The 533,646-nt window shown below is 43.5% G+C and overlaps 4 protein-coding genes across 15 annotated transcripts; all 4 read right to left on the bottom strand.

Annotated features, from left to right (window-relative positions):
* Positions 1-1,064: 1,064 nt before the first annotated feature.
* Positions 1,065-21,385, bottom strand: PIGZ (phosphatidylinositol glycan anchor biosynthesis class Z). The gene is made up of 3 exons (XM_079767293.1): positions 21,150-21,385; positions 6,683-6,896; positions 1,065-4,671 (listed from the first exon to the last, which is right to left on the bottom strand). The coding sequence occupies exons 2-3, from the start codon at positions 6,825-6,827 to the stop codon at positions 3,113-3,115; spliced, it is 1,704 nt and encodes a 567-aa protein (XP_079623419.1). The 5' UTR covers positions 6,828-6,896; positions 21,150-21,385; the 3' UTR covers positions 1,065-3,112.
* A 19,854-nt stretch (positions 21,386-41,239) lies between these two features.
* Positions 41,240-68,351, bottom strand: MELTF (melanotransferrin). Its single transcript, XM_079766773.1, has 16 exons — positions 68,078-68,351; positions 66,398-66,552; positions 65,204-65,303; positions 62,780-62,962; positions 60,642-60,798; positions 59,223-59,290; positions 53,842-54,029; positions 53,013-53,193; positions 52,152-52,303; positions 50,297-50,393; positions 48,805-48,999; positions 47,871-48,027; positions 47,717-47,784; positions 45,354-45,541; positions 43,754-43,952; positions 41,240-43,285 (listed from the first exon to the last, which is right to left on the bottom strand). Exons 1-16 carry the CDS (start codon positions 68,124-68,126, stop codon positions 43,206-43,208), a joined length of 2,217 nt encoding a protein of 738 aa, XP_079622899.1. The 5' UTR covers positions 68,127-68,351; the 3' UTR covers positions 41,240-43,205.
* A 16,865-nt stretch (positions 68,352-85,216) lies between these two features.
* Positions 85,217-339,612, bottom strand: DLG1 (discs large MAGUK scaffold protein 1). Of its 9 annotated transcripts, none has more exons than XM_079766511.1 (26): positions 339,449-339,612; positions 337,514-337,562; positions 336,690-336,821; positions 323,013-323,179; positions 262,810-262,974; positions 237,681-237,779; positions 218,018-218,071; positions 197,101-197,151; positions 194,094-194,218; positions 192,053-192,222; positions 190,972-191,108; positions 181,667-181,811; positions 167,116-167,236; positions 163,888-164,044; positions 152,084-152,186; positions 137,712-137,826; positions 131,084-131,260; positions 124,299-124,368; positions 120,213-120,312; positions 111,875-111,916; positions 108,876-108,926; positions 107,662-107,763; positions 107,235-107,407; positions 100,004-100,113; positions 88,456-88,547; positions 85,235-87,549 (listed from the first exon to the last, which is right to left on the bottom strand). In XM_079766511.1, exons 2-26 carry the CDS (start codon positions 337,530-337,532, stop codon positions 87,443-87,445), a joined length of 2,784 nt encoding a protein of 927 aa, XP_079622637.1. In that variant the 5' UTR covers positions 337,533-337,562; positions 339,449-339,612; the 3' UTR covers positions 85,235-87,442. The 9 variants fall into 9 exon arrangements, with proteins under 9 accessions (XP_079622644.1, XP_079622637.1, XP_079622638.1 ...); XM_079766512.1 differs by lacking the exon at positions 339,449-339,612 and adding an exon at positions 337,691-337,903; XM_079766513.1 differs by lacking the exon at positions 339,449-339,612 and adding an exon at positions 338,040-338,482 and having other exon boundaries at positions 85,236-87,549; positions 120,213-120,309.
* Positions 339,613-498,302: 158,690 nt separating this feature from the next.
* Positions 498,303-532,355, bottom strand: BDH1 (3-hydroxybutyrate dehydrogenase 1). Of its 4 annotated transcripts, none has more exons than XM_079766273.1 (7): positions 532,228-532,355; positions 519,992-520,118; positions 515,933-516,005; positions 514,712-514,822; positions 508,045-508,186; positions 500,002-500,154; positions 498,303-498,829 (listed from the first exon to the last, which is right to left on the bottom strand). In XM_079766273.1, the coding sequence occupies exons 2-7, from the start codon at positions 520,072-520,074 to the stop codon at positions 498,360-498,362; spliced, it is 1,032 nt and encodes a 343-aa protein (XP_079622399.1). In that variant the 5' UTR covers positions 520,075-520,118; positions 532,228-532,355; the 3' UTR covers positions 498,303-498,359. The 4 variants fall into 4 exon arrangements, with proteins under 4 accessions (XP_079622399.1, XP_079622396.1, XP_079622398.1 ...); XM_079766270.1 differs by lacking the exon at positions 532,228-532,355 and adding an exon at positions 528,073-528,960; XM_079766272.1 differs by lacking the exon at positions 532,228-532,355 and adding an exon at positions 527,291-527,891.
* Between the last annotated feature and the right edge of the window lie 1,291 nt (positions 532,356-533,646).

Below are 533,646 nucleotides of genomic sequence, written 5' to 3'. Positions count from 1 at the left end.
CCCATCCTCCAGTCTTCCCATCAGAGGTGCTATTTAATCCTCTTGGAGGCCAGAAGTCCCATCTCCTAATGACCAAAGTCCTGGTTTGGCATCCTACCTTCCTCTCCCATCAGAGGAGAAATCTTTCTCCCAAACTAGAGGCAACTCATTGGATTTTCCCTGGAGCCTGGCAGTGATGAGCCTAAAGAGCTTGTTCAGTCTACTGTCTTGTCTGCCTCATTGGCCTCAGTGCCACCCATTGGTCCCTGGATATCAGAGTAGCACAATATTAGCAGTCCCCAGCCCAAATCCATACCCTCAACATAAATAAGCATACTCAGTGTTTTTTTCTAGAAGAGACAAAAAGGGAAGAAGTGCAGGAAGCAATTAAATTTCTAGACAAACTGGCCATTTAGTAAGAAAGGAAGGAAATCAAGAGAAGGGGGCACTTGCTTAATTTTTGTGGGAGAAGTGTATAAGAATTAAGTCACACACACACACCCTCATTTCTGTAGGAGTCTGGGAGCAGAGAGAAAACTGGGTCCTTTTTGCTCCTACTAGATGCCTCCCCACTTCATTGTAAAAGCCTCCAGTGTTTGTAGTCAGTGGCTTGCCTTCTCACCAGTTACCCTGTTAACTAAAGAAACAGACCAGGACTGACTGCTGTTGCTCAGTGGTTGAGCATCAACCCATGAACTAAGAGATTCCCAGTCAAGGCACAAGCCCCAGTTTCGGGCTGGATCCCCAGTAGGGGGTGTGCAGGAGGCAGCTGATCGGTGTTGATATCTACCCCTCTCCCTTCCTCTCTCTAAAATCAATAAAAACATTTTAAAAAAGAAAAGAAACAGACCAAATTCTTCCCATTGACAACAGTCTCCCAGCATGCCTTTCAGATTCTTCTAAGCTCTGCCTAAAAGGGAAGCAATTCATCCCCTCATCCTGCAGGGCAATTCCAACTCACCTTTTGATGCCACACGGACACACACACTTTACAGACAAATTTATTAGAGCTCAGACCACCACAATCTACATGGACTGCTGTGCCAACAGTTTCTCCGGAGAATTCATGGTTGTCGATCCAAATGGGGAAGAGAAGAGGCAGAAGCCCAGAGGAGTTGGGGACCCTAGAGTCTTGGGTGTCTCCAAGGTGGCCCTTGGTTTTATATCTATGGACAGAAATGCCATCTTTGGCTGCAAAATAAGTGCTTATCATTTGCCAGAGATGATGCTAAGTACTAAGGGGTAGGAAGACACATCACAGGTTCATAGCAGAAACATAAACCAGAAGAACAATGAGTTGTCATGAATGGGTCTCAAGAGTTTAAAGGAGGCAAATACCTGACAGTGTGCTAGAGCCAGCTTACACTGTTTGATGAGAGTAGATGCTTGGCATCTCCTCCCAACTTGGAGCCCAGTAACATCATTTTAGTAGTTTGAAATCAGCCACGTGGGAATATTGACACCACAGAAATTGGCAAGTGCTACAAATTGGGGCTTTTTTTTTTTTTGCCCCCGAGAGAACACTGCCACACATTTAGCAGTGTACCACTGAATTTTCTCTTCCTTGGGGTTGGAGTCATGAGGAAGATGTGGCACTAAGACCCTAGTAGCAGTCATAGAACAGCATACTTGTGACGGGTGTAACTTTGAGATGACCCAAGGCTTTAGCCAGCAGAAGGCAGAACTAGAAAAGGACTCGGTTTGGTCATTTGTACAGGTTTGGTCTCCTGCTCTGTGCTGACCTCCGGCTCACTGATCTCTGTGGCCTGTGTGCCTCTTGCTCTCATGTGATGACAGAGGTGTGAGGAGGCAGGTGAGGACAGGTGTAGAGCCACAGTTCCTCATGTTCCCAGTGGACTGGGTAGAGGGTACCTGTGTTGGGAGCAACATGCTCAGGGGTGCGATGGCTTCCATCAAAGCAACAGGTGTCGGTTTGGCATGGGGTTTGCTCTGCATCCTGTGAAGAGGGCTCTGAGCGTGGAGAGGGCCCAGATCACATTACAAAGAAAGGCACCTGTTTATCCTCAGGTGCTGCTAGATGCTGACTGAGCATTGTGAATGCTCCACTCTCACTGGAGCAGGCTGAGGAGGGGAAATGATCCTTAAAGGGAGAATGATCCTTAAAGGATGGATGAGATGCTGAAATGTCCCACTACCGTTCAGGGACAGGAGTAGAAGGGAGTGGAGAGAAATATTCCAGAACTACTTTTTTGGTTGAACCACTGTGGCTCAGCAGTTGGGTGTTCACCTATGAACCAGGAGGTCACAGTTCGATTCCTGGTCAGGGCTCCATCCTTAGTATGGGGTGTGCAGGAGGCAGCTGATTAATAATTCTCATCATTGATATTTCTATATCTCCTCCCTTCCTCTCTGAAATCAATAAAAAAATATATTTTTAAATGTAAAGAACAACAAACAAACACTAAGACAGCAGACACCAAAGTGCAATTAAATATACCACCACACGCACTTCCATGCTTAAAGAGCTTTGGGAGAGACATGCCTGTCTAGCCAGGGGACATGTGCTGCAGACCCAAGAATGACAGTGTTAGCTGGCAGACACCTCAGAGATGCTCTGATCCATTGTACAGGCTAGACACAGGCTGGGGGAGCGCGGGGGGGGGGGAGTTTTCTTAAGATCACACAGTGAATGGCAGACCAGGCACTAGAACTCCGGTCCCCGGAATCTGCACTACCTACCCCCTCTCCATCCCCACACTGCCTCCTGCCAGGTGTCTAGGAAGCCAACGGGTTGTCATGACATCAAGAGGCAAGGCATCCTGGAAGGTTTGGAGTTCAGTCAAGAATGTCATTAGCAGATCATTGTCTCCTCACAACCAGGTGCTATTATATATTTGAAACATCACAGTTTCTGGAAGGAATAGGGCAGGAACCAACGTTAGGGACCAGTTGGTTATGCCAGATTCTTTGGGGCATCAGGACCTTGGCATCAGGACTGTGACTGGTCAGATCTTTGGTCTTTGAGGGGAGAAGGGTGCCAGATTACCCAGAAAGTAAAGCCAGGGCTGTGAACAGGAGAGGCAGTGGTGCGAGTGCTGGGAGGGAAGGGGAAGGAAGAGCGTCAGACTGTCCCAGCCCAGCTTCCCAAAGAGCAGGTGGAGGGGGCCTTCAACTACGGCCGCGGACCCTCTGTCTTGTCGGGCTTCTCCCCCAGCTCGAGGATGTGAAGGCTGAGATGGTCCCTCCAAGCCCCACTCAGCAGGGAGGACATGGCTGGTGGGTCCTCTAGGGTCAAGTGGGGAAACACAAGTGTCTCACTCTTGAGGGGAAAGCTGCAGTTCTCCGTGGCAGGCCGGGTGGTGCCAGGGGTCACCACAAAAAGGCGGCAGAGCCACGGCCCACCGGCCGCCTGGCAGGCTGGTTGTCTGGTGAAGTTGTTCAGGGTTTGGCACAGGACCGGATCCTCAGCCCCACCCATTTCCATCACCTCCACGAGTGACCCCGGAGCTGGGAGGTGTAGGAGGTGCCGCGGGGGCATATAGGTGTGGGTGAAGAGGAGGGTGTAGTGGGTAGGTACGCTTGGGGGCACAGGTGCATGAACCACCCGCTCCAGGTGCTCCAGGCTAGGCACGAGGCCCCCCTGGTGCAGGCAGCCGAAGAAGAGGGCGCCCAGGGCATTGAAGAGGACCAGGGTGCCCTTGCAGGGCACAGGTTGGGTCTGCGGACTACAAAGCAGGACCAGGGGGACGATCAGGGGGATCAGGAACCGAGCCTCCTGGTGGCTAAAAGCGGACAGCAGCGCCAGGGGCGTGAAGTAGAGGAACAGGAGGTGAGAGCTGGGGCCGGGCAGCAGTCTCTGGGCATCCCACACCCTCAGGGAGCGCATTTGTGCCAAGGCCCGGAGGCAGACCCGCAGCTGTTGCCACCCAGCCCGCAGGGCCTGGGCATGCAGCATCCCAAAGAGCAGGAAGCCGTTGAGTGCCAGGTGCGTGAGCCGCAAATGTGTGCCGTGCCTCTCCAGGTTTTGAGGATCCAGGTTGTACTGCAAGAAGTTGGCAGGTGTCAGGACAAGGGTGTTGGGTTGGTCAGTAAGCAAACTGGAGAAATACCAGCTGTCCACGACCACAAACACCGCTGCCGTGAGGGTCGCCCCTGGCAGGAGCCCCAGGGCCGCCTTGGTCAGGGACTTGAAGGCAGAGTCTGTGGCTCCGCGAATGCCCCAGAGGAACACAGGAACCAGAGCGAAGGCCAGAAAGGTGGGCCGGTTGAAGAAGCCAGCCGCCAGGATGCTCCCGAGGAGCCAGCTGTGCCACCACGAGCCTGGAGCAGGCTTCTTGGGTGCGGGGCTCCGAGCTACCCGGGGCGATACCAACACCAGCAGCCATGCAAAGAGCAGCCCCTCGATGGCGTTGGAGAAGGTCCTTGTGTAGAAGACCAGGGTGACATAGGAACCAGACAGCAAGACCAGGGCGTTCCAGCGCTCCGCCCTCCACAGCGGGGCCAGGTGGTAGACGGCCACGTCCAGGGCGAAGGAGAGGGCAGTGAGGAGGAGCCGCGGCCCCACCAGCAGCATATAGCCACTTACCAGGCCAGGCCACGGGCCCAGTTCTTTCCAGAGCTTGAGCAGCCAGAAGGCAAAGCCAGAGGTCAGCAGAGGGAAGACCACCGTGCGGCAGGAGCTGCTGGGATGGAACTCCCACGGCCGGGCGCCCTCGATGCCCAGGATGTCCTCTGCAGAGAGAAGGAGGGGTGAACCAGTCCCAAGCTCAGAGAATATGGCAGACAATATTTCAGGATGGCCACCTAGATTTTCCAGCCCCCTACTGTACACTCCCCGAATAAACCCTGGGACTGTGGAGATGATGGATTTTCCTCTTGTGATTTAGTTTATGTCACAGGTGACAGCAGGACATAAGACAGGGAGATAATGCAGATGGGCCTGACATAATCACAGGAGCCCTTTAAAAGCAGAAAAGGACGCCAGAGATTCAAACCGTTAGAACGATTTGATGATGCAACATTGCGGTCTCAGATGGAGGGGGCCATTGGCAAGGCATGATCTAGGAGCCGAGATCTGACTTTTAGCAAGGAAGTGGGAACTTCAGTTCCATAACTGAAATAAACAAAATTCTTCCAACATAAAGAATGAGCTTGAAAAGCTGATTTTCCCCCCCAGAGCTTCCAGACAAGAACTCGGCCTGGCCATACTTTGATTTCAACCTTGTGATGCCCTGAGCAGAGAGTCCATGCCGGACTCCCAATTTATAGAACAGTGACCTGACAGTTTTAAGCTCTGAGTTTGCGATGATTTGTTATGCAGCACCAGAAACGACTATAGGGGAGGCCAGCCCGTCTGAGGCCCCACCTGGGAAGGAACCATTCCTGGGATGTGAGGTGACAATGTGCCCTGGACAGGGTGTATGAGGAGGGTCAGGGCGAAGGTCCATTCCTCTCATCAGAGTTTAAAGTCTCCAAAGTGAGGTTAAAAAACCCATCTCTGTCATTATGATTGTGTTCCAGGATAGGCAGTGTGAGGAAGGGAAAGGGAATGAGCAATTGTTAGATTTGTCTATGATAATTAAATTGTTCATAAGAAGAATACATTCAAGCAGGACTTGTGTAAGTAAAAGAATACTCGCTGCCTGAGTCTGGTCTGTGATCCTGCACCCCGTGTCCCAGAGCTCTGAGGGGTGGGGTGAAGGAACCAAACTCTTAATTTCTGCACCTCAACTCAAGCCCACACTTCTCCTGCTCCATAACATTGCTGGTTTGTTCAGGGATCTTTGTTTCTCCTACTTATTCCTCCAGCTTTTTAGCCTTTCTCTCTCTATGTCAAAAGGTGAAAGGGAAACAGAAAAGCTAGGATCAGATCAACCTAGCTGCTTTTCACCGGCTCCGGTTTTTAAAAAAGCGTGGAAAGGAAGACCGGACCTTTCCAGCTGAATCCAGTGTTGAGCCATGTGGCAGAAATAGCTAAACAGTCTCCCCAGTATCCATTCCCTCCTTTTTCCTTAGTCTCTTCAGTGCGGCATTTGGTCACGTTTGAAGGCGATATTTTTCAGCTTCCTTTGCAGGCTAGGTGTTGCCATGTGATACATTCTGACTGATGGGATGGAAATGGTATGAGACTTTCAAAAACGCCCTGGAAGAGAGCAGGCATGCTCATCTTTTCTTCAGTGGCTGGAAAGACTTGTTTTTAGACTTGACGGCAGGAGCTCAAGCAGCCACATTGAACCGAGAGGAGGAAGCCATGTGCCCACAGCATCTGAGAATCCTTGCGGGTCCCTGGCAACCATCCTCATGATGTGCTCTACACCACCCGGCAGATAAGTTCTAACAATGGAGCATCCAGGTCTGGGTCCCCTCGGCCCTCATGTAAAACTACAGAAAAGTTTCCTTAGCTCAGATGATAACCCTGTGTACGTTTTCCCAAGCTCTGAGGAAGCCCAACTCAAATCCTTCGCCGAGAAATACAAAACAGCTTTTCTTTTCAGTAACCTCTACTGTCGGTCCAAACAGGAAAACACCCGAGAGGCTGGCATTTCATTAGTACCACCCGGAAGGTCAGTGACACCACTCAGGAGGGAGATGTGAGGTCCCCCCTCGCAAGCTCTTACTCCAGAGAGGCTCGCTGGTTTTCTGCTCATCTGCACAGCCAGGTGTCTCCCTCCCCACTGGACATCCAACCAGCTCAATCCAGACTGTGCTGTGACTTATCATAGCCATACCCGGGGTGCTTTACCTGCCATGACCTCGGGCGACTGGAAGAACTCATCTGGGTGCACGTAGCCTGTCTGAGGAAGGAGACACCACAACAGGCGGAGCAGGCTGAGGCTGCCCCACAGCACCCTGGGTGCCATCTTCAGGTCAAGGAGCTGCCACGACATCCGGCCAAGAGCCTAGAAATACTTCTCAGCTACTGCAGCTGTCACTCTGCATCCACAGATCTGCATCTGCTGAGGATGACATTTGTTAGTTATTATCATGTAAATTATAATACGTTCGATCATCTGAACTAGCGCTAAAGGGATCCGGGTAAAATTAAAATGATAAGACTAACAGCTGCTCTCTACTAAGTGCCTGTTACATGCCAGAAAGATTACACTCATATCTCATTGAATCTTTTCCACAGTTTGGAACAGCGGGTCTCATGATCTCATTTTACAGATAGGGGAACCGAGACTTCTGTTGAGTAACCTGTTACTTGCTCAACATATTTTCTAAGTGTCTAAATATAACATTTGTGAGTAGAATTAGGGTGCCCTCCAAATATGGGTCTCACAGCCCCAATCCTGTTCATAGCTCCCATCCATAGGCAAGCATGGCAGCCTGTCTCTTGCAATTCTATAAACTTGGGAATTCTCAATGGATTCCATCCAATTCCCTGCAAAAAAAATGCACCACATCCCACTCCATTGTCTTCAGTCACTCCCTCCACCTTTCACACACCCTGGAACCTTTAGAACAAGCATGTCAAACTCGTGGCCCACAGGCCACATGCAGCCCACAATGAATATTTTTGCGGCCCAGCCAATATAACGGTATGTAAGAAACATTTTAATAAAAATTTTGTAACTTAATTTTTACAAAATCCTATTATACATAATCTTACCTAATAATAGACAACCATGTAAATTGACTGTACCTGCGCTATGCCCACCAGCCAATCAGGAGTGGGTGCAAATTAACCCAACAAAGATGGCGGTTAATTTGCATACACAGGTGCTGAGCGACCGGGGGGGCGGGGGGGGGGGTGGTGGGCAGGACACTTGAGTCTTCGCATGGCGACAACGCAGGCGTTCCGCACCACCCCAGTCTCTCAGGGCCTTTGGGTAGCGTGGGAAGATGGGACTGGGCCGGAGTGGAAAGGCGGTGCCGGCAGCCAGGGAAAGGAAGGCCCATTCTAGCATGAATCTTGGTGCATCAGGCTTCTAGTTATTAATAACGAACTACAATGTTCACTAAGGACTGATTACTATAATCGTGTTGCATTCATTTCCCTTATGGGCCTTATGCGTAGGCGCACCATGTCTCCCCACTAATACGAGCAGCGAATCTTTTAGCAGCCGATTGCCACGTCATTAGTCTTGGACTGACTTGTTTGGTGTGCACAATTTGCTTTTGGAGAACAAAAAAAAAAATAGGTTTATTTGTGTTACGCTTATTAATTTGTGCAGTTATTCAGTGTTTGGTAAGTTAATGTTCAAGAAAAATATTAATTTTTATTAAAATGTTCTATTATTTTATGTTAACTATTACTCATTTATTTCAGCCCTTTGTATTCAGCATGTCTATCAAAATAAACCTACGTTTCTATGAAAATTGAAGCTTTTGTTTCTTTGCGGGCTACATAAACTTACACCTTGTTTATTTGGCCTGTGTTAGCCTTTGAATTTGACATGCTTGCTCTAGAAAGTGATGAGAACTCACTGCTAGGGTCTAACTGTCGGTGTCTCTCCCCTCCCATTCATATGCTGAAATCCTAAAGCCTGATGTAATGGCATCGGGAAGTGGGGCCCTAGAGGGGAGGTGATTAGGTCATGAGGGTGGAGCCATCATGAATGGGATAGTGTTTTCCTAAATGAGCCTCCACAGTGCTCCCTCACCCCCTCTACCATGTGGGGGCACAGAGGTCCCTCACCATGCTGCTTCCTGGATCTTGGACTTCCCGCCCTCCAGAACTGTGAGAAATAAAGGTCCCTTGTTTATAAGCCACCCAGCCCAAACAGACAAAGAACTTACTTATGTAACACCTCTTGCTAGGGATGCTCACTTCCTAGGTTCAGAGAGCAAGGGGAATCGGAGCCCGTTGCTTAGTGGACCTACCTATCAGCACCCAAATGCCATCTCTGGTGAACAGAAAAACAAGTTTGACAACAAGTTTGCCACTTCTTCAAAAATACATATGGTGACCATATCCTGACTTCTTGGCTTTGAAATTTTAAAGCCTGACCTTAAACAACGATTGTTCTCTGGTGAGATACATCCTAATGAACAAGGCAAAGCAAAGCAACAGAACAGGAATCTGGCAGATGTCAACAAGGACATCTTGATACCGTGGACGCAAAAGGGGTGCGTTCCCCGGGTCCGGGTGAGGCTGTGCCCCTGGGTCCGGGAGAGGCCACGCGCCCCTGGATCCGGGTGAGGCTGGGTCCCGGGTCCAGGTGAGGCCGCGCCCCTGGGTCTGGGAGAGGCCACGAGCCCCTGGGTCCGGGTGAAGCTGGATCCCGGGTCCGGGTGAGGCCGTGTGCTCCTGGATCTGGGTGAGTTGGGTCCCGGGTCCGGGTGAGGCCGCGCCCCTGGGTCTGAGGGAGGCTACGCGCCCCTGGGTCCGGGTGAGGCCACGCGTCCCGGGGCCCAGGTGATGCTGGGTCCCAGGTCCGGGTGAGGCCGCGCGCCCCTGGGTCCGGGTGAGACCAAACCAGAGGGAGTCGGACCTGCATTACCACCATTTGTCCACCATCCAGAGCTGAAAAGTCAGTGCCGACATGTACACATAAGGAACTGGTGGACATTGAAATTGGGTCTCAAAAGAACTGTTGGTCCAGAAAGAAACTCACTACAGACTGATTCATTTGCATGTCAGCATAACTATTATTGCTCATCTCACATTCGGTTCTTATAAGTATATTTCTAGTAACACATGATCTCACTCATTTAGGGGAAATGATGAACAACATAGACTGATGAACAAGAACAGACCCAGAAACAAGGAGGCATCGATCGGACTGTTGGGCCTCAGAGGGAGGGTAGGGGGTAGAGATCAACCAAAGGACTTGTGTGCATGCATACGAGCCTAACAAATGGTTAAGGACAACAGGGGGGTGGGGGCATCCGTGGGGAGGGGTGTGGGATTGGAATTGGGGGATGAGGACAAATATGTGACACCTTAATCAATAAAGAAATTTTTAAAAAAAGGGGTGCGTTCATAAGTTACAAATTCCTGTCCATTGCTCTTGTGCATCCAGTTTAACGCCTTTGAAATGTCAGACGCAGTACCCCTCCTAGGAGTAACCACCCTCAAGAGAGCCTGATCTTGTTAACTGTCCTGTGATCTGATCCCCGCTTTGCTTTCTCCCACCTTCACTTAATCTTCCTTTAATTCCCTCCTTAATCCCAAATGCATAAAAGGAACTGCAACCTGTCATTTATCTTGAGCATCTTACTTTCTGCCCATTGTCAGTCTGGCTCAAATAAAATATAAAAATTATTTACAGGTTTAGCCCTGGCCGGTGTCGCTCAGTTGGTTGGGCGTCATCCTGTGCTCCAAGAGGTTGCTGGTTCTAATCCTGGTCAGGGCACATCCCTTTCTTGTGGCTTCCATCCCCAGTAGAGGGCATGCTGGAGGCAGCCAATCAATGTTTCCTAAACCTCAGGTTCCTCATCGGGAAAGTCAGATAACATTATAAACCTCATGGGATTGAGGGAGAATTAAAGAGCTGACTCATGGATGGCACTTAGTGCATGGAGCTCGCATGTGTAAGTGATCAATCTGAGGTTGACATTACTGCTTTTAGTAGAGGCACAGATAATAAAATCCTGGCTGCTTCAGACACTTTAGGAGAGCCTCAAAATAGCACTTCCACTGGCGATGAAGATAAACAGGATTTGGTTAGTATAACTACTGTATTAGCATAGGTAGCTAGTTAGTTAGGAAGAGAGCAAATGGAATTGACCGTTAAGCTTGATGCATTAGGGAGCTGAATTAAACATTGAGCCTGATTCATTAGGAAGCCACACCATTCACAGGGTCCCCAGGTGACAGCCTCATTCTCCACTGAGGGAACTTAACCCCCTAAATGGGCAGGAAGAATCTGCTACTGGTCATTAGCCGGGATAACCGGATAACCGAAGGAGGAATAAAAACAGCAGGGGAGCCTGGCCAGTGTGGCTCAGTTGACTGAGCATCCTCCCATGTCACCAGTTCAATTCCCAGTCAGGGCACATGCCCAGGTTGCAGGCTCGATCCCCAGTGTGGGGCGTGCAGGAGGCAGCCAATCAATGATTCTCTCTCATCATTGGTGTTTCTCTCTCTCTCTCTCTCTGCCTCTCCTGTCCTCTCTGAAATAAATAAAAATATGTTTTAAAATAAATAAATAAAAACATATTTAAACACAAAAACAAAAACAAAAAAACAGAAGGGGAAATGTCTTTGCTAGCCACATGCCCAGTAGAAACCAAGATGGCGAAATAAAAAAGAAAAAAAAAGCCCTAGCCTAGCTCAGTGAAGAGAGCGTTGGCCTTTGGACTGAAGGGTCCCCGGTTCGATTCCAGTCAAGGGCATGTACTTTGGTTGCAGGCTCCTCCCCAGCCTAGGCCCTGGTCTGGGCACGTGCAGGAGGCAGCCAATCGATGTGTTTCTCTCACATCAATATTTCTCTCTGTCGTTCCCTCTCTTTTCCACACTCTCTAAAATCAATGGGAAAATATCCTTGGGTGAGGATTAAAGAAAAAAGAAGAAACCAAGATGGTGCCGGTGGAGGTAACCACGTGTGCGGCAGAAACTAGATGACGCAGCAGAACTTGGGGGCACGCACAGTAGGCGCACACGGGCAGCGTCCAGCCTGGGAAAACTGGGAAAAGAATCAGCTTGGCCCATGCCAGCGTGGCTCAGTGGGTGAGCGTTGACCTGCTAGTATGAACCAGGAGGTCATGGTTCGATTCCCGGTCAGGGCATAAGCCTGGGTTGTGAGCTCCATCCCCAGTGTGGAGCGTGCAGGAGGCAGCTGATAAATGATTCCCTCTCATCATTGATGTTTTTCTCTCTCTCTCCCTCTCCCTTCCTCTCTGAAATCAATAAAAAATATATTTAAAAAAAGAATCAGGTTAAATAAGGGCGTGGAACCCCAGAAGGTCCAGGAAAGGGATCGGTAATACAGTTCCTCATGTTGTGGTGACCCCCAACCATAAAATTATTTTCGTTGCTACTTCATAACTGTAATTTTGCTACTGTTATGAATTGTAATGTAAATATCTGTGTTTTCCGATGGCCTTAGGCTCTACATTCTATTCAGAATTCCCACCAAGAACTGCCCGCCTCACCCCATACCACCAATTTTCAGTGATGAAATTACGATAGAGACCTTAACCTGGACAGAAACCAGAAGGGCCTGTGGGAGGATTGCTCCGGTGGCCCAGCTGGTGAGCATGCGGTACTTATTCGGCTGTATGTGTTCTTCGTGCATGTGCCTTGCCATGTCTGCGCGTACTGAATTGCAATATTTCGAGACCCACAGGTTGAGAACCACTAGCAGGGTCGCCTAAGACCATTGGCGACACACAGATATTTACATTACGATTCATAACAGTAGCAAAATTACAGTTATGAAGTAGCAACGAAAATAATTTTATGGTTGGGGGTCACCACAACATGAGGAACTGTATTAAAAGGGTGGCGGCATTAGAAAGGTTGAGAACCACTGGGTTAGGAGGAGGATCCAGCACAAGTCCAGGAAAACCAAAAAAGTAGGTTGGATAGTTTGAAGGAAAGCCTACTCGTTCCCCAAAATCAAGAAATTGTATATAGAGGATTATCAGGGATCGCAGGGCAATTGCACCTGGAGAGTGCCTGCCTTCTACATCCCGAGGGTGTATTATTTCCCTTCACCCCAATAAATCTTGTCACTACACTTAAACTTCTCCCAGCCATGCACCCTTTGAAATTCCTTCCTCGTGGCACCGAAGGAACCCATTTTCACCGGCAGCACAATTGCCTGGATACATTTGTGCATGCAGCTCAAGCTTTTCTCCAAGAACAGGACTTTTACTCTGTGATCACAGTAACATAGCGAACCCACCGCACTGACTGGGGACACGAACCCAGCCCGCCCTGCACTGGTGTGGGTAGTTACAGGACAAGCCTAGGCTGTGAGCCTGCACTGCTTTCCCTCTGCAGCAACGGAAGGAATTCAGCAAGGGGACATCTGTTTAGTTCCCCCACCTGTTCCTCCTTTCCCAGGTAACGGTGTTCAGAATTCCCACCGAGAACTGCCCGCCTCACCCCACACCACCAATTTTCAGTGATGAAGTTACGATAGAGACCTTAACCTGGACAGAAACCAGAAGGGCCTGTGGGAGGATTGCTCCGGTGGCCCAGCTGGTGAGCATGCGGTACTTACTCGGCTGTATATGTTCTTCATGCATGTGCCTTGCCATGTCTGCACGCACTGAATTGCAATCTTTTCTTTTTATTATTTTTAAATATATAATGTTGATTGCAGAGTGGAAGGGAGAGGGAGAAAGAGATGGAAACATCAATGATGAGAGAGAATCATTGATCGGCTGCTTTCTGCATGCCCCACCCTGGGGATCGAGCCTGCAACCCGGGCATGTGCCCTGACCGGGAATCAAACTGTGACCTCCTGGTTCATAGGTCAATGTTCAACCACTGAGCCATGCCGGCCAGGCTCTTTTTCTTGAATAAATCCTTTTGGTGATGGAATACACAGTTGACTTTTTAAAAAAAATTTAAATCTTTATTGTTGAAAGTATTATATATGTCCCCCTTTTCCCACATTGACACCTTCTAGCCCTCCCCCACCCCCACCCCAGGCTTTCAGCACCTCCCCCACCTTCCCTCTGCAATTCCGCAGTCAGTTCCATGCTTCTATGCCTCTGGATCTGTTTTGTTCATCAGTTTATTTTGTTCATTAGATTCCACATATGAGTGAGATCATGTGACATTTGTCTTTCTCTGACTGGCTTATTTCCCTTAGCATGATACTCTCCAGGTCCCTCATGCTGTCTCCAAGGGTAAGTGAGAGATCCTTCTAGTTTACTGCTGCATAGTATTCCATGGCATATGAATTCCTTATATGAATTCTTTTCCTGCTTACTTCTTTTAAAAATTAAAACAAATTTCAATTACAGTTGACATTCAATATTATATTAGTTTCAGGTGTATAAGACAGTGGTTAGACATTTATATACTTATGAACTATATTCCCTATCTTGTACTTTATATCAGCATGATTATTTTGTAACTGTCAGTTTGTATTTCTTAATCCCTTTGCCTTTTTCACCCAGCACTCTAATCCCCCTCCCATCTGGCAACCATTAGTCTGTTCTCTGTATCTATGAGCCTGTTTCTGTTCTGTGTTCCACGTTTTTTGTTTGTTTTTTTAGATTCCACATATAAGTGAAATCACACAGCATTTGTCTTTCTCTATCTGACCCACTTCACCCTGCACAGTACCCTCCAGGTCCATCTGTGTTGTCACAAATGGCAAGGTTTCTTTCTCATGGCCCAGTGATATTCCATTGTATAAATGTACTGCGTCTTCTTTATCCAATCACCCATCAATGGGCTCTTAGGTTGCCTGCATATCTTGGCTATTGTACATGAAATGTCCCTCTTTGTCTCTTGTTGTAGACTTTGTTTTAAAGTCTATTTTGTCTGATGTAAGTATTACTACCCCAGTTTTTTGTTTTTTTTTTTTCATTTCCATTTGCATGAAATGTTTTTTTTCATCCCTCTACTTGTGTCTTTTGATCTGAAGTGGGTTCCTTGTAGGTATTACATGTATGGGTCTTGTTTTCTTCTCCACTCTTGTCTTTTTTAAAATTTTATTTTTAATTATAGTTTATATTATATTAATGTTATAATTCAATATTATTTTGTAACCACCATGTCTTTGAATTGGAGCATTTAATCTATTTTCATTTAAAGTAATTATTAATAGGTATGTAGCTATTGCTATTTTATTATTCATATTTTTAATCTTTTCCCCCCTTTTTTCTTCTTAAAGAAGTTCCTTTAACATTTCTTGCAAAACTGGTTTGGTGGTGATGAACTCCTTTAGCTTTTTCTTGTCTGTGATTTTTTGCTGACTTCTGTACTGCATTCTGGCCGTATGGAGTCAGAGGTGGCTGTGGGGCAATAGGCTGCTGCCAGGAGGAGGCTATTCATGCGCTGAAAGAGCATCACTGCTGCTGGCTGGGCAGGAGACCTGGGCAGACTCTGAGATGAGCACCCTTCCCCTGTGCTTGTCCCCACAGCCTTGCAGAGCTTCTCAGTCAGTCGACAACCAGCAATGCCACCCCAGCAAAACTCCATTCTGCACCCACTGCTTTTCTTTGACCATGAGTCTCATAAACATGTCATCCACCCACTCCACGCCATTGGGCCCTTGTTGCCCTTCTTCTGGACCTTGTGGTTCCGAGGCCTCAGTCTCAACTCTGGTCACCCTTTGGATCCAGACACTTGCTTCCCTTCCCTCCCACAAGAACATAATAAATAAATAAATAGGAAGAAAGAAAGAAACAAAGGAAGGAAGGAAGGAAGGAAGGAAGGAAGGAAGGAAGGAAGGAAGGACAATGACTAGCAGTCTATCTTCTCTGTTGTTCGGGTAAGCGCCCCCTCTGGAGGCCTGTGTGCTTCAGAGGAGGCAGTTCAGAGCCCCAGCTCCAAACCAGGAGGCGAGTCCTCACTGGTAATCCATATCCGTTGTTATTGATTGGTGTAGGAAGGTGTATTTAATACTATTCTCACCAGGGGGACTTGATGGAAAGCCTGCTGAAGGACTTCTGGAAAAGATTTCTCTGATCTTAAAAAAAAGATGCACATGCAAATCAAAACCGCTTCAAATCCACGAGGATGGCTAGAATCAAAAAGCAGATCACAACAAATGTTGGTCAAGATTTGGAGAATTCAGAGCCCTCCTACATTACTGGTGGGAATGTATAAAAGGTACAGCCACTTGCCAAACAGTCTGGGAGCTCCTCTAATCATTAAATACAGTTACCATATGACCCAGCAACCCATTCCTAGCTATATACCAAGGGAAATGAGAACGTTATGCCCACACCAAGCTTATACACAAGTGCTCATAGTAGCATCTTTAATAATAAAAGGGTAATATGCTAATTAGACCAGACGTCTTCCGGACATCATTCCGGACGTCCTTCCTGATGAAGCCGGGGCCTGAAGGAAGCCAGCCCCGGGTTCGGGTGCAGGAGGGAAGCCGGTGCCAGCACCTGGGGGAAGGAAGGCCTGCTCTTGTGCAAATTTTCGTGCATCGGGCCTCTAGTTATTCATAATGGCCAAAAAGTGGAAACAACGCGAATGTTTAACAAAGGAACGGACGCTAAAATACCGTCCCTCCATACAATGCAATAGCATTGGCCCCTCCTCTATTCTGCCTTGTTTCTCACTTCAGCGTCGTTGCTCACAATGCTCTTTGCTGGCTGTGCTTATAATGTGGAGCTAAAACCAGTTTTGGCATCGACTAGACCTGGCTTCAAATCCTTGCTGTCACTTGCTCCTGGCTGAAGAACATTTAATCTCTTTTGAACCCCATTTCCCCACCCCCCCTGCTATAAAATGAAGGTAACAATAGCACCGGCTTCAGGGCTGTTGTGAAGATGAAACGACTGTAAAAAGCAAACATAACAAGTGGTTTCTTTGATGATCTAGTTTGCTTCCACGGCCCGGACCCAGAGAAGCCCTCCTTGACTCTATTTCCGCAGGACCCTGTGCCAGGCGTTGCCCTGGGCGGTGCACGGGCCGCTGGGGCCTTCAGACAGTTTCGGTGACTGGCGGCCCCCAGGTCTGGGATCCATTCGGATTCGGCTGAGTCCACCTGGAAAGGCCCCCTGCGGGGCCAGGGTCAAGGCCAGAGTCGGAGGAGGTGGCCCTTGAATTGAACCAGTGCGGGTGCTCTCCAGAGCGAGCCCGGCCCGCTGCTCCTCCCGGGGCCGCCCAGGCCCGGGCCCGGCTGGAGAAGCGGTCCCGGCGGCGGCTTCCCGCGGGGCGCCCAGGGGCGGGGCCCCCCGTAGGGCGTGGCAACTACTCACCTCCAGCCGGTCCCAATCCGGCCGTTGCGGCGGCCGCGGGGCGGGTCTCCCGAGGCTGCGGAGCGGGAGGCCTTAGAATAAATGGATGGCGCCCAGGGCCGCGCAGACTCCGCGGTGCGGCCGGGGAGCGGGTGCTCATCACCGCGGGGGCCTCCCGCGCGCGCGTGCGGGGCTGCGTGAGGGCAGGCGGCGGGGAGGGGCCATCTCGGCGGCAGGGGTCCGGGAAGAGGAAACCGCCGCGTGGGGCGCGGGGAGCGGGGCGCGGGGAGCGGGGAGCGGGGGGAGAGATGACTTCAGTGCGGCGGGAGGACGGGGGCCGCCTGCTAGCCGCCCGGGAGCCCAGACCCGGTCCCTCCGCCGAATCAGAGGCCCCGGCTCCAGGTGCCCCACCTTCTCCGCGCCCCCTGAGCGCGCAGCGCCCCGTCGCTCTGGGGACACAGCTGGGGCCGGGGATGGCCCAGGATGGTCACCATCGCGTGGTGGCAGCTTCGTGACAAAGCTGCTGGGTCCTCGCTTCCTGGGGAGGGCGGCAGGTCCAAGGTTCCACCCTTCCTCGGGATCCGGCATTTGGAGCCGGGTTTCACTTATTTTTATTTTTTGTTAATTCTCACTGGAGGATATTTTTCCATTGATCTTTTAGAAGGAGTGGAAAAGAGAAGGAAAGACAGAGAGAACTATGGATGTGTCGGTTGCCTCCTGCAGGAGCCCCGACCAGGGCCTTGCAATCAAACCCGGGACCCTTTGGTCTGCAGGCTGAGGCGCTATCCACTGAGCAAAACCGGCTAGGGCAGAGCAGGTTTTTAAAAAATATTATATTATTTTATTTTTATATAGTTTTATTGATTTCAGAGAGGAAGGGAGGGGGAGAGAGAGATAGAAACATCAATGCTGAAAGCAAATCATTGATCAGCTGCCTCCCGCACGCCCCCTACTGGGGATGGAGCCTGAGACCCCGCATGTGCCCTTGATCAGAATCGAACCTGGGACCTGCAGGCCGACACTCTACCCACTGAGTCAAACCAGCTATAGCTAAAAAGCATTTTTATTAATTCCAGAGAGAGGGAGGGAGAGGGAGAGAGAAACATCAATGATGAAAATAATTAATAGGCTGCCTCCTACACACCCCCTACTGGAGATGAGTCTGCAATCTGGGGATGTGCCCAGGGGGGATCAAAAGGTGACCTCCTGGTTCATAGGTCATTGCTCAACCACTGAGCCACAGCAGCCAGCAGGGCTGGAGCAGGTTTTAAAGACTGCAGGGGGTGGGAGTGTAGGAGAAGGGGGTGGGGGTCCCTGCGCAACAGCCAAAGGGCTCATCTCCCACTGGAAACGTGCAAGGACTGTCCTTCAAGACCAAGATCTCGTTCCAGACTCTCGGGTCCATCCCAGGGGCAGCGGGTGAGAGTGGCTCTGAGTCCATATTCCTGATTGGTGTCGCATTTCATTCTAACCTGAACTCCGGGCTGAAAAAAACCCTGGGGAGCCCCACCCTGGCGGCACTGGAAGGTCTGACCGTGGCCGCCTCCTTTTTCTGGCAGTCCACACGGACCCAGGCTTACCCTTTATTAACAGAGAATGCAACAGAGCATTAGCACACAGGGGAGAGGGGAAGAGAGCAAGTTTTCTCGATGAACTGGCCTACATCACTTAACCACCCATGACCTCGGTTCCCATCTGCAAAATGGGAACTCTGCTCTGCAGGGAGATTTTGCAGTGTTAATAGTTCTCTTTTTTAAGCATGTTTTTATTGATTTTAGAGAGAGACAGGAAGGGGGAGGGAGAGAGAGAGAGAAATATCTATTGGTGGCCTCCTGCATGGCCCACCACCGATATCGGGGATGGAGCCCGCAATCCAGGCATGTGCCCTGACTGGGAATCAAACTGGCCACCTCTGGGTGCATGGGATGACGCTCAATCACCTGAGCCACAGGGGCCAGGGCTTTGTTAATAGTTTTGACAGCGGTTCCCTGAGGCAAAGATGTCTGTGGTGAAGGATGACAGTGAGGGATGCCCTCCTTAAGGACAGCTGCAATAGTCCTTGCCATATTGTGCATCCCATGCAAAGGCCCAGACGGCCACTAACCAAAGCAAGGTTGGTGCTGGCCTGCACGTTTGCCTGGAGCATCCTTGGTGACAGAGCTTTTGCCCTTGTTGGTGCCCCCATGAGACTCCTGGGCAAGGAGGCCATTCTCTCGTCCTGTAGGAGTGTGGTAGGCAGTTAGACAGACGTGAGCAGAGCAAGGACCATGGGCTAGGTACAGAAGGTCGCCAGGGCCCTGGGTGCCTAGCAATGGGCAAAACTGGAAAAAATAAGGACCTGCCCCCAGGATAACCTTTCCTCCCCTGGCATGTCGCTAGTATGGAGTAGACCCCCTGGGAGGAGGAACATGGGGTGGGAGAGTGACTTCATGGGACTCCCAGGAGGCCTTGCATGACCATTCCCTTGAGCATTAACCCCTAGGGATAACATCTAGGCCTCAGCAATGTTTCAGTTCCAGGCCCAGAAAAGCAGCAAAACCAGACAAGCAAGGCCATGGCTGACATCAGGACCAGCTGCATTGACTAAGGAACCCCTGCCAATCAGTAGACACCATGACCCTGAAAGGACACACTTGGAAAGCTGATGGATATTCTATTGGGATCCACCCTGAGACCTCAAGCCAGAGGACCCAGCATGGCTCTCTCTATGGAGCATCCTTCCCCAGGCGCCTTTTCCTCGACTCTCTCTGTCTCCTAAGCTCCAAGGCCCCTCTTTCGCCTCTGCAACTTGTTGCTTGGGCCCATGTCTTCTACAGCTCACTTCTTCTACCTCTGTGGCTTTCCAAAGAAACGTTCTTTTCTAGTTTGAGCCTTGGCTCTGAATCCTTTTAGCCAGAACTCAAATACCAAGGTTGCTGAACCCAGGTCCAATGGCCGGTAACAACCGGTGCCGCTTTCGCTGACAGCAGGAGGGCAGGCCTGGCCTAAGTGTATCCCGCAAGGCCCGAGTGGAGATTCCTCTCCGCTAAAGCAACATGAACCCCTCTGCTCTCACGGGCTTCCTGCTCAGCACTTTGCAGCGTCTTTTGGATTCATCCTAACAGAGACCCTGGGATTATACTCCCATTTTATAGATGGGGAAAGTATAAGGTGACCAGACGTCCCACTTTTGGCGGGACAGTCGCGATTTTTAACAATTTGTCCCGCGTCCCTCGGCGTTTTAAAAAAGTCCCGATTTTTGGAAAGAATGCACGACAAGCTAGGGAACGGCGGGAGAACGGGAAGGGAATATATGGTTTTCGGCGGCCATGTGGCTATTTAGCCAGGATATAAGTTTTATATTATTTTTGTTAATTTTATAATGTTAAACTTTAATAATAACAAATAATTGTTGAGAACTAATTATCGAGAACTGCTTATCAAAGTTCGCATTGTTGATCAGTTGTTAGAATTCAACCACCATTGTTTGGACTTAATGAACAATGGCATTTTTTGGGATTGGCAACGACGAAAACATTTTGTGACTGTCTCTCAGACAATACACATCGTACTGCGTGCTAGTAAGCTAGTTAAACAAGTGATGTCATTACAAATCAGCTATTCAGATAATTTAGGTAAGTAATTTATTTATTTCATGAATACATACATTTTCTTGAATTTAGCAGACAGTACTCGTATTATTTATATTTTATAGTGGTGGCAAAAAGTCTAGCACCGGCCTTGAAAGTGACACTTACGACTTAATACATTACGGCAAATTCATGACCTTTTAAATAACGACAGCAATCTACTAAAAAAAATTCACTCAAATGAGAAATATGCCAAAGAATAAAATAATACTATACATAATTTTTTATTTATTATATTTGTAAATTGTACTTATGTTGAAATTTAAAAAAATATATTACAATACTATTTTTGCGTTCTATGAAAATTTTTGTTGCTCCATATAGACCAAATTTTTAATCAAGAACACCCCCCACCCCCCCCTCACCCTCACCCCCTCGCCCCCCGTCAATGGTGTCCCGCTTTACCAATGTTAAAATCTGGTCGGTCACCTTAGGAAAGTCCCAGTAAAGTTCCAGAACCGACCACGAAGGCCCGCCCACAGCCGGAGAGGATTCAAGTCCAGGCCTCCGTCCGGGACCCTGAAGGGGAGTTTACCTACAGCCTCCCCCCCCCCTCCCCCCCCCCCCCCCCCCCCAGCAAAGGCGCCGCTGGTGCCCTGTCTCCCTTAGCCCGGGGCCCACTGCCTGCGAGGTGGTGGGAGCCCATAGCTCCCCTGCCTGCCTCCCGGGCTCCGGCACCTGCTGGTCTCCGGGCAGCTGGCGAAGGCAGGAGTGGTGACAATGACCTTCCCCCCTGCCTGACCCCCCCTACCCCTCCCCCCCCGCCCCCCCTCCTTCAACTCCTTCGGAGCGGCTCGGCCGACTCACCCTCGCGCGGCCTCTGGGCTGCACCTGCGGTGCTGGCGGCGTCTGCCCTGGGGCGAGAGCCTGCCCTGGGCGGGGGCCGGGAGCCGCCGGGGCCAGGGGGCCGGCGTCGGGAGGCGTCCGCCGGCCTCCTCTCTGCAGGGTCCAGGGAATTCCGAGGCTCTGCAGTGCGCCGGGCGGGCGGAGGGGAGGCTGGGGGCCCAGCCACGGGCGGGCGGGGCTACCCAGAGGCGTCGCCCGGGTCCGGTTGCGGGCTGTGGCCACGGGTGAGGCAGAGGGTGGAGGGTCCCGGGTCCGGGGGCCGGGTCCCCGGGGCGGTGACTGCTTCCCCCCCCCCCCCCCCCCCCGCATTCCAGCTCATCCCCCCGCAGCCCCTCCTGTGCGGGCCGGGGCCGGTGAGTCATCTGTTGAGCACCGGGGACACTGAAACCACTTTAATCCAGGCCCCTCTTCCTTTGTCCTTCAAAGCAGAAATGTTCAGTTCTGTGCGGGTGGGGCGTTGCTAAAGCTCCGCTGACCCGCTTCTCCGAGTGGAAGGAGGTCGTGGGGGACGGAGGCGCCGGCCCGGTTCGAGGCGCGGAGCCAGGGCGTGGGTTCTGTGACACCCCGCGTCTATGTGGGTCACTCCCCCCGCCCGCCCGGTAGTGGACGGACAGAACATAGTGGCCGGCGGAGGACGACACTGGCCCCCTGGCGGGGGAATGTTTCACTGAGCCTCTTGGTGAGGCTGCCTTGGCAGGGTAGAACATCCCTCCCTCCTTCCAAAATCAGTGTTTTTTTGAAGGGTCTTGAGCAGAACCCCTTCACCTATGTTCTCCTTTATGCTTCACAGCAGCCCTCACATTAAAACAAAACAAAACAAAACAAAACAAAACAAAACAAAACAAAACAAAACAAAACAAAACACTACTTTAGCCCGACCTGTGTGGCTCAGTGGTTGAGCATCCAACCAGGAGGTCACAGTTAAAATTCCTGGTCAGGGCACATGCCCGGGTTGGGGCTCCGTCCCCAGTAGGGAGCATGCAGGAGGCAGCCGATCAATGATTCCCTCTCATCAGTAGTGTTTCTATATCTCTCTCTCCCTCTCCCTTCCTCTCTGAAATCAATAATTTTTTTTTAAAAAAATACTACTTTATTGAGATACTAGAGGCCCGGTGCACAAAATTTGTGCACGGGGTGGTGGGGGGAATCCCCCTCAGCCCAGCCTGCACCCTCTCCAATCAAGGACCCCTTGGGGGAGGTCCGAATGCCAGTTTAGGCCCCATGCACAGGGCAGCAACAGTTAGACATCCCTCTCGCAATCCGGGACTGCTGGCTCCTAACTGCTTGCCTGCCTGCTGGCCTAATCGCCATCTAACTGCTCCCCTGATAGCCCCCAATTGTCCTGCCCTGCTGGCCTGATGGCCCCCAAGGACACTTTACCGCCCCCTGGCATACCCACAAAATTATCCATTTATGTACCTGGGTCCACAGACCCCAGGTTAAGAGCTCCTGTCCCATGGGCCGGTGACCAACCAGACTGTTTTTCCAATCCAGACCTTTTTCCTGAGGTTCAAACCCACCCATTCAACTGTCCTCTGCAAACCTTCAAGGAAATCTCCAAAGTGCCAAATAACCAAAACTGAACTTAACATCTTCCCGCTAAGTCGACGCCAGGACTGGAACCATTATTCGCCCCATTGTCCAAGTCTGAGACCTGCCATCAACCTGGACCGATGGTCCTCAGTACTGGCTGCACCTCAGAATCCACTGTGGGGTTTGTAAACCACAGAGCCCTAGACCTCACCTCCGACCTCCTGAATCAGGGCCTCTGGGAGTGGGGGCCAGCCTGGCAGTCTGAAGGTGGCTCTCCCAGGCAGAACATCTGTCCCAGCCTCACTCCAGTCTGTGGCTTCTACCTACTGAATTCATTTATTTAGAATAGGTAATTCTTAAACATGATACAAAAATCAAAGGTAAAAAAAAAGGATAGCCCTGACCAGTGTGTCTCTGTGGTTAGAGCATCAGCCTGCACAGTGAAGGGTTAAGGGTGTGACTCCCCGTCAAGGGCACATACCTGAATTAAAACACTGAATTCGAATTACACAAATATTGATTAACTAGAGGCCTGGTGCACAAAATCGTGCACTCGGGGTGTGGGGTGTGGTCCGAGTCCCTCAGCCTGGATTGTGAGAGGCTCAGGCCAGGCCGAGGAACCCCACCAGTGCACAATCGAGGCTGGGGAGGGATGTGGGAGTTTGGCCAGCTGGGGAGGGACTGAGGGAGGGTTCAAGGGCATGTCTGGCTGTCTCGCTCAGTCCCCGATTGGCCAGACCACAGCAGCAAGCTAACCTACTGGTCAGAACATCTGCCCCCTGGTGGTCAGTGCACATCATAGTGAGCGGTTGAGCGGCCTTAGCATATCTTTAGCATATTATGCTTTGATTGGTTGAATGGAGGACCGAATGACCAGGCACTTAGCATATTAGGCTTTTATTATATAGGACTAGAGGTCCAGTGCATGGGTGGAGTCCCTAAGCCTGGCTGGCGATCAGGGCTGTGCTGATCAGGGCCTGCTGGCCGGGACTGAAAGGACAGGCGGAAGGACCACGGGAGGTTGGCTACCGGCCCCAAGGAGGGAGCCGGCCCTCGGCCTTCCTGGGAAAGTGGCCGCGCCCACTACCACCCACCCCTGGTTCCCCATTCCAGCCTGGGGCCCATAGGCCCTGGGGGGTTGGGAAAGGAGGCAACGGTCACCAGGCCGGATGCAGAAGGAATGAATGTAGATGCTGCTGCCGTGGGTGCCCCGCCCACCACGCAGTTCCCCACTTTCCCTTCCTCAACTGTGGTGGGCAGGCGGTCCCCAGGGAAGGGGAAGGGCGGTCCTCGACGGAAGTGAGACAAACCCTTGTGTCGAGAGCTGACTTTCAATAGATCGCAGCAAGGGAGCTGCTCTGCTATGTAAGAAACGCTGACCCAGAAGCAGGTCGTCTACAAATGGTTTAGCACCAGGGGCCGATGGGGGCTGGCTGGCTCGGGGGAGGGACCGCGAGCGGTTGGCCAGACATGGGAGGTTGGCTGTGGGAGTGCACTGACCACCAGGGGGCAGCTCCTGTGTTGAGTGTCTGCCCCCTGGTGGTCAGTGCTCGTCATAGCGACTGGTCAGCCGGTCGTTCCGGTTGTTCGGTCATAACGGTCGCTGAGGCTTTTATATATATACTAGAAGCCCGGTGCACGAAATTCGTGCATGGCAGGGGGTTGTCCCTCAGCCCAGCCTGCACCCTCTCCAATCTGGGACTCCTGCAGGGATGTCCGACTGCCCGTTTAGGCCCGATCCCACCAGGATCGGGCCTAAACGGGCAGTCGGACATCCCTCTCACAATCCAGGACTGCTGGCTCCCAACTGCTTGCCTGCCTGCCTTCCTGATTGCCCCTAACCACTTCTGCCTGCCAGCCTGATCACCCCCTAACCACTCCGCTGCCAGCCTGGTTGATGCTTAACTGCTCCCCTGCCAGCCTGTTTGCCCCCAACTTCCCTCCTCTGCCGGCCTGGTCACCCCTAACTGCCTTCTCCTGCAGGGTTGATCACCTCCAACTGCCGTCCCTTGCAGGCCTGGTCCCTCACAACTGCCCTCCCTTGCAGGCCGGGTGCCTCCCAACTGCCCTCTCCTGCTGGCCATCTTGTAGTGGCCATCTTGTGTCCACATGGGGGCAGGATTTTTGACCACATGGGGGCAGCTATATTGTGTATTGCAGTGATGATCAATCTGTATATTACTCTTTTATTAGATAGGATAGAGGCCTGGTGCACGGGTGGGGGCCAGCTGGTTTGCCCTGAAGGGTGTCACAGATAAGGGTGGGGTTCCCTTGGGGCATGGGGTGGCCTGAGTGAGGGGCCTGTGGTGGTTTGCAGGCCGGCCACGCCCCCTGGCAACCCAAGGGGAGTCCCTGGTATCTGGAATTTATTTTCCTTCTACAATTGAAACTTTGTAGCCTGGAGCGGAGCCAAGCCTGGGGCTCTGGCAGCCATTTCTGTGGCAGTTAATTCACCTTCTACAATTGAAACTTTGTAGCCTTAAGCGGGTGAGCCCGGCCAGGGTGTGCAGAAAGCTTTGCTTCCCCTGTTGCCGCCGGTAACCCTGGCCTGCTCTCTCAAGCTCCATTCTGCCGCCATTTGTTTGAATTTGTTTACCTTCTATAATTGAAACTTTGTAGCCTGAGTGGAGGCTTAGGCCTGCAACGGTTATGGAAAGCTTGGCTTACTCTGTTACCTGGGAAACCTTGCTCTCTGTGGCTGTAGCCATCTTGGATTGGGGTTAATTTGCATACTCGCCCTGATTTGGCTGGTGGGTGTGGCTTATGTAGCAGAGTGATGGTTAATTTGCATATTACCATTTTATTAGAAAGGATAGATTTTTGGACAGAGAATTTTTCAGAGTGAACTTCACTAAGCTGAGAATTGATTGATCAATGTCCTTTTAGCATGCAGTTCTTTTTTTCATTTGTATAAACTTCTTTTAAAACAGCTTTTAAATAGCTGTTAATTCAATGGCCTGCTTTAATGCTTCCACTGACATCTGTTCCTGTGTGACACGAAGTGCTCAAACATTCAGGTCTGTACACCTGGACCAGCCGTGGCTGGGACCTCGGAGGGTTTGGACCTCCAGCTTGAAAACTCATCTCCCTACAGCGGGAAGGGAAAACGCTGGGAAGAGCAAACCGGGTCTGCCTCCCTCAGCTGTGTGATCTCGCATCCCTCCCTTGAGCCCCATGAACCTCATTTTTCTCCCTTCTAAAATAAAGACAGTAATCCCTACATGCCTACCTCAGAAGAACGGTTTGCAGCACATCGAATAATTCATCATTAGCATAACCCACAGTAGCATTAAATGATCACCCATGTATAGATCCTACATGCCCCCAGCATGCAGTGGGAGCCCCAGAAATGTTATTGTCATTCAGTGACTTTCTACCTTTATTTTCAGTTGCTTATGCTTTATTTATTTAGCTGTGGCCAGTTGGGAGAGTATCCCAATTTTCCATAAAATCCTCTTGGCCATGCTGCAATTGCTGCAATATCCTGGTATAAAAGACTCAAAGTGCCATAGACATAAGGACAGAGGTTTTGTTGTTGTTGTGTTTTTTTAACCATTAACCATGATTTTGGGTGATGTTTGATTGGGAACATTTTATATGGATGGTCAGATGAAAGATACCAAAATGTCAGAGTTTCAACCGTTTTCACCTCATAGCACATATAAACTAATTGCTAAAATTCTGTGGCACACCAAAAATATATATAATATTTTTGCCGATCTGACAACAAAGAAAAGGTATAATTTTGATTCATTCACACCAGGCGGCTATTGTTGTGTTGGTTGTTGCCATTTTTTTAATTTGGCAATCTAAGGGGAAAGAGGTCAGTGCCCCTGACTAAATGGTCAGGTATTGCATGTTTTAAAAATTCTTGGGACCCTCTGGTTGAAAATCCGGGCTGCTGTTTGTTGCCATCATGATGAGACAAGCGCTGCTTACTTGCTCTGGCCACTGGGTGGCACCACAGATTTGCTTCTGTGACCATGTATTTTGGTCTCAAAGGCAGCTTTTGTGTTTGAACCATATAATAGTGCCTTTTTGTGTGTGTAGGTCAAAACCAGCATATTATCGGCAGTTTCATATGACTCTCCCTTAATTTCTCAGTGCCGCCTGCCTGGGCTGTTAACTTTTAGCTTTGTCTCTGACCCTGTCCAGGGACTCAGCAGCTGCAGCCCAGGCTGTGTCTACAGCATGGAGGGCCCGAGCCTGCTGGAGTCCACCAGCCAGTCAGCTGCACACGCTGCCAGAGACACCAAGCTGGGCAGAGAGAGCGCGAAAGACAGCATCAGAGTCGAGGACAGAGCCACAGGGAAGCAGTAGACTGGTGATCACAGGAATTTGGTTTGTGGAAGCAGAGGTCTCTCATTTTACACGAGTCCAATTTTCCTGCTGAGCCCAGGAAGCCATTTCCCAAGAAACTCAAAGGACACACCGTGCCAGGTGACCCTGACCTCTGTTCCTTGCTCCCGTCCCCTCACTCCCTCAGGAGGGTGCTGGCCTGGGGCCCCCATCGTTGTGAAAGAAGTTGAGAAACAGGAAGATCTCAGATCATTAACAGAACGGACTGGTGGCTCTGAGAGGCAGGAAGGAGTGCCTCCCCTGAAGGCCGGGTGGGGCTCCAGGCCCCTTGGCTGCCTGGGCTCAGGGCAGGTCCTCAGGCAGAGCCCACCCTGTCTGACCTACAGCTAAGCAAAGCTCCCTCCATATTTATAACTGGCCATGGGGTGAGGGTGGGAGGTTCCTTTGGGCCGTCTGTCTGTGCCTCTCTGGCTGCTACAAGAGACTCACTTGAGAACAAAAGGCACACACAGACTGAAGGTAAAGAGATGGGAAAAGGTATTTCATGAAAGTGGAAATAAACAAAAAATGCTGGGGTAGCAATATTTACATCAGGCACAATAGACATGAAAACAAAAGCTATGACGAGAGACAACGAAGGACCCAAAAATTCCACTTCTGAGTATTTATCTGAAGAAACATAAAACACTAAATCGAAAAGACAAATGTATCATATATTCACTGCATTATTTACATTAGCCAAGATATGGAAACAATCAAAGTGTCCACCAGTAGATGAATGGATAAAGAAGAAGTGCTGCATATACACAATGGGATATGATTCAGCCTTAAGAAAGGATGAAATCTTGCCATCTGCAACAACATGGATGGCCCTAGAGGGTATTGTGTGAGTGAAATAAATCAGAGAAAGATAAATGCCATATGCTTCACTTATATGTAGAATCTAAAAATCAAAACAACTAAACAAGCAGAACAGAGACAGTCTCATGGATACAGAGAGCACTTTCTAAAAAAAAAAAAATCCTCACCTGAGAATACATTTTAATTGATTTTTATAGAGAGGCAGAGAGAGAGAGAGAGAGAGAGAGAGAGAGAGAGAAACATTGATGTGAGAGAGAACTATTGATCAGTTGCCTCCGGTATGAGCCCTAAGGGGCATTGAACCCATAACTTAGGTATGTGTCCTGACTGGGAATTGAACCCACAACCATTTGGTGTACTGGATGACACTCCAACCAAATGAGACACCCAGCCAGGGCTACAGAGAACACTTGGAAGATTGTCAGATGGGAGGGAGTTTGGGGGTGGGTGAAAAGGTGATGGGATTTAGAAGTACAAATAGAGAATGATCCTGGGGATGTAAAGTACAGCATAGGGGATATAGTCACTAACATTGTAATAGCTGCATATGATGTCAGGTGGTTATAGGTTTATTGGGGTGATCACCTTGTAAGTTATAGAAATGTCTAATCATGGGGTTGTACACCTAAAACTAACATAATATTGTACATTTACTGAAATAAAAAAATAAAAAATAGCTTTTAAAAAGCAAATATATAGACGATTTGATTGCTTCAAGCAATGAAGGCACCTGGGTGTCAGTCTCGCAGAGGTGAAAGATGGGATGGAATCCTTTATGAATTAGAAACACTGATGGAAAATCGATTTTAAAAATATATAGCATCAAGTGAACGACAAAGTGAGAAGGAGATTTATTAGCACAGGAACATGTACATTAGATAAAGAAACATACGCATGAAAACGTGCATGCTTTACAAAGATGTGAGGATATATACATCAAGCACATTAGAGCAGATGCCTGTGGTGGGTGAGGTGCGGGAGGTGGGGACAGGAATTGGGTCCAGAGATACAGGGGCCGATAAAGAAAAGAACCGGGAGAAGGGCCTTGTGGGCTGATGGTGCTGATAAACTCTGACCCGAGTTGGCTGATAAGCTCTGGACCTTGGATACAAGCCCGATTGCAATCTCTCCTATCAGCAGAGAGGTCTGTGCCGGTGCTCAGTGACTCCAGCTGTCATGTGGCCTGTGCACAGAAAACCCTCCCGGAAAACGGCAATCAGCCGGGGGCCTGAAGACAGCTCCGGAGGCGGCCACTGCCTATTCCTGGCGCCAGGCACTAGGTCAGCTGCTCCCCAGCTCAGGCAGAACTCCCTCCAAACTGGCATCTCGCTAACCTGTGGGAGCCGCATGTACTGGAGCCATCCAGAAACTGGCTGCAGCTCAACCCGAGCTTCTGGTTTCTTAAGCCACAGGTTTGAAATCCTGAGAGCTAAGACCTCAGGCCAGGTTTCAAGGTGGGCGAGACTTTGGTTTCAAGGTGGGCAGCTCCCTCTCCACCCACATCTCCTGTTCCCACAGGAATGTCTGAGCTGGGAGCAGGTTCAGCCCTGAAATGGGCCACCAGGAATCTCAGGAAGAAATGATCTCAAATGGCAACTTTCACAGTATCAAGAAGGGAGTTTTTTTTGTTTGTTTTTTTTAAGTGAAGTTGGCTAAGGACTTCTCCAAAGAAGATATACAAATGGCCAGTAAGCACATAAAAAGATGCTTTGCAATTATTAGGGAATTGCAAATCACAATCGCAAGGAGGTGCCACTTCACACCCATTAGGATGGCTATTACTAAAAAGAAAAAGAAAGTAAGTGTTCGTGAGGATGTGGAGAGACTGGAACCCTTGTTCACTGCTGGTGAGAATGTAAAATGGTGGAAAACAGTATGGAGATTCTTCAAGTAATTAAACAGAATTACCATATGATCAGCAGTTCATCTCTGGGTATATGCACAAAGGAACTGAACGCAGTATCTCAGAGATATTAGTACTCCCGTGTTAGAGCAGCCCTGTCCATCATAGCTACAACGTGGAAGCAACCCAAGTGTCCACAGACGAATGAATGGTTAGGCAAAATGTGGTGTATATACCATGGAATAATATTTGGTCCTGTAGGAGACCCCTGACCCACAGTGGGCCTTAAAATGTAAAGAAATTCTGTAATATGCTGCAATAGGTATGAATCTTAAAGGCGATATGCCAAGTGAAACAATCCAGTCACAATAAGACAAATACTATATGACTCCAACCATATGAAGTACCTAGAGAACTCCAAATCAGAGAGACAGAGAGTAGAATGGTGGTGCCCGGCCGCTTTTGCTCAGTGGTTGAGCGTGGACCTATGAATCAGGAGGTCACAGTTCGATTCCCGGTCAGGGCACATGCCCGGGTTGTGCAGGAGGCAGCCGATCAATGATTCTCTCTCATCATTGGTGTGTCTATCTCTCCCTCTCCCTTCCTCTCTGAAATCAATCGCCATTCTCTAAAAGTAGAATGGTGGTTGCCAGGGGCTGGGGGCAGGGGGAAGGGAGAGTTAGTGTTTAATGAAGAAAGAGTTTCAGTTGGGGAAGTTCTGGAGATGGATGGTAGTGATGTACTTATCGCCACAGGATGTTCCCCTTAAAAATGGTTAAAATGGCCCAGCTGGCGTGGCTCAGTGGTTGAGTGTCGACCTATGTACCAGGAGGTCACAGTTCAATTCCTGGTCAGGGCACATGCCTGGGTTGTAGGCTCGATTCCCAGTGTGGGGTGTGCAGGAGGCAGCTGATCGATGAGTCTCTCTCATGTCTCTCTCTCTCTCTCTCTCTCTCTCTCTCTCTCTCTCTCTCTCTTTCTCTCCCTTCCTCTCTGAAATCAACAAAAACACATATAAAAAAGATTAAAATGGTAAATTTTTATGTTATGTGTATTTTACCAAAAGAAAAAGAAATAAAGTTGCCTAAGAGGAGACTATGCAAAGCAGAAGCATTTCAATGCAGCCTCTACCCCACCCCTTGGGGGTCCTTCTCAGTCTCAAAAGAAACCCAGGTTGGGGTGGGAGGAAGGAAGCCTGGCTTTTAAAACGTTCCTTAGCCTCTGATGGAGATGGAAATGGGGAGAACAGAACATTCCGAAGGGTTGTGGGTTCAATTCCCGGTCAAGGGCATGTACCTGGGCTGCAGGTTCCATTTCCTCCCCACTCTCCCTTCCCATTGGCATGCGTGCGGGAGGCAACCAATATATGTGTCTCTCTCATATGGACGTTTTTCTCTCTCCCCCCTTCCCTTTCTCCTTTCCACTTGCTCTAAAAATCAATGGAAAAAACAGCCCTGGGTGAGGATTAATACCAGCAACAAAAATGTTTAGAGCCCTAAGAGCCCTTCGGGTGAGGACATCTGTCATTCTCTGCTGAGCGGGAACCAGCTCCTCTGACCTTTTGCAGGAGGAAAGGACGCTTACACTCGTGTTCACACCTCATCATGCACACTGGGTACATGCACACGCACTCACCCAGGATCGGTGTCTTTTACAGAAAGAATAAGTTAATTAAACCATCCCCCTGGCCTTTGTAGCTGGGGCAGGTGGCTCTTGTCAGCCTGCACGTCCCTCCTCCCTGACCATATCCTCTCTCTGCTGTGGGGCAGAGACCCTTCAGGGGGACTGATGGCAGAGCAGATGTGCAGGCAGAACCCCCTATCTGCTCTTGGTACCCCCTGCAAGAGGGGGAAGGTTCTTCATGCCCTGGCAGGGCGCCTCTGAGCAGCCCGCGGGCGGAAAAGCCTTGCTGAGGAGTTCCTCTCAGAGATAGGCTCAGTGCCCAGGCCGTCTCTAACATCGGCAGGGACAGCACTTCTGTTATCAGCTATGAGCCCAAGCTCCACAAAGGCTGGCCCAGGCCTCCTTGGCAGTCGGGGCCCGCCGGACAGGCCCTGAGAGGGCTGTGGAGATGTGGAGCACAGGCGATAAGGGCAATGGCTCCTGGACTTTGGCTCCGGTGTCCTGGGAGCTGTGGGCAGGCAGCCCAGCCCGCCATGTGGCAGGATCCGCGTCTGAGTGTGGCCTGGGACAGACTTGCCACCACCATGTTCACATCCCAGCCGTGCCTGTGTTCCCATCCCAGCAACCTCCTGGGTTCTCACAGCCTCACCTACCTGCTCAGTGGAATGGGGGTGTGCGAATAGGCCCCTGTGGGTGTGTTGGGAGAGAGAGATGAGGTAACAATGACTGTGGGTAACTGACAGCACAAAACGCAGCATCCTGGAACACGCCACTGCCATTTGCTTCCTTTCCAGCTCACGATAGTTTCCAGCAACCAGCAGCAGATACTCTAGGGCGGCTGGAGCTGAGAGGGAGAGAAGGAGGTGGAGGAGAGAAAGGGAGGTGAGGGAACTGGGGCTGGGGCTTGAGCACACGTCTGGGGTGCAGAGGGCAGCGCCGGGCAGCCAGCTTCTTCTCCCTCCGGATGTGCCAAAGCCACGGGACCAGAGAGAGCTCCTCCGGGCCAGTCTGTACGCAGGCCAGAACCTGCTATACCTGCTCCTGTGCTCTTTGCACAGGGAAGCTAAGTGGGGGTTGAAGCACATCTAGGAGCTGCTGTCCAGATGGTCTGATCTTCTCTCAGGGTTGGCTGCTCACCTAAACATCATCAGCATTGGTGGAGGGGCCGGGGGAGCGGGGCGCAGAGGAACTGTGAGGCATTCTGTGCCCAACCCTGACCAACAGAACAAGAGCAAACTGTTATGGTTGAATTGTGTCCCCCAAACTCACATGTTGAAGCCCTAACCCCCAGTCCCCCAGAACGTGACCCTGCTTGGAGGCAGGGTGGCTGCAGATGCAATCGGTTAGGATTAAGTCATTAGGGTGGGCCTTCATCCAGCTGACTGGTGTCCTCATAGAAGACGGAGACTTGGGCGGAGACACGTGCCTACTTGGAGAATGCCATCTGAGGATACGGGCAGAGATGGGGTCACCTACAAGCCCAGGAGCCAACGCTGCTGACACCTTGATTCTGGACCCCTGGCCTCCAGAAGTGAGACAATACATTCCTGTTGTGTAAGCCCCCAGGCTGTGGTGCTCTGTTCTGGCGGCCCTGGCAAACTCACACACATGCCCTGGGCAAGGGATCAGCCTGGGCACCAGGGACAGACACGGGCCAGCACTGATGCCAACAGGAAGCTTTTTAACCCTTTGCACTCGCTTGCTTTTTTCTCGAGCTGCTACCGATGCTAACCGTGTTGAGTCAAAAGGTTAAAACATTAGCTCCACAGCCTGAACGTTGCCAGGAAGGACCTGGAAGTCCCCTGGGAGCAGTCCAACTTCCAGAATGCAAAGCTAACATCTTATCTCCCTCTCTCTCATTCATTCATTCATTCATTCATTCAGCAAACACCTTATTGGGTCCCAGCTGTTTTTCAGGTGGAGCTTGGCCCTGGGAATGCAGTGGGTGGAGGGCAGGCTTAGTCTGCCCTGAGAGCCCTGGTGGGGAAGGCAGACCTTCCCAAATAGAGGTCCCTAATCACGTGGGACAAAGGAGTCCAGTGACAGCATGGCAAGGGACCTCTGGTCTGTTCCTCCGTGTCAGCCTCCCCCATGCAGCTGCCAGGCTTTGGGGCATGAGGGTCAGGTTCCCGGGACAGCCTGTCACAGGTGGAGAGGGTCCCACCCCAGGGAGGACACATACTACTTCTGCGGAATGTGGGGTAGCTGGCTGTCAAAGGTCAACTTCCATTGGGGCCGGTGACACGGCAGAACACATCCAGCACCGGGTGTTGCAATATGTATTGTCATTGTTTTCGCAGCAGTCCTCAAGGAGACCTGGTGGAGCAATACGATGGTGATAATGAGGATGACCCCTTGTTTACAGCCCTGTAAGCTAAGGCTCCCAGAGTCCCAGCCAGGGCTCTGCGGGGAGAGGGGGGGAGGGGGGAATAGGGCCAATGCCAGCATCAGCTGCTCCAAGCAGACTTGGCTGTGAGCAGGGGTGAGGCATGGGACTTCCCCAGCCAGGCTGCTCTCCCAGAGCACGGGGGCTCTGAGGGCTTAGAGCAGGGAGCCTGCAGGGCAGCGCACACCCAGGCAGGCTCGGCCTCCGGCATACCAGCAGGCAGCTTGCGGAGGTCAGGGTTCACCACGCTTTCTTCTTACTCCAAAAAAACAGTGTAAAAAATACATGTTATCCACAAGCTACTGGGCAAGGTTCTAATTTGTCAGTGTGGCCTTATCACATAGTGGCTCTAGGATTCACCTGCCTGGCTCAAATCCTGGCTTATTAGTTCAGTGACCTTGGACAAGTTACTTACCATCTCCAAGCCCCAGGCTCTTCATCAGTCAGATGTGGCTACAATACCAGCACCTCCTTCTGAGGTTGTTTTGAGAGGTAAACGACATATTTTGCAGTTAGTGTCTAGTACAATGCCCAGGGCATTATTGAGCACACCTTTAAACACTAGACATGGATATGATTATTGGGATCCAGATGTGGGCTTTGGTCATTGGATTAGAAATCAGAGTTATCATGTACTGGTTTGTGTGATCTCGGGCAAGTGGCTGCCCCTCTTTGTAGGGGACGCTGTGGTCCCTGCCCAGATCCCCATCAGGACTGAGGCTCTCAGGCCCCCGTTGCTGGGAATGCTGGCAGTTGATGGGTTCAAGCTGGGTTTCTCTCTGGGCCTTGCCTTTTGCTGAAGAGAGCCACCTTGCTCAAGGTAAGCCTGCCCTTGACCTGCTGCTGGGGGGTGGAGATAGGGGTACCGGCCCTCGTGTCTCAAGGCGGATGACCCTGGAGGGACAGCAGAGTTGCCCGTGGGATCATCCCGAGCCTCCCTAGCTGCAGCATTGCATTTCAGTTCTCTCTCTGCCCACTCCAGGAGTCCTCATCCCCTTGCAGGGGTTTCTGAGTTCACTTCCCAATAAACCTGCACCCAAATCTCTGTCTCGGGGTGTGCTTTCCAGGGAACCTCACCTGTGCCAGTGGAGCCAGGAAAATCCTAGTGATCGGCCCTAAACTGGAATTTTGGCACCAGTTCACCTGGGGCCAGCTGGCAACGAGGACCTGAGGCACGAGGTTGTGGTATAATTGTTAACATTTCCCAGGGGGTGAACTGGGTCGGGATACTGGTGGAAGGGATTTCTCTGGTGCGAGCCGGTCACTGTACATTACGTCGTGTGCTTACTGTGCTAGTTTGAGCCGGGAGCTAAGTCGCCATCAGGAGAAAGTCCTGTCCCGTAGCCTTGGTTTCCTGAAAGATGAGGGGGCGGAGCCAACCAATTGGACAAGCTGATTCGCTGAGGCCCTTGCAGCTCCAGCATGGTGAATAGTGATGGGGGTTTATTGGGATGGGAGTGCCCTGGAGCCAAGACAGTGCAAAAAAAACACAAGGGGTAGTGGGTAGGGGGCGAGGCCTGAAGGAGATTGTCTGTGTCCCCACTTTGCCTGAAGCAGAGCTTTGATCCTTGGCTCGCTGCCCTGTTTTGGGGCCCCTCACTTCCTCGCCCAGCCCTCCCCTGGGCTGCTGGGCTCTGATGCTAGTGTAACCGTGGACCAGCTCAAACTGGTCCTATTCTGCTTAAGGTCTGCAACCAAAGTTTAAACCTTGCATACATCACTAGTGAGTAACACTTGTGACCCCTAACTGCTACCCCTTAAAACCCTGCCCCGAATCCTGGATCAGGAAGACAGATTAAAAAAAGATATATATTTTTACTTATTTCAGAGAGGAAGGGAGAGAGAGATAGAAACATCAATGATGAGAGAGCATCATTGATTGGCTGCTTCTTGCACACCCTCTAGCCCCACAACCCCGGCATGGAATCATGACCTCCTGGTTCATAGGTTGACACTCAACCACTGAGCCGGGCAGTTTTGAGCCTTGTGTCCTGTCTTCTTGCCAGTCGGTGCCATAATATCAACTCTTGTGTGCAGTGGGCAGTGAGCCCTCATTCGGTAACAGTTGGGCTCCTGTAGCTGACCCAGCTGAGCTTGGGTTTTTGTCCACTTTCCTCAGGATAACCTTGGCCTCATAGGCTTCCTGCTCTTCCTCCCAGGTCTCCCCACACCCTGGCAGGAAGCTGTGGCTCAGGATCACAAGCAGCTGCAGAAGTTGGAGAGGACAGAGCCCCCTGGGCAAGCGGGCCTCACTCCATGCCCTCAAGATGACGGCGTGGGCACCTGACTCACCTGTAATTCACGCCTCAGCCAGCCCATGAGCAGACACTCAGGGAAGAAATGGAAGCTTTGAAGGGTTGAGTGGCTTCTTGAAGGTCCCACAACTCGGGGCAGAGCCACACCCACATCCAGGCCGGAGTTGCCCCAGGCCTGGCTCTGCAGCCCGCTCTTCCTCCTGGTGGGGGCCCATTCAGAACTTCTTGACAACATACGAGGGACGTGAGACATTGGGGCTGTGATCAGAACAGTGGAAGGTTTTACTTTTTGTTTGCTTGTTTATTTATTCATTTCAAAGTGGAAATGATGAATAATTTAGAATACTTTAAAGTTCAAAATATGGAATTTAAAGAACAAAGTAAAAATTACCCTTAAGTTCCACCAACTGGAGATAGTTACTGCTAACAGTTTGGTGAACAGATTTCCAGACAGCTCTGAGTACGTGTGCGTGTGCGATTTTATGATAATGGGACCATACACTGTCTCATAATCTGTTCTTTTTACTCAACAACATGTCACGGAAATCTTTCCATATCAGTAAATATAGCTCTTAATGGCTGCAGGCCACCCACTGTATTTCATTGCCAATGATAGTCCGCACAAGCTTTTATTTATCAGAGCCAATATTGCTGGGCATTTAGATTGTTTCCCGTATTTCACTGTCCTAAAAACTCCAGGGTGGACATTATGACCCCTCTGCCATGGCCACTGGTCCACCTACCGTCTGAGGGCACATTTCAGCAGGCTGATCTTAAAGAAGAACCCCCAAGGCCGTGGCCTTGCTCGGCGGCCTCACTCGAGTCCCAGATTCCTCCCTGGGGCTCAGAGGCCCCATCCAGGTGCCCTCACAGCAGGTCAGCAGACACACACTCAGGGAGGCAGCCTTCCTTCCTTGGGCAGTTCTGGGTAAGGGACAGGGATGAGCCCTTGCCCCCAAGCTGTGAACTTTCCAAGTCTGAAGACACCACCCAATGCACAGCATCGGTCCTGCCCCCCTCCGGTGGGGCTTGTAACTGCGTGGGGCTTGGCTTTGCCCTCCGGAGGCCAATGGGCCAGCGGAGACTGAAGCCACTTGGGCAAAGGCTGCCAGTGGGCCAGAGGGAATCCCTGCCAGGATGGGAGCCTGCGCTTGATGCTCCACTGACTCATGCTTTATTAGTTCTTTTATTCAGGAAGCCAGGTCTGAGGTGGGGGCTGAGCCTGTGGAACTGAAGAAGACAAGGCTCCCAGTTGGTAGGGGAGAGGCCGCTCCACCCCAGTGCTCAGCTCTGCTCACCGCGCCCTGTCCTGTGCTGTTGCCTCACATAGCAAGATGCTCCCCTTTCCAGCTATTGTGCCTGCTTTCTGGGCAGGAGAAGGGGAAAGAGCTATGTTAGCCCAGTCTGTCCTTTTAAAATGCCTTTCTGACACCCATACCCTCTAACTTCCACACATATTTCATCGGCCAGAACTGGGTTGCCTGGTCACCCATATTTTTAGCTGGGTTCCTTGCAACCCCAAACCAAATTGGGGTCTGCTAGAAAGGAAAAAGGGGAGAAGGATATTGGATGCCATGAAGTTGACTGGATTGGAATTTTTGGCTAAGAATGTCCTACTTGGCAAGTCACAAGGCCCTTCTCTTCATCCCAAAGTTGGCCACAGTAGAGAATATAAAGTGGGTTTTCTGCCGTGTTGGAGGTTTCTGAGGATATCAGGAGCTAGGAAGAGGAAGAGGGGTATTCTGACCACACACCTTCCTCATGCTAATCCTTGAGTCCTCCCCTCTACCTGAACGCCCTACTCAGAAATGCAGGGTCGGGTGCAGGGGCCCAGGACCAGTGGGAGCAGAGAGTTTTGCTAGGCAGGGGAGTGAGGTCCAAAAGCTGCCCCAGAACCTCAGCTACCTTCCGGGACACCCGGGCTGGGGGCTTAGGTATTGTCCTGCACATCCCATCCTCCCCATGGAGAGCACGGTGGCCATGGTCACAGGCCTCTCTCCCTTCTTCCAGGCTCGGCCCAGCTTCCTCCCTGAGGACCACTCACCCTTCCCACCCAAGCTGCCCACCTCGCTGGGGCAGGGTCTGTATGCTATTGTGGGGCTCACACTTTCTTTTCTTTTAAAAATATATTTTTTATGGATTTCAGAGAGGAAGGGAGAGGGAGAGATAGAAACATCAATGATGAGAGAGAATCATTGATTGGCTGCCTCCTGCATGCCCCCCACTGGGGATCGAGCTCGCAATCCGGGCATGTGCCCTTGACCGGAATCAAACCCAGGACGCTTTAGTCCGCAGGCCGACATTCTATCTACTGAGCCAAACCGGCTAGGGCAAGCTCACACTTTCTTGAACGGTGGTCTTCAAAGTGAGGTAGCCTGATCAGTAGCATCAGCGTCACCTGAGACTTTGTCAGAAATGCACATTCTTGGGCCCAGCTCACCCCTGAGACTCTGGGGTGGAGCCCAGCCCTCCAGGTGACTCTGATGCACGCTCGCTTGCTGACCACTGACGCAGAAGGACTCGAAGGCTCTGAGACGGCGTCTGGGCTGTGGGTGGCATCCCTAAGGCAGCTGGGAAGGGCAGCACTTTAGAAAGGAGCCTCCCTGGCCCCCTGCGCTTCAGCACAGGCCACACCAGGCGATAACGCTGTGAAGACGGAGAGTCTGGAGTCTAAGAATAACTGTTTAGAGCTAGAAACTGAAATAATTTCATAGATTTGGAAGCTGAGGCTGAGACAGTAGACAGTATTTGCCTAAATTGAATAGCAAAAGTGGAACTAGAATTCAAGTTTTCTGAATCCTAAGTGAGAGACCCAATTTTTTTCTAAATCGAAACATCTTTTTTTAAAAAAAGGTACTATTTATACCTATTGGGAGGATCTTTGAAAAGAATGTGGTTCTAAGGAAGCCATCCTCACGTGAAGAAAGCCCTGGGGAGGACGCTGCAGGTGGGGTGAAGCCTCGTCTGCCGTGTGCTGTGGGGGCCAGGAGGACCTGCCTGTGCTCGCGGCTGTCACTCCCCTTCTCACTGTCCCTTCTCCCACCAGCACAGAGGCCTCTCCAGATGAGACCAAGGTCAGGGGCCGTGGGCCGCAAACGTACTTGTGTCTTCAGAGCCCTGAGAACAGGATCGCAGAGCTGGGCAGCTGTGCGCACAGCAGGCCAGCCCACCCCAACCAGCTGTGGGGCCCAGGGCAAGAGTACCCACGGAGGCCTACCTACCACGTGGCTACAAATTTAAAAGTTACAAATCAAACTAACGAACTTAAGTAAAAAGTGTTTTGCCTTCCCCTTTAACAAGTGAACCTTTTACAAAGACGTGGCAGACTGGAATATGAGGTGCAGAGAGAACAGGCTCTCACCCCATAGCCACCCCTCCTCTTCCCACCCAGGCTCCATCCCAGACTTGGAGGGGCTTGTGCATGTCAAGTGGACACCGTGGCCTGTTCATCTCCTGCAAAGAGCCACCTGTGACCACCGCTGGGAGGCAGGACCTGGAGAAGAGAGAGGCCTGTCCAGACTCTAGAGGCTGGCTCAGGACTGCTCAGGAGCGTGGTGTACAAGATGGGGTGTGGCCCGACTGGCGTGGCTCAGTGGTTGAGCATCAACCTATGAACCAGGAGGTCGCGTTTCGATTCCCAGTCAGGGCACAGGCCCAGGTTGCGGGCTCGATCTCCAGTGTGGGGTGTGCAGGAGGCATCTGATCCATGATTCTCTCTAGTCATTGATGTTTCTCCTCTCTCTCTCTCTCCCTCTCCCTTCCTCGCTGAAGTCAATAAAAACATATTTTAAAAAGATGGGGTGTGGGCTCTGGGCGAACGCATCCCTTTTCCTGTGACTTCTCCTGCAGGGGTGGGGTGCCGTCAGAGGAGGGCTCCAGCAGAGGCCCTGAGGGCTGCTCCTCACAGTGTGGGCACCACCTGGGACTCTCAGCCACGCTCCAGACCCCACTGCGTCAGAATCAGCATCCTAACAAGCTTCGGGGTTTGTGTGCACAGCAAAGTTAGGAAAGCACTGCTCTAAGGCACAAAGCCCAGGCCCAGGGCCCCTCTTGTCCAGGTTTGGGGGTCCTAGCAGCGGGTATCAATAAGCATTTGCTCAATGAATGCCAACTGTCACCTAGGACAGGCCTGGTAGCCACCAGGTGGGTGGCTGCCTGGCTCTCAGCGCCTTCATTTCCTTTTTCTCTGGGGCTTCCGAGGCTGCTTTCACTGTGCCCGGCCTGAGCTGATTGGTCCGATAGGAGACACCTGACCCACAATGGGCCAATCAGATGATCTCGCTCAGAAATTGGACCATTAAGCCCCAAGAACAAGCTCCTGGAGTAATAAATAGCAAGTCACAGTGACTGTCTTTCCTGCACCTGTGATGTGCCAAGATGGTGCTGGGTTTCACGTGTAGTATAACCCGGTCTTCACAACAACTTCCGCAAGTGGGTGTTATTCTTCTGCTCATTTTTCAGATGAGGAGACGAGGCTCAGATGTTAACTCTCCCAAAGCTCAAGGGGGCCAGGGGCAGCACCGGGAGGGCTGAGGGATGGGCTGAAACTGAGCGTGTGGTGTGGTGTGGTGTGGTGTGGTGTGGTGTGGTATGGTGTGGGACACCGTCGTCAGCGTCTGCTGCCAGGTCTCCAGCCTCAGGATGATTGTGCCAACCACCCAGAAATGGCTGTGCGCAGTGGGAGTGACACCGGGCTCTGCAAGACGGCTGCGGCCAGGGAGGATGGGTGGCCCAGGACAGAGTGAAGGGCAGGAGATGTGGGAGAGGGGAGCATAGAGAACCTCCATTCCCCAAGCAAGAGCAGGGCACTGGCCAAGGCCAGCCCGGCCATCAAACTCCAGGCCAGGCCAGCGAGCTCCCAGTGTGAGGCCTGCTGGAGATCGGACCCCCTTGCCTCCCTCCAGTGAGTTAGCAGCTAACGTGCCAAAGGGAAGGTGTGGGCCGCTGATGTGGAGGCACAGGGGAGGGGCAGGGTCGTGTGCATCTTCCCCGGTTCGACCCCAAGAAGCTCAGGGGCTGAGGCAGCTGGGCTGAGGCAGCTGGGCTGGGCCAGGATGACGGAGGCCCTGTGAGGCCAGAGAACCGTCCATAGGGGAGAGAGAGAGAGCAGCTGGGGCCTCACGGGCTGGACCCTGATTCCGGTTCTCAGGGAACAGGGCTCTGAGTGGAAACTGCCATCTGGGCAGGGGTGTGACCTGGGGCAGGTCGGCCTCCACCCATCTCAGAAGACAAACCAAGCAGCAGCAGGACGTTCTATCAGAATCCACGCCTCGGCAGGTGCAGGGCTGTTTGGCTTTATTGAGAACAAACCATCTTCTCTGGGTGCTAACACAGTGAGGGCCCCCGGCCGTTGCCTTGCAGTCGAGGTCACACCGCACTCACTCAGGCCACACCGTGGGTGGCTCACCGCCTAGGGGTCACACGCTGGCGGCTTTCTGACCCAGGGTAGCCATACTGAACACACTTCTCACTGCACGGATCTCCCTTAAAAAAAAATCAAACCATCAGAGAAGAATCCTTTGCTGCCCCATGAAGAGGGTCCAAAGCTTGAGAGCAGAGGGGCTCCTCCTGGCCCCTCGTGGTGGTCGGTCGAGGGGAGGGCCTTGCCCAGCATGGTGGCCAGGACCCCTCAGGACGGTGTGACAATGGCCAGGATGCTTCCAGGGGCCTCCTTTGCTGCTGGGGGATGGCAGGGACCCGACGCCCACAGGGAGCCCCACTTGTCATCAGTGTCTCTGAGGCCCCCGCAGACTGGGATGGAAACAGCTCCCGGCCCACGCGGCTCCTGTTGCTTCTCTCGCTTTGGTTTTTCAGGGAGCAAAACTCAGGGTAAGAGCTGGCAGTTCTGGGAAGTTTTCTGGCTCCTCAGACGACTGTGGCAGCAATGGAGTAGAGAGAGGACCCTCTCCAGGCACTTCCGCCGACGCTCACAGGGACAGGAAGAGGGACCCTTCCTCTGGGAAAGTGGCCTCAGGTCCGCTCGGTGCAGGGCTGGGTGGGGAGACCCCGGCTCACTGTGAGGACACCATGCACCTAACCTGGGCCTGTGGCTCTTCTGACGAAGAGAAAGGCATCCCCCAGTTCACAGTGCTTCCGAGGTCCCTTCGGTCTGCACCCAGCCGCTGCTGCCAGGTGGACAGCCTGGCTGCCGAGGGGTGGGCGTCACACTGCTGGTGGGGGAAGGGGGTGATCTGAGATGGAGCCGAAGAGGAGGAAACGCAGGCGGAGGGACTTCTGCTGACTGGGCTTCACCCCAGGGCAGAGCCTGGTGCAGCCGAATTCACCGAATGGCAGGGCAACAGCATGTCTAGCTCCGAGCCTCCCTCCTGACAGCAGACGGGTGCTCAGGCAGAACTTTAGACCCTGACCTGCCTCGGGCCCCAGGCCCCTTAGAAATCTTACTAAGGAGCATTTCCTTTGTTTGAGGGGCCCTGGAGGGTTTCGTCCCAAAGGCCCAGCCCAGCACAGTCAGGGGGCCAGTGGTCTGGGCCGCACCGAGCCACACAAGACGAGACCGTGGGGCTGCTGGAGCCAGAGGCGTTGGCTCCTCGGAGGGCCTGGCTGTAGCTCATCTGGTGGAAGCCATGGTGGCCGGACACAGTGTCCTCAGGTGGGAGGCTGGGACCGAGTCTTGAGGACAGATGGGGCGGGGCTGATGGAGGTGCAGGGTCCTTCTCCAGAGGAAAGTGGGAACCAGCAGGGAGGGGCCAGCAGGCCCTGCCACCTCTCAGCCCCCGGGGCGGCTCCAGCAGAGGGAGCCCTGGGGGAAGTCCGGCTCAGCCTGTTTCCTTGGTAACTGGCCTTTCCCAAGCCCAAGCCTGGTGAGGCCCCAGGTGGTGGGAGCTGCAGGTCTGCGGGGAGGCAGTGCCAGCTGTGGGCGGCTGTGCCTGGGAGGCGGGCCAGCTGCCTCAGGTGGCAGAGGGACAGGTGGTGCCGGGGAGGCAGAGGCTGGGTGCCAGCAGGAGAGACCTGCTCACGTGCAGCTCGAGGTGGGGGGACTTTTCTCTAGCCTCCATCGTTTCCCGCTCTGAAGCAATCACAGACACTGCAGTGTCGGGATCACAGCTCTGAGGAGCTCCGTGGCGTCGCACATTTCCTCTCCCATCACACGTTTCTCGCCGAGTGTTAGCTGGATTTACTGAGGAGAACAGCCTTATTTATAGAGGTTTCTGGGTGGGTTTCCATTCCGAGGGCGGGGGAGCTTGCCCGGGGCTGCTTCAGAGGGAGGGCGGGAGGCGGCCGGCCGCGAGGGCCAGCGGGAGCAGCAGCAGCGGGGAGGCGCCGGGGGCAGGGAGGCCTGGGGGGGAAGCACAGCATTAGGCCCGGAGGCACCTCGGCTGGACGTGATGGCGCACATCTCCTCCCACTCCGCCCACCCGGCCGCCTCTCTCTGTGCTGCTGCAATTTTCCTCCTCCCCCCCTTTTTTTTTACATATTCATTCCTTTCAAAGTTATACCACCTGTATATTTATGTAGTTGCCTCATCCTTTCTGGAGATTATTTTTAGCCTTTCTATTCATTATCCCGGTCTGTCTGGGTGACACAGCCCGTTTCTGCTGCAGCTCTCTGCAGCCGCCTGTTCAGACCCTCCTGAGACCTCGCCTCCATCATCTGCAGCGACCTAGAGCGCCCCTGAGTTCACTTAAGGTTCGGGTGACAGGCTCGGGAGATGCAGGGCAACAGGGCAGGACGCCTGCTCTTCCTTTGTGGGCTGTGCACCTGCCCGTCCAGGGCTTCCCCAGCCGCCTCGCGGCCCCGGCCCTACCTGCACGCGAGCACTGCTGGGACAGCATCCCTTCCAGAGCCGCCACGTAGTCGGGGCCCAGCCAGTCGAGGTAGGTGGTTTTCTCCCCCACGGGCTCCGCCCGGATGGTGGCATCCTTGAAGAGCAGATCTTGGCCATGGTAGTCGGAGGAGTCGAACATTTTGAACCCGTTCTTATTGTGGTCATCTCCAAACAGGCCCTGGAAGCGCCACAAGCAGGCCTGCTTTTTGTCTGGGCCCACACCTGGCCACCCAGGGGCTGCTGCTAGTCACGGCTTCCCACAAGGCGAGCCAGGGAGCAGGGGTTTCAGGCCACCAGGACTCGGCCTCAAATCACAGGCTGGCAACCCACCGACCAAGGTCATCAGAAGGGATTGGAGTAAGATGTGATGAAGCTACCACAGGAAGGAGTGAAGTGGCTATGGATCTTTTTTGGGGGACTCAAGGATCCTCTTGAGGATCTGATGAAAGCGATCAGCCTTGTCCCCAGAATAATGCACATCCAAACAGGGCCCGCCCCCCAGGGCATGCCAGAGAGGTTTTTTTTTTTTTTTTTTTTTTTTTTTTTTTTGGGGGGGGGGAGGGAGGAAGGGGTTGTTTAGGACCAGGACCCTGTTGTCAGACAGCCTGGGTGAAATTCTAGATGTGTTTTGAAAGTGCAGCCACCAGGATTTGCTGATGGATTGGATGCAGAGCATGGCAGGAAGGCTGGAGTCCAAGGTGACTCCCGGGGAAATGGAGAGGCTCAAGGGGGAAGACTGAGGGAAGGGCGTCCAGCCTTGGACTTGTTCGAAACACCAGTTGAAATGTCAAGTCGGCCGCTGTTAGATGCAAGCCTGAGACTGAAGGGTGGGTGGCAGCAGGACGGAAGATGTACGTGTGGGAGATGTCCATCAGTGTATCGACGGAAGTTAAAGGCCTGGGACTGCATGAGGGCCACAGGGGTGCAGGTGCAGCAGAGAGAGGTTTAGGATTGAACCCTGGGGCCCTCCTGCCGTCACAGGCCTGGGAGGTGAGGAGGGACCAGGGGCTGGCAGGAGCGGCAGCCGGGCAGACAGGTGTGGGCCCCGGGGGCCGGGGGAGACTCCAGGACGAGGGCGCTGCGCCCAGGGCTGCGGAGACGTCAGGGCGATGAGGCTGCGCAACAGCCACTGGACTTAGCAACCTGGGTCCCTGTGCCCTCGACCGGGGCCGTCTGGGCGGGGTGGGGGCTGGTCTGGAGTAGTCTCCATCCTTAAGGGAGCCCCGAAGGGGAGGACTGGTGGCTCCAGAGCAGAGACGACTCTCCGAAGGAGCTTTGCTGTAAAGGGCAGTGGGATTATGGCTACAAAGGGATGTGAGACCAAGAGAGGTTTTTTTTTGTTTCTTTTTAAAGATGATAGAAATACCAGCATGAGAGTGGTCCAGCTGAGAAGGGAAAATTAATAATGCAGGAGACAGAGGGGAGACGGGTTGGAGGGAGGTCCTTGGCTGAGTGAAAAATCACTCAATCTGCCCCTCCCCCGGCAGCCTCAGTTTCTCCTGCGGTAGACGGAGGTGTGCCGGGGGCTTGGCTCCCCTCCCACCCACCCCACAGTGATGTGGGCCCCGCCCTGGCTCACCTGGGCCTTGTCCAGCAGTCCATACACGGCAAAGATGTTGGTGTCCGGCCGCACCATCACGGCGTGGGACGGGATCTGGGCCAGGTTGCAGTCTTTGAACTGAAACACCTCAGCCCGGGCCCCGTTGGGACACAGCAGCTCATAGTCCTCCGACTGGAGCTCAGCCGCCCAGGGCTCGGGATTGTGGCCTGAGGGGAGGAAGGGGAGGGGCTGCTGTCCTCCTGGATCCCCAGACCCCTGACTGGGAAGAGGTGGCAGTGTCTGCCCAGCTCCCAGAACCCCCCGTTCTCCAACTGGTCTGCCCTATTGCCAGGATGAGAGAGCCCGGCGGGATGCAGCGTTGGTAGGAGCGACAGGTCGCAGGGAGTAGGGAGTGCCTGCTCTGCGACAGGCATTCCCCAAGCCCTGCTCCATCCTCACAGAGTAACCGAGGCAGGCAGCCCCCTCCCATTCTGTGGGTGAAGAAACGGAGGCTCTAATCACTCAGGCAAAGCACCCGTCGGTGTCTCCCAGGTCAGGCCTGAGGGTGGGATGCGGGTCTAAAGGTGGTGGTCGACCTCCTCCCCTGACAGCTGACGTTCTCAAACCAGATGGGGTACAGCATCCTTGTGGGCCCATGGGAGGCCGTTCCAAGGGCCCCACTTGCAAAGAGCCTCTCTCACTTGGTAGTTCCGGGCGGGGGGGTGGGGGTGAGCAGGAACCTGGGCTTTAAACCAGCCCCCCCTGATTCTGAAGCAGGTTGGCCCAAAGGCTTCCCGAGAAACAGTGCCCTTGGGGGGCATCACTCTGTGTCTTCATGTATTCACTTGGTACCCACCCTCGCCCCACTTCCCGCAGGAACTTCAGGCGGGCCCATGAGTAGAGACAAAAAAGAAAAAGGGAGCCCTGGCCAGTGCAGGGAAGGGGCTAGAGCACCAGCCTGCACACCGAAGGGCTGAGGCTTAATTCCTGATCAAGGCACGTGCCCGGGTTGCAGGGTCAATCTCCGGTTGAGGGCACGTGAGGGAGGCAACCACCGACCGATGTGTGTCTCTGACGTCAATGTCTGTCTGTCTGTCTGTCTGTCTGTCTGTCTCTCTCTCTCTTTCTCCCTCTCTCCCAACAACCTTTCCCCTCTATCTAAAATCAATGGAAAAATATCATTTGGTGAAGATTAACCAACCAAACAAAAAATGCACAAAAGCAACAACAACAAAAAAGGGAAGTGAGCAGCCCAGGAAGGCGGGTGCTCACTGCAGGTGGTTCTGGGAGGCCTCCCTGACCCCAGAGGGCAGGGGGCCAGGACCAGGCAGGCTCCCAGGCTCCTGCAGGACACGCCACCCCTCCTCCCGGGATGAGCCCCAGGCTCTCGGTGGAGGTTGGAGGGGAGAGGGGCTGTGGCAACGGGGCCTGGAGCCCTTCTCAGCTCGGTTGGGGCAACTGGTGTGCAGCCCGGTGACCTTCACCGGCAGGCAGGCGGGTCTGAGTTCTGAAATCCCAACTGATGTTTTCCCTGCATGTCTTGCTTTCCCTCCCCGCACCTCCACCTCCCCTTCGGGACACATTATGCCGTTTCTACACTGAGTTTCTGTGCGGAGATGTGTGAGGAGCGAGTGGGAAAGACTGTGCCTCCAGTGTGTGGGGTTCAAAGCCGGGTGTAGGCAGGATTTAAGAAAGTGCAAACGAGGGGTGCTGGAGGGAAACGGCCTCCCGTTTTCGGAAGGAAAAGATTCCCTGCCGGAGGGAGAGCGGGACGGGCAGGGAAGGAGTGCCTGTGAGGGGCCCTGCGCCCTGGCAGGACCCCGGGTGGGCTCAGGGGGTCCTAGAGCACAGAGGCCCTGAGCGCTTGTCCCCCGAAGGAACCCAGAAAGGTGACTCCGCAGGAAACACCGCCATGTGCCCTGACGGGGTGTGCCTTGCCTCTCGGCCAAGGGGCTGCAGCGTGGCTTCCCTGCACCTGGCATTGACCTGCTGGGGACTAGAGACCAGAAGCTGCTGTGAACTGATACCCCTGTGGGGCGAGGCCCCTGCCACCCACCCCTCTCACCCCACACCTCGGCACCACACCGATACCCCGGGGCCTCTCCACACTGGGAGATTCCCGGTCACCGAGGAGCTGCCATTTTGGTGGAACATGGATTTGGACTCTGGACCAGGAAAGACTGCCGTGTGCCCTGTGTTCCGGATGGGTGGCCAGAGGTCTGTTCTCACCACGAGGCTCTGGGGGCCCCGGGATCCCCAAGGGCCAGAGACTTCCAGACTCAGTCTTTCCTGTTGCTGCTTGGCCCCCAATCCCAGCAACACCTGGTGCCTGGATTGTGCTGGGGATGGGGAACAGCCCCCCCAAATCTGGCCTAGCTCTGGCCCCAGCCCCCAGCCTGTACCGTCTGTGTTGTCAAAGACAGTCGTGTGCTTGACAAAGGCGACGTCCCCCGCGTTCTCAGCCAGGCACCTGCCACACAGGAGGCCAGAGCAGGCGTCAGCAGGAGGGTGCCAGCCCCTGTGCCCGGCCCCCGGCCCCTGCCAGCCCCCGAGTACCTGAAGGCGCCGCTGTAGCCGAAGTACCTCTCCTGGCTGTTGCCCACGCACTTGTTGCGGCCCTGCTCGTCCCCCACGCAGAGCGCACACAGCGAAGACGGGTAGTGCCCGGGGTTGTTCACGGGCACGCAGCTGGCGCTGAAGAACTCGCTCACCGCTGGGGAGCAGGGAAAGGGCGGGGCTGAGGGGCCTGCTCCCCACCGGTCTGCCCACCCTGCCTGGCCTTACGGCTCCAGGCCACCCATCCGCCCGCCCAGCTCAGCGTGGCAAGACCCCTGTGAGAACGGCAGGCAGGGGAGAACGCAGAGGCTGTCTAGATACAGGAATCCCCTGGGTAACCTGGTGCGTGGCCACCCAGTCTTCCCTGGAACTCCCCCAGGGATGGGGAACTCACTACCTCATAAGCTGGTCTGTGCCCGTCAGAGCACCTGCCCAGCTGCCTGGGAGTGGAGGCAGCCCATCCCAGCACGCTCTGTGTGCTTGTGGCGGTGACTAGAAACAAAGTGGTGCCAGCCAGGACAGAGGTGTGTGCGCCTCCGCCCAAGGATCTTGCCAGCTGCCTCCTGCCCTCCTGGAATGTGCACGATTTAACACATGGGGGGGGGGGGCACAGATGGCATGTGGGGGTGCGTGGTAAAGTGTCTTCTTCAGCACTTACACAGATGGATGCCACTTGCCACCCCTCCCCCCCAAGGCTGCTGGGGGTGGGGGCAGGCCCCATGCACACCCCGCTCCCCACGCCCACTGGAGCCGGTTCCACTCTGGGTGATAAGTGGGTAGGGGCACCATGGCACCCTCCACAGAACCACCAGATACGCTGACGGTCACCAGAGTAGTTCCCACCCTCCCAGGTCAGGGAGGAAGAGGAAACCTCTCGGGCTGCCTTCTGTGGGTCCCGGTGGGAGAGGGTCCGCGGCCCCGGGGAGGGCGGCACCTGTGAGCACGTCGCAGTCCCTGGGCTGGACGAAGCCCCTCCGCACGAGGGCGCCCACGGGGATGTCCCAGCCGGCGGGGCTGCCCAGGGCCGGGTGGCAGGAGCGCTTGCCCCGCAGCTCGTTCAGGGTGAAGGCGTAGGAGCTGTTCCGCCGCACCACGGCCACCACGAAGTACGAGCTGCTCCCGTCCTCCGCTGGGCGAAGGGGACACCAGTGAGGCCCTTATCCGTGCTTTCCGGGCCTCCGCTGGGCGAGGGCCCGGGGCACATCCCAGGGCCCCCTCTCCCCTCCCCTCCCTCCTGCTGCTCTGCACCAGGGGTGCCCTGCCCCGTCACAGGCTCAGCGGGCCCAGGCCCGAGGGCTGGTGGGTGTGCAGGAGCACATCCCAGGGGGACCCTGCCTGTCCCCCCATCATGGAGAAGCAGCTCAGTTCTTTCTCCCACCCCCTCCCTTGCCAACAGTCTTCACCAGAGGGATTCCTTTCTTTCCTTACACCCAGGTGGCATTTTTCTCGCCTCCTGGGAGAAAGGTGGAGGCTCAGCCGGCTGCAGAAGCATTTTTTCTAAGCCCAGAGACTTTTCACATCCGGGTGGAAGGGACCCGGGGTCCTGGCTTAAGAGGACAGAGCACCAAGGCCTCAGCCCATGAGCTGGCAGGAAGGGGGCGCCTCTGTGAGCCGCATGGTCAGGCTGGACGGGGCCGAGGAGGCCTCTGGTCCAGGGCCGGTAAACTACCCGCCTGTTTTGTACGGCCTGGGTGACAAGCTAAGAATGGCTTCTATATTCTTAAAGGTTTGTTAAAAAGTGAAGAAGAGGATGTAGCAGGAGAAGAGTATGTGGCCTGCAAAGCTAACGTGCTGACCCTTTACAGACCTTTGCTGACTCTGGGCAGACTTTCAGTAACGAATGGGAACACTGAGGCCTGGGGCTGGAGGTGCTTGCCCGTGACAGCCCACAGCCAGCCCTGGACAGAGGCACTGAGGGAGAGCTGGAGCTTTTGAAACAGCCAAGAGGGGAAGTTTATCTATACTAATAAAAGGGTAATATGCTAATTAGAGCAGACATCTTCTGGACGTCCTTTTGGACAAAGCCAAGGTGGCGAGAGCCGAAGCAGAGGCGGTTAGGGGGCGATCAGGCTGGCAGGGGAGGGCAGTTAGGGGTGATCAGGCCAGCAGGGGAGGGCAGTTAGGGGTGATCGAGCCAGCAGGGGAGGGCAGTTAGGGGTGATCAGGCCAGCAGGGGAGGGCAGTTAGGGGTGATCGAGCCAGCAGGGGAGGGCAGTTAGGGGTGATCAGGCCGGCAGGCAAGCAAGTGGTTAGGAGCCAGTGGTCCCGGATTGTGAGAGGGATGTCTGAGTGCCGGATTGGAGAGGGTGCAGGCTGGGCTGAGGGACCCTCACCTTGTGCATGAATTTTGTGCACTAGGCCTCTAGTATACATATAAACATCAACCACCTCCCAGACAAAGCCAGCAGCCTGGCCCCTGTACTTACGGGCATACTGCTCGCCAGCCGCCGGAACCAGGCCATATGCCTTCCCAGCTGTGTAAATGTCCTCACCCCTCAAGGTCACAGCGTCGATTTGCCCAGCCTGCAGGGGGACAGAAAGGGTGGCCAGGATGGGGTGGGCTTCAGGATGGCTCTGGGTGTCAGGATCTGATGGCGGGCGGTACCAGGGCCAGGTCTCTTGTGGGCTTTGGCTCAGGCTCCCTTCCACTGTGACCCCATCCTGCCCCATCAGCCCCTCCCTCTCGTTGTGAAGATGTGTGGGCAAGAGGGGTGCCTGGAGGACCAGAGGCCTGGGACCAACCACCACCAGCACTCCCGTTCATGGGTGTCTTCCATTCTTTCAGCAAATGTTTTCTGAGGGTAATCGGCTGCCAGGAGAAGGTCTCCTGGTTGTGAGGGTCTGCTGAGCAGAACCTAGCATGAACCCTGCCCTCTTGTTGGTATGGGTTCTTCCCATGGAATGCCCACCCTCGGAGGCCTGGGCGGGGGCTACTGTATCCCCAGCCCCTGGCCAAGGATGGGCACACAGCACGGGTGTAAGACATACTTGCAGAATGTGAGTGCAAGTGGACGAACGAGCGGGTCTTAGAAGGAAACAGTCTGCGGGCCTGTGAAGGAGGCTATGGGGCTGAGGGATGAAGTCTTTCCTCAGGAGGCAGGTGGACACTCCTGAGAGGCTGTGGTCTGGCCTGCACTTGGGGACCACCCTGAAAAGAGCTCCTCACCATCAGGTCCCACCTACTTGCTCTTAAAAAATAGGAGGGATCTGGCCAGTGTGGCTCAATGGTTGAGCATTGACCTATGAACCAAGAGGTCACGGTTCGATTCCCGGTCAGGACACATGCCCGGGTTGCAGGCTTGATCCCCACAGTGGGGTGTGCCAGAGGCAGCGGATCAATGATTCTCTCTCATCATTGATGTTTCTATATCTTTCTCCCTCTCCTTTCCTCTCTGAAATCAATAAAAAATACATTAAAAACAAACAAACAAACAAACAAAAACCAAAAACAAACAAACAAACAAAACACAGGAGGGGAGGAGTCCAGGAACTTAGGAGCTGCTGGGACCCAGTGGCCATGGTGGGAATTCATTCCTGACTGCAGGGCCTCGCGCCACCACCGAATCCTAGCCTCTGTCTCCAGTCAGAGCAGCAGGACAGAGCTGAGTGGGCCTCTGAGACCAGGACCAGTGCTTCTGACTGTGGGTGGCGGGCATCTTGGTGGGTATCACTAAGTCACTGTCATGGGCCAGGACAAGCGTTAAAACAACAACAAAAGCCCCCTAGAATGCCATAGAACAGGAACTATCCGCATACGTTATACTTAGCAAGGGAGGAAGTACTGGTTTATTTCATGTCACTCTATATAAAGAATTTTTAACATATATCTGAAAGAGTTTTGCGTACTAGACTGTGATTTATGTAAAACGTATTTCTGACGGTGGGTTGCTGTCAAAATGTTTAACAAACCATGATCCAAGCCCACCCCTACTGTGCACAAGGGGAAACTGAGGCGCAGAAGGGAGAAGGACTTGCCCAAGGCCACAGGGTCAGCGAGGGCCGAGCTGGGCCGGTCTCACACTCCTATTCCTGGCCACCGCTCAGTGAGGAGGAGTCCCTGTGATCCCCAAGGGGAACAGCCCCCCTCTGCCTGCTCCCTGGGGTGGGGTGGCGGGTCCCTGTGGGTGCTTCCTCCTCCCCTTTCCCTGTGGAGTTGTCACAGGAGACCTTCTCCTCCCCAGGCAGCTCTGTGGGGCAGGGGGAGGGCAGGTAAGGACCATCCCGGGCACTGCCACCGCTCGCCCACAGGTCCCGTTCTGCCCCGCTGGTCACGGCCCCCACCTGGATGCGTTCCATGCAGTGCTGGGGGGACTCGGCCGACACACACTGGATCTCCGGCCTGAGCCTCTGCCGGCTGAAGGCCACAGCCATGTCCCCACACTTCTGGATCTCAGGAGTGGACAGCACACACCAGTGCAGGTAGTGGGGCAGCCCTGTGTGAGTGTGAGCGCGTGGTCACCGCATACTCGCCTGCTTCAGGGGCCGCCCTGAGCATGGCCTGCGGGGTCGGGGCCGTGGGGGCTAGCACCTCAGTAGGAAGAGCTTGGAGTCAGACCCCAGGGAAATTCTGGCTTTTCCTCGTTAGCAATAAGGGGTAAGTTTTTTAACCATCTGATCCTGTGTCCTCATACAGATTCGGGATAACAACCTCTGTCTGGGGGCTGTGAGGAAGCTTGAGGCAGATCATGGCTGCCAAGGATCTAACTCAATGGCACGCCATTTCCCTGGTTGTAGGTGGAGGAGGCATGGGGCTGGGCTGGGGGCAGGAAGCCCAGGTGTAGACTACTGCAGTAGTCCAGGCTCTGGAGACCACGCCTGCGCCAGGGCCGTGGCCGTGGTGGAGAGGAGGAGTGAGGCATGGAGGGAGGAGAACAGGATTTGATGACTTCAGTGCTGAAGGGGTAAGGAACCTTTCCCGAGACACACCCTGATGGCCTGGATCCCACCCCCGAGGGGCGGGGCTTCCAGGGAACCCGCCACCCATGCAACTCTACAGATGCTCCCTCCCCAACTCCAGTTCTCCCCCTCCCCCGTCTCCCCCCGCCCAGGGTGGTGTCCTCCCTGGCCACCTCTCCAGGAAGCCCTGCCATTCCTGCAGTCAGGCTGGGCTGGAGCCGGAGGGGAAGAGACAGGTGGACTTACGGTTGGAGTCACAGAGGAGACCCTTCATGGCACGCAGGTACTCAGGGCCCAGCCATGCCTCATAGGTCTGTGTGGCGATGGGCACCAGCTCAGAGGTGGCGTCTTTGAATAGCAGGTTCTTCTGGCCATAGGCCTCAGAGCTGAACATCTGGAAACTACTGTTCTCATGGCTGAACAGACGCTGTGTGTCAAGGGGGGCTGGTGAGGGGCTGCAGGGGTGCGTCCCTGCCTCCCAGATCAGCCACCACCTCCTTCTTCCCGTGCCCTCAGGGCAGGAGCTCACTCTGAGGACAGGGTGAGGCGCCACCTGCCCCCTTCTTCGTGCTCCCCAGTGTGTTCTGCCTTGTCACCCTCAGCTGACTGGACATCGGACTCAGGGCCCAGCTGTGGGATGGCACCACGGACAAGCAATGGGTGTGGCAGTGGTGGCATGAACAGGGCAAAACTAAAGCTGGTGGGCCCAGCAGTCAGCAACTTGTCGCTCTTGTAAGCAGTGGTTGAGCAAAACATTACTCACCATATTTAATTAATGGTGTCCTTGGAGATTTATTGGGTTTGTCATTTTGTTTGCTCGCTCCTATGTTCCGGTTTTGCTTTTCAGAGTTAGCTAGCACAGTCAGTGCCTCCCTACACGGACCTGGCCTGAGGTTGGACACCACAGAGGCCTGGGTCCCCAGCTGGGTGAGTCCCAGGGGAGGGCCTCTGGGTCCTGCCCCTCCAGTCTGGCCGGCCCAGCTTCAGGGTGGCTCTAGCCTTGAGCTCCCACCCTGGTGAGAAACAAGAAGGCCCAGCACCTCTTAGGAAGCTGAGTGGGATGCCTTGAACTCACCTGGCCTTCGTTGAGCAGCCGGAAGATGAGGCCTCCATCTGTGTCAGCCCGGACGACCACGGCATGAGCGGGCACCCGGGCCAGGTGACATTGTCTCCATTCAGTGACGTCGGCCCGGCTGCCATCCAGGCACAGCAGTTGAAAGTCCTGTGACAGCAGCCCCTGGCCCCAGGAGGGCAGGGTTTTTCCTGGGAAATTGGGAAGCCTCTGGTGAGCGGACGGGGAGGGGCGGTGGTGTGTGTCTCTTAGGAGGGCCTCAGGGGTAGCCCATGAGAGGGAGCCTGAGGAGAAGTTAGGGTGTCATGGGCCACAGACCTAAGATGAAAAGAAACTCTTTCAGGGGGTTAGAGCCCAGAACTTCACCAGGGGTTAAGAGTCAGAATTACACCAGGAAGTAAGAAACCTAGAACTTTACCTGGAGGTAAGAACCCAGAACTTCACCAGGAGATGAGACCAGAACTTCACCAGGAGGTGAGAGCAGAACTTCACCAGGAGGTGAGACCAGAACTCTGAATGGAGAGGAACTTGGTGGCTGCACAAGACCAGGTGTCTTATAGACTGGGTGTACTTTCTTAACTTTTCTACCTCACCAATTTCTACTAAGATGGATTTGAGGTTACAATACAACACATATTAACAATGCTATCTATTAAGGATAAAAAGAGTAAGAGAAGCTGAAGACGAGAGAGAAGTGCCAGGAACTCACTGCCGCCATCAGGCACGAAATCGGCTCCGAGCAGAGGGCAGCGGGCAGGGCGCCATGTGGAGACAAACGGACAGAATCCGTCAGAACCACGTCCCAGAGAGAAAAGGGTAACTCTTCGAAGCTTCCCCCACATATTAATCCATCTACTTATATTTTGGTATATTTCCTCCAAATCCTTTTTTTATTCTAGTTTCTAACCATTTTAAATATGAGTAAGGACATACTTGATAGGCAATCTTGTATCCTACATTTTTTCATTTGCCATTTTAAAGTAATTTTCCACATTATTGTACACTTTCCAGAAAACTCATTTATAATAGAAAACAAATTTACTTGAAGGAGTGAATATTGACACCAAATAGGAAAATTAAGAAGACTAATTTTAAAATGAGGAGGATAAGCATCTACTGGTAAATGGAAGGGAAAAGATTATTTGTGGGATCATGAAAATTCTGTTCACCCCAAAGCTATTTAAAAACAAAAACCCACCACCAAGAGGGTAATAGTTTGGAAAACTCCATAAAGGTCATTTCTAATGACTGCATAATAACCTATAGCACTCACAACAGTTATTTAGTGTCATTCTCTCCTACTTCCCAACTTTTCTCTATTTTTAAACTGTTGCAAAATCCTTGTATAAAACTCGGGGGATCATTGGCCTTCCTGTGAGACGAATGCATCACGCAGGTATTTTGACCTGCCACTCCTGTTTCTATGGCTAGGGGCAATTAAAGTCATATGACTTTCACTGCTTTAGACATTTATGTCAGTTCCACTCCTTTGCTCTGACCAATTGTTTTGCATGAATACCTTTTAAAAAATTACTACCATATGACCCAGCAATCCCTCTTCTGGGTATCTACCTGAAAACTTTGAAAACGTCTATTTGTAAAGATACATGCACCCTTATGTTCACTGCAGCATTATTCACAGTAGCTAAGACATGGAAACAACTGAACTGTCCTTCAATAGATGATTGTTTAAAGAAGAGGTAGTACATATACACTATGGAATACTAACCAGCCATAAAAAAAGATAAAATACTGCCACGTGCAACAAGATGGATGCATCTTGAGAGTATCATGCTAAGCAAAATAAGTCAAATGGAAAAGGACAAATCCTTTTTTTTTATTCTAGTTTCTAACCATTTTAAATATGATTAAAGACATACTTGATAGGCAATCTTGACTTCACTAATATGTAGAATATAAAATAGAAAGCAACAAGTAAACAAATAAAACAAATAAAAACTCATAGACACAGACAACAGAGAGGTGGTTACCAGAGGAGAAGGGAAGGAGGGGAGAATGAAGGGGGTAAAGGGGTCAAATATATGGTGATGGAAACTAGACTTTGGGTGGTGAGCACATAATGCAGTATACAGATGATGTAGTACAGAATTGTACACTTGAAAGTTATACAATCTTATTGACCAATGTCATCCCAATCTATATATATAAAAGGCTAATATGCAAAGTGTCCCCTCGAGAGTTCGACCAGGAGACCAGGAGTTGGATCACTCGCTATCACGTGCGCTGACCACCAGGGGGAGGTGCAGAATGAAGGAAGGCAGCCAGAAGGCCCCGATCGGCCCTGATCACTGGCCAGGCCTAGGGACCCTACCCATGCTCCAATGTATTGGTCCTCTAATAGATTTAATAAAAAGATGGGCATGATAGGATTTGCCTTGTTTACCTCACAAAGTTGTAGTAAAACTCTAAAGAAATCATTTTAAAAAATGACTTTCTTAGATTTCCTTAGAATACCATCAAAATTCTAAAAGAGCCAATTTCAACCAAATACATCCCTGTTCTTTCTCCACCTTCCGCATTCTCCTTTGCTTGACTCATCTTGGGGCCCAATTCCCTGCTGCCCGTTTTCCTGGGACCATCCTGCTCTGGGGACAATCCCACGTGCTTCCTCTTTCTTTAGAGCACGTTTTTCTTTCTCAGATCTGGCGCCTCGTGCTTTCCTTCATGAGTGTCAGACTACATGATGGACCTTCTGATTTAAAAGGCAAAGATTAACAACAAAAAAAAAGAAATTATTTCAAAAAATGGACAATGATCTGACATTCTGGAAGAGGAAAAACTATAGAGACAAAGGTCTGATTGGTGGTTGCCAGGGTGGGGAGGGGGAGGGGTTGGCTAGAAGAAACTTCTGGAGTGAAGGGCCCATCACAATCACCATCTTGATTGTGGTGGTGGTTATACAACTGTTAGTTCTGGGCAAACTCATAGAACTAGACTTCAAAAAGGATGCGTTTTTGCCGTATATAAATTATATACCTCAATTTAAAAAATGATTCTTAGGCAAATCCAAATTAAGAGACATTCTATAAAAGAACTGGCCTGACTCTTCAAAAATACCAGTGTCACACACACACACACACACACACACACACACACAAACAACACAAAAAATTCAAGAAACTGTTCAAAGTTAAAGAAAACTGAAAATACCTAATAACTAAATACCATGTGTGATCTTACATTAGGTCCTGGCCTGAAAAAAATTGCTGCAAGGAACAGAATTGGGACAATTAATGCATCTAAAATATGGATTGTAGATTAGATAATAGTATTGATATTGCTGTAATTAACCTAGTTATGAATAACTGGAAAGGAGCAAAGGGAAGGCCAAATATATATTTTTATTGAATCTTTTGCTTATTTTTATTTCTTAAATTAAATCTTTATTGTTGAAAATATTACATATGCTCCCCTTTTTCCCATTGACCCCATTCCCCCCGCCGTTACCCCCCAAGCCCTTCACCACTCTATTGTCTGTGTCCATGGGTTGTGCATTTATGCATACAAGTGCTTTGGTTGATCTCTTCCCACCCACTCACCCTCACCAGGAAGGCCAAATGGTATGGGCATGCCACTTGTGCAGCTTTGCAGGAAGCTGCAGTTTAGATGCATGCCCAGCAAAGTCTGGGTGAAATAGGGAAGTTACTTGTCTGTCAGTCACACCTGGGAACAGGTCATTGGTCAGAGCAGGTGTGGCCCCTGCAAGTGCAGCATGATAAGGCGGGCAAAATCATTCGGCCTGGCCCTGCCAAGGTATTAGGGGCGAGTTAATTAAATGTCTGACCAAAAATATAGCAGGCTAATTAAAAAAAAATTTTTTTATTGATTTCAGAGAGGGAGAGAGAGAAACATCAATGATGAGAATTATGGATCAACTGCCATGCCTCCTACTGGGAATTGAGCCCACAACCCGGGCATGTGGCCTTGACTGGAATCAAACCCGGGACCCTTCAGTTCGCAGGCTGACGCTATATTCACTGAGCCAAACCAGCCAGGTAGCAGGCTAATTTTTAAGCTGATAATTAAAAAAAAAAATCTTTATTGATTTTTTTTTACAGAGAGGAAGAAGAGAGAGGGATAGTTAGAAACATCAATGAGAGAGAAACATTGATCAGCTGCCTCCTGCACAACCCCTACTGAGGATGTGCCCGCAACCAAGGTACATGCCCTTGACCGGAATCGAACCTGTGGGACCTTTCAGTCCACAGGCCAACACTCTATCCACTGAGCCAAACCGGTTAGGGCTAAGCTGATAATTTTGTATGGCCCTTGAATAATGTTATAGTATCCAGATGGCTATTGGCAGAAAAAAGGTTCCCCACCCCTGTGAAAGGAATTAGCACTTTTGGTTTGCGCATGCTCTTGCTCTTAGTTGACTCCTGGCTTGCAGGGCCCTCATGCTTCTGCATTTGTCCACATGGCCCACAGCCATGTGGACCCCACACACAATGGACTAGTGAACTGCACTGCTTAATGCTACACCGCACCCCGCTCCACCATGGGACGGACACTCCGGACACTGGCTTTGCTCCTAGCTCTGCTGAAGGCCCAGCTGCACATCTTCCAGGACCGGGTTAAGGGAAATGGGACTTTGGGAATCCAGAGATGTAATCCCACGCAAATGAAAATCACCCATCCTCCTGTGCACATTTCAGAAAACTCTTTACTCAAGATATAGTAAGGACCCCACTCCCACTCGCTACAAAGCAAGAGCATCCACGCATTTCTTGGGTAATAGTATTGTGTCGATGTTACATTTCCCGAGTTTGAGAACTGTGCCGTGGGGAGGGCCACATCTCCCTGGTCTGAGGAGGCACAACCTGGAGTATGGAAGGGGTCTGACACAGGCCCACATGCGGTCAGATGGTTCAGAAAGAACACATCCGTATGGGAAGGACAATACGTCAGCATGGCAAATGCTGAAAGCCGGTGTCCTGGTAAAGAATAAAGGGGAGTTCTTTGAATTACTCTTGCAATTTTTCTAAAGTTCAGTTATTTCAAAAATTTTAAAATTTATATGGCAATGATATGTTGGATCAACACCCAACACCTCGTCCAGAGATAAAGGGCTGGCTTCTTCAGACAAGAGGAAAATGCCAGGAAGGGACGGTCGATGGGAGTTAGTTTGCAAACTTTTTTTGGAAAAGCAGAACCCAGTCTTCGAGTGGAAGCCGAACCTAATGCCGTATACACATCAGGGCAGGGCAGAGCCGCTCGCCCGGCCCCCTTGCCCGCACAGCAGTTTGAACTCCATTGCGGAAACCCACCTCTTCCTCTGCCCACTCCTGGTTATACAACTGTTATATATAACAGTTGCCACGCCGCCCCCCACTCACCCCCCCCACACACACACACACACTCACCGTCAGTGTTCTCCAGCACCGTGCTGTGCTTCACAAACGCCACGTCCCCGGCCCCTTCTGCCAGGCACCTGCAGAGGAGAAAGCTGTGAGCCTGGGTGGCTCTGAGCCCCCGGAGCCCCTCCGGCCCTGCCCAGCCTCCACCTCTGGGGGCCTGGCCTGGACCGTGGGGTGGCCATGGTGGGCACGGGTTGCCAGCTCTCCGTGTGGCTTTGCCCAGTTGTGGGGCCTTCCCAGGCTTATCACCTGTGAAGTGAGGGTGAAAAGGTGGCTCCTCTGGGAGAGATCCTTGGTGACCTGTGTAGACCCTGTACATCCGGGGCCTCAAGGGAGCAGTGCTCCTGTGGCAGCTGCTATGGGCAGCTGCAGCCCCTTCCACGCAGGGTTTGAAGATGGCCCTGCCCTGAGGCAGGGGATGGACTAGACCAGGGGTCGGCAAACTCATTAGTCAACAGAGCCAAATATCAACAGTACAACGATTGAAATTTCTTTTGAGAGCCAAATTTTTTAAACTTAAACTTCTTCTAACGCCACTTCTTCAAAATAGACTCGCCCAGGCCGTGGTATTTTGTGGAAGAGCCACACTCAAGGGGCCAAAGAGCCGCATGTGGCTCGCGAGCCGCAGTTTGCCGACCATGGGACTAGACCTTCTCACGCCATAACAAAAACTCAGAGTGCAAGGGGCCAGGACTGCTATGCCCCCTCTGCATGTCCGGGCCCAGGGAGGGAGGCGGGGGCAGGGGCTGCCTGGTCCAGGGGGAGCACCCGGGAGAGTGGGTGGGCGAGTCTCTGGCTTGGAGGACAGGGGACTGTTTTTCTCTCTGTGCTAAAACCCACATTTACCCAGACCCCGGCTGGAGCGTGGGCACCCGCAGGCCCCCCGGCTTCCGTGGAAACACTGAGGCCAGGGAGGTTCGAGGGGCTCGGCGGGCTTCCGTGCCAGTCCCCGCGGGGCACGGCTCCTTTTCTATGGACAGACGGACGTGCCCCACAGCTGTCAGACTGTCTTCTGGATCCGCACAGGCTCCTTCAACGGGCCGGCCTGAGCCGGGGATCCCTCCCCCGCCCCCATCGCCCTCCCTGCTGCTCTGAGACACGGGATGGGCACAGGGGAGTGGCAAAAGGTTGTTTTGTCACTCTCTCTCTGAGCCCTCACTCTCTAAATATAGCAAACATGTTGATTTATGAGCAGAGCCAGCCTGGCGTGCTCCGGGTGTTGTTGTTAAATCAGCCGGGCACAGGAACTACATAAAGGGCGCTTTGATGTGATGCAGCCACACGGCCACTCCCGGGCCCTCCCTGCCCGAGTGTTTTTCCCCAGCTCTATGCGGCCTCAAGGCCTCACCCCTGACTCACCTCGCCGGCCCCCCCCCCCCAGAACCCCCCCCCAGCGCCAGCCCCGCCCCGGCCCCTCTCACTCACCGGAAGGCCCCGCTGTAGTCGTAGTATCTCTCCAGGGGGCTCTTGTCACACACCCCCTCCCCAGCCGCGTTGCCCCGGCAGAGGCGACAGAGGGACTCGGAGTAACTGGTCTCTCCTGCCCCCGGGACGCAGCTGCCCCCAAAATACTCGCTGACAGCTGCGGGAGGAGAAGAGGGCGGTCAGGGTCAGCCAGCTGTGCAGCGGGGTCAGGCCCCTCGCCCTGTCCCCCGAGACCGGCGCAGGCCACTCCGGCTGGAGGGGAGGGCTGGCTCCCCAGGGACAGGGCTGGACCCTTCAGGCTTCAGTTTGAGCAAAACTGGGGAACTGGCTCCCGTCGGTGATTCCCAAACTGGGGCCACAAAAATGTGGGCACTGGGGAGGGACTGCTGTTCTTCAAAAATGGCTCAGGAGACAAACCACTTACCCCCAAAGGCCGCATAGGACAACTAATATCAACCAGGTACTGTTCTCATTGAGGGTTTCACGTCAACATCAGTAGGGGTCATCAATGAAAGCAGGGAAGGACATCAAGTGTTACTTAAGGAGTAGAATTAATTTATAGACAATGCTTCTCGGAACAGGGAGGGGGAGGGAACCGGAGGAGAGGGGTGCGTTGTGGGCGAAGAGGTTGGTTGGACTCGTGGTTCCAGGCCCTGCCAGCCCGGAGGCCCATGCCCACCCTCTTGACAAATATTTATCCTGTGCTGAGGGCAGCGCAGTGCGGGGAGCGGGGTGCGGTCACATGGTGCTCATCCCCCAGACGGACGCAGTTCTGCCAGGGCGGGCGGGCCCTTTCTGGGCCTGCTGCACCCTCCCAGGGAGAACCCTGTCACAGCCGTGCCCGGTGGCTGGTGCACCACCCACACCCGCGCCGTCTGAGAGGACATGGCTCCCGGGCTTCTGTGGGTCGTGCTGGTTTACCCCGGGGTGGGGGCAGGGTATACCTGGGTACATGTGTGTGCAGTGTGGGCTTGTGCATGTGTGTACATGATGCAGGCGTGTGCACAACGGTAAGGTGCCCACCGAGAGGTGTGGAAGCTGAACTTGTAATAACAACAGCTCCGCGAGGTGAGCACGTACCCCGCCCCGTGCCTGGCGCGAAGACAGTGCGTGTGAATCATCTCAGCCCTCCCAGCCCACAGAGCTCTCCTCGCCTCATCCCTCCCTCCAGCTGTCGTTCAATTTCCCATTTTACAGGATGAGGAAACTGAAGTTCAAGGAGCTAGAGTAACCCATCTGAGGGCAGGTCATCCATCTGACAGCAAACTCGGGGCTTTAAAAGACCATTGTTTCTCCCGCAAAATCCCGCATCCTGCACCCATTCCCAGAAGCGCTGGTCAGCGAACCAGGAGGCAGCACACTGTGGACAAGGGATTTGGGGACACCACAAACTTTACTGGGGGGGGGGGGGGCGGTGTGATCCCAGAAGGACAGTTTGAGAATGTGGTGGTCATGTGTCAGGGGCCACCTCAGCGCTGTATTGTGTCCACTGTGGAGAGTGACACAGCCAGGTGGCCAGGAAAAGAAGCCCCCGGCATGAGAAGCAGGCTCCCGCTCTTAGCCGGACCCTCAGGCCTTCCCCTGACACCCCATGCATTGCATTCTCAGCCACCCCGCTCAGCTCCCCCTCAGCTCCTCCTGCAGAACTTCCTGTCTGCACCACAGCCCTATTCCCTGTCAAATGGGCCCGTCAGGGAGCAGCAAGTCTCTGATTCGCTACGCGTGAACTTTCTGGGTACAGATCAGCAGCTTGAAGAGATAGTGTTTCTAACTCTATAAAGTTGAGGACACGTTTCTGGAAATAGCGACCTACACCAGGTGAGAGCTGCTCTTTGGTGAGTCACCAGGTCCCAACGGGGGCTGGGCCTGGGTGTCAGGACATCGCTCTGGGGGAGGGGGGCTCCCCAGAAACTAAAACAGTGGCAAAGTGGGCGGCCCAGCATGAAGACAGGAGGGGCTGAAACACCCACGAGGTGTCTGGAGGGCCCTGGAGAGGTGGGACTGTGCTGCTCTTTAAAGGAGCTGCGAGATGAAGGCGAGCCTGGAGGGAGGCTGCCCTGCGAGGGGACCAGCAGGGAGGAGGCGAGGAGAGCGGAGCCCAGCGGCCCAGGAGCAGCGTCTGCCGTGGGAGCCCTCACCTTTGAGCACGTCGCAGCCCATCACCGAGAGGCTGCCGCTCTCCACCAGGTAGCCCACGGGCACGTTCCAGCCCACAGTCCTGTTGATGCCCGTGTGGCAGGACTTCACGCCCTTCAGGGTGTGGATGGTCAGGTTGGAGCTCCTCTTGACCACAGCTACCGCATAGTAGGAGGTACCAACCTCTGGACAGAAGAGAGGGGAGGAGTGAGGGCCGCAAGGGAGAAGCCACGAGAGAGGCCGGGGTCCTGCCCGAGAAGGCTGTGGGAAGAGGGGTGTGTGTGCCACGCAAACCTGCTCATGAATGCGTGTGTGTATGGATGTCCATGCGTATGTATACTTGGGGTTCTCGTTACTGAGAGAGGCAGTGAGTGCAAGCCACGTGTCTTATTACAGACCCCGCCCCCCCCCCCCCCCCTCATGTGGTAGATATTACTTCGTTAGTTAATTTTCACCTTTCCTTCCCGAGTCAGCTGGCACATAGCTGGGTCTACATTTGTCTATGTCAGGGCAGCTCTGCAGCTGGACCAATAGCAGGCGTGGCCTGCAAGTTTTGTTTTCCAAAAGGGAAGCCCCTCAGAGAACTTAGAAGGACTGAGGGAATGGTACTGTGGTTATGGGAAAGGAGTGGTTGAGAGGAGCAGGGCAGTGGCTTCCGGTGGGTTAGAAAAAGTGATTTCCTAGTGCTGAGGGGAAAGGAGAGATAGATAGATAGATAGATAGATAGATAGATAGATAGATAGGATAGGTAGGTGATAGACAATAGATAGGTAGGTAGATAGGATAGATAGATAATAGGTAGGTAGGTAGGTAGGTAGGTAGATAGAACAATATGGTCTCACATCACTCAAGATCCTGACCAGGTGCATGTGGGTGGGCAGGAGTCAGACCCTGGCAAAAGATCCCCCCGGGCCAAATACGGCCGTGAAGGTGCCATTCACACAAGAGAGGAAGAAGTCATCTCTGGGGACCGAGGACCAGAGGACCCCCTCTACGTTAGCACGAATGTGCACACGCCCGATGGCACCGTGGTGGTGGGTGCCCGCGATCAGAATGAAGCTGAATTCTAGAAAACAAGCCGGTGCTGTTTCTTGCACACCTGCGTCTGGCCCCTGGCGACCTAAGTGCCTCGCCGGGTCCCACCCTCTGACGTGCCCGCTGCGCCTTCTCTTTCGCTCCTTGAGCACACCAGCTCTTTCCCGCCAGGACTCTGGTCTGGGCTCCACTTATTGTCACCTCCCTGTCCGCTGTGTTTCCACAGGTCCCCCCACCGGCCTTCTTTTCTCCCTCAGGGCCTTTACTTTGTCACACACCCACCACGTCTGTGACCACATTTCGTTGGTGTTTATTTGTTTATTATCTGACTCCTGCTCTCTGGGGGCAGGAACTGGCTCTCTTTTGCTTACTACTCTATGCTCATGACTGGCAAGTAGTAGGTGCTTACTAAATGTGTTGAATTAAAGAGGGAGAGCTGTTTCTGGCTGATGAGTGAAAAGGCGGGCTGGTGTGCAGGGCTGGACTGTGTCCTGTGTCATTAAGTAACCAAGTAACCAAGAGGGACCCTGTGCTGGGCACCGAAGATGAGACCAGGGCCTCCGCAGGGGACTCGCTGTGGGGACAAGGAAAACAAGACCGAAGGGGCCACGACCTGAGCAGAGTGAGTCAGTGCTCTGGGAAGCAGGAGACAGAGGCTCTTTGCAGGGGCGGGAGACCCAGGGGAGCTGCTTGGAAATGACAGCCGAGCTGGGCTGTGACGGAGGTTGGGCCTGGGACAGCGGAGGTGGTGGGAGAGGTACAAAGGGCAGGCTGAGCCTGAGGTGTGTCTGGTCTGAGGTGCAGGGACGGGGGCAAAGGGACTCACACGTCTGACCACACACGCTCCCACATGGGCTCAGCTGGTCTGTGTGACAGGGCAGGGACCACTGTCCCCATTTTATAGTCAGGGAAGTGGAGGTTGTCCAAGGTCACAGGAGGTCACAGGAAGGGGCAGAGCTGGGACTCGTGTTTGGCGTGTGGGCTCTGCCGCTCCTGGTCACCACCTCTTGTCTGGCCCCGCCCCCACTCCTGCAGCTTCTGACAGATGCCACTCAAATGCGAGGTAGCTGAGCTGTACGGACGCCTCGACCGCCCCAGGCGATCACGCCCAACACTATACCAGGCTCGGGCAGCCCCTCAGTAAGAGTCTGTGGGTGAAAGTTAGGGGGCTGCTGGGATCCCTGTGAGGAAGGACAGATGCGGGTCAGCCCTCTGCATCTCTGGCATCCCCCCTCGCAGAGATTTGGGGGGCCTCTGAAGGTTTGTGTGGCCAGGACTCCAGGACTGCTCTGGGGACAGGGCTACTGACCAGCTCCAGGGAGTCAGGGCTGGGCAAGGACACCCCGCTGACTTCGGCTCTCCTCCCTCCCTCCTCCCCTCGGCCCTCTGACCTTGATCATACACTTCACCCACCACGGGCGTCAGGCCGTGCTCCTTCCCCGCCTCGTAAATGGCTCCTCCATCCAGAGTGATGGCATCTGCTTCCCCAGCCTGCTGGGAACACGTGAGTCAGCACCCCCACCCCTGCACCCCCGCCCACTCAGGGACACCCACTCAGGGCCCCTTGCAAAGCCCCGGAGGTCCACCCTGTGCTGGCTCAGCCTTGCAGGCCCCTCCCCCACCAGGGTCAAGGTGACAGCTCTCCTAGGCTAAGGGCTCACCTTGTTTTTCTAACTATGTTATTTGAAAAGTATTAATTTATAGGCCTTACAATAGATGTACATGGTAACAAATCAGCACAAAATGGTATGCAGTGAAAGGTGGGTCTCCCTCGCTCTCTTGTTTCCCAGCCCCCTGCTAACCTGCTCCTCAGGTTTTCTCTCTACGACGCAGACTGAATCGCATACATGCATGCCCTCTTCCATTTCCCCCTTTTCCTTTTAAAACACAAATGGCAGTATACTACCCGCATGTCATGGCGCCCATGAATAGAATTATAGTTCAGCAGAGTTGGTTTGCGCCCTCAGAGCGGGGCCTGGCCGAGGCCCTTGGCCCAGGTGGGACTGGATAGGGCCTGGGGGCATATCAAAGGCCGAGGGGAGGGACACCCAGGCCCCCCGTGCCTGCCCCTGAGGCTCCCCCACACCTGTCCTGCCACTGAAGTCCTGCCTCTGAGTTAGCAGGTCTCCTGCCACTCAGAACTGCTTTCCCACCCCACTCACCCACCCAGGACCTCTGTCCCCAGGTCCTCCTTCCCCAGAAACCACACAAGCCCCGTCTGGGAAACTCCATGGCACAGTGGGTGACCCACCACCCAGGATTCTGCTGTCTGGGCTCCCCTCAGCGGGGTGGGCAGGGTCCCCATTCCAGCAGGGGCCTTGCGGGAGGAACACGCTGCCTCTCAGACCCCTTTCCCCGCGGGCCCGTCTGAGCAGGGGCCCTCTCCTAGGCCTCCCAGCGCCGGCTGGGGCCTGGGCAGGAAACAGGCTGGCCCTTGTTACCTTGGAAACTCAGGAGATCCGATCGCCCAGCCCTGGCGGGGGACACCAGTGCCCTTCCCGGTGAATGAGGCTGTTGTGTGCTCCCTCCTGAGTCAGAGGCCTGCTGTCGGCGGGCGGAGAGCAGAGCGGAAGGAGAGGACTCACCGTGATGAGCTGGATGCAGTGGTCGGCTGAGGGGCCCTGGACGCACCGCAGGGCGGGCTGGATCCCCGCTCTCTGGAAGGCGTGGCTCATGTCGCTGCATTTCTGCTGCTCCGGGTCCGAGGTGGTGCACCACTGCACCTCCCGGCCGCTGAGCACTGCGGGCAGGGGAGAGTGAGGCCCGGCTCCGGGGCTCCAGCAGCTCTTGGTGACCCAGTCTGCTGAGCACAGCTCTCCCCCGGGGGCACTGAGGCACAAAGAGGGGCCACAGACCGGGAAGGGCCGCGTGTGGGCCATGCATGTCCCCGGGCTCAGGGGAGATGGGTGGCTCGAGCCTGGCCTGGCCCATAACAGAGGCAAGGGACACCTCCAGGTATCAGCGGGCACCCGTGACCCTCCGGGCCATCCTGGGCGGCCTGCGGCGCTGGGACTAGGCTGGCTCCTGCCCGCCCTGGGGTCTCGGGGCCTCCTCACCAACTGAGGAAGGAGGCAGGGGCGGGGCTGTGGCTGCCCTTGAGGAGCCTGCACCCTCGTGGAGCATCTGTGACCATGCCCGCTGCCAACCCACCCCCAGGGGGCACGGTCCAGGCCCCCGACGAGCTCCTAGTTCCTGCTCCTCCCGCTGGTGACTCCAGACAGCGGACTTGACCTCTCTGATCCCGTTTCAGAGGAGCAGCCCACCTCTGCGCTGGGAGTAAACCTAAGCGGAGCCAGGACACAGGTCCTCAGGCCGCCAGCGCGGGCCCCTCCCTCTGCGGGGGACCCTGTGGGGCCCCTGATCTGACCCGGCCAGGGTCCCGGAGAGCTGCACCTCGGGACCCAGAAGAGCGGCGCCAGGGCCCCCCGGGTTCCCGAGGCCGATGCCTTTGCAGACCCAGCTCCCCAGCACGCCCCTGCCCAGCCAGGGCTGCCCCGCGGCTTTGGGTCCAGTTTCCACCTCCCGCCCTCTCCTGGCAGCCAAGGGTCAAGATGCGGGTGTCCTCACCCTCCCTCCCACCACCCTCCGCCTCCCCAACCAGGCTGCACCCCGGAATGTGGAAGGTTCCCCCCCCCCCGCCCCAGTGCTCCAGGACTGCACCCCGGTGGGCGGCGGGGTGGCGGGTCAGAGCGGGGCTGAACCCGCCTTGCAGCCGTCTCCGCCCGAGACCCCGGCCAGCAGCTACCGAGGTCCCGCCTCCGTCCCACAGTCCCGGCCCCGACTCCCGGGGAGCGGGCGGTGCGGAGCCCCCGTGGGGCCCCCTTCCCCACCCCTGCGCCCTGCAGGGCGCCCTGGAGCGGGCTCCTCCTCTCCCCTCCCTCCCCGGACTCTTCTCCTGTTTCCGTCCCGAGGGGACTCCGGAGAAGGGGAGCCGCTCTGGCCCCCAAACCTCCTCTGGCTTCCACGCCCATAAGAGCGTTCGCCCTCTGCACGGCCTCCCGACACCCCGCTCGCTCCCCCACGCCTCTCCCGCGCACCAGAAGGCCCGCTTCCTCCAGGCCGGCGCAATGCCGCCTCCTCCGCGAAGCTCTCCAGACATCCCCGTCTGCCCGGCTCAGCGCCAGTGCCCTGAATCGTGCTCATCCGCTAGACGCGGGTTCAGGACCCCCGTTCCCAGCCCCGGGTGCTGCTCAGGGGCGAGGGAGAGCTCCAGGACCCCCGCCCCGGCTCCTGCTCCCTCGGCCGGGCGGGCAGCGGGCCCTCACCAGTGCGCAGAGCCAGGAAGAGCCACAGAGCCACACTCGGGCCCCGCATGGCGGGCGCGGTCTAGAGCCGGGTTGGGTCTAGGTCTGGGTCCGAGTAGGTCAGCAGTGGCCGGAGCTGGGTCCCTGCTTCCTCCCTGCCCGGGCTCTCCCGCTGGTTAAGTGTGTCTGGGGCGTGCCTTGGCGGTGTCCACGCCCCCAGGGCGCGCCCGCCCACCCGGACTGGACACCTGGGATGACCAGACCGGCCTTGGCCTTCTCTCTGGCGCCCCTTGCTGGAGCCTCGGCGGGTGCCGGGGGCCGAGCTTCACCGCTGGGCTGTCTGCGTCCCGGGGCTCACCTGGGCACCACACTCAGCGGTCCCCGCGAGTCAGGTGTCTGCTCTCCGAGGCCTGATTCTCTCAGTTCAAGGGCTGCTCCAGGGCTCTCTCAACAATCGCCGGCCTGCGGGAACACCTTCACTTCCTCGCCTGGACCCCAAATATCATGTTCAACTGGAGAGGGAAAAGCTCAGATTTGGAAGGAAGAAGAGGTCAGAGTCTGAGCTGGAAGGACGCTCAAAGGCCATCACATTCACTCACCAGCCTCTTCTCTTCAAGCACTCATTGCACCAAGGATCTGGGGAGACAGAGACAAACCCTGATGGACACAGGAGGGAGGATTTCTCATTCTAGGCAACTGCCTCTCCTGGGACCGAATGAGGGAAGTGAGTTGCCCAGGTCACTCATTTAGTCAGTGACAGAGCTGGGCCTAGAACCCAGGTGGCCAGCAGAGCCTGGCTCACTCCATCACGCTTTGGAAGATGGGAAGAAGACCAAAGAGGGGGCGAGGCGGAGGAAGCAGAAGAGGACAAAGCAGATGAGAGGAGGAAGCGAATGAAGGTGAGGGAGGAAAGGATGGGTTGTCTCTCTCTCCAGGCCGCTGGTTTTCAAAGTGTGGTTCCCAGACCAGCAGCAGCAGCATCACCTGGAACTTGTTAGATACGCACATTGTCAGGCCCACCGCTGACCCACTGAACCAGAAACTCTGGGGGCAGGGCCAACACTCTATGTTTTTTTTTCTTCTTCTTTCTTTTAAGTATATTTTTATTGATTTCAGAGAGGAAGGGAGAGAGAGAGAGAGAGAGAGAGAGAGAGAGAGAGAGAGAGAGAGAGAGAGAGAGAAACATCAATGATGAGAGAGAATCACTGATCGGCTGCCTCCTGCATGCCCCTAACTGGGGACTGAGCCGGCAACCCAGGCATGTGCCCTTGACCAGAATCGAACCCAGGACCCTTCAGTCCACAAGCCAATGATGCTCTATCCACTGAGCCAAACTGGCTAAGGCAACACTATGATTTTTACCCTGGTGCACAGCAGAGTTTGAGAACCACTGTTCTAGGTAGACCAGGACTACAGCTCACTATGTGTGGTGGGGAAGTGAGATGGACTGCAGAAATTGTTACTCCGTCATCGCCTCCATTTATGTCCTTCTCTTTTATCACCCCTTCATGAGCACTCAGGACTTCGATCCTGCCTGTCTCAGGTAGAGGACATGTGTAATAAGAATGCTGAGCGAGAGAGAGAGGACCCCTGGGTCCGAGTTTGTCAGTCCTCCAGCCTGCTCTGCTCCCTGGGGAAGGAAGCCCTGGCTCCTGGGATTGGGCCTTGAAGCTGCTGCTTCTCACACATGGACACGATCCTGGGGGCCGGGCTTCAGGAGACCTGAGCTCTACTCTTATCACGGTGTGACCTCAGCCACGTTCCTTCTCTCTGGGCTGCATAAGTATGTCAAAGGTAGATCATGATGGCGCTGATGCACCGTTCTTCTTCCCCTAAGAGCTGTCTGCTATGGAGAATTTGAGGGGGCATGTGTGGTGCAAGCTGTGTGTCCATCCCCAGCTGGAGTCACCAAGAGGAGGAGGCACCTCTTTCTAACGCGCGGAAGTGGACTAGCAGGTGGCCCTGGCAGAGGGGCTATGGCCTCTCCTAAGGGCGTGGAATGAATCAAGTGTCCTTAGCAAGCCTCATCCTCCTGCCTGAGGATGAAAAGGCTCATTTTTGCAACTTCGAGAGCAGCCAGAAGGTATTGGCAGGATTTGTGTTAAGTTGTTCCTTTAGCAAAGCTCCGGGGGACACTGATAAGGTGTCAGACAGCTGCAACCTAAGAGCTTGGTGAGCTCCTTCACAGCAAGGCCCTTTCCTTAACCCTCAGGGCACTCCTCCACGGTCTCACCAGGGAATTTGCTGTCTCTGGGCTCCAGCGGCTTCAGATCAGGCCCGTGGGCTGGCTCTCACATGTACACAGCTTGTGTGTCCTGGGGAACTCTGCCTCAGCTTGAGCCTGGATCCTGCCGTTTCTGGGATGCAGACTTAGCCAGGTGGTCAGAGGATTGGGTGGGGTGCAATGAGGGTGTAATGAGCTAGCCATTTTCCCGAAGAACAGCCTTATAGAGAAGCAGAAGCACTAAGGTTAATTGGGTCCCCATTCCGGACTCACTGAGGTGAGGGTATAAAAAACACAAGGACTGGTTTCACTGACGCTTCTGTAAGATGTGGGGCCTAAGCAATACTGCTTTGGGACCCCCGACCCTATTCCATGGTATGAAATACAAAGAGCTCTTCTTCACTCTGCCAAGGCCACAGCTCTGGCACTCCAAGGACTCAGGGTGCCCACCAGCATGGAGCTTGCTGGTCAGGGAACTGGAACACAGTAAAGAGCCTCCGGGGACTCAGAAAGAAGAGGGAGGGGCCTTTGACAGAGGCAGAGAACCTGTACTGGTGGGGTGACGGGGCTAATGAGCCAGCAAAGTGTGGATAAACAAGTCTTCTGCCCAGAATATTAGGACAATTAATGGTTTTTCATTTCAACAAGTCATACTTTATATTTTTCTATTTCTAGGGGCTGTAATGTCTTTGACTAAGAACATGTCCAAACACTTTTTATTCTGGGGACATTTGGATGAGCTGTTATGCACAGAGAAAATTAGGAATGCAGCAGTAAGTATGTTATCAAAGAATATCACCCTCATACAGTAAGCCTCAATGTCGTTGATAGGTTCTTGGAAACTGTAACTTTTAAGGGCAACGACGTATAACAAAACCAATTTACCATAGGCTAATTGGTATAAACAAGAGTTAAGTTCCTATGGCATATTTCTAGTCACAAAAATGTTTCCAAATCCCTAAATAAAGACCCAAACACTCCTTTTTAAAAAAATTTTTCTTTATTGATTAAGGTATTACATATGTGTCCTTAACCCCCCATTGCCCCCCACCCCCCTGCTCATGCCCTCACCCCCAAACACTTCTAATATTAAACTTTGAAATAAATGTGAACTATACAGACATTTAAGAATGATCAGTAAAAACAACCTGCTTATTTCAGTTCAGGGTCTCGGTTCAGTTCAGAACCTATCCTGGCACCACCCCTGGATTGGCTGCGCATGTAGGGCACTCCCAGACACCCCACTCACTCAGATGGAGGCAACGCAGACACCCCCGTTCACCTCATGTGCACCTCTTTGGGATGTGGGAGGAAACCAGAGGATCCGAAGAAAACCCACACAGATATGAGGGGGACGTGCAAACTCCACACAGACAGTGGCACCAGCAGGGAGTAGGCTTTTTCTTCTCAACATTATAATGAAACTAGAGGCATGGGTGGTTTCCAGCCGGCCTGCCCCAATGGGGTCGTGGGTGGGGGGGCCGGTCGGGGCCAGCCCGCCCCCTGGTTGAACTCCCAGTCCAGGGGTAATTTGCATATTAGCTTTTTATTATATAAGATGATGTTATTTGAGGACCTGCTGTACTCCTGACATCATTCACCATGAATTTGCTGACTGGTCAATACATTGTATATTGTATATTGAGATCAATGGTAGACATATCAGGGTTTTGGGAACAAAAGTTTTTGCCACTTTACAAGTATTTTCCTTATGAAGCTGGACTTGGGGAAGCCTGCTCAGAAAAGATTTGACTTTGGGTGGTGGGCACATGGTGCTATATACAGATTTTTTTTTAAACAGGTATGGAAGCAGGACTTCATTTTCTTTCATTCTTTTTTAAAAAATATGTTTTTATTAATTTCAGAGAAGGGAGAGGGATAGAGAGATAGAAACATCAATGATGAGAGAGAATCATAGATCGGCTGCCTCTTGCATGCCCCACACTGGGGATGAAGCCCACAATCCGGGCATGTACCCTGACTGGGAATCGAATTGTGATCCCCTGGTTCATAGGTCGACGCTCAACCACTGAGCTACACTGACCAGGACTATATACAGATTTTGTAACTTAGAAATCCACACATGAAACCTATGTGTTCATGTTGACCAATGTCACCCCAATAACACTTAATTATAAGTATGAAAAAAAAATAGAAGCATTAAGGTTAAAACCTGGGTGATGGAGAGAATATCCTATTAAGCACAACTGTTACTAACCAGATGTAGAAAAATAGTTAAAAGCTTTTTCCTAGTGAGAGTGAGGAATGTCAGATAAGCTAGACCTGAACCAAGTACCAAACTTTCAGAGAAAAGAAAGAAATCTGTCATTAAAAGATATCGTTTCTAGTTTTAAATACCACTAGGAAAGTAGATATTTTTGATCCACTAAACTCACAAGATTTAGAAAACTTTTTTGTAGAGCTTCATAGTGTGGAACATATGGGACTTTCATCGTCTTTAGCACTCCCATCTGTGAGTTAAATGAACCTAATTTTAGACATTCTAAAGAAAGATTACGTCACTCGCTCTAATCTTTTCTTCCAGAAAATTCACTGTATCTTGTTTCACATGCTAATTGTTTTGTACAGACTTCTATATAGTTAAAAAACCATTCTACTGTTAAACATTATCCAAATGAAATGGGTCATTAACACTTGATTAGAGAAAATGGGGATGAATATATGCTCAATTTGAGTAGTCTATTCCCACTCAGGGCAAACACCAGTAATTCCTAAGGTATAATCTAGAGCCATTTTAAAGGAGTGACTGAATATTCTTTGAAAACACACATGTGAGAAATCAGGTCATATTGTAGTAAGAATGAAAAAGACAGACAAGGTCACGTGTGCTCAGCATGCAAAAGGGTTGTCAAACCAACCAATCAGAGGCCAGCGCTGGCTCAAGGCTTCCCTAAGTATGCTGTACTAGAATTAGATTTCTGTTCATCACAGAATATTAGTAATATTTAAGATGCAGTGAGGTTACCACCTAAAGAATATTGGTAGTTGATAATTTTCAAAAACAAACGACAATCCTTTGGGGCTCAACAAAGATTTTCTTAAGAGAGTAAGGCTGTCTTGGTGGACTATTTTCTAAATTGTAACCTTATCAGACAATCTCACTTTTAACAAATGACTGGTTTCATCTGTTGCTCAGACCATTTTCTCCTTCTTTACTGTACTACTGCCCTAAATAGACTACTTATTTCCCCCAGGACACCAGCAAGGAGAACCTGGCACCAGTCATGGGCACATCCAGCTATTGGATCACCTGTTATTCCTGAGAACTTGAAATTCTAAAAACTTTAATTGCTTATTCTTGCAGTCTCCAGCTTTAGGCACAAATTTGTTCTGTATACAGGCCCCTGGGACCTATCATTCTTCATTTAAAGTTTGTTTTGGGATGACAGGCTCCTGTGCAGCTGCCACAACGTGTGGATGCTCGCAGTAGAGATAGAGGTGGAGTCGGGGGAGGCCTGTCATGGCTGTGAGATCAGAAACCCATTTCTGGTTCTGCTTCTTAGAGAACCAGAGGACCTGCAGGCCTAGAGTTGCAAAGGAGTACACAAATATAGCAGGATAAACTGGAAGCAAGCCAAACGTCCAGTTAGTGAGGGGATAAAAACATTGGAGTGTATGTATAAGTGGAATACTACCCAGCAACGAAAAGTAACCAGCTATTGATGCATGAGCAACATGGATGAGTCTCAGATGCATTTTGCTAAGGGAAAGAAGCTACATCCAAAATGCTACATATGATATTCCATTTATACTATATTTTGGGAGAGGCAAAACTATAGGCACTGATAAAAAATCAGTGCTTGTCAGAGGTTGGGAGAAGGTATTGATTACAGAGGGGCAAGCATGAGAGAAATGTTGGGATAATGGAACTGTTTTGTATTCTGGATTGTAGGGGTGGCTACATGACTCTATGCATGTGTCAAAACTCATAGAATTGCACACCATAAAGAATTTTACAGTACATACATTAAAAAGTACAGTAAGAAAGTTAGGATAGTGGCTTCCCTTGGAGGAGTAATGACTTGGAGAAAGCTGATGGGGTGGGGGGATGCCCAGGGTGCTGGTCATGTTCTGTTGTTTGAGCTTCATGCTGGTTGTTACATGGTCACCCATGTGAGGTTTGTTCTTTGAGGTCTATGTACACTTACGATATTAATACATTTTATCTATGTATACTTCAATAAAAAGTAAGCAAAAAGAGAGTGGGAGAATTACAGCCTTCACTGCCCTCTGGTCTCCTTCCCCTAATTCTCCCCCTATGTGTTTTACTACTATAGGGAATAGAAACAGCTAGAAAAATCGTAGTGTGACACTCGCCCTGGTCAGATTTGGTATCTGTTCCTGAGAGCCTCAAATAACACCAGGTTACCTGGCCTCCAAGTCTGTTCACAGTGCGGTTTAGCAGACAGCATTTGTATTGCCAGCTCTCAGGTAACCATGTTTGGGGGTGGAAAGGAGAGAGCTGGCAGTGAAGTCAATGAGTAAGTAGTAAATCGTGACTCTTCTGGTCCTAGTCCAACTGAAGGAAAAAATGTACCTATTCTGGGTCATTTAAGTAATCTTTTCCAGGCATTTTTAGACTCTCAATAATACATGTTCTGGAGAATTGCTATGGATTGTTGGGTCTAGCACTATGCAGGGATATGGGAATAGCTTATGAAATCATGTCTTTCAGTTCCATGTTGAGTTAGGGCAGTAGGTCAAAGTCACAGGCGTCTCTGACAGAGTATGGGTCCTTAAAGGAAGATACGAGTAAACAAGATGATAGGAACTGAAATGTAAATAATTTCTTACCTAAAAGTCTGTCAAAGATTTCTCTACAGGGGATGAGGAATGGTGGACCATATTCTTCTGTCTTCTGCTACCAACCATAAATAGTACAGGGCAAGAGGAAGAACAGGAAGTATTGAGAGTCAAATATCAGATGTTGTGATTGGTATTTTGCACACACTAGTTTATTTAACCCTTATAACAATCATGCATTCAAATCCCATTTAAAATATGGCAAAATGAAGGCTTAGATTAATTTCTACAAGGGGAATTGGAACAATTCCAGACTTCTGATTCCAAAGAAAAAGGGAATTAACTCATAGAGTGTACTATGTGCTAGCCAAGATTTATTTGTAATTTTACTGCTTCTCAAAATATGTCCATGTTGCAGATAAGTACTAAGAAAGAGGAATGATACAGCTTGCCCAAGCTTAGTTATATAACCAGTAGGAGGCACAGCTGGCATTCAGATCAAGCTTGATTCCACAGCCCACATTCCTCACATTATAGCACTCTGTTGCCAAAGCAAAGGACAACTGTATTATGCAATTCTTCAGGGAGATCAATGAAATCTTCAACATTCGGCTAAAACACCAGGTAATCTAAACTGGGTCAGAAAAGTAACATTCCTGTTTTTCCTAGATATCTTTCAAATTCAAACACAGCAATAAAAACGAGGGACACATCACCCATTAAATTCAGCTCACAGCATGGGAGGAAAAGAACTGGTATTGTAGAAAGACCACTGTTCAGGAGTGAAAGCTTCTAATTCTGGCTCTCTTCCTGGTTTGCAATGTAAATTTGGTTAAGACATTGGGACCTATGGGCTTCTGTTTTACCACATGTAAATTAAAAGTATCCAAGACAGAGAATCTTGGAAGAGAACTGTTTAATTCTTTAGAAAACAATTTTTCCTTGTAAGTAAAGTCCCCAAATTGCCATCTTTGGAGTTTAAGTACTCTATAATGGTTTAGCATGTATTTGTTAACCAGAGCTGTTTCTCCACGGATACCAAAATCCATGGATGCTCAAGTCCCTTATTTAAAACTAGTGGCCCGGAGGAGGAAGATGGCTGCCGACGGGAAGGCAGACTGCAAGATAGTGTGTGAGTGAGAAAACAAAGGGAGAGTGTGTGGTCGCACGGGGAGTGTTTGTTGGTGAGTTGAGGGACAGCTATACTCCAGGAGACTGTGGGGGACTGCTGGACGGGGCTGCCCTGGCCAGGCAGCCCGCACTGCTGCTGGGTTCCCTCCCGGAGCGACCGGCTGGGACATGGAGACCGCGCCATCTTGAAGGGGAAAGTGGATGTTATCGGAAGCCTGAAAAGCCCGGAGAATCAACAACTACGGCACCCAATAGCCTGCATATGAAACCGCCTGCATATGAACAGCTGCGAACCCGAGAACACTGGTCCGCAAGTGGCGCAAGCACTTGGATTCAGAGGAGCTCTACACTCCCTCCTGGAAAGGTCAGATTTCGCCTGGGATAAGGTGAGGGGTGTGGTCCCGGCAGGAGAAACGCGGACGCAGGAGCTGGAGGACCAGGGGAAGCCTGCGCCTAGAAAAATCCATGGCTGTTGGGGCTGGCGTGATCCGTGAATGTGGAAGGGGGTCCACAGAGCTGCTAACAGAAGGGAACTCTAAAAAGCAACCCATTTTGATCTGGGTGCAAAAGGACAGCCTAAAAATTTTAAAAGTGTGCCGGCTGCCTAGACCCAAGGGGAAAAAAGACTGCACAGACTTGTGAGCAGCCCCAGAGTTCGCACACTTACTCTGGCTCTTTTTTTTTAATTTTAATTTTAATTTTCCTCTTTAAATCCTTGCTTCTGATTACTAAGCCCAATACATAGGATCACCCAATTGGGGACACTCTAAGAGACTGCAGGGCAAAGTTATTTTTCTGGAACCTGGGGATCAGAGCGGGGAATAACCATCAGAGAATCAGCTCTGGGGCAACCTACTCCCCTAAACCGGTATTAAGTGCCACGGGGAAAACTAAACATAAACACTAGCTAGAGAGGACCTATAGACCCGGAGGTCAATCCAGAAACACTACCACCCAGGGGTTGAATCACAAATTGACTCTTGTGTAAACACAAATAAAGTAATAGAAGAAATAAGAACGTATTGTCTGCTTAAAAATCAGGACTAGCTTACAACACTGAGGAGCAGTGGAACGCAGGGAACCTCAATACTGTCCTGACTAGAAAACAGGCGTGCCAAACAGAACAGTAGAGGAAGTGAATGACCTTCACTACTGCACATTTTTATTTTTTTCATCTTTTACTTAAGAAACTATTTTTTTCTCATTTTATTTTACCTTTTTAATTATTACATTTTTATTTTTAATCAGTATTACTATTTTACCTTTTTAAAAAAAGTGTCATTTTATTTTCTCTTTATTTTACTTTCAGATTAGTGTTCTACATTCTATTTTCATCTTTAGCATCATTTTACTCTATCTCAACTTCTTTATGCCATCACTCTCTTCCTCACCTTTCCCCTTTTGTTGTCCTGCTTCTCTTACCCTATTCCTGCTTTAGATTTTCCCTATTCCTTCTTTTTACTCCGTTAAATTTCACTCTACTTATATATCTAATTTCCAATCCCCTGCTCCAAGTCCATAAACACCTCTCTTCCCTTTCTTCACTATCCAAATTTTTTTTCCTCTCTGTCCTTTTGTTGTTTGCTTGATCGTTGATTTTATCAATTTTTTATGCTGGTTTGTGAGATTCTTTTTCTTTTTCTTTTTTTTGTTTTTTGCTTCTGTTTTCCCTCACCTCAGTTGATATTAGTTGTTGTTTGTAGTTTGCATTCATCTCCAGGTACTTGTTGCTGACATGTGTTGGGATTAGTGGCTGTTCTATTGGCGTTTTCTCCCCATATATATATATATATATATATATATATATATAGTTTTTTCCCCCTCTTCTTTCTTAATTCTCTTTTCTCTCTTACCTTTTTCCCCTTAACCCAATTTCATTTTTGCACTCCTTTTTTCCTCTTCTCCTTTCTCTCCTATCCTCTAATTCGCCTTTCTCTGGTGGTCACCTTTATTTGAGGTTATTAACCTTTTGCACTCGGATGTCGAGTGTGACTCGACACGGTTAGCATTAGAATAAAGGAATCGAGAAAAAAGCAAGCGAGTGCAAAGGGTTAATATCATGAATACATTTGTGTTCAGTGTCTTGTGCATTGTACCTTGTTGTATTGTATTTTGTGCCTTTAAATCAACGCAGGAGAGAGAGAACTACATAACCAGACACCAGGGGAAGAGAATCATGGGGAGACAAAGAAACAGCCTGCATATGAAAGAAAAGCAGGCATCACCAGAAAAGGAAGTAAACAAAATGGAGGCAAGCAACTTGTCAGAGAAAGAATTCAGAGAAATGGTCATAAGGTGGATGAAAAGAATGGAAGACAAATTCGACAATATGTGTAAGAACCAAGAAGAAATGAAAAATGACATCGCTGCTGTAAAGAACTCAATAGAAAGCATCAAGAGTAGACTAGAAGAAGCAGAGGACCGCATCAGTGAGCTAGAAGACAAGGTAGGAAAAAATACCCAAGTAGAGCAGCTTCTAGAAAAAATATTAAAAAGCAGGAGGAGAGCCTAAGGGAACTTTGGGACAACATGAAACAAAACAACATCCACATAATAGGGGTGCCAGAAGAGAGGAAACTGAGCAAGGAATAAAAACCTGTTTGAAGAAATAATGACAGAAAACTTCCCTGATACAGGGAAGAAAAAACCCACACAAATCCAAGAAGCTCACAGAGTCCCAAGCAAAATGAACCACAAAAGACCGACGCCAAGGCACATTATAATTAAACTGGCAAACACCAACGACAAAGAATCTTAAAAGTAGCCAAAGAGAGACAGAAAGTTACCTACAAAGGATCCACCATCAGACTAGCGACTGACTTCTCAAGAGAAACACATCAGGCCATAAGGGAATAGAATGAAATATACAAAGTCATGCAAAGGAAGGGTCTGAATCCAAGAATACTGTACCCAGCAAGGCTATCATCAAAATTGAAGGTGAAATCAGGAGCTTCACAGACAAAAAAGGACTACGGGAGTTTATTACCACCAAACCAGCAATGCAAGAAATGCTAAAGAAATAGGAAGCAAAGAAGGAACACAGGGGTAAAGAATAAAAATGGCAACTAACAAGTACCTATCAATAATAACTTAAAATGTAAATGCATTAAATGCCCCAGTCAGAAGACATAGGGTAATGGATTGGATAAGAAAACATGACCCATATATCTGCTGTCTACAAGAAACCCACCTCAGAAAAAAAGATGCACACAGACTGAGGGTGAAGGGATGGAAATGAAAAAAAAAAGCTGGGGTAGCAATACTTATATCTGATAAATTGGATCTCAAAGTGAAGGACATAAAAAGAAATAAGGAAGGCCACTTCATCATACTAAAGGGAGCAATCCAACAAGAAGAAATAACTCTGGTAAACATATACACACCCAATACAGGAGCACCCAAATACTTAAAAAAAACTCCTGGAGGATATCAAGGGAGAGATTGACAGCAATACAATCATAGTAGGAGACTTGAATACCCCACTGGATTGGACAAATCCTCTAAACAAAAAATCAGCAAAGAAACATCAATTCTAAATGACTCACTAGATCAGATGGAATTGACATCTTCAGAACATTTCACCCCAAAGCCACAGAATATACATTCTTCTCAAGTGCACATGGGTCATTTCCAAAGATAGACCATATATTGGGTCACAGGCAAAGTCTCTTCAAATTCAAGAAGATAGAAATCATATCAAGCATCTTCTCAGATCACAGTGGCATAAAACTGGAAATCAACTACAATAAAAACAATCCAAAAAAAATCAAACACATGGAGACTAAATAGCACGATATTAAACAATGACTGGGTTACCAGAGAGATCAAAGAAGAAATAAAAAACATCATGGCAACAAACGACAATGAAAACACAACATCCAAAATCTATGGGACACAGCGAAAGCAGTCTTGAATGGAAGTTCATAGCTCTACAAGCCTACTGCAAAAAAACCCACAAGAAACAATGGTAATAAATTACCTAACCCTACAACTCAAAGAGTTAGAAAGAGAGCAACAAGAAAAGCCCAGTGTAAGCAGAAGGAAGGAAATAATAAAGATTAGAGCAGAGATAAACGACATAGAGACAAAACAAAACAAAACAAAAAACAACAACAACAATACAAAAGCTCAACAAAACCAAGAGCTGGTTCTTTCAAAGGATAAACAAGATTGATGAACCTCTATCCAGGCTCACCAAGAAGCAAAGAGAGAGGACCCGAATAAACAAAATCAGAAATGAAAGAGGAGAAATAACAACAGACCCCACAGAAATACAAAAGATTGTTAAAAAATACTATGAACAACTATATTCCAAAAAAATTGGAAAACATGGGAGGAAATGGACATATTCCTAGAAAAATACAACCTTCCAAAACTCAATCAGGAAGAATCTAAACATCTCAATAGGCTCATAACTATGGAAGAAATTGAAGCAGTCATCAAAAAGCTTCCGGCAAACAAAAGCCTGGGGCCAGACGGCTTCACAGGGGAATTTTACCAAACATTCAAAGAACTAAAACCCATCCTCCTCAGACTATTCCAAAAAATTCAAGAGGAAGGAACACTTCCAAGCTCATTCTATGAAGCCAGCATCACCCTAATAACAAAACCAGATAAAGACAGCACAATGAAAGAGAATTACAGGCCAATATCCCTCATGAACATAGATGCCAAAATCCTCAACAAAATTCTAGCAAATTGGATCCAGCAGTACATTAGAAAGATCATACATCATGACCAAGTAGGATTTATCCCAGGGATGCAAGGATGGTACAATATCTGCAAATCAATAAACGTGATACATCACATAAACAGAGAGATAAAAATCACATAGTCATATCAATTGGTGCAGAAAAAACATTTGACAAAATCCAACACCCTTTCTTGATAAAAACTCTCAGCAAGGTGGGAACAGAAGGATCATACTTCAATATAATAAAAGCCATATGTGAAAAACCCACAGCCAACATCATACTCAATGGGCAAAAACTAAAACCATTTCCCCTAAGAACAGGAACAAGACAGGGATGCCCACTCTCACCACTCCTGTTTGACACAGTACTGGAAGTATTAGCCATTGCGATTAGACAAAAAGAAGAAATAAAAGGCATCCAAATTGGAAAAGAAGAAGTAAAGCTGTCCTTATTTGCAGATGACATGATATTGTACATAAAAAACCTGAAAGACTCCATCAAAAAACTATTAGACTTAATAAATGAATTCGGCAATGTAGCAGGATACAAAATTAAAGCCAAGAAATCTATGGCATTTCTATACACCAATAGTGAACTAACAGAAAGAGAGACTAAAAAAGCAATCCCCTTTACCACTGCACCAAAAAAATTAAGATACCTAGGAATAAACTTAACTAAGGAGGTAAAAGACCTATATGCAGAAAACTATAGGACACTGAAAAAAGAGATAGAGGAAGATGTAAACAGATGGAAGAACATACCACGTTCATGGATTGGTATAATCAACATTATTAAAATGTCCATACTACCCAAAGCAATCTACAGATTCAATGCACTCCCCATTAAAATACCAACAGCATATTTCACAGACCTAGAAAGAACTCTCCAAAAATTCATCTGGAATAAAAAAAGACCCCGAATAGCCACAGCAATCCTGAGAAAGAAGAATAAATAAAGTAGGAGGGATCTCAATACCAGATTTCAAGCTGTATTACAAAGCCACTGTTCTCTAAACAGCCTGGTACTGGCACAAGAACAGACACAGATCAATGGAATAGAATAGAGAATCCAGATATCGACCCAAACCACTATGCTCAATTAATATTTGACAAAGGAGGCATGAACATACAATGGAATCAAGACAGTCTCTTCAATAAATGGTGTTGGGAAAATTGGACAGATGAAACTAGATCACCATCTTACACCATACACAAAAACAAACTCAAAATGGATACAGGACTTAAACATAAGACGGGAAACCATAAAAATACTAGAGGAATCCACAGGCAGCAAAATCTCAGACATATGCTGAAAGAACTTCTTCACTGATACCGCCGCTAGGGCAATGGAAGCTAAAGAGAAAATAAACAAATGGGACTACATCAAAATAAAAAGCTTTTTTACAGCAAAAGAAACCATCAACAAAACAACAGAAAAGTCCACTGTATGGGATAACAAAATTCTAGCAAATTAGATCCAGCAGTACATCAGAAAGATCAAAATCTTATCTTTCACTGATAAAGGTTTAATCACTGATAAAGGTTTAATCTCCAACATCTACAGGGAACTTATACAACTTAATAAAAGGAAGATAAATGATCCAATAAAAAAATGGGCAACAAACCTAAATAGAATCTTTTCAAAACAAGACAGAAGGAAGGCCAAGAGATACATGAAAACATGCTCAAAGTCACTAATTATCCAGGAGATGCAAATCAAAACGACAATGAGGTACCATCTTACACCTGTCAGAATGGCAATCATCAACAAACGAAAAGTGCTGGCAAGGATGCAGTGAAAAAGGAACCCTCGTGCACTGCTGGTGGGAATGCAGACTAGTGCAGCCACTGTGGAGAACAGTATGGAGTTTCCTCAAAACACTAAAAATGGAACTCCCATTTAACCCAGTAATCCCACTTCTAGGAATATATACCAAGAAACTAGAAAAACCAATCAGAAAGAATATATGCACCCCTATGTTCATAGCAGCTCAATAAATTGCCCATCAGCAGATGAATGGATTAGAAAACTATGGTATATCTACACAATGGAATACTACGCTGCTCTAAAAAAGAAGGAATTTTTACCATTTGCAGCAGTATGGATGGACCTGGAGAACATTATGTTAAGTAAAATAAGCCAGGCAACGAAAGAAAAATACATGATTTCACTCATTTATGGAAAATAAAGAACATTATAACCTGATGAACAAAAAGATAGATACAGAGGCAGTAAAGCACCGAACAGACTGCCAAATTACAGGGGGAAGGCTGGGGAGTGTTGGGGAGGGGACTGAAAGAGATCAACCAAAGGACTTGTATGGATGCATATAAGCACAACCAATGGACACAAGACACTGGGGGTGTGTGTGTGTGTGTGATGAGGCCATGCGATAGAGGGTGGGGGAGGCTGGGGGAAGGTCAATGGGGGGGGGGGGAAGAAGATATATGTACTACTATATGTAATACTTTAAACAAACAAAGAAAAAAAAAACTAACTAGTGGCCCGGTGCATGAAATTCGTGCATGGTGTGTGTGTGTCCCTCAGCCCGGCCTGCACCCTCCCCAATCTGGGACCCCTTGAGGGATGTCCGACTGTTAAACCGGCAGTTGGACATCCCTCTCGCAATCTGGCACCACTGGCTCCTAACCGCTCACCTGCCTGCTGGCCTGCTCGCCCCCAACTGCCCCCCCCAACACCGGCCTTCTCACCCTCAACTGCCCCCCCTTGCTGGCCTGCTCACCCCCAATTGCCTCCCCCCTCTGCCAGCCTTCTCATTCCCAACTGCCCCCCTCTTGCCGGCCTGCTCGTCCCCAACTGGCCCCCCCTGCCGGCCTGCTCACCCCCAACAGCCCCCCCTCCCTGCCGGCCTGATTACCTCCAACCACCCATCCCTCCTGGCCTGATCGCCCTAACTGCCTCTGCTTCGACCCCACCACCATATTTTTGTCCAGAAGGACATCTGGAGGGTCTCCTGGTCTAATTAGCATATTACCCTTTTATTAGTATAGATGGAATGAGCTCTGCAAGTTTGCTTCCATTATTTTTTGAAGAGCCCTGGGCAGATATGGAATAGGAAAGCAACCAAAGATGTGTATTCACATTTAAGAGGCATTTAAAATTTTTCAACTTAAGGATATTAAGAAGCATTTACAAATAAAATATTTCACAAATCATTCAAATAGTATTAGCCTCTGTGAGTTAGAATAGTGGATACTGTTCCATTTTGGTTCTCAGGAGGTTCTTTCTTTGTATGTCACTGTGACAGTGTTAGTGCGGCTTGTTTCCCACAAACAGTTGTTTCAGCTATGATGGGAATGACTTGTCCTCTGTGTCTGTTCCCTACTTATCGTGTGATTCTGGGCAAGTGCCTTCATCTAAGTCAGTGGTTCTCAACCTTTCTAATGCCGTGACCCTTTAATACAGCTCCTCATGTTGTGGTGACCCCCAACCATAAAATTATTTTCGTTGCTACTTCATAACTAATTTTGCTACTGTTATGAATCGTAATGTAAATATCTGTGTTTTCCGATGGTCTTAGGCATTACAGCAGTGGTTCTCAACCTGTGGGTCGCCAGCAGGGTCGCCTAAGACCATCGGAAAACACAGATATTTACATTACGATTCATAACAGTAGCAAAATTAGTTATGAAGTAGCAACGAAAATAATTTTATGGTTGGGGGTCACCACAACATGAGGAACTGTATTAAAGGGTCACGGCATTAGAAAGGTTGAGAACCATTGATCTAAGTCTTTATCTGTAAAGGGACACCAAAATAAAATAATTTAAGTCATAGTGCCTTCCATAGTAAGGGCTGAAAAGGTGGCAGCATAGTGTATTAGAAAGAACTTGGGGCAGAGAGACTTAGATACAAATACCAAGCACTGCTCCTTACTAGCTAAGTCATCTTGGGCAAGTGATTTCACTTAAGCCTTAATAGTGGGGTTACTAACTCTTCTCTTCTTTATATTAATTAAATAAGATATTTAAAGAATATACTAAAGAGGCTGTTGCAGAGTTGTACTAAACAATTAGTACTTTTATTAATAATTCTATACAATCTAGAAAGGTGCACAGAAGTTAGTACAGTTGACCCTTGAAGAACATGAGGGCTAGTTAAGAGGGGCCAATCCGTGTGCAGTCGGAAATCTGCATATAACTTTTGACTCCCCCCAAATTTAACTACAGTTATCGCTTGGTATTGGAGGACCACCCACAGATACCAAAATCCATGGATGCGCAAGTCCCTTATATAAAATGGCATAGAACAATGTACAGTCAGCCCTCTGCATCCATGGATTCCCAATCCATGATTGGCTGAATCTGTAAATGGGAAACCTGGGGATACAGAGGGCTGACTATATATTTATTGGAAAAAACCACACACACCAAAAAACAACCACATATAAGTGAACCTGTGCAGTTTGAAACCCATGTTTTTACAGGGTCAACTGTATTTTCTTACAAAAACATCAACTTACATAGTAGGGGCTCAATATATATATTTTAATACATAAGTGGCATAATTTATAACCTCTCTATATTTTACATGTGACCAGTAAATACTTCAAAATGTATTATGCTGGGATCTTGCTATATGGTGATTTTTGGGGCTCTTGAATAATTTTACAATACTTTTAAAATTATATTTGGTTTGGTACCAATCTACTATATTTAGTATAACAGCTACAGTATTGTGTTAACATACTCAATACCAACCTACAGAAGAAATTTTGATTAACTTGCCTAATGGCTCTTAAATTGTTTATAAATTATGTGATGCCCAAAATTGTTTTAAGAAAATGTTAGCTTGCAAAATAATATTTTTCTTTCAAAATTCAAGACACGTTTAACATATGGATTTCACAATAAAGTTTATTAGCTGTTCTCCTCTTTCTCATAAATGGAATGGATAATGTTGATAATTTTTTACAAACCAGTACTCATTGTTTAAGAAACTGTAATGTGGAGGTTGTCAATAACACATATTTACTAAACAACACCAAAAAAAGCAATGGAAGCTAAACAATATTATTAATATAAAACACCAGAGAAACTGATTTCTGAAATCATATCTACCTTTCACTACAATTTCTTGAAATTGTTCACCATGAAGATCTGTGCAACTCTAGTGGAAAGCAGCCACGAGAGATGAAAGGTGTGCAGTCTGAGGGGAAAACACTCACATATATGAGGTTTTTTGCCTGTTTTCCTATTAATGAAAGGAGAACTGAAGGAGAGGCATATGACCAAATTCAAACCCAATGACAAGAATAACAGTAACAAAAACAAAATCAAACCAACCAGGAACCATTTGAAAACTTTTATAGAAAAGAGGAGAACATGCATACTTTTACATGTAATCTAATTTCCCTAAAGGTTTCTTTCCATAACCACCATACCCCTGTTTTCAGTTCACATGATTAAGGAAGATAAAGTCTAATCAATTAAAATTTAATTAAAAACAAACAAACAAAAAGAGTAGGTGGCAAAAGAAAAAAAAATATTTTAAATATATATGTTTGTGTGTGCAACTATGTAAAGAAAATAATTCCCATAGTTACAGAGTTTAGTTAAAGAAAGTTTTATATATATTTATATATATATAATATTTATTATAACAAAATAGGCAGTTATTGTGGGTAAAATATTCATTAAAATCTGACCCCTAAGGATATGTTTAAAGTTTAGACTATGAGTTGGACTCCTTTTCCATGGTCATGATTACTATATCACCACTATAATGTTGGTTTTGTCTGTACTTTTGTCTATGAAATTTTCTCAACCTTATCTGTAAAAGGTGAGCTCCCCCTAGCACCTAAACATGGCCTCAATTCAGAAATGTGATGCTTATTACATATGGACAACTTTTGTAAGAATAGTGTTGCACAATTATGTTAAAAACATTTAAACATTGTTATCCCTAGCAGATGTATTGGAAATAAAAACACAAAGCACTTAAAACAATAATAGACTTTAAGAACTCTTATGAAAAATGAATATCCCTTGTGAAATTAAGAAAGTTAATCCAGACATTAATTTTGAAATTAAAAAACATATTTTCTTATTTGTCTATAATGAAATATCTGTTGAGATAAGACAGATCAATTGAGAAAAGGATTTGAGAACTAGTATATTGGCCAAACCATGCTATTAAAGTTAAGCGTGCACTGTTGCTCCAAGTTTACTAAATCATTGATTAAAACCACTTTTCTTTCATTTATATTGAAATTTGAAAAAATGTATATAAAGCTTTTCTGAAAATCTTTTAAAGTTACTTTCCCTTAAACATTAAGGAATTTTACCACAATTTCCCCATCTTCCCAAATTCTTAATAGCTGGTCAGGCCATTCCATTTTCAGTTCTGAAAAATGGCCACAAACCAGAAGTGATATAAAATAATACAGATGCTACAACTTGAAGGAGACACTAGGTTGCAAAAATAAGTGCGATTTGCAGACCATGATGAGTGGGATAAGATTCAACATGGAAGGAGTATAAAGACAGACTCCAAAGGAAAGGGAAAAGAAATGTCAAAGAAAATGAGACTGGAACAGAAAAACATCAGTCCTCATAACTTTTCTTTCGCTGGGATCCAGATATAAGGACCAGACTGTTCGTCTATGATTTGCTTCACTTGGTTGTAAATGTCTTCCAGCGTATCGCCCTGTACAATAGCTGTAATAAAATCAGAAACTTCCATTAAATTGTCTATCTTCACCATTATAATTATTGGTGAAATAGTAGATGCCAAATCTTAGAAATAGTTATTCATTCAGGAAGGGATACCATTTATGTATTGTTTGTTTAGTTAAACTGCTCATTTAATTAATTTTCCTATTTGTAAAATTTAAAAAATTTTATTTTAAAAACTGATCAAAAAGTGGGATTTGGTAATTTTTACTTTCTCTTGTGTATTTGGGAAATACACACTGAAGTATTTAGAGCCAAAAGAGTATCTGTCTGCAACCTACTCTTAAATGTTTCAGAAAAAAATTATAAATGTGGTAAATGTTAACATTTGGGGAATAAGGAGTAAGAGTAAATAAGAATTGCTGGTACTTCTCTTACAATTTTTCTGTAAGTCTGAAATTATTATCATGGCACTTATGGTACTTAGTGTGACTACCAAATATACACTTACCATTACTTTAAACAAATAAATGACAAAAAACTGTTCAAACATACCTAAGGGGTAATTTAAAGGACAAAATGAATTAGAGATTATTTGGAAATTGCTACTCACTCTTTTCTTTTTAAAGAAGTAATATCTTAAAACAGATCAAGATTTATAAAGGATAAGAGAAAAGTCAATTTCATAGAAGAAATAAAATCTGAGTCTATTTTTCTCCAGTCATGTGTGAGTTATTCTTATACATGCTATCCTAATCGATAACACAAGAAATACTAAATTTCAAGAGTCCTCATCACCACTGCCTAGGTTAGATGTGTTATTCTAAAAATGATAGTATCAATTACTACTGGTAGATGTGGGCATAGTTCAAAATCTTTTTCAACGGGTCACTTCATATGGCTCCAAAGCAAAATTCTATCATAAAGGGCATTGTCACATATGATGCCAACCTGTGAAATGCTCAGTAAATTCTTGTTCCAGCTTCATGGCTCTCTCAAATGTTTTTCTGGCTTGTTCTTCTGTTAGTCGCTTATTCATTTCCCTATGCAAATAAATTTAGAAATTGGTAATTACTACATTATAATATTTTTTGAAGAAAGATGACAAAGGAGAAAAGACATAAAAACATAAAATCATGAAAAGTTGAGCTCTGTTGAGACAATGAAAGTCATTAAAAACTAGATTCAGTCACTGAATATGTAGCTTTATACTTGGAATGACAGAAGGGTTTTAACACATCTTTGCATTGGCTCAAGGCAGCCAAAAGACTAAGATTCAACAGTTTAGATTTTGATAAAAATTTCATATTTTAATATGACTTACGGATCTCTTACCAATTCATAGATGATAAAAGGGACATAAACATTAAACAACACTATGATAAGGCAATTAGAAAAACATAGTCTGGGGAAAACTACAGAAGAAATGATTTAGTTTCTTCAATAAATAAGTAGGGGAAAAAAGATATGTTTGAATCAAGTTCCAAGTAAGGTCTATTCATGGCAATTTGGAACTTGATCCAAACAAATTGAAAAACATACACAAAATTTATAAAACAATCAGGAAAATTTGAACTGATGATATTTAACGAGTTACTAAGTGTGACATAATGATGTTTTTAAATAGGAAATTCCTATCTTTAAGAACATACTGAAATATATGGATGAAATCATATAATGTCTGGGGGGGGGCAGTGAAACAAGATTGATCATAAATGATAATTACTGTTGCAGCTGAATGATGGGTACATGGGAGTTAGTTTCCTATTTAAAAGAGTGAAAACTTTTAATATTTCACCATTAAATATGATGTTTGCTTTTGTATTTTGTAGATGACCTTCATGAGATTAAGAAAATTCCTTTCTATTGTTTCTAAAATGTTTTTGTCATGAATAGATAATTTTATCCAATGTTTTTTCTGTTTATTAAAATGATCATATGCTTTTATACTTAAATCTGTTACTGTGGTACACTACAGTGATTAAAAAAAGTCAATAATTAAAAATTGTGGCCCGGCTGGTGTTGCTCAGTGGTTGAGCATCAATCTATGAACCAGGAGGTCAGGGTTTGATTCTCTCTCAGTCAGTGTTCATGCCCGGGTTGCAGGCTCGGTCCCTTGTGTGGGGCGTGCAGGAGGCAGCCGATTAATGTTTCTCTCTCATCATTGATGATTCTCTCTCTCTCTCCCTTTCCCTTCCTCTCTGAAATTAATAAAAAAAACATTTTAAAAAATTGTGCTAAAATATACATGACGTAAAAGCTACCATTTAAGCCAGTTTTACATGTACGGCTCAGGAGTATTAGTACCTTCCTTCATGTTGTTGGAACCATCACCACCATCCATCCTTATAATTCTTTTCATCTTGTAAAACCAAAATACAAGACCTATTAAAAATAACTATTCTTTCCTCCTCCTAGCCCCTGGCAACCACCATTATACTTTCTGTCTCTATGATTTTGACAACTCTAAGTACTCCATGTTAAGTGGAATTTGTCTTTTTTGTGATTGGCTTATTTTACTTAGTATAATGTCTGCAAGGTTCATCCATATTGTACCACATGGCAGAATTTCCTTCCTTTATATGTATATACCATATTTGCTTATCCATTCATCCCTCGATGAACACTTGGGCTTCTTCCACATTTTAGCTATTGCGAACAATGCTACTGTGAACATGGGTATACAAATATCTTTTCAAGACACTAATTTCAATTCTTGTGTGTATATATCCAGAAGTGGAATTGTTGCATCGTATGGCATTTCTATTTTAATTTTATTTGAAGAACTGCCATACTATTTTTCATAGCGGCTGTACCATTTTACATTCCTACAAGTGTGCAGGAGCTCCAATTTTTCCACATCGTTGCCAGCACTTTGTGTGTGTGTGTGTGTGTGTGTGTGCGTTTTTTGATAGTAGCTATCCTAGTACGTGTGAGGTGGTATCTCACTGCAGTTTTTTTAAATAAATCTTTATTGTTCAGATTATTACAATTGTTTCTCCTTTCCCCCCCCCATCACCCAGTTCCCTCCCCCCCATTGTCCTTATCCATAGGTGTATGATTTTTGTCCAGTCTCTTCCCATACCCCCCACACAGACACCCCTTTCCCCCTGAGAATTATCAATCCACTCCCATTCTATGCCTCTGATTCTATTATGTTCACCAGTTTATTCTGTTCCTCAGATTTTGAATTCACTTGATTTTTAGAATCACTTGTTGATAGATATGTATGTGTTGTTCATAATTTTTATCTTTACTTTTTTCTTCTTTTTCCTCTTTTTAAAGAATAGCTTTCAGCATTTGATATAATACTGGTTTGGTGGTGATGAACTCCTTTAGCTTTTTCTTATCTGTGAAGCTCTTTATCTGCCCTTCAATTCTGAATGATAACTTTGCTGGGTAGAGTAGTCTTGGTTGTAGGTTCTTGCTATTCATCACTTTGAATATTTCTTGCCATTCCCGTCTGGCCTGCATAGTTTCTGTTGAGAAATCAGCTGACAGTCGTATGGGTGCTCCCTTGTAGGTAACTAACTGTTTTTCTCTTGCTGCTTGTAAGATTCTTTGTCTTTTGCCCTTGGCATTTTAATTATGATGTGTCTTGGTGTGGTCCTCTTTGGATTCCTCTTGTTTGGGGTTCTGTGCGCTTCCTGGACTTGTAAGTCTATTTCTTTCACCAGGTGGAGGAAGTTTTCTGTCATTATTTCTTCAAATAGGTTTTCAGTATCTTGCTCTCTCTCTTCTGGCACCCCAAAAATTCAGATATTGGTACGCTTAAGGCCATCCCGGAGGCTCCTTATACTATCCTCACACTTTTGGATTCTTCTTTCTTTCCGCCTCTCTGGCTGGGTGTTTTTTTCTTCCTCATATTCCAGATCTTTGGTTTGACTCTTCGGGTGCGGTGGTCTACTCTGTATATTCTTTATTTCAGACAGTGTATGCATAATTTCTGACTGGTCCTTTTCCATTTTTTTTGGTATTCTCAATTAGGTCCTTGAAGGTCTCTTCAAGTTTCTCAGCGGTTTTTAGAAGATTCTTGAGTAACCTTATAAATATGATTCTGAACACCGTGTCGTCCATTAGTTTGCTTTATCTATCTCTCCTACTTGTGACATACTTCGACGTCTCCACATTTTGGCTGCCTCCCTGTGTTGATGGAGTGGCTTTGTGTGGTCGGTGACCTATAGGGGCCGGTAGCTCAGCTTCCCCAATCACCCTAGGTGGTTGCTCTTGGTACTCCCCTTTGTGGGCTGAGTGGAAAGTCTTGGTGTAGTTAAAAGCCCTGATTGCTTTGGTACACTGGGAGGAATTGACCTCCGGTCCAATTGGTTGTGAGGGCCTGCTGTGTCTATAACGGAAGAATTGCTGTGCTGGAGACACAGTAGGGCTTTGGTGCTCACTGAGTCTGCCTCTTGAATGTGTCCCTTATGAGAGTGGTTGAGGTCTGGTGTCGTCCACACCGACAGAAAAGTCACTCTCACTCTCCAACCGATGGCCGAGAGTCCCGTAGGCGTCTGGGTCCCCCGTGTGTCCCCAGAAACTGGAGTTCAGAGTGGTTGGGATTGTTGGTATCACTGGCGGGAATTGATCTCCAAGCCAGTTGGCTGTGAGGATCAGCACTGTCTCCGCTGGGAGAGCTTCTGTGCTCAGCTTGGATGGGGCGGAGTCTCAGGGTGGCGCAGATAAGCTTTGGTTTCCCGTCTGCTCCGCCCTAAGAGGGGCGGTTTCTCCGTGCCCGAATTAATGGCTGCGCGCCTCTGAGAGAAGGCAGCTTTCGAGCCTCTCCCGCTGCCTAACAGACCAGTTTCTCCCCAGCTGGGGCTGGATTTCAGTGCAGACCGGAGGCTTTGTTTTTCTCCCGAACGAGAAATCCAGTCACTGGGAGGGCTGTGCTCAGCTTGGATGGGGCGGAGTCTCAGAATGGCACAGACAAACTTGGTTTCCGTCCGCGCCACCCTAAGAGGGTCGGTTTCTCCGTGCCCTAATCGATGGCTGCGCGCCTCTGAGAGAAGGCAGCTTTCGAGCCTTGCCCGCTGCCAAACAGACCAGTTTCTCCCCGACCACAGCTGGATTTCAGTGCAGTCGGGAGGTTTTGTTTTTCTCCCAAACGAGAAAGCTAGCCACGCAGCGTCTGCTGCCCTCCCTCTCCGCGCGCTGCGAGCAAGCCTGCCGTGTATTCAGCCGCCCGCCCTTTCCGCGCTCACGGATCTCCGCACCTCCACAGCTCCTGAGGCTCAGCGTCCCCCTCTCTTTTTTCTCTAGTTGTAGGTTTTCCACTCTGCCAGCTTTCCGGTGGTTCTGGACGGTGTGCGCTCTGTTTTCCAGTTGTAGTTTCAAAATTGTTGTGGTAGGCAACAGTTAGGTGTTTACCTTATGCCACCATCTTGGTTTCTCCTCACTGCAGTTTTGATTTGTATTTCCCTAACAGTGATGTTAAGCATCTTTTCATGTGCTATTATTGTTCATTTGTATATCTTCTCTGGAGAAATGTTTATTCAAGCACTTTACCCATTTTTGAATTGAGTTGTTTTCCTATTAAGTTTTAGGAGTTTTTGATATATTCTGGATATTAATCCTTTATCAGATATATGATTTGCAAATATTTTCTCCCATTCTGTGGGTTGTCTTTTTACTTTGTATATTGTGCCTTTTGACACAAAAAACACTTAAATATTTATGAAGTATAATCTTTTTTTTAAAAAAAAATACCCAAGGATATGTTTTCACTGATTATTAGAGAGAGAGAGAGAGAGAGAGAGAGAGAGAGAGAGAGAGAGAGAAAAGGGGGGGAGGGGGAAGAGGGAAAAAGTGGGGGAGCGGACACACACACACACACACACACACACACACACACACACCAGTCAGTTGCCTCCTGTATGTGCCCTGACCAGAGATTAAACCCGCAACCTAGGTATGTGCCCTAGGAATTGAATCTGTAATCTCCTGGTGCATGGGATGACACTCCAACCAAGTGAGCAACCTGGCCAGGGCAAGTCTATTTTTTTGATTCTTTCGTTATCTACACCTTTAAAGTCATAACTAAGAAAACATTGCCAAATCCACTATTGTGAAGCTTTTGCCCTGTTTCTTTTCCCAGGTTTTATTGTCTTATATTTAGGCCCTTGGTCCATTTTCAGTTTTGTGGAAGGCTTAGGTAAGAGTCCAACTTCATTCTTTTGCATGTGGGTATTGTTTTTTCAGCACCATTTGTTGAAAAAGACTGTTTTTTCCTCTCCTTTGAATGATCTTACATCCTTGTTAAAAAGCAATTGTTTATATTCATGAAGGTTTCTGAGCTTTGTATTCCATTCCATTGGTCTATATGTCTCTCTTTAGGTCAATACCACACTGTGATGATTACTATAGCTTTGTAGTAAATTTTGGTATTAGGAAGTGTGAGTCTTCACGTTTTTCTGTTCTTTTGAAAGGGATTGCACTGCATTGCATCTGTAGATTGCTTTGAAAAGTTTTGATATTTTAACAGTAAGTCTTTTTCCTAATCCATACACATGGAATGTGTTTTATTTATGTCTTCTTTAACTTCTTCAGTGTTTCATAGTTTTCATTGTACAAATCTTTCACCTTGGTTAATTTTAGGTATTTTAATCTTTTTGATGCTATTATAAATGAAATTGTTTTTATAATTTCATTTTCAGATTATTCACTGTATGTGTAGAAATGCAACTGATTTTGTTGACTTTGAATGCTGCTACTTTGTTGAATTTATTAGTTCTAATAGCTTTTATGTGGCATCTTTAGAGTTTTCTATAGATAAGATAATATAATCTAAAAACAGAGATAATTTTACTTCTTCCTTTCCAGTCTGGATGTCTTTCATTTTTTTTTTTTTTTCCTCTCACTTGGGACAGTTTTTTTCTTTGATCTGGCCAGAACTATGTTAAATAGAAATGGTGAAAAGCAGGCATCCTTGCCTTGTTCCTAACCTTAGAGAAAAAGCTTTCACTCTTTTACTGTGGCTTTTTTAATTCATGGCTTTTATATTAAAGTAGTTTCCTTCTCTTCCTATTTTGTTGAGTGTTTTTATCATGAGAGAGTAAGAGTATTGTCAAATGCTGTACCTGCATTAGTTGAGATGATTGTATGGATTTTACCTTTCATTTTGCTGATGTGGTTTATTATGTTTGATTTTCATGTCAAATCATCCTTACATTCCAGAAATAAATTCTACTTTGTCATCGAGTATAATCCTTTTAATATACTGCTGAATTTAGGTTGCTAGTATAATGTTGAGGATCTTTGCAGCAATGTAGTTTTCTTTCCTTATAGTGTCTTTGTATCAGGGTAATACTGCCTTCATAGAATGAGTTAGGATATATTCTCTCTTCAATTTTTTGAAAAAGTTTGAGGATTTGCAGTAGACCTTTTAAAAATATTTGGTCAAACTCACCAGTGAAGACATCTGGTTCAGGATGCTTCTTTGTTGGGAGTTAATTACTGATTCAGTTTCCTTACTAGTTATAGGTTGATTTAGATTTTCTATTTCTTTGTGATTTAGTCTTGGTAGGTTTTATGTTTCTAGGAATTTACCCATTTCTTTTGGTGCTCAATTGTTCATAGTACTCTTATAGTCATTTTATTTCTGTAGAATCAGTAGTAATGTCACCAGTTTCATTTCATATTCTAGTAATTTGAGTCTTTTCCCCCTTAATCAGTCTAGCGAAATGTTTGTCATTTTTTGCCCATCTTTTTGAAGAACAAACTTTTGGTTTCACTGATTTTTCTCTACTGTTTTCTATTTTGTTGATCTCTGCTCTAATCTTTATTCCCTTCCTTCTGTTAGTTTTGGGTTTTGTTCTTCTTTTTTTAGGTCCTTAAGTTATAGTTAGGTTGTTAATTTGACATCTTTCTTGCTTTTTGGAGAATATTTTTTCCATTGCTTTTCAAAGAGACTGGAAGAAAGAGAAGGAGAGTGGGAGGGGAAGAGAAAGAGAGAGAAACATCGATGTGAGAAGGACACATCGACTGGCTGCCTCCTGTATGTGCCCCAACTGGGGACAGGGAGTGAATCTACAACCTAAGTACATGCCCTTGACTGGGAATCAAACCTGAGATCCTTAGGTGTGAGAACTGATGCTCTAACCACTGAAGACCACTGGCTAGTGCTTTCTTGCTTTTTAATGTAAGCATTTATAGCTATAAATTACCTTTAGCACTGCTTTTGCTGTGTACCACACATTTTCATGTTGTTACTGTTTTCATTCATCTCTTAAATATTTTCTAATTTCTCATGTGATTTCTTCTTTGATCCACTGCTTAATTTCCACAATTTTGTCAAATATCCAGTCTTACTTTTGATATCTAAATTCAACCTACTGTAATCAAAAAATATACTTTTATGATACTTATATTTTAAAATCTATTTAGGCATTTTGCCACCTATGGTCTATCCTGGAAAATGTCCCATGTGCAAATGAGAATGTATATAGGATGGGGCAAAAGTAGGTTATAGTTGTGAGTACAAAAAACAGCTATTCTTGTATTATTTTCCATACAAAGAACTATAAACCTACCTTGGCTCCATCCTGTAATCTGTTGTTGTTGGGTAGAGTGTTCTGTATGTGTCTATTAGGTCTAGCTGATTTATTGTGTGGTTTAAGTCCTCCATTTGTTTACTTATTTTGTCTGGTTGTTCTATCCATTACTGTGAGTGGGGAATTGAAGTCTCCGACTATTATTGTAAAACTTTCTCCTTTTATAATCTCACGATAAAACAAATGGATGAGGAGTTGCTTCATATGGATGAACAAAGAAAGTGGTTTATTGAGATGGAATCTACTCCTGGTGAAGACACTGTGAAGATTGTTGAAATGATAACCAAGGATTTAGAATATACATAAACTTAGTTAATAAAGTAGCAGTTTACTCTAATTTTTTAAAAACCTTTTATTTCTATTTATTAATTTTTAAAAAGTGTTGTTTTTCACTTAATAGGATATTCTTTTTTAAAAAAATACACTGAGTGGCCAGATTATTATGCGTTCAGAGATCATAATAATCTGGCCACTCAGTATATATCTTTATTGATTTCAGAGAGGAAGAGATAGGGAGAGAGAGAAAAACATCAATGATGAGAGAGAATCATTGATCGGCTGCCTCCTACATGTCCCCTACTGGGGATCGAGCCTGCAAACCAGGCATATGCCCCTTGACCAGAATCAAACCTGCGACCCTTCAGTCCACAGTCTCTATCCACTGAGCCAAGCTGGCTAGGGCAGTTTATTCTTTTGAAAGAAGTTCTACTGTGGGTAAAATGCTATTAAACAGCATTGCAGGTTACAAGAGAAGCCATTCATGAAAGAGTCAATCGATATGGGAGACTTCACTGTTGTTTTATTTTAAGAAACTGCCATAGCCACCCCAGCCTTTAACAACCAGCACCCTGGTCATTCAGCAACTGTCACATCCAGGCAAGACACTTCACTGTCAAAAAGATTATGACTTGCTGAAGGCTTCGATGATGGTTAGCATTTTTAGCAATAAAGTGTTTTTTAATTAAGGTATGTACATTGTTTCTTTAGACATAATGCTACTGCACACTTAATAGACTATAATATAGTGTAAACAAAACTTTTGTATGTACTGGGAAACTAAAAACTTGTGATTTGCTTTATTGTAATATTTGCTTTATTGTGTTGGTCTGGAACTGAACCTACAATAGCTCTGAGGTATGGATATACTTTTGTGTGTAGTGGAGACTGCTCATTTTCATTGCTATAGAACATAAATTTTCAACCTGTATACCACAAGAATTTTTAAAACATGCATTACCTGACTATTTAGTTAAGGGCATTGACCTCTTTTCCCTTAGTATTAAATAAAAAACAGTGACAACAGCCAGCACAATAGTCATTCGGTGTAAATGAATCAAAATTATGCATTTTTTTGTCAGATCAGCAAAAATTTATTTTTGGGTGTGCTGCAGAATTTTAGTAATTAGTTTATGTGTGCCATGAGATGAAAAAAGTTGAAAATCACTGCTGCAGAATATTTCATTGTGTGACTATGTCATAATTTATTTATGTATTCACTGATGGGCATTTGGATAGTTTCAATGTTTTGATTATTTTGAATAGTATTTCTGTCAACAACCTAGTACATGTCTTTGGTAAACATCTGTAAACATTTCTATTGAGTACATATCTAGGAATGAGACTTCTAGTTCTTAAGTTATGTGTATGTCCAGCTTTAGAAGATACTATGAACAGTTTACAAAGTAGTGTTATGAGTTTCAGTTGCTCTATATCCTTGCCAACATTTGACATTTTCTTTCAGCGTGTGGGTGGTAGATTATGTCACTGTGGTTTTAACTTACATTTCCATGATTAATTGATCACCATATCTCATGTTTACTGACTATCTGGATATCCCCTTTTGTGAAGTGTCCAAGTCCTTTGCTCACTGATTGCCTGTGCTAACCTTTTTAATGTCTATTGAATGTGTAATGATATTCCCATTTTAATTCCTCGTATTATTTATGCCTTCTTTATTTTCTTTCCTTAGTCTTTCTTATTAACATTTTACAGTATTTTCAAAGACAATATTTTTGGTTTTGTTGATCCTTTCTACCATAATTTTGTTTTCTATTTCATTAAATTCTACCTTCTTTGAGTTTAATTGACTGGCGTTTTTCTAATTTCTCAAGATCTTAGATTTTCAACATTTATTCCTAATATTTGACTTCTAGCATTCTTTCCTAATACTTACGGTTATAGATTTCCATTAGCAAGGGTGCTAGATCCTCCAAGTTTATTTACTTGACAATTTCATTAGCATTTAGTTCAAAATACTTATTAATTTAGGCTGATTTCTCATTTAGTTAAAAACATTTATTAATTTAGGCTGATTTCTTTTTTGACCCATTCAGAAGTATAATGCATAAACCCCAAATACATGGGAATTTTCTAGTGATCTTTTCATTATTGATTTCTGTTTTAATTTCATAATGGTCAGAGAATATTTGTTTTCAATCATTTGTATTCTGTAGCTTAGCATAAGATTAGTTTTGGTAATTTTATGCACGCTTCAAATAAATGTGTAAATTTTGCTGATGTCAAGTGTAGTTAGTGTTCTACATATGTAAGGTAAAGTTTGAAATATGTGCTGTCCTATATCCTTAGTGATTTTTTGTTTGTTTTCTTATTCTATTACTTTCTGACTGATGTGTTAAGTTCTCCCACTATGATTGGGGATTTTTCTTTTCCTGTACAGTTGTCTATTTGTGCTTTATATATTTTGAAACTGGGCTATTAAATGCAAATAAATGTCTAAATAGATCTTCCTGATAGAGTGAAACTTTTATTTTTGTAAAATTGCTCTTTTATATCTTTATTAATACTTCTTGCTTTAAACTATACTTTGATATAGTAATATAAACCAGCTTGCCTTTAATTTTTGCATGGTATATCTTTTTTCTATTCTCTTACTTTTGGTCTTTCCATAGCTTAATATTTAAGGTGTGCCTTATGAAAGCAACATATAGGTGAGAGGTTTCATACACACTATGACAAAATATGGTGACTTGGTATACTGCATATATTAAGATAAAGGAATTTGAAAAATGACAGGTGCAGGAAGAACTCCGACCTACCCCTGAAGTAGGGCATAAGATCCTCATGTGAGAGATGACCTCCCTATACCTGGAGAAAAGCAGCATTCCTGGAGGGATGCTAAGAGGAATTTGAATGAACAGGCCTTGGTAAGTTTCCTCTAGTTTACTACTCTGAGCTCATATCCTATCACATTTTCCTGTGACTTTCTACTCTTTGTCAAACCTAGTATAAAAATGCTCAGGTTTAACCATTTCTTTGGATCTTCATTTTCTTATGAAGGCTTCTATGCCATGAAAAAATTAAATCTGTAAGCTTTTCTCTTGTTAATCTGTCTTTTGTTACAGAGACACAGCTTAGAACCTAGAAGAGTAGAAGGAAAGTATTTTTTCCTCTTCTGCAAAAGCAACATACAATTGTTTTTTCTTCATCCATTCTGATGATCTTTGTTCTTTAACTGGACTATTTAGTCTATCATTTAATTGATGAAATATTTGAGTTCATTTATACCATATTATTATCTGTATTCTTTTTGCCCCGCCTACAATGTTTTTATTTGCCCTTTTCTGTCTTCTTTTAGTTTTTATTTAAATTGTATTTCTTGCCCTCTATTATACAACATTTTATTTCTTAATGGTTACTCAGAGCTGTACTGCTGCTCCATTCAGTGGGTATTAGCCAAATGTGACTATTTAAATTTAAAATTCTAATACATGTTCCCTTATACTTAAGTATATTAATGTTGGTGATGATGATAGTTTATATCACAGAGTGCTTACTTAATCTTCACAACAATCCTAAGAGGTGGGTATACTATTAATTTCTCCATTTTACAGATAAAGAAACTAAGATACAGGGAGGTTAAGTAAATTACCTAAACTAATAAGTGATAGATACTGAATCTCTACTTTGAGCCTGTGTCTTATTTCACTTACATGATATTTTCCACGGATTTGGGCTTAATAAAAATGGAGATTGGGTAAAGTTGTGCAATCTGTAATCTCTTTATGGCATTTCCAGACACATCGAGGATACAGTGTTTGCCCTAAAATAGAGGGAATAAAAAAGAAAAACAAGTGAAACAAATATTTTCAATAATATCAAAGATATATTTCCTATAGGTACAGAATTAGAATTATGATATTTTTGGAACCTGTCACTTTAAGCAAACTTGTCATTTTTTGTTAGCAAATTAAATAAAGACAATGAATAATGACTATGAATAATTAATTTTCCATTCTCAAATATTACGTTTAAAAAGGAATGAAAATACATTAAGAAACCTGACTCTCGCCGAAACAGGTTTGGCTCAGTGGATAGAGCGTCGGCCTGCGGACTGAAAGGTCCCAGGTTCGATTCTGGTCAAGGGCATGTACCTTGGTTGCGGGCACATCACCAGTAGGGGGTGTGCAGGAGGCAGCTGATCTATGTTTCTAATTCTCTATCCCTCCCCCTTCCTCTCTGTAAAAAATCAATAAAATATATTAAAACAAAACAAAAAAAACAAAAAAACCTGGCTCTCATTATTGTCAATATATTAATTTGCTCAACTCTAGAATATACATTAGTTTCATAACTGTTAGCTCATACCACTCTGAAAAACAAAAGAGTTCAATATTTGTTTACAGATATTTTTGTATTTAGCCTGTAATTCAGGATTATTGTGATTAAGACTCTCTTCTCTTCCCCTCCTCTTTAATGCAGTGATTCGTTTGAAATATAGTTAATTTAGTTCCTGTTTGTATATCATTTTTCATTTCCCTCACCTTTCCTTTTTATTTTTAAAAAATGTATAAAATGTTAACATAGTTCTAAAAGTCAAAATTATATAAAAAGGTATCCTTGAAGAAATGTCACACCTTCATCCTTTCTCTTCATTTCCATCTCCCATCCTTTTCTACCCCTTCCTCTGTAGCTAACCAATCTCATTAGTTTCTAATTTATTCTTTCTATATCTTATTTTTGTGTGAATTGTGTATTCATATCTTTTTGTCTATTATTTTATTAGATTTTTGGTCTCTATTTCCTTAATTTTTAAGAGTTCTTTATATATTTGGAATATCAGCCCCTTGCTTGCAATTTTTTTCTGTCAGTTGCTTTTTGACTTTGGTAACTATTTTCCAATAGTTTTTGGAAAAGCTTTTTTTGATAAGTAAAAACCATTTTTATTTTTAATGTGGTCAAATTTATCAGTCTTTTATTGGATCCGAATTTTAATTCATAGTTAAATACTTGCACTATGACTAGGTTATATTTTCTTCTGTCAATTGTATTACAGTCAACGTTTGTGTATAGCGTGAAGTGTGGTTTTAAATTAATTAACTTATTTCTAGTCGTCCCAGCACTATTTACCAAAAAGTCTTTTATTAAAAGCCCTGGTGACTGGAGATTGCACCTTCAACATCCTATATAATAAAACCCTAATATGCAAATCGACCGAATGGCAGAACAACCAGTCGCTATGATGTGCACTGAACACCAGGGGGCAGACGCTCAATGCAGGAGCTGCCCCCTGGTGGTCAGTGTGCTCCCACTGGGAGAGCGCTGCTCAGCCAGAAACCGGGCTCACGGCTGGTGAGTGCAGTGGTGGTGGTGGAAGCCGCTCCGCCTTTGCGGCAGCGCTAAGGAGCAGTGAGCAGGTATGTGGTAAGGAGCGAGGGGTCCCGGATTGTGAGAGGGATCCCTGACTGCAAGGGGGCTGTCCACTTGCAGGCAAGAGAGTGCAGGCCAGGCTGAGGGACCCCCCCGCCCCTGTGCACGAATTTCGTGCACCAGGCCTCTAGTATACTATATTTTCATATACATTTGGGTCTTGCCTGGATTCTCTTTTCTGTTCTACTGGTCTGTTTGTCTATTCATGTGACAGTACTATACTAGGTTTTAATTAAGAAGACTTTATAGTATGTTTTAATATGATAGGGCTGGAATCCCTTGTAGCTTTTTTGTATTGTACTTGCTTCTCATATAAACTTCAATTTGACTTACCAAGTCCCATAATAAAGCTGGTAGGTATTTTTTATTGGGATTGTGTTCATATATAAATTAGCTTAGACAGAACTGATAGCTCTGCAATATTGAGTCTTCAATCCATGAACACGGTGTATCTCTCCATTTATTTAGGTCTTTAATTCTCTGAGCAATGCTTTGGAATTTTCAGTGTATTGGTCTCAATATCTTTTGTCAGCTTTATCTCTAAGTATTTAATATTTTTTGATGCCACAGTAAATAATATTGTTTTTAATATTTCAATTTATGATTGGTCTGGTATATAGAAATACAACTGATTTTTGTATCCTTAAACTTTGCTAAACTCATTAGTTCTAGTAGCTTAAAAAATGTTTATTTTTATTTTTTATTTTGGCCAAATTACTGGCGGGTAGCGGGGAGATAGAGAATGAGAGAAACATTGATCAGTTGACTCCCGTACGCACCCGACCAGGGATTGAACCCACAGTCCAGGTTATGTGCCCTGACCAGGAATCAAATCCACAACCTTTCAGTGTATAGGATAATATGGGATAATGCTCCAACCGAGCCACATCAGCTTAGGCTCTAGTAGCTTCCTTTCTATTTTTTTTTTTTTGGTAGATTCTATCAGATTTTTTATATAGACCAGCGGTCGGCAAACTGCGGTTTGCGAGCCACATGCAGCTCTTTGGCCCCTTGAGTGTGGCTCTTCCACAAAATACCACGGCCTGGGCGAGTCTATTTTGAAGAAGTGGCATTAGAAGAAGTTTAAGTTTAAAAAATTTGGCTCTCAAAAGAAATTTCAATCGTTGTACTGTTGGTATTTGGCTCTGTTGACTAATGAGTTTGCCGAACACTGATATAGACCATCATGTCATTTGCAAATACAATTTTACTTCTTCCTTTACAATCTGCATGAGTTTTATTTCTTTCTTTTGCCTTATTGTACTGGCTAGAACCTCTAGTATAATGTTAAAAATAAGTGGTGCCCTAGCCGGTTTGGCTCAGTGGATACAGGGATGGCCTGTGGACTGAAGGGTCCTGGGTTCGATTCCTGTCAAGGGTGCGTACCTCAGTTGCAGGCTCAATACCCAGCCCCAGGTTAGAGCGTGTAAGGGAGGCAACCAATAGATGTGTCTCTCTGTCTCTCCCCTTCCCTTTCACTCTCTCTAAAAATCAATGGAAAAATATCCCTGTGGAATATTGTTTATCAATTTGAGAAGGTTATCTTCTATTCTTGGTTTGTGGAGAGTTTTAATCAAGAACTGATGCTGAGCTCTAACTGGTTTGGCTCAGTGGATAGAGCGTTGGCCTGCAGACTGAAGGGTCCCAGGGTCGATTCCAGTCAAGGGCATGTACCTTGGCTGTGGGCACATCCCCAGTTGGGGGTGTGCAGGCGGCAGCTGATTGTTTCTCTCTCATCAATGTTTCTAACTCTCTATCCCTCTCCCTTCCTTTCTGTAAAAAAGAAAAAAAAAAAAAGAAAAAAGAAAAAAAAAGAATTGATGCTGATTTTGTCAAACGCTTTTCCTGAACTAAGCAAGTGATCATACGGTTTTCCTTTTTTAGTTACATTGACTGATTTTCTAATATTTAAATGTCCCTTGCATTCTTGGGATAAACACTACTTGGTCATGACATATTACCTTCTACATTAATAAGAGAGAAATATGCAAATTGACCGTATCTCCGCAATGAACACCAGCCAACCAGGATTACGCAAATTAACCCAACAAAGATAGCAGGTTAATTTGCATACGCAAGCACGGAGCAACTGGGGGTTGGGGTGGCCACTTGCGCGCGCACCGGCACCAAGCAGCCTGCATCCTGGGGACAGGCGTCCTCGGGAGCCAGGCCGCTCTGAGCCTGTAGGCCTGCGCATAGGCCCGGAGTGGCTGGGGTCCCAGAATGACCCTCCGGCCACTCCGGGCCTACACATGCAGGTGCAGAGCAGCCGGGGGTGGGGCAGGAACATCCTCAGGACCCAGGTGCTCTGAGCTGGCGCGCACACAAGCGTCCAGGAACGGGGCAGGAATATCCCCCGCAATGAGCGAGCAGACAGCAGGTCCCTGCTTGCCCCTGGCCGTGGCAGCAAGGGACAAGCAGTCCCCCGCAGGGCCCCCACAGAGAGCAGACAACAGGGCCCTGCTTGCCCCTAGCCCCGGTGGCTAAGGGCAAGCAGGCCCCCACAGAAAGCAGATACCAGGGCCTGTGGTGGCGTCAAGCAGGCAGGTCCACAGAGAGCAGAGAACCACGGGGAGCAGGCCTAAGCCATCAGTAGGACATCCCCTGAGGGCCCCCAGATTGGAGAGAGTGCTGAGGGACCCACCTGCCCCCCCCCAATGAATTTCATGCACCGGGCCCCTAGTTTTTATATATTGTTAGACTCAATTTGCTAACATTTTGTTTAGAATTTCTGCATTTATATTCATGAGGGATATCAGTCTGCCGTTTTTTTTGTAATGTGTTGTCAAATTTGAAATCTAGGTAATGCTGGACTCTCAGAATGTGTTGGGAAGTGTTCCCACCTTTGAAATTTTATGTAGAAAATGGGTATTATTTCTTCCTTAAATGTTTGGTAGAATTTATTAGTGAAGCCATCTAGATCTGGGGTTTTCTTTGTGGGAAGATTTTTAAGTAAAAATCAATTTTATTAAAGATATAGGGCTATTCAAATGATCTATTTCTACTTGAGTGAGCTTTATTTCTTCCTAGGAATTTATCCATTTCATCTAAATTACTTAGTGGTAAAGAGTTGTTTCTAATATCCTCTGATTTTTTTCCCCTTTAACATTTGTAGATTCTGTCACTTCTTTCATTCCTGATATTGGTAATTTGTGTCTGTTTAAAGTTTTATCAATGACACTGATCTTGTAAAAAAATAAACATTTTATCTATTGTTTTTCTGTTTTCTTTTTACTAGTTTCTTCTCTGACCTTATTATTTCTCAGCATTCCACGTAATCTGCACTTTTATTTATACTATGTGACTTGGGATTTAGTATATTTATTCATTCTTTTCTTGTTTGAAAAAATTTTAAGGTAGTAAATTTTCCTTTAATCATGGTTTTTTATGTATCCTATAAATTCTGATATGTACTATTTCATTATTATTTTAAAGAAATTCTGTATTTTCTCTTTCATTTAAGAGTTAACAGGTGGTTTTAAAATTTCCAGTTGTCTGGGCCTTTTTGTTTTTAATTTTCTAACAACCTATAGATTTTTCTTGCATCGTGAGCTGAGTATTAATTGTAATATTTCTACTTTGTGGAACTTCTAATTATTTTCTTCTCCACAAGGTTTGCACAAGAAGTAGCTTGCTGTGATTTGTTGTTAACTTTTCAATTTACTAGTAATTTGAAGTTTGGTTATTATCAGTTTTTCAGTTAGACTGAGGGTGTGGTTATTTTAATTAAAAAATATTTTTATTGACTTCAGAGAGGAAGGGAGTGCGAGAGATTGAAACATCAACAATGAGAGAGTATTACTGATCAACTGCCTCCTGCGTGCCCCACATTGGGGATTGAGACCAGAACCCAGGCATGTTTCCTGACCTGGAATTGAACCTTGACCTCCTGGTTCATAGATCAACACTCAACCACTGAGCTACTCCGGCTGGGCTGAATTTGTAATAAATTTGCAATAAATACAACATTACAAATAAAATTAAAGCTACAATTTCCTGCCCACTCTTCCCAAAGGAAAACCACTGGCTACTGGCTGTATATACTCCTGAAGCAGATGTATCATTCCCATGCATGTTTTTACGTTTATTAAATATGTATCCATTAACTATATAGGCTGTTTTATGTTATTAAAAGTTTACATACAGCCGAAACCGGTTTGGCTCAGTGGATAGAGCGTTGGCCTGCGGACTGAAAGGTCCCGGGTTCGATTCCGGTCAAGGGCATGTACATTGGTTGCGTGCACATCCCCGGTAGGGGGTGTGCAGGAGGCAGCTGGTCGATATTTCTCTCTCATCGATGTTTCTAGCTCTCTATCCCTCTCCCTTCCTCTCTGTAAAAAAATCAATAAAATATATTAAAAAAAAAGTTTACATACATAGTATCATACTGCATATATCCTTTGCAATTTCACTCATTCATTATAATTTTGAGATTTATAATGTAGATACACTTAACTAGTACATATATTAGTTTATTCATTCTAGCTGTTGTATCCCACTGCATGAATAAATAATAGTTAATTATCCATTTCCCTTTGTTGATTCTAATTTTTCACTATTAAAGTGGTTGGTACTATGAACATCCTTAGATCCTCATGTATGAATCTCTACCAAGATACCAAGAAGTAGAATATCTGAGTCATATGATATGTGCATTTAGTAGGTACTGCCAAACTGTTCTTAGAAGTCCTTTTAATTTCTATCTCCTCTAAAAATATCTAAGATTTCCTATTTTCCCACATTTTTGCCATCACACACATTTTCATTTTTTCAATTTTAAAAACTAATAATAATTAACCAAACCTTTTATAGAAAAAGTATTATTTACAGATGGAAAACTGAGGTGCTGAATTAATGCTTTACATTTTGTTGGTATAATATGACTGAATTTTAAACAACTAGTTTTGAAGGTATAAAATAACTTGATGGTTATTTTCAAGACCCAAGTAGTGTTTTAAGCATAGTATGATGTCTGGGACACACTTTGGCTTCACTTTAAAACTGTTTTAACTCAATGTCAATAAGTCATCATACTACCCTGAAGGATGCTTTCTGATAATTTCTTGCTGTTATGGTATTGTTGAATATTTTTTACATGGTCTTTTATTAATTGACTCTTTAGGAGAAATTTCTGTCTAGTTTCAGTACCAGCAGCAACTACACTTATCTTGAACACCTGGTTTATTTTTACTGATTGACATTGCTGATCTTAGCTCCTTAATTATGCTAGTTGTTGGAAACACAAGGTCTATCTCTAGCAAATGTATAGAACCTTAAAATAATCTAACTTCTTAGAGAAATTCAAGTTATCATTTCTATCTTCATTTCATCAATCTTCTTTATCTTGTATGTCTTTTCCCAAGCCATCGAAAATTACTTAGTTGAATGAATCAGTAACATTAATCAATTCTTCAATATCTGTATTTTTTAAAAAATATGAATTAAAAGTTTCTATCCTACTGTCAAAGGCATATCTTATTAGAAACTGTATTCTGGGATCATTTTGATGCTTACCTTTTCTGCTACTTCTCGCACAGACTGAACACTTGTTCCATACAGATGGTTGTTATACTGGCCAGCTTCAATGAATTTATGTTCCTGGATATCTTTTTCCATCTGTTCTCTTGAAGTCACAAAATGATAATCTCTTCCATCTACCTCATAATCTCTTTTTGGTCTAGTTGTATCTTTAATAGAAAGAACTTGAAGTGTTTAGTATTAAACATACAACAAATCCATTTTATACTTAAATACCTATTTTATAAAGTTCAATGCAACAGAGGTTAATTTAAATTTTAAAAAGGACAATAATATGGAGGGTAGAAGAATAACTGATAAAATAACTATATAAACCACTAAAAAATGATAATGTTTACTTTTACCACATACAGTGACAAAATGTTAAGAATGATAATTATGATTTTTTATGTGGGTTACTCACGAGGAACACATGATCCAAACTTGTCCGGAAATTCAGAGATCAAGTCATCATTTATCCTGTCTTTCATAGGTCCCAATATAATCACTGGTCGAGTGTAATTAACTATCAAGATAAGTATACTGCATGTTAAAAGGAATAAACACTAAATAAACATCAATGCATTTTATTTCACCAAAGAACAAAGAACATAAATAATAGTTAATTATTCATTTCCCTTTGTTGATTCTAATCTTACTTAATAGATAGTAAGATTTTTCTTCTTCTTTTTCCACCAATGATGCCTAACTTGCTAGTTTATTAGCATTCACTAAGCTCTTAAGCTTAAATCAACCTCCTGTTGGAAGAATAGATAATTCAACCAAGTTAAATCCAGCATTTTAGCAGATAATGTTTATGTACATTGCTAACATCATCTCATTACAAATGAGAAAACATAGTGCTGTATTTTACTGATCATTTAAAAAATGTTTTTATTAATTTAGAGAGAAAGGAAGGGAGAGGGAGAGATAGAAACATTGATGCACCAACATCAATCAGCTGCCTCCTGCATACCCCCTGCTGGGGATTGAGCCCAAAACCCAGGCATGTGCCCTTACTGGGAATCAAACTGGTGACCTCTTGGTACATGCATGGGTTGATACTCAACCACAAAGCCACACTGGGCTACTGATGATTCTGAAGTAGAAATTGTAAGAAAGCAGGTCAAAGAAGGACAAAAAGCAACTGAGTATTAAGAAGTGTATATACTGGATTGTAAGGGATCATGTTGGAAGACAAGACATCGATAATGACAGTCAGAATTAACATTGTGGTAGGAGGGATGACAAGGAGGTGATAAATAAGAAAGATATGATAGAAGAATAATAGTTCCTAGAAACTGATTGGACAAGGTAGATAAGGAACAAAGAAAGATCAAAGATGCTTCCAAGATTTTGAACAAGGGTCAGTGGAAGGAGAATAATACTTTTATGAACTCTGGAAAGACATTACTTAGGAAGTAAGACACCAATACAAAACCACTAGATTCTAATATACTCTGGGCTAAAACCCGTATTTCATAAAATACATATAGTAAAGTTCCACATTTATACATACACTAAAAAAATATAGTAAAATTCTAAAAACATTTTTTTGAGGTATGATTTAGACCTATTTCCCAAATTAAAAAGTATATTTTTCTAGAAGATTATAAAACATTAACAGGCTTCACAAACCTTCTTGTTGGTTCACTGGTTCATAAGACAAGACATATTCTTCTTGACCACCTATTAGAAGATTAAAATACAGATAAGAAAATCTGTGAAGATAACTATTGCTAATTTAATTCTTCATACATAACATAAAAAATTACTAGGACGTTGCTAAGGAAATAGCAAAGATATAGAAAAAGGCACTTTATAAATTATTTCTGGCAAGTTTTAGTAAAAAAGAAAAGTGGCAAATCACAAAGCCATAAAGGTAAGTTTGATAAATGTAAAAACAAAATATAAATGTGCTATGTATTTCATAAGTATCTTTCTATTATCTGTGTTTACAGATTATCATTAGATCTATTTAAAAATTTCATTTGTGATGTCAAGTATGGCCCATTAACCTAAGAACTATTAAATTTTAAAAAGATTAATACTTTGATGAGCAGTTCTACATATGTGTATCCAGCTATTAAGAATATGCAGCTATTTTAGTCCTGTCAGTTATAACATTTAATAGAATACATACATATTTTTATAATTACAACTATTTTACAATAAAAAAATTTAAAATATATTTTATTGATTTTCTTATGGAGAGGAAGGGAGAGGGATAGAGAGTTAGAAACATCAATGAGAGAGAAACATTGATCAGCTGCCTCCTGCACACCCCCTACTGGGGATGTGCCCGCAACCAAGGTACATGCCCTTGACTGGAATCGAACCTGAGACCCTTCAGTCCACAGGCCGACGCTCTATCCAGAGCCAAACCAGTTAGGGCACAATAAAATTTTTTTTTTTTTAATGCAGAGGTAAAACTACTGTCACTATTTCACTGATAAAAATTCATTTATTCTTGCCGAAACCGGTTTGGCTCAGTGGATAGAGCGTCGGCCTGCGGACTCAAGGGTCCCAGGTTCGATTCCGGTCAAGGGCATGTACCTTGATTGCGGGCACATCCCCACAGAGGCAGCTGATCGATGTTCCTCTCTCATCGATGTTTCTAACTCTCTATCCCTCTCTCTTCCTCTCTGTAAAAAATCAATAAAATATATTAAAAAAAAATTCATTTATTCTTATAATTCATTTATTCAATTAAAAAATTACATTTAAAGTAAGCTAAACAAAGCTTTTAAATAAAACTAAATCCGTTCTTTCAAACAAAATAAATCACACAGTAAAGAAGATAAAGTATATTTTGCTTTTATCTTAAAAGAATTTTAGAAGTTAAATCCTCTAACATTAATTAAGGGTTTAGAGTTTAAAAAAGTTTAGAAATCAAAACTTAATAAAAAGAACTAAAAAAAAGAGTTAACAATTTCAGGAGTTCTTAACACACACACGCACACACACACACACACACAAATGTGTAGAAAACAAATAGGAAGGGCTGTTAATTCAAGTGGTTCCATGAAAGCAATCAATATTGGATAATGTATTTAAAGATTTTTTTCCCTGGATTAGCACAATTCTTTTAACAACCTTTTCACTAAATTTGTCAATGGTTGATATTATACGTATGCTGCTGTAGATCTTTTAAATTTACATATTGGCATAAATATTCTTTTCTACTTTAAAAGTGTATTTCATTGTTCTAAGTTTATTACCATAATATATAAAATACACATTTACAAGCTGCTTTTTAAAGTACTGTATGTAAAACATGGTTTACATATTAGCAAAAACATGCAATTTGAATATTCCACACCTAATAATTCATGCAAATGATGAGACAGTATATACTTTCATTACCTCTTTTTAGTCTAGAAAGCTACTCAACTACTCTATGGTGAATTATGATTATGATAAAATGCTAAAATATATAAAATCACATTCCCATACCAAAAAAGGAAAACTATTAACTATTATGCAGAAAAAAATAACCAATCAAATGAGTGAGGATTAAAAGTATATATTGTCAACATGAGAAATAGTAGGAACTGATATTAACAGGATGGACCTTTTGAGCAGCCATACTCATCTGTAATCAAGATTACTTTCATATTAGAGAGCAGTAAAAAAAAAAGTTAGAAAAGCATTTTAATTTTTAAGGTGCTAGAACTGACAATATTCATGTACTCTCCCCTCCTCCCATGCCCAAATCTGTTTAAAAACTTCACATGCTTGTAGAATTCACTTAATAATGTACAGTAGACCCTTGAACAACTTGGGGGTTAGGGATGCTGAGTACCCACAAAGCTGAAAATCTGCATATAACTTTTGACTCCTAGTAGCCTACTATTTACTGGAAGCCTTACCAATAACATAAAGTTGATTAGCACATATTTTGTATGTTATGTGTATTATATACTGTAAGAATACTTACAGTAAAGTAACTAGAGAAAAGAAAATGCTAAGAAAGTCTTAAAAAAATACATTTATGGTATTTATTGAAAAAAATCTACATATAAGTGAACCCGTGCAGTTCAAACCCATGCTATTCAAGGGTCAACTGTAATACCCAGAATGTAACACAAAACACCAAAAATAAAATCAGTATTATAGTTTGAGCAACTGTTAAAAATTTTCCTCCATAATGTCTATATTCACCAAAGGCTGGTAATAAACAATAATTTGACCCAGACCAATACTGGTGACACAATAAAAAAGGAAATAAAGCCAATTATAATTTAGCATTACTGAAAAATAATTTTAATGCTCATATTAAAACAAAGTAAGTACTAAAGAAAATGGCAAAATGTAGGTTTACCCCTCATTTAACTAGATATTTACTCCTTTTAAAGATATACATACATACACACACACATATATTTACTATGCTCACAAATAGCACTCTTTGTAAAAAAGATTTCAGTATTTTATTAAAATTTTGTAAAGTAACTTCTATATGTAATTTTTTTCTATATTTTTTTCAAGTTTTCTGAATTTTAGTTGTCTCTCACTGATTTTAAAAGATTAAGTATTTAATTTTCAGTTTTTAGAACACATCACTAAAGGAAAAAAATGCCAAAGAATATATATTACTTGAGATTACAAAAGAATAAGTAACTTAAAACACTTACGGTAACTACTTTCACTATCGCTGGCATTAGAAGTTACATGCTCTGAAATTGCAGAATAATGAAAAAAATAAAGAAAACACAGTGTCATGAGTTTTAAAAAAGTAAATTATAAATATAAACATAAGGTGACATTACAAAATATTGATATACACCACATACCTAATAAATTTTTAAAAAGCATTTTTTATTTTCTTGGAAAAGTTTAATTTTTTCAAGTAAATAAATATAAATTAGCAAGGAAAAAAAATTCCTTAAGGACAATGCCCATTTTTGTACAACACAGTTTATGAACAAAGAGGTCAGAGTGATCCTAAATTAGTTCAACTATAGACATAAAACCCCCAAAGAGAAAATGGCACCAATTAATTTAGTTTATGTAACAGTAAAGACTGACAAAGGAGACAAGTTATATTTGAGCAAACAGATGCCCATTTTCATGGAGATGTCTCAAAAAATAAATGATCTTGCTTTTAGTTCAGTTTTCTTATTCCTGAAAAAAAAAAATTAAAGCCCATGATCCTGAGATCATACAGATGAGGCATTTTAGATGTCATAGATTCAGATGCTCCAATAAAAGTCAAGTGGAAGGGAATTCTAGAAGGTGGGACTGTTTTCGAAAATAGATTAGTATTTCTGTGAAACTCTACTTTGATGAAATTGACAATGCCTGCTTAAAACAAAAAAGATAAAAGCAAATACGCTTTTATCAGCTGCATATTGCCAGGCCCCTCCTGAAAGTGACCCCATTTCATAACTTGATTATTAAGTAAACACCAGGTACTTTTTCTTATGTAAATGTAATCTCAGTTGTCCTCTCAATAAATATTTCCTTTGAATAAAAAAGTAAATTTATTTCTAAAAACTAAAACCCAAAATTTCCCTAGGCAAAACAGTAGACAAGGAAAAAATTTCAGAGAAATTATGTTGTACCATACCACCCACAGAATCTCCTAAAGTCAAGTAGCACTACTGAAAACTTCAGAGAATGGTAGAACTTAAGATTTCAGATAAAGATAACAGTTCTTGAATTGTTGTTATAGTAAAAAATAAGTATGTTATTCTAATCTGCAAAGATAAAACTTTCTTAATTGTGATTATGTATATTTTCAATAAAGCAGAAACATTAAAAATAATTTATAACAAGAACATGTAAAACTGTGGTTTTTAAAAGTTAATACTTAACAATTTCTTCCCATATTACCACACGAACTTCAAAAACAATTATTCTCAATCATCCTATATAATAAAGAGGTAATATGCAAATTGACCATCACTCCAAACACATAAGATGGCCACCCCATGTGACACAAGATGGCCACTACAAGATGGCCAGCAGGGGAGGGCAGTTGGGAGAGACCAGGCCTGCAAAGGAGGGCAGTTGGGAGCAATCAGGACTGCAGGGGAGGGCAGTTAGAGGCGACCAGGTCAGCAGGGGAGGGCAGTTGGGGGTGACCGGGCCTGCAGGGAAGGGCAGTTGCGGGGGACCAAGGCCTGCAGGGGAGGGCAGTTGGGGGCAACCAGGCCAGCAGAGGAGGGCAGTTAGGGGTGGCCAGGCTGGCAGGGGAGGGCAGTTAGGGGTGACCAGGCCGGCAGGGGAGGGCAGTTAGGGGTGACCAGGCTGGCAAGGGAGGGCAGTTAGGCATGACCGGGCCAGCAGGGGAAGGCAGTTGGGGGCAACCAGGCTGGCAGGGGAGCGCAGTTAGGGGTGACCAGGCCGGAAGGGGAGCAGTTAGGCATTGATCAGGCTGGCAGGGGAGTGGTTAGGGGGTGATCAGGCAGGCAGTCAGAAGTGGTTAGGGGCAATCAGGCAGGTAGGCAGGCAGGCAGGTAGGTGAGCGGTTGAGAGCCAGTCCTGGATTGTGAGAGGAATGTCCGACTGCCCGTTTAGGCCCTATCCCAGATAGTCGGACATCCCTCGAGGGGTCCCAGATTGGAGAGGGTGCAGGCTGAGCTTGAGGGACACCCCCTCCCATGCACGAATTTCATGCACCGGGTCTCTAGTATATAATAAAAGGCTAACATGCAAATGGAACTACCAGTCGCTATGACGTGAACTGACCACCAGGGGGCAGATGCTCAATGCAGGAGCTTAGCCAGAAGCCTGGGTTCATGGCTGGCGAGCGCAGTGGCAGGAGCCTCTCCTGCCTCCGCGGAAGCGCTAAGTACATCCAACTGATGTCCACGGTGAGTGGGCCTAAGCAGTCAGTCAGACATACCCGAGGGCTCCCGGACTGTGAGAGGCGAGGGCTCCCGAACTGTGAGAGGGCACAGGCTGGTCTGAGGCCCCCCCACCCACCCCGAGTGCATGATTTTTGTACACCAGGCCTCTAGTTCTTGTATAATATTTTATTGGACGGATCAGTCATGATTTACCTTACTACTTATTACTTAGACATTTTAGTTTGCTTTAAACTGTTTTCCACAAACATTAACAATTATTATAAATGCCTCCATTTACATAGCCTTTTATCTTTTGTCCTATTTTCTTAACATTCTTCATTCCAAGATGTAGGAATGCAAAAAAAAATAAATAAAAAATAAAGTTCTCAAATTTATATTAGGATTGATATTACACTCTGCAATCTCTAATATGTAAAGAAACATTAGTTACTGCAATGGAATAAAAGGAGGGGGAGAGTAAGTGGGAGTATAGGAGAAATAATACTAACCATGAGTTGATAATAATAGAAGCCGGGTGAAAAAGAATCTCTGGGTTTATTTCATTATTATTCTACTATTGAATATGTCTGACATGTTAAATAATAAAAAATTAAAGTTACTACAATCTTCTTTCTATCTTATCTGGGGATTTCTCCTATTCATCTTGAGTTAGTTTTCTAAGATTACCAATATCTTGCTACTCAAAGTATGGCCCATGGAAAAGCATAATCATCATTGCTTGAAGTTTATTAAAAAGGTAAAATGCTTTTTTTCCTGATAATTAAAACTAATCTTTTTCAAGGCACTTCATCAAAGATGTTCAAATATCCAATAAACATATATAAATGTGTTTGCATTTTTACTTAACAGGGAAATGCAAATTAAAACCACAATGAATACCTTTACCATCCACAAGAATGGCTAAAATGAAAAAACAAAACAAAACAAAACAGGCCAAGCACAGAGAAGGCTATGCAGCAACTGGAACTCATATACTAGGGGTGAGTATATTGGTACAGCCACTTTGGAAAGCTACTTGGCAGTGCCTACTAAAGCTGAACATACATATATCTATGACTTAGCAATTCCTTTCCTAGTTATTTCCCCAACAGAAAAACACATATGTATGCTCACCAAGAGACATGTACAAAGCAACAATATTCAAAATAGCCCTAAATGTTTATTTAGAAGTCTGAGACTATAGTTATGTATTTTACTTTATTCACTTATATTTTGAACATTTTCCCATGTCATTTTTTAAAATTTTATGAATTCTTGATTGTTGAAAGTACTACATGTTCCCCCCTCCCTCTTTGCAGGCCTTCACCACCCTATTATCTGTGTTCATGGGTTATACATATATGCATACAAGTTCTTTGGTTGATCTCTTCCCATCCACCCACTTTCCCCCACCTTCCCTCTGTGATTTGACAGTTGGTTCCATGCTTCTGTGTCTCTGGATCTATTTTGCTCATCAGTTTATTTTGTTCATTAGATTCCACATATGAGTGAAATCATATGATACCTGTCTTTCTCTGACTGGCTTATTTCACTTAATACTTATTTCAGCATAATACTCTCCAGGTCCCTCCATGCTGTCTCAAAGGGTAAGAGATCCTTCTTTTTTACTGCTGCATAGTATTCCATGGTGTAAATGTACCACAGGTTTTTTATCCACTCATCTACTGATGGGCATTTGAGCTGTTTCCAGATCTTAGCTATTCATGTCATTATGTCTTAATATGATTTTCAATGGTTATATAATATCATAAAGTATGGATAACTTCATTAACCACTCCTTAATTGTAAGACATTCTAAGATGATTTCAATTTTTGAGTGCTGTAATTTCTAAATAATATTAAGCACCCTGACACATAAACCTTTGTCTCCATATCTGATTACATTCTTAGGATAAATTCCTTGAAGGGGAATTATTTTAGGTCAAAAGATATGCTTTTCCAGAATGGTTGTACCAATTTACACTCCCAATAATAATATATTAAAAGTAATCATTCTATAGAACCCTCTCCATCACTGAGTTGTCCTTTAAAAGTCTACCAAGGTAATCAGTAAAACGTCATTTTGTTTATTGCTTACTAGAAACACTAAACATTTTTATATGCCCATTACATTTGTTTATCTTTTGAGCACTCTTGTCGTATCTTTTGTCCAGTTTTCTAATGGAGAGTTAGTCTGTTTCTTTTCATGTTAGAAATGTATAGTATAAGGGTATTATCCCTTTGACATACATGGTATAAATATATTCTTCAAGTTTTTATTTTTATTTTGTTTATGGTATTTGATGAGCATAATAATTTCAAATCTCTTTAACCAAGTCTCACCTTTCTATCAAACATTTCTTCCTAAGAATGCATCATGTCTTTTCTCTTTGTGCTCTTGAAATACTACACATCACCAATCTCAAGTAATTCTAGTACTATTATACTTATTCCAAGCACAAATGAAAATAAGTCTGGTTTTGGCATCTAAGAACTCTGCACAAACCTACTTAATAAGTCTTTAAAATGAGAAGAAAGGAAAGAGATATAATGGAAAACTTGTGTGCCTAACAGAGGAAGTTTTTGAGGTGTTCCACAAAATAAAAAGATATAAAAATTGAGCTGCGTACAAGAGATAGGTACAAACCTTGTTTGAAATGGCATGTCATAACTTCACTTCTGAGCACCTTTTATAGTCCTTCCTGAACTATATTTCTTTTGGCCACTGTTAAAGGAAATTTTACCCAGTTTTTTTCCTCCTGAACTTTTTCAAAATTGCCTTCTTAAAGCATAAAATCTGCACAAGTTTCTATTTTTAGCTCTCCACAAGCTATGATGACTTAGTTGCATTCTCTCAGATTTCCATCATTCTCTAATTAGTTCTGTTAGTCAAAATTAGGTTTTGAAAGACAGTTTCTCTCATTATTTAATATTCTACTGCCAACAGGTTAAATCAATAATTTATTTGATTCTCTTTTTCATAGAATCACTAAATTCATGTCTATGAAAAGTATTCTAGGGCCGTGGTAGGCAAACTGCGGCTCGCGAGCCACAAGCGGCTCTTTGGCCCCTTGAGTGTGGCTCTTCCACAAAATACCACGGCCTGGGCGAGTCTATTTTGAAGAAGTGGCGTTAGAAGAAGTTTAAGTTTAAAAAATTTGGCTCTCAAAAGAAATTTCAATCGTTGTACTGTTGGTATTTGGCTCTGTTGACTAATGAGTTTGCCGACCACTGTTCTAGCGTATCACTTTTGTTTCGCTCTCTGCTCTTCAATGAAATATCCTCAAAATTTCCAGAGGCTATGTGAAGTTACATGCAAATGTACATTTCCCTTGATGTTCAGTGTTATTTTACACCTCTTCAACAGGATTGTTTCTCTGGAATAATTTATCCTTCTATTCTTAGTCCCTTTGTGAGTCCTGTTCCAACAAGACTTGATGAGTACCTAATATGAGGTCACATTTATTTTCTTATATTAAAATCTCACAGGATTTTTCTTAAGTTTATTCCCTGTGTTATGACTTTTTGATAACCGAGGCCACAAATGTCCTTGATACATGCCCTTTCCCAGCATTTTCTACTGCGTAATAATAGGCAACTTGCCAACTGCTAGTCATCTATGTAATAACCTCCATCATATCCAGTATTAGAATCTTACTGATATGTTTCTATTTCCTTCAACATTTTCCAAATAAAATCTTGATCTGATCATTAAATTACTGGATGGATAATTTCAGTTTCTGGGAGATGAAGCACAGAAACCTACCATTCAAAGAATCTTAAGTCATTGTCCAGAAAAATTTAAATTCTTTTCTAAATGACAATGTCTGGTATTCAGTTGCAATTTTTTATTTGTTGCTCTTCCCAAGTACCAATCCTCAATTAAAATGAATGATAAAATTACGATTTGGCCAAGATGTAATTATCATCCATCATAACAATATCAATATGGGAACTAAATTCTTCCTTAAATTCCTTTTTAAATGAGCTTTCCTTAGGTCTCCAATGACTCAACAGATAATAAAAATCTGGGGCTACTTATGCTGATTCATACCATCTCTAAAACATGTTATCATTCTCAAAATAAATTCTATACCATTAAAAATCTGTGGAGCCCAGGGCAAATAACTAGGTTGCAGGTTTGATCCCCAGCCCTGGTTGGGACATGTGCAAGAGGCAACCAATTGATGTATCTCTCTCTCTCTCTCTCTTTCAAAACAAAAACAAAAACAAAAACAAAAAAAGGGAAATATTTTCCACTTTTGAAGATTTTCACAAAGGTACCATAGTGATTGTAAATTTGTGGGTTCTTGCCAAATCCTAAAGAGGCACATGCAAAAATAATAAAGAAGAGTAGGGGCAAAACAAAGGGATGTCTACTGTCTGTGTGTCTAATAAAAATAATTACATATAAAGCATACTGCCTTCAGTCTAATACAAACTTTTAATTATTAAGGTTGAAATAAAAGTCAAGTTCCTATAGTTTAGATTAAAATACCAGTATAGTTAGGGTAAACCAGGAAAAATTATGAAATTTAATGATTATTAATGTAGAACTTAGAAAGTTGAAAGATACTGGTTATATCCTTAATAATCAATGAGTTATAAAAAAAAGAAGTTTTTTAAATGCTTAATAATCCAAAGGAAAAGAATTATCTAGAAAAAAATTTTAGCTTAAAAGGTTACTTCTATGAGTCACTGTCATCTAAAATAACTTAGTAATATTTGATAAAATTTCACATTTAATCAATTTGAAAACACCCACATTTAAAAGTGATTGCTTAAATGACTTTTTTTCATTTATATTTATTCCAACATTTATTGAATGACTCCTATATATCATACTCTATACCAAGCTTTATATGAAGACTAAGTTCTAGCTAGAAAATTAAACAAGAAAAACAAAAAGCAGAGACAACATCATGGTTAAATGAAAAAAAATTTTTTCTTATAATTCTTTTCATAAATTATAACCTCCTTAAAAAATACATGTAAATTTCCCTCTACAAAGACTGCTATTTGAACTTGAGGTCCACAATTCTTCTCTAACATTTATCTATTGTGTTTTATAGTTTCACATTATAGCAATGCTTTTCTAAAATCAAAGTGATTTAAAATTTTTTTTGTTAAAAGGGTGATATAAAACTGTAAGGAAGATTGTTTTCTATATTCTAATAATGAGGGCAGGTAGCACTATTTTTAAAAATGTTAAAAAGTTTTTATATTTAAAAAATGTAAATATTGAGCAGAGTTTTTCAAATGACTGAAAAATGGAGTATTAGAAAAACAAAAGATGTGTATTATAGAAATAAAAATCCCAAGCATTTTATTAACATGAAAGCCTAAAAGCAATCTAAATCATACACCTCCTCATACCAGAAAGGCACTACCATGATTCTCAAAATGTATCTGAAAAAGGTAGGTCTGTAGATGGAGGTTAAAAAATAACTTGGGAGTATTTTGATCACTTACTCAGGCCTTTTGATCCCATGTCGTCAGGGATCTCCTGTAGAGAGTAGTTCCCAGAGAGCAAGCAATAAAAAGATAATCAAAGAAAATAGTTGTCAGTAATGCATAAAATTGGTGCTACAATAAGAGACAGTTCCAAGACCATTACAGGTGCATATCTTATAGAGCATTTTTGTAGATTTCTGAAGCTTGAAATAAGCTAGCAGTTAATGTAATCTACTAAAAGAATGAAAGTTCTATCTTAGAGCAGTAAAGTTTGAGACTATTACTTGCTATTTTAAAAGTAAAATCCAGACTGTCTACATATGAAAAAGAAATAGGATAAAATGGAATGATTTCAGAAGATCTATTTATCAAAGATTGGCAATACCATACTTATAATTCACTAACCAGCTTCCCAGGTATCCATGTTTTTCCTCTAAAACATTCTTTGAGAGTATATTATTTATTGTAAGAATCCTTACATCAAATAATACTATTTTAAATGTACAGCTTTAAAAATACTGTTTATTTTAAATTAAGAATTCCTACGGTACCAGAAAAATTAAGATTGGTATACAAATTAATTTATGCCTGATAAATTGCCCCTGGTTAAGACAATTAGTAACCTGTTGCAGCTCTTGAAACTGTCTCCATGGTAACAACCAACTGTAGGCCAGTAGGTCCCTCTACATTTATTTTCAGTTGACCACTGGATCCACATACTTACGGTCAGCATCACTTGTTTCCTGCTCACTCTGGTCCTTGTTCTTGTAGAAGGGGAATTTTCGGGAAAAGAGGTTCTTTTTACGCTTGTCATTGAATGACTGCTGAAGAAGAGAAGGAGGGGCAAAACAAAGGGATGTCTACTGTCTGTGTGTACAAAGGCCCAGCCAGCCTAGCAGCTCTGTGGAAGCTGACTCTTGTGACCACAGTGTGCAGTTTATATATGAATTTTACTTAATTCACATATAAAGTGAATTTCTAATTTTGTATTAACTCCTCTAATTCTAATGTTTTATAACAGAAAATATTGAAAAATTTAAAGAGTGTAATTCAGTAATAGCTAAAAATAAGGAATATTTGCTCCTTGATAAAATTGAAAAGAGTAAATCAGGTTAGGTACTACTATGGTACAGACCAAGCTAAAATCTATTCATATCAATGAATATTTTTCTAGATTGCCAGGAGCTAGGTGCTCTATAGCAAAAGTTATTTTAAATGATTCCTCTAGCTGTTCAAATATTTTTTATGCATTAGGTAATAACCTTCATTTTCCTTTTGCTCAAGCACATTTCTCCTCCTTTTTCTTTTTTTTTTAGTGTGGCTCCAACAAACTAACAAAAATCTCTATTTGAAAAGAAAACCAGAACAATTGAGAAAGTTGTCAGTGTTGAGTATTTAAAAAATAGTTCTATCTATCTATCTATCTATCTATCCATCCATCCATCCTTGAAGAGAAAAAAGATAACCAAGTGCTTTTGGCATTAGTCAGAAAATAGGAAGAACACTAAGAGGGCTCTATCAAGGCCAAAGAGTCCAACAAAAGACTTATCAATGCTATCTAACCAAGGAAGAGTTAGGATTGTTTTAGCCAACATGAGTGCTATCATAACTGATTCCTTTGTCTTTAAGCTTTACTATACATATCTATTTTAAAAAGTATATATAAATAATATAGAACCAGATTCAATTCACCGGCACCATCAGTCCTGAATAGAGAATAAAAAGTTTGGTGCCAGTAAGAGCCAAACAGACAATTGAGATTTGAATAATTTATACATAATTGCTATAAGGAAGATGAACAACTGCTTTGATGTTCCTTATTGCACAGATATTGAAAACAATTTTTTCCTGTTCTTAAATGTTCCATTTGTGCATTCATAGATTTAAAAAATATATATTTTTATTGCTTTCAGAGAGGAAGGAAGAGGGAGAGAGAGAAAAAGAAACATCAATGATGATAGAGAATCATTAATTGGTTGCTTCCTGCACACCCTCTACTGGGGATTGAGCCAGCAATCCTGGCATGTGCCCTGACCGGGAATCGAACCAGGACCTCTTGTCCTGGTTCATGTGTCAATGCTCAACCAATGAGCCACTCCAGCAGGGCTGTGCATTCATAGATTTTAAAAAAACATGCAGCACAAGGAAAGATGAGCCTATTAAAGGGGAATAGTTTATTTTGTAATTTCTGTCATAGGCACACATGTCTTGAAGGAAGTGACCTTACATACAATTGACACTTGGAATTATTATTATACTTTATGAGGTGGGATCAATACAAAGAATAAATATTTTGTTCTGATTTTTCCTGAGTTTATCCAGATTAAAAGATGCTATCATTATTTTGAAGTGTATTGACACCAGGCAGTATGTGTTCAGCATGCCTATATTTTTAAGCATAAAAAGCCAGGTGATTATGGGTCTGAATTAAAGTGACTTTTAGCTCAAATTCTATTACTTCAAAGGCTTTATTTTGATAAGAATCTTTACAAAAACAAGGTTAAACTTTCATTTTTACCTTTTCCTATCAATAATTCAGGATTAATAAGTTCATAGTTCACAGTCAAACAGATTGTCTTGATGTCAATCTTAAAATTTGAAGGCTCTAATACCTCTAAGTGGAAGCTGAAAATTAAGTTGAGTAAAAATAATTGAAGAACTCTGGGCTTATAATTATTTTATAAACTGTCAAGTAGCATTATTTGAATAAAAATCTTTGAATCCAAATTTTAGAAAAGAGAAAGAGAGGAAAACAAGTTTTAATAGAGAAAGATTTAGGGTAATGTAATTTCAGGGAAGGACTAAATCTTTTTGTTCATGACAATCATTGCTTTTGAATTTAGTAATAATTTTTATATCTGATAAAACTAATCCTCCTACTGCATCTATAGTGGTCAGAGTCAGTTTCACAGCAAACAACCGAAAGAAACATGAAGTTTAAAATGTTTTGATTTTTGACATATTTGCCGTTAGCCAGAATGAGATATCATAAAGATATCATAATATGGGACAGAAAGAAATGCATGTTAGTTAAGAAATGGATTAATTGTATTGCATTTAACATCCTCCAGGTGAAAAATTTATTAAAGTAAAAACAGCACAAGCAAACAACAGAAAAATGTGAAGGGAAAACACAAAGCTAGAGAAACCATACTACTTCCAGTTTCTCTATATTTCCTATACAAAATACTGTTTAATTACTTACTATTATTAATGCTACATTGCAAGAGAGACAGTGTAATAAATATTAGAACTGAAAAATATCACATATTCATGATACATATATTAAATATCTAAATATATTATCTCCCTACGTAGTATTTCAAAATAGTTCAATGAATGTTAAAAATATTAATGAGAAACTGAAATGTTATAAGTCTGTAGTGGAAATAAAAGTCCATAAACCATGTAAGGAAAGAAAAAGAAGAACTTAGAATGGGAAATGGTGTTACAGAAAGAAATGCAGTTCTGTATCAATGGCAAGCGTATTTTTACCCCACTCAGTATCATGCATACTTTTGGTGCTGTGTTAGAACACAGTGACTGTGCATAAAGTTGGTTACAGTCAACAAACAAGACTAAGATTTAAATATGTCGTTAATTCAGTTAACTTCTTACAGTATAAAAGAAAAGTTACAACATGCAACCTCTTTTTAAATACATTGACAGTGTACTTTACTAAATTATTTTAAAAGACATATATAAAATAAGCACAAAAAACACTGTATAGGTTTCAAATCCTGAGCATTTACTTGAAATTTTTTTCCTCCAAAAAATTCTATTTTAAATATTGCCTCAGGTCACACTATATAATTTTGTATTTTCTGAAAACTACAAGTTAATTTTAATGGAATTTATCATTCCTAAAATAATTGAATGCATTATGCAACTTACTCAGATTTAATTTCTTTAGTCAAGGATCATATTTCTTTTAAATTTTAAAGCTTTAAATTTGAGTACTTAGTTATATCAGAGATGTACAGAAAAAAGGGTTAATTTATTTGCTGAATTTTACATTCCTTTGAAATATGATCAAAAGATGTATAAAACTTCAGCTTTAGATTAAAAAACCCTACAAAACAGAAAACATTGCTACAAATAGTATTTTCAATACATTTTGAAATTCAGCTCTTTCATCAGCCTTTTTGCTAAAATATTCTATTGCAGTAATTATAAACATAGTACAGGACAAAGCCTGTAATATCTTTTTCATCTATTGACAGCCATTTTAAGCAACACTTAAAGTAAATAAAACCAAAAACATGTCTAAAATATGTCTAAAAGTATTTCGGTATATTTTTTGACCATCTACAAACTCCTTCTCTTGACTGTCTCTTTATTTACTCAAAATAAAAATTCATATTAGGAATAGAGGGGAGAACAAGAAAATTTCCTTGAATTTACTCAAAATCCCCCCAAAAATAGACATTATTATTTCATTAATAATTTTTTGGAGGCCTCTTTTTTCAGCAGATTTATTAACTATCATGATTAATTTGGGTAACACAAGTTTCTAAGTGAACATGTGAATGAAGACTAAATTAATATCACTGGTAAAAATAACCTTGACCAAAATTATGTTGAGAAAAAAATCAAATCAGTTTTAATTTGAAAAGGTCTGTGAAATGGGTGCTTTAATTTAATAAATTACTTAAATATCTACTATTGTAAAGCAACATGGCCAGAGCTGCTGATAGTAATTTTCATGGCAAAATCCTCACTTTAAATAATGTAGCTCAAACAAGAATGATAAAAAGGTCTATTATCCTCAATTATTAATTTCTAGAAATAAGAGATTGCATATACTCACCCCTTTGTCTCCTCTTGTTTTAGAATTAAATTTCACTGTTTTTAATCGGGCTCGTTCTTTCTTCTCAACCCTGTCAAAGTAGCCAATATTATTTTTTAGGTAAACCAAATACATCTAAGGGTCTAACTACAATTCATCAGAACGGATACCTCAATATAGGGCATCTTTATATTCTAAAACCTTAGGAAGCCATCTAGATTTGCATCCCAAAATTAATTAGAATTTCTAAAAAATAAAATACAGGACTTATTTTATGATTTAAAAAATATTTGTGAAGTATCAAAATACAGTATAAATATGTGTACTTATATATGCACTCAATTCTATTAATTATACTGAAATTATTATAAGATAAGACTTCAAAGTTTAGCAATTTTCCAGGTATTATCTTTTTTTCTTTTTGTTTAAACATTAGTTTAGCATGGAACACATATGCTAAAAATTAAGCATGTGAAGAGGAGGGGAATGAGGTGGACTGGACAAGATTAACCAAAAAACATATATACACAGCCCATGGACACAGACTATAATATAATGAAGACCTGAGTAGAGGAAGGGCAAAAGGGAGGAAAATGGGGGACATCTGTAATTGTGTCAACAATCCTATCTAATAAAAGAGTAATATGCAAATTAACCATCACTTGGCTACACCTACAAGCCATGCCCACCAGCCAATCAGGAGTATGCAAATCAACCCAATCAAGATGGCTGCGGCCACGGAGAGAGCAGGAGGCTTGGGTTTCCCCGGCAATGGAGGAAGCCAAGCTTTCTGCACACCTTGGCCGCCCTAGGCCTCCACTTAAGGCTACAAAGTTTCAATTATAGAAGACAAATAAATCCCAACAAAAATGGCTGCAGCCATGGAGCAAGCAGGAGGCTTGGCTCCGCTCAAGGCTACAAAGTTTCAATTATAGAAGATAAATAAATCCCAGATACCAGGGCCTCTGCTTGGGTCGCTGGGGGGCATGGTCGGCCTGCAAACCACCACAGGCCCCTCGCCCAGGCCATCCCACGCCCCAAGGGAATCCCTACCCTGATCCGGGACACCCTTCAGGGCAAACCAGCCGGCCCCCACCCATGCACCAGGCCTCTATCCTATCCAATAAAAGAGTAATATGCAAATTGACCATCACTCCAACACACAAGATGACTGCCCCTATGTGGTCAAAGATCCTGCCCCTATGTGGACACAAGATGGCCAGCAGGGGAGGGCAGCTGGGAGGGACCGGGCCTGCAAGGGAGGGCAGTTGGGGGTGATCAAGCCTGCAGGGGAGGGCAGTTAGGAGTGACCAGGCCGGAAGAGGAGGGAAGTTGGGGGCAACCAGACTTGCAGGAAAGGGCAGTTGGGGTGGACCCAGGCCTGCAGGGAAGAGCAGTTGGGGGGACCAGGCCTGCAGGGGAGGGCAGTTAGGAGGGACCAGGCCTGCAGGGGAGAGCAGTTAGGGGCAAACAGGCTGGCAGGGGAGCAGTTAGGCATCAATCAGGCTGGCAGGGGAGTGGTTAGGGGGTGATCAGGCTGGCAGGCAGAAGCGGTTATGGGCAATCAGGAAGACAGGCAGGTGAGCAGTTGGGAGCCAGCAGTCCTGGATTGTGAGAGAGATCCCAGATTGGAGAGAGTGCAGGCTGGGCTGAGGGACACACCCCCGTGCACGAATTTCGTGCACCGGGCCTCTAGTAAAAAATATTAAGCATGAAAGAGAGAAAGCAAATGGGGCAAAATGTCAATAATTGATGAAAGTAGGTGAAAGATATGTGGGTGTCCCTTGTACTATTCTTGCATTTCTCTTGTGCTTATTTCTCTGTAGCTCTGAAAATTTTAAAAATAAGGTGAGAAATAGAAAACTAAGTTTTAACTCCAATGACATTTTTGCATAAATACATAAATTAACCAAGTATAGTGTACAAAACAGTTTTAAAGTATCTCTGGAAGGATATACAAGAAAAAGTAACCTTGGCTATTCCTATGAAAGTGAAATGGCTGCCTGGGGTTAAGAGGGAGTTGGTATAGCTTTTAGATCTTTAGAATTTTGAACCTTGTTAAAGTGTTACCTATTCAAAAGAACCAAGCAAACAAAAATATAACAAATGTTTTAAGTAGATTATAATACCAATATGCATTTTGCAAAATTTCATGTAAATTAACCTTTTATAAATCCTTGATATCAGCATAGCAATTATGTTGGCATATAGCAGAAAAACCTACCAAAACAGTCTATGAATGAATGCATTTTCTATATATTTTTTTATTATGTAGCAATATAGTTTTTACTGTGGGACAGTAAAAGAAGAACCTTAGTAGTCACAGATTTTTAAAAAATGCTCATCCGAGGATGTTTTTATTAATTTTTAGAGAGAGAGGAGGGAGAGAGAGAAAGATCCATTGGTTGCTTTGTACCAATCCTCCAATCAACTGAACACCTGGCCAGGGCAGCAGTCATAGATTTAAAACTTATGTTTTTTACTATTCCAGAGCAATCCTGAGGATTCGTGACATGAATAATGAATTTATAATTTTGCCTAGACACTTATTGAGGGCATTGCAAACTAACATTTAGTGAGTGAACATTTACAACTCAAAATGGTTTTGTCTTCTAATCATTATCTCGTTCACTCAATAGTTGAGTGACTTAAATTTTGTTTATTTGTAAATATCGTTCCTGAAAGAAAGCTGTTTGTAGAGATCTCAAGATATGTCTTACATCGCTTTTAGTTTTAAAAATAAACCTTATAGAATTTTTAGACAAAATGAAAAAAATCTCTTTCCACCAGTCAGCTGTGTTACTTACTAACTTCTTTCAGTAAAGTCTTATCCTACCTAATAAAAGAGTAATATGCAAATTAACCATCACTCCACTACACCCGCAAGCCATGCCCACCAGCCAATCAGAGCGAGTGTGCAAATAAACCCAACCAAGATGGCTACAGCCAGAGAGAGCAGGAGGGAGGCTTGGGTTTCCCAGGCAACGGAGGAAGCCAAGCTTTCCGCTTGCCCTTGCAGGCCTAAGCCTCCACTCAAGGCTACAAAGTTTCAATTATAGAAGGTAAACAAATCCAAACAGAAATGGTGGCAGCCACAGAGCTGGAAAGAGTGGGAGGCTAGGGTTGCCCCGGCAATGGAAGAAGCAAAGCTTTCCGCACACCCTGGCTGGCCCGGGCCTCCGCTTAAGGCTACAAAATTTCAATTATAGAAGGATAATAAACTCCAACAGAAATGGCTGCCGGCCACGGAGGTAGCAGGAGGCTTGGCTCCGCTCAAGGCTACAAAGTTTCAATTGTAGAAGGTAAATAAATTCCAGATACCAGGGCCTCCGCTTGGGTTGCCAGGGGGCGTGGCTGGCCTGCAAACCACCACAGGTCCCTCGCCCAGGCCGCCCCATGCCCCAAAGGAACCCTGATCTGGGACACCCTTCAGGGCAAACCAGCTGCCCCCCACCCATGCGCCAGGCCTCTATCCTATCTAATAAAAGAGTAATATGCAGATTGACCATCACTCCAACACACAAGATGGCCGCCTCCATGTGGTCAAAGATCCTGCCCCATGTGGACACAAGATAGCCACCACAAGATGGCCAGCTGGGGAGGGCAGTTGGGAGGCACCAGGCCTGCAAGGGAGGGCAGTTGAGAGGGACCAAGCCTGCAAGGGAGGGCAGTTGGAGGCGATCAAGCCTGCAGGGGAGGGCAGTTAGGGGTGACCAGGCCGGCAGAGGAGGGAAGTTAGGGGCAAACAGGCTGGCAGGGGAGCAGTTAGGCATCAATCAGGCTGGCAGGGGAGTGGTTAGGGGGTGATCAGGCTGGCAGGCAGAAGTGGTTAGGGTCAATCAGGAAGGCAGGCAGGCGAGCAGTTGGGAGCCAGCAGTCCTGGATTGTGAGAGGGATCTCAGATTGGAGAGGGTGCAGGATGGGCTGAGGGACACCCCCCCCTCTGTGCACGAATTTTGTGCACCAGGCCTCTAATTAGATATGAAGAGCCAAGGGATAAAACAATTTTTCTGAACTCTGACCTTAATATATAAGATGTGAGGTTTCTTATTGACCTAATAAGGCACAAAGTAAGCATTTTTGAATTTAAAGAAGACTGTATTATATTTCAGGTAAAAAATTATGCTGAGGGCTACACTGCTAAAAGAGGAGTTGCCACCAAATATAAAATCTAAGGAAATAGTTGCTAACTATATAGCCAACAAAAGTCATAAATCCTGAAACTATAACTACATATTTCTGTAATATTTTAATATTTCTACTCTTCAACTTCTACACACACACACACACACACACACACACACACACACACACACTCATTACACATAGAGGCCTAGAATAGGTATATGATTTGGCATACTTATCAATTATAGAGACTCAACAAAATAAGTATCAATCCAACTTATTAACAAGAAAAATACAAGTTGTTACGTCATAAGCCTGACCTGAAGTGAATGAACTATCTATATAATGACCATAACGACTGGTTGCTATGACACCCACTGTGGCCAGCGAACTGGCCCGATCAGGTACATATGTCTCCTTTTTTCCCCATTGACCCAAGAGCTCTCTATGTGGTTTGCTGAGGCTGATCCCTGGCCAGCATTGCAGCTTTATTTATTCCTCTGCTCAAACCTGCTCTTTTTTCATTCTTCCCAGTTACTGTTCTCAAAAGTATCTTTTAATAAGTACTGCCCACTACTGGACTCTCTCACCCCGATCAAGGGTGGGGCCAGCCAGCCAAATGCCACACCCCCCTCCCCCAGGCCAGCCCCACCACATTAGGCCTGCAGCCCCTCCCCCCAGCCAGCCTTGCCCCTGATTGCCCCCCATCCCAATAGGGGGTGGGGCTGACCGACCAACCTTCTGCAGCCCCTCCCCCTGGCTGCCCCACCCCCCGCAGTCCCTCCCTACAGCTGGCCCCGCCACTCTGATTGGCTCTCAGCCCCTCCCCTGATAGGCCCCCACCACCCTGATCAGCCTGTAGCCTCTTCCTTTGGCCGGCCCTTCCCCCCACCTATGATCCCTCCCCCAGGTCGCTGGCCCCAGATTGCACCCCCTACCCCATTTGGGGGCGGGGCCAGCCAGCCCACCACCCCTCCCCATGGCTGGCCACACCCACAATCAGCCCCTCAACCCCAATCAGGGGTGGGGCCTGTCAGTCAATTGCCGGTGGCCCCTCCGCCCAGCCGGCCCAGCCCTGATTGGCCCTGATCGGGGCGGGCTGGCCAACCACCCACCATCTTCTCCTCCCAACAGGCCCAGGCTCGATTGGGGCTGAGCCGGCCAGACCCCACCCATGCATGAATTCGTGCACTGGGCCTCTATTCTTATCTAATAAAGAGGGAATATGCAAGTTGACCATCATGCCATAATGGTCAAGATGGCTGCACCCACAGCAGAGGCAGGGATTCTGTAACACAAGATGGCTGTGCCTACAGTGGAAGCCGAGTTCCTGTAACAAGCATTAATGAGCAATCAGCAGAAACCTGAGGCTGTGTGGCACTGGGTTGGGGCAGGGACCTGAGGCTGTGCCACCCACCCGGCGGAGCTTGACGGGAGACCTGAGGCCACGCCCCCCACCCTGGTGCCAGGCCGGGGGATCTGAGGCCGTGCCCCCTGCCATGTGGGGCTTTACGGGAGACCTCAAGGCATGCCCCGGCCCTGGCCCGGGGGACCTCAGGCTGCACACCCTGCCCCAGGGGACCTCAGGCCGTGCCCCCTGCCCGGTGCCAGACCAGGCGACCTGAGGTTGCACCCCTCCACCTGGCGGGGCTTGACAGGGGTGGGGTCGGCCGGGTCTCGCGTGATTTCGAGGCGCATGTGGGTGGGCGGGGACTTGACTCTGTTTCCCGTGGTGCACCCGAGACTCTGACAGGAGGAAAATTTTCATATACATTTTACTAATTTTCTTTCATCTCTGACACGTCTATTATAGAGAAAGGGCAAATAGCTATATTAAAATATTTTCTCTAATTAATTCCCTTTTAATGTGCATGAAATTTGTGCATCGAGTAACTAGTCTATAATAAACATTAATGTCACATCATTAATTTTTACTGGCTATCTTAAAATTTAAAAAAGAACTTTTAGGCAAAGATTTGGATGAATTGTATCTCATAAATAACTACTTTAGGGGAATTCTGAACTGCTATTTAATACCTTTCCTACAAAAGTAAAGACCTTTCACTATATTTCATAGATCTTAGAAGTGGTTGTCTAAGCTGGAGTCATTCTTTCAAAGACAATCTGCACTTAACCACTTTTGCCACTAGCTGGTAAGTATCCACCAAAGAAATATTATCATAAATGGTTAAAAGCAAAGAGGAAAGGCATGATTGCACTAATACTTCTAAATTAAACAAGAAGAGATGTGAAACATATCACCAGATATTTCTAAACATTTTGCATTTATTTACAAGGCTTTCATTTTTTTACGTCTAATACAGGTAATTCATACAATCAGAAGCCCTGAAAATTTAGGTTTCAACAGCACCTTAATGGGAAAACTATAGAGGTTTTTAACTTTCTTTCCACTGGCATAGATACATAGCACAATGTCTTAAAAAATACTTACTTTGTTTTTTAGCAACTAGTAGGAGCTTTAGAAAAATTTCTGTTTGGGGGCATCATATTCTCTAGTTATGATATTGGTTACAATATAGGTAAATAAAATGGTTTTAAAATGCAATATGGAAAACCAAGCATAAAATCATCACCTCAAAAAATAAGTTTAAAAGAACAGCATTTATTTGTTTATGTTGCCCAACTTGCAAGTGATAAGACTGTAATGGACTTATATTTACCTGCGTTTACTGGGAATCACCCCAACTTCATCACTTTCACCATCTGGTGTAACCTGCCTGGCTTGCCACCATTCATCATCAGAAGCATTAATAACATGGAGGATATCTCCAAATTTGAAGTTCAATCCTTGACTGGGAAGGCCACTGTCTTTAGTTTTGTCATAATCAAAAAGGGCTCTAGAGTAAAAAGAAAAAGTTCACAATTACTTGTTATAATGATGTTATTAATAGTAAATAAACAGGATTCTGAAAATGTTTATAATTTGTGTAATAATTAAACAATATATCACCGCAGGCAAAATAATGCCAACCTCAATTTTGTACTATATATAAGACAATGAGGGAAAAAAACAACACAAAATTAACTTGTTATGGCAATAGTTTGTTATCGGGTATAACTCTTATTTCTTTCAGTGTTGTATAAGAAATTTAAAAAATACCTTTAGTACAATCCAATGACAACCTATATTGAATTCTAAAATGAAGACAAATCTAGAGAGTTGTTTTAAATTAATAAACAAAAGTAAATATTAAGAGATACTCTTCTTCTCTTTATTTTGGACATACTTGGGAAAACAAATTCTCTGATAGATTTGACTCATTAATTGTGAACTATAAGACTAGATCAACAGATTAATTATTTTGCCAGTTATTTATTCCTTTCATTGAGTTAACAGGGTTTTCAGAATCAGTAACAATTTTGAAAAATAACTACAGATGGTTAATAGCTACCAAATATTTTGGAAAAATATTGTATTAATTTAATATAGTAACTGGAAATGTTAAAGAGTATTTTTAGTTTCATAAAAAGAAAATACTGTGTCCTTTGACTTGATTAATTAATGTACAATATTTAAAATAATGAAATTCTTAGAAAGCTTTCTTAGGAAAGGATTTGTTCTAATTTGACAACTGAAAATTAGGACACAAATCATATTCCATTTCATACAACCCAACTTTTAAGAACCGATCTCTTCAAGTAAAACTGAAGAGGGTGGAATTATTTGATGGCTAAATGTATTAACTAGTTAATGGTTTTCAAATGTGTTCTTTCAAGTCTTTCCAGGGAAGTAGGTGTGAGGGAACTAGGTGGGAACCAAAAGTGGGAAGGTTTAAACATATATTAGAGCATTTATAATATATTTCTCAAGAAAAGAATTCTATAGCTGAAAAAATAAAGGTTACTTAGATATAAATGCTAAGTCATTACTCCAATCTATAAATTCTGAAATCTAAGGAACTGTCTTTCTACTAAAAAAATATAGCTGACCTCAAATAATACAAAAGTTAGATACAGTCACTCACTTATTAAATATTTATTTAAAAAGGTAATGGAGTAGATATGGCAAAGATAAAGATGACAAAGATGATGAGAATACAAATAAACATAATATAGAACAGAAAATAAAGTACATAAAAAAAGGAAAATAAAGTACATTAAGAGGTAGAACAAATGCCAGAAGACATTCAGAAAAGGGAAAACACTACATTGAAACATTTTTATTATCATAAATTAATCTTTTGAATTACAAAAGTAATATAACAATATTATTAATGAGCAATGGAGAAAAGAAATCACCCCCAACCTCTATTCCCTAATTTGTACTTAAGCTTTGTCTTTTAATATATTTGATTCATAAAACGGAGCCCATGGAATATCTATGTGAGTTATTGATCATTGGAGTATAATAAACATCTGTTAATCTACTATCCAACAAAAAAATATAAACAAAACCGTTATCAGTAACTCATGTTCACCAATGTATTTTTTCCTCTTGATCCTGATTCCCGCAGATTAAGAGTAAAGTACTCTTAGAAGGTAACCACCATTTTGAATATAGTGTTTATCAGTTCCTTAACCCTCACCTTTTTTTAAAATTTGGTTTTATCACATGTATGTAAATGACTATGTAATCATGTATGGTTTTACTTGTTCCAGAGCTTCACAAATGGTATGTTGCATGTCGCCTTTTGTACTTTGATTTTTTTACTTAAAAAATATGTTTTAATTGGTTTTTAGAGAAAGGGAGAGTGATAGAGGGAGTAAAACACTGATGAGCGAGAAACATCATTGATCAGCTGCCTCCTGCATGCCCTCTACTGGGGATTGAACCTGCAACCTGGGCATGTGCCCAACCAGGAATTGAACCAGTGACCTCCTGGTTTATGGCATGATGAGTAACAACTAAGCACACCAGCCAGGCTATTTTAAACTTTTGAAATTAAAAATATTACTAAAAAGAGTCATAAGACTTCTGGTTAACTATGGCAGACAGGCTATATGTGCCTATTTCCTCACTAAAGTGACCAAAAAAAAAAAAAAAAAAAAAAGACAAATACAAAAGAGAAACAACAACAGGAGAAAAGAGTGTTTAACATCTTTTGGGATGATGGTAACTTAACCTAGTAAAGTGAAGGGAACTCTAAATGGAGTGCCTGAAGAGAGGGATATTGAAATAAGATTTATTCCACAAGATCCTAGAAATGCTTATGAATCAGAGGTGTACAGTTTTTTCTAGGTAGGGAGAGATAAGTTACAATTATGAAAACAGAAGAACTGTTGAAAACACTGTATATAGCACTTAGACCCTCCGGGTTCCTTTTCCTGTTCCCAAACCCATAGAAGGCATGATGTTTAGTTTCCAGAGAAATTCAAAAGCTCTGTAATCTAGAATGTGGTAGGAAGGTGGAAGATGTTGGGCTGAAAACAAAGGGTTAATAAGAAATCTGCACACTGAAAACTGAAATCTAGCAACCTGTTTTATACTCCAGGTAAGAGATTAAAAATTCTTCTCTAGAGATATTTAATGACCCCAAAGACAAGAATGACATGGAGAGGAAGAGGGCAAAGAAAAATTCAATAATCTTCCAGTTAAATCCACTAGCTTCATTCTACATTCATAAAAATAGAAAACAAGGATCACTAAACATTTAAAGATAGCCTCACATATAAAGGAGAAAAAAATCCCCTGAGGAAACAAGAAAACTAGAAAAAAGGAATAGACTAGAAAGCAGAGAATTCAAGAAGCAGAAGAAAACACCCCAAATTCTCCATCAAGGAGAAGTCAAAATAAAGTCATTTTCAGACATGTTAAGACTCAAAAAGTACCTCCCACACATTTCTGTCAGGAATTTACTAGAGGATGTACTCTGGCAAAAATAGGTAAAAGTAAATTGAGAAGGAAGAAAATGTGGAATGTAGGAAACATACTGACACAGTACAGAGCCAAAGGGAATAGGATAATGGCAAAGGCAAGTCCCAGGTGAGAGCTATACAGCAAGTCTATAGAACAAATAGTCCTAGTTGGAACAGAAAGATGGAAAAACTAAACTAATAAGACTGTATGTGGGACCGTGTGTTTCATCATGTAACAAACACTAAAGAGATTAGTAAAGACAAAGGAAGACACTTAATAGTAAATATAGAAAAAATTAGGCAAATGAAAATGAGACAACTATTAAGTCCAGGAAATATGAAGGGTTGCAGAAGAAAATAAGTGTGGTCATAATATACTGCTTGACTATGTAATGACAGGTATTACATAGTCACAAGACTAACTGCTATTAATTTTATTAGAAGTGATAGGACTATGTTTGAGTAATAGGGAAAGAGACAGAATGAGTGGTTTGGTATGAGAAAGTTCTCATCTACCAAGGCAGTAAGTATATACTGTCCAAAGTTGGTAAACTAGAAAACAGCAGTATGTAAATCTTATTTAAAAATTAGAGGCCCAGTGCACAAATTTGTGCACAGGTGGGGGCCGGGCCTGTTGGGAGGAGACAGCGAGAGGTTGGACGGCCAGCCTACCCCGATTGGGCCTGATCAGGGCCGGGCTGATGGGCCGTGGGTAATTGGCTGGTGGGCGCCGCCCCTGATTGGGGTGAGGGGGCTGATTGGGGGTCAGCGGCTGGGATGAGGAGCCGTGGAAGGTTGGCCAGCTGGCTCTGCCCCCAACTGGTGTGGGGGGTGCCGACTGGGGGCAGGGCCAGCTGGGGGGAGGGGCCATGGGTGGTAGCCGCTGGCCTTGCCCCTGATCAGAGTGGGGGGGCCAATTGGGGGAGGATCTGGCTGGGGGAGGGGCTGCAGGAGGTTTGCCAGACAGCCCCACCCCCAGTCAGGGTGGGGGGGCTATCAGGGGTGGGGCTGGCCGGGGGGAGGGGCTGTGGGCTGAGGTGGGCTGATTGGGGGTAGGGCTGGCTGGGGGGAAGGGCCACAAGGGGGTTAGCCAGCCAGCCCCGCCCCTGATCGGGACAGGGAAGGCTGGTCAGGGGTGGGGCCGGCTGGGGGAGGGGCCGAGGGAGGTTGGCTGGCTGGCCCACCTCTGATCAGGCTGGGTTTGCTGGCTGCAGTTTGCTGGTTGTCTGGTCCTTAAGGTGTTCTAGTCGCTGGCTTTTTTTTTTTTGGAGGTAAAGACAAGGGAGTTTGTTAGGAAAACAGAGGATGACTATTTTAGGGAATGAAATTCTAAAAATTGCTGGGAAGTTGCAGTTATTTTTCATTATAAATCTTATATAATTAATAAAAATAAAGTATTCTCTAAAAGTAAAAATAACAAAAAGTGAAGATGACTCATTAAATGTACTTAAAACAAATATAACCTAATGTTTTGAATTTTATGTTTTTATTAAATCAGATATTAAAGGCAACATCTGTTAATTACATTAAACTTAGAAAATAGAGATAAGCAAGAAAAAGAAAAAAAGAGAATATAAAAACATATCTATATTTTTACACTTTCTGTGGGTATCTACATATAAAATACTTCTAACAATTTTGGATCAGAAGAGTTTAATAAATATTGCTAGAATTAGTGGAAAGAGAGAAAAATTTGATACATTTCGGATTCCTTGATCATTGGCAGGGTAGAGGAATGAAAGGGGTAGGAATAGAACATGAGAAGACAGTGAAAAAAGTTTTTCTTTTATTATGTATCATAGAATAAAATTTTTTGAGACAATAAGTCATATCATATATAAACAAGTATAGAGTACATGCTTGTATTGATATATTTATACATACCCAAACATATATAGAATACATGTATATTTTATATAATATATCTCATTTCTCACCAGAAGAATAAAACATATTAGCAATAGGCTCCCCAATATAATCAAAAGAAATGAGAGAATAATTATAAAGAATAATACAGATTACTTGTAGTAATTATCTAAAGTTAAAACAATCCTATATAATAAAAGGCTAATATGCAAACTGACCGAATGGTAGAACTACCGGTCACTATGACGCACCAGGGGAAGCACCGCTCAGTCAGAAGCTGGGCTCATGGCTGGCGAGCACAGTGGTGGTGGCGGGAGCCTTTCCCACTTCTGTGGCAGCACTAAGAATGTCTGACTGCTGGCTTAGGCCTGCTCCCTGGGGAGCGGGCCTAAGCCATCAGTTGGACATCCCCTGAGGGCTCCTGGACTGCGAGAGGCCTCAGGCTGGCCTGAGGGACCCCCCGGAGTGCCTGAATTTTTTGTGTATTGGGCCTCTAGAAGTATAATAAAGTACTAAGTAAAAGCTATACTAAAAAAAGGATACAAAATACAAATAAATAGGATATCTATATTTGTCACATTAGCCAAAGAAATGCAAAAGAACAATTTATGTACTAATGGTATCAATATAATATTATTAGATTTATGCTGCCACATTAATCTTATGTATAGAAAAATTATTTTCTCCCAAGTGTTTAAAAAAATGCATGTATAAATTTCCTGAATCTGTACTCTTTTGCTGAGATTATTCACATTTGAAGCTAATATTTATATATGCTCTTTTTGCTATTATAAAAATTGCCAAGGTAATTGTTACTCAAGTGGAGACTATTTCATTACAAAAGAATATAGGTAAAATATTAGTGTTGGATGATATAACATATCAAACTACAATACTGATTCAGTAAAATAACCACCTTAAAATTTTTTTCGTCCACGTTTATTTTGTTTTTCTTTACTATTTTTATTCAAGGGATTATATAAATATCATTAATTAAATTATAACAATATTCCAACTCTTGAAAGATCAGAAAATCAACTGTAAAAAATTTTCCTTGGTTTGCAACTTATTTTTCTACTAGAGGCCCAGTGTGCATGAAATCGTGCGTGGTTAGGGTCCCTAGGACCAGCCTGGCCTCTGTCGCATGGCCTCTGTTGCCCTGCGATGCTCCACAATGCTTGCGGCCGCCCCTCGAAGCTCACCGCTGGACGCTCTGCAAAACTCACCCCGTCCTGCCACTGCTCCCCGAGGCTCCTGGACCCTGCAACTGCTCTGCGAAACTCCCCCGCCCCGAGACTGCTTCGCGAAACTTGCTGCCGCCTGGGTGACTGCTCCGCTAAGCTCACAGCGACCCTGCGAAGCAGCCCACCACCACCGCTCAACAGTCCCCAGTCCTGCCCGGCTGCCAGCCCCGTCTTGGTGAACGGCTCGGGGGCTGGGGGAGATGGGGGACCGAGAGGTGCTCCATGCACTTCATGGTGACCGGTCGCCTGCTCGGTTGTGATGCCACCTAGCTCTTCATATGTATTAGGATAGCAAAACTAAGTCAGTAATAGTGAAAATCCTGAAAGAATTTACATGCATAAATAAGATTTGCCATAATTAGAATTAAAAAAAAAAATTTACCTGACATAGAGGGATCGCTTCTGGCTTGTTCGAAGAGAACCTGATCCTGAACTAATGCTACTATTCATCATTTGCTCCCGTAAGTCATGTATTTTGGCTTCAAAACGACTGTATTCTGATGAAAGAACAAGAGAAATAAACTTAAGTTTTATATTCTAAAAACTTAAGTCACTTAAAGTATTAAATATGTAACCTGACCTATAATTGGTTAAAGGTGGTTAGAACCTTAAGAGAGTAACAATTTGCCCATTATGTATATTTCAAAAATTAATAATCTTTTAAATGTACCATAAATTAGTATTGGCTGAATTTGAATTTTCACATGTTATTTTAAAGTTCATATCACATTTAATCAATTAAAAGGCAATTTTCATACAACATATACCAGTATGAATCTTACATTACTGTCTAATTTAACTGTAAATTAAAAAAACTAAAAATAAAAACTTATTGTAATTTTTATACTTAAAAAAAAAAAGAAACCTATAATTATACTAGATGCTCTGTTTACTGACTTTTTCTCTGTGAGGAAATCAGTTATCCTTATATTCTTAAATATAGAACTTATGTAGGGTCAATAATATGGGAAAAATAGGCCTTAAAAACGGATAAATGAAGTTAAATTTACCTTAACTCATTTTATAATTTATAAATCTTCAAAATGCCAAAATAAGACACAAAAACAATCTGAAGTAGAAAACATTTTTATTTAAGGTATTTTTAATATGACAGAAACCTTTCAATTTTTTTACTTGCAGAATTTTTGCCATCTGGAAAAAAATGAGAAAGTTTTATTTTTAACTTAAAGGATCCTATCTCTTTTATAGATTTCTTTCCATGTTACTGCAGGTTTTTTTTTTTTTTTCTTCTTTTTCTTCTCTGCTCACATTTTGGTATAGTCAGCTAGAAAAGGCCATATGTTGATACTGGCTGTCATCTGGAATCTCGTCTGGTGCTACTGGTTGGAACATCTCCATGTAGCTTCTTCATATGACTGCTTGGTTTTCTCAGAGGAAATAGAATCAAGATAACAAAAAAAGCATTTTTGTGGAGGTTCTGATTAAAAGGCACAGTAGGTGGGCACTGTACTCACCTCCTCACATGACCACTTCAAAATTACAACTAAATTATAGAACAAGCAACCTGGATAACCATCTGAAGACTAATTAAACAGAAGTCCTATAATCTATACTAATAAAACGGTAATATGCTAATTAGAATGGGTTGACTGACCATCTTCTGGACACCTGACTTCCTTCCAGACAAAGTCATGGTGGTGGGGGCCAAGAAAGAGGCAGTTAGGGGTGATCAAGTTGGCAGGGGAGGGCAGTTGGGGGCAACATGAGGCTGGCAGGGGGTTAGGGGCAATCAGGCCGGCAGGGGAGGGCAGTTGGAGGTGAGATAAGTCCTGCAGGGGAGGGAGGGTGGGGACGAGATCAGTCCTGCAGGGGAGGGAAGTTGGGGGCAAGATCAGGCCGGCAGGGGAGGGCAGTTAGGGGCGATCAGGCAGGCAGAGGCAGTTAAGGGCAATCAGGCAGGTGAGCGGTTAGGAGCCAGTGGTCCCAGATTGTGAGAGGGATGTCCGACTGCCGGTTTAGGCCCGATCCCACCCAATCCCAATCTACTAGATATATCCCCTAAGGGGTCCCCGATTGGAGAGGGTGCAGGCTGGCTGAGGGAACCCCCCTCCCATGCACGAATTTCGTGCACCGGGCCACTAGTTAAGAATATAAAGCAGCAGCCATGTAGAGACTGGTAGGAGGAGTGGAGAAATGAAATGGGCTGGCTCCCACACCCTTGTGTGGTGCTTGAGAATCCGGGGGGTTAATTAGCTACAGAGGTTCCCCCTGAGGAGTGAGGGGACTGGGCCCCATGCTTGGTCCCCTAGTCCAGAACACTAGCGTCAGGAAGAGGAACCCACATAACATCTGTCTGTGATAATCAGTGGGAATTCTATCTGTTGGGATGAGAAAGAATGATGCTGGGAACCCAGGCATCTTCTTAAAGGGCCAGTGCACAAACTCTTGCTCGCATGGGCTCAGCTCCAAAGAAGACACAGTGGATGAGGAAGTCCACCAGAGACAACAGGGAGAAACTGAGTTGTGTGGCTTCTGGGCAAGAGCTGGAGGGACTCCTGCCATTGTCCCTGTGTTGAGTCCTCCCACCACACAGCCAAATCTAAATCTACACTGGCTTAGTGGACTCCATTAGCTCCACCCTGATGACTCCCTGCCCAACCCAACTTGTACATATCGAGGCTCTCTCAGCACCAATCAGCCTAGAATTGCGTTGCAGTCTTTCTTAAAAAACTTTGGAGAAATTCTGGTCAAGCTCAGAGAGGTGCCAGAGATGTACAGGGAGAAACTGAGTTGTGTGGCTTTAGGACAAGACTGGAAGAATGGCTGCCATTATCTGTGCTGAGCCCCATCCCACATGGCCTAAGGGCATCGTATTTCCTGTGGTAAGCCCTCCCCCGACATGGCCAAATCTGAATCTGTATTAGCCTGGTGAACTGTACTGACTCTACCCTGAGGACTCCCTGAGACCCTATCCTAGCCAACTCAAGATGTGGTTGGAGGCTCTTTCAACATCAACAAGCCTGGGTCTGCTTTGCAGTCTCTCTTAAAAACTCTCAAGGAATTCTGTCCAGTTCAGGGGGTGGTGGGAGCCAGACACATAGAAAGAAAAACTGTGTTGCATGGCTTCAGGGTGAGTGCTGGAGGGACAGTTGTGTTGAGCCCTCCTTCCACATGGCCAAATCTGAATCTGAATTAACCTGGTGAATTCCACTAGTTCCAGCTTGATGACTACTGGAGACCTCACCCTACTGCAAAGGTCTGCAGGCCCCAGGTGGGTGGTAGCTGGCCTTGGTGTACCCTGAGACTTTTGCTGAGTGGCCTCAGGCTCAGATCTGGGGCTAACCCTGGTGACTCCCTGAGATTCTGCATCAACCCAACTTATATACCATTGCAGGCTCTTTCATCGGCTAAGCCTTACTGGAGGTCTTGGGGTGCCTTGGGCCTTTTGCAGACCTACCGCAGGCCCAGTACTGGTGGTAGCCAGTGTTGGTTCTCAGTGTGGCCCCTCGCACGAGCATCCAGGCTCAGCACAGGCATTAACCAATGGCAGATCATTTTGCAGCTCCTAATAAGTAATGTTGGGCCAGTCATAGGTAGCATTTGACATTGACCTGCAATAAAGTCCCTCCCAAGAGGCCCCAGAACCAACATACTTGTAGGCTGGCATCAGACCACAACAGAGCACCACTGGGTTAGCTCCACAAGTAGCACACCTAAAATAAGATCTTGGCAGGCAACAGACCCCACTGGGGCAAATCCGACTCCATGGAGTCAGCCCCTGTACAGTAGCTTGTACGCTATGGTCGTGGCCAATCCTTACAGCAGTTAGCCTGAGGTTCAATTCTACCCGCTGACATTCCAATAGCAATCAAGGTCCAACTACAACAGAGAGCATACCCAATCTACACAAACACTCCTAAAGCACCTGCTAAGTGATCAGGAAGACTGTGCCACTGGGCTCCACAGGACATCTACAACATAATGCCACCCTGCCAAGACTGGGAGATGTAGCATACTAGTATACACCTAATACATAGAAACAAACACAAAAGGTAGTCAAAATGAGGAGACAAAGAAATATGTCCAGAATACAAGAACAGGAGAAATATCCAGCAAAAGAACTTAATGAAATGGAGGAAAGCAATATACTAGATACAGTGTTCAAAACACTGGTCATAAGGATGCTTAAGGACTTTAGAGGAAGAATAAATGAACTCAGTGAGAACTTTAACAAAGTGATAGTAAGCATAAAAAAAGAATATAGAAACCATAAAAGAAGAACCAGTCAGAAATGAAGAATACACTAGGAATCAACAGCAGATTAGATGAAGCAGAGGGTCAAATCAGCAATTTGGAAGATAAGGTTAATAGAAAATACCCAATCAGAATAGCAAAAAGAATAAAGAAAAATGAGGGTAGTTTAAGGGACCTTTGGGGCAACATTAAACGTAACAACATTCACATCAGGGGGGTACCAGAAGAAGAGCACAAAGGATTAAGAACCTATTTAAAGAAATAATGTCTGGAACCTTCCCTAACCTGGCAAAGAAAAAAGACATACAAATCCAAGAAGGGCAGAGTCCCAAACAAGAAGAACCCATAGAAGCCCACACTAAGATACATTGTAAATTAAAATACCAAAGGTTAAAGAGAAAATATTACAAACAGCAAGAAAAAAAGCAGTTAGTTACCTGCAAGGGAGCTCCCTTAAGACTGTCTGATGATTTCTCAACAGAAACTTTTCAGGCCAGAAAGGATTGGCACAAAATAGTTAAAGTGATACAAATGAAAAGCAAGGACCTAAACCAAGACTACTCTACCCAGAAAGGCTATCACTTAACCTTTGCACTCGCTTGCTTTTTTCTCGATTCCTTTATTCTAATGCTAACCGTGTCGAGTCACACTCGACATCCGAGTGCAAAAGGTTAAAATTGAAGGAGAGACAAAGACCTTCCCAGAGAAGAAAAAGCTACTCAACCAGTATTACAAGAAATGTTAAAGGGACAAGAAGCAGAAAGAAGAAAGGAGGAGAAGAAGAAGAAGCAAGAATGAAGAAGAAGGAGAAGTAGAAGAGAGAAAAAGAGAGAAGAAAGAAGAGGAAAGAAGAAGAAAGAAGAAGAGAAGTTGAAGGAGCAGGAGGAGGAAGAAGAAAAAGAGGAAGAAAAAAGATTATAAATATAAATAATACAAGGATGATAACTGCATACTATCAATAGTTACTTTAAGAGACCCACTTCAGATTGAAAGACTCATAAACTGAAAGTAAGGAAATGGAGAAAGATATTCCATGCAAAACAACAAAAAAAGTTGGGGTAGCAATGTTTATATCAGACAAAATAGACTTTAAAACAAAGTCCATAATAAGAGACAAAGAAAGACATTACATAAAAATAAAGGATCAACCCAATAAGTGGATATAACCCTTGTAAACATTTATGTTCCCAACACAGGAGCATCTAAATATATAAAGCAAACATTGATAGACATAAAGAAAGAGATCGACAATAATACAGTTACAATCGGGGAATTGAACACCCCATTGTCATCTATGGATGGATCTTCCAGACAGAAACTCAACAAGGACAAAGCAGCCTTAAATAACATATTAGACCAAATGAATTTAATTTATATATTTTTTAGAGTATTTTACCAGAAAGCAGCAAAATATATTCTTTTCAAATGCACAACATTTTCTAGGATAGATGACATGTTAAGCCACAAAACATGTCTCAATAAACTTAAGAAGACTGAAATTATACCAAGCATCTTCTTTGACCACAATAGTATGAAAATAGAAATCAACTACAAAAAAAAAAACCCTGAAAACCACACAAACGCATGGATGCTAAGTAACATGTTACAGAACAATGAAAAGGCTAAGAGTTTTTAGATCAAGGAAGGAATCAAAAGATAACTTGAAACAAATGAAAATGAAAACACAACAACCAAAAATCTATAGGACACTGAGAAAGCAGTCCTAAAGGGAAATTCATAGCAGTACAGGCCTACCTCAAGAAACAAGAACAATCTAACCTTACACTTAAAGGAATTTGAAAAAGAACAATGAACAAAGATAAAAGTGAGTAGAAGGAAGAAAATAATAAAGATCAGAGCAGAAATAGATAAAATAAGAGTATAAAAAACAATACTAAAGATCAATGAAAACAAGAGCTGGTTCTTGGAAAAGATAAACAAAATGGATAAACCTTTAACCAGACTCAATCAAGAAAAAGAGAGAGGACCCAAATAAATAAAATCAGAAATAAAAGAGAAGTGACAACTGATATCACAAAAACAAAAAGGATTATAAGAAAATATTATAAATAATTATATGCCAATAAATTGAACCATCTGGAAAAATTGGATATTTTAAAAACCTACAACCTTCCAAAACTAAATCAAGAAGAGACAGAAAATCTGAATGGACAGATTACTACCAATGAAACTAAATCAGTAATATAAAATCTCCCAACAAACAAAAATTCTGGACGAGGTGGCTTCACAGGTTAATTTTACCAAACATTCAAAGAAGAATTAACACCTATTCCTCGCAAGTAATTCCAAAAAATTTAAGAAGAGGGAAGACTCCCAAGCTCATTTTATGAGGCCAGCATTATCCTAATTATAAAACCAGATGAAGACATTACAAAAAAGCAAATTACAGGCCAATATCCCTGATGAACATATGTGCAAAAATCCTCAAAGTATTAGTAAACTGAATTCAGCAGTAGATAAAAAAGACCATACACCGTGATTAAGTGGGATTTATTCCTTCCTTACAAAGTTGGTTCAATATTCACGAATCAATTACTGTGATACACCACATAGACAAAATGAAGGATTAGAATCATGAACATATTAACAGATGCAGAAAAACATTAGACACTTGACAAAACCCAGCATCTATCTACCTATCTACCTATCTATCTATCTATCTATCTATCTATCTATCTATCTATCTATCTATCTATCTAAAGCCAAGTGACTGGAACGCCGGGACGACCAGAACAACCGGTTGCTTTGACGTGCACTGCGGCCCCAATTGGTCCCCTCCATCCCGGCTGGCCTGGCCCCAATTGGCCCCAATAGGGGCGGGCCCGCCTGACCCCACCCATACACGAATTTGTGCACCAGACCTGTAGTTTATAATAAAAACTCTCAGCAAAGTGGGAATAGAGGGAATGTACCTCAACATAATAAAGGCCATATATATTACAAATCCATAGCTAACAACATACTCAATGGGGAGAAGCTAAAGTGTTTTCCTTAAGATCAGGAGCAAGACGGGTTTGTCCACTTTCACTACTTTTATTCAACATAGTATTTGAAGTCCTATCCACAAAAAATCAGACAAGAAAAATAAAAGGCATCCAAATTGGAAAGGAAGAAGTAAAACTGTCATTATTTGCAGATGACATGAAATGATGTATAGAGAATCTAAAGATTCCACCAAAAAACTATCAGAACCAATAAACAAATTCAGCAAAGTAGCAGGATACAAATACAGTATTTGGAAATTGGTTGCACTTTTATACACCAATAATAAACTATCAGAAAGGGAAATCAAGAAAACAATTTCATTTACAATTGCATAAAAATAACACACTGAGAAATAAATTTAACCAAGGATCTAAAAGACCTATACTTGGAAATTATAAAACACGGAAGAAAGAAACTGAAGAAGATACTATCTAAAAATAGATAGTATATATCTTACTATACTATCTATTTTTTAACACAGTATATGCTTCCATTGATTAAGCTCCTAGGGCAATGGAAACTAAAGAGAAAATAAACAAATGGGACTACATCAAAATAAAAAGCTTCTGCACAGCAAAAGAAACCATCAACAAAACAAAAAGAAAGCCCACTGTATGGGAGAACATATTTGCCAATGTTATCTCCGATAAGGGTTTAATCTCCAACATTTACAGGGAACTCATACAACTTAACAAAAGGAAGATAAACAACCCAATCAAAAAATGGGCAACGGATCTAAATAGATACTTTTCAAAAGGACATAAGGAAGGCCAAGAGACATATGAAAACATGCTCAAAGTCACTAATCATATGAGAAATGCAAATCAAAACGACAATGAGGTACCATCTCACACCTGTCAGAATGGCTATCATCAACAAATGAACAAATGACAAGTGCTGGCGAGGATGCAGAGAAAATGGAACCCTCATGCACTGCTGGTGCGAATGCAGACTGGTGCAGCCACTGTGGAAAACAGTATGGAGTTCCTCATAAAACTAAAAAAATGGAACTCCCATTTGACCCAGTGATCCGACTTCTAGGAATATATCCCAAGAAAACAGAAACACCAATCAGAAAGGATATATGCACCCCCATGTTCATAGCAGCACAATTTACAATAGCTAAGATTTGGAAACAGCCTGGGATGGGGGAGGAGGGTGCACCTTGAGGTCCCCCGTCAAGTCCTGATGTGCGGGGGGCGCGGCCTGAGGTTCCCCTGGCCTAATGCCAGGGTGGGGGGCATGGCCTGAGGTCCCCTGGCCTGGCACCGAGGCGTGGGGCACACCTTGAGGTCCCCTGTCAAACCCCGCCAGGCAGAGGGCACAGCCTGAGGTCTCCCGGCCTGGCGCTGGGGGCACAACCTGAGGTTCCTCAGCCTGGCACCAAGGTGGGGGGCATGGCCTGAGGTCCCCTGTCAAGCCCCATGGGGGCGGGGTGGGGGGAGCAGCTTCAGGGCCCTGCTGATTGCCCCTTAAGGCTAGTTACGGGAACTCGGCTTCCGCTGTGGGCACAGCCATCTTGTGTTACGGACTGCCCCCTGCCTCTGCTGTGGGCGTCGACATATTTGTGGTGGAAAGATGGTCAACTTGCATATTCCCTCTTTATTATATAGGACAAGTTATTTTACAAACAGGTCAGATCCCATCAGATTTTCTCATAAAACTAGTCTTACAACAAGAGCAAATAACTGGTCTGGGAGTTTGTATAGTTTAAAAAGACAGTTGAGCCCTGATGTTTCCTTGAGTGAGGATTAACAACAAAAGACAGTTAAGAGTAAGCATGATTAGTCCTGATCAGTGAGGCTCAGTGGTTAAAGTGTTGGCCCCTACACTGAAGGAACTCGGGTTCAATTCCCAGTCAAGGGTACATCCCTGGCTCGGTCGGGGTGTGCAGGAGGCAACCAATGGATGTGTCTCTCTCACAGCAATCTTTCTTGTGAAGCCACGGCCAGCGTGGCCTCGGGTTCAAAGGCTTGGAGAAAGAGCTGACATGCAAATTGATACACAAGACAAGAAATATAAATTTGGAAATTATGGGGAAGCCAGGGAAAGCTTAGCTGTAGTAGCCAAGTTCCATTGAATCTCCGTTCCCATCTGCTTTTATTTACTAGAATACAAAATTGCCTTTTAGGAATGCAATGGTAATGTTTAGTAAACAGTAAGATTATTAGGTTGGGGGAGTTTGCTTTAGGCCAATGAGTCAGCAGTAGGTAATAAAATGCAAATATTCACCCTGTGAATATTCAAAGAGCCCAATTCAGCCTTCTGACCAGACTTCTCATTGCTGCGCCCCCCCCACCCCACACTTAAGAATCAATGTAAAAAATATCCTCGGGTGAGGATTAAGAAAAAAAGAGTAAGCATGATTATTGTTAAGTTACTCTTCAAAAGTCAACATTAATATGTAACATTCTTTTATTATCCTTTGAAATATAATAGGAAATATAAAGTATAAACATTAGTAGGCTGTTTAGTATAACAACTGTCAACTTGGGAAATCTTTTAACCTGTAAAGACACAGCTAAAATACAAATAGATCAATGATTCTCATCATTGATGTTTCTATCTCTCTCTCCCTGTCTGAAATCAATAAAAACATATTAAAAAATAAAAATTAGAACATTAGGTTTTTACTTAATCTATATAATATCTGTATGAATTTCCTTGCATAAGAGTTCTGGTTCTCAAGATACTGGGGAATAACAGAATTAGAGTACTGCATGAGGACTTACTTGTTTTATCCAATATTACATTCACAAGTCTTAAAATACCACCACCAACACTACAACTAAGATAGTATCATTGACAAGAGTTAACTATTTTCCCTAGTTCTTTTTATCCTTAGAGTATGACATTCTAGGGATATACAGGGGTGGGCAAAAGCAAGTTTACAGTTGTTCATATGGAAAATATAATAATTGATAAGTAATAATACAAGAATAAACACTATTTTGAGTACCCACGACTGTAAACTTACTTTTGCCCACCCCTGTATAAATTTATGAAGGCTTGTCTTTTGTGTATGTGTATACAAATAGACTTCACAGTGAGACTGTATTCTAGTTACTATTGCTTTATAAAGATTAGTGGATTAAACAGTAACCATTTTATGGATTCTGTTGGTTAAGAATTCAGACATCATTTTGGCTGGATGTTTGTTGTGGCATAGACTGAGGTCACTTAATGGGGTTTAGCTGGTGGAGGAGCTGTTTAGTAGAAGGGTCTAAAATAGCTTCACCCTGCCTTGTCTTGTGTATTGGTGGTCCTGGATGGAAGTCTGGGGTCAGAGCACCAACATGTGACCTCTGCAGCGTGGGGTTTTGAGGGCAGTCAGACTTCTTATATGGTGTCTGGCTTCTCCCAGAACAAGATCCCAAAAGAACCAGGCAGGAGTTTCATGACCATTTATAATCTAACCTTGAAAGTCACATATGATTATTTCTACCACATTCTCTTGTTTACAAATGAATAATAAGACCAGTCCAAATTCAAGGAGAGACTTTGCCTCTTGATGGGGGGAATGACAAGGTTACACAGCACAAGAACACATGGGATGCAGGTATCTTTGGAAAATATCTTTCATAAGCTATCTATACTAATAAAAGGGTAATATGCTAATTAAACCGGGAGACCTTCCAGACGTCTTTCTGGACAAAGCCATGGTGGCGGGGCTGAGGTAGAGGTGGTTAGGGGCGATCAGGCCAGGAGGGAAGGGTAGTTGGGGACGAGCAGGCTGGCTGGGGGTTGGCAGTTGGGGGCGAGCAGGCCGACAGTGGGGGACAGTTGGGGGCGAGCAGGCCAGCTGGGGGGGCAGTTGGGGGTGAGCAGGCCGATAGTGGGGGCCAGTTGGGGGCAAATGGGCTGGCAGGGGGGGCAGTTGGGGGTGAGGCTAGCAGGGGAGGGCAGTTGGGAGCGAGCAGGTGGGCAGTTGGGGGCGAGCAGGTGGGCAGGGGGGCAGTTGGAGGCAAGCAGGCCGGCAGGGGGGTCAGTTGGGGGCGAGCAGGCCGGCAGGGGAGGGCAGCTGGGGGTGAGATCAGGCCAGCAGGCAGGTGAGTAGTTAGGAGCCAGCGGTCCCAGATTGTGAAAGGGATGTCCGACCGCCAGTTTAGGCCCAATCCCTGTGGGCTGATTGGTATAAACCGGCGGTCGGACATCTCCCAAGGGGTCTTCGATTGGAGAGGGTGCAGGCTGGGCTAATTGGTACAAAAATCATGTGCACGCATTTCACGCACCGGGCCACTAGTCTATTATATAAAAAGCCTGTGGTCATCACGCCATCACATCGTAACGACTGATCAGCAGGAGGCTGCGTGCACGGGGATGCGTGCGTGGCAAGGCGCACGCGGGTGGGTGGGGACTTGATTCTGGAGGACTTGACTAGAAGGTGTGGGCGGGTTTATAGGGTCCTGCCTCCTGTGGCGGGACTCTTTCTGGGTCCCGCCAAGCTGCAGGACTCTGGGTCCTGGGTCTCGGGCGATTTCGCGCAGTGGGCCCCTAGTATCTTATAAAATCCTCTTTATTTTTGTTTCATTTTATTTTTCTATTGTATCCTTTATATCCCTTATTGATTTTTCTGCAGTGTCTTTGTGTTCCAATGTAAAAAAACTTGTTTGCTTTCTTCTTTCCTGGGTTCTGCTAGCTCAAAATTAATCTCTTAAACCATCTTTTCCTACCTCTAATTTTACATTTCTACTTTGTCAACTTTCAAATAAGTGAACACATAAGTTGTTAAAAACATTAAGATCAAGGGGGTGGGGTTGATGGGAAAAAACAACAAAGGGTATATCTGTAATACTTTTAATAATAAAGAAAAATTTAAAAACACACACACACACACACAAATTATTAAGATAAAAATTTCATCTAATTTATGCCAACTTTTTTTGTGTGTTGTGTATACATGACTCTGTGTGACTAACTTTTACCTGTTTCTAAGCTTCGCTGTCTGTTTCCACATTTTTAAATGAATATTTATGTATGAATGCCAGGCCAGTTACTTATTTTTAATTTTTTATTCAGTTACTTATTTTTTAAATTTATTTTTATTGTTGAAAGTACTACAGAGGTCTGTGCCCCCCCCCCCCCCCGTCTTTCCCCCACTGACTCCTCTCCACCCAGCAACGGCCCCCACCGCCAGGCCTTCACAATATTGTCAGTGTCCATGGGTTATGCATATATGCATATAAGTTCTTTGGGTAATCTCTCCCCACCCACTCCTGCCTTCCCCTCCGAGATTCATCAGTCTGTTCCATGCTTCTATGTCTCTGGATCTATTTTGTTCATCAGTTTATTTTGTTCATTAGATTCCACATATGAGTGAGGATCATGTGATACTTGTCTTTCTCTGACTGGCTTATTTTCTTTTACATTACTTATTACTTAATGAGCTGGACAAGCTATTTGGCTGGACTAGAAAGTTTTGGGGTGCAGGAGTATGGGAACACAAGTTCTGTACAGCTTTTAAAACCAAGACTATCACATTATCTGATGCTATGAAAGCAGATTGCTTTACCCAAATATAGCTCCTCTACTTTTTTAAAACAAACCACATCAAAGATGGCTTCAGCCTGCTCACTCCAGTTACCATGAGGCATGTCATAAACAGGGAAAATATTTTTATAAAATACTAGAGGCCTGGTGCATGGGATTCATGCACTGGTGGGGAGAGGGAGCATGGCCTGTGGGAATCGGTCCACTGCGAGATTAGCTGCTCATCCTGGTCAGATGAGTGGCTGTGGACATGCCCTCTGAGCAGCTTCTCCTGCTGTGGGAGCACACTGACCACCAGGGGGCAGCTCCTGCATTGAGCGTCTGCCCCCTGGTGGTCAGTGCACGTCATAGCGACTGGTTGAGTGGTCGTTTTGGTTGTTCCACCATTCAGTTGCTGGGCTTTTATTATATAGGATTTTAACAAGCTTCTCACCTTTAGGAAGTCCAATTTTCTGTCACATTCTAAATTCTGCCATCACTGAGCATTCTCAACACTCCATATTTTTTCACTCTCCCCCTCTTTCCCTGGGGCTTCTACCAGATAGATCTCCAGGTGCTTAAGCAACTGTACCTATTTTTTGTTTCCCAGGTAGTCTGTGTTCTTAGTTTTTGCTTAATGTTAGGTGGAGTTGTATAGGTAGAAGTGTGTGTATATGTTTTATTTTCTTTGTTGCTTTTGTGTGTTTTCTGGGAGTTCAGGGAAAAGACACTGACTTACCCTTAACCATTCCTAAATAGTCTATGTTCCTTATCTATACTAGTAATAATAAAAGCGTAATATGCAAATAGACCCAACGGCCGAACAGTGGATGACTGTCCAGACGACCTTCAGGACAAAGCCGTGGCTGGTTGCGAGGGCCGAGGCAGCTGCTGGGGCTGCGGGGGCTGCGAAGGGCTACTCTTGCACAAATTTTGTGCATCAGGCCTCTAGTAAACATATAAATGAGAGAGGCTTTCTATAATACTCAGCAATCATGATTACAACTTGGCTTCCATAAAGTATACCTACAGGGCGAGAAGTATTGGCCAGAGATAAAAGCATATGTGGCCCCACTTGCAGCTTTGTTTCTCACAAAAATTAATAAATTGGCACTGACTTCATATATTAATCCCTATTCATTCGGTTAATGTGAATTTACTTGGAATTTACCACTTATGTAAATGAATTTATCCATGTTCAGTTACTGAACAAGACTGTCCATATTATGAAATAGTAAGCAATGCCCAATATGCCATTTTGGTCAGCTAAAAAATAGATTAGGTGTTGTTACAAAAATATATTCCACTGCAAGAAAAGAATCATAAACGTAATTTATGATTGCTAAGTTATAGAATGTTTCACTTGGCTCCTTTAGTCACATCATTCTTTCCTTCTTCACTTTGCTATTTATGGACATTAACCAGGATGATAAGTATTCTTTTGGGTGTTTAAGCTTTTTAAATCCCATTGAGGTTTTATTAAAATTATATGTTTAATATGGCATGACCTCAAATTTTCCATTACTACCTTCTTCTCCTAGGAACTTAGTTAGGTCATATCCATGAGAATTCACTACCTAGAAACATATTACATCCCAAACTTGTATTAATTATTTTTATTTTAAATAGCAAAAGAGGCTATTAGAAAAATATTTTAAACATTGGTATCAATAAATATAATCTTATTCAAAAGTTAGAAATAACTGGGGTGGCCTAATTTTCTTTGGCAATATCACTATCTTTGATTATGGTTTTGTATTATCCTTTTGGATCACTGAGTTATTCAGTAAAAGGGATGTGTTTGGTTAGAGGACAGATATTTAAAAGTAAACACATGAAAATTAATCCAAATAATGGTAGAATACTCAAAAGAGTTGGCAAATAGAAATTCCTACATATTAAAAACACTTTGACCTGGATAGTGAATTATATATTCAGACTACATATACCAGATTAATAAATCAGACCAAAAAAATAAAAGTTAAGCTTGGAAAGTAAAACATTATTAAGAGGAAGAATTCTAAAAACTGAAATAATAATCATAGACAGCAAGGATTTTATTACCTTCAGGTCGATATTGTGCAACAATTGTGACAGCTTGGCCAGCATTTTTCAAAGCAGCTGCTGCCTGCTCATGGCTGGCAGTTCTGAGGTCAACACTGTTTACCTGTTAAACCAAATTTTAAATTTGAAAGAAAATGATCACATTCTTTACAAATCACAATAACCTATTCTTTAGATAGGCATAGATAAATTTATATGCAATTATTTTATAACTAAAATATATTCTTGTTCTGATTTACTAAAATTTATCATACAGTGAAACAAAATATTATTTTTAATCAAAGGAATTTTACTCACTAAAAATACTTTGCTTAAGTTCAAATGAGCAAAACCAAAACACTTCCCCCAAGTTTTTTAGAAGGTTGTCTATCAATCAATTGAGAAATGTACCTTAATTTGACAACCTGAAAAATCAATATGTATCATCATTTTGTACATTTCATCTCACTAGTAATTCAAGCAATGGGGGAGAGGGATATTAATTTTGTAGCATCCTTTCAACTCCTGCCATATTTTCATTCTTATTTCTCATCTCAGTTCCAATTCTCTTCCTTCCTTTCCCAAATTAAAGCTTCATTTTTTTTGAGTTAACAGAAAAACAATTATTTAAAAGAATTAAAGTAACTCAGATTTCAAAAACTAACTACATTTAAATAGAGTAAATGTTAATAAATGAGTAAGGAGACATTTCTGAATAAAGGGCCCTTCTGGGTGAAATAATTACTGAGGTGATCAATTCCATTCCAGAATAAGAAGCAACTTATTTCTGAAAGGATGGCAATACCTAATATATATTTCAAGGTATCTTAAGAGATTGTACTTTTTCCATTGTAAGAAAAATTTAACAGAATATTTATGGAGCATTGCATTCGAATGTAACAAACTTTAAATATTTAGGTAGTTTCACCCCGCTAAGAACCAGTAACTAACAGAATGTCAGGACCATCACTGAACATTGTTGGAAAGAAAGAAAAACCATCATACAATTTTTACATGAGAACCTGTTTGGTCAACACCTAATCTAAAACCTATTAATGATCACATACCAATTTTGGAAATTATAGGAATCATAGAATTTACACAAAAGAACATTTTAATCATGTAAGGTCTTAGTGTTTTATATTATATTTAAAGGATATCATAAAGCAACTAAATAGAATACACGTATTTCTCAAGTGAAAACCAAGGTCCAAACACCTTAATCTAAACAAATGTAATATAATGTGTTTTTTTTTACAGAACTAGCGTTCCCGTAGCAGGAAAAATCCTGCAATAGGGTTTCCTGCTGCACTCTACCCCGCCCCGCCTGCTCTCCTCCCTTGTCCCCCACCCCGCCTTCTCTGCCAGCCTCCCTGCTTTTCTCCCTTCTCCAACAGCCCGCCCGCTCTCCTTCCTTCTCCCCTGGCCCCGCCTCCGCTCCTCCCTTCTCCCCCACCCCACCTTCTCCCCCGCCCCGCCTTCTCCGCCAGCTCGCCTGCTCTCCTTCCTTCTCCCCCCCCCCCCCGCCCCGCCCCGGCTTGCTTGCTTCTCCGAAGCTTTGCTCCCTTCTGCAGCTCTTGGCTTCTTTCTATGCTGTCTTGATATGCAAATTAGCCACCATATTTGTTGGGGTAATTTGCATACTCATCCTGATTGGCTGGTGGGTGTGGCGAAGGTGCGGTCAATTTGCATATTTGTCTATTATTAGGTAGGATATCTCTAGCTGAGGGCTATACAAAACTCAATACAATATATAAATAGTTCTAGTTTGAGCATAAAGAAAATCTTTCTAATTTCCAGGAGAACAAATTAGGGAAGGAATATAAAGAAAGGTAAAATTTCACTGATTATTGTGACAAAAATCATAATTTTGAAATATTCCTAAGATTCAAATCCTTTTGCTATAGAAAAGAGTTGAAGACAATCTATATAGATTTAAAAGAGAATAGTTTGTTAATAAGAAAACAGATTAAAGACTTTCTTAAATATCACTGAATATTTTAATGGAAGATTTATCAAATATACTTTAGAAAAATGCTTGTACTGAGACATTTGTGTAAATAGTCTCAGGGTCCCTTTTCTATACTAACACTTAAAAAAAGAGATATAATTTACAGAAAATTTATACTTTTATTTTTAACCAGAGGCCTGGTGCACAAAATTCATGCACAGGTAGGGTCCCTAGGCCTGGCTGGCGATCAGGGACTTCTGGCTTCCGGCCCTGGCCTGCCTTCATTCTGCGTCCCCCCCCCCCCCCCCCCCCCCCGCCATGGCCAGCGTATGTCACCGAGAGTGGTCAAACTCCCAAGGGAGCAATTTGCATATTAGCCTTTTATTATATAGGAGGATCCTCGTCCGAGGACATGCTGAGAGAGAGAGAGAGAGAGAGAGAGAGAGAGAGAGAGAGAAAGAAGGGGGGGTTAGAGACAGAGAGATAGAGAAACAAAGAAAGAGAGGGAGGGAGAGAGGGAGAAAGGGAGGGAGGAAAGTAGGGAAGAAGGGAAGAAGGAAGGGAGTGAAAGTGGGAGGGAGGGAGGAAGTGAGAGTGAGAGAGAGTGAGAGAGAGAGAGAGAGAGAGAGAGAGAGAGAAAGAGAGAGAGAGAGAGAGAGAGAGAGAGAGAGAGAGAGAGAGAGAGATGTGAGAAACATTAATTGGTTGCCTTCCATATTTTCCCCGACTGGGAATCAAACCTGCAAACCAGGTATGTGCCCTGAATGGGAATCGAACTGGAAACCTTTTGGTGCCCAGGACAAAGCTCAACCAACTGAGCCACTCTGACTGGGCTAAAATTCATAGTTTCAAAGAGTAAAATTTAGTAGTACTTAGTATATTCACAAGAATGTGCAACTATCACCATGATCTAATTCCAAAACATTTTCATCACTCAAAAGAAAAAATACCTATTAACAGTCATTTCTCCCCTCCCTCTCCTCTTAGTCCCTTGCAACCACTAACCTACTTTCTGACTCTATGGATTTGTCTATTATGTACATTTTAAATAAATGGAGTACTGTAATATATGACCACTTGCGCTTGGCTTCTTTCACTTAAGAATGTTTTCATGATTCATCCTTGTAGCATGTATCAATACTTCTTTAATTACGGCTGAATAATATCCCATTGTAATGAATATTTACTCAGAAGTATTTTACTCTTTTTAAATAGAATTTAAATACTCTTTAGATACTACTGTAAATAGAATTCTTTTCTTAATTTCACTTTCAGATTGGCCAATGCTGGTATACAGAAATAGAACTGGTTTTTGTACAGTGATTCTCTGTCCTACAAATGGCTAAATTTATTAGTTCTAATAGTTTTTTGTTGTTGGATTTCCTATGATTTTCTATATATAAGATCATGGCATCTGCAAAGAGAGATAGTTTTCCCTTTTGATTTGGAAGCCTTTTATTTCTATTTCTTGCTTACCTGCCCTATCTAGAAACTCTAGTAGTGTTTTAGCATTTCATATGATGTAAGCTATCAGTTTTTCTGAGACTTGTTATAAGGCTGAAGTTCTCTTCTGTTCCTAATTTGTTTTGTGTTTTTCTGATGTAAAGGTATTGATTTTCAACAAGTGCCTTTTTGGTGCCTAGAGATAATCATGTGGTTTATGTCCTTTATCAAAATGGTGACTTCTTTGGTTGGATTTTGTATGCTGAACCAACCATGCATTCTTTAAAATCCCCTTGATTATGATGCATATTCCTTATTTTGATAGTGTATAATTCTTTTTTATTATGCTGGATCATTTGCTATTTTGTTGAGGATTCTAATATCTATATTCATAAGGGATACTGCTTTGTAGTTTTCTCTTCTTGTGCTGTCCTTGTTTGGTTTGACCTAAGAATAACACTGGTGTTGCAAAATGAGTTGGGAAGTGATCTTCATGTCTACTCCTTTTGGGGAAGAGTTAAGTCTTCTCTAAATTTTTGGTATAGCAGTGAGGCCATTTGATCCTGGGCTTTTTCCTTTATGGAAAGTTTTGATTAATCCAATCTCCTTAATTATTTAGGTCTATTTAGATTTTATATTTCTTCTTGAGTTAGTTTCAATAGTTTATGTCTTTCTTTCTCAACAATTATATAACACATACAACTATATACCATATATAATCTATATAACACATATTATAAAATGTCTTTTACCTTTAGTAACAATTTTTGAGTTAAAGTTTACTTTGATATTAGGATAGCCACTTTAGGTGTTTTTTGGTTACTGCTTGCACGGTCTCTTTTCCAAATTTTTCTTTTCAATCTCTGCTGAAAGTAAACAGCTTTTATTTAAAAAAATAAAAATCTAGAATATGTCCCTTGTAGAAAACTTACAGTTGGATCTTGTTTTTCAATCTACCCTGTCAATATCTTTTGTTTTAATCCTTACATGTGGATATTTTTCCCATTAATTTTTAAAGAGTGAAAAGGAAGAAGAGAGGAGAGAGGGACAGAGGAAGTGAGAGAAAGAGAGAGAAAGAAACATTGATGTGAGAGAGATATCAATGGTTGCCTCCCACGTCCAGGGATTGAACTTGTAACAGAGGTATGTGCCCCTGACCAGGAATCGAACCTGCGACCCTTCGGGGTGTGGGCCAATGCTCCAACCACTGAGCCACATCGACCAGGGCATATTCTGTGCTTAATCCATTTACATTCAGTGTAATTATTAAAAAAGTAAGATTTACATGTCATCCATTTTGCTATTTGTTTTCTTTATGCCTTATGTCTTTTTTGTTCCTCTATCCTTTTATTACTACCTTCTTTTGTTAAATAGATGTTTTCTAGTGTATCATTTTACTAGTAATTCCCTTCTCATTTTAAAATTATGCATATTTTGAGTTATTTTCTTAGTGATTTCTCTAGATTATAATTAACATCTTATAAAATAATCTTTGGATTAATACTAACTTAATTTTAATAGTATAGAAAAACTGCTCTAATTGTGCCCTCTATCCCTTTTGTGACACTAGTATCATATTTACATGAAACCTTTGTACAATGTGTGCCTATCAACATAGATTTAAAATTGTTTTATTCAGTTGTCTTTTAATCAGATGGAAGAAAAGTTAAACATTCACTGATGCTGTTTTATATTTACCTATCTAGTAACTTTTAAAGATGTTCTTTATTTCTTCACATGGATTTGGGTTACTCTCTAGTGTCCTTTTATTTTAGTCTGAAGGAATTCTCCAGAGTTATTTCTTGCAGAGAAGGTTTACTAGAGATTAACTTCCTCAGCTTTTGTTTATCTTGGAATATCTTATTTGTTTTTTGTTTCTGAAAGATAGTTTGGCTGGATATAGAATTCTTGATAAACAGTCTTTACCTTTAAAAACGCTGAATATGTCATCCCATTGCTTGTGGGCTTTGGCCATTATTTTCATTGTTTTTGACAAGAAATCACTTGTTCAACTTATTGAGGCTCCCCTGTATGGGCATCATTTCTCTCTGCTTTTAAGATTCTTTCTTTTGTTTTCTGACAGTTTGATTATGATGGATCTATGGAGTGGATTTCTTTAAGTTTATTCTAACTGGAACTTACCAAGCTTCTCAGATATGTAAAAATTAAAAAAAAAATAAAAGGGAAAAGTTTTTAGCCCCTTATTTTTACTTATTTATTTTTTTGTTAATCCTCACCTGAGGATATTTTTCTCATTGCTTTTTCAGAGATACTGGAAGGGAGAGAAAGTGTGTAGAAGGTGAGGGTGGGAGGGAGGGAGGGGGGAAGAGAGAGAGCCCCCCACACATTTGACTGATTGCCTTTTGCATGTACCCCAATCACAGGTGGGGAATGAACCTGCAAGCCAGGTGGTGTGTCCTTGACCAGGAATCAAACCTGTGACCCTCTGTTGTACAGGCTGACACTCAAACTACTGTCCAGGGCTTTGGCCATTATTTTCATGTTTTCGGCATATCTCATAATTTTTTTGTTAAAAACTGAACATCTATACTAATAAAAGGGTAATATGCTAATTAGACCAGGAGACCTTCCAGACAAAGCCATGGTGGCGGGGCTGAGGCAGAGGAGGTTAGGGGCGATCAGGCCAGGAGGGGAGGGCAGTTGGGGGCGAGCAGGCTGGTGGGGGGAGGGGGCGGGCGGGGACAGCTGAGGGCGAGCAGGCCAGCGGGGGGGAGGGGGCAGTTGGGGGCGAGCAGGCCGGGGGGGGGGCAGTTGGGGGTGAGCAGGCCGGCGGGGGGCAGTTGGGGGTGAGTAGGTCAGCAGTGGGGGGCAGTTGGAGGTGAGCAGGCTGGCAGGCAGAGTGGTTAGGGGCGATTAGGCAGGCAGGCAGGTGAGCGGTTAGGAACCAGTTGTCCTGGATTGTGAGAGGGATGTCTGACAGCCGGTTTAGGCCCGATCCCGCAGTCTGTTTGCCCCAACTGTTATCCAATGTCTTAAGCAGCCATAATGTGCCTATAATTTATTTTATTGATTTTAGAGAGGAGGGATAAAGAGATGGAAACCCAGGCATGTGCCCTGATTGGAAATCAAACCTGGGACCTTCAGGTACAAGGGAAGCCGCTCTAACCAACTGAGCCACATCAGCCAGGGCCTGCAATTGTTTTGACAGGCTTTTGTACTGGTGGAGTTCTGAATAAGGTCAAATACAGAGAATCTTAAAAGTAGGGTGTTCCAAGAACCAACAGACAGGTCAAATTATGACATTTATCTGGGAAAGAGCCTCTGAAAGTTCTACCTCCATTCTGGTCTCTTTAGGGGCTTTCAAGTTACTGGTTTTCACTGTGAATGTAGGCTATTTTTTAAGACTATTGAGGTATGGAGAGCTGAGGATGGGACTTAGACAAGCTAAAGCTCATTCTTATGGAGATTCAGCCAATTTTCTTGAATAAATACTTCTTGAATTGAGGCAAACTTTTGACTCATTTCCAGAGTTCTGAAAAAGTTCATTCTGACAAGTATGGTAATTTTCCCCACTGCTTTTATAGAAGAGAGAATTTCTGTGAAGTCTTTTGAGTCACTTAAAAAAATATTTTTATTGATTTCAGAGAGGAAGGGAGAAGGAGAGAGGGATAGAAACATCAATAATGAGAGAGAATCATTGATCAGATGCCTCCTGCACTCCATCCCCCACTAGGAATCGAACCCGGGCATGTGCCCTGACTGGGAATTAAATCAAAACCTCTTGTTTCATAGTTAGATGCTTTTGAGTCACTTTTGATTCTAAGATTCCATGATTGTAAATTTTTAGTGAATATTAACTATATTATCCACCATGTTTGGCATCATTGGAAGTAACAATACCACCTCATTTGTACCATATTGAAAAATGTAGTATTCTACATATGTAATAGATCATAATTTCACAAACTTATTTTTTCAACAAAATGTTAAAGATAATATTTTATAAAACTTATTATTTCCTTGCTTTCCCAAATAACTTATACTTCCTCAGTAATGTGGACTTATAATTAAAAATAAAGAACAGTGATGTCTTTACAAGAGTGGTTCCCAAAGTTTGATTCTAGGGCAGTGATGGCGAACCTCTGACACGCGTGTCAGTGCCATTTCTGATGACACGTGGCCGCTGAGGCAGCCGCATGCGAGGATGAAACATTTATGTTATTTAAACTATAAATATCGCAAAATAATGTTTTTTCCTCAAAGTGACACACTACCCGAGTTATGCTCAGTTTTTTGGCGAAGTTTGACATACCAAGCTCAAAAGGTTGCCCATCACTGTTCTAGGGGTAGCAATATCAGTATCTCATGGAAACTTGTTAAGAATAAAAATTTCAGGACCTATTCAAGTTATACTAAATCAGAAAGTTTAGGGATGGGGGGGGGGGGGGGTCTAGAAATCGATCTTTTAACAAGGCCTCAAGGTGATTCTGATACAAGCTGAAAATTGAAAAAAGTTAAATTTTGTCTAATGAGGTATTTAAATTTGTTTCAAGGTTTATTTAGTTTTGAATATATTTTCTCATGTTTTTCTCCTGTTCATAGGTTTTCCTATTGCTTTCAGGGTATTTCCATAGAGAAGCTTATAAGCATTGAAATTTTATGGTTATTAATGCATACTGCCAAACAAGGCTATACAGGTACTTACTTTATACTCACATTAGGATGTGCAATTGGGCTGCACTATCTGGGATGTTCACTTTTAAAATTGAGACTAAAGGGATTTTCAGACAAAGCTTTCAGTACTAAAACTGGGAAAGTTCTGAGTGAAGCAGGTTGTATTAGTCAGACAGTGTGTCAGTGAACCATATAAAGTGGTTCCTCATTGACAATTTAAAACACATTTATTTTTGCTTTGAGGTTTTTAGACCAGGGATGGGGATCAAACCTGCAACCCAGGTATGTGCCCTTGATTGGTACTAGGACCTGCGAGACTTTGGTGTGCAGTTGATGCTCTAACCACTTAGTCCACTGGCCAGGGCAATACTGTAACTTATTTTAAAAATTTAAATTACAATATAATTTATAAGAAAAAAAATGTACAAATTTCAACAGTTCAGTTGGAAGAATTTTCAACAACTGTATGCACCTACAAAATCACAACCCCAAGCAAGATATACCTCTCCATTAACCAATCCACATTTCCATTGTGTCTCTTTATTATATTCAGCACCAACTTTCTGACTTCTATTAATACAAATTAGTGTTGCATGCTCATGATCAGCATGTAACTGGAATACATGCTAATTATTCACAATTATACAATTGCTGTGAAGTATATTGTATAAATATATAACAATTTATTTAGCTACTTTACTGTGGATGAACACAAATTATTTCAAAATCTGGGTTATTATGAATAAGACTGTTACAAACATTATTGTTAAAGTGATTTTTGTAGACACACGATTTTGTGGGTAAAATCTGGGTGATAAGGTTAGATATATGTTTAATTTCTCGAAAACGTCCCCAAAAGGTTTTGTAGTAATTGTATTATTTTATCTGTCTACCAGTAATGAATGAGAGTTACAATAATTACTCCATACCCTCACCAATGTTTTATTGTCATCTATTTTTAAAAAATCATTTAACTGGGTGGATATGATACTTGGTTATGACTTTAAACATCTATTTTTATTTAGGCATAATTTATATTCAATAAATTAATCTTTTTTTAGTTTACAGTTAAGAGTTTTGACAATTTTAAATGTTGTGTAGCAACCGCCACAAGAGATAGAAAAGTTACATAACTCCCACTTCAATTCCTCCAAGTCTCTTGTCATATATAGGTTGCAGGACTATGGTGATACATGTTAAGTATGTGCAGGTAAGGATTAGGTGGCAAGAGGGATTGATTGATAAAAAACTGTAAAAAGATACAATGTACATTTTTGAATACTTTTCCTATCCTGTTCCAGCAACATATACCTTCAGTTTGAGGAGTATTTTCAGATTTTGTTTTCTTTATATTCTATAGTTGAAAAGGTCTCTATAGGTCTGTAAGAAATTATTTAAATAGTCATCAATATTGAATATTATTGGCGACACAGGATATAGGTTTGTTTCTATATCTCAGATGGTACAATTTTAAAGTGTTGCCTAAACTTTTTAATTAAAAACAAAATAGCATACAGGGTGGGACAAAAGTAGGTTTATAGTTGTGAGTGTGTGAAACAGAGTTTATTCTTGTACTAGAGGCCCGATGCACGAGATTCGTGCACTGGGAGTGGGAGGGGTCCTTCAACCAGGCCTGCACCATCTCGCAGTCTGGGAGCCCTCAGGGGATGTCTGACTGCTGGTGTAGGCCTACTCCCCCCCACAGGGAACACCACTCAGCCAGAAGCCGGGCTCACAGTGGGTGAGCGCAGTGGCGGGTGGCAAGAATAGGCCTAAGCCGGCAGGCGGACATTCCCCGAAGGGTCCCGGACTGTGAGAGGGCGCAGCCTGGCTGAGTGGCGCTCCCCCTGTGGGAGCGCACTGACCACAAAGGGGGCAGCTCCTGCATTAAGCATCTGCCCCCTGGTGGTCAGTGCATGTCATAGCGACCGGTCGTTCTGCTTTTCAGTCGATTTGCATATTACGCTTTTATTATATAGGATTACTGTTTATTAATTATTGTATTATTTTCCAAATAGCATGCATAAAGCAATATCTTCAAAGTACTGGTCAACAACTGTCAACCTAGAATTCTAGACTGAATTATATTTACACGTTAGGGTAAAATAAAGTTATTTTCAGACAAACTCTATGAGTATTTATCATCAAGAAATCATTGCCGGCCCCTGACCAAGGGATCAAAAAGTTCAACTTACTAGGAAGAAATGATGCCTTAGAGCAGTGGTTCTCAACCTTTCTAATGCCGCGACCCTTTAATACAGTTCCTCATGTTGTGGTGACCCCCAACTATAAAATTATTTTCGTTGCTACTTCATAACTGTAATTTTGCTACTGTTAATGAATCGTAAGGTAAATATCTGTGTTTTCCGATGGTCTTAGGCTCTACAGCAGCGGTTCTCAACCTGTGGGTCACGACCGACAGGTTGAGAACCGCTAGCAGGGTCGCCCAAGACCATCGGAAAACACAGATATTTATATTACGATTCATAACAGTAGCAAAATTACAGTTATGAAGTAGCAACGAAAATAATTTTATGGTTGGGGGTCACCGCAACATAAGGAACTGTATTAAAGGGTCGCGACATTAGAAAGGTTGAGAACCACCACCTTAGAGCATCAATCCAATGTGCCAAGGTTATGGGTTCAATCCCCGGTCAGGACATATAGAAAAATCAAACAATGAAGGCACAAATAAGTGGAACAATAATCGATGTTTCTCTCTCTTCCTCTCTCTCTCTCTCTCTCTCTCTCAAATCAATCAATCAATTATTAAAAAAAAAAATCACTGCTAAAGAATAATCCAAGGGCTCCCACTAAGGTGCATCTGGATATTTGAGGGACACTTTTTCTTCTTAAAATAACTAGGGAGTTCTTCTAGCAAGAGAATGGGAGCTTAAAAGGCTAAATTTTCTACAATGAACAAGACAGTCCTATACAATAAAACAAATCCCAATGATGTTAATGGCCTACTAAAAAACACAGAAGATATAAGAACAAAAAAATGATAGAACAAACGAATTAACTGTTAAAAAAAAATAAAAATGACTCAGTTTGGGGGATATAAAAGTGAAACAGAAGTAAAATAGTAGAAACAGATCATTAGAATTGAAGTTTCTCAAAGTCTGTTAGCCATTAGGTAGAATAGTAGAATTATTGATCGGTTTTAGTATAACATTATATGGACAACAGCCACATAAATGCACAAACTGAAAGTAAAAAGAAAAGAAAAGATGAGATGAATATCAAGCAAAAATGTTAGCAGTTACATTAATATCAGCAATATACCTTCTAGGATAAAAACCATTATAATAAATATGGGGGATCAAAAAGTTCAACTCACTAGAAAGAAATGATGATTCTAAATTTAGTGCATTTAATAACATAGTTTCATACATACAATGAAAAAAAAACTGCTACAAAGACTAAGTGCTAAACCCATCATCATATTCAGACAGCTTAAAAAAATCTTTTTAAATAATATATTAAGCAGACAACAAATTAAAACAAAGATCTAAACTAAACAAGTAGCAAGGGAGTTAATAGACATATAAAGACATAGGTTAAGTTAACAGACATAGTATAAAAGACATTTGTAAAAATAACACTTATAAGTAAGCCAAATATCAAAATAAAATGTCATATAGATCATGTTCTCTCTATAATTCTACAATTAAGCTGTAAAATGGTAAGATTAACTAAAATATCTCATACCTTTAGGATGTAAAAACAAAAAACTTTAATAATAGGTCATAGTTAAAATAAAAACACACACATTACTTTGATTAACATATCCTACCGATATAATACGATCTCCTTTTCTGAGCTCTCCACTAAGATCAGCAGGTCCTCCAGCCAAGATAAAGGAAATAAATATTCCTTCTCCATCTTCACCTCCTACAATGTTGAAACCAAGGCCTGTTGAGCCACGATGAAGAACAACTTTTCTAGGTTCCCTAAAAATTAAAAAAAAAAGAAAAGTTTATCTTATAAATTTTATACAGAACTTGACACTGTATCAATGAGAAAGAATTCCCTATTGATAACTCTTTTCAAACTATAAAGAAAGCTAGATGAAATATAAAAGGGTTTTTGAAATTGTAGAGTAAGGAATTCTTTCTAACCCTAGAAATTAGGCTTAGAAATTAAAAGTAAAAATCCTAATTTTATATAAAAGCAAAACCCATGTTAAAAAACAAACATGAAACTAAAACAAAAGGAAGAAAACATGAAACTAAAACAGAAAGAAGAAAACAATGTGGAAACTTAAAAAAAATGATATAAAGAGCCTACTCAGGGAATATTGTATATATAATACACTTAGGAAAATTGATGTTGTGCACATTTTATTGCCTATTTCCCCTACTTCATAGATTTTGTAAAAGGCAGATATCCCTTTGTCATAGAGAAGGTAGGTCCTTTTTCCAATCCCAAATGAATGAGTTCATGATTAACTTAAGCCAGTCATTAACCCTTTGCTATGACCCTCTTCTGGCTTCTGAGAAATGAAGGGAAATTTCACTGTCATTTCCAAAGACAGACAGACCCTAACAAGGACAAAGCACATTTGTTTGCCTCCCCACCCAAAATAACACCCCCCACTAAAGAATAAATGATAAAACCCCATTACTGGTTTGAACACATAACAATCATGAAGCTAATATCAAGCAGAGAAACCATGGACCGAGGGTTGCTACATAAACATTGGAATTGCCCACCTCCAGATTTTTTATATGAAACAATTAAATATCTTTATTTCTTAAGTCACATCCATCTATCTGCCTCTGCTTTTTGTCCTTTCTAAGATGCACCTTTTTTTTGCCCCACAAACCACCTATTTAAAATCTCTGAAATAAAAATATATCTTACCACTAATAACGTTTCACATTTGCTACCAGTTATACATAGTTGTGTGAAAATCAATCATCTCCTGTGGTAAGATCATGAAAATTCCAGCAGCAGATTATTTTATATAATGAAATACAGAACATCACTTGAGATTAGACTATATCATATCTGATAACATTTTTTAAATTTAATCTGATTTTTCTAAAACATCACAGAAATCTATTGATAGCAAACGGCTTAGAAGAAGTAAATAACTTTTACAAATGTATTTTAGGAATACTTCCATATAATGTGAAATTAAGCTTCTTAAATATTTGTCTACTCAAAACTTAAAATGGTATTTTCTAGTCATACAGATGTATCAGTTTTGCCAGTTCACTTATAGTGTTAACAAAATTATATTTTCTTGTCAAAAATTGAAAAACTAAATATATACTGTTTAGGATATATTATATTCACAAACATATATGAAAGAAAAAAGGGAATAAATCTAAAATTCAGAAAAGCAGTTAACTTGGTGGGGCAGTGCAAAAAAGCAGGACACAGGATAGGTTTCACTATATTGGTGATGTTTTATTTTCTTTTTAGATGGTAGACTCATGGTTTAGGGTTCCTATTATGCTTTGAACATATGTATGAATTCTACTTCTATAGTAGTAAATAATACTTAATTAAAATTATGCTGCAGAAATCCAATAGTATTTCCAGAGAAAAATAAATTCTAATTTTTCAAAGCCCATGAAAAGATGCTTCAACATTATTAGTAATTAGGAAAATGTGTAAAAATCACAATATGTCCAACTACTACAATGGCTATAAAATAAAACAAAACATGAAAAACAAGTGTTGGTGAGGATGTGGAAAAACTGGAACCCTAAAATTATTGACGGTGGGAATGTAAAATGATGTGGCTTCTATAGAAAATAGGAAGTTCTTCATCAACTTAAACACAGAATTACTATATGATCCAGCAATTCCACTCACAGATATATATCTAAAGCAGCAATTTTCAAACATTTTTCATCTCATAGCACATATAAACTAATTACTAAAATTTGGTGGCACACTCAAAAGTATATTTTTTGCCGATCTGACAAAAAAAAAAAAAAGGTGTAGTTTTGATTCATTCACAGCGGACAGCTATTGCTGTGGTGGCTCTTGTCATGTGTTGTTGTTTTTTTTTTTTTAAATAATGCAAATATAGGTTTATTTGTACACACACCAATGAAGAAAAGTAGTCTTCTATCAAATGGAGAAGATCAAGATTCTTAAGCAGCTGATTGATTTGGGACCTACTACAATGGAAAGACATGCTTTGTTGCCTTCTGATGTTAAAAGGTCTATTTACCTAACACTTCAGCAGGCTTTTACAATGCTTTTACTGAGCACCTTTAAATTAAGTTCTCAACATTGCTAATTTTTGTAGAAGAGGACAAAGACAAACATTCCTATATGACCTTAAAGAGATCACTGCCTAAAGGAGTCTGACAAGTAAAGAATAATTAGACTTATGAAGCTTCAAAAATAATAATTCTGACAATAACGCAATTAATAAAAACATAAAATAGGCATTAATTAGCAGTTTAACAGTAAGTGCTATAATATGAAATACTTGTACAAAGTATAAAACAAACTGTACAAACATGTCTTATTACTATATTAAATGTGAAAAAGATCTAAAATACCTTTTCACTTACTTTTTCCCACATAGTTGAGAGTTCTTTGGGAATAAAAAGAGAGTTAATCTACAAACTTGAGTGCAGTTAGTAATGTTAGTTGAAAGTATATTTTAGGTGTTAGAGAAAATACTACTTGTTGAATTCTGAAAAATAAATGCCATAATATTATATGGTATATATTAGATAAAAATATATGAAAAGTTAGTTTTAAATATCCCTAAATATATTCTGAACTTTTACCATAGCTACTTCCTAATGATAATTTACCAATCATTAAAAAATAGCAATATTAAGAAAAAGCAGTGATTTATTTGGAATATAAAATATTTTTACACTTCAGTCTCTTCAATGAATCATCCAATGAAAAATTAAGGTTTAGGTTCCTCATCTGTCAATAAAAATTTAGTCCTGAAAATTATGGCTATCCTACTTGGCTGATTAGAACTCCACCTAATAGTTGGCTTTATGTAAGAAGGATGTATGTGTGTTCAGTTCCTTACCGTGTAATTTCATCATCTCCAAGCATTGCTTTAGAAACAGGTGAGTATCTGGCTGGTGATGCTGGTGTCTGGCCCAAGTAGGAAGATGGGCTAACATGGTTATCAACGGGCTGAGAAGCAGCTTCAAAATAAAGAAAGTGAAAAAACACTTGAAAAATGAAACAAGCTATTCAGTATCACATTTGTGAATTAGAAAATTAAATATTAATTAATATATAATTCATATTCACTTTTTCCTAAAATAGAATTTGTTAGAGAAGATTTATTTATCAGGTAAAAAAAAATTAGACAAGGTCAAGTTTCCAGGTAAAAACTAGTTCAAATATTCAGATCAGTAAAGCAAACTTGTAAAAACCAAATGATTAATAGTATGTTTCTAGTTTAGCATATAAGAAGTGTGGAAGTCATCACTCTGTCCTAAAAACAACTAAAAAGCTAAACAAACTAAAAAAATCAACGATTCTTTAATCCTTAAGATAAGGGAGGTCACAGGGCAAACTGCTGTCTCTCAAATTGGAGAGACTGGCAGCAAACAGAGAATCACAACTTAACCAGAACAGAAACCTCTGTGGGAAGAACTGCTTGGGTAGAGAAGCCTGAATCATAATTGACAAGTTTTTGTAGCCTGGAGCGGAGCCAAGCCTTCTGCTCGCTACTTGGTGGCAGCCATTTCTGTTGGAATTTATTTATCTTCTATAATGGAAACTTTGTAGCATGGAGCGAAGGCCTGGGCAGGCCAGGGCTGCAGAAGCTTGGCTTCCTCCATCGCCGGGGGCAACCCTAGGCTCCTGCTCTTTCCAGCTCTGTGGCTGCCGCCATTTCTGTTGGGATTTATGTAACTTCTATAACTGAAACTTTGTAGCCTTAAGTGGAGGCCTGGGCCGGCCAGGGTGTGCGGAAAGCTTGGCTTCCTCCATCGCCGGGGAAACCCAAGCCTCCCTCCTGCTCTCTCTGTGGCTGCAGCCATCGTGGTTGGGTTAATTTGCATACTTGTTGATTGGCTGGTGGGAGTGGCTTGTGGGTGTAGCAGAGTGATGGCTAATTTGCATGTTACTCTTTTATTAGATAGGATGGACAGACACAGCAGCCAGAAAATTAGTAAGGACATAGTTGAACTTAACCCTTTGCACTCGCTTGCTTTTTTCTCGATTCCTTTATTCTAATGCTAACCGTGTCGAGTCACACTCGACATCCGAGTGCAAAAGGTTAACAACATTATTAATCAACTGGATTATAATAGACAAGAATAGACTATTTCAATCAACAAGAACAAAACACACATTCTTCTTAAGTTCACATGGAACATTCATTAAGATAGACCACATCCTGGGCCATAAAACACATCTTCATAAATTTAAAAGAGAAAAGATACAATGTCTGCTCTCAGATTACAATAGAATTAAATTAGAAATCTGTAACAAAATGGTAGTTTAAAAATCCTAAAATATGTGGATATTAAATAACACACTTCTAAATAGCACATGGGTCAAAGAAGAAATCTCCAGAGAAATTAAGAAATGTTTTGAACTAAATGAAAATGAAAACACAACTTAAAATTTGCTTAGTATTGAATGCATATGTTAGAAAAGAAGGTCTAAAATGAATCTTCATAACTTCCACCTTATGAAACTAGAAAAAAAAGAGCAAATTAAATTGAAAGTAAATTAAACTGAATTAAAAAATTAACTACCACACAAAAATAGACTCAAAATAGAGAGCAGACAGCTGTGGTGGGGAGCAGGAAGGTGTGGAGGGTGGGGTAAAGGGATTGAGCAAAAAAGAAATAAAAAGAAAGAAAACTCATGGACATGGACATCAGTGTGGTGATTGTAGGGTGGAGGTGGAAGAGGGCATAGAGGAGATAAATGGTAATGGAAAAATAAAATAAAAATAAAAACAAATATTTAAAAAAAGAAATAAATGAAATTGAAAACAGGAAATCAACAGAGAAAAAGCAACAAAACAAAAAGCTGGTTATTTGAAAAGATCAATAAAATAAAAAGCCTGTAGCCAGGCTAACTACAAAAAAAAAAAAAGTCAGAAATCATTAATATCAGAAATGAAAAGGGGACACTACTACAGATCCAATGGACATTAAAATGATAATAAAGGAATACAAGGAACAACCCTATACCCATAAGTTTTATAACTTACATGAAAAGGACCAATTCCTTGAAAGACACACTTTGCTCACTCACACACAAAATAGACAATCTAAACAGGCCTATAGCTATTATAAGAAACTAGAGGCCCGGTGCACGAAATTCGTGCATGGGAGGAGGAGGGTCCCCTCAGCCCAGCCTGCCCTCTCCAGTCCGGGACCCCTCAGGGGATGTCCGATTGCTGGTTTACGCCCAATCCTAAACCGGCAGTCGGACATCCCTCTCACAATCCTGGACCGCTGGCTCCTAACTGCTCACCTGCCTGCCTGCCTGCCTGGTTGCCCCTAACTGCCCCCCCCTGCCAGCCTGATCACCCCTAACCGCCTCTGCCTGATGGCCTGATCACCCCTCACTGCCGCCCCCGCTGCCCCGGTCGCCCCTTGCCGGCCTGATCACCCCTAACTGTCTCTGCCTGCTGGCCTGATCGCCCCCAACTTCCTCCCCCCACCAGCCTGGTGGCCCCTAACTGCCCCCTCTCCCCCCCACCTGCCTGGTCACCCCTAACTGCCCGCCCTGCCGGCCTGGTTGCCCATAACTTCCCCCCTCTGCTGGCCTGGTTGCCCATAACTGCCCCCCTCTGCTGGCCTGGTTGCCCCTAACTGCCCCCCTCTGCCAACCTGGTTGCCCCTAATTGCCCCCCCTGCACCGACCTGGTCACCCCCAACTGCCCCCCCTCCCCCACTGCTGGCCTGGTCGCCCCACGCAGCCTGCTGCTCAGTCGTGTGTTCGTCCCTCATTAACACTCCTGCCAGCCTGGTCGCCCCACGCAGCTTGCTGCTCAGTAGTGTGTTCGTCCCTCACTGACCCCCCTGCCGGCCTGGTCGCCCCACGCAGCCTGCTGCTCAGTCATGTGGTTGTCCCTCACTAACCCCCCTGCTGGCCTGGTCGCCCCATGCAGCCTGTTCGGTCGTCCGTTAGGTTGATTCGGTTGCGACGGTCACTTAGGCTTTTATATATATATAGATTGAATCAATAACTGATAACCTTCCAAAACAGCAGCAGGTTCAGATGTGTTCACTAGTGAATTCTACCAAAAATTTAAGGAAGAAATTATACCAATTCTTTATAGTCTCTTCCAGCAGATAGAAGCCAAGGGAATATTTCCTAACTTATTCTATGAGCCCAGCATCAGCCGATTAACAAAACCAGACAAAGAAATTACAAAAAACAAAAACCCTATAGAACAATGTCTTTCATGAACATAGATGAAAAAATCTTCAACAAAATATTACCAAAAAAATTCAACAATGTATAAAAATAACTATATACCACAAGCATCTGAGATTTATCCCACATATGCAAGGCTGGTTCAACCTTCAAAAATCAATTAATATGATCCAACACATCAATAGGCTAAAGAAGAAGGCATATGATCGAATCAACAAATGCAGAAAAAGCATTTAATGAAATCCACTATCAATTTATGATAAAAACTTTTGGTAAACTAGAAATAGAGGGAGTGTTTTCAACTTGATAAAAAAGTAATCTAAAAAATTCCTACAGCTAATCTCATACTTAATGGTAAGATCCTTGAAGCTTTACCATTAAGATTAGGAACAAGTGAAGGATATACTAGCAAAAGCAATAAGATAAGAAAAGGAAATAAAAGGCACATAGATTAAGAAGAAATAAAAATGTCTTTGTATGCAGATGTCATCATTATCTGTGTAGAAAATCTGAAAAAATTTGACCAAAAAAACCCCCTTCTGGAACTAAGCAGCAATCATAGCAAGGTTGAAAGATACAGGTTAATATATAAAAGTAAACTGTTTTCTTATATACCAGTAATAACTAGTTGAATTGGAAAGAAAAAACTCAATACCACTAACATTAGCACCCCCTAAAATGATATACGCATGTATAAATAAATCTAATAAAATATATATACGATTTATGTGAGATAAACTACAAAACTCTGGTGAAAGATATGAAAGAATTAAATAAATGGAGAGATACTCCATGTTCATAAATAGGAAGACTCGATATTGTGAAGATACTAGTTCTTCCCAACTTGATCTATAGATTCAATGCAAACTCAGTCAAAATACCAGCAAATTTTTTGAAGATATTGTCAAAATGATTCTAATGTTTACAGAGAGAGGCAAAATACCCAGAATAGCCGACACAATACTGAACAAGAACAAAGTTGGGAAACTCACACTGAGACTTCCTATAAAGCTACAGTAATCAATGCCGTGTGGCATTGGCAAAAGAATAGCAAAACAGATTAATGGAACAAAATAGGGAATCCAGAAACAGAACCATATAAATATAGTCAACTGATCTTTGACAAAGAAGCAAAGGCGATACAATGGAGCAAAGATAGTCTTTTTAACAAATGGTGCTTGGAACATCTGGATATCCACATGCACATGAATCTAGACATAAACCTTACAAAAATTAACTCAAAATGGATCACAGACCTAAACATAAAAAACGAAACTATAAAACTCCCTATAAAATAACATAGAAGAAAATCAAGATGACCTTGGGTTTGGCAATGACTTTTAGATACAATACCAAAAACATGATCCATGAAAGAAAGAAGTGACAAGCACTAGACTTCATTAAAATTAAATGTTTATGCTATGTGAAAGACAATTTCTAGAGAATTAAAAGATTAGACAAAGACTGGGAGAGAATATTTGCAAAAGACATATCTGATAAAGGACTGTTAGGCAAAATATACAAAGAACTCTTAACAATAAGACAACAAAAAAACACATTTAAAAATGTGCCAAAATATGTAAAGTTCAGCATAAGGAATATAGTCAATAATACTGTAAAAACGATGTATGGTGCCAGATGGGTACTAGATTTATTGATGTAATAGGATGTCTAATTACTATGTGGTACACCTGAAACTAATATTTCAGGTCTGCTGTAATTGAAAAAAGTGTCAAAGACCTTTAAGAGACACCTCACCAAAGAAGATATACAGATGGCAAATAAGCACATGAAAAGACACTCCCCATCATATGTCATTAGGGAAATGATAATTAAAACAATGAGATACTGCCAAATACAGAACACTGATAACATCAAATGCTAGTGAGGATATGGAGCAACAGGGATTCTCATACTTTGCTAGTAGGAATGCAAAATGATACAGCTACTTTGAAAGACAATTTAGCTGTTTCTTTTTTTTTTTAAATCAATTTTTTATTTTTAATATTTAAAGAAAGATGATCTTAAATATAATAAATGTTAATGCAATAAACCTTAATATTTCTTGTAATGCTGGCTTGGTGATGATGAACTTTTTTTTTTTTTTTTGGTCTGGGAAGCTCTTTATTTGACTGTGTATTTTGCATGGTAGCCTTGCTGGATGTAGTAATCTTGGTCTCAGATCCTTGCTTTCCATTACCTTGAGTACTTCATGCCATTCCCTTATGGCCTGTAGAGTTTCTGATGAGAAATCAGGTGTCAGCCTTATGGGAACTCCTTTGTAGGTAACAGTTTTCTTTTCTCTTGCTGCCTTTAAGATTCTGTCTTTGTCTATAATTTTTGGCATTTTAATTATGATGTGTTTGGGCGTGGGTCTGTTTGGGGTTCTCTGTGCTTCCTGAACTTGTGTGACTTTTTCCTTTACCAGGTTAGGGAAGTTTTCTGCCATTATTTCTTCAAACACCTTCTCTATTCCTTTCTCCCTTTCTGCCTCTTCCGGCACACCTGCTATTCTAATATTGTTACATTTCATATTGTCCCCAGGTCCCTTAAGCTGTCCTCTTGTTTTTTAATTGTTCTTTTATTTTTGGTTCTCTGAGTGACATTTTCAACTCTGTCTTCTAATTCACTGATTCGATCCTCAGTTTCCCCTAATATGCTGGGTATTCCTTCCAATGTGTTCTTTATTTGTGTTATGTCATTCTTTATCTCAGACTGTTCTTTTTTCATAGTTACTACATCTTTTTTCATACTGTTGAGCATTTTTACCATCATTACTCTGAACTGTTTCAGATAAATTTCTTATTTCTGCTTCATTTATCTCTTCTTCTGGAGAATTCTCTAGTTCTTTCATTTGAGGGTTGTTTCTTTGTCTCCTCATTTTGGTTGTCTGGGTTTGTGACTATGTTTTAGGTAGTTCCTCTATACCTCTCAATCTCTAGTGCAGGACAGTGTTCAAGTGTGTTTCTGACTAATTGGATCAGGCAAAGACTCAAACCCTCCAGAGACCGCCTCTGTCTATAGACTGATAGGATTCTGACTTGAATAGCTCCAGGCAATTGTCCTCAGGTGTGGCAAGAGTTTTTATCAAAAGGGTGGGGCAGTTGTTTCTCCCTGGAGGCTGTTACTTTTAATTTCTTAAGTAGCCTCAGGGCAAGGTGTTTTCCAATAGGATGTGTTGACCATCTTCCCCTGAGGCAAGGCAAATGTGTATATGGGAAAGATGTCCTCTGCTGTGTGAGGGAATGACTTAGCCCAGGAAACTTGGGGTGTCTGCCTTCTGAGCTCTATCCCCCAAGTTCCCAGTCCTGGGTTCTGCTCTCACAGCTCCAGTCCACTTCATCCTCCCTCTGCCAGAGCACAAGATGGGTGGCTTCACAGGGAATTTTTGTGCACTGACCCTTTAAGAGGGTGCCCGAACTTTCAGCTGCCACTCCCTGGCAGACAGCACCCTGCTGCTTTTCACAGCTAGATGTTATGTGGGTACCCTCCTCAGATTTAGTGCTCTCTGCTGGGGAGCCCAGCTTGGGGATTAGATCCCAGAGTTCTCAGTGAACCCCTCCTCCCCGCCCCCAGCTGAGATAGCTCTCCGGGACTTTAGTTCCTGTCTGTGGGCGCCCGGCCAGCCCTTTCTCGCCACTGTCTCTCCTACCAGTCTCTATGCGGTCTCCACCTTCGGTCCTTGGGTATCAGGATTCTCTCCTGTGAGTTTTCTGTTATTCTGAAACCTTTCCGTATTTCAGTTGTAATTCCAGCTTGTTCGTGGGAGCATGTCTGTGCAGCAGCCACCTACTCTGCTGCCATTTTTAATCTCCTTGCTGTTTCTTATAAAACTAAATATATTCTTAGCATATGAACCAGCAATTGCTGTCCTGGGTATTTACTCCAAAGGAGTTGAAAACTTATGTCTAAAGAAAAACCTGTTCATGGATGTTTATAGCAGCTTTATTCATAACTGACAAAACTTAGAAGAAACCAAATGTTCTTCCATAGGTGAATAAATAAATAAAATGTAGTACATCTAGACAAAGAGTTATTCAGCACTAAAAAGAAAGAGGCTATCCAGCCATGAAAAGATATGACAGAACCTTAAATGCATATTACTACATGAAAAAAACCAATCTCAAAAAGCTGTATCTATATGATTCCAACCATGTGATATGGTTGGAAAAGGCAAAACTATGGAGGCTGGATTTTTAGGGTAATGAAAATACTCTGAGGGTGGGGGTAAAGGGGGAGATCAACCAAAGGACTTGCGTGCAGGCATATGAGCCTAACCAGCGGTTAAGGACAACAGGGGGGTGGGGGCATGTGTGGGGAGGAGTGTGGGAGGGGAATGGGTGGACGAGGACAAATATGTGATACCTTAATCAATAAAGAAATTTAAAAAAAGAAAAAAAGAAAATACTCTGTATGACACTATAATGGTAGATATATGTCATTATGCATTTGCCCAAACCCACAGAATGTACACCACCAAAAGTGAACCCTAATGCAAACTATGGGCTTTGGATAATGATGTGGTAATGTAGGGTCATCAATTGTAACAGATGTACCACTCTGGTGGGTGATGTTGATAATAGGGGAGGCTATGTGTGTATGGAAGCAGGTGGTATATGGAAATTCTGTACCTTCTGCTTATTTTTATTGTGAACCTAAAATGGCTCTAATATGTATTAAAAAATGTCTATGCCCTGACACTAGCTCAGATCTGTCAATCCAATTTATAATTATCCTTTTTAATGTACCTATAAAGCAAAATCACCATAAAAGCAAAAAAACAGCCTTGGCTGGTGTGGCTTAGTTGGTTGAACTTTGTCCCATGCACCTAAGATCACTGGTTAGATTCCTAGTCAGGGAACATGCCTGGGTTGCAGGCTCCACCCCCAACTGGGGACATGCAGGAAGCAGTTGATCGATGTTTCTCTCTCACATTGATATTTCTCTCTTCCTCTCTCTCTAAAATTGATAACATTTTAAATAAAAAGCAAAAATTAAAAAATAACCAAAAACTATTGATTCATTTAAATAATAAATATTATATATAGGTTGTAATTCTAGTAAGAGCTAAGAACAGAAAATTAAAAATTAATTTTTAAGGAATTAAAAATTAATAGAGAAATGACAGCCCCAAAGAAGGGTCAGATAACACAATGCTATTTCCAAAACCAAAATCCTAGGTTAAGAGATTCCTGAAAGAACTATAAAACAAGAAAGCTTAATTTATTGTCCTTAGATATCAAGATTAATTCCCAAACACTCCAAGTTTGGGAGAGAAGCAAGTAGAACTTGAAGTAAAGTGGTAAGAGATATGTGGCCAAATAAAAAGTTTCACAGGTCTTCTAGTGGAAGAGAATGTAAATTAAAAATGAGAAGACATATAATGGAAAAGCATGGGCATTTTAATGTCAGCAGAGAAACTGCTGTAAGATCAACAAACCTATTTTTATGCCTGGGTACCATATTTTGGTTATTATACATATTTTGATTACAATCACAACAGTGTGGCCCCATCTGTGATTTATGGTCATAACTTCAATTACGATTTTGTGCTTTTCTCCAGTCATGTTCTGCTTTTTAGGAAGCAGGAATGAAGGAAGATAGCAGAATGAACCAGAATTAGAATTCTGCCAATGAAAGAGGGGGCAAGAGAGACATGTGTAAATAAGTGAATATCATGACAAATTATGGAAGCTAAGCTTGAAAAATAGTAGACAAATGGAGACACAAGAGGGCAACATCAAATGATTAAAGGTCAAAGTGAGGACGAATTTTAGGATAGGAGTAAATGAAATAAAAAGTGTGGTAAGAGAATGGGATGACTTTAATCAAGATTGTAGAGGCAGTGAAGGTATTGATGATCAGATCTAAATTATTATCTTTGAAGTAAGTATCTGACCTGGAGTGGAGAGCAGGATGATTAAAGAGAAAAAGAACAGGAAACAAAGTCTCCAGGCTGTTGAATGAATTATCAGTGTGGATTCTGAATGGACATCACTAAGAATGACAACATGAACAGTAATAGCAAGGAGAACAATGGGCCGACACTAAAATCTTCAGTGACTAAAGCAGGATTGATGAAGAGGACACTAGATAACTAACATAAGGGACAGGAAGTTGAATAATCTGATGGCAACGGCTTTAGGAGAGCTAATAGGTAAAAATCATTTATGTAAAAAAGTATTTAAACACAAACATTTAAGAAAAACACAAATTATTTATAAGCTGCATATGTTGTATGAACATGAATTGAAAGTATATAACAAAACCCATAATTGTAGCTTCCTAAGAAGAGAGGGAATGGAAACAGAACATTACGATAAAGTTAAACTAGGAAGGTAAACTTCAATATTTTTACAATGTTCCATTACAATGATTTTTAAACTGGTGTGCTGAAAGAATTTTTAAAACATGCAATACCTGACTACTTAGTCAAGGGCGCTGACCTCTTTTCCCTTAGATTATCAAATAAAAAAATGACAAAATCCAACATAACAATAGCTGTTCGGTGTGAATGTTCTGTCTTGAACTGTAAATATATAAGGTCATACAAAGAGTTGCATCTTAAGGCGTTGGTGGTATAGTGGTGAGCATAGCTGCCTTCCAAAGAGTTGCATCTTATTGGTCACATAGCATAATAAGGCTGCATCTGATTGGTTAATTGTTGGTACCAGAAATCCTTATATAAAAGTACTTGAGGCCCAGTGCATGAATTCGTGCATGGGTGGGGGCCGATTGGGGCCGGGCCGGCGGGGGGAGTGAGGGAAGGGACATGGGAGGTTGGCCACCAGTCTCAACCCCAATCAGGGTGGGGGGCCAATTGGGGGTAGGGCTGGCCAAGGGGAGGGGCTGTGGGAGGTTGGGAGGGCTGATCAGGGCCCCCATTGGGCCGGTTGGCTGCTGCAGTGTGCCTCATAGCGACCAATCGTTTGGGTTGTTCTGGTTGTTCCACTGTTCTATTGGCTTGGCTTTTATATACCATAGATAGGCACCTGATTTTTTAAAAAGTCACTTTGAAGCAAAAAAGGGTAGTAATTACTACTATTATTTTTTTTTGTAAATCCATAAAAATTTTACCTATTTTTTTTGGTCAGATCAGCAAAACATATATCTTTCTTAGTAATTAGTTTGTGTACACCATAAGATGAAAAAGGTTGAAAATCATTGTTCTATTAGTTCAATAACAGATGCCTCTAGGGAAAACAACAAATCATTATTTAATTACTATTCTTTAGAACTAGCTCTTCCACTTTTAAAATGTCGTATTATAAATTAAAAGGAATAATTCAATAAAAGATAATGTTTTTCAATTCAACACATTTTTAAGAAGCAGCCTGGCTATTCGTATATTTGGCCATAAACAGGACACCAATTTTCAATTCGTAGACCAATTGTTACAAATGTGCACATAGGTGTCTCTTTTTTTCCTGGTCCCTACCCCATCAGTTTGTTCTCTGCATCTAGGGGTCTGGTTCTATTTCATTTCATTTATTCATTTGTTTTTCTTAAGATTCCACATACAAGTGAAATCATGTTATTTGTCTGACTTCTTTCACTTAGCACAATACCTCCTAGCTCTAGCCATGTTATTGTAAATGGCAAGATATCATTCTTTTTATTGCTGAGTAATATACATAGTTGTCTTGACAGATAAAGCAGCATAATAAATAAGATTGATACTTAAATTGGTGATTAGCTTGCTATTGAATTTGCAAGCACAAATAAAAATACATAAAGTCCTTATATATAAATTTGTGCTCAAAATCAACTGTATGTAAGAATTTTAAAAAAGTAGCAAAGTTTTTTCCGACACAAATGAAATATAAGACATCATTCTTGTCCATTAAAGAGAATGAATACTATTAGTGAAATACTATTAGTTATACTTGAGTAAATAAGGACTCAATGAGCAGATAATAAAGATGTACCACTGGAGGACAGAAGATACATTTCAAAATATAATTTGAATTTTTTTTAAAAATATTTTTATTGATTTCTGAAAGGAAGGGAGAGAGACAGATAGAAACATCAATGATGAGAATCATTAATTGGTTGCCTACTGGGGACTGAGCCTGCAACCCAGGCATGTGCCCTAGACCGGAATCGAACCCAGGACCCTTCAGTCCGCAGGCCAACACTCTATCCACTGAGCCAAACGAGCTAGGGCTATAATTTGTATTTAACTTACAATAATTACTGGTGATAATGAATTTTGCCAAGTTTATAATTAGAAACATTGCCACTTGCAAAACTCACAAATATCTATACAATTAAAAAAAGAAAAACCTGGAAAAAGATATTACAAGGAATATATTAAAGATCTTTATTACACATGGTGCTTCCAAAATGAACTCAATGCACCAAACAAATAAAACTTTCATTTTGTAATCAACACCAATACATTAAAATAGATTTAAATTTCATCTCAGCTTGTACATTAAAAAAACTGACAATCAGCCGAAACCGGTTTGGCTCAGTGGATAGAGTGTCGGCCTGCGGACTCAAAGGTCCCGGGTTCGATTCCGGTCAAGGGCATGTACCTTGGTTGCGGGCACATCCCCAGTAGGGGGTGTGCAAGAGGCAGCTGATCGATGTTTCTCTCTCATCGATGTTTCTAACTCTCTATTCCTCTCTCTTCCTCTCTGTAAAAAATCAATAAAATATATTAAAAAAAAACCAAAAAAAAACATGACAATCAAATGGGAAACAACATAAGTACTTTCATAACAATTCAATTCCAGGTAACACAATTGTATTGTACACAAATATAGTTAGGCAATACACTAGGAGCTTGAAGTATAGAAATAATATCTGTGTGCACATAGTTGAGACTACAGAAGTCCAAGTTTTTGAAATACTGTATTTTAAATTAGTGAAAACTCAGATATGGCTGTTGGTCAGCTCTGGAGTTGAGGGGAGGTCCCAGCATGGGAACAAGGATCCCTGTGAGATCTCCTGTCTGGGAGAAAGCTGCACCTTAGTTCTTGACTGATGCCAGACAATGCAGTTCCTCCCCGAATGTCCCGGGTTCCTTTCAAGCTGCTGCCCCAGTGCTGGAGCCCAGAGGGATCAAGTCCGTGTGCTGGCCTTTAAGAACTGCCTAGGTCTCTAGCAGGTTCTGTGTTACTCAGCCCAATTATCACTGGTTTTCATAGCCTGAAGTTATGAGAACTTCTCTTCCCAGCTCTTGAACCTTTGGCTGTGGGTCCGGTGTGGGGCTAGGACCTCTTTCTCCTCACAGGAGGCCTCCGTAGCCACAATATCCTTCCCAATTAAAAACACGCCACACATGGGCATTATACTAGCACCAGACTGCCTTGCTTCAGAGCTGGGCCTTGCCTGGGCGCTTCCAGGCCTAGTACAAGTAGCTGCTGTCTGCAGACTACTCTGTAGCTCCTGCTGGGTGGCCCCAGGCAGTGGCTGACTTTGCACCTCCAGGAAGACCCATGAACCAGTATACCTGGTGGACAGCTTCAAACCATATGAGATTACAACCCTACACATCCACAAGTGACACACTCAAGGGGCAGACTCAGGAGCACTAAAGCCCCACTGAAGCAAGTCCTGCTCCATAGGGGTGTCTTCTGCACAGCAGCTATTCCATTGTAGGCACAGCTGGTTCTCAGAGCCAAATGGCCTGGAGGTCAATTTCTCCCAGTGACGCCAACAGCAATCAAGGCTCAACTACAACAAAACTGTCCACACAGTCCATACAGGAGTGCACCTAGAGGGCCCAGTTCAGGTGACTGGGGAGGCTGAGTCACTCGACCCTAAAGGACACCTACTAGACAAGGCCACTCTACCAATTCCAGGAGACATAGCAACTCTACCTAATACACAGAAATAGCCAAAATGTGGAGACAAAGAAACATGTCACAAATGAAAGAACAGAAGTCTCCAGAAACAGAACTAAATGAAATGGAAGAAAGCAAACTACTAGATACAGAGTTCAAAACAATGGTTATAAGGTTGCTCAGGATCTCAATGAGAGCTTCAAGGGACTTAGTGAGATTTTCAAGCATCTTAGTGAGAATTTTCAGAACCTTAGTGAGAACATCAAAGACATGAAAAAGGGCCAGTCAGATATTAAGCATACACTTACTAAAATAAAGAATAATTTACAGGAATTCAAGAGTGGAGTAGAGGATTCTGAGAATCAAATGAATGATTTGGAATATGAGGAAGCACAAAACACCCAATCAGAAGAGCTAAAAGAAAAAAGAATCCAAAAATATGAAGATAGTGTAAGGAGCTTCTGGGACAACTTCAAGTGCACCAACATTCGCATTATGGGGGTGCCAGAAGGAGAAGAGAGAGAGAGCAAGATATTGAAAACCTCTTTGAAGAAATAATAACAGAAAACTTCCGCTACCTGGTGAAAGAAATAGACTTAAAGTCCAAGAAGTGCAGAGTCCCAAACAAGAGGAATCCAAAGAGGCCCATTCCAAGACACATCATAATAAAAATGCCAAGGGTTAAAGACAAAAAAAGAATCTAAAAAGCAGCAAGAGAAACACAGTTAGTTACCTACTAGAGAGTGCCCATGTGACTGTCAGCCGATTTCTCAACAGAAACTTTGCAGGCCAATAGGGAGTGGCAATAAATATTCAAAGTGATGAATAGCAAGGAGCTACAACCAAGATAACTCTATGCAGCAAAGCTATCATTTAGAATTGAAGATCAGATAAAAAGCTTCACAGACAAGAAAAAGCTAAAGAAGTTAATCAACTACCAAACCAGTATTACATGAAATGTTGAAGGGTAATCCTTAAGAAGAGGAAGAGGAAAAAGAAGGAGGAGGAGGAGAAGGAGGAGAGGAGATAAAAAAATATGAACAATAAAAAGGTAGTAAATACATATCTATCAACAATTGAATCTAAAAATCAAAATAAACGAACAAGAAATCTAATGAACAAAATATATGATGAATATATAAGAACCAGAGGCGTGGAAGCATGAACAGACTGACTAATCTCAGAGGACAGGGGGAAGAAGGGGAGCGAGAAGAGATTAATCAAAGATCTTATATGCATTACTTATGGACACAGGCAATAGGGTGGTGAAGGCCTGGAGTGGGGTTGGAACTGGGTGGAGGGGGACAATAGGAGGACATCTGTAATACTCTCAATAATAAAGATTTAAAAAAAAAAAGAGTCCACTACAAGGAGACTAAAAAAAGTATCTAAGGCAACAATAACATAGATGAAAGCAAAGGGACTTACAGTTAGTGATATCAGGTGGTGCATAGCCATCATTCATATACATACTTGTAGGTTTTGCCACTTTCAAATAAACAAAATCAGATGTGTTCTTTAAAGCAGTCACTGCTTCTTCATGAGTAACTTCTTCTAAACACACACTATTCACCTAAAAGAAAATCACCAAGACATTTATTTTAAAACATGTTGACTTGCTTTCTGCTTTTTGGTGGTAAATATTTACATCAAAGGTAAAAAAAATATGGGAGTGATTTAAAGAATATAAACGTGTGTGAAAAGAAAATACCCATTTTTATTGTCTATGATATCAGCAAGTTATGATAAGTGAAGTTGTTTATGTATGTTAATCAAACAGCCAATTTTGATTCTAGCCCTCTTCTTCCCAATCCCCAAGACTGAACTCTTCTTCCTTCCACTCTGTCAGAGCACTTACTCCTGAACCCTGCTTGCTGAGCCAATTGTGGGAGCACAAGTCCTTTTCTGCTAGGGGCTGTACCCCCTTGAACACCGGGTATTAGACAGAGAAGATATGAGAAGTGGTAGGCAGATAAGAGACTTTATTGCAGACCAAGTGGCCATTGCTAACAAGGAGCCATCATACAAAGTAGCTCTTCAAAGTAGCCCCACAAAGCAGCCGTGCAAAAGCAGCCCCACAAAGTAGCCACAGCAAACATATGAGCCAGCCACCTGCTGGTCAGCAACACACTCTTATAGCAACTTAGATAAAAGAGAGTTCTTGGCAAATAGTGACATCAATATTTGGATTATAGAAACATACGCCTGTGCAGTGCATACAGTAAAACTGCTGTGTCCTTGCCTTTGCACATGCGTATGGCAAATTGGCCTTGATCATCCAGCCTAATCCTCTGCTTAGGGCTCCCACACACTCTTGGGCATTTAGGAATGTGTGTAGGTATGTTTTAGTTTTTTTTTTTAAAGAAAATGAAACCATAAGGTTTTTGTTCTGCAACTTGATTTTTAATATAAGGTATCTTAGAGATCATTCCATATTGGGCTACAAAGAATTATCTCATTTAAAAAACTATTGTACAGTACCCCATTGTGGAATTCTATTTTAATTTATTAAGCCATTCCAATCTTAATAGTTTAAACTGTTCTTCTAAAAAATTGATTTAATACATTTATACCCATAGAATATGAGTACCCATCTACTCAGACCTTTGCAAACACTGAATATTATCAATTTACCGTATAAAAAGAGTCTGTAAAATTATGCATTTTAATTTTTACATCAATTATATTTAAATTTGTATTTCCACTGGTAATAGTCAAGTTGAGATTGTTTTTTCAATTATTTATACACCATTCATCTATTTTCTGTGTAAAAACAGAATTGATTTTTAGGTGGTGATGGTGTATACTGCAACCTTGGTAAACTTGTTTATTAGTTATGTTAGGTTCCTTAGAATTTTCTATATACATTATGACATAACCTACAAATATAGTTGTACATTTCCTTCTCAATCTGAATGTCTTTTTCGTTCTTTGTTGTCCTATCAGTGCAACAGTGAAGAGAAGAGGTACTTTGTGTCTTTCTTAAGAATTTACCCATCCTCTCTAATAAAATGGTAATACGCAAATTAACCATCACTCCGCTACATAAGCCACGCCCACCAGCCAAGCCACGCCACCAGCCAATCAGGGCGAGTATGCAAATTAACCCCGATCCAAGATGGCTACAGCCACAGAGAGCAAGGTTTCCCAGGTAACAGAGCAAGCCAAGCTTTCCATAGCTGTTGCAGGCCTAAGCCTCCACTCAAGCTACAAAGTTTCAATTATAGAAGGTAAACAAATTTAAACAAATGGCGGCAGAATGGATCTTGAGAGAGCAGGCCAGGGTTGCCGGCGGCAACAGGGGAAGCAAAGCTTTCCGCACACCCTGGCCGGGCTCACCCGCTACAAAGTTTACAAAGTTTCAATTGTAGAAGGTGAATTAACTGCCACAGAAATGGCTGCCGCCTCAGGCTACAAAGTTTCAATTGTAGAAGGAAAATAAATTCCAGATACCAGGGCCCTGCTTGGGTTGCCAGGGGGCGTGGCCGGCCTGCAAACCACCACAGGCCCCTCGCTCAGGCTGCCCCACACCCTAAGGGAACCCCCACTCTTATCTGTGACACCCTTCAGGGCAAACCAGCTGGCCCCCACCCGTGCACCAGGCCTTTATCCTATCTAATAAAAGAGTAATATACAGATTGATCATCACTGCAACACACAATATAGCTGCCCCCATGTGGTCAAAGATCCTGCCCCCATGTGGGCACAAGATGGCCACTACTAGATGGCCAGCAGGAGAGGGCAATTGGGAGGCACCCGGCCTGCAAGGGAGGGCAGTTGAGAGGGACCAGGCTTGCAAGGGAGGGCAGTTGGAGGTGATCAACCCTGCAGGAGAGGGCAGTTAGGGGTGACCAGGCTGGCAGAGGAGGGAAGTTTGGGGCAAACAGGCTGGCAGGGGAGCAGTTAAGCATCAACCAGGCTGGCAGCGGAGTGGTTAGGGGGTGATCATCTGGCAGGCAGAAGCAGTTAGGGGCAATCAGGAAGGCAGGCAGGCAAGCAGTTGGGAGACAGCAGTCCTGGATTGTGAGAGGGATGTCCGACTGCCCGTTTAGGCCCGATCCTGGTGGGATCGAGCCTAAATGGGCAGTCGGACATCCCTCCAGGAGTCCCAGATTGGAGAGGGTACAGGCTGGGCTAAGGGACAACCCCCTGCCGTGCACGAATTTCATGCACCGGGCTTCTAGTTTTATATAAGTTATCTAATGTATTGGTTGGCATATAGTTGTTCATAAATAAAAGTGTTCTCTTATGTCTCTTCTTTCATTCCTACTTTTAGAAATGAGTCCTTTTTTTTTTTTTTGCCAGTCTAGCTAAATGTTTGTCAATTTTGTTAACCTTTCAAAGAATCAAGTTTTGGTTTTGTTGATCTTCTCTATGATTTTTCCCTACTGACTATTTCATTAATTTCTGCTCTAATCTTTATTATTTCCTTTCTTCCTTCTGCTAGCTTTAAGTTTAGATTGCTCTTCTTTTTGGTAAATTTTTTTGGCAAAGAAAAAAAATACTATAAATGTTTCTAATGTCTTAAATTACAATATACTAAATAAACCATTATTTGTTTTAGTATACTTTTTATTGTCCTAATTTGTACCTTTATAATCAACAGCAGGAGAGTTTTCATGGTTTGACAAAAATTCCTAAATTTTTGTCAAACCATAACTTTCCCCACTGATTATTATTGCCTTTCAGGGTTTCAACTGCATGATAATTTTTATGGTCCCAAATTATTGTGTATAGTGAGGACTGCTTGCATTTTGAAATACATAGCTGTGGTATATTGTTTATTTGGTGGCCTGCAACGAGCCATACATCTTGGTATTCATACCCTTGTAAAATCCCTTCCTACAGTGAATCTTGCTTGGCCTTGTAGCTTTAGCCAATGACATAATAGTAACTGATGTAAAGAGAGGGTTGATAGCCCTAACCGGTTTGGCTCAGTGGATAGAGCATCGGCCTGCAGACTGAAGGGTCCCAGGTTCGATTCTGGTCAAGGGCATGTACCTTGGTTGCGGGCACATCCCCAGTAGGGGGCGTGCAGGAGGCAGCTGATCGATGTTTCTCTCTCATAGATGTTTCTAACACACTCTCCCTCTCCCTTCTTCTCTGTAAAAAAATCAATAAAATATATATTAAAAAAAAAAGAGAGGGTTGATAAATGCCACACATTGGAGCTTATCTTCTTGGAAGGCTCTCTCTTGGTATGTCCCTCTTGGAACCTACCATCCTGTGAGAAGTCCAACTTAGCCATGTGGAGAGGACACTGGAGAATTAAACACTTGGCTAACAGCCCCAGTTGAGCTACCAGCTGACAGCCAACAACAATTTATCCACCATATGTGAGCCAGCCAACTTCGAAGTGGACCCCTGGCCCTAGTTGACCCACCCCAGTTGATATTATGTGGAGTAGAGATAGGCTCTGGCAAGCCCTATCCAAATTGCAGAAGTATAAGCAAATAAATGATTGTTATTGTTTTAGTTACTATTTTTTACTTCTAGGCAGCATTAGATAGCTAATGAGTTGACACGATTTGCTAAGGCATTCAATGTGGAGTGTGAAAGAAAGAGGATTATCCTAGAGCAGTGATGGGCAACCTTTTGAGCTTGGTGTGTCAAACTTTGCCAAAAAACTGAGCATAACTCAGGTAGTGTGTCACTTTGAGGAAAAAACATTATTTTGCAAATGTTTCATCCTCAGGAGCAGCAAATGTTGCTGCTGAGGCGGCTGCGTGTCATCAGAAATGTCAGTGCTGACACGCATGTCATAGGTTCGCCATCACTGTCCTAGAGGTACCAAGGTGCGCCCGAGGAGAGGGCTGGCAACTGAGTACGTGGCTGGCTTTCTCAAGCTGGAGGGAGACAAAAGCTCCCGATGGCTCTGAACTCCAGTTCCGGGTGAGACTCTGGGGACCCAGACTCATTCGGGGAGAAACTGGACTGTCAGGAAAGAGAAAAGCACACTGAGATTCAGAGGAACTGTGGAAGGCAGAGGTACCAAGGCGTGCGCGCTGAGAGGGCTGGCAACTGAGTACGCGGCAGGCTTTCTCAATTGGGCTGTCTCAATCAGGAGGGTGGCAAAAGCTCCCGACGGCTCTGAACTCCAGTTTGGGGCAAGACTCTGGGGACCAAGACTCATTCGGGGAGAAACTGGACTGGCAGCGGGTGGAACTCGAGGGCGGCTTTCTCTCAGAGGTGCTTGCAGCGATTAAGGCGGGACACTGAGACCCAGGGGCCTCTTAGGGCAGGGCTGACAGGAAGCCATTGTTGTCTGCTCCACCCTGAGACTCTGCCCCATCCAAGTTGAGCACAGAGGCTTTTGCAAGTCTTGTCTCATAAGGGTATCTCCAGCACAGAAGTTCTCCCAGCGTAGACACAGCTGATGCCCACAGCCAATTGGCCTGGAGGTCAATTTCTCCCAGTGATATCAAAAACAATCAAGGCTTAACTACAACAAGACTGTGCACACAGCCCACAAAGGGGTGCACCAAGAGTGTCCACCTCAGGTGACTGGGGAGGCTAAGCCATTGGGCCCTGTAGGACACCTAGCACACAAAGCCACTCTATCAACTCAGGGAAGCAGCCAAAATGCGGAGACAAAGAAACAGGTCACAAATGAAAGAAATGGAGGAAAGCAAACAACTGGATATAGAGTTCAAAACCACAGTTATAAGGTTTTTCAAGAATTTGCTAGAAAAGGCCGATAAATTTAGTGAGACCCATGAGGATATGAAAAAGGACCAACTAGAAATTAAGCATATACTGACTGAAATAAAAAATAATACACAGAGATCCAACAGCATACTAGAGGATCGCAAGAATCAAGTCAAAGATTTTAAATACAAAGAAGTAAAAAACACCCAACCAGAAAAGCAAAAAGAAAACAGAATCCAAAAATATTAAGATAGTGTATGGAGCCTCTGGAACAAGTTGAAGCATACCAACATCCTAATTATGGGGGTGCCAGAAGAAGAGAGAGAGCAAGATACTGAAAACTTATCTGAAGAAATAATGACAGAAAACTTCCCCTACCTGGTGAAAAAAATAGACTTACAAGTCCAGGAAGCGCACAGAACCCCAAACAAAAGGAATCCAAAGAGGACCACACCAAGACACATCATAATTAAAATGCCAAGAGCAAAAGACAAAGAGAGAATATTAAAAGCAGCAAGAGAAAAACAGTTAGTTACCTACAAGGGCGCACCCATTCGATTGTCAGCTGATTTCTCAACAGAAACTATGCAGGCCAGACGGGAGTGGCAAGAAATATTCAAAGTGATGAATAGCAAGAACCTATAACCAAGATTACTCTACCCAGCAAAGCTATCATTCAGAATTGAAGGGCAGATAAAGAGCTCCACAGATAAGATAAAGCTAAAGGAGTTCATCACCGCCAAACCAGTATTATATGAAATGCTGAAAGGTATTCTTTAAGAAGAGGAAGAAGAAAAAGGTAAAGATAAAAATTATGAACAACAAATATATACCTATCAACAAGTGAATCTAAAAATCAAGTGAATAAAAAAATCTGATGAACAGAATAAATTGGTGAATATATCAGAATCAGGGACATAGAAAGGGAGTGGACTGACAATCCTCAGGGGGAAAGGGGAGTGGGGGGTGTGGGAAGAGACTGGACAAAAATCGTACACCTATGGATGAGGACAGTGTGGGGTGGGAACCGGGTGGAGGGGAGCTATGGGGGGAAAAAAGAGGAACAACTGTAATAATCTGAACAATAAAGATTAAAAAAAAGTGGATTATCCTAAAGTTTTAGACCTGGTCAAATAGAAAGATAAAGCTCCCATGTAATGAGATGTGAAGAATGTGCAAAGAGAAGGAGTTGAGGGTAATGAGTGGGGGAAGGACTTAGAAGTTTATTTTTAGATATATTAAATTTGAGATGACTCTTGGAGACATATAAAAGGAGACTAGATAAAATCTCAGGGCTTTTCAAATGTTTTGACAAAAACAATGTTAAACATTATTTATTTTATTTATGCACAAAAAGGGTGTGTCTGTGTGTGTAAAAATAAAACTAAAGTTCAGAAAACAATAGTATTATCATATGCAAATGAACCCATTAAGTCAAAGAGAGAAGAGAAAATATACAAGGACTGAGTCTGGATCATTTCATGTTTAGAGATTAGGGAGAAGATGCACCCAAAATGAGAATGAGAAGTGACTAGTGAGGTAAGCAAAATACCAAGATAGAAGGTGAATATTCAGCAAAATAAAAAAGTGTATGAAGAAGGAAGAAGGTGTGTCAAATGCTTGATGTGTCAATTAATATGAACTAAGAATACAATGACTACCAAAGCCACACTCAATGGTAAATCAGCATAAATTGTTGGCTCCCTACCACAAAAACGATTCTGAGGAAACCATAAAAGAAAACATGGTATCCAAGAAATTAAAAAATAAAAGAGAGAAACCCAGTGGAAAAAGAAGACTCTTTTGAACTGGTAAATATGGGTGTAGTGCTGGAGTGTGTGTGTGTGTGTGAGAGAGAGAGAATGTGTGTGTGTATGCAGGTGATGATGAGGGGGTTTTGGCTGTAGCTTGGAGAAGAGTAACAAGTCATAGCTGTGACAGGATAAGTTAGTGAAAAGCATTTCAACGTCAGCTCCTCCTCTTCCCCATCATTAACTAAAAAATAATCAGTCCATCTGCTTGCTGTAATAATATGCAGTACTAGACAGCATGTAGAATAAGGGAATCATTTATATATTGTTGATGGAAATGTAAAATTTTTACAAGGAGTTTGGAAAACATTATGATGGTTTTGTATAATATTACTGATAGGCTGTGATCCATTAGATTCCACTTAAAGAGTTAAGTGAAAATTTTGTACCCTGTACAATGTACTAGAACATACAAAAGGTCTTCCTAGCAGAATTATTCATAGTAGAAAAAAGAAAGAAAGAAAAAGAAAAGAAATAACCCAATTCACCACTATACACATGTCTTTTCAGATTCACTTCAGCCTACTTCCCCACTAGGGTTTGGCTGCTTGCTTAGTGGACTCCTGGCTACTTCTCCTCTCACCTTGTCTCGTACCATTCATTACCAGCTCTTTCAACCTCTTCTGCAGTAAGGACTGGGCTTGGGCATGGTTGATGTGTTCCACATAGTAGGAGCTGTAACACATCAGAAGCCCATATTTGACTTGCTTAGACTACTAAGGCTCTACCTAGCTCTTTCCACCATTTCTGAGTTCAGGGGAAGTGCTGTGCCACACAGATTGAGTGAGCTGGCTTCCCTAGAATTTGCCCAGAGGATTGGGTAATACCGTCCAAAAATTAATCCCCATGGGTGTAGACTAATTAACAAGAGACAGAGGACTAAAAAGGCTAGCAGATAAATCCTTTCTTTTCCCTGATGGCTGGTTCCACATGACCTGCCTGGAAGACTGTCCTACACGATAAGCCATCAACTACGTTTTCTTATGAAATTATAGCCAGCTCAGAAACATAATATCTGGTAAAAGCTTTTCCTCATTCTCTGCCTCACTTTTTATATTCACCCACTCTAGCTTTGCTGAGATTCCACCACCTCATTACACATACTCAGTATAGGAGCTTTGCTTCCGGTTTTGTCTTTCTAGGGAACGTGCATAGGCTAAGACAGTTATTGATGAAAATTAGATAAATAAACTGTGGTATAGTCCCAGAATAGAATATTATGTAGAGGTAAAAATGGACAAATTTCAGCTCTATCTAGGCAACAATATGGATAAGTCTTAGTAAAACAATATTTAGCGAAAAAACGTATTAAAAGACTACATATAACATAACAGCCTTGAAAATTTTTCAAAACAAATAATACTGAATGAAATATTTTAACATATATATATGTGTGATTAAATAATTTTTAAAATGCAAAGTGGTGATTGCTGGTGGGGAGGGGTAATAAGGGAGGTGGAGGAGGGTATAGAGGGGGATAAATGGTGATAGACAGAGACTTGACTTGGGCTGGTGAACACACAATACAGTGTACAGATGATGTGTTGTAGACTTGTGTACATGGAATTGGTATAATTTTATTAACCAGTGTCACCCCAATAAATTCAATAAAAAGGACAAAAATAATAAAATAAAATGCAAAGAAATAACAAATTGTTGGGTTGTATAATGACTTAAGCAGTTTTCATTATATTATAAATAAAACAATCAATTAACTTAAGTATGAAACTAAATAAATAAGTCACATCTGAACAAAGAATGACATTGTGTTATGAACCTAAGAGCTATGTTTAAACAATTCCGTAAATCCAAGCCCTAAACCAGTGGTCGGCAAACTGCGGCTCGTGAGCCACATGCGGCTCTTTGGCCCCTTAAGTGTGGCTCTTCCACAAAATACCATGGCCTGGGCGAGTCTATATTGAAGAAGTGGCATTAGAAGAAGTTTAAGTTTAAAAAATTTGGCTCTCAAAAGAAATTTCAATCGTTATACTGTTGATATTTGGCTCTTTTTACTAATGAGTTTGCCAACCACTGCCCTAAACCATCAACAAAAAATAGAAGGAAAAATAAAAGAAAAAGGTAGGGGAGCTGGTAGAGGAAATTGAAATAAAAAATAAAGATAATACCAAGAATCATTTGCAGGTTTTGACTAAAGTAAGGCTAGTATGCATGCGTTTAAGTAATTTAAACATTTTTGTCATGTTGCAATTCCTGAATCTGTCAGAAAAAAAAAGACATAATCAAAATAATTTTCAAAGCATTTCTTATACTTACTGCTAAAAGTTTATCTCCAATCTGAAGTTTACCATCCTTATGTGCTGCACCACCTTCAATTATTTTGGTTACATAGATGCTATTATCCCCAGGAATATGTTGATTTCCAACACCTCCAGCAATGCTGAACCCAAGACCTGTTTGGAAAACACTAGTTTTAGAATTTCATCAATAAATGTGAACTAAAGTCCAGAAAGAAATGGATGGAAAACAGAAGGTGATAATTTCACACTACGTTTTTAAAATAGAAAATAATCTATTTACCTACTTTTAAATTCCTAAATATTTGTTCTCAATCAGGGGACAACTGTAATTATAACTGCTCCTGTTACAAATAAGTTCCTTTGTCCCCCTCCTCCCAGGTTATGTCTTAAAAATCTCTTTGTAAATGAATTAGTTTGTTAGTTCAAAGAGACATTGTAAAATTGTTTCACTTTTGTTTCGAACATAACTGCTTCTTACTAACACTTTTAATACCTTCAGGAGATTAAAACAATTTAAAAAAATAATAAAATTGTCTACTGGTGATGGGCAGAATAAGCTTCAGAAATGTGAATATTTTCCCAATATTCTACGAATTAATTTTAAATAATACATTTATGGAACTCATAAATCTCATAGCTTTAGTACCAAACAAATTTGTAGCTCTCTGTTCCTTATTTTGTTCATTGGAGTACCACCTCTTCTATGAATCACAAATTAGAATCAATATTTCTATTTATCCTTAATTCCATCCATGCTTTCAAAATTCAGAAATCAAATCTTAATAGTCCTCATTGCAGATGAACTGCTAATAATACATTCATATTTTCTTCTTTTAACTTAAGTCTTTGTACTTGCATTTAACATACTATGGATTAAAGATTACAAGTTAATATCCACACTATACATTACTTCCAAGTATTTAAGTAGACGTCTACTTAAGACAAAAAATCAGTAGAAATAGTAGAAATTCTAAAAATTCATGTAAGTTCTGTACATTCCCAGTATTGTTAATCTTAGAATGTGTCATAAATAACTTTGTAGTTATACTTAATTCAAAGATATCTTACTTAATTGTCTTAGTGTGATTTATTTATACCTTTAGGACCTTTAATGAGCTTTATTTCCATTATTTTTTCTGATACCGGTTTCCGTCTTTTAACATACAAGCGTACGATAGACCCGGCTTCTTTCAAAGCTTCAACTGCTTTGCTATGTGTTACATCACGAACATCTACTTCATTTACTCGCAATATACAGTCATTGACCCTGAGAAAAATAAAAATTAAGTATTAAAAATTTAAATATCAATTTTTCATTTTGTCAATTTTTTTGTTGGCCTTTTCATTTTAAAGGTAAAGAGAATTATTTGCTAGAGAAAATATAAGTGAAGAAACTGCATGTTAAATTACAATGTATCAAATACTCATATTAATAAATAAAAACATTTCCCAATGGCCAACAAAAGAAATAGTACAAATAATAGATTACACAAAAATATTGAATAATAACAGCTGCAATTTGTATGCCTATTATGTGTAGGCTTAACACTTTAGAAAAATCCTATATAATAAAGAGCTAATATGCTAATTAGACTGGATGGCAGAACGACTTTCCAGAATGACCTTCCAGAATGACCAGTGGACAGGGGTGGGGCCGCAGGGCCGAGAGGCAGCCAGGGCTGGGAGGGTGAGGCTGTGAAGGCCTACCCTTGCACGAATTTCATGCATTGGGCCTCTAGTATCAAATATTTATTTAGCATTAACCACATGCCAACTACTTCTTTTAGTGCTTAATTTAACTCTTATAAGGTAGGTACCTATTTATATCATTAGTTTACAGATGAAGATAATAAGGCACAAAGTGTTTAAATAATTTTCCCAAGGCCACTCAGATAATGACCAACAGGGTTGTCATTCAAAGATAAAAAAAACTGAGACTCAGACCAAATATCTAGCTTAAGGTCACAGAGATAGTAAGTGACAAAACTGAGATTTATCCAAAATATTTTTTGATTGCCTTTTCCAACTTAGATACTAGATTTTTTAAAAATAAAGTTATTTGTTGAGATTTATATAAAATGCAAGGTTATATACTAGTATATTAATTAAAAGGTTATAATGTAAATAACTTAATTTGATATTAGCAGTGTTTTTTTTAAAGTCTGATTCATTCCTAGTTATAATTTTTTGCCCTAGCTCTGGTCTCATTTTGGGGGTTGGGAGAGAAGAGGAAGATGGTCATTTAAAGTTGGGTGGGGAAGGGGAACAAAACATAATTAAAATATTAAAATTGATGCTGGTAAGATTCTATATCCAATTAACTTTAATATTTAGAGAAAAGAAATGCTAAATCCAAAGACAATGATACCTCAGAGTTAATACTATAGGTATGTTCCCTCAGTGAAACAAATGGGACATATTAATTTTCACATATCAGAAACACAAATAAAAGGTCAGTAACATAATCAGGAAATAAATGTCTACATTTATATGAATGGTCAAATTATTTTTTATATCTAATCGAATTAAGTTAATCATGTCCAGTGAGCAGCTTAGAAACTGAAGAATGGCATGAGGTACCAATAACCTTAAAATAAGGTGCTTTTTACAGACCATATAAATTCCTTATCCTAAAACTGCCACTATATATATCATAAACAAGTGAATAAAATTCCTATAATCTATGGCCTAAGGAAATAACTAGGTATGCTAAAGATATCTTCTGAAATGGAACACTAAATTTAAACAAGAGTTTAAATAACTGTTATTTTCATCTATTCAATTAAGAAAATATATTTAAAGTTTACATAATCTTTATTCTTTGTGGTAGGAAATATAAACTCAGAGATATCTGATCCCTGTATCTTAAATAAGTTTATATATATGTTTCATACCCAGAAAATATAAAAAAAAAATTGTGAATTTATTTGAAAATAGAAAGTAAGAAAAAATTAAATTCCTAAATGAGAGAAGAGACAATGCTTAGAGCACAATTATCTCATTCACTCATTATTTGAGTATCTACCTTACATTAATTATTGTGATAGTGTTTCTTTTTGTATTTATGCCTTGTTCAGTTTGCCTAAAGAAAAATATACAAAGTGGATTCAGTATCTTAATATAAAGTGCAAAACATACCGCAATCTTCCATCTTGGGCAGCTGCTCCCCCTGCAATAATTTTGGTAATGAAAATACTTGAGTCATCTCCAATGTGTGGGTTGTCCGTACCTCCTGCAATGCTGAAGCCAAGCCCTGAATTTCCCTAAGGATAGAGAAAAAAAAAAAAATTCAGTGAATAATAATTATCTTTATTGATAGGTTCCTGTCATTATAGGACCTAGAAACTGTACTAACACAGGGAACAAACTCATAAAGGTACCTGTGCAGAGAATATGAATATTCTAAATTAAGAAACACAAGGAAAGCTTTTTCTCTCTATGAAGAATTCAGAGGCATTAATGCTGAGTAGGTAAGATTGAAGAACACATACTGAGTACATTTTTGGAGTCTAGTCTATGGTTCTTTCTTTACAAGTATTTACAACTTGTCCTTGGATTAATCACCTCTCTGAAAGGTGTCACTACTAGATCTTTTCTTTTAGACTGTACCTCGCTCATGTTGGGTAAGGCAAATGTCTCTAAGAGAAAAACACTGAAGTGATTGTTCTTTTTGTTGCTATTATTTCTGAGTAGGTAAAACCAATATATTATTTTAGTCTTTTAAGAAAGGGGTAGGGGATGGAGCTTTTCTTCTGCTAACTTTGCCATCAGCTTATTTTCAAATGACAACATTCTGCCTGGACGGTGTAGCTCAGTGGCTGAGTGTTGACCTATGAACCAGGAGGCCATGGTTCGATTCCTGGTCAGGGCACATGCCCGGGCTGCAGGCAAGATCCCCAGTTGGGGGCAAGCAGGAGGAAGCTAATCAATGATTCTCTCTTATCATTGAAGTTTCTCTCTCTCCCTCTCCCTTCCCCTCTGAAATCATTAAAAAAATATATATTTTTAAAAATAACATTTTATCTGCTAAGTAATAGTTGTTATTATCCTTGACTTGTTTAACCAGGACACCTGACCAGCAAAAGGCTTTTTTAATACTGAAATCCTAACCTGAGAATATAACTTTGGTGAGCTTTCTTGATAGCAAAATCAATTTGTCAAAGCAGTCCTACTTTTTGCTTGTTTTATATATAGGATTTCTGAATAATATTTTCTTTGAAGAAAGGGTTTTACTGCTATAAGTCTCTAAGGACAATTATTCTAAGCAATGGTATTTTTAAAATGTTTATTTTGCAACTTTCCAACTCTGGCTTTCAGCAATTCAAGTAAGCAAACATATCTGGACCTATTTTTTAACTGTTAGTATTAAATAGCTTACACAGTCATTCTACTATGATGTGCCCTAAGATTCTATTTAAAAAAAAATGTTTTTTCAGTCTCAACTCAAGAGTTACTAGAATCTCAGCAATAGTATCAATAGGTTGTGTGAGTTTATCAAGTTATGCAAGTACTCAAGGTTTTCTTTATTTGATTTTTAATAAGATATAATTTACATATACCTGTGTAAGTTTAAGGTATACAATGTGTTGATTTGATACATTTACATATTGCAATTAATTACCAGTGTAGCTTTAGTCAACACCTCTATCATGTTACATAGTTATTATTTCTTTTTTGTGGTGATAACGTTTAAAAGCTAGTCTCACAGCAATTTTGAAGTACATAATACAGTATCATTTACTATAATCACTATGCTGTGCATTAGATTTCAGGAACTTATCTTCTAGTTGCAAGTACCCTTTAACAACATTCTCCCCATTCCCAGTATATTCAAGTTTTTTAATCAGTGAAAATATAATGTACAGTCCTGACTAAATAAAGGAATTTAAAAGGCATTAGGAAAGAATGAAAAATGAGTAAGATAAAATGTTAAAATTTTATGTCAATTATCTCAATAAAGCTGGGAAAAACCGCAACAACAGAATACCACATTGAAATATGTACAATACATTAATACTATGTTTACTTGAAATTTAATCAGTCATCTACCTCACTTGACTAGGAGATCCAAATTCAGATAGTAGGCAATAAATATCTATTATACATGTAAAATACTCTTTTAAGGTCTATTTTCACTCAGAGTCTATTCTGGCTTCAAATATAAGCAAATCTAATTATCTAGGATTTTCATCTTACATACAGGGTGGGGTAAAAGTAGGTTTATAGTTGGGAGTATGCAAAACAGAGTTTATTCTTATAATTATTCATTAATCGTTATATTATGTTCCATACGAACAATTGTAAATCTACTTTTGCCCCATCCTGTATACTCAGCTACTCAGGAAATTTACTTGTATGGAATACTACATTTCTCCAAAATGCTAGTCATACAGGGTGGTTTTACTAAAATGCAGTATCAATTAAATGCTGATATCCTTAAGGGGAAAATATAGCAATAAAATTTATACATCTGAATTATACCCTTAAGTTATTTTCTGACTAGGGGAGTACATAAGTTTTCGATAGGGTCTTGTCAATTAGAAATATGGTTATTATTTTGCTATGAAAGAATACTGATACATTGACCAGGTTACTAAATACTTACTTAAAATAAATAATATTTTATTATATGAAAAATAACTTTAAAAATTAAATTAAAAATGGATAAAAATCTGAGAAACTGTCATCTCATGATAAATAAATGTAATGTGGTATCCTGGATGAGATCCTAGAAGAGAAAAACATCAAAACTAAGAAAATCCAATAAAGTCTAGACTTTAGTTAATAATGTATCGATACTGGTTCAGTTGAAACAAATGTATTCTAGTAATGTAAGATGTTAACAACAGGTGAAAATGAGTCCAGAAAAATGGGAACTCTGTATAACATTTCTATAAATCTAAAATTATTTTAAATAAAAAGCTAATTTTAGGAAGGTTATTAAAGAAAAGCAACATGTTCTGAAAATACCAAGGCTAATTTTATGATATGTGAACTTACAAAAGAAATGAATATTACATGGCTCTGTTTTTTGAAAGATCTATTCCCTTGAATTCTATAATGAAAGAGCAGTACTGTATACTTAAAGAGTTCTTTAAAGCAACAGATTTATGCATAAAAACTTAAGATAATTAATAGTTTTTACCCTTTCAAGTGTGATTTCTTCATATTCAAAATCTGCATCAGTGCCATTAACCTAATGGAGGGAAAAAGAAGTAGCAGAAATTTAGAGTGTAAAATTTGAAATGGCAAAACATAATTTTTGCATGATTTACTAATGAGAACCTGTTAAATGTGACAGCAATAAAATAATATAGTCTCATTTTAATAATTTTAGGGAAATTTTTTAAGGAATGGAAGAGTACAATGTAATTAATGAGTTGACATTCATGGTATTATGACCTTCAAATATAGAAAAGGTATATTCAGCTAATCGAATTCTGACTCTTTCTCTGCACATCTTTTTTTTTTTTTTTAAATATATATTTTCATTGATTTCAGAGAGGAAGGAAGAGGGAGAGAAAGACAGAAATATCAATGATGAGAGAGAATCATTGATCGGCTGCCTCCTACACGCCCCCCACTGGGGATCAAGCCACAACCCAGGCATATGCCCTTGACCAGAATCAAACCCAGGACCCTTCAGTCCGCAGGCTGTCACTCTATCCATTGAGCAAAGCTGGCTAGGGCTCTCTGCACATCTTAATCAATTGCCAATTCTTACCGATTTGAATAGTTGTTTTTCTGAAAACCATCACCTTTTACTCTCAATTTTATTACTTTGGTTCAAGCCTGTTAATCTCCTCAGGCCAATGTAATCTACCCAATCTCTTAGATTAGTATGCTCTACTGCTCAAATTATTCTATGTTTTATGCAGATAGGTATTTTTGGAGCCCATCTATTTATATATATAAAAGCCTAAACAACTGGTCGACCATTCAACCGGCCGGTAGCTATGACGCACACTGACACTGCTCAATGCAGGAGCTGCCCCCTGGTGGTCAGTATGCTCCCACAGCGGGATCGCCAATCAGCTGACCAACGGGTGCCAGACATAGGGCTTATGGCTGGCCACCACAGCCCGGAGATTGCAGCAGAGTGGTAGTGAGCCTACCAAGTGGCAGCGTTGGTGGCAGGGCAGCAGGGCTGGGATGAGCAGGAGCAGGAGGCAGGAGGCGTTGGACTGCCGGTTTAGCCACGCCAAGGGACCCCACTGGTGCACGGGCACCGGGCCTCTAGAGTCTAATAACATACTTCCTTTAGAACTTTCAGAAACTCATACAAAGGTCATATGAACTGACCCCAATCTATCACACAGTTTCATTCTTCACATACATATCTCACCTCTTCATGAGCTTTACATACCATGAAATGTGAATGATTTGCTCTTTCCTTTACATATACTGCAAGTTCCCACCTCTGCATCTGTTACTTTGGTGCTTCCCGCCACATATTTCACGCCCAAATTTGATTTATCATTCAAGTTCTTGCTCACATCTTAGAAACCAAGTACTTTCTCTTATTCCTTCCAATTTATTCCTTATTCCTTCCTGGAAGAAGTAATTTCCACAACAAGGGCCACTAAGTGGAGGGTGAGTTGTCCTTGGATCAAATCATTGCTTTAATATTTCTGGTGACACAAGTCTGGGAAAAGTACTAATTCTAGTAAGTCAAATAAGGATTGTGATAAACTGCATTTCTCTAGATTCCTACAACCTTCTATCCTACAGGCTCTTTTCCAATGTGACTGACCTATCCTATCATCAGGAGATGCTGTCAATTTCCCCTCCCCCTGGATCTAGGTAGAACCTAGAAGAGTTTTGTTTAAAAAGACTGTGGCATAAATGATGTTGTGTAGTTTCTGAGGCTAGCTCATGTGATGCTCTGTAGTGTTTGCATTTGTCTTAGAACAGTGCTTTAGAACACAGCACCTATAAAGCGAGGAAGCTCAGCCTATGAGGAGATTCAAATAAAGGAGAATCAAAGCCCTTGACCAAAAGCACCTAGGTACACTCCTAATCAGCAACGAGCACCAATTGCCAGCAGCCTTTTTAAATGTCCCAGCCAATACCATGTGAAACAGAACCATCCAGTTAACCCAGAAAATCATGAGCAATAATGAATTGTTATTTTTTAAGCCACTAAGTTTCTGGTTAGTTTGTTAAACAGCAACACAATAATGAAATGACAGAATAATTAAATTATGTAAGCTACTTTACTTTCCTCACAATATTATAAGAAAGCAACCCTTAATCCAAGTCCAATTCAGGGGCTAGGAGTTTTTTACTTGAGGACTTTTGAAATCCATCTCTACTAATTTTGGGGTTCTTATTTCTTATGGCTGTAGGGGATTAAAACTCATTTGCTACTTTGTTTTCTCTTCTTCCTCACAAGAGATTTTTTTCTTGTTTTTTTGAGATTATATATTATAAATGCACAGATGTGTATGTATAAATTATGATTTCTATGCATCCATACTGCAGTAGGGTTATACATAAGGATCTCCTGACAACTTGACTTAAAGTCATTTTTATGAGTAAAAATAAAATCCATATTAGCAGCTATATCACTTTTCTTATTCTAAAGGTTATTTGTATCACTTTTATTTTTTCTTGCTCAGACTTCCAAAAAGTCTATCAGTCTTTGTCAAAGAAATAGTTTTAACATTACTGATAAATCTATTAATTTCTATGCTTTTACTTTCTGCTTTTGTCAATTCTTTATTCTTTCTTTAGACTATTTAAAAAGTTGCTTGCGTTGAATGCCGATTCATTTATGCTTATTACTCTCCTCTATTTAAAAAAAAAGTCCATTAAAGTTAATAAATTTAAAAAAAATAATAAAGTTAATAAATTTTCCTCAGCATATGGCTTTGGCAAAATCCCAAAACTGCTACACTGGGCTCTATTATTGTTAATTTCTAAATACAGTAGTTTGAAATTTTATTCTGGAAAACATTTCCATGTGAGTGTGCTTATATGGCCTTTTGGGGTTAATATGTAATGTTTTTGTACTGTGACTTTATGATTCTTACTTTAAGGAATTTGAGATTTTCACTATTAAGCCTTCTGAAAAGTTAGATACTTAGTAAATGTCCTTGGTGCTGGTTTAATACCACATCATGAGAGCAAGACTGCGGTGGGATGGTGGAGCAAGTGAGCGGGTGGCGCCAGGCCAAGGCGGGTGTGAGCGGGGGCCCAATCACCCTGCCTATGGCGACCAGCAGTGGCAGCGTGGGATGGGGCCGCTACCCAGCTCCTAGGCGCTGAGGGAACCGGGCGGGGTTGGGGTGGGGGCTGGCTCTGATAGATTGCCCCGCAGGCGGGACGGTGGAGCAGGTGAGGGGGAAGTGCCAGGCCAAGGTGGGGTGCCAGGCAGGGCTGGGGGCATGAGCTGGGGCTGCGAGCTTGGGGGCCCGATCCCTGCAGGCCACCCTAAGGGACCCCACCAGTGCACAAATTCATGCACCCAGCCTCTAGTTCAGCTATAAAAAGAAAAAATTTTACCCTTTGTGACAGCATGGATGGACCTAGAGAACATTAAACTAAGCCATTCAGAGAAAGACAAATACCATATGATTTCACTCATATGTGAAATTTAATGAACAAACTGAATTAACAAGTAACTGTTTAACTTTTAAGTTGTATAATTTTTTCTTTTTAATATAATTTGCTTTAATTATGGGTATATAAGTGACATAAGGAAACAGGATAATTTATAACACAGATATACTCAGTACCCTTGGCCCAAAGATTTAAATTTTCTAATAAGCTATACTAATATATCCAAACAGTACAGACAAATCCTATTACATAATTGGTATAACACTTGTTCAAAGATGTTTTTAAAAAATCCTCACCCGTGGAATCATGGAACAGACTGATGAATCTCAAGAGGGATTTTTTCCCATCTACTTTTATTAGAGTGGAGGGGAGAGAAGAGGGGAGAAAGGGAGAGGGAGAGGGAGAAGAAGAGAGAGGGAGAGGAAGAGGAAGAGAGAGAAGGAGAAGGAAAGGGAGAGGGAGAGGGAGAGGGAGAGGGAGAGGGAGAGGGAGAGGGAGAGGGAGAGGGAGAGGGAGAGGGAGAGGGAGAGGGAGAGGGAGAGGGAGAGGGAGAGGGAGAGGGAGAGGGAGAGGGAGAGGGAGAGGGAGGTGAGAGAGTCACATCGATTGGCTGCCTCCTGTATGCACCCCAGTCTGGGGCCAGGAATTGAGCCTACAACAAAGGTACATGCCCTTTACTGGGAACTGAACACACGACCCTTCAGTCAAGGGCTGATGCTTTAACCAATGAGTCAACCAGACAGAGCCAAAAGAAGATTTTTTAAAAGCTTGTTTCCTGTTGCTTTGATTCAATTCAGTAACACCTAAACTATAGAGTAATATTAAAATTCAAGATTTTGTCTATTAATATTCATATGAATCATGATTCATATTAATGCATAATCTCAGATAATTAAAAACCTCAAAGTTTATAACAACACAAGGTAAAAATCTAAAAGTAGAAATGTATTGGGAAGAAAATGTTCTTCCTAATGAAAAATTAACTAAATACAAAGTATTAACCCCAAAATAATTTACTTAAACGTTTTTCTGAAATAATGAATAGCCATTTTGATTCTATTATCAATTATGCTACATATGAAGAAACTGAAGCTTTTAGTATGTAAGAAAGCTATCAAAGTCAAACTGAATAAATTTTCCTAATTCACTGTTCGCACGCAGTCTGTCTTAAGGAATATAAAGACAAAGGAACAGAATGGAATAATTTCAACAAATCATTTCTGTCTCATTACTGGAACCAATTGTCTTTAATTCTGCTTTTCCTTAACAGTTTTACTATTTAAGGAAAGAACAGGAATGCATGAAGAGAAAATCAACCCAAAGCCAATGAAATTATAATACCAATTAATAGTTAAAACTAAGTATAATACATCATACATAATGGTAAAAAACTAAAAGCTTCTTCCCAAGGATCAGAAAAAAAACAAGGATGTTTGCTCTTGCCACTTTTATTAAACACCAGAGGCCCGGTGGGGCCTGCACCCTCTCGCAATCCAGGACCCCTCAGGGGATGTCGGAGAGCTGGTTTCAGCCCGATCCCTGCAGGCCAGGCCAAATCCATGAACCAGGCCTCCAGTATGCATATGAGATCTTTGGTTAATCTCTTCCCATCCTCCCCCATCCCCGCTTCCTTCTGAGATTCATCAGTCTGTTCCATGATTCCATGCCTGTGTGTTGAGCATCTGCCCCCTGGTGGTCAGTGTGTGTCATAGCTACTGGTGGAACAGTCAGATACTTAGCATATTATCGTTTTATATATATAGACTAGAGGCCAGGTGCACGAAATTCATGCACTGGAGGGGGCTGTCCCTCAGCCCAGCCTGTACCCTCTCCAATCTGGGACACCTTGGGGGATGTCCGACTGCTGGTTTGGATAGGGCCTAAACCAGCAGTCGGACATCCCTCTCACAATCCGGGGGGACTGCTGGCTCCCAACCATTCGCCTGCCTGCCTGCCTGCCTGATTGCCCCTAACCGCACCCCTGCCAGCCTGATAGATGTCTCACTACTTCCCTGCCGGCCTGACTGCCCCCAACTGACCTCCCCTGCTGGCCCGGTCGCCCCCAACTGCCCTCTCCTGCCAGCCTGGATGCCCCCAACTACTCTCCCCTGCAGGCCTGGTCACCTCCAACTACCCTCTCCTGCCAGCCCAGTCACCCCAACTGCCCTCTTCTGCCGGCCCAGTTGCCCCTAACTGCCCTACCCTGCTGGCCTGGCTGTCCCCTAACTGCTCCCCTGCCAGCCTGGTTGCCTCCTAACTGCTCCCCTCCCGGCCTGACTGCCCCTAACTGCCTCTGCCTCGGCTCCTGCCACTGTGGCTTTGTCCGGAAGGATGTCTGGAAGATGTCCGGTCTAATTAGCATATTACCCTATTATTAGTATAGATTATAATGGAGGTTAGAGGCAGGGCAATTAGGCAAGAAAAATAATTAAAAGGCATTCTGATGAAAAAGAAGTAAAACCATCTCTATTTGCAGATGACATGACCTGATGTTGAAAATCAAAAGGAATCCACACATAAAAAACTCAGAGCTAATAAATGAGTTCAGTAAGTTAGAAGGATAGATCAATACCTAAAAATCCATTATACTGCCATATCAAGCAATGAAAAAAAAATCCATAAATAAAATTAAGAAATCCCATTTATAATAGCGTTAAAGAAGAAAATCCTTAGGATTAAATTTAACAAAAGAAGTGTTAACACTAGTACGATGAAAATTACAAAACATTATTGAACAAAATGAAAAATGTAAATGAATAAAAATATATTTTGTGTTAATGGATTGGAAGACACAATATTGATAAGATGGCAAAAGTCTCCAAATTTACCTACAGATTCCACACAATCCCTATCAGAATTCCAGTTGCCATTTTTGATGTACACAGAAATTGATAAGCTGATCTTAACATTCATATGGAAATAGAAAGAAACCAAAATAGCCAAAACAAACTTTAAAAGTTGGAGGACTTACATCTTTTGATCTGAAAACTTACTACAAAGTTACTGTAATCAAGAATACATGGTACTGGCATAAGAATCTATATGAATAAAAGGCTAATATACTAAGTATCCCTCCAACCGTCCGACTGGTTGCCATGACGCACGCTGACCACCAGGGGGCAGACGCTTAACGCAGGAGCTGCTGTGACATGCGCTGGCTATTTATAAAGAAATCAAACTGCATACCTGGCACTGACAAAGTAACACTCGGCTTCCCCCAAGTAGGACACAGGCCCCACCACCATCCTGGAGCAACAGCCCACCAAATTGCAGCCAACGCTGCCAAGACCCCAGGGCGCAAAATGCGGTCCACAGCCCAGCTCAGCCCGGAAACAGTCACTGTGGGCGCCAGGTAATGATGACATTACATAGCAATGGCTGACTTCCTCTCCCTAGCGAATAGCCTCCTTGGAGTTGCTTCAGCCCAGGAACACAACTTGCTTTATAGCCAGGTGCAAACATTTTTTACTTTAACCAAATGTCTGTGAAGTGTTTTCCCATGCCTCATCTCATTTGAGATCACAGAAGTCCTGGAGTAGGTAGATAGGAGACTTGGTGGAATCCTATTTTCTTTTCATTAGCCAAAAAATGGAGATTTAGAAAGTTTAGGAACTTGACCTGACTGAAAAGAAGTAAAAAATGGTGGGCCTTCACGGGGGCATAGGCTACCAAGGAGACAAAACTGAACCTCACGTCACCCTGCTTGGCCCCGGAGGATGGCTGGTTAGCCAGAGACGGGTAAGATTCCTCAAGGAAAAAGAGCCCACACCCACATTGCCTGTTTTTATTTTATTGTTGACCAGAAGAGTTTATAGTGAGCATTCTTTTTACTGGAAGTTTCTTTCAGGTCTTGCTCCTTAACACAAGGCAGCTGACCCTTAGAAACCAAGACTGGGGAAAGAAGGTTAGTGTGCTCACATCAAGACCCACTCCCCCTAGGCTACCAAGGAGACAAAACTGAACCTCACGTCACCCTGCTTGGCCCTGGAGGATGGCTGGTTAGCCAGAGACGGGTAAGATTCCTCAAGGAAGGAACAACCTAAGACAGGCACAGTCGCAGAGGGGCCATCAGGAGAGAATTTGGGGATCAACAGAGGTGGGGCACAGACCCTCACCTCCCCCCCCCAACATTGCAGGGGCCTGAACCCTAGCCCCTTCTGAGGGAGGTCTCCTTGCCCCCATGGCTGCTTCGTGCTTCCCATGCCCAGCTCAGATCAGGACCCAGGTGACCGACAGAGACTTGGCCAACAGCAGCTGCCCTCTCACTCCAACAAGAATTGTTTGAGTTGTCTTGTACCCATGGTGTGGGGAAGTGGGTTTACGATATCTAAATCCAGCCAACCACCAGGAATGCTCAGGACCTACTCAAGAAGGCAAATAATCCCTTCCACCAATATTTACAGGGTAAAATAAGATTGTTGTTAGAGTAATAAATTTGACAGTAAAATAGTCAAGTTTTCAGGCAAATTTAAATTGGCTAGTTGAAACAAGCGAATATTCTAGAAAAATTAATTGTACTGGACAAAAAGGTGTTCCTAAAGTGTTAACTAAAATTTTTATTGGTACTTCATCTCATGATAAAATTGTGCACCATGTAATGAACCTAAAACAGTAATATTATAGTGCAAAAAATTAAAATTTAAAAGCCATCAAGACTACATTAAAAATTTTTCAAAAACCTCCTAACATTTAAATCAAAAAAGGAGGGGATAGTAGAGGAATATCATGTAAGGAAAAATATCCTGTAAGTAAATTACATCTAGAAAATTAATACTTTAGAAAATTAATTGTAAGGCTAAAAGCAAGACACCCATGAAAAACACACAAGGTGACAAAACAAGCCAGAGGAAAATCATTTGGGCAAAAAATGAAATAGGATCCCAAGTCAAATTTATAGAAAATATTCCTTTATTAACTTTTGGTCGAGAATATGTTTGTATATTTTCAGAAAACAACTCCGAGACCATGTGGATTCCAGCAACAGAGAGGAATCGACAGGACTACTCCAGCCATGAAGACAGAAGAGAAGCAGTCCAGAGATGGAAGACGCTGACGTGGCCTTCCCATACTAGCAGTTAGCAGCTGTGCATCACTGCAGGTTGCCTAGAACCAAACCAGAGAGAGTCGGACCTGCATTACCACCATTTGTCCACCATCCAGAACTGTAATGTCAGTGCTGACATGTACACATAAGGAACTGTTGGACATTGTAATTGGGTCTCAAAAGAACTGTTGGCCCAGAAAGAAACTCACTACAGACTGATTCATTTCCTGTCACCATAACCATTATTGCTTGTCTCATTTTCGGTTCTTATAAGTGTATTTCTAATAGCACATGATCTCACTCATCTAGTGGAAATAATGAACAACATAGACTGATGAACAAGAACAGACCCAGAAACAAGGAGGCACGGATCAGACTGTCGGGCCTCAGATGGAGGGTAGGAGAGGGTGGGGGTAAAGGGGAGAGATCAACCAAAGGACCTGTGTGCAAGCATATGCGCCTAACCAGCGGTTGGGGACAACAGGGGGGTGGGGGCATGTGTGGGGAGGGGTGTGGGATGGGAATGGGGGGATGAGGACAAATATGTGATACCTTAATCAATAAAGAAATTAAAAAAAAAATGGTGGGCCTTGAAAATGACTTAAGGTTTTCTCACTGCACAGAATATAATCAAGCACTGCTGCAGTTAAATATTTTACCCTTTGTTTTCCCTGCATGATCTACAATAATAATCTGCTTTGTGTTGATATTTACTGCTGTGTTGCTGACAATTACCTAAAAGAGAAGTTGGGGTGCTTCACTGGGTGGGAAAAAGTTTAGCTGCATCAGAAAGCAGGTCTAATTAAGCAAGTTTATTCTATCCTAATATATAAAAACCCTGGGTTGTAATGTCCGGTAACGACCGAGGCTCGACCAACTGGAAGTCAGTCCTGCAGTCAGTGCGGGGTTGCCGTGGCAACCCAGAGCTGACTGCTTCAGCTGCAGGCATGCTGCCCCAAAACTGACTACTGAGGGGGCTGTGAACCAGGGCCAGAGAGAGGCCTGAAGAGAGAAGCAGGGACTGATCTGTTACCTCTGTGGCAGCTTTTGATCAGGACTTGCCTCTCTCTCTCTCTCTCCTAGTCTGGCCAGCAGCCATGCCTCCATTTCTCTGCAGGCATCCACAGAGGCTGCTGATCAGTCCTGCCTTTCTGATCAGGCCCCGCTGATAGGCCCAGAGATGCTGACTGGCATAGAAACCGACCAATCAGAACCAAGTCTGGGTGAAGTGTGAGGAACCAATGGCTGCCTAGGAGGCGGAGCTTTTGATGCTGAGTGTCATAGAAACCGACCAATCAGAACCAAATTGGCTGGCAGAGGAAGGCAGTTGGGGGCAAGATCAGGCCTGCAGGGGAGGGCAGTTGGGGGCAAGATCAGGCTGGCAGGGGAGGACCGTTGGGGGTGAGATCAGGCCAGCAGGGGAGGGCAGTTGGGGGCGAGATCAGGCCAGCAGGGGAGGGTAGTTGGGGCAAGATCAGGCAGGCAGAGGCAGTTAGGGACGATCAGGCAGGCAGGTGAGCAGTTAGGAGCCAGCGGTCCCAGATTGCGAGAGGGATGTCTGAACGCTGGTTTAGGCCTGATCCCTATGGTTGGACGTCCCTCAAGGGGTCCCCGATTGGAGAGGGTGCAGGCTGGGCTGAGGGAACCTCCCCTCCATGTACGAATTTTGTGCACCAGGCCACTAGTATATATATATATATATATATATATATATATATATATATATATATATATATATATATATAAAAAGCTAAGTTGATTCTCGCATGCGCGAAACATATAAAACTCTTGCTGGTGCCAATTGCATGTGTGTGTTTCGATCTATCATTGTCGATTGTGAATTTGGTTGACACTTCTATTATAGAGAAAGGGCGAATAGTGATATTAAAATATTTCTTCTAATTAATTTCCTTTCAATGTGCACAAATCTGTGCACCGAGCCACTAGTATACATATAAATCAATACAAGAGAATTAAAAATTCAGAAATAAAACCATAAATTTGTGATTAGTTGATTTTCTACAAATGTGTCAAGATCATCCAATATAGAAAGAATAGTTTTTGCAACAAATGGTGATGAGAAACTGGATACCCACATGCAAAAGAATTAAGGTGGACCTTTACTTTCCACAATATACAAAACTAACTGAAAATGGATCAAAGACCTAAATGTAATAGCAAAAACTATAAAACTCCTACAAAAAAAACATAAGTGTAAGTCCTTGTACATTAGATTAGGCAATGGTTTCTTAGATATGACATTAAAAACATTACATATCTACACTAATAAAAGAGAAACATGCAAATTGACCATCACTCCGCTACGCCCACCAACCAATCAGGAGGGAATATGCAAATTAGAAGGCCAAAGATGGCAGCCGCCCAGCTGCTCAGGAAGCCTGCTATGAGAGGGAGGGGTTGGGGCACGAAGGGATCTATAGGAGTGGCACTCTGGCTACAGCGAAGACAAGACTGCGGACTCCGGAGTCTGCAACAAAGATGAAGATGGCAGACTCCAGCCAGAGTCTGCAGCAAAGACGGCAGACTCCTGCCAGAGCGAAGGCCTGGGTCCCGGGTGCTGGAGGAAAACCGGTGCCGGAAACCAAGGGAAGGAAGGCCTATTGCACGAATCTCTTCATGCAACGAGCCTCTAGTGTGTGTGTGTGTGTGTGTGTATGTCTGTGTGTATATACACAAATATATACATACATATATATATGTATGTATATGTATATACACATACACATACACACACATACTGGCATATGAATAGGTGAATATACATATACTAGAAGCCCGGTGCACGAAATTCGTGCACGGCAGGGGGTTGTCCCTCAGCCCAGCCTGTACCCTCTCCAATCTGGGACTCCTGGAGGGATGTCCGACTGCCCGTTTAGGCCCGATCCTGGTGGGATCGGGCCTAAACGGGCAGTCAGACATCCCTCTCACAATCCAGGACTGCTGGCTCCCAACTGCTTGCCTGCCTGCCTTTCTGATTGCCCCTAACCGCTTCTGCCTGCCAGCCTGATCACCCCCTAACCACTCTGCTGCCAGCCTGGTTGATGCTTAACTGCTCCCCTGCCAGCCTGTTTGCCCCCAACTTCCCTCCTCTGCCAGCCTGGTCACCCCTAACTGCCCTCTCCTGCAGGGTTGATCACCTCCAACTGCCCTCCCTTGCAAGCCTGGTCCCTCGCAACTGCCCTCCCTTGCAAGCCTGGTCCCTCGCAACTGCCCTCCCTTGCAGGCCGGGTGCCTCCCAACTGCCCTCTCCTGCTGGCCATCTTGTGGTGGCCATCTTGTGTCCACATGGGGGCAGGATCTTTGACCACATGGGGGCAGCTATATTGTGTGTTGCAGTGATGATCAATCTGTATATTATTCTTTTATTAGATAGGATAGAGGCCTGGTGCACGGGTGGGGGCCAGCTGGTTTGCCCTGAAGGGTGTCACAGGTAAGGGTGGGGGTTCCCTTGGGGTGTGGGGCGGCCTGAGCGAGGGGCCTGTGGTGGTTTGCAGGCCGGCCACGCCCCCTGGCAACCCAAAGGGAGGCTCTGGTATCTGGAATTTATTTTCCTTCTACAATTGAAACTTTGTAGCCTGGAGCGGAGCCAAGCCTGGGGCTCCGGCAGCCATTCCTGTGGCAGTTAATTCACCTTCTACAATTGAAACTTTGTTGCCTTAAGCGGGTGGGCCCGGCCAGGGTGTGCAGAAAGCTTTGCTTCCCCTGTTGCCGCCGGCAACCCGGGCCTGCTCTCTCAAGCTCCATTCTGCCGCCATTTGTTTGAATTTGTTTACCTGCTATAATTGAAACTTTGTAGCTTGAGTGGAGGCTTAGGCCTGTAACGGCTATGGAAAGCTTGGCTTCCTCTGTTACCTGGGAAACCTTGTTCTCTGTGGCTGTAGCCATCTTGGATTGGGGTTAATTTGCATACTCGCCCTGATTGGCTGGTGGGCGTGGCGTGGCTGGTGGGCGTGGCTTATGTAGCGGAGTGATGGTTAATTTGCATATTACCATTTTATAGAGAGGATGAAGTTTGTGCTTCAAAGGATTTATGAAATGCGAAAAGACAATCCACAGGAGAAAACTTGTGCAATCATGTATCTGATAAAGGACTTACATTTAGTATACAGAACTCTTACAATCCTATATGATAAAGAGGTAATATGCAAATTGACCCTCACACCAGATGGCCGCCCCCATGTGGTCAAAGATGGCCGGCAGGGGAGGTTAGTTGTGAGCAATCAGGCAAGCAGGGGCGTGGGCAGTTGGGAGAGACCAGGCCTGCAGGGGAGGACAGTTGGGGGGGGGCAGGCCTGCAGGGGAGGGCAGTTGGGGGGACCAGGCCTGCAGGGGAGGGCATTTGGGGCAATCGGGCTGGCAGGGTAGCAGTTAGGCATCGATCAGGCTGGCAGGGGAGTGGTTAGGGGGTGATCAGGCTGGCAGGCAGGTGAGCCGTTGGGAGCCAGCAGTCCTGGATTGTGAGAGGGATGTCCGACTGCCAGTTTAGGCCCAATCCAGGTGGGATCAGGCTTAAACCAGCAGTCAGACATCCCCCAAGGGGTCCCAGATTGGAGCGGGTGCAGGCTGGAATGAGGGACCCCCACCCCCAGTGCACTAATTTTGTGCACCGGGCCTCTAGTTTACTAATAAAAGACAATAATCCAATTAAAAATGGGTAAAGAATCTGAATAGACATTCCTCCAAAGAAGATATAAAAATATCCAATAAGCGCATGAAAAGATGCTCAACATTGGTCATTAAGTGTATGAAAATCAAAGCTACAATGAGGTATCATTTCATACCCACTAGGAGGGCTATAGTAAAGTCCATAACATTGTTGATGAAGAATAATAAGATTGGTGATATGTGGAGAAACTGAAACCCTCTATAATGCTGGTGGGAATGTAAATGGTGAAACTGGTATGGAAGACAGTTAGGTGGTTCCTCCAAACCCTAAATATATAATTATCATACGACGCAGCAATTCTACCACTGGAAAATGAAAGCAGGGTCTCAAATTCAACACAAGAAAGAATAAACCAAATATGATATATATAATGGAATATTATTTAGCCACGGAAAGAAACAAAGTTCTGATACATGCTGTAAACACTATTTACTAAACCCTGAAAACACTATTAGAGTCAAAGAAGCCAGGCACAAAGGCCACATACTATATGATTCTATTGATACGAATGGCCTACAATAGACAAGTCCATAGGGACAGAAAGTAGATTAGTGGTTGTCAGGAGCTGAGAGAAAGGCAGAGTGGGGAGTCATTGCTAATGAGTACGGGGTTTCTTTATAGCGTGGTAAAATGTTCTGGAATTAGAAAGTGGTGGTGATGGTACAATATTGGAATAACCTAAAACCACTGAGTTATACACTTTAAAAAGATAGATTTTGTGGTATGTGAATATCTCAACATACATATTTTTTAAGGTGTAAAGGTAAAAAAAGGTGATCTATAAATAGAAATGCAAATTAAACCAATGAGTTAACCTTTTGCACTCGGATGTCGAGTGTGACTCGACATGGTTAGCATCGAATAAAGGAATCGAGAAAAAAGCGAGTGCAAAGGGTTAATATATTTTAAACATGTTAACAAAAGCTATAAAAGTTCTTTTTTATTTTTTATTAAGGTATATGTGTATATATCTTACCATTGCCCCCCAACCCCACTCCCATACATGTCCTCACCCCCCAGTGTTTTGCATCCATTGGTTATGCTTATATGCATGCATACAAGTCCTTCAGTTGATCTATCTCCCCCACCTCTCCCTAACCTTCCCGCTGTAATTTGACAGTCTGTTTTTGATGCTTTACTGTCTCTGTATCTATCTTTTTGTTCATCAGTTCATAATGTTCTTTATTATCCATAAATGAGTGAGATCATGTGGTATTTTTCCTTCATTGCCTGGCTTATTTCACTTAGCATAATATTCTCCAATTCCATCCAGGTTGCTGCAAACGGTAAGAATTCCTTTTTTATGGCAGCATAGTATTACATTGTGAAGATGTACCATAGTTTTCTGATCCAATCATCTACTGACGGGCACCTAGGTTGTTTCCAAATCTTAGCTATTGTAAATTGTGCTGCTATGGACATAGGGGTGCATATATCCTTTCTGATTGGTGTTTCTAGTTTCTTCAGATATATTCCCAGGAGTGGGATTACTGGGTCAAATGGGAGTTCCATTTTCAGTTTTTTGAGGAAACTCCATACTGTTCTCCACAGTGGCTGCACCAGTCTGCATTCCGAACCAGCAGTGCACAAGTGTTCCTTTTTTTCCGCATCCTCGCCAACACTTGTCGTTTGTTGATTTGTTCATGATAGCCATTCTGACAGGTGTGAATGGTACCGCACTGTCGTTTTGATTTGCATCTCTCAGATAATTAGTGACTTTGAGCATGTTTTCATGTGTCTCTTGGCCTTCTTCTGTTTTCTTTCGAAAAGATTCTATTTAGGTCCATTGCCCATTTTTTTATTGGATCATTTATCTTCCTTTTATTAAGTTGTATAAGTTGCCTGTAGATGTTGGAGATTAAACCTTTATCAGTGATAGCATTTGCAAATATGTTCTCCCATAGAGTGGACTTTCTTGTTGTTTTGTTGATGGTTTCTTTTACTGTAAAAAAGCTTTTTATTTTGATGTAGTCCCATTTGTTTATTCTCTCTTTAGCTTCCATTGCCCTAGGGGTGGTATCAGTGAAGAAGTTCTTTCGGCATATGTCTTAGATGTTGCCTGTGGATTCCTCTAGTATTTTTATGGTTTCCTGTCTTATGTTTAAGTCCTGTATCCATTTTGAGTTTGTTTTTGTGTATGGTGTAAGATGGTGATCTCGTTTCATTTTTTTTGCATGTATCTGTCCAATTTTCCCAACACCATTTATTGAAGAGACTGTCTTGATTCCATTGTATGTTCATGCCTCCTTTGTCAAATATTAATTGAGCATAATGGTTTGGGTCGATATCTGGATTCTCTATTCTATTCCATTGATCTATGTCTGTTCTTGTGCCAGTACCAGGCTGTTTAGAGAGCAGTGGCTTTGTAATACAGCTTGAAATCTGGTATTGAGATCCCTCCTACTTTATTTATTCTTCTTTCTCAGGATTGCTGTGGCTATTCGGGGTCTTTTTTTATTCCAGATGAATTTTTGGAGAGTTCTTTCTAGGTCTGTGAAATATGCCTTTGACATTTTAATGGAGAGTGCATTGAATCTATAGATTGCTTTGGGTAGTATGGACATTTTAATGATGTTGATTCTACCAATCCATGAACGTGGTATGTTCTTCCATCTGTTTACATCTTCCTCTATCTCTTTTTTCAGTGTCCTATAGTTTTCTGCATATAGGTCTTTTACCTCCTTAGTTAAGTGTATTCCTAGGTATCTTAATCTTTTTGGTGTGATGGTAAATGGGATTGCTTTTTTAGTCTCTCTTTCTGTAAGTTCACTATTAGTGTATAGAAATGCCATAGATATCTTGGTATTAATTTTGTATCCTGCAACATTGCCAAATTCATTTATTAAGTCTATTAGTTTTTTGATGGAGTCTTTCGCGTTTTTTATGTACAATATCATGTCATCTGCAAATAAGGACAGCTCTGCTTCTTCTTTTCCAATTTGGATGCCTTTTATTTCTTCTTCTTGTCTAATTGCAATGGCTAATACTCCCAGTACTATGTCAAGCAGGAGTGGTGAGAGTGGGCATCCCTGTCTTGTTCCTGTTCTTAGGGGAAATGGTTTTCGTTTTTGCCCATTGAGGATGATGTTTGCTGTGGGTTTATCATATATAGCTTTTATTATGTTGAGGTATGATCCTTCTAGTCCCACCTTGTTGAGAGTTTTTATCAAGAAAGGGTGTTGGATTTTGTCGAATGCTTTTTCTGCATCAATTGATATGACTATGTGATTTTTATCTCTCAATTTGTTTATGTGATGTATCACGTTTATTGATTTGAGGATATTGTACCATCCTTGCATTCCTAGGATAAATCCTACTTGGTCATGGTGTATGATTTTTCTGATGTACTGCAGGAGCCAATTTGCTAGAATTTTGTTGAGGATTTTGGCATCTATGTTCATGAGGGATATTGGCCTATAATTCTCTTTCATTGTGTTGTCTTTATCTGGTTTTGGTATTAGGGTGATGCTGGCTCATAGAAGGAGCTTGGAAGTGTTCCTTCCTCTTGAATTTTTTGAAATAGTCTGAGGACGACAGGTTTTAGTTCTTCCTTGAATGTTTGGTAAAACTCTCCTGTGAAGCCGTCTGGCCCCCGGCTTTTGTTTGCCGGAAGCTTTTTGATGATCGCTTCAATTTCTTCCATAGTTACTGGCCTATTGAGCTGTTTAGATTCTTCCTGATTGAGTTTTGGAAGGTTATATTTTTCTAGGAATATGTCCATTTCCTCCAGGTTGTCCAGTTTGTTGGAATAGAATTGTTCATAGTATTTTTTAACAATCCTTTGTATTTTGGTGGGGTCTGTTGTTCTTTCACCTCTTTCATTTCTGATTTTGTTTATTTGGGTCCTCTCTCTTTGCTTTGTGGTGAGCCTGGCTAGGGGTTCATCAATCTTGTTTATCCTTTCAAAGAACCAGCTCTTGGTTTTGTTGATCTTCTGTATTGTTTCTTTGGTCTCTATGTCATTTATCTCTGCTCTGATCTTTATTATTTCCTTCCTTCTGCTTATAATGGGATTTTCCTGTTGCTCTTTTTCTAACTCTTTGAGTTGTAGGGTTAGGTAATTTATTACCATTGTTTCTTGTTGTTTTTTTTTTTTCGCAGTAGGCTTGTAGAGCTATGAACTTCCTTCTCAAGACTTCTTCGCTGTGTCCCATAGATTTTGGATTGTTGTGTTTTCATTGTCATTTGTTACTATGATGTTTTTTATTTCTTCCTTGATCTCTCTGGTAACCCAGTCATTGTTTAATAGCATGCTGTTTAGTCTCCATGTGTTTGATTTCTTTGGATTGTTTTTATTGTAGTTGATTTACAGTTTTATGCCACTGTGATCTGAGAAGATGCTTGATATGATTTCTATCTTCTTGAATTTGAAGAGACTTTGCCTATGTCCCAACATATGGTCTATCTTTGAAAATGAACCATGTGCACTTGAGAAGAATGTATATTCTGTGGCTTTGGGGTGAAATGTTCTGAAGATGTCAATTAATTCCATCTGGTCTAGTGAGTCATTTAGGATTGATGTTTCTTTGCTGATTTTTTGTTTAGAGGATTTGTCCAATGGTGATAGTGGGGTATTAAAGTCTCCTACTATGATTGTATTGCTGTTAATCTCTCCCTTGATATCCTCCAGGAGGTTTGTTTTTTTTTTAATGTATTTGGGTGCTCCTTTATTGGGTGCGTATATGTTTACCAGAGTTATTTCTTCTTGTTGGATTGCTCCCTTTAGTATTATGAAGTGCCCTTCCTTATCTCTTGTTATGTCCTTCACTTTGAGATCTAATTTGTCAGATATAAGTATTGCTACCCCAGTTTTTTTTTCATTTCCATTCGCCTGGAAAACCTTTTTCCATCCCGTCACCCTCAGCCTGTGTGCGTCTTTTTTTCTGAGGTGGGTTTCTTGTAGACAGCTGATATATGGGTCTTGCAAAAGCTATAAAAGTTTATTAACACATTGTGCTTGTGACAATATGAAGCAAAAACAGGTACTTTTTGTTGAAGTATAAATGGATAGAACTCTATGAAGTGCAATTTCTCAATAATGATCAAACCTAAAAATTGACATACTCTTTGAGCAATCTATGTATATGAGTATGTTCTGACTTTATACTCGTATATATATATATATATATATATATATATATATATATATACACACACAAAATATCCATACAAAAATTATCAGAAGGGCGTTGGTTTTACATGGTAAAAGTATAGAAACAACACATATATGCATACATTTGCAGAGAATGTTTATAGAAGTATATAAATGATACTACTAACACTTTCTGCTTTAGTCCAGGTGAACTGGAAGATTGGAAGCAGGGGTGGAAGAAAGAATTACTTTTCACCAGATATCTTTTGAATTTTGCACAATGTACATGCATTGCCTGTTCAATTAATTACTTAATTTAGGGAAATATAGTGACTATAGACAGGAAAAGTTATGGTTCTAAGGTAGCAGACATAATTTTTCTTACTTTTATTCATCAATATATAGGTAGTATCAAGTGATCAAGGAATTAACAAAGGAATAGCAAATAAGTTTAAAACCATTTTGCAATACATTTTAAATTTCAGGATTAAATACCTGTTTCTTAAAAGCTTAAGGTTGTTTTACCCAAACAAAACACGTTTTTTGCCTACATAAAGCAAGAGCTATAGAAAACAATGTATTCTTTAAGAATGATAAAGTAGCACACTCTGACAAATCTTGCTTGAGGAATTAGAATTTATCTTATTTCTTTATGTCCAGAAAAGGGTTGACATATCAGGCCTACGGCTGCTATCTCTAGAAAGGTCTTAGCAAATATTTGGGAAATTGATTTTGGGTGTGTTCACATCATTCCATAACTGAAAGGGTAGTAATTTACTGTGGCTAGAGTTTATAGAGACAAGACATTTTATGATGAATACCTTCTTTCCCCTTCTGGGAGCCTGGAAATTTGGTATGTGCTGGACAGAGGGTTCCTAGGTGACCAACCTGCAATAAAAAACTTTGCACTGAGTCCACAATGAGTTTCCCAGGGCGGAAACACTTCACACATAGTGCTGTACTTTTATTGCTAGGGAAAAGAGTGTTCTGTGTGACACCTCATGGGAGGAAGAAAGTATAAGGAAATCTAAACATGGGATCCTCTAGACCAGTGGTTCTCAACCTTTCTAATGCCGCGACCCTTTAATACAGTTCCTCATGTTGTGGTGATCCCCAACCATAAAATTATTTTCATTGCTACTTAATAACTGTAATTTTGCTACTGTTAATGAACCATAATGTAAATATCTGTGTTTTCTGATGGCCTTAGGCTCTACAGCAGTGGTTCTCAACCTGTGGGTTGTGACCCACAGGTTGAGAACTGCTAGCAGGGTCACCTAAAACCATCGGAAAACACAGATATTTACATTACGATTCATAACAGTAGCAAAATCACAGTTATGAAGTAGCAACAAAAATAATGTTATGGTTGGGGGGGGGGTCACAACATGAGGAACTGTATTAAAGGGTCACGGCATTAGAAAGGTTGACAACCACTGCTCTAGACATACTACCTTATAACTTGACATGCAGATCCCAACTTACTACATAGCTGTACTAAATCTTACACTGAGTCTTGTAATCAGCGAATCTCCCAAAGTGAGTAGTGAGTGTTCTTGGAGACCCTCAACATACCTTGCTTAGCAAGAAAAACATTTTTTTGAAATACTATGTCATACAAACTGGAAATCATATAACTTTTGGCTGCTTAGTATGCTTATTTGCTTTAAATTTGTTGACATTTCCCCGAAAATGCATATGTATTTTCTTTGTTGATATTGTTTTCTATGTTAATTATTTTAATCTTTCAATTTAAAAAAATATTTAATCACTGTCTTAGCCCATAAGCAAAACATGTCAACAAAGAGAACAAGTGAAGGAGAAAGAAATGTGAAGAAGAAAATATTGACAAACGTACAAACAAAATTCTGCTTAAGTACTCTACATCAATGTGAAAGGTAATATTGACTGGAAAAAATCTGAAAAAAATATAGAAGAGCATTTCTGTTTATTTTAAATATTATTTGAGGTTTTCCAAAATCCCCAGTTATCTGATACATCCATATTCATACAAATACAAAAAAAAAATAAAGCCAAATAGAATCTTTTAAAGTATAGCCTGAAATAAAACTACAGTTCAAAAATAAGAGGAAAGGATTTTTACAGCTGATGAAATTACGTGTCATTTGATTTTAAAAACACACAGGCAGTATTTTTACTTAAACATCTCCAAAGACATTTTCCTTTGGGGTGAAAAATGTTAGATCAGATTCTGATGTTCTGGCTAATTATCTTTAAGGGAAACAGGGCTTTTTAACAAAGTAAATTCAGAGAAAAGTAGCAATCAATTTAAAGTTATATAGTTATAATTATTTTAATATATGAATACACACATAAGCCTGGTTAATAAATAGCTATTCAATTAAACTTTTAAAATGACTCTGAATGGCATTGTGTTAGTGACCACTGATCAGAAATAGCCTTTGGTGAAAATTAATCATTTTAATTTAAAAATAAATCCATAAATTTCAACATTTCTGCTTTGCATAAGTATGAGGAAAAGAAACAACCAAAAAAGAACAGTATGGCTTCATTTACTTTCACAACTGTAGGTCAGTGATAGAATATTATAAGTACAATATGTAAGAGAAAATAAGGCTGTCATCTTTATACCTATAAGAAAACGGAACATGAAAAGCAGAATTATTTAAATGTGGGGATGAATTGGAACTTACATAAGTCGACGTTTCCAAACTATCTGTGTTGACCAGTACTGGAGGAGGATTTGCCTTAAAGAAAGAATTGTAATGTGTTAGCTTAAAAGGAAAACTGACACATTAAATATTAATGTTCACAAATGTTAGAAGCGTATGACAGATTTGCTATTTCTTCAATTATAGTTTTATATGAGCTTGTTAAACAATGTACCCAGTTTCCAGCAACAAATGAAAATAGGTATAAGGGGTTAAATTAGATTTTCTTTTGGGAAATAAATTATTTCTGCTCAAACAGATAATTTTTTAAGGTTTGCAAAGTTCACCAGCCTCCTCAAAAAATCCACAAGTATTCTTCAGTATAATAAACAATTCTCCCTAAATTGCTTAGAAGTCATTAGCTTTCCTGTTCCCAAGGATTCCATGAAGATTTCAATGACTTTATCACCCAGAAAGAAAAAAATTCTTCCTCACAATGAATTGTGTTTGAACATGAGAAAAAGTCTACCACACAAAGAAATCAATCACATACTTTTAGAACACTGGAACCAGAATGGTAATGTAAAAGCCCCAGTTATTTTCAGCTGCAATTATTGCTTTCTGTTACTCTAGACCAGTGGTCGGCAAACTCATTAGTCAACAGAGCCAAATATCAACAGTACAACGACTGAAATTTCTTTTGAGAGCCGAAAACCGACTTCTGCGCATGGGCCACGAAGTTTCAATCGCTCTGTACATGCGCGCCCGCATGTGGTATTTTGTGGAAGAGCCACACTCAAGGAGCCAAAGAGCCACATGTGACTCACGAGCGCAGTTTGCCGACCACTGCTCTAGACCACTCAGAGAACAATTACAAAACTTTTTAATCCAAACAAAACACACACACACAAAAGCAAACAGATAAAAAAACCACAAACAAATTAAAAAACAAGCAAAAAACACAAATACATCTAATTAAGTTTGGATTCAAAAAGTTTAGTTTTCTGGTTAAGTTCAAAGTAATTATTATATAGGTGAAATGAAATTTAAAGAATAAAGTGTAATTTATGCCAAATGAAAAACACATCAGAACATATCAGAAACATACCGGAAAACTGATGATTCCCCTCAAAATTACCATTCTTTTAAACATATGAAAGTATAGAAGTACCAAATCAAATGACATTTTCATAGAAAAAAAAGATGACTATCCTTTAAACAACTGTTAGGAATGTTTATAAGTATTATTAGTTCTAATCCAATTAATTAATAATTATACATAATAGCTGTATGAAACAAGCATTATATACAAAATAAGCATTTTCTTCCAAGTGTATGGGCGTTTCTAAAAAGTAAATATTCAGACTTCAAATGTTTTACATTATTTTCAACAAAGTACTAGATATGGACGATCATATGGTAAGATGCTTAAAGACAACACAGTCATAGATAAATAATTGTACAGTATGCATTCGGGGTACATGAAGCAACAGGTTTAAAATGAGTAGGGAATACTTGATCTATATCTATCATCTATCTATCTATCTATCTATCTATCTATCTATCTATCTATCTATCTATATGTGTGTGTGTGTGTATATATATATATAAAAGCCTAAGCGACTGTTACGAATGAACGACTGGTCGACCAGTCGCTATGACGTGCACTGACCACCAGGGGGAAGACGTTCAATACAGGAGCTGCCCTTTGGTGGTCAGTGCGCTCCCACAGCCAAACTCCTGCGGAAGGCCAACCTTCCACGGTCCCTTCCCCCAGCCAGCCAACCTCCTGGGGTCCCCGATCGCCCCAATAGGGACTGGGTGAGACGGCCCCTATCGCCAGCCAGGCCAAGGGACCCCATCCATGCAGGAATTCGTGCCCCATGCCTCTAGTTAAATATACGTAAGCATGACATAATTTTATGTAGAGCTATACCTTTGAATATCATAGTCTGTCTTTGAATGATTCAGTGAAAACCAAATCTCATAAAGATACTATTTATAAGATTGCTGTTTAAGCAAAAATATTCAATTTACAGAAATGAGATTTTATGAATATTTGAAAATATTCATTTCTCAATGACCTATTGATATACCTCAAATTAATAATATTTCACTTAATTAAAAAAACTAATGGTACAACTTTACCTCATTTTGTTTAAGCAATTACAGAAGAGGGCATGAAAGAACAACACTATTTAAAGTTACAAAAGAAGTTACATTCTTAAAAAATTATGGCAAGAAAGCCAATTGGTTCCCTCTGCCCATTTATTACCTAACATACAATGGGAAAAGTAGGAAATCTAATTTATACCAAAATTATTACAATACTAGCTACTCATGAGCACCAACTCAGAAGATTACTTTTGATTATAGTCATATAAAAAGACTATAAGATATTGAAATATTTACAAAGAAACATGATATAAAGTGTTACATTTACTTCAAAACAAAACCATGAGAGGTTAGAAGTGGAAGAGGCTATAGATTATATATAAAAATATACCAGTTTTTATAAACACTAAAGAAAAGCGACCAGCATTTAATAGGCCTGTGGGCCACCATTAAGCAGACCAACATACACATAGTGTAAGTTGCTGGAGAAGCGAGAGATCAAAGAGCAGAGAAAAAAATATGAAGAAATAATGGGCAAAACATTTCCAAATCTGTTGATAGACCTGAATATAAACATCCAAGAAGCTCAAAAACTCAAGGTAGGATGAAGTCAAAGAGATTCACACAAAGATACATTAAGTCAAACCTGAAATACAAAGACAAAGACAATTTTGAAAGCAGCAAGAAGATCTTCAATAAGATTATCAATAGCTTTCTCATTAGAAACTCTGAAGGTCAGAAGGCAGTGGGCTGATATATTCATAGAGCTTTAAAAAAAAAAAAAAAGGCAACCAAGAACCCTATATCTGGCAAAAACTGTCCTTTCAATGTGAGGGAGGAATTAAGACATTCTCAGATAAACAAAAACTGAGGAAGTTCATTACCAGTAGACCATCCCTGAAAGAAATGCTACAGGTAGTACCGTAGGTTGAAATGAAACAACAGCATAGAGTAAATCATGGTGTTTGAAGAAATAAAATCTTGGTAAAATAAATACAAGAGCAATTATAGAAGCTCGTATTAATGTAACTAGTTTATAACATCACTTTTTGTTTTCTACATAATTTAAGATATTAATATTCTAATAGCTATATTTAAATAATTCTAAAAGCTATTTTAGTCTAAAAGCTAATTATTAGTAAAGAATTAAAGTCAATATTAATAAATAACTAAATCAATTAATAGTCTAAAATCCTATAACTGCTGTGTAACTCCACATTTGTTTGGTATATAATTTAAAATATGAATACATTTAAAAATGATCAATTTACATGTTTTTAGACATATACTATATAAATACATAATTTTGGGATTATCAACAACTGAATGAGGTGTGAATGAAACTGTTAAAAGAACAGAAATTTTGAGTGTTATAACTTTTGTATGTTAAATTTAATCCCAATGGTTCACAAAGAAAACAGCTAAGAATATACAGAAATTAAAATAAAGGAATTTAAACATTTCACTACAATAAAAAATCAAACAAAAAATGAAACAGTAATGCAGGAAATATGGGACAAAACAAGTTTAAGGAATGGAATATAGATTACAAATAGTAAAATGACAATTCTTCTTTATTAGTAACTAGAGGCCCGTTGCACGAAGTGATTCATGCACTAGGCCTTCCTTCCCTTGGCTTCCAGAACCGGTTTTCCTCCGGCACCCGGAACCCAGGCCTTTGCTCCGGCCAGAGTCTGCCTTCTTCGTCTTTGCTGCAGACTCAGGCCGGAGTCTGTCATCTTTGTCTTCGCTGCTTCGCTGAAGACTCCGGCCGCAGTCTGCCATCTTCGTCTTTGCTGCGGCACTCCGCTCCTGTAGATCCCTTCACCCGCCGCCCTCCCTCTCCATGGCATCCTGCCCTGCCTGGCCACTCCATGCGTGGAACAGCTGGGCGGCCGCCATCTTTGGCCTTCTACTCTGCAAACTCACTCTGATTGGCTGTGGGCATAGCAGAGGTACAGTCAATTTACATGTTTGTCTATTATTAGGTAAGACTACTTTAACTGTAAATGGATTAAACTCTATAATCAAGAAAAAAAATTGCCAGGATGGGTAAAAATACATATGCTGTGTATAAGCCTTACTGAGATCCAAAGATACAAATAAGTTATAAGTAAAATGGAAAAAAGACATTCCATTCAAATAGTAACCAAATAGCAGGAGTGACTATACTACTAGACAAAATAGAATATAGATTAAAAAAGTTACAAGAGACAGAGAAGAACATTACATATTAATAAAAGGTTCTATATAGCAAGAAATTATAATAATTATAAACATTTATGCACCTAATGACAGACCATCAAAATTATGAAGCAAAAAAATGACAAAATTAAAGGTAGAAGTAGTTTTACAATAACAGTTGGAAACTTCAATGCTTCATTCAGAATGTGAAAAAAAAGGTCAGTAAGGAAATAGAGAACTTAAGGGACACAATAAATAAATCAGACCTAATCCTATCTAATAATAGAGTAATATGCAAATAACCATCACTCCGCTACGCCCACGACTGGGCGGCGGAACTCGGGGTGGCCTCTCAACAGCCAGATCGGTCGCCGCTGAGGGGAGACCCCTCAGCGTTTGCGGGTCGGAGCAGCGGCGGCGGTGGTGGCGCTCCTGGACCCGTGAACGCTGATAGGGGCAGGTTTGGGCGCCACCGCCGCCGTCGCCACCGCCCCCATCATTGTTCGCGGGTCCGGGGGCGGCGGCGGCGCCTGAACCCGCCCTCATCAGCGTTCGCGGGTCAGGGTGGCAGCGGCGGCGGAAGCAGCGCCCGGACTCGCCTCCATGCACCTGCACTGGGGGAGGGCATGGTCAGCAGCCGCCGAGGCTGCTTCAAGGGCCAAAGAGGGAGGCAGGGCCAGACCCCAGCGGCTGCAGCTGCTGTGGGGCCCGGGCAGCCAGGCAGGGCTGGACAGGCAACCTCAGGGTGGGCCTGAGGATGGGTCCAGCGGCACAGCTTGACAGCAGACAGCAGGGCCTGCTTGGCCGTAGCTGCCGGCAACCCACAACAGGCAAGTGGGCCTGCAGGCAGCACCCAGCAGGGCCTGCTTGGCTGTTGCCGCAGCAACCGGGGAGCAGACAAGTGCTGCTGCAGGCAGCACCCAGCAGGGCTTGCTTGCCCATTGCTATGGTGTGGAGCAGGCAAGCCCCGCAGAGAGCAGAGAACCACAGGGAGCGGGCCTAAGGTCAGCAGGACATGCCCTGAGGTCTCTCGGATTGGAGAGGGTACAGGTCAGGCTGAGGGACCCCCCGTGCATGAATTTCATGCACCAGGCCTCTAGTAATAATATGAATATACATAACATAACTAAACTGCAAACCTAAAAATAATTAAGGTGGTAAATTTTACATTATGTGTATTTTCTCACAATGAAATAATTGGGAAAAAATATGATCTCCATCTCATTATGACTGTATCAAACAAACACAAATTGAAGAATATTCTACAAAATAGCTAGGCTGTTCTCTTATAAAATACCACATTCATGAGACAGACAGACTGTGGAGCTACTCTAGGTTACAGAAGACTAAAAGATCATGAAAACTAATTGCAATGTGTAGCATTGCACTGACCTAAGGACCTATTTTTGTTTTTCCTATAAAAAACGTTATCAGGACAACTGGCAAAATACAATTAAGGTCTGTAGATAATCCTACATAATAAAAGCCTAATATGCTAAGTGTCTGGTCAACCGGTTGGCCGTTCAACCAAAGCGTAATATGCTAATGATATGCTAAGGCTGCTCAACCTCTCACCATGACGTGCACTGACCACCGGGGGCAGACGCTCTGACCGGTAGGTTAGCTTACTGCTGGAGTCCGGCTGATCAGGACTGAGCAAGATGGGCCGGACATGCCCTGGTGCCCTCCCGCAGTCCCTCCCCACTGGCCAACCTCCCGCGTCCCTCCCTGGCCCTGACTGTGCACTGGTAGGGGCCCCTCAGCCTGGCCTGCGCCCTATCACAATCTGGGACCCCTCCGGGGATGTTGGAGAGCTGGTTTCCGCCCAATCCTACAGGCCAGGTCGAGGGACCCCACTGGTGCACGAGCTCTAGTAGCATTGTATTACAGTAAACCCTCAACTTTTCAGACCTCAATATAATGAACTTTGGATTTAATGGACAAAATTTACAATCTGTATGCCAACACCTGTTACTTTTAAAATGCTTTTAACCGTGATTTGCTTATAATTAAAGTAACAGGTTATTTTTGTTATTAATTCACTGTTATTTTTAACAAATTTTAGCAAATAGGCCATATGCAGTGTGGGAAGCCACCCACTGCCAATACTATCATGAGAGTGCACCAAGGAATGTGGAAGGTTGATGGACCTTGGGCGCTAGCAGAGCTAACGCTATGCACCAATTGTTCCTGTTGAGATAGTGGTGGCTCATGGCAAATTCCCTAACCTGATAATCCTTTTACTGTTTAACAAACTTCACCTTTGATATGCCTGTATGCATTGCTAAAGGGTAAATGTGTATTCAAGTAAATAAAAAGCGGACCAGCAGAGGTCAGTGTGCTCTCCATGAAAGAGATACCACCTGACTCCCACCCCTTCCTTAATAATTCGTATTTCTTGTCTAGTGTTTTCATTTGTGCGTCAGCCCCTCCTTCAGATCCTGAACCCAGCCGTGCAGGTCACAGCAATGTGGGGAAAAAAAACACTGTAGTAATTTCACTGACATAAATATTACTTATCTACAACCATAGTCTACATATTTAAATCCAAGAATTACCACTCATAAGCAACGTATCACATGGTATCACGCGAGGTAATTGGTTCTGTTGTTAAGTGGCGTGTCTTTCTGCAGCAGTTTAAATGCATGCCGGCTGATTTTCCAACATATGTGAAGCCAGGCCCCAGCCATGTGCATTAGTTTACTCACAGTGACTGGTGAATGCACACATTTACTAGACCTATTCAGTGTAAATTTAAAATTACTGTGCTACATATAGGAAACTTTTCTGTGAAATTAAACTTTTCATACAAACTTAATTTTAATTACCCAAACATGTCTATATAAGTAAAAACAGGTTAACTAATTTGTCAATTTTTTAATGCATGCATTTGCAAAACCTACTTTATTATATAACAGACTTTTGGCTTTAATGAACATCCCCTTGACAAATTAGTCCATTATATTGAGGTTTTACTGTAATGTCAATCTTCTGACTTAGCTCATTGTACTATGGAAATATTATTGTTCTTAGGAAAAAACATTACATATTATAAAATATTTGTTTTTAGGGGTAAAAGGGGTCTGAGTGAAACTTTCAAATGTTTCACAAAAAATAATATCAGTTAATTATATAGGAAGAGAAATGAAGTAGATGTAGTAAGTAAAAATATAAACAACTGGGAGATCTTGGTAAAGGTATATGGGACTTCTTTGTATTATTCTTGCAAATTTCTGTAAGTTTGAAATGATTTGAAAATAATACAAAAATAAACAAAACCACAAAAGCAAAACCAAAACAAAACACAAAAATAGAATAAAGGCCCCCACAGTCACATATTAGTGTATGGTTAAAAAAGACTCATCAAGGTAATCAAGAGTATACTATTCAATTTAAGATTACCAGTAAAATGAAAATATATCAAGTCATGCTTTAGATTATATTAATGGTCAAATCATTTAAGACTCAATACACCAGATGTTTTGTGAAACTTGAATAGTCCAGAAGCAATAGGATACTCTGGATTGGATATATTTCTAATGTAACTACTCTCATGTCATGTGGGAATTGTTAACCTGTGTCTTGCAGATAGTAGGCTCCTAGAAGACAAGGACAATGTTATATTCATCTTAGTATATACAAGATTAGAGTAACAAAAAAACTGAACTAAAAGCAATCCCTCCAAAGCAGATGTCTGAGTATGAACAAAGACTTTGATACACACATAAAAATATAGCATGAAAGCATTTTCAACAACACTTTCATTACATGACAGCTCCTTACAAAACTGGTAGAAACAGAGGTCTAAAGCATCTGGTTCTAAAGCAGAATATTTACTCTGGAGTGTAAATAAGCCTGCATATTTAATAGGCCAGTATCATAGAAATGATATGATTACTAGGGGCCCGGTGCACAAAATTCGTGCACTGGGGCGTGGAGGGGTGGGGAGAGTCCCTCAGTCCAGCCTGCCCCCTCTCACAGACTGGGAGCCCTCAGGGGATGTCTTACTGATGGCTTAGGTCCGCTCCCCTAAGCCACAGTCTGGCCTCCCTCTGCAGGAGGTGACTGGGCTGATCGAGAAGGCACCAGCCCCATCACCCTGCTGCTGCAGCCACTGCCAGCCACCGCAGCCGCCAAGGTGTTTTCATCAACACGGAATCCAGTCCCTTCACCATGAAAAAATGACAACTTTCTTTAGGCATTTTCAAGATGTGTCTTCCATAGGATATGACATTTCTTTCTTTTTTTCTTTTTTTATCCTCACCTGAGGCTATGTTTCCATTGATTTTTAGAGAGTGTGGAAGAGAGAGGGAGAAAAAGAGAGAAACATCAATGTGAGAGGGACACTTTGATTGGTTGCCTCCTGCATGAGCCCTGACCTGGGCCCTGGCCTGGGAGGAGCCTGTAACCTAGGTACATGCCCTTGATCAGAATCGGACCCTGTGGTCGGCAGGCCGAGGTTCTATCCACTGAGCCAAACCAGCTAGGGCAGGATGTGACATTTCTTAGCCTCTCCAGCAGCGGAGTGTGGTGGAAAAACCCTAGATCACCTTCGTGGATTCTTATAACCCAAGTTACCAAGAACACTGCAAATGGCGGCGTACATGGAGCTTAGCCAATGTGCGGTCAGAAAAGGTGTTTACGCTCAAACTGGTTTGGCTCAGTGGATAGAGCGTCAGCCTGCAGACTGAATAGTCTCAGGTTTGATTCCTGTTAAGGGTATGTACCTTGGTTGGGGGCACATCCCCAGTGGGGAGTGTGCAGGAGGCAGCTGATCGATGTTTCTCTCTCATCAATGTTTCCGATTGTCTATCCCTCTCCCCTCTTCTCTGTAAAAAATCAGTAAAATACATTAAAAAATAGAAAAGGTGTTTCCTCTGCAGCTCATGTGCAGAGAACCCCCTGCATTGTGTCCACTGGGCTAGGGGTGTGTTCCTGTGGCCCGGGGGGGGGGGGGGCACGCACCCCAGGCCAGCAGCCCCGTGTTGTGGGCACCGGGCTGGGGGGCGTGGATCCGGGCCGCCGCATGCACAAGCGGCTGTGGGGCAGAAACATCCACTTGGCGCCGTTCAGCGTCTGCATATGCAAATTAACCCACCATCTTTGTAAGGTTAATTTGCATACTCAATCCTGACTGGCTGGTTAGCATAGTGAAGGTACGGTCCATTTACATGTTTCTCTTTTATTATATAGGATATCTCCATTAGAAGAACTAGCATCTGTTATTCACCTACCATATGTTCAGTTTCTATGTGGAGAAACTGAGGCTCTGAGCAGCTGAGTAATTTTCCCACTATCACACATCCAGAAAAGGGTGAGGTTAGGAAATAGTGAATGAGGCCAGAAAGTGAGTGGTAAGTGCATTATAAAGCCCATGCTCTTTCTGCAACTTCAAACAGCCATTGAATATATCTTTCTCTGTACCACTCTGTATAATAAGCATGATAATTCTTACTTTAAAGGGCTTTGATAAAATTTAAATGAAATGGTATCAATATAAAATCACTCTGAAAAGTATAAAAAGTTCTACAAATAATAAAAAACAATTATGATCTATCTAGCTATCTGTCTGTCTAATTTGCCTGATCCTCAAACTCATTTTTAAGTAGTCAGGGAGGTGTTATTCTCCCATTTTAGTAGATGGAGTATAACACTCAGAAAGGTTAAGTAACTTGTTTATGAGTCACAAAGGCAGGACTAGATTCTGAATCTTATGTCTTCTCCTATTTTTTTTTCTTAAAAACAATATTTTTATTGATATCAGAGAGGAAGAGAGAAGGCAAGATAGAAACACCAACGATGAGAGAGAATCACTGATTAGCTGCCCTACATTGGGGATTGAGCCCACAACCTGGGCATGTGCCTTGATTGGGAATCAAACCACGACTTCCAGGTTCATAGGTTGATGTTCAACCACTAAGCCACACCAGCCAGGCTGCTTCTATTTCTATAACATCATGATGCATCTAAAATATAAACTCATATGCATGTATGCATAACCCATGGATACAGATAGTGTGGTGAAGGCCTGGAGAGGAGGCAGGAATGGGATGAAGGGGTTCAATGGAAAAAGGGGAACATCTGTAATACTTTCAACAATAAAGCTAAATTAAAAAAAATACAAAGCCCCATTAATGCAGCAAAAGATCATGGAAGAAAATGTTAAGGGGAAAAAAGGTAATGTAGATCCTTAGAAGAAAAATTACATCCATTTAAAATGTTAAAATTGGCTTATATATTAAATATAAACTTCCAAATGCATTTGGGGACAAACATTTTAATTAGTTGTATTAATTTTATAATGTACTTGTTATACTCGATTAATTAGTAAAACACTTATTCTAGAAAATGAGGCATACGCATAGGCTTTTCACACAATACAACATAAATTATTAAGTTCCCCTACATGAACTTTTGTAGTATATTTAAAACCTAAAGTGAGACTAGGTATAACAGGCCTCTCTTTTGTACAGATATCCTCACTTGTTTTTATAAATTTGTTCCTTGGTTTATTATCTCAAAGAAATATGAAATAACTAACAATATGAATAGCCAATATCATAGACCAGCTACCCATCCATGCATTATCATTCTTTTAATTACCATAAAACATGTCAAGGTAGTACTATTATCATCTTCAGTATTATAGATGAGTAAACAGAAGCTCAGAATGGTTAAGTAAACTGCTTGGTTACATGATTGTAACTGGAATTCTAAACCAGATCAAATTAACTTTGAGACCTTTATAACAACACGGCAATGTCTCAACAATTTCCAAGTGTAGTGTGATGCTATGTTAGGGATACTTGGAGTAAATGAATCAGAGAACTCTGAACAGGATAGGTCAGGTTCCCTAGCCTATCTAATAAAAGAGTAATATGCAAATTGACCATACCTCCACTACACCCACAAGCCACGCCCACCAGCCAATCAGGAGCAAATATGAAAATAAACCCAACCAAGATGGCTGTGGCCACAGAGAGCAGGGGGGAGGTGTGGGTTTCCCCAGCAACAGAGGAAGCCAAGCTTTCTGCCTGCCCTTGCCAGCCTAGGCCTCCACTCAATGCTACAAAATTTCAATTATAGAAGGTAAACAAATCCAAACAGAAATGGTGGCAGCTACGGAGCTGGAAGAGCAGGAGGCAAGGGTTGCCCCTGGCAATGGAGGAAGCAAAGCTTCCCTGGCTGGCCTAGGCCTCCGCTCCAGGCTACAAAGTTTCAATTATAGATATACATAAATTCCAACAGAAATGGCTGCCACCACAGAGCAAGCAGGAGGCTTGGCTCCACTCCAGGCTACAAAGTTTCAATTGTAGAAGATACATAAATCCCAGATACCAGGGCCTCTGCTTGGGTCGCCAGGGGCGTGGCCGGCCTGCAAACCACCACAGGCCCTTTACCCAGGCCGCCCCACACCCCAAGGGAACCCCCCCCCCCGATCCGGGATATCCTTCAGGGCAAACCAGCTGGCCCCCACCCGTGCACCAGGTCTTTATCCTATCTAATAAAAGAGTAATATGCAGATTGACCATCACTCCAACACACAATATAGCTGCCGCCATGTGGTCAAAGATCCTGCCCCCATGTGGACACAAGATGGCCACCACAAGATGGCCAGCAGGGGAGGGCAGCTGGGAGGGACCAGGCCTGCAAGGGAGGGCAGTTGTGGGCAATTAAGCCCACAGGGGAGGGCACTTAGGGGTGACCAGGCCGGCAGAGGAGGGAAGTTGGGGGTGACCAGGCCTGCAGGGAAGGGCAGTTGGGGGCGGGGGGGAACCCAGGCCTGCAGGGGAGAGCAGCTGGGGGAAACCAGCCTGAAGGGGAGGGCAGTTAGGGGTGACCAGGCCTGAAGGGGAGGGCAGTTAGGGGCAAACACGCTGGCAGGGGAGCAGTTAGGCATCAATCAGGCTGGCAGGGGAGTGGTTAGGGGGTGATCAGGCTGGCAGGCAGAAGCGGTTAGGGGCAATCAGGAAGGCAGGCAGGCGAGCAGTTGGGAGACAGCAGTCCTGGATTGTGAGAGGGATGTCCAACTGCCTGTTTAGGATTGGGCCTAAACGGGTAGTTGGACATCCCTCAAGGGGTCCCAGATTGGAGAGGGTGCAGGCTGGCCTGAGGGACACCCCCCACCCCTGCCGTGCACAAATTTCGTGTACCAGGCCTCTAGTGAATATAATAAAAACAGAAACCACTACAAAATTTTAAAGGATTCTAGAAAACTATTTTGACACCAAAAGATGAATTGAAGTGATAAGAGTAAAATAAACTTTTAAGTCTCCTACTAAAGAAATAATTATATTACTGAATTCCAGATATGTGGAAAGATGCTACATTATTACAATAATCCTTAGGCTGCTTATTTAGAATTATTTATTTTTTAAAAATCTTTATTGTTGAGAGTATTACTAATAGATGTCCTCCTTTACTCCCTCCCCCCAGAACCCCCCTGCACCTGGTTCCCACCCCACCTAAGGCCTTCACCACTATTGTCTGTGTCCATAGGTAATGCAAATCTCTATAATAATAAAAGCGTAATATGCTAAATAGGCCAGACAGCCGAACGACCTTCTGGATGTCCTTTGAGACGAAGCCAGGGCTGCGAGGGCCGAGATCCTTGCACGAATTTCGTGCATTGGGCCTCTATTATGCATGTAAGTCCTTTGGTTAATCTCTTCCTCACATCCCCCTTTCCCTCTGAGATTTGTCAGTCTGTTTCATGTGTCCATACCTCTGGTTCTATTCTATTCATGTTTATTTTGTTCACTAGATTCCTTGTTAGTTTATTTTGAATTTTAGATTCAATGTTGATAGATACATATTTATTGCCATTTTATTGTTCATGATTTTGAGCTTTCTTTTTTCTTCTTCTCCTTCTTCTTTTACATACTCTTCTTAAACAATACCCTTCAACAATTTATGTAACAATAGTTGATGGTGATGAACTCCTTTAGCTTTTTCTTGTCTATGAAGCTCTTTATCTGACCTTCATTGTAAATGATAGCTTTGCTGGGTAGAGTAATCTGGGTTGTAGGTCCTTGCTACTCATCACTTTGAATATTTTTAAAAAATCGTTATTGTTGAAAGTATCACATATGTCCCCTTTATCCACACTGACCCCTTCTAGCCCACCCAGAGCCCCCACCCGAGGCCTTCAACATATTTCTTGCCACTCCCTTCTGTTTAGAAATAAGCTGACAGTCATATGGGCGCTCCCTTGTAGGTAACTGCTTTTCTCTTGCTGCTTTTAAGATTCTCTCTTTGTCTTTAAGGCTTGGCATTTTTATTAGGATGTGTCTTGGTATGGGCCTTTTTGGATTCCTCTTGTTTGGGACTCTGCGCTTCTTGGACTTTAAGTCTATTTCTTTCACCAGGTAGCGGAAGTTTTCTGTTATTATTTCTTCAAAGAGGTTTTCAATATCTTGCTCACTCTCTCTTCTCCTTCTGGCACCCCCATAATGTGAATGTTGGTGCACTTGAAGTTGTTCCAGAAGCTCCTTACACTATCTTCATATTTTTGGATTCTTTTTTCTTTTAGCTCTTCTGATTGGGTGTTTTGTGCTTCTTCATATTCCAAATCATTCATTTGATTCTCAGAATCCTCTACTCCACTCTTGAATTCCTGTAAATTATTCTTTATTTTAGTAAGTGTATGCTTAATGTCTGACTGGCCCTTTTTCATGTCTTTGATGTTCTCACTAAGGTTCTAAAAATTCTCACTAAGATGCTTGAAAATCTCACTAAGTCCCTTGAAGCTCTCATTGAGATCCTTGAGCAACCTTATAACCATTGTTTTGAACTCTGTATCTAGTAGTTTGCTTGCTTCCATTTCATTTGGTTCTGTTTCTGGAGACTTCTTCTGTTCTTTCATTTGTGACATGTTTCTTTGTCTCTACATTTTGGCTGCTTCCTGGTGTTTGTTTCTGTGTATTAGGTAGAGCTGCTATGTCTCTTGTAATTGGTAGAGTGGCCTTGTGTAGTAGGTGTTCTGTTGGATCCATAGTTGGGCCACCCAGCAGGAGCTATAGAGTAATTTGCAGATAGCTGCTACTTGTACTGGGTTTGGAAGTGCCCAAGCTATGCCCAGCTCTGAAGCAAGGCAGGCTGGTGCTAGTGCTGGGTCTTGGGCCTCTTAATGAAAGGTATGGGGCACGCTAAGGTTAAGATGCCAGCAGTTGCTTGAGAGATTTTAGGAAAGTCTGTAGCCTGAGCCAGGACAGGCCATTCATATGTAATAGCAGCTGCAAACAGCTTAGGTGGGACTATAATTGGGTGGGGTGTCAGGGAATCACCAGGGGGCAGCAAACAATGTGATACAAGCTGATTACAACTCAGATATGGCTGCTTGTCAGCTCTGCGTTGGGGGCAGGTCCCAACACAGGAACAATGAACCCTGTGAGATCTCCTGTCTGGGAGAAAGCTGTTCCTGAATTCCTGCCCTGATGCCAGGTAATCTAGTTCCTCCCCATATATCCCTGGATCACCCAAAGCTGCCTCCCAAGTGCTGGAGCCCAGAGGGATTGGGTCAGAGTAAGTGTGTTCTGACCCTTTAAGAGGAACTGCATGGGTCTCCAGCAGCCTCCATGTCACTCAGTCACAATCTCCACTGGTTTTTACAGCCCAAAGTTATGAGGACTTCTCTTCTTAGCTCTGGAACCTTGGCTGGGGGTCTGGAATCCCCTGCTTCTCACCTGAGAACTCTGCAGCAGAGATATCCCTCCCTATTAAACACGCCACACGTGGGTATCGAATCAGTCTGTTCCATGCTTCCACCCTTCCTACCAGTCTCAATGTACTTCTCCTTTACTCCTCTAGTTGTACGACTTCCATTCAGCCAGATTTCAGGTTCTGAATGATGGTTGCTCTGTATTTTAGTTGTAATTTTGTTGTGGTTGTGCGAGGTGGCAAGTTCCAATGGTTACTCTACACTGCCGTCTTGGTTCTCTCTCTTATTTAGAATTATTAACCTTTTGCACTCGGATGTCGAGTGTGACTTGACACGGTTAGCATTAGAATAAAGGAATCGAGAAAAAAGCAAGCGAGTGCAAAGGGTTAAAGTTTTAGTATAATACCTGTAATTTCTCCTAGAATCATATTTTGTATGATATTCCTATTGATTTTCATTTTTTAGGAGGGGTAAAAATGCATGGAAATGCTCATAATCATAGTTGATATTCCATTTCCCCCCACAATGGGACTTATTTTTACCTAGATTGTATACTATCCTATATAATAAAGAGGTAATATGCAAATTAACCCTAATGCCATCACAAGATGGCTGCATAAGACCAGGCCAGCAGGGGGGTGAGGGATGACCAAACGACTGAACAGCAGGCTGCGTGGGGTGACCAGGTTGGCAGGGAGGGGGGCAGTTGGGGGTGACCAGGCCGACAGAGGGGTCAATTGGGACTAGGTCGGCGGGGGAGGGCAATAAGGGGTGACCAGGATGGCTGGGGGGGAGCAATTGGGGGTGACCTGGTTGACAGGGGGGGGCAGTTAGGGGTGATCAGGCCGGCATGCAGAGGCAGTGAGGAGCGATCAGGTCGGCGGGGGTGGGGGGGCAGTTAGGGGCAACCAGGCAGGCAGGCAGGTGAGCAAATAGGAGCCAGCGGTCCAGGATTTTGAGAGAGATGTCTGACTGCCGGTTTAGCCCCGATCCCTGGGATCAGGCCTAAAACGGCAATCGGACATTACCCAAGGGGTCCCGGATTGAGGAGGGTGCAGGCTGGGCTGAGAGGACCACCCGCCAGGGCACAAATTTCATGCACCGGGCCTCTAGATCAATAATTGCAAAAATACATAAAGATATACTTATTTACACTTTAAATAAGATTAACCCTTTGCACTCGCTTGCTTTTTTCTCGATTCCTTTATTCTACTCGAAATTTAATTTTTTAAATACCCCAGATTTTACAAAGTGTGGCAGTAGAATAAAAAACTGGAGTTTCTTTTCATACAAACTTATTTATTTGGATTTTTTTATATTTCAAATTATTGATACCTTCCAAGAGTAATTTTAATCTCTATAATTTTTCATGTATGATATTTTTTGAAACATTCACCCACATGAAGACCTGGTTTACATTCACATGTTTCGCAAATATAAATCGTCTCTCTTCTTCCTCCTTTGATTTTTCTGTTAGAACAAACAACACAATCTTTGTGTTTTTTGTTAGGGTGAGGTGTGATTATATGGAGCTTTCCATCTAAACATTGCTCTAAGTTAGTGGATAATAATCTATCCCTGGAAGTTAGTGTACTGTCTAACCTTTTTCATGTGACTGATGTGTCTTAGAAACAAACAGCCTTTGAAGATGCCATTGGTGAAGCTTAGGTGGTGGCATCAGTTGAGACGGCATTTACATTTTACTTGTCCTTTCATGCTAATGAAAACAAGAAAAGATACTGGAAAAACAGACAAAAATCCCGTTCCCCCCGCGGTGAAACTACGTGTCGAGTGTGGCTTGACATACGAGCTGCTACTGATGCTAACCGTGTCGAGTCACACTTGACATCCGAGTGCAAAAGGTTAAGATCTTTCACACCTAAGATCATTATTATCTATTTATACATCTATACTAATAAAAGGATAATATGCTAAAGAGACGTTCCAGATGTCCTTCCGGACAAAGCCATGGTGGCGGAGCCGAGGCATAGGCGGTTAGAGGCAATAAGGCCAGGAGGGAAGGGCAGTTGGGGGCGATCAGGCCGGCGGGTGGTGGGGAGTTGGGGGCGATCAGGCTGGCAGGGAGGGCAGTTGGGGGCGAACATGCCGGAGGGGTGGCAGTTGTGGGCGAGCAGGTGGGTAGGGGGGGCAGTTGGAGGTGAGAAGGGCGGCACGGGGGGCAGTTGGGGGTGAGCAGGCTGGCAGGGGAGGGCAGTAGGGGGTGATCAGGCTGTTGGGGGCAGCAGGCTGGCAGGGGTGGCTGTTGGGGGCGATCAGGCTGGCAGGGGGGGCAGTTGGGGGAGAAAAGGCCGACGGGAGGGCAGATGAGGAGATCAGTCCAGCAGGGAGGGGGGTGATCAGGCCGGCAGGGGGTGCATTTAGGGGTGATCAGGCCGCAAGAGGGCGCAGTTGGGAGTGATCAGGCTTTCAGGAAGAGTGGTTAGGGGCGATGAGGCAGGCGGGTGGGCAGGTGAGCTGTTAGGAACCAGCGGTTCCGGATTATGAGAGGGCAGTCTGACATTTTCTGAAGGGTCCCAGATTGGACAGTGTGCAGGCCGGGCTGAGGGACCCCCCCTCCATGCACGAATTTTGTGCACCGGGGCTACTAGTCCTATATAATAAAAGCCTAATATGCTAAGTGTCCAGTCATCCATTCAACCAATCAAAGCATAACATGCTAATGATATGCTACGGCCGCTCAACCGCTCGCTATGACGTGAAATGACCACCAGGGGGGCAGACAGTCGACCAGTCATTGATCACCAGAGGGCAGACGCTCTAACCAATAGGTTAGCTTGCTGTTGGGGTCCGGCTGATAGGGACTAAGTGAGATGGTCTGGACACATCCTGGAGCCCTCCCGCGGTTCCTCCCCAGCTGGCCACGTCCTTCCCCGGCCTTGATCATGCACAGCTGGGGTCCCTCAGACTGGCCTGCCCCCTCTCGCAATCCAGGACCCCTTAGGGGATGTCGGAGAGCTGGTTTCGGCCCAACAGCAGAACAGCCAGTCGCTATGATGTGCACTGACCACCAGGGGGCAGACGCTCAATGTAGGAGCTGCCCCCTGGTGTCTGTGCGCTCCCACAGGGGGAGCGCTGCTCAGCCAGAAGCCAGGCTCATGGCTGGTGAGCACAGCAGGGGTGGCGGGAGCCTCTCCCAACCCCGCGGCAGCACTAAGGATGTCCGCGGGGAGCAGGACTAAGCCGTCGGCTGGATATCCCCCGAGGGCTCCCGGACTGTGAGTGGGAGCAGGCCGGGCTGAGGGACCCCCCGAGTTCATGAATTTGGTGCACAGGGCCTCTAGTCCATATATATAAAAAGCCAGCGACCGTAACACTATAATATTCTAACGACTGATCGCTATGACGCCAATGTGGCCAGCATAATGGCCTGATCAGGGGGTGAGGATGGCCAGCCAACCTCCTGCGGTCCCTCCCCCCTGCCGGCCTGTCCCCCTTTCTCCTTCCATTCTGCTTCCGATCAGCTGCTCCACCATGATAGACCTGCAGCCCCTCCCCATGGCCGGCCCTGCCCCCAATTGGCCTCCCAATCCCAACTGGGGGTGGGGCCCGCCGGCCAATCGCCCGCAGCGCCCCCCCAGCCAGCCCTGCCCTGATCAGGGGCGGGCCAGCCAGTCAACCTCCCGCCATCTCCTCATCCCGAGAGGCCCAGCCCTGATCCACCCCAATTGGGATCAGGCTGGCTAGATCCCACCCGTGCACGAATTCATGCACTGGGCCTCTAGTATATATACAAAAGGCTAAGTGACCGTTTGATTGTCTGGTACATATGACACGCAATGACCACTAGGGGGCAGATGCTCAACGCAGGAGCTGCCAAGCTGCGGTGACTTGGCAGCGGCGGTTCTTGGGTGACAGAACCTGGAACCAGAGAGGAGGGAACCCGATTCCTCGCAGGGCCACATGATTCCACCTTCGGCCGTGGATTATGTTATTGCTGAGGCACTATTGGTCCTGCATCCGTTGCCTTTCAATGTGCACAAATCCGTGCACTGGGCCACTAATATTTAATAATACTACCCCCAGTTTGACTTTGCATAACTCTGTTGCTAAGGCAGTTAGGTTTTAAGCCATCTCTTGGAACTACTAAAGCTCTAAAAGTGAAAAAGGTTCAGAATCTGACATTTGGCTATTATTTTATTTTATTTTTTGACTGTTACATGTTAACTTTTAAGACGTCAACCTTATGTAAGAATAATTTTAGAGTTACAGAAATACTGCGAAGATAGCACAAAGAATTCCCATATACTTTATTATGCATTGGCTATTATATTTAATAAGTCTGAAGTACATTATTTAATCAAATGACAGAAAGATGAATATTTCCAAAGAAGATAAATATATATGTGGGACAAAATGCTTTATAGAAAGACAATTATTTTTATCTTTAGAGTCAGTAACAAAATTTCCAAAGGCAAAAATATTTTTAAAACTGTTTCACATTTACAAGTATAAAAAACATGAAAAATCTAAGGAGGTTCAATATTATGGAGTTCAGAATGTGTCCTATTTCATAGACAAACTAGTAAAAAGACAAATATTGAACCCACTTTATAGTAAATCCCTAAAATTTAATTTATAAGATAATTAATTTATATTAATTCCCTAAAAATGTCAATTGAAGCCCAAAGTGAATGACCAAATCTAACAAATAATTAAAACACTTAAAAAAAAAGAAACATTAGAAACAAATTAAATTTTATAAAGAAAAAAGAAACTAATAAAAACCTGTGGTATGGTGGATAGGATGACAGTATTCTCAGCAGGGACTGGCAGGACAGGGATCACAGGGACAGTGGGAGAAGAGAGAGGTACAGCTTCTGTTGGCTAAAAATCATCAATGACAAAAAATCAGGAAAAATATCAAAATTAAAAGGAATCACATAACAGAAAGCTTTGTCATAAATTATAGTTTTCAGAATGAACTGAAAATAGGTAAAATATTATTATATTACCTCAATTTGAATGAGAAAATGATTTCCAGAAAGTATTTCATTAATAATTATATCACAAATACTTTAATTACTCTGTAGTTAAAATGAGCGACTACTCCTTAGATGTTTAAATAAAAATAACAAAAGATAACAATTTGTAATGCTCCTCCTCAAAGCGACAAGACACGAGCTTCAGAGACAGACTACAAAATATTTTTCTAGCATCCAGAATATATTTGACTACTTTCCTCCTTGTATTCAAAGAATCAAAAGTAATTCCATTAGACTATCAGGTAGATAATTGGGCCTTACAAATCCACACACAAAAAATTCAAAAGACTCCAAAATTGAATCTGTGTAACTTAAACTAATCTATGCTATTAACCTCTATTATCAAGAACCTGCCTGTAAAGTCATTAATGCAACTAGCATTCATTGAGTATCTATTATATGCTAGACATATTTTGGAAAAAATGAAAAAAGAAGTGGGAACTCTAGTGACATATGTAAAATATAAAGCTTTGGTATTTATACTAAACTAGTGGCCCGGTGCATGAAATCCGTGCACTCGGGGGGTGGGGGGATCCCCCAGCCTGGCCTGTGCCCTGTCACAGTACAGGAGCCCCACGATCCACCCCACCAAAGAGGTAGGCCCCACCCACCCATCCAGGGCTCCTCTATGGATTGCCCAAAGAGGTAGGCTGGGCCGGGCCATGGCAGAGGCCTGTGGACCCCCAGTGCAGGTGTGTGGAGGCCTCCACTGTGGCCCCATCCCTGTTCCCATCCCCGATGCTGCAAGTCCCCACCCACCCGCGCGCATGAGAGTGTCCCAACCATTTGCATATTACCCTTTTATTAGTATAGATTACTCTATCTGACTTGATTCAATTATTTTTAAAAAGATATAATGGAACACAGAAAGGTGTTTTCTAACAAATTCCAAACCCTATAAATGGAATTAATTCATAAATATTTGCTATATCAATGACATATTCTATAAGTATAAAAACATTAAAATTAAATCAGTAAGACAACAATGTACATTAAGAGACTTAAAACAGAAAGAAAACAAATAGCTAAACTTGAAACTATGCTTTTCCTCATTGATAAAAATACAAAATGAAATTACAATGTTGACTTTCTTTCTCTATCAGGCAATGAAAATTTATCAAAAATGTATGAAGTCTCTTCAATAAGGTGTTGAGACACTGGATATCCACATGCAAAAAAAAGTTAAAACATTATATATAAAAACTAATGGAAAATTAATCAACAGCCTAAATATAAGTGCTAAAACCATAAAACTGGTAGGAGAAAATGGGTAAATTTTCATGACCTTGGATTTGACAACTGATTCTTAAATATGACCATTAAAAAAGCGTAAGTGATGAAAACAAATTAGGATTTAATCAGAATTAAAACTTCTTATACACCAAAGAGCATTATCAAGAAAGTGAAAAGACAACCTACAGAATGAGAGAAAATCTTTGCAAATCATACATCTGATGAAGGTTTGATATCCAGAATATACTAAGAACTCCAACTCAACAAAAAAAAAACAATAAAAAAATGGGCAAAGGACGTGAACAGACATTTCTCTAAAAAAGCTATACAAATGGCCAATAAGCACATGAAAAGATACTGAACATCACTATTCGCTAGAGATATGCAAATCGAAGTTACAGTATCACTTCACACCTACTAGCAGGCTGTAATAAAAAAGGGAAAACTGAAAGAGAAAGTAGTAAATGTTGATGAGAATGTGCAAAACTGGAACCCTCAAAAACTGCTGGTAGGAAAGGGAAAGAGTGCATACTCTGTGGGAAAACAGTTTGGCAGTTCCTCAAAAAATGAACCATAAGATAACCCAGCTAATCTACTCTTAAGTATATGCTCAATAGAACTAACAACAGGGAACTGGATACTTACACCAACCTTCAATGATGCATTATTCAAAACAGTCAAAAGGTAGAAACAGCCCTAACTGGTTTGGTTCAGTGGATAGAACGTCGGCCTGCGGACTGAAGGGTCCCAGGTTCGATTCTGGTCAAGGGCACGTACTTTGGTTGCAGGCACATTCCCAGTGGGGGTGTGCAGGAGGCAGCTGATACATGTTTCTCTCTCATCGAAGTTTCTAACTCTCTGTCCCTCTCCCTTCCTCTCTGTAAAAAATGAATAATAATAATAAAAAAAGGGTGGAAACAATCCAAATGTCCACCAACAGATGAATGGATGAAGAAAATGTGGTACATGCATTAAATGGATATTATTCATCCATAAAAAGTAAAATTCTGATATATGCTATAATATGGATTAGTCTTGAAAACATTATGATAAGTGAAATTAATCAGCCACAAAAGGACAATATTGTATGATTCCACTTATATGAAATATTTACAATAGATAAATTCAGAGACAGAAAGGAGAAGTTATGGGGGCACAGGGAATCATTGCCCAATGGTTACATAGTTTGTTTGATGTGATAAAAACAACTTTGGAAATAGTGATTACTGCATAACACTGGGAATATAATTAATGCCACAGAATTGTTCAGTTAAAACTTGTTAAAATGGCAAATTTTGTTACATATGTTTTACCACAATAAACAAACTCAAAAAAAGTTTAATACATGGGAACAAGTACTCTCTCACACTGCCCTTGGAAATATAAATCCATACAAACTTTACAAAAACCAACTCAGCAGTAATTGTCTATAGCCATAAAAATGTCTAACCTCTCTGACATAGTAATTCTGGAAACCTATCCTCAAGGGAATAATTTAAAAAGCAAGTGTTTTAATACTCTCAATATATTCCCTTGAGCATTGTTTACATTTGGGGAAACGTGGAATATCCTAAATATCCAAAGGTGTTGAAATGGTTAAGTAAATAATGATCCTACATAATAAAATGGTAATATGTAAATTACCATCACTCTGCTACGCCCACGATTGGGCCAGCAGGAGGCGCAGGGGGCGGAACTCAGGGTGGCCGGGGTAGCTGATTGGGCCAGCGTCTGTGCCATGGCTGCGCCGGAGGCTTTCGGAAGGCCTGGTGCACCGGCGGACAGCCGGCCAGCTCCCCCGCGATCAAAAGCCAAAGCGGGAGAGCTGGCCGGCTGTCTGCTCCGGCACAAGGCCTTTCGAAAGCCTCCGCCGCGCCGGAGGCTTTCGGAAGGCCTGGTGCACCGGCGAACAGCCAGCCCGCTGGTGCACCAGGTGCATGATTAAATCATGCACTGGGCCTCTAGTAATTATATAAGATTAAATATCAGGCAACAAGGATAAATCATCTGTAAAAACAGTTTGTAAGTCATATGGAGTATTGCCAATGACATGACATAAAATAAAAAAGGAAAAATGAAAAGTGTAAAAATATGGAAATAAATGTGTGAAAAATTAACCTCTGGGGGCAGGATTACAAGTACCTTCCCTTCCCCTTGCCTCATTTCACACTAGAGGCAGGGTGCACAAATCATGCATGGGTGGGGTCCGGCTGGCCGGCGGGGGTTGGGGGGCGGGGGGGGGGAGGAGGGAGATGGAGGGGGGATGCAGAAGGTTGGTCGCCGGCCCTGCCCCTGATCAGACCGGTTGGCTGGCCACAGTGTGCATCACAGTGACTGGTCATTCCGGTCACTTGGCGTTAATATATATAGATTCTACTTTCCTAATTGTCAACAATAAATACACAATGATATTATAATGCAGTGTGAGAAGTGGGAGACCCACTGATCATATCAAGAGAAAATCAATTATGATCGTTTACCATCCAATTCTCTAAAAAATAAAAGGAAAACCCATTTCACATGAATTGTTCTAAAAGATGCTAACAAATTTCAGTGATATGTAGGACTATTAGAGATGAAGAGTAGGGATCAAGTTCATTTTACAACTGAGGTTCAGCTCACAAAAGAGAAGCTGTAAAGAATCAGGAAAAGAAGTGCTGGACTTCCACTATTGGATTTCTTATTTCCCGTAGAAAGAGATTTTTAGCAACTAGATTTTGTCTCCTTTATTTCTGAGTACCCTTTTTTAAAAACCCTGAAATTGACACAATCTTAATCCACTCTGTTCTCTATAGGGCACTAAGCAAGTACTTTGAAAAAGAACTTATGTCCCTGCCTCTAATTTAAGAAAGGCAAATACTGCTGAGAAAGTCTTCAAAAAATAACTGCCAATAAATGGCTAATTATTTTGTATCTACAATTTGGTAATAGATTTATTTTCTATAATGAAAAAAAATTGCCTTGTCCTAAACCAGATTTCAGAGTAAAATGAAAATCTTGGGCCATAGCGCCCCCTGGCATACCTAACTGCAACCACAGCATGGTCTTCAGATCGTTAATGCATTTTGATATACTCAAAACATATTCATATTTCACAATAAACACAAATTAAGTATATAAAACAACAACAACGAACAATTGCCATATCAACACACACATTTCCTAGTCACAGCTGATAATCAATTGAGGTAACAAAGATTTACAAAACAACAAAGTAATTTTCATTTGAAACAAAATTACAGCCTTAAATAATAAATAATCAAATGAAGGTTAAATGATGAGGAACAGTACAGCTATTTAATCATTAAAATTAAGAAAAATAAGAGTATATTTTCAATGCAGGATTAACAGTATGGTAAAATTTTGGAGAGCTATATAAGAAGATTCTAAATTAGAAAATGTCAAATTTAAGATTCTAATATAAATAATGAAGCCACAATATACAGTGACCATTATATTTGGGTTATTATAGAAAAGGAGGCATTTCAGCATAAGCTTTTTAAACTTGAAAAATCTTAGATACATATTTCATTAGACAATAGTGACAACAGTCATCATTCTCTTCCTGTTCCATCTGTATCACTCAATAAGATCATCTCCAAGATTTGAAAAAAAAAAATCTTGACCAGGTGACTAACAACTGTCTCAGTTGTTTCTATCCATAGCAACACCATGGAATCATTATCCTCCGAGGTTGCCTTCAGAGACTTGTTTCCATGACAACAGAGGCTATATAATATTAACACTGTGTCAAAGAACATTGCAGAAAATTGTAAATTCCTGTAAAATAACTGGATTGTACATATTTTAAAAGTACTTTTTTAAACCAGTATTCAAATCGACAGCTTTTTGAAAAATGTTGAAACTGATTAGATTCTTATTTTCTTCATATCTTTATATTTCAAATTTAATATGAGATCTTAAAATTCTGAAATCAGCTTTTAAAATGTAATAGATTTTCATAAAAGTGGTCTGACGCCTCATTAAGTACAGCCAGGTACATAATGTGTATTGCACATATACATTTATGACTATGCAGCACTCTCTTCACTTCCATTCACTCAACAATAAATAAATAAAAGGTATCTTAAGTGTATCTTCCTGGATTAAATCTCTTTCTGCCTAATATAGTTAAAGTGGTTTTTATACAGGGTGGGGCAAAGTGGGTTTACAGTTATTCATATGGAAAATAATACAATAATTAATAAATAATACAAGAATAAACTGCTTTGCATATTCACAACTGTAACCTACTTTTGCCCCACCCTGTATATGCATAATGAATCCTGACTGATATAGGAAGACACAGAAGGGACAATTGAGAGGTTGCTCTAATAATCGATCCTAGAGGGGACAGTGGCTTAAACCAAATGGTGGTCATGGTGAAAATGGACATGAATAGGCAAATCAAGATAGATTTTGAATATATAATTTGTGTATCTGGTGACTGATGGGAAGTTGGGAGTGAGGCAGGACTATTAAGAATAATATCCACAATAGCCACTAAAAATTATCTGTTACACATCATAGTTAGACCCAAGTATAAAAGATCTGCAAAGCTATCAAAAAACAATATTTTTTCTCATTAAATGATTTATTGAAATGATTTTCATAGCATAAAATGAAACTCTAAAAGATAACTGAAACTGTACTATCAGGTAATTAACAATTGTTTATCTCTTATATTAACATGTTACATGAATGGGGTAAACTGAGCTTAGGATACACATAAAAATCAATAAGGTCTAAAGAAATGTATATTCATAGAAAATGAAATATAGGAATTAGAAGATCTTTTATGAATACATTAGGTAACAAGGCGAGTAATTACCCTTGTGTAACTATTGTCAATAAGAACCTTATTTTGTTTTTGTACAGCATAGTTATTCTTTTTAAAAGTATTTTTATTGATCTCAGAGAGGAAGGGAGAGGGAGAGAAAGATGGAAACATCAAAGATGAGGGAGAATCATTGATATGCTGCCTTCTGCAAGCCCCACATTGGGGTTCAAGCCCACAACCCGGGCATGTGCCCTTGACTGGGAATCGAACTGTGACCTTCTGGTTCATAGGTTGACGCTTAAACACTGAGCCAAGCTGGCTAGGCTGCATAGTTAATATTCTTAATCCAAATTCCTTTGTTTAAATATCTATTATGCTGTAGTGAGACATGTTTCTCTGATCTAAAGTCAAAGAAGTTATCTAAGAGGGACAGTGAAACCAGGAAAAAAAAATCCATGAGCCTTTTGCATGTTTACAGAAGGATAAAATACAGAGCAGTAGATATATCAAAACTCTGCTTGAAAGTCATTGTACTCAGCAGGGGTCCAGTACCGTAAGATAAAGGGGTTTTTCATTGTTTAAATCTGTTTCTTATTTGCCTCAAATGCTCTTTTACCAAAGTTACTGCAAACAAATACCATCAATATAAGCTGGTGCAGTGGGGAAAAAAAAGAAAACATGTGCCCTGGGCCTCTAGTCCTATTATAAAAACACTAGAGGCCCAGTGCATGAAAGCGGGGGGGTCCCTCAGCCCAGTCTGCCCCCTCTCACAGTCTGGGAGCCCTCAGGGGCAAGAGGCAACCCAGCGATCAGGGAAAGGTGACGCCCCATCACACCTCTATTGCTGCCACTGCTGGCAGTGCAAGCCTCGGCTGGCCCTGGTTACCTGAGCCTTGGGCGGCCCTGGGCAGCTGGGGGGCTGAGGAAACTGGGGAACTCCAGAGGCAGGCGCTCGGAGCAGCCAGGCCTGTCCCCAGGCGGGCCCAGTCTTGTGGTGCGCCTGCCACCCCAGCAGCGCTGAGGTGACTGAGCACTGCCATCTTGTGGCTGTGGGCACCCCCATCTTTGAGGGCATGGCAGTCAATTAGCATATTCCCTCCTTAATGGCTGTGGGTGCCGCCATCTTTGCAATGGCATGAGGGTCAATTAGCATATTCCCTCTTTATTAGATAGGATTGAAATGCATACCTATAGAGTAATATGATTCAAGAAAAAAAACAACACGAAGTCATTATATGACAACTCAAAGCAAAAGGAACGCTAAGGGTCTAAAGTATGAGAATTTAATACCAGCAAAGAATGATTTGATAATTTTAGAAAGAGTTTTGGTTTTAAAAATGTCAAGATAACAGGAGAAGCAGCCTCTGCTGACCAAGAGGCAACAGATGAGTTTCCAGAAGCCATTAAGAAAATCACTGAAGAGAAAAGATTTGCTTGAACAGGTTTTTAATAGAGACAAAAGTGCTCTATTCTGGAAAAAAAAAAAAAATGCCACAAAGCACATTTATTAGTAAGGGAGAAAAAAGCAAACATCAGGATTTAAGGCAGAAGGGGATAGACTAATTCTACGTTTTTTTGCAACCGCAGTTGGGTTTATAATCATGACTGCCCTCATCTATAAAGTTACTAGCTCCCAGGCCTTGAAGAAAAAAACCAAAAAAAATAAAAATAAAAAAATAAAAAATACCAACTGCCAGCCTTTTGTTTGTACAATAAGAAGGCCTGCACAAGAATCCTTTTCTGGATTGGTTCCATTGATGCTTTGTCCCTGAAGTCAGGTAGTACCTTGCCAGTAAGGGACTGCTTTTTTTTTTTTTAATATATTTTATTGATTTTTCACAGAGAGAAAGGGAGAGGGATAGAGAGCTAGAAACATCGATGAGAGAGATACATCGACCAGCTGCCTCCTGCACACCCCCCACCGGGGATGTGCCCGCAACCAATGTACATGCCCTTGACCGGAATCGAACCTGGGACCTTTTAGTCCGCAGACCGACGCTCTATCCACTGAGCCAAACCGGTTTCGGCGGGACTGCTTTTTAAAATTATTTTGAAATTAGACAATGAACTTGGCCACCCAGAACCACATGAGTTTAATACCGAAGGAAGTGAAAAGTGGTCTACTTGCTCCCAAACATTTGTCTCTCTAATTCAGCCTCTGGATGAGGAGTCATAAGGGCCTTTAAGGATCATTATACACAGTACTCTATGAAAAGGACTGTCAATGCTATGGAAGAGAACCACAAAAGTAAGAATATCCTGAAAGTCTGGAAGGATTGCAGATGCCATCACTGATCAGGAAAAAGCTGTGAAATTCACCAACCCTGAAACAATTCCTGCTGGAGAAAATTGTGTCCAGATGTTATCCATGACTTTACAAGTTTTACAACAGTCAATCAAGGAAACCAAAAAAGAGATTGTGGATATGACAAAAAAAAAATGCTGATGCAGATGAGTGCTTCTGAATCAGTACCAGATAATGAGGAAGACAATGAAGAAGCAGTACCAGAAAACAAACTGACATTAGACAATCTAGCAAAAGGTTTCAATTGTTCAAGAGCGCTTTAAACTTATTTTAAGACACAGACCTTTCTATGATATGGGCACTGAAAATAAAGCAAATAGTAGAGAAGAATTGGCATCATATAGAAACATTTTCAGATAAATGAAAAAGCAAAAAAGTCCAAAAAATTACCATGTATTTCCACAGTTATATTATATGCCTGCTTCTACTGCCTCCCTGTCCACTTCCTCCATCTCTTCTGCTTCTGTCACCTGAGGCAGCAAGACCAACCCCTCCTCTTCCTTCTCCTCAGCTTACTCAAAATGAAGATGAGGATGAAGACCTTTATAATGATCTATTCCCACTTAATGAATAATAGGCAATTATCATGCAGTACAATTAAACTTACCTGTTGTGTGTCTTTTCATGTGATAATCTAATAACTATGACAAGAACAATTTTAGACATTGTGTGTAGTCGTTGTCATTGTCATCCCCTGGGTATTCATTATGTAGAATATCATGTGCATGATTTGATGATAGTAGATAGCTTATTCTCTCCCTCATCATCGTCATCCTATGAGTATTCATCATGTGCATGATTTGCATGAAAGTGGATAGCCTATCCTTACACAGGCATATGGTAAGTGATAATCTATATATATAAAACCCAAATATGCAAATAGACTGAATGGAGGAACAACCGAACAACCGATTGCTATGACGTGTGCTGACCCCTTGGGGGCATGCGCAGACCATGGCAGGTGTTGGCAGCAGGCAGCAGAGTGTGGAACATAGTGGCATAGGCCACGGCAGGATGGTGGAGCAGGTGAGCGGGGGCGCTAGACCAAGGCGGGGCGTCGGTCACTGTCATCAGGTTGAGCCTCTGGTGGTTACTGAAAATTCTTTCCTCCTGTGCGCTGCAGTCCCGCACAGCGCTTATACCTGCTGCCGGTGCTGAAGCCGCCGCTCGTACCCACTGCCAGCGCCGGCCCTGCTCACACCCGCAACTGGTGCCAAAGCCGCTGCTCGCACCCAATGCTGGCGCCAGGGGCCGGTCCCGATCGCTCAGTGCCATCAGGGGGTGTGAGTGGTGGCTGCTGGCCCTGATTGCCCCTCAGGGCTTCTCCATCTCCCCCTGCTCCTGAGGGGCGATCGGGACAGCAGCTACCGCTCACATCCACTGCTGGCGCCGGGCCCAATTGCTCTGCACCGTCAGCAGGTACAAGTGGGGCCAGTGCCGTCAGTGCATGGGAGTGGTGATGGCAGGACTGCCGGCAGACAGGGGACCAGGAGCTGCAGTGGGGGGTGCAGAGGATGGGCCGAGACCTGACCCTGTGCCCACCGCAGCATTAAGGCCCACAGTTCCTTTCAAGGTGCATGAATTCGTGCACTGGGCCCCTAGATTAATATAAATTTAATAATTTGTTAGTGTTCTTACTGTTTTATAGCATCGCTTTCAAAGAATTACTTTACTGTACAGTATGCCTCTCTCTCTTGTAACTGGAGAAACCGCATATCAACTTATTATTACAGACTAGAGGCCCAGTGCACAACATTCATGCACTTGGGTGGGGGGGTGGCGGGTCCACTCAGCCTGGCCTGCGCCCTTTAGCAGTCCGGGAGGCTTCGGGGGATGTCTGACTGACGACTTAGGCCCTCTCCCCACAGGGAGCAGGCCTAAGCCGTTATTGGACATCCTTAGCACTGCCATTGAAGCAGGAGAGGCTCCCGCCACCGCTGCTGCGCTTATCAGCCATCAGTCCAGCTGTGGCTGAGTAGTGCTCTCCCTATAGGAGCGCACTGATTACCAGGGAGCAGCTCCTGCATTGAGCATCTGCCACCTGGTGGTCAGTGTGCATCATAATGACCAGTTGTTCCTCCATTCGGTCGATTTGCATATTACCCTTTTATTATATAGGATAAGTGGTTTCTTTTTTTAAAAAGTAACAAACTTTATAATACTGTATTATGAATATGATTGTAATACTGTATGTCATAGATATTTCATAACAATTCATTCATTGATGTATAGGTTAGGCTACCATGAAGTAATCATATCTAATACACTAGGGCCAGTGGCCGGCAAACTCATTAGTCAACAGAGCCAAATATCAACAGTACCACAATTGAAATTTCTTGAGAGCCAAATTTTTTAAACTTAAACTTCTTCTAACGCCACTTCTTCAAAATAGACTCGCCCAGGCCATGGTATTTTGTGGAAGAGCCACACTCAAGGCGCCAAAGAGCCGCATGTGGCTCGCGAGCCGCAGTTTGCCGACCATGGCACTAGGCTATAATAAAGCAACCATATTGCTGCTTCTTTGTTATACCTGTAAATAAATATAAATTTCTTTCTCAAATTATCTTTTTATTTTTGATGTCGAGTGTTAATAATACATATAATGACTACAGTATTTTGTATCATATACTAGACAATGTTGATGTAGATACAGATGATTTATGTTGTAAATAGATGATGTAAGCTTACAGTATTGATACAGTAGTGCTGTAAATGAACTTTCTCTTCCTTATGATTTTCTTAATAACATTTTCTCTAGCTTACTTAATTGTAAGAATACATAATATAACATACAAAATATATGTTAACCAACTGTTTATGTCATGTAGGACTTCTGTTCAACAGCAGGCTATTAGTTCAGTTTTCGTAGAGTCAAAATTTATACACGAATATTTAAATGTATAGAGGGCTGGTATCCCTAAGCCCCATGTTGTTCAAGGGTCAACTTTAATTTGAAGTTGTACAAGTGGTGAAAAGTGGTCAGGTCATAAATATATCCTGAAATAGACTCAATAGGATTTACTATTAGACTGAATGTAGAGCAAAGGAAAATGGAATAGAAGATGATACCAAACATTATTGTCTTCAGCATCTCAGTAAATGGTACACTGAAGATGAGAACAATAAAATTAGAAACTCCATTTTTGATATGTTAACTTTCTGATACTTATTCCAGTGGAGATAATGAATAGGAAGCTAAATACAAAAATTCAGTGTACAGGCTAAAGATATAAATAATTATGTTATTTAAAGGCACAGGACTGAATGAAATCACCCGGAATCCTATCTAATAAAAGAGCAATATGCAAACTGACCGTACCTCTGCCACACCCACAAACCACGTCCACAAGCCAATCAGAAGCGAATATGCAAATAAACCCAACCAAGATGGCTGCAGCCACAGAGAGCAGGAGGGAGGCTTGGGTTTCCCTGGCAATGGAGGGAATGCCCTTGCCGGCCTAGGCCTCTGCTTAAGGCTACAAAGTTTCAATTATAGAAGATAAATAAATCCAAACAGAAATGGCTGCCGCCACGGAGCAAGCAGGAGGCTTGGCTCCGCTCCAGGCTACAAAGTTTCAATTATAGAAGATAAATAAATTCCAGATACCAGGGCCTCCCCTTGAGTTGCCAGGGGGCGTGGCCGGCCTGCAAACCACCACAGGCCCCTCGCTCAGGCCGCCCCACGCCCCAAGGGAACCCCACCCTGATCAGGGACACCCTTCAGGGCAAACCAGCTGGCCCCCACCCATGCACCAGGCCTCTATCCTATCTAATAAAAGAGTAATATGCAGATTGATCATCACTGCAACACACAAGATTGCTGCCCCCATGTGGTCAAAGATCCTGCCCCCATGTGGACACAAGATGGCCACCACAAGATGGCCAGCAGGGGAGGGCAGTTGGGAGGGACCAGGCCTGCAAGGGAGGGCAGTTGGAGGTGATCAACCCTGCTGGAGAGGGCAGTTAGGGGTGACCAGGCTGGCAGAGGAGGGAAGTTGGGGGCAAACAGGCTGGCAGGGGAGCAGTTAAGCATCAACCAGGCTGGCAGCGGAGTGGTTAGGGGGTGATCAGGCTGGCAGGCAGAAGTGGTTAGGGGCAATCAGGAAGGCAGGCAGGCAAGCAGTTGGGAGCCAGCAGTCCTGGATTGTGAGAGGGATGTCCGACTGCCCGTTTAGGCCCGATCCCACCAGGATCGGGCCTAAACGGGCAGTCGGACATCCCTCCAGGAGTCCCAGATTGGAGAGGGTACAGGCTGGGCTGAGGGACAACCCCCCGCCGTGCACGAATTTCGTGCACCGGGCTTCTAGTCTATAATAATAATAATATGCTAATTAGACCGGATGTCCTTCCTTCCAGACAAAGCCACGGTGGGCGGGGGCCAGGGCCAAGGCCCTTGTATGAATTTTGTGCATTGGGCCTCTAGTATAAAAATAAAATAATAATGTAATAAAATAATAATAGTAGTTGCCAGGCACTGTTCTAAGTAGGTTAGATATATTAAATAATTTAATACAATTAACTCAATGTAGTTGATACTATTATAGTCTTTTTCTGGACAATATATCCAATGCACAATTCTAAAATTTAAATATTTTGTAATCCAGAATGCATTTGTTTAGAAGAGTATTCTTTTTATACAAATCAGCCTTTATATTTTCCACATGGATGTGAACAGTGTTTATCTGTATTTTAATGTAGAACAGGGTTTTTTTTCTCTAAAAAGATTATTTAACTCATGTGGCTAATATCCATTCTTACTAGAATTTTAGAGAAAAGACTGACAGTTATCAGAGGGGAGGATTGTTGTGGGACTGGGTGAAAAAAGGTGAGGGGATTAAGCAAATCCCTTCAAGAAACAAAAAATCAACTCCCTAAAACAAATAAAAAACCGCAACAACCTCTCAGAGACACAGACAACAGTATGGTGATTATCAGAGTAAAAAGGGTGTAGGGGGAGGCAGAAGAGGGTATGGGGGGATAAATAGTGATGGAAGAAGACTTGACTTGGAGTGGTGAACACACAATACAATATACAGATAATGTATTATAGAATTGTTCAGCTGAAACCTATATAATTTTATTAACCAATGTCACCCCAATTCAATAAAGAGAAAAAAAATTATTGTTCTATTTCAATTATAAGTCATCATGTCTATTCCATTCACTCTTAGGAAGAGAACTTTGCCATCTTCAGCTTAATTTGATATGTCGATTTTGGGGCGATGGGAGAACCCAATTTGAATATTTATAGTGATCCATGTTAGGGATTTTCAAGAAGTCTAAAATATAGGGACAGTTGCTAAACACACATTCAAAGTGACCTACACTACTTCACAGCTGTTTAAAGTTTGTAACTACTATTCTCATTAATAAAAATAATATTGCCAAATAGTTAAAACCTTTTATCTAGGAGCTAATCAGGTAGGACAGTCTAGAAGTATTATGCTGGATTTTTTAAAACCTTGCTGAATATAAAATTTGGTCCAGATTGGAACAGAGCTTGGATATGCTAAGGGCAGATTGCCATCAAGTGATCTTAAATGTAAGAATAGAAGAAATTCTGTGGTGTGAAACTCAGGAGGGCTTGACAATGCATAGGCCACTTTTCCTATATTATAATTATTCCAAATTAAGAACATAAGTAGTGTGAAGCCCCCAAAAGTAAAACTTACACCACAGTAAAACAATTCACAAGAAATTCATCTTAATTTAACATAAAAAACACACACCCCAAAACAGACAAACAAAAACTCACAATTTAAATTTTTGGGATAGAAGTAAATGACAAAAATTACAGATAGTTTATAAAGGCACTTATGAGGGAAGAGAGCAGATATAAATGTAATTACCCAAGTGGTTTCAGATTAGGTGCCATATTTTGGAAGGCCAAGAGCTAATAAGGTTCAAGGTGACTGACATGGAAATCAATCAATCAATTCCATAAACACTTATTGAGCAATAATCATATAACAAGCTCTATCGTAAAAGCTGGGGATCTTGTTCAAGTTTACAACCACTTGGCTTCCTTTTCCTTATCATTTAAAAAAACATTAATGACTTCCCACTAATTTCCGGATATTCCAGAAGGACCGGGAAAATAATCTTAGTTATGAAAATGAATACCTCCAACAGACAAGCAATTTAAATGAATCTGTAAAGAAAGCAAATTTTTTTTCATCAGAGTAATGACTTTCAAATTAACAAGACTTGATTTAATAACAATTCTCCAAACTGCTAGAATATCATGCAGCATAGTTATAAGAAATTAGAGTCAAAGTTAATCTTGCTATCAAATCTTAAAAAAAATATTTCTGACAACAGTATAATAGAAGACCTGGTCATCATCATCACTGTTGTTATTTATCAATCATATAACAAAACACTATCAATGTCTTACTACTATATTCACAGGTATATATAGTATATGCTCATTTAAGAAATTTCATTAATCTACTTTGTTTTAAACTCTATAGAAATCCTTCTAGTGCTAAAAAATAAAACTGCCAGCCACGAGTCAGTAGATGAAACAGAAAAATGTATTGTGGCATCAGACAATGGAAAGTATCATTTACTATTAATCTACAATGAATAACAATGTCAAGCTTTAGTCTTTGTGACCCTTTTTGGTATATGTAATTATTGTCAAAATCAAATTAGTTAAATTCTTGGTGCAATACTCAATCTAAGAGTTAAAACAATTGTTGCCTCTGAATAACTTTCATTATAAGTGATCTCAGTGCCTACATAAAAACAATTAATGACTTTAATGACTCTCCCTAGTCCAGGAACTCTATTTCTCTCAACCATGTAAGAAAAATAAGTAGAATTTCTTAAGAAACCTGACATTTTAAAATCAAAACTATTGAAAGATAATTCTAGTTACCAAAATCAAGAAAGAAGCTGTTGATTGCTTCTAATTATTTAAAAAAATAGTTAAAGAATTTTTAAATGCCGGGTATGGTCATATATTTTGTTAATTTAAATATTATTGATGTCAAAGAACAAAAGCATTCTTACCTTGTTTTAAAATTAGACTATCCTTTCATTTTTATGAAAGTTGAATGAATACCTACCAAAAATGTTTTAAAATAAGAATATTGCCCCAACTTTCCTTTAATACCAAATCAAGTAATAGGTATTTCACTCAATTATTAATTTTATATTTTCCCTATTTTCAATACTCATTTCCTTAAAAAGAAGTGATTTTTTAAAAATTTGGCAGACTTTGTGTTTGCTCACCTCTCTAAACTGTCAATTAAGTATTTGAAAAAATATTCCTATAATTGTGTGATTTCACAAGTTAACCCTAGATAATATACTATATTTATAGAGATTGAAAGATTCATTAAATTCCCTGTAAAAACAATAATTTAATATAACTTTAAGATGTAAGGATACACCAATTTATTATATTCAATTTATTTTTAAAAAATGAGAAAATAAAAACATTTTAACTAATCTTTTACCTTATTACTACAACAATATTCCAAAGGTTATTTAATGACTTATAAAAGCTAAACAGGTATTTTCTTTGGTCAGACATTCTTTATAGCATTTAACACAGTCTTAAGGAGACAAGCATTGTTACTTTTTAATTTATATATCAATGGCTTTATATTTTTAGAGAAGTTATTCAACAGAACCCAAGACTGTTTTGTTTGGCATTACATAACATCAAAAGGGAAAATATTTTTTCTTTCCCTTTACATGCTAAAGACCTGAACAGATGGACTGAAAACACACATTTTTGCGTATCCAAGGTTTCAGTGCATAAGATTATACTTTTTAATAAGAAGAAATCTATACTATAGTACATTTTTTTTCAAAACAAACATGAACTAAAATATATTGAAAATAATTTCAACAAGTGGTATGTTACCTGGGTGGAGCTGGTGGCTACTGAGATGCAATCAATAAAGCTGTGCCTTCGAGTGAAAAATGCAACTATCTGCTGCCAGCGTGAAGGTTCTGGCTCAGCTTGCAGTTCATCTGATGAGTCCTTTTTTGCCCCGTGTTTCTGCTTTGGGCCTACAGAGCCATGGCTAGAGCTAGCATTGCCTCCTCGACTGGCGCGAGAGTACAGAAGTGTGTTGTTCCCGAAAATGTAATTCATCTCTGCAGCCCTGCAGGTGGTTGCCAAGCAGTCTTACTTCTCTACCAGCTGCTGAATGGTGAATGATCGGTAAAAACTGCAGCTAGAATTGCAGCAGCATCACTTGTACATCAGGGAAAATAAAAACCTGGAGAAATGATGCTCATTTTCTTAGTAATTTCTTTCCATGAAAGAGCTTCTATCTTCTTCCCTCTGTACCTGTTAACTGCATGATGGCTGAGTTTACATTTGCAGACAAAAAAGATGGCATAAGGTGGATTTCTTTCTCATGAGTATTTTTTTTTCACCAGCGTCTGCAGGAACCAAAAGCTGTTCTTTTGTTAGCTGATAACTAGATGGACTCAAATCCAGGAAGTGAGGTTGATTAGCAGGTAAAGAAGGATGTTCTAAACACTGGACTACCAAGACCCGTTAGAGCTGCCTGATTTAATGCACTGGGTGGAGAAACCCTGGATTACCCAATTTCAATCACAGTCTGTAGTAAAATCCAATGGCATCTTCACCACTCAAATTATAAATACGAACTAAATTTAAAAATACAAGAGGATTCTCTTAAAATAGTTCTGATTGTTTAAAACAATTTTACTAAATGAACCTTTGTCAAGGACATACAAATTTCTACATCTGGAAAGAGCTTACATTAATTAGCACTAGTTCTAAGTTTTTTAAAGGTACTCTCTCTATTAGACTCTGAGGATTTAATGATAGAGGGAAATTATTTGTAATGTAACATGATCATTTTATGTAATATTTTGGTTTTTAATGCTTTGATAATTGGGTCTGGAGGCAGAAACAGATCAATTAGCAAAATAAATATTTGACTTCTGAAACTTTCATGATTTTCAAAAAACTGCTATTGCCCAACCTGTGTGGCTCAGCAGTTGAGCGCTGACCCAGGAACCAAGAGGTAACTGGTTTGATTCCTGGTCAGGGCACATGCCTGGGCTCCAGGCTCAATCCCCAGTAGGGGGCTTGTAGGAGGCAGCCCATTAATGATGTTTATTATTTGTATTTTTCTATCTTGCTCTTTTCCTCTCTCAAAAATAAAACAAAACAAAAAAAACACCATATAAAAATTAAAAAAAACTTAACAACTTTGTAAAAAACTGTTATTATTAGCATCATCTCATATATTATAAACATCAAGATCATCAAGTTATGAATCTGTAAAAATATAAAAGAATTAAAGATAATTTTTAATAACCAGTGGAACATGTTTTATCTAACATTATATAAATAATACCCTGGTTCACAAAATAATATTATTTGATTGCTAAATAGATATTATCTAACATCTAATACCTAGCTTTATGTTTTTTCAACATTAGAGTCCACCTCAGGATAACTTAGGGTACTGGTTAAAAAACAGACCGGTTCCCCCTCCCCATCAGAATTTTCAGGAGTAAAGGGGATCTGGGAATTTTCATATTTAAAAAGCTCCCTATGCTCAAACTCTTAAGCACACTTAAGTTTGAGAACCAGATTCCTAAGTTTGTCCTCTTAGCACTATGCTACAAATACTAGTAGTATGAAATATAATATATGGTCATTCAAAAACAATATATGAATAAAAATACTACTTAATAATTTATTAATGGTTGAGTAACTCAATTTTTAAGTTGATATAAATACATAATTAATTCCCAAATTCAGCCATGGATATTTTTTCAGATGTAGATGACAAAATCTTGCTTACTCATGCTTACCAGCATCAACTAAACACAGCCTAGTAGAAAGCAGCATTGACAAACTAAAATCTCCAGGTCTGTTGCAAATCCTGACTCAGTAAGAAAAGATGCTAATGTTGTCTTCTGTGATTCCATGCCTAATTCACAGACATATGTCCAACAAGAGTTACGTGGGACCCTTTGGAGTAAGATGCTTTGTGACAAAGATTATAGCAGAAAGTTGGTGCTGCTTCTCAAGGACTGTGCATGCAGTATTTGATAATTTTGTGGCCCTAGGCAGACTGGTAGGGGAATATATTAGGGGGTAGGAGAATACAGCAAAAACTAAGGGTTGACAGAGAACTAAGAATTATCTCTGAAGGGAAAAATAAAACCTCCTGAAAAAAATTCAAGTTTTACTATGGACCATGTATTTATAATAAAGAATTAATCAGTGTGGTTTATACAAATGCAGTATTAATTGGTTTGGTCCCCAAATATGTGCCTGATCCATGTTTGATGAAAACCTGAGGAAGGCAGATTCTGTTATTCTAGATTGGTATGATGATGATTTTTTAACACAAATTTCCCACTCAAGTTGCAAAAGTACCAATACAGACAGAACAGTAAACTATTCATTACACAGATTTCTTATCTTAGAGAGCCAACGAACTTGTGAACAATCTAAAGTTGTCATTCCATCCCATATATCCCAAGTGCAGAGAAGGAATATTTTTCAATGTATAAATTCCCTATTCAAATCCACTGGATTCATATGATTTGATTAAGAGGTGTAAGGCATCCAACTCCTCACTGACCTCTGCTTTAGAGTAGCCCTACTCAGGTAGCAGAGTTGAAAGATAAAATCTATTCCATTCAAACAAAATTTAAGTTCATTATAAATCTTGTGAAGTTTAATAAAATACATAATACACAATGTCTAAATCACCAAAAAGAGTTACTATTACCATTTTAATATGATACATAAAGAATTAAAATTCTTTTTTCTGTACAGTCTAATGCTTGTTTTTACAGAATGATATTATTTATAGCAGAACTCTAAACAAAGAGAAGAAAGCTTAAGCAATCTAAGTATATCCAATTAATGATTATGGAACCTCAAAGATTATTATGAAAAATTTATGACTTTGAGAATTTTTACCTTATAATATTAAATAGAAGTAAAGGCGGTTTGAAAATTTCTACAGGATAGGCCTTAAATTATTTGTACACCTTTCCAAACTCAGAAATAAATCCAGAAGTCTCCAAGTACAGTAACAAAGGCAAGGATTAAATAATCTTAGTGAAATATTTTAAAAGGTTGAAGGATGAGAGTAAAAAAATATCAAAACTCTAAAATACAAAATAAAGAAATTACAAAGTAACTGCAAAAATAATGCACTGTAAATGCAGCATAATAGGCATCTTCCTTACACTTTTATCTTTATAATGTGGCCTATTAAATTTCAAAATGTACGACTGTATTAAGATAAGACTTAACTGAGAAGTTTCATAACAGATTTGTTATTTATCTAGAAAAACTGATCACATAGTAGCATGTAAAAATCCCTTCTTTATGAGCACCATCTAGTGGTCATTGAATGCAAACTATCTGCTCATCTTTTTTTTTTTAAAATATATTTTATTGATTTTCCACAGAGAGGAAGAGAGAGGGACAGAGAGCCAGAAACATTGATGAGAGAGAAACATCGATCAGCTGCCTCCTGCACACCCCCCACTGGGGATGTGCCCGCAACCAAGGCACATGCCCTTGACCGGAACCAAACCCGGGACCCCCGAGTCCGCAGGCCGAGGCTCCATCCACCGAGCCAAACCGGCTTCGGCCTATCTGCTCATCTTAATACACCAAGGTCATCCAAAAAAAGTTAAAATAAATTTCAACAATATTTCAATATGTTCCAGAGATGTAAAAACAAAGTTGACTTCAAAAAGTATCCATTATGTACTTAAAATGAGAAATATTATATTCCTGTATCATTTATATTCAATGGACATAAGCAAATACAGAGCCTCGGTTCTCTACTGTTGCATAAAATGCTTATGTCCATTTCTCTACTACCCCCATTTCTCACAATATTTGAAAAACTACCAACTGTGGTGGTGATTTCATTTGATAATATTCTACTAGTGGATAAAATGTATCCAGGCTAGGAAATATACTTACTTAAATAACTGCTTGCTCTTGGATTTCAAGTCCTTCTTAACTATATGTACTTTGTACATATTAGGGTGAACATAATTTTCCTTGTCATTGAAGATAAAAGCAAAATATAAATTCTTTTGTTTCTTCAATGATCACTGCAACATCCCATACTCAGCAATGAACTTAATTTCCTCCTTGTCACTTTATCTAGATGGAAATCTACTGTTTATTTGTTTTAGTGTTCTGACCATTTTACCTAATTCCCAGTACATTTTCAGTTTTAAGAATCTTTATACTGTCCTTATTAGTGTCATATACTATATTTATAACTGTTACACACAACAACAAAAATTCTTGTTGTGTCCTTTCCTCCCCCATTAGGATTTTCCATCATAATAGTGCCAGTTTTTTTCTTGAAACTGCATAGCACACTGGAAATCTTAAATAAAAATTACCAATAGGCTAAGTTCTGCATAAAGTAACTTTCAACCACTATCTTATTTCATTATTTCAGTAACGAGAATCAGCACTAGCACCTACAAAAACCTGATAGATTATTTCACAGCCAATTTCATGATGGCAAACCCTTCTTAATAGGGTTCAGGATCAAGACCCTTCATACTTTGCCATCATTTTCTAACAAGCACCCTAAACATCAGGTATAATATCATCAACTTTCCTGCATTTTTACAGTTTCCTCTGATAATCACTCTCCTACTGTATTTTCCTCAGTAACTGCCTTATCCTATGAATTGGGATCTTGTACACATCCTTCATTCAACACCTTATTCAAGAGTCAACTTCCTCTTTTAAGAATACTCCAAGAATTTGATTTCTCTATTTTTCATGTTACATTATACTGTGTTATAACTATAATAATAAAAGCGTAATATTCTAATTAGACCAGATGTCCTTCTGGATGACCTTCCAGACAAAGCCGGGGCTGCAAGGGAAGCTGGTGCCGGCAGCGGGGGAAGGAAGGTCTACTCTTGCACAAATTTTGTGCATCAGGCCTCTAGTCTCATCATAAAAAAATACAAAGCTATTAGACCAGATGTTTGATAAATGCATTTATTGTTTGATAAACCAAACTACTATTCTAGCAGTTAATATTTTTAAAAAGTACCTATTAAATTAACCTTATTTTTTAGCTTTTATAAGAACTGTTAAGAAAAAAGTAGTGCCTAACTTACATTGCACTCAGATCATTACTATCCAAAGATAATTTTTCAAATTACAAAAACAATTCATATACTGAATTCCATGTATAGTATAATAGTTGCTTGCTTGCTTCATTCCAAACTATAATACTATAAAGTGGAAAAGCTCCCTATATTAGTTTTTGTTTTGTTTTTTTTAAAGAGGCTGCTAATCTGATAACTGACAGCATATATAAAATAAAAGGTATTTTATTGTGGAACTTCCTAAAACGTTTGTCCTGGTTTTCAAAAAAATTTAAAAAAACAACAACCCCACAACAACATTAAAACTTATGTCAAAACAAAAGTTTTAAAAAATATATTTGATTTTTTAACAAAGTTAAAAAGACTAACCATTTTCCTATTACCCACACACTCCTAATCTATCTCAATCCTTAAATAATTATTTTATGAGGTACCTGCCACAGTAACCTATGCATAAAATAGGAAAAGCAGGAAGAAATTCCCCAAACAGGGCAACTTTACTAATTTTTAAATTATAACTGTGTCAGTATATAGTCAGTCAAAAAGTATCAAAAACTTTGAGAAAGTTCATATGCTTCTGACCAAGTAATGTGACTCCTAGAAAATAAACTCTAAGGAAATAAACCAAACACTTTTTATGTCCAAAGATTATTCACTGCAGCCTTCTTTACAAAACATAGTAAAAATGGAAATAACAAATAGCAAAGACCAGAAATATTCATCAAATTATGGTACAAATATACCATGTGATATTTCTGAAGTTTTAAAAATTTTAACATAGAAAAATGTGTTTATCAAGTTTTTAATAGGAAAAAAGGTTTCGGGTTTAATCCCTAAGATGTCTAGAAATTCTGGATAACAAAATCTTGTCTTTGGAATACTGCTTTATTTGCTTAGAGTGAGCATTTTATGCAACAGCAGAGAACTGAGGCTATATCATATATTATTTAAATTTTTATTTATCGATTTGAGAGAGAGATTTTTTTGTTGTTCTATTTATTTATGCTTTCATGTATGTTCCCTCACTGGGGATTGAACCTGAAACCTTGGAGTATGGAGACAACACTCTAAACAACTGTGCAACCTGGCCTGGGCTCATCCATCATATTTTAAGAGGCTATATAAAATACTTCATGCTTGCTGGCTCACTGTCTGCTTGTGCCAGAAGCTGCATACTTATGGAAGTAACTACCAAAATACCAAGAAATTGTGGAGCAGTTGGGTGTGTGCAAACTGGCTTTGCATAGTTTGTAACAATCAGAATGACCAGAAATTCAAAACATCAGAAACAGAAGATACATACCTGGCAGGGGCTTTCAAATAAAGTAAGAAATAGTTATATAATTTCAGTCAAGAGAAACCGGCATAGGCTGATAAGAACAGCATATAAAGCAAGCAGGAGTGATCAGAGTTCAATTGTTTTAAGGTTCTTGTGTTATTTAGAATGAGGGCAAAAGATATTTGATTTTAGATTTTTCTGAAGTTAAAAATGTGTATTAAAACGTCTAGGATAGCCATTAAAGGAAAAGAAGCAGAATAAAAAACTTCTAAGCTAATAAGAAAAAAATGAGATGACAAAATATAATATAAGACATGAAAGAAAGAAGTGTCTCCTATGTTTAAAGATTAAAAAGCGTATTTCTAAGTAACTCATAAGACAGATCAAAAAACCCCATAAAGAAAACGTAAGATGACAAAAAACATTACATATTAAAATTTGGAGGATACAGCTAAAGTGCTATGTAAAAGAAAATTTACCAACTCAAATACTATTAGAAAAGACTGATAATGCAATAAACAACCAATTTAAGAAACTAGACAAAAAGCCAAACAGAATAAACTCAAAGAAAGTAGGAAATAAAAAAATAACACAATAAAAGAAAGGGAGAAAAGATAAAAGGAGAGAACTGTCACCAACAGTCAACTGATTTTTCCAACTGTGTCCCTCATTTAGTCTCCCAAGAAAAGATCAAGAGTGCTTCAATCAAACACAATCTTCTCCTGATATGTAGATTATCCACACATTCATATTTATATATCTACATAAACAGGTGTATATATGTATGCATATGTATGTAGGAAAACAAGGGGGTGGGGTGGCAGCACAGGAGGAGGGACACAAGAGAACATTTTCCAAAAAGAGATGGTTCTTTGAAAACACCATCTTTGAAACTGACCATCCACTGGCAAGAATGATCAAGAAAAAAAAAGTACAAGTAAGTAATGCTAGGAATGAAAAAGGGGCCATACCTAAATATGCTATAGACAAAAAAATTCCAAGATATTAAGAATAATAATTTAAAATAAATATGAAATGGACAAATTTCTAGAAAAATTTCCAGAAAACTGGAATGGTACATAGCTATCAAAAATTTTAACCATCAATATAGAACCATCCCTCAAAGAAAATTACAAAAGACAAGTTTTACCAAATTAGAAATGATCCTTAGTCACAATACATACAACCAACAAAAGTATCCAGAATATATAAAGAATTTGTACAAATCAGTAAAAAGGACAACCCAATACAAAAAAAAGCAAAACTCTTAACCTGAATGAGCAATATATTTAACCTCGTTATCAAATAGGGAAATGCACATGAAAATCACAATGAGATACTATTTATTACAAACCCCAAACAATGGTAAAAATAAGAATACCAAGTTTTGATGCGAATATGATCAATTAAAACTGTTATATATTTCTGTTAAAAATGTAAATTACACAACCACTTGGAAAATAATCTTGGTGTTGCCCACAAAAATGTGTATACACAATCTATGTTTTTAACAGCACTTTTTATACTAGTAATAAACGCCTCAATGTTCATCAAAAGTAAGATAAATTATAGTATATTTACAAAATAGAAAACTAGAACAATGAAAATAATGAGTCTCGGAATATACATAATGTTAAGCAAAAAATGCAAGCTGAGATTATATACAGTATAATTCTAATTGTATATAGTTCAAGATAGGCAAAATAAATAATATACTGATCATAGATCTAAATATGTGATAGACTTTTATAAGAAACCAGGATTGTGGTTATTTCTGAGAGGGAAGGCAAGGTAATGCGATCAGATAAAGCCACATACTGAACTTCAAAGAAACTGTTAATGTTTTTTCTGTACCTAGTAATACTTAAAAAAAGTGTTCAAAAATATTTCAATGTATGGTATTTGAATTATAATAGTTATTTTCTTCATAGGAATTTTTAAGATTAAAGATAGTATCACTGATAAAATTCATTTATAAAATATATCTTTAAAAATGTTCTTAGAATGCTAATAAATATTACAAAATTCCCTATAACTACAAAACCAGGAAAATCAAGGGGAAGGAAAACCTACATGAAAGAATAGTTCTTTCTGAGCATGAGCTATACTAGTAACGTAAGTAATATATAGCAACAAAATTATCTTACCTTTATTGGTGAAATATGAGAATGAGAAACAAATCCATGGACATTCTCAATTTCTGACAGATTTTTCTCTGAAATATGAACCAATTCTGGACCTATCACCTCATTAGCGATTTGTGGGGAAATGTGCTCTTGAGGAGGTGTATCTTCATCCCGATACCGGTATTTCTGTAAAGTAAAGAAAATTGTTAAATATGAAGAAGTCAATTAAATCACGGTTTTCATAACTAGCCAAACACTCGATAATATTTAACTATATAAAATGTATTTTATGGTTTAACACACAGACTCTGAGAGAAATTGGCCTCCATTTTAAAGTCATGCCAACATTTAAATGAAATTATTAGATTATTAAAAATAGTTCAGATTCTGAAAGATGGAGGAGTAGGAAGCCCCAGGAATCTGTCTTTGTACCTACATAACAACTGCACAGGCAGAATATGATGTAACTATTTTGGAAATGTGGAGTCTGTTAAAGGCTTATAACTTCCAGGGGAAAACTTGGATGATAAATTGAGGTTAATTTTGGTCAACTTCACCACTTCTATTCAACATAGTAATAGAAGTTGCAACCAGAACAGTAAGGCAAGAAAAAGAATTGAAAGGCATCCAAATTGACAAGGAAAAAGTAAAACAATCTGTTTGTAGATGACATGATTTTATGTAGAGAAAATCCTAAAGACTTGGCAAAAACACTGTTAGAAATAATGAGTTCAGCAAAGTAAACAGGATACAAAGTCAACACACAAAAATCAGTTGCATTTCTGTACACAATCTAAAAAGAAAATGACAAAAACAATTCCATTTACAACAGCATTGAAGCAAATAAAATAATTAGAAATGAACTTAAACCAACAAGGTGAAAGACTTGTACAATGAAAACTATAAAAATGCTGAGAGAAATTAAAGATGACAGAAATAATGGAAACACATCCCACGTTCATGGATTAGATTTCATATTGTTAAGATGTCAATAGTACTCAAAGCAATTTACAGGTTCTAATCAAACCCTATCAAAATCTCAATGACATTATTTTCGCAGAAACAGAAAAACCCAATTTAAAATTCATTTGGAATCTCAAGGGATCTGAATAGTCAAAATAATAATGAAGAACAAAGTTGGAAAACGCGAATTTCCTCATCTCAAAACTTGATTACAAAGCTGTAAAATAAACTCTCACATTTATGCTAAAAAAAATTTTGGCAAGGATGCCAAGACCATTCACTACGGAAAAGACAGTCTTCAACAAATGTTGCTGGGAAAACTGGATATCCACATGCAAAAGAATGAAGTTGGACTCTTACCTAGCACCATATACAAAGATCAATTCAAAAAGGATCAAGGACCTAAATGTAAGACCTAAAACAATAAGACTCTTAGAAGAACACATAGTACAAAAACTCCATGATGTTGCGTTTGGCCATGAATTCTTAAATATGACACCAAAGGCATAGGTAACAACAACAAGACAAACTGTACTATAGAAAAAACTTTTAAAAATTGTACATCAAGACACTATCCACAGAGTAAAAAGGCAACCCACAGAATGGGGAAAAATATTTGCAAATCATATACCTGACAAGGGATGAATATCCAGAATATATAGAGAACTCCTAAAACTCAATAATAACTAAAATCAAACACACAATTCAAAAATGCCAAAGTGCTTGAATAGACATTTCTCCAAATTAGATATACAAATGGCCAATGAGCACAGGAAAAGATGTTCAACATTACTAATCATTAGGAAAATGCAAATCAAAACTACAATGAGATACCATCCATATCCATTAGGAGGGCACCTATCAAAATAACAGAAAACAAGTATTGGTGAGGATGTGGAGAAACTAAAACCTTTGTGTACTGTTGGTAGGAATATAAAATAGTATGTCAGTTCCTCAAAAAATTAAAATACAATTACCATATTATCCATCAATTTTAAATCTGGGCATATATACCCCAAAGAATTGGAAACAGGGTCTTGAAGAGATATATGTACACCATGTTCATAGCAGCATTAGTCACAATAGCTAATACATGGAGGAAACACAAGTGTCCATCAACAGATGAATGGATAAACCAAATGTGGTATATGCATACAGTGGAATATTATTCAGCCTTAAGGAAGGAAATTCTGCACTATGTTACAACATGGGTAAACCTTATGGGTATTATTCTAAGTGAAATAAGCCAGTCATAAAAAGACAAATACTCTATGATTCCATTCCTATGAGGTACTTAGAATAGTCAAAATCATAAAGATTAAGTATAATGATGGTTGCCAGAGGTTGGAGGAGGGCAAAAGTTTGAGTTATTGTTTACAGGTATAGAGTTTCAGTTTTACAAGATGAAAGAGCTTTGGTGATGGATGGTGGTAATGGCTGCACAACAATGTGAATGTATTTAATACCACTGAACTATAAACTTAAAAATGGTTAAGCTGGTAATTTTATGCTATGTGTATTTTACCACAATTTTAAAAAAAAGAAATTTAAAACCCTGAATATTTGTCTACTTCTTATCCAATGTTAGCTGAACACTGGATCTCTAAAGATACAGTTGTTTAAGTGAAGTAAATATGAAAAGCTAAAGTTGTTCTGGTTTTCTTATTCAGTTAATTTGTACACAAATGAAAAAAATCAGCCTATTTAAATCTAATTAAAAAATTAGTCTATTAGATAACATTATTTATCTTTTATCTACAAAAAAAAATCCCTTTCTTGCTGTCTCTCATACGTACATATAATTCTGTGCAACCTATTTTCAAAAGATTAACATAAGAAAACTAACTCTATCTCACACCATACATAAAAGTAAAAGATAGCATAATTATAAGACCTGGGGAAAAAAATAAAAGTGCATGTTTCTCAAATCAGTCAGGTGGGGAGTATGTTTGCATAAACACAAAACCAAACAAGCTAAAATATGCACCCTCCACCAAATAAGCACACTCACAAACAAACAAACAAAAACAGACAAGGCACAAAGGTAAAAAGAATTTATAACAACAAAGAATCATTAACCACTATAACCTGCTTCTATAAATCATATTTTAAAAAGTCAGCACACATAATAAAGGAATATTCACAAAAGGCATACAAATGGGTCAATAAACTTATAGAAAAAACATGCCAGCATTCAGAGAAATGAATATAAATGATCACATTACTGGTAAAGGTCTTTTTCTGGTGGGTAGTGTGGCAATATGTTTCAAAAGCCCTGAAAATGTTTCTACTTCTTGATTTAGTAATTCCACTTCTAGGAATTAACCACAGAGGTAGCTATCAGTGAGTAGCTTAAATATTTGTTGTATATATATAAACAGGTACATTATAAAATATTTTAAAAAATCTTTACTATGTATTTGACTATGAACTTGGTATCACTTTTTAAATAACTCCTTCAGTAAAATGTTACAATTACATGGAAAACAATGAGGCCCACATCAACATTAGTTAGCTTAAAGAAATGTTTTTATATTATTTTCAAAACCACTGAAAAGAATTCTCTAACTTCATCCTGAGTAAGGCTGAAATTAACATAAACATACTTACAAAACTTAACAGTTTATAAACTCACTTGAGTGGAAGCAAAATCTAAGTACTCTTATTTATACCTTAGTACATGGAAGGAAGGAAACTTGATACCATCTTTTCAAACTTTATAGATACTTATATGCAGGATATTCACTACAGTATAGTATGAAAGGAGTCCTGGTCGGGTTGTCAGTGGTTAGAGCATCAGCATGTGGAATGCAGGGTCTCGGGTTCAATTCTGAGGGCATGTACCTTGGTTGTGGGTTCCCCAGCCCCGTTGGGGGTGCATGCAGGAGGCATCCAATTGATGTCTTTCTCTCACATAGATGTTTTTTTTTTTCTCTCTCTCTTCCCACAGCTCCCTCCCTTCCATTCTCTCGAGAAATCAATGGAAAAAGTATCTTTGGGTGAGGATTAAAAAAAAAAGGGAAACAAGCTGCCTACCAATAAACCACTCCCCCCTCTCAAAGGGCTATATAAATTATGGTACAATCATCCTAGGAAATATGTAGAGGTTAAAGTGGGTAAAATCAACTACTTCTACTAGGAAAAGATGAAGACCTAAACTACTGAATGAGAAAAGCATCTTTGAAAGCTAACACACACACGGTTTCAACATTTCAAAGCAAAGCAATAGTGTATTTATGTAAATGTACACATGTATAAACATTACACGAATATACATATACAGTATATGTATATGTGTATGTATGTACGTGTACATATATTTATCTCCATACAAATGAATGTATGTATGTATGTGTATATATATAAATAATTTGGGGGACTCTGAAAGGACTTACAACAAAAAATGGTTCATTCTGAAAAAGAAAAATCTCTAAAAAATTATATATATAATTAGACTTTGATCCTTTTTAATCCTTATAATTATTGAAAACCCCAAGGCAGTTGACCTGGTTTCCTAGTAAAATCACTCCATTCTCAAGGTGTCATTTAATGTGGCTCTTTGGCTTCTGTAGTTCCTGCAAATTGGCAGCTGAATGAATTAGTACAGTGGTCGGCAAACTCATTAGTCAACAGAGCCAAATATCAACAGTACGATTGAAATTTCTTTTGAGAGCCCAATTTTTTAAACTTAAACTTCTTCTAACGCCACTTCTTCAAAATAGACTTGCCCAGGCCGTGGTATTTCGTGGAAGAGCCACACTCAAGGGGCCAAAGAGCCGCATGTGGCTCGCAAGCCGCAGTTTGCCGACCACGAAATTAGTAGCTTGATCAGTCTCACGTTCAATCCTTTTGGCAAGACAATAGATGGTACTGTGATCTTTAATCAAGAAGCACATATCTGGTTATTTCTCTTTTTTAAAAATAATTCTTTATTGTTGGAAGTATTATATCCTCTTTTTTCCCCCATTGACCCCCTCCAGCCTGCCTGCCCCCCTAGACCCTCATTGCCTCATTGTCTGAGTCCATGGGCCATGCATATATGCATACAAAGTCCTTGGTTGATTACCTCCCACCCACCCTCCCCCGCCTTCCCTGGGGGATTCTGCACTCTGTTCCATGCTTCCAGGTCTCTGGATCCATTCTGTTCATCAGTTTATTTTGTTACTTAGATTCCACATGAGTGAGATCATGTGATACTTGCCTTTCTTTGACTGATTTATTTCACGTAGCATGAAACTCTCCAGGTCCCTCCATGCTGTCTCAAAGGGTAAGAGATTCTTCTTTTTTATTGCTGCATAGTATTCCATGTTATAAATGTACCACAGCTTTTTTTTTTTTAAAAAAAAATATTTTATTGATTTTTTTACAGAGAGGAAGGGAGAGGGATAGAGAGTTAGAAACATTGATCAGCTGCCTCCTGCACACCTCCTACTGGGGATGTGCCCGCAACCAAGGTACGTGCCCTCGACTGGAATCGAACCTGGGACCTTTCAGTCCGCAGGCCGACACTCTATCCACTGAGCCAAACCGGTTAGGGCACCACAGCTTTTTTATCTATTCATCTACTGATGGGCACTTGGGCTGTTTCCAGACCTTAGCTATTATAAATTGTGCTACTATGAACATAGGGGTGCATACATTCTTTCTTATTGGTGTTTTGGGTTTCTTAGGATATATTCCTCGAAGTGGGATCACTGGGGCAAATGGCAGTTCCATATTTAATTTTTTGAGGAAACTCCATATTATTTTCCATAATGGCTGCACCAGACTGCATTCACACCAGCAGTATACTTTTCTCCACATCCTCGCCAGCATTTGTGATTTGCTGATTTGTTTATGGTAGCCATTCTGATAGGTGTGATGTGATACCTCATTGTCGTTTTAATTTGCATCTCTCTGGTGATCAGTGATTTTGGGCATCCTATCTAATAAAGAGGGAATATGCTAATTGACCCTCACATCGTCACAAAGCTGGCAGTGCCCACAGCCAATAAGGAGGGAATATGCTAATTGACTGCCCCACCCTCAAAGATGGCGGCACCCACAGCCATTAAGGAGGGAATATGCTAATTGACTGCCCCACCCTCAAAGATGGAGGCGCCCACAGCCACAAGATGGCGGCGCCCAGTCCCCTCAGCCCCCCAGGGCCAGCCCGAGGCGCAGGCAAGCCTCAGATGGCGGATGCCCAGCCGCCCAGGGCTGCCCGAGGCTCAGGTAACCAGGGCCAGCCGAGGCTTGCGCTGCTGGCAGTGGCAGTAGCAGAGGTGTGATGGGGCGTCACCTTCCCCTGATTGCCGAGTTGCCTCCCGCCCCCGAGGGCTCCCAGACTGTGAAAGGGGGCAGGCTGGGCTGAGGGACCCCCACCCCTCCAGTGCATGAATTTTCATGCACTGGGCCTCTAGTTTTTTTATGTCCCTTGGCCATCTGTATGTCCACTTTGGAGAAGTGTCTATTTAGGTCCTTTGCCCATTTTTTAATTGGACTGTTTGTCTTCCTTTTGTTAAGTTGTATGAATTCCTTATATATTTTGGACATAAACCCTTTATCAGATGTATCATTGCCAAATATATTCTCCCATACAGTGGGCTCCCTTTTCATTTTGTTGATGGTTTCTTTGGTTATGCAGAAGCTTTTTATTTTGATGTAATCCTATTTGTTTATTTTCTCTTTCATTTCCTTTGCCCTAGGAGATATATCTGTAAACATATTGCTAGCAATGAGAGATGTCTGAGATTTTGCTGCCTATGGTTTCTTCTAGGATTTTCATGGTTTCACAACTTACATTTAAGTCTTTTATCCATTTTGAGTTTATTCTTGTGTATGGTTTAAGTTGGTGGTCTAGTTTCATTTTTTTGCATGTGTCTGTCCAATTTTCTCAACACCATTTATTGAAGATGGTTATTTCTTTTTGTGATGCTAGCAGCTCTCAATACTCAATGACTAAATCAATTCATTCACTGGGTGTTACAAAATGGTGACAAACTAATTCTATTAGTTTAATTTATTAAATGGTATACATATATAAAGAGACATTTCTCTTCACCTATAATTTGGCTACCTATTGGTATGATTAACACATGAATAAATAGGAAAAGTACTTGATTTTGTGCTCCCCCCCTTTTAACACCAGTTTTCAAGATAGATAAAATTGGTTCCTTATCATCCTCCTAAGGTTTTTATATACCTAATCAATACAATCCTGATAAAAATCCAATCTGGCTACCCCCGCCCCCAGAAAATGACAAGCTAATCTTTTTATTCATGTGAAGTTGCAAAAGACCCAGAATAGTAAAAAAACAATCTTGAAACAGAACAGCAAAATATAAGACTCATATTTCCCAATTTATCCTTTTGCACTCGGATGTCGAGTGTGACTTGACACGGTTAGTATCGGTAGCAGCTCGTATGTCGAATTGTATTGAATGTATCAATAATTTGAAATATAAAAAAATCCAAATAAATAAGTTTGTATGAAAAGAAACTTCAGTTTTGTATTCTACTGCCGCACTTTGTAAAATCTGGGGTATTTAAAAAATTAAATCCCGAGTAGAATAAAGGAATTGAGAAAAAAGCAAGCGAGTGCAAAGGGTTAAAACCTTTCACAAAGCTACATTAATCAAAACTGTGATACTATCATAGGATAGACATATATCAGTGAAATAGACTTAAGAGCCCAGAATGTAATATATCTTTATATTTATGGTCAACTGACTTTTCAACATGTCTGCTAAAACAATTTAATAAAGAATTGTCTTTCCAATAAATTATGCTGAGACAATTGGATGCAAAGGAATTAAATTAAATTAGATCCCTTCTGACACTATACAGGGTATGGCAAAAGGATGTTTACAGTTGTTCATATGGATAGTAATACAATAAATTAATAAATAACACAAGAATAAAATCTGTGTTCTGCATACTCACAACTATAAACCTTGTCTCCTGCAAGTGCCCCAACTGGGCATCTAATCCACCAACCTAGGTATGTGCCAGGGATCAAACCTTCAACTTTTCTGGTGTACAGGGCAACAATCCAACCAACTAAGCCAACCAGCCAAGGCTATACACAGATTATTTACATCTAACATACATTTCTTACATAGTGGTTTATCTTTACTCAATATTTAATGCAAATTTTACATAATATGCAAATGACTAATAAACTATACTTTTAAAACCTTTGGTATACCATCAGGGTGTATAGTGTGTATGTGTTTAAGCAATTCTAGCTATTTGCAAGAGTTATTTCTCCATAATTCCCCTACCCCCCCCCCTTAAGGTCTTCCATATAGCAAAGAGGAAGTTTACTTTTATATACAGAATAAAATTCATCCTATCTTTGAATAAGTCATCATTATTTCATCATCCTTCAGATACCACCTTTGTAGTCTTTTTTTCTTAAGTTTTCATTTTTCACAGTTGGAAATTGAGAATTTTTAACTTTCTGCCTGGGTTGGAAAAAACCCAAGGTCATCCACAGGTCCAATGATTTGTGAGGAGAATTTATGAGACTGATTAATCATGCTCACAACTATCATTTATCACAATGAAATGATACAAATAAAAAACCAATAAAGGGAAAATGTACATACAGAGAAGTCTAGGGGAAATCCGGAGTACACTTCTACAGTTCTCTCCCAGTAGAGTCACACAGGATGCCCTTAATTTTCCCAGCCACAAGTTGTTATTAACATGTGAAATACTGCCAACCAAACAAGATTGTGAGAGACTTAGAACCCAGGGTATTCACTGGTGGCTGGTCACGTTGTCCAGGCCTCTGTCTACCACTCATTAAAATTCTAGACTCCCAGAAGGAAGTGTTCAGCATAAACCATACTGTTTGCACAAACAGTTTAGGCACAGTGAACCACTCTTATCAGTCAGTGGTGGGATCTTCTTGAAATCTAAGTTCCCAGACACCAAGCAAGGACCAAATTTGCAAGCAGGCCTTTTCAAGGATAGCAATTTAGGTTAACACTTTTCTGAAAACCACCAATAATGGGAAAGAGAAGAAAACTGCCAAAGACATTTTACAATTACTAGCTGATCAGAAGATGAATTAAAATAAAGAGAACAGCACTGTAGATTAATAATGATGGTTAATTTGAATGTGTAAGTGAAATCTGAGTCTATAAGTCTTCAGATGACAATATTCTAAATGAATTTTCTGAAATTCAAGAATAAGATAAGTGATGCCCTGGCCAGTGTTGCTCAGTGATTAGAGTGTCAGTCCATGCACCAAAGGATCATGGGTCCCATTCCTGGTCAAGGGCATGTACCTGGGTTGCAGGTTCCATCTCCAGCCCCAGTTGGGGTGTGTGGAGGAGGCAACTAATCGATGAATTGATGTATATCTCTCACATCTCTCTTTCTCCCTCCCTTCCTCTTTCCACTCTCTCTAAAAACCAATGGAAAAAATATCCTTGGGTGAGAATTAAAAAAAAAAAAAAAAGAATAAGATAACTGAAAAACTAAGGAAAGAAAGGAAATATCAACTTTTCATTCACTTAGTTCAGGATTTTATCATAAAACTAGAGGCCCGGTGCACGGATTCGTGCACTGGTGGGGGCGTGGCCTGCAGGGATCGGCCTGCTGTGGGAGTACAGCTCATCACGGTCATCCAAAAGGCTGTGGACCCGTCCTCTGAGCAGCTGCTGAATGAGGAAATCAGTCTGAGCTGATATTTTGTGGTAATGTCTTGGGTAAAGGCGTGTTCTGTGTCCTGGAAGAACCTGGTGGAGAGCTTTACACCCCAAAGCCACTCAGTGAATGTCCTTGATGTGTGATACCAGGTCAGTGACACCATCAAGGATGTTCAGGGCAGCCAAGCTCCAGGATCCTCAGCCATCTGAACAGCCTCCCTGGAGGGAGAGCGGAGGGTCCACAGTCATGTCCCCTCTCGCCACTGCCTATGCCAGTTCCCCATGCTCTTTCTAGAATACACCTTAGAGGGCCTGCATCAGCTGGTGGGGTCAGGCCAGAGTCTGGATTGTCTCAGACTTGAGACAGGCGCAGAGACTCGGCCTCACCTTGGGCCTGCTAGCAGCTGCTCCCACTGTAGGAGCAGCCATTCATCCTGGTCAGCCGAGTGGTGCTCTCACTGTGGGAGCGCACTGACCACCAGGGTGCACTCCTGCATTGAGTGTCTGCCCCCTGGTGGTCAGTGCGCATCATAGGGACTGGTCGATCGGTCATTCTGCTCTTTGGTTGCTGGGTCTTTATAGATATATTTTGTGACAAGAACTTGGACCATCCCTGTATCCTGAAAGTAAGTGTGACAGTACCCTCTTATTTTTTATAACTATGCACCATGATTTGTTTTGTGCAGTTTGTAAGTAGGTAACTGTTGAAGGTAGCTATATACACAGGGTGAATGAAGGAAACAGATAATGCAAAAATAAAAAAACTCACTAGGTTGATCATTCTAACTGGTGTCAAATATAAAAACGAAATGCTTTGTGATTAAAGGTCAAAGATAAATGAATGTTGTCCTTTCTACTAAAAATTATAGCCATCAAAATTCATAAAAGTATTATGCTTTGATGTCAAATGAAGATCAAAACCTATTTGACATCTGGAATCAGTATGTACCAAATGGATATATATTGCATGTCCATGTATGTTAGCTGATTAACAGTTGGTTACATTAAAAGAACATTGCAAATTTTGGGTATAAATACCTAAAAAAAAACCTAAATGTGTTATATACATATAATGGAACACTATTCAACTAAAACAAATGAACTACAAATACAGGCAATAATATGGATAAAACTCAAAATAATTAATCTGAAAGAAGCCAGGCTAAAAAAATAGAACATACTTTATGTCAAAACTTACAAAATTGCCGAAACCGGTTTGGCTCAGTGGATAGAGCGTCGGCCTGCAGACTCGAGGGTCCCAGGTTCGATTCCGGTCAAGGGCATGTACCTTGGTTGCGGGCACATCCCCAGTAGGGGGTGTGCAAGAGGCAGCTGATTGATGTTTCTCTCTCATCGATGTTTCTAACTCTCTATCCCTCTTTACAAAATTGTACTGTTTGAATAGGTACAGTTTGTTGTATCTCAATTACTTATACTAATAAAAGGGTAATATGCAAATTGGTCACAACGCCCTCACAGTAACAACCGAACAGCAGGCTGAGTGGGGCGACCAGGCTGACGGGGGGGGGGGGCAGTTGGGGGCGACCAGGCCGACTGGGTGGGGGGCAGTTGGGAGCGACCAGGCCAGCAGTGGGGGCAGTTGGGGGCAACCAGGCTGGCAGGAGGGGCAGCTGGGGGCGACCAGGCTGGCAGGGGGGGGGGGGCAGTTGGAGGTAACCAGGCCGGCAGGAGGGGCGGGCAGTTAGGGGTGACCAGGCTGGCAGGGGGGGCAGTTAAGGGCAATTAGGATGGCAGGCAGAAGCAATTAGGGGTGATCAGCCTGGTGTGTGTGTGGGGGGACAGTTTGGGGCGATCAGGCAGGCAGGCAGATGAGCAGTTAGAAGCCAGTGGTCCCGGATTGTGAGAGGGATGTCCGACTGCCAGTTTTGGCCTGATTCCCTGAGGGGTCCCAAATTGGAAAGGGTCCAGGCTGGGCTGAGGGGATTCCCCCCCCCCACACACACCGTATACAAATTTCGTGCACTGGGCCTCTAGTCTTCTATATATATATAAGACCCTAATATGCAAATAGACTGAATGGTAGAACCGAACAACCGGTTGCTATGACATGTGCTGACCACTAGGGGGTGCGTGCGGAACATGGCGGGTGTCAGCAGCAGGCAGCAGAGCACGGAACATGGCGGGCATTGGCCACGGCAAGATGGTGAGCGGGGACATCAGACCAAGGTGGGGCGCCAGTCGCTGTCATCGGGGTGAGCCTCTGGTGGTTACTGAAAATTCTTTGCTCCTGTGCACCACAGTCCCGCCCGGTGCTTGCACCTGCTGCCGGCATCAGCCCTGCTCACACCCGCTGCTGGCACTAGAGCCGCCACTCACACCTGCTGCTGGCGCTGGCCCCGATTGCTTGGCACCATCAGTGGGTGTGAGCAGCAGCTACCAGTCCCGATCACCCCTCAGGACTTCTCCACCTCCCCCTGCTCCTGAGGGGCGATTGGGGCCGGCAGCTGCCTCTCGCACCCACTTCTGGCCCTGGCCCCACTTGCACCCGCAGCCGGTGCCAGAGCTGCCACTCACACCTGCTGATGGCGCTGTCAGCGGGTGCAAGCAGGGCCAGTGCCGTCAGCGCATGGAGTAGCGGTGGCAGGAGTGGGGCTGCCAGCAGAGAGGGGACTGGGGCCGCAGCGGGAGGGACTGGGTGGGGGCGCGAAGGATGGGCTGAGACCCCACCCCTGTGCCCACCGCAGCCCTGCGGCCCACAGTTCCTTTCAAGGTGCATGAATTCATGCATTGGGCCCCTAGTATCTCAATAAAGCTGATTTTTAAAATTGGGTTGGTTTGCTAATTTAGATTCTAATTTAAAATGTTAATGAAATTTTTCATTATTCCTTCATTGCTCTGAGAATTATTTATAAAAGGACTTACAATATTTAAAAATGAAAAATAAAAGGGTGACAAAGAGTGATAAATAATTTTCTAGGTACACTGAAGGTTAAGTGACTGTTTGCTAAGATAAATGACGAAGGCAGTCGATATAGAAGATATCTAACTTTAACAAAAATAAGGGGGGGCATAATGGAATTTATGACAATCATAACTTACTTTATATTTCAAATTTGTAAAATTTGTTCAACTTGCATTGCGTTTTTTTCTCTAAAACCAAACTGAGAATCCCTTTTTAAAAATTCTGCCAGGAGCTTCCAGTGATCTGTGTTACACACCTCTAATGACTGAAATTCTAGGGAAGACTTCTTTTACATATATTTTAAGTATAGCAAATGCCAAAAGTAGCTTAAAAAAGATTAGTTATTTATTTTTTTTTTTTTTAAAACACAGCTGTACTATTGGAACAAAACCCACTCCTGGGCCTTAAGTCCAGAAAAAAAACGTAGCCAATTTGCTCCCCTCCTCAAAACATATCCTCTCTAATAAAATGGTAATATGCAAATTAACCATCACCCTGCTACATAAGCCACGCCCACAGCCAAGCCATGCCCACCAGCTAATCAGGGCGAGTATGCAAATTAACCCCAATCCAAGATGGCTACAGCCACAGAGAGCAAGGTTTCCCAGGTAACAGAGCAAGCCAAGCTTTCCATAGCCGTTGCAGGCCTAAGCCTCCACTCAAGCTACAAAGTTTCAATTATAGAAGGTAAACAAATTCAAACAAATGGCGGCAGAATGGAGCTTGAGAGAGCAGGCCAGGGTTGCCGGCGGCAACAGGGGAAGCAAAGCTTTCCACACACCCTGGCCGGGCTCACCCGCTTAAGGCTACAAAGTTTCAATTGTAGAAGGTGAATTAACTGCCACAGAAATGGCTGCCGCCCCAGGCTACAAAGTTTCAATTGTAGAAGGAAAATAAATTCCAGATACCAGGGCCTCCCCTTGGGTTGCCAGGGGGCGTGGCCGGCCTGCAAACCACCACAGGCCCCTCGCTCAGGCCGCCCCACACCCCAAGGGAACCCCCACCCTTATCTGTGATGCCCTTCAGGGCAAACCAGCTGGCCCCCACCTGTGCACCAGGCCTCTATTCTATCTAATAAAAGAGTAATATGCAAATTGATCATCACTGCAACACACAATATAGCTGCCCCCATGTGGTCAAAGATCCTGCCCCCATGTGGACATAAGATGGCCACCACAAGATGGCCAGCAGGAGAGGGCAATTGGGAGGCACCCGGCCTGCAAGGGAGGGCAGTTGTGAGGGACCAGGCTTGCAAGGGAGGGCAGTTGGAGGTGATCAACCCTGCAGGAGAGGGCAGTTAGGGGTGACCAGGCCGGCAGAGGAGGGAAGTTGTGGGCTAACAGGCTGGCAGGGGAGTAGTTAAGCATCAACCAGGCTGGCAGCGGAGTGGTTAGGGGGTGATCAGGCTGGCAGGCAGAAGCGGTTAGGGGCAATCAGGAAGGCAGGCAGGCAAGCAGTTGGGAGCCAGCAGTCCTGGATTGTGAGAGGGATGTCCGACTGCCCGTTTAGGCCCGATCCCACCAGGATCGGGCCTAAACGGGCAGTCGGACATCCCTCCAGGAGTCCCAGATTGGAGAGGGTACAGGCTGGGCTGAGGGACAACCCCCCACCGTGCACGAATTTCGTGCACCGGGCTTCTAGTTGTCAAATAAAAGTTATCATTATTTTCTACTTCTGTAAAACTAAAAAGTAATCAGAAAGTATAGCTTCTGCTGCTGCCTAAATATGCTTTTATAGAGATAGTTTCCAATTGATAGGTTGTATTTTGTCCAAAAATAAGTATTTTTGATTATTTGAAACAACTTGAAATAATCTAAATTATGATCCAAAAGCCAACCACTAAAAAGTTCACTTAATACATTAGTTTAAACATAGGTAACCATCAAACACATACATATACTCACATGCATGTGTATATATGATATTGTTTTAAATTAAAATTCAGATTACCAAAACATTCTGTCTTTCTTCCTTAAGCTTCCATTATCAAACACATGCTCAAGATGTATATTCTTCTTTGTAGTAGCAAATAGGCAAAGGGTGGCCAAATAGTGAAGCAGAGGGTACCTTTCTTAATCTGAAAATTTAAATAATTTTTAAATCGAATGTTCTTAAATCAGAGCACCCTTACTTTTTCATTTAGCAATCTACACTGAAAGAATATGTTCAAATCAAGTTTATGAATGCTTGGTAAACTTTATAAATAAAATGTTTTCCAAGATTATGATATATCATAAAAATTTTACATTCCAAACTTCCCTCACGTGCTCATAAAATTTTCAAGTCCTAATTCTTCCTTAATAAGTACCTTGTTTAGGGCTGAATTGTGTTCTCCAAAATTCATATGTTAAAGCCCTAAGTCCTAGTACCTCAGTATGTGACTGTACTGTATTTAAAAATAGAGCGTTTAAAGACGTGATTAAGTTAAAACTAGAGGACCGGTGCACGGGGGTGCACTGGTGGGGTCCCTCGGCCTGGCCTGTGGGGATCAGGCCGAAACCTGGCTCTCCGACATCCCCTGAGGGGTTCTGGATTGCAAGAGGGCAGTTCTCGGGTGATGCACCCTGGAATCGGGCTTCCTCCTCTCTGGTTCTGGGTGCGTCACCCGAGAACCACGGCTGCCAAGTCACCGCAACTCGGCAACTCCTGTGTTGAGTGTCTGCCCCCTTGTGGTCAGTGCACGTCATAGCTACCGGTCGACCACTCTGATGGTCAGTCAGTTGCTTAGGCTTTTATATATAGAGATTAGGCCATTAGAGTATGATAATCTAATCTGGCAGGTATGCTTATATGAAGAGGAAATGTGGATACACGGAGACATGCATCAAGGGGTACCTGTGCAGAGGTAATAGCATGAGAAAAGACAATAAGAGGATGCCATTTGCCGAAACCGGTTTGGCTCAATGGATAGAGTGTCGGCCTGCGGACTGAAAGGTCCCAGGTTCGATTCCGGTCAAGGGCATGTACATTGGCTGCGGGCACATCCCTGGTAGGGGGTGTGCAGGAGGCAGCTGGTCGATGATTCTCTCATCGATGTTTCTAGCTTTCTATCCCTCTCCCTTCCTCTCTGTAAAAAATCAATAAAATATATTTAAAAAAAAAAAGAAAAAAAAAGGGGGATGCCATTTGAAAGTCAAGGAGAAAAACCTGAGAGAAAAGCAACTCTACCAGTACCTTCATCTTAAGACTTCCAGCTTCTAGACTAGTGAGAAAATAAAATTTTGTTGTTTAAGCCACTAAGTCTATGGTACTTTGCTATGGCAGCCCTAGCAAACTAACAGAGAGCTTAAAAAGCAATCACTAATAAATCCTACTCAAGTTTTCATTCCAGTATTCTCACTGACAGAACTTCTAAATTTATAGCTATAAAGGAGAAACATTACAAGAAGGAAATATGATTAAAATATAAAATCATGAGAGCAGAATTTCCTTTATTCACTAATATATCCCCAATGCACAGATGCTCAATAAATAATTACTGAATAAGTAAATGCATGGGTTAGTAAATGAATGGCTATGATATTCTTTGTATAAATTTCAAAGACATATATACTGTTGTAACTTCGGAAATAATGCCACTGTCTCAATTTTATATATTCAAACAAGTACTGGTTTTAAAGTGAAATATTCTTTCAAAACTTACTGTCAAATTTTCCATTTGTAAATCAATTGTGAAAATTTCACAAATACATTCTTCAAGGACATAAGAAAAACTGCATTCCAAAACAATATATTTTTAAATAAATTAAAAGGCTAATTATTAACATACCACAGTATACTAGTATAGTTCTAAATGGATATGAGAGAACAGTAAAAAAGCAACTATTTCTAGCTGCAGACTTATTATGGACCCATTGCTATCAGCAAAGTGCTACTAGAAACTATTTGCCAATACATGAAAGAATTACATATTTTAATCCATTCACTTTAAGGAAGGAGTGTAATCTAGCATGCTGAAAGGCTGAGGAATTCCTGGAGTCCCAGAGTTACTGAAAAATATTTTTCTCCTTTGGAGGAACCATGCAGTCAATAAAAAAGGATTACAAAATAGAACAATACACTAAAGATATCTGTTCAATGTCAAAGTTTGGCAATGCAGCACAGCCAAGCTGTACTTTTAATCTTAGAACAAGGTGGAAGATATTAGACAATGCTTGTGCTTAACTTTAATTACTGTTCAAATTTATTCTAATCCAATTAGAATGCATTATTCATTACAGTATATTTTCTCAATTTGAAATCTATTTGGAAACTGTACCCTTAAATAAAAATATTTTTACTTAAGGGTAAATAACTAATCCAAAGATAGCTTTTTGCAACATCTACTTTTGCTTCTAAAGGTTGGAGCAAAGAAGTCCAAGAAGTGAAGAGAGCCTAAACTGCCCTACCCATTTTGGCTCAGTGGATAGTGTCTGCCTGCGGACTAAAGGGTCGGTCCCAGGTTCAATTCTGGTCAAGGGCACATGCCCAGGTTGTGGGCTAGATCCTCAGTAGTGGGCATGCAGGAGGCAGCCAATAAGTGATTATCTCTCATCATTGATGTTTCTCTCTCTCTCCCCCTCTCCCTTCTTCTCCAAAATCAATAAAAATGTGTACTTACACACACACATATATGAGCCTAAACTGGATCTTACTGCTTTATTTCAGCTAAACAGATACACTATTTGATTAGCATTCTCTATTAGCATCGCTGAAATTAATCTAACTTCAGTAAAACAATAATGCACTTATGCACTAAGTCAGACACTGTAGGTTGCTCCACCCAAAGCTACAATCTCTTTATCTTGCTTTTCTCTAATTCAGAAGCTATAAAAGCTAAATACTACCTTTCCTACTCTCCCTTAGTACTATGAGAGTCCATGTGAAACAGTTCTAATGAATGAAATAAAAGCAGATGCTTTCTAGCTGCATAAACCACGCCTATTCCTCCTTCCCACTTCCTCTTCCTGTGTTTAGGGCTGGAGCTCCAACAGTCTCAAAATGAGACAAAGGGCAAGAGAAAAACAGATAAATCAGTAGCCGTAGCAGTCTAAATAAAACACCTCCTCTGATTAAATCAGAAAAAGTAAAAGTTCACTTGTTTAAAGCCATTGTTAGTTTAGTATTAAATTATTTGCAATCACAATCTAAGCGTAAGTGAACTAAGTAAATTGCCCATTCTGTTTCAATCTATGCTATAGGGCTTTCCCCCACTGGGGGACAGGGGCAGGGTGCGGGTAAAAAGGAGAGGGCAATTATATAACTGTAAGGCAATGTTTTCTCAAACTTTTCTACTAAACGTCTTGACTAGGCAAAAAAAAAAAAATCATTACTTTAAGGATATGGAAGACATAGCAAAGAGTCATAACTATGCATACAGTATTTCTTTAAAAAACCTTATCTGTATCTTTAACCTTACACAAATTTCACATATACAATTACATATACAAATTATCCATTAATCTACTCAAATGACATGTCACAAGTTTCAATATGAAACTAAGATTTTAAAGCCTCTTTTTCTTATTTAAAAACTAGAGGTCCGGTGCATGAAAGTCGTGCACTGGGAAGCGGGGGCTGTGGGGAGGGTCCCTAAGCCCGGCCTGTGGCCTCTTTGCAGTCTGGGACCCCTCACTCCTTACCGATCAGCTCGTTACTCCTTGGTGTTGCCGCGGAGGGGGGAGAGGCGCACTCGTCAGCTGTGAGCCAGCTTCTGGCTGAGCCACACTCCCCCTGTGGGAGTGCACTGACCACCAGAGGGCAGCTCCTGCATTGAGCATCTGCCCCCTGGTGGTCAGTGTGCATCACAGTGACCAGTCGTTCTGGTCGTTCCGCTGTAACAGTTGCTTAGGCTTTTATTATATAGACTAGGGGCCCAGTGCATGAATTCGTGCACCTTGAAAGGAACTGTGGGCCGCGAGGCTGTGGTAGGCACAGGAGCGGGTCTCAGCCCATCCTCCACATCCCCCCCCAGCCCCTCCTGCCATGCCCCCTGGCACCCTGTCTGTGGCAGCCCCACTCCTGCCACCACCACTCCCACATGCTGGCGCTGCTCACACCCACTGATGGCGCAGAGCAATTGGGGCGGATGCTGCCCCGATCACCCCTTAGGAGCAGGGTGAGGTGGAGAAGCCCTCAGGGGTGATCAGGGCCGGCAGCTGCCGCTTACACTGATGGCACTGAGCAATCAGAACTGACAGCGCCCGCCTTGGTCTGGTGCCTGTTTCACCATCCCGCCACGACAGCGCACGTCATAGTGACCAGTTGTTTGGTTGTTCCGCCTTTTGGTCTATTTGCATATTAGCCTTTTATTGTATAGGATATGTTCAAGAAAAATTTATGTTACACAATGACTTCTTGGTACCACAAAACACACCATATTTGTTCCTGAAGCTACTTGTACCAAGGCCAAAATCATATCTGTAAAAGGAACTCTCTATCAAGGTTTAGGACCTTAGAAGGCACTCATAAAAACCTTACTGATTTTTACTGGGTGTGTTTTCATCTCTCTGGGATTCTCTCACTTTAATAACTACTGAAATCAAATACACTTCAATGCTCTATTACAAAAAGCTTTATGACGGCTTCCCTTAGGAACCATTACTAAAAGCAAGAATTTATAAGAGACTCTTAAATGCATATTATGGAAGAACAAGAAAATTTGTGCCTTCCATTATCAAATACAAGTTTCTGATCTTAACACAGCTAATTTCCTTCTAGGTAATCTTAGGCTCTGGTCTTACTGCATCTACTATTTTGAAATAGCTAATCCTAACATTAAGAATTGGCACTCTCTTAGAGTCACCATAAGTTTGTTCATTTTTGTTAACATCCATCCCCAAGGAACTGCATTACAGACAGCTTGCAGATCTCTAGATTAAGAATCTGAGTGCTCTCTGCATTCTCCCCACATTTCTAAGGTTCTTTTCTCTGAGTTATTAGCAAGCCTCTTTTTGGAAACTGACACTAAAAATTAATTCATCTTTTGGCGATATTGCTTCACCTACCCACCTACCCACACACAGCCACATGCACCCACACACCCACAGGCACATGCCCACAGGACAGCATGTACACACAAAAGCTTTAAGATTATACAGTAAACAGATGATAGCTTCCTCATGATAATGTATTAATGTAACTATCTTGGATGGATGTCTCATAAGATATTTCATTTCTAACAAACAAGGTGGTACCTTTTATTACTTTTCAAAAGTTCCCAGTAATAAATAAAAGTACTAAATGTATTTTTAAATGTTATTTGGAATCTTAAAAATTCCTATTTATCTATAAACTAAGGAAGCAAACACTAATAACTGATACTAAAAGTACTATTAGAAAATAAACTTCCTGCATATTGATATTATGTTTATACTAGCGTTCCCATTGCAGGAAAAATCCTGCAATAGGGTTTCCTGCTGCACTCTACCCCACCCTGCCTGCTCTCCTCCCTTGTCCCCCCACCCGCAATCTCCGCCAGCCCCCCTGCTTTTCTAACTTCTCCGCCAGCCCGCTCTCCTTCCTTCTCCCCTGGCCCCGCCTCTGCTCCTCCCTTCTCCCCTGGCCCCGCCCCTTCTCCCCCGGCCCCGCCTGCTCAACTTCCTTTTCCCCCGGCCCCGCCTCCGCTCCTCCCTTCTCCTCCCCCCGGCTTGCTTGCTTCTCTGCAGCTTTGCTCCCTTCTGCAGCTCTTGGCTTCTTTCTACACTGTCACGATATGCAAATTAGCCGCCATCTTTGTTGGGATAATTTGTATATTCGTCCTGATTGGCTGGTGGGTGTGGCTTGGGCATAGCGAAGGTGCGGTCAATTTGCATATTTGCCTATTATTAGATTAGATACTAGAAAGATCTGTTTACCCTTATTGTTTAAAGCTATTTCTAATATGTATTAACCAAAAGTGTGGGATAATTTCCATTTTTTGTAAATATTTTCCCTGACCCCTAAAAGTGCCCTGCTTTGATTTAAAAATTTATTTAAAATTTAGTAGCATTTAATGCAAAACTTTAAATTTTGAATATATAAAAATACCTTAATGAAAAATGCAACTAGAACCAAGTAGTCTTAGAAGCTCTATTTCTGTATACAGACTTTTGTCAATACTACCAGCTATAAAATTCAAAGTGTGGGAAAAGGCCTTGAAAAATTCTATCCACAGAAGTTTAAGTAAAGAAAAACATTATTTTATTACCCAAATTAAATTACCTAATGATTTCCTAAGTAGGTAAGTATAATAACTTAGATGCCCTTCTAACTATAATTACAAAGTATGACCACACCAAGAAATTTTCAATAAAATATTTTCTCATTTTTTCCCACCAAGGGGCAACCAAGAACCTCAAGTGGTAGTTTGTAATGAATATCACAGGATGGATCTGAAGTGGTTTAAACGGTTTAAGGGTCTGGGGATGATAGAGATTAAAAATTCTATGGTATGCTACTTTCTTAAAACTGATTCTAGAATAAAAACAGCATTCTCAAAACTTCTTATAATACTTCTTCATAAGGTGTTTAATTTGTCTAAATATAAAAAGGGAAATTTCAGTATGGTTAACTTTATAAAAATATTGTTTGAAAAAATTTAAACCCTTTTCCTAAAATATCCTGTTGTGGATACTACACGAAAAAGCAGACTTAACACTCAGAAAACAAAGCTGTAACTGAAGCTATTAGAAACCATGCATATGAATTTTATGCCCCCTCATGGCTTAATGACCAATACAAATGTTAAAACAAACTCATAAAAAAGCTATTTCTATAAGTAGGGTATTTTTTTCTTGTACAACCACTTCCAAGTTATATTTCAGAAAACATCACTTGGAAAATAGGAATTCTCTGGAACTACAAGGAGTTTAAAGTGGGGGTAAAGGGAAAATTTAGGTGACCAGAAAAGCAATATATTCTTTAATGAAGGTGTAAAGAAACCTGTTTCAGTATAATATTTTTAGTCAACTAGCAATTTGGAGACCTCTCTACATCATCAATTAGGAAGTTTCAGTCCTACAAAACGAAGAAAAAGCTTTCATTCAAAATAATAATTCAGAATAAGTAATTATCCCCCAAATACTATATTCATTAGAAAGCTCTTCTGCTTCCAACTTGGTTTTAAACCATATGTAGTTTCTGATTGCAGAAATCAGGTAAAAACAAATCAATTCTGTTTTGTTGTTACTAATCCTCTCCTGAGAATATTTTTTCCATTGATTATTTATAGAGAGAGTGGAAGGGAGGGGGAGAGACACACAAAGAGAAACATTGATTCAAGAGAGGCACATTAATTGGTTGCCTCCTGAACTCGCCTCCAACAGGCCAGCGTTGGCCTGGGATTGAGCCTGCAACCGATTTATGTGCCCTTAATCGGAATCGAACCCATGACCCTTCAGTCTGAGAGCCGATGCTCTAAAAGCCAAACCGGCTAGGGCAAACACATCACTTCTTTATGTCATTTAATATTTTATATGGATAAACCATTTATCTTTTAGGCAAACATTACATTTATTTTAGAGATATCACTGCATTAATACAATCACGGTTTCACTTATAGGGGGATGGGTAGGCTCATGTTTCTTTTATTATTTGTTTTGTTTAAAAGCTCCATCCCTCCCCCCAATACAATCTAAATACCAACTCTTGATTTGGTTCTGAAATCACAAAGACAATGAAATAATTCTTCCATATTAATATTGTTTCCTATATTCTTAATTCTCCACAGTAGCAAAACATAAAAATCAAGTTAATAATTAGTCTTCATGAATGGAGAATGGCATTTTACATGTAACCTTCATAAAAATCAGATCCTTTTTCATTATACTTTCACTGTACACAAATCAATTTTTTACTTGTGTCATACACACAAAAGACAGGGAATTATATGCCATGAATTAAAGTCAATCAAACAATCTAATCTGAATCAATTATTCTTTGCTGAAATACTACTGAATTTTAAAACGAAGCTTTTTCAGAAGTATTATTCAAACCCACCTTAGTACCAAACATTAAAGACACTGTGTTGTTGTTGGTGCATCCTACTTTACAGTGACATAACACTGGAGAAAGGCAATCCAAGTGTTTGATGCTAGGAGACATTTTTTCAAACACTTCAATCAATTCAAGACTGAAATTCCAGAAAAATGCCTTGGTAAATGCTGCTTTCTGGCTGTCCTGAACATTTAATCTAGATCCAAAGCATTCTTTTAAAAAGATTTATATTAAAATGTAGCATTCTTCGGCTATTTCCACCCCCACAGCAGAGATCAGGTAAGCAAGTGTATTGTGAATGAAATTAAGATGCTGTTTCTTTTTCCTATATAATATAACAATTTCAATAAAATTATAATTTAATTCTCAGAATGAAAGTTCTCATTTGTACCACTATGTCAGAGCCCAAGACATTGCTAATGTCCTTAAAATTTAATCCAGTATCAGATTAATCATAGGAGCTCCACCTGCTACAGTGTAAGCACTACTATCTCCTCCATCAGAATAAGACGCAACAAAAGTAGAGCCACTATGCTAAAATATTTTCTGGCTGCCTTCGGAGAGGGGCAGCGAGGGACTCATTACATAGTGTGATTAGAGATGAGAATGAGCTTATCATACATGATGTTTTCTTATGACAACAGTAAGCATTCTAGGCTAATTTACAATGTAGTTTAAAGGTAAAAAAAAAGAAAAAGAAAAAAGAGTACCTCAATCATTTTTTTGTGGTTTGATTCCTCTCTTTGAACCATACAAGCAACAACAAAAAATCAATGATCTGGCAAAATTATACTAGAACTAATAAAAAAAAAAAGTTCAGTTAAGTAAAAATATTTTAATACATCAAAGTAACTTAAAATTTGAAGAAATGTTACTGAATCAATTTTGATGTATATCCATAGCACATAGAAAGTTTAAAGGCAAAAAGTCAAGCAATTTAATTCACTGATATATCATTTATCTGCTCTTCCAAAGATTATTTTATGTGCTTGGCTTTTTAAATCAATCTATTAGCAGAAAAGTATCATTACCTAATTACATCCAAAGCAACAAGTAAAACACTATGAAAATAGCATTCTTAGAGTATTTTATATATAAAATTTTGCACATAAATGTTACATCTTATGCCATAGCTTTGTTATAATTAAAATGCGTAATATTTATTTAAACTTAAAAGTTGGTTAAGCAATAATAGCAAAATCCTGGGTAACAATGGAAAAATACTTATTCTTTCACCTATGTAATCATCTTTTCTTTCTCCTACTATATATGGTGTTTTCCAAGCAACAGATGTGTACTGAAGTTAGAAAATCATCAGGATAATTGCTAATGAAGACTATTGAATTTTACAAAACTAAAGTTATCAAATCATATATTTGTACTCAAACACCTTACTTTTCTAACTTAGTAAATAAAGCTTTTTAACAAACATACATTTTTATTGATTTTAGAGAGGGAGGGAGAGGGAGAGAGGTAGAAACATCAATGATGAAAGACAATCATTGACCGGCTGCCTCTGCATGCCCCACACTGGGACTGAGCCTACAACCCGAGCATGTACCCTGACTGGGAGTTGAACCATGACCTCCTGGTTCATAGGTTGATGCTCAACAACTGAGCCATGCTGGCTAGGCAATAAAGCATTTTATATAAACACCAGAGGCCTGCTGGTGCATGAAAATTCATGCACTGGGGGGTGGGGTGTGTGTGTGTGTCCCTCAGCCCCACTTGCACCCTCTCACAGTCCAGGAGCCCTTGGGGAGGGAGGCGACCCGGTGATCGGGGAAGGCAACGCCCCATTACACCTCTGCTGCTACCACTGCTGCCAGCGCAAGCCTTGGCCGGCCCTGGTTACCTGAACCTCGGGTGGCCCTGGGCGGCTGGGCAGCCGCCATCCAAGGCTTGCTTGCTCCTCGGGCCGGCCCTGAGCAGCTGGGCAGCTGATATCTGAGGCTTGCCTGCACCTCGGACCAGCCCTGGGCAGCTGGGGGCCTGAGGAGACGGGGGGACTCCAGAGGCAGGCGTGTGGAGCAGCTGGGCCTGCCTGGGGACGGGCCTGGCCTTGCCGCGCACCTGCCGCCCCGGCGGGGGTGAGGGGACTGGGCGCTGCCATCTTGTGGCTGTGGGTGCTGCCATCTTTGAAGGTGTGGCAGTCAAATAGCATATTCCCTCCTTATTGGCTGTGGGCGCTACCACCTTTGTGATGGTGTGAGGGTCAATTAGCATATTCCCTCTTTATTAGATAGGATATCCTTTGCAATACCCCAAAGATAGTGAGTCAAAAGACAAGAACTTCCTATCACCAATCACTACTCTAATTCCAAATCTACCCAAGAGTACTTTTAATTCTAATTTCCTAAACTTTCTCTATTCTGTCCCATTCCTACTTAAGCAATTTTATAAAACAGGGGTGGGAAATGTTCTGCGTGCAAGCCATATAAAGCCTGCAAAATCATTTGGTCTGACCTGCCAAGACAATAGGAGGCAAGACTCGAAATTCAATAAATCTAGGAGCTCTTTTCATAGCTGCACTACTCTTTATTCTTATTTTCTTTACTTCACCTCTACCCTTTCATATTCCTTTTTCTTCCCCTTTATTTCCTCCTTTTTTCCTTTTACCATTCTTGTTCTCTTTTCTCTTTCCTAGTTCTCTCTCCTTTTGTGGTTGTTTTTGTTACCATAATGGTCTTCTGTATGGTTTTTTTTTATGTTTTATTTTGTTCTGTCAGCACTTGCACAACAGCTTGCATGATGTGGTAGGGGGTGGGCCTCACAGTAAGCCAGACTGGGAGGAGATTCTATCCACAAACGGGACCACAACATTCCAGACCCAATTACAACAGGAGAGACCAAATAACACACACAAGGGACATTCCTAAAGCACCCAACTTAGGAGATCTAAGAGATTGCACCACTGGGTCACACAAAACACTTATACATAAGGCCAACCCACTAAGACTGAGAGGCATAGCAGTTTGATCTAACACATAGAAACATATACAAAGGGAGAGCAAAAATGAGGAGACAAAGAAACAAAACTCAAATGAAAGAAAAGGAGGAATCACCAGGAAAGAAACTAAATGAAATGGAGGCAAGCAACTTGTCAGATAAAGAATTAAAGTAATAATTATAAGGGTGCTCAAACAATTTTGTAAGAACTACAAGCAACTGATTAAGAACTATTAAGTTCTTAATAAGGATCTTAATGAGAACTACACTAACATGAAAGAAGTGATAGAAACCATGAATGAGAATCAATCAGAAATGTAGAATGACAGAGCTGAAACAAAGAATACCCTGGAAAGAATCAACAATAGACTAGAAAAAGTGGAGGACCAAATCAGAAAATTAGAAGACAAGGTAGAAAAAAACACCCATTCAGAGCAACAACTGGAAAAAGAAAAGAAAAAGCAGGAGAGTTTAAAGGAACTGTGGGGGAACATGAAATGTAACAACCTATGAATCATAGGGGTACCAGAAGGAGAAGAATCTGAGCAAAGAATAGAGACCCTGTTTGAAGAAATAATGACAGAAAACTTCCCTGACCAGGTAAAGAAAAAAGTCACACAAATCCAGGAAACACAGAAACTCCTAATTAAGATGAATCCAAAAAGACCCAAACCAAGACACATAATTAAAATGGCAAATGTTAAAGACAAAGAAAGAATCTTAAAGGATGCGAGAGAAAGAAAGTTAGCTACAAGGGAGCTGCCATTAGACTGTCAGGCCAGAAGGGAGTGACATAAAGGGTACAAAGTAATAAAAAAACAAGCACTGAATCCAAGACCACTCTATCCATTAAGGGTATCATTCAAAATAGATGGTGAAATAAAGAGCTTCACAGAAAAAAAACGAAGGCTAAAAGAGTTTACTACCACCTAACCAGCACTGCAAAATATGCTAAAGGGACTGTTGTAAGAAGAACAAATAGAAAGAGAGGAGCATAGACATAAAGAATAAAAATGACAACAAATAAATACCTATCAATAATAACCTTAAATGTAAATGGCTTAAATGCTCCAATCAAAAGATATAGGTTGCTGAATGGATAAGAAAACATGAACCATATATATGCTATCTACAAGAGACCCATCTCACACCAAAAGATTCACACAGGATGAAAGTGAAGGGATTGAAAAAACTTTTCCATGCAAATGGTAATGAATAAAAAAAATCTAGGGTAGCAATATTCATTATCTGACAAAATAGGCTTCAAAATGAAGGCCATCACAAGAAATAATGAAGACCACTTCATAATATGAAAGGAATCAATAATGAGGATATAACCCTGGTAAACGTATATGCACTCAAAACTGAAGCACCCAAATATATATGAAAAAACTTCTGGAGAACTTTAACAGAGAGATAAACAGCAATTTATATATATAAAAGCCAAGAGACCGTTACGGCGGAATGACCAGTTGCTATGATGTGCACCGACCACCAGGGGGCAGATGCTCAATGCAGGAGCTGCCCCCTGGTGGTCAGTGTGCTCCCACAGGGGGAGTGCCGCTCAGTCAGAAGCTGGGCTCATGGCCAGCAAGCACAGCTGTGGCAGCGAGAGTCTCTCATGACTCCACGGCAGCACTACCAAGAGGCAGCAGCAGGCGCAGCGGGCTGGGATAAGCACGAGCAGCGTGGTGCCCAGCCCATGTTTGGGATCCTCCCTGGCCGACTGGTGCTTGGCACACTGCTACATCCCCTGAGGGGGTCCCGTACTGCGAGAGGTATGTCCGACTGCTGGCTTAGGCCAAGAGGTCCCGGATTGTGAGGACTGTGAGGAGAAAGAAAATTAACACCTGGGTGCATTAAAGGGAAACTACAAAAAAAAAAATTTAAAAAGGCAGAGAACATCTTAAAAGTAGTCAGAAGAAAACTTGCAGGCGGACATCCCCTGAGGAGTCCAGGACTGCGAGAGGGCCAGGCCAGGCTGAGGGACTCCCCCCTCACCCCCCAGTCCAGTGTGTGAATTTCATGCACCGGGCCACTAGTACACCATACTAGTGGATTTTAACACCCCACTGACAGCAATGGATAAATCTTCTAGACAAAAAAATCAACAAGGAAATAGTGACCCTACACAACATACTAGATTAAATAGATCTGATCGACATTTACATAACTTTTCAGCCCAATACTGCAAAATATACATTCTTCTCAAGTGCACATGGGATATTCTCAAAGATAGGAACATACGTTAGGACAAAAATTAAGCCTCTAAAAATTCAAGAAGATTGAAATCATATCATGCATCGTCTCCAAATACAATGGCTTGAAACTAGAAATCAACTACAATAAAAACATGCAAAAACATTAAACCACATGGAGGCTAAATAGCATGTTATTAAACAATGAATGAGTTACCAATGAGATAAAGAACAAAATAAAAAACTTCCAGGAAATAAATAAAAATGAACACACAACAACCCAAGATCGATGGCACCAGCAAAAACAATCCTGAAAGGGAAGTTCATAGCATTACATGCCTACCTCAAGATACAAGAAAATTTTGTAATAAACTAACTCTACAATGTAAAGAATTAGAAAGTGAACGAAAAGAAAAGTCCAAAGTAGAAGGAAAGAAGTAATAAAGATCAGAGTGAAACCAAGAGCTGGTTCTCTGAAAAGATAAACAAGATGGATGAACCTTTAGCCAGAATCAACAAAAAACAAAGAGAGAGGACCCAAATAAATAAAATCAGAAATTAAAAAGTAAAAGTAAAAACTGACACCATAGAAATACAAAGGATTGCAAGAAAATACTATGTACAACTATGTGCCAACTAACTAGAAAACTTAGAAAAAATGGATAAATTCCTAGAAAAATACATTCTTCCAAAACTGAATCAGGAAGAATCAGAAAACCCGAACAGGCCAATTCACAACTGGTGAAATGGAAGCATTTATCTAAAACTCCCAGCAAACAAAAGCCCTGGTCTGGATGGCTTCACGGGGGAGTTTTACCAAATATTCAAAGAAGAACTAATACCTATCCTCCGCAAACTATTCCAAAATATCCAAGAGGAAGGAACACTTCCAAGCTATTTTCACAAGGCCAGCATTATCCTAATTCTAAAACCAAAAAAAACCACAAAAAAACAAACTACAAAGAAAGAAAATTACAGGCCAATATCCCTGATGAACTCAGATGCTAAAATCCTCAAAACAATATTAGCAAATTGATTCAACAATATATTTAAAAGATCATAGACCATGACCAAGTGGGATTTATTCCAAGGATGCAATGCTGCTACAATATTCTTAAATCAATAAATGTGATACATCACAAACAAATTGAAAGACAAAAACCATCCTATATAATCATCTACCTAATAAAAGAGTAACATGCTAATTGACTATACCTTTGTGACACCCACCAGCCAATAAGGAGTATGCAAATTAACCTAACAAAGATGGTAGGTTAATTTGCATACGCAGGCTCCGAGCACCACCCCAGCCACTCCAGGCCTCTGGGCAGCGTGGGAAGGCAGAAAGGCAGCTCTGGGCCATAGCAGAAAAGCTGCTCCGGCCAGAGCGAAGGCGGTGCCGGCAGCCCGGAGAATGAAGGCCCATTCTTGCACAAATCTTCATTTGTGCATTGGGCCACAAGTTCTATATAATAAACAGGTAATATGCAAATTGACCATCATTCCAACACACAAGATGGCTTCCCCCATGTGGTCAAAGATGGCCACCACAAGATGGCCAGCAGGGGAGGGCAGTTGTGGGTGATCAGGCCAGCAGGGGAGGGCAGTTAGAGGTGACCGGGCTGGCAGAGGAGGGCAGTTGGGGGTGGTGGACACAGGCCTGCAGAGAAGGGCAGTTGGGGGGGGGGGGTACCAGGCCTGCTGGGGAGGGCAGTTGAGGCAGACCAGGCCTGCAGGGGAGGCAGTAGGGAGGGACAAGGCCTGCAGGGGAGGGTAGTTTGGGGCAACCAGGCCGGCAGAGGAGGGCATTTAGGGGCGACCAGGCTCACAAGGGAGGGCAGTTGTGGGCGACCGGGCCAGCAGGGGTAGGCAGTTAGGGGTGACTGGGCTAGGAAGGGAGGGCAGTTGGGGGCGACCGGGCCTGCAGGGAAGGACAGTTAGGGGCGAGCAGGCCTGCAGGGGAGGGTAGCTGGGGGGAACCAGGCCTGTAGGGGAGGGCAGTAGAAAGGGACAAGGCCTTCAGGGGAGGGTAGTTTGGGGCGACCAGGCCAGCAGGTAAGGGCAGTTAGGGGCAACCAGGTTGGCAAGGGAGGGCAGTTGGAGGTGACCTGGGCAGCAGGGGAGGGCAGTTGGGGGTGATCAGGCCTGCAGAGGAGGGCAGTTAGGGGCAACGAGGCTGGCAGGGGAGGGCAGTTAGGGGTGACCAGGCCGGCTGGGGAGGGCAGTTAGGCATTGATCAGGCTGGCAGGGGAGTAGTTAGGGGTGATTAGGCTGGCAGGCAGAAGCAGTTAGGGACAATCAGGCAGGTAGGCAGACAAGCGGTTGGGAGCCAGCAGTCCTGGATTGTGAGAGGTATTTCTGGTGGGATCGGGCCTAAACCGACAGTCAGACACCCCCCAAGGGGTCCCCAATTGGAGAGGGTGCAGGCTGAGCTGAGGGACACCCCCTCGTGCACGAATTTTGTGCACCGGGTCTCTAGTCCTATATAAAAAAGGTTAATATGCAAATCGTCTCCTCGACCGGGAGTTCAACCAAGAGTTTGACCAGGGGGAGGGGCCATCCTGCCAACCACCTGTGGCTCCTCCCCCCAGCTGGCCCCGCCCCAGATTGCCCCCCCACCCCGACTGGGGGCAGGCCCAGCCGGCCAACCGCCCGCAGCCCATCCCCCTGATCAGCCTCCTAAACCCCGATTGGGGCGGGCCTGCCGGACCCCACACGTGCACAATTTCGTGCACCAGGCCTCTAGTCTATATATATAAAAGGCTAATATGCTAAGTGTTTGACCGACCGACCAGTCGCTATGACACGCACTGACCACCAGGGGGCAGATGCTCAACCAGGAGCTGCCGTGACTAGGCACTGGCACTGCAGACCTGGTGCCCACAAAACAACACTCGGCTTCCCCCAAGTGGGACAAAGGCCCTGTCAAATCGCAGCCAACGCTGCTGAGACCCCATGGCATAAAAAGCGGCCCACAGCCCAGCCCAGCCCGGAAACAGTCACTGTGGGTGCCAGGTAATGACATCACGTAGCAACACTTGGCTTCTTCTCCCTATCGATGACTAGCCTCCTTGCAGTTTCTTCAGCCCAGGAACAGGACTTGCTTTATAGCCAGGTGCAAACATTTTTTTACTTTAACCAAATGTCTGTGAAGCGTTTTCCCATGCCTCATCTCATTTGATCCTCACAGAAGTCCTGGAATAGGTAGATAGGAGACTCGATGGAATCCTATTTTCTTTTCATTAGCCAGAAAACAGAAATTTAGAAAGTTTAGAAACTAGATGCGTCTGAAAAGAAGAAAATGACTTCAGGTTTTCTCACTGTGCAGAATATAGTCAAACACTGCTGCAGTTAAAATATTTTAAAGTTAAAATCTTTTACCCTTTGTTCTCCCTGCGTGATCTACAATAATAATCTCTTTCGTGTTGCTATTTACTGCTGTGCTGCTGACAATTACCTGAAAGAGAAGTTGGAGTGCTTCACTGGACTGGAAAAGTTTAGCTACATCAGAAAGCAGGTCTAATTAAGCAAGTTATTCTATATATATATAAAAGGCTAAGTTGACTCGTGCATGCACGATACATATAAAGCTCTCGCTGGGTGCCAATCACATGCGTGTGTTTCAATCGGTCATTGTCAATCGTTAATTTGATTGACACTCTATTATAGAGAAAGGGCAATAGCAATATTAAAATATTTCTTCTAATTAAATTCCTTTCAATGTGCACGAATCCGTGCACCGGGCCACCAGTATGAAATAACACAGAGGAAAGGCTATACAAAGTGAATGCAATAATGAATTTAAAAAGGAAAATGGAATCTAAAAAGGAGCTAATAGACATTCTAAAAGTGAAAAGTAAAATAAATGAAATTAAGTAGTCTTGTGACACATCCAAACAATGAAATAATTTTAAATACTATAGAACTATATTGATGATGTGTAAGAATTTCCAAAATATATTAAACTAGTCGCCCGGTGCACAAAATTTATGCACATTAAAAAGGGATTAATTAGAGGAAATATTTTAATATTGTTATTTGCCCTTTCTCTATAATAGGAGATGAAAGAAAATTAGTAAAATATATATGAAAATCTTCCTCCTGTCAGAGTCTGGGGTGCACTGTGGTACCCAGAGTCAAGTCCCCGCCCACCTGCAGCGCCTCAAAATCATGTGAGACCCAGACCTAGCCGGCCCCACCTCCACTGGGCGAGATCTAGACCCGGCCAGCCCCACCCTTGTCAAGCTCCACTGGGCAGGGGGTGCAGCCTCAGGTCGCCTGGCCCAGTGCCGGGTGGGTGGTGCAGCCTCAGGTGCCCCAGCCTGGTGCCGGACAGGTGACACGACCTGAGGTCCCCCAGCCCGGCACTAGGGCAGGGGCGTACCTTGAAGTTCCCTGTCAAGCCCTGCTGGGCAGGGGGCGCGGCCTGAGGTCCCCCGTCAATCACTGCCTGGGTGGGGGGGGCGAGGCCTGAGGTCCCCTGGCCCGGGGTAGTGGGAGTAGCCTGAGGTCGCCCAGCCCAGCACCAGGGCGGGGTGCATGGCCTGAGGTCCCTGTCAAGCCCCACCGGGCGGGGGGCGCAGCCTCAGGTCCCCTGCCCCAGCCCATTGCCATGCAGCCTCAGGTCCCTGCTGATTGCTCATTAAGGGAACTCGGCCTCCGCTGTGGGCGCAGCCATCTTGTGTTATGGAAATCCCGCCTCTGCTGTGGGCACCGCCATCTCTGTGACAGCGTGATGGTCAAGTTGCATATTACCTCTTTATTAGATAGGATATAAATGACCCCATTATTCTGCCAAGTTCTCTACCCTTCTCAAATCCCTCAGCCACTAACTAACGACAGCACTCTTTCCTTCAACCTGTTATCAGAATTCTCAGCAATGACTTCTAAACACCCAACATCAACCAAAGGTGACCACCTTTCCACTCTGGCCCAGTCCCTTTCCGCTCAGGCCCCGGAGCCGCCTCTTGCCGCTCCAGCCTCACCTTCCCACGCTGCACAGAGGCCCTGAGAGACTGGGGGTGGGGCAGAACGCCTGCATCCCGCCCCCGCCACTTGGCACATGTGTATGCAAATTAACCGTCATTTTTTGATTTGCATATCACTCCTGATTGGCTGGTGGCGTAGCAGAGGTACAGTCAATTTACATGTTTGTCTATTATCTGGTAAGATGTTAGTAAACTACTGAACTGGGAGAATGGTGCTAATGATGAAAGCATACTTTCCTTTATTTAAACTACCGTTATTTTCCGGCGTATAAGACGACTAGGCATATAGAAGATTTTCCTGGGTTAAAAAGTCGTCTTATACGCCAGAAAATACGGTACTCCTGGCATTCTGTCTATGTGTCCTCTTTAAACATCCACTTAAAATTATACTTTTAGATATTTATCTTCCAGAAGTTCATCTGGGGCAGAAGTCAGCAAACATTTTTTTAATGGGCAGATAGTAAATATTTTCAACTTTGCAGGTCACATGGTCTCTGCTGTAACTACTACTCAACTCTGCCACTGTAGCACTGAATGCAGCCATAACAATAAGCAAATAAATAAGTACAGCCTGATTTGGCACACTGGCTGACCCTCGATCTAGAACAAAGACTATGTTAATAATCTTTGTTTTTCCATGTCTATCATTTACATATTACAGTACTTCATATACAATAGGTACTCAGCAAAATAAAGCTAAGGGGAATCTTTAAAATCATCCCTTCTAATCCCTTCATTTTTAAGTAAAAAACATGAAATCCAGTCATGGCCGGTGTGGCTCAGTTGGTTGGGCGTTATCCCATGCACTGAGAGGTTGCTGGTTTAATTTCCAGTCAGGGCACATGCCTGGATTTCAGGCTCAATCCCGGTAGTGTGTGTGCAGGAGGCAGCTGATCAATATTTCGTTCTCCCTCTCCCTTCCTCTCTCTAAAAATCAATAAAAATGTTAAGAAAACAAAACGTAAAACCCAGAGGTTAATATTTGCTCAATATCATCATTGTTTAGGTAGTGTCTCTTGTTAGTAAATACATAAAGATCTTATATCCATATTTAATACTGATTAAAATTTCAACTACATTAAATAACAGAAGATATATTAAAACAATGATTATTTTCAAAATATTATCTTTATCTGTAGGATTTAATTTTAGTTTAATAGCTATCAATACAAGCTGTGAATCACATAACCAGGAGGAATCAATCTAATCACTACTTAAAGCTCACCATGTGAAATGAGAAACTAAGACAAGTTTGTTCCAGGATCCCAGTATTTCTGAAAGCCAAAATGATGATAATAAACATAATTAATGGGAGTCAGTATTAGGTTATAACTATAATTTAACAACTAAGTTATGAGAATAATGTTTTATAAAGTTATACTCCAATCCAATAGTATATATACTTAAACTTATCCTAGTACAGGTTACTGAACATTTTTTACACAGCAGGAAAACAGTAAGCCAACAGTAGATGGCAGCAATTCTATTCAGTATTAAAATTTAACTTTCAAAAATCTAAAAAACCTGAAATCTCTGTACTGGGACTTTCTTTGAAAAGGTTTAACACCCCTTTCAAAGCTCTGGCTAACATACAATAATATAATGCAATCTAGCAAAAGTAAAAGTGCCCTGACACATAACAATCCTTTTTCTTTATCCATGTAAGATGCTTACACACTAATCACCAAAAGTATAATAGTTATCATAGTCATGAATTTTTTTGTAACTAGAGATTCAGGGAGCTGTCTCCAAAGACCAGGTATTAGTATAATTCTAAAATCCAAAATACAAGCATCAAAAGAAAAGGTAAATAATGCAAAAATAGCCATGAATAGAAGTGAAATTCATACTTTTTCATTTCCCTTTTATTCCTACTTCCAACTTGCCTTAATGACAGAGCTACACCTAAACCATCCACCACCTCTAATAAGGAAAGAAAAACCAGCATACTAGCCATAAAAGGCAAACGAGTCCTATATAATAAAACCCTAATATGCAAATAGACCGACCAGCGTATGACAAGCACTGACCACCAGGGGGGCAGACACTCAAAGCAGGAGGCCACTGGCAGCAGCAGTGGCAGGGGGCGGGGCTGGCCAGTGGGCGGTACAAGGCTGCCATCCAAGGTGGGTGCCAGCGGGGCTCCCCCCCCCCCCCCACATCTCCCCGCCAGTCAGTCGCCCCACAGATGGCCCTGATTGCCAGCCAGGCCTAGGGATCCTACCCTATATATTGGGAACAGCGTCATAAATTAAAAAATAAAACCTGGCAAGGCTTCTCTAACACTGAAAAAACAGGATGATGCAGCGATGACATGCATGGACTCAGGCTTGCACATTTTGTGGTCAGCCCTGATTCTGACACTTACAACTGTGTGACAAAGCCAGTTACTTAACTTCTCTCTGCTCTAGTTTTTCCACCCATAAGATGGGGAAAATGTTACTACTGCCTCAGAAGGAAAATGTTATGTACTACTTTTTATTTTTTATTTTATTTTATTTTTTTAAATATATTTCTTTATTGATTTCAGAGAGGAAGGGAGAAGGAGAGAGAGAGAGAAACATCAATGATGAGAATCATTAATTGGCTGCCTCCTGCACGCCCCCCACTGGGGATCGAACCCGCAACCCAGGCATGTGCCCTTGGCCGGAATCGAACCTGGGACCCTTGAGTCCTCAGACCGACGCTCTATCCATTGAGCCAAGCCGGCCAGGGCTGTACTACTTTTTATAATCAGGGCAAAAAAATGTAGCTGTCCATACAACAGCAAGATGCCTTTCACCTGTATGAAAAGTATGGTCACTGGTGCATGCAGCATCCTGGATAGGGAAGTACGACTGCCGGTATAGGCCTGACATCCCCCGAGGGGTCCCAGATTGAAAGAGGATTCAGGACAGGCTGAGGGACCCCCCCCCCGCCCCCAAAGGAATGAATTTTGTGCACCAGGCATCTAGTGAGAATTATAAAAAGGGGAAACCAAGCATCTAAGACTGAGACAATTAATCAGAAAAAGACTGTTCTGTCCCACCAGAAGGATATATATTTTATTACTATTTAATAAAAATTATGAAAAAGAAGTCATTGTTCCTGTGCTGGGACCTCCCCCCAACTTTGAAGAGTTGACTGGCAGCCATATCTGAGTTCCCATCAGCATGGCTCACACTGTTTGCTCCGTCCTGGGGATTCCCTAAGACCTGCCCCATCCAATTTTCAGCCTCACACAAACTGCAGAGGTTTCTCCATATGAATGGCCTGTCCTGGTTCAGGCTTCAGACTTTCCCAAAATCTCTCAAACAAGCAGCACCTGTCGTCAGCGTGACCCAAACCTATCAATAAGAGGCCCAAGACCTGGCACTACCACCAGCCTGACCTGCTTCACAGCAGGCCTCACCTGGGCACTTCCAAGCCCAATACAAGTAGCAGCTATCTGCAGATTGCTCTGTAGCTCCTTCTGGGTGGCTCCAGGCAGTGGCTGACTTGGCTCAAGGAGACCCAAGAGCCAGTGCACCCGGTGAACAGCTTCAGACCATACCAAATTACAACTCTACACATCTACAAGCGACACACTCAAGGGGCAGACTCAGTGAGATCTGCTCCATAGGGGTGCTTCCTGCACAGCAGAGCTCTTCCACTGTAGTCACAGCTGGTCCTCATAGCCAAATGGCCTGGAAGTCAACTCCTTCCAGTGACACCAACAGTAATCAAGGCTCAACTACAATAAGACTGCTCACAGCCCACACAGGGGTGCATCTAAAGTGCCCAGCTCAGGTGATGGGGGAGGCTGAGTCACTGGGTCCTACAGGGCACCTACTACACACAAGGCCATTCTACCAATTCCAGAGACATAGAAGCTCTACCTAATATACACAGAAACAAACACCAGGAAGCAGCCAAAATATGGAGACAAAGAATCATGTCACAAATGAAAGAAATGGAAGGAAGCAAACTATTGGACACAGAGTTCAAAACAATGGTTATAAGGTTGCTCAAGGATCTTAATGAGAGCTTCAAGAGACTTAGTGAGACCTATAAGAATCTTAGTGAGAATTTCAAAGACATGAAAAATAATCTGTCAGAAATTAAGCATAAACTAACTGAAATAAATAACAATTTACAGGGATTTAACAGTAGAGGATTCTGAGAATCAAATCAATGATTTGGAACATGAAGCAATATAACACCCAAGCAGAACAAAAAGAAAAAATAATTCTATATAATAAAGACGGAATATGCAAATTGACCATCACTTCACGACAAAGATGGCGGCGCCCACAGCCAATAAGGAGGGAATATGCAAATTGATACAACAAAGATGGCGGCGGCCGGGCCAGGACGCTTGCATCATTGCCATGGTGACAAATGATGCAGGCGTTCCGCCCCACTCCGGCCACTCTGGGCCTCTGGGCAGCGTGCGAAGGTGGAAGGCGGCTCTGGGCTGGAGCAAAGGCGGAAGGCAGCTCTGGGCTGGAGCAAAGGCGGAAGGCGGCAGCCCGAGCGAAGGCCCGGGTCCCAGCAGTCAGGGGAAGGAAGGCCTATGCTTGCACAAATCTTCGTGCATCGGGCCTCTAGTCCAAATATTTAAAGAGAGTGTAAGGAACCTCTGGGACAACTTTAAGTGTAAGAACATTCACATTATGGGGGTGCCAGAAGGAGAAGAGAGAGAGTAAGACATTGAAAACCTATTTGGCCCTAGAGAGTTTGGCTCAGTGGATAGAGTGTCAACCTGCGGACTGAAGGGTCCCAGGTTCAATTCTGGCCAAGGGCACATGCCAGAGTTGCAGGCTCGATCCCCAGTAGGTGGGCATGCAGGAGACAGCCGATCAATGATTCTCTCTCATCACTGATGTTTCTATCTCTCTCTCCCTCTTCCTTCCTCTCTGAACTCAATAAAGAAATATGTATTTAAAAAAAAAGAAAACCTATTTGAAGAAATAATGACAGAAAACTTCCCCTATCTGGTTAAAGAAATAGACTTGTAAGTCCAGGAAGCACAGAGACTCCCAAACAAGAGGAATCCAAAGAGGCCCACGCCAAGACACATCATAATTAACCCTTTGCACTCGCTTGCTTTTTTCTTGATTCCTTTATTCTAATGCTAACCATGTCGAGTCACACTCAACATCCAAGTGCAAAAGGTTAAAATGCCAAAGGTTAAAGACTAAGAGAGAATCTTAAAAGCAGCAAGAGAAAAGCAGTTAGTTACCTACAAGGAAGTGCCCATATGACTGTCAGCTGATTTCTCAACAGAAACTTTGCAGGCCAGAAGGAGTGGCAAGAAATACTCAATGTGATGAATAGCAAGGGCCTACAACCAAAATTACTCTACCCAGCAAAACTATCATTTAGAATTCAATGTCAAATAAAAAGCTTCACAGACAAGAAAAAGCTAAAGAAGTTCATCACCACCAAACCAGTATTACATGAAATGTTGAAGGGTATTCTTTAAGAAGAGGAAGGGAAAAAAGAAAGATCAAAAGTATGAACAATAAAATAACAATGAATACATATCTAGCAACAATTGAATCTAAAAATCAAAATAAACGGACAAGAAATCTAATGAACAAAATAAACTGATGAATAAAATAGAATCAGAGGCATGGAAACATGGAACAGACTGACGAGTCTCAGAGGGAAGAGGGAAGGGGGAGTGGGAAGAGATTAATCAAAGATCTTACTAGTATATGCATATATGCATTATCTATGGACACAGACAATAGAGTGGTGAAGGCCTGGGGTGGGGCGGGGTGGGAATCGGGTGGAGGAGGGCAATGGGGAAGAAAGAGGAGCATCTGTAATACTCTCAACAATAAAGATTTTTTTTTTAAAGGAGAAAAAAAAAATCTAAAAGATCAATTTAGAATCCTACCCCCAAGCTAGAGAATCAAGAAAACTTGGTCTAGTCTCTGGTTGGTAGTCTATACTAGTAGTTGGGAAGGTACCTAAGAGATAAACTTACCCAGCTCTCCTGACTTCTCCCTTCTGAGTAGGAAATATTCCTTAAGGTGTATTAATTATTTAGAGGATGTTCCCAATACTGAAACACTTTTTCTCCAACTAGATAAGTTGATAATAAAGTTTATACGGAAAAACAATCAGGAAAGAATCACCTTTAAGGAAAAAGCTCAAAAACAGAGAAGCAATGAGAGCAGTTAACTGTATTAGATGTTAAGGCATACTAAAAAACTTCAATAAGTAAAACAATGTCAAGTTGGTTCTTGAATGGACAGACCAATGAAACAGAATTGAATATCCAGAAATAGATCCAAATACATATGGGAATCTATTTGTCAAAAAGTGGAATCTCAATTTAGTGGTAGTAAATATGGACTTTTTAATAAATGACATTGGAACAAATGGGTAGCCATGTGGAAAAATATTACACTAGTTCCACAACTAACACTATATATATATGGATAATCTTCAAATGGTCCGAAGATTTAAAAATGAAATCCTATATAAATACCAAAAGAACAGCTGGGTGAATTCTTTAGAACTCTGGAAGGTAGAAGGTCTTACTACAACTCAAAATTCAGGAGAGAGAGGAGAGAAAAGAGGACTGAAAATAACACCATGACAAAGTGTGGGGGCAAAGTGTACCTCTTATCATAGACAAAGTCTAATCTCCCTAGTATATAAAGACCACCGAGAAATTGAGAAATAGACCAAAAACCCAACAGAAAAAAGTACACAATATAATTAACCTTGCTTAAGTATAAGAAATCCAAATTAAAATTACATTATGTACCATTTCTCACCCAACAAATTGAAACATACAAAAACTTGGAAATATATTCTGTTGACAAAGTTACAGGGAAACTGTCACTCTCAATACATTCATTGCTGGTGAGAATGCAAATGGCACAACTCGGAAGGAGGGAAATCTGGCAATAGCTACCAAAATTAAAAATGCATTTACTCTCTAAACCAGTAATCCATACCATACAGATACACCTGCACAAATGTTAAATAATATGCATACAAAGTTGTTTACTGAAGCACTGTTTATAGTAAAAGGTTAGGGTATAACAAAAATATATTTATATCTTTTGAAAATTTGGAATATTTCAAGATTGCACTATTAGGTGTAGATCGAACTTTCATCTTTCTCCAATTAGAACCAGTTGTTATAGGTCATTTATTAAAAAGGGCATGTTTGCTTAAAGAAACTATGATATATCCACATAATGAAATATTATAGTTCTGTAAAAATGAATGAGAAAAAGTTCTGTATAGTAAAATGAAGAGGACTTCAGGATACTATAAGTAAAACCAGTAATACAAATATAAAACATACCACCTACTATATAAGAAAAAAATAAAAACATTTTTAATTCTTATAAATGTATAAACACTAAAAAGATAAACAGAAACAAATAAATATAGTTTTCTATGGGACCAGGGGGAAAAGAGATATGAGACAAAGCGATATAAACTTTTTAATGATAGTTTTGATTCTTGAGTTTATTTTTAATATGTGAATTTATTACCTACTCAAAATTGTTTTTAAAAATTCAGGAGTAAATAAGTGAAGGCCTCGCTGTTATATGGAAATGGTTGTTATAGATCAATAATCTAAAGTCTATTTAAATTAATTATTAAAATTCAGTTCCTCTGTCAAACTGACCACATTTCATTGCTAATGGATAGGAAAGAACAGATATACCAGTATAGCAATTCCATTATTGCATAAAGTTCTATGAGACAGTGCTAAAAGTAGTTAGTTAACATTTTGCAGCCTGGAGATGGAAGTAAGCCCTTTAAAATGAAAAAGGATCTGTCTCTCCTAAACCGAGTCTAAACCAGAAGAAAAAAAAATACACACTTTACATATACAGTCAACAAATCAGTCAAGTATTTAAGTGGCTAGTAACCAATTAAGTGTCAAGACATGATGATGTAATCCATCCACAACATAAACTAGGAAATAGGTAGATGGAGTTTCCTCAAAAAGTTAAAAATGGAACTCCGATTCAACCCAGTAATCCCACTTCTAGGAATATATCCCAAGAAATCAGAAACACCAATCAGAAAGGACATACATATACACCCCTATGTTCATAGCAGCACAATTTACAATAGCTAAGATCTGGAAACTGCCTAAGTGCCCATCAGCAGATGAATGGATTAAAAAACTGTAATACATCTACACAATGGAATACTATGCTGCTATAAAAAAGAAGGAACTTTTACCATTTGCAACAGTATGGATGGAACTGGAGAGCATTATGCTAAGTGAAATAAGCCAGTCAGAGAAAGATAAATAATTTGTGGAATATAATGAACAACATAAACTGATGAACAAAAAAAAACCCAGAGACAGAGAAACACCCAATGGACTGTCAAACCTCAAAGGGAAGGCAGGGGAGGGCGGGTAAGAGATCAATCAAAGGACTTGTCTGCACGCATATTAGCATGACCAATGGACAAGGGGCAGTGGAGGCTTGTCCTGGGGGGTAGGAGTGGCCAGGGAGGGGTCGATGGAGGAAAAAGGAGACATATGTAATACTTTAAACAAACAAACAAACAAACAAATAAGAGAAATAGGTAGAAAATACTGGGACAATAAAGCACTTTTTTTTTCAAAATTCTTTTTAAAAAAATATATTTTATTGATTTTTTACAGAGAGGAAGAGAGAGGGATAGAGAGTCAGAAACATCAATGAGAGAGAAACATTGATCAGCTGCCTCCTGCACACCCCCCACTGGGGATGCGCCCGCAACCAAGGTACATGCTCTTGACCGGAATCGAACCCGGGACCTTTCAGTCCACAGGCCGACGCTCTATCCACTGAGCCAAACTGGTTTCGGCTGATAAACCACTTTTGAGGATCCTTTTGAATTCATCCTATGTAATAAAAGGGTAATATGCAAATTGACCCTAATGGCAGAATGACCGGTCACTATGACATGCACTGACCACCAGGGGGCAGACACTCAATGCAGGAGCTGCCCCCTGGTGGTCAGTGCACTTCCACAGGGGGAGCGCTGCTCAGCCAGAAGCCGGCTCATGGCTGGCCAGCGGAGCGGCGGTGGCAGGAGCTTCTCTTGCCTCCATGGCAGTGCTAAGCATGTCCAACTAATGGCTTAGGCCCACTCCCTTAGTCAGACATCCCTCAAGGGCTCCCGGGCTGCCAGAGGGATGTCTGACTGCCAGCTTAGGCCCGATCCCCCTGGGAGTGGGCCTAAGCCATCAGTCGGACATCCCCTGAGGGGACCTAGACTGCAGGAGGGCACAGGCTGGGCTGAGGGACCCCAGCCCCCCAAACGCACAAATTTTTGTGCACCAGACCTCTAGTTATAAATATAAAAAGATAAATTCTAGTAAAAATTTTCCAAGATGTCAAAATATAACCATATTCAAAATGGGACAATATGTATTAAAAGTAAAATTTTCATTTTTTTAATCCACAAGTTTGGAACATCTGTGCAAAAGCTTCATTCATTCAACAATTATTTACTAAGTATCCACTATATGTAGATATTCAGACACTTGGTCAGGTATTTGGGATACCACGGAGAATCACACAAATACATGATAATACTGAATGCTATAAAGGAAAAGTAAGGTATACTTATAGAAGTAGAGGAACCTTCCTTAATCTTGGGCATCATGGAAGGCTTCCCTAAGGAAATAATATATAAGCTAGAATCTGAAGGGTCAGTAAGATTTGGGGATAAGGACCTGCAAACGGGAGAAATTATGCATGAAGATCTCAAAGAAGAAAACACCTCACAAGTTTTTTTTAAAAAAAGACCTGTTAACAGAAATAATGAAAATCTTGTCTCCTACTCCTAAAACATGTACTAGCAATTCCTTAAGTAGAAGAGACCCCCAAGACTGTATGTCCTTCAAATATTGCCCTAATCACACTTAATATAGACTCTGAGTTTGGACAAATAAGTGAAATAATAAAAATAGTAATAACTGGTATTGAGTGTAAGAGAATTTCCTGAGATATGAAAACTCCTGATCTCCCTTCTAAGCTTAATCAAGAATACACAGGAAAAAAAATTTATTTTTCTTATTAGGTCTTTGTCCTGCCACTAAACTTCTGCTAAATGACTCTAAAATGAATAGAGATAGAAAACATCCCCTTTTCTACTTGATCAACATCAGTACAACAAAAAATGGAGAAAGACATAATTCTACCGAAAGAAACTCTGGTACTAAGATTATGCAACTTCCTCTCTCAGAAGTTAATGGACAGCTGGGAAACCTCTATACAGCTATTTTCAACCGGTGTTCCACAGCAGGCACATTGGTATGGCACAAAAAATTTTAAAACATACAATACTGACTATTTAGTCAGGACACTGATCTTTTTTCCCTTAGACTGTCAAAATAAAAAAGTGACAACAGCCAACACAGCAATAGCTGTCTCTGAGAATTAATAAAAAAGTACACCATTTTTTGTCCTATTGGCCAAAAATGTAATTTTTGAATTGCTGCAGAATTTTATTAGTTATGTGTGCCATGAGACGAGAAAGGTAGAAAATCACTGCTCTATACTGAAGAATATGAATGCCCTTAACTGCACTTTATACAAAGTACTTTATTGCTAATAAAATAAAACATACCATATATAACAATACTCCCAAATCACTCTTGTTGGACCTTGTATGCTCCAAGTTAATTTTCCTATAGTGATAACGAGCCTGACAAAACCATACTCCTCTGCCTGGCCCCCTCACAATATTAACTCCACGCCAACAGACATATATTTACAAAGGAGCTAGCTAAGAACACAAGGATTTACAAACACAAAAATAAATACCTTTTAGAAAAGCATTATGTAAAAAAAGCACCAACTAAATATTGTATACAAGCCGATTAAAATACACAAAAATCTATTTATGAATAACTAACAATAATCAGAAATACTGCCACAATAGAAATGCTCACTAGGATATTTTCCCCTGCAAAAATATATAAATGCAGAACAATATCTGTAAAATGTATTTCCTTTAAAGAGGAAATGCATTTTTCATTTTCACTAAGAGGCAAAACAAGTATTATATTTGTGTTTAAAATGAATTAACCAGAAAAGGAATGTAGAGCTGTGATCATTTTAAATTAGCAAATGGCATTAATACTCTGTAAATGAAGGGCAAAATTTGGCATTTCAGTAGCAGTGATGATTTAGTCATCACATCTCCAATCTAGTCATTTGCAAACATTTTAAAATAAGAGTTTCATTGTGAAGAACATATAGCTATGGGGAGAAAAACCCAGAAAACTAATCATCATTGCTTTAGCTCAACCCACATGCCTGTTCTTAAGGGTATCCATGGTAGCAGTGATGCAACATGCCTACCTAGCTCACGGTGCCTACACAAGTGGGAGAGAGGGGAGGCGGATGATGAAAAATTTTCACTTGGAAAAATGTTTTAGTATTAACATGATAGAATAATATCAACTATACTGTCAGACTTTTAAAACACATATAAAGCCAAAAAGCTCTCCAAAAATCAGAAAAGAGAGAAGAGACCCGTGGGGAGAAAACATTGTAGATCTTTAGTTGAAAAGAAAATTAAGCATTTTTTCTTCCTGCTGTAGTTAGTGGTTAAATAAATTTAAAGGGTTTTATAACTAGTAACAGAAATAATTTTAATTTGGCTCTTTTAAAAGTAACTACAAATAATGTTTTAGGCTTTCTAATTTCCAACCTATATCTTTTCTACTTTTTAGTTACTTAATGCAAATTAATAAAAACTTTAGGATATTGATTCCATATAATTTTGTAACAATAGTAGTTTTCTTGCTTTAAAAGGGTCAAATGCAATTTTTAAAAAAATTTGTCAAGAAGGATATAGGTTGGAGAGAAGAGACAGATGCCTTCATAGGATATCAGAAATAAAAATTCAAATGAATGAAGTGATAAAAAAATAAATCACAGGAAGACCAACCACAGACAACCACGAAAAGAACTCAAAGAGAAAAAAACAACAACACCCTGGTTTCCAGGCTTATTACCCTTTAAACATTCTTTAAGAATATTTCAATAAGATCAACCAAAGGACTTGTATGCATGCATATAAGCACACCAATGGACACAAGACACTGGGGGGGGGGGGGTTGCGCGGAATGAGGGCATGCGACAGGGGGTAGGGGATGCTGGGGGAAGGTCAATGGTGGGGGGAGAGGAGATATATGTACTAATATATGTAATACTTTAAACAATAAAAAAATATATTTTTAAAAAAGATATTTTACCTAAAGGCACACAGAAGACATCCCCTTACAAATAGGATGGGATCAGATAATGAACACGTTTGTATTCAAAGCTCCTACTGTCTGAACTATGACTCTGTGAGCAACAAACAACTAATTTATACCAATTTTCTCAATTTCCTCTTCTGAAAACAATTCACTATATATGAATAGCCTACATTCACAATTTACAAATGATTTTATTCTTTTATTACTGAACCTAACTTAAAAATCTCAACAATTTCAACTAACAATCACTATGTGTGCTAAGTTAATAGAAATACACATAAAAACAAAAAAAGTAAGTTATTCTGTATTTTGAAGTCCAATGTATAAATTTAAAATGTAAGCATCCTGAATCTTACAGTTACAATATCAACAACTGGTGTTCAGAAATAAGAGAAACCAAACATAGAGGTTAAGTGAAGTATGCTGCACTTTGAGGACAGTGAACAAAACAGACTTTAACCAAGTACTTTAAGAAGTACTTTAATCATTTTAAGGCCAAATCAACATCTCTCCAAAGGCAGCACAATGAGAACTTATTTTCTTCTTCTTAAAAAAATGATACTTGCAATAGAAAGAAGAGTCCAGAAAATGTTCTCAAAATTAGTTATACTTTCAACCAGCATAACATGTTGGGACAGAAAATAAAGTAGAGGGAAAGAACTCTGAGAATATATTTAGAAGATTTAAATCTAATCAAGGCCTTATAAACCTTTGCTGTGGGAGAAAAGCTTCCTGTAAATCTCAAAAGGAAAAAAATATCCATTCATTACATTATCTTAAGCTATCTGAAACACATTTCAAAATACTACCTTCCCTAAAGGATAGAAACTAAGCATCACATGGATTCAAATATCTGTTTTCAAGTATATAACAATGGTTACACTTTATTTTTGAAATACATTATGAACAAAAAGGTCTCACATTCTGTCACTAGCAATGAAACATAGAAAGCATACTGTATCTTACCTTTGTGGTTACAATGCACAGGCAATCCATTACTCTACCATTACAATATAAAGCAATTTATTGCAAATTATTTTAAATTGCCTATATGAATAAAAAATTAGAAATAAAAATTAAAATGATGTTGTGAGATGAAAACCATAGATGAAAGTTACAACTGTGACAAGATCTCTCCAGGATCCATTCTTAGAGGTAGCAATTTTTCTACTATCTGAAATACAAAAAAGCAGAATGTGTCATGTGCCCTACAATCTTCTTTATGTAATCTGTATTTGAAGAAATTGAAGTTATTCCACAAAACACTGTGGAAGATGTCAGGGTTTATTCCACAAGAATTCACTGCTGCTTCAGATGCTATTTCATTAATCCCTCTTTTCAAGATATGAGGTTGACAGTGAGTCATCTGATGAAATGCTCCACAAAGAGGTTTCCCCGATATAAAATTAAATCTGCTTCTTCTTGTTTGCTACAGTTTGAATATTCAAAAGACAAGTTTTAAAAAAAAATCACTAAAAAAAAAAAATGCAAGCAAACATTTCTTCCACTATACCATTTCAGCAACTGCAGCTTGCAAAGTAATGACTTTCTCAGGCAGTAATGAATGGAATGTTCCATGTGGTATTTTTAAGAAGGGGTGATAGAAGAACAAAATGCAATAATTTAAAATATTATTTCTAAAACTTATCTATTCTCTTTTTACTAAATAATAATATTTTACCAATGAAGCCAGATTTTAACTTTAGTGCCTTACTAAATTCATTTCGTCTAAGTCCTTACCCAAAAAAAAAAAAAATCAATACCACAAAAAGATAATTATAACTATGTACCATTTCAAACTCAAGAAGACTTCGTTTTTAACCCAGAAGTAGCCTAACTTTGTGAATTCATTGTACTGTCCTCAAGATCATTGGAAATAGAGCTAGATAGGCTGATAGGGGTGAGGCACAGGGATGCAACTGGCTTTCAATCTCATAAGCTTGTAGCCACACTCCTCTGTTTAAAATGTATAATAAGGAAGAGTATTACATGCAATTTCTCATAGTCCACAAGGTTTTCTCAGTCTACAGATATTGTGAATGGCCTCAAATTAAATCAACTGAACTGTTCCTATTAGTTTCTTATACCCTACTAGTAGCCCTGCGCATGAATCCATGTGCCAGTAGGTCACTGCCCCCCTCCTGTAGCTCTCCGCCTGCTGCCCTGCCCTCCTGTAGTTCCCCCCGCCCCCCCTCATACCTTGCTGCCCTGCCCCCTCCTGTAGCTCTCCGCCGCCCGCTTGTAGTTCGCTGCCCCACCCTCCTGCAGATCCGTGATTCGGTCATTACGCAGTCGTACATGGTTGGTTGTTATGCCTCACAGTGTAAAGGATAATTAGCATATTCCTCTCTTATTATATAGGATTCCTACCCCTAACGATTCAAATATCATGGGCTGCATCAGCAACTTACATACTAAACCAAGTTTCACTATAAGAGTTAAACTATAAGAGTTAATGCAAGTATATCATTTAGATAGTACCTATCATGTAAATAAGCATCATAATTATTTTATTACTATTATTGATGATTATCAGATGATAGCCTTTTGTTTCAAGCCTAATAGGTTACACCTGAGACAGATAAAGTGGGACTTTACCTTCAACAGGCTACTAGGATGGTTGTAATGATTAAACGAACTATATGTACACTAAATAATGACAACCTTGTTACCTGCACAATAAGTGGTAGTTACAACTCTATATCCATATACCTACTACCAACCTACCTTCCTATCTATCTATCCACCTGTAGCTATAAGGCTTGGGGGAGCGGGGTGCAGAAGTAAATTTCATCATGAGCTAACACCCTTCCCCTTGCGGGACAGAGTGCCTGGAAATTACATGCTCAGTTGGAGACTGAGAGTATCCCCTTCTTCCCAGCCATCCCAACATGAAAGAGTAAAGCCCACTCAAGGCTCATGACTCCTTAAATAATTAAAGTTTATCACTTTTAGGAAGATTACTGAAAACAATGTAGGTAATATCCAAATACTAACTAGGCACTACATTCTGGAAAGAAGCAGGTGGGACAATTACCAGAGCTCACAAAGGGCCAAGAATAACTGAAAAACTTATAATAGCCTTGACTGGTGTGGCTCAGTTAGTTGGGTGTCATCCTATGAACCAAAAGGTTGGTTTGATTCCCAGTCAGGGCACATGCCCAGGTTGTGGGCTCAGTTCCCAGTAGGGGGTGTGCAGGAGGTAGCTGATCGATGTTTTGCTCTCACATTGATGTTTCTCTCTCCCTCTCCCTTCCTTTCTCTCTCTCTCTAAAAAAAAAAAAAAAAAAATCAGTAAAAAAACTCAGTATATACAGGTCCCTGGGTAGAGTACTCAGAATAGTATTGCCACAGGTCTGGGACAAAATTAACCCTATATTAAAGGCTGTTTGGTCCAACTCAAAAAAGCTTAAAAGCAAGCTTCAAAAGGATCAAGTTATTTCCAAGTAATTTAACTGCATCTCAAAACAAAGCTCAAGAATATTTAAAGAAATACAAAAAGATCTAGGCTCCTGAAAAGGTAGTGTGCCCCCTTTTTTCTGGGTGTTTCTTGTTGGCATTTTTTTGGTTTGTTTGCTTGTTTTGTGGATTTTCTCCCTAAATATGTGTATTTTTCCCCTTCTTTTTTCTTCTTTTTTTCTCTCTTACATTTTTTCTTTTTCTCAGTATCATTTTTTGCTCTCTTTTCTCTGTCCTAATTCTCTTTTCTCTGGTGGGTACTTTTATTTGGATTATCGGTGTCATGAGCACATTTTTGTTCTGTTCCCTTTGTGTCATGTCTTGTCAAATTGTATTTTGTGCTGTTCAGTCAACATGGTAAAGAGTGAGCCACATAACCAGACACCGAGAGGAATGGGACAATAACACTCAAGACCCGACTACACCAAGAGAACCCAAATATCCCAAGTAGTGGGTATCCCTAGAATACCCAGCCCAGAAGACCAGAGAGATTGCACCACTGTGTCCCACAAGACATCTACTATATAAGACAAACTCAAAAAAATCTGGGTGACATAGAAGTTTGATCTAATACATAGAAACAACCAAAAAGGGACAGCAAAAAATGGAGACACAAAGAAACAACCCCAAAAGAAAGACAATGAGGAATCACAGAAAAGGCAGTGATGGAGGCAAGCAATTTATCAGAGAAAGAATTCAGGGCAATGGTTATAAGGACGCTGAAAAGGATGGAAAACAAATTCAACATGTGTAAGAATCAAGTGGCAATGAGTAAGAACCAGGAGGAAATGAAGAATGACACAGATGCAATAAAAAACACAATGGGAAGAATCAACAGTAGACTAGAAGAAGCTGAGGACCGCATCAGCAAGCTAGAAGACAAGGTAGAAGAAAACACCCAAGCAGAGCAGCAATTGAAAAAAAAAAAACAACTTAAAAAGCAGGAGAGCCGAAACCGGTTTGGCTCAGTGGATAGAGCATCGGCCTGCGGACTCAGGGGTCCCAGGTTCGATTCCGATCAAGGGCATGTGCCTTGGTTGCGGGCACATCCCCAGTGGGGGCTGTGCAGGGGGCAGCTGATCGATGTTTCTCTCTCATCGATGTTTCTGACTCTCTATCCCTCTCTCTTCCTCTCTGTAAAAAATCAATAAAATATATTTAAAAAAAAAAAAAAGCAGGAGAGCCTAAGGAAGTTTTGGGACACTATGAAACGAAACAATATCCGCATAATAGGGGTGCAGAAGGAGAGGAAACAGAGCAAGGAATAGAAAACCTGTTTGAAGAAATAATGACAGAAAACTTCCGTGATATTGGAAAGAAAAAAGTCATACAAGTTCAAGAAGCACACAGAGTCCCAAACAAGATGAATCCAAAAAGACTGACACCAAAGAAACATCAAAATTAAGTTGGCAAACATCAATGAAAAAGTAAGAATCTTAAAGGCTGCCAGAGAGAGACAGAAAGTTACCTATAAGGCATCTCCCATTATACTATCAACTGATTTCTCAACAGAAACACATCAGGTCAGAAGGGAATGGAATGAAATATACAAAGTGATGCAAAGCAAGGAACTGAATCCAAGAATACTATACCCAGCAAGGCTATCATTCAAAATTGAAGGTGAAATCAGGAGCTTCACAGACAAAAAAGGGCTAAGGGAGTTTATTACCACCAACCCAGCAATGCGAGAAATGCTAAAGGGACTGCTGTAAAAAGAAATAGGAAGGGAAGAAGAGAAACAAAGGCATAAAAAATAAAAATGGGGATATAAAATACATGGATTAAATGCTCCAATCAAAAGACATAGGGTAGCTGAGTGGATAAGAAAACATGAACCATATATCTGCTATCTATAAGAGACCCACCTCAGAACAAAGGGCTCACACAAACTGATAGTGAAGGGATGGAAAAAAAATTTTCAGGCAAATGGAAATGAAAAAAAAAAAAAAAGCTGGGGTAGCAATACATATAGCTAATCAAATAGACCTCAAAGTGAAGGCCATAACAAGAGATAAAGAGGGCCACTTCATAATACTAAAGGGAGCAATTCAACAAGAGACTCTAACTCTGGTAAACATATATGCACCCAATGTAGGAGCACCCAAATACATTAAAAAAACACACAACCTTTTGGAAGATATCAAGGGTGAGATCAACAGCAATACAATCATAGTAGGGAACTTTAATAACCCATTGACACCACTGGATTAATCCTCTAAACAAAAAATCAGCAAAGAAACATCAATCCTAAATGACTCACTAGATCAGATGGAATTGACATCTTCAAAACATTTCACCCGAAAGCTACAAAATATACATTCTTCTCAAGTGCACATGGAACATTCTCAAAGATAGACCACATATTGGGACACAGGCAAAGTCTCTTCAAATTCAAGAAGATAGAAATCATATCAAGCATCTTCTCAAATCACAATGGCATAAAAAAAAAACCAACTACAGTAAAAACAATGAAAAGAAATCAAACACTTGGAGGCTACATGGCATGCTATTAAACAATGATTGAGTTCCCAAAGAGATCAAAGAAGAAATAAAAAGCATCCTGGAAACAAATGACAATGAAAACACAACAATCCAAAATCTCTGGGACACTGAAAGCAATTCCGAGAAAGAAGTTCACACATAGCTCTATAGGCCTATCTCAAAAAAGAAGAAAAGATGGTAATAAATTATCTAACTCTACAACTTAAAGAATTAGAAAGAGAGCAACAGAAAAAGCCCAGAGTAAGCAGAAGGAAAGAAATAATAAAGATCAGAGCAGAAACAAAGGACATAGAGACCAAAAAAACAATACAAAAGATCAATGAAACTAAGAACTGGTTCTTTGAAAGGATAAACAAGATTGATGAACCTCTAGCCAGGCTCACCAAGAAACAAAGATAGAAGACTCAAATAAACAAAATCAAAATGAAAGATGTGAAGTAACAACAGACCCCAAAGAAATATAAAGTATTGTAAAAAAAAAAAAAATACAATACTCTGAACAACTCTACTCCAACAAACTGGACAACCTACACGAAATGGACATATTCTTAGAAAAATAAAAGCTTCCAAAACTCAATCAGGAAGAATTAAAAAACCTGAATAGGCTGATAACTACCAATGAAATTGAAGCAGTAATCAAAAACCTTCCAGCAAACAAAAGTCCTGATGCAGACGGCTTTACAGGGGAGATTTACCAAACATTCAAAGAACTAAAACCTATCCTCCTCAGACTATTCCAAAAAATTCAAGAGAAAGGCACATTTCCAAGCTCTTTCTATGAAACCAACATTACCCTAATTCCAAAACCAGATAAAGACACTACAAAGAAAGAGAATTACAGGCCAATATCCCTTGATAAACATAGATGCTAAAACCCTCAACAAAATTCTAGCAAATCAGATCCAGCATTACATTAAAAAACTCATACCCCATGACCAAGTGGGATTTATTCTGGGGATGCAAGGCTGGTACAATATCCGGAAATCAATAAACGTGATACATCACATAAACAAACTGAGAGACAAAAGTCACATAATCATATCAATTGATGCAGAAAAAGCACTTGACAAAATCCAACACCCTTTCTTGATAAAAAATCTCAGCAAGGTGGGAATAGAGGGATCATACGTCAACATACTAAAAGCCTATATGACAAACCTACAGCCAACATCAGCCAACAGGAACAAGACAGGGATACCCACTTTGACCACTCCTGTTCGACATAGTACTGGAAGTGCTAGCCATAGCTATCAGACAAGAAGAAATAAAAGGCATCCAAACTGGAAAAGAACAAGTAAAACTGTCATTATTCACAGATGACATGATATTGTACATAGAAATCCCTAAAGACTCCATCAAAAAACTACTAGACTTAATAAATGAATTTGGCAATGTAGCAGGATACAAAATTAACACCCAGAAATCTATTGCTTTTTTATACACCAATAATGAACTCACAGAAAGAGAAACTAAAACAACAATCCCATTTACCATTGCACCAAAAAAATTAAGATACCTAGGAATAAACTTAACTAAGAAGGTAAAAGACCTGTACTCGGAAAACTACAGGACACTGAAAAAAGAGATAGAGGAAGACATAAACAAATGGAAGAATATGCCATGTTCATGGATTGGTAGAATTAACATCATTAAAATGTCCATACTACCCAAAGCAATTTATAAATTCAATACAATCCCCATTAAAATACCAATGGCATATTTCACAGACCTATAACAAATGTTCCCAAAATTCATATGAAATAAAAAAAGACCCCGAGCAGCCACAGAAATCCTGAGAAAGAACAAAGTTGGAAAGATCACAATACCGGATATCAAGCTAAATTATAAAACCACTGTTCTCAAAACTGCCTGGTACTGGCACAAGAACAAACATATAGACCGTTGGAACCGAACAGAGAACCCAGAAATTGAGCCAAGCCATTATGCTCAATTAATATTTGACAAAGGAGGCAAAAACATACAATGGAGTCAAGAGAGTCTCTTCAATAAATGGTGTTGGGAAAATTGGTCAGATAAATGCAAAAAAAATGAAACTAGATCACCAACTTACAGCATCCACAAAAATAAACTCAATATGGATAAAGGACTTAAACGTAAGACAGGAAACCATAAAAATCTTAGAAAAATCCATAGGCAGCAAAATATCAGACATAGGTTGTAACAATATCTTTACAGATATAGCTCCTAGGGCAATGGAAGTTAAGGAGAAAAATAAACAAATGTGACTACATCAAAATAAAAAGCTTCTGCACAGCAAAAGAAACCAACAAAACAACAAGAAAGCCCACCACATGGGTGAACATATTTGCCAATGTTATCTCCGATAAGGGTTTAATCTCCAAAATTTACAGGGAACTCATACAACTTAACAAAAGGAAAATAATCCAATCAAAAATTGGGCAAAGGACCTAAAGAGACACTTCTTGAAAGAGGACATAGAGAAGGCCAAGAGACATGTGAAAACATGCTCAAAGTCACTAATCATCCAAGAGATGCAAATTAAAACAACAATGAGGCATCACTTCACACCTGTCAGAATGCTACCATCAACAAATCAACAAATGACAAGTGCTGGCCAGGATGTGGAGAAAAGGGAACCCTAGCACACTGCTGGTGGGAATGCACACTAGTGCAGCCATTATGAAAAATCGTATGGAGTTTCCTCAAAAAATTAAATATGGAACTGTCATTTGACTCAGTGATCCCACTTCTAGGAATATATCCTAAGAAACCCGAAATACCAATAAGAAAAAATGTATGCACCCCTATGTTCATAGCAGCACAATTACAATAGCTAAGACCTGGAAACAGCCCAAGTGCCCATCAGTAGATGAGTGGATAAAAAAAGCTGTGGTACATTTATAACATGGAATACGATGCAGCAATAAAAAAGAAAAATCTCTTCCCTTTTAGACAACATGGAGATGACCTGGAGAGTATCATGCTAAGTGAAATAAGTCAGTCAGAGAAAGACAAGTATCACATGATCTCACTCATATGCAGAATCCAAGTAACAAAATAAACTGATGAACAGAACTGATCCAGAGATATGGAAGCATGAAACAGAGTGTGGAATCCTGGAGGGAAGGTGGGGGAGGATGGGTGGGTGGGAGGTAATCAACCAAACACCTTGTATGCACAACATATGGACAAAGACAATGGGGCAGTAAAGGCCTGGGTTGGGGGGAGGGGTGGGTTGGAGAGGGTCAATGGGGGAAAAAGGAGGATATATGTAATACTTTCAACAATAAAGAATTATTAAAATAAAACAAAATAAAACTGGAATTAAGTGAGACAACATTGTCAAGTTGGTGGTGGGAGAGGAAGTTCAGACTAGTGTCTCTGACATACTGTCTTTGAGAAACAGAGACATTCTGGCAGAGAAATAAAGCATCAGAAAGCACAGTAAGAACCCTAGGGGCACTGATGAAAATAGGAAAAGGAGCTGACCACCAAAACATGGGATTGTAAATAATTCTGAAGGCAAGAATTCAAGATTTCAACAATTCATGAGATTGTACTGCAAAATTTTGTCAGATGTAAGATTGGAGCATCATCTTGTTCACCGAAGGGTGGCAGGTTCTATCCCCAGTCAGGGTGCATATCTCACTAAAATCAGTAAATATATCCTTAGGTGAGGATTAAAAACAAAAAGGATTGAGATGGAGCTCTGCTTCAAAAATATAGAATTATAGGATAGATGGTACCAAAGATAAGAAATGTACTAAATTTGAACATGGACTGATAATAGCACTGTATCAATTTTAAATTTCCTTAGTCTGATAATTACATACTAGATGTTTTTTTAGAAATGTTCATAAAATAGAAAATTTTTAAAAATTTTAGGAAAATGTCCTTCTCTTCAAAGGAGATACATACTGAAGTACTTAAGAATAAAGCAATTTGCTCTCAAGTGGTTCAGCAGAATTTTTTTAAGTTTATATATATGTGTGTGCGTGTGCAGAGAGCAAGAAAATGTAACAAAAATGGCAGTTTATAATTCTTTTAATTTTTCTGTAGATGTAATGTGTTTCAAAATAATTTTTGAGATTGAAAAAGCCCCAAATGACAGTAAAATATAAGTCCCAGAAGAAAGGTACAAAGTACTTACTAAATAAAAATCTCTCAATCCACTGTGATAGTTTTTTAAAAGAGAGAACAAGAAAAAGTGGTGGAACTTATAAGCCACCTTTGAAAGGGATTATTGCACAAGCTCTACTCTAAAAGCTAGTCTTTAAAAGAAAATATAAGCTTTATCTTGTTTTTGTAGGAGGAACAAAGGTTCATCCCTAGTTAATGAAGAAAAGTACTTTTTTCAGGAGAATACCAACTAATAAATAAGATGAACTGATAAAATTAGGAAAGGAAATCAACATTTTGAAACTACTAATGAAGGGAGTGATTCAGGCAAGGATCATCCTCTCTAATAAAATGGTAATATGCAAATTAACCATCACTCCGCTACATAAGCCACGCCCACCAGCCAAGCCACGCCCACCAGCCAATCAGGACGAGTATGCAAATTAACCCCATCCAAGATGGCTTCAGCCACAGAGAGCAAGGTTTCCCAGGTAACAGAGCGAGCCAAGCTTTCCCATAGCCGTTGCAGGCCTAAGCCTCCACTCAAGCTACAAAGTTTCAATTATAGAAGGTAAACAAATTCAAACCAATGGCGGCAGAATGGAGCTTGAGAGAGCAGGTCAGGGTTGCCGGTGGCAACAGGGGAAGCAAAGCTTTCCGCACACCCTGGCTGGGCTCACCCGCTTAAGGCTACAAAGTTTCAATTGTAGAAGGTGAATTAACTGCCACAGAAATGGCTGCCGCCCCGGAGGGAGCAGCAGGCTTGGCTCCGCTCCAGGCTACAAAGTTTCAATTGTAGAAGGAAAATAAATTCCAGATACCAGGGCCTCCACTTGGGTGCCAGGGGGCGTGGTCAGCCTGCAAACCACCACAGGCCCCTCACTCAGGCCGCCCCACGCCCCAAGGGAACCCCACCCTGATCCGGAACACCCTTCAGGGCAAACCAGCTGGCCCCCACCCATGCACCAGGCCTCTATCCTAATAAAAGAGTAATATGCAGATTGACCATCACTCCAACACACAATATGTCTGCCCCCATGTGGTCAAAGATCCTGCCCCCATGTGGACACAAGATGGCCACTACAAGATGGCCAGCAGGGGAGGGCAGTTGGGAGGCACCCGGCCTGCAAGGGAGGGCAGTTGTGAGGGACCAGGCCTGCAAGGGAGGGCAGTTGAGAGGGACCAGGCTTGCAAGGGAGGGCAGTTGGAGGTGATCAACCCTGCAGGAGAGGGCAGTTAGGGGTGACCAGGCTGGCAGAGGAGGGAAGTTGGGGGCAAACAGGCTGGCAGGGGAGCAGTTAAGCATCAACCAGGTTGGCAGCAGAGTGGTTAGGGGGTGATCAGGCTGGCAGGCAGAAGTGGTTAGGGGCAATCAGGAAGGCAGGCAGGCAAGCAGTTGGGAGCCAGCAGTCCTGGATTGTGAGAGGGATGTCCGACTGCCCGTTTAGGCCCGATCCTAGTGGGACCGGGCCTAAACGGGCAGTCGGACATCCCTCCAGGAGTCCCATATTGGAGAGGGTACAGGCTGGGCTGAGGGACAACCCCCGCCGTGCACGAATTTCATGCACCGGGCTTCTAGTTAATGAGTAAGGTAAAAATTCACTCAATATAAGGTGTTGGAAGTACTACCCCCTAGATACTTAATAACTACAAAGAGAAAAATATACCTATACAATGGAGGATCTGGAGGTCACCACCCCTAAGTAATCAAGCATCAGCACAAGTGCAACAACCTGATATTCTATGCTTCCTAATGTAATACAATGTGAAGTACAATATATAATCATGAAGTCTGCTTCCCAAAAATAAGTCTAATCAACTTTTACATCTACCTTGTTACCAGAAATACAGGACTTAGTGGAATGACTTAAACACAAGGCAACAAACTAAACAAATACAGAATGTGTGGTATTCTATAAAATAGCTAGCATAGTCTCTTCAAAAAGTTAATGCCATTTAAAGGGGGTGCGGAGGTGGGGGGGCTATTCCACCAGGTCATAAGGGAGTAGAGACCTATACCAGATTTAGTATGTGCCCTCACAAGTCATTCCAATGTCTGCCTCCAAACTGTCACATTTGCCTTCGCCTTAGCAGCCTTAGCAACACCTTGTGCCTCTGGACTCTTGTCCACCTCTCATCTCTCACCTCCTCACTTGGAACTTTCCTGTTAACCACAAAACTAAAAACCACATTCCCTGCACCCAACAAATCCACATCCCTAAAGTTCAGGGGAACTGATGCCAGTAGATAAATTCTTTCCCTTTCTTTCCTTCGATAGATGGCTTCTCAGGGATGCAAGTTATATATTTATGATTTGTGCACCTTTATGTACAAATAATACAAAGTACTTCAATAATTTTTAAGTCAGTGTTTAGAGGACTTCAGATTAAACCTAGTAGACTAAATATATGCTTTTAACTCTACTATCTCCTAAAACTGTACATAAATTAAAGCAGATGGATTGTTTTAAAGCATTAAATCACAAGGTCAAAAGGGAAAGGAGATGCCCTCCCTACATTACTCAGATAATTTCCCTCCCCTGAAGATGAACTCAGAAGGGCTGAAATAGAGAGCCTGGAGACAGCAGGGACAACTGAAAACAAGAGTACATTACTGAAAGTGGGCTAAGTGTATAATATTTCAGACATATCTAACCTCTCACTTTTTTCAGTTATATTATACTTGCTGCTATGCAACCTGCTTTCAATAATTGAACAACACATAGTGGATACACAGATAATATTTTTATGCCTGCTATTTTATACTGTATTAAGTGGCTACACCATAATGTATTTATCCAGTTTCTTACTGATATTTATATTTGTTCCTTGTTGGTTTTTACTAATATCAAATATTGCAATGAACATGCACATACATACACACACACACACACACACACACACACACACACACACACTGATCTGAAGAGGTTTCCTGAGAGGGTTGGAAATTAGTCCTTTTCCATAAATATGACAACTTCCCCCCAGTTTATAATTTCTCATTTTATTGTATCTTTCAAGATACAGAAGTTCTATAATCAAAGTTCAAACAATCAAAGTTTGTGAAGCCCACAAACAAATTCTACAAAGTCAGCATTCTTAACCTTTCCTTTTAATTTTTCTGGGTTTTCTTTGTTGTCATGCTTAGAAAAGCGTTCCTTATCCAAAAATCATTTAAAAGTTTATTTTTATATTTTCATTTTTTAAAATATCTATATGTTTTTTATTTCAGAGAGGACGAGAGAGGGAGAGATAGAAACATCAATGATGAGAGATAATCATTGATCAGCTGCCTGCTGCATGCCCCCCACTGGGGATCAAGCCCGCATGTGCCCTTGACCAGAATTGAACCCAGGACACATCAGTCCACAGGACGACACTCTACACTGAGCCAAACTGGCTAGGGCTATAATTGCATTTTTTTAACCTTTGAATCTTTGATCCACTTTAAATGTACTATATTATCAGGAACAGGATTACCATAGATTGAATTTAAATGTCCCCCAAAATTCATGTTGAAATTTTAAGCCCAAATGCAATGGTATTAGGAGGTACTTAGGTCATGAGGGTGAAGCCTTCATTAATGGTATCAGCATCCTTATAAAAGAGACCCCAGAATGCTCCCTCACTCTTTCCTTAATGTGAAGACACATTGAGAAGATGGCTGGCCACCTATGAACCAGGAAGTGGGCTCTCCCTAGACAACGAATCTGCTGGTGAGTTGATCTTGGACTTCCCACACTCCAGAAGTGTGAAAAATAAATTTGTGTTGTTTATAAGCTATCCAATCTATAGTATTCTGTTATAGCAGACATGATAGTGCACCTTTTTCTGTTGGAATTTCTCATTAAATTAGACAATTTCTCTTACCCCTACTTGCATCTTGCTTCCTTTCAAATACTCTACCTTACAATCTCTAAAAGTAGCACACTTCTTTTAGAATTAGGATTGTTTTTATGAAAATGACACATGCTCATCATTTTTTTAAAAAGTAATAAAGTGTAAATAAGAAAAAAAATCATCACCCAGAAACAATCATTCATATTAAACCAATATTATTCCAAACATCTCTCTAGACATATGTACAAAGTAAAGGGCACACATACCAAAAACAAAAAAAGTTATATGAAAAGGGCATATAACCATATCACTTTAAAAATCCAATTGTATTATTAGTTAACATTTAAAAACTCTATTTGAAATGGACTAGCATAAGCACAAATGATATATCAACTAAAGGGAATGGAAACTAAAATTATCCAAGAGAAAGTGATGAAAAATATAAAACAGGAAAATAAGGACACATAGAAAATACTACACTAGACTCTCTAATCAAAGGGAAACACAAGGACATATCAAGATTAGTAAAGAGAACTGTGAATTGGGTTTTAAGAGGTCTGAAATCTCAAGGTAGACTTTCCCAAACTAGCTGAATAAGCTGGGTCTCAGTTTTTCTTCTGGATCTCAGTTTCCTCATCTTTAAAATGAAGGAGAGGGATAAAATGTTTTCTGATTTTTCTTGCTCTAAAATTCCATTCTGTTACGTAACATAAACAAGAAACTGAGAAACTGTCTCCTTCATTGCCAAAGGGCTGTCTGATTGCTGCCCACCACTACTTGTTCCTGATTTATTGCACACCAAACAGAAGCTGATTCAATTTTCCAGGCAATTCTCTAGTACTAACTACAAGGGACTAGAATCATATTCAGTCAGACAACCACCTTCAAATGACTAATGTTTCTCAGACAGAATCTTCATTATAAAATGCTTCATATCTCTGTTATGTCACGTCTAACTCTACCAGCAACAATATATAACAAAAAAGAACATTATGAAAATGGTTATGAAAACTCGACAGTTTTAATTATAGAAAAACATAGAAACCAATTTGGACCTTTAGACTTATTGGTCAGTCTCTAAAATTTTAATAATACAATACTTCAGGACAATAAACAGAATCCTTGGGATAAATTTAGCAAGTAAACTGCCCAGGACTACAAAACCATATTCAATTTCTAAGAAAGAATACCTGAGCAAAACCATTTTTTCAAAGTACATATAGTTTCTATCTAATTATCACACAGACAGAGCCTCACTGAAGTCTATCATGCAAAGTATTTTTTAATAGTCTAAAGCCAGTTATTTCACACCTCAAACCATTTTAAGACCAGGGCACCAGAGATCCTGAGCTTTTCTTTTCAAACATATTTTTAATCCTATCCTCTTTATTCCATTATAAATAGTAGTTCCGCAAAGTGATCATTTTAATAAAATGAAAAAACTTAGCAGCCCTAAACAGCTTAAGGGAAAAAATTTTTATCTTACCTCTATACTAGGGCTAAGGCTGCTTGGCAGTGTTTCTGAAGTCACAGTAGTGCTTGGAAGGCTGGAAATTTCCCAAGTATTCACAGGCTGTATTGGTTCAGACTGCTTTGAACGATCTATACATTTTGGATTATCCAGTAAGGTCACTTCATAAAATTCTTGAATATCTACAGGTGAGGAAAGGAAAAACAGTATTTATATTTTCTAATTAAACTATGCATTTCTAAAACAACATAACCCAAAGGTAAAAATTTTACTCTATATTAGCATAGTAAGTCCAACCTTACAGCATGCTTAAACAGTAAATATGTTTCACTGTATTATATCAGAAGCATATCAGAACCTGCAGGGCGCAATGTAAAAGTCATAGGCTTTTTACACTTCAAAGTCAGTACACTTTTTACACTTCAAAGTCAATAAAATACCTACTTTTTCACCAATTAGCTACATATTTAGGCAAGTTACTTAACCTCTGATAACTTGCCTCTTATCATTATGAATTGTTACAAGGACTGAATAATACACATAAAGTGCACAATGGCACATAATAAGCTCCTAATAGAGAGCAGCTAATATTATTATAAATTCTGCATATATGACTTATTACTGATATTTTATATCTTTGTACCACCAATATCCAGGCTGGGCATGTAAACCTCTTAAGTGGTTTTAATGGCTCTTCTAATCAAACGATAACAAAACAAAAAATAAATGAAAATCAACAAACTAGAAGCATTTTTAGATCTCTAGTCTGAATATTTAGAAATAGCTAAGTTAAATAGTTTATATTATTTTAGAAATAATCAGTTAAAGGTATGACAAAACTTTAAAAGAAATCATAAACATACTAATAGCAGCACAGGATAATTTAGAATATCATGTTACTTCTTATCAGCTGGAAATTATATAAGCTTGATACATTAACACTGATTATTCATGCTGCTCAGAAGCTCTGAGTGTTACGACAGTTCTTTATTCACCTACTGGTTTAATTTTGAATTGATTTTTTTTTAAAGGAGGGAAATTATTATCAGCAAGGGTGGGTATTATTCTGTATAGAAGTATCATACACAATAACTATAAATAACATAGATGGAATAACTTTTACTTCTTGTTTCTCAGAATGATGAAAAGATTAGTATTTCCTTTAAAAACATGTGAAGACAGTAGAGACAAAGTAACTCCCTTTTCAGTTATAATAACCAGTGGAATTGTACAACTTTCTAAGTAAAGGGCTAATAAAAACTAACGTCTACACAATAAAGAAAATAACTTACTTCAAAGGGTGTCAAGAATATTACCAGAAAAAATTGATGTGAAAGCATTTATAAATCATAAATCACTATATAAAACTATTCACATAACCACCACGAAAATAAAAAACTCAAATTCAGAGCACTGGCTACAAAGTGTTCTTACCAAAATTTGTTTAACCTGAACCTAAAGCAAGTCTTTAAAATCAACGTCTAGTTCACAGGAAATAAAGGGGATAGAGGAACAAATTATATGACACCAGAAAAGCAAGCAACAAAACAAATTGATAAGGGGATGTTCTACAAGAAAACTGGCCTGGTTTCTGTAAAAAATTAGTATCATGATAGAGAAAAAGTGTTTGAAAGCAAGCATTTTTCTGTATAAGAGAAATGAAAAAGACATAGCAACCAATTACAACATCTGAGCCTTGACTGGTATGTGTGGTGGGAAGAAGCGAGAGGAGCTATAAAATACATTGTAACAATTTGGAAATTTAAATATGGACTATTTTCCAGAAAATATTAGGGAATTTTTTTTGTAGAAGATATATGTGTGAGAGTATGTATTTATTTATGTAGTAGGGCACATATTTCTATATATGTAAGATATATATTTTATATGTGTAGGAAATATCCTATACTAGAGGCCCAGTGCATGAATTTATGCATCAGTGGGGTCCCTCAGCCTGGCCTGTGGGATCAGGCCAAAACCAGCTCTCCGACATCCCCCAAGGGGTCCCAGATTACAAGAAGGCACAGGCCAGGCCAAGGGACCGCACACATGCACTAATTTGTGCACCGGGCCTCTAGTATATTTATAACTATCAAGAGAGAGGGGGGAGAGATAGACAGACAAACACAGGTATTTCCTACTAAAAAAAAAATAACAACACGAAGAAAATGCAGAACTCCTAGTATAGTATTCTGCCTCAAGAGCACTAAATGAGTGTTAAATAATTGGTTAGTTACCAATCTTAAGATAAGTAACCCACATCACTACATAAAATTATTACTGTAAATCAAATTTCAAATCTTAAATTTCTATGTGACCTTTTATTCTATAATTAACTAACAAACACCGCTGTATTCACCCTTCAATAACATCTCTAATGAAAATCTGGACCATTGCTGTCCAGAAGAACTTTCTGCAATGATAAAAATGCTCTATAGTTGCCCTAGTTGTGCTAGGTTTTGCTCAGAGGTTAGAGTGGCTGGTTTGATTCTGGTCAGGGACACACACTAGTACTAGTACCTAGGTTGTAGGCTCTATCCCCATCCTTAGTCCGGGCTATTGCAGGAGGCAACCAATTTTACTCAGCTTATTTTGGGTGTTTTACTCAGCTTATTTTGTCTTAAGCCTGATATTGTTTAAATAATATGAATATTTGGTTCTCTAGTCCAGTGGTCACCAACCTTTTGGACCTCGCAGACCACCAGTGGTCCGGACCACCAGTTGGCGATCACTGCAAAACAAATACAGTTCTCTCACATTGATGTTTCTCTCTCTGCCTCTCCCCCTTCCTTCCACTACCTCTAAATATGGTGGCTAATAACTACATTATCACTATTGAACACTTAAAATGTGAGTAGTGTGACTGAGGAACTGAATTTATCATTTCATCTAGGTTTAATTAATTTAAATAGCATATTTGGCTAATGGCTACCATACAGGACAACTGAGATCTAGACTAATATAACTCAGAGTAACATTTTACTACCTGGTACGGTTAAGGAACAAAGTGTTCCCTACATAAATTTTTCAAAAGTTCATTTGCATCTAGCTACTAGCAATTGAAATGCCTTAAATCTAGGTCTTATATTCATCTATCAAACAGGCCTCTCTAGTTTGCTATATCTGAGCTCCCAAGGACTAGAGCAGCAGTTGACAACTGGTGGTCCACGGAGGTCCGAAAGGTTGGCAACTGCTGGTTTAAGGAAACCTTTGGAGCAGTGATCGCCAACTGGTGGTCCGGACCACTGGTGGTCTGCGAGAACCAAATATTCATATTATTTAAACAATATCAGGCTTAAGACAAAATAAGCTGAGTAAAACACCCATTAGGATAGCTAGTATCATTAACAAAACAGAAAACAGTCTTGATGAGGATGTAGAGAAATTAAACCCTTGTGCATTGTTAGTAGGAATATAAAATTATGCAGCTACTGTAGAAAAACAGTATAGTGGTCCTTCAAAACATTAAACATAGAATGACCATTTGACCCAGCAATTCAACTTCCAGGTATATAACAAAAAGAATTGAAAGTAGTGATGCAAAACAAATACAGTTCTACTTCAGAAATATTGCAAGTTTGGTTCCCAACCACCACACAAAAGCGATTATCCCAAGACAGTGAATATTGCGATGAAATCCATCACAAAAATATTTGTTTCCCAGTGTATATAGTTACGCTTACACTACACACAGACAAGCACATGAAAAAGTGCTGCACATGTCATCAGGGAAATGCACATTAAAACAATGAGATACCACTCTACATCTATTAGCATGGCCAAATTACAGAACACTGACAACACCAAATGCTGGCAAGGATATGGAGCAACAGGTACTCTAATTTGTTGCCACCCACTTTGGGAGACAGTTAGGTAGTTTGTTACAAAGCTAAGCATACTCTTACGGTACAATCCAGCAATTGCACTCCTGGATATTTACCCAAATAAGTTGAAAACTTAAATGTCCACACAAAAATCTATACACATGTATTTGTAGCAGCTTTATCATAACTTCCAAAACTTGGAAGCAACATAGATATACTTCAATAGGTGCAAAGATAAACTGGTACATTCAGACAATCAATATTATTCAGTATTAAAAAAAAAAAGAGCTATCAAGCCATAAAAGGATGTGGAAGAACTTTAAATGTATATATTACTAAATGAAAGAAGCCAATCTGAAAAGGCTACATGATGAGTGATTCCAACTATATGACATCCTGAAAAAGGCAGAACTATGGAGACAGCAAAAAAAGATCAGTGACTATCAGGGGTTAGAGGCAGGAAAGGGATGAACAGGCAGAGTACAGAGGATTTTTAGGGCAGTGAAACTACTCTGTATACTATAATGGTGGATACATGTCATTATACATTTGTACAAACCTATAAAATGTACAACAGAGTGAACACTAAGGTAAACTACGGACTTTGGGTAATAATGATGTTGCCCATGTAGGTTCGTCAACTGTCACAAATGTACCATTCAGGTGGGGGATGTTGATAATGGGGAAGGCTATGTTATGTGTTGGGGCAGGGAGTATATGGGGAATCTCTGGACCTTTCTCTCAATTTGCTATGAACCCAAAACTGTTCTTAAAAATAAAGTCTGTAAAAAAAAAAAAGATATGAGCTAACTACCAAACCATGAAAAGACAGAGAAACCTTAAATACATGTTGCTAAGTGAAAGAAGCCAATCTGAAAGGCAAACTATGGAGATAATAAAAAGATCATTGGTTGCCATGGGTTCTGGGGGAGGGAGGAAGAAATGAACAGGTGGATCACAAGAGATTTTTAGGGCAGTAAAACTACTCTGTATGATACTAAAATGGTGGATACATGTGCTAAAGCAACAAATGTGAATGTCAATTTTATCACACAAAAAGTGAACCCCAATGTAAATTATGAACTTTAGTCAATAACAATATATCAATATTGGCTTATCAACTGTAACAAATATACCACACTAGAGCAAGACGTTAATAATAGGGGAAGGGGGTAGGGGGTGATGATGATATGGGAACTCTGTATTTTCCAATCAAATTTTCTGTAAACCTAAAACTGCTGAAAAAAAATAAAGTCTAATAATTTAAGAAAACGTACAACGGAGCATAATAAGTAACAAATTCTGTTTTAAAAAGCAATCTCATACTTTATTTCAAAATACTTTCCAATCTAGCCCTGGCCAGGTGGCTCAGTTGGTTGGAGCATCATCCTGTGAAACTAAAGGTTGCGGGTTCAATTCCTGAGGTGCCCTGACATACCTAGGTTATGGATTTGATCCCGGTCAGGGCATGTACAGAAGGCAACCGAACGATGGTTGGTTTGTTTTTTCTCTCACTCTCAAATCAATTTACACACATACACACTCAGGTGAGGATTAAAAAAATAATAATAATAATTTCTAATCTATTAAAGATTTAAATGTTAAAAATAGAAGCCATGAAAGAATTTAAATCCTACCTAATACTAGACAAATATGCAAATTGACCGTACCTTCGCTATGCCCGCGATTGGCCAGGAGGCGCGGGGTGGACGGGACTCGGGGTGGCCGGGGGGCCGATTGGGCCGGTGGGACGCTGAGCTTGCGTCGCCAGCGGCGGCTCGAGCTCAGCGTTTGCACCATGGCTGTGCTGCAGCACAGAAGGGGCCTCTGGGGCAGCGAGCCCACGTCCTGCCGCGGACCATCAAAAGTGGGGGAGCTGGGTGCCTGTCCGCTCCGGCACCAGGCCTTTCAGAAGCCTCTGCCGCGCCTGAGGCTTCTGAAAGGCCTGGTGCACCAGCGGACAGGCACCCAGCTCCCTTGTGATCGAAAGCGGGGAGCTGTGTGTCCGCTCCAGCACCAGCGGACCCCCTGCCATCAAAAGCGGGAAGCAGGTTGCTAGCAGTGTCCGCAGAGCGTGCTAGGCTTTGTGAGACAGTGGATATGGCCTGGATGGCAGGTTAGGCCTAAGGGACCCTACACGTGTATGATTTAATCATGCACTGGGCCTCCAGTATAATAATAATCTTGGGGATAGGAAAGCCTTTCTAATCATGGTACTAAGAGCAGAAAGCGCACGCACACACACTCAACTGGTAAATCTAACCATATATAAACATACCTGTGTGTTTTTTAAATGAAAGTTTAAGAACAAATGACAAACAAGGGAAATTAGTTGCAACTTACCTGGCGGGTAGAGTTAATATCTCTAACAGATTGTATACCTCTAAGAAAAAAAGTGGAGAAAAGGTGATGGGAGGGACAAATGATATGAACAAACAATTCACAAAATAAATTAAAAGAAACAATGTAGGAAAAGTCTGACATAACTGGTCATTTCTTTAATCAGAGAAACACACAATAAAACATCAAAAAAGACTAAATATATATTCTACATATCAGAGTAAAAAGTATTAAAAAGATGAATAATACTCCATATTGTTTAAGGTATAGTGAATTAGTCGTTCTTCTACATACTGCCTAAAAATTTGAATCTATAAAACACTTCTAAGGGTAATTTAATGAATTACATCAAAAGCCTTTTTAAATTCATATCCCCTTATACCTAGCAATTCATTTCTAGAAAAATATCCAAAGGATATAATAAAGGATGCAGAAGAGGCATATACAAATGCAATATTATCTATAACTAGAGGCCCGGTGCACGAAATTCGTGCACGGAGGGGGGTTGTCCCTCAGCCCAGCCTGTACCCTCTCCAATATGGGACCCCTCGAGGGATGTCCCACTACCCGTTTAGGCCCGATCCCACCAGGATCAGGCCTAAACGGGCAGTCGGACATCCCTCTCACAATCCAGGACTGCTGGCTCCCAACTGCTTGCCTGCCTGCCTTCCTGATTGCCCCTAACCACTTCTGCCTGCCAGCCTGATCACCCCCTAACCACTCTGCTGCCAGCCTGTTTGCCCCCAACTTCCCTCCTCTGCTGGCCTGGTTACCCCTAACTACCCTCTCCTGCAGGGTTGATCACCTCCAACTGCCCTCCCTTGCAAGCCTGGTCCTTCTCAACTGCCCTCCCTTGCAGGCCAGGTGCCTCCCAACTGCCCTCTCCTGCTGGCCATCTTGTGGTGGCCATCTTGTGTCCACATGGGGGCAGGCTCTTTGACCACATGGGGGCAGCTATATTGTGTGTTGCAGTGATGATCAGTCTGCATAGTACTCTTTTATTAGATAGGATAGAGGCCTGGTACAGGGGTGGGGGCCAGCTGGTTTGCCCTGAAGGGCGTCCTGGATCAGGTGGGGGTTCCCTTGGGGTGTGGGGCGGCCTGAGCGAGGGGCCTGTGGTGGTTTGCAGGCCCAGCCACGCCCCCTGGCAACGCAAGCGGAGGCCCTGGTATCTGGAATTTATTTTCCTTCTACAATTGAAACTTCGTAGCCTGGAGCGGAGCCAAGCCTGGGGCTCCCTCGGAGCGGCCGGCAGCCATTTGTGTTGGGGTTATAATTGAAACTTTGTTGCCTTAAGCAGGTGGGCCCGGCCAGGGTGTGCAGAAAGCTTTGCTTCCCCTGTTGCCGGCGGCAACCCTGGCCTGCTCTCTCAAGCTCCATCCTGCCGCCATTTGTTTGAATTTGTTTACCTTCTATAATTGAAACTTTGTAGCTTGAGTGGAGGCTGAGGCCTGGCAAGGGCAGGCGGAAAGCTTGGCTTTCTCTGTTACCTAGGAAACCTTGCTCTCTGTGGCTGTAGACATCTTGGTTTGGGTTAATTTGCATACTCGCTCTGATTGGATGGTGGGCGTGGCTTATGGGTGTGTTGGAGGTATGGTCATTGCATATTTGTCTATTATTAGATAGGATTCCAAAAAATTATATGCCTAAATGCTCCTAGGACATCATTAATAAAACTACAGTAAATCTATACAATGTAAACACAGTCATTTAAAATTGCACAAATCTACTGAAATGGAAAGATATTAAATAATAAATTTTGTGATATAAAAATAGTTAATATGGCCCTAGCTGGTTTGGCTCAGTGGATAGAGCGTTGGCCTGTGGACTCAAGGGTCCTGAGTTCGATTCCGGTCAAGGGCACATGCCCAGGTTGTGGGCTCGAGCCCCAGTAGGGGGTGTGCAAGAGGCAGCCAATCAATGATTCTCTCAACATTGATGTTTCTATCTCTCTCTCCCTCTCCCTTCCTCTCTAATATCAGTAAAAATATATTTTTAAAAAGTTAATATGGATAATACGGAAGTCACACTATATGCACTTGGGCAAATTCACCTACAGCACCTCCTTCTACCAAAAAAGCTAACATTCTACCTGTCAGACCACCCCCAGTAAGTGAATGTCACAAATAAAAAATTAGAAGGGTGAAGACTGTTGCCTCATATAGTGTCCATTTTCATGCACCTCTCATAATGTGAGCACCTCTCTGTATCTTACTGTGCTGAGAATGATTTTAGAATCAGCTTTTAGTACAAGAGGTTACTTAATCACAAGCCAACTACTTCATCTATTGCTCAACTGAAGAAAAATTTATTTCTTTCCACTAGAGGAAAAAACAATTGTATTTTAGTTAATGAGAGACAGTGTTAAATTCCGGAAAATTTTTCAAGGATAATTTTAATCTGATGGGATTTTTCACTTTAAACACTGATTTTAAGTATCAATTCCCATGAAAGAAACAATTGTATTTGTGCAGGTAGTTTGCAAAATGGAAGTGCATATGTATACACAAAGAATAACATTCTAAAACGATATTCACCCTATGGAACAAGGAGGAGAGAAGGCTGAATGAACACTGAACATAACCCTGCCATTTAGAGAGAAAAAATTGTATCAGTTAATTGACTAAAAGCAAGTACAATGTTTTTATTAACTAAGAGAGACAACTGTCAAATCTACTCAAGCACAGATTCACTTTTTTCTTCTAAGCCAATGTACATTTAAATAGCCTTTTTGATCACCAAAGAAAAGAATATCATATAAAACATAATCGTATTACAATTTGTGCTTCACACACTAGAAACAGGAAAAATGTCAAGCCAGTATCCAACAATAAATTACTTTACTTTAAATACTATTTGACTAACAGTCATAGGGTATTCACATACATATTCTTTAAAACAAGGTGTGTATCAAAAGGAACTAGAGCTTCTCAGAAATGGCTGATTCCAAGGCTGGGGCAGGATATGTACAAGTGAACCTAGAATATCATGTTATGCCAAAAGTAAGAAAATGCTTTAAAAAATGATAGGGGCATGTCATAAGGACAAAAGAACAAGTTTGTGAGGGCTCCCACCAGATAAATCTGAGACAATCTGAGCACCAAAAATATTAAGGATAGTAATAAATTATCAATTATTGAAATAGATACATCAACAGATGGACAGATAAATAGATGGGGGAGAAGGGCTCTTAATTACAGTAAGATGCCAAGTTTTAATTGGAAAATGCGGAGGAGTGCTACTTTTATAAAACTGTTATTTTGAACATAGTAAAAACTGGTTCAGGCAAGCATCATCAATGAATGCTAAATTGTAAGTGACAATTTTGCTGAAAAGCAATCTATACTAATAAAAGGGTAATATCCTAATTAGACCGGATAGACCGGATGTCTTCTGGGTGTCCTTCCGGATAAAGCCATAGCGGCAGCAAGGGCCGAGAGCGTGGCAGCAGTAGCGGGGTTATGGGGGCGGTGCCTTCCCCTGATCAGCGGGGTCACCTCCTGCAGAGGGAGGCCAGACTGTGGCTTAGGCCTAAGCCATCAGTAGGACATCCCCTGAAGGCTCCCAGACTGTGAGAGGGGGCAGGCCGGGCTCAGGGACCCCCCTCTTCCCCCAGAGCATGAATTTTTGTGCACCAGGCGTCTAGTCTATATATATAAAAGCCTAAGAGACTGGACGACCAGACAACCAGCCAGTAGCTATAATGCAGACTGCCCACCAGGGGGCAGACGCTCAATGCAGGAGCTGACCCCTGCTGGTCAGTGTGCTCCCACAGTGGGAGTGCAGGAACGCCACTCAGCTGACGGGCTGCTGATGGCTGGCAAGCGCAGCTGCGGCAGCACTAGCCTTTCCTGCAGACACTCCCCCTGCAGGCGCAGCAGGGCTGGGATGAGCGGGAGTAGCTCAGGCTCCTCCCCAGCAGCTTGCTGCTTCACGCACTACTTCATGCTCTGTGGGATCGACGTGGACAAGCTGGCGGGTAAGGCCGGGCTGCATGGGCGCAGAGGCCCACTGATCCCTGCAGGCCAGGCTGAGGGACCCCACCAGTGGATGAATCTGTGCACTGAGCCTCTAGTTTGCTTATAAAATGCAAGGGAATAAAACAGTAATTGTAGAGTAATGAGATAACACCTTAACTGGGTGATCAAAAGTAACAACATCAATGAAGGGCAGAAGACGTATACCATACCTCTGGATGTACAGAACCCTATAGAATACATAACCTACATCTAATGATGAGCAAGCATAAGAAAAACCCAAAATGAGAAACAATATATAAAAAAATAAGAGTAATGGAGAACTGTGTTCTTCAAAAATGTCAATGTTATAAAAGATAAAGGAAGAATATGGAAATGTACCCAGATTAAAGGACACTAAAAAGACATGACACCTAAATGCAATACTTCGTCCTAGACTAGATAGAGTACTGAAAAAATAATTAGAAAAGGAAAAATTCAGTAGAGAAATTTGACCCTATATAAATGAAATAGCTTAAACTACAAGAAATATTTATAGATGCTTTACAGATGTGATTAAAAGGTTCTAAAGAGAATTCAACCAGATTCAACATAATCAAAGCACTGCTTCAGAGCAGTAGTAAATGAAACTATTAACAAGCAATTTAATTCAATCAAAACCACCAACTAAAAATTTTATAAAATTTTCCTACAATTCCATAAAATTTTAGCGAATATATTAGTTGATCCACATCCATAAATGTTTTCCTTTCTCAAACCTAACCTGCAAAGTTACACACACACAGCAACAGACTAAAATATAACATTACTGGAACCAATAACAAGTCAAAAAATCTAAGAAATTCTGACATTTTACCATTATACCTGGAAATTCACCCTTTGCTTACTAAGTTAAATACGCTTTTCAAAATACATAAATTCCATCATCATGAACATTCATTCACCTTCAAAGTAAAAAAAAAAAAAAATACCACTGACCCTACAGATCAATATCTATGTTAAGCATGATTGTTGTTAGTGGTCTTTATCACATTAAAATATTCAGCCCTAACTGGTTTGGCTCAGTGGATAGAGCGTCCGCCTGTAGACTGAAGGTTCCAGGTTCGATTCCAGTCAAGAGCATGTACCTTGGTTTGGGGCACATCCCCAGTAGGGGGTGTGCAGGAGGCAGCTGATCCATGTTTCTCTCTCATCGATGTTTCTAACTCTCTATCCCTCTGGCTCCACAATTTAGCATCCTTGGGCAAAAGACGTCATTTCTCAGTGCCTCAGTTTTCTAATCTATAAAATGGTATAATCATCTCATAGGTGAATATATACCTCATAGGATTATGATAACTAAACAGATGCTCAATAAATGTTAGCCATTATTTCTGTTTACACACACTTAAAAGTGTCATATTCTGATATGCGTTAAGATGGCTTCTATGGAAAACAGTATGATAGTTCCTCAAAAATTAAAAAATATAACTACCATATGATCCTGCAATGTTGATTTACAGGTGTAAAGTACATTATCACACTATTGCAAAAATAATGGTGTAGGTGCAGAGGAAAATGAAATTGACCTAAATATTTTCAAACACTGAAAAAAGTAATAAAGGCTAATAAATTAATCTAAATTCAGCAAATAGAAAAGAATGCACATATTTGTTAACAATTCAATTACAGAATGTAAACACACGAAAACCTCTACTAAATCAACCTGTTTCAAAATTCCTAAAATGTATTACTTTCCTTAAACCAAAATCTGATACCACATCCCCCCCAAAAAATTAAAATATAAGTAAATCTAAATATCAAAGTAAATTCACAACCAATGAAATTCTGCAAGACAAAAATTCACAAATATAACCTTCATAATTAGAAAACTAATTCTATCAGAATTCAATTATGAATAAGAATAGATAAAAACATTCAAAATACGCAAGGCAGAATATGTTAAAAAAAAAAATTTCTCCAAACAGCAAATCTACCTCCAATCTACAGAGAAATCTAAGCATAGACTGTTTGGTTACTTCACTAAGCAACTAATTTTCTTAAGTTGCAGACTTCACACAGAGAAGAACTGCATCTGTCTATCTATGTCTACAACTATATGTAAACGAGGACTTAATACTCATACTATTTTTTTAAACAGTTACCCCACAAAATAAAACATTCCTAGGTTTAATGTTGGTTTAGAAAACCAAATAACAAAAAATTATTTTTCCTTTCCTTTTTTTTGCTGTTTTTACAAAAGAATCCAATTTGATCATCCATTTGGACCTTAAACATCAGTTTATAAATTCAAATATAAAATATGTTCATCAGTTTATAGGTAAAAAAAAAAGCAAAATGTGGATAATTTTTTAAAGTAATAGATATATAACAGTTCATTATACTGTTCTCTCTAGTTTTGTATATTTTTTAAAGTTTATAATAATGTTAAATTTTAAAAACTTATTCAGGTGTATTGAGTGGTTTTTAAAATCTTCTTTAATTCTAAAACAAATTTAGTAGAAAATATCAATTTACCAGCAAGTTATTTCTGAGTACACTAACTTGAAGGTGGACCTCAAATCACATCAAAAGTTACTCTATCAACAGATAGATGAGATGTAAAGCCATATCTACTTGGAGGTTACTGAGGAAATAACTATAATGCAATGAAGTATAGGTCTTATTTTAATATGTTATATAGTCAGTGACTAATAAAAAAACCATTTTATTCTTAGAATTAGAGGAGACAAATTTTTAGTTCAGTGGTTTGCACACTTTTCGAGGTAACTGGAGGAGAGGGCCAGAGACCGATCACCTTGTTTTATATATTGAGGATTGTTTACAAAATATGAGATTTTGTTTTAAAAAAGGATCTAGCTACTTTTTTAAAAAGTCTTCAAACCACTATGCCATTGCATCCACATTCTAGTTAATATATTATCTAGAAAAGGTTATATAATTTATGTAGTATCATTAAATTAATGGCAGTGTCAGGAATAGAATGCAGGACTCTTATTTATTCAGTTCTCATTTAAAACAATGCATCACTTCAAATTTAAGTTACAATTAAGAATACAATTCTGTTTCAATTTTCTTGCCTGTAAAATAAGATTGGACAAGATCATCTCTAAGACCATTTTCAGATCTAAAATTCTGAATGCCAAGTTTAAACAGAGGTCTGTGTTAAGGTAAATGAATGTTCTGTTACTCTTCAAACATTTTCAAGACTCCAGAGAACTACAAGTCAAATACGGAAAGCTCAAATACGGAAAGCTAACAGTTACTCAGTCGTTACCTTTAGGGTGCTGAAACATTTTTCTAACTACACCCTCTTTTAATAGATAATACTAGGACAGGAAACATTGTTTTCAAAGATTACTAAAATAATCATAGTGAAAGGCTGCCTTAGATATTTTTAGAAATAATATTGGCCTATCGAAATACATAACTCACTGGATGTTCAAGTCACTGAATGCCTCAAAGAGAACTCTCGTAAGTTTAAGATAAATTAAATCAAAGGAACATTAAGCCTAGCTGACACATAATGGTCACAAAGTTTTGACTCCCACCTATTAAAGCCTGAAAGAGGTTGCTCTGAAATATGTTAATAACCCGTTCTATGGAACTTCTGAGCTGTCTGTCTTCAGTTTGGCTTAGTTTCGAACGATATTCTTCCAGAAGTTGCAATGCTCTCTGGGTATCTGAGGAAAAAAAATAGAGTCTGATTAAAATTATTTTACAAGTAAATATTACACAGTAGCTGTGCAGCAAATGATTCTGCAAGGCATCTATACACTTCCCAAATCCTCCTGGTCAACTGATGCTACTATGTTCATGCACAACTCTATTCCTTAGAATGATTCAAAAAAATTTAAATATATGTCACAGTAGAGAAAGGAGGAAGGTACATAGTTTTAATAAATGTGTACTGGTAGTCTACCACAATAAAAGATCATTTTAATCAAAGTGTTGGTCACAGTTTCAGCTGATCTGATATGCAAAAGCAGAAAAATCTATAATTTGACATTATAATCCAAATATTAACTGTTTCAAAATTATAGTTTTTTTACCAGTATCCCACATTGCTCAAAACAGTGTTTAGTAAGAATGATATCGTGAAATATTAAAACACCAATTCAGAGATTTTTTAAGACGACGTTCAGAGGTAAAATACTGCCTCTCTAGTTTCTAGAAGAGACATCGAGAAAAAGTTTGACGAACATATGGATGTGTCCATCTTCTGAACGATGTGGGGCTTACATTCCCTAAGCAGCAAGGATAGGACTGTGCTGTCTCATTAGAGGTAAACATTAATAAAACACAGCAATTAGCAAACACACACACAGAAAAGCAAGTGCCATCCACCAGAACAGTTCCATTAACACATGCTCACCTTGTTTCCGGACCGGCATTTTCCCCAGAATCAGGAAGAGGGCACACACCTTTAAAAACATGAATCAGAAAAGAAACAGAACTAAAGAAGAGAAGAGAATCGTGGTGAAACTAGCCCTTTCCCTCCCCTAAATCTCAAATCGAAAAACTCCCCGCCCTCTCTGAGTAACCCACCCACCTGGGCAAAGTTTTCCCAAGTGCAAGGCAGAGCCTCCAAGCCCAGCCGTGTCAGTCCTTCCAGAAAGCTTTCACCAGGGGGGTGATCCCGCTGCCAAGGGACAGGAGACCCAGGTCGGCTTCCAAATTCTCCTCGAAAGCTGCCCCCTCTCCAAACGGCGCCGACTGCCTAGACGGGAGGCCACCCCCACCCCGGCACCAGCATGCAGACTCCCCACCGGCGACGGGGATGGGGGGACCAGGCGCTCCGACCCCGAGCCCCTAAGCCAGCGGCGGCTGGAAGTCGCTCCGAGAAAGGCACCGGCGGGGCTCGTCGCCACGCCGTGCCCGGGCCCCCTCCTCTCGCTTGCCTGTCTCCGGGCTCGCTTCCTCCGGGCGACTCCAGCGGGGGCCGGACAGGGCAGCGGCCGCTCTGCGCGACGCCCTCGCGCCCCACATGCACACCTCCGCGGGCCCGCACACCGCCGCGGGCCCCCACACCTGCGGCGCCGCCACAAAGTTCCGGCGAGCAGCGTGCGCTCCGAGCTGGGGTGCGCCCCGGACCGACTCGGGGCGGCTCCCCCGCCCTGCCCCGCTCCACGTCCCCCCGCCCCGCCCGGGACTGGAGGAGCTCAGCTGAGGGGGGGTGAGGGATCGGGGGAGGAGCTCCCCGCGGCCGGCCGCACCCCCGCGGCCTCTTCCTCGTCCTCGGCCGCCGCCTCCTCGCTCGCCGGGGCCCGCTCGCCCGCTCGCCCTCGCCCCTCCTAGCCGTCCCACCCCCGGAACCTCGCCTCCTTCCGCGCCCCCAACCTCTCTCCCCCCAAACTTTCCGCCAAGATGGCGGCCCCGGAGCTGGACGGCCGCGCCCCCACGTGACCGCCTTCCCGGCGCTCGCAGCCAATGGGAAGTGAGGAGGCGGCTCGCGCGGCGCCCCGAGCTCTCCGCGCTCCCTTTGGGTGGGAAGGGGGAGGAGGGCCGGGCGGGGGCTGGGGAGGGGGACGCAGACCCCCGCGCGCGGCACCCCCAGCGACCCTCCTCGCTCGCAGGGGCGGCCAGCGAAGGGGCTCTGAGGACAAAGGCGTGGACACGCAGGCTCCACAGGTGGCCCGGGAAGGCTCGCCTTTCCCTCGCCCTAAGAGCCCACCGGGGCGGCCCGCGGTTTTGAGCGGGCAGCACCCCCGGCTCGAAAGGGTCGGGGTGTCTGGAGACAGATGTGACTTCACCGACACCAGGTCCGAGACACTCTCCGGGACACGCTTTAACCTCACTAAACACGTGCTGTTCTCAACTCCACGTCAGGAGAAAGTGCCTGTCGCCCCCGCGGTGGATCTCCAACCTGGAGAGGCGATCCGCTGGAGGAGTCGCCGGCACCAGCCACGTCAGGGGGCGGGAGAAGGCGGAGCCTGGGAATGGGGGCGGGGGGGGGGAGGGAGAGGTGCTTGGGCCGGGGTACCCTCTCTGCACGGTCTTCCACTTCGTGTGGATTTGTTTTTTTTAAGTTACTCTTTGCCCCTCTGTAAACATTTTGCGGGGGGAGGGGGTTAATTAAAGAAGGGCACGTAAAATGGGGAGATGGGTTACTTGGATCAAAGTTTTAGGGTTTTACTAGTGGATTTTAAAATCTCCGTGATTAATTCCAAGCAAGAATGCATTTTCAGCGTGGGAAGGGAAAACCCGTTCCTTCTTTTACTCTTTCATGCATTCCACCTGGCCTGCGTCTCCCGCCCAGTCTTCAGTCTCAGGTATTGCCCGAGCTCAAGCGGCCCCTTTAAGAACTCACCTGTAGCCACCTGCTCAGAAGCCAAGCCGGTTGAAGTTTCGACTGCACCTCGGAGCGGACAGCAGGCGGGACTGGACCCCGCTCAGGGGCTGAGATACCCAGTTGGTGGAAACAATCTCGCGGAAAGCTCTCCAGGTCACTTCCCGGGTCTTTGAGCTTCTTCTGGATAACAGGGACGTCCCTGCTCTGAGGTACAGAGAGAAGAATTTGCCCAAGGTCACCCAGGATTGGTAACCAAACTGGAAACACGGAGATCGTGCTTTCAAACCCGGAAGACTCTTCCCAGTCAGTAAACTTGACAGCCTTTCACCGAGGCCATATCCCTGGGATAAAAAGGAAAGTCCGGGGAACCTTGTACTGTACCCATAACAGTTACTCGGAGGCATGCTGACCACTGCTTTCACTTTTGGATTGCACCTTGGAACCCAAACTTGTGAGGACCCCCACTGGACCCACTTCCTCAGTTTAAGGTAACGAAACTGAGGTCTAGAGAGAGGGAGCAAACTTGCCCAAGGACATTTATGCTAATCGGTGACAGCAGCCCGGAAACAGGTCTCCTAATTCCATTCCAGGGCTCTTTCCACTGTGATTTTTGGGCAGCTTTGGCAGTGGTATGTTGGTATAGCTGCAGCAGATCTCTTTGCTCCCCTGAATCAAGCATCTTGGGAGTTTGAGCAACAGGTAAAGCAACATTTCATAGAAGAAATGAATGGACATGTGAAAGGAAGCTCTTAAAAGCAATGAACTTAGAGGAACTTTTTAAAATAGTGAAATGGGGTGTTGTTTTTTAATAGTGAAGATGTCTGATGCCATGCATGCTATTATTATCGAAACTTCCTTGATGAACTGTGATTCCTCTCCAAGAATGGACTCTCCAGAATTCAGAAGGAGGAGGTATTTTGCTCTTTCCCTTAATATCATTCATTGTTCATAAATGTTCACTTGCTAGGCAATGGGGATAGAAACAAATAAGATCCGAGCCATGCTCTCAAGGACCCAGAGCCTACTAGCAGGACAATGCAGCTTTTCCCAGGAGCCACTGAAAAGCCGTAAACAAAATTTGTGTGAGTTCTCAATGTCATCCTAGTCCTCCCCTCAAAATAAAGAGGAGGGGTAGGAGGCAGAGAGACAAGAGGACCTACTTGTCAACCTCTAGCCCTATGTGGCTGTCAGCAGTCTCCTAAAGTAGAAATGAAGCTAGTCCTTGTTCCACTCTTGGTGGCCAGGACAAGCCCAAGCCTAGTATGAGCAGCCTTTACTTTTCATTCCTCCTTTCTATCCTATCTGTATTAGGTATCCATAGCTGCATAACAAATTCCTCAAACTTTAGTGACTTTAAACTTAGTAGCTTAGTAATTTAAATAGCAATAAACATTATCTCACAGTTTCTCTAGGTCAGGGATTCAGGAGGAACTTAGCTGGATGGTTCAGGTTTGGTGTCTCAAAAGATTACAGTCAAGGTATCTATAAGGGCTGCAGTCATCTAAAGGTTTAACTGGGATTAAGGGAGACTCTTCCAACATGGCTCACAAGGCTACTAAGTTGCTGGCGGTTGGCAAGAAGCCCAAGTTTCTTACCATGAAGATCTTTCTGTAGGGCTTGAATGTCTTCATGACATGGTGGCTGACATCCTCCAGAGCAAGTGATCCAAGAGAGCAAGGCAGCAGCCACATCTTTCATGACCTAATCAGAAGTAACATCCATCATTTCCACAATATCCTATTGGTTACTTAGCCTGAAGAGTATGAATAAGGAGTAAGGAGGTAAGAATCATTAGGTGCCATCTTGGAGACTGGCCAGCATACTATCGCAACATACAAAAGCAACGACATCTGGATTTTTCCTAACAACTTTTATTTCTTTGAAGTCTTCCTTGCTTTATGCAAGTAGCAGCTGCTATTGAATAGGATCCAAGATAGGATCTGATTACTTTTCCGACCTCCGCATTAAAATATATTTTTTCAGCTCCAAATTAACTTTTACTATCTCTCAGTTCTAAATCTTCCCTTCCCAACCATCCCAAACAAGCCATTCTATAGTTCTACATCTGTCCCTGTTCTCTCCCCTGTCGAGGTCTCCAGCCTATTCTCTGTAAAGGTTCCTAGATGCTGCCAGACTCGACTGCATCTTTTGCTCTCACTCTGGCAGAGTGGCAGTGTGCTGCCTGTGCCAAGGCAATCACTAAAGAGAAAGGATTTGATGCTGTCAAAAATGCTTAGGCCACAAGAAGAGGAACAGTGTTGAGAATGATGGAAGTGATCATGCTGGTCAGATCTCCACAAAATGCTCAGGGGGCATTTCCTGGCAGCATACTTTTTAAACTACATATATATATATTTCAGAGATGGAAGAAGAGAGAGAGATGTAGAAACATCAATTATGAAAGAGAATCATTGATTGGCTGCCTCCTGCATGCCCCACAAAATCACTGAGCCACACCAGCCGGGCTGGCAGCACACTTTAAGAGGGGTCTAGACAAACCAGCATCGGAAAAAAAGAGAATAACCAGAACAATAGGGAATATGAAACTTTGCCTCAAGGGGAACAGTTGTAGATTCTAGGGTCATTTCTTTGAGAAATGACAGCATTCCAAGAAGCTTGACTTCAGTCTTCAAACAGGCTTATTCTGTGTATCCACAGAACAGGACTAAAACTAATGGATGAAAGTTACAAAGACACAGGGCATTTTTAAAAATATATATATTTTATTGATTTTTCACAGAGAGGAAGGGAGAGGGATAGAGAGCTAGAAACATCGATGAGAGAGAAACATCGACCATTTGCCTCCTGCACACCCACTACCGGGGATGTGCCCACAACCAATGTACATGCCCTTGACCGGAATCGAACCTGGGACCTTTCAGTCCGCAGGCCGACGGACGCTCTATCCACTGAGCCAAACCAGTTTCGGCTACAGGGCATTTTTTTAACATGATTTGTCAGAACTGTCCAAAATTCCAAAGAGCTGCCCCAACGTGGTGGGCGTTTCTGGTCAAGCAGAGGCTGAAAGAGTCCGGCAAAGCTTCCTTGACAGAGGGAGTAGATACTCAGGACGGAAAATTGGACTAAGTGACCTCTGAGACCAAAGTTCTAAGCACTTAAAACTTTGTCCTTTCTTTGCTACTAGTACCATTTTATCTACATCAAGAATCCATCCTAACCAGTTTAAGTGTACAGGGACTAACCTTCTGCGTAGATAACTTTTATTAGAGCAAAGGATACAAGTTGAAACCAAGTCTTTTAAAAATGTGGACAGTTGCTCATTTCCATGACAATTGCATTGAACTCATGCTTTTTAATGGGTGATCCATTCACAAATTTTTATATTATTATATAGTGGTTCCAAAGTAGGTGTTGGACTAGTAACTGCCTCCCATTCAAACTGATATACTCTTATACTGGTATAGACCTTCATATAGTATTCAAGGACATCTGAGATAAACTTATTGGTTATGTTCTCCCACTTTGCAGGGGAAGACACTAAGGAAGAACAAAATAAACAACTCAGTCTAGGCAATGAGCCTGGGACTGAACATTATTAGTTCATTGTTTTTTCCATTAGACTACATTGCCTTTTCTCTACTTGACTACTTTCTAAATTCAAACAAACCAACAAACCCTGTGCGTGTGTGTGCGTATGCCCGTGCACGTGCCAGAAAGACAGATACTAAGAGAAAAAGAGGAGACACTGAGAGAGATTCTGGTAAAGTGTGTGTAAAAAGCTAGTCTGTAACCTAGTTATCATGTATTTGAATGCCTATAACAGTGGAAGACTATTTTGATGGAAATAGGAATGTCATCTCTGATCACAAAGAAATAAATATCCACACCCTAGTTATATGTTGTGACTAAATGAAATTTTTAGTGCAAAGGTTTTTACTTAAAACACTCTGTAGCTTCCTTCTCTCCTTCCTCCATTTACCATTATAAGTATCCCAGAGTAAGAACGAGTGCTTTCACAGGTGTATGGGACATCGCACCTGGCCCTCAGACACTATTTAGTACAATCGTTTCATTCCATGGACATGTGAAGTCAACTCCAGAAGAGCTCCCAAACTGTATCAGCACACAATTATCAAAGGACTTTTCTTCTGCTAGCATAATGCTACTGGCATTTCAGGAACAATCCATCTTCCTTTTGGTAGGGAGAGGGAGTGGGAATTGGTAATCTTTTCTAAAGCTATGTTTCTAAGTTCAACCAAATTTGCCTGTCTGCTTTTGAAGAACCCAAGGTATTGACAGAACCTCAGGATCCCATATTGAAATCCTGAGGATTATACTCCAGTCTTCTTACATGAGACAGCCGCCTTACCCCACGCCCTGCCAAGAGGATTACCCGTGTCTATTCAAAGAAGGACCTGGGTATGGCCCCTTGGTCAAATTAGCCTTTCATAGGTGAAGAACACAAACTTGGAAACTTAATTGGAATTTGAAGAAAGGCCATTAGAATTTTAGGATGTCATTTGTATTCCATTTCTAAGATGTGGCTTGGCTAATGAATTCTAATAAGCAAAAGAAGCCAAAGTGTTCTTCATAACTGGATGTGGGTTAAGTCCTATGACCAAACTCCTTTAGCACAAAATACTGCCACAGTTTTCCAAAAGCTTTCTGTGCCAGCCTTTCATTTTTGGGAAATGACACTTGTTAGAGCCTGTAATCTCCCTGTTCCTCATGTTGTATAATCCTAAATTCCTTTATTATTTCCTTTTATTTTAAGCTTACAAGAAGAATGATAAAGACAAAAAATTATTTAAAATCTCAATTTCTATTTAAATTTCTTTTAAATTAGATTATTTTCTTCTAAAAGATAATTTTATCAACTGTGATCAAACATCCTCTATCTTTTATAAGTTAAGTTGTGGAAACTTGCAAATATGCTTCTTAAAAAACCCTGCAAAAATGTCTCAAGTTCTAGACTGTCAAATTACAGCAGGAAGGCTGGGGAGTGATGAGGAGGGAGGGAAGAGATCAACCAAAGGACTTGTATGCTTGCATATAAGCACAACCAATGGACACAAGACACTGGGGGGGTGGGATGAGGGCATGCAACAGCGGGTAGGGGAGGCTGGGGGAAGGTCAATGGGGGGAAAAAGGAGATATATATACTACTATATGTAATACTTTAAACAATAAAAAAATAAAGTGGAATTATACAGTAAAAAAATTTCTCAAGTTCTGTATCATTTCAAATTGCAAATTACCACATGAATACTAGTAAATAAATCCAAGCCTAAAGCAGATAGGAGATAACAAAATAATAAGTACAAAATCAAAAATAAAGTGGGGGGATATCAGGAAAATGAATAAAATAATTTAAGAATAAGGGAGGAGCAAATATTTAATAAGAAATGCTACCATAATAATTTAGAGAAGCTTGGATTCAAGGGAGCAGATTAAAACTATGTCTCTGTTCTTCTTTCTTTCAGGAAATCACTCCCAAAATATTAGAACAAGAAGAAACTTGTTTTTTCATCTTCAATGAAAATAAAAGTGCTTAGTAACCCCAACAAGACAGGCAGTAGTTGTAGAATGTGCCAAATTCAAATGCCTGGGCTGGGGGTTGGGTGAGTGAAAAATATCCCTCCCCAAACAAAGGTACCAAAAAACACAAAAACAAAAACAGAAAAAACAAAAAGTAGGGTGATACCTCCAACTTTGTTCCTCTTTCTCAAGATTGCTGAGGCTATTTGGAGTCTTTTGTGGTTCCATATAAGTTTTTGGAATATTTGTTCTAGTTCTATGAGATATGCCATTGGTATTTTAATAGAAATTATGTTGAATTTATAGATTGCATTGGGTAATATGGACATTTTAATGATGTTAATTATTCCTATCCATGAACAAAATATATGCTTCTAGTTATTTGTATCTTCCTCACTTTCTTCAGTATCTTATAATTGTCTGAGTACAGGTCTTTTACATCCTTGGTTAAATTTATTCATAGGTACCTCCTTTTTTTTTTTAATTGCAATTGTAAATGGGATTTTCTTAATTTCCCTTTCTGATAGTTCATTATTGGTGTATAAAAATGCCACTGATTTATGAATATTAATTTTGTATCCTGCTACTTTACTGAATTCATTTATAGTTCGAGAAGGAGAGATGTTAGTTTTACTTTGAATATTTGGTACAACCTACCTGTGAAGTCATCTGGTCCAGGACTTTTGTTTGTTGGGAGTTATTTTTTTTATTACTACTTCCATCATTAGTTGTAATTGGTCTGTTCAGATTTTCTGATTCTTCCTGATTCAGTTTGGCTATGATTTCACTTATATGTGGAATCTAATGAACAAAATAAAACGAACAAACTAACAGACTCATAGATATAGAGAGCAGACTGACAGCTGTCAGAGAGAAGGGGGTTGGGGGCCTGGGTAAAAAAGATAAAGGGATTAAGAAAAACCCCATAAAAAACAGACATAGACAGCAGTATGGTGATTGACAGAGGGAAAGGAAAGGTGGTAGAAGAGTGTAAAGGGGAGATAAATGGTGACTGAAGGAGACTTGACTTTGGGGGGGATGAACGCACCATACAATATATAGATGATGTATTATAGAATTGTACACTTGAAACCTTTATAATTTTTATTAACCAATGTCACCCCAATAAATTCAATAAAAATAAAAAAACAAGTAGGGGAAAAAAGAGTGCATGTGTGTGTGTATAACTGTAACATGTTAATTCTGCACGGTGACTATAGGTTGTCTGCTCTGTTTAGCCTCTGTACTTTTGTGAATATTTGGAATATTCCTTAATTACATTTTTAAACTTAAAAATAAAAGCAGCTACAATTGTCTTGAAGAACTCTAAAGAGCTAAAGAAATAGAAGTTTCTGATACCACTGAAGATGAGGTGCAGCTAGATATGGCAAGTGGGAGCTGAAAAAAAGAGAATGGTTAAATGCCCATACAGATATAAGGAGAAGTTACATGCTAGATTCCCACACACTTAGAAAGGTGGCTACCTTTCCTACTCCTCCAAAAGAGAAGAGTTTTGTATACTGGAGAAAAAGAGAGGCTGTGGATTTTGGGTCACCAGACACAGAGGAAGAGGGTGGTGAGTTACAGTACCCAACACAGGAGAATGAGGGAAAATCTGCACATTGAACACAGAGATTCTCCCTCACCAGCCCCCTTCCTCCTTCTACATCCAGAAACCATAGCTGGGCAGATATCCTCCAGAAGGAAAATTGAATTGCCAGAGAAAAAAGATTCATAGAGACTTACAGTTGGGAGGTTCACAACAAAAATTAGGCTGAGCCATCAAGAAAGTGCAATCAAAACCACAATGAGATACAACTTCATACCCACTAGGATGGCTATAATAAAAAATACACACACAACATATCTGTGAAGGCATACCTATTATTAAAACAAGAGCTACCCAGAATGTGGGGCAATCAGAACCCCACCTCATACATTGCTGATGGGAATGTAAAAATGGTGCAGCCAATTTGAAAACAGTCTGGAAGTTTCTCACAGGGTTAAACATACAGTTATCATATAACACAACAATTCCACTCCTAGGTATACACCAAAAAGAATTGAAAACATATGTCTACACAAAGACTTGTACACAAATGTTCAGAGCAGCAGTATCCATAATAGTCAAAAGTGGAAACAACCTAAAAGTCCATGAACTGATGAATAGATTAATAAAATGTGAACTATCCATACAATGAATTATTATTCAGGAATAAAAAGAAATGAGATATTGACATATTCTACAATATGGATGATCTTTGAAAACATTATTTTAAGTACCATATATTGTATGTTTCCTTTTATATGAAATGTCCAAAATAGGCAAATCTGTAGACAGGAAGTAGATTAGTGGTTACCTAGAGTTGAGGGAAATGGAGAGATGAGGGGTTAGTGGTGGAAGACTAAAGGGTGAAGGTTTTGTTTTGTTTTTTGTGTGAGGTTAATAAAAATGTTCTAAAATTGAGTATGGTAATGGATGCACAACTCTGTGAATATACTAAAAGCCATTGAATTGTATGCTTTAAATGGGTGAATTGTATGGTGTGTAAATAATCCTATATAATAAAAGGCTAATATGCAAATTGTCCCTACAGGCGGGAGTTCGACCAACTGGGACGTGTACTGACCACCAGGGGGCGGCGTGAAACATGGCGGCGGTGGATGTCAGTGGAGGCACTGTTGGCCCCAATGGGCCCTGACGAGAGCCGGACCACGGCGGGATGGTGGAGCAGGTGAGTGGGCAGCACCAGGCCAAGGCGGGTGTGAGGGGAGGCCCTGGCTCAAAGAATTGCAGATTTCTCTCCAGAATGGGAGCAGTGGGGAGGGGAGGAGAGGGCAAGGTACTACTTTTTTATTTTTACTCTAAGACTTTTAGCAATCTTTGACCTTTAAAAACTATTTGCATGTAATAATTTGATTAATTATAAAGATTTTATATAAAGAGAAGGTAGGTGATTCTCATTGACTCCCATGCCACATTGAATCCTTAAGCAGAATTCCATTGCTAAATGTAGATGTAAAAAATATGCTAACTTCAACTGCTGCAGCAGCCACCTTCCTGAAGAATGAGACAGGTGAGGGAAGTGGTCATCACAGGTCCAGAAAGACAAGAGTGCGGAAACTCCTTTTCTAGGGATCTCTGGTGTTCACTCTGGACACTTTTAAAATTACTTCTGAGAACCTTTCCAATGTAATATGTGTGTAAGTCCCTAAAACTCTTAGAAATAACTAGAAGATCTTTTGAGAGTGAAAAATTTAAGTTTCTTCCCCCCTCACAAAAACTCCAAACAAAATCTCTCTATTAGCATTCAGTATTCAAATATTAGTATACCTTAGTTTACATTCTGATGCTTTCTTTAAGGGTATATTTAAAAGTAAACATGCAATTTTTAAAATTATGAAGCTAATATCTACTTATGGTTAAGGAATAAAACTGCAAACAGTTTAGGAACAAGTATATTTAGAAATAAAATTTGTTCTCCATTCCCATCTATCCACGACTCTCACTCTTTCAGAGTGGATTTTAATAACTTGGTAAATCACTCTGTATGCCACTATGTTTTGAGATTTCAAGGGGGATGGAGATAAAAAAGCAATTCAAGAAATTGACTGGTATATATGTTGAGAGACTGAATATATACAGAGGTATGGGACAGCAATAGATCTCCAGCCCAGGGAACCAAACCAGTCTCTGCAGCAATTGGTCTACAATGATCAGGACTTTGTCAGTGACTGCCAGCTTACCTATTTTATTTTATTTTTATTCTTGCTTTTAACTCATGACTAACCAGAGAAAACCAAATGTGCTCCCCAAATCAATCCCACAAAATGCCCTACTTCTACTTATCCAGCCTCTAGCTTTCTCATGTCAACAGTAAAGCTTTCCCATTCTATTGCCTTCCTTTGAGTCCCTACCAAACACAAGTGATGGTAGCTGACTCCTGAGCTATAGCAAGTTTTGAATAAATAGACACTGTTCTCATTCAGGTGTTCATCATTTATTCCCCCAATGATAAGAAAAAGTTCCCACAAGAACAAAGATAATATTAGAAAGACTGTTTAGTCTGCTAGTCTGCTACTTTAATAAAAGCTTCATTCATTAGGTTCAGCTAATATGTATTATGCTAGTATGAGACAGGCACAAAAACAAATTTTATTTATCTGGGACAAAACTTGTCTAAGAAGGAAACTACATAGCTGAATCTTTGGGAGTTGGAAATTCAAATCTTGAGTCATTGTTTATGGTCTATAGCAAGTAAACTATTTACTTCAAACTTCTCAAAGTTCCTTGGTTAAACATAAATGAAGAGAAGGCCTCACCAAAAATGTAAGGGCAGAAAAAGAATTACTAATAATAATGTTTTGTAACTAGTCTTATTTAAATAAATCTCTTAGTACCCCTCAAGGTTTGTAACACTATTTTAGTCATTTAAAAGAAATTATATAAATTATTATTTGTGTAAGGATTATTGTCCACACACCCTCAATTATGTTCAGTTTACTATTTCAGACCACAAAGTTTTTCATTAATAAAGTTGGCAAACAAAGCATCTGAAAACATTTTGCTTCAGGGAATCATATTCTTGTAAGTTTTACTGAATACGACATTTTCATTAGCTCTGCTAATGAACTGTGCTTATTCCTTTTGGGAGCCATGATTTATTAAAATAATTAAAAGTTTGAAAAAACACCAAAAGAATTACACTCATTCATTTTGAATATGACCAGGGTATTTGCAATAGAAAAATTACTGAATATTCCCTAACGTCGTGGTGGCTTTTAAACACTGCATAATTCTGGGTATTGCCATCAGGAAAGCATTGTACCGTTGCTCATTAGAAGGATAATGTCATTATAATAGCTTTACTCTGAGGGATAAACCAGTTAAATGGAGCACCAGAAAAAGAAAAGCAAAAGTTTGTTTGGTGAATCATTCTTTTTTAAAAATTTATCTTTATTGTTGAAAGTATTACAGATGTCCCCCTTTTTCCCCCCCATTGACTTCGCCTCCTCTCCACTCCCATTTTCTCCCCAGGCCTTCACCCCACTATAGTCTGTGTCCATGGCTTATGCATATATGCATATAATTTCTTTGGTTTCTCTCTTCTCTCTCTCCCCAATCCCCTTTACTCTGAGGATCCTCAGTCTGTTGCATGCTTCCATGTCTCTGGATCTATTTTGTTTGTCAGTTTATTTTTGCTCATTAGATTCCACATATAAGTGAGATCATGGGGAATATATCCTGATCGTTCTTGTTCTATAGTTTGTTGACTCCACATTGAGCCATAAGGAAACACTGTAAGAGTATACAGTTGTTATAATGGGTTTCTAGGCTTCATTATCTCTGCTCATGAAGCTATCTGTTCACACTTACTAGCTTTAAAAGTTAATTGTGAACAAATCAGGAGAGAATAAAAACTCAAACATAATGTAGCATTTAGGAAGATCTCCTTGGACCAGTGCTTTGGTTCTCTTCTTTGCATTGGGACCTTGAACTGGGAACTTGGGTGTGATGGTGCTGTTCTGGCCCAAAGTGCCAGGAAGTTCAGATGAGGTCAAAGTCAAGCTCAAGCCAGGCTGACTCTGAGGTCAGCTTATTCACATGTCCTTTTTTTAGGCTGGAATCACTTGAGGAACAAAGGCTACTGGAGATCAGTAGAGCTATTTTCCAAAGCCAAACCAGTGGATTGTCAGCAAAAATGCCCCGTGTGTTAGATCTGGACTCTGAACACAGAATATCATTAAGTACCTTTTAAGTTTGGACATGAAGAGAAAGCTGTGCAGAGTGAGCAAGAAGAGACTCCTATTCAGAGAAAGCGCTGACCCCAAAATCCTTCATACTCAAGGAGGAGTTTGCTTTAAAAACGCTTAACCATGGTCTTCTTAATGTAAAAGATAGCTTTCTAGAGAAGTGATTAGGCTAGGGGCTTATATTATAGGATAACAAAGATTTGATCCAATCCAGAAGGAGAATTGCATTAGTTCTTTTGCCCAAAGGGAAGCCCTCCTGTCCAAGGGTTCTCTTGAGGATGGTGCTGATGGCTAGGAGGAAGTTGGGTCTCTAAAGGCTCTAGAAGTTGGTCAATGCACCAAATTCAAGGGTCATGGAAAAGGTTGTTCAAGTAGGAAATGTGAAAGCATTAGCAATAAGGAATCCTTAATGGTCAATTCAGTTCAATCGATATTTAATTGCCGGAAACAAATCAGTTTCACTAAAAGAGAGATGTTGACAGGAAGCCAGGAAGGCTGGTCAACAACCTTAGTTGCTCTAACCACTCACCCTTTAGTTGAGACATTGTTAGCTGAAGCAGCCTCCACCTTTGTTTGCCCCATGTAAGTTTCTGTTATTTCCTGCCTAAGGGCTACATGTAAATTTCTATTTATCTTGCCTAAGATGTTTTCCCCAAAGCCTCAATAAAAGGGATGGCAGGGCGAGAGCAGAGAGTAGTTCTCCCACTAGAGTTGGACTACCGCCTGGCCCCCCATTTTGCCAAATTAAATTTCTTCAAGTCTCCTTTTATTTGTGTGCAGCCCTTCTCCAGAACTTGAACCCTGAACCGGAACCCTGAACCACTCGGGACGTGAAAGGGATTCCTACATTTAATACCACCTAGTATGTTCTAGACAGTATGACTACAAAGGTGAATGTGACCCAGTTCTTGCCCTCAAAGAGCTTATATTTAAATGAAGGAAGTCAATACAGATAATTCCATATAATAAAAGCCTATTACGCTAAGTGTCCAACTGTTCGTTCAACTATTCAACCATTCAACCAGTCGCTATGACATGCACTGACCACCAGGGGGCAGACGCTCTGACTGGTAGGTTAGCTTGCTGATGGGGTCCGGCCAATTGGGACTGAGTGAGATGGGCTGGACATGCCCTGGAACCCTCCCTCGGTCCCTCCCCAGCCCAGATCGTGCACTGGTGGGGTCCCTCGGCCTGGCCTGTGCCCTCTCGCAATCCAGGACCCCTTGGGAGATGTTGGAGAGCCAGTTTTGGCCAGATCCCCACAGGCCAGGCCAAGGGACCCCACCAGTGCACGAATCCGTGCACCAGGCTTCTAGTTTAAGTATAATGTGATATGTGATAAGAAAGCAAACCCTGGGCTGAGCCCTGAAGGATAAATTAGGAAGGATAAATAAGGAAGAAAGGTGGAACAAATTTCCAGGCTGGGAAGAGGAGGATGAAAGGGAGCAATGAGGTCTGGGAAAGTCAGAGGCAACCTAGGCACAGAGAGGGTTCTTCCTATTATTATAGATTTAGGACTCTAGATTTCTGTATATTTCTAAGAAGAGGAGTCTGAGTCTTTCTAGTTGCATGTGATAGCATGGTAACCTTCACAATCAGAAGCTGTATTCAGCGTCTCATTGAAGTCCCTACTGAAGTGTGTACTATGTCCTGCACAGAGGGCTGGGATTTAGCCATCATGCTTTCTTCTTTCTTTCCTCTCTCCCTCCTTCCCTCCCTCCCTCCCTCCCTCCCTCCCTCCCTCCCTCCCTCCCTTCCTCTCCCATAAGCTTCTTTAATCTTCAGACATATCTCTGTTAATCTTATTTTCTTCCCTCGTCTTTGCTTCCGAGTTGAGCTTCTCCAAAATGACCTCATTTCATAAAGCATGTTAATTCTGAGCAGAATTTGGGTCCCTAACATGACCCCATTTGTAGGAGACCTTAGAGTTCCCAGCATATTTTGTTCCCAGGGAACTTAAGTATCCTGATATCAGGCTATTTGGGGAGTGATCCCATCAAGCAGGTGTTAGTTCTAGAAAGACAGCTTAATTGAGCAGGAGACTGGAAGGGAGAGATGGCACAGGGAGGAAAGAAAGGAGGGAGAGAAGAATGGGCTCTGAAGACTGGGATCTTCCTAGGTTAGCAGCTGCTCTCTGACATCCCCAGCTCCCAAGGGTCCAACTTGCAGAGGGATTATTAGTTCCTGGTCTCAAAAATTATATTGGCACAGTTACCATAGTATTTAGAAAATTTGCCATCTGATGAAGTGAACCCTAAGATTACTTTTTCTTCACTTACATTTTAGTCTAGTTTATGTGCTCAGTGAAGAAACTTTAGAAAACAGAAAAGTACTAAGAAAACAACAAAAATTGCACAACCCAAAGAAGACTTCCAATATTTGCTGTCGATATTTCTAGTATTTTTCATACATATATATTTTCCCTACAAAAATAGTATTATACGTGTTATTTTGTAGCATCTGTTTTTAAAAAGGGAATTTACATTTATTTTTCAGCTTCAAAGAGTTTAACAAGTGATAATGACAGAAAATTAAGGCTCTTCTGAGTGATATTTAATCCTTAGAAATGTGTGCTACAATTCAATTAATGGATTAAACATTACAATATGGGCATTTCATATAGATGTTTACCCATTTATGATGATTATTAAACATACTAGAGGCCTGGTACATGACATTCGTGCACTGGGAGGGGGGGTCCCCCAGCCTGGCCTGTGCCCTCTCACAGTCCAGACCCCTCGGGAGATGTCCGCCTAGAAAGGCGTACATCCCCTGAGGGGTCCTTAGTGCTGCCTCGGAGGTTGGAGAGGCTCGCCAGCTGTGAGCTCAGCTTCTGGCTGAGCAGTGCCCCCCCCCCCCCCCCCCCCCGCCCCCGTAGGAGCGCACTGATCACCTGGGGGCAGCTCCTGCATTGAGCGTCTGCACCCTGGTGGTCAGTGCACATCATAGCGAACAGTTATTCTGTTGATTTGCAATTAGCCTTTTATTATATAGGATACCATATATCTATACAAATATATATTCTCTAACCTGGGAATCATATCTGAGTGGTCTTGTCAATATTTTGCCCTCGACTCAATAAGCAATCTTTTTTTTTGGTAATAAAATAGTGGACTTTATTATTCACATGATTTGTTTCTCTTTTTTTCTTTATTGATTAAAGTATTATATATGTGTCCTTATCCCCTCCCCCCCCATTGTCCTCCCCCATCCCCGACTCATGCCCTCACCCGTCTGGTGTCTGTGTCCATTGGTTAGGCTTATATGCCTGCATACAAGTCCTTTGGTTGATCTCTCCCCCTTATCCCTCCCCTCCCCTACCTTCCCTGATCGATGCTTCTCTGTCTCTGGATCTGTTTTTGTTCATCAGTTTATGTTGTTCATTATATTCCACAAATGAGTGAGATCATGTGATATTTATCTTTCTCTGACTGGCTTATTTTGCTTAGCGTAATGCTCTCCAGTTCCATCCATGCTGTTGCAAATGGTAAGAATTCCTTCTTTTTTTTTTTTACCACAGAGTAGTATTCCATTGTGTAGATGTACCACAGTTTTTTTAATCCACTCATCTGCTGATTAGGCTATTTCCAAATCTTAGCTATGGTAAATTGTGCTGCTCTGAACATAGGGGTGCATATATCCTTTCTGATTGGTGTTTCTAGTTTCTTGGGATATATTCCTAGAAGTGGGATCACTGGGTCAAATGGGAGTTCCATTTTTAGTTTTTTGAGGAAACTCGATAAGCAATCTTAAGCAAATCAACTCAAAATTTTTTTCTGGATGAAGTCCAAATTCTTAAACATAGTGTATGAGGTCCTATATTGTCAGGTCCATCCAGCCATATAAGATTACATGCAGTTCCTAGGATGCACCATGTTTTTCTGTACTTACATGTGTTATAAACATGATTTTATTTTTGCCTGAAATACTGCTTCCTATATGCCTCAATAACTTGTCTTTGCCTTTTAAAAGTATTTAATTATGGTAAAATACATAATACAAAGTTTACCATCTTAGTACTTTTTAAGTGTACAGTTCTGTAGTGTTAAGTACATTCACATTGTTGTGCAACTAATCCCCAGAACTCTTCATCTTGCAAAACTGAAACTCTATACTCATTGGACAACAACTCCCCATGCCCTCCCTCTGGCAACCATCACCCTACTTTCTGTTTCTGTGAATTTAACTATTTGAGGTGTTTCTTGTACATTGAATCATACATTACTTGTCTTTTTGTGACTGCTTTATTTCATTTAACGTAATGTTTTCAAGGTTCATTCATATTGTAGCATGTGTCAGGATTTCTTCCCTTTTCGAGGCTGAATACTAATCCATTGTATGTATAAACCACATTTGTTTACCTATTCATCTGCTCATGGATGTTTGGGTGGCTTCTACATTTTGGCTAGCTTACGTAATAATAGACAAACATGTAAATTGACTGTACCTCCGCTACACCCACCAGCCAATCAGGAGGGAATATGCAAATTGGAAGGACAAAGATGGCATCCACCCAGCTGCTCCAGGCACGGAGTGGCCGGGCAGGGCAGGACGCCTGCTATGAGAGGGAGGGCAGGGGGCAAAGGGATATACAGGAGCAGCACTCTGGCCACAGCGAAGACGAAGACTGCAGACTCCGGCTGGAGCGAAGGCCTGGGTCCCCGGTGCCGGAGGAAAACCAGTGCTGGAAGCCAGGGGAAGAAAGGCCTATTGCACGAATCTCTTCATGCAACGGGCCTCTAGTTGTTAATAATGCTGCTATGAACATGGATATACAAATACTTCTTCAACATCCTGCTTTAAATTTTGGGGGTTATGTATCTAGATGTAGAATTGCTGGATTACATAGTAATTCAATTTTTGTAGCCTCCTTTGTAAATTTTACTTTATTATATTTCAGTGTCCCAGATTAATAATTAGCTACATTTTTTACAGAATGGCTTTTATTATCGAGAGTATTTTATCAAATGAATGTATTTATTTAATTGGTTGCTTCCAATTTTTCATTATTAAAAACAATGCCAGGTAAATAATTATTCATTCATAAGATTAATTCTTGGAAGTAGAATTGCTGGGCTAGGGGATATACATTTTTAAGGTTTTGATGTATAGTGTCACAGTACAAGCTTCTAAAGGCTTCTTTTTAAGGTATATGAGCCTCTGTTGCCAGTATCCTGTAGCGATAAGACAAAGGTCAGCAGTTTGAGGCTCCCATGGCCTCTTTAAAATTTAACCTCAAAGAAAGTAAATCTTTATATCAAAATTATTATTCAGAAGTGAAAGGTATTATGTAAGTCATCAGTCACAAGAAATAATGATGATCAGATCTCTTTAAAATTCCAGTTAATATAAGTGATATCAACTCCATCTTAAAAGGGCCCTCCCTAAACAAATATGCAAAATCCCCTTAAGTTTGTATATTATGTTTCAGTTTACAAACCACTTCTACTTACATTTTCTTATATACTCCTTATAATTAGTTATTATTTTTTTCTAGTTTACACATGAAAAATTGAGACCCGAAGAAGTGGCTTGCCTGTGGTCACAGAGCTGATAATCAGTGTTTTCTGGCTTTAAGTTCATTGCTTTTCAAATTACAGATGATTCATTTACCAGTCTTATCATTATGAGTAAGCATAGTGCAGACTTTTTTTATTTCTTTTCAAGCTGGAAAGAGGCAGTATAGAATTGGGGACAGTAGCTAAAAGCTGTGCTTTAATAAGAATCCATTTTGTGGCTGACACATACTATGGAAATAAAAACATCATTTCTTTTCACCTTTCCCCAAGAATTGTGTGAGGCCCTTCATGGTGCCGGTCCAGTGTGGTCTCAAGCATGACGGGCTCTACGGTCACCCTATTTGGATTTGGACCTTGGCTTCACAGCACAAGTTATGTGATTTGAACAAGTTGACCTCTTTATACTTTTGTTTCTTCACCTATAAAGTGAACAAATTAACCGCTTTATACTTTCGTTTCTTTACCTGGCACCTGCTAACTGCCTGATACATAACAATTCTTTTTTTGTTGTTGTTAATCCTCACCCAAGGATATGTTTCCATTGATTTTTATTTTTTATTTTTTTAGAAACAGTGGAAGGGAGGGAGTGAGATAGAGATAAATATGGATGTGAGAAAGACACACATCGATTGCTTGAGCCCTGACCAGGACCGGGGAATCGAGCCTGCAACCGAGAACCGAGGTATGTGCCCTTGACCGGAATCAAACCTAGAACCCTGAGAGAGAAAGAGAACTATCAGAGAAAGGTCCAGAACAAGAATATTCTGCAGAGCAGAAGTGACATCAATAGCACCTTTCATTTGTATGGCATTTTGAGGTTCACAAAGTACTTTCATCTTCATTATCCCCCATAACTTACATTACATCCTTTCCTGGTAATTGGGACAGGTATTACTATCAGCACTTGACAGATGAGAAAACTGATGCTCAGATATATTTAAGTGACTTGGCCAGTGTCATATACATTCTAGTCTAGGGAAATTTCTAACATTCTTACTGACCTATAACCTCTTCCATTCAGGTATTTAGAAAAAGGCTTAGATTCTCTGTTCAAGAATTGTTAAAAAAGATATTTTATTTATTTATTTTTTTGTTAATCCTCACCTGAGGATATTTTTCCATTGATTTTTAGATAAGAGTGGAAGGGAGAGGGAGAGACAGAGGAAGAAACATCTATGTGAGAGAGACACATTGATTAGTTGCCTCCTGCATGGGCCCTGACCAGGGCTGGGGATCCCAGGGCTGGGGATCTAGCCTGCAACCAAGGTACATGCCCTTGACCGGAATGAAACCCGGGACCCTTCAGTCCAAGGGCTGACACAATTATTTATTTGTAGCAGAAGAATACATTTAAAAAATAAAATTCCATGTGGAGCTCAACTATATAACTGATCTGGCTGAAGAGGGGTGGGGATGGGAAGAGTTGGAGCTGCCAGAGTCCTGCCCACTTGGAAAGTTCCTTATATCCCACATGGTAAACTTGAGGTTCTTCTGTTGAACCCAGGGCTCCAAAGAACATGGAAAAACACTGACTTGTGTAATAAAATTGAAATATCCATTTACCCTTCCTTCTGTCCACACAGCATTTACTGAGTACCCCACTATGTGTGAGATACTGTGTTGAATCTTGGGTGATTAGGATAGTAGGGAGAATATAAAGATGAGACACAGATCCACATGTCAAGGAGTTCACAATCTAGGAGGAGTAAGTCCTCAAAGGACTGTAATACAAGGTGGAAAGGCTAAATTCCACAAGAGGGATTGAGATCAAGGGCCATGGAAGCATTCTCTTGACTTGAGGGCACTAAAGTTCAGAAAATCCAACAATAATAACAAAAACCATGAACGGAGTTGTTTAACTTCGCCCTGGTGAAACTTACAAGAAAAATTTCAGTGTGTGGAAGTTATCTCTGAGAGGAAGGATTATGGTCAGTTTTGGGCTGTCATCATGCTTTTTAATAATATTTTTCAAGTTTCTACATATTACAAGTTTTACTTTAGCTTTTAGAGAAAACCTTAAGAAAAATAAAAGAACATCAGGACAAACTGCATGAAATGATATTATCTCTAATGTTGAAGTAAAACAGCAGATGAAATGCTATTTTAAACTTTACATGTATTATTTTAGCTTGGATGAGTTAGAAAGGGATAAACAGGAAAGATGACTGAAGTGTTAAGCCCCGGTTTAGAGACGCCCGGTTGCTGGGCATTCTAGATACTCCATCATCAGCCCTCACTTAACTTCCCAGCCATAGCAACCCCCACCCCCATCCCGTTTCTCCTATGAACTCTAAATTCCCGGCACACAGACTGATATTCCCCTAGCAGACTCTGTACTTTCTCATTCCAAACCTTCTCTCATTGTTTCCTCTGCCAGAATACTCTCTTTCTCTTCTCTCCACTTGTTAAAGTCCTCTCCCCTTTTCCAAGTCCAGCTCACTTGCCACCTCCTCTGGGAAACCTTCAATATCTCTGCACCCCTCACCACCTCCCTTCTCAACCCAGAGGAATGCTGCTCTCTTTTCTGTTGTCATACATGCCGCTGATTCCTATTACTGGATTTATCACAGTCTGTTGTGCAATGTTTTTTGTGTACATCCCTGTCACCACCTGAGGGCATGGATGGTGCCCTTTTCATCGGTTTCCCTTAGCACAACTTCTGGCACCTGGTAGGTGCTAGACAAATGTTGTAGAGAATGAAGCAAAAGAAACCTGAGGAGCTGAGGCTGAATAAAACAACAAGAATTCTAAAACAAAAGAAAGGGATCAAGAAAGCAGATGGAGTCAGCAGGAAAAATACCTTACCGCAGGTTTTCCCTCTTCAAGGAAGACAGCTTGTTGAGCTTACCTTTTGCCAAGACCTGTTGCCACCTCATTTCCTGGGTTACCACAACTCTATTTATCTTACCTTCACAAAGTGGGGTCAGAATTAGGTAAGGCTGTTTGTTGTTGTTGTTGTTAGTCAATCCTCACCTGAGGACATTTTTTCTCATTGATTTTTAGAGAATAGTAGGGGGCGGGGAGAGAGAGGGAGGGAAAGAGAGAAAAACATGAATGTGAGAGAGACTCAGGGATTGGTTGCCTCCCGAACACACCCCAACTGGGGCCAGGGATTGAACCCGCAATGGAGGTACGTGTCCTTGACCAGGAAGGAAATCTAACTCAAAACCCTTCAGTGCGGAAAGTGAGGGGTTGGGGGTGAGCAACACTCTAACTGCTGAGCCACAAGGCCAGGGCAGTTAGGGCTGTTTTGCCTTTAAGTAACAGAAATGTAATCCACTAGTAAAGATATAAAATAAAAATGGGGCGAGGGAAAACTTCTATGGAGGGATACTTGGAAAACTCTTAAAACTTGATGATAAAAAACCAAACATCCCAATTTAAAAGGGCAAATATTTGAATAGATAATTCACCAGATTAGACATATAGATGGCAAATAAACAGATGAAAAGATGCTCAACATCAGTAGTCATTAGGGAAATGGAAATTAAAATCACAATGAAACACCATACCTACTAGTATGTCTACAATTGGAAAGACCGACTAAACCAAGTGTTGGTGATGATGTAGAACAGGTAGGACTGTCATATACTTCTGGTCAAAAGTAAAAGTGATACCATGACTTTGCAAAAAAAAAAAGAGAGTGTGTTCTCATTTATATAACACTAGTAGCCCATTTGCAGGAAGAATCCTGCAAGCGGCCGCTGCGGTCGCGTGCGCTGCCGCTGCTGCTGCTGTTGCGGCCGTTTGGGCTGCCGCGCCTGCACCCGTGTGCTGCTGCTACCCTCCCCGCTCCGCCCCGCCCGGGTTTTCCCTCTGGCAGCCACCTTGCTTTCCGCTTTTTCTCCCTCTTCCTTCTAAGTTGTCTTCACTCCTCCCTCCCTCAGCGTATGCAAATTAACCGCCATCTTTGTTGGGTAATTTGCATACTCACACTGATTGGCTGGTGGGCGTGGCTTTGGCTGGTGGGTGTGGCTTGGGTGTAGCGAAGGTGTGGTCAATTTGCATATTACCATTTTATTAGGTAGGATTCTAGAAAATGAACACTAATCTACTTTCCATCTACTATTACGGAAAGCAGATCAGTGGTTTCCCTGGAATGGGTTGAAGGGCAGTTGGGGGCAGGAGGAAGGGATTACCAAGGGCCATGAGGAAACTTTGTGTGGTAGGAGAGGATGTATTTATCATCTTTATTGTGGTGATGGTTTCATGATATATATTTTCATCAAAACATAAAATTGTACTCATTCAATACATGCAGTTTATTGTATGTCAATTATACCTCAATAAAAAATTTTTAAAGAAGCTAATAAACAGGTGGTTTGTTTTAAAACGAAACATGCACTTACCATACTCAGCAATTGTACTCTTGGACATTTATCCCAGAAAAATGAAAACTTATGTTTACATAGAAACCTCTACACAAATGTTCACAGCAGCTTTATATATCAGAAAAAACAAACAAACTGGAAACAACACAAATATCCTTCAGTGGGTGAATGAACAAACACTGATATATTTATACAATGGCATACTATTCCTTGAGAAAAAGGAACAAATAATTGATATATGCAACAACTTGGAGGGTGTTATGTTTAGTGATAAAAGGCCACCTGAAAAGGTTACACATGGTATTATTCCACTTATAATCATCCTCGAATGATAAAACTTTAGCAATGCAGAGCAGAGCAGTGATTGCCGAGGGCCAGGGATGGGTTAGGGAGGTGTGACCCTGAGAATTCCTTTGTAGTGATGGAACAGTTCCGTATCCTGATTGTTGTGGTGATTGCACAATTATCTGTGGAATCAAATGACATAGAACTACACACACAGGCATACACAAAAATGGGTGCTTGTAAAACTGGTAAAAACCTAATGGGATCTGTAGTCTACCTAACAGTATTGTACTAATGTCCATCTCCTTGTTTCGATATTGTACCACAGTCAGATAAAATGTCACCATGGGGGAGAAGAGTGGTTCAAGGTATTCTATGAGCTACTTTTGTAATGTCTATAACAATTTGAAAATAAAAAGTTTACAAACATGTATAATGGAGACTAAAAAAAAAACAAACCCCACTTTTCTGGAGACTTCAGGTTAAGCAGGTGAAGTTAAATTCTGTAAGACACACTTTTCCCCATGAGCTCACTTTAAATTCCTTTAATTAAGGTGCCAGCATGGGGTAAAGAACAAAAGAACTCATATTCCTCCCCATATTAAACAAAGGCAAAAGCCCAAAAATGTTGAATAAATTTTCAAACATATAGTTCTGATTGATTTTGTTTCTTCAAAGCAGAGGGCACTAGAATGTGAGTTTATAGAGCAGAGACGGCATCATCATAATTCTAAGACCCAGCACAGAGCTTGGCTCGTAGGAGGAGCCCAGCGAAGGCTTTTGGTAGGAAAGAAGATAAGGAGGGACAGGGAGGAGGTTAAATAAAGGGAAGAGGCCTTGGACAGTCTTCTCTTTTATGTCAGTGGGAAAAGGTTGTGTTTAGTTAATGACAGATCAGTGTAGAGGACCAAAGCCATGTGATAGAGGGAATTTGGGCAAAGAGGGGGAAAGGTCCACTATGTAAGCCTCTGCATCCTTAGAAAATGAATATCGTAACCCCTGAACTCCCCTTTCTCCATGGGCAAGGGTTCCCAGCTGAGGCTGCATCTATATAGGCTGGGGCCACGCTGGGAATGGGAGGGCCTAAGAGCGTCACCAAGGCAGTGTGTAGTGGAAGATTTAAGGTGTGAAGATGAGCTGAGGTCCTTGACAGAGAGCCCTGATTCAACCAAAGATGAACAAATACCAAACACAGTTCAGAAATCTGGAGTGGAACCCAAGGGGAACCTAGAATCAGGAGTCAGAAGGGGACAGGGTTGGCATGATCAAAAAAAAGTACAAAACATCTAAGTAGTGTTTGTGGGGTGCGGCTCCTTGCTTTCATTTGTCCCGGTGCCCACCTGATGGCAGATGTACAGACACAGTTGCAGCTGACTACATCATTGTGACTTATTTCATAAAGGAGCTACAAGAATATGAAACTTCCTAGAATGTCTTAGACTACAAAATGTTAGGAAAATAGTTAAAACTTATTCAGATTTATAGGCCTTCTCTCTTCAACACTATTTTGAAGAGTGCATACTTCAGCTTTGGTAAGTTGTCTAGGTTCAAAGTCGATAACATGACCAAATTGCCCCTTTGTTCTAGGTCCGTGGTGGGCAAACTGTGGCTTGCAAGCCACATGCGGCTCTTTGGCCCCTTGAGTGTGGCTCTTCCACAAAATACCACGGCCTGGGAGAGTCTATTTTGAAGAAGTGGTGTTAGAAGAAGTTTAAGTTTAAAAAATTTGGCTCTCAAAAGAAATTTCAATCGTTGTACTGTTGATATTTGGCTCTGTTGACTAATGAGTTTGCCGACCACTGTTCTAGGTCATACCTTCTCCTCTTCCAGGACTTCAAGGCTTTGTGTTTTAAATAGTGTCAGATTGTTTGGGGGCCTCGTCCCACTCCATTATGTGGTTATATTGCCTCCCCCTATGCTATGTGGCTTCAAGTTCCACATTTGCTCCTATAGTCCTTTACACTATGGCATAGCTACTCAAATTTATAGGGTTCACGGATATAGATTCAATGGAAATACAGATATCTAGTTTTTCTAAGAAATACATTGAATGTAAAATTGTGAGGCTATGTTTTCCTTCATGACTTACACTTCTCGTCCATCTTCTTAACCTTTCACATCATTTCCTGAAGCCATTTCGTCTTCCTTCTAAAATGCCAACCTAAAAATAAGCAATCACACTGAAAAGGATCCAGATGGAAACAGAAAAACATGGACACACTCATTTGGTACGTGAAACATTTTCTATATTTGTCAGTACACTTAAGTTTGCTTCTCATCTTCATTTCTGCCTCATCACAGAGCGGTGTTAGAGTTTAACAGAAATGTTTTGGCCACTTGAAACAAAATCCATTATATATTGCTTTTGACTTCGGGTGAGTAATAGTTGATTTGGGCACTGTGAAAGCTTAAGAAAATTATCTGGATATAAATATGACTAATTCTTATTTTTCATGTAATCAAACTAAGACTTTAGAATATTGTATGTATTCTTAAGAAGTATATTTTTGTTTGTTTCAATCAGTTGGGAAAATAAGGCTGTGTCAAGCTCAGAATGTAGCAAATCCCCTAATTTTTCTTGGTGTAGAAATATGGAAGACTTTCTAAAGCAAACCTTTAGCTTTTTAGACGCAGACAATCAGGAGTGGAACCCAAGAGAGCCCTAATTCAGGGCTTGTTTTTATTTAGAGTCATAAAAACAAGATGAATGCTGTAGATTATAAGCAAAGTCAGAAATGTAATATCTGATTAGACTGATCAGAATCCCTAGTGAGCTATTATTTTTAAAATTCTCTTGCTTTTATTTTCTTTTTAGATAAAAGAAGATCAATACATCCACAAACAGAGATCAAAGGGGATTTAGTGAGAAACCTTTGTTTCTAGCTTCTTTTATTTAATGTTGAAGTTTTTTTTAATGTTCAATATTATTTTGCATTAGTTTCAGGTGTATAGCATGATGGTCAGACAACCATATACTTTACAAAGTGTTCCCCCCAATATTTCCAGTGCCCACCTGGCACCATACATAGTTATTACAATATTGTTGACTATATTTCCTATGGTTTACATCCCTGTGACTATTCTGTAACTATCAACCTGTATTTATTAATCTCTTCACCCTTTTCACTCAGTTCTCTAATCCCCTTCCCCTCTGGCAACCATCAGATAAATATGACTAATTCATATTTTTTATTTAATCAAACTAAGACTTCAGAATAGTGTGTGTGTGTTCTTATGAAGAACATTTTTGTTTGTTTGTTCCAATCAGTTGGGAAAAGAAGGCTGTGTTAAGCCCAGAATTTGGCAAATCCCCTAATTTTTCTGGTGTCAGTACACATTCATCTACATCTTTCTTATCTACAGTCTTGTTCAATGGCAACTGGCATTCAGAATGAGAATTGAGACACCACAAGATACTGAATCACCAAAGAAAAAAATGACATTTATTACTAAAGCAAGAAATCTTTTTACACCATATTAGAACAATTATCAAAATAAAGAGTTGAAACATAAAATGTTTACTAAATGACTATCTTTTAGTCAGGAGAGGTCTCATTTTCTAGGCAGTGTGAGAAATTTTTATGAAATGGTATTAAAGAATTATAAATTTTAGGACTAAACTAATGATTTAAGACATCAAGGTCTATAAATTATTCCCCCACAATTTGGAAAATAAAAAAACACTCAAAAACATTAGCCCTTAAATTATGTGGCTTTAGAAAATGGCCTACGTGTGAGACTCAGACCTGATACAAGCAGGTTTAATTCTACATGGATTATGGGCCACAATTTGATTATCTTTTAGGTTCCAAAAATATTTCAAAGTACAACAAACAAAATGGTTGGTATTTACATCCCCCTGAAGAAGATGTTGAGCCTTAAAACCAAGAAAGCACAACTTTAATTAAAAATCTTGAAGGCAGCAAAAGTACAGCCACTATATCTTCCATATTCACATGTCCAAATTCTATGATTTAGGTCCTGCCCAGACAGCCCTGACCCAGGCTGGATGTGGCCTTTCCCATTTTCACATTCTCCAAACTGAAAGTACTAGAATGTGATTCCAAGATAGCAGTTCATTCCCTGGTCAGGGATTTGTTCTTTTCCTTGTGACATGTACCATACTCTATTCTGAAATACATTAATTTATCTACATGCTTCATCTCTTCTACTAGATTATAAACTTTTTGAGTGCACGGACTATATCTCTTTTATCTTTTAAAAAATAACACAGATGGGAGTTCAGTAATTATTAAATACCTTCACAGGTCTAAGTTTCTATTCTTGTAAAATGATTTTCATCTAGTAGTGCCTACCACAGTGTAGATGCCCAATAAAAGTTTGTTGATTGACTGACTGACTGAATGAATGAATGAACACCTTTAATTATTTTCTCTTATGACCAGAATTCCATGTGGTATCTAGTAGAGAGAGGCCCAGCAAACAGAAGGTCAACTCTCTAAAGGGCATTCGTTGGAATGGAGTCTGGCAGGCTGACCTGCCATCCTTGGTTCACTGCCCACCAAACACCAGTGCCACCAACGATTCTTCCATTTCACACTATAGGATTTGGTTGCACCCTGTGGCAACCTGGCAAGCTGTCCAGGAAAGTGTCCTCAGGAAAATGTGGATGTCTGATCCGATACTAAAAAGGTATTTCAGGGTTAATGAGTGCAGCCATTGCCCCAAACTACTCCCACCATTTGGGTGTGCAAATAGCAATCTGTAATACAAGACCTTTCCAGGATGCAAGGGGAACCAAAAAAATAAATAAACCCAAGTGAGTATCTAATTAAAAGATACCATTCTGTGCATTATGCTTTGTTGCTCTCTCTATGCCAAAAGCACAGGACTAAATAAATGGAGAGAAAAGTGTTCTGCTTTCAAAATGCTTCAAAATTTTGCAAGGCCTTCTAAATTGCTCAATCATTTATAATCTGTTCTGGAACAGAGATGTTACCATTAGGGGCAAAAGCACAGCCTTGTGTATGTGGAAAAACTCTAAATAAATCATTATCATTATGAGGTACTTCTGTTTTAAGCTTCAGAAAGGAAAAAAAATGAGATTTTAGAATGACCATTTTCTATATTGAATTGATAATCTAGTGGCCTACTGGCCACCTGCTCCTAGTTAGTCCTTTATTTTTAGCTAATCACAGGTGAAGTCAGAAGTGCTCAGATGCTATGACATGGTTGCAATGCTCCAGTTAGGACATTTACCAACTACTGTTTTGTGTGTGTTTTTCCACAGAGTCTCACTATTTCACTACAAAGACTAAGAGAACAGGCCCCTTGTTCTCAGTCAAGAAAAAACAGAAGCTGCATTTGTTTATTATTTTTAGCCACTATGCATTTTGTGTGCTTTATAGCTTCTTGAGTGATTATCTAATTGTGAGTATATTGGCATGTGATTTGAGGTCAGCTGTTTGTTCCCTGGGTGGTACAGTCAGCCCATAATCCTGACAGGGAGAAGTCTCAGTAACATTCAGCTTTAAATCCTAGGATATCAGCATATCTTTCGCACTTCAAATCCTGTCTCTCATAAAAACAAATTTCTGTTGAATTTTCTTTGAACATTATTTAGAATGTAGTTTTTAAAGCATTTTCCCTTTCTTTGTTGTTTTAAAAAATGCAGATTGGCAAATAGAAAATTTCCTCCAGCAGAAACTGGTTTGGCTCAGTGGATAGAGCGTCGGTCTGCGGACTGAAGGGTCCCAGGTTCGATTCTGGTCAAGGGCATGTGCATTGGTTGCGGGCACATCCCCGGTGGGGGGTGTGCAAGAGGCAGCTGGTTGATGTTCCTCTCTCATCGATGTTTCTGGCTCTCTGTCCCTCTCCTTTCCTCTCTGTAAAAAATCAATAAAATATATTAAAAAAAAAAAGAAAGAAAATTGCCTCCAATTTTCCCATCCAAACATAATCACAATTAATATTTTGGTGTATAGTCTTCTCAGCTGGTTGAGAGAGTTTTTTAACAAGCACAAAAACAAACTCAAAGTGAACTTTACCAGTGTGGCCATATTCTTCAAAAAACATTTAAAGCTAAAATCACATAAAGTAAGATTTTTTTTCCTTAATGTTTTCAGTTTGCTAACAGTATATAGCTCTAATGGGCCATCAGTCGGAAAAATAGTCATTTTTAAGAAAAAGGTGTTTTTTTGCTGTTTCAAAGCCCATTACAAGAATGCCTTGAATTATTACATTTCACCCTTTCCTGCTCCTCCCAGATCGCCACCACCCCACCCCAGCACTTCGTAAACACCTACTCCAGGATCCCTTCATCTGGTTCTTTTGCTTCTAGCTTTGCCTCTGAGGTGTGAGATAGGATCAAAGAAATAAGATTGTTAATAAATACAACAAAATATTAAAAGTTACCAACTCTAAGCAATTTGAACACAAGTGCTGATTGTTTTAGTTTATGTTCTTACAGATATTTTTAAAGTTCTAAATATTAACAAAATAAAACAAAAGATGTGGTCCTTGTGTTCAAGGAGCTCAAGTTCTGGTATAATGTGCAAACAATTATGGTACATTCAAGACTTGCAAACAGATCATTGCTCTAGAGAGCTTTCTAACAGGTTGTTAGCACAAGGTGCTAGGCTCTTGCACGAAGAGGACACAGAACAGAGGACCCCTCCCCTTTCCTTCCATGCCTTCACAGAGAATGTAGGAAGGCTTTAGCAAGGAGGCAAAACGTGACTTAAGGCTGGGAAGATGAGTAGCTTTCCGTGGTTTCAAGTACAAGAGTGCACTGCAGAAAAAGCCATGACATGTGTGAAATCAGATTCGTAGACCATTCTGTGCTTGGAGAAGAGAGTATATTTTCAGTATGGCTGGGGTTACTCTGTGTCAGCAGATGAGCTTGGAGAGGTGAGCATTCACCAGGTGAAGAGTCTCATATGACAAGCTCCCCAGTGGTGGATGAGGAACCAATGAAGCAAGTGAAGGGCCTAGTGCAACTTTTCTGTTGGCAACAGCCTTCAGTGGACAGTGTGGAAGATAGAGGGGAGGGAGGCAGAAGGGAGGCAGGGATGCTAATTAGGTGACGACTGCAATAATCTAGGTCAGTGGTCGGCAAACTCATTAGTCAACAGAGCCAAATATCAACAGTATAACGATTGAAATTTCTTTTGAGAGCCAAACTTTTAAAACTTAAACTTCTTCTAACGCCACTTCTTCAAAATAGACTCGTCCAGGCCGTGGTATTTTGTGGAAGAGCCACACTCAAGGGGCCAAAGAGCCGCATGTGGCTCGCGAGCCGCAGTTCACCTAGATTCTGGGTGAAAGATGATGATGGCTTGTAATAGGGCAATGGCAGAGAGGGTGGAGGGGACAGATGGGAGCACTTTAAAAGATAGAATCCATCCTGAATGGAGACAAATTGGGTGTGGGGGGATGAAGAGGGCAGACTCGAGAGGGACTTCTAGGTTTCTGACTGGGCACTGGGTTGGATTGTTTAGAAAGCCTTGCAAAATTTTGAAGAGCAAAGTTTTAGAGTTGGACATTTGGATTTAATTTCTACACATTTGGTGTAAATTCACTGAGATTGGGAGGAGCAGGAATGCCGAGGGACAGATGAGTAAATTTACAACATGCTGAGTTTGGGGAAGCTGTGATGTAGCTTGGAGTTGCCCAAGATATCATGAGATAGAGCAATTTGGAGTGAGCACAGCATGGGCACTCTTTAGGCTAGAAGTAGACTGATTGTGGAACACCACCATGGATGAGGTCATGACTGGCTGAAGGTGTCCTGGGAAGAGTGAGAAGAGAGAGAGGACAGAAGCTGGAGTTCTTCCTTTTTTAAAAACAAAAAAAAAAACCCTTTTATTTATTTATTTTTAATTTGTTAATCCTCATCCGAGGATATTTTCCCCATTGATCTTTTAGAGAGAGTGGAATAGAGAAGGAAAGACAGAGAGAAACATTGATGTGAGAGAAACACATTGATTAGTTGCCTCCTGCACTGGGCCAGGGAGGAGCCTGAAACCGAGGTACGTGCCCTTGACCAGAATCAAACCCGGGACCCTTTGGTCCACAGTCACTATCCACTGAGCCAAGCCAGCTAGGGCAGAAGCTGGGATTCTTGGGAAGCTCAGCGTTTAAGAGACTGAGAGGTGGTCCAAAGGGGAAGGAGGAAGACCAGGATGTAACATCTTCTAAAGGAGCAGATCATTTTAAGAACAAAGGTACAGTCGCTAGGTTAAAGCTTGCAGACAAGTCACTTAAGATATCTTGTCCTCAGATAAAATACAGAATACCAGGTAATTGTAATTTCAGGTAGAAATACAGGTGTAATACAGGTGTGTGTTTTTTTTAGTATAAGTATGTTCCCTATTTTTATTTGCTAAATATGCGAATCCTAGTAAGATAAAGACTAGAGTGTGCATGTAGATGTACACGGTAGTTAAAGTGGGCTCAGAGGACCACAGGGTGCAAGCACAGAAGGGAACTGGGAGACAGTGCATGGGAACCCATCTTGCTAAAAATCAATAGGGTAAATGCTAAGCAATAGGTAGGGAGCAGGGTTAAGGCAGGGAGGATTTTCTTAAGGGAACAGGCATTATATGTTTTACCTGCCCCATCTGCCCCACTCAGCCAGAAATCATGTGAGATTCAAGGCTATGTCTTATTTATCTTTGTAATCAAAGCGCTGACCTGCTCAGACCCTTTCTCTCGTGCATCAGGAACTCAATAAATGGTTACAAAATTAAATTCTTCGACTGGGTTTCTCCAAGCCTGGAGGAAAGAACTGAGATAATTAAGGAAATGCATTACCCATGCCTCTATCTGAAAATTAGGGCCCTAAATATTTTGGGCTAAAACAGTTTATATTTATCAGAATGAGCTGAAATATGGCCTTAGCTCTCCATTTCTGTTTAACTGTGAAGGCACATCTGAGAGGTCAAACGTCCTTTCTCACCCCCGCGCGCGTGCCCCACCCCCCCAGGCCCCTCCACTCTTGCTCACATACAGTAGCAGCAGCAGTAGCTAGGAACCTCTTACCTACCTTGTGCTTTTCAAAACTATGCCACTTTCCAGGTGAGTAAAACATATTCTGAATATCTGGCTGAGGGGAAAACAAAATAAAACAAAGCTTGCACCAAACCTGCAGAGTAAGTTGCTCAAGAGGGTTTTTGAGGCCTGTGGGAAACTTCAGTTGCTCCACTTGGCTCACAGACTGACTTTCCTCCTTTGCACAGCTAAGTGAAATCTACTCACCCTGTCGGGGGAATAAACCAACCACAAAACAAGCCTATTAAAAGGCTGCTCAAGCCGGCTTTGTGGGATTCAAAGCAGTCAGGCTTTCAAAGGTGGGTCTTCTGCCTTTCTGCTCCTCATGCACTCTGGTGTCAACACTGGGACACTGTGGACTTTGCCAGGCCAGGAGGGAGAAAGGAGGGCCCCAGGGCTGCTGTGCTATGGAACAAAGGCTCCCAGATTGGTCTGGAAGGGGCAGTGTCTGAGGACGCTTCCTTTGGTGGAAGGAGAAAGAGAAAAATGATTTAATGAAAAAGCTTGGATTTTGAGATTGAATTAGACCCAGATTCAGGTCCCAGACCTCCGCTAGTCTAGCTTTGTAGTGGTGGGTTCTATAATATGGTGGTTAAGAGCAAAGTTTTTTATTTTGTTTTGTTTTTTAGGATTTATTTTTTATTTTATTTTTTAAATAAATCTTTATTGTTCAGATTATTACAATTGTTCCTCTTTTTCCCCCCCATAGCTCCCCTCCACCCGGTTCCCACCCCACCCTCTGTCCTTCCCCTCACCCCCACTGTCCTCATCCATAGGTGTACGATTTTTGTCCAGTCTCTTCCCGCACCCCCCACACCCCTTCCCACCTGAGAATTGTCAGTCGACTCCCTTTCTATGCCCCTGATTCTATTTTATTCACCAGTTTATTCTTTCCATCAGATTTTTTATTCACTTGATTTTTAGATTCACTTGTTGATAGATATGTATTTGTTGTTCATAATTTTTATCTTTACCTTTTTCTTCTTCTTCCTCTTCTTAAAGAATACCTTTCAGCATTTCATGTAATACTGGTTTGGCGGTGATGAACTCCTTTAGCTTTTTCTTATCTGTGAAGCTCTTTATCTGACCTTCCATTCTGAATGATAGCTTTGCTGGGTAGAGTAATCTTGGTTGTAAGTTCTTGCTATTCATCACTTTGAATATTTCTTGCCACTCCCGTCTGGCCTGCATAGTTTCTGTTGAGAAATCAGCTGACAATTGTATGGGTGCTCCCTTGTAGGTAACTAACTGTTTTTCTCTTGCTGCTTTTAATATTCTTTCTTTGTCTTTTGCTCTTGGCATTTTAATTATGATGTGTCTTGGTGTGGTCCTCTTTGGATTCCTTTTGTTTGGGGTTCTCTGTGGTTCCTGGACTTGTAAGTCTATTTCTTTCACCAGGTGGGGGAAGTTTTCTGTCATTACTTCTTCAAATAGGTTTTCAATATCTTGCTCTCTTTCTTCTTCTGGCACCCCCATAATTCTGATGTTGGTAAGCTTGAAGTTGTCTAAGAGGCTCCTTACACTATCTTCAACTTTTTGGATTCTTTTTGCTTTTTGCTTTTTTGGTTGGGTGTTTTTTGCTTCTTTGTATTTCAAATCTTTGACTTGATTCTTGCGATCCTCTAGTCTGATGTTTGATCTCTGTATATTATTTTTTATTTCAGTCAGTGTATGCTTAATTTCTAGTTCGTCCTTTTTCATATCCTCAAGGGTCTCACTAAATTTATCGGCCTTTTCTAGAAAATTCTTGAAAAACCTTATAACCGTGGTTTTGAACTCTATATTCAGTTTGCTTTCCTCCATTTCTTTTATTTGTGACATGTTTCTTTGTCTCCGCATGTTGGCTGCTTCCCTGTGTTGATAGAGTGGCTTTGTGTGCTAGGTGTCCTATAGGGCCCAGTGGCTCAGCCTCCCCAGTTAACTGATGTGGACACTCTTGGTGCACCCCTTTGTGGGCTGTGTGCACAGTCTTGTTGTAGTTAAGCCTTGGTTGTTGTTGGTATCACTGGGAGGAATTGACCTCCAGGCCAATTGGCTGTGAGGATCAGCTGTGTCGAGGATGGGAGAACTTCTGTGCTGGAGTCACCCTTATGAGACAAGAGTGTGTCCAATATGGATCTGAAGAGTTGTAATCTGGATGGTCCCACTCTGACCCCTGGGTACACTGGCTCTTGGATCTCTGAGGAGGTGCTAATTTAGCCTCTGCCTGAGGCCACCCAGCAGGAGCTAAGGAGAGATCTGAAGGTTCCTCTTCTTCGTTTGTGTTTTGGAGGTGCCCAGATGAGGCCCAGCTGTGAAGCTATGCAAGCTGCTGTGGGGCCTTGGGCCTTCTTTTGGATGTTCTGGGTCTCACTGACTCAGCTGCAGTTTGTTAGGTAAGATTAGAATTCAAAGAACCAGGCTACTCATATGCAAAAGCCTCTGCACTCAGCTTGGATGAGGTGGAGTCTCAGGGCAGAGCAAACAACAATGGCTTCGTGGGGTGGGATCTCAGGGCGGAGCACACAGCAATGGCTTCCTGTCAGCCCTGCCCTACAAGGCCCCTGGTTCTCAGTGTCCTGCGGTAATCGCTGCAAGTACCTCTGAGAGAAAGCCACCCTTGAGTTTTGCCAGCTGCCAGACAGTCCACTTTTTCTCCGTATGAGTCTGGGGCCCAGAGTCTCGCCCGGAACTGGAGTTCAGAGCAGTTGGGAGCTTTTGTCTCCCTCCCAATTGAGAAAGCCAGCCATGTACTCAGCTGCCAGCCCTATCCAAGCATGCGTGCATCTCCCTCTTCGTGCGCGCGCGCCTCCATACCTCTGCCTTCCGCACCTCCTCTGAGTCTCAGTGTGCTTTTCTCTTTCCTTCTAGTTGTAGAATTTCCACTTAGCCAGCCTTCCTGTGGTTCTGGATGATGTCCCTTTTGTCTTTTAGTTGTAGTTTTGAAATTGTTGTGTGAGGCAGCAGTTTAGGTGTTTACCTATGCCGCCATCTTGGTTTCTCTCAAGAGCAAAGTTTTAAAGTTAGACATTCGGATTTAATTTCTAGCACTACAAATGGAATGCAGATATTATTTTTCAAAATACTTCCCTTATATATTCTTCTTGTGCCATTCTACCATTACGGCTCTAAGAAAGAAAAAAATGATGAGCAGCACCCAGGAAGGAGGGAATGTCTCTGTCAAACAGCGGGCTTTGGGAAAGGAAGCCCTTTCAATGGGGACGAGGGGTGAGAGGCATAGGGAAAAGGGAAGGAGAGCGGCAAGGCTGGAAGAGAAGGGTTAGAAGCATTCAGTTCAGTTGAGGGGGATTCCAGAGCAGTTGTCTGCAACCCTCTTCCTGCTTAAGCAACTCTGGGAGGACAGCCCTTGGAGGGCTCACACTGACCTGGATGGGCTCATGGAGCAAAGAGGGGACCTGAGGTGGGGCTAACCCTCAGCTTGGTGGCCCCCAGCCTCAGTGGGGTGGGCCCTCAGTGGGGAATGCAGAAAGCCACTAAGAGCTGAGGCCAGTGGTTCTGCCATGGGCCTCTCTGGCAAGGGGAGGTGTGAAGCAGAGACTGTGAAGAATGTTGACCACACCACAAAGGACAGGCCAAGACCCAGGTCTGCTGAACTAGTGAGAGCTGGGGTGCCGCTGAGCCGGCAGCAGGAAGGAGAGAAGGAGGGAACACCAGGCCCTAGCTGAGCCCTAAGAGCCCAACCAGGCCAAGAAAAGAGACTAGAAGCTTCTGTGGCATGGGATCCCTTTAGGCTCAGGTGTGAATAGGGCCCCATGAGCAGGCACATGAGGAACTCCTCCACTCCGGGCAGTGAGGATCTAGAGAGGAGAAGGAGAACCAGCATTATTGTCAGGGTGGATGAGAGGCAAAATTTAAGAGGGGGCAAAATCTGGTAAGGAGTTGGAGTCATGAATTATACACATACTTGTTCAAAAGAAACAGATAATTGAAACAAATAAAAAACAACTTTTACTTCCACCCCCCTCCCCCTCCCACCCCCCCAATTAAAACACCTCTGAGATCTTTGACTTAGCAAGTGGTTTTGCTTTGTTTTGAGGGCTCCAGAGGACAAAGTAATCAGTTATTGAAAATAAAGAACCCACTTATTATGCACATTTGAGGTATAGTGTATAAATTATAATCCCCACCTCCCAGGTGAACTTTGTAAATTTGGATTACCTGCATGACTTCTTTGAGCCTCAGTTTCTTCATCTATGAGGATAACACTACTTCACAGGGTTGTTGTGAGTATTAAATGAAATGATGCATGCGAAGCACTGGGAACAGTGCCCAGCACATAGCTGTGCCCATTAATGATTATACAGCTTTATTACTTAGTTTCCGTGAGCTTCGTTTTCCACCTCTGTAAATGGGGGATTTCAATATCCATCTCACACTATATGCATGCAAATAGTGTTAATTTCCCTTTCCCTTCTGTTCCCTTTTCTGAAGAGCTACAGTTTATCTTATAGCTCAGATAAATATATCCTATTCATTTATTCAATCAAACATGTTTTCTGAGTTTCTGTTCTATACAGGCCACTCTCCTGAAGGTTTCCAAGATGATATCTGTGAGGCACATATCATTCACAGTCTCCTGGTGGTGGGGGGAAGGGCAACCCTCTTACTTCTTTATAATAAAAGGGAAAAATGATGAGTGAGATTGTCAAAGCACTGTGGTAACTCAGAAGAAGCGGTGTTGATTTCCAGTTAGAAGTCATGGAATGCTTCTCGCATAACATGGCATTTGAACTGGACCTTGAAAAATGAGAAATACTTAGGCATGAGGAAATTGCAGAGACTTGTGGAAGCAAAGGCACAATGTAGGGTGTGCCTTGAGGATGGGTGAGTGGTTCTGCGTGACCAGAGCAGAGAAAACGAAAGATTGAGGAGTCATGATAGGCTGAGCCCGGGATGCTACCAAACTTAGAGTTGTCAACTTTTCACTTCCTCGTAATATTTTGTGAAAGGAAAAAGGAGGACAAGAAGCTAAAATGTTTCCTGATACTTGTGAGTCATTGAGCTGAGAGTGTTACTGTTGTAATTAGTTATGAATAATAGGAAAGTAGGAAAAGGGAGGCCAGACATTATATGTAAGGTCATTTGGGCAGCTTCACTAGGAAGCTGAAACTTGACACTCCACAGGGAACCACCGGTCCATTCCCTGCAGATTACTGGGGGAAGGGACTGAACAGAGGGGAAAAGGGAGCATGCTCAGTAAAGTCCGGGGTGCCTGTAGGGAAGGTGCCTGTCAGTCAAACCTGGGAACAGAAATCATTGGCTAGAAGGGATAGGACCAAAGCAAGCCCACGAAAATTTGTGAATACATAATCCCCCAGACAAAGGCGTTCTCTCTCTTGGCTCTTTGGCTGTTGGCTCTTGTGGCTCTCTTGCATTCACCTGTGTTCCTAGAAGCTTCATGGCCCGTGGCCATGCACACCCCACACACAGTGGACTGAGCAGGGAACCCAAGCCAGCCTGATGCTGGACTAGACTATGCCCCAAACATGGAATGGAAACTCTGGGCAACGGCTGTAATCCTAGCTCTGCTGAAAGCAAAGTGAGACTCTTTCCATGGCCGGACAAAGGGAAATGGGACCTTGGAAACTCAGGTATTTAACTTCATGCAAATAAATGCCACCCATTTTCCCAGGGGAGTCTCGGTAAAGTCCTTTTCTGTGACAGCACAAGAAGCCCACTCCCACCAGCAGCGGGAGAGCTCCTCACCGATAAGAAGACCATTGTTTTACGTGTAGTATTTCTAACCCTTATGGCCATTCTAAGAGGTAGGTATTCACAGAGTAGGAAACTGAGGTTTCAGAGAGGTTAAGTAACTTACTGAAGGTCACACAGCTAGAAATCAATCCACTGAGAATTAAATCTGGGTTTGCCTGACCCAAAACTAGTGCTATGCGACAATGTCTTCAGACCTTACCTGTTCTACCTGTTTCCTTGTGAAAGCACAACCTCTTTCCAGCTGCTGTGTTTAAGGAACTTCTGTTACCAATAAGTTAGCAGGAAGGGTAGGCTGGAAGCAGTCTGAGGACTTGAGACCCAATGGGGAGATGTTTTGGTTCCAAGATTCAGGGTCATAGAAAACTGCCAGGAGATGGGTCTTTTCCTCCAAATGGCCCATGAGTGTTCTGGCAACATTGAGCCACCCAGGGAGAAGAGTATCAGGGACTGAGAACCAGGGTAAGGGGGTAATGGAAACCTAAATGTAGGGAACCCCAAGATACTCTCACCTGTTGTGCATTTATGCTCCGTTTAAGTCCCAGGGGATTAGGTTTTGTGGTGGATTTTAAGTCAGGATCTATGATAGACTAATGTTTATTTGTGAGAGGATGTCCAGAAGAGAAGGCTCAACCACACCTGTCTCCTCAGCTGGAACTGACACTTGAGATCCAAGACCTTTTTGGTTTTGTACCACAAGCTTATGTCTGTGGAATGAGAGATCAGGTCTGACCTTGTGCGCCTTGGGGAAGTGACTGTGGTTCAGAGAGATATTCTGACACAGGGGAAGAGGCAAAGTCAAGATAAGAGTCCAAGTACCGTGATCCTGTTGGTGTGGGTGATGTAGGGAAGGTGCCCGTGCTGCTCAAAGGAGAATAAACTGGTCTAATTGGAGGACTGAAAAGCAGTTTATGCTCTCAATGGCCTGTGAATGTTTAATGAGAATCACAGAATTTTTACAATTGAAGGAGACAGTAAAGCTCATCTGTTCCAATTAACTCATTTGTAGATGAGAACACTGCAGTTCAGAATAGGAAACTGACTTGCCTAAAGTCACCACTGTATTAGTGGGGGAGCCTGGGCTAAATCACAGATTCACTGCCTGTGGTCAGTGCTCTTTCCACTAATGTTTACTATTATGTCCCACGGACTATTACCTACCCCCTCTGCCATGGCCCCGCCCTGCACACTCACATGTGGAGTCCTGAGGTAATCAATCACTTCCCTACATCTAGACATCATACCTTTCCAATGTTATGAAGGAGATAAAAATGTATCTGAATTTCAAATCAACCAGTGAAAGCAATTCCCAAGAATCCGGTACTTTTCTGGTTTGAAAGCCCCTGCATTTTTTTTCCGTGTAAATCTCAGAAAGTCAAAGCAGAGAGTTGGCTCCCGTGCCCCATCATATTTTTTCATGAAGCTCCTCAAATGCTAAGCAGATTTCCTACACTCACAGTAATAAGAACACCCTCTTGGGCCAAAATCCTGCCCCATTTTTTTTCACCCCAGAAATATTCATGGCCCCACATGCATCTCTGCCTGTTTCCTGCCTGGGCAGCCAGCAAGCCTACCAGGCTGTTTTGCCCTCTGGAACAAAAGGCCTGGAGTCCCTCCCTTCCCCAGCCTTCTTTTTCTATCGAGGTGTGTGTGTGTGTGTGTGTGTGTGTGTGTGTGTGTGTGAGTGTGTGTGTGTGTGTGTGTGTGTGTGTGGCCATGACTTGCTCCCATTTACCAGAGAGGCTCTTTCCCATTACTTCCTGCACGAGGTATTTCATGGAGACTGGGAGAAGAAACCCTGGTCTCTGCTCCCCTTGGGATTTATGCTGTTCTCCCCTCTGCTTCCCAGAAGTCCCTTTCTCTAAGTCTGACATGACTTTCTCCTCCTAGACAGGGTCCATTTGTGTTCTCGCCCTGCATTCCTGCAGAGTCCCTGGGGCGCTGTGGCTGGAAATGATTTATGCAGGGAGCTCGGCCAGCCTCCCTTTTAATCACTCACATACTCGCAGACACAGGGGATCCCACCCCACTCGCCAGGGAATGGAAGGAACCTCTCTCATTTTGACAGGGTCTCCCTAAGTGGTGGATAAACAGTGAGTCTACCTCCAGGAAAGATGTTGTAAAGAGCCTCCTTCTCTGAGGGTTAATTATGAAATCGATATCTTCAGAAGCCCTCCCTCTTCCCTAGAGCTTCTGCAAAGCAGACACTGCTCAGATACTATCCCAGCATCCATTCACCTCACAGGGCTTCCTGAGCACCACTCTGACTGCGGATGGCCTGGAAGAATGGTTAGGATTTGCTTAGGCCGGTCAGGCAGGGAGAGAGTGTAAGCGGAGGCCTGGAGAATGAATGAGCTGGGGGTGGGATGAGGAAGAGAGTCTGGGGGCAGCTGGAGGGGAACAGAAGTGTTTGCTGGGAGAAGGGAGTGATGACTAGTCAGGGTCCCAACAGGAAACAGTATTATAGAGATTTTCCAGGCAATAAATTAAGAAAATAGTATCATTTTCTGCATTTTGTAACATTTGTGGAATTTGTAAGCTTTTTAAAATAGCTGTCCTTGACGGATCTCTCAGATGCTTTGTCCTCCACCCAGAAATGAGGATTCCTAAATCTGCTATCTCCAGTCAGCTGGCCTCCTGAATTCCTTTGATCCAACAACACACCTCTGCTTGAGTGGCCCCAAATCCTTTTGAGTCAATGTATTGAAAACCAAACTCACTAAATCCTGACAAGTCCGCCTTCATAGTATAGCTCAGATCTGTTCTTTCCTCTTCCTCCTCTCTGTCACTCCCCATGTAGGCTCTGACTACCTCTGCTCCAGACCATTGTAAGGGCCTGTCATAATCCGCCCCACACAGTGTCATGGGAGATTCCTAAACTGATTGTGTCACTCCTCTCCTCAAAAACCTTCTGTGGCTCCCTGAATCAAGCATGCATGTGATACTGCAATTATTTCTAATACAGATTATCATGTATTTAGCATTGTTTGCCCCAGACAACCACACTCCCCATTAGACAGTGAAATTTGTTGACACTCAGGAAGTGTTAGCTCAATGAATGAACACTTTTGCCTTGGTTTCCCTTTCTAGATTATTCTCCCCTACCCACCCTCCCACCCTCCCACCCTTAAGTTACTTAACTCAAGCTCTGCCCCCTGCCCAAATTCTTCTCTCATCTGCATTTTATACAAAGATCCACTGAGGGTCTTTCTTGACTAGCCCTCTGGCCACTCTTTCCCAACATCTGTCAACATACATGTATTTTGGGCACTTGTACACACACACACACACACACACACACACACACACACACACACACACACTGCTTTCTCCATGAAGCCTTTCTTACTTCTTTCTCCTATCCTCTTCCCTCCCCAGGAAGTAATCTTCCGCTCAGAACTCCCTCAGCATTTGTTTGTATGCCTCCTGTGGCTTAGATCATATTTTGCTGACACATTTCACTTACTGGTTTACAAGTCTTATCTTCCCTATGGGACAGAGAATGCCTCCAGGACTCAGCTGTTTATGATTCATTTTCTTCTCCCCAATAGCAACTGGTCTACAGTAGGAATTTATGAATGGATTAATGGACACATTTGACCTTCAAAGCATGAAGGTCTTCCTTCTTGTTATGGGTTAAACATATATTTTAATTCAACATAGACAATGTATGATTACATTCGTATTGTAAAACACTTAATTCAGATAAAACTAAAATTCCCTTTGCTTATCTCAATCCCAGTCCCTTCCCCATTTACATACCTATACGATGAAAGTAAAACATAGTTTTGTGGGATTGTTTTTTACAAAAGTCATATATGTTATTCTGCAGCCTGCTTCTTTTATTTTACAATGTGTCAAAGGTATCTTTTCATTTTTATATCCATTAGATATATGTTACCTCATTCTTTCTAATCGCTGTAAGATTCCACAGTTTGGGGCCACAGCTTATTTAACCATTCCCTTATTGATGGACATTTACATTACTCTCAATGTTTTGCTACAAATGTGCCTCCTTGCACACATGTGCCTTCTAGAATAAAGATGAAGAAGTAGAATTTTTGAGTCAAAAGAAATACACTTTTAAAACTCTAGTAGATTCAACTTACAAAAAATTATATTAGATATTGTTAAATTGACTTCCAAAGAGACTGTATTCACACTCCCCCAAACCCTTGCCATTGCTTGATGTTATCAATTTTTAACACTTTGATCAATCTGATGACAGAAGAATGATATTGTGTTATATTAATGTGCATTTCCTCATTTACTCTAAGAAAGACTGAGCATCATTTTATGGGTTTATTGACCATTTGGCTTTCCTCTTTGGTGAAACATATATATCCTTTGTCTATTGCTGCATTTGGGTAATTTGTCTCTTTTTTACTGATTTGGCGGATATCTTTACAAATTCTGGATTTTAATTCTTTGTCTATTATGAATAACATATGTTGCAAACATTTTCTCTGAATCTGTTGCTTGCCTTTTGATTTTCTTTTTTTTAAATGTTTTTTTAAATTTTATTTTATTGTTGACAGTATCACAGATGTCACCCATTTCACCCCCCTGCCCAACCCTTTACCACCACAACCCCCCCGCCCCTCCCGCCCATGTCTTCACCAATCTACTGTTCGTGTCCATGGGGTATGCATGCAAGCTCATAAGTTCCTTGGTTTATCTCTCCCCATCCTCCTACCCCCATATGGACATATGTCAGTCTGTTCCATGCCTCCATGCCCCAGGTCTTACTTTGTTGGTCAATTCGTTTTGTTCATTAGATTCCACAAATAAGTGAGATCATGTGATATCTGTCCCTCTCAGATCGGCCTATTTTACTTAGCCTTTTGATTTTCTTTAGGGTGCCTAATTTGCTATAGATATTTTCTTTTTTGATTCAAATTCGAATTTTTCCAAATATACACTGAGTGGCCAGATTATTATGATCTCTGAATGCATAATAATCTGGCCACTCAGTGTATATCCTATATAATAAAAGGCTAATATGCAAATTGTCCCCTCGACCAGGAATTCCACCAGCAGGCAGGCCAGCCAACTGCCCATGTCCCCTCCCCCTGGTCAGGCTGGCCGGACCCCACCCATGTATGAATTTATGCACCAGGCCTCTAATAAATACACACACACACACACACACACACACACACACTGAGTGGCCAGGTTATTATGCGTTCAGAGATCATAATAATCTGGCCACTCAGTGTATATCTAATTGTCCCAATACTCTTTATAAAATATCCATCCATTCCCTGGTGATTTGAAATGTTACTTTTACAAGGTAGTAATATTTCCTACCTGGATCTTTTCCTGGACTTTTAACTTTTCTTTATCACTTTGTTTAAGGTATATTTCTTTAGACAGCATAAAGAGAGAATTTTGGGCTTTTTAGCCTGATCTATAGATTCTGTCTTTTAAAGAAAGAATTTAGTTCATAACACACAGCGTAACAACTATTGTATTTGATTTGATTTCTTCTGGTCTGCCTTATGTTTGTTATGAACTTTGTTCTTTTTCCTTAATTTTGCTAGCTTGCTCAAATTGCTGTTCCTTCCCATTCTTATTAATGTGGGAGTTCCCCTGTAGTTTTTCCATCCAATTAGTAGTTATCTCCCTCTTATTTCTGGTGCTCGTAATCAAACTATTTTTTTTACTATCACAGAAAAATGAGATGTTATTTCTCCCACTTACTCTGTTCCCTTACTATTTCTCCCATTTAGGTGCTGCTAACCTCTGCCAATGAGCTGGTTAGAGTACTTTTACTTTCTCTTGCCTCAAGGGCCTTTGGGAATATTTTACTCTGCATGCCCTGCCCCCAACTCCTCGTTTTTGCTGAAATTGCATAGTACTTTTTATTTCTAGATCTTATTAGAATTTCCTTTGCAGTATTTCACTTCTATTTTAAGAATCCTTATTCAGCAAAACATATTTCCAGACAGTCTGTCATTATCCATTTACAGTGAACTATATATGCACATATATATGTGCATATATATGTACCCATATACATATATACACATGTATCTATATATGTAAGCATATATAGTTACATGTGTATATGTATGTAGTGTTAGTTAAACATGATTTATTGCTCACCCCTGATTCCTCTCTTCTCTGTTGATAATTGATTTGATATTTTCTTCAGAGAGTGCTGTCATTTTTAATCCTTGCATATTTGTAAGGATTATACATTTTGAATCCTTGCATATATGCAAAATAATAATTTTTTAACAACTCCTGTGAGTGAATGACGACCTGGCTAAAGTATAGGACAACTGGGCTGTAATTCTTGATCCCAGGAGTCTGTAGATATTATTCCACTGTCTTTTTTTGGCCTTTTTGTCCTCTGGAACTCAATTAGTCCCATATTAGGTCTCCCAGATCTGCCTTCAAAATCTCATATAGTTTTTCGTGATTTCAATTTCTTTGTATTTTTCTCTGTGGTTTGTGGCATTTCTCATACTTTATCTTCCAAGACACTAATTTGAGTCTCATCTCTATCTTTTCCCTTAAATCACCTGTGTCATTTTTTGGTTAAAATAGCACGTGTTTTAGTTTCAGGGCATTTATGTTGGGCTTTTGTTGTTGTCATGTCTTCTCAGGTGACTCTCTGGGAGCCTGTTCTGGATGTTTGGTATGTTTCTGCCCTTGTGGCTACCAGCCTCTTGGGCGTGTTGTTGCCTTTCTTTGCCTGATCACAGTCACTAGGAAACTGACATGGTTGTGGAAGAGGTCGTCAGAGCAGACAGGCAGCTAGGCAGTCTCCTGTTGAGACAGCAGGAGGAACTCTCTGCTCCTGGGTCTCAGAGCCCCAAAGGGGTAGCATCCTCTGCTCACCTGTTCAGTCCCTTCTTAGCTTTCCAGGGGCCAAGAGACTTGAATGTGCACATGCGGCCAGAGTTGCGTTTCCTTCAGAATCTCATCTGGGCTCTCTGAAGGGGAGAAAGCCCCAGTTTAACTATCCAAACTATTTCCACCAGGGCCTCAGCAGCTGCCTGGCTCACAATTGGTGAGTAGGTAGAAGCTGGTGTTGTATGTGGAAGGAAAGTAGACACATTAAGTTGCTGTCATCCCAGACTCCATTTTGTCACTCTTCATTCAGTTTTCTGTTCTTCTTCTTTTTTTAAATATATTTTATTGATGTTTTACAGAGAGGAAGGGAGAAGGATAGAGAGTTAGAAACATCGATGAGAGAGAAACATCCATCAGCTGCCTCCTGCACACCCCCTACTGGGGATGTGCCCACAACCAAGGTACATGCCCTTGACCAGAATCGAACCTGGGACCCTTCAGTCCGCAGGCTGACACTCTATCCACTGAGCAAAACTGGTTAGGCAGTTTCCTGTTCTTTTTGTGTATTTCTGTGCCACTAGCTCGGAGTCTTAATTACCATAGCATAAAAGTGAAATGTGCTCCCTAGTAAGGCAGATCTTCCCTGTTTGTTTCTTTTTTCCAAATTTGCCTTGGCTCTTCCTATGCATTTCCTTTTCCTGACAAATATTGGAATCAGCCTGTTGTTCCTTAGAATAGCTCCTTGTCTTGGAAAGGATTGAACTAAATTTATAATAAATATAGAGAAGATGGACATCACTCCAGGATTATGCCTTCTCATCCAGGAATAAGATAACCATTTATTCAAGACCTCTTTTTTTATCATTTAGTAAAGTTTTTAAATCTAGACTTTGCACGTTTATTTTTAAGTTTATTATTACATGATTTTATAGTTTTGTGTACAGAACATATTTAGCTTTTTATTATAGAAAAGTCCAAATGCATTCAGAAGTAGACAGAATAGTGTAATGAACACTCATGGGATCATCGCTCGGTGGTAAAATATACATAACATGAAATTTACCGTGTACAGTTGAGTAGTGTTGAGAAATTCATATTGTTATACAATCAATCTCAAGAACTCTTTTCATTTTGCAAAACTGAAACTCTTTACCCATCAAACAACAACTCCCCATTCCCCCCTCTCCGCAGCCCCTGGCTACCACCATTCTACTTTCTGTCTCTGTGAATGTGACTACTCTAGGTGGCACTTGTAAATGGAATCATACAGCATTTGTCTTTTTGTGACTATCTTATTTCACTCAGAATAATGTCCTCAAGGTTCATCCATGTTGTAGCATGTCAGGATTTTCTTTCTTTTTAAGGCTAAATAATATTCCATTGCATGTATATACCACATTTTTTTTGTCCATTCATCTGTCGATGGACATTGGGTTGCATCCACCTTTTAGCTATTGTGAAAATGCCATCACCCAGCCTTAATAATTATTAATTCAGAGGCAGTCCTGTGTCATCTATAACCCCATAATTTTCTCTTTCTATATTATTTTGAAGTAAATCTGAATGGGATATTTATCAATTATATTTTCTATTTGGTTCAAAATAATTCCCAGGGAGAATCAGAGCCTGGAAACCAATTCTATTTCACCCCAAATAGCTTAAATCTCTTTGGCATAAAGATGAAGGGCAGATGAGGTGGGAAAGCTGCCACAGACAGGGTGGATAAGGAAGGAGAAATAGGTCAGAGAGCGGCTAAGACTTATCACATGTACATGAGCTTCTGCTCTCCCTTACTGTTACCTCCTTCTCCCTCAGACCTCTCATATCCAGGTAACTGAAGCAGGGAGGACTCCAAAGCTCACACACCACTGCAGCCATCCTGGTTTGGGGACTCAGAGAAGGTGCTGCAAATCTCAGTCCACTGCCTACAGCTGGGGTATTTTCCTTTGGCGATGCTAAGGCTGGTGTCAAGCTATGCCTTGAACTTGCTGACACTGCCTTGGGAGCCAAGGTCTATTCCTGGAGAAGAGATTAGTGGAAATTCCTTAGGAAGAAATTGGCTGCCTGTGAATGCCAGGAGACGTCATTAGATAACCTACCCAGAAACAAGGGTTCTGATGTTCATTTCACTTTAAAATTACGCTGGATATGGCACCATTAAAATAAATTACCTTGGCCTCTGTTGAGCCACCCTCCAGAGCAGACAGAGGCTCTCTGCTGGAACTCACCTTGGGGGAGTGGTGACCCTTTGCCCTTGTTACCTTGAGAAATGGGACCTTATACTAAGGGAACGTGGCAGTAGCCATTCTGGAAGTGCCTACGTTTGTCTTCCCAGTGGCCTTGGGAAAAACAAAAACAATCATTCTCATCTGCCCTTAAAGGTTCCTTTACTTATGGTCCCCAGTTTTCTCTCCCTAAGCCCATCAACATAATAAATAACGCCTTAGCATCCCGCCATGGACAGCTCAAACTTCAACTGGTTTACACCCAAAGGAAATCTTTGTTGCTGCAGAAAATCTCTTGGTCTCTTCCTAACCAGGCCAGTAGCCCTGTCTTCTATCCTTTCCATTCTACTAGCCTGAGATTTCTCTCCACCCTTGCGAGGAGCATCAGTAAGTGCGGGTTAGTCCAGGGTTTGATCTTGAACACTGTCCAACAGGAGATGACTCTTCTGGGGCCTACTTACCCCACAAACAATCAGTAGATGTAATCTTGAGCTGGTGATGTTATATTGGAAATCAGCGAGTTGAACAGAGGATGCCTTAGTAAGCCAAATGTGGAGTCTTTATTATGCCAGCGAACATGACATTGCTCTTGGATGTCAAAGAGGCAGCATCCGGTATTGCAAATTTGGCTCCACCCCATTCTTCCACCAACTCTCTAGTGAACACACACCTATCACTTCTACTCCCTTGGCCTCAGCTTTCCAGTAAAATTAGGGTCCTGAAGACTCCTTCTATCTCTGAGTCCGTGAAAAAAAAATTCACAAAACCTGGAAATTAAAAATGCCAGTGTTGCTCTAGGCCCTAACTCAGAGACCCGTAGAGACCACCTGGCTAAAGATGGAACCGAAATGAAAATGGGAGCTCCAGGTGTGGCTTCCCAAGGTGGAATCTGGAAGGTGCTGTAGCCTATATGGAAAGAGATTAGAGAGAGTGAAATAGCAAAAAAGTTCCAGCCTGGGGTAGGGCTGGGCCAGGCTGCCTCAGTTATAAAGACTTGTTCCTGACATTGTATGGGTAGGATCTTGAGACACCATAGAGTTTAGGTGGCTATGGACCTGAGGCCCAAGGTGGACTTGGGGGTATAACAACAAATAGTCCTTCCTTCAAGCATAAAGACAACTGCAGTAATACTCGAGGAGTCCAAGACTCAGAACCCAAGGAGGAGTTTGACAAGAGCTGCAACAAGGCATGTCCAGAAGAGCACAGCGGAGGCTCTATATTTTAAAGCAGTGGTTCTCAGGCCCAACACACATCAGCATCCTCTTCAGGGCTTGTTAAAGGAGCGCTGGCTTCACGCCTAGAGTTTCTGATTCAGTGGGTCTGAGGTGGGGATTGAGAACTACACTTCTAACAAGTTCCCAGGAGATGCTGATGCTGCAGGTCTGGGGGACACCCCTTGAGAATGACTTCGTTAAAGAGATCGGAAGGAGATGTCATGGGGAGAGGGGTGTTGAAGAACACAGCCAGCAGCAATGTCCTTTACCACATGCCGCGTGCAAGCTCCATAGCCTCTCCAAACCTGTTTCTTCCTCTGTAAAATGGGATTGAAGTGAGGAGTAAGGATTTGATACTTGTAAATAACTCAGGTAGCGTCTGGCAAAGTAAATGCTCCATAAATGTTAGCTATTTGTGCCTCTCGATATGGTGGCTGATAAATATAAAGCCTCTGGCACCTGGAAAGTACTCAAAAGGGCTAGTTTTATATGTATTAAGCTTGTACTTGGATACAAGTAATAGAAGTCCAACTAGAGCAGCTTGAGCTATGGGGGGATCTTTTCCTTCTGCGATAAGATGCCCAGGGGTGAGCAGTCCAGGTCTGGTGTGGAAGTTCTGCAAGGACCTCTCAGGACTCAGGTTCTTGCTGTCTCCCTGCCTGGCTTGCTTGGTGGGTGGCTTTCAAACTCATGGTTGCAATCTGGCTGCTGCACCTCCAGTCCTCATTCCAGGCAGGAAGGAGGGCAGCCTGAAGGACCAAACAGCAAAGCTTTCTCCTTGTGATATTTGATTTTATATTTTTGAAGAGAAGTCCTTCCCAGGGACTTTCATCAACATCCCACTGGCCCCATCTCATCCAGCTCAGGGTGGCCACGTGATATGAGGAGGCTGGCAAATTAAGTTTTTAGTTTTCCAGACTCTATGGTGGAGATGGCAAGAGAAAGCCGATTGAAGTGGGTATTGAGAGAGCCAACCAAGGTACCCGTCACTGGATGGCTCAAAGCTTAAAAACCATGGCAAGCCCAGTGAGCCATGGGAGTTTGAAGCCCACAATTCATGCTATGTCCTTAATCGATTCTGCATGTGTTTGGAGGGAGACAGGGGGTGGCGGGGAGGAAGTTTGCTATTTCTCTTGGAAAACCTATGTCACTCTGTCTTGTAGGATAATCTGTGAGCATACATCTCATTCCTCATCCTTTCTCCATTTCATGGTCCACCTCCACAGCATCGCAGATTCCCCAGGTTCATGATTGTCTTGACTACTCACTATTGGAGAAACACTGTGCACAAGGCTTATCTGTAGCCCAGCCTGCATGAAGCTTAGAGTCTAGCAGGAAAGACATTAATCGTTAAAGTGAAATGGGATTTAAAATCATTTTTAATAATCTCTAAATGATAGGAACTTGTCCATGAAATTGAATTGAATCTGGTTTATTTGGTGAAAAAAGAAAGTCAAATTTGCCATCAGACTTCCTTCAAAAAGCCCTTCTTAAAAAATGTTTTTATTGCATTTACTGGGATGACATTGGTTAATAACATTATATAGGTTTCAGGTGTACAATTCTATAATACATCATCTGTGTATGGTATTATGTTTACCACCCAAAGTCAAGTCTCCTTCCCTCCAAAAAAGTCTTTTTAGGAATCTCTCATTCTGAATGCCTGGTACTTAGTAGGCCCTCCAAAAATAATGTGCTAACTGTTAATGACCCTCCCTTTTGAGCTGTAAGCTATTTTTGGTCAGAGGGCATCGCTAATTTGTATCTGTACCCTCAATGTCTAATGCAGCACTGGCACACAGTAGGAACTTGGAAATATGTGCGGCATGGAATGGAATGAAGTTTGTCATCAATAAAGACTGCCAAAGTGGCGGTTGGGCCAAAATCCATTTGGGGTGTGTTTTCTCTGGGTTGTGTAGTCAGAGTAATGACTTCTTTAACCCTTTGCACTCGCTTGCTTTTTTCTCGATTCCTTTATTCTAATGCTAACCGTGTTGAGTCACACTCGACATCTGAGTGCAAAAGGTTAAACCTCATAACTTTTTTATGTGAAGCCACGATCTCATCCTGGCACCAAATGCACACATCTTGTCCCTGTGAGGTCACTGCAGGTTTAAATATTCCTGAGCTTGTGCAGCACACTACAGTGCCTGCCTGACATGCTCCAAGCGACTCTTTCTTCCCTTGAATCTGTAGCAGTAATGACTGTGAATGGGACTCTTCTTTCCGCTGAAGGAAGTAATGCGAGTCTACAGATAGAATGACCAAATGTCTTAAACACTGCTGACCAGGGAAGGAGCTACATTTGGAAGAAAGTATCCAGAGAGCCCTTCCTTCACTTCTTAGACCTTGAGGTCTAATCTAGTGGGAAAAGGCTTCTGCCACAATAATGAGAATGTCAGCTTTATCCCAGTTAAAAGAAAATAAAAAAAATTATAGGGTTTTATGAATTGTAAATTTTTCTTCCACACATTTTGCTTAAGCTCTCAGTGTGTGTGTGTGTGTGTGTGTGTGTGTGTGTGTGTGTGTGTGTGTGTGCTGGTTTTGTTTTGACCACTGGCAAGATGAAGGAAAAGCAAGTGAAATATTTTCCCAAACTCTGTAGTCATCACTGGGGGCCTTTGCTACCTTGACTACTTGAAACAGCACTGGTCCAGGACATGCTCAGGATCCACCTGCTGCCTAGAAGACAGGGAAGGGAGGTCAGCTTGACCTGATACTCAATTATGCCCAAATGTTTCTCTGTTCTGATCTACTCACAGAAAGAACACTCAGGTATAAAAAGAACCAACTACAGTTGACTAAAAATTTGTCTTTGGTGTGACAATGGGGCACGCCAGTGGCTTAAAGTCTGACAGTCCTATGTTCTCCTCTTAGCTCTTCTACTCACTAGTTGTATAATTTGGGTTAAGTTACTTAACCTCTCTGAGCCTCAGTTTCTCCATCTGTAAAATGGGGAGATGACTACTTACTTAGAATTTTTGGTAGGATTGACTAATATAATATACAAGAGTGGCTGATAATATCCCTGATGCAAGAAAAATGGCCCTTATTGCTACTCTAATTCATATATTGGTTGCTGGGTGGTTATTTTGAGGAAGGCGAGTTTAACTTGGCTACAGGTGTATCTAGTCAGAAACTCTGGATCCAGCTGTCCTTTCAAAAGCTTTCAGATTTTGTGGCCTTGCATTGCTTTATCTATTATATTCTCATTAATTCTTTATCCACCTCTCAGCTCCAGTTCCACTCCCTCCCATTTACTCAGAGAAAGCAGAAACCTGTGGTTTTCCTCCTGGCATTTTGTTCAGACACTCGTCTCTAAAGGTCTTTCCTGCCACTTGGAAGAACCAAAGAATACAAGCAACAGGAATGCTGACTCCTCAGAGGGCTTCACGGATTCTCGGACACAGCATGTCATTGCCTTTATGCTATTCCTTAGGGTGAGAGGAGATGGTCTTATTCTTGCTTGTGAAGTGAGCGTGGATGGAGCTTTGCTTCCCGTGCCCAGAACTCGTGCTGCTCCAGGCTTTCTCCCCCTGACATCGGCTTCATGTGGCCAGAAAGGAAGATTCCCAACAAAACTGTTGTTCCAACCTGGCACATGGACCTAGCCCAGCAGTTCACCTCGCTCTGTTCTGTGAAGCCCCTGAGAGGCTGAGAGAGACCGAGAATCGAAAAGTCTGGTGTGGCTCAGTTGGTTGGGCATCGTCCAGTGCACCAAAGGGCTGCCGGTTAGATTCCCAGTTGAGGCACACATGTCGGGTTGCAGGCTTGATTTTTGCTTGGGGTGTGTGTGCAGGAGGCAGCCGATCCATGTTTTGCTCTCACATCGATGTTTCTCCCCGACCCCCTCCTCTCTCTCTCTCTAAAAGTAATAATAATAATAATAATAATAATAATAATTAACAAAAAAATCTTTTTTAAAAGACAAAGACTGAAAGAGCAACACAGAAAGAGACAAAGAGATAGGAGAGGGAAAGATAGAGAGAGCAGATTTAGAGAGACACTGAGAGACAGAAAGACTGAGAGGCAGAGAAAGAGAGACAGAGAAACATACATAAGATAAAGAGAAACAGAGACACACACAGAGGGAGAGACAGGAGAGGGGGTGACAGAAATAGGGAGAAAGAGGCTTGCAGAGAGATGAAAAGAGACAGAAATATAATGAAGGAGAGCTCTGGACAGAGAGACCAGAGACATTCATAGGAAGAGAGAAGCATGGTTTAGAGGGAGGTGAGGCTGAAGAAAGAAGCCAGACTGAGGGGCAGGCAGGATGAGCAGTGGCTCAGCTGGGGATATGCACAGTTTGCACCCAGGAGTCTTCATACTGAAGTGGGTTCTTAGCTCTCGGCAGCCAGCTGAGTGTCATGTTCAGATGATATGCTTCAGAAAGTGGGCTGGGCAGACTTACAGGGACAGCCAGGCTTTAATACATGGGCTGGGGCTGCAGTCAAGGCCTGGGAGCTCAGAGCAGGCTTTCCCCACAGAACCAAGACAACAGCCTATGGCCCCAGGCAGTCAGGGCAAGGAGCAACCTCAGGCACACTTAAGCATCTCTTAGCCCAGAGCCTGTACGGGACCTGGGGGCCGTACCCTGCAGCTGCAGGTCCAGCCCGCCTGTGGGTGCAGGCCTCCGCTGCCATCTTGGGAATGTGGGGAACTGTTAGGCCATTTCCTAAGCAACCGCCCCCCCCCCCCCCCCCCCCCCCCCCCGCCGCCCCATCAGCATGCATATGCCCACATAAACCTGTTTGCTTTCCAGTCTACTGGGGGAATGGCTCCTCTTAAGCAAAGAGAACTTGATGTTTGAAGTGAGCCATTGCAGCATTTTTATATTTTTCAACACAGTGGGGCAAGGTCAGGTGAAAACTGCTTCATCGAGGAAATCCCAGTGAATTTTATCAAGGTACCTCAAACACCTAAGATGCTGAGAGAGCATTTGGGGGCCCTGTTCCCAGAACCTCACACGTGCGCCTGTCCCATCCTCACTCCCTGACCTGTCCTGGGTTTCCCTGGTTGCTGCCTGTTCCCCTTCTGGCTCTGAGGACAGCTGAGGCGTCTCTTCCTCTGCCCTTGCTCCTCTTCCCGCACAGTGGGCACCCACTCCCATGCCCCAGGCTCTTCCGGAGCTGTCTCTGCCCCTGGGACCTACTGTGGGTGGCTGGCTCTCTCGCGCCACACCCACTCCCTGATGGGCATGTGACATTGTCCTGAGGCTCCAAGAGAAGGGCTATCATCTCCTTGTTGGGAAGGAAGGTGATGCCTGAAAAATGCTGTCCCTTTGACCCTGGGACCTCAAAGTACAAGTGGCAATATAGACAAAGCCACCTATGGATTAGGAAAATGGGCCCAGATAACTTGTAAGGTAAGTGCATTCCTGTGCCTGTCCTCAGCTGCCTGCCTGAGTCAACAGAAGTTTGAAGCAGCTCAGTACGGTCAGTACCCCAAAGCGTGAGGCCTGTGCAGGACCTCCGTGGAGTGTTCCAGCCGGGTCAAATGCACCCCGGGGACCTCAGATTGCTGGCACAGCATGTGGCTTTGTCAGCAGGCTGGCTCAGCGCCCTCATCAATGCCAGCAGTCATGCTCTCTCTTTCCATTGTACTTGACTTCCCAAAGCACTTCTTACTTATTATCATACTTCATTCTCCCCACAATTCTCAGGAGGTAGGCAATTCCTCCCTTTAGTAAAGAAAGTGGGGATTGGAGAGGCGCTTGTGCAGAGCCAGCACCCAACTTCTGGATTTAAAAACCGGGGCACCTTCCACTCTGTTCAGCTGCTTTATGGTGAGGCACTGTTCAACCCCCCGCCAGCATCCTATGTTCCGCCCTTCATTTTCCTCTGGAAAGGAAAGGCTAACGTGGCCGGAGAGGTCTTGCCTGTCATTCCTCAGGGAGTTAGCACTGGAACCACGCAGAAAACTTGCAGCCTGCAGGCTCCCTTTGCCGCAGTCAGCCCTCGCAGTCCTTCCCCTGGATCCATTCCGGCCGCCCTGCCCTGCACGTGCGCCAGAAAAAGGCACACAAGCCTGGTCACAGAACAAGCACTGGTCCCTGGCTCCAGGGCGGCCAGGGGTTGAGGGAATTCATTGTGTCTTGTCTCTAGTTATTGCTGAGCTACAGGAAAGCTACTGCTCTGATGTGTGTATCTTAGATCCAGCCTTTTGCTTATTACTTATTAATGCTACTATTTCCAGTTGATTCTCTGACATTTCTTAATCATAATTTTCTCTCCTTTCCAGTAGTACTACTTCTTATTTCTATTTTATTGTACTTACTAATCAGATGTCCCAGTATTAAAGAAATGTAGTAATTGCAGAGATTTTTGTTCCTCGTTTTAATGAGACCATGTCTAATGTTTTACAGTTAAGTATGACATTTGCTGTTGTCATGAGTTGCCTTTGATGGTGTTAAGGAAGTACTTTCTATTCCTAGTTCAAAAATATTTTTTAACAAGTCAGGAATGAGTGTTAAGTTTTCTGATAAAGAGGTAGCAGCTGAAAAATGCCCGAGTCAAGAGAATGGATCAGAAGAATGCCTGTTGGAGTGGTGTGGTGTGGTTGTCAGTGTAACCTTGGAGGTCTGGCAGCCGTTGATAGGGAGACCGTGGGAAGTCACCTAACCTCTCTGAGCCTTCATTAGCACATTTGTAAAAGGGGACAATAATGGCCTCTCCCTGCTAGTTTTATGGGGATGAGGTGAGGTGGTATGTGTAAAGTACTGAGATAGCCCATCTCCATGATGCCCTCAATAATCTCTGCCCCCTGATACACCTTATGTAATCTCCTCTGTATGCATTTGGATTGGTCTGTGTGACCGATAGTATACGGCAGATGTGATGGTGTGTCACTTCCAAGGCAGGGTCACAAAAGGACGTTGAGGCTTCCCGGTTGCTCAGTCTCTTTCTGGATCACTTGCTCTTGGGGAAGACAGCTGCCATGTTACCTGTGGAGAGGCCCACATGGTAAGAAACTAAGGCCTGCTGCCAACACAGTGGGTGTAAGCCATTTTTAAGTGGGTCCTCCAGCCCCAGTCCAGCCATTAGAAACGGCAGCCCTGGCTGACACTTAATTGCAACCTCAGAGACCCCGCTGGAGCCAGAACCACCCAGCCTAGTCACTTCTTGCTTCCTGACCCTCAGAAAGTCTGTAACATAATAAATATTTATTGTGTTAAGCTACTGAGGTTTGGGATATTTTGTTACATACCAGTAGATAACTAATACAAGTACCTGGCATTTGGTAAGTGCACAATCAAGGTTATCTATTTTATCAGTATTAATATTAATGAGCATCTGAGTAACTAAATAACCCAAATGACCCTACATTGAAAACCGATGTAAAAATTTAACAAAACTCTCCATTCTTCAAAAGATCTTTCTTGTTATTCAGGCTTAATAATAATTCTAATCAAGTGAGGTTTTCTATTAAGCACACCTAGCCTTAGATATACAAAAAGAGTTACATGAAAATAAAATTTTTGCAATTTAGCTTATATTTGGGGGGAAATAATTTTTCTAAGGAGGTCACTTTGTTTGTTTCTTCACATATGAATTGAGAGGATTGGAATAGATTTGACTTGTCCAAAATGGTAGCTACTGGCCATCTAAACTATTTACATTTATATTAATTAAATTTAAATAAAATTAAATTTCTTAGTTGTACTAGCCACATTTCAAGTGCTCAATGGCCATATGAGGTGAGTAGCCACAGTATTAGAACAAAGAAAACATTTTCATCATCACAGAAAGTTCTATTGGACAGCACTGGTTTTGATGTCTAGTAAGGATGGCTCTGAGGCTGGTGTAGAGCACTTGGCACAATTCCCAGAACATAATAGGTTCTCTTTCTTTCTTCTGTCTCACAACTCGGGCAGGTACAGCTGGTCCTTTGCTTGATTTAAGCAGCCAAGAAATTCTGAAACTGATCTTAGGAAGAGTTTTCCCACCCTCACTGCTCACCATCATTTCAGATTTCTGTTTCTATCACAGTAGTCTTGCCAATGATTGGGTCCTGTATCCTCAATATCCAGTTATACAATTCCAACTTGTTGCACTTAAAAATGCAGAAAACCACACTCATTCATTATCTGCTTCAATCAGCATGTCTTCTTGTGTCCACCCTCTCTTGGAGGACTTCTCTTCTATTTGTCTCATGCCTTGCTGCCTTAGGTCTCTGCTGATCACTCACCCCAGGTCAAGTTCTCTTCATTCACCCTTAAACTAATTTTTGTTCCTGTTTCCTCCTCTCCATTTCTACTGCCAACACCCTGTCTTGGGCCCTCATCATCACTGTCCTGTGAATGGTCTGATGGGTGTCTTGCTTTGTTAAAGATCCAGTGGAAAAGCAGAACTAGAGCTTGGAAAGGAAGGCAGACTGGTGATGTGGCGACAGAAATAGGGGATCTGCAAAGAAGCCAGACACAGAAGAGTGATTTGGGAAACCAGTAGGTCAAAATGACATTCATTTCTGAGGACAAGTCATCTGAGCAGTTGCCAGGGGAAAAGTGAAGTCCCTAAGGGTCTCTAAAGGGCAGAGCAGTGAGGCAATGCGCATATTCATCAGTGACCCTCTCATCTCTTCCTGCTGCTCAGTGGCTCCCCTTTCACCCTAGCAACCAAATCCTACTCTTCCATTACTCATTCCTTTATTCATCCACTCAAGTAACACTTCCTGAGCCTCCACCCTGCCTAGGGCCCTGAGTTGGACTTTGCTGTTAGGACTCAGAGATAAATAAGAAGTGTACTCTGCCCTCTGTGAGCTCATAATTCATTTGAGAAATGTAGGTAGATAGTTGGAGGACCAAGAGACTCCAAAGAAGTACGCTTCATATTCTTCTGCCTACATCTTGCCCCCTCAAAAGGGACTCAGTGGACTAAGCCTGGATACTAACTGCCACAGCAGGGACTTGAGGGCATAAGGACAGGGTCCAGACTCTAGGGGCTGATGTGCAGGAGAGCAATGCACAACCTGTGTGTGCAGCTGTTCATGGAGGCCCTGGTGCTGATCCACGGCTGAGTTTGCCATAGTGCAACAGGATAGTCAGAAGTCTGTTTAACAGTTTGGGGACAGGGCCTGCCCCAGTAGGTGCTTTAAGTTTGTGTTTGTGTTCTTCTTGGTCTTTGATATATTTGAGCAAATATTTTCTTCTGCCCTTTCTCAGATCTCCAGCCTAACGAAGCATACAATGAGCTAGGGGTCCAGTGTGCAGAGCTGGGAGGCGGAAAGTCCGCTTCATGCTGGCACCTGGCCCAGGGCATCAGGTTGGAAATGTTTCCCATGTTCCATGATGGGAGGTTGGGGGCGGCCGGCGGGCGGGGGGCGGGGGGGGGGGGAGGGGAGAGGGGAGTGTAAAACTGGAAAGCGTTATCTAGACAAGCTTTTTGGCCATATCCTTGTCAGAGTCACAATCCCATAAAATATATTTGTGTATATTAGTAAAAGGCACCCCCTGCTCCAGGTGGACACAGCCCTCACAGTCTTTTGATTTGATGAGAGAAGGAAGTCTGGATTTTAGCTCCCACTTTCTCCCTCCTGTGTGGTGGTTAACACACACCACTGTACTCAGTGGTCCTGATCCCTATCCCCTGTCCCTCCAATCTGTGTCTCTGTGTGCTATGAGCTCAGGACTGGACAAGGAAGAAAACTAGATCAATAAATAAGAATAAGTGGGATGCTTGAGGAATGGTTACATATCAGAAAACAGTCATATGGAAGACAAAGTCACACTAAGCCAGTGTGACTTATATTAAGACTGATGTCTTGCCTCTTCTGGGCCTTTCCCAGAGCCACAGAGCACGAGGAAGGCTGAGGACAGAGGGAGACCTTCCAGGAACAAATCCCCAGATGCCTTCTTCCCTCACTGGTCTGTTAAATGCACTTACTCTTTTACTTTCACTTTAACACGAATGTGTTAAATAGTTTTTGATTTATGTGTATGTTTAATACATGCCTTCAATATCTGTCCATGATTTCATTCTCTGTCTTGGTTTCCAAGCTCCTTGAAAGTGCAGACTCTGCATTACATGATTAATATTGCTCTGTAAAATGCCTGGCACATTGCCACCTGGTGCTTTTAGATGATAACAAAGACGATAAAGTTCAAATTCCTCACTCTGGCATTCCAGACCTTCTATTATCTAACTCCTCAAACTACTCTCCTCCCCACTCCGCAGTATTCTATACAACAGCCAAACTGGCTGACATTCCCTGGGCATCTCATCTCCATGATTTATCTCAAGCTGTTTCCTCAACTTCCTTTTTTCTATCCCTGAGTAACTAAATCCAACCCATCTTTGGAAGGTCAGCTCTATTACTCTTCCCCATGATATCTCTCCCGATTGCTTGTGCAAAAAAGATCTTGCATCTTTGCTCTCCCATGAAACTTCATTTCAACTGTGTATGGATCTAATGACATCTACTTTGTATCATTGTTTCCCCTGCTAATCTGGAACTTCTTGGGGGCAGAGGCTGTGTCCTATCCATCTTCTTTTCTACAAGGCTCAGCCCAGGCTGGTTACCTGGTATTTAGCTCTGCAACATGAAGAACAATTTCCATCCAGCTCCGAGTCTCAGTTTGGTCATCAGTAAGCGAAGGGTTGGACAAAATGATCGCTAAGAAACATGGTAGCTCTGAGGCCTGTGATCTATAGTCCATCAGAGGCTCAATGAATGACTAAAAGTTTGAAGAGGGTGTCTCCCAGCAGAAGAGATTGTGCTTTGGGGACTTGTTATTAATGGAAGCCTAAACATTTTTGGATTGCCAAGAAGTTGAAAATTCAAACCTTATGCTCCACATTTCTCTCTCCCCATGAATGGGAATGACATTAAGTGACTCAGAGAATAGTTGGCACAAAGACTTCATCTCTGTTCTCCAAAGTTAGCACTAAGAGCTTCTCCTGCAGTTCCCCTTCCTCCCCTCAAGAAGCAAAGGTGGGTCCATGATACTTCCTCCCTGTGGAGGTTGGGGGTGCCTTACTCACTTTAACCCAGGCTCCCCCTGTGGCGAGGTTTGGATTACACACTGGTGTCCAGGCCCCTCATCAGAGGATCTGCCTGCTACAGCACTGGAGACCCTGAACCAATATCTATTTTTGGCAATAATTATCAAGCATTTTGTAAGAACCTGGGTGCATGAGCAAATCTTTTAAAAATAAGCCTATAATGTCTCCCCAGATTCCTGGCGGTGACTCGGCACGCCGTACAGTAGCTGTGATTCACGGAGTGTAGGCCCTGAAGGCCTGTGGGTGAGTCTTGGCAACTGTTTCTCTCTCCCTCTTAGAATCCAGAGGATCACAGCTAAGGAAAGGTGGCACACCCCCCCCCCCCCAACAGCCCCAGTCTTCTGGAATGCCATTGTCACCACTAAGCCACAGGCTTCTCTCTGCTTATAGATGTGGCCAACCATCAAGGCCAAGAGCATTCGTCAGGGAAGCTCTAGAGCTGGGATAGGGTAGCACACTGATAGCCCAGTTTGAGGACAGATACCTACCTATGGGCTTGGGAATGAGAAGGAGGGGTCCACCAGAGAGAGAGAAGAGGGGAGGACAGGGAATGCCCCAGCTGATAGAAGTCTCGCCAAGAGTCTTGGGCTCCAGGCCCAGCTGAGCTGCTGACTCAATGCGAGCTCTTAATCGCCTGTGGAGAATAGGCCCAGCTCCTGGAAGCCTAGAGGACTTAGTGGTATTTGTGCAGCTACAGAAGCGGGGCCTGTGGGCTGGCACGAAGCCTCGCCTGGCTGTGGACGGGAGGGCAGGCAAGCAGGACAGAGTGGGAGACCACAGTAAGAGACAGGATGAGGTGAGCCTGCACCAACCTGAGTCATGACTGTTTGCAGAAGGGACTCACAGAGAAACAGAATGTGTGTGTGTGTGGGGGGGTGCGTGGGAGTGGAGGAGAGTCAGGGAAACCCACACCCATGAAGTCAGCCCAGGCTGCCCACCCAGGTTTAGGAAGAGATGGATTATACATTTTTCCGTTTTCATAGCTGAGTCAAAGACTTCAATTTTTCAAATATCCCAGATCTGCTCAGAGATTTAAGGAGCCTAATGAGTACATTAGCAGAAACTCAAGACCCACTGCATCACTCTTGTTTCTCTCCTTCTGGCCCCTTTACTGCACCTCCTGCCCTCTGAGGGCCCTGATATTAACTTAGTTCTCTCCTCTGCCTTATTGTACAAACATGAGATGGGAATAAAAATGTCCCCCCTTTCTACCTGCCTCTTCAAAAGCTGAGAGGATGATGAGTGAAAATCCAGGAAGAAGCTTGTGCATCCCAAGACTCCGTGTAAAATGCTGAATCTTGGCACAAAATGTGTAGAGTGGAACTAATGTTGTCTTGAAATATTTTCAGAAGTGTTTCTATCTCCTTAAAGCTGTCTGTTCTGGGAGTGTCAGTGTTTCAGGGGAAGGGCGCATCTCTGCCATTGCTGAGGTTTCACGGTAAATTAGATTTTTGTGAGCCCCCAAAATGACAATAAGCTTGAAAATTAAGCACTAAAGAGAGAGGATTTTCTAAAGGGCTGGAGGATCCCATCACTGAATTGTATTGGTGGGAAGTTGCTACAAGGCAGAAAAAGGAAGGGGAGAAGCCCATCCCTGTATTTCCAACAGGTCCTGGGGAAAGAGAGACAGACAGCGCGGTCCAGTACTCTGATAGGCATGTGTCTCCATCTCCCACCCCAGGTTCCAGTCTGGGGGGAGATGTTTTTTTTATAAGTTTAAGAGAACATGCTGTCCTCTTTCAGAGTCTGCAAAGACCACCTCACACATTTCCTGCACCAACTTGGTCGTGTCTGTGGCTACATCCAAGGAAATGCAGAAATGCATGGGAATCTCTAGGGCTTCTAGAGACTGATAAGGACCTTAGCTAAAAGTCTGTCTGGGGCGTTGGAAATGGGGGCGTGCCTGGCACTGTAGCCAAGATCAGACCTCCTGGGTAAGTCAGCCTGGAAGTCCAGCCAGACCTTAGGCCTCGTGGAACCCAGAGAAAATCCTCGATGGGCCAAGTCAGAACAGAGACAACTGGCCTCTGACCAAATCAGCAAAACATTCATCTATTACCTGTGGCCCAATGTGAGCCCTCAGAGTAGCAACTCTCAACCAGGGCTGCACAATAGACTCACCTGGATAAGTCAGCCCCGGCTCTGCACCCAAGGGCTCTGATTTCATTGGGGTGAAGCTGTGGGATTGGTATCTTTTTAAAAAGCATTCTGGGCTTGTGAACCAGGGAAGTTAATTGCTTCCGTTAGGGTTAGAATTATCCTCCACACCAAGGCCAGGAGTATAATGAGACGAGTGAGGCACCTAGGGTGCAAAATGGAGGGAGATGCTCACTGTCAAGGTCGTGGAAGTGCAGGTCATGCCTGAGAGTGCCTCCTTCCGTGTGTGTCCCAGGTGCTAGCCTTGCCTCACCCTAGCCCTGCTCTACCTCCTCTCCAGATAGGCTCATTGCCTGGCCCAACTTGAAGAGTAACCCAGGCCATGAGTCCCTTTTCTCCGGAAGGCACCAGAAGGTTTCAGAAAAAAGTGTCATGGGGCCACAAGACCTACGGGGGAATGGGCTTGGAAAAAGAGTAGGCAGAAAACAAAAGAATGAAACAGACTAAACTATTACCTTAAGCACTTTGCTGGTTTCCGGGATGAAAATGACATGATATGACTATTGGCTACAAAATACTGTTTAGTCATTTCTACCAGCCCTCTAAAGCCAGGGCATTTTGGTTTAACTCACTGTGGGGGAGGGTGGACTAGGTCCAGGATTCTTCAGAAAGGGATTCAAGTTATACAAACGGGTGTGTGTTCATGTTCGTTAGAGTCACAAAGACAAGGAGTGTGTGCCTTTCTCCTAATAGCGTGTGGGCAAGACTCAGGGCTCCCTGCACAGCTCTAGGTTGCTCTCCATTTGTCTCACCCAGAAATCAGTCTCAGGGAATCAGGCATCAGCACCACAGAAGGCAGATACATATCCGAGGAGCATTTGGAACTGATTACATTGTTAGTGTGAGCTCAGGGCTCTAGGAATGGCACAGCACTGTGCAAAAGCGCAGGGCTTCACACGCTAGCACAAACGCGTTCTTTGTAAATAATAAGTGACCTTTGTTTCCCTCTGCCCGGCCTCTTCGCCTGCCCAGCTTCACCCCGGCCTCAGCATGGATCATGGTCCTGTAGAAGGAAACCTGATCTGGCTCTGCCCAAGGAATTGTGCACCCTGGGCCATGATACAGCTGGGATGGGGGTGTCATTCTGTGTTTTAACCCGAAGTCCTTCTTACAGGGGTAGGAAGAAGGTCCCTGGCCTTCAGGAGCAGAGCTGTGTTCTGAACTGTGTCAGGGCACCTTTTAAAGCCGGTTCTGTTTCTGTCCTCTCTTGTCATCATCTCAGTGTTGACAGCAGTGGGGAGAGCTGTCAGCGTCAAGGAGGAAGAGCAGGAAGGCTGGAGGCTTAGCTCCTGATCACAGCGCTCACTTCCAGTCGATGCTCAGGGCCCTGTCGCAGCCTCTGGTCCCGAGTCACAAACCTCCAAATCCTGAACCTCAAGTTTCCTTTAGAAAAAGAACTTGAGGTGTGACTTCCTTCAGATCTGCTGGCTTGGCCAGATCTGCTGGCAGAGGGGAACTACCTGCTCCTGGGGGCTGGGGAGAGGGTTAGCACGTGAGCAGCTGTTTTGGCTCTCTAACGAACTAGGCCACTTCAGCTCAAGTTGTTTCTCATTCTTGATTTCTGCTGAGAAAAGCAGCATCAATGACCCATAAAATTTGAAAACTGTTTCCTTTACCCATTTGCTGGGATCTATTAATCACTTCCGATAGCCAGCAGCTAACCGGCCTGTGAGACACCTGGTCTTGATTTAATTAATGTGCAAAGCAAAAGAACACCAGGCAGGTAAAAATCTGTAATTAGCAATAGTCTCTTATGATTTTCTTTGTTGGTTCCCCCCTTCTTCTCCCTTCCAGGCAGTGGGAGGGGAGGAGAATAAGCCAAAGGCAAATATGGTTTAATTCCATCTTGAGTAATTACGCCGGAAAGCCCTCTAAAAAAATTGCTGGCTGTTTAACTCAGCAATTTGAGCTTGCCTTTGGGATCATCATCAAACTGTAAATGCTTTGATCTTTTTTATGCTTCTGTACATAAAGAAAACCAAGTACACCTAATTCTGATACCATGTTCTCATAAGCATCAGAAACTCTTGGCACATGGCCACAGGTAGGAGGCTCTAGAGGGGCTGGCGTTGTTGGGGAAGGAAACAGCTGGATGCCTTGGAGTGAACATCAGAGGAGGAGCCAAGAGGCTGGAGCTCTGGTCCCCACTCCCCAGGGGCTCATGAAATGACACTGGGCAGGACATGCCCCTTCCTGACCTCCATTTAAAAAAAGGGGGGGGTGTAAGGACAGATGATTTTTAAATTTTAAGGTCCTCCCTCCCCAACTCCTCAAGCTCTGCCATCCTTTGCTTCTAGGAAACACATTATTTTCCCACACCACAAACCCAGGGGTGAGGCAGGCTAAGCAGGGGCAAAGGTAAGTAGGTACAGAGGCTTGTTCTGCCGGCTTGATTATCAAAATATTTAAGAAAAAGATGACCAATTATGGATTATGAGATTCCTTTGAACAGTGGCATACCATGGTTGTGGTATTAAACCTGTAGCCACAAAAGAGAAATATTTAACTGGCCTCTGGGTTTTGTGGGGCACCTGTGACCTCCGCCTTAATCAGCATCACATGCTCTCCTATAACACTAGAAAACCGCATGGATTTTAGGCAGTCACCCAAGTTAAACCATTGCATGCTCTTCTCCTGTCGGGGAAGAAATGCAAAACTGGGGCAACAGGGCAAATATCCATTCATTCATTTCTTCACTTGGCCATCCATTCAGCAGATGCTAGGTCCCTGTAGTACAGGGGGCCCTATGGATGAAGTAGGAATTGAATGAAGCACAGCTGAGAGGCAGGCAAAGGTTCTTGGAGCATCTATGTTCACTTCTTTACTACTTTATGTACCAGATTGGTAATAACACAAGCTATCCATAAGGAGACATCTTCTAGTTCTTAAGAGCCAGAATGGCCACAGGTCTTTAACCAAGAATGCCACTTCTCTCTGTTGAGTTCATATTCTTTCTTCAAAGCCCAATTCCATGCCACCTCCCCTGGGAAGCTTCTCCTGAGAGCCCGAGGTAGATGTGATTTCTTTGTCTCCTGGTCATTCATGGCATTTGGTTGGTCCCCTCAAATGGTTAATTTATACCTAAATTTGCACAATTTTTGATTCTGTATATGTCTTATTCTCCTATAGACTGGTAGCTCCTCAAGGGCAGGGACAACCGAGGCACAGGAAGGACAGACTTTGTTGGAGAGGTCAATATCCTGGTTGTGCTATAGTTTTGCAAGTCTTAACCAGGTAAAGTATACCCAGTTTCCCTCAATTATGTCTGTATTACGGTATATCTCATAACGGCATATGCATCTGCAATTATCTCCAAATAAAGAGTTTAATTAAAAAACAGAACACACAGAACCATAAGACCTTGAAGCTGGAAGAAACTCAAGAGGTCCCCTAGTCCTGCCTTTCCCCAATGTGTGAATTTCTGCAACAGCATCCCACATACAGATTAAACCAGCCTTTTCCAAACTGCAGCAATAGAGGATTCACTCTCTCATAAGAGAGAACATTTCATTTTCAGACAATTCTCATTCTATCCTGAGACAAAATTGCCAGGCGGTCACTTCTACCTGGAGCCCACACAGAACAAATCGCTCCCTTATCCCCATGACAACCCTTTAGGTATGTGAAGATGGTCGTTATGTCCATCTGAGTCTCCTCCAGGCTGCAGGATTTCAGTTCTCTTATCTGCATAGTTTTGAGTCCTCATACTACTCTGGAGCCTTTTCTCTAAATGTACCTCATATGTTACTCTGATCTGAAACAGGATCAGAAACAACCTCCTTTGTTTGGACGCTTCACTGGCTCCAATGTAGTTAAAGACCACATTGCATTTTTATGCTAACTCCATACCATTGGCTGATAGTAAATGTAGGGTCCACAAAAACCTCTCAGTCTTTTTGTTACACTAGCTGCAGCCAAGCTCCCATCCCCTACGTTGGCAACTGTTGTTTTATTTTATTTTTGACTCAAAGGTAGGACTTTACATTTCTCTAAACCCAGCTGCAGTTCTAACCTTTCATCGATTGGAAACTTGAAGGAGGTCTGAATCAGTAGTGAGATGTGGAAGACTGTGAGTAAGAGAGTGTGCCCCTGTGCATGCTGCCATGTGTTGGCCAGCATCCTGTAGCAGTGTGCCCAGAGATGTATGAGTATTTCCAGAGCTGGCAACCCTAGGGTATTTCTCATTGTTGTTGAATAGCAAGATAGATTTATATTTATAACAAGCATTTACTGCAGAACAGCCTAGCAGAACCTCCGGGGTTTCACAACTCTTCCAGCTCGATTACATATGCAGAATAATGCCAGCCTGGCTGCCATCCTTGTTCCCCATTCCCATAGAGACACAGCTGGGAACCAGAGCATCAGCTAAAGGCTCAGTACCAAGCATCTGTGCCCAGGGCTCAGGGAGACAGGGAGGATGTCTCCATGGGACATTAGAAGGCAGAGCCTCTCACCCAAAACTAAAAGAGAAGAGGAGGCAAGACTTTTGGGCTACTTAGAGCAGAGTGGCACAGAACAGCTGCTTATGTAAAATCAGTGAGGTCTAACTCTTCTTGGGGAGGGATAAACTCAGTCCAGCACCCATTGGCCCAAAGCTTCACCTTAACCTGTGTTCCCTTCCTTTGCCTGTCTTGGCATCAAAGCATTGTTGCATTGGCCCATGAGAGGTCAAGGGAAGCACATTCCCTTCTTCCCCCTGTTAAACATCTTCATTGGCTCCTGTTATATGGATTCCATTCCTGCTGCTCTTTTCACATGACTGTCATGACTTTTTGGTGTGCCCTTTCTCCCCATCTATTGTCAAAGTCCCGCCCATTTCTTCGGGACCTGGCTCAAATGCACATTTACATGAAGCCTTCCTTAGTTCTTCCAATGGTTGTAATCTTGCTCTTCTCTGTGCTTCTCTATTCTCAGTGTCCTGGAGGACACGGTCCTGGCAGGATTCACAGAGGAACTGCTGTGCTTAGTATCTGAACTTGCCTGACATGGGCCCTACTTTGCCTTACTTCCATCTAGTCTATGCCCATGGCAGAGTCTACTTGGTGTCCCCGATATCTATTTTTCCCTTCTCCATGGCAGTAGAAATTTTAGCAGACTTTTAGCACATGGTCACCCAGAATAAACACGACAATCCCCATCCTCTTTTGTAGCTGGCCATTGCCATATGACCAAGTTCTAACCAATGGGGTGTGAGTGGAAATGGTGAGAGCAAACTCTTCGCCTTTAAAGAGAAGGAGGCTTCCTTCCATGGTTCCTTTCCTGCTTTCTGTTGGTTGGAATGTGGATGTGGTGGTGAGCCATGCTGAACCATAAAAATGAGGACCACAACCTAGAGATGATGGAGCAAGAGGAGAGAAGAAGCCTGTGCCTCCGATGACTCACTGAACAGAACCATTTTATCAGCTCAGAGTTTACTTGAGAAAAACACTTCTATTTTTTTTTAACCCCAGTTACTCTGGGTCTCTGCCCCATGTAGCTAAACCTGCATCCTAACTAATATAATGTCTCACCACACTTAATTCTTGAATCCCTTGTTCTGCTTCTGCCCTCTCCTTGCCTCTCTGACTTTCGGCCCACTGCTTCAACTCCCAGCTTTTTGGCTTATCTCTTCCCACCTGGCCTGACCCAACCTCTCAAGGTACCCTGGGATCCTTTTTCTGGCACCGTCCTGATGAGCAAGCATGGGTTAAAGGGTGGTAGTGGCCAAGCTGCAATTTCCAGATTCTGTTTGCTCTCTGGTTCTAACCTCTGCTACTTGGATGTCAGACACCAAGCATTTAGTGCCTCCTGGGCCCCTCTCTTGTCCACTTGTCTTTGAGTTGAGTCCAATGAGCTCCACGAGGGCAGGCATTGTACCTGCCTCCTCTTGAAAGGTCTCCAATAACTTATTCATAGCAGGCCCTTAAACAATGTATGTAGACTCAAACCTTGGGATTCCTAGAGCACCACAATGAGTCCTGGGCAATGCAAAAGACTGTGGAGAAAGTACTAGCTTTTTCCAGTTATTGAAGCCTTCCCAGCTGGAAAAGGCAAGTGGATTAATAAATCAATATAGTAGATTTTCTCAATTGGGGTTCTTCCAAGATGTTTTCCTCTTTACGAAAAGAGAGAGAGAGAGAGTGAGTTATGGCCTTCAGCACTACTCGATACCCTAGCACCATGGTCGGCAAACTGTGGCTTGCGAGCCACATGCGGCTCTTTGGCCCCTTGAGTGTGGCTCTTCCACAAAATACCATGGCCTGGGCGAGTCTATTTTGAAGAAGTGGCGTTAGAAGAAGTTTTAGTTGAAAAAAGTTGTCTCTCAAAAGAAATTTCAATCGTTGTACTGTTGATATTTGGCTCTGTTGACTAATGAGTTTGCCGACCACTGCCCTAGCACTTCAGCCTCCTGAGACAAGCTGTGCCCACCCACTGCTGACCTTTAACTGTTAAGCAACAACCCAGAGCAAGCTAAATCTTAGTCACTGAGCTGAGAAGAAAGAGCTGGTCTGCACTGTACTTCTTATTATACCTGAAATTAACGCCCCCCCCCCCGCCCCGATCCCCTGCATCTGAGGGGGGAAAATGATTGGGAAATACAGCAGAACACCTGCATTAAGTAGCTGATAAAAGGACAGGTATACCCTCTGTACTAGACTCCTCAGGGCCGAGGAACTGTAAGACTTGGGCCAATGTACCGGATGGCATGGTAGATCAAATCTGGGGGCAAGGAGCACGTTGTGGTGGGGCTTCCCCATTGTCTCTTACAGTGACTAGTGTGGGGAAGGTTCAGCGGGAAATTGGAAGCCATTGGATGCAGAAGACAGAGCTCCGGCTTAGAAATGAGAAAACCATGTCCCAAGTACCAGCTCTGCCTTTCCTGCTTCCTCAGGCAGGTGGCCCTGAACAAGTCCCCGGAGAGTTCTGGACTCATTTTCCTCATCTAAATGAAAAGTGGACAGGATGTTCTCCAAGTCCTTCCAGCCACAACATTCTTGGAGACAGGTTGTTTCTCATGGTCATCTGCCTCACAGCTTCCTTCGCCCTCTGTCTGCCTGCTCTCTGCCTCCACCCCGTGCCTGGCCACCCACAGGCACTGCTGCCTTTCCTCACTCCTCCCGGCCATCTGCTCCTCTGGACACTGGACTGGAGTTAGGGACAATCAGACTTTCCCACAAACATAGACTCTCATGAACACCAAACAGAGAGGGACTAGGAGGGGGAGGCAGTGCGTGAGCCAGGCCCTGGGGGTTTCCTTAGTGACTGCCTGCTCTGTGTGCAGCCAGGGGCATAAAGGGGACAGGAAATGGCTACTCAGACCCCTCCATACATGTGAATGATTTCTTGAGGGCTCTGACTTATTTTTGTGTTATTTTGCTTTTCTGGCCAGTTCCAAAGTCTTACCACACATCCTCACCACCTCATTTACTCATCAACATGTACCTTCTTTTAATCCCTTTCTTTCCTGCCCAGATGAATACACATAAGCTGCAACTGGCTCCCAGAGGAAAGAGTACCAAAACAGTCAATATTTGAACCTTGCCTGCTGTCTCCTAGCAAACCTCCCCCAAAACTATGCTCTACTGCAACAGCTTGGCCTTATTTAATTAAATTTCTGTAAACCTGTGTGGCAGATGGCAAGAATGGCCACAATAGTTTTTTTAAATCCTCACCTGAGGATATGTGTGTGTTTTTTTTTTTTAATTATTTTAGAGAGGGAGAAGAGGAAAGAGAGAGGGGAGAGAGAGAGAAATACATCGATGTGAGAGAGAAACATCGATCAGTTGCCTCCTATAGGTGCCCCAACTGGGTTTCGAACCCACAACCTAGGTATGTACCCTGAACTGAACCTGCAGTCCTTTGGTGCACAGGGTGACAGGAACCAGCTGAGCTACCCAGCCAGGGCTGGCCACGATAGTTTGTAGCTCCTCTCTGTAAAAGAGAAGTCTATTTCCTCCACTCCATTTTTTTATTATAAGATATATATAACATAAAATTTACAATTTTAACCATTTAGAAATGTACAGTTCTGTGGCATTAACTACATTCATATTGTTGTGCAACCATCATCACCATTCATCTCCATAACTTTTTCATCTTCCTTAACTGAAACTCTGTACCCATTAAACACTAACTCCCCATCCACCATCCTTTTTAAGGATGAATAATATTCCATTTTATGCATACATACACCACATTTTATTTACCCATTCATACTCTGGTTACCCATTAAGCACTTGGGTTGCTTTCACCTTTTGTCTATTGTGAATAATGCTGCTATGCACATGGATGTACAAATATCTATTTGAGTCTCTGCTTTTAATTTTTTGGGGCATCTACCCAGAACTGAAATTGTTGGATCATATGGTAATTTTATGTTTAATTGCTTTAAGAATCGCCATACCATTTCCCAAAGTGGCTGCACCATTCCCACAAGGAAAGCATAAAGATTCCAACTTCTCCACATTCTCACCAACACTTTTTATTCTCCATTCTTGGATAACAGTCATCCTAATGGTGTGAAGTGGTATCTCATCGTGGTTTTGATTTGCATTTGCCTAATGATTAATGATGTCACACATGTTTTTGTGTGTTTACTGCCCACTTGTATATCTTCTTTGAATCTGGGCAGGTCATTAAAGTGAACAACTGTCCCAGTTTGTCCAGAACTTTCCAGGTTCCTGTCCTGGGAAACCCTTCAGTCCAGGGCATTCTGGGACAGTCGGTCACTCCAGCCAGCCTCGTGTCTTGCTTTGATCAATAGAGTGTTTTGGAAGTGACAATGTACAAGTTTTAACCTGGGCCTCAAGGGGCTTTGCAGCTTCCTGTCTTGCAATTCTTAGATATCTGCTGCCACATAAACACGTGTTGGCCGGCTGGTTGATGAGAGGCATGTGGCCCAGTTGCCTCATAACTCTTGCTAACAGCCTGCTAGCCACCAGACATGCGAATGAGGCCATCCTCAATCATCAACTGCCAGCGGATTCACCAGCTGACCACAGATGCATGAGAGCACAACAGAATTCAGCCAAGCTGGCCAAGACCAGAACTGCCCAGCCAGCCGGCAGAACCAAAATCTAAATAAACAGTTGTTTTAAGCCATATAACACATGCTATGGTCATTGTTCCTGTAAGATATTTGTTGTAGACAGGACCCCTGTGCTCCAATGCCCCTATTCTTAATGAGAAGAGCTTTACTTACTCCTTTATGGCAGCCTGGCCACTGAAGCAGCCAAGAGGCCATCATTCTCTTAGCCAAAAGCAGACAGAAGCTCTCCCCTCTTCCCACTTCTGAGTCATCCCCTCGTCATCACTTTTCACTGCACAAAGAGAGATGTGCTCATTAGATTTAGAGACTGGCCATAAGGATCCTCTGCATACCGTAGACAGCCACGTTCTATTTCAGTTTCTATTTTTTTCTCTCCAGTCTTTTTCTTCTTGATCACAGCATACATGGAAGAATTCTGGCTTGCTCCCAGTGCTCTTTCTCCAGTTGGTTGAAGCTTTTGTGACTCACTTCTGTCCGGCTTGTTTGGTTCTCTGGGGAATGGTTTTTCCGCCAGACTCTGATCATCACCACCCTATATCTGTTTCAGAGCTGTTCAGAATGTCTCATTCTTGGAACTCAAGGTCAAGCAGGACGCACCCAGTCTTCTTCTAAAGGAGCTCTGCTTCCTGCTGGAACTTTCTGGCTCTTAACCTTTTCAAGGAATAATGAACTGTCATTAATCGTCTAACAATAAAGGCCCAAAACAAGCAGAATGTGTTTTTTTCTTCTAATCCTTGACGAGCCCTTGCACCTGGAGTGAGAGTGATCTTCCTAGGCAGCTGGCTGTGGATGGCAGAGCTGATTCTCAGCCTCAGAGGGATGCAAATTCCACACAGGGCCCTTACCCTAGTCCGGTAAAGATAGAACCAGAGAAATGTCAGAACTTCAAAGACTTTAGAAGTGACCTGGTCCAACACTGCCATTTTACAGATGAGGAAACTGAGGCCCACACTTGCCCAAGGCTGCCCAGGGCTAGAGCTGTGACTCTCTAACATTAGTTTGGTGACAACTCAACTAAGCATTGCTGCTGACAGATGTTCTCCAGGTGTTTTCCAATAGGTGATTAACTTCGGTTGATTTCTGAAAAACGAGTTAGGAGAAGTGAAGAGAAGCCAAGGACTTTCTGTAGACCAAACTGTCAGGTGGCAGAAACAGAGGGTGAAAGGCCATGCCTTTAAGGAGAAAGACTTCTCCTGTCCTCTCCTTGAGCTGAGAACATCCACACGACAGAAACAAAACTTACAGGAAAAGGAGCCAGGCCCCTTACCCAGGCCAGCACAGGAACACCTACCAGAAGGAGAATGCCTTGTCCTCCCGCCTTTCTATTTTATTTAGGAAACACTTTTCCTATGAACTTACTTTCCAGAGGAGAAGCCCATTGTATATTAAATGTCTATGTGTCTGTCAATTTCCTTCTGATGCTGTCAAGTTTGCATGTTGTGAAATCGGTGTGAGTACATACTTCCCAGTGTTTTTTCTCTGGTATTATTTCATATTCAGATAGTTTATGTCAACAGTGCCCTCATGTTGTTTATTTTCATTGTAATACTATGCCCATTAAGTGGGTATATCATAATTTGCTTTCTAATTTGCCTCAGCTTGAATATTTGTATCATTTGTAGTTCATTAGTATCAATAACATCAATATAGTTATTTTTGTTCTTTAGCCCTAATAACATTAATATGGTTTATTTGTTCAGGGTGTTCTTTCCTAGGTGAAATGAATGGATCACAGCTATGACTCAGCATTTGCTATTGCCAGATTACTTTCTAGAAAGATGCAACCAATTTGTAGGGCCTCCAACTCCATTTAAATATGCTATTTCCCTCAGCACAGAACTGTGCTGTCGTTGAGTGTTGTAATTTATATTCATTTTTGCCATGTCAAATGGGGAATATAGAATATGAATCAAGGGAGAGGATCTATGAGATGAAGTCAAGAGGCAGAACTGGGCAAAAGCTAAGACAAATACTCCAAATGGGACAAAATTAATTAGGTTCATTTATTTTTTTATTTTTAAAAAATTCTTACCCAAGGAAACGTTTTCATTGATCTTAGAGAGAGAGGAAAGGAGAGAGAGAGAGAGAGAGAGAGAGAGAGAGAGAGAGAGAAGAGAGAGAGAAACATCGATGTGAGAGAGATACATCTATCAGTTGCCTTCTGTATGTATCCCTACTGGGGATTGAATCGCAACCTAGGTATGTGCCCTGAGCAGGAATTGAACACACAACCTTTTGTATAGGATATCTCTCCAACCAACTGAGCCACCAGTCAGGGTGAATTAGGTTCTTTTTTTTATGGCCACTTGTCCCTGAGTAGGTGGTGGGCTGGCCTGGGTTGAAAATTCCAAGTCAGGATGGACACTAATTTACCAAAAGTATAGTGGGACCCAAGACTTGTTTCTAGCTTTGCATTTTTTCTCCCTTTTTAAATCAGCTTATGTATCTTTCTATGGATAGTTTATTATCTGCAATATTTTTGTGCACTATATTTTATTTCTTATCCTGAGGTCTCTTTTGTTTGCTTTTGCAAGCAAAAATCAGAGTCCCTGAATCATAAAAGAACATAAGTACCTTTCTTCCTGGCTTCTCCTCACCCTCAGATCCTCGTGACTCACAAGAAGGCATAGCAGAGTGGTTTCCAAGTGTCATTCCCAAAAGAATAGCTCTTCCTAATTGTGTTTGTCTGGCCAAGTTGACAGAATGGAACTTAGCTTCTTGGGAGCTTCTGAGAGAAAGTGGTAGCTCAGGGAGGAGGCATGGTGGAACAGAGGGTGAAAGGCCATGCCTTTAAGGAGAAAGACTTCTCCTGTCCTCTCCTTGAGCTGAGAACATCCACACGACAGAAACATAACTTACAGGAAAAGGAGCCAGGCCCCAAATAGATGGGCCCATCTATTTGGGCCCATCTCTGCCTTTTCCCACCTTTTCTCACGTACATGTAATTTTTTTTCAGAGTGGTATAGTACAGCCTGACTTTCAGAGGTTCCCTTGGGGACTGGTAGACCCACATTAAGAAGTCTGTTGGCCACATGGTCTGTGTGGAAACCTGCAACATGTAAAATGGTATATTTGTTCTCCCTGGGAGAAACCAAATATAGGAAGCCAATTTGCGGGGTGCAACTGCTATTTTCGTAAGAAGCATCTCTGCCTAAGTGTTTGGTGCTCTCAGCCCTCTGAGACTGGACTATGGATTCCGTAGTCTTAAGTAGACATGTGGACAAGCAGAGGCTTTAAGAAGTAGAACATTCTGGGATCCTTGACAGCCCTAAACAAGGTCATTGTCATCCTGCTCGATCTGGATCTGATTGGCATGAGAGCAACTCTCTCAGTCAGCCCAGCATCCTGTCCAATGGCCTAGACTTCAATCCTCCTTTCCTCCTGGAAGTCTGGAATTGATGGGGGACAGAGGGTAGAGGTGGAGAATAGATGATCTAATTTGAGAATAAGAGGAGAGACTAAAGCCTTCTCCCTTACAGTGGACCTATGTGGCATGTTCCCTTGGTATGAAGTGGCAAAGAAATAAGGCCTTTGGACGCCAGCCTTCAGGGATTTAGCAGAGCCACACAGGTTAGATGAGAGCAGGGCACTGCCACTTCTCCAAATGGAGCAGATGATATAGGCCATCTCCTACCACAGTGTGGGATTCAACATGGTTACAGAGAGAGACACTCACTCAGGTTAGGCAGAGAGAGCCACACGGCCAAGCAATCAGACTTGTTGACCACTCTTGAAGTAAACATGTGAGGCCAACACTAGTATTTGGTGGAGCCACTTGTGGGAAGAAACACCATCCACATAAATCAATGGAAAATGTCTTAGAAGTAAGAGCTCAGCAAACAAGAAGTGACCTGAGCATCATGCAGCAGCAAAGGATAAGAATGGCATGAGGGAGAAAGGTGAGACACATATACACAGAAGAGTTTTTTGCAGAACTGGTCAACACGGGGTGAACCAAATAGAATCGATTCTCTTGGCCTTACAGTCCTTGGTGATGAGAAAATGGAAGGTAACAGCATAACGCGTGCCCCGGTGGAGCCTCAGCACCATCAAAGAGCAGACTCTACGTTTAGAAATCCTTGGCCCTCTCATTGAACTCAGTTTTCAAGGTTTCGATGATGAGTCACTTAATTCCCTCTCACCAGCTTCTGTCTTTAACCATAGCCCTGACATGTCTGAACCTGTAAGCACCTCCCGAGCTGAAGCACCCATCACCTTCACATCATGATGACTAACCATGGCCTGCTCACAGTCTCCTAATTATCACAGAACAGAAATGTTACATGCCCGAAAGCTGAGGTGTGAACAGTGGGTTTGAAGAGCAGAAGAGACAAGAAGCAGCAGAGAGACAAGGTGGCAATGAGCTGACCTTTTGACAGGCCCTTACTCTTCTCAGGAGCACAGGACAAGCAACCAAGAATCCAGATAGGGTTTTCTCCTTGGCAGGACTTTATTGTTAATATCATTCATTACTGCCTCTGATTAGGTTCCCAGGCTCATTAAGATCTGTGTGCCTTTGACTGTTTCTCTTGGATCAGATTGGATTCCACTTTGCAGAGAATTGTCAGGGCTTTCTAGTGTCCAATGCAGGCCAGATATCATCTCTTGGCTTGACTGCTTCCTAAAGTTTCTTCCCTTGTGCTTCTGCGTGTGCACTGTTGATGACGCAAATCATCATCAGCCATGCTGGCTCGCAGACTCACTGCTGTTAGCTGAACCAAGGGCTTCTCTTTAAGCCAACATATAAAGTCCAATACAGTTGGACTAAACTTACCCTAAAAATTATGGAGGTACAAGACAGGGAAACACACTTGGGTTAGACACAGAGAACCACAGCCAATACATCTTTTTATAAAAAAATACTAGAGGCCCGGTGCACAAAATTCATGCATGGGGGTGTGTGTCCCTCAGCCCAGCCTGCACCGTCTCCAATCTGGGACCCCTCGAGGGATGCCCGACTGCCCATTTAGGCCCGATACTAAATGGGCAGTTGGGCATCCCTCTCACAATCCAGGACTGTCATGTGGTCAAAGATGGCTGCCCTCATGTGGACACAAGATGGCCGCAACAAGATGGTTGGCAGGGGAGGGCAGTTATGGGCAATCAGGCCAGCAGGGGAGGGAAGTTGGGAGGGACCAGGCCTGCAAGGGAGGGCAGTTGGGGGCGACCGGGCCTGCAGGGAAGGGCAGTTGGGGGAGACCCAGGACTGCAGGGGAGAGCAGTTGGGGGTGACCAGGCCTGCAGGGGAGGGCAGTTAGGGGCAAACAGGCTGGCAGGGGAGCAGTTAGGCATCAATCAGGCTGGCAGGGGAGTGGTTAGGGGGTGATCAGGCTGGCAGGCAGAAGCGGTTAGGGGCAATCAGGAAGGCAGGCAGGCGAGCAATTGGGAGCCAGCAGTCCTGGATTGTGAGAGGGATGTCCGACTGCCCGTTTAGGCCCGATCCCAATAGGATCGGGCCTAAACGGGCAGTCGGACATCCCTCAAGGGGTCCCAGATTGGAGAGGGTGCAGGCTGGGCTGAGGGACACACACCCCCATGCACGAATTTTGTGCACTGGGCCTCTAGTGTTGTAATAACTATGTATGGTGTCAGATGGGTACTAGACTTCCCGGGGTGATCACTTGGTAAGCTATATAAATGTCTAATCACCTGAAACTAATATACTATTGTAATGTCAACTGTAATTGGCAAATAAATGAAAATAATTAATTAAATAAAACCAATGAGGGATTGATATGAAGAATATGCAAATATCTTAAACATTCATGACTACAAAAGAAAAAAAAATAGGGAAAGGATGTAAACAGACATTATACAGAAGATAAAACTCCAAAAAGCTAACAAGTTGGTGCAGGTAAGTTTTCCTGGGAAGCAGATTCTGAGATGGAGAATGGTGAGCAGGAGGATGATCTGAGAGTAGTTTTGGCAGCAACACTGTGAGGGACTGAGGGAAGCAGGATTGGGTAGAGCAAGAATCTGAACTGTGATGCAGTTGCAGCATAGGCTGATCCCATGGAGAAATGTGGAAGCTGGGTGTCTCTTCAGAGAAGTGCTGAATTTAAGCAAAGAGACCGGGCTCTATTCCCCTGCATTGATTAATCATTGGATGGCTGCTGCCTCCCAGGAGGGCTCATAACTTTGGGTGAAGCAGCTTCCTTGGGCTGAAGGCAAAAGCTGGGGAGGGTCACACCTGTGAACCATCAGCCGCCAGCACTTCTAGCAGCTGGGATAACAAGGGCCTCAGTCTCAGAGCAGGGATCTAAGCCATACACCATGCATCCACCCTGGCAGATATGAAGGGAGACTCAAAAGCATTAGTAATATGAAAAATGCAAATTAAGACAACAAAGAGATATATCACTGTATGTCTTTTATATTAGCAAAATATAGAAAGAGGGTAATGCCGACTATTGGCAGGGACGTGGGACATGACCATTCATGCATTGGTGATGAGAAGATGGACATCAGAGAAGTGCATCAGCAAATAGTCTTGGGATAATCTAGCATTATGAGTCAAATTTAGTGTACCACAATAGCAGTTCCTCCGCTAGGGATACATCCCAAGAAATCCTTATACAACTCCATAAGGAGATATATATGTGAATGTTTCCTGCAGTTATTTCTGGTGGGAGTTGGGGGCTACCTGAGATTTCATCACTGAGATTGAGAAATAAAATATAGTGAGTGCACACTAGGGTGTACTATACAGCAAGATTGAAGCAAATGATCAGATGTACACATAGCAATATGAATGGATCCTGAGAATTATGGAAAAAAACAGAGGGAAAAAACAGTGATAAAAGGTAAGAAATCTAATGGGATAGAACATTTATATAAATTTGAAATATTACAAACAAATACTGTTTGTATGAAAACATGCAAACAGATGGACACACACTAAACACATAAAAATCCCTGTGGGTAAGAGAGGAGGATGGAATTGTGGGATGGGGAGAAAAGGAATAAGGAAGTAAATAAATCCAAGAGCAATCTCACAGGGACCAAAAATGCTAATATCCTTGAACTAAGGAGTCAGATTAACTCAACCCCCTATACATGACTTCTAAAACAAGCATCAGTTAGTGACAATCACCACTTAAGCCCTGGAAAATTGAGTCCATATTCTTCACCTTCTTTATCTCCTCAAAGGTCACAGGCTTCGTCACAGGAAAATCACAGGGCCCTACTACACACAATCCCTGCTCTTGCCTGTGAATGAAATGGCATCCACCTCTGATCTTCAGTGGGATGAAAAGGTTGGCACCTGGATAAAGATTCATACCTCTCTCAGGCAGAATGACTTTGCTCACAGGGTGTCTTTTCATTTTCTGTCCTGTGAACTTTCTCACCTTTGATTCCAATCAAAGTCATCACCTTAACTGAAATGCAATAGGCATAACCGCCAATGCCCTCCTTTGATCAGGACTGGTATGAAAGACAGAGAAAACACAACCAACTCGGAGCAATGTCTTAGCTCTTGCCCACCTGGGAGAGGGTTCAAATGGTAAGATGCCATCCTATTGGGGGAAATGGGCATGCTTTGGCCCATTGGTATGGCAAGCCCTTTTTGCTAATGGGGAATGGGTGAGGTGTGAGCTCCTCTTGTGAAATCCATCCTGCATGACCCATCAGTCTCAGAAATAGAGGAGATCCTGAAAAAGCCAGAAGGACAATGGGGCTTATCAGTTGGTCTTGGTTCCCATTCCCTAAGGTAGCTATTCCAACCATGACTCTGGGCCTGAAGTACCTAACTCTTTCCCACAAGCAATTGAGAACCAAGGTCAGGTTACCAGTCCAAAGTGAGGAACACAGAGATTGAGATCCAAGGAGGCATAGGAGAGCTGAGCTGGGAAGACTGAGAGAAGTCCTGCCTTAGGCTTATAATGTGGAACAAGAAGGTCACTGTGGCCTACATACTGCTCTTGAACTTCCTGGCTGGTACCAGGCCCTGACTCCCAAGTTAACCCTTACTTGCTCAGACTGGGCCTTTCTCAGTTTCACTATATATGTAAAAGGTTACTTCTAGACAGCAGCATAGTGTTCCACTAACATGTCTCTGAAATAAATAGGATCCCTAGGAAAAATGAGAATTCCAAGGTACATGGAAAGGGAGTTAGTGTGGGTATCACTTTTATCATGTTTCCCTCTGGGTCCAGAAACTTCTGTGCCTGCTTTAAGGCTTTTAGTTCTGGAAAGCTCAAGGTAAGATCAATCTTGCTGTTTAAAGGCTTCCTAAGGCAGAAGTTGGCTGCTGAATGTATAAAATGCCTGTGCATGGTAGGCCTTCTGCAAGTGTGAATGCCCTCTTCACGCGCATTTCCTTCTCCCTTGTTGGTGGAGTTGAGGAGTCATGCTGGCACCCAGGACTCTGGCCTCTGTTCACTACTCAGACATCTTTTAACAGAATGATCTCAAGAAAGAGGTTCTCCCTTCCCCCAACCCTCTGCTTCCCTGACTCTAATTTCTCATGTTTAGAAGTAGAACCAATAAAATCTGTCTTGGTGGTGGCCAGGTTGGTCCCTTCCTCCTTTTCTCTAGGTCTAGGAAATAAAAAAAATATTATTGGATTTTAATTTTTTTAACTAGAAACCTATAAAGAAGAAGTAGCCAAGTTAGCCTAATTTCACAATCCAGGTAAATTTTGTTGGGATTAAAAAGTGTTAGAAAACAGAAGCAATATAGAAACATAGAAAATGAAAATGAATTCCCATTGTCCTTGGTAAATAACTAATCCCCCAAAGTAAATAACTACTATTAACCGTTTCTTACAATTCTATGCAGAAAAATTATGCACATATACTTACATATATCCTTTCTAAAAATTACACAGAAGTGATCATATCTTATATGGTATTATCTAATTTGCTCTCATTTAGTTTAATATATCATCTATATTAATTTATTCTTTATAACAGCTAAATACTATTTCATCAAATGAACTTATAACTCAGTCCAAGAGGATTGTGAATTTTTCTCCTTTTGTGGATACCAGCTCAGCCTCTCGTTCCCTGATTTCCTCCCAAGGGTCAGGGTTGGCCAGGAACTGTGATTCAGGTGCCACCTGAGATTGAAAAGTCCCCATGTACCAAAATGTTTAGGGTAAAGTCACTGTGAAATGGCCGTGGGTGCCATGTTTCTTTATTTCCCTTTCTGAAGAAATCTCCGTTAGTCAATGGCCAATTTGCCACATAGGTTGATGGCTGAATGTTTTGGACAAATTTCCGTGTTTTCAAATTAAGAAATTTCAGTTTTGGAAAGGACCTGAAGGTCATTTGGCTTATCTTCTTGAACCCACTATAGGAATCCCTTCTACAAACTTCTATGTTATTATTTCTTTCCATCATTATATCTTGCCATGGAACAGCTTTACTGATAAAAAAAAATTCCCAAACCAGCTCCCGGGCAATGTGCCTGCATTGGTCCTCGTCCTGCCCTTTGAAATATCCTTGAACAAGTGTGTTTCTCTTCCCATGGCTACCCTCGAAGTCTAACAATCCTCATATTTCCTGTACCTACTCTCCCCACGCCCCCCCATTCATTTAACAAACATTCCTCCAGAGACTACTGTGTATGTACCAAGCCCTGTGTTAGGCACATGGTAAATTCCATGAGGGCAGAGAATTTAGCCTGTACTATAGTGTGCCATCTCCATGGCACCTAAAAAGGCCTTGCATACCGTAGACATTTAATAAATATTTGCTGAATGAATTAATACAAGATGAATAATAGTTCTGCCCTCAAGGAACTGTTAGTCTAGCGGGTGGGAGAACAGAAATATAGGCAATTATAAGCAAGGGGCAAGTACAGAATGTGGGTGGGAGAATCTCAAAGGAGAAGGTCTAACCCAGCGTTCATGGCTCCCACATCCCTTATGCACTGTAATGTTGATCACATTATTATGTCTGATGTGTCTGCATGTGGATCTTCCCCCCTACTGGACTGTTAACTCTTTGAGGACATAAACTATGTGTCACTTAGCTTCATATCCCTGATTCTTAGCACAGGGTCTGGCATAGAGGAGATATTTCATATTTGTTAAATGAAGTGACTTATTCATGGATGGCTGAATGAATTAGTATATTAATATTCCTAGAGAAAAAAAATTAAGGTAATTTCTTTTATTGGCCTAAATTAGTGTTACCTTAAGTTTTACCACTACAAAATATTGGAGAAGTATAAGTGACAGGAGTCTTGTTGCAACAAACATTTAATGAGCACCTACTCTGTGCTAGGTACACTGACAGATTCTAGGACAAGACAAACCTAGATACAGTTCCTGCCTTTAAGGAGCTCCTAGACTACCTGGTGATGAGCACTCTGACTGTGTGCAGAGGCTGCTGTGAGGGAACGGGAGTCAGAAAGGATTCCTGAAAGAGAAGATGTCTGAATTGAATGCTGAGGAAACTGTCCAGGCAAAGAGATGGAGGAAGGCCATTCTAGGCAGAGGGACAATGTGAGCAGAAGCCCTGAGGTGTTTGGGAGTATTGTGTCTGTGGAGTGAGGGGATGGGAGGGGAGATAGGGTAGTCAGGGCTAGATCGGGAAGGGCATCCTTTGGCTCTGCTAAGGAATTTAGATTTTACGTTGAGGGCACTGAAAGAATTCTAAAATCCCATAATGATCAGGGTTGCATTGTAGAAAATTACTCTCACAAGAGTGCAGAAAATGTATTGGAGGAATAAGAATGCTGTAAGAAAGATCAGTTCGGAGAATACTTGGAGCATACTTGGAAGGCGGTGGAGAGAAGAATAGACATAAAAGGCAGTAAAGGGTATTCTGCCAGAATTCAGTGATCCGATGGTTGGTTCCACTGGCTCTCAGGCTTCAGATGTGGGTGACTGGGTGGGTGGCAATACCATCATTCAAAGAAGAGAAAGTATAAAGAGTAGGTTTGGGAATGAAGACAATGAGTTCCTCTGGGCATGGAGACTGTGACCAGCCTGTGGGACATCCAGGCTGACCCCCGAGGAAAATGGACTTGTGGGTCAGAAGCTCAAGAGAGGGAACTGGTCGCTATACAGATCCAGGAGCCTCCAACACAAGCATTTCAAACTCACTCCCAGCTGGCCGCATGGCAGCGAGTTTAACAGGCTTGCTCCAAGGGATGAAAGTGATACTATGCTAGTGTGAGAATCACCCAGGGAGAGGGGCTGAGGTGGGAAGAAGAAAGGGCCATCTGAGAGTCACAATCACCTTTGGTGAAGATTTCCAAAACATTTTTTTAATCCTCTGGGTGCCTCACAAGTATTACCATTTAAGAGCAGCCTCCTGTCCCAAAGCAAATACGGCAATTCATGAGATAAGCAATTAGAGAAAAGCAGCAGTGCTGAGAGAGGAGCCTGATTTTCAGGTGTCCCTTTGTAGATAGTAACAAAGGGACATGAAATGAGTTTCATGAAAGAAAAGAGGAAGGCGTCCAGATAAGGCCTGCTTGAGCTATGTGGTTTTTGCTTATTTGAGTCATGCCCGGGGCATGACCTGTATTCCCCCCCCCCCCCCCCCCGCCCCGCTCCCCCAGGTCCAGCAATTAAGCTGTAGGCTTCCCAGGGGTGTCCACGCAAGCCTGCATCTTTGCCTCCCTGGTTGCTCCAGTCTCCTGCAGACGGAAGGCCCCATTCAATCTTTCAAGTTACAGGCAGCTGAGGTGACCTGATCTAGACAGATGCTTGTTTAAGCTGTCTCCTGACTGTGAGGAATAAAAACCAATATTTCAAAATCTGAATTATTCAGATGCTGTACCCCAGAGGTGATTCATAACCTGAGAGCGCCTCAGTAGGAGAACGGAGGCTGAGGAGTTGTGTAAACCGGCTTAGCTCACAATTTCCCATGCAATCAGTCAAAGGGCTGACAAAAGATAAAATAACAGAATTGTTCTCACACCGTGTCCTGAGGAGAGCTTGGAGGAGCTGGGCGGCTCCTGCTAAGAAGTTGAGACTGTCATAATAAGAAGAGAAGCTACTTGTCCTAATGAATAAGCAGAGGGTCCCCTGGACTCTCTAGCACTGGTGTTGAGAAGTCCTAGTGTCAAGCAAGTCAAAATCAAAGGCTAATATGGGCCAAATAAATGAGGCATGCGGCCCGTGGGCCGAGAGTTTGACATGCTTGTCCTAGGTCCTTTGCACAAGGGAAGGCAGGTTAAGCCGGGGAGAGGGGATTATTCCAAGTACTTCTTTTTAGAATACAATTTAAGAGCTTCCCTAAAATAAGGGACTATAGTCTTAAATCCCTGACCTGAAGTCACCCCATCATGTAGGCACTTAAACCTACTGCTGGGGCTGGCCCGGGCATGTGTATCAAGATCCTGAGTGGGTGGCTGGACTGGCCAAGGGAGGGGAATGAAGCTAAAGTGTGGATGGTTTGGTGAAAACCCACCCCACAAATGGAGAAAACATCAAAACCCAATGGGAGGGGTGGGGAAGGGGGTAGTGCAGGCACAGTACAAGTTCCCTGGACTTGGAGGGATTAAGATCTGAGTTCTGAGTCCCTCCCTGGCTGTACCACTGTGTGACCTTGGACAAGTCAATTTTCTCTCTCAGCCCCAGTTTCTGTAACACTAAAATGCTGATAATAAACCCCCACTTACCGGGTTCTTGGGACCATCAACGGAGTTAAGATATGCAGAGACACTGTGCTGTCTCCTCAGACTGTTGTTGGTGAGGATATTGCTTTGGATGCTAGAACAGAGACCAACATAGACACTTATTTCTCTCTCATGTAAAACTCCAAGCTGGCTTGGCAGCTCTGGTCTGAGAAGTCATCAGAAACCCAAGCTCTTTCTGTCTCATTGCAGAAGGTGTCATCTTCCTTTGCTCCAAGAAGGCTCCCACCACTGCTGCCTTACAGCTAGTAGAAAGGGCAAAGGGGCAAAGGACGCTGAGCCCCTTCCTCAAATTCCAGAAGTTTATATATCACTTCCTCTCATTTCCCATTGGCCAGCATGTGGTCCCGTGATCACATTCAACTCTGGGAGAGACGGGGAAGTGTCCTGTTCTGCACGTACTTAACTGAAAATTCTGTGATTATGGAAAAACAGGGGATGGATATTGAGAGACAATAATTCACAGTCCCTGCCAATCCCCTTTTTTTGTCTAACTTTTGTCCCCAGATCTCAGATTTATGTCACTTCTTTGGGGAGCTCTTCCCTGGCCCTTCTGACTACAAGCTCCATACACCTCTAATTTCTGGCTTGCTGTCTATTTTCCCAACTATAATGTCCATTCCATGAGTGTGGGGCTGCATCAGTCTTCCTCCTCCCAGGGGCCTCCCGGTGTCAGCCCAGAGCTGGGCACAGGGTGGTTTCACGATACATCTGTGCTGACTGACTAACAAGGTCACCAACGGGGCCCTGGGAGTTCCTCGGGTGGAACTTTATAGCTCTGAGGCCACTAACCAGTGATCTCCGACCCAGAACTTGTTTGGAACAGAACTGGTAACTCCTGCTGCTTCCTGGGTGATGGGGGATCGGGGTGAGGGGGCTGTGGTCACTCTGAGGACAGGTAGAACTTGTCTTTCACTCCACACTCCTGTCTTTGTAGGCCTTTATAACTATGTCCATCCTGCTAATTAGACAAAGTCCTTGAGAGGGTAACTGTTCCCTTTCTTAATAAACACTTGCTCTGCAGCTCTGTGTTTTCAGATCTGGGAATGAACAGAGTATTAGGGGAAGAACTTCCACAGCACAGTGGCCAGAACTGAGGACAGAGTAGAGACTGGGTTTTCCATTTCCATTATCTGCCTCTGGGATGCAACTACCAGGCCTGATGCCTTCCTGTGAGGAGGAGGAAGGAACCTCAGTGGAGGATGTCAGCCTGGCGCACAGTCAGCCTCCACCCCTGTGGGGTAGAGGTCTGCCCAGAAAGTGGGCCTCTGTGAACCCACTGTCCCTGAGCAGCACCTGGGGGCTCCATGTTAGTGACGTCCCCTTACTCTTGATTTGACATAAACCTCATCATTTTCTTAGAAATATCCTTCTGTTTAGCTCATTTTCTTTGTTACCAGGATGTCGTTAGGGAATCCCATCAAACATGACTGGTTCCTGGGTGGCGTGGAGGGCATGCCCTGGGGCTGACCTCCAGCCCACCAGACACATTCTTGCCATCCTCCGTTTTTCTCTTTGATTGGAATCTGAGGACAATCAGGCTTGGTCTCTGAGTGGCCAGCCCTTTTTGGCAGTCTCCAGAGTCACTGAAGGGGCAAGTCACCAGAGACCAAGCCCTGGGGGTTGCTAGGTGCTCAGGTTACACTGATATACAAAATGAGCCTATTCAAGAGCCAAGCTGAAATTTCCTTGCTTGTATTTTTCCGGAGAGTGGGGGAGGGAGCAGCCATTTCCTGCCAGCAGCCCCTTAGAGCTCTTCCCCCCCATGCCTGGCATCAAGGGAATCTTTTCCCACCCATCTGTGCCGTTGGACTGAGCTGGGAACGAATATGACTACAGCTTCATTCCAGCAGTGGGGTGTTTTCCCCATATAATGGCAGTGTCCCTTTAAGCCCCTGCACGTTTCCTCTCTTGGACTGGCTGTAGGTTAAGTGAATCAACTGACCAGACTTTTCTCACTGGGGGTTCTGGGCTGGAAATTCCTCCTACTTGCTTCAGCTTGTGCGCAGGAACAAAGCGTACTTAAGAAGGGATTAACTTTTCTCTCTGTTGGTTTCTCTCTTCTTTCTCAGAATAATTCCATTTCTAATTCAGCAATTTAGGTTCCTCTGGGAGCCCTGCTTCTTTATTGACTGGCTGGAGAGCTACAGAAAGCTTCCTAGTTGCGTTGGTTTTCTCTGCACCCGCTCTGGGGAACAAGTGTCTCTCGCGTGGATTTCTCAACCTGGCTTCTTGCGTCCCTGAGGCTTGGCTTTACCCATTTCTCTCCAGCAGAAACCCTGGACTGGCCCTCTGTGCACGCCAAATAACATTCTATTCATAAGGTTACTGCCCAGAGGACCCCCCTCTTCTGGGAAGACAATATATTCCACTTATACACATATTCCCATTCTCATGAAAATTTAAAGCAATCGGTGGTACAAAGAGCAGTGGGTAGGAGTTGGGATTTCTGGGTAATCGTCCTACCTCAGGCATTACCTAATGTGTGACTTTGAGAAAGTCACTTCTCTTGGCTGAGCCCTACCGTCCCCTCCATAACCAGCACTAGCATTCTAGTGTCTATATTGGACAGTCTTGCAATCCCTGTGACTCTTGATCATCATGAATATGCACAGAGAAAGACTTGACCTGGCAACCAAGGTGATCACAATAATGAGCAGGATTCCAAAGCACCAGGCCTCACAGGCCAGTTACCCAGACTAGATCTTGCTCTATCTGTGCTCTTTACAGAAAAGGATCTAACAGACTAATGGGAACCCATTAACTAGGACCAAACTCAGAAGGGACACAGAATCAGACCAGAGTCCTGATACTCCAGGGTCTATGCCATTCCATTTTTATTCCCAAAAGGGGCACTGGGTGTTTCTGTGGTTCCCTGCTGAGTAAGTTTGAACTAGAATCAACTGGTACCTGGGATAGGGTTGGGGTCGGGGTCAGGGGTCGGAGGTCGGGGGTTGGAGGAGGGTTCAAGACAGACCACCATTACCTTGTTCAGTTCTCCTCCTTGAGGTTCTGCAGTCAGAAAAGTACCACTTGCAGCAGCCCGGGGACTGTTCCACATCAGACGTACCGCTCCCTGTCCCGGGCATGGCCTAAAAGGCAGCTTTGGCTGTGCTAGGAACAAGCGACGTTTGCACTCAGCAACAACATTACCCTGCAGCCACGTGTCGGTGACTTCAGCTTTCCAAAAACCTGGAAAGGAATCTGCTCTCCAAACAAATGTGAAATATTTGCAAATTCTCAAAAAGGAGTTAAGTCTGTTTCTACAGGAGAGAGAAAGGAACTGTAAATGTGGTAATTAGAAGCAGACATTTCTTTCATTCTTTCAAAGCAATGAAGATGTTGTAGGGCTTGCTGATCGGACCTCTCCGTGCGAAGGACCATTTGAGGACACATGAATTTGGCAAACAAATTCAGGAAAGCAGGCTTTGCCTCAGCAGGGAAGCTGCAGACCTGCAGCAGCCAGGATGCCTTTTCTGGAGCCTGGCTGTGCCCAGTAAACAAAGTCGGGATCGGCCCAAGGCATGGGTTTGGGGGTGGGAGGAAGATGTGGTGTAGTAGGAAAACGTCCTTGAGATGGATGCTTCAGGTTGTTTAATGGAATTCTCAAAAAGATGATTCCACAGTTTTCTGTGGTTCCAATGTCTATGTGAGGAGATTGTGTCCTGGGTCTAATCTTACTTTTCCCCACACCCTGTACCTACAGTTAGGCCATTGGCTTTCATGCAGGCTCTCCCAATGAAGAAGCGTGAATCATGACTGCCTCCCGCATTTATACAGTCCTGGCTGTACTAGAAACATGGAAACTGGTTACTAAAACTTATTTGGCCAAATTTGTTTGTCCCTGTCATTGTTTCACTACCTCCAAAGATCTGGTTAATCTAGGTAGCGTTGGGACAAGTATCTCTGCTTTCCACTATATAGATATGGCTTCCTGTTGGTTTTATTTGACTTAAAGTGTGACTATGTTAAGTCTTACACAAATATTAAATTAAGTTACTATGCAAAACCTATTCATTTTGGTAGTGTTCAAAGCAGTGATTTGCTTCCATGGCTGCACTTTGGTATAAGCAGGGAAGCTTTATAAAAATTCCCATGCCTGAGGCCCACCGCCAGAAAATCTATTTTAATTGATTTGGAGTGGGGCCTGGGCATTGATTTTTTTTTCTTTAAAGCTCCCTAGATTATTCTAATTGCATCCAGGGTGGAGAACCATTGTTCTGAATGATGCCTGAGAAATGTGCTAATTTAGCAGGGGAAAAACAGTCAAACGAGATCTTAGTTTGAATTGGTTGGCTTGTTTGTCAGTGTGCAGCCCAGTATCTGGATAGGAACAAAGCCAAGATTACAGTGCAGTTATATAAGGGTTGGAGGACTAGCCACATTTCCTAAAACTGACTCATTACTACAGTGTTTCTTTTAGAGCAATTGGAAGTATTGGGCGGGAACCTGATGTTTTGTGAATACAATTAATATTCAATAATAATTGCTCTATGATCTCAATGGACAGGAGACAAAAAAAAAAAACTCTCACATTTAAAATAATCTGCACTGGAAGTATCTCTGATAATATCAGCTCATAATAAGCCAAATGGCACAGATTTATATGGCCTTGAATTTCAAAGCATCACTGTAGGGATTTAGATGACTAGAGGCTCACATCACCATCTCTTGCCCCCGAGATGAATTTCTGGTTCCATGTGTCTGAAGGTGGAGTGGGGAAGACAATCAGGTAGCAAAGGAGACCTGAACAAAGGACAATCGGTGAACTGGCGAATCTGAGCTGTTGGTGCTGGGGCTGATCACCTCTCAGCGGGATTTTCAGAAACTGAAATTGATTGGAACCTTTGTTTCCCCTTCTCTGGGAAAGGCAAGTCCACTGGCCCTTCTGCTGCATTAGAGCTTAATATGTGTGTTTTGAAACCATGGAGGGGACAGTACATTCCACAAGTTAGGGGCTAAGGGAGATAGTCCTCTTTATAGGGTACATTAAGCATATGGTGCCTCAGGGGGGTGGGGAGGGCCACTAACAGACAGGAGCCAAGAAAGGGATTAGCTCATAGAGGAGAAGGTGGTTGAGAGAAGTTGGATTGGATACAGGAAGAGCTGCCAGGAAGAAACCCAAGCTTGGGAATTAAAGCTCAGGTCTAACTGTGTTTTTAAAGAGCTGTCATCTTTTGAATATACAAAATAAAGAGTTAGGAACTGCCCCCAGGAAGGAGATGAAATACATTCACAGAGGACCAAACCCCAAAACTTTCCGAAGCTAGGGCCTCTTCCTGGGGCTAATTCTAGAACAGGGGGTCTGGCTGCCCCCCACTAATGTTGGGGAGCTTGGGCCCCAGTATAACAGTACAGGCTGAAGTAATACTCAGAGGGTTACCTGATCCCACACTTGCACAGGCAAGAAACTGACATTTAAGGCTTGAATAGTATTCCTTTTACAAGGAAATGACAACCTGCAAAAAGGACTAAGTCAGGTGCTTGACATTTTCAAAGTGACTTCTATTCAAGGAGACCCAGGAGATTAACTTTTACTCTGCTCTCACCTAGCCTCTAAATGGAAAGGGAATCCCCAGAGCCATTGTGGTTCCTAAATGATGCTCAGTCATGCCCATGGCTTAGCCTACTCTCTTCAGTGGGATGAGAAAGACTTTGGCAGAGGCTTTTAGGCTAAGAAATAAGCCAAGAGCATCTAATTGGCAGTGCAAACTGAACACCAGAAAGATAAGGTGAGAAAGGGAGTGCATAATTGCAGGCTGAAGCTGAACTTTATGAGACTGAATCCTGGGGAGGACTTGTTTCTCATGGCCCTCATTTGATGGTCGTGAATTAAATGCAAACACCTGCCTACACTGGAGGTTGAGTTCAACTCCTTTACCAAATAAGCAAAAAGTCGGTATCTGTTATATAGAGATAGATCTATATCTGCCAAGCTACCTCTTTGTGCAATCGCTGACCTGCCCCAGATAGGGCAAACCACCTCTCCCCTGTGCTCCTGAAGCAGAGCCTTCCATGGATGTTACTGAGCTTCTTAGACTGTGATTGGCTAAGAAAGTAAATCTCCCAGGCTAAAATGGGCCATGTCTTACTCATCCTGCATCCTCAGCAATAGAAGCCTCTTGGTAAATGTCTATTAAATGAATCTGTGTATTCATGTCTTTCATCTATTGTCTATAATAACATGGAAAAACAAAGACCAGGGAACAGAAAATGAGGTATTGGGTAAAGTAGAAGTACATATAGGGTTAAAACATAGTATTAGACCATTCACAGCAAATTAAATTCTCTCTCTCTCTCTCTCTCTCTCTCTCTCTCTCTCTCTCCTCTCTCTCTCTCTCTCTCCATGTCACCTCACTCCCCACATCTGAAACGGAGGAAGTGCAGTGCACAGGTTTTGGTTAAGTGTCCAGGGGACCTGAATCAAGAGCCAGGCAAGCTGTCTTCTGTCTGTGTGGCCTGGAGCACGTCCCTCTCCTTTCCTGGGCCTCAGTTTCCCCTTCTATAGAATGAGAAGATTACACTAGGTGATCCTCTCAAGGTCCTTACACATCTGTCATTTTGTAATTTTATGCATATAACACAATAATCCCAAGATATTTTACACACACACACACACACACACACACACACACACACACACGGGCAAAAGTAGTTCTACAGTTGTGAGTACACAAAACAGTTTATTCTTGTATAAGTATTTATTTATTTATTGTTGTATTATTTATTACTATTAATCTACTTTTGCTCACCCCATGTATGTGTCACACCTTTTTTTTCTCATCTAATTTAATTCATTATTGTTTTTTCCCTCTGACTCCAAGGTACTGAGGAAAAGGCAGTCACTGTGGTTTGTGGGCCAGAGGACACAGCACAGAATGTGCTGGGCCTGCATTTACCCACCAGCCCTCAGCTCTGGAGGACTCCAGTGAGGCTCAGCTGAAAAACACTCAGCGTCACAAATGCCAGACCACAGCTGCACAAAATAGGAAAAATCTTGTTAGGAAATGACCACTGCCCCCTGGAGCTGTGGAAAACATTGCCTCAAACAAAAAGGATTTTCCAGTGGAAAAAAAATTCAGCAGTATTGTGTCTGCTGAGGCTGTCTGCCCAAATCCTGCCTCTTCAGGTCCTTGGCTCCGGGACAGTGCTTTTCCACCTGATGTTGGTCCGAATGATAAATGCAGGCTCTCTCCTCTTCTGGCCCCAGCTGTTCCAGGAATCAGGCTTGGAAGCCATTTTCAAATGTATCTTTGGGCTGCCTCACTTTTAAATGCTTCCTCCAGAGGCAAAAATCACAAAAACACTTTCATTAGAATGAGTCTTGGAGCTCATCTTGTGATCCTAATTTCATTCCTTAGAGAAATGTCATGCCCCCGATAGGGAAGTGCCTAGCTCAAGGTGACAGAGAGAGGTCAGGGGCAAGAAGTTCTGATGCCCACTTCAGGGTTCTTTATTTTATTTTTTTGCATTTTATTTATAATTTAATTTATTAATTTATCTTTATTGTTGAAAGTATTACAGATGTTCCTCTCTTTCCCCCACACTGCCTCTAACCACAGAGTAAAATCTCTACTACCTTCTCATGGCAGCTGTTTCCAAACCAACCAACTGACTAACCAACCTACGAGTCCTTCCTATGAGCCTAAGACTATACACTCTTAGCTGCAAATATATATATATATATATATATATTTTTTTTTTACTGTCCCCAAGTACAACAGCAAACACTCACGCTTTGGCCTAGAGAAGAGCTAGCCTGCATCATTGAGTCTTCCTTCGATCTCTGGAACTGAAGCTTAGTGTTCCACTTATCCCTTACATCTAGAATTAGTTAAAAAGAGTTGCCTATTTTTGTGTGTGTCATATCTCAGTTCACGGTCTGGGTGGAGCTCAGACCACACAAGGAGCAGCAGCAGGCAGAGAGAACACCCCCCCACCCCCCCACCCCCCCACCCCCACCCCCCGGCCAGCTCAGGTGCCCGCCCATGCAGCTCTCTGTCTGCCGCAGCCCCCCCTCCTCTTTCAGAGGCTCCCAGGCTAGACCAAGCGCTGCAGCCCTTGCCCAGTGGATATTGTCCAGGCTCAGTCACTCAAAATGGAAATAGCCCCTTTTTTCCCTAAGGCCATCACAGACAAGACTGGAATTTTTAGAGAAAATTTTACTAAAATAAAATAGAAAATAAATAAAACCTAGATACAATAATGTTTATAGACTTATAAAATAAAATCTGAAACTCATGTTTGTGGCAGAAAACTTGAAAAACATTTAAGAATCCACAACCCCATCACCCAGTGGTGTGCTGTCTCATACGGTAGCACTAGCCATATGTTGTTATTGAGCACTTGAAACGGGAAAATCTGAATTGAGATGTGCTGAAGGTGTAAAATACACACTGGATTTTGAAGATTTAGTACCCAAAAAAGGAGTATAAAATATATCACTCATAACTTAAAAAAAAACTTGTATGCTTGAAATTATAATATTTTGAACACCTTGAATTAAATAACATATATTAAAATTATGTTTCTTTTATAATGTACTAGTAGCTACTAAAAGCTATAAAATTACATATGTGACTCACATTACATTTCTATTTGACAGCTCTGATCTAGAGAAACCACCATTAACATTTTGGTGTATTTCCCCTATTCTGTGTGTTAACGAAAAAAAAACATTGATATCTGTAAAGAATTTTGTGAGTTTATTTGAGCCAAACTGTCGACATATGCCGGGAAGCAGAACCTCAATGAATTGAGATAATGCTCCGTAGAATGCAGGGTTACATCTATTTTTATACATTGAAATCAAAGGAAAGGGACATAGGTGAGTTACATGAAATCCATTGGTGACAGATTAGGGAGGTGGGACAAAGCAAAGAGGGGAAACCTCTGGGATAGGGTAAAAAGTGAAATGATGGACATGTGCTTCTCTTACAGAGATGGATACAGGATACTTTAACGTAATTAACAGTTGACAATTAACTTGATAACAATGAGGGAATGTCCCGGTGCCATTGTTGTGCCCTGAGGGGTCCGGGGTAAAGGAAGTTACAAGTTACCCAGACATCTCACAGACATCTCACAGATATGTTATCTTAGAGGCAAAAAGGCAAATGGGCTCAGTAAAGAAGATCTAAGTTGATCTTTGTCAGAGAAGATATCGGACTAGGACATGACTACCCACTATAACCTGTTTGTAGTTAAATATTTAATTTTCAAACCATCCTTTGTGGTTATTCCAGGTCTCTGAGTTTGCAAGACTGCCACACAGGCCTCCCCTGAGCTTGTCAGGTTAGCATGTGGCTCCTTTCGTCCACATGTGTGTTGCATGTATTGGAGGAGCCTGGCTTCTGGTTAGAAACCTATGTGTGATTTCCCCAGGCCTGACTCGAGGACACTACGAAGGGTTTACCTGGCAGGCCTCACCGGGCTGGCTGCTCTGTCCACACCAGACGTGGCACGCAGCCTGTGCATCGCAGTCTCTGGAGGAAGTTGCTACCTAGGCCTCTGGCCCCCTCATGCCCTTCACATTTACATTCCTAGCTCCAGTGTCTTCATGCTTAGGTCTCTGTATTGAAGGCTTTGGGCAGAGTCCTCGAGGTGCCCCTGCTGAGATCTCCTTATGCAGGGAGGAGGAAAACCTTGAAGACACTACCCCACAGTGAATCAGTACCCAGCACGTTCCCACTCCTGGTCCTCGCCTCCCTCCCCCACCCCAGGGTCCGTAGAGCTGCCGGAGCCTCTTATTCAGGGCTCCCACAACAGTGAGATGACCTCGCTTCGGTGCCCGTCCACCTGACCCTCTAGCAGTGTGCCATTGGACCTGGGAAATGAAGCAGGGGGAATGGTGTGTCCTTTGGTTTTAGCCTCTTGCTTATACTATCACAGTAAGTGATTAAAGGCTTCACTGTTACTTTCATTTTGGCTCATTGTTGCTTTAATCAGCTATCCTGACACCTGACAGCTCAGCTCTCTCTCCCAGCTTAGCTGAGCTCCTCACAGTATTTTTTAAAACCAAGCAGGAGTCCTACTGAAATACAATTTTCTAGCTGTATCAGTCGGGGTCCCAACAGAAGAAACACAGCACTGTCAAATTAGAATAATTCAGGAGGCTATTCATAAAGAAGCAAACTAATAACAAAGATACGGTTCGAGTGTGGGAGAACCAAGGAGCACTCAGAAACCCAGGTCCCGCTGCCACGGAGCAATCACTATCCTTGAGCCTCATGGATAGGGATGAGATCCCAGGGGAGGGATGAGATCCCAGAACCAGGAAAGAAAGAACTGTGCAGGGGCCATGTCCCAGGGATGGAGGTGTGGGGATAAGTACCTGGCGTCCCTCTCCTCCTTCTTTGCTGAGGCTCTTTCTTGGTGGAAACCAATCAGGAGCCAGAGGACATGCAGCTGTGGCTGCTGTCCTTTCTCAGTGCAGAGGCGGAGTGGAGAAAAGTGAATTTAGAGAGGCAGATAGCTATCTGGCACTTTTCTCATGTTATATTGCCCTAAATTGTAGTTAATAACTTGATTTTCTCCCTAGTGTAACCAGTGTCTAGTCTTAGTCCCGACAGTCACGGAGTGGGCACAATTTTACAGGACACCCAACCCCAGTACCTCAATTTTGTCTGGACTTTCAGCCAGGGGTAGACTGAGAGGGTACTGTTTGTTATTGTGTGTGTGTGGTGTGTGTGTGTGTGTGTGTGTGTGTGTGTGTGTGTGTGTACGCGCGCACGCACACATGTGTGCACAAATGTGTGTGTGTTATAATCTCAGTCCCTCCCAGAACATGCTTCCTTCCATAGTCGTCCTGAGGAGGTGCCCTCAGCGTCTCTGTGCCTCTGGCCTTGTAGAGGTGGCCCACAGTGTGGCTGGAGGCCTCATTCCTTTGAATCCTGCCCTAGTTCCCACCCACCTCTGCCTTTTCTTTCTTTCTTTTATTATTATTATTATTATTATTATTATTTATTTATTTTTTTAAATATATTTTATTTATTTTTTACAGAGAGGAAGGGAGAGGGATAGAGTTAGAAACATCGATGAGAGAGAAACATTGATCAGCTGCCTCCTGCACACCTCCTACTAGGGATGTGCCCACAACCAAGGTACATGCCCTTGACCAGAATCGAACCTGGGACCCTTCAGTCTGCAGGCTGACGCTCTATCCACTGAGCCAAACCGGTTAGGGCTATTTTTTTAAATGATTGATTAAGGTATTACATATGTGCTCATATCCCCCCAATGCCCCCTTTCACACTCCCATATATGGCCTCAACCCCCTGCTGTCTCTGTCCATTGGTTAGGCTTATATGCATGCATACAAGTCTTTTGGTTGATCTCTCCCCCTTACCTCTACCCTCCCCTACCTTCCCTCTGAGGTTTGAGCATCTGTTCGATGCTTCTCTGTGCCTTTTCTTTCTTTACCTCGCTCCACACCTCCCACCACTCCATCCTACTCCAGTACTGCTTCTCCCTGCTGGCCAACCACAAGCAACTGGTGCCCTCCTAGATACCAGTAGGCCACTAAAAGGGGGTCTGGGAAGGGTGGGAGGATCTGCTTAGGCTAAGATGTTCAGAACTAAGTGAGTCCCTGGGACAGCATGCAAAACTCCCCACTCTCTAATCGCATCTTCAATTAATCGCATTGTCCAGTCCAACTTTGCTGGGAATAGAAGAAACTACCCAGGCTAAACAATCCTGGAGCTGAGGGCCTGGGAAGGTGGCAGGCAAAGATTGTGCGTGAGAAGACAGGGTTGACCTTGCTCTTTTATCACCTATCTACAGAGCCAGGGGATGCTAGGTTGAGGCTGAGTCCCACCAGATGCCCAGCAAGGGGAGCTGTGCTGAGGTTAGGGACTAGAAAGCATATCTGAAAAGAAAGAAGGAGCCCAAGAGAGGACTGTAGAAAACACTGAGAGAAGGGAATGCTGTGAGGGGGGTGTGGTGAACAGACGGGAGTCATTTTATTGAACAGGAAACAATCTGTTGTAGGAATTATTATACCTCCAAAGGAAGAAAAGACAATTTAATTCTGGGGGGAGAAAGCAATTTGAATGTGACAAATGAGGATGCCATCTGAAGGAGCATTCATTCTGTGCTTGTCAAGGCCCTAAAAATGCAGGAGGACTCATATCCTACCAGGGGCAAGCTCTGGGGCAAAAAAAAAAAAAAAAAAAGAAAGAAAAGAAAAAGCCTTTCTGGCTTGGAGGAGGGCGAGCCAGCAGCAATGGAGCTCCTCCAGCCCCAGGCCTGACACAAAGTGGGCCCCTGGCACACTGATGCCAACCTGGCCTTCGGTGTCTGGCCAGTCACCGGATGTCCATATCAGATGCACCTTTATGTTCCTTCATCCAGCCCCTCATTCATTCACTTGTCCAACAAATAATGGGGCACCTCTACTCTGTGCTGAGCGTAGTGCTAGGCACGGAGAGATGAAAGGAAACCAGCCAGGGTCCTCGCCACCAGGGAGCTGAGAGTGAGTAGAGCACACCATCAAACAAATTCCCAAGTTCGCAGTGCAACAAGGGGCTGTGACAGGGCAGCGCTGAGTATGATTGGAAGAATTAGAGGAGTCGAGGAAGACTCACCTAGAAATGGAGAGACGAGGAAAGGGAGCAGGGACTGAGAGAAGGAGGAGAAAGAGAAAGAGCTTATTAGGCAGGTGCTCAGAAACTATTTCTTGACCTTCTCCCAATAAAAATGAAATGCATACATCATAAAGATTTACTAATCTGTCTTGTGAGTCCTGTCACAGACGGAGATTTTCTCTTGCATTTACCTAGTAAATTTACCTAGTGAATTTACTCGTTAGGTTTTCCATGGATAAGGCTGAGGGTCCCTGAGATCCATTCGGGTTTCCAACTCCTCTGGGGGCTGGTCCTTGGACAGCTGCTAAAAAGTGTACAGACCTGAAAAATCGCTAACAGTGGAAAGCTGTGAAAAAAAATCCCTGGGTGGAGATTCCAATTTTCCAAACCAGGGGGCCAGAGAATCTCACGATGGCAGCTCAGGGCCTTTCACTTGTTCCCGGGTGAGAAGCTAAAAAGCTGATCCATTGAGCCACCAGGTTTGAGGGACCTCTTGGATGGGAGGCCTCTGCTTCCACCTCCCTTGTCCAGGCTCACCCTTGGTTTACATTCAGCTCTGTCTCTGCCCTTGGAAGTCTGCTTCCCCTGGAATGGGGCTCAGTGCACCTCTCATTCCCAACCCCTCCGTTCTGTCGTGACCCAATTCCCGGATTTTGGCAAAGTACCTTCTGCTTTGGCAGACCTAGCAGGGCTCCAGGTTCCTCTTCTGTTAAGCCCAGGGGAGTCTGGACACAACAGAAATAATAGGCTCTGAAAAGCACACACATTTTCTAGCTTCCCTTACCATTCTCTTTCTTACAGGACTGGACCTTCTGGCCTTCCCACTGTCAGTCACTTATGGCCCTTTGAGAGCCCACCATTCTGGAACCTGCTCTCCCAGCCACAGGCTTAAGGTCACCAGTAACTTCCAGCAGAAAGAATTTAAAATTACCATAGGCACATAGATCTTGTCACGATGAGAATGAGTGGAAATGGTGCCCCATTTGCAAGCAGCCCAAACTGCCTGTATCCCAGACATGAGCTGACAACCTGAGATAGTTTCAACAGAACTGAGGACACCCAAAGAGGCTCTTTAAAGAGCCAGAGCAACAGCAAGAATGTGAGTAGTCTGAGTAATCCACCGAGGGCATAGCTACGTGTCACCAAACAATTGTGTGTGTCTTGTTCTCTGTGTCCCTGGATGGTTCCTGGTACATGCAGGACACTGAGGATTTGTTTTTTAGATGAACACATGAATATGTGAATACTTAGACTGACTTGTCTCAAATTGCGTGAGGTTTTGACTACTCTGCCTAGATATTTTGGGGTCATGATGACCCAAGCACTGAATATTTAAATACATCTGTATTTCAGATGTAAGCATCTGGAGTTCACAAATGTCCTTGTTATTTGCACACTAAGAAACTACGTACTACTGGGCAGAGGCAGGGAAAAAAATGTTTGGTATTTGTTAATAATCATGAGGGAAAGAGGAAATTGTGAAGTGTGTGCGCGCACATGTGTGTTTAACGGAGGCTAGGGGAAAAGAGAAAATTATTCAACAACTGAAAATTCAAATTTTAAATGTTTTTCTTTATGAGGACTCCCCTGATCGGTTCTCTTGAAGAGGACCCCATCCCTTGCAGTTCACATTACCCATCAATCTTTAGGAGTCTGCTCTGAGTTTGTAGTTGGTTGGTGTCCACTTCCCAGATCTGGGGCCTTCCATGCAGAGGTCAAGGCCTTGTGCAGGAACAATGGGAGCATTTAATTCCATGGCTCTCTCACTGCAAGGAAGATGTCCTAACTGCCCACGAGATGCTTACTGTGCCCGCCCAGGGATAACGATGTGTTGGGTAATTTTATAATTGGAACTGGATCTGCTGCGGAAAAGGTGGAAACCCTGTCTGAGCCCCAGGGCTCACTATTGGCCAATGGAGTAGTAGACTCCACGTTACCTAGTGGGGGACCAAAGGTGCTGAGAAGGAGGTAGGCACCTAGCGAGGTATAACAAAGGAAGAGATTGTTCCAGTGAGCTCAGCACGGGTCTGGGTAGCAGTGAGGTGTGGTGAATGCCAGGGCAACCTGCCAGGCTCACAGGGACCTGACTTGTGCCTCCCAGCTGATGCACAGGCAGGGGAAGCCAGGGCTGCCACAGGAAATGGGACACTCCTGGGGTGCGGCTACCAGTGTGGTTGGGAGGCTCACGGTCATGCTGCCGGGGAGAGTGGGATCAGGGAGCGAGCAAGAGGGCAGAGCTAAAGGGGTTAGAACAGGCCACCCTTGAAAAGTCTCTTCCTTTCCCAAATCACAGACTTTGCCTAAACATTGACATGAAGCTGTTTATATTTCCCAGCAAAAGATGAAATCTTTCACTGGCCAGATTTGAAGACAGATTGTAAACTTTCTTTCCCTTCAAATGGTATTGGGGTGGGCGGGGATAGAGACATTCATAGAAACACACACAGACAGACACAGCCATGATGAATTAGTCTTCCTATGAAGTATTTGACCACACACATTAAATTAATTGGAAATCAGCAGTCAGCCCTAATAGCTGTTTATGCCCAAGTGAAAACAGTCAGACTGTTAAGTTTCTGTTTTCTGACATTTTAATAGCATGAAATAAAAATCCAACAGTGAGAGACAGCAAATGCTTTGTTTCCTTTTGCTGCAGGGTGAGGGAATGGGGAATAAAAATACATCGCATACCCTTGTCAGTTAATAGATTTTAGTGGAATTGCCAGGCCAGAGAGTATCCTATTACATGGAAAGAAACAGACAGGGTTTCCATTTTATTATTAATTCAGGGATCAACTTCATGGTTTGGGCTGATGTTTTCTTTTGCTTTCTCTTTTTCTTTAAATGAAAATGGAAGTCCTTTGTGTACAATCTCTCTAAACTTTTAGAATAATCTAATTGTTCTTAAGTCACATGTTTCCTGTGGGGACATTCGAAGGGCACTTCTAAACCCATAATCCTAGGCTATAAAAAGGATCTAGGTCGACTGATCAAAGGTGAACTGTCCATTTACAACCTCTTTCAAGGCTGGTCCCATCTCCCTGATGGTTTTATAGAAGTCTTTCTCTTTTGCTTCAACCCAGATCAAAGATTTGGATACAAGGAGTCTCCGTACCCCCCACCTGGCACGGAAGGAAGGGATTACCCCAGGAATTAAAAACCTCAGTGAAGTGGGTTTACCTACCTCCCCAGGGGTGGGGGCAAGGCCTGGAGCCCTTTTTTTTTTTTTTTAACCAAGTTTTGAGCAGAACGAAACAAAGGCGAAAAAACTCAGGGTCCTCTCTCTGATCTGGCAGCAGAGGAGATAAACTCTGTTTTCCAGCCTTCAAAGAAAAAGTCTCTGATCTTTTGTGCACAGTTTTAGTTGCTAAAATCATGTTTGTTTATTTGTCAGTGACCTTCTCTTCCCTCCCACCCATAAAAACCCAAGCAACAGTTCTCCACCAGGGCACTGGAAGCTGCCCCTGAACCCGAGTTTGTGGCCTCAGTGAATAGAGAGGAAAGTGGGAAGAAAGTAGGCATATTGCATCCGTTCAGGCCACCAACTCATCCATTTGGTAATCTGTTTCCAGTACCTCCCTCTACCCTTTCCTGGGCACACTTGAATCTGCTTTAGATCTTAGTGGTAGACATAAATTTCCCGGGAATGCTTATTTGAGGCTGGAACTGCCTCAGTCCCTGGAAGCTCAGGCCCTAATCCTGTAAAGAGACACTACGAGGTGGGAGCAGGAGCGCCAGGAAGCTCCTCTTGCTCTGGGAACCACCTAGCGACTTCCCCTCCTATTGGGCCTGGATCCAGCAGCCTAGGGTATGGTTAGTGCAGACCTTCATGGCAGCAGTGTTGACAGGGGTGGAACACACAGGTTCCCCAAACTCTGAAATCTTTTTGTTTGAAGGGACTTGAGAGATCATCTAAGATGCCATGTAGTATAGGGGAATCCTACAGAGAGGAGGGACAAGCATACTCTCCAAAACTGTCGTTTCTGGGGAGACTTTCGAGCCTCCTAGGGACTTATGCTTTAAAGCCCATCTCAAGTCTCATCCCTCTTCCTCCTCTATTATTCATCATCTACTCTAGACCCTGGCTACTCAAAGTGTGGCTGCAAACCAGAAGCACCAGCCCCACCCCAAAACTACTTACCCAGATTCTGCATTCTAACAAGATACCACGATGATTTGTATAAATCATCAAGTGTGAGATGCACTGCTTTTGACCAATGGTGCTCAAATGCAAATTCTTGAGCTCTACCTCAGACCAACTGAATCAGAAGGGGGTGGTACCCAATAATCTGTGCTTTAACAAGCCTTCCATATGGTTCTGATACACATTCAAGTTAAAAAAACCATACACAATCCTGATCTTAATTCAGGGACTTCATGGGCATTTGACCATGGTATAACGCCTCTTACTGCTGTCTTGAAGTTCTTGATTTTACTTTTGAACTTGTGTTTTGCAAGTGAAGTCCGATGAGACATTGGTGTACCCACATGAACAGAAGAGATATGCACAACATGTGTGTCCATTGCTTGTCCCCATACATACATCGCCCACAAGGCCCATTAATACAGAATTCCAGTGGATCCTTCATGGAGTTGAGCCAGATTCAAAGTGAGTACAAGGTAAGTGTGTTACCTCTATGACTGAGTGACTGGGGTGAGGACTGATCTGAGGAGCCACATTCTCCCTTAGAATCAGAACCTGCTTTGTACACAGAAGAAGGTAATCATATTTTAACAAACACCGACCAAGGAATGCTACCATACCCTTTCTAACTCGTGTTATTTCTCTGTATTCACTAATTACTTGCGCTGAATATTATGACATAGGAGAAAAGGGAAAGGTAAGACAACTCATAGTTTCTTTTCCTTTCGGTCCCCTCTTTCTCATCAGTAAGCTAAAGGCAAAAAAACTGTTGGTAGAATGTGCATGTGTCCAAAGGTTAAGTCAAAACAGTTGAGTCCCTTTGGTGCAATGTTAAGAATAAAAATATTATACATGTACAAACTACAAAATGTGAACTGTGTAATTTTGGTGATTCCATATACAAGTTAAATGCTCTTATATTGCATTTAAAACTGGCATTACACAACATAAAGATGAAAGGTAAAATTCATGTTAATAATGAATTTTTTCTTTACTTAGAACTCCATAAAATGGCAAATATGAACCACATTACAGGTCAAGAGAAACTGCAGAAGCAAGGAAAAAGTTTTATATTATAGTAACTTTAATAGTACCTTTCTTTTTCCTACTTTTCGAGCAAGGGCCTCCACATTTTAATTTCGCACTGAGTCCAGCAAATTATGCAGCCATCTCTGTCCTATCTTGTCCACTATTCAAAGTGGGACATAAACTGAGAATGACATGGAACACTATTAATAATTACACGTAGGCACAGGTATAAACTGGGCCTATCCTAAGCAGCCTGGGATGTATGCTCATCCTAAATTTCAAAGTCTATAATGGTGAAGAAGAAAGAAAAATAGGAGTAAAGGTATTCTGCTTTCTTTCTATCAAAATGATATTTTATGAGGGTTTTCTTTTTAAGGATGCATTGTTTTAACTAGTTCTAACAGACTATGTGATGTACTTGGAAATGGGTTGTGGCTGTTCTTTGTCTGTTTTTCAGAACATAGTCTGAAGAATCTTCTTGGCTATTTATCTTTAACTCCCCCAGTTATTGAAATCTCAGCTTTTTTATATGCTTCTACTTCCTTCTGACATTCTTAAAAATTAGTGGAATTCTTTTATAAACATCCTTGATTTTACACCCCTCCTTCCATCTTTGTGCGTGTTTTCTTACAATCAGAGCTCATTAGCAGACACGCTGTTTTCTTTAGCTATCTCCTCTTTTTCTTCCTCATCAGGATCATTCACAATTTTCGGTTCTGAATTTTATTTTTAGAGCCTTTTTAAGCCATACTCCCTTTCAGAGGTTCTCATCATGGGATCATCTATTTTGAACTTTTTGAAGTCTGCTTTCCTCAAGTCTGTAAGTCCAAAGATACACATCAGACTTGTCCTTTAAGAGGATGGACACTCTCTCTCAAGCTCTCAAGAGTTTCACATCACTGATAGTTATTTGCTGTCAAAATCGAGTCTGGAGTATCAGTTCCTCTTGCTGTAAACAGTTCCTTTCAAGTGATGAAATTTTCAAGCAGTCCACTTAAGAACTTACTAAATGCTCTGCTTTTTTAAAAAAAAGTAGCAGCCTTAAAGATTTCCACAAAAAGCCCATTTTAAAAAGTCAAAATTTTTCGCTGTATTTTTCTCTCTCTGCTGGTTTTCCAATAATGTCTGCAATATCTCCCATTCAATTTAATCTTCTTACTACATGACTGACATATCTTCCCTCAAGAGGTAGGATCTGTGTTTCCATCTCTTAAATTGGGCAGGCTTGTGATGGTGCCAGAAGGGATGTTATGTGAATTTGGAGTTTAGGATCATAAAATGCAATACAGCATCTACTTGGTTCTCTCTGGAGATGCTCACTCTTGGGTCCCAATGACCACGCTGTGAGGAAGACCAAACTAGGTCATGTGGAGAGACCACATGGAGAAGTCTCATGTAAGTGTTCTGAGTGACAGGTAGCAGTGAGGGCCCAGCCAATAACCAGCAACTATAGCAAGTGAAGAAGACATATGAGTGAAGAAGCCTCCCAAATCATCTGATACGAGCCCCGGTCTCACCCAGACTTCATGTCTTCCCAACTGAGGTCCCAGACATTGAGGAGCAAAGCCAAGCCATACAATAATGGTTTTTAAGCCACTGAGTTTCAGAGATGATTTGTAATGCGGCAATGGAGAACTCATGCAATATTAAAAACACATTACACTAACAAGGAAACTTCGAGAAAAAGAAATGGAAAAAAAACAATTCCTTTTGCAATTGCAAAAATAAAATACTTTTAAGGAATAAACTTAACAAAGGATGGGAAAGACCTACATACTGAAAACTAGAAAGCATTATTAAAGGAGATTGAAAAAGACACAACGAAATGGAAAGGTATTCTGTGTGTATGGATTGGAAAAATCAACATAGTTAAAATGGCCTTATTATATTAAGCAATATACATATTTAATGCAATCCCCATCAAAATCCCAATACCACTTTTTGTTTATTTGTTTGTTAATCCTCAGCTGAGGATATTTTTCCATTGATTTTTTTATAGAGAGTGGAAAAGAGAGGGAAAGACAGAGAGAAACATCGATGTGAGATATAAAATTAAAACTCGTGGACACAGACAACAGTGTGGTGGTTACCAGAGGGAAGAGTTAGGGGGGTGATGAGGGGTTGGAGGGAGCGTAATATATGGTGACAGAAAATGGTTCGACTTTGGGTGGTGGGCATGCAGTGCAATATACAGATCTCGTATCATAGAAGTGTACACTTGAAATCTATATGATCCTATTAACCAATGTCACCCCAATAAGTTAAAAAAAATTTTAAAGCACATTAACTAAGAAGTAAAAATTAAGACTAATTAATAAAAATTAAGGCTAATTAAGAATGCACCATCTAAAAGAAAAAAGAATGCATCATCTATACCCTTCTGACTGATCAGTCCTTGGTTTACTCCCATTCTAAAAAGCTATCTTTGTCATTTAGGTCCAGTTTCACCAGCAAGAAGTGAAGCCATGATGGCACAGTCCTCAGTCATTGGGCACAGACTGAACTCCCTTTTCTAAACCATACTTCTGCATGAAATTTAATCTTGGTTATTAAAGCCTTTAGACCATTCCTGCTTAGTATCCTGTGTGAATTTAAGAAGGAGCAAAATTAAAAGATCTCTCACACACTTCTCTAGCTGATTAACACAACACAATTCTATCTAATTTCAGACCCCCTGCTGTAAAATGTTCCCTCCTATCCCAATTTATTGAGTCACAGATCATTTGGTTGCAATGAACAGAACCCGTTCAAGCTGGCTTAAGAAAAAAAGAAAATTTATTAGAAATAGAGGGATCTGGTGGAAACCAAAGGCAGGAAATGAGGCCAGACTTCATAGGGACTGATGCCAGAAACTGCAAAACTGATGAGAGCCAGGCTGGCTTGTCTCTCCAAATCCCTTTCTCTCTAGAACTATATTGTCTGTTATTTCTGACTCTATAAGGCACATGCTTTCTCTCTCTCCCTCCCACTTTCCCTCTCTCTCTCTCTTCCTCTCGCTCGCTCTCCTTTCTCTCAGCCTCATCCTCCAGAAAGCAGTTTAGCATATAGTTAAAGGCAATTGCTAGAGTCAAACTGCCTAGATTCAAATGCAAGCTCCATCACTTAGTTGTTCATGACCTTGGGCAAGTTTCTTAAGCGTCTGTTCTTTAGTTTCCTGATTTATAAAATGGGGATGCAGATAAGAATGGCACTTACCTCATACGATTTGTAGGAGATTAAGTGAATCAATATACATAAAGTTCTTTGAACATTGTCTGGCACTTTGCAAATGTTTGCTTTTATTATTATACTAGAGGCCCGGGGCACGAAATTCGTGCATGGAGGGGGAGGGTTGTCCCTCAGCCCGGCCTGCACCCTCTCCAATTTGGGACCCCTGTGAGATCAGGCTTAAACCAGCAGTCAGACACCCCTCTCACAATTTGGGACCGCTGGCTCCTAACTGCTCGCCTGCCTGCCTGCCTGATCGCTGCCTAACTGCTCCCCTGCCAGCCTGATTGCCCCCAATTGCCCTCTCCTGCCAGCCTGATCAGCCCAACTGCCCTCCCCTGCTGCCCTGATTGCCCCCAACTGCTCTCCCCTGCTGGCCTGAACACATCCCTAACTGCTTGCTCCCCTGCCATCCTGATCGCCCGTAACTGCCTCTGCCTCAGCCCCCACCAATGTGGCTTTGTCCAGAAGGAAGTAGGATGTCCAGTTGACCCAGTCTTATTAGCATATTACCCTTTTATTAGTATAGACTAGAGGCCCGGCACACAAAATTCGTGTGTGGGTACAGTCCCTAGGCCTGGCCTGTGATCAGGGCCATCTTCCCCAGCTGCCCACAGCCAGCCCTGCCCCCTGCTGCCACCCACCCCCAGTTCCCATTCACCATCGGGTGATCAATGCCTGAGGGCCGGGGAAGGGACCAAGAAGGGGTCAGTGCACCTCATAGTGACTGGTCCAGTGGTCATTCTGGTCATTCTGCCGTTAGGGTCAATTTGCACATTACCCTTTTATTATATAGGATAGAGGCTTGGTGCACGGGTGGGGGCTGGCTGGCCTGCCCTGAAGGGGTCTGCTGGAAGGCAGGGCCACTGGGACAGGAGCTGCAGGGTTTGCAGGCCAGCCACACCCCCTGATTGGGTTGGGGCTCCCCGCTGGGGGGCGGGACCTGCCTGGATGAGGGGCCTGGGGTGGTTTGCAGGCTTGCCACACCCCCAATTGGGGTGGGGGTCCCCTCTTGGGGGTGGGGCCAGCCTGGGCAAGGGGCTGTAGGCAGTTTGCAGGATGGCCACACCCTGATCAGGGTGGGGGGGTCCCCGCTCGGGGATGGGGCTGGCCTGGGCGAGGGCCTGGGGTGGTTTGCAGGCTGGCCATGCCCCAGGCTTTGTCAGGAAGGACGTCTGGAAGATGTCTGGTCTAATTAGCATATTACCCTTTTAGTAGTATAGACTAGAGACCCAGTGCACGAATTTGTGCACAGGTGGGGTCCCTCAGCTTGGCCCTTGATCGGGGCCGATTGGGGTCAGTCGGGGCCAGCTGGTGGGGGGAGGAGGGAAGGGGCCATGGGAGGTTGGCTGGCCAGACCCCTTGCGGAGGGAGGGGCCACAGAAGAAGGGGCTGTGGGAGGTTGGCTTTCTGGGGGGATGGGCTGTGGGAGGTTCCAAAGGGGGCAGTCGGGGCTGGCTGGCCAGGGGTAGGGGCTGGGGGAAGGGGCCATGGGAGGTTGGCTGTGGGAGTGCACTGACCACCAGTGGACAGTTCCTGTGGTCAGTGCACGTCATAGCGACTGGTCGACTGGTTGTTCCGGTCATTTGGTTGTACCAGTTGCTTAGGCTTTTATATATAGACTAGAGGCCTGGTGCATGAAAATTCGTGCACTGGAAGGGGGGTCCCTCAGTCCGGCCTGCACCCTCTCACAGTCCGAGAGTCCTCAGGGATGTCCTACTGACGGCTCCCATGGGGAGCGGGCCTAAGCTGCAGTCTGGCCTCCCTCTGCAGGAGGCAACTGGATGGGTAATCAGGGGACAGTGCCACCCCCATCACCCCGCCACTGCCGCCGACGGCCTCCCTCTGCAGGAGGCGACCAGATGGGCCTATCAGGGGATGGTGCCGGCCCCTCACCATCGCCCCTCCTCCACCACTGGTCACCACCTCCCTATTGCCATTCCCTCCTTCTGCCCATTGGCATGTGTCTTGGCTGGCCTGGTGCTGCCTGCTCGCCAGCCCCGCCCCCCACCAATTGGTCATTCCATTGTTCGGTTGATTTGCATATCACGCTTTTATTATATAGGATTTCTCTGCTCACTTAACTATGGCCATACATGGATGCCCCAATCCCAACTTCATATCCAACTCATAGTTCAAGTGCCTAGTAAAAACCTACTATGTTTCTGAGACCCAATTCCACATGCCCAGAAGAGAGCATCTGATTGATCCAGCTGAGGTCACATGTCTACTCATGGTAAAATCAGCTGAGCAGAAGGTAAGGGAGTAGATGATAAGTCTTAGCAGGGACAAGGGAAGCAGATTCTCTAAGGGGACATGGGTTGGTTCTCAGAAGAGGCCTTGGAATCCAGTACTCCCACATATATAACCACCTACATTTCCAATATGGCAGCTCCGGCCTCTACTTCTCTATTCAGCAGGGACTGCTCATATTATTGACTGATCCAAATGGCATGAAGAAGGTGGCTTCCGTCAGCCAAAAGGCATTCCCCTCTCTCCCACATAACTAGTTCTCCTCCTTCTGCTTGGCTCTAGTCCTCTGTGATGCCAAAATATCTCTTCATATTAGAAGACGGCTTTTACAAATCCTCACCTCACCTAGATGTCCCCTTCTGAAGTCAGAGTGAATTTTCCCTCTCAGAGAGGACAAAAGAGGAAGAACCGCTTTAGAGCCTTCCCATCTGGTATTGTGAGTTTAAGCTATTAAACATATGGTGGCTATTTGCTTGCTGAGAGTCTTGCTGGTAATGGAAACTTTGAGAAACAATACTTAACGTTTTTGAACTTACCATAAAGAAAAACAAAATTAAACAATGTTGAACAGAAAGCTAATTGGTTTATCAAAAGGATAATGAGATTTAAGGAAATAACTGCTCAAGTCTCCTTTCATTTCTATATATCATTCTAACCTCCATTAGATTTGGTCATTTGGGGTAAAATGCTCTGAAACTGCATATTTCAAACCCTAATCTTCAGAAATACTTGAATGTCACGGACAAATCGATAGCACTTTAAACCATGGAACAGAGCTCATCAGCGGTCCTCATTGGGAGAGGCAGTGGATGCGTCTGCCTACTCAGTGCCAGGCCAGGCTCCAAACTGGCATGCGCTGACCTTTTCCCAGAGTTCTTGTTCTCTTATGGGTGATTCTTCCTGTAAAATCTCAGAAACCAGAGGTTGCCATGGCAAACCGCCCCGTATTGTTTTAGGGTATTACCATTAGGCTTGCATTCTTCCTTCCTTCCTTCCTTCCTTCCTTCCTTCCTTCCTTCCTTCCTTCCTTCCTTCCTTCCTTCCTTCCTTCCTTTCTTTCTTTCTTTCTTTCTTTCTTTCTTTCTTTCTTTCTTTCTTTCTTTGTAATGTGCCTCCTTTCAGAGAAAATAAGAGGCTAATGTTGGTGGAAATGACCCATGGCTGATTATTAGCTCTGTTAAGTGACCAACTTGAAAGGAAGTATAATGTTCCCATCAACCATAAATGAGAAGATTGCTCACAACTTATGGTCCATATTCCCTATATACAATGCCCCCATTTCCTCTCTTCTGATTCATCCTTTAATGAATTAATTGCTTCCTCCATATTTTTCTTCATGGAAATTGCTCTCTAGGCAAGGTTATCAGATTTATTTGCAGTTTGAGCTCAAGAAGCAACTTCTTTTACTTCATCCACTTCAACTGGAACTACCCTAATTCAATTTGTGGCTTAGAAGAAAACAAGAAAAGTATGGCTTGTTATTAAATTATTGTTAAATACTTAAACTATAGCCCTAGCTAGATTTCTCAGTGGTTAGAGCATCGGCCCACTCACTGAAGGGATGCGGGTTCGATTCCTTTTCAAGGGCATGTACTTGGGTTGCAGGTTCAATCCCAGTTCTGGTCAACGCTCGTGTGAGAGGCAACCAATTGATGTGTCTTTCTCACATCAATGTTTCTCTCTCTCTCTCCCTCCCTCCTTCCCTTCCACTCTCTCTAAAAAAATCAATGGAAAAAATACCCTCAGGTGAGGATTTTAAAAAATAAATAAACAAACTGTAAATGTCAAAAATAATACATATAAATGCTTCAGGGTGTCCTAGCCAGTTTGGCTCAGTGGATAGAGCATCAGCCTGCAGACTGAAAGGTCCCAAGTTCAATTCCGGCCAAGGGCAATGCCTGGGTTGCGGCAGGCTCGATCCCCAGTAGGGGGCGTGCAGGAGGCAGCTGATCAATGATTCTCTCATCATTGATGTTTCTATCTTTTTTCCTCTCCCTTCATCTCTGAAATCAATAAAAATATATTTTTAAAAATTTTAAAAATAAATGCTTCAGGGCATGTGGAGACAACACAATTTACTCCAATATTAATTACTAAAGGCCCGGTGCACGAAATTCGTGCTGGAGGGGGGGGTTGTCCCTCAGCCCAGCCTGCACCCTCTACAATCTGGGACCCCTCGGGGGATGTCTGACTGCTGGTTTAGGCCCGATCCCACAGGAATCGGGCTTAAACCAGCAGTTGGACATTCCACTTACAATCTGGGACTGCTAGCTCCCAACGTCTTGCCTGCCTGCCAGCCTGATCACCCCCTAACCATTCTCCTGCCAGCCTGATCGATGCCTAACTGCTCCCCTGCTGGCCCGATTGCCCCCAACTGCCCTCCCCTGCCAGCCCGGTAACCCCCAACTGCCCTCCCCTGTAGGCCCAGTCACCCCTAACTGCCCTCCCCTGCCAGCCTGGTTGCCTCTAACTGCCCTCCCCTGCAGGCCTGGTTCCCCCCAACTGCCCTCCCTCCCCTGCAGGCCCAGTCGCCCCCAACTGCTCTCCCCTGCCAGCCTGGTTGCCCCCAACTGCCCTCCCCTGCTGGCCTGATCACCCCTAACTGCCTGGGAGAGAGGAAGGAGAGATAGAATGTGCTATTTGACACAGACCATTTCCATAAAATAGAAAAACATCACCTGAAATACACAAAAAGATGTACATTAAATCCATGATTGCCTCTAGGGGCGGATAATAGGAGGGGTACATGCAGGAAAAAGGGAGTGAATGACTGAGACAAGAGCAGGGCCATCAACAGACCGAAGAGGACGGTGTGCCTCTGCACTTGAGGTCCAAAAACGAAATAATGGAGGTGGCACCCAAGTGGGCCGTCCCTGAGAACGAAGTCTTTCCTTGTGAGATCCAAGAATAAGGCGAAATAAACTAGTGCTCTATGTTCTGTTCCTACTTTCTGAACTTGCCCTAATCCTTCAGGAAAAAAATCTGCATGTGCCTGGGGTGTGCTCTTAGGGAGGTTGAAGGGCCAGTGGGTTAAGAGAAGAGGGGACTCTCATCCAGGTGCTGGTTGGATGCCAGGGGCACTTTGGCTCAGAAATCCAGGTGCCTTTGGGATTACAGCAGGGTGACCCACAGTGAGACAGCAGCAATAGAAAGAAGTGCTGCTATGCACAGAGAGGGTGCATGACAAGACACGGATGGAACCTTCTGACGATCTCTGAAACAAATTTTATGCTCTGAGGAGAGAGGAAGTGGCTCCCAGAAAACTCTTGGGGTGCATGTTATTATCGATTTGCAGATAAGTAAACTGAGGCATAGAAAGGTTAGGCAGTTTGCCCAAGGTCACACAGCTAATAAGTGGCAGAGGCAGGATTTAAATCTAGGTGTGTACGACTCTAAAATTTGAGCTCTTAACCACCATGTTATAAGGCATCCAACATAAGTCTTTGTGCCACGTGCACACATGTGCACGCACTCACACACACTCTTACATAGGCGTGTTACCGAAGTTACATATCATGAGACAAATTTATGCTCTGGAAGCTTCTTCCAACCTGGGCTCTCAAGGCACTGTGGAGAGGTGTTTCCCAGGGGCAGAAAGGTCATTTGAGGTGGTCACAGAGTTCCTCATGTAAAATCAACAAGGATGGCAAGGGGAAGACGGGGGGAGGGGGGCAGCAGAGGGGACAAAATAGGTAGTTTCCCAGTGAGTAATGTGGATTCAGAAATAACCATTGAAGACAGATCAGAGAAAGGCTTTGCAGCAGATGTGTCCTGTGTGCAATTCCATCTGAGGCCAAAATAATAGATGAGAGAAAAACAAACGTCATCCAAGTAGTTCTGATGCACTATGTTACCTGAAGCTGATGAGTCTGGTGGGAGAGACGGTAGAATTTCGGAGGTATTCCGCAGTTATCTCAGCTAACTCCTCAGTGGATGCTGAAGAGAACAGTGACTTGCACCAGGTCAAACAAGGACAAGAACGTAGGCCTCTGGCCTCCTGGCCACTGCTTGCTCACCTGTGTCACATCGCTGTCCTCATGTCAGCTTGGAGGGAGAGCTCCCTCTGGCCACCCATAGACTCTGCTCCTTCCTCTCTGCTCCTTCTCCTGCCAGCATTTCCAGGAGATGATTGCTTCTCAGGAAAAGGGTGAGAGACAGGGAGGCCAAAGGATGCCTTTTGGGATTGGAGAGCAAGTGCTCAGGGCTGAAATTCTGGACAGATGAGCAGTTTGGCCATGCTGACTTCCCTCCATGCAACTTCTTCTCCGGCCTCTTCTTTATATCCTTGCATCCCTCCCCAGCCCCTCTAAGCCCACCACTTTATTTTCAAACCTAGGATGAGAGGCTATGGCCTTAATCTTTAAAATTCTGGTCAGTTTATTTTTCAGAGAAAGACCTGGGCCCTGATGCGACCACAGCAGGGCCTCCCTCGGCAGGAGCATCAGAGCCTGTCACAACACATTTTCTTTCTTTCCACCAAAGCGAGAGACACTCCCTGAACACAAAAGACACTGAGAATCCTGTCTCCTTGGAGAATTTAATTATCACCATTAGTTGCTCTTCTCTTCAGTGGTGGCATCTTTACCTCACTGCTTCTAGAGAAGAGGGACATGGAATTCCAATTCATATCCAGGCTGGCGGGAGACATTCCCACCCAGGCGCGCAGTGGGAGGGAAGATAAGTGGCCACCATTTCAGAGGCTCTGAGCCCCCAAAATACAACCACCATTCACTAGCTGACACCTCGAGTCCACCATCAAGGTTGTATTTCCTTAGCTTTGGAGTTAATTGGACAGTCGACATGTATATTTTCCTGGAAGGGATGGTACCTATGACCAGCCATTTGCAACTTAGTATAATTTTTTTCAGATCTCCGTCCAAAAGCATTGTTTAGAGCAAGAGCAAAAAAACAAATGGCCAAGGAGGGAAAGAAAGTGGATGGAGAAAAGGGCCCACAAATTAGAAGAAAAGGAAGGGCCCAGGAGGAGGCAGGGGCACTGAGGCAGACAGCCTGCCTCACAGTTGGCCTAGAGCAGTGGACCTCCGCGTGGGCCCAGGGTCAGCAGCACCAGCTTCCCCTGGATCCAGAATTAGACAAGCAGATTCTAGGGCCCCATCACAGACCTACTGAATCATAAACTCTGGGGTGGGGCAGAGAAGTCTGTGGTAACAAACCTGAAGGTGACTGTGATGCATCATCGAGTTTGAGAACCACTGTCTGACAGTCTCTGTCCTTTGTGGCAGGACCAGCCCCCAAATAAACTCCTTTCTCTGATTTGCCTTCTTCCCCTCTTCCCTGCAAGAATGAAGCATGAGAAACTATCACTGTGTGTGGCTAAGATAGTGTTTGGCACATTGTAAAGTTCTGACCCATAGGCGCTGGGAGGGTGACAGAGAGCAGGGCTGCCTTTGGCCAGAAGGGCCAAGTGGTTGGGGTGGAGCCTGGGGAATTGCTGATGAAGTCTGGTGAGTGAAAGTGAGTGCTCTGCTGAAGGAAGTTCCCCCGAGCAGCCATCGGGGCATCTGAGAAACTCAGGTGGGTATGTTGTTGAGTGAGGAGGTAGGAATATAGGGACAGAAGCGTGCTGAAGAGGGCTCAAGCCCTGACCGGGGCTTCACAGGGTGTGGGTTCTGGGCCAGGAGGCACGACAGGATGGGCAAGCTTACCTCCTTCCTTCCCTCAGCATGTCCTCACTTTGGGTCAACATGCTCAAGATGCATCTCTTAGACCAGTTCATCTCCTGTTTATCCCCCAACAATTCCAGCTCCCAATTCCCATCTCTGCCCAGGCAACCCTTATGGCAGAGGCAAGGAGGAGCCCCAGAGAATCTGATGGTGAAGCCGGAGCAATCCTCTGCAAGCTGGGCATGTCTTTGAAGTCAGCTTTCCTGCTCTATTTTCCTCTACAGCACTTGTCAACAGCTGAGATACCACGTGTGTGTTTCCTTCCAGTAGAATGTGATCCCCATGAGGGCAGGGATTTTTCTTTAAACTGCACATTTACTGCTCAATCCCCAGGGCATAGGATAATGCGTGGCCCACAGTAGTCATTCAATAAATATTTGTTGGGCGAAAATGAATGAATCTTAAATTTGTTCAAATCTTAAACTTTACTGCATGATCTCTAAATATTTATTTTTAATATAAATGATTTCTCCTCAAATGCTTGAATAGAAATCAATGCGTCATGTTTTCCACAAAGTGGGGGCATTGGATGCCTGCACACACCACAGCTCCAGACTCCACCACAGAGCAAAGTTTCGCTTATGATCAGACAGCAAGGATAAGAGGATAGGGCTGTGAGTGCCAGGGTCTCCTCGTGAAGGGAGAATCCGTTTGTAAAGGCTCATGTCTCTGTGCCTCAGCCAGATCAGTGTTTCTGGGAGGTGGAAGTACAGGAAAGTTATACCCAAGTGACAAGACAATGTACACAAACTTGTTTATCCGGTGCCTGACACATGGTGGGCACCTAATAAGGTTAGAAAAATCTCTATTTACATCTGATCTCCAGTGAAATCTTGATGAACAAGACATTCAGGGAACAGTCTGTACAAAACTCCTTGACCTCAGAAAAAGAGTCTTTAATCCCTTTGTTTTCCTAGTACTTTGCACAGTGTGTGCTTAGAAGGCCCTTAATGAATACTCGATGAATGAAAAATAAAGTATTGCTTCCATTGATTTTTCTGGATGTTATATTTCAGGCTTTGTGGCTGAAACACATTCTAAAATGTATGCAGCAACATTTCTACAATAGCAAGAAAAGACTCATGAACGTCCTTATATCCCCCTATGGAAATACAAATAGTCATCAGCAAGTACCTTGACTATCCTGACCACATGTCATTGTAGGAGGCTACAAGAGGAATAAGTACAAAAAGGGTATGAGATTGAATATTTTAGCCCCAAGAAATCATGGGGCATTGAAAGAATTCCCTGATATCTTTTCTTGAATCTCAGAGTTAGTGTTTATGAGGTACTAAGGTCACCTTGCCCCAATAACCTAATTTGACAAATGGGAAAACCAAGGCTGAGAAAGAGGAAGGGGCTTCCTGAGGGCACTCAGTATGTGAAGAGCATCGGCTTCTTTACCTCCAGTTCTATTTTTGTTTCGTAGATTTGACTCTCTCTCCTAAGATTAGAAAACAGAAAAAAATCCTGATGAATTCATGTTTAAAGTCTCTATTAAGGGAAAGGTATTAATTTGTCTATAAGGATGTTTATTGAGATTTTACTTTATACTTAGTACCGACTTAGCTACTGCAGAATATGAAGCAAACATAAAATTGGGTGCAATGATGTCAACATAAGAATGTCCAAGCCTGTAGAAATTTTGTATAAAAGTTTATTTGAGCCAAAACAGAAGATACACCTGGAAGGAAGATCTCAACAGACTGAGAAAAATGCTTCTGAGAATGGCAGCTTGCAGCTTCTTTTAAGCATTTTGAATAAAGGAAAGAATGTAAGGAAGATTCCATGAAGGTGGGAGAAAGCAAGGACTGAATTACATGATGGTTAAAAAGATTTGTGCTCTTTAGTGGTTTGCTTCTGAAAAGAGGCATTTCAAATGTGTGTTAATTTAGATGCATATAAACAATGGATAGGGCTTGCTTAAAGCAAAGATAAATCTTGTACTAAAGAAGTTATATGCCTAGGGCATGACTATCCACTGTGACCTGCCCAGTTAGAAATTAGATCATCCTGGGAGATTACTTTCCTTAGAACCTCTTTTTTGTCCACAATGATGATGATGATGATGATGATGATGATGATGATAGTAAGTTTCAATTTTTCACTACCTGTTATGTACAAGCACTGGGTGCTTTACATGTATTACCACAAGTAATTCTTACAACAGCCATATAAAATAGATGCCCATGATTCCCCTCTTTGGGTTGCTCATGATAGAAACCAAACCCAAAACAAGCTTTAAAGGTGTGTGGTGTTATTATTTGCATACATAAATGAAAATATCAGGAGTTATCTAGCTTCTGGCTAGGCTGCATCCATGTGCTCACACAATGTCATAATATCTCTCCCCAACCCTCTCCTCTATCAGCTTCAGTTTCTAGTATGTTCTTTCCATATGTTCTTTTGCTGTCCAGTAGCCCTGGCTCCCAGGAGCCTTAGAGTTTATAATTCCAGAAAGAGAGAGTCCTGTTCTGACTCAACATTCATTCTGTCTAGGAAAATGGGATACTTTGGCCGGTCCATATCTCTATAGGGTGGGGGAGGAGAGCTTCTTTTATCAGTGGAATGGAGAGGGGCAATTCATAACCCCATTCAGAGACTCAGAGAAATCAAATAATTGCCCAAGGCCACAGCATCTGTTAGAGGCAGAGCTGGGACATCAACTCAAAATATTTGTCTTCAAAGCCTATGCTTTTTTTTTTTCCAAATTAAATTTATTGTGGTGACATTAGTTAATATGATCATATAGGTTTCAGGTGTGGGTTTCTATGTTATAAGAGCTGCATATTGCACTGTGTGCCCACCACCCAAAGTCAAATCATCTTCCATCACCATATATTAGGCCACCTTTACCTCCCACATCCTGCACCCTTCCCTCTGACAATCACCACACTGCTGTTTGTGTTCACAAGTTTCAGGTTTATATACCACATATAAATTATATCCCACATGAAATTATATGGTCTTTAGCTTTTTCTGAATAACTTATTTCACTCCGCATAATATTCTCAAGGTTCATCCATGTTGTCTCAAATGGCAGTATTTCATCCTTTCTTATGGCCGAGTAGTATTCCACTGTGTATTATGTACCACATCTTCTTTATCTAGTTCTCTATCGCAGGACACTTTGGTTGTCTCCATGTCTTGGCCACCATGAGTAATGCTGCAATGAACATAGGGGTGCATATATCTTTGTGAATGCATGTTTATACCCAGGAGAGGGATTGCTGGGCCATATAATAGCTCCATTCTTAATTTTTTTGAGGAATCTCCAGATTGTTTTCCATGGTGGCTGTACCAGTCTATATTACCATCAGCAGTGAATGAAGGTTCCCTTTTTTCCACAGCCTCTCCAACACTTGTTATTGCTTGTCTTGTTGATAACAGCCATTCTAACAGGTGGGAGGTGGTAACTCGTAGTTTTGATTTGCATTTCCCTAATTGCTATTGAGGTTGGACATCTTTTCATTTATCTATTGGCTGCATGTCTTCTTGGAAGAGGTGTCTGTTCAAGTCCTCTGCCCATTTCTTTTTCTAATTGGGTTGTTTGTTTAGTGTTGAGTTTTATGAGTTCTTTATATATTTTGGATATTAAACCTTTGTTGAAGCGATTGTTTGAAAACATCATTTCCCATTTGGTCAGCTGCCCCTTTGTTTTGCTGTTGGTTTCTTTTGCTGTGCAGAAACTTTTTAAATTGATCAAAGCCTATGCTTTTTAATGTTTTCTGGGTTTGGGTTTTTCTTGGGGAGGGGGGGGGAGATTATTTACAGACCTTAAAATCCACCATTTAAAAAGTCTACAGTTCTGCCTAACCGGTTTGGCTCAGTGAATAGAGCGTCAGCCTGCGGACTGAAAGGTCCCAGGTTCAATTCCGGTCAAGGGCATGTACCTTGGTTGTGGGCACAACCCCAGTAAGAGTTGTGCAGGAGGTAGCTGATCGATGTTTCTCTCTCATTGATGTTTCTAACTCTCTATCCCTCTCCCTTCCTCTCTGTAAAAAATCAATAAAATATATATTTTTAAAAAGTCTACAATTCAATGAAAAGCCTAGTTTAATCATCAGACCAGATGTTCTCAACTTCAGTGTGATCAGTGCTCAGTTGTGAAGTATGTGTTTAGCAATCTGTTGCTATTAATGGTTGAATTACCAAAATTATTGAACCATTTACTTTTAAAAATAGAAATCAGAATAAATTAAAGATTACCCCTCTAATAATGTCCATTTCATTTCCTTTCACTCTGAAGTACTCTTTCATGTGTAGCCACCAAAACACCTGCTGTAGAGGGTTCTTCACCTGTTTTGAATGTTTCCAAGGGAAAAACGTGGAGACCTGCTACAGCTTGTCATTAACAAAGCTGCCCCCTTGTAAGACACTCCAAGAAAGCTATGTTGTATCCTAGGAATCTTAGTAGAAATGACAAATTTGTTCAGCAACATTGCAGATTATAAAATTAAAATTAAATAAATACCATTTGTAGATTCCAGTAATGAAGACTAGAAAAAAAATACAAAAAAAAGAGAACTCATTCCTTGAAGGATCCAAAATATTAAGAATTTTTGAATTAACCTAAAAGGACACACAAAAATTATTCAAAGGAACCCCAGCAGAGAAGTCACGGGAAAGCTACCGATGTGACAAAAATTATTCAAAGAAAGTTGCAAATCTCTAGGAAAAAAATATATAACATTGAATGAATAGAGCTTCTGGCTGGGAAGATACTACTTGGTAAATGGTACAAAAGCCCATGCAATCTTGGGCCACATTAATACTCTGCTTCAGAAAGAGGGAGGGGATGACCCTGATCAGACCACACCCTTAGGGAAATCCAAATAAACTAGAACATGTCTTCGGCTGGGGCGGGGGTGAAGGGTTGATGTATGTGGCCAGTCTGGCAACAGGTCTAGAAACCATGTCATGCAAAGAACTAACTGAGCAGGTAAATCTGGATGCTAGAGAACTGGGGGCATTCCCACTGGGTAAGAGAAGATTTAGGGGCTGGGTTGAGGCTCGGTGGGGCAACAGTGAGCGAAGATGATGGGAAGACAGATGCTGGCTGAGACAAGGTAGCAGCTTTTGCAAGTTAAGACTGTCTATCGACAGGAATTAAATAACTTCGTGAAGCTGGCAGGCTGATGATGTTACCATCCCTAACAACGAGGTAAGGTCCAATAAGCACAAATGACTTGTCTGTAATCACCCAGGAGGGGCAGGGAGACTGTGGGCCCCCAGTGCTGTGCCACTGCTCCAGGCTGCTTGGGAACCCAGCGGTGAGCTGAAAAAGATGCAGCAAAGCAGGTGCGAACAGCCCGCAGCAGGGAAGTCACGGAAAGCTACCGATGTCAAGGCGTGACAAACAGCTCCGCATGTCCTGTGGAGAGGAGGGTCGGGCCAGGAGCAGCCGTTTCCCAGTGGGAAGTAATGACTTCTGACAGGAAACAGGGCTCTCTGTCAGGAGAGCAGGGGCTTTTGACAGGAGCGCGATGGTTTAGGACAGAAATACAGGGATTTCTGGCAGAAAATGTCGACTTCTGACAGCATATCAGTGATTTCTGATGAGAGAACAGAAATTTATGAAGAGGGGTGCTTTTTTCTCAGGACAAGGATGTTTTAAAAGAAGAGTGGTGATTTCTGACAGGAGAACTGTGATTGCTGAGAGGAGAGCGTGGATTTCTGACCGAACATTAGTGCCCGTTATACAGGGGAGTAGTGCTTGGTGACAGAAGGGTTTGTCGTAGGAATGAGGGTTTTGGAAAGACAAAAAGCAGTTCCCACCGAAGAATTGGGAAATAGCTGTTGGTCCCGTGTGGAGGAAGTTATCAGGAACAGGAGCAAGGTGGGTCAGGGGAGGCGCATTTGGCAGAGGGGGGTTGAGTGGGCTGGAGGAAGAGTATCTGGGAGATTTACAGCATAAAGACTTGGAGGAAGGGGAAGAGAGGGAAATCTGGCGCTTCTTCAATCCCCAAACCTTGGTTTTGACTCAGGAAACTAATAAAAAAGCTTTTGTCCTTTTAATTGATTACATATTCTGGGCAAGGAGAGCAGGATGGGAAAGACGTGATCTCTCTAAGGCTGGAGCCCTAAAGTCATCCAGGAAGCAGGCCCTGGAGAGAAGTCAGCCTTGTGGTAGAGAGGAAGCTGAATTAAAGGAGGGGGTATCAGGAAAGCTTCTGATAGAAGCCCTAGGCTGGCAAAATCCTGATCAGAAGGGAAAGTGATTCCCGCTGTCCCAGAACCGTGGCCTGGGTCATTTGCAGGATCCTCTTCCTGCAGGTGGTTAGGTTTGCTGTGAGCAAAGCCCAGCAGTGCACAACCGAAAGCAGGATATGTCTCAGGGGGAAGGAACGCTTTTTCTCTCAGACTGAGCTCCCATTGACCCCAGCTCCAGCACCACGTCTACCACGTGACTGGATTCCTGCGGGCACGGAGCGCTAGGAGAATTCTAATTGTGCAGATCCCAGAACAGCTGCAGCCTCCCCGGCCAGGAGCCCCAGACTTGCACTTCCGACCGGACATGGGGCTCAGCACCGCGTCACACAACCCTGCGGGCCTGCGGCAAACGAACACACAAGCCTCCTGCAATTGCTCTCTCTGGGAGTCCCTACCACGTTCTTCCTACAGGCCCAGGAGCATGGTCTTTTCTTTCCAGCCTCCACCACCTCTCCTCCCTCCTGGGGTTCCCTTGAACCCCAGACTGGATTCAGAGCAGGACACAGAATTCCCTGGCTTCTTTCCTCCCACCCCTATTCGCCTGGCTGGCCCTCAAGCCATTTGATTGCTGCAAATGCCAACTGGGAAATAGACAAGGTAGTAATAAAATTACAGATGAGAAAGCAGATTTGAGATTTTATTTAACCTTCAAAAAATTGCATTTCTGAAGAGAATGGTGATTTTTCTCAGGAGATGCCCAGTGGCTGGTTCTCTCTCAGGTGGAGAACCATGGTCACAGACCTCCCCAGGCAGAGCTCTTCCCCACATTCCTGCCCGAGGAGGCGGCTGGAAATCTCTCCTGTCCTTGGCAGCGATTCGTACTCTCATTGTCCGGGTCTCCGCTAAGCCACAACGTGTCAGGGAGAGGGGCACTGTGTCCCAGTAGGTGAACTGTTCAGAACCTCCAGATCAGTCCCTTTCTGTGAAGACCTGCCAAATCTCCCTCGCGGGGTGGCTTGGAGCAAGTTAGCTCATCTGTAACATGGGGGTAAAAATGCCCATTTCACATGATTGCTGAGGTGATTAAACGAGATTAGCAAAGTGTTCATAAAACAATAAAGCATCTGGCAGCCAGAAGGCGTAGTCAGTTTGGTCTTACTTCTCACGTGGAGAAAGCGGTGCCCTTGAAGGAAGGGCTTCGGCCGGGAAGGCTGCCTTCCAAAGGCACCCAGCTGACAGCTGGGTGGAGGCTCAGTCCCCTGGGAGCCTCACTGCGGTGCCCGGGGTGGGGCTTTTCTGCACAAAGGCTGTGTCTCCTGCACAGTCACCAGAGGGCAAGCAGCAGCTGCTGGGTGTCTGTGCCAGCACCCAGCCCACCCTGCTGGGGGGGGTGGGGGGGTGGGCGGGGAGGGGAGAATGGCACTTGTAATTCAACTATTTGTGTTACCTCCTCCCCGCCCGAGAGACCAGGTTCCTTTGCTCTTCTTGTCATCGGAAGCCTTCAGGGGCCTCCTTGAGTGGGGACTAACCTGCCTGTTGTGGGGGTCTAGCAACCACTCCTTCTCCCAGCTGGCCTCCATTGGGGTGATTTGCAGGGTCTCAAACTTAGAACCTCCTACCGTTATATCCCACGGCCCCAAAAGAGGCTCTCTTTAATTAGCTGCAGCAGGAAAATACTAAAAGTTGAAGTTCAAGGCCCTAGCCACCCTGAGGTGCTGAGTGCCTCCGCATGAGAGGGGCTTCCTGTGCAGGACTATCGTGATCATGACTCCTTCCTGTCTTCATTCCTGTCTCACATAAATCGGGAAGGCAGAGGACAGGCTTACATCTCCAAGGGTTCACCGGTGTGTTTCCCTTTCATTCTGCTCTCTCCCTGGTACCACGGGCACCCCAGTCCACGTACAAAAACCGCAGCAGGCTTAGACACAAAGGCTCAGAGTGTGCTTGCAAAACCAGATTTTCCTCTCCAAAGACTAGACAAAACCAGGCGTGGGGAAGAGGAAGAGTCAGACAGCTGGAGCCCAGATAAGAGGAGTGAGGGCACCTGAGTCCTTGAAGTGAGAGGAGTGGGTAGAGTAAGGGAGCAGATGGGAGGGCACTCAGTGTGAGGCTCAGCGTGGGTCCCCGCCCCCCAGCGGCACTGGGTGCTTGTAAGGCCTGCAACAGCAATGGTGGCTTCGGGAACCAGGAGGAGGGATGGGGTCAAGAGGGAAAGCCTCGCTCTTGAGCAGAACCAGGTGGAAACTCCCCTAGAAGTAGGAGCATTGATGAACTCTACATGGCTGAGGGCGTTGACTGTGGTAAGAAGGCTCTTCTCAGATAAAGGAATTCCCAAGGGAAGAATCCTTTGCAAAAAGGTATAACCATTTTAGCCAAAACTCTCAATTTATAAGCATAAAACTAATTGAATTTCTCAGGTAACTGGAATACCTTTTTATACTATTTTTAGGAAGAAGAGATAAATAATGAGGAATCAAAAACAAATCAAGGATTTATTTTTTAAAAACAACCAAACATCAAAAACTTCCTGGAACTCCCCTGGCCAGAACAACCCATCCTGTTACACTTTTCCAGTAAGAATAACTGGTGTTCAGAAAGATGACCCTTGAATCACCAGGTCATCAAAGGAAAGTTTCGGTTTACTCAGCTGCCAGAATTGCTATTTCCTTTGCAATATAGTGAAGTGGAGCCTGACTGTGTTTCTAAATTAACTACAAGCTCCTTGAAATTGATTTTTCAAGAATTCTAACATCCTTTGGAAAAAGGTGACACTGTATATAAATCAAACGTATTGTGCACTCAGGAATGAGTTGGTCTTTGAGAAGAACCTCATATGGTTGCATCCTGTAGACATTTGGCTGGAATGGTTAATGCTAGTGGTTCCCTGGGGAAAGGGAAAGAGTATATACAGACATTTTTGGTTGTCATAACTGGGGGGTGGGGATAGGGCAGGGTGCTCCTGGCATGTAGTAGAGAGAGGCCAGGGGTGTTGTTCAGCATACTCCAAATGCCCAAAACAGCCCTCAACAACAAAAAAGTAACAGACTCAAAATGTCAATAGTGCTGAAGTTGAGAAATCATGGCTCTCGGTGATGCAAAAGGAAGATACCCTTCTAGCAAGGGCCAGTAGGGTGGCTGCCCGAAGCTATTTACAGGCCTCGGGGCCAGGATCCAGAGGCCTGCCTATCAGCCATTTGGAGGTCTAGTCTCACCTTACCCAAGCTCTTAGGGTGGTTATATGATCTAAAGCCAGGACATTCATCTGCAGTGAAATACAACCATCGGAATGTCTGGCTGCTCTCTGCTGGCAGCAAGGACCCGGTTGAGTCTGGAGCGGGACATAAGGAGTTGGTTGTTCCAGCAGGACCTGAGACTGAGCCCCTCGGTCAGTGCACATCTTCCTCGGGCAGGACTGGGCAGGGGCCGCCGGTGCTCACCTGGTGCAGCTACCTTTTCCGACTTCCATTGGCAACCAAGACTTTTTGTGTCCAAAACCTTGTTTCTCTGGATGTGTGTCATCAGCAAAGTCTAACTTCAACTGGGGGCCAGAGTCCACTTACATTGCGGGCGGATCATGAGCATTCTCGTGTCTTCGTATTACACAGTGTTTTACATAAATGTTAAGGCACGCCTTAAAATTAAATACCCATTGCATTTTGAAGTTATTTATTACATGTTCTTACAAGCAAATATCTTTTTAGAGTATGATACTTGGTAAAACGCTTTTTGTACTCGTTCAATAGAAACTTATCTGGCCACTGGGTAAAGCTAGCAATAAAACTGCTGGTGTGCAATGTGTTAAGATGATTTCATTACTTGGCTGTGGATATTCATTGTGTTTACATTTTACAGTTTAATAAAGGATTTCCCTGATCTGAGAGTAGAGGGAATTATTTTTGAGAAACCAGCTAATCTATGAGTGCCTGGAGGTTGAATAACTAACATAGTTTGCTCTAATCTATTATCAGCATTTGTCAAAAATATTAATATGACGTAGCAGTTAATAAAATGTACATAACGGAGAGTGATCATAATTCATAATAGTTTTTGCCAATATGTATTTTCTCAATCAATAAATATAAAATTACAAATATTATCATGTGGAAGTGGGCCTGGGAATATTTTGATGATAAAAAAGGACTCAGATTGGAAAAAGTTAGGGACCAGTGGTTTAACTCTCAGAAGGTTAATTTCCCATTTCTTAATTTTTAAGCAGGGAGGCATAGACCCTCAGGTTGGACTCCACAAACTCATGTGACTAATCTCTATAAGGAAATCAAGAACAAGTACAAAAAATTGGCTTACAATTGATGCATTATAATTGGCTTACAATTGATGCTTTAAACCACTTTTGACAAAAAGTTAAGAGCTCTTCTACTGGAATGTAAAGTATGCAGACTAAAAAAATTCCCTGCAAGTGACTCAAATTCTCTGAATTCTAAACAGACACTCAAATGGCTATAGTGTTTAGAGAAAACTAGTAATGGAACTCTTTGCGTTCAGTTCTTTGTGATGAAAATCTAAAATCTCATCATAAAAACTTCAAATTAGATTCCAGTGCAACTATCTCAAGGGGAAGAAAAATATATTTGTTAGACTTAATTTAGAGTCTGGTGTTGACTGGTACCCACTAAGGAACTTTCTTCCTGTTGTTTAAAAAAAAATGTATACTGTAAAATTCCATTATTCAGGCAATATCTTTTTATTTGATAAAAAAGTAACTATACTGCATTTTTAAGGGGGAGATTGGATTGATATGGAAATGGAAACCATGGATATATTTCTAGATGGATATTTTTACTTTCACTGTTACATGGAAGATGACAAAATTAGGCAGGAAATTACAAAAGGCTGTCACACAAAGAAGGAAATTACTTGTGTGGTGTTCCATGTAAAGGAAATACACTGAGTGCGCTGTGGAGGTGCTGCAGACCAAGTGAGGGGCTTGGTAAGTTTTTTGTTTGTTTCTGGGCATCACTGCCCACACCAATACCTAGGGCCATGCCTTAGTGGGGCCCTAAGATGGGTAAGGTGCTGTCTCTGCCTTCAAGATGCTTATGGTCCATTCAGGGGAGAGTTGGGCATATAACTGGACAGTTCCAGCCCAGTGTGATCAGGACCTTCATGAGGCCAGTACTGACTGCGGGTGGACACAGCAGGGCTCTCACATCCAGGATTCTGCCTGGACAGGAGTCTCCCTAATGTGCTTCCCAGGACTGATGTTTTCCACGTGGCTCTGAAAAGAAAAACAACTACAGAATCACAAGGTGTGATAAGAATCCTTCAGAGAGAAAAAAAACAGGACATGGAAATACTGTCAAATCTAATACCTTTACTCATTCGCACTTGGAAAGAGGAGACTGGCAGACACAGAGGCTCTGGGGTCAGCAACACCTTCCTCCCAGGTTTGCTCAGGTTGTTAAGGAATCTCCAGGGACATCCACTCTTCCCATTAGCAGTGAATTAGACCAGAGGATGCACCACAGCTGCACTAATCTTCGCTGTATTGGATTACAAAGCCGAGTAATTGCCATTTAACTTTCAAGTAATGGTGAGGGCATTCATCTGTGTTTTCATTCATTTGTACAGCAATTAATTTGTACCTAAATTAACAATAAAAATGGTTATGACTGTGATCCAATAAAGTAGTCATGATAGCAGGAAAAAAAAATAATCTCATCTGTTTTACTCTACTAGCAAGGCCAAATCACTCTTTTCCCCTCCCACTGTTGTTTGTCTCTCTGGAGAAGGTTATTTTCAGGCAAGCAAAGTGGGGACCGGTTGTACATGCTGGCGCCTGTCAGGGGTCCAGCCTCAAAGGACAGGAAAATGGGATTTGTGTGACACAAAGCATTGCTGACTTGAAATGGTACAGGCAGGTAGGTCACCACTGCAGCATGCTCCCTAGTAAGGCCAGGAAACAGGCCCTCTGGAATTGTTCAAGGCAAAGATAGACACGGATTAGTCCAGAAGATGTTAGCAGGGAATTAGCAAACTGGGGCTCTTGGACAGCATATGGCTAGCAGACACATTTTGTTTGGCCTCAAAGGGTTTTTAAATCTTTAGGTTTGTTTCCAATGTTTAAAAATTAGGCTATTTCACATGACTATTCAGATCTCATATCCTCTTGAAAAGTTGGGAAATTGTTTGCACTACATCTACATTTTTGTCTGGCAACACTTGTCTGGAGTAGGGTGGTCAGGCAGTGCTTGCCAACTTACTGTAGTCCCCACCACTCCCTATTGTCCTACACTGTGCCTGCCTCCTTCATCATTAACATGCCTGGCTTCTGTAGGATTTGAGTGTGACCCCTGTTTTAGCCTTTGCCTAGTCACTTACAGAAGTAACCTGCTGTGGTTGCCCTATCAGCTTCACTTTTTAACTTTCTGGGACATTTTATTTTTTCAGAGTTTGAATGTCTTCTGCGTGGAGAGTGCTCCTTGACCAAAGGTTTTTCGGTTTTGACGTTAAACCAATTGCCATAGACCTATCCAAAGGGAAGTTAATTTGGAGAGCCTGCCTCATTTAGGAACAGAGGCTCAGAGAGGCCAAGATCCATGTTCAAGTTCACACAGCAACTTGAGACAGAGCCAAGGCGAGAACCAGGTCTGGTACTTTTCCTACTACATTTCAGCCCTTCTGAGTGCTCATTCATGGTGCTGCATGTCCCAAAGCAAAAATATAATTGCCTGAGTCACTGTGCAGTATTCCCACCTTGGAAAAGTTTGAACAGTGTAGGCCTATTGGGCATGGTTATCTGTTTTGTAAAATGGCCCCTGGTGATGAGATGCAGTGTTGAAAGCTTAGTTTCTGATTTAGTCTGTTAACTTCTGAGAGCCCTGAACTAGGATTGAGGCCAAGTGGGATCAAGTCCCAGCTTTCCCTCTTACCAGCTGTGTGACCTGGAACAAGTTTCCTCACCTCTCTGAGTCAGAATTTCCCAAGTATAAGACAGGAACGCCTGCCTCACAGGATGTTGTGATGATCATGGGACACAACACACATGAAAGTTCTCAGAAAAAATGTAAAAAAGTTAGATAAGTGCCAAGTTACTATTACAAGCTCTTGAGCTTTGGTATCAGAGAATCTCAGACTTCCCTCATTTTAAAGGCGAGGCAATGGAGGCTCGGCGAACTGGGCCATCCAGTCAGCCACGGGCATTGTTCAGATTAGCAAATAGGCCTCGTGTCACAGTTGGACTCAACAGAGCTCAGTTAAAACCATGGAGGTCCAAACACCAAACACGTGGGCAGCAGAGGAAGTATCAGCTGGCCATGGGGTGAAATGAAAATGCCTTAACCGCCCCTTATTAGGGTTTGTGGAAGCAGAGTCCCAACCTCAGACACAGAATCATTAAATGGCTCTCATTCCAGGGGCAGAGGCAGAGAGGAAGAACGATGTTGGCACCCTCTCTCCTTACATCCTCAGGCGGGGACTCTGGAGAGAAGAGCCCCACACTTGCTGGTGGCTGAGTCCCTGTCCATGAGCATGGACTTGGGAGACATTGCACTGTGCAAATGAACACTGGCTTTGCAAAGTTGTGGGATCTGCCAGCTCTCTCAGTTTAACTAGATCTCTGCAGTGACATCCAGGCGTGTTCTGCATTCAATTAGAGTTGGTAATTTCAGAGGGAAACAGCCCTGAAATGGCATGAAAGACAAAAATCTGTTCCTTGGAAAGTGACACCATATGTGTCTGCATTGCTGCAGTTAGGGTAAAAGGCTTTTCCTCCCTTTGTTACTCATCACGCCGCCAATGTTAATGTCAGATTCGCAACAGAACCATATACTAATGGAACCTAAATTAGCTCTAAAATTAGCTCTTAACAAGAAACTGGAGGCTAGCTCAAGGCAAGCAGATTTCTCTGACTGTGGGAGACGGGAAGCATTTTAGAAAAGCAGCCGCATATCGATGTTCTCGAGCCTCTAAAAAGATTACCCTTTGCTCTGAGTGAATTGCCCAGGAAGAATTGTCTGCTGTCTGCCTATGTGTCAGGAACTAGCAGCTCAACCTGTAGTTTTAAGAAATCCTTCCCCCAAACAAAGAAGCTATTGAGAGATTGGAGTGAGGGTGAGGATGAGAGAAGGATTTAGGGGGTCAGATATGGGTTGACGACTGGATCCTGGGAGTGGCAGTGTTGTGGATTTTAGAGTATGTTCCATTATTACTGTTTACCTAACACCTTCAGAGAACCCAGACATTACAGGAAAACCAGTGATGGAAAATACTCATATGGTTGAACAATATTTAGCAGTTGAAATTGATGATTGTGAGTTATCTCTCACCATCCTGAAAAATTATGGATTGAAAATTTTTCTAAAGCGCATCCTATCAGTAGTAACATCTCTGAGATATTGATAGAGTGATAAACTTCACGAACAAGCCAAGTGCCTATTGTCCCTGCCTCCTCAATCATCCCAGGTTGGAATTTAAAGGTCATTGGGTCAGCATTTTTTTTATAATTTTGTTTTCTTTTTAAATCCTCACCCGAGGATATGTTTATTGGTTTTAGAGAGAGAGGAAGGGAAAGAGAGCGAGCAAGAGAGAGAAACATCAATTGGTTGCCTCCAGTATACGCCCCAAATGCAGATCAAACCTGTAACCTTTTTGGTGTATGGGATGATGCACCAACCAACTGTGCCACCCGGCCGGGGCTGGGCCTGCATTTTGAAGGCCATTTTGATTTGTGAGTTCACTCCAGGTTTGTGGACCAGGGTTGCGGGCAAAAGGAGAATGTAGGAAGTAGGATGATGATTAGAACCACTGAAACCTACCCAAGGGAAAAAAAAAAAAAAAAAAAAGAAGTAGGAAACCAAAGTATAGATGCAGTCAGAGAACAGCAGGAAGCTGACATTAGTTTAGATGCAAGGTGGTCTGAATTAGGTACCTCCCACATGCAATCAGGAAAAATGAATCCAATTCTATGAATGAGGTGCCTACATTCCTCATCCACTTACAGAAAGTATGAATTCCTGTGTAGCCAAGGAGCATCTCTGAACTTCACATTTGGGGCATGTGAATTCAATGCAGCTCACACCCTGCACCTGCACTGAGCAAGTTGGTTGAGCATCGGGGTGGTTGGGCAAAGTCCTCCTCTCAGCCTCCCAGGGCTCAGTCTATTGGGATGATAAGATGGGTAAATAGACAACCAAAATATACATGAGAGGGGGTCAGAGCTCTAGCTTGGGGCTATGAAGGAGCAATTAGGTCTGTGTTATATCTGGGAGTCTGCACAGAAGAAGTGGTATCTGAACTGGACCTGGAAGAAACGGTACAAATCTGTTACAGAATTTTTAGACCATCAGAAGCCAAAACTCGAAGCCTATTTGTGAAGAAAAAAAATATAGTGTCATAAAAAAAAAACTTTTGACATGGGTTCTAATCCCAGCATAGCATTAAAAATTGCTGTGTATCTTTGACTAATTCATTTAACTTCTCAGCATTGAACTTCTCTGGCAATTAAGCAAGCTGGTGTGTATGAATGTGCTTTGTAAAAGATAAAATACTACACAAATCCTTATTGTTAGAAATCATACATGGACTGCTTCACAGGGTTGCTATGAGACTTCTTTGAAAGTGCTAGTCAAAAGAAAGTTATTATTATAAAAAAATAATAATTTTTTTTATTTGGGAGTTCACTCCAGGTTTGTGGACCAGGGTTGGGGGCAAAAGGAGAATGTAGGAAGTAGGATGGTGATTAGAACCACTGAAACCTACCCAAGGGGGAAAAAACAACAACAAAAGAACTAGGAAACCAAAAAGAACTGCAGATGTAATAAAGGTTTATCGAATTATTAACAACTGAAGGAAAAATGGAAGCCCAGAACACACTGTATTAGGTTAACTAGAATTACAACCGGCAGAAACATATTTCTTATTAAATAAAAAGAGAGCCTTTTCAGTGAGACAAACATCAAGTTCTCTACTGATGCTTATAAATCAATTTTTAAGGTAAAGAACTTGCTATCATAATTGTTCATTTTTCCTGCCACTGCTTGGCAGGGCAAATCTCATAAATTCACGACCTTTTGTGTTGGTACACATACATCCATCTTCTCAGATTATCTCTGCAGTTTAGGATCTGCCGTGCAAATGTGTACCAACACTGGTGAGCACGGGCTCCCATTTTGTCCTTTTCTAAATCGGCCAAGAGCTTCATGAGATCGTTTCTGATAAACCTCATCAATAAAACAAGCTCCCTTTAAATATATCCCCAAACTGAAGAAAAAGTGAGATTCCCAATTAAAAACAGCCACAGACCACAGAACTTGACAGTACATAAATGGAAAGTATTTTAGTTTGCTAGGCCTGCCATAACGAAGTATCACAGACTGAATGATTTAAACAACAGAAATTCCCCACCCACCACCACCACCAGGGTGTGGAGGATGGAAAGACAAGATACAGGGCCAACAGCATTAGTTTCTATTGAGGCTTCTCTCCTGGTCTTGTAGTTGGCCATCTTTTCCCTGTGTCCTCACATGGTCTTTCTCTTTGTGCCCAAATTTCCTCTTCTTCTAAAGACACCAGTCATATTGGATTAGGGCCCATTCATACGACCTCATTGTACCTTAATTAGCTCTTTAAAAGTCTTATCTCCAAATACAGTCACATTCTGAGATACTGGGGGTTAGGACTTCAATGTATGAATTTGTGTGTGTGTGTGGGCGGGGGGTGTCATGATTCATCCTGTGAGAGGAAGGCACTCAGTACCTCATGTAATCTCTGAAAAAGCAAAAAGCCCCTAGGTGACCTCCACAATGCCAGTGGAAGACGAAGACATTCACACCTTCTCCTGCACAAATTGCACACATCTGTAATATGTGCTTTGTCCACGCTTGGGGCTGTGTATGGCCCATGCAAGGGCACAAATGGCACCATGCAGTACCTTTCAGTTGCAGCAGCCACATGGAATGGGTCATGGGAGAGGAGGAGGCGTTTGTCAAGGTCAGCTGTGCTGGCATCTGAACAGCAGCTGCAGGAGCAGTGGGAGGGAATGGGGAAAGGAGAGAGGGGAGCCATGCAGCTTTACCAAGAACCATGTGGGTTCTCTTTCCCCTGACAATTTTGTTTTCCTAAAGGAATTCCCCCTGGCCAGGTAGGAAGCCAGGGAGCAGAGCCTGAGTCCCTGGGGGATCTGATCCCCTTCCCACCCCCAAGCCTGATAGATGCCATCTGATGGGGAAGACGGAGATGGAAAACACTGTCTCGTTAACAACAAGCTCTGCCCTTTCAGATTTCCAAAGAAATCTGCAAAGAAAAACAAGTGTGTTCAAACACCACTTCATCCCCCCCCCCACCCCACCCCCCACAGCCGGGGGCCTGGGCCCCACAGTCCGGAAGCTCCTGATTTTCCTATGGGAACGGTGTCTGTGCTTTAAGGCATGCTCCACGGGGCCTGTAATTTTCCACCTGTGGACCTCCCTGACAGATACAAGCCTAAACAGGAGTGACAAAGGGAATCAGGGAAGCACAGCTTCCAGTCTAATGAAATAGGATCGCCAGGAGATGCTTGGCATTAAACCAGTCAGAACAATGACCAGAATTACTGAATGCCTCCTGTGTGCAGGCATTTACATACATGGCACAACCTAATCCCCTCACGCTGAGGGAGAGATCATTACCTTCATTTCACAGAGGAGGAGGCCCCAGGGCAGCAAGGTTTTTCCCCAGGACCAACAGCTATAAGTGACAGTGCTGGGGTTTGAAACAAAGCGGGGACAGCTGTTCACGGGACGGTGCTACCTCCCCCAGCACCCAGGCTACTGGTAGCGCGGCCCCTGGAGTCAGCACCAAATGGTCTTCCTTTCACCTCTGCCCAGGATGGCCACGCAGGGCCCTGCTCAGGAAAGCACCTGGAAGGCCCATAACAAAGGGATATTGAACTCAAGTGTCACTAGGTCATGACAGAAGCCACACTGGGTCATGGGGTGGATGCCAGCGCCCTGGTTCCGGACAAAGTTACTGGAAGGCCCGGGAGAGTCCTGGCTGGATTAGTGACGTGCTGGCCTGTCAGCCACAGATAACCGCTCAGCTTTAGTCCTGCTGCGCGAGGGACAACGTGGACAGAATCGGATTTCCAGACCCTGAAGGAACGGCCCTCTGAGATCTATGGGGCCCTTCTTCTTCCCCCTTTAAAATGTCGGTGCTTAATCCAGAGACTTTACAGTGATTTCTAGTCTGAAACAGCAATTGAACCAAGAAGACAGAAAGTGTAGAGCAGCGATGCCTCACGCTGTCACTGTTCTCTTGGACAAACTGTTTCTCTGTCACATGCTTTGCTTCTCTGGCTGCCAAACTGGGCCAATAAAGCTGACCACCGCTTTCCCCGAGGGGAAAGGAGAAGGTGTTTACATTCAGCAGAGCTCGGAGCTCCTGGAGAAAAGTGTTAGCTAAACACTGTGCCTTTCAAATGGAATCTGGGCTTGTTTTTACTTTCACTGCCAAACTCGAAGTACGCAGCATTCCAGATGTGTCCTGTGGAGCTTTAAGAACCATTTTTATTTCCTGAGTGTTCTGAGAATGAAGGTACTAATGTGTTGTAGGAAAACTATGTATTATCTCTTTTTGAAATTTGGAAGCTTTAGAAGGGTAAGGGAAAATCCGATTAAGAAATCAATCGAGTCATTAATTTCTATTCACACATAGACCCTCCTTCTTGGCAGGTGTCGATCAAAAGTTTATAGAAACACTGTCAATCTAGGGGAAACCCTGCCTCAATCTCTCATCCTCATGGAGAGTAAGTATTTATTTTTCCCTTTTCTTGATCAAAACTAGTTTCTTCCCCAAAGCCCTTCCTAAACAGCATTGATTTTCCCTGGCTTGAACTGGCCATTAATAATGCTGAGTCCTCCGGAGCCCCTTTAATGCCTCGTCTTTGTTTGGGGTTGTATTTGTTTGCTGAGGCCTCTGGGAGTCTGCCTCCCAGCTGAAGGTGGGTAACCCAAGATGGGCTTTCAGGGTGATTCACATCATAGCCACATCCCAACCTGGGTCATGGGGTGTGGGAGTGAGTTTGACTGAGGCTCACCCCACCCTCAGCACCTCCACCTCCAACCAGGTCCAATCAGTGCCCGTCTCCTGCTCTCAGCGCTTTGCCAGCAGGCAGGCACCTGCTACAGAGCTCACTGGTAACCAAGGTAAGACCTGCTAATGAGATGAAGGACTGTCCCTGAACCAGATACTTTTTAGGGATCTCTAGAAACTCTCTGGCTTCTCCAGGGGCCACTTGTTTCAACCCCAATCTTCACTGCAGCGACCAATTCTGTGCAGGTCCCAATAACCTTCACCTGGCCTGACCCAGGCCACACAGTTCACCTCCAGTCATGGGGCTTCCCTGTTGATCCTGACACAAAACGCCTCCTGGACCACCTGGTGTTCATGCGTGCACACCGTGGAGGAGTGGGGGAATTCACACTCCGTGGGCCAATGTCTCTGGTAGATGGGAGCCAGTAGATACGTTGTTCTCTTCCTCCTCCAGACTGAGAAGGAATGTTGTATGTAGCTGTTATGTGGCCTCAGAAGATGGTCTCATAAAATGAGCAGTTGTAGTTTACACAGGCTGTGGCCAGCTTGAAAATATGCCCTTCTCCTGGCTCTCCCTCAGCTGTGCTCCCCATTTCTCTTACTCCTGATGCTTGGGATTGTCTCCCTGATAAATCAGATATACTTAGCACTTACATCAGGCCTGCTTTCTGAGGAATCCAGGGTAGACAGTCCTTCATTAGTATGTGAGCATGTTAAAAGGGGCATCTAGAAGAAGGAGCTATTAAGACTCAAAGAAAGGCATTCTAATGATGGAATCATGGACAGCATGGTTGAAAGGGGGTGATGTCAATCCAGATTTTCAAAGAGAGTGTGTGTCGGGGGGAAAGGTGAAAAGGGTTCCCTGACCCAATATCAGCAAGTACGGAGGCTCCCCCACACCAACAAGCAATTCTCGAACCCCAGCAGGGTGTCCAAGAATTCAACTCAATTCTGACACTGTCCACCCAGAGGTAGAATCAGACTCCACAGGTTGAGGGCTCAAGTCTACAAGATTGCCCCTGCTCCCAACTTCAGACCCCGGTGTGAAGCCCAGGTACCTATACTTCTGGCAACTGACTGTAAATCAGAGGGTCCTATGACCCCTCTTGGGGTCTGATTAATTTGCTAGAAGGGCTCACAGAGCTTAGGGAACCCATTTACTCTCTAGATTACTGATTTACTACAAAGGATATTAAAACATACAAATCAGCAGTCCGATGAAGAGATGCATAGGGTGAGGTCCTGAACACAGGAGCTTCTGTCCTCTTGCAACTTGGGGAAGCCACGTGGAAGCGCTCAGAAAGAAAGGACCTCACTGTCCTCCTGGGTTTGTATGAAGGCTTCAAGGTCATGACCGACTAAGTCATTGGCCATTGGAAATTGAACTAAATCTCCCGCCCCTCTCCCCTCCCTGGAGGCCCTCGGGGGGTGGGATTGAAAGTTCCACACTTGTAATCACAGGGTACCTAAGGAAGGGGGCCCAAAAGTACCTCATTAACATAACAAAGACACCTCAATCCCTTTCAATTTAGGAAATTCCAAGGGTTTTTCAGAACTCTGTACCCAAAACTAGGACTACAACCAAATATATATTCCTTATTATATACATCACAATGTCACAAAAGGGGATAATGCTCTAGTCTCCTCATCCTTCTGCCATTGCCTTGACCCAAGCTCCTCTCTGCCTGGCTGTGCTGTGACACACTTTCTTCCCGCTTGTACATTCTGCTTCCCAAGGTGTTTCATCCCAGAGCAACACCTGCTCCCTCTGAAGGAGGCTGCCCGGAATTATAAATGAGCCTCCAACAGAGAAAGATGTGCTCCAGAGAGGGAAAGGAGGAAAACGGGTAAACAAGTGGGTCACAATGTTTCTCTGAGTATCTCAGGATGACGCAAACTTCACTTTCCCTTGGGCCCCTGGTTTGAACCCTGAAACCCTCAGGATGGTCTGCAACCACCTTGACCACCACTTCCTTCATGTGCTCTGGGCTTCTCCACGACTCTGTTCCTCCCCTCAGCCTCTTTCCTCTGCTCACATGTGTCCTTTTGCTCTCCTCTCTCTACATGTCCAAATCCTCGGTGTTCTTCAGTACTCGGAACAAAGTGCCAGCTCCTCCAGGAAGCCTTTCTGGATTCCCAGTTGGGCTTGATCTCTCGGTCCTCAATCTTGTCCCTTCTTAACTTTCTTACCTCTGACTGTAAGCATCCTATTTGCAGGTCTCTGGCTAATTCTCCTCTGTGAGTTGGTCAGGAAATAATGAGGAAAGGCAGGAAGGAGACTCTGTGGCCCAGACAAGTGTCTCCTGAGTCTGGGGAATGCAGGGTCAGTGGCCAGTTTTCTTTGCTTCCTCTTTCGTGTGCATTTCAGATGTTGCTAATGACAAGTCACAGTGGAAAATCTCAAATGTGCTGCTCCCGGGTAATGTGTTGCCCGAGGTAATTCTCTCTTGTTGCCTCCCTTCACCTTGCTGAAAAGCCTATGTGCCCAAAGCCCATTACTGACTCCAGTATGGACTTTGTAGAGAAAAGCTGCCCAAGGACGTGACAGGTGCTATGGCTGGGCACCAAGAGCCCAGGGGGAAAGAGGCTGTGCTGGGGGATGGGAGGCCCCTGAACCTTACTTTCTCCTCAGTCCTCCTCCCCAGCCCATACTCTTGTAGTTCCCTTTGAGTCTGCTCTCCTCTCCTTCCTTTAACACTGAGGTTTAAATCCATGGGGACTAGATCTATTGTCTTGCACATTTGGACAATACTCTTTTGCACATAGGGAACTCTCAAACATCTGCATTGAGTTAGTAAAGACAGACCATTTCCTTAATCCAAATTGCTTGAAGAGTAAGGAGACATGGGTGAGGCATATTGGGGATCCTAGTTGCCTTCTAGACCTGCTGAATCCTGTACTTGATGTGACCCAATAGAGTTGCCAGAATAAATATAGGATACTCTCCCAGACTCCTACCCCGTAGCACAGCACAGGAAGGTGGACAATCACGATCTGTTTCATAGTTGGGGAGCCTGAGGCCCAGGTTGTTCAATGACTTGCTGACAGAGCCGGGAATAGTGCTGGGGGAGCCAAAACAAGCCCTGGGTCTTAGGCTCCTGGTGCAATGCTCCTCCCTCCTGTGTAGCCCGCCTCCAGCTCAGGCCACTGGGCTCCAAATTAATTAGGCAACAATGAAGTCTTCGGAGGAAGCTGAAAGTGAGAGCAAGTGCCCTGAAGGGACTGGTGTGGGGAAAGCAAACCAGAATGGCATGTTTTCATTGATCTTTGATTGTGCCAATAACTGCCAGCTCCCAGGGCAAGCAGCTGCTATTACTGAGTCAGCACCCTCGGGTGAGACTAGGCCTGCCCAGAGTTCAGGCATTTCTGGCTCTTTTCATTCCCTCAAGTTCTTTGTGTGGGAAGTGGGTCTATGCAAAGCAAAAGGTTTCTGCTTTCTTAATTAGCCAAGCAGCTTGGAGCCTGGAGTCCTGGGAATACTGTCCAGGGTCACCTACAGCTCCTCCTCCCGCTTCCACTCGGTTTATCGGTTTATCATAGAATCCCCAAGAGACCCACTCTGCTGATGGAGCTAGATACAGCTCTGAAGATGCTGCAGGAAGCTTTGAAGCACAAATATTTTGTGAAGGAGTTTGAAAAAGCTCATGCTGCTTAGCAAGTTTCTTAGCATTAGCAGTTATTCAGGGCCACCCAGGGTGCATATCTCTGGGAGAAAGAGAAGGCTTCCAACAGGAAAAAATAAATAAATTCTCCAATCCATTGGCTGTCTTGGAACAGTGAGAAGGACCCTGGACTTGGGAATCCTCTTGCCACTGAACTCACATAGCTAGTGGCTTGCCTGCATCCACACAAAGATGTCTAACCCACATCTCAAACCTAACAGAACCCTTGATTCCCTCCCTCTCACCTCAATATGCATCTCCCCTAATCTTCCCCATTTAAATAAATGACCTCATCATCTACTCCAAAATAAATGGTCTGGGCTTAAACCAAAAATCTAGATTCAGCCTCAATTCCTGATTTTCTTACATCTCCAAAGCACATCTTTGGTTCCACAAGATATACTGTATCTGCTCATTTCTCTTCATCTCCATTGCTACCATTCTCTTCCAAGCAGCCATCATCCATTCGAACAACCCGTTTGGGTCTGTCCACAGCCACCCGGGCTCCGTGACAATCTCTTTCATCATGCTGGCATAGTAGATGCTCAAAAAATATTTTGGGCATAAGTGAATATTTTCATCTGGAGTCAGTAGACCACAGTGAGCTGACTCCCAGAGGAGCAAATACAAGGACCTAGGAGCTGAAGCTGCAAGTAGAAGGGAACCTGTAACTGCACGAAGCCAAAGCAACTCTCTGAAAAGAGAACATTCGGATAAACCAGTTATTTGGTATCACACAATTTTTTTAAAATCTTAAAACTGAATTTAAAATTTCCCCCACTGATTTCAGTAAGCTGGTCAAGAAGGCAGCCTGCAGTTTATAAATGCCTCTACCTCCATCCTGTATTTGACTTCTCACTGCGGAGTGGGCATGGTATTGGCTGAAGAGGCAGAAGCTCCGAGGGAAAACATGGCTTGTCCAGGACAAAGCAGACTGGGATGGAGGCCCAGCCCAGTCAGACTCCTTGGCCAGTACCCCTGAAGGCAGCTACTGTGTTGGTTTCACAGGCCCTGGTCAAGGTCCACCAGACACAGTGTTTGTGTGGAGCTGCGTGATAAATACTTGAGAATAAGGATGAGGACAAGATGGGAGAAACTTCGTTTAGCTTTAAAAGAATCTAGCCAGGACTTGGGTACTCAGATATAAGACTGATTCTATACATCAATTCCATTAAGAGAAAGAAGACTCTAGAGCAGTGGTCGGCAAACCGCAGCTTGCGAGCCACATGCAGCTCTTTGGCCCCTTGAGTGTGGCTCTTCCACAAAATACCACGTGCGGGCACGCACGTACAGTGCGATTGAAACTTCGTGGCCCATGCGCAGAAGTCGGTTTTTGGCCTGGGCGAGTCTATTTTGAAGAAGTGGCGTTAGAACATTCAAGGGGCCAAAGAGCCACATGTGGCTTGCGAGCCGTAGTTCGCCCACCACTGCTCTAGGGTAACACCTTTTGAGGTCATAGCTCCATAGCATTTTGGAGCTTGAAGAACTGTGTTAGGTTCTGGGAAGAGCCCTTGTCCTCAAGAAGAATACAATCACTGGAGTGGGATTAAGCCCCAAATGGCTCTAAGACAAAGCAGAACATCCTAAGAGTGTCACCAAAGTTTCCAAAAGCAAGTCTTTTTAGCCATGATCCTTAAGGAAAGTTTCATGGGGGAGGGAAGATCCTTGTGACCTAGCTCTAGAGGAAAAAAGTGCAAGTTTCACAGGCAGAAATACATTCTGAGAAGAGGGAAGATCTTGAGCAAAGGAGACCAGAAACATCAGGGTGTGTTCGCAACATGGGGAACAGTGGTGACATGACCACAAAGTGAATTGGGACAATCAGCTCATTCTTCACAAGGACTCTTCAGTGGGAGTACCACTGGCTTGGGTTCCAGCTCCAGCGCAGTCACTGATTCCCTGAGGGACCTCTCTCTCTGGACTTCTTGGCCTGTATCATCATCCTTTATAATAAAAGGCTAATATGCAAATCGCCCGAACAGGGGAACGTCGGGTCGCTCTGATGCACACTGACCACCAGGGGGCAGACACTCAATGCAGGAGCTGCCCCCTGGTGGTCAGTGCACTCCCACAGGGGGAGCACCGCTCAGCTAGAAGCCAGGCTCATGGCTGCGAGCGCAGTGGCAGTGGCAGGAGCCTCTCCTACCTCTGCAGCAGCACTAAGGATGTTTGACTGCCGTCAGACATCCCCCAAAGGCTCCTGGACTGCGAGAGGGTGCAGGCCAGGCTGAGGGGACCCCCCCCCCCGAGTGTACGAATTTAGTGCACCGGGCCTCTAGTCTATAAATAAGAGGGTTTTCCAAAGATGCTGAGTGAGGTTTCAACTTCTACAGAGCTGCTGCTTTGATAAGCTTTCATATTGAGCTGCCTGGTGAGACTTATTTTAAGAATGGCTTTTGTGCTTGAAAAATGTTTAAAAGCCACTCATCTGAGTAAATGAGTTCCCTCCAACTGTATAATTCTATTTCTGCTGCAGGCTTGAGAGTTCCTCTGGCTTGTCATTCAAATGAAGTATGACTCATTTAGGATTCACTAGGTCCCTCTGAATTGTCTATGGCTGTATTAAGTCATTTGACCTGTTTTTAGCAGAAAATCCAATTTTTATTTATATCCTTAGGAGAAAGGAGCCTGGTGCAGCTAAAAGAGTCTTAGAAAGCAAGTCAGCAGATCTGGCTGGTTCCATGCTGTAATAACAAATATCATTCATAATAAGTATAAATAAAAGAATGAATATTTGTTGACTCAATGCTAACTAGCTACCCCATCTGAGGAAGTCTCCCTGCCTCTCTGATATTTATTTTTACCATCTCCAAAATGCCTGCCTGGCCTGCCTTCGAGCACTTTTAGGAAGATCAAATGAGAGAATATGCTTGAAAGCTCTTTACAAACTGTGAAGTGCTCTATGGGTGTAATGTACCGGGTGGTGCTGAGGGAGCATGGGTTTGCAACAGCAGCTCTCCCTGGTGACTACAGAGGCGTGGTTTGACTCTGAGATCTCAGGAAGTGGCTGATTTTCTCAGACAAGCCTTTCTCCGCTTGTTGGTAAGAAAAAGGTAAGCACAAATAAATTTAAAGCTAAAAAATAAAGACTCGTGCTGCCCATTTTAGATGCTTCGTCTCACTCCAAGTCCCAGCTATACTTCTCAGCCACAAGGTAATGGTAGAAGCCTAGAGGAAGGAGCCTTGGCCAAGACAAACTCGGGGGAAGTCAGAGGTGGAAGGTCTTGTTTGTCTTCTAAAGAGATGTATCAGTTCTTTGCATTGTTTGTGAGCTCAAGATGGGGCTTTTAGAGTTATTTTTGAATTCCTAATCAAAGCCACATCATTAGGCAAATAAATTAATGGGCACATTTTCTGTGTCAGTTTAAGGAAACACTAATTCTTCCATCAAACTTATTCATTGATAATTCATCTATCAAAACTTCACCAATGACATCTGTTTCTCTTTAGCCCAAACTACCATCCCCACAGGTTTCTTCGACCCTGCATTGCCGGAGCTATTTCACAGACTATTCAGAGATGCTGGTCTTCTCGATCAAGGGGTTGAAACATCAAGGGACTTGCAGTGCTACCTGGGAGGCCAGAAAGAATGCCTTCGCTCAGACACATTCCGTGGCTCTGGAACCTACACTGCTTGGCCTGGCTGAAGGTCTCTCCAGTCTGGCCCCATTCTGGTTGTAGTAAAGTTTACTGGCAAAAGTCCTAAGCTGAGGAGAGGAGACAGACCTCAATTCTTGTCTGCCTCTGCTCCTGATAGCAAATGAGCTTTAGCATGTCCCTTCTGTTGTCTGTGCCTCAGTTTCCCCGTGGGTCCAAGAAGGAGGTTGAACTAGTCCAGGCTCCATTGATTCTTGGGAGTGGGGAGTGAACTCTGGGGTAAGAGGGACGTTGAGAGGACAGAGCAGTTCTGTTTTTAGCAGGTTGACATATTCTGAGTAAGGTTTCCTTTAAGAAGGATTCCATTTCTTAAAAAGAAAAAATGCTTGAAAAACATTGGCCTTCACCCCATGACTCTGAGGCTGTCCAACTTTCCTTCCCTCTGCCCCTGCAAGAACCCCTATGTACTCTTGCTGCAATGACTTTACTCAAAACCCCCACCCCAACGTGTAATGTTTGGACTCCAATTCCAGCCTCACCTCCTCCAAGAAGCCAACGTGTCAGCAAGGCTCTGTTTCTCCTGAACTGGGTGTGCGTGGAGCCATGCCTGCTCTGGAGTGCCCCGTGCTGGGTGTCTCCATGTGCCTTACTTCCCCAAGAAACTCTTAAGACTCCTGGGCACAGGAACCAAACTCTGGCCCCAGCATCAATCCTGAGACACCAGGGATACCCAGTAAGTGTCCTGCAGGGGCGGAGGGAAGGAAAGTTGGGACAGTCTCAGAGTCATGGGGTGAAGGCCAATGTTTTTCAAGCATTTTTATTTTATTTTTTTTTAGCAGCGGAATCCTTCTTAAAGGAAACCTTACTCAGAATATGTCAAGGGGTACCCAGAAAGTGACATCACTGTCAGGGCCCTGAGGTTGGAGGCTGCTTAGAAGAGGATGCCTACCCACCCCTACAGTGGGGGCAGTGAAAAGGACAAAGACCAGGTGGATTCCCAGGGCTGGCAGAAAGCGGAGCAAGTCTGAGACAACACAGAGCCATCTAGACCTGCTCACTCCCTTACTAGCTTCCCACGCCCCACCCCCCTCCCGGCATGCCTTGGGCGAGGCTGCCACCGCCCTATAGTCAGACTCTGCAGCTGCACTACATTTCCTCCAGCTCCCTCTCCTCCTCTCCCTCGTATAAAGAGACAGACCCTGCCTATAATCCGCGCCTGCCCCTGACAGTGAATGGACTTGAGCGGGTCCCTTCTACTTTCTGAACCTATTTCCTAGGTCCTGCCTCACTGACTTTTCCAGAATTCTGCCACCCCTTTGACCATGCCTTGCTAGGCTCTATCCTGCCTGTGCCCAGGGTGCGTCTCTCTAGGCTCTCCTTAAGCTACAGCCCTGGGTCCTGCCCAACCATAGACACCAGCGGTAAATTGATACCCTAGACCTAGCCCCTCCAGCAGGAGCGTTGGGATGAAGGCAGTCTTGGCTCCTTTGATGTTGTTTACATCACAGACCAGGGGACCATGGCCCACAGGGTCCCTGCTGTGGAACAGCATATGCCTTGGGGTCTGAAGGTATCAGTGACTCTTTCTGGGCAAGAGCGACAGCCAGCCTGACCTGCTGACAGCATTGCCTAGAGCTGGCAGCGCTGAGAGGCTGATTGATGAGCGGCTCCCAGTGGCCAGCAGGCCTCCCGAGAGAGGCCTGTGGAGTGAGTTCCAGCTCTGCCACTGGCACCTGTGTGACCTTGGGCAAGTCCCCTTCCTGCCGGAAGCTAATTCCAGCATGTCATAAATGCAAGAGTTTCATCAAAAGGTTGATGGAACTTGGAGACTCAGCAGGGGCTGAATCACATTTGTTATTGCCTGTTGGAAATGGCTAAGGGCATTTCCCCAAACCTGAAAAAGATGCATAAATGATTGCTTGCTGCCAGACAGCTGAGGGCATTTCAATCTACATGTTATTGCCTCCTGCTGGCCAAACACCTGAACAACCATAGGCAGTTTCTCCCAAACCAACAATGCCTCTGTATACTGAACCTTAAGCCTTTGATGTGTATATCTACCTCGCCTTAGGACAATTTGTGTGAATAAAGAGCAAGGGGTCCAGAGAAACAGGAGAACTTGGTTCCTTTAGCTAAGTCTTCTCTGGCTCCCCAAAATGCCTTCCAAAATTATGTTTTGTCTCTGGACTCTTGATTAATTTACACACAGCACCTTCTCCAGATACCTGAAACCTTTCAAGATGCTGGATTAAGACCCCCGGCACCTCCCCTCCCTCTCTTTCTTTCTTCCTTCCACAAAAATTTATTGAGCATTTTCTGCTAGGCTTTGAGGCTTCAAAAACATATCCCTGACTCTAGAGAATCTTGTAATCTAATCATAGAAGCAGAAACATGAACCAATAACTATAATATTTTCCACCCGGTGCCTCAGTTTCCTTATCTGAAAAATGAAGGAGTTCCAGCCCTGACATAGTGATCCTCTTGATTCAAATGTTACTCTTTGATGCTCTCACCACATTAGACAATCTGTTCCCGCCAGCTTGGTGAAGTGGTTGGCCACATTCACAGGTAAGCCACAGGGAAGGGTTAGTCATAAATGGTGATTTGAATTGCATTTAAGGCAGTTTGCAGTGTGGCTTATTGTAGCCAACAGATTGCTGTGGTCTGGTTCTTGCTCTCCAAATTTCCATTCTCTCAGCTACTTCATCCAGCACACCATCCTAAAACTGCCAAAGATCATTTCTAGCAGGTCCAGGGGATCCAAGAGAGATTCTATTAAAGACAGATAATGCTGTCGGTGACTGAACCAGCACCACACTTAAGCTCCCTCTGATGGTTGGCCCAGGCTAGCTGCAAGCCCACTAGGTCTACATCTTTCCCTTCCTTGGCTAGGGACTGAGGACTATGTCTGGGTGAGTAGGAGGCTATCAGGTGGAAATTGTTCCACAGGATTTCTGAGGTCCCTGCATTAGGTGGCCCAGGGTAGTGCTTAACTAATGTTTTTCTGGATGGTGGTCAACCTCAGATGTTAGCTGGAGAATTACTTTCTCTCACATCCACATCTTTCTCACACACACCCACACCAACCATCCTCTCTCTTCTCTGTGTCTCAAGGTGAAACCCAATGAAGGCCAAAGAAGACACCCAGGTTATTGGACACACCCAGGATGTCTTCACAATCCAACAGAGTCCTTCAGCCTGGGCTGAGAACCAGTAGCATAATGAGCTCCTCTTGGGAACAAGTGTCATTCTACCAATTCTATGTTTAATGCATTCATCTTGGTCACTTGTCTTTTCTTTTTCTCCACTTGTGTCTTCATGATATCTTCCAGAATTTGGTTTTCAAGGTCCTTGTCTTACATTTGCAATACCTGCAGAGGAGGTGGTCCTAGCCAGTCTAGCTCCCAAGAGCTAGTAGATCTAGTTCTCTAGCCAAGGGGGGGAGGGGCACACCTTTCAGATACACAGAAATGCAGGGACTGCCAGAGTATGAGACCAGAGACAGGCACATGACCTAGTAGTTGTGGAGCTATCAAAATTCTTGTGAGGAAAAATGGATATAGAGACTTCCACTACTAAATGTGCAGTGTGGCTACTGCCCATACTGTCCAAAAGGGAGCCATACCAGCTTCTTCCCTGAGAGCTTCCAGAGATGAGAGGGCCTGTGGAAGCTGGTGGGACAGAGTTACCTTTACCCCGCACACCAGCTGAACATCAGCCCTGGTCACCAGGAGCTGAGGAAGGCTCCAGGAGGGGCTTCCAGAGTGGCACTGCTGCACCTATGATATCCAAGTATCCAGCCTGACCAGTGGAATACCACAGGGTTGTATGTGTTTGGCTTTACTTTTAGTTTTGGAAGCTACTCTCATCTTCAACGGCGCTGTTGCTTTGCAGGGTAGCTTTGATTAGGCATAGAACAATATCTTGCAGTTTCTTCCTGAAGTTGCTGAATGAACACTGAGGCTAATAATGAAGTGTGCCGGGACACTCTGAGATGCTGCATGGGTCCCGGCTGCCGGGAGAGTGACTCGCAGAGGAAACCCAGGCCTGCCTGGGAGGCAGGAAGGGTAGCATTTAGGAACTGATGGGTCCTGAGCTGTGACAGACAGAAGCAGATGGGATGAGGCCCACAGGGACATTGTGTCATTCTGGGGGTGACCTGAACATTGCCAAAGGCAGACAGAACTGTCAGGAGGAGCACTGTTCTCTCACCGGGTGGATTTTGCAAATCTTTTTACTGTTTTCTTAAAAGAAAACTCTTCTGAATTCTGTCTGTAGTTAGGCTTTAGCCAAGATTTCTTTTAAAAATAGGGCACATTACATGGTTATTGAATTATCAAGCTTTTGTCAACATCAACATCATCATTATCAAAATTAGATCCAGGTGTTCGGCTGAGCAGATCTTTGCACAAAGCAATGCAAAGGAATAAACACACTTCTTTCTATTCCTTGGGAATTTAGCTGAGAAGCAAAAAACAAAACTGATATGGATGAAAATGTTAAAAGACATGTCCCATATACACAAAATCTGAGCACACAACATCCTGAAGGAATAAAAGGGGAGGGTGCCTAAACCTCAATCAGATCTGTGTCCAGCTGATGATTATCACTTGGGCTGGTGGAGAGAGAAGAGTGGATTTTGAGGATCATTTCAAACTCTTTTGAGTCTAAATGACCCAGATTCAGAACTCTTGAGGACAGAGAGCATGTCTTGTTTATCGTTGAAACCTCACGGTCCAAAACAGGGCTCAGCACTTAGGCTGTAATTTGATCATAAGAACTATTATTTTATTGTTGCTATAATCTCTGTTGTGAAGCTCCTGTATCACCTACGAACTATCCTACCGGGTGAGGCTGTCATAACGAGGAGCGATGCTCACAGACATCTTCAACTTACTTATGTGGGGAGTACACCATGTCACTGTCTGGAAGCCCTTTTTCCCAGAATTCTATAAGCTGGGACAACTATTTATGAACCCCATTTATTAAGAGATAACAATTACCAATACAATGAAACAGATGCCTTAAAATTTTTTAGTGTTCTGATCAATTAACCAAATAAATGTACAGGGCAGAATAAGTTTTTATATCTACCTACCTTAGTCCTTTTGGGCTGCTATAGCAAATTACCATAGTCTGGGTGGCTCATAAACAGCAGACATTTATTGATCACAGTTCTGGAGGCTGGAAGTCCAGGATTAAGGTGCCAGCGTGGCAGAAGGGGCTAAGGAGTCCTGTCGGATCTTTTATATGAGCACTAACCCCATTCGTGAGGGCTTCACCCTCATGACTTAAGCATCTCCCAAAGGCCCCACCTACTAGTACACAGCCTTTGGGGTTCTAGAATTTCAACATATGAATTTAGGAGGGGGACACAAACATTCAGGCTGTAATAGACCCCCACCCCACTCCACTGCCTTTTCCTAAGGCCTGACAAACCAAAGCTAGGCCAACTCAAGGGGAGGGAGAGCAGAGATTCTATAAGCACATCACTGTACAGGAGATACGCCGAAGAGGACATAGGTGGCCAAATGCCTAAGAGGCTGAGGGCACAAGGCAGGATCTGGGAGTGGGAGCAGTGGGGTGGGAGACTGAAGGGGCAGATTGGGGTTGGGGTGCTGAAAGGAGAGAGGGCCAAACGCGAGGGGCCCTCGGGCCTAGCTTAAAAACCTAGGGCTTCCTGACTGGAGTACAAGAGCCACTTTGACTTCCAATCTGACAGCCTCTGACTGGTTTGGAAGATACAACTCACACTTGAAGAGCTGTTTTGTGCATTTTTCTGGACTCCATGGTACAAGGATAGGCTAAGAATAAAATATATAAGAAACTGAACACTGCATTTGGCCACCTATGTCCTCTTTGGCGTATCTCCTGTACAGTGATGTGCTTATAGAATCTCTGCTCTCCCTCCCCTTGAGTTGGCCTAGCTTTCGTTTGTCAGGCCTTAGGAAAAGGCAGTGGAGTGGGGTGGGGGTCTATTACAGCCTGAATGTTTGTGTCCCCCTCCTAAATTCATATGTTAAAATTCTAGAACCCCAAATGGACTTGTCTTATGTGCATTTTCCCCTTTCTTCCCTAAAATAAGAATCCTATTGTAATCAGTTTCTAAAGTTGGTGTTCAACTCCTTCCACTTTTTCTGTGTCTGAGGAGGCCAGTCAGTCGCCTGGACCTTTCTAAGTGGACACTTGTGGGTATTGGCTGGGCAGGAGGGTCAGAGAAACGCACAGCATCCCAGGCATCAGCCTCTCCTCTGCCCAGGGCACACACCCCTCCCCCACCTTCCCCCCCCCCCCCCCTCGCCACCAGACTTCGGCCTTCTCCCCTTGGAGCTGAAGGTGCCTCGTCACTGCTGGTGGAGATTTACCCTGTTGGCCCCTGTGGAGAGAAGGGAAGAGGCTTATAAGTCATCACGAAGAAGGAAAAAGCAAGATTTGAGCAGCTGCCTCTGCTGGTCAAATTCAAAGGAAAGGTGTTTCGGGGCCTATGAGTCAGGTGGACAGGCAGGAAGAAGAGAGCTGATGGCCAGTGGAGATAACACTCCTGGAAGTTCTGCTTCCCGCACCCAGGGCAGGCCCCAGGCTAGCTGGAGGGGCCTGGGCTAGAAAAAATATACCTGAGAGACAGCCCAACGAATTTCAAGGAGAGGTGGGAGGCGGGGCAGGGAAGCTCATGATAAGCAGTTCCTTTTGCAAACCAGGGTGAGCCGCTAACCTGGAATTGGGTGGGGAGAGGGGGACTACATGATATCAACTCTGCTCGTGAATTGCATTTTACAAAGCATGGTCACAATCATGGCGCCACAGAATAGGACAACAGACTTCGGAAGCCGTGCCATCATCGCATCACACCTATTTTACAGACGAGGAAACTGAGCTGGGTGCCAGCACCTGCCTACAGGGTGTTCCCCAAAGGGGAGAGGACCACTGCTTGGTGACGAGATGAATTCGTGCTACAGGGGAGCATACGTCAGTAGGCATGCATCTGTTGTATTGAGTTTTTAAAAATATAAATAAAACATCAAACCTGAGATATCAAGGATACTGTTGCTTAGGAGGAGGCTATATTTCATAAGTGAGTTTATTTAAAGTTAGCTTAAGTAAAGTATTAAATAAATAATGTTACATATGGTACTTGGTTTTGATACAGAAAAAAAACACACAAAAAACCACACACCCTGAAGGTGGGAAACCAAGTATTGATGGGTGATGGAGATGGTGACAGCTACCCATTTTATAACTTACTATGTGCCAAAGCCTTTACAAATATTAAATCATTTACGCTCACGACAGCTCCGTGGGGCCGGTACCGTTATCATCCTCATTTCACATAGAGGCTGGGGAGACTGAAAGGCATCTAGGTGCTCCAAACAGGAGCCGGGCTCCCCACACAGCTGTGAAAGCCCCAAACTAGGGGCTGTGATGCACGGGTGTGTGTGTGTGTGTGTGTGTGTGTGTGTGTGTGTGTGTGTTGAGACAGCCTGCCGGGGTGGGGAGGGGTTCGTGTGCCCTTCCCCCTTCTGATGCAGAACTGTAGGAGCCTGGATTTCATAACAGCAGTACTTCCCAATGCAAATGAAGACAAGCCAGTGACAGCAGACAGCGAGGTGATTTCATTACCAGCTCCAGGTTTTCTGCAGTGAGCAGTGGCTCTGCCGCTTAGTTGATGGAAGGCCTCAGGCAGAATCCCGGCTAACTCAGCTGCAAGCTGGCCTTCCTGCCTGCCTGTTATAAACTCTTCCAGATGATTCTGGCTGGAGTTATCAGACAGGTCCTCTCTGCATTAGAGGAGGGAGCTACATCTGGAAAATGCCCGAAGAGAGGAGAGGAGAGGAGAGAAGCTCCAAGTTCAAAGGCTTGCAGGATCAGCTCACTCGGGCACAGGAGAGAGAAAAGCAGTTCATAGGTCACCGGAATCCCTCAGCTGTGCTCCTTACTTTCTCACGGTGGTTAAAAATCGTCCAGCACATCCTCCAGCTCAGCCTAGTGCTTAAGGGCAAAAGCTTTGGAAATCAGATTCACCTCTCATTAGCCAGGTGGCCTTGCCTCTGGCCACCTGACCTGTCTGGGCCTCAGTTTCTCCATATGTAAAGTGGGAATAACGAAAGTGTGTTAAGTGCTCAGTTGTGATAGTTGTTGCTGCTACAATTATTTTCCCCCAGGATGGGGTGCAGGCTCTCACCTCTCTGAGGAGAACTAGCTGGGGTTTAAAGTCCAGGCTGATCTACCAAAGCAAAATAAATTTTAGAAATACTTATTTTGATGTAGTTAATGCCCCCACGATGATACAAAAGAGGCACACGGGCAAGTATACTAATTTAGGGAGACATTTTAGCCAAAGTTTAAAAATCAAAGTGGCCAAAGTTGAATTCATGATCTCTCCCCTCAGTAAATAGACTTCTAAGTATTCAGGCTGGAGCGGGGCTGGGTGGAGTATCAAGGAAATGACACCCCTCTTCCATTTCCAGGTCTGAACCATGATTTGGGACGGGTTGAACTGGTTACGCTGTCTGCTGTCACTGGCTTGTCTTCATTTGCATCGGGAAGTACTGCTGTTATGAAATCCAGGCTCCTATAGTTCTGAACTGAACGTGCCTCCCAAGCTGCAGGCTTCTACCATGGGGGCAGAGCCAACCCCATTAAGCTCACTGCATGGTGAGAGAACAAACTGGATCATACCTGCGGGGAGAAGTAACTAGAAAACCCAGAAGGCTCTGCAACACACTAGCCCAGTTTCTCCTCCTTAATGCACCAATCATATAAGGAGCCAGGGAGACAGAGCTCAGGAGTGTTACTCTCCTAGGAGTCCCTCCACCTGGAAACAAGGGGAGCGAGGAATGAGTGTTCCCCTAACACCCCCACCTGGTAGCACAAGTCACAAATCTCAGAGTCATCTTAGACATGGTCTCCCTCACCCTCTCCCTGCGCCATATGCTACTCGTTACCAAGTCCTGTCAATTTCACTTTCTAATGATGTCTTAAATCTGTCCTCTTTTTCACTCTATGGTCATTACCCGGTAGCCCAAGACACTATTATCTTTCACCCGATCTCACATGCCCCTCATCCACTCTTCCTGTTTCTAATCTGTTTTCCACACTGGAGGCCCCAACTCCTTACTTTTTTTTTTTTTTTTTTTAACAATTCCTTGTCGTCCTTTGGTAAAAACTAAAAATTCAAAATGTGGGTCCAATGCTCTGCTGGTCTAACCCATACCTTGGGCGACATGATGTTCCCTCTCTTCGTAAGCGCTCCAGCCACCCTGCTTTCTTTGACTTCTGGGAAGAGACCACCTTTGTTTTGCTTCAGAATCATTTTCCTGTGCTATTCCCTCTACCTAAAATGCCCTTCCTTCCTTCCTTCCTTCCTTCCTTCCTTCCTTCCTTCCTTCCTTCCTTCCTTCCTTCCTTCCTTCCCTCCCTCCCTCCCTCCCTCCCTCCCTCCCTCCCTCCTTCCTTCCTTCCTTCCTTCCTTCCTTCCTTCCTTCCTTCCTTCCTTCCTTCCTTCTTATTTCTTCTTCTGGCTCTCATTCATTCTTTACATCTTAACTCAAATGTCACCTGTCCAAGAAAGCATTTTCTTTAGTAAGGAGAGCAGGTCCCCTCACTAAAGCATTCAAGATTTTTGTGAACTCTCCCTTCAATGTATTTATCACATTGTAGTTACCTCAAAAATTTGTATGATTCTTTAATTAATACCTGTGTCCCCCACAGGAATCTAAGCTACATGAAGATGGGTCATCTTACCTCTCCGCACTCAGCACAGTCACTAGCACATAGTAGATGCCCAAGAAACACTTGCTGACTGGTTGGATGAGGGAGAAAATTGACCAGAGAAAAGGGTGCTATTCTAGTGGATGGTTTTGGAGATCAAATGCCCTTCTTCTGGGAAAGTAGGGCAGACTGGGAACATGGGATAGGGGGCTTGTGTAGAAGTGGAGACAAGGAGCACAAGAGCTGGCCTACAATCAGAGGCAATAAGCTAGCAGGTCCACTGGCTGTACATAAAAAACATGATTAGAGCATCATGGGTGACAAATGGGGTAGAGCAAAGGAGAGGGGGCTCCTGGGCGACCCTTCTCAGATGGATGCACACAGGATGTGATGTGAAACCCAGCTAGAAGAACAGAAAATACAGTTACTGGCAACAACCACAGCAAAAATCACCAACAATATTTTTCTGGGGTGTGGAACCTTATAGGTTGCTGCATCTGTAGGTGAGTGGAGAATGTCATTTTGTGGACTGCATGGCATCGAAATCCCCTCTTTAGTTTTGGAGAATCCCCATGGCAAGAGTCTTCCTAAGAGGCAGCGAGCTTTGTTCCCACCTGTTTCCCAAGCCTGGTTCTCTAGCCTTCCTGGCGAGTCTCAATGCTTCCCAACGTCCTTGAATACATTCCTTTTCTGCCAGAATTAATTTCTGTTGTTTTCAGCCAAGGACCATAACTGGTAGAATCTGGGGCCAGGAGGGCAGTGACATCTGGCCTCTCTGTGCAGCCAAGCATAGGGGCACCAAGCATGCAGCCAGACACCCCGGGCGTGGCAGGACCGCTTTGGAAACCTAGAGGTTAGTGGCTCCTCAGGAACAGAGAGGAAAGGTGGCTGTTTTGAGCCAGACATAGTCTTTGGGTAGAGTCAGAGTTCCCACAAACCTGTGAGTAGAGGCCACACCAGAGAAATCATCCTGTTGCCAGGATACACCCGTGGGATGGGTCACCCAGTACACCCCAGACTGGTGGCCTGGGAAACACCTTGAGAGGTGGAGGCCCAGGGAACCCACAGTTGGCTCATGGCCTCGAGGAAATGCAAACCCTGCCCCTCCCGGGCTTCCTCGGACGTGCCGTGCTTTTCCTGGAGACTGCGCTCCGCTCATCTGTTCAAGATACTTCCCACTTCTAGGACGCTGGGTCCACTATGAAGAATAAAACATGGGAGGATGTCAGCAGCGAGCAGAGTGCACGTACCACACTTCCTGCTGCCTTGAAAAATAGGATGTCGGGGCAGGGTAGGCCCTCGGGCCATCTAGTCTCGTGCTCTCAGACGTGAGGGGGGCTCAGAATCTCCAGGGAACTAGTGAACAGTATGGGTTCCCACAGATTTCCCCAACCCCGCGGCTGGCCCACCAGACCTGGGTGAAGCGCCAAGTTTGTTGTGCACCTTCCTAGGTGATCCTAATATGAGATGTTTGAAAATAGTGATTCTAGTCCTTTATTCCATCTTATAAAGGAAGAAACTGAGACTCAAAGAGAAATGTCCTCCTGGCCATGGCCCGCCAGAGAATCCGTTGTTGAGCTCTGGACACCAACCCCAGCCTCCTGGCTCCCGCTCCCCTGGACTGACCAGGGCCAGGAGAAGGCATGGAAAGAATTTCTTCCCCAAGTCAGTTGCATGACTTTTGTCCCCTAACAGCGCCCCCCCCCCACACACACCCCCTTTCTGATTGTAAGAGCAGCAGCTTGTCATGGGGAAATGCCAGAAATAAGGATGGACACGCTGGTCTGATCTTTGCGAGAGAGGCTGCTGTGGCCTTCGCTGAGTAGGAAACCTCACAGCAAAGCCAGGGTTGATACCACAATCAGGACTTCCGCCAGACACAGTAGCAGCCCAGGTTCCAGGTCTGGGTCTTCCAATGCCATGTGTGGCTTTGGACAAGTCATCCCCCTCCCTGGGTCTCTGTCCAGTTTATAAAACACGCATAAAGCTGCTATCTGCCCTGCCTACCTCCCAGCCTCTGGCGTGAATGTGCTTTGTAAACCCCAAGTGCTGCCCGAGTGGGAGGGATTACAGACACCAGAGACGTGACCGGAATACTGATTTCCACTCCGAGTCCCTTGAGGACGTGCTGGGCCCGTCTGGGAAAATATAAAGGAAACTAAGAAACGGCCAGTGATGCTAATGGGAGACTCTCAGTCTATGGGCTGCCTGGCAGGGAGAGCCCTTCTGCTCGCACAGCCTCCTGTGCCAGGGACTTGCCGCGGAGGAGGGCCTCCCTCACTGCCCAGTGCACGTGTGTTGGGGGTGCGAGGAGTCACAGGATCAGGGCCCTCGTACCTGTGGCCTGAGCCTGCCAGGGCCTTCTGTTCGTCTCTTAAAGAGTCCTGGCTCAGGAGCCCTAGGAAGTGTTCAGAGGACGCCCACGCACCAAAAGAAGTGATACCCCACATTTTCCTCCCTTGGCATGTTGTGGCTGTCAGAGCAGGTTCAAGGGAGTGGCTTAGCTTAGCCAGAGTACCTTTCCTCCTCAGCACATCACGCCTCTCAGAACCATTCCCCCAGCTGACAGGAGTCCCAATTCCCCTGAAGGGACCAGGATGCCAGGATTCTTGCTCCATTCCGCCAAACACTTGCTTTGTCCCCTTGCTCAGTCCCTTCATCTCTTTGAGCCTGTTTTCTCATTTGTAAAGGGGAGGAAATCATCCCTCCCCGCCCTCCATTACCAGTTTGCTGTGTCAAACGAGAGCACATTACTGTTATTATCTTGTAAGAAGACAGAGGAGGCCTGGACCAGGAGGGGGGTGGGCATAGAAGGAGCTCCAACCCCAGGAGGCAGGAAAGCTCTGCAGAATCATTTCATTCCTGCCCCTGCTCGGGGCTGTCCCGGGGCAGCTGTCCTTTGCATTAGGGCACCCCTCGATCCCCAGTGCTGCTCTCAGCCTGGCCACCCCAAGGGGAGAAGACATGTCCGACTCAGGGGCCTGTGGTGACTACGCTTAAAGAGAAGTTTTGAGTCAGAAACCTAAACAGACAATTCCTTGACACAAGTGTGAGGTCACCTGGGCCAGGCCAGTGGTTTTCACTTTTTTTTTTTTTTTTTTTTTTTTTTAGCAGAACCCTTTCTTCATAAGATCTTAAAGCAAACCCCTTATCAGCTACTTGAAGAACCGCTGAGACTCCAGTTTGCAGATTGGGAGAGTGAAGCTCAAAGAGAGGATGGAAATGTGACCAAGGCCACACACTAAACCAGCGGTTAAAACAAACAACAATTTAAAAACCACCTTCAGTGCAGGTCTCTAACCCTTGGCACAGGTGTCTCCAGCTCTGTGAGGCATCAAAGAGAAATGGGAAGTTCCTTCATTCCCAGGCTGCTTACACACCGGGAGGAAGAGGGCTCAGAAAGGGGGCAATGCGCTGACACTGCTGCAATAAACAAATCTCCCCGGGCAGCGGGGGGCTGTGGTCGCCTTTGAAAACAAGAATGTTCGGCAGGAGGTTCCTCAGTGCTGAGCCCCCTGCTGAAATAAAGCAGAAGCAGGCCCAGCAAAACCGGACAAAAGAAATTCCTTCCAGCTGCCTTGGCTCTGCCTCCTCCATGGCTCCTCAGAGAGCTGGCGGCCAGGTTTTGCTGGTGGCCCGACCGACCGCACAAGGGCCCCGGATGTCTTCCTCCATTAGTCACAGGGCACTTCAGGAGCCGGGAGCCGGAGAGGGACTTTGGGTGGGCTTCTCGGGTTGGCTTCCTGCCATGGGAAGCTGACAGCCCAGGGTGGGGAGCGGGCAGAGTCGACCCTCAGCCCTCCGCTATGTTAGGATGGGAAAGGTGGGCAGGGACTGAAGGCCAGGCACAGGGCGTTATCGCGAAGAGATTTAGAGACTTGCCCAGGCCCTGACAGAGCTGGGGGAGGGGATCAGCCTCTGATGTCTGTCCAAGCAGCTGGGCCCAGCGGAGGAGGAGGGAGGAATGCACTCCAGCTGCTCAGCTGGGAGAGGGGGAAGAGGCTGGATTGCGAAGCATCCTGAGGAGACTCCAGGAACCGGTGGGCTCTCCAGGCCACCAGGATGTGCCGCCTCCTGTGCCTGGTGAGACCCTGTCGGCACCTCTGGAACTGCTGAGGGGGTGAGCCAGACTGAGGACCCTGTGAGGACAGGTGCTCAGGGGGCCAGACAGGGGAGGCCGCGGGGGGGGGGGGGGGGGGGGAGGCCGCGGGGGGCATCCTGTGGCTGTGTGCTCCTGAGGGGCTGCCTCCATTCCTCTGATCTAGGCAGTAGGTGTTGCCACCAGATTAAAGCAGACTTGCTTTCTGAAAGCAGCTGAGGTGGAGCAAAAGGCCCCTGGGCCTCAGCTCCCCAGGTGAGAGCTTAGGCTACCCCCCATTCCACTCAAGACCCCCACTTTGATCTTTACTGCACTGAGACTCTGCGTAAGATGTCATTTAAACAAGAGACTGATCCTGGGCGCAAGCTTGAGGTCCTCATTCAAGTTTACTGTTCTCATTTTCACTTTGTAGTGCATGACCTTGGGCAACTTAAAAACCTCTGTGTCTCAGGTTCTCCCTCTGAAAAATGAGAAGAGTAATAGTATGTAATGCACTTAGAAGGTGTTGTGCTGAGTCACAGTAGAAAACGCATTAGGGATGGTTGTTATTGTTGTCATTGTACAATGAGGAAAGTGAGGCCCAGAGAGGAGAAGGGACTTGCCCAAGTGACAAGGGAACTTGGTAGCAGAAAGGTGAGCAGCGCCAAGGCTTCCCGACGATCTAGTGGAATCCTTTACGTCTTAGACATTTTGAGGTTGATCCTCCATGGAAATCTTTGAAGATAAACAAAAGCCCCTTTGGGGGAGGCCACGCTGTTTAAGGGGCCTCTGGCACAACCTCTGTGATCCGCAGAAGAGGAGGGGGGGTGAGGAGAGGAAGAGAGAAAGGAAAGGAGAGAGGAGGAGGAGGTGGAAGAAGAGAAGTCTTGAGTCCTCTTAGCTACTAAATAGGAGATGGTGCTTTATCTCGGCCTGTAACAAGATACCACAGACTGGGTGGCTTATAAGCAACAGAAACGTATTTCTCATAGTTCCGGAGGCTGGGAAGTCCAAGATCAAAGTGCCAGGATGGTCCAGTGAGGGCCCTCTCTTTGGTTCATAACTGGCACCTTTCACATGGTGGAGCCTTTTTTAAGGCACTAATCCCATTCCCGAGGGCTATACCCTCATGACTTAAGCACCATCAAAAATACTATAATTTTTGGCCTGGCATGACTCAGTGATTGGGCATCGACCCATGAACCAGGAGGTCATGGTTCGATTCCCAGTCAGGGCACATGCCTGGGTTTCGGGCTTGATCCCCAGTAGGGGCTTGCAGGAGGCAGCTGATCAATGGATTCTCTCTCATCCTTGATGTTTCTGTCCCTCTCTCCATCTCCCTTCCTCTCTCTGAAAATCAATAAAAATATATATTTTTAAAATACCATCATTTTTGAGGGTTAGAGTTTGGACATCTGAATTTCGGGGGAAAACAAACGTTTAGCCAACAGCAGATGACCTCCCTGGGGATGCTCTTGAGGGGATAGCCTCATTAGGTAGAGGAACTAAACTTGAAAAGTATTTCAAGTCTAAGAATATTTTTTGGAGGATAAGGACCACACTTTGGGTTGCCCACGGTCTCAGCCTGACATATGGTCAATTTCAGTACAGTCGCAGCCTCTGAATCTCTCCATTGCATCTAAGTTGAACCATAGCCCCCAGGGGCCCAGGTGAGGTCAGGGACGCTGCGGCCAGCTTGGTAGGGACCCTGCTCATTGCCTGAGAAAGCCAGTGCTTGCACTCAGCAGTTAAGGAGAGTCTGGTTCTGAATCCTGTCACTTTGTGGCTGACTAGCCACGGTATTAAACCTAAGCCTCGGTTTAATCATCTATAAAATTGGGGTTATAAATCTTGCCTCATAGAATTACTGGGAGGATCAAATGGGATAATGCACTTACTGGCACGTAGGAAGTGCTCAATAAATGCTTATGACTATCATCAAATGTGGCTTCCTGCCCCTCTGTGTATACAATGTCTTCCCCATCTTCTCTCCAGCGGGGACCTCTATTAGTCAGGATTTAGTTGCCTGCAAAGAAGTAATTCCAAAATAGGGATAATACAGAAAAGACAGAAGTTTATTTCTTCTCCCATAAATCTAAATGGGTGATCAAGAGTAGAAAGTAGTTCCCCAGTGTCTGGTATCCAGACACTATCTTGTAATGCCCATACATGACCTTGACCTCATGGTCCAAGATGGCAGCATCCAAGTTCCAGGCAGTAGAATGAAGGAATAAAGGACCCAAAGGGTGCTTATAGCTATCTCTTAAGGAAAGTTCCTGAAGGCTGTTGTACTACCATGTCTGCTTATATGCCGTTGGCCCGAACATAGTCACATAGGTCCCCTTTACCTGCAAGGGAAGCTGGGAAATGCCGTCTTTATTGTGGACAGCCATGTGCCCAGCCATACATTGGCGGGTATATTCCTATAGAAGGAAAGGATGGATATCAGAGACCTGCAGCAGTGTCTGCCCCAAGCCTCTGGCTTGTCCAGGCCAGCTGGGCAGCTGGGAGCCAAGTACCTGAGCACTCAACAACAGGGATGGGATTATGCTGCTTCTACTCATCCACCCACAGTGGCTTAGTCTGCAACTGAGAATGTGGGAACACTAAGGGCACTTGCATTATCATTAGCAGTCGCTCCTCCATTCATATCAAAACCCCTGAAATCACGTCGTGCCTCCACCAGTTTCTTCCACTGAAACAAGTCTGTCATTCCTGCCAGTCTGCAGGGAAGTTTACGGTGCCCTTCATGATGTCATAGAACTTTCATCAGTTCCTAGTGGCCTGCTGTTCTTTACCGTTTCCTTGAAGGTGCCCTTGAGTCTCCATAAAGCGTGTGTTTTCCATTCAGCACCATGCTCCTTGTTCCTTACGGCAGGTCCCCGCACCACTTTGTATACCTTTGTTCACACATTGAGTCAAAACCTTTGGCCAGAACACAACATAAGAAGAAGAAGAGAGAGAAACCCCAGCAGAGTAAACAACCTAATAACAGAACACACGGCCATGGCTCAGCAGAAGCTCACTGGCTGAGCGTGGTCCCAGCCGGCGATGGCCAGGGGAGGAGAGAGAGTGCCCAGTGCAGTCCCCCAAGTCAGCTCTCGCTGTCTGAGAGCACAATTTAAGTAGCACTGACACGGGGGGGGGGGGGGGGGGACGTGCGGGGGAGGGCAGTTCCTCCTGAAAGGGGGGTGAGGTGGGTGTGGGGTGGGAGTTGACTGCAGCTGAAGTTAAGAAGAGCAGCCAGCCCACTGCTATTTCAGAAGGAGCCCAGTGTGGTTACTCGGGGAGCTGTAATTAAGAGCATCTATAATTTGATGAGTGGAAGCAGCCTCACATTTTATAGAGTAATTAAGTCTCACTGAGAGAGCAGCACACGGTGTTTCGGGGACCAGCACCCCCTAAGGTTATTCCCCATTTACACTCTCAGCTCTAGTACATGTCCACCGATGCCGAGGCCAGGATGGTCCTCAGCCGCAGTCCTGGGAATACCTCCTGACCCTGCACGCTCCACCTCAAGCCTCCATCAGCGCCCAGGCCACTGCAAGAGCCCACAGACACAGCGGACACACGGCCGTGCGGTGCAGGAAAAGCTCAGCCTCCCTTCTGCTGCTCTCTGCAAAACTGTGGGCCAGGAGAAAGTTGAGTTTAATGCTCCCCACACTTCACAGGCTACATGGCCAGCCTCGCACTGAGCAGAGTGCAGCCCAGCTCTAGGTCCCTGATAGGGAGACTGAGGTCGGCTGGGGAGAAAGGAAGGGGTCCTGGGGAAGGCCTGCGTTTCTGTCTTGGCTCTCCCACTTTCTTTGACCTTGAGCAAGCCGCTTGACCTCCGAGACTCCGTTTCCTCATCTGTAAAATGGGAACGTGGTCCTGCCTAACTCATAAGCTCTTTATGAGGATCAGATGAGAGGTAAGTTGTAAGCACATGCAGTTAGTTGTGAAGGGCACATGTGTGTGAGGATTGTCAGCCGCTCCCTGCATTCATTAAAACCTCTCAAAGTTCTTGGCTGCGTGAGGGGACTCAGGGGGCCACTCAGCCTGGTGTGAGTCATCAAGAATGAGGGCTGAGATAACCACAGCTGAAACCTTCTGTTCAGACAGTGAGGAGTATGGAAACCTTGTCGAATGAGGACCTGGGTTCTTTGGCCATTTCCAAAATATCCAGTGGACTAGTTGAAAATATTTAAATTGTCCTGTGTGGGTCCCAGTCATAGCCAAGTGCCATTCGGGTTGTTAGAGGTGGTAGGTTTCAGCTCAGTCTTTGGATAATTTTTCCCCCACCAAGGAAATGGCATCCGAGGAAGTAATGCATTCTTGGTCCCTGGAGGCTTCAGAGCCTGGCCATCTCCCAGGAGGCTGAGTTCCCCCTTTCCTTCTCTGAGGTTCTGGGGGGTCCTGGCAGCCTCTCCCAGCCCTAGTCCCTGGTGCTTACCCTATACCTCTGAAGCCACCACTCGGAAACCACCTTCTTCAGTGCCTGTAAACACCAGGAAGGCCTATGATGCTCAGGGCTTGTTTGTTTGTTTGGTCTCTGCACTCAGCCCCACAGCCCTCCTTGTTCCGTCTCCTCACCTGAGGATTCTTGAGCCCTGGGCTCATTAACCCTCAAGCCCTTTGGGGGCAGCTCCAAAATCTCTCTGCCCAAGGTTTGGGTGTCAGTGTCCCTAACGCCCTCAGAAATGCCCCTGACAGGGGCAGTGTTAGCCCAGTCAAGGCAGAGTTCCTCTTGGAGGGTGCTGGTGGGCGCCTCCAGCACATTCTCTCCTAAGGAGTGGCACCCAGAGCCCTGGGAGAGGAGGGAGCAGGAGCTGGCTCCTGTGGCAGCACTCTGTGGCTATTCCTGTGCACGTGCGTACAGACTTTTCCCACTGTTACATAACCGAGGTATTTTCCCCCCTTCTTATTTTAGATCCTGGTACCATCTGCCCTGCTTTTCATGCATCACTAACTCCAGGCTGCAGGTTAGATCTGGCTTGGCCACCCAGCTCTGTTCCTCACTTGGTGAGAGACTTAGAGTTGTCTGTTTCCTTAGGTATAAAATGAGATTCTGGCTCCACCCTCCCTCCCTCCCAGGGCTGCTGTGAGAATCGGTGGAGAGGAAGGGGTGTACTGGCTGTGTAATGTGCTCAACTATACAAACGTCCCTGGTTGTTACCTGGCAGCCTGAGCCTGGTGTCACCTGAGCTGGGGGGTAGGGGGGTCCTGCTTGCTCATGCCCACACCTGCACCAGGTTTGCCCAGCTTTGCGGAGCTGGGCCCTGTTTGAAATACAGGAAGTGCGCAGGCCACACAAGGTGGGGAGTCTTTGGCAGGCGCCCAGCTGTGGGCAGCAGAGGCACAGCCCAAGCAGCTTGTGGCCGGCAAGGCCAGGCAGCCTGTCACCTGCTCACAGTGCCTCTTGGCCCAGGGTGGAATGTCAAGCACATGTGCTCTGTAGCAAGGCATTGTCAGGAGGTCAGTGCAGGCTGAAGGCAGCAGGCCATGGGTCCCAGGGACAGAGGTGCTCCTGGGCAAAGTCTGGGGTGCAAGCTGAGCCTCGCCTGAGGCCCCTCCCACGGTTAGAGGCTTTGTCTACTTGCTCTCCCTCCTCTTGCCTGAGGCACCAGTTGAGGCCCTGGACTGAGAGCCACTGGCTGAAGGTCGCACCACAGGGGTGCACAGCAGGACCGGCAGAGGGTGCTGGACGCTCTCCAGCCTCACAGGCCCTGAGGAAGACCAAATGAGATCACGAATGCTTGGTCCCTGGCCCAGGGACCTGCTGACTGGGAGACGGGAGTGTACGTCAAGGGCCCAGGCTAGTCCCACTGGCCTGAGACAGTGGGAGAAACATCAAGCCTCAGTGACCCAGGGAATCCTTCCAAGGGGGGGATGCTGGAGACAATGCTCCTACCCAAGGCAGTAGGACTGGAGGGCCGGGCGGCAGCCTTTGGGAGGTTTCGTCTCTCCCCTCAACCCCACAAGAAGGGGCAGCTCTCTGCAGACAATCAGTGAGGGCCTAGGTGCCTGCTGACCCTGACCCACCTAGTTCCCTCTTGGGAACCACCACCTCTGTTCTGCCCACCTCAGCCGGCTCTTGTGAGGATCAAAACCAGACTCTGCACCTCAGCAGGCACCAAGCTGCCAGAACGTGAAAGGTAAATGTGAGGTTTTAATTAGCACTGAGAGTATCTGGAGGGGAGGTTCTCTGGGGTTTTCGATCACAGGGACAAAAATGAAAACTCAGGCAGCCTGCAGGCCAGCCCAGCAGTTCCATCTTTCTCCTGGAGACCCCAGCAGACATGGATGCAGCTTCTCCAGTGTTCATTTTCCTGCTGACCCCAGCTCCGAGCGGGAGACCATCTCCCCCGCCTGCTAGTTCCTAGCTATCCATGCATTCCTTTTCCTTTAATAAAATTAAGCATGAGCCCTAGCTGGTTTGGCTCAATGGATAGAACACTGGCCTGTAGAGTGAAGGGGTCCCGGGTTCGATTCCAGTTAAGGGCACATGCACAGGTTGCGGGCTCAATCCCCAGGAGGGAGTGTGCAGGAGGCAGCCGATCAATGATTCTCTCTAATCATTGATGTTTCTATCTCTCTCTCCCTCTCCCTTCCTACCTGAAGTAAAATATATATATATATATATATATATATATATATATATATATATATATATATATATATATATATTTAAATTAAGCATGAAAATAAAAGGTGTAAAAATGCAATTCTGAAAGGCAAGCTCTCTGAGACAAAAGGATCTTATTGTTATGTAAACATGATGGCCATCAAATGTCCCTCTCAGGGCTCTAGGGAATTTCAGACCTGCCTGCCCTCACTGTCATCCCTGCAGGCCTCTGGGCCCACCTTGCGGAAGGGAGCTGGGACAGGGCACCCCTGGTTGAAGACAGGGGGCAAAGGGACAAAGGCAGGGAGCATTTGCTTGTTGTGGGATCTGCTTCCCCTTGGCACTGCCTGAGCCCCGTGGTCCCAGCTGCCGAGGTCCTTCTGCCTTCTCCTAGCATCAGCTCCACATTGAAGCCAGACAGCTACCAGAGCAGCGGGAACGCTGTTGCTAAAGGGCCTTGTGTCTTTGTGCCAGTGGGGATCACAAACCCTTTGAGAGACCTCAGGCTTGAGTGGAAGCTCCCAGCTGAGAGCACAGGGTGTTCCGGCGGCGGGTGCAGGGCGCCCTCTCGTGGCAGGAATGGCCCTCCCAGGGAGGACAGAAGTGCAGGGCTGTGATTGGCGAGGCTTGACACTCAGGACCCTGTCCTAGGCCTGCAGCCACCTGGAGGAGGGTAGTGCCTGGTTTAGGTCTGAACATCCAGGTCCTGGGAAATTTCAAGGAGGGCAGCCTTCAAACCCAACTCCAAGAAATGATGACAGACAGCCTATCAGTGTCCTGACTTCTTAATTAAAAATAAGGCCACAGCCCTCGCCTGTGTGGCACCAGGAGGTTTGGGTTCGATTCCTGGTCAAGGGCACATGCCCAGGTTGTGGGCTCAATCCCTGGTAGGGAGCATGCAGGAGGCAGCCAATCGATGTTGTGCTCTTCCATCGATGTTTCTCTCTTGCTTCCCCTCTCCCTTCCTCTCTCTAAAAATCAATAAATTGTTCTTTAAAGAAAAGACCACAGCAGGAAGGCAGGCCATCAGTGAAGGCCACCCTGAGCCCTACAGAACAGGTGTGTGTGTGTGTGTGTGTGTGTGTGTGCATGAATGTGTGTGTGAGTGTGAACACCACATGAAGTAGACAGAGACTCACCCCACCCTGGGGGAGAGGGTGCCACAGTGCCTGGCCTTTGCACCATAGCTCCTGCCAAGGATGCCTCAGGGGTTCCACTCCAGGCAAAACTAATCAGACCCAAACCAGAAACCGCCCTCTTAGCCAAAGAGTACCTCTCAGTCTGTCCTAAATCTTAAAAGTGGTTGGAGAAATCTCCGATGTAAATCTCCACAACATCCCACCCGCTCCACAGTCAGTGCTGAACTGCGGCCACACACACCGGCACCAGGGACATGCAGAAAGGTGCACCGTGGGCACATGAGGCTCAGGCGAGGTCACAGAGCTCAGAGGACTCAGCTGGACCCAGAGCGCCCTGGAACACAGAATGGGAAGCAGTTCTACGGCAGCAGTGACAGGAACACGTGACCTGGACCATTCACAAGCAGTAAAAGGATTACTCCTGTATCCTCTTTGGGCTGCAAATTCTTTGTGTACGAAAGGAAAGAATCTGTTCCCTTACTCCTGAGGCTGGCTTAAAGGATCAAATGAGCTGAATTTTTTGAATGGGGTTTTGGCTTAAAATGCAAAAGATTAGGTTTCTGTTTTATAATAAATCTATTTTTAATAAATCTATTTTTAATATAAAGGTATTTCCCCCAAATCTTTGTATGAAATCAACTCCAGAAAGACAGATGCACCATGTTTGCCCTGAAGTTTAGGGGCCCTGCCCACCACTCCGCACCCAATGGAAGAGGCCCAAGCCACTCACTGTGCACCCGAGTCAGGCTGGGCTACCCATTTCGGTTGATATTAAAACTGGTAGTGGGTCCTCCTGGGACGGTGGACAATCCACAAGTGGGTAATGAAGAGGTGACTATGCTCCTTCCTTCCCCCTTCCCTCCCTCCCTCCCTCCTCTTCCCTCCCACCGGGGCTCCCGACAGAGGCCAGCTGGAAACCCCTCAGTGTATGTAGATCCTGTCGGAGATGGCTCCAGGCATGTGGGTCATGATCTGCATTCGCAGCCACCAGTAGTAGTCCATGGGATGGTAGCGGGTGTAGGGGCTGGCGGCCGTCAGGGCGTGGGTGACGGCATCGATGACGGGGGTGGTGTCGGTGGAGCCGCTGTTGCAGTAGGTCTCCATGGCGGCGATCTTCTCGTCAAAGTACTTCTTGCCGTAGTCCTTGCGCACCACCTCGGGCAGCTCATCCCACATCTTGTTGGCGATGGCCTGGATGCGCTCGGCGCTGTAGAGGCTGGTGGCAGCGATGAAGTTGCCGGGTTCCACCACGCAGACCTTCACACCCAGGGGGTGCATCTCGTAGCGCAGGCAGTCAGAGAAAGCCTCCACCCCGAACTTGGTGATGCAGTACGGGGAGCGGGACGGGTTGGCCATGCGGCCCAGCATGCTGCTGATGTTGACCACACGGCCTACAGAGGAAGACAGCAAGCACTGCTCAGGGGGCACTGCCTGGGGGGTGAGGGGATGGTGGTGGCAGAGGGCCTGGGGCCTGGCATGTTTCCAGAGACCTGGCTAGAACCTGGCCTCCTGGCCCCTGATACTTAAGTTTGCTGCCTGCCAGGCTGGGGCCCAGCCTGCACCACGCAAGGTCCGAGGGCCTTCTCATTCATAGTCAAGGCCAGCTCAGACCCACACATCAGTATCAACATCCCTGGCACTTTCCCGGCAGCCAGCTGTGCTGGGCAGGTCAGAGGGGGAGAAATGAGTGAGAAGCAGAGCTGCATACCAGGAGGGCACAGTAAAACGCACAAAACACAACTAAGCTGTGTCTCACCTCCCACGTTCTCCCACTGTATTTCCCTCCAAAATGCTACTACCTGGCAGTGCTGTTGGCAAGCAGGCAGGGGCAGGGGCAGGGTTTTGAGCCTGACTCCAGGGCTGGAACATGTGGGCAGAGTCTTGGGCACTGGGAGAGAGTGATGACCTCAAGAGGCTCTCCCACAGGCCCAGGCTGGGTGTGCTAGACCACAGCTTCTCCCAGCCCTGGGGGCATGGAAGAGGCGGAGCCCATCCAGACAGACAGCCCAGGCAGACCTGGGACCCACTCACCCTGGGTGTGCACCCAGGAAAAGGCCCAGCCCCATCCTGGGCACTGTGGGAGGCTCCTTTCAGAAACCTCTGCGTTGGAAGTCACTGAAGGGCTGCAGTCTTCTTCTGAAATCCTACAGCACTCTCTGGGTCCATCCTGTCATTGATGGGAGCTTGGGGTAGATCACATGGGTCTTCCCCTTTTGCCATAATCGTTTGCTCTTCTAGGGAGGACATCTGAATCGGTGACTTCTTGGTGGTTTACTTACACTGGCTACCTAACATGGTTTGGGCATGTTGTCTGTACACAAGGGTGGCGATTTCTCCAGATTAGGTTCCCAGAGCGGGATTTGCTGCAGCCACGGCTCTACTTTCTGAAAACCACACATCCCTTCCCACCTGCCAGGCCACGCCTCCTCCGCTCAACACCACCCACAGGCCCCGCACGGCCCCTGGGAGATGCTGGATCTGCTGAGACCTATTCCCATTCTGAGTAAAGATGAAAAGGTGAGGCGGGTCCAGCAGTCAGGAGGAAGGTCCCTTTCCAACTCACCTTTGGCCCTGCGGATGAGGGGGAGGAAGGATTTTGTCGTCCGCACTGTGCCCCATAGGTTCACTTCCGCCACCTCCTTGTAGGTCTCCATGCTGGTGAACTCCACCTCCCCGAACGTGGAGATGCCCGCGTTGTTGACCAGGCCCCACATACCTGGATGGGAGGGTACAGAACGAAGGTCACCACGTGGGCTAGGTCACCCATCAGCCTGCAGCCCGTCCCCCTCCTCACTTTCAGCCTTTTCCCCATGACTTGCCAGCTTTGTGCCCAAGGCTCTTGGGACACAGTCACCAAAGAAAACAGGAGATAGTGCTGGCTCTGACCCTCCCTTAAATCTACCACCAATCCTTATCTTTCTTCTGCCTTAACCGAGTCTCTGGGCCCATCATGACCCAGCCCTGCTGGTGCCCCAGCCTGGAGTCCCACCTCACCTCACTCACTTCCACTCAATTCCAGCCAGTCTCACTCCACACTCTGCACGGGGCACTGTGTAGTCATCCCTGCCTCTGAACTTCCCCTCTTGCCAGAAGCCAGGGGAATCTCAGGAGTCTTCCAGGCCAAGCCTCTCTGGAAGACCAGAGAGGGGACCCAGCGTCCAATGTCACACAGCAAGTGTTCCCTGGCTTTGGCAGCGTCCAATGTCACACAGCCTCCATCCTGCTTCACCCTGAGACCCGCCTAGCAATGACACCATGTTCTGACCTCCCTTCTCTGAACCATGCACTAGTGCTGGTTATCATGTGGTAAGCCCCAGTGACCCCGTAACCTGTTCCTCAATATCCCAGGTGTGTACACCTGGCCTGTGCAGGTAGAGAACACCCCTCAGCCTTGTGTGGTCCCACAGGTGCAGGGTCGGAGCAAATGGACACTCACCCAGTATACTTGCGTTGACTATTTCCAGTAAAACCAGCAAAGGGACAACTGGCTTTTATAGACACAGAACGCTGGTGCTAGAAGGCTCCTGGAGGTCATGTAGTCTGATCACCAATTTCAGAAACAGGGATACGGAGGCCCTGGGGAAAGGACTGGCTGCCGTGAGCCCAGTACCTCAGCGGCAGAGCCTAACTGGGGAGGGGGCAGTGAGGAGGCAGCCGCATTTTGCACACCCTCTTTGAGTTCTGTTTTTTGGGGTGCAAGGACTGGATGGGCTAGAGCCTCAGGACAGAACAGGGCCCTGCCTCTTTGTGTGGAAACCCTCAGGGTTCAGTCTCTCCCCTCCCAAGGCGCAGCCTCAGGGAAGCGCTGCTGGGGGGGGGGGGGGGGGGGAAGGAGTGGAGAGTTGGCGGGGGGGTGGGGGGGCGCTGCCCCTTGCCTGTGGGAACTCTGGCCCAGCCTGCCTTCTGAGTTCATCATGGAGTTTGTGTAAATGACAGAGTAATTGGTCTCTGGCTGCTCCCTTCCGTGCTACCCAAATTAAAGCTTCATCAACTGACCTCTGGTGCCTTCTCCTTCAATTATGGGAAATTAAGGACATTTATTAGGGAAAGGAAATTGCTGGTTAACAAAGTGCTCATGAAGTTCTCACTCCCACTCCCCACCGAAAGCTAAAGCTGGCTCTCAGGTCTTACCGAAGACCTTGCAATGACTCAGCCACTACCACCCCCCACAGCTGCCGTCCCCTCCCCTTGGCCAGCCCTGCAGATTCCACCATCCCCTCCCCTCCTCTTCCCAGGAGGCCTCTCTCAGCCCCTGCCAAGGCTGACACTTCACTCTGCACCATCCTAATTGTCAGCCATCAATCCTCTCTCCTTTTTGCAACTTCAACTCTTCTGTTGTTCCTGTCTCCTTCCCTTCAACGTTGTACACGTTAGGCGCTTAATAAATGTTGGAGAGGTGAATACAAATGCCATGTCTCCATATCCTAAAGAACCTTCTCTTTACATGCTACTCCCTCGTGCTATTCTCTGCTCCCCTCCCTCCGAGGCCAGTCTTCTGAGAACACAAGCTACCCTCCCCAGTTTCCCATTTCCCTGCCATTCTGGGTCCCAGCCCTACCACTGGCTGCTCTGGGTATCAAGGGTGCCACATGCTAATGATGCCCCTTGTCTTCACTCTCAACTTCTCCACAGTATGAGTGCTCCTGACACTCACTCCTCCCTTGGCGTTAATAATATCCAAGCGTCTCCTCCATCCTCCCTGCCACCTTTCTTCTACCTGCCCCACTAAGATACAGGTGTCCCCAATGTCCTGTCCTAGACCACCTTTCCTCAAACTATACTCACTGCTGCCCGGTCAGTGTGTCTGTGGTTGAGCATTGACCTATGAACCAGGAAGTCCCGGTCTGATTCCCGGTCAAGGCACATGCCCAGGTTGCAGGCTTGCTCCCCAGTGGGGGTCGTGGAGGAGGCAGCCGATCAATGATTCTCTCTCACCACTGATGTTCCTATCTCTCTCTCCCTTCTTCTCTGAAGTCAATAAAAAAATACATGTTTTTAAAAACTACACTCAATGCTTAGGCAGCCTCATTTTCTTTATGTTCATGGAATTTTCCAGCTGCTTTGTGTTCGACTCATATGGGACAGTATCACATAACCTAAAATAATCTTTCTTCCCTCTAACATCAATGACATCTGATACCCAAAAAGGTTTACTTGAAGTTGGCCTGTGAAAGCACACTGTGCCTGGATGATAAGCAGTGCCAGTGTGTGGACCCAGGAGTCTCTGGAGGCCTCATGACATTCCTGCTGGTCTGGTGACAGCTGTGCTCCGTGTGGAGGGTTCATGCACCCCTCGGCAGTCAAGGCTCTGTCCTAGCCCCAGTCCCCTCCTCCTGACAGGCACTTTCACCTGAATGTCCCGCAGGTCCCCAACTCACCCTAACCACACCAACATATCAAGTTCCCAGCTGCCCAGCCCTGCCCCTCCTCCTTGTTAATAGCTTCACTTTAATGTTTGACTCCTCCAGCTTCTTCATTTCTCCCCCATCTAATGAGTATTGTTAACATTGCTCATAAAGATCAAAAGGACGGCTGCCAGGCCCTGAACCAAACATTTTGCATCTACTAATTCACCTGCTCCTCACAGCCGACCTATAAAGTAGATATTAAATTGTCCTGTATCTGAGTGAGGCAACTGAGGCTCAGAGTGGAGAAGCATCTGCTCAATGTCACCCAGATAACAAGTGGACAGGATGGAATTTGGACCCAGCCTGTGTGAGGACAAAGCTCTCATGCTTAACCTTGTGCTGTTACTGGCTTCCTCTCATGTCACTAGAACTGGCGTCTTCTATCCTGTTTCCACGGCATAGTTTGGGTCCTGTATTACTGGGAAGCTTCTCCCAGGTCTCCCTGTCTTAGTCTCTCTCCTCCACCCCTTCCCTAGTGGGGTATGTGAAGTATTTTTCCAGGCTTCTCTCACCCACTTCCACTCCCTTTCAAGTATTCTGCCTTCTCTGAACAGCCTGCCATTCCTCTGACATCAGGGCCCCTCCCACCTCTGCTGCTTCCTGGCCCTGCTAAGGCCCCCACCCCCCACCCCTCAGTCTGAGAGCAGCTTTTTGTTGAAATGCTGCCCATGCTCCTGCAGCAGCCAGATCTAGGTATGAGCACTGGATGGCTCCCAAAGCACTTTTCCCACTTCACAGATGGGCAAGGTGAGGCCCACACAGGTGAATATACAACCCTCCTACTTCTAGTAAGAGGTGAAGCTCCCAGTAAATCCAGTCTTCTCACTCCCAGACCCAGGGTGTCCCAGATACTAGGGCCTTCCCTGCCCGAGGAGTAATGCCTCCAGTGCTATAACTGTTCCTCCCTCACCAGCTTCCACTTGGCTGGCCACCAACCACACACTCCTCCTACCAGGCTGAACCCTTCCTGGTGCTCAGTACACTACCAACTACACACCAAGTACTCACTCAGTACATGTTTACTGACTGGGAGGTAAGTGGTTTCAAGATCAGACATGCTCACAGCCTGCCGCTGGCCCACTCCCTCGGCCTCTCCCTGAGGAGGGGGGTCACAGGCTCCAGACGCCCAGTCCCTCAGAGTCCTGCTGGGGAGCAGAGGGGCTGGTGGCAGATGGCTCGAAGCTCTAATCAGACAATCCCCTTCATCTTACCTGCTCGCCCCCCCCCCACCCCCGCCCCGCAGGCTGGCTCCCCTGGCTTTGGCAGCAACTGTTCCATAGAGCCAGGATGAAGGGCACCAAACTGGCATCAAAATGTGCTGTCCACTCGTCTCCTGGGAGCTTCCTGCCTGGGCAGAGGGAGAGTCAGAAGCACCACCCCTTTAGGAACCACAAGCTAGTCTGAAAGCTCTGGGAGGGCGCCACCTGGAGTTCAAAGACAGCATTGCCGGGAAAAGGGGAGAATTCCAGCTGTTCTACCTACCAGGATGACAGCCCTGGAGCGGGGGAGAAGAAGAAGGGAAGGGGGGCGGGGAAGGGGGAGGGGAAGATGTGCACAACCATATATCTAACAGATTTATTTTCTTTTCAGACCTAAAGACCTCCAAATATGCTCCCCCCCCCCCCCTCAAAGCAGATTGGGTTAAGTGAGGTCATGTTGAGTAGTTTATCAGCCCTCACTGAAATGGGTCATCAGGAAAAGCTTTACGCCTCAGGGGTGGTGCTGGGGTTTGAGCGCCTCCCCCTTGTGGCTCTGGATTCACTCTGCCTTGTAGGTAAGGCTAACTGCCCAGGGAGTGGAAGCGGACAAGGACCAGGGCCCTGAGCACCCCAAGACCTGGAGCAGCTCCATTCTATGCTCAGGTCTACAGCGATGATTCCTTTATAGGGCATTTTATTTTATTTTATTTATTTTTTTTTTAAATTTCTTTATTGATTAAGGTGTCACATATTTGTCCTCATCCCCCCATTCCCATCCCACCCCCCTCCCCTTGGATGCCCCAACCCTCTGTTGAACTTAAGCATTGGTTAGGCTCATATGCATGCACACAAGACCTTTGGTTGATCTCTCCCCCCTCCCCCCACCCTCCCCTATCCTCCCTCTGAGGCCCGATAGTCCGATCGATGCCTCCTTGTTTCTGGTTCTGTTCTTGTTCATCAGTCTATGTTGTTCATCATTTCCCCTAGATGAGCGAAATCATGTGTCACTATAGATATACTTATAAGAATTGAATGTGCGACGAGCAAAAATAGTTATGCTGACAGGCAAATGAATCAGTCTGTAGTGAGTTTCTTTCTGGACCAACAGTTCTTTTGAGACCCAATATCAATGTCCACCGGTTCCCTATGAGTACATGTCGGCACTGACCCCTCAGCTCTGGATGGTGGACAAATGGTGGTAATGCAGGTCCGACTCCCTCTGGTTTGGTCTCGGCTGGACCCAGGGGCACTGCTTCACCCGGATCCAGGGGCCCATGGCCTCGCCCGGACCCGGGGCCAGGCTCACCCGGCTCCAGGGGCCCGCGGCCTCGCCCGGACCCGGGGCCCAGGGCTCACCCGGCTCCAGGGGCCCGCGGCCTCGCCCGGACCCGGGGCCCAGGGCTCACCCGGCTCCAGGGGCCCGCGGCCTCGCCCGGACCCGGGGCCCAGGGCTCACCCGGCTCCAGGGGCCCGCGGCCTCGCCCGGACCCGGGGCCCAGGGCTCACCCGGCTCCAGGGGCCCTCGGCCTCGCCCGGACCCGGGGCCCAGGGCTCACCCGGCTCCAGGGGCCCGCGGCCTCGCCCCGACCCGGGGCCCAGGGCTCACCCGGCTCCAGGGGCCCGCGGCCTCGCCCCGACCCGGGGCCCAGGGCTCACCCGGCTCCAGGGGCCCGCGGCCTCGCCCCGACCCGGGGCCCAGGGCTCACCCGGCTCCAGGGGCCCGCGGCCTCGCCCCGACCCGGGGCCCAGGGCTCACCCGGCTCCAGGGGCCCGCGGCCTCGCCCCGACCCGGGGCCCAGGGCTCACCCGGCTCCAGGGGCCCGCGGCCTCGCCCCGACCCGGGGCCCAGGGCTCACCCGGCTCCAGGGGCCCGCGGCCTCGCCCGGACCCGGGGCCCAGGGCTCACCCGGCTCCAGGGGCCCGCGGCCTCGCCCCGACCCGGGGCCCAGGGCTCACCCGGCTCCAGGGGCCCGCGGCCTCGCCCCGACCCGGGGCCCAGGGCTCACCCGGCTCCAGGGGCCCTATAGGGCATTTTAAATCACTACACACCACAGGCCATGATGAGTGGCTTCATGGTGCTGACTGCAGCTGTTTCCCTCCCAGTGGTTTACAAAGGCCACATCCCAGCTGCCAGGGAAGGCGGGAGGGGAGAAGCCAAGGGGGCAGGGCTTGGGGGGGAGCAGGCTGCACCTTTGGACTGGTAATCATCCTAATGGATCCCTCCTGCCTTTTCTTGATGGGACAGAAGCCCTGGTCTGCCTGTTAATTACTAAACCGATGTTCGGGAACTCACAGGCCTCTCCTCAGAGAGCAGGGGGCCTGGGAATGGCCTGCTGTGGGGTGGGGGTGGCACTGGGCCGACACAGTGACCGGTCAGTGACAGGCTGGCCGCCAGAGCAACAGCTCCTCTGACAGCCTCACAGCACAGGGGCTTCTGAGGAGCCGCTGGGGCCGCAGCATGTCCCCTGACTGATGATGCTCAGCACAGTGCCCGGCACTGGCCCTGGTCACCCCACCCTTCCTCCCCGCTACCAGCAACCGAAGTCACTGCTCAGGAGAGCTGTCCCCAGCCCATTCTGTGGGGGAGCAGAGAGCTGAGGCATAGCCTTCCTGCCTGGGCTGTTGGGAAGCTCAAAGGTGAATGTCATAGATGAAGTGAGGAGACCGGACTGGCTTCCCCCCGCAGCACCATCACCACTGCGTTCTACGTGAATGGCGTCCCCGCCCCTCTGTTGTACCACAGAGCCCCTCCCATCAAGGCCCTTGTGGGCTGAACTGGGAGGACACGTGAGTCCTTATGTTACGGAAACCTTCAGCATCATGTGCCCCTGTTGGCTACTGTCCCCCAAACTTCCTGTCCCTTTAGCTTCTGGGGCCAATATACCCAACCTCTCTGACAGTTGTGTCTTTCCCTTCTCTGGCGCCTAATTGCTCATGTTCCCCAGCAGACCCTCCTGGCCTCTCTCCCACTCCTAGTCTCACCTCCAACCCCGGACACCGAGCTCCAACCCAGTTACTCCCCCAGGGTGTCCCTTGGGCACTTCAGCATCTCCACACCCCTCAACTCCTCCATGAGGTGTACCAGGTGTCCAGGAGAGAGGCCTCTTGTCTCTCCCTCGTCCCCACATGCATGTCACCAAGTCCAGCCAGCTGTGTCTTCTCAATACTTGAATCTGATCCTCCTCTTTCCCAATACTCATGGCCCTAGTTCAGGACTCTTATTCCCACGCTGTCACCACAGCCCCCAGAGCAAGCTTTCACGAGTATGACCAGGTCCTTCTCCTCAGGGAAATCCCCTCAGTCGCTCCTACTGCCCTCAAGAGAGTGGCCACCTCCCTTGCCTGGCACCCAGGCATTGGACCAGCTCCCTTCCAACCTCATTTGCTGCTGCCACTTCCACCAGACCTGACCCCTGACTTGTCCTGCCCTGGCACACCTAGTGCGCTTCCCACCGCTATTCACGCTCCCCCTCCTCCTGGAATGCCCTTCCCAGCGCTCTGCCACAACTGACCCCTTCCTCACCTCACCCCAAGACTGGGCTATGTCCCCCTCTCCTGTGCTGCTCCCCAAGAGAGGACATAGAAATCACCTGAGTCAGCCCCCCCCCCCCCCCCCCAGACACTCAGGAGTGGAGCACAAGTCTCGCCTCCCCAATAAACTGTGAGGTCCTCAAGGACAGGGACAGGGACTATGTCTCGGCCATCTTTGTGTTCCCAATACTTCGGCCCACCACCTGGCTCCGGGTGGGCCTTCAGAGGGCATTGGCTGAACTGGCCTGAACAGAGCACATCCATTCATCACTCCTGTAGATTCTGAAATCACCTCTGGCTTTATTTCCCATTCCCTGATTGTGTTTAATTCAACCCACTTCCGCCTCCTGTGCAGGAGGAAGAGCTTGAAAATAAAGAAAGCAGTCTTTTGGCAGGATGCCAGCAAATAGAGGGTGGTGTTTAGAAAGGGCGCCCGTGCAGTACCCCACTGCCCCCAGGGGCCCCCTACCTTTCTCAGGGTCCACCAGGCTCGAGCGGACGATCTCCACCGCTTTCTCCACCTCCTCGGCTTTGCAGACGTTGAGCTGAACAGTTCTCAATCGGTCACTCTTCAAGCTGTCCAGTTCCTTGGCTCCAACATCCCCTTTGTCCTGGGAGGAGAGAGGAGCTGCTTCACCCCCCTGCCTCTAGGACGAGGACCAGAGCCCAGGCAGGGAGCTGGCCCAGTCCCGGCCTAAGCCTGGGGCTACTCACAACTGCAGGCCCGCCTGGCCTAATCCCCGAGCACTGATGGTGTACCAAGCACCAAACGACGTGCCCCAGACACAACCATGAGCCCCTAAATCCTCACCAGCAGGGTCATTCTCTAAGCCAGTGATGGGCAACCTTTTGAGCTTGGTGTGTCAAACTTCGCCAAAAAACTGAGCATAACTCGGGTAGTGTGTCACTTTGAGGAAAAAACTAACTCCAAGACTCTAGTCGCAAATGTTTCATCCTCAGGAGCAGCAAATGTTTCATCCTCGGCATGCGGCCGCGTGTCATCAGCAATGGCTACGCGTGTCAGTGCTGACACGCGTGTCATAGGTTCGCCATCACGGCTCTAAGCAGAAGTACAAACTCAATACCTGCCGGGGCCAGGCATGTGGGTGTCACATGATGAGAAGGGAGACACTCAGGAGTGGAGCACAAGTCTCGCCTCTCAAAACGCCCCTCCCCCCAGCTGTTGTTCACATCTGTATGTGAGCCCAGGGTTGCTTAGATTTTTAAACTTGTAATTGGTATTTCTGCGTGAAAGCTCCTAATTTTTTAAGTGTTGGCAACTTATTTGGGTTTTCTAGAAAATATATATATATATATGTGGCCAAAACACATCCACCCGCCACCTGTGACCAGCAGGCTGCCCGTTTACCACCTCTGTTCTAAGCCGAGGCCCTGAAACCTGCAAGCTGGTAAGTGGCCAGGGCCAGGCTCTGCTGCCAGTTTGGCCACTAACCAGGCTCTGTGCACTCAGGTGCATCCCTCAACAGGTGCCCGGTTTTTCCAGCTGCAGTTAGTCATAACGACATCGCCGCCTGTCCTGACCTGCTCAGGTTAATGGAACGAGGAAATTGCATTTTTAAAAGCCCATGAAATGATAAAGCACTATGCAAATTCAGGTGTTATTACACATGAGAAAAGTATCGCTCACTCAGCAAACATGTCTTGGGCCTCTGTGCTAAGTACTTTGCTAAGTACCGGAGACACAAAAACAAATATCTCAGCCCCTGTTCTCAAAGAGTCACGTTCGGGAAGGAGGCAGATGAGTAAGCACACAGTACAGGGAGTATTTGCTGCAGGAAGCCTCGTGGGAGGTGGGGGGCTGCACAGAGGTGGGGTGAGCAGGGGAGACTTTTCAAAGCCACTAACAGCGGAAGACACGGCCAAAGGGGCCCCGTGGATGGGGCACCTCCGGCAGAGGTGAGAGGGTGCTGCCAGATGCCAAGGCAGGGGGAGCAGAGGCCTGAGGACGTTGTGGACATGAGGCTGAGAGGTGGGCAGGGGTCTGTGTGGGCAGTGGGCAGCTGCTTGGGGGTTTGAATAGAAGCAGATGTCATTTATTGGGCATTTACTGCGCTTCCCGTTGTGCTGGGCACTTGACATGCGTTATCTCGTTAGCCCTCACATCAGGGGCAGGCTGCATTATCACCTTCATCTGTCTATGCCCCATATTTTCACAATAGGCATGAGCTACAAACGAGGTGAAAATTAAACACTCAGTCATCACTTAATTGGCCGTGATTTCCTCAATGGTGCAGGGAGCAGTGACACATCTCACACGAGGACAGGAACAGCTGCCAGAGGATGAAGTGATGAGGAATGCCGATGCTCAGCCCAGGCTTGCCCGGGGCGCAGACAGCTGGCACTGAACCAGTGGCAGAGCAGAAAGCACAAGGAGGGTCAGCATGTCGGTGGAGGGTTCTCTACGGGGTAGTCTGAGTCTCGTGGAAGTGGTTTGAGCGAGGAGGACTCGAACCCCAGGACCGCAGTTCAGTGTCAGAGGGATGCACTGTCAGAGGAGAGAATGGTGCAGGGGCCGTGTCAAATGGGGTCAAAGGTGAAGGAGATCATCATTCTGGAGAGAAGACGATGGCAAGGGAGCCAGCTTGTCCTACGCAGCCCAGCAAACAGAACCAGGGCCATGAGGAGTGACTTTCGGAGTCCAGCGATGGCACGGCCTGCTCAGGCGGTATTCAGACAAGGATGGTGGAGGTGGGGCTGGGACAGGATGGGGAACGTGGTGCACAGAAAACCCCTCCTCTAAGATCTCTTCCACCCCTAAACTGCCATCCTCTCCAGGGAGCCCACCCCCCCTTCCCAGTGTCCCTCTGAAAAAGCAACATGCTTGAGACGCTGCCCACCCTGGCACCAGGAATGGCAGCTACACCCAGAATCATGTCTGCACAGAGCAGCCAGGTGTGAGGCTCGATTCGTGCAAGGCTTGGCTCTGACCCCCCTGCATGTGCCACCTTCCCAAATGACACGGCAGGTGCTCCATCTACAGAGGGGCAGCCAAGCCTGCAGTTTCTGCTGCCATTTCCTCAGAGGGTTCCAGAAGAGAATTCCCCGGGGACGCCACCTTCGAGGCCAGAGGCTGGAGGGGCGGGTGCCACAGACACCTCTCTTTTCCACACACAGCACACAGGCACCAGGAAAACATGACTTGTTTTCGTGCAGTCTTCATATCGTGGCCTTCAAATGCCTCTCGAGCTGAGCCCAAGCACTCTGTGTCTCTGAGGGGGAGCTGACATCAACTTCCAATAGGATCGATTCCAGCTGAGTTGCACGAGAGATACCCTTTCCTCTTCCTGGTATCTTTCAGTAACTCCTGGACCCCACCCCTGACCTCTCCCCGTGCCTCTGGCCAGCATGGAGCCAACGCTCCCGTGTCCTCTGGGAACCCCCTCACCTCGGTCAGGGGGTCCACATGGACTTAGGTTGGCAGCTTGACAGCTAAGAGCGTTCTCTCAAAGGAAGCTGGGGGTTCGTCTCACAGCCCACAGCTTCAGGCTCAGCATTCAGGCCCCCAGGAGGGAAGCCCCACCTTCCTACCTTCACCTGACAGACCTCCTCAGGAGTCCTCACTCATCTGTAAGCAGCCTGCACACCCTGCTCCTGACAGCCACCTCCACAGCGAAAGGGACTGTTGTCTTGCCCCAGCTGTTCAAAGGAAACCTTTCCCAACTGCCCTCAGCCTGCAGGCTGCAGACTAGGCGGCCCATCCCCATCCTGGGCCACACCGCATCCCTGGCTCCACATCTGTCTGCTGCTCAGAGACGAGCTTTCGGTCCTGCTGTGTTGGTACCTTTGTAAAGGGGCAGTGCCTTCTGTCACTATCCCTTTAAACTTCATCTGTAAGCTATGTTTTCCACACCTGGATGCAATTTCAGGCAAGTCTTACAATGTTTCCACTCATTCTCAGATAATAGAGAGACTCTTTGTTTTGGCACAAAGAGTCCAGTTCGGTCTGCTAATCAGGTAACTCCAGCCCAGAGTGGGTTGAAAACCCAAACCCTCCCTCAAACTTGTATCCAGTTTAGAGCCTGCCCTGCCGCAGGCCTGATAGAGTGTGGGAAGCCAGTGTGGGACGCCAGGCAGCAGGAGCAAAGGTTGTCTTTCTCACCATGTTCTAGCTTCTCCTTCTCCTCCCTTATTCCTTAATCTCAGACCCTCCCAGGGTTGGATCCAGAGGCTGACAAATGAGGGAGCAAGACTATAGTCTTCTGAGGGTGGTGCCCTGGCTGGCCCTCCCTCCCTGGGGCACTTTTGTGGGTTCCGAGAAGATCCCTTCCATGGAGACTCCTGTGCCCTTCCTTCCTCCTACTGTGCATCTTCTCCCTCAGCCAGGGCTTCCGGGAGCCACCCCTCTGGTCCGGTCGCATGGACCCTCTCAGAGTTTCACTGGGCAGGTGCCCTTAAGACAGTGGTTGGCAAACTCATTAGCCAACAGAGCCAAGTACAACGATTGAAATTTCTTTTGAGAGCCAAATTTTTTAAACTTCTTCTAATGCCACTTCTTCAAAATAGACTCGCCCAAGCCATGGTATTTTGTGGAAGAGCCACACTCAAGGGGCCATGTGGCTCGTGAGCCACAGTTTGCCGACCACGGCCTTAAGATGATCCCAGGAGCTCTCCCATTATCCACATCAGGTTCAGGCAACAAAATACCACATGTGGGCGCACACGTACAGTGTGATTGAAACTTCATGGTCCATGCGCAGAAGTCGGTTTTCGGCCCGGGCGAGTCTATTTTGAAGAAGTGGTGTTAGAACACTCAAGGGGCCTAAGAGCCGCATGTGGCTCGCGAGCCGCGGTTTGCTAACCACTGCCCTATGCAGCTCTCTCTGCACTGCTTCCAGATGAGCCACTCTGGCCTCTTTCTTGGGCCTTGCAACTTCTTCTGGTAAACATGAACACACCATTCTGTGGCCTCAGACTCCAGGGCACAAATGGTAAGCTCTCCAAGGAGTTCTTTTGAAACCAACTTCATTTTACTTGAGACCAGACGGAAAATACCACAGCACACTATCAACTCTGTCCAACCTCTCCACCTCCAGCACCTCAATGTATTACAGCAGTGAGACAGGTGATGGGCTAATCCTGGCAGAAAGGTTTCAGTCTCCCAGCATTTATTGTTAGTGCTCTAGCACCTCAAGGCCGGGTGTAAGGACACTCAGCACTTGTTACATGTGAGCATCTTGTCACATGTGTGACAAACACTGTGATGAGAGAAGCAGGTCTAGGGCGTTGTACTAGTTACAGGAGAAGCAGCAGGAGGAGCTAGCAGAGAAGATAGAGAGAAAGGTGTCCACAAAGTCAAGAAACAAAGTGTTACAAACAAGAGTAGTATGGTCAAGTCGGCTGGTGGGTTGAGTATGGCATGGTCTGGGGAGTGACCAACGGATCTGGCATCCTTGACAAAAGCCGCATCAGAGGCATTCAGGGCCCCTCCTGGTCTGGTCCTGCCCTCCTTTCCCAGCTCATCTCCTCTTCTTCCACGAGTTCCACGAGGGCACTGGGCTTCAGCCACGTCAGATCACTGGCAGTGTCTGGATATGTCGCCTCCATCCATCACAGGGAACTCCTGTTTGTCCTTCCAGATGGCGATGAGATGCCACCTTGGCCCATCGAGCCTTCCTTATGATCCCGGAGAGAGGCAGGAAAAGAAGATGGGGGTGAATGTGGTAAAGGGTGTGCTCAGTTTTAAAGAGGGAAGAAAGACCTCACCAGGAAGGTGACATTGGAAGGAAGTGAGGGAGCAAGTCTTGAAGAAATCTGGGGAAGAGGAGGCAGCCACGCCAGAGGCCTCTGTGGCTGCAGCCTCCTGAGTGAGGGAGAGGAGTGTGAGGTGAGAGTGGCAGGGGCGGGGGCGTCAGGTTTTGTATCAGAGAAGGAGCCCAGAGATAAACCCTCACGTGGTTTTTTCACAAGGACCATTCAATGCAGGAAAGGAGAGTCTTTTCAGAAATGGTGCTGGGGAAACTGGATATCCACATGCAAATGAATAAAGTTGGGCCTTGACCTAACACCATATGCAGAAATTAACTCAAAATGGATCAAGGACCTAAATGTAAGACCTAAACAATAAAACTCTTAGAAGAAAACATAGCACAAAAGCTTCATGACATTGGCTTTGGCAATGATTTCTTGGATATGACGCCAAAAGCATAGGTAACAAAAGAAAATAGGCAAACTGGACTTAATAAAAATTTTTAAATTTTGTACATCAAAAGACACTACCCTCAGAGTAAAAAGACAATACCCAGAATGGGAGAAAATGTTTGCAAATCATATATAACTGATAAGGAATTAATATCCAGAATATATAGAGAACTCCTAAAACTCAACAACAACAAAACAACGCAATTCTAAAATGGGCAAAGGGCTTGAATAGACATTTCTCCAAAGAGGATAGTATGAATGACAAATGCACATGAAAAGATGCTCAACATCACCAATCATTAGGGAAATGCAAATCAAAACTACAATGAAACATCACCTCACCCATATTAGGATAGCTACTATCTAAAACCAGAAAACAAGTTATTGGCAAGGACGTGGAGAAATCAGAACCCTTGTGCACTGTTGATGGGAGGTAAAACAGTACAAGTGCTGTGAGAAACAGTTCGACAATTCCTCAAAAATAATAAAAATAGAATTACCACATGACTTGAGTAATTCTACATCTGGATATATGCCCAAACGAATTGAAAACAGTATCTTGAAGAGATATTTTACACCCATGTTCACAGTAGCATTATTCACAGTAGCTAAAATGTGGAAGCAACCCGAGCATCCATTAGCAGATGAATGGATAAATAAAATGTAATATATACATACAATGCAATATGATTCAGCCTTAAAAAAGAAATTCTGTAAGATGTTACAACATGGACAAACCTTGAAGACTTGACGCTAAGTGAAATAAACCAGTTACAAAAAGACAAAGAGTGTATGATTCTACTTATATGAGGTACTTAGACAATCTGAATATACTTAATATCACTGAACAGTACACTTAAAATGCTTACGATGGTAAATTTTATGTTATGTGTATTTTACTGCAATTAGAAAAAACAACGTACAAACCAATGACTATGTGTGAAGGACAATGGTGACAAAGAAGACCCATCTCTTACCTTCAACAAGCAGCCAGCAAACACAAGGAAGCCTTTTGAATGCAGATGCTTGGCCAAGGAGAACCCAAATCCAGAGTCGCAGCCTGTGACCAGGACGGCTTTGCTGCCGACCTATTGTAGAAGTTTAGACCCCACGTTAGGAACCAGGATCCTGAGTGCAGAGTGACCCGTCCTCCTCTGGGCAGTAACAACTAGTGCTTCCGGAGTGGACCATGCCTAGGCCTCCCTGCCTGGCGTTTTCCGTCGGGAGAAGCACCATAGTCTAGTGGGACAAGCTTGGACTCAGAATCAGGAGACCAGGTTCTAACCCAGACACTGCCACCAACTAATAATGTTGCTTGAGGTCCCCTTTCTGGACCTCGGTTTTCTTACCTGCAATCACCATTATCACAATCATCACATCATTACTTACCACATGCAAGCACTGTGCATGCATGATTACTATATGGAGTTATTATTAGAATTGGTACAGAAGGCAGTCAATTGATATTTTCCTCTCTTAATTCTCATAATAATTGCATATAGTAATCATGATTATTATATCACTAGTAGCCCATTTGCAGGAAGAATCCTGCAAGCGGCCGCTGTGGCCTCGAGCGCTGCTGCTGCCTTTGTGGCCGCCAGGCCTGCACCTGCTAGCTGCTGCTGCCCGCCCAGCTCCGCCCCGCCCCGCCCCGCCCTGCCCGGGCTTTCCCTCTGGCAGCCACCTTGCTTTCCGCTTTTCCTCCCTCTCCCTTCTAAGTTGTCTTCAGTCTTCACTCCTCCCTCCCTCAGTGTATGCAAATTAACCGCCACCTTGGTTGGGTAATTTGCATACTCACCCTGATTGGCTAGTGGGCGTGGCTTTGGCTGGTGGGCATGGCTTGGGCGTAGCAAAGGTGTGGTCAATTTGCATATTACTATTTTATTAGGTAGGATGCTATGAATGAGGAAACAGATATTTTTTAAATGCCCAACATACTAAGTGATAGAAATGGAATTGAAACCAGGCCTGCTGGGTTCTAGAGTCTAAACTCTTAACCTCTAAAACTCATTTGATGTGAGTTTTGAGGGGGTGGGAGCGGAATGTAGGTTAAGAATGTGAGAAAGTGGCTATAAGAGTCCTGGAAGCTCTGAAGCCTGGTACTCAGAAGGTAGCTCAGGGCCCAGGGGACCAAGGGGGCCCAGAGGGAAGGGCTCTGACCACCTGGCTGGTTCCCAGGTAACTGGGCTGCCACTCACCGGGTTCACTGCATCAGCGTAAGTGCGACGACCCACGGGGACGAAGGAGGCGGAGTAAAACAGCAGTGTGCGCCTGCAAGAGAAGAGGAAGCCATGAGCACAGGCTGTGGACACACCTAGACCTTGTTCCTGGGGCAGAAGCAACTCAGAGTACCATACCCTCAGCCACCAGTGAGCAGCACTGACTGTCCCCCCACCTGGAGCCCCTGGGGACATCCTGCTGGTACTACTGAGAAAGAGGTCCTCTTTCCTCCAGTGTTGCTAGGCTGGTAGAAAGTGGGCCATCCGTGGCAGTGACCATTTTTGCCACTGTGTAGGAAGAACATCCAGGTGATAGAGCTTTGTTAACAAAGCCTTCTGCAAATTCCACCCCTTAGCCCTTGGGTTTTATGCTGCTTCCTGATAAGGTTTTGGTTTTTTTTAATTCTTTATTGTTTAAAGTATTATATATGTCTCCTTTTTCCCCCATTGAGTTTTTTATTTTTTTAATTTAACTTTTTATTTTGAAATAATTATAGATTCACATGCAGTTTAAAAAAATACTAGACAGAAATCCCTGTACCTTTCACCCAATTGCCCCTAACGAAACTTGCAAAACTACGGTACAATATCACAACCAGGATATTTACAGTGATGCAGTGAAAATACAAAACATTTCCATCACACCAGGATCTCTCCTGGTACCCTGTTATAGCCACATCCACTTCCCTCCCACCCCACATCCTCTTTAACCACTAATCTGTTCTCCATCTCTATAATTTTGTCATTTCAAGAATCTATATATACAAAAGCCCAAGTGACCGTTACAACCAAACGACTGGAATGACCACCAGGGGGTAAACACTCAATGCAAGAGCTGCCCCTGGTGGTCAGTGCGTTCCCACAGCCAACCTCCCGCGGTCCTTCCCCGTGGCCGGCCAACCTCCCGCGGTCCCTCCCTCCAGCAGCCGGCCAACCTCCTGTAGTCTCTCCCTGGCTAAGGCTCCGGGCACCGAAGAATCTGGGTCCAGGAAGCCTGTAGGAGGAGAGTGACCCCGACGCTGATCGAGACAGAGTAGCAGCTCGGAGGTGGCAGAAGGAGCAAGGCAAGCAGCCTAACTGTAAAGACGTAAAGCACTACCACCATCTTACCTCTGCCACCGCACCACGCACTGCCTGCCCTTCTGCCCCCCGACAGTGTGCCACCATTGGCCAAAGTCAGCTACCTATCATGCTTGGGGGTGGAGCTCTGAGAAAATGTGCGGCTGAGGTAGGAGAGATGACATGTCTGTGTCAGTAACTCTGCCCCAGGGAGAGTGAGGTGGCCTGAGCAGGGGCAGCGAAGCAAAGCTGTATTTCCACCTCAGAGCGTAGCTGGTGTTCAGGCCGTTTTGGGGCGCTTTGTCTGTGGTCTTTGCTTGCCACTACCTCAGCACATCTACATACCACCCCAACCCCGCCATGCACGAATTCATGCACCGGGCCTCTAGTCTATAATAACCTACCTAATAATAGAGTAATATGCAAATTGACCGTACCTTCGCTACACCCACAAGCCATGCCCACCAGCCATGCCCACCAGGAAACCGTCGCAGGGACGCTGGGTGCGGCTGAGACCAAGGCCGGGAAAGCCTCGGGCGGGGAGCCTGCACGGATCGCAGGCAACCACCGGGGGTCGGCTCCTACGATCCGTAGCAGGGACGCTGGGTGCGGCTGAGCCCAAGGCCGCCACCCGGGGCCAAGCCCCGACCCTGAAAGAAGGCAGAAGGCAGTGGCCACAGCCAAGGCCTGGGTCCCCGGTGCCAGCAGAAAACTGGTGCAGGCAGCCAGGTGAATGAAGGTCTATTGCACGAATCTTCGTGCAAACGGGCTGCTAGTAAAAGCATAATATGCTAATTAGACAAGATGGCAGAACAACCTTCCAGACGATCTTCCGGACAAAGCCAGGGCTGCAAATTTTGTGCATCAGGCCTCTAGTCTGTATATATAAAAGGCTAATATGCATGTTCTTCCAAACATATTTATTGGCATAAAAAATACCTATCAATATTCCAGCTGCTGGAACTTTGAATTTAACCTAACACTTTCATTCCTCTTAAATATAAAGAAAAAAGGTATTATGTTTCCTGGCTCTGGCTGCCACAGAGAAAAATGAAGTAGCAAAATGCACTGAATCCCCTTGGGAAAGGCAATCCCAGAGCTCTCAACGAAGAGCTGCTTGTTTCATCTGTGCTTACTTAGCTGTCTCTAAACACACAGCAGTTCAGTGAAGTCTCAGGACATTTTAGTTAGCTGCTTCATGTGTAAGGTTTGAAAAGAGGAGTCACCCAGGTGATCAAAGTAGTAAGACACATCAATGCTGTGTGCCTCCCGATGCAATGCACTAAGACACACCTCACCTGGGTGGCACCTTCCAAACATGAATACCTGAATCCAAACACGAGGACATCACACAAACCCCAATGGAGAGACATTCTTCCAAAGTGTCAAGGTCAAGAGTGACAAAGACTCAGGAACTGGCCCCTTGATGGGAAGAGAGGAAGGAGACATGACAACTAAAGGCACTGCAGGGCCCTGGTTTGTACCCTGGACCAGGAAAGGTCCATCCGTGGGCCATCTGACAAAATGTGAATCCGGTGTGTAGGTCTGTTAACACATATCAGTGGTAATTTCCTGGTTTTCATGATTACACTATGGTTTTGTAAGATGTTAGGTGAAGAGGATAGTGAAGCCCTTTGTACTACTTGGGCAACTTTTGTTATCAGTTATTTCAAAACTAGAGGCCCAGTGCACGAAATTCCTGCACCGGGGGGGGGGGTGTCCCTTAGCCCAGCCTGCACCCTCTCCAATCTGGGACCCCTCGAGGGATGTCCGACTGCCCGTTTAGACCCAAACCGCTTCTGCCTGCCAGCCTGATCACCCCCTAACCACTCCCCTGCCAGCCTGATTGATGTCTAACTGCTCCCCTGCCAGCCTGTTTGCCCCCAACTTCCCTCCTCTGCTGGCCTGGTCACCCCTAACTGCCCTCCCCTGCAGGCTTGATCACCCCCAACTGCCCTCCCTTGCAAGCCTGGTCCCTCCCAACTGCCCTCCCCTGCTGGCCTGATCGCCCACAACTGCCCTCCCTTGCAGGCCTGGTCCCTCCCAACTGCCCTCCCCTGCTGGCCTGATCGCCCACAACTGCCCTCCCTTGCAGGCCTGGTCCCTCCCAACTGCCCTCCCCTGCTGGCCATCTTGTGGTGGCCATCTTATGTCCACATGGGGGCAGGATCTTTGACTACATGGGGGCAGCCATCTTGTGTGTTGGAGTGATGGTCAATCTGCATATTACTCTTTTATTAGATAGGATAGAGGCCTGGTGCATGGGTGGGGGCCAGCTGGTTTGCCCTGAAGGGTGTCCCGGATCAGGGTGGGGGTTCCCTTGGGGCATGGGGTGGCCTGGGCAAGGAGCCTGTGGTGGTTTGCAGGCCAGCCACTCACCCCGGCGACCCAAGCGGAGGCCCTGGTATCTGGGATTTATTTATCTTCTACAATTAAAACTTTGTAGCCTGGAGCGGAGCCAAGCCTTCTGCTCGCTCCGTGGCAGCAGCCATTTCTTTTGGGATTTATTTATCTTCTATAATTGAAACTTTGTAGCCTTAAGCGGAGGCCTGGGCCGGCCAGGGTGTGCGGAAAGCTTGGCTTCCTCCATCGCCAGGGAAACCCAAGCCTCCCTCCTGCTCTCTCAGTGGCCGTAGCCATCTTGGTTGGGTTAATTTGCATACTCGCTCCTGATTGGCTTGTGGGCGTGGCTTGTGGTGTAGTGGAGTGATGGTTAATTTGCATATTACTCTTTTATTATATAGGATAAAAAGGTAAAACATCTGATAGAAGATATTCTTCTGTGCCTTGTGTACCCTGGGAAGGTCTCTGTCTTCTGAGGACACCTTTGAGTTTCCTTTGCTGGTCGAAGGTGGGTACTGAGTGTCACCTTGAGAGTCAGGCCTTAGGACCACCTGCATCATCCATGTGTGAAGAACTCTCTCTGCTTTGCCCAGAGAGTGTGGCACTCAAGGCCACCTCTACCCTTCAGTTTCTTACCTTGCTCCATTTTCTCTGTTAGAGAAACTCAGGGTTTTCCCAGGGAGCTTTGACAGGGGCCTGGAGAGGCGGGCGGTCAGCATTGTGGCCACAAGAGGTAGAATGATGGGCCTCCTCCTGGCGGATTCTGAAACACAAAACACACCCTCAGCATTGCCTTGTTGCCTGCAGAGATTTAGGCAGGAGTGGACACTTTTCTTCCAGGTTGTGAAAGCCGAACTGAGCCCTGCACCTAGGCAGCCCTCTCCTGCACCTTCCTCTCAAGCTGTAGCCTCACGTGATAGTAAGTCAGGAGGAGGGGACGTCTAGAAACCTGGGTCCTGCTTCTGGCTGTATCACCAAACCTGGACCAGTCACGAGGAGGGTGGACCAGACCTGTGATCCTCAAACCTATTGGAGGACCCAAGGACCTACCCTCTCAGGGAGTCCCACTCCATGAGCCTCATTCTCCATCTGTGTTCCCCATTTCCAGCAAATCATCCATCTGTGTGACCCAAGACATCAACCTTCTATCTCAATTTGGCCACATGCTTCCTAGGCAGCTTTTCCAACTACACTGGCTCTGAAGCTAAATTCATCAGTAACTCTGAGGCTAAATTCATCAGTAACTCATTATAGCATGGGCACTGGAGTTATTAAATAAGAGAGACTTTAAATCGACCTAAATTAAAACACACACAGTCTCTCCCACCACCCTACCACCCCCTTTCAGGGTTAAATCAACCTGATTGCAACAGGGCCCAGTAGACTTGGTATCTCCTTAAGGCCCCTCAGCACCTTGACTATTTGCGTATTATTAAGTGTGGAAGAGGGTGTAGATTGTTTGCCTTTCTGTTCTGGTCAGTTGTTAGGATAATTCCTCCTGGCCTCAGGGAAGGAAGGGGAGGATGGGAGGAAGTGAAGCGAAGCAACCACAGTGGAAAGATGTTGCTCTTTTCCCGGTGAACTGTCCCAGCTTCTCCTTTGCACACCTGGCTGGGGTTGGTTATATACTGGTCTTACCAGTACACGTTTCTGCCTGGAAGGCAGCCCCTCCCCTACCCTTTGCTATCACCCAAACCTAACTGGGCTAACAGGTCTGTAATAAGTTCACTAACTAGCCAACCACTGCAAGTTCACTGCAGGAGGCAGGTGGAGGTTTAATCTGTTTAATCCTCAAGAAAGAAAAACAAACAGGGATCTCTAGGCTCGACTTCCCTTCCCACTCCTACTCACCACACCCCATTGCCAGCACTGCAGTCAAATTATGTGACCCCTCACCTAAAAGCCTCCTTCCCATGCCTGTTGAAACACCCTCTGCTTCCCTACCTAACCTTGTCTGGTACCGCCCTCCCCTGTGCTCTCTGCGCTGTAACCACACCGACCTTCTGGAAGTTTCTGGTGTATGCCAAGCTCTTTCCTGCCTCAGGGCCCTGGCCCTTGTTCTTCCTCAGTCCAGATGGCTGAGTCCTTCGGACCCTTCAGACTTCACAGAGGATGTCCTCTAATCCCTCATGCAACACACAGAGGTTCTCTCTGTAAGATCACGCTTCAATCCAAAAGTACCTTGTTTCACTACTTTCTCTTCCCCTTCTAGGTCATAAGCTTGGTGAGTCCAGGTACTTTGTCCATCTTGTTCACCACTGAACCCCCAACCCTCTAAATGCCTAGAAGAAACTGACACCAAGGAGGCCCTCAGTGAGTCTCTGCTGAGTGGGGACGAGCTGTGTGCTCACGGACCCCAACCCCCTCCATCCAGACGGGGCCTCCATGGAAGGCCCATGCCAATGATGCCCAAGCCAGACTCCGATCCTTTAACTGGGTGACCCAGCGGGCCGAGCACACACCTCCTCTCACCAGAACTGGAGTCTGAGGTCACCACCACTGGGTGATTTCAAATCCAACTGTCTATAATTAAAGCCCCTTCCATCCCTCAGGCTCAGTACTTGTGGCTTTGAATTTTATTTTCCTTAGAGTCAGCAATATCTAAAAGTGCTGCGAGAATCAAAATATTTTAAAGTGCACAAAAGCTTGCCCGCCTTGGAAAGTGTACTACTATTCACAATATTGTGTCTTATATGCAGAATGGCAGGCTTGTAAATCTTTTTCTTCTTCTTTTCTTAAGTTTCTTAAATGTGTTGCTATTTTCACTCCAAACACAATACTGTAGGCAATGGAATTCCCACATACGCTTTGGGGTTCTTTGTCATCTTAATGCCTTGCGCTGGGTTTCATTCTCTGTAAATATTAAGTTCTCAAACTTGAAATACCACTCACCTGCCTTTTGGTTTAGAATCAGAAATGGTTATGGGAGGTAGTTGCTGAAGAATGGCAGAGCAACTGTTGGGGTTGGGAGACAGTCTCCTTAGCCGTGAACTCAATTAGCTACCCCAGGGAGACTCGGCACAGGGGGCTTGACTCCCAGCAACCAAGTTTATAAGGTATTATTGCAAAATCAAAATGCTCACATATCAATCTATAATCTGGGTGAAACGTATCTAACACTAAGAACATTTGGGTCTGCTCTCAAGGGCACCTCCTTTCCATTTTCAATGCATAGCCAGCCCCTGGGTAACCATGAGGATCCAGCATGCATCCTTGTCCTGATGCTGGGCTCCCTTGTTGTGCTCTGACAGGGTCAAGGTGTCCCTGCAAGGGACAGACATTCCCAGTACTGACATCCTCAGAAGAGGTGGGACATCATCAAGAAACAGGAACATGGGGGGCAGGCCTAGGGCAGGAAATAGAAGTCACTTGTTTGTGGACATGAAGTCTAGATGCGCCTTGGCACTACCAAGTGGGAAGGGAAGGCCCTGTCCCATGGAGAGGCAAGCTGGGTTTAGGCAGGGAACCATCCTAGGCAGGGACCCCACACTAAGGACCGTAAGACGAGCAAGCTGTGTGAGACTCCAAGGTCTGGCAACCGGCAGCCTCTCTTCCACGTGGCTGCTTTGTTTGCCAGTCTAGTGTTTTAAATGGCAATGTAACTAGGCAACTACAGTATGCTGGAACTCATAATACAAATAGTTTTCACTCACTATCTGAAGCCTATCCAGATCGCCTTTGTTAACTGCCTGGACACTACAGGCATTTGAGTTTGAGATCCCTCACTAGATGGATGTATATTGTCCTTTGGCTATTTCCCTTCTGATTGCTTATTATAATCTTGCCTAAAAGTTCCAGCTCAACGCAGCTATGCATGCTAACTGCATAGTTAATGGGGCTTCCTTGAGGCTGTTAGAGAATTTACCAGGTGACTGAAAAATACACAGGGAGTACTCAGAGATCCAGGATAAACCCATTTATTTTCAGATGCACTAGTACAGTGACTCAGGGGGTCAGTTCTCCAAATCCTGAGTGAGTGAGTGAATATGGAGGAAGCTTTCCTTTTATACCCTTTGGTGTCTTTGTTTTCTACCTGTTTCCTAACTACCAGGCTGTTGTGGTGGGCTTCCACAGCCCCTCCGGAGTCAGTTAGAATGGGGATGTTACATTGTACCTAAATGCCTGGTCTGGGTGGTGCCAGTGACCTCCCCTCTAGCTAAGCTGTTACATTCTTTGTTTATGGCCCCATTGTAAAATGGGAGTATTCTGGGAAACAGGTTCTGCAAGACAGGACAGGCATCAATGGAGTTAATTATCCGCTAGCAAGAGTGTGTGTTAGAAGGCAGGTTACTGGCACAGATGCAGATTGCTAGGCACCCCCCCCCCCCAGCTCCATCCCCAAAAAAGTCTTATATTCCCCATCAAGGCCACACAAAAGGCAACCTGACAAGTTTTAAAGCCCTCATTCAAAAAAGATGCCTGTGATTCCTTAGAAAAATAACTATTGTGGAACAAAAGTCTAAAAGCACTATCTAGGAACATTAAATGATATAGTCGACATTGTTCTCGCTACCATCCTATATAATAAAAGCCTAATATGCTAAGTGTCCGACCATTCGTTCGACCAGTCGCTATGATGCGCACTGACCACCAGGGGACAGATGCTCCGACTGGTAGGTTAGCTTGCTGCTGGGGTCCAGCCGATTGGGACTGGGCAAGACAGGGCTGGACATGCCCTGGAGCCCTCCCATGGTCCCTCCCCGGCCCTGATTGGGACTGGGCGAGACTGGCGGACATGCCCTGGAGCCAACCTCCCACAGTCCCTCCCTGGCCTCTAAAATGTTTCTTCTAATTAGTTTCCTTCCAATGTGCACAAATCGTGCATCGGGCCTCTAGTTTTATCATGAATACTGTGGTGACTCTGCCTGTGTTTGACAGAGAGCCTAGTTAGGCAAACCTAACACAAACATTTGGATTAGTCTGAGAGACACTCTAGTCACCAGATTAGACTTACTAGTAGGTGATGGCCAGTTCTCCCCAAAGACCACTTCACAAACACTCTGCAGTGGTCTCTCCTGCTTACCTGATGCCTGTCCTCTTAGATCTGCCTTTCACCCGCATGCAGCTATAGTTGGACAGTGAGACCTCCTCCCGGCCATGAGGTACTGGGTTGGGGAGAGACACCTGACCCAAGATGAACCCATCACTCTGTCCCCTGGCACTGTGAAAGAATGCAAATCAGCCTCTGAAGGGCAGGGACATGTGATCTGGCTGCTGGAGTGGAGAAGGGGACAGTTATGCTACACTGGGCCTGATGCCACAGAGATACAGAGATGGAGAAAGCCAATCTGCAGAGAAAGAGAGAAGAGTCAGGCACAGGGGTCCATGGAGAGATTGAGAGAGAGAGAGAGAGAGAGAGAGAGAGAGAGAGAGAGAGAGAGAGAGAAACAGAGCCTCTTTCAGCAGGTGGATCCTGAGAAAGAAAATACCAACTAAGAAGGGCTTCCAGTGGCTAACTGGGCTCAATTAAAAAAAAAAAAAAACACACAACACACACAAAAAACAAAAACAAAAAGCAGAGCCTAGCAGCCATTTCTACACAGAGGCCTCTCATCCAAACTGCAGGTTAGGAAGAAGCCTGAACTGAACTACCTGGCTCTGTTCTGAATTCTGTTCTTGCCTTCTGAGCCAGCCCTTATAAAGGAGTTTCTGGAATCCTATTTCAACCAATAGGACTGAGGCTTTCCCTGTCCAACTGGAGCTGCACAGTTATAGCCCCATCAGCATCTTCACCAACCAATCAGAGCTGCTCCATTCAGGGCCTCTTGGACCAATCAAACTGAGAGGATTTGGAGTCCTCATTTGCATTATGTCAGACCAATCAGGGACCAGGAGTGGGGACTTCTGTCTATGTAAGTCAGCTCCCCTTTGGCTCTGGAAGCATCCTTTCCCTTTCCACTGAAGACAAAAAGACTGCTTCTCCTCAGCTGAGGCTGAAACACTGACATGTTTAGCCAGAGCACAGTAGAGCTGCCACACCAGAGAGGGGCTGGCCCCAGGGCTGCCTCACTCCAGGGCCTCCTAACAGCTGCACTGCTTCATAATTGAGCTATACCACAATCGAGCTGCTTGCACTGAATAAAGTTTCTTTCTTCACCCCACCCCAAACTTGGTGTTGAAATGACGCCAACCAGTGGTTGACAGACACATCTGCCTATAAGGCACTGCTGCACTCCTGTCCTCCAGCTCTGTACATGCCGATTAAGCAGCTTAAAGTTTCTGTTACTTGCAGCCGAAACGATATTGGCTAAAACACACTGAAAGCAGGTTCTTTCTTGGATCATTATTATTAATTTTTAAATTTGCTCCATATTCTGAGAATGCCATGATGTAGATCTTATAATGGCAACAGGAACATGGGCCTCCCCCTCTGTACTTCTTGATTTGTTACCTGAGGGAACCGGGTCCAATTACTCAATAGTTGCCAGCCAGAAGACAACTCCAAGATGATTTGATGAAAAGGAATAAACTTTATTGCAAGCCGGCAAGCAAGGACACACCAGGAGTTCACTTCCCAAAGTGGCATGTCCCCAAATAAGGGATCAGATTCATCTTTATTCAGGGAAATCATGAGTAAAATTCCATGTACAGGCGGGAACATTCCTGTGCATGCGCAGTTGGAAAACATGTTTATACATGCATTACATATTAAAAACTGGTGGAAAATCTCCGCCCCAGGGAGGAGAGTTTAGTATTATAATGAGGGCATAACGAAGTGGTCAGAGTCTAAAAGTAGAGCCTACTATGATTTGCTGACAAATTAAATGTAGGATGTGAAAGAAAAAAGAATCGAAGATATTTTCAAGATTTTGGTGCAGATTAGTCCAAGTGACATTAGTCCAACTGACAGATGAAGGGGCCACTCAATTCATAAGTACTTACCACGTTTCAAATCTGAGTATACAAGCTGGGAATTCTGATCCTCACTGGCCCCTCCAAATTCTATCCTCATTATACCATTTGCTACACCCTCACCAAGCCCTTGTACTTTCCAATTTCCAGGCTTTCCTCATCCCATACCAAATCTGACTTCTTCATCTGATTAAGTCCTAACTGATTCAAATTAACACCTGCTTCAACATGCCTTTCCTGATCCCCTAAAAAACAAACAGACAAAACAACCTCTCCCCAAATTAGCATCTCACCCCTTCTGTGCCTCGTAACAGCACTTACCTAGGGAGGGTAATAGGGAATATATTTGCTTGCAACCATCCACAGCCCCCATGTAACCACTAGGCCCCACGTGGACCATGAGTGCCCCACAGATAGGACTCACGTGTTGTATCATTGGTTTCTGGTTCTACAGAATTCTAAATTCTGGTGCTTGACAGGAAGCAGGCGCTCTATAGAAGTGTGTTGAGAGAGAATACGAAAGCTACACACATTTCAAAGGACCGCTTCCCCCGCAGCCCGGGGTATATGCCTTTTGCAGGGGCGGGATCCAAACACTTGGGTGGAAAGTACATTTGCTACGTCATAAAGGATCCCGGCAGCGGAGGATTAAAGGCGGCTCTCCCGCCTGTGCCCTCGCAGGGTTAGACGGTGACTCCGCATCAGCTGACTGTGGTCAGATTCTGGCAGACCAGCTGGAAAAAACCGTGCGGAGCTCAACGACGTGCGCAGCGTCAGCCCCTCCCCCGACAGGGACGCGCACCCCGGGGCCCCTCTCGCCCGAGCGCAGCAAAGCGCGCGCCGCCGGAGGCGCGCAGGCGCCGCCACCTCACGCGGTGCCGAGCAGCCAATCTTAGGGCCACCTTCCCTTCCCGCCAGCACGAGTGCGGAGCCTGGGGGACCCGGGAGGCTCGGCCGGAGCCGCGTTCCCATTGGCTGGAGCGGCACCGCCCAAACAAAGCCCCACTGTACTCCGGCCACGCACCCCTTGGCTTCCGTCTCCATCCTCCCCCCGCCACCCTCACCCCAGCATCCCCGGCTTACTCCCGCGGCGCCTCCACCTTCCTCGGTCCTCCTACTGCCCGGTCCTGTGGTCTGTCCTGTACTCCAGCTACGGCCGGCTGGGCTAGCGCTCAGGGCAGCTGGACCGGCGGCCAGACCTCGGTCTAGCATCCTTCCCACGGGCGCAGCAGGGAGGGCGGGTGCGCTCACCACCTCCGCGACCACAGAGCCTCCTGGAAGGCACGGATGAGGAGGGGTGCCGGGCAAGGCAGAGACACGGTGGAGAAGGGCGCGGTGCCCAGAGCCCGCGCTGGAAGGCAGGACTACAATGTGACCTTGGGCGGGTTCCTTTCCTTCTTGGGGCCGGGGTCCCCTTATGTAAAATGCGGCAGCAGGGAACGAGGAGTCGCGAGGGTTTTTATCTGGGAGCCTTGGGGCCGCTTGTTCAAGCTGGGCCTCCTCCTGCAGAGCACCTTGTTCCTAACCACGCCGGGCGAGGCTCCCACAGGGCGGACAGAATGCCCGGAAGGCGGCGGGTGGGGACCATCAGAGGCTGAGACGGGTCTGAGCGGGACCAGTCCATCTTCCCACCTTTACTCCGCCGCGGCCACAGGGCCGGCCTGCAGGACTTCATGCCCCCCCACCCCACCCCACCCCCACCCCCGCAAACCGGCGACCCGGCTAAAGGGCCGCACAAGGACAAAGCAGGCTGAGGGCGCGGGCGCGCCCCACCCCGGCGGAACAGATGCGGGCCCGTCCTCCAACCCCGAACCAAATGGGGTCACAGGGACCCTGCCTGTGGAGGGTTCCGCTGAGGCACTCGCCTGAATCCGGCGCTGCACAGGTACCCGCGCTCCTGGCTTGGCAGACCGACGGGGGGCGCTGCCGCCGTGTCCTTCTCGAAGGCCGTCTACCCGCTCGCACTCCGGCGGCCTCCGCTACCCGGATGCGCCTAGACACCTAGGGCGCCCGCGTTCCAGCTGCGCGGGCGGGTCCAGACCGCGGGAGTCGCCAGGGCGGGGGGTGCTCCCGCGCCACCTCTCTCGGCGCCGGGGCGTGTGGCCTGGCAGCTCCGGTGGAGCGTCCCCCCAATCCTCCAGCGCCCAGCTGCCTGCTCGGCGCCCCCTGCAGCCAGTCCGCCTCAGACCTAAGCCGGGCGTAGATCTCTCCGCCGGCCTCCTCCAGGAACCCGCCCGCCCGGGCCAGAGAAGGTGCTGCTTCAGGAAGTGAGGACGCCCTGGTGAGGAGGAGGCTCCTTCCTGGTCCTAGGCGTGCTTGCTGTCTTTAGAGCTCACCAGGCTTGGTTGGTTTTTAAATGTGTCTTTTGATCAGATGAAATTTATTGAAAGATTTGTTCCCAAGGGTGTTTAAAAATAGTGGAATAGCACAGCTTCCCAGAGTTTCAACAGTACAGCGTCAGAGGACAGGCGGCCCCACCCCCGCCCAGTCTCCGGAATAAGAAACAGGCTGAGGAGGAAAGGAAATTATCCGGGCACATTATTGGCAGAGCTGTAGCTCCAAACCGCGAGTGTCTTCAAGGCTCTGTCTTCTTGATCCCCAGCTCCTGACCCATACAGCCTTGAAAACTGGGACAGTCATGGAGGGAGAATGCACTTGGTTCTCTGTACCCATTTCACAGATAGACTCAAGCCAGAATACTTGCCTCAGTACAGTGTTTCAAAGGAGTTACCCTACGCCATGGCCATCAATAATAACGAATAGCTACATTGAGTCACCGGGTTATACTTTTAGGATTATGCATTGCTGGAAGAGCAGCTAATTACAGGAGCATTCATATCCCACATAGGAAAACCATAGGTCCTGACTTTGGACTGAGAAGTAAATGGAAATACAGTTCTATGTATGGACGACAGGAAAAGAACGATTGAACTGCCTGTGGTTCTATCAGTCTCCTCCTGTGGCTGACCTCATCTTCCCAGCCAGCTTTGCCGAGGTAACCAGCTGCATACAGGTGTAACCCACGAGCACCTTGCCTCAGCTGCACCTCCTGTCTTCTTGCCTCAGGGTTTCTCTGTCACTGCGGCCTGGGACCCCTACAAGAACCTGGAAGTGTAAAGGAACAAATATCTCATGGGACAAACTTTGACCAAGTCTGGCAGGGGCTGGTGGAGAAATACTCCCCCGTTCCGTTCTAGTGGGCGATTCCAAGATACATTCTATATAGCTCCTAAGATGATGGAGCCCCAGTTTCCCGTGGTAGTGCCCATCTTGATCAACTCTGTAATGCACCCTTGGATTGCCTTTCTCTTTCCCTCTTTGCTTGTTCAGAGTCCATCACTCCTGTTCCTTGGGGTTCATCCCAAAAATAAACTACCTGTATACAAGTCCTTGTTCAGGCTCTGTTTGGGGGAACCCAGATTAAGCCATTAGTTAACCCAAAAGCGGCATCTCAGTCCACCTGCCAGGCCTCATTCTCACCAAATCAATTCTGCTAACAAGGAATTTATTTGTTCAGTTTGAGCTTTTGCTCCTTTTCTTTCTCAGTTGCCCTGCCCTCCAGGGCATCATGAATAAGCTCTCCGAGACAGGCAAGTCCCCTTTGGAGACCCCCCTGCCCAGAGGGTCACAGTGTTTGCTCCCATCCCTGTATCAGCATCGTACTCTCCCAGGAGAGAGGGCCAGCTGAAGGGCTGGACTAGGTGAGAGTCTCACAAAGCCATTCTCAGCCCCGCCTTAAACCTCTCCACCCCTTTCAAGGTCCTGGCTGCTCACTTTGAAAATGGGAAAACAGTTCTGGGATTGAACGTGGAAGCAGAAACAGTGTGGGACCCAGATTCCTCCCAACAGGGTCCATGCCAAGATTTTGTCTCCTTCTTAGCCCCTTCCTTCCCGCTTCCCCATTGCACCATAAAAGCAATTTCTCTGCCTGGATAAGAGGTTTCAGGCCATTGTCTTAGGTACTTAGCACATTTTCATCTCATTTCAACACCAAGAAGGTGGGAAGTGGATATGTACATGTATGTAAGCTAAATGAATTGTTAGAAGTCTCCTGTAAGTCTTCTACAAAAAGGGGGTTTTGACAGGGGTTCAGGACAGGCTTTGTAAAAGAGGTAGCATCCTGGCAGACTCAGTTGGAATGTAGTGCCTTCAGAAGATCCCCCTGCCCAGAGAGCCACATTGTTTGCTCCAGTCCCTGTATCAGCTCCTAATTGCCTCCTAGCACACCCCCTTCTTGAGTCCCGGCTCAAGCTAGTCATTGCCTTGTCTTCCTAGGCCCCATCTCTCCCATGCTAGATCTGGCCCTGCCCCATTTCTCAATGCCCCTGGTCTTCTCCCCCCTCAGTGTTAAGCATTGAATGCCAGATGGAACAGGGAAATCCTGCCAAGAGCCAGCCACCTGGAAGCCCTCCAGGAGCCCACCCACGTGTGCAGAGCTGAGTTCTGCTGAGGGATAGAGAATAATAACACCATCTACTTCTATACCAAACCCACAGCTCTTCTGCTTGTCTTGATGCAATTGAGTTTTCTTAAAAAATAAAAAATAAAAAAATTGACGGGGTGGGGGGTGGAGTACAAGAAATCTTACCTTTAACCTGCAGAATTTTAGAAGTATCAAATGGCTTTTTCTATAATTGGCAGCGAAGGAAAGAAAAGGCCCCATGCATTATTCTAAATCAGCTGTGGTGCTCAGAATCTAGTGTACTGAAAAGAGCCCATGATCTTCACATGACTGTAATACTGAATTCTACCAATATGAGAACTGGAGGCCCAATGTGTTCCCTGAAGTGAATGAGCAAGGAAAACCAGTGTTGGGACCTTAAGGGAAAAAGAGGAGCTGTATCAGCATCTGCATCCCCACCACCTTTCTGTCTCTTGACTCATCGATTTAATTAACATGTTTAAGCCACAAAGTTGGGGGTCATAGACTAGAAATTTAAGCAAAGTTCTTTTGAGGTAATTGGGCTCTTTGAAGAGGGGAGAATATAGGGAGGTTAAAAAACAACTGTGTCCTCATCTCTGTTCATTCCACCCCAAACTACAGCAACCCATAAGACGTCCTTCCTTCCTTCAGTTGACACGGATTGAGCCTTTATTATATGCCAGGCATTGGGCTTTGTCTGGAAAGCCATGACATCCCAGTACAGGTTCATGTCTTCAGTAACACAGCCTGGCAGTTAGTGACTGTGCTGTGCACCAGACACTAGGCCAGGTGCCTGGTGTGCATTATTTCACTTAATCTCTGCAACACTCCTAAAAGCAGCCCAAGATTATCTCCATTTTGCAGCTGGAGACGTTGAGGCTTTGAGGGGTTGAATAAGTAGCCCATAGCAACACAGCTAGGATGTGGCAGAGACAGATCACACCCAAGTCTGTCCCACTACAAAGACGTTTTTAAGCACACCACCAATTGTCCTATGGTTCTTGCTTTGAAGGACAAGGATGAAGGTCCACATTTACAAGGCTATTTGGAATACAGAATTTTGGTAACCAGTTGGGCTTTGTTTCTGTGAGTAATCTAACAGAAGTTGGAATTACTTAGAGATTACATGGAAACTTCTTTCAATGAGGACAATACAGGTGCCATGATCTGATGCCCTTAATAGGAAAAGGAAATATAGGTTCTAATTGGTCATACAAACTTTGAAAGACAAAAATATGGGACAAGATTCTTAACCCTTAAATCTGATTTCATATTCTGAACTTCAAATTCTATTTTTTCAAAGAATATGGAATATGTCATAATAAACTTTTAAAAGCCAGGATACAAAGCTATATACTTATCTAATATATTTTCAATATTTTTCCAATGAATGTATATTATTGATATTTTCTGTTTATTCTACAGGAACAGAGCCTGCTGTTTCAAAAGGGAAATTGAATTGCAAAGCTGCTGCCTCTTGTTTTGGGTTGCCAGCACCTCTTCCCAAAGGCCCATTTGCTCCTCACCAACCCATCCTCTCACACCAGGCTCTTCCCAAGATTACTGCTGAGAGTTCTCACATTCGGCATTCTCTTACCTCGGTGGGCTGTAGCCAGGCTCCCTCGGCACTCTTGGCACGCAGGATCCTCTCCAGGCAAGTTGCAAGCCAGATTCACCTGGAATCCTCTTAATTCTCAGTTAATAGGGGGTAAAAAGACACCCCAGGAGACCTCTCCCAGGCTTTATGTGTATTATTTCAATGCTTGTCTTTAGCTGGGAAGGGAAATTCTCACACTCATGCTAACCAAAGCCAACTAATGATACAATGCAATTTTCGGAGCTCTGAATGTTTGTGTGTTCGTCACTGAGGCAAAGTTCAGCTTTGTAACTATTTGTTTTAAGTTTAAAATGTCTATGAATTTGGCCCTCTGACAAGCAGAGGGTCAAAGGCAGGTGGCACTACTTGGGGACACATAAGAAAAAATGATGCCAAAGGGCAGCTCCAGCCAATTCCATCTTGAGCTCTCCCTGCCAGGTATGTGTGGGCATAAATGAGCACAGGAACTGACCTGAACAGAATGAGAGTGCCCTGACTTCACATCATAGTATTTAAATTATGGGACATCAAGGAGAAAAATAAACACCACAAGGACTTTGTCTCCCCTTCTGGGGAAAGGAATAGTCCATTGGTTAGACCACAGGGCCCAGATATTCAGTCAAACATGATGCAGAATCAGGACCTGAGAAAAATTTCAAAATGGCCAGCGACTTTGGACAGGCTCAGCTGCAAGAAGATGGGGCCAGAACATGCCCCTTGAACATCACAGTGGAGGTAAGGAGGAGTATATCTGAAATACAGCCCCTTAGGGCATCTTTTAATATTACTATACCCTGTGATTAAAGTCAGTGGAAATTTACAACAACCAAATTCTGGCAGGACTATTAATGGCCTAAACCCTCCATGAATAAAGGTTTGGGTCATCCCACCAGGTTAAGAACCATGACTAGCTGATGGCAAAGGGACTATGGAATGGGCATTTGGAAAAAGCAGTTATAAATACCAGCTACAACCATGTGACCAGTTACAGAAACAACAACTAATGTGACGAGTATTTCTTCCTTATTTTGGGGGGAGGAGGGTGTGTGATATCTTTGTTTTCTTTCTTCTCTTATCACCTTATTATGTAACATGAGATGTTTTGACTTTATATATATCACAGTGTTATTGACTTTACATCATAGTATTTAAGTTATGGGATATTGAGGAGAAGAGTAAACACCACAAGGACTTTGCCTACTCTTCTGGGGAAAGGGTTAGTCCATTTTCCGTTGTATACAGGATAGTTGTATCATTTTAGCTGGAATTATGCCCGTATTATTTATTGTCTTTATTTGGAGATTGAGTATGATTAAGCTGATGTGTATGGGTGCCAAGCTGACAAGGAGTAGACTGTGATGGTTAAGTTTGTAAGTCAACTTGGTTAGGCCACAGTGCCCAGATATTCAGACAAACATT

This window comes from Cnephaeus nilssonii (genome assembly GCF_951640355.1).
Source record: "Cnephaeus nilssonii genome assembly, chromosome: 3".
Lineage (NCBI taxonomy): Eukaryota > Metazoa > Chordata > Mammalia > Chiroptera > Vespertilionidae > Cnephaeus > Cnephaeus nilssonii.
Note: the sequence above shows the minus strand (reverse complement) of the source record. Positions and strands in the feature narration are given on the sequence as shown.

What these genes read in the sequence shown, in the direction of transcription:
- PIGZ (XM_079767293.1), bottom strand. Translation starts at nt 6,827, where the DNA reads ATGTCGTGGCAGCTCCTTGACCTGAAGATGGCACCCAGGGTGCTGTGG. An exon ending in GTCGCCCGAGGTCATGGCAG is followed by an intron (nt 4,672 to 6,682) that starts GTAAAGCACCCC and finishes TTCTCTCTGCAG; the next exon opens with AGGACATCCTGGGCATCGAG.
- DLG1 (XM_079766511.1), bottom strand. An exon ending in GTGATTCCCAGTAAACGCAG is followed by an intron (nt 124,369 to 131,083) that starts GTAAATATAAGT and finishes CTACTTTGACAG; the next exon opens with GGTTGAGAAGAAAGAACGAG. An exon ending in GGAAACAAGTGATGCTGACC is followed by an intron (nt 111,917 to 120,212) that starts GTAAGTATGTGG and finishes CTGCAATTTCAG; the next exon opens with AGCATGTAACTTCTAATGCC.
- BDH1 (XM_079766273.1), bottom strand. Translation starts at nt 520,074, where the DNA reads ATGCTGACCGCCCGCCTCTCCAGGCCCCTGTCAAAGCTCCCTGGGAAA. An exon ending in AACAGAGAAAATGGAGCAAG is followed by an intron (nt 516,006 to 519,991) that starts GTAAGAAACTGA and finishes CTTCTCTTGCAG; the next exon opens with GCGCACACTGCTGTTTTACT. An exon ending in ACGCTGATGCAGTGAACCCG is followed by an intron (nt 514,823 to 515,932) that starts GTGAGTGGCAGC and finishes CTTCTACAATAG; the next exon opens with GTCGGCAGCAAAGCCGTCCT.
- MELTF (XM_079766773.1), bottom strand. Translation starts at nt 68,126, where the DNA reads ATGCGGGGCCCGAGTGTGGCTCTGTGGCTCTTCCTGGCTCTGCGCACT. An exon ending in GACTACAGCGGGGCCTTCCG is followed by an intron (nt 59,291 to 60,641) that starts GTGAGTGAGAGG and finishes TCTCCTCTGCAG; the next exon opens with GTGCCTGGCAGAAGGGGCCG. An exon ending in GGCTGGCGAGCAGTATGCCC is followed by an intron (nt 49,000 to 50,296) that starts GTAAGTACAGGG and finishes CCCTTCGCCCAG; the next exon opens with CGGAGGACGGGAGCAGCTCG.